The following is a 425558-nucleotide window of genomic DNA, read 5'->3' on the forward strand; positions in this document are numbered from 1 at the left end:
TGGTTCATGACCTGTTTGTATATGGAGTCGTCTATAGCTTGAACTATGAAATATAGCCAGCACAGAGGCAGCAGTGAGGGAGGTGAGTTGTCATTATGGAATACAGAGAACAGCTTTATGATGTTCTGTGTTGAGACTTGCTGTGTTCACAATTTAATAGTGAACAATATATAAAGTTGCTACTTAAATCTGTGACCAAAAGTGTACTCAAGTTCAGTTGGAATAAAAGGAAGCAAAATCAGGTTGCAAGCAGGATTTGGCAAGCAAGTTTTAGTTCTGCTATGCAGTATTACATGGATGTGAGCAAACAGCCTTGGCCATCTTGAAGAGCCATGCTTTGTCCTCTTGCAGTGCCAGTCATGGCATCTAATTTTGCTGATGAAGCCAAGACAGATTTTCCATGCTGCGGCAGCAAGTGAGGGAGCCTGAGACAACAGCTATAATGAAAGCTTTCTGAACTTTATAAAGCTGCTTGCATGTAGTCTTTGGAACAGAGAAAAGCAAACCACTTCCACCATTCCCTGTCAGCAGGTGACCTCTTTTACAGCTGGGGAATATGTTGAAAAGTCACTAGTCATGCGATAGGAATCTCCAGCTTCCTCCATGAACCAGAAGCTGCTTATCAAAACAAGACAACAAATGTATGTTGGGGCAGAAAAACGATCCCGTGTTCATAACTTGTGTTACCTCTGACCTAATCTGGGACTGAAAAGGAGAGGGAAAATCCTTTTTTATGCTTTAACGCAAGGCTACCCTGTGCTTACTAACTTCTAGATAGGAAATAGGTATGTTTCAAGTGGAGCATTGTGTACTCTGTGGGCCTACACTGGTGAACGTCAGGCACTGCAAGGACACCAAAGGGTACCACAAGCCCCTTGGTACTTTCACAGCATCATTACTACTTATCTTCTGTTCCCCTTGAGTGTCCCTTCCCCCTGTTTCAGCCGCCCTTTCTCTGTCGTGTGAGAACAGCCCCTGACTTGCAACAGCAGGGTTGGGTCTGAGTTGTCTGGTACCCTGCTCCATGTGGGCACTTGGGAGGGAAGGAGACCTCTGCTGCCACTCATACCCTCGTGCTCTTTTGTGTGTCTAACAGCAGAAACAGCAGTTTGCTTTATTGACTTGGGGAGCCTCTACCAGTAACCCCATCAAGTGCTGGCCTTTCCCCCCCTCTCCTCTGCTGTCTGCAGGCCCCCCATGATGCCTGTGGCAGATCTCGAGTGCAGCGGCGTAACAGGTCCTCATCAGGCACTCTTTAACTTGCAAAGTCACCAGCACAGACACTACACAGCCCCAAAGCACTTCAGTTATTTTGCTCAGAAGCAAGTCAGGAGGATTCATTTGTTGCAGAAACACAGCTGAGGGGGAAGCAGGAAGTAACTGCTCCAGCTCCACTGGGAGAGAAAAGTGGAATTAAGCACTGCTCAGTACAAGGCATCAATCTGACAATCTCAGATTGTTCAAAGGAAGGTCTCCACATGTTTGAGAAGAGCATTCTCTGCTCCCACTACTCTGTCCTCCTTGTCTTTGGGGAAACCTTAAGTATTCCCCCCACTGTCTTTGAAAGCTAAACATTCAGGATGTATGTCCAGGAGTTCTGCACGTGGCTGTTTCTAAGAACCTCCAATCCACTTAGGAAAACTACATATGCACACCCACATGTGAAATTCAAGGTATGGTGGTTGAACAGCTGCCAGGCCCAGATGCCTCATGAGAATGTTCTCTTCACAGTACAGTGCAGCCCAGTTGAAAGAAATGGAAAATCCTCAAAGGAGGAACAAAACATGCAGCAAGCTCAATGTCCAAAAACTAGGAAAGCAGAGGCACCAGAGAGGAGCTAACTTCCAGTTGCACAGCCAGACCAGAGATGTTTCACAGCCATAGAGAAGAGGGCCGAAGGCTGCTTAGACCCATACAGCCTCCTTAAGTACTCCAGAGCTGTAAGAAACACACGTCATGTTTAAATCTGCATTTCGTGCTGCAGTGCAGTAACTGACAGGGGTTACCCTGGTGTGTGCCTGGTGCCGGGGCTCTGTGCAACTGCGTGTCTTGGAGAAGGGATGAGCTAAAGCAGGTGAGTGCAGTCCAGGGCTGGAGACAGAGCTGCAGCCATATCCTAACAGAGGCTACCTGGGCAGTATGCCACAGTGTGCTGTGTGAACCATCGTGCAAAGGAGATATAACACAGCCTTTGGTTGTAATTATTTTTTAATGAAAAGACTAATCAATGTTTCACATAAATATCAATTAGTGATAACAAGTCGGTTGAGTAAGTAAAGGAATACATACCCCCAAATTTTAAAGGCTCATAATGAACTGACAAAGTAGCACACAATGACGACTACAAGGAATTATAAGGTGGGCTGCACGTCAATCACATTTATTAAGTTCAACTGCTAATCAAATTAGGCTGTTACTGGAGTTAGTCACAGTGCAGTCTTCCCATGCAGCAGCAAGGACACGTTCAAAGGGCAAAGAGAACTTCAGAAACATGTTACTGCTTTCAGCAGAAAGCCCCAGCTACAGAAGCCTGAGCACTGCAGGTAGTCTGCTGACGTCCTTTCAGGGCCTCTTTCAGATGTGCAGTGTCACTCTCTCAGACTAAACTGATTTTTAAACAAATGCACAGGTTCTATCAGGCAGGAACAAGTTCACACTGCCATGTGACACCAACATTGGATCTTGCTAATCATTTCTACAAGGTTGTGAAGAACAACAATCACTTTTATTCCCAGGCAGGGTGCTGGGCTGGGAGAAGGGGAGGCTGTTTTTATAGTCATTAAGAGCCAGTATAAGTTGCACTAGGAACTATATAACTTCACAGTTTTTCATGCAAGCTGACAGGTGTGATCCACATTTCCACCTCCACACTCTTTCCTACAGGCTCAAAATGCTAAACAGCTGAAGAGGTATTGCTCGTATTACATCCACAGCTACAGGAATCGGAATTACCCAACCCCACTTTCATATGCATAACATGGAATTCCACAGATTAAATATCTTTAAAATGCACCAGTGGGAGACACGCAGTTTACTAAGTTAGTGTTTCCCAGTTAAATAGCATCATATCAATCAGATGAGAAGGCACCTACTTCCCCAAATATTACCTTTAAATATTATGTGGCTAAGATGCCTGCTTTCCAGTGGTTTAGTCGATAAAAGTTCACTATGAATTATCTAGAACCAGCAGAAACATACACATTTCAACTTAGAGCTTTTTCAGTGAAATTCAAATAGTTATAAAGTGCTGGGGACACATCTGATCTACTGACGCATGAAGTTTAACACCCTAGTCTGCTCTCTGAAGGGCTCAAAGATTTGCAAGAAAAGTCTTCATTCACAACTAAGTTACCTATTCTCCTGCCACGTGTCACGTCCCGTAAGTTCTTGCCTTTTTCAAAGTCTAGACTACACACAGCCAGGAGATGCACTTCTACAAGATGAAAATGGAAACTTTAAAGCTCGCAATTGCTCTATAAAAGAAATTACTTCCAAATACAGCCTAAGTCATCCTGCAATCCCAGTAAGCTGAAACCCAGCTTACCACAAACTTGTAGCAGCTGAAAGAAACAGCAACACTCCTAAAGTCCCTGCCAAGGCTGAACGTTTCACAGCACCAGGGAGATCTGCTTTATATTTGCACTGGCTTCAAGTGACAACCCATTAAAAAGATTCACACAGTCCCATAACAGATACAAATTTACTAACACCTCTATAGTATTGGATTGTTTGTGCTCAGTGGATTTACATTTCAGAATTAATCATGACAGAAAGGCATCTTCTGCACTGTAACTCGGTTATATGAGTAATCTTTCTTTTTGTTATAATTTGAGAAGAAAAAGCAGATGGCCAAACACAAAACACAAGAGCTCAGCTGGCTGCAGTCACTCAGCGGGCTGTGCGATCGATCAGCAGGAAGGGGATGATTTCGATGCTTCCAGTTCTTCACATCTAAACAAATTTAAAATGGGGTTATTCTCTGTGGTAAACCAAAAGCAACACTTCTGGACAAAAAACATGAGACACCCCCTGGAAAAAGACCCATACTAAAATAGTTCCTAGAACTGAGTATCTTGCCTTCTAGGGCTTGCAATGCGCCTGCTAAGAAGGACTTCTTCATGAACTTCAAAAACAATGATAAAGAGTTATCTCAGCAGAAAGGAAAACATGACGTCAACTGTAAATACACTACCGAGATAAGAGAGAAGCTGCCTGGAAATTTAGACACTAATTGCACATTCCAGTTACAGTAGTTACCAAGATTTTACCAAGTGTCAATCAGCTGAAGAGTGATCTACTCAAGAACACAAGTAATTCCCTTCCTGGCTTGTGATCAAAAGAGGAGGAATGATGAAAAACTAGAATGGTCCAACCTGTTAAAAAGGTGGAGGGCATCACAGGGCTGTTAGACATTACATTCTGAGAACTGCGAGGATGCCAGTTAGCTGCCAGTGCCTGTATTCCGTATCCCCAAGTTACATTTAGGCTCAGCCGTTCTCATGCATTCTGTGCATCCTACCTGTAAAGGAGTCTGATACAGCCATTTCTCTTTATCTCCACTGAGTTTCATACAGGCAAAAAGGTCACAAACTGTAGGAAGGCCAAAGTCCTGAAAGAGAAGTCACCTTAATTACTGATCTCCAAACATAAATACATTCATGTTCAAAAGCATGTAGATGATGCCCTTAGTGACATGGTTTAGTAGTGGACCTGGCAGTCCTGGAGTAAAGGTTGGACTTGATGATCTTAAAGGTCTTTTCCAACCTAGCCAACTCTATGATTCTACAATTCTGATGTATCTTCACATTCTGTCAAGTGTTCAAACAGAAAATAAAACTGACTTCTGAGACTTTGAGATACTTGCTTCATTCAGTAAAACCTATTATCTTGTTTTGTGTTAAACACTGGCCTCATCTACGTAACTAAGTAATAATCACAAAAGCATTACAAGACATAAGACACCTAAAAACTGTCAGTCAGTATTAGCCAGAAGAGCTACGAATTTAGAAGAGGAGGCAGGCATTATATCTGGTAAAACAATAAACCTGGCACATTGGTTTAGAATACGGCAGTAACAAAAACTTATGCTCACTTGTGCTTTCTTGCGTAGAAGCCATTTATCTTCTGCTGGAGGTGGGTTAGCATTTTCTGGGTTGTTTGAAGTCAGCACCCAACTATTTACGTTCAAGGGGAGGTGGAAGAGGTCTAGGAAAGGACTCCTGAAACTATTATCTGCTTTTTCCCTACTTGCCTTCTCTTCTGCCCCTTCTGCTTTGTGCTCAGCCTTAGCTAGCCAGCTTGTCAGAGGCCTTTCGAGCAATACTTTCAAAGGTTCTGCGATCTCTGCTGAATAATCTGCTTTCTCTGCACTAACAGGTTCTCCTGTGAGCTGCTGTGTGGGGTTAAGCCAGCTACTGGTAGCAGACTTGGCCTTCTCATGCTCAGGGTCTGGTACGTCTTTCTGGCTGACTGGAATGCCATTTTTATCCTTCCCTTCTTTCTTCAGAAGCCATTTACACAGAGCCACTTTTCCACAGTTTTCATCACACATGCATTCTGAAAAACTGGCACACAGCTCATTAGCTTTGCACACATCTTCCACTTTAAACGGGGCCTGGGGATGCTGAAGAAGCCAAGCATTCACAGCAGACGTAGTGGGTGATTTCTTTCCATCAAGATGCTCATTCAGGCACTTCAGATTTCCCAGGTTCTCAATTTCCACACTTTTGATCTGGCTGCCACAACAACTGGTACATGTTTCAGCTTTGAGGAGCCAATCACTCAGATTAAATTCTTCCCTAAAAGGTTTGAATTCATTCTTCCATTTCTCATCTGAAGCAGTGCTTCCATTTTCTGTGTCAGCTGTAAGCAGCCAGTCAGAAAGGTCCATCTCTTCTTGTCCAAGGGATTCTAATTCCTCCACCTTTTCAATAGTAGAAAAGGACGAGCTGAAAGTAGAGGCGGAGTCCTTGTGGCCAGTGGAGTCTGTCTTCCCAGCAACATCCTGCTGTTGATTTTGCAGGAGCCAGTTTTCCAAATCTTTCAGATTTCCCCAGGCTTGGTCAAAATAACAAACTTTGGAAGAATTTAAATCCTAGTAAAGACATATTAGAACACATGTATTAAAAGTGAAAGGCAACGTTCAGTGACTGTTTGCACAGTACGGATTGGAGCATTCTCATAGCAAGTGCAAAAGTCTTAGTTCACCATGAGGCAGAGTAAAGAGAATTAGAGGGTTTAAATTCCCACCGCATTCTGCCTGCGGTCAGAAACTGTTTTCCCCTTTACTAAAAACCAGGTTAGTGCATAAAAGGCTTACCTGGCTGGGCTCTGACACACGGTTTTGTGTAACCCATTCTGCAAGATTGGTGCTGGGAACATAAGGAGCCTGGCAAGCACCCAGAGGTCTGCTCCCGAGTAACCAGTCGGCAAGTGAGGCACTCACTGTCCCATACAGTGTCTTCTGTGGAGAAAGGCAGTTCTTGGTTATGAGAAGCTCTTAACTGCTGAGGCAGTGAACACCAGAACAAGCATTCAACATGCATCAGTATTTCTGAACCAGAATCAAGATCAGCCCCTTCTAAGTAAGTAAAAAGCTTGTATGACTTTAAACCACTGCACTGATAGATTGTTTTGTGATCCCAGATTCTTCAGAGAGCAAACGACAAGACATCAAAGTGACAACTTCTACAATGCACACTTCTGATACCTGTAGCCCTCCTTCTGACTACAATTCCCAATTTACTACCCCCCTCCTTCACTGAGGCTGTTTCTGTGCAGAGCCCAACATAAGACAGCCCATGAATTTCTGGATTAAAAGGAATCAGTTCCAATCCTGGCTTGACAACATTGAGGAACATTCAATTAAAAGATTCTGACTGACAGTATCACTCCAAATTCCCTTTCACACTATGTTCTTGCATGTCTGTTCCTGGAGCAGTAACATCGGATCACTGCTGCTGACCACAGCGACTTACTGGCTGCTCAAGCATGTTAACAAACAAACAGAAGTCATTACTCAAGCAATCTAACCTCTTGTGCTTGAGTTCTCCTTTTTCCCTTTAATACAATTAACCATTCACAGACACAATCTTACCTGCTCACAGTTCATTAGGGCACAGTTCTGCCCTGGGAACCAAGGAGAAGTATTCTCTTTCTCTGAGGTTTGCTGTAAGGAAAGAAAAGTTCATTTGAACCTCAGTTTTCTCCAGTTTCTAGGATGTATTCTACACAAAAGCAGAAGTTATAACTCACTGTTTTTTTTGTGGCTAATCATTTTCTCAATATTTAAAAAACAGAATGGAGGAAGATTTACTATAAAAACCACCAGCTTCAGTCCACTTCCTTTAAGAAAATTATCCCAAATAATACAGAAAATACGCTGCTTATATAAAAAGCCCACAATATTTATAGCACAGAAAGCCATACAATGTGTAACCATTAATAGCTAAAGAAAACCATAACGTTAATTTTGAGTTGCTGGAATAGAGTAAGAATACAAACACTATTCCCTCAGTCTCTGCCAAAATATATTAAGAGAACACGTACATAACTAGATTGAAGTTCAGTCAAAATCAGAACTGCATGCAATAGTTAATAAACCACTGGGTATACATTATACAGCTGAAACCATGTGATTCATACACAAGATCCATTCAAGCTATAACTAAAAGTAGAAATACCACTTGTAATATCTTACAATACTGCCTTGGATTTTTTTCCATGTATTCCAGTCTGGGAAAGTGCTTACCATTGTTTTAATTGAACCAAATGAGGTAATAGCCTGGCGAAGGTAAGATGTGTCAGCCTCAAAATTCAGGATGGAAGACTCCTCTGGTTTAAGAGTAAGACTCTCCAGTCTGAAAGAGTGAGATGATAGTGACATAAAGAAAAGTTAAAAACCAAAAATTACAATCTTCTTGCTTTGGAATGTCATGATTTGGGAATCAGCCTGTGATTTCATAAAATGGCTTCCAACTGATTTGGCACTAATTAAGTAACAAAAAGATTTTTAATACTTGAATAGAGACGCCTACCCACAAACCAAGAACAGAATAAACAGCCAGCAAAACACAAGTTTCTTCTTCTTACTTCAACTGCCATCAACAACTAATATGTGAAACTATCTGCACAAATGAAAACCTCTCATGCTCATCGTGGTCCTGTTTTCATAATTTAAGATAAAAATTATGAAAGGAATCATATCTCAGACTGCTCTGAAGATCTTATGTCTGGAAACCATAAAAAATGTAGCAGTAATGTACTATTACTTCCATTAGAATAAAAGAATCAGATTAAATTAAGAAACCAAAATAAATACCAATTGTGTTAACTTGCATCATAAAATGTATTTACCTCTCCAGGCAAATTGAAATCTGGTTTGCTAGTTCATTACTACAGGAGCGCTCCAGCTGATGAATAAGGCAGTTGAATTGTCCCAGATACTGCATGGAAGACAAAGCACACATTATTGTCTTGGCTTCCAAGATTAAAATTGAGAAAACACTCATAAGGACAAAGTTTACTTAAATTCCAGTGCAACAATTTACAACCAAATCATACCCAGTACAGCTCCTGCGTCTGCTGCTGCAACGCCTCCTCTTTGAGCTGCTGGATGAGATCTACCTGCTCAAAGAGCCAAACCTCACGACTGCGCAGGCATTCCAGGTGGCGGCTGATGTGGCTGTGAATCTTTGCTTTCACCTGTGAGGAAACATGTACCATCTCTAGAGCATCTGTCAAACATTATGAACATGCATATGCTGCACTGATGATAAAACAGTATTTCTCACAGGTAAGGGGTATTTTTGGAGCAATTTGTTTCTAAAAAACGAACCAGTCACCCACAGCATCACGTGACTAAAGTTTGTAAAAGTTCCAAGGCCACCTTCAAAGAAGTATCAAAGAACAACGTTATTTGCCATCTCTCTCTATTCTGATGTTTCAGCCAACAGCTTTAGGAAATTCTGTGTGCCAAAGCTAGTAATACAGAAATACGTTTATCAAAAGCATGACCAAATTACACAGCAAGATGGTTGCAAGTCTCTAGGAAAGTTTTGGGCCATCACTGCAATAAAAGTACTCTGGAGTAACAAGAATTGTCATTAGAGTTATATTAGTTATTATTTTTTTACAAAGAATTTAAAATTACCTCCCGCCAGTTCTCTTTAATCTGCTGCTCAGCTTTGACAATTCCAGATATAGCTGTTTCCAGGTCCTTCTTTGCCTGAAGGCACTTTGCCAGAGGCTCACTGTTGCAAGAATTTCTGCTTCTATCTTGTGGCGGACTCATTCTTGAAGTGTTCCTAAAACGCAGTGGAAAGAAAAATTGTAATAGTTTCTATTCCTCTTTAAGAGAAGAGGAAGAGCATCGTATAAGGAACCATCTGCTCCACTTCACTATGAAGGTGTGAAAAAAAACAACTAAGATTTGACACAGCTGCAAGTTTTCTAAACATAGATAAAGATTTCTCCAGGAGCAACAATGGTCTCTCAAACTCCTCAACCCACAGAATTTGCACAGTTGCAGGAAAACCAACAGATATTTGACAACAGCTTCAACCGCAAGAGCTTAGGCAACCCTCCTCTGCCATGCACCTTCCCCTGGCTTTTATGCCTAGCCAGCAAATTGCAGCAGCCGAGGCCTGACTCAGGCAAGGTCCAGCAGCAATGCCAGAGCAGGAGAACAGTCTGGCCAGGGACAGGAAATGTTTCAGTCACCTTTTTTTCAGGTACAGCCAATGAACTGGATCCCATAAATGAGAAAATTCTAATACCATTTGACCAACTGGAAAAGCAAGGGTTGATACAAGGATCACGCTTTACAAAGCTGCAAAGGCTAAAACTTGTGGCAGCTGCCCATTATTTTGTGGTGGTCACAGCCATGGTAACTTACTCAGCTTCAGCATATCCACAAGTAAAAGGGGCTCAGGTACAAAATCTCTACAGAAGTTACCCTGGTAAGGATTCTGCAAGAAAGGGGAAAAAAGCTAAACATGGACTTTAAGTAAAAAACTGGGAAGCACTGATATATGCATTTTTCTACATGGTGGGTATGTTGTTACCAAAGAGTTCCAATTCTCCTGTTTGTTTTATGTGACTCCTAAGCACTAACTAAAGACTCACAGTACATGTTCTATTTAAAATGAGTCTTCAGCAATGACAGCTATGGAAATTCCCAGCAGAATTAATTAAAGAAAATCTAAATATTTCATAGATTTTACCACCGCTATGGAGGGAATTGAGTATTTTGAATATGACAAGACAACCACAGAGCTCATGTTATTGAGCAGCTATTTTGTCTGCAATTTCCAAGCCCCATGACCTGCAACCCAAAAATCCTTCTACAGCTAAGACCCACCAGATACAACAGTTGTGTATTTCAGAGAGGAGAGGGCTAGTAGTTTGCAAGTGGAAGCTGACAGAAAACCAAGGCTTGTGAGGAGAGGCTGCACCCCCCTTGGTCCCCTCCAGACCACATGCTCCCCTTCTCCCATGTGCCCCTGCTATGAGACCCAGAGCAGACACAGGAGCCACCGCAAACCCCTGCACACAAGTCACTCCCATCCTCATCATAACAGCTCATCTAGGAAGTGTAGAGCACAACTATAAGAGAGCGACCTTGAATTTATTTTTTAAGCTTATGTTAATTCTACACCAGGTTAGATGGGGTGCAGAAGTCCAAAATATATCATTCTCCATTGCTATGAATGCCAGTTTTGTCCTTGTACTTGCATCCTCTCATTCATGCACAGGTTCAATTCTGTGAGGTTTCATGAACTTCACCTTACAAATGATGTTCAATAAAGGGTAAGCTTTCTAATCACAACACCCCTTAGATTTTATCATGCTTGTCAACTCTCTCGTGTACAGCCTACAAGAAAAAGATAAGTAGAAGCCCCAGTTCTACTTTCTGTCATGAAAGTAAACAAAAAAGTTCATATCATTTTTTATCATTTCATTGATCATACTCTTATGTAACAACCAAGCCAAAGTCTGAAAGGCTAAATGCAATTGCCATGTTTGCTTGCAGAGTAGATAATGTTTTGTGAAAATTATGTTAAGCTGTGTATCTACAAATACCAAGCCCCGAGTATCCTCCCTTATCATTTATGTGTTTGCTGAATTTATGCCAATAGGGAATTCGGCTCAGTCCCTGAAGAAATGCTACTTTTTCACACTTTGCATTAGCAACTTAATACAATTGAAAGAACTTAGATATGCTGTTCTAACGATCTCTGAGTACTTGTGCTTGTTGCTTTTCTGGTTTTTCATTTGCTTGCAAGAATCTCTCTCTGAAATGTATACAGTGAGAACAAATGAGGCTTTCCTCCAGCCAGCCAGCTCCTGTAAGACGGCTGTCAGTAAAACTATCATTAGCGTTGAGGGTAAGATTCAATCCTTCCTTCTTTTCAATTACTCCAAGCTTCTAACAGAAACAAGTGGGGGTAACCCCCTTTTCCTTGCTTCCTAATTACCACCAAACAGCACTAGGAGTTTTGAGACATTTTCAGGTCCTAGGCTCTGAAGCACCCGAAATGCCACATTTGGCCTCAACCCTAACAAAATACAATTACTTCTGCAACAGGATATATGATTGCAATAGTCACCAGCGTCGGCAATTTCTGTGTCATGTGACTGTTTCCAACCACACGGAGCTACCCCACCGTGGGCACACAGCGCCGCGGGATGCACCGCCCTCGACCCCCCTCCAGCTGAACTTGCACTTACATTCCGAGCGAAGGAAGCAACTCACTCCCCAGTGTCCCGCTTACAACGCGGTCTCCATTTTCTACCCTGCAGAAGCGCGGGCTCCAAAGGGTCTTACAGAGATCCCGTGCAACTGCCGCCAGTCCCGTCGCAAATCCCGCTCCAAGTGTCGCTAACCGAGCCGGGTCCCGACCGCCCGAGGGAGCAGCCCGGCCCCCGCCCCGCGCGTTATCGTGGCGCCCAGCCCGCGGCCCGCCCCGCGACACCGCGCCCGCACGTCAGCGCTGCTGCCCGGCCCCTTCCCCCGAAGTCTTTCCACCGGGTGGGGACCGGGGCCAGGCACATCCATTGGAGTCCTGCCCTGTCCTCGGAAGCTCCGAGCGCCGCCCCGCATCCCGCTGGCAGCTTAAACCGCAAAACCAGAACGTTCTGCAACAAAACCGCTATTGCCTGCAACTCAGAAGTGTGGCAATGCGCCTTCTTTGTGTAACAAATGCAACAAAGCACACCCGGGCGCTAAGGCTGCTTAGCCACATACCGCTTCTGCAGCAACAAGGGCGAAAAGGGCCGCGAGCCTACACAGCTGACAAATGAAACCTGATGTGCCTGGCCACACACAAACCGCAGCACCGAGAGGCTCCCCAGCCCAGCACCGCACCTCTGAAGCTCCAGAAATCCTTCTGTGACAAACCGCTTGGATGCCGTTAACTCCTGGAACGACCAAAATGACACTTACATGCACAGTTCTTATTTATCACTTCTATTCCTGCTTCCACAACTTCACACGCAGCTGAGGAAGGTACATGTATACATCTGCATGTAATCAGTAAAAATGTCACAGCTATGAAACCAAAGGAACTTCCCGAATGTGGCAGGAAGATAATATTACTGTTCCACAGAATAACTGCGGAAAGATTTCTGTCTGTTTCTATTAACACCCAAAGTCTCACTCAAGAGCTGTCACTTCAGCCAGAACTCCTGGTCACAGTATCACTTCTCCTAGGGCTCTGTACAACCTCCACTCAAGCTGTAACTTACTCTATTTGTCCTCTTTTGCTTCTATTTGTAGATCAGAAACTGCTGGACAAAGTCGTATTTCAGATTCCAATTAAGTCCCACGGCTGGGGAGCAGAGACAACCTTTCCTTGCCTGCACAACTTCTCACAGACCAGCACAAAACTGGTTTTACCAGCTTTTCACTTTCAGTACAACCATCCCTGCCACTGCTTGGCAAGATCATTGTTTTTCATTTCAAACGGGTGTTGAGTAACCTCAAAAAGATGGCAGATTCCAGGCTTTACTGGGAAAAAGCTTCTGAAGGGAACAGAACCAAACATTGAATACTCTGTTTATAAATGTGGAATGATTTCTTTCACCTGGCAGAACAAGGCTGTTCCAAAGGTGTCTGACCTGACTTCATGTGGTTTTAGACCAGGTGGCTTGCTTGAACTGAACTTCATTTCCATTTTACCCCGCCAAAAAACAGTAGTTCCTCTTAACTAACTGTCCCAATCCGGGTGCGTGGGAGCTGCATTCAGGGAGTGAAGTACTCTAAGTACATGAGCTGAATCTCAGAAAATTCCATTTACATCCAAACATAACAAGCATGCTGTACAGTACAGCATCCACATCACAAGCCAGGATCTGTGTGAAGCTTCTGCTGGGGAGTTCATTTTGCTCCAAAACATGCAGGCACCACCGTATTTTTTAAGTCACAAGCCATGTGCACAAAAAAAAAAAATAAAAAAAAAAAAATCACAGAATGGTTTGGGTTGGAAAGGACTTTAAAGATCATCTGGTTCCAACCCCCTGCCATGGGCAGGGACACCTTCCACTACACCAGGCTGCTCCTGTCCAACCTGGCCCTGGACACTGCCAGGGATGGGGCATCCACATCTTCTCTGGGCAACCTGTTCCAGTGTCTTACCACCCTCACAGGGAAGAACTTCCCTATAGCTAATCTAAGTCTCCTCTATGTCAGTTTATGACCTCTAAAAGTTCTGAATACGAGAAAGTGAAATGAACACCTTAAAGGACAGTAATTTTAACAGTTTCAGGTAATAATTTTCTAAACTTCAGGTAGTTTCTATCTGCGTGCACTGTATTGGATCTGTGCTGTAGACCTGAACACACACAACTACATTTCCAGCCTATTTTAGCCCTGGAAGAGTAAGCTCTTTGTGCATGTGCACAGAGCACAGGTACTGAGATGTTTTCACAAGAGCTGGGTTCTGAAGAGCTGCAAGTCACCAGTGCAGCTGAGACAGGAAGCCTGGTCATCATTTTATTCCATCACTTGCAAAAACGTATTCCTTAAGTACAGCACAGCAGGCATATAAGTAAAATCACAGAACATCTGAATATGAAGGCCTGAAATCACTATGCCATGATTACATATAACACCAAAGTAGGTATCCTAGAGTGGAAAAGACACATTGTTATCTTAATACAGATTTCACATTACAACACAACTAGCTTTCAGACTTTTGTGTTTAAAACCCTTTGAAAAACAACTGAGAAATCCCTCGCTCTGCTTGAAGCATATGGCCCCAGAGACAGCATAGCCATGCTCACGATACATCCATCAATACATTATGCACTTGCAGAGTTATGAACAGTATTTTTTACATGACCGCCAGCTTTCTTCCCCTTCCATGACTGCATACCTTACCTAAAACCCCACTGTAACAATCTTGCTCCTCTGTCAGTTTTTACATGTGATCCCAGCCACAAATACAGAGTTTGAAGCTGAAAGCATGCCTAACAAAATCCCTGAAAGCCCTGGCTCAAGTCACTTACCAATTACCTAGCAACATGCGCTTGCCAAACCTCGAGTAAACACAGTGCATGACCACTCCTGGTCATCTGAATCCAAACCCGGATGGCTACTGCTTACACCTTTGAAAAGCGCAGCTGCCTACAAAAGATTTTGACTTTTCGATTAAGGGGCAAGATTTCTTCAGGCGTGCTAGCGGATTAACTTCTCACGGGCATAAAAATGAAAGCGAGATGAATAAAACAATCCATGTCTTCATATTCCATCAACGTTAGCCCTCCGCCACAGAATGCTCGTTTCCCGACCGGCCTGCCGGCTCATGCCCGACCCAACCCGTGCCGCTTCAGCGACTTCCAGCTCATTACTCCTGGGCCGCAGTCACAGCGCCCGGGACACAGGTCACCTCGCCTTCCGCCGATAAGCGGCTCTGCTCGGCTACTCCCTCCCCTGCACGCCGGGCCCAGCGCCGCTCCGCCGGCCCTGTGCGGAACCCCGGCCCCGCCGCGCGGGAAGGGGGGTGCAGCTACCACCTCCTCAAGCACAGGGCCGTGCGTTTCCCGCGAGGGGGCCCGAGCCTGGCGGCGACACCGAGACCGCTGCAAGAACACCCGCACGGAGACCAACGACACCGCCTTTCCTGCCCGCACCCCCACCGCACGGCACGGCACGGCACGGCACGGCACGGCACGGCACGCGTGTCCGGCCCCGAGCGTGCACCGGCAGCCAGCCCGGCCTGCGGGGGTCCCCGGCCTATGCCGTTCCCCTGAGCCCGGCCCCCCTGGGCCCGTCCCCCCCGGCCCTTCCCGCCGCGCCCAGCGATGCCCGGCAGGGCCGCGCTCACCGGTGTCCAGCGCGATGCCCTCCCGCTGCTCAGCGCCACCGCAGCTGCCCGCCGAACAACGGCCGTTCTCGCGAGAGCAACGCCCCCGCCCGCCCTCTGGCGGCATGGCGGAGCAGCTGCGGGGCCTGGCGTTGGCGCCTTAATGGCGGCGGCTGTTCCTGTCCGCAGGAGTGGAGCTCAGGGGGATGTTATTACACACACCAACCCAAACCCAGCAGAGGAAACACACACACACACACCCCTCCGGCAGCAGCTGACCTCCGTGCACACCATGGCGGCCTCCAGCCGGGGCAGGCCGGCGGCAGTGCTGGGGGAAGGCAGGGCCTGCCACCTGCGCAGCACCTGATGTGGCACCAGTGTGGCCAACAGCAGGGGAGCGGCCTGCGGCAGCTGCCTACTAGAGGTGGGCATTGGCAGCCTTTGACACAGCACAGCCTCTCTGCCAGGATGAGACCTTGCAGCTGGCCACCTCAGACATCCCCCCGCCCCGTACTTCCCTTTCCAATTTTACCTGTCATGGTGGGAGGGCTGCTTGGCAGCCGGGGTACCAGGCGGGCAGCGGGAGGGCTGCCTGGCTCCCACAGCCCCGCACTGGCCGTGGGCTGCCAAAGCACACTGCCCAGAACAGCAGGAGGTGGCACGTGTTGGAGTGCACCATCACCAGCCTGACCTGCTTCAAAACCTCAGAGAACACTGGGTCTCCCTCCCTGCCTACAACAGAACAGGGCAGAGGAGAAAGATAAAGTACAGAATGTACTGGGTGACGTGTACATGAGGCCCTCACCAGCATGGTTTAGTGGTGGTCTTGGCAGTGCTGGGGTAATGGTTGCCCTTCATGATCTTGAAGGTTTTTTCCAACCTAGTTGATTCTATGGTTCTATGCAGCAAGTCTTGGTCTGGTTTTGGTCTTTTTTTGTGCCTCTGTGAAATTCCCAGTGTGCATTGTCTGGTTTGGCTTTACACAGGTACTCTGTCTTGGTTTTCTTTCCCTGTGTGTGGAGCACAGCAGAATACTTCCTAATACCTGCCATCAGACTTTTCATCTGATCTGGAGGGTAGCAAGAGCAGGTTGTACTGCTGCTGCCCATGCTGATAGCTGTTCAAGGCAAGGAAGCCTCAGGATTTCTGGGACCACCCAGCCAGCATCTCTGGGAATGTAGATGTTTGCACATGTCGGTGTTTGCATATGTAGGTGTTTGCACAGTACTTAAAACATACATTAACAGAGAAAAAGGGCTTCAAATGGAAAACCAAGTAGCTGTGTAGCTCTGCATACATGTGGTAGCTGAGTCACCATTTCCTACGCAGGAGATCCTCTGGGCTCACACCAAGGAGCTGTTCTTTTGGCCAAGACTTTACTTGTGGTTAGGGCTCATGGCTGCAGTACAAATAAAGCAATGCTGACATAAGAGAAAGTAGTCAGCCACCTAATCCCACATGCCCTGTTGCCCTAGGAACTTGCATTTCAGGCATTTGGCTTCCCCATCTAACCACTCAGGAGACAGGATGTGTTATATAATCCTGCTCTGTGTATTTGGATTTAAGAGAAAAAAATAATACCGACCCTGTCTGACCTTGAAAACCATCAGCAGTCACGTACCTGTGGTGTCCCCACAGCCAGTCACCCAGCAGGACTGTCCTGCATAGGGAGAGCAGCCACTCTTGGGCAGGCAGGCGTAGCAGACAAAGCAGTTTGCTGTTCTGTACATGCATGGTATTGTCAATGTCATAATCCGAGTGGTTTGGGTGGTTTTCATGGAAGCATTCGTGCTGGTAGATTTGCTTCATGTGGTACATTCTCTGTGTGGATTCACTGTGGCTAAGGTTATGGTTTCCTAGGAGGATTCGCCAGTTAGATACATCTTCCATCTCCTCCCAAAGGAATTTCAGAGAAATGAACCAGGCATATTTTTAGTGTGCTCTTTCCTCCCACCACTGATGGCAGTACACACCACTCCTCCCTGTGCCATACCCGTAAGCCACATCAGATGTGCCCCTTTACCCAAACTTACACAGCAGACCAAAAAATCTCTAGCCTAAGCAAAGGACAGATAGGCATTCTGCTCAAAGAGGGGCAAAAGGCTGGGTAGGGATGCAATTTTATGGAAAAATAAACAAGATCTCCTGTTCAAACAGTAGCAAAGATGGAGACTCAGGTACTGTGTTGTTCTTCGATACTCAATAAAATTGTGTATCAGTATTGACAGTAAGCCCCCAACCAGAGTACAAAAAGAAGCATTTTGGATGCATAAAAGGGATCTACATACACATCAGAAGTAGTTAATGAGTATAAATGCATGTAGCTTTTCCCTTGGGAAGTGTATGACACCACATAACGTGCTCCTGTACTCAAAATTCTGTACTTTTTCTTGCTGGATGGGAATCACACATGTAGTCCTGTAGCATAAAGCACACCTTCCTGACAAGCCATTGCTTGGCTTTTCCTTGATTCAGCAAAAGTGCTTCATGACCCTCTTTGTACACTTCAAGACTTTCTTTCTTGCTCTGCTGCAGTGTGAGAGTAAAGGGCAGGGCAGGATTCATCCCTTCACCCTTCCCAAAACAGGCACCTCAGCAGAGAAGTGGAAGCTTTTCCTGCAGTTCTTAGGTATTGGCCTGCCAAACTGTACAACTCTGCACAAAGAACTTGAGGAATGTTCTCTGCTGCAGTGATTTTATAGCAAGTTTCAGGGGGGTTACGCACGTCTTCTTAAGGAATGTTTCTGGTTCCTGTTTAGGCCATTCCTCTTTCAATAACTACAATAATTTAGTTGAAGAGAATCAGTTGTGTTAACTTCTGTTTTTAAAGCCCTGTAATGTAATTTCCCTGTTCTGCAACTCTACCACACAGTTAAGCAGCACATAAAGAAATGCAGCACACTGATGTCAGTGCAGCAAGCACCGCTCAGCTGGAGGTGAAGCCAGATGCTGAACAGACTACCAAGCTGAAGCCTCTCCTCTCAGCAACGGTCCCAAAGCAGAGTATGAAATTACAGAAGAGTCACCATGGTAAGAATCATGCATCCATGCAGCTCTTGGAGGAATCATGAATCCACGCAGCTCTTGGAGGAATCACCAGTTGCATCAATCTCCGCTGATGGAAGCTGGCTGTTTTCTCTTTGTTCCTTCAGCCCGGATACATGGCTCTCCCTTGCACATATCCTCTCTGACGTCTGTCCTTGGTCTCCTTCCAGGCAGGCTGTGACCTGGCACTGGGTCCCACAGCTGCATGCCAGATCCACCCCAGCCTTCCCTCACAGCTCATCCTGCCCATGGCCAGAGGCCGACCTTGCAGCCACCAACCAGCACAAGAAGCAGGGTGGGGCAGCAGTCGGTGATGCTTTAAGTCCACCTTAAGTCCCTGCAGGGATTTTTTCCCCACAGGGGATATTCAAAGCTCTATGCACTGTATTTACTCACCTCAAATCTTTGCTTTTTGTGTTGAGCCACCCTACTGCCAGAGATAAACTAAGTATTTTTTAACTCCTTCACAAACTGTTTCATACATAGACTACAAACAGATGTTTTAATAACCTTTTCCTTCATGCCACACTTGGCCTTTTCCCTTCCTCTAGTTTAAGGAATAGGTACTGCAACTCACACATGCTTAACAAGTGAGAGGTATGTCCATGTGTGTTTTGTGGGTTACAATAGGCTTGACCACATCTTCAGTGACAGCAGGAATGCCCTGATAGCTACACAAAAATGTGCCAACATGAACTGCAGTTTGTCAGTGTGTAACTGACTTCAGCAGCAATGTCTTCCAAGACAGTGCTGTTCACGTCACTGACAATATTGTCATGAAGGCTGTGCATACCTGTAACAAGAATTGTCAAGGCCAGGACTGTGGTTTTGCTTCAGTGCCTGATACAATTCTCCCTGTGGTGTTTGGCTGAAAGTACCCTCTGCCACAGTTTGCCAGCCAGCCTGCAGTACACAGAGAAACATTCAATAAGCAGTCACATCCTCACAGTAGTTTATTGATCCTGGGCTTGGTGGCTCCTACAACTTGAAATATTGAGAAAGGAAATAAATATTAAACATGAATCCTTAGTCATGTTCCTCATACACCACACAGTCACTTTTTTAATAGCTGCCAGGCACAGCCGGGATGTTAAAAATGCTGTAAATGCAGGAAATCAAAACATCCATCTAACATTTTCCCATGCAAGTGTAAAGCTCATTGTTAAAATTTCAGGGATCTCTAGTTTCTCAAAGAACTGAGTTTTGTGGTTAAAAGCCACATGCCTCTCCGCCTGCAAGTAGCTGGCTTTTGGGACAGGGCAAGTGCTTTGCCTTTGGCTACTTGGAGGATAGCTCAGATACAGGCTAATGGAGAGCATCAATAACTGGTCATGAAGCTAAGTTTGAGTTGATTTTGAGACACTATCTGTGAAAAAAAATGTTTATTCCTAGGGACTCATTTTGCATTTTAATTAGAAAATAAACAAAGAGTCTTTGATCCTGCTAAATCTATTTCTCCAGATTTTTCATTACCTCCTGCTTGTTGTGGCAGGGTTGAGGAGATGAGCTCTATGAAAGGTTATTATTAATCATCTTTGGCAAAAGACAGCTGGCTTCTGGAATGCTAGAAAGGTGGGAAAGGGATACAGGAAAGAGCTGGTGTCTGGCACAGCGTAGGAAGTTCCAAATTTACCATCCCCAATAGAGAGAAGTACTTTATTTCATTAAAAGGCACATAATACCCAGGTATTCTATGAGAAAAATAACAAAAAACTTAACTAGCAACCTAATGAGGAGAAAATGCACAGGGAAGGCACAGACCTGGTGACCCAAGTGGGGCTCTGGCCCCATCACAAACACTTGTATTAGAACATGAGGGAAGGGCCTCCAGGGAGGCGAAACCAGAGAAGATGCATGTGCGTGCTTCCTGCAGCCCTGGTCAAGGTCTCACGTCAGCACTGGGGCACAGCATGGAAGATCTCACACTAGGAGGGAGGCAGACATGTAAACAATGTATAATTGCAAACAATTTTAAATAAACTAAAACCATTTTTACAAAGCTTCAACCTACTTCAAAAAACTTGTATTATCCCAAACAGCTGTTTCATTACTGAACACTGAACTGTTTTTCCCCTATATATATATATACACACACACATAATTCTAGTCAAAGTTGGAGCAAGAAAGGACTCTCAGTGCAGGTTTACTGCACAGGGGCTGTTTTATCTGACAACTATGTTGTGTTAGGGCTCTCCTGATTGCTATCATGTAAGTGAAGTGGGTTGTTGAGCAACAGGTATCACTCAATCAAACCAGGTTTCTTCTGCTTTCTCAGAAAAACTTGTCTTTTTCCAAGGCCCTTTTTAAGAAAGCAGCTCCAGCAGCATGGCACTAAATTAACCTTAATTCTACTGTTAGAGTGAGGTTGATGCTGTGAAATTGCACAATCACAGATCAGTATGAAAACAAGGAAGAAATTACAGCGCAACCCATCACATCATGAATTCAAATTAATGCACAGGCTTTCCTGAAATTGGATTATCTGAAGCATTGGCTTTTGTTGTGTTTTCCAGACATAGTGAACACAAGACAGCATTTAATTTACCCACATGCAGGAATTTCTGCTCAATCCTAGTCTGGGGTGAAGCCTTTTGCACTACAGCCAACACAAATTACCTGTAACTATTGCAAAAAGCAATTAGAGAAGATGAAAGGACTGACTTATTATGCATGTGTCATTTCTAAGGGTGTTGCATCTGTGGCACGGGAAGGACCAGAAGCTACATGTCCTGATTGTTGTGGTTTAAGCCCAGCAGTCACTCAGTACCACACAGCCACTTTCCCACCCCTCCCCTTCACCTCCTCTCCAGGCATGATGGGGAAGAGAATAGAAAGAATATAAACCCCATGTGTTGAGATAAGAACAGTCCAGTAACTAAGGTATAATACAAAACTACTACTACTAGTAATAATAATGATAAGAGAAATAACAAGGGGAGAGAATATAAAACTAAAAGGGGAAAGAAAAAAAAACCAATAAACAGCAGTGATGCACAATACAATTGCTCACCACCTGCTGACTGATACCCAGCCTGACCTGAGCAGTGATCAGTCCCTTCTGTGTGACTCCCCCCAGTTTATATACTGTGCATGACATGCTGTGGTACGGAATACCCCTTTGGCTAGTTTGGGTCAGGTGTCCTGTCTCTGCTTCCTCTTGGGTTCTTGTGCCCCTCCTCACTGGCAGAACATGAGAGACTGAAAAGTCCTTGATCAGGGTAAGCGCTACTGAGCAACAACTAAAACATCAGTGTGTTATCAGCACTGTTCTCAGACTGAAGCTAAAACACAGCACTGCACCAGCTACTAGGAAGAAAAATAGCAGTTACAGCTGAAACCAGGATACTGATGTTGCTACCAGGGCACCACAGTGCAGATCAGATGACGGTGCCCAAGAGTGGATAGAGCTTCCTGCACTGGGAAGAGCTGCCCGGCAGCAGTTATGTGCTAGAAAGCACAGGCAAAAGGGTGTTTCGGAAATGGTCACTGTGCAGGAAGCTGTGACCCCATCTCAGCTTTACAGTAAAAATTGCAGGAGAGAGCAGGGACCAGAAAATGCCGGGGGAAAGAGCAGGTCTGTACTGTCAGTCTGTGCTGTGCGCCAGGCGCTGAGCACCAGGTGGAGCTAGGAGATGGAATCCTGGCCAGGGGAGTGCACAGAATCGCTTGACCCGGGTTCATGATGTTACACTACCTTTAACACCAGGCAGACAAAATCCCTCCTTGGTCACACCACTGAGCCACCACCAACACTGTTGTTGCCGGAGTTGTCTTTTCTGCCCGTAGGTTGGCAGGAAGGAGGTGGCTGGAACAGCATGGAGGTCCACTGTCATTTCTTTGCTTATGATTCCCCCCTTTGTTTTCAAAGCTTCCTTCATATGTCATCTGACTGGCATAGACACTTTCATATATACTGTAGCCCATAGTATATTGAAAGGCTGATAATAAGAGAGATGACATCTGTTTAGGTCACATACTAAATAGGATTGATGCTTCTAAACACTCACAAGCTACAGCTTAGTTTTCTGCTATCTGAACACATTGGCCCGTGTACATACAGTGGCAGTCAGCTCAAGACTTGGCACTTCCACAGCTTGAGAAAGATGGAAACCAGCTATCCAAGTGACCATGGCAAAGAATATGCACCATTCCCTTCACTGATGCAGACCGGCAGTAAAAGCCGCAAGCAACCATGTGCTCAGTCTTGCGAAGGATCTCCTGGAGGAAGAACCAGTGCCGCAGCACTGGTTTTGCCCAGGACAGGGGTTCTGCTCCACAGAAAATGGATACGCTCATTCCAGCTTGCAGAGGTGAAAAAGGAGCACACCCATTTTTATACTGGGTAGAGTTTTTGACTGCAAGTTTCTTTTTGAGTAAGAAAAGGAACTAAGTTCTCACTTACCCATACATCACCTACAAAGCGTACCGTGTGGCGCTGCAGAGCTACCCCTGGTAGAAGGGCAGGGAAGTGGGATGTCCTGGACCCCTAACATCAGCAGAAAGCACCACGGCTCCCTCCCCTCCTCAGCAGGCACACAGGACCTGCAGACATGAGCAGCCTGGGGCTCTACACACAGGCTCACAGGCATTAGATTCTCCTTATTTGCAGAAGGTCAGCTGGATCTTGTGACCTGTGTAAATAACAAGGCTTTGGAAAGAAGCTCAAGAGGCACCTTATGTTCTTCATTTCAGAGCCATAGTTCTAGATGGAGGGAAAATAAATAAACTTAGAAATCAAAATTCGCTTCACTCTAGAGAGTCTCAAAGTCCCCTGGAAGGGAAAGACACAAGTGACTGATGCAGCAAGTCCCACCAAGTTATTTAACTGGTACTGTGAGAGTTGATAGAATTATTTATTCCCAACTCATAAACTCACATGCTGCCTCTTTCCTCTTGCCAATTAACAGTATTACTTAGCACTAATAGACTGCTTTCATTTTCAAGGGGCTTAAGAACACAAATTAATCACCTCAGCATGTCTGAAGGGAACAGATGGCAATGGAGTATAACATTGCAATTTCACAGTTGGAGCAGCTCCCCACGGAGGGGGCTATAGCAGTGTCTGGGGGGCTCCTGGCCCTGCTCCCTGTTTGCAGTCAGGGTTCCTGGGTCTCACCTCTGCACCAAGATTCTGCTTTATCCCAATCTCACCACACATTAATTTTCCTAAACAAAGCTGTACATTTTTCTTATTCCATCTTTAACAGAGTGTGACATCTTTCCAGAAGGCTTCTTATCTCAGCACGTCTCCAGACAGGTCATTACTGCTTTGGATTTAAAAGACTAAATGTCTATCCAATAATGCAATTAGTCCAGCTTGCCACTGTTTCTTACTGGCCATAAGCAGAGAAGTGACCAGGGAGAAACACATTCCCCTGTGCATACAGTGGAGATGATTTTTACCCTGGAACACCTTTGGTTACAGTTGGGTGCAGAACAACGGAGTGTGTTTTCCACCCCAGTCACCCCTGTCCCAGAGGGCTATGGGCATGGAGCAGTGTTGCTCCATGGGGCCTTTTGGCTCAGCTGCACAACACACCATTTCTTAAGCTGCATGTGGAAAGATGAGCTTACTCTAGAGCAGGGGTTTCTATAGCAAAACTTGCATATGAAGGGTGAAGCCTGTGGCCATCCTTAGCAGAACCAGCTCCGGATCCAGGCTATAGCAACTAAAACATGCATGAAGCCAAAGGCAAGCGGTCTGCAAATGCTGCAGACTGAACCAGGGGTGACAGAGAGACTACAGCACCCCTATCATGGGGTTGCCAGCTTCGGAGAGCCCCTCAGCTGCACACCCCACCTCTGCTGCTGTCTCCTTATCGTCCTGGGGCTGCAGACACCACTGGGAAGTTTGTTATTGGGGCACCCATATTTCTGAACCTGGAATGAATTTGGTTAGGTGGCCTCCCACCTGCTTAATGCAGCCATCAAGCACCCTGCCACAAACACAACTCCAGAAAGCCATTTCTCAGAGCATACTGACGTTTTCAGGAGAAGACCAAACAAATAAACACAATGATTATAAAACTAACTGATATGACACTGGCCAAGCAACTTTTCAGTCTTTTTTTTCCTTAAAGAATTGACCTACCTATGGAAGACTTTTATTTACAACACTGAGATAATATCCTCTATCTCAGTATTTAACCCTGCAGTCAGAGAGTATCTGAAAGTAAAACTGTGCAATCATAATAAAGGCAGTCAATATCAAATGTCTGACAGGTTTTGGCCTCTCTTCCCCCTTTCTCCCCCCCTTTTTTTAGGCACCCATCATTTTATCCATGTTATTTTATCCATGTAGCTAATATTCACATGAGTATTTCTTCCAGCTCTCCATTAATACACCTTGTATTTTAATCCTTGCCAAACGCACAGAAAATCCTCAAACACGAACACTATTTGCATTACCAGCAGCAACTCCAATGGGTATTCTAAAGACTCACAATGCCTGTAATGAGTGAACATCTATTTTCTCAATTAGTAAACTATTGGTGTCCTTTCCCCTTGCTTGTAATTTATGTCACTCACCCAGGAATGATAGTCAGTGTTTCATGCAAATCCATACCAATGCATAAACCATAAGCAATTCACATCAGAGTGGTATGAAATCTAACACTTGTTCCAGCTTTTTTAGTACACAACAGCCAAAGCACCCAACAGACTTTGTCATATTGTTCCAGCCCCTTCTGCAAACTCTCTCTTTCTGACCAGTTTGATACCAGTCCTATTTTATCATCTTCCTAGAGCTGGGGGCTTTATTTTGGAGGGGTGCTTGGTATGGCAGGGATGGGAAGGAGAATCAAGATTATTCCACATGTCAGATAGCTTAAAAGCATGGATTATGATGGTCATGGGAGCAAGGTACACTTGCTGTTTTAAAGCTTTAGTTTGACTGTTCAAACCTTTAATTCTCCTGCACAGCTGAGAATAAGCTAACAGACAACACAAGGTTTTAGGCCATTATACTGCTTAGCATTCATGAAGTGTAATGTTTAAAAAAAGGAACAAATCAATGTTTGGTACTATTTATGACACTCCAGACCATAAAATAATCCCCTATAGAAACTGTTTAGATAAATGCTAAATAACATCAGAAATGCCTTTTTTCAGTTACTTCTTCTCTCCCAGTACAGCTTTAATAAAAGGAACTTTAACATCTAGGCTCATTACCAAAACTTGGATACTTAAAGCTATCGAGGCATCCCAAATAAGGCATCGTATTCCAGTGGTTTCAGGCTTGGTTTGCATAAAACTCATATTGAATTCAGACTTTGTTGAGGCCAAAGCCCCAGGGCCTTAATAAAGCTTCCTGAACTCACAGTGAGTTTCACAGGAGCCATCTTTGTTTAGTTACACGTTGTCCAGGAATGAACATTTGATCTTGAACTACTCTACATTACTGAATCATGCACCACAGTACATTCCAGATAGCAAGTACAACATTCAGGGATTTTCTAGATGAAATTTTAAAGCTGCCCTGGGCACCAGGGCCTCCCGTCCACATACAAAGTTCAGCTGAACATGATGCAGACAGCCTGCTAACTTACTGGAATGGAAAACAACTCGACAAAAGCACACACATTTAAAGAAGGAATGGGTAATTCCACAGCAGTAAGTTCTCTGACACTGTAGGTTTTCATTTTGAGACAGAAATGAGTAATGTTCCTCTCTCTGCATCAAAAAACATTCCTAGTTTCCTGAAGAATCTCAGACATTGACCAAATGCCACATGACACTGGAGACAATAGTCTCAACTTCCTTGGCAAACTGCTCACTTCGAACAGGCCCTGCACTACAGCTACACTGCAGTATCGGAAAAGGCTTTTCACTGGGAAATCGTGTGCAAAGTTGGTTTGGGGAAAAAAGAAAGATTTAAGCTGCCCATATGATCAAGGTACTGGGGACAAATAACCTTAGAGCTATACCCTGGTGAAGAAACGGGGCCTCAGTTTCAGCAGATGCTTGACATCAGGCCAGACAGGGAAAACATGATGAGCAAAGGTTACATGCAAACAGTCACCTGTGGTTTATGCAACAACAAAACAACCACTGCTCAGGACAGACACACATAAAAAGAACTTACTGGAAATTACTTTTAATATAGGCAAACCAAAACTGCTTATGAGTTGTAGGATATGATAGTGTGACAGACTAATCTGAACAGCTTTTGTTTCATGTCTCTAAAACAAGCATTCAGGAAGTAATTCACATTACACGAGTCATCTTTGGTAATACTGTACATTGTGTCAATCACTTGGTAAACATCAGTTCTTGGCGTCATTCATCATAACTAAAAACTAATTTGAGAGTTGCAGAAGGATCCTCCAACAGTACATCAGCTTGCAAAGGGAAGAGTTCAGACTAGCTATACAGAAATTACTTCACAGAGTTACGTAGCAAAGGTTACAATTCTTCGTCATAAAGCATTACACTAGTTTGTCATTTTGTCTACAGTTAAAGTGGGCTTATCCTCAGCACTATTATAAATTAACAACAAAGTAGCTCCTGAAACAAATTGAGGGAGTAGGATTGAAAGCAAAGAATGTTGATGAAAGCATAATTTTCTAACTTTGGTTTCTAACTCTAAATTATTAAAATACAGAAAAAAGTCATCATTATTTTAAAAAAGATGCATCCTTTAGAAAAGAAGTCTCATTCCTTACAAAATGATTTAAAATCAACATAGAAGAATAAAACATTGCTACAATACAGTTAAGATGGCATGATGTAGGTACGTACACCTGTATGTCATCTGTTCCATGGCACAACCATGGGTTTTAACTTGCTTTGATGTGTATTTGACGGTCACTGAACTTATCTTGATATAGGCTGTCCGCATGTACTGTGCGGCATTTATTTACAGTTTAAAAGCAGCACAGCTGTCCCACATCCTACAGCTGTGCTCACTCCACTGTGGTACTGGAACGAGCACAACAGCTCGGGTATCTCAGGGAGTGTATCATTGTTCTGAATTGCCTTTTTTTCCCTGTTTTATCAGAAGGCAGCTCCTCATTGCTTTTCTCAGCCAGCTGTGCAGGCTCTGTTTGGAATTGTTCTATTTGAATCTCGAGATGTTTTTGAATGGCTAACCCAAGGACTTCGGGATCCACAGATGCCCCATATACTTCCCACGTCATTCCTTCATCATCCCATCTCACTTCACGCACTGGAGATTTGGGGGCCTCCATGTCTTGCTCTAGGTTCACCTCTGGGAACACATGTGAGTGGCCATCTGCTGCAGCTGCTGGGCTTGTTGCCACAGATTTGCATTCCATGATTGGAAGAGTTTGTACCTCGGCATCTCTACACTCAAGAGCTGCTTTCAGTCCTTTGGTTAAATCATTCATAGAGGTCATAGTCCACATATCCTTAGTTGTCATTACCATGTTTACACCCTGCTGGCTACTAAGGGCAACACAGGCAGCATTTGTTTCTGGAGGAGCCTTCTCCTGCTGAGTACAGTGTTGAGCATGTTGCAGTTGTTCTCCAGGAATGCTACAGCACTTCAGGACTCTTTTGGCATCCAGGCCTGATTCACTTACTGAAGACACCAGCTTAGGATATGTCAGAATGTCTGAAGTAGAAAAGGAATGAAAATAGCCAGGTGCTGCTTGCTCTTTTCCTGACTCACTAACTGAGCATACCAACTGCGGAACAAGTTGTATAGATGGTATAGGCAAAGAATGGCAATAGGCAGGGACGGTGGCATCTACCTTCATACAAGGGTCCTTTCTTATATTACAGGGCCCTGCAGAATTGTTATGAATTGTCATCACCATGGGGGAGTATGCAGAGTTTGGAATATTACTGTAAATCAGACCACCATGAATAAGCCCAGTGGCTTGATTGAACATTGTCCTGTTTGAGAAACCATTTCCAGGCACATGGGGTCCTAGGACAGCGGTGTGAAATGTTCCAGGATCTGTGTAAACAGTAGTGTTACGTGGCATACCACTGCTGTCAAAGCTATTTGTGGGTACTTGCTGGTCTCTGGGTAGAACTGGAGTCACAAGGTTTTGATAGCGAGGTGCATTTTCATTTGTTTCTGATCCATATCTCTGTGCTTGGAAAGACATCCTAGCCACTGGTGGACCATGCCTGCAGCTAGAAGAACTTAGGCTGGAGTAAGTAGCACTGGTTTCTATGTGAGTGACACAAGTCTGGTGTTTGCAACTGCAGGTCAGGTCTGAGTGGCTTCTCTGAAGGGCAGTTCCCGGTTCTTCCATTTTACACGTGCTTTGCTGATGGACAACGCAAGCTGAGGAAATACTCTCAACAGTGCTGCTCTTTACATACATTTTAGTGTCCCCCACTTCCCAGGATGCTGGGGACTGTTCAGTGATAAGAAAATGATTTGTAGTCTTAGTTTTGCTCTGTGAATTGTCATTGGCTAACTGGTCACTTCTGGTTTGGACCACTGATCCAAGTCCCACCATCCGAGGCTGTGAGGACCATCCAGGACTCTGCACACTCCTTGCATCACTCTTGTTTCCCAGCGTATGGCAGATGGTGCTGCTATGGCTTTTCTTCAGCTCCTGCTTGTTGCTTTGTCTTTCCTCTAAACTTGATTGCCCAGTACAGGCCAGACTCGAGGAGCTCTTTGACAGGGGGTGACTGTTGACATTCAGGAGACCATGACAAGTAGAACTCAGTGAGTCCTGGTAGGAATGAGTGTGGAGCTGGTGGCTGTCAGCTGACATGGCAAAGGAGAGAGATCTGCAAGAAATGGTGGAAAAGAAAAGAGAGAACTTCAGTAAAACATAAATGCACTGGAAACTGTAATCTCTACTGACCTCCTGCCTGGGCTTCTTGCTATTCACAGTTCACAAGTACTTCTAAAAAAGCAGTCTCTGTGTACTGCAGTTTCTGTGTACTCAGACCAGTCGGTTTCCATTTTCAGTTTCCACAATGGGTTTCCCCTGGATTAGATTCAGAATTATTGAAATTCTGGGGGTTTTTCATTTCATAAAACACAAAGTTGTTAACATTCATGTTAGCACTTCCACACCTAAGAGAAGCTGTAATTGAAGATTTTTAATCTAGTGATTAAAATTTATATTTAGTGATCCATTTTTGTTGATCAAATCAGATCTTCCATTGTTTGACTACACACATTCCCTTGGTGTCACAGAGGTCATGCAACATTTGTGTAACTGAGTTATTTTAATATGCTCATATATCTGTATCTGTCAACACATACACATATAACTCTTTCGTAAAAGAGCCCATTCTGTTGAACAGAAAAATGTAGAGCATTTATTCATCGCTTCCAGCTCAAGTACTACTGGATATTTTGTTGTGCAGTACAGCGGAAGCCACAATTCCTCGTTTTAGAGAGCTTTCCCTCATGTGCATTCTGCCTTCCTAGCACGACTCCTACAGAAACCTTCACAATTTCTTGTGAACTGGATCGCTAAACTAAAAATGAATGTGTGGAACTGGAAAGGTGTGTACATGTGGTGGACAAAAGCACTCTGTAAACAGGAGCATTCACTCAGAACACCAAGAGACCAAGTGACTGCTAGGGCTCGCATCCAAACCTATGAGTGAGAAGCTTTTAATATGTGATACTTTTAATATGATGCTTACAGGCTCAAAGAGTCATCTACCCACGTAACCAATAAAGAGCATGCCTTGTACTCCATCCACAAACCAAGCAGCTCTACTGCTGAGCCTTACAGTTAGCAATGCTTACGCTTGTAATTCCATTTTTGTTGCTAACTTTGGCAAGCCAATATTTCAGGTTGCAATTTTCCTATCACCTAAAATCCATTTGCGCTGTATTCCATAATGAAACTAAATTGAGTAAGACGATGAAAAAATAACAATATTTGCAATCACTTCTTTGAGAAGCTTCTCACTGTGGGCTGTGTACTAGGGACTTGGTATTGGCAGAAATATCCTCTAGCATTAGAGTTTGCAGAAAAAGGCAGTTTCCCCTCTTTTATATGTGCTGGTTCAATTAGGAGTTAAACTCATTACAGACTCTTCACCAAGCCTGCTCTGTAAACCACGCAGCCTCTCTGGCCCATAGGACTCCACTATGGTGGCATCTAAGGACAACACAAAAGCATCTTTTCTTCCAGGAATGGAATTTCAGATTCTGTGATTCCTAGGTGGGAGGCATTGCTGAGTGCAGCTGCAGTCAAAAGCAACCACTTTTTGCCATGTATTTTTGCATGTTTTTCAGAAGCCCTTATAAAATCTCACTCAACATTTTGAAGAGAAGCAAGAACTGGGAAAGTGACAGTTTTAAAACATTTCACTCATCTCCTCCAGTCTTATCTATCCTGCAGCCACTTACACATATGGGTATAGTCTGCCACATAGGAATCAGTAGGATTAGACACCAGAGTATAGCTGTCTGCAAGGTGAAGATCTTAAATTTAATCTCTTTAGAAGATAATACCTACAAAGGCTCTCACAGATTGGGATGAAACAACATTTACTAATGGAAATCCTCAGTCACAAATACTGAGTCTCAGCTGAAAGGAAGCTTCAAACAGATGGCATAAGGCTGCAAAAACTTCAAAGAGCTCTCTCACAAAGTTTACAAGATTCAAATATGTGTGTATACACAGACACCAATGCCTCTATTTGCTTTCTTCATGTAGCATTGCTGCAGAAACCTCTGTAACTGGAAGAAGTGATGCAATTTGAGATTGATCCATCACCTGAATGTGAAGAAACATATTCAGATAAACGACACAGTCCAAACATGATGACATAACAGAAAACAACTTTCATTGTAATGTTTGCAATGAAACCTTCAAAGAGAATTTTGAAGAGATTTATTTTTGCCCCACTCACATAGACTCCAACTGCAGCTGAAATCAAGACCAAACATGGGCCAATGCCACATGTATATTACACATGTACAAATATATATATAACATTATAACCAGCAACTATGAACAGTATTTGAACATCTTTACTTGGATAGACCAGTATTCCATGCTAGCGTAATTCTAACAATTACCCTGTGACTTCTGGGCTTTAAAAACAATGGGAACAATTACCAGTTAAGTAAAACAGCATCTCACCTGACGCTTTAGGACATAGTTAAAGATGGGGGGAAGTAAGAAAAAAATCAACAAAGCCCCATTCAAACATGATGAATCAGCTTCCTTCAGAATAATGCACTTTCCTATTGTGTTGAAATCCAAAGTTACATTTTCCCAGACACCCTGAACATTTCCCCACAGACCATGTGTCGCTTTCCCCTTCCATTCCCTGTTCCTTTTACCCACTCTGGAAAGACCTAAGAGCTCTTTCACCACCAGCCCATTATGCCCACGCGGCAGAGGCAGGATTCTGAGCTGGACTTGCGCACGTAGAGCTCTGCATGGAGAGACGCCTGCAGAACAAATCGATGTCTGGTAGACCTGACCTTTCCTCACCTCTCCTGCAGCCAAATGTCACCATGGCATTTCACAGTAGCGTAAGTGAGCACACAGGTCTGCCACGTACTGCATCAGCCTGTTGGTTGGTTGGCTGGTTGGTTGTTTTTAAACTGGTTCAGCTCCCACTCACTACATCAAATCATCAGTCCAGCCACACCAATCACCAATGTCAGCATAGGGAGGAAACAGAAGACCACTCCCCTCTGCAGAGCCACAAATTCAGTAGTGCGCATAAACTCAGAGCAAACCTGCACGCACAGGGCCTTTCTTCCTAAAACTTTGGAAACGGCATGTAATCCCATACTCACCTTCCCAGACTCTGCGTTTCACACATGCAATGTTGGCACTGATTCCCCAAGGTACACAAATAGACACCCCTACAGAAAAGACACGACACTGCATGAACACATGCTAGAGGTGCTGTACTTCCTACATGAGCTCATGCAGACTGCATCCAGCTGATGACTTCTGAGAAGGAGCAGAAAGCAGAAGTGTCTGGATGGTTATACCAATACATATATACCACAGAGGGGCTGGGGGCAGGTACTGAGAATGGTGTGACAAGCTTCTTAAGAAACAACCACAAAACCCTCAACCCAGCCACAAGACGCAGAACCTGCCTGATTTCACAGCTGTGCAATGCCATTGTAGTTTGTGAATCAGCTAATCAGAAATGGATTACCCATGTGAAACCTGGATACAATAAACACAGCTGACTCATTTGATACTTAGAGACCTGAAACAACTTTTTTTCTCATGTTGGGGGAGAAGACTACTTTGCTTAAACTTTGCTTTTTAAAAAGTAAAGACCTAACTTCTAGGAAAGTAGTTTGGGTATTTTATTAAAAAAAAAAAAAAATTAAAAATATTCTTTTTTTTTAAATATTCAAATGGATATTTTATTAAAAAATACCCATTGTAGATTTTGAGTTGATCTGAGAGATTTTCATTTGGAAATCCAAAGGAAACCTGCACCTAAATACATGAACAAGAAAACATGAACTTTGAGGCAGATACCCTGCTATGAATATATAGAAAATCGTTAGTCAAGCAGAGAAAGGATTAGGATAGAAATGGAATTAACATCCACTATTTTTGGCTTAGCTTCAGATAGCTTATGAGGGGATCTAGGCAGCTTTCACTAATTCCACTGAACTACTTTAAAGCAACAAATGTGTATTTTGCTATGACTTATGATTAAAGTTGCGACCTATTTAACGCAGTAGTGAATTTAGTCTCAAAATATTAAATGTCATGTGTGTTGTCCGCTGAAAGACATCCACTGGTAAATTAATGATGATTCCAAAGTTCTTCAGTATTTTTGTCTTCTATGCATGTACTTTTGATTACAATTTTGGCAACAAACACAAATGGATATCAAACGGAATAATTCCCTGCAATCATATCAATATACAGAGCATGTTTTCATGTAATATAACAATACCGTGTGATATTTCGGTATGATCGCACTTAGTTCCTCCTTTATGTATATGCTAGTGATTGCTTTCTTCCCTGCATAGCCAGGCTTCAAAAGAGTGGCATGATAAACATAATATTCACAAAAGAACTCATAGTTTTCGTAATGAGGATAGTAGTATGCGATATTAACATAAGACAATGTGTTAATAACAGAATACGTACAGCCAAGCTTGCATTTCCTCCAAGTAAAGAAAATACAAAATGCCATAAAAGTAACACAGCTGCTGCATCCTTTACCCCAGGAAAGAACTTTTTAAGTACTAACTCAAGCAAAAATCTGCACCATAACAGAGCAAGTCACACTACACCACATGTGCTCTTTTGTAAGCACTCTGTGCCTACAGTAACTAAACACATTATGATGCACTGTGAATTACCTAACACATTAAACGGTACAAATTAGTTGCAGAATTTGGGAAGAGACAAAGAGAAATTGCATTTAAAATTTAATACTATTTACTAGAAAAAATACACGCAAGGCCAGAGACTTACTTTTCTAAGTAAGTTTTACACAGTTTATTTTTGCTTCATATAACCATGATGGTCAGTCCATAAATCAACAAGACCTGCAACAGTGACTGCAGGCTGTTTCACCCTTCTTCACTTTGCTGATCATACAATATATATAAAATATTTTTTTCTTCATATATTTCATTTTATGCTTTCAAACCAGCATCTGGCTGCAAAATAAGTGACAGAATCAGAGCCAGTTTCAGAGGTGAGAGCATTGCTATGCACGTGTGAAATTTGGAAGTTAGGTGACTTGATCCATACCAAATTTTCAGATGATGACTGCTAATTTCAGGTACTGACCAGGACCCTTCATGGTGAGCACTAGTGCTTTTTGAGAAGACATGCAATATTAAGGGGTTTGCAAGGTCTTTGCCCAGAATTCACTCCTTCATTTGCAACATTCTGGCCCCCCTGTGTATCAGTACTTGGTAACCTGTGCAGTAATCAATCAGCTTCATAAAACATACACACAATTTTGCCAATAGCACCAAACTCCACAACAAACTCATCCATGTTTTATTCAATAATGATGTGATGTTAATTAAGTTATTTAATTAATATATAAATAATATATAATCAAGTTATTTATTACAAGTTTTACTTGAATAGAAGGCTACTATATGTAGGTCCTTAACTTTATTTAATAAATATCTTACTACAAATGCAATGGTTATAAATTTGAACAGACAAGAGCAGTTTCTGATTAAAATGACAGAACTTTAATTACAACCCAAGGGGCAGCTGTCACTTACCATAAACACCGCTGACACCTGCCTGGGACACAAGATGGCACACACAGAAATAACTGAATTGCTGCCTATGCAGCCAAGTTGTCTTGCGTACCAGAAGCAGTGCAGCATATTCACACTGTGTTCTCTTCGGGCCTGGCTTTTTAAGCAACGTGTCTTCCTTACTGGCATCTACAACTGAACTTCTAAGATAGATGTTTACTGGGGTAAAGTGACATAAAAAGGTATATCAGCTAATATGGCATTCATTTCTTTTTACAGCTCTACTCATTTTAAAGAGGGTCATATCACCATAAGTAAATAAATAAAATAGAATACAGTCAAACTTTGTTCCTGCTTGCCCACACTAAGAATTACTGGTAACTTGCACAAAAAAGAAAGATCCATGTTGCGCTTACACAAAGATTGACATGCTAGTATTATGAGACCCTATGGCCCGTCCCTAACTACACCCCACTGAAAGAAATAGTCCACTAACAGTAATCACTAACATCTACTGTTGGGCGGGGGAGCCAAACCACTTGAAAGGCATTGGCAAAACAGGATTAGCCATGGTAAAAAGCTTAGAGATTCAAGTGTCTGGGATTAGGAGGGTTTTGGTGGTTTTAATTGTTATTTTATTTTGGTGAGCTATAAGGGAAAGGAAGAAATAGAGGAGTTACAGTAGGGGAAAAGGTATCACTCATCAGGGAACATCAAGGAATTTCTCTAAATTCTGTAAATACAACTATATCAATGCAACCAGATTAGTATGGAATCAGGTTGAGACCTCAGTTACTTAACCTTTAATCCATCATCTTCCTTTAGGCTTTCCATTTTGGAATAGCATTATAAATTGACTATGCCTTGGTTCAGTTCAATCTGCTAATGCCTTCTTGTAAATATTTTGGGTCATCTTGTACATCCAAGTATCAGACAGATCTACAGGGCAGACTGATCTGGGCATCTACAAACACCATCAGAAGCACACAGCAGACAAGAACATACTGTGTATGCAAATGAATGGAATTGATTTTCAGTTCTGCACCACTAGAAGCACTGGTGACAGTGGTGCATATCACTGGGATCATAATTCACTTGTAGGAAGAGAAGTATATTTGACGAGCCAGAAAACACGACAGAAGTTATGACACTCAGTGTGCAGCACAGCAAAAGCATAGATCGTGTGGTTTATGTCCGGATAAACTAACTTGTCACAGCTTTTCTTTCATTTCTGTTAATTATAACTTTGTCCATCAGGCTTTTCCCTATCCAAAGCTGAGCATTCTAGACAGGCATCTCCTTGCATTGATTGACAACAAAATGAAAAACAGCGAGTCCCCTTTTTATTGAGCATTAATGAACCTCAGCTATCTCCTTACTGAGGACCCAAGCAGAGACCTCTTCCCCCAAATACTGAAGTTACCATGGGTAGCCTGGTTACCAGTCACCTTACCAGGGGATAATATAATCGTAGCCATGTCAGAAAGTGAACAGATTCAAGCGTTTGCTGATACATTCACCTCAAGGCTAAATTATCCCAACAGTATAAAAAGAGTCATACAAAAAGGATGAGCATTCAGTTTTAAGAAACAGCAGGGGCAGCCCACAGCTGTGTTAGAGCCTGAGCCAGGAAAGAAGAGCTGGGAACTCTAAATTCTAAAATGAAAAAGGATAAAATGAGAGTCCCAGAAGAGAAGAGCCTGAGAAGGATGAACCAAAGGAGATTATTTTAATGACAACTCTAATTGAATTCCCAGAAAGGAGAATTCACATGGGGCTGTAAATAAATTGTTGAGAAGCCAGAGAGCTAAAAGATGAGATATTGCACAGTCACATTTGATGCTCACTGCTAGTATTTGACAGCTCACTTTAAAGCTCATCTCTTCAGTCAGAAGACTGGTCATTTAATCAGCTGTTTTCAGCAGCTGAGGGAACACTGACCTAGAATCATGCTTACAGTGAATAGTGTGTGCCTACAGAAGTGGTACATTAATATAATTGCCTTTCTGGTTTAAGCAGGGCAGAATTATGCAAAATGAAACTGTTAATTCAGCTGCCGGGTTTATGTCATTAAGAATTGTTGGCTACTGATATCCACTGGCAGCACAGAAGTCCTGTGAGAAAAACATTTTATAATTCTGTAGGAATTAAGCTTCAACACACGAAATTTCCAGTGATTTACATACATTTGGATTTATTTCAGAGAGCGAACCCTTTCCTCTTCAAAGCAGAGGATCAAATCCTATTTCATCACATGTACCAATCTGGAGAGGACAGGCTCAGTCATATACTGAACGACTCATCCCCTCAGAGCTCCCTTTCTGAGTCCACTCTTCAGTTCTGAACAGACTACTCCCAGAGCAAACCTATTGATGTGGAACTCCACAAAAACACATAGTCGTAGCTCACTCAGCAAGCCTCTACCCATCAGAGGCCAAAGCTTGCAAATGTATGAATCACAGAACTTAAAAATCATACAGAAAACCAAAAGCCCGCTTAGGGCTTGCTTCCCATCTCACAGCGAGAGCGTACAACTACATATTACTGCAATCTTCACAAGAGACCGACAGTTTGCACATCTAACAAACTCCACCAAAACCAGTTAAGTGATTAAAATATCCATGTGTAAATTCCTGTGGTCTCGTAGAAAATACTCAAATCATTGTTTTTGCTGTTTGCTTGAAAGCTTAATAAAAAGAGTTAGAGGGAAGATATGAACTCAGCTTGGCTTAGCCTCCATGCCCTATGGATATCCTAGCTTTAACTTCAGGATTCAGCGCTGTAGTTAGTTACTTTTGAATATGAGGGCAAGGAGACACTCCACGCAGACAAGTGAACATGTATCTGACACCTAAAGCTCTGTCACACTGGCTGTGTGAGTCTACGGACAGTTAGCATGCGTGCAGCCTGTGCTGACTGGAAGGAGGTGAACAAAAGAGCAGAGCTGAGCCTGATGCACCCAGCCTCTTCCCAGAAAGACTCACTCCCTTAGGCTAAATGTTGACACCAACTGGGAGCAAAGCTTTATAACCAGTTACAGTGGCAGACAAAGCTAAAACAAGATGTATCTTTTTCCTTGACAACATTTCAAGATGTACTTATCTACCCTGCTCAGTCAGAAACACTTTAGTTGCCAGCAGATTCTACGCAGAAAGAAATAATTTTAAAAGTCAATAAAAAACCCTATAAAATCCAGTTTTTAATAGTTAGGGTGGCTTTGTGCATTCATCAGCCCTCCAATTTCTAAGTCAGGTTTGCTTAGTTTGAACTGAAAAGGAAGTCGAATCTTTCAATTCAGCTCAGATGAACTGGGTTCCGTCACTGTTACGCACTTTTTACAACAGTAAAGCTCTGCAGTCAAATGGAAGTCTTACAACAGCTCAATCTTCATTTGCACACTCAGGTGTGCCCTTGCTAAAGCTTAATTAGTAAATATTCTGCAGATGGAGAAATACTCCTGCTCCTTTCTCTATCTTGTACTGAATCCACGCTGCACAAGAGTTAAGCCATCATTGTGGGAGACATACTACTTTAAAGATGCACACAACAACAGGCCAGTTGAAAGGTGATCTTTCTTATGATGCTTCTCTGGTGCAGAATGACGCTTGGATGTAATTTGTGTGATTAATGCTTATACTCAACATCAGGCTAGCAAAGACCTGACTGATACCAATCTAATTTAGTTAGCTTGTTCCTATTCCCATGTTTTTAGTATCTCTATCTATGCAGCCCCAAAGTGACTTTTCTGTGGTTCCTTTTGCTAAAGACAATTTCTCTAGAGTGGAACTTTATTCTGAAGAACTTCAACAGCTTTTGTAAAGGAGACAAACCATCTTCCTCCCTACCATCCACTAATCAGAGAACACTCCTGAAGGACAGTTCTTAAAACACATACAAACTATCAGCTGTATAGCTTTAGATTCATTCAGCAGTTTTAAAGGCAGACATAAGAAATATCACATCAAATGGTGTTAACCAGAGAATGGCTCATTTAATACGTCTCACTGCACTGCCTTCTCTTTGTACCCCTTGTGCAAATATTCCCAACCACTGTTCTCCAACATTTACTTTCATTCCCCCTTTTTGCTTTCACAGAAAAGGTATCTCTCTCACCACTGAAACAGCCCCTGCCCTTCCCCAAGCGAAAAAATTACTTTTAAGAGTTTGGATGATTCAGACCTCCCAGAATTTAACAGCCCAAAGAGAAGAGTTTTCACATACGACACTGTACATGCATACAGCTTTACAGTTTACACCAGTTAAAAAAAATCATTACTGTATAATGAAACTGCAAGAATTAACGAAACGCCAGTGCCCATGAACCCTACAGTGCTGCTCACAGTCACTTAGACCAGAAGGGTTTGGGACCCTTCACAAGCAATAAAACGTCACATACATCTACCAAAGATACAAACTTGTGTTTCTTTTAGGAAATAAGAGAATTGCTCGATGACTTGAGGGTCCCTTGCAACACTATAGCTATGGCGTATGATAACAACAAAAGTTCTATTTTTTCTGATTCACTGAAAAAAATACTTATAGAACAAAGAAAATTAATAAAGACCATTAGCAACTCTCTGTCTAGCTCTTGAGCCTCTGAAAGCATCTTTCCTAGGCTGTATTCTCCTGCAAATTGTTTAACAGCCTGCAATATCCAAATACAAAGGACCAATCAAGTATACTCCATCCTCATTTTAAAACATTAACTATAGGAGAAAGGAATGGAGAATTCAGCCTCTTCACTACCCAGAGCTGCTGAAGAAGGAAGAGGATTTTGCAGCACTAAACAGCTGCAGACAGGTATAACATTACCTCACTGGTACAGCAAATACCTCTGCTCATCTGAAGTGTTTTAAAGCTACCAAGATACTCTTAGTCATTGCCCTTAAAAACTTGAGAAGTATAACGATCATCAATAACAATTTGTGCCTGTTCCATCCTCCTGAATACAGCCATATTTTTCAAGTGCATTTTGCATATGAATAGTTTACTATGGAAGGAAAAATGTGGATTTGGTATGGTTATCTAATTGGGAATTATCACATCTGGTATTATAAACCAGCTCAGATATCACAAAGCTATATGCAGTTTATTGCCCTTCTTTTTTATGCAGCCCTAGTTAATTGTCAGTTAAACTAAACTGCAATTGCAGCTCTCTCTGGAGTACAGTCAAGATGTCTGGATGGTAAAAATCAGCAAAACCCCATAAGCAGAGAACAGTGTTCTACAGAGTAACTGAGCATGACATGAAAACATGAAGTCCTCATCTAATCCACCCTCACAAATGAAACCTTCCCTAAACGTCATTCTTTTACACAAAGACTCCATGCAGAGGTCTTTGTACTCGGATCATATTGCAGTCTAGGCCCTGCAAACATTCAGACAAATGCTTAACCTTAAGCATGCAAATAACTATTTGCAAGGTTTACTCAATGTCTTGGTGCAAGCCACTGATGTTTTTGTATCAAATGATTACTTTGAAGCATGAGTCACTGGAAAAAGAAGTAGATTTTGATTTTCATATGGTCCATCTTATTTATGCACAAAATCAACAGCTTACAAAATATATTCACCCAATGGCTATCTTTCCAGTCACCTTTCATGACTGGAATGCTCTAAACAGAAATAATTGCTTGCTCTCCCCCTCCTTTTTAAACCTCTTCCCCTAAAATCCAGGAGTGCAACAGCACGAATTCTTACTTTTGATCATAGGAGGTTATAAGCTACAATATATGCACAAAACACTCTTCTACTATGGTTTCTGAAAACATTTATTCTAATGACAATAAAAAGCCAAACCAAATCAAATAATTGACTTTGCAAAAGACATGTTTTTGTTCAACAGAAAATTTTATCAGTCATTCTAAATAGTGGTTGATCATTTATCTAGGAAAGAAGAGTGTAAAACTAAGCTGATATGCAGAGGGTACTGAAATATTCCTAATTTTTCTCTAGTGTTGGATATTAACTTTTTAGGAATTTAAAAAACATGATACACATGGTATTAAAAACAAGGAAATCCATTCTGTGGCAGATAAGTACTAAAAGGTAACAATTTGAAGCGATACAATTTACTCTCTTTTTCTTCCAATATAAAAAATCCAACATACATACAAAAGATAATTGAAAAGCATCTTCATAAGCTTGCAGGTGTGCAGATAAATAAAGACAAATGGGATTATGGGGGTTTTTCTCCTCCGGAGAAACAATGACATATTCTAGAAACACTTGCTAAAAGACAAATATACATTTAAGTGGAAGTCACCAGCATAAAACCACCACCTTCTGCAGAACTACATTAAATTCAATTAAAGCTCACAGCCATAGTTCCTATCATTTACTAAAAGAGAAAACTACAATTTCCTGGGCTTTTCAGCCCAGCTATCAACCCCCTGCTGCCAACACAGCACTTACAGAAGCCTGGGTCTGTCTCTGTGCAGCTCCTCTCCCTTTCCCTCATCTGCTTTGTTACTCTCAAAGACCTGCTGGCAAAATGGAGAGGATTCGGTGTCCTTACAGGAGACAAGAGAACGGGCAATACGTGCCTTCCGTGGTCCTTACCTCGCCCCTATCAGAGGTTGCACATCCAGCTTCCCTGTCCAAGTTACTTGGAGGGTATTTAAAATAGATGCTCAGAAATCTGAGGAGAATGAAAGCCAAAAGAGTTCAGATTTCCTCTGGAGACTGGGCTTCCTGATCCGCCTGATGCTGTTGACACCAAGGTGAGCATATGATAAGGGGAAGGAGGAGGGATTGTTAGAAAGCATCGAAGGCAGGAAACCGGGAGATGGGTCTTTCTCTGCCTAGACGTGACGCCCCTTCCTGCCTCCTGCCTTGGCTGGAAAGGAAATAAAATGGAGCCTAGCAGGGAGGGAGAGAGATAATCCTGTGGCTTCATCTAATTAGAAGAACTGGGCCTGTGCAGAGCTGGCAATGCCGCCAGGGAGGCAGAGGGAGGGGAGGCAAAGAGGGGCAGGAAGAGGAGGAGCAGAGGGGGAGGAATAGAAATTATAAGGGAAAAGGGAAAATTATAAAAGGCATACAAAAGAACTGATGCCTGGGCCAAACCACCCTGGATGAGCTCAATTTCTAACCTCATGTAAACGTGAAATCAGTAAGAAACACCCATTGCTTCTGGCAATCTGGAGTAATCAGGAAAAATAAACAAACAATAACACCTCCCCTCCCACCTCCAAAACAAAACCAAACCAAAGCAGAATGCATCAGTTGTCTAGGGATGGACTGGGAACAAGGACATCCCAAAGGACTGAAAAGAGTGGGACTGTTCTAAGCAGGGAGCAATGAAATAAAACCCAGTACACTGCAGATAGCTGTCTAGTGTGTCATGGACAGGACACAATTTAGAACAAATTTTCTCTTGGCAAGTCATTTTCCAGAACCTGTTTCTGCTTACTGAAACACATCTTAGTTGAACCAAAGTGACATTAAATACGTATCAGCACACACATCAGTGTCTGCAGCTGTGGCCTTCGTTGCCCTCCCATGGGTCCTACACCTGGCCACAGTCCCACAGTCAGTCCCACCCTCCTAAAACCTGGCACAGGCACTCCTGGATGCGCTGCCCCCCCACCTAAGTGTGGCCACCTGCACCACTATGCTACTGTGCCCCATGGGGGATCCTCAATGTGCAGGAGGCTGCAGCCAGTCTGGCCCTCACTGCACACAAGTGTGAGGGCAGCTCCATGCCCTTGCCCTCAGCTTGACATAGGAGCTCACCCGAGTTGCACTGGCAGGGTCTCGAGGGTGCTGTTGTTGAGCATCCAGGTTCCTTTAAGCCACCTTGAGACCTACGGTGTATTGGGGACATTAAGGACAGATGTGGCCAACGGAATCTTGTCCCCATTCATGGCGGCCCATTTCTGTAAGAAATCTCCCCTTTCGCTCACCTTCATCACTTACTACACTAAGTCCTTTCCCAAGTACCACCTCTTGCCTCTGCATTTTGAGCTGCTTTTATGTCTGTCTGGCCTTCACACAAGGCAGGCTAGTTAGATCTCTGATGGGGCAAGCAGAAGGATGCTAAAGCATCTGAAATAAACACCTTCAAGTCCTCTTTCTTTCTGTTCAGGAAAGAATTCATTTTTTTCCAAGTAAAGCATTTAGAACACATTCTCACTTTGTTCCTAAGTCTTCCCTCCTGCCCTCTCATCACACCTAGGTCAGCTGGGAGATGGGGACCAAAGCCCCCTTCCTGGTGCTTTTAGGGACATGGTATTGTTCCCCAAGTCTTCAAAATGGGCTACAAACCCAGTTATGTTCTATGTGCTTTCAGGCTTTGCTCCTAAGAGGAGCATCCCCACACACTCACTGAGCAATTACTCCCTCAGGCTACAGGTCAAGAAGCATTTCAGGGGTTAACAACCATGCATGCATCAGCAGCATCTTTCCAGCTGCTTTATTTGACTTGCTATGTTCATTACAGCAATGAAGCAGAGCAGGGACTTGAAATCAGCTGTTTGTGCTGACCTTGTGCATCCTTCCTGCGAGGCCAGAAACAGAAGTTCCTTGAACCATCCCTTCCAGAGCGTTCTTATCAGCATTTCTGGTGGACCAGGATCATATCCAAGGGACTCTCTGCACAGTGGTATAGGACTACAATGGTGCTGCAGGTAAAAGACAACTCCACAGCATTTTGCCTCCTTTCTTATTCCAGCAAAAGACCTTTGGCTGTTGTGCTGAGACACAGCCCTGGCACTTGTGGCTATTACAGCATCGTTCTATGGGCGCCAGTGGCCACTTGTGACAACTCAGTGTACAACTCTTCCAGCCAAATGCATCTTCCAAATTTGTCCCAGTTTGCCAAAGAACATACAATAGATACAATGTAAGGATAATATTGCATTTCTCTTTTTCTTTAAACCCTCTACAGGAGGAAGTTCCATAGCTCTCTTGTTCTGGGTTCGGTATGTCCAACAAGGTTAACTATTTTCACTAGGAGCATCAAAATGCGCTTACACGCCATCCCTGGAAGTGTTCAAAAAACGTGTAGACGCCCTCAGTGACATGGCTTAGTGGTGGACTTGGCAGTCCTGAGGTAACGGTTGGACTTGATGATCTTAAAGGTCTTTTCCAACCTAGTTCATTCTATGATACTGGTGACCAACTCACACCTCAACAGGTGGTATAAGTACACCTCATCTGAGCATCCATAATAATGATTGCCATACAGCTTTTTCATTTTGCATTTAATGAGAAAAGGTGTAGAGATGTCTCAAATCCAAATTTGAAGAATTTATCGTGTATTTTTCTTTAACAAAGTTGACAGTTAAAGGAAACTGAAAAGTCAATAGCCTACAGATATATTAGGCTAAATCCAGACAATGTTGATGGATTTCTGTTGGGAAGAAGGGACACACTGTTTTTCGATGGCATTTTTGCAGAACAGTTCTGCCACTGTTACTCAGCCTGACTAGCATTCATGTTTCCCATGAACTCCACCCAGGGTTTAAACATGTGAGAATGTGTTTAGTTTAATGAAATTATAGTCCTATGTCCAGCCATGGAAACAAGAGTTCAAAATGACTATTTACTGATTTGGGTGCTTGAAGATCATAAGCAAGCCACCAGCCCCATGACTTTGAGTCACATCATGTGAGAAAGGGCAGTTGGCTCTGCCGAGGGGCATGGCTGCAGAGCTGCCAGACCCACAGGCCAGTTTTTGCCACCACAGCCTCCATCCAGGCAACCAGGGCTTCCACATTCAAGAGAAGAGAAACCCAGTCCTACCCCAGACACTCTTTGTCTAATCTAAAATTCACTGACCACATGTTGACCAGCTACCCCACTTCAGAAGAGGGTACGGGGTGGGAAAACCATCCTGATCTCTTCGTTTCTCCCTGTGAGACCTAAAAACTTGTACTGAAGCCCTCCTCTCACCCCTTCCCGTTTATAACCCTTTTCTTAGACTGCCTGAACTGCTGTCATTCACAGTAACATTTTCATTGCAGGTGAGGGGATTTGGACCTGCCCAGACTGTGCTTGCTGAACTCCTCCATCAGCCTCAAACCTCGCAAGCTCTTGGAGGAGGCAGATTCAAGTGCCCCCAGTGAGAATGTGCTCTGCTGCAAGTGCACATTTCTTTCTGAGCTGACTCAATAAAACGCTGCTTGCAATTAGTTCATACGTTTCTCTCTGGGGGCTCTGTATGCAAACCCTGGAAGGCTGATATTTGCTGTCTGTTGATTCAAAGCCACTTAAGGCAGTGAAACTGCACCTGCAACCAGGCCGATTTTAACTTAATGCATTTCTGGAATAGGTTCTAGTCAACCACAATAATATAGCCCTCCAGGAACAATATGCTGTCTCCTGGGTAACACTGCTCACTTGCCTGAATGATATCTGCCATAGTCAATTTGGATCAGGTCTTGGATATCACCACTGAAAAGGACTTTTGAGTGTTTCTGAAGAGTAACAGCACTTTAGCGCAGTCTGAGAGAGCCTGTAAGATACCAACTAATGCACCATAGCCAAACTTAACTTCTGCTACTCCTATAACAAGTCAGAAGCTCTCCACCCTAGACACAGCTAGCTCCTCATTGAAATTGGCATCCTGTATGCAGTGGCAGGTTTGCAGTTTTTGCCTATGCTCAGATACCCAAAATAATTCCAGTCAGTCCAATATAGGAGCTAGTTTTCACACATGCTTCAGGCAAGTCAAATGCACCCAAGATTATTTGAAAACATAAAACTGACCATCACCTTCCATTTGACATAAAAATCATAGAATGGTTTGGGTAGGAAAGGACCTTAAGGTCATCTGGTTCCACCCCCCCTGCCATGGGCAGGGACACCTCACACTAAACCATGTCACCCAAGAGCCCGTCCAACCTGGCCTTGAACACTACCAGGGATGGAGCATTTACTGCTTTTTGGGCAACCCATTCCAGTGCCTCACCACCCTCACAGTAAAGAACTGCTTCCTTATTTCCAACCCGAACTTCCCCTGTTCACTACCATCTTTCCTGCCTTTTGATATATACACAGATATCATTCCCTTAGTTTATGGGCCATGCCTCTAAAATGTCTGTTGAACTCATTTGTTTATAAACACTCTGTAGAGGGGGTTTATATATAGCAAGTAGCATGACAACTTCTGCTTCTTCTGCCTGGGAGAAGATAACTGCTGGTTAGACAGCCCAATTATAGTAAGTACAGTCTATGAATAAGCCTCTATTCTGCAGTTTTGTTTTTCTGTGGAAAGGAAGATGATTTGTTTGGGTTTATCTCATCTGTTTGTTTCACAAATTTGTTATGAAATTTGCCAGGTCATCTACATTCACCTTTCCTGGGAATAATGCCGTAACACTACTGACATGACTTTTGTCAAGGAGCAACATAGATGTAGTACTCTTCTTTGTGGGATTAATCTTTTTGAAAGCTGTGAGGCTTTTTAGTACTGTGAAAGCCGGTGGTTTGGAGCTGTGTCATCTCCCTTCTTTTTCATCTTGGATTTAAGAGCAGCTTTCTCAACAAAGCAGGCCAGATCTTTTGCCTTTATTTTGCTGTGGCAGCTTGCAAGGCAGCACGCTGACATGAGCAATCTCATATATTTCAAAGACTTAGCAAATCTCTACACAGCACTATTTTTTTTGTTGTTCTATTCATTTGATAAGCAAACAACAGCTGATTATGAAGAAAGCAAACAAGATCCCTCTTATGAGCATTTTTTGTTATAAACCAAAGATTTCATGACATGAAACCTTAAATCCCATCTTAAATCAAGGGACTATCACATGTGCACTCTGCTCTCACTTCTGCTTTCCCAGATCTCACTTCCTCCCATGCACAATCACCAGAATGTCTCCCCTGTTCTCTACTGTTGCTCAATACCCAGTCGCAAGAGCAATAATTGCACTAAAAAAAAACCCAAAATCAACCTTTCAAGCCAGTTTTGGGGTAGCTTTAAGCTGCCTTTCATGGAATAAGGGCTTTGGCCCTTTAATCACATGTTTAGCTTCGCTCTGCATTTCATTGCTAGTGTTCCATTACTCTCAACTGGAAAGGATGCAAGCTGGCAGGACTCCCAGAAAACACACACAAAAAAAAACAACAAAAAAACCCCCAGCAAAACCAAGTAAACCAAAACCAGTACAAAAATGTTACACTTCAGGAAGTCTCCAGTAATTCTGTCCTGCGTGACTTACCCACCAAGACACTCTCGCAAATTTGGATCTGAACTCTTTTCAAAAACACATTCATGTATATACTAAACCTCCTTAGTTTATGCTTGCAAATGCTGGGATTCAAAAAAGTGATTTGGTCTATGGATAACAAATGGAAACAAAAGTAGTGGAGTCTTCTCTAGACCATAGCTGGGGCCTAGGTTAGAGTGCTATGAACAAAGCCTGCTGTAGAGACAGCACCACTTAATGGGAGTCAAGCAGCTAAACAAAGACTTAAATTTTGTGCTGCCTCAATTCAAGGGTATAAAATGAGAAAGGTTATCAGCGAGAAGTTGGGAGAAGAACAAGGAAAACACTGCACAAGAGGAAAGTACTGCAGCCTGATTTCTGACCCTGATGCACTTTCAAAAAGCGCAGCTCTGCAGTTCCAATAAGGTTTTTTGCTGTATGACCTGGAAAATTCCCAAGCAATTTAGATCACAAATGTCATAATATAATTGCCCACTGGCCCCATGGGCCTGTGGACTGACTCCAGCACACACAACATTCCTAATCCAGCCTCCCTTTCCCTGGACAAATGCTTCAGAAGTCTACCCATTCCCATTTCTGCCCCATGCAGCGGGAGACTGCCTACACTGAACTCTCTGACTTCTCTCAGATGAGCTGGGTGCTCATCCAGGATATGCTGGGCAGAGAGTATGGTGGAAGAAAGAGAGACAAAGTTCAGAGGCTTCAGAAAAGTTGGGAGAATTTGCAGAGGATTTGGATTTAGTCCCCGTGGCTGACTATATCGGACCACTCTCATAAGAGGCATAACCCTTAGTTAAATGAAACAGAGACAAAATTATTATGCAACCAATATACCAGGGTGACATTCCAAATTAGACACAGGCTGAGAGCACCAGCACTATATATTAAATAAGGCTCGTACAAATAAGACCAAAAAAGTAGTACACAGATTTCAGAGCAGCCCCACAGCAAGGGAATAATGCTATTTCAAGTGTATCCACTGCCAGAGGCAGTCCAGTGAGATGGACTGTAAGCCCCAGGCTAGCTCTGCCTGCAATAATCTGCAGGGTTGACTCTGTGACAGATTGAAATGCACTAACAATGTTTATGCAACTAAATCTTGTTCTAATCTATTAGTTTATATAACCTTTGCTCATGGACATCCTGACTCATGGGTCTCAGGAATCTAAAGGAAATCTCCTTTTTTAACTCTCTCCCATCCTTAAACCCTGGTTGCCAAATAAACAAATAGATTGTCAGAGGTCCCATTCATCCTCTCTAAAGAAAAATTAAGTGAGTAGGCAAAAAAAAAAAAAGTATCAACTAAAGTCCTAAAATCCAGCTCTTTGCACATACAACCAAAGTTATATGATCAGATAGCTAATAGCAGGCAGGTGTCCTTCAGGTTAGCATTTCCAACCACAGAATGCATCATTTGAGCCCCAGGCTTGGAAAAGGACAGAAATTGTTTAGCTAGTTCCTAGGATAAAAACACTGCTTTCTAGCATTAAGACACTACCTTCCTGAGTAAAGCAAGGCAACAACATCTGAGGGAGTTACACTGATGTTTCTTAGATCAAAATGTTTACTTTCATCCTTGTCACATTTCTTGCATTTCCTAGAGCATTTTCACACATATTTAAAGTGAGGAGCTAGCAGGAACAGGGTGCAACATTCTTCCTGCAACAGTTCTAGTGATTACTACATGCAGCATGTTCACATCAGCTTATTGTGGTCCTTCCTGGCTAGGCTTTAACCTAGGTTTGTGAGAAGATTTGAATTAAGATGAACCTTTTGGGGATTTTGGGGACTGTAGGGGTTTGTTTCATTTATTCTCCTGCCAACTGAATAGTTCACATAGCTGTTGCCCATGTAACACTTGTTATCTACCCTATACCTGATTTAATTTCTAACCTTTGGTATTGAGGATTCATGCACGGGCCAAAGCTGATCAGTATCACTTGGAATTAATGTACTTGGAGCCAAATCCCGTTGTATTATGTGTATTCAGGAAAGGTCATTATGCACTTCTGATGCACACTGCCACTGTCAGTACTAGACAGATATTCTATAAATGGATCAGATGTTCCTTATTAGTAATTTCAAAAGCAGCAGAAGAATAGGCATAGTGTCTGTTTCTGCTAAGTCCTTTTACACATTAGGATGGTCTCCTAGTGGATTCTGTGATCATATTGAACAGTTTACTCTGGCAGAGCCAGAAACTGGGCCTAGATAACACCAGTCATGTTTTAGCTTTGTCGTGTGTGGCAATTCACAAAGGAAAGCCTCCAGAGGGAGCCCAAGGATGGCACCTGCCCTGCCATCTCCTGGCTGCTTTGAAAAGAGAAAGGGATCACTTAGGGAGATGAAATAGGACTTAATTATATGGAAAGTTTATTGGTTTTCCCTACACTCAGGAATCAAATTTCTTTGCTTACATCCTTAACCCTCAAGATCTCACTACATTCTTGCCCAAAACCACTAAATCCTACAAAAATATATGGGATGGCATCTGTAAACCTGTTGTTGCTACAGATGGAGCAGTTTTAGGTGTGTGTGCCTGCAGAAACAGCCATAAGTTAAAGCAAACAGATCTTCAGCTTTTAGTATCTCATTCCAGTTGTATATGCTCCCAAAAACAAACAAAATTTTGCTCTCAGTTAGAAGTTTGCATCCCTTATGGACTACAGATTTAGGGCTATATTACATACAGGGTAATATATAAATTTTTGCGCTTTCCTGCACTTCATTCAAATCTTCAAATACATTTCTGTCTACAGAGTCATCTGCCTACTCAGCAATCCCTTCATGTTTGTCTTATAGTGCTCATACCTTACTTAACATTGTGTATGGATTAAATCCATTATCTGTTTCAGAGGGAGAGAAAGTTAGGAAATACTGCCTAAAATAAAAAGTAGTCTTGCCTTAGAGCAAAATTTGTTTTCCATGGCTACAGCTGTGTAAACAGCTCATTTTGCATGTGTACATAAGTAATCTTGCAAGGCCTTGGCAAACTAACAGAGTTTAGATTACCATTGCCAAGACTAGGTGATGTGCAAAGCCAGAACAGCTATTGCTCCTAAAACACTTTAAAGCCATGAAGGCCAGAGCTTCGCAAGTAATTTTCTCTGCAACAGTCTCTACAGTCCTTATGCAAATCATCGTAAACACTGAGCTTATTAATAAAAGTCATTTGAGAGGAACATTTTGTGCTGTTTTTTCTTGAAGCAGCACCAGCTGCTAACTTTCTTAATGCAATTTACATTAGCAAAAAAGCCCATGAGAACATTATCCTGTTAAAACAGACTTGGTATTTCTGAAATTCGTATTGTAAAACACAGGAAGAAAAAGTCAACTGAAAGGAATAAAAGTTCACATCCTCTGCATTCTGCTTCATAAAGAAAAAAAAATGTCACTTTTAAGAGAACTCAGCTTACTGTCGATTCTCCACAAAGCCCAACTTTGGACAGGAGGTGGTGCTATAGCTCACATAAATTTTATTATCCAGCAACACCAACAGTCACAGTGTACTAAAAGCAAAAGGAAAAAACAAACATTTTGAGCTCTGTAGAAATGCTGATATGCAGACTACCTATGTATACTTCCATAGAAGTAGATATACTATAACAGTGTTGAAAAGATTTGTAAGAAGGCCCTAAAGAGAAAGCAAATGCATCATGTGTTCAAGTCTGTCAGGGACTTCCAATACCCAGCAAAAGATGAGTACCAAAGCACGGAAGGGGAATCCATCTTGCTCTGTGCAAGCTGTCGCAGTTTTCTGTGTGCTCAGTGCTCAATTGACCAGTTCTGTGCCAGAAGGAAATTGATGGGACAGATATCCACAGGTGGAAGGTTTGCACAGGTCCAGAAAGCATTCTGCCTATCTTTCCTTGAGGAGTATCACAGACACAAACAGTGTCAGGGGTTTTACTGGCCTAAAATGAAAGTAGGAAACCAAACCCCTTAACTAAGTTAAAGTTATCTTCGCCTTCCCCCCTTTTCTTTTTTTTTTCTTGCTGTCTTTCTCCCTAGGCCCTTTGAAGAGGCACCAAACATGGCAGCTTTTGAAGGTTTTTTTCCTGTTGTCCATGTTGGCTTTGTCTCTATTCCATTTCATACCTGTAATTTTAGCAGGATAATTGTTCTGGATTGTAGCCCTAGGCACTCAGGGTGGTTAAGGGCGACTATCATCAATAGTAAAGCTGAGAGAAAACAGTTCTGGCTGACTCATTCTCTTCTGGATGCACTTACTCTCCCATTCCCATCTCTTCTTTTGAAAGGAAACTAACAAACGACACCCAAAATGAATCCAAAGGATATTTCATGACAGAGTAGATCTTTGTTTCACATTTTCTTTTCTGAAACAGTCTATTTTCCATAACTTGCTCAAGCTAAGAACTGTATGTTAGTTCAAGGCCAACGGTAGATTGTGGGAGAAATTCTTATCTCAGTTACACAAGTGTGACTCTGGAGGAATTCCAGCTATTAAACAATCTATAAAATAAGGATAACAATAACTATTATTTCAAAAAGCTTTTGTGATGGTTAACTACCAGGAATTAATGCTGGTCCAGAAATCAGGAGTATGGGAATGAAAGGCTTTATAGAAATTCTAAGAACTCATTATTTCTGCCATTCACAATCATACTTCTTAATGTAATCTATTTGTTGTAGTTAGGGTGCCCATCAGTGCTCCCTGCAAACCCTAATCTGTTACGTCCCTGACAGATTCATCAGCCTCAATAAAGCTGGCCACGTTTTAGTTGGGGAAAAAAAGAATCTACCTCTTTTTAAATGTCATTCTAGCTGAAGGTGCCGCCAGTGTGAAAATCAAAATTCACAACTACAAGGAAGTGGGTACAAAGGCAGAAGAACTTGAATACACTTTACTTACAATACCTGAATTTAAAGATCATTCTAGGGCTGCTTAAAACAAAATAATTACAAAATCCTTTTATCAAAGGAGATCCATTGTATCTTCAAGATTATTAATAAATTACAGTAAGAATTAGTCTTTAGAGGGAAACTGTCAACTGAATAATACTAAGATTACTTAAGGATCTACTGATGCTTATAATTCTACAGCTGTATCTTAAGTATTTCCCTATCCTCTGTCATGGGGTGCTCCTAAAAAGCATTACTAAATTACTGATTACTAAACAGCATTAAGTAATTACATGCTTTCAACTTGATTGTGAAACATTTGCTTGGCACCATTTATATCATTCTGTTTACAAAGATATCCAATTTAAAAAATACATACATTAAATTTCACCCATGCTAGTGGAAATTATGAGAATATCATATGATGAATGATTAAACATGTTACTTAACTTGGTGTCTCACAAGCAATGTGACAGCACTGTTTTTAGATTAACTGCTTTGTGACAGAATATTCTTTATCTTGAGTGTTCTGACTTTTAAGAACAAGAGACTATAATCCATTTCAAACTGTTTCTGTTTTTCAGAGATTTTAAAAGCAACATTACAGCATATTTTGAGGCTTACCTTTTCTACACATCTCTTCCAGAGACCACATCTGCCTTTTCAGCATCAGTTTCAGCTTTGCCAAAGCAAGAAGAAAGCCTGCCACTTGAGCAGCCATAAAAATGGTATCAACATTTCAGCATTCAAAATGGGATAACTACCACAAAAGCAAGGAAATGGCCTATAAGCAAAGAGGTGTCAGACATATACAGTAGAAACTATACTATTCTGTATCTCCCTGGATGATCATCTATGCAATTCCATGAGAATGTATGTTTTCAAAAACATGATAGGAATGTGCTACCAGAATTATACAAACAGAACACTGAGAAAAGCATCATTAAGAAATATGCATTACTATTCGGGGCCCAACTCTTTACTTTCGTACTACAAAAATCATTGTGGTGAGAATCACAGTGGTGATTCAAAGAATCACAATGGTGAATCAAAGTGGTGAGAATGCAGCATCCTTTAGCCTGTATTCTAAACTAGGATATCTTGGTGATTATCTTGAAGTATAGTAAATATAATTTTGTAGTTACAAGGGAATTTTTATGTGGTCTTTTAAAGGCCAAGGTTTTTACTGTAAGAAGCAAGACCTGGATATATGCACACTAAAAAAATGTACATGTTAACATTACAAAAAAAAATTAACCAGAAACTTCAAATACTCATAGTACAATATCTAGGTCCACAAAACATTAAACTCCCAGCTTGCTCTCAGATGAGAATTTACTAAATCCAGAGATTTAAGCTAGAAAGGAGGTTAGTAATCAGAAATAAAGGAGGGTAAAATTGAGTTCCTCACATCCTGTATTTTGACTTCCAACTGATGCAAGAACTCAGCACAGAAAGACTAAACAGCAGAAAGTTTGTGGATGCAGCACAGAATCAAAATTAAAGCTCCCTGCTTAGCAGCTTTGTCATTAATTCCTTTCATCCTTGGACAGGGTGAAATCTGCTCCTCCAAGCTCAGCCCATCTCATCTACCAACACACTGAAACAAGAGCTGAATCAGCAGATGGCTAGTGCTTCTCAGAGGTAAGTGCTTCACACCTGTCTACACACACAGTGCAGCTCGTATGGGAGAAGGTGCATCTGACTAGGATCATTTTAACTGTTCAGCAGCACTCTATAAATCTATCAGACATTTAAAGCAACGTTATCACTCCTCACACAGCCATAAAAGTGTGCTCAAGTGAAAACACTGTAATAGAAAGCAGGCAGTTGTTGGTCTTGCCACACAACTCAAAATTTCCAGTTGTCTCAAACAGACATTATCCTTGCAAGTGCAAAACTACCGAGCAAAAAAATCTATATTGCAATACTGATACTAATTCAATGCAGAAATAAGAATAACAAAAGTGCTGATTATGCAATATTTATGTAATAGGTACCTATGTTAAAAGTACAAAAGTGAAACATATGTAGCTTTTTATTTTTAGAGTAAAAATTAGCTCAATACTTTCTTTCTTATGGAGAACTCAAAAATAAATAGAAAAATAATAGAAAAAGCTAAACCATACCACATCAACATTTTAAATGAAATTAAAAGAATTCAAAGATTCCACGAAATTGGGGGATATTCCATTAGACTCCTACTAGTTTAATTCCTATGCACTTCTTCGGCTTTTAGATTAAATCACACCATGTAAAAAAAAACAATAGCTGTGAACAGAACAAGCATGTATAATACAAACAATTATCGAAGGTAAGGTGTATATTCTCATCATACTGGCTCAGAAACAAGCATTAGCAGACAAGAAGTGAAGATGAATAATTTCGTTTCTGAACTATATGTGAGTAATTTTGTTAGTCAAGATCTGTTTGGTTATATTTACTGCACGCACACGAGATTGAAAACCATTACATTAATACACACAAATAAGAAAAGCTGTAATTGCAGCTGTCTGAGTAAACTTTCTGTGTTCCTTTGTGCTTATGCATTTTGATTTGAAGCAAGCGTATGCTCATTTCTTGCTCACCTGAATTTCAAGAATTAAGCTACTACTATCAAAGTCGCTTTCTGAGCACAATCATAGTTTAAAAAAGTATCTCGCATAGCTGGTTAGAGTTGGAAGGGACCTTAAAGCTCATTCAGCTCCACTCCCCTGTCATGGGCAGGGGCACTTACTAGACCAGGTTGTTCAAAGCCCCTGAACACTGCCGGGATGGGGCATCCAAAGCTCCTATCAGCAACCTGTTCCGGTGCCTCACCATCCTCATAGTGAAGTACTTCTTTCTAATGTCTAATCTGAATCTACGCTCTGTCAGTTTAAATCCATTCCCTCTTGTTCTATACGTTGCACAGGGCATTTTAGGGCTGACAGAAGATTTACTCGGTACAGCGGCTACTTCTCTGCCTGTTTGCATACCTCACTCCCAGGCAGGACGGCTGATGAGCTGTCTGAAGCCCGGAGTGCCTGTCCCCCATCCCTAGCCCGCCAGTGCCGGCTGGCCCTGCACGAAGAGCCTAGGTAAGGCTGGAACTGCTTCCGAACGTGCCCCTCGCCCTTTCTGCTGGCCAGAACCAGAGACGCCTCTGCTCTAACTCGTGCTTGCAGCCCCGCCGTGTGCAGCCGGGGTGCCGGAGGGCCGGGCCGGGGAGGGGCTGGGCAGCCACCCGCGGGGTTGCCGGCAGCCCCAGACCGGCACGGGGAGCTACCGCCGGCCGCCGAGGGACCCGTGACCGCACGGAAGGGAGTCGGGCCCCCGCACCGCTGGCCCCGCGGTCCCTTGCCCTTGCCCTCCTCAGGCAACAGGGAACCGGCTCCCCGGTGCCCAGCCCGGCGCCCGCCCCTCCAGCGCTGCGGCGAAGTCAGGGTAAGGAAAGGACTCAAACCTGTCTCTGAGCTCCACGGGCTGTAGCGCCGCTCGACCTGCTGAGGGAGCCGGGGGAGGAAAGGCAGCCTGCAACCTGCGGCTCGGGTACGCACCGCCGATCTGCATTCCGTGCCCCGAGCACTGCGCTGTCGGAGGACAAGCCGGCTCTGCGAGACAGACACTGCAAGTGCCAAGAACTTAACCCCACCCCAGATAATTTGGTTTTTACTCTACCCGTACTGTAATTGCTAGTAAATCTGAGTATGTGTGGATGAAAGCTTTTGATGGGTAAGTGGCTGGTCACAACTCCCAAAGGCATGCTGCAAAGTTTAAGAAAAGCTTATTATCGTTGGACATTAAGCAAAGCGGGACCCAACACAAAAGATAATGACTGTCACCATTTCTCTGTGCTAGGATAAACGTGGTACCTATTAACAGAGGACACCTGGAGATTAAGTGATCCAACACGTCTCATCCACCTCCAGCTGCCATGATCCTGGATCACAGAACAATACAATACATCAATTCCTCACAATGACAGGTACTTATTTAAAAAAGATACATATTTTTTCTCCCTGCGGACTCAACTTATTTCAGTGATTGATTTTGAGACTAGTACTACGTCATACTCTAACCTACTGGTTCTGCTGCTTATCTAAGCAGGTGAGATGAAGTACGCAAAATTTTCCTGACCTCATGAAATCATAGGGAGCTTTGCTGAAATGAGTAAAACTTTACCTTGTATATACCACTGTGTAAAAATAAATAAACAGAATTTGAGCCAATGGCAGTAGGTGGGTCATAAATAGCTAACAATTTCCAGTGGACAAATTCAATGCATTAAACTCATTTAATCGTGAGATTGGAAACTCATTCTCTTACTCCAAAAATCAATGCACAGCCATTGTACTCTTTATTGCATTACAGAGCACCTCAGCTTACTGTTCTTAATGGGAAATGGTGACAGATTGGTTGGGGGGAGAGCAGAGGATTGCTGCTGAGAGCATTAAAGACTTTGGAATGGAAAGGACAAGTTAAATAGGCTGTTGAGCTTGCATGAAATGTTAACTTTTAAGATACTTATGTCAGTAAAACCACCGGCCATACAAACATTTGTATTGTTGATAGTGCACCTGCATGAAGTGAACCATTAATTTCTATTATGTTCATGGGCATTAAACTAAAGCATTTTTTCTGCATCTGGCCTTCTAAGCTGTAATAAAACAGCAATCTGACTGAAGACACACTCAAGCATGCCCTAAATAGTAAGAAGTTAAGTAAGACTAAGAGGAACAAACACACATTTTCCATGCTCAGGACTGCATCTGTTAATGCATTTCCTCATACTATGCATTCTTATAAAAGAAAACTAAATGACCAGTAATAGTACAGACTTTTCTTTGCATTAATATTAACCCATACCAAATAGGTACTCGTTTCATGTTCCTCAAGACAAGTCTTGTACTGATACTGTTGTACCAATAGCCTGATTAAATGCTGAAACCTATTCAGCCTACCTGCCAGTTGCAAGGACAGCAAAGTGCCTGTTGCTCAGGTATAGCCATGAGCAGGGTGGTTGCTCCACGGTGCTGGGAGACATGAGTGATTATATGACTCATGGGGAAGCAGCCAGCCAGTTCCTGCAGAGAGCAAAGGCAATACACCTGGAGCAAAGCTGCAAAAAATAAGTTGGCTCCTATGATTGTACCAAATGCAGGAAAATGAGAGAGGATCACGTAAAGGCCTTTGAGGCACTACGTCCAGGTTAATTTTCTAGAACAAGGTATTTACAGAGGTGTTCTGTAGCTGACGGACATTTCATATCACTTATAGGAACATGGCAACCATGAAAAAGATCAGTAATACACATAGTTACAGCTCACTTCCTATATATTTATAGATCTAATCAATAAGCTAAACTGTAGAAAATTACTTTTGAATTCTTAATCAAGACGATTACTAGTGTTGACTGATTATTTTGTCCTTGTATTGATTTTACTTATACCATTATATAGAGGTGGTTAACTGCAAAGTATCTACCAAAGAGAGGCAGATAAAAAGGAAAAAAGAATAAAGCATAACCACCATTACCTCTACCTAAAAGCAGAGAAGAAAAAGTCAGTAGCAACTGTGAGAGAACAGCAGGTCACTTTGCTGCTTCAGTTTCAGGGGAGATCCTGAGAAATGGCAGTACGTAAGAACCCAGCTGATGGTAAACTGCCTCACATGGCTGCAGTGAGTAGTAGTTCTGCAGTTTGGGCTCAGGCAGACGAATATTCTGGTAAAACCAGTTCTCAGTTGAGACCTAATCATGTCTCAATGCACCAGTACCAGTTTAGTGGTAGGCCAAGACAGGCTGCATATAAAGTACAGTGCAGAAGTGGCTTTTCCAGACTTTTACTCTAGCATATTCAGCAAACATGAGAAAACAACAAACTGAACCCACTATCAATCATTTTTCCTTGGTCTAGGGAGAAATTTTCACAACAGCATTCCTCATATTCATATTAAATGCATTTATTAAGTTTTATTAGTGTGAAAAAAAATCCCAAACCCCAAATTATACAAGATTTGGTTTTATCTGAAGTAATCAAGATTCAGGAAACTGTGTTTAATGGATACTTAAGTTTGATGTTACAGATCAGGAAACACATGCATCCTTAGAAAACAACACAGAACTTGGCTTTGTTCCTTGTGACAGGATCTAGTTTCAATTCAACATAGATTAATAGTTGAAAGAATAAAACAACAAAAATAATGGTGACTTTTGTGTTAGGTGCTCCTGTGTTTTCTTTTTCTTCTGTTCTAAAAGCTCTAGCGCTTCTGCCACGATAAGGTAAACGCTTATGCTAATATAAAATAAGAGCCTAAACAGCTCTTCGGGTTTAGTCTCATGTTGTGTGTCGTGTGTGTCCCCCCCCCATCTAGAGCCTTCTACACTACAGCCATTGCCTGCAAATCAGAACAGTTTCTTACCTCTGTTGATGTCATACATCTTCAAGCGTTGCATCATGCTATAACCAAAGACAAATATGTGCACATGAACAGAATGTTTCACTTAAAAATCATTTTGGAATTTAAATCAAATAAATATTTCAGTTTTAATATTCCTGTCTATCCCCAAAACATACGTAACTTTGATCATCCTATGCTTTATATACTTCTATGTTTGAACAGAACAAGCAGTTGCTGTTGCTGGAGGTATAATAGGAGGGATCCTCTTATTTGTTCTCATCGGAATAACTGCATACCTGCTCTGGAAGAAATTTTGCTGGTTCCATTCTTATGAAAAGCTCACCGGTGCTGTCAAAACGACAAATGCAAATGCTGTTTTTCAGGATCAGTCTGAAATTCAGCTAAAAAGCACAAGGTATATATTTTTGGTTTTTAAAGCATACACTAATGGTACTTTATTTAAACTTGTAAAATCTCAAATGAGGGGGTCATCTAAATATATTAATGTTCATAAGTAAATGAGACCCCCTAAATTGTATAAAAACATCAGTCATGTTCTGTTTTGTTCCTGAAGGAAAACAGTACTTTCTTTATCTACAAATGCAATTATTATTTCTGATTTATGTAAGAGAGAACAGATTCAAGTGTAACTGGTGCATGGATAACTTTATCTGTTACCTAGACAGATTCATCCTATGTTCCATTCTTTCCTGCTGGTCTCATAACGAAGCATCTGAGAGCTAAACAATAGCACTTTGGTTCAGAAAGGAGACTCTCCTAGAAAGTTAGTTAGTGCAGAGCTTTGGGGCTCTAAAGCAGGCAGCTGCATTTAATTCATCCTTTCCTTTGAAAGATCAATTCTAAAGAACTATTAAAAGAAAAAGTGAGGGATCTGTCTGAAGAATTAAGATCAGATGGACCTTTAGGCATTATACAATTATTTGCAAAACAATATCTTTTCTACCTGTACATCTCCATATAACTCTTACAAGATTATGAAATAAGAACAGGAAACTTATTTTTGTTACCAAGTTTGGTTTCCAAGCAGAAGTCAGTAGCTGTTGTTGTCTTGAGCAGATCCAGAAGCGTTCCATTTATCATTCCACCAACACTGCACGAGCGAGACTGGATTAATCTGATGAACGAAGAACATGTTCAGGAAGACAGTGACCCCTACATGATTCCTCAGTCTGGGCCCCGGTCATCATTTCATTCTTTGGGTATGGCATTGCAAAACCAGGACTCTTTTTAGTGGTACTCTTTTAAAGAGTAACTATTACTGTGAAACATGCTTACTGGGTGCATACCAGACACCATTAGACAGTATAAGCCCTAAACACTTGTACGCATATATATTTTTTTATACATGTAGAAATTGGGCCAGAGTAAAGCCATTCTGGCTACATCCCACAGCCATGTGCTGTGGGACCTTGTGCATATGACAGACAAAGCAATCTCTCCTGTGTTTTGTAAAGGCATGAGTGTAGCTCTCAGAAGGTGCCTAACTGTTGTCCCCAGAAATAGTAGTGACCAGTTGCAGACTGCAAAAAACTATCAAGGTACAGTCACACGAATAGAAAAAAGAAATGTGTCGCAGCCTACAATTATTCCTCCAAATTTGAGGGAAAAGGGATTAAAATACCAGGTTTATGGAAAATTTGGTTGTTAATATAGAGATTAATGTGATTTCCCCAAATACAGCAGTGGCTACAAAAACGCCTACTATGGTCTTGAGACTAATCTGAGTGTTCTTGGTTTTTATTTCTTGAAGCTGGAGCTTACGTTGTAGGGACCATTAACCCAGAGCTGTACAAATTTCCTGAAGACAAAAGTGAGACAGATTTTCCTGAAGGCAACATTGGCCGCCTCTGGTTCTCCATAGAATATGAGCAAGAGTCAGAAAGACTCCTCGTCTCCTTGATCAAAGTCAGAAAACTGCAGCCTCCTGCTGCTGATTCCTGTAGTCCATTTGTGAAAATCTACTTGCTGCCTGATGAAAGAAGCTACTTGCAATCCAAAATGAAACGCAAAACTCTTAACCCGCAGTTTGATGAAAACTTTGTTTTTCAGGTACTTTTCCTTTTGATGAAGCAGATTTTTGTTTGCAAATATTGACTTGTCTTAAGTACATGTTTTGTGAAAATTAAATTTCTACAAACTTCTACCATGCTACCAGTCATTCCCACTGGAGATAAGAGTTATTACTGGGGCTTCTGGAGATTCTGGGCTACTGAAGCCTGTGGCTCCAGCAAAGATCTTGCTTGTTGAGGATTCCAGAACTTGCTCTGGGAATGATGAAAGCTCTAGTCTGAACTATGCCCAAGTAGTTCAGCTGAGCAGCTCTAAAAGTCCAGAACCAATACTGAACTAATGATTCCATGGCTTTTAGTTTCTATGCTGTAGAAGTAGGCTAGAAACTAGAACTCATGAGCTATCTGGTATGCTATTTCTATGGCACTATAAAGCTAGGAGCTTGGCTCCCTAAGCTAAGAGGCTTTCACAGCAGGTGTCACAAGACAAAAGCTTTAAAACAAAAACAGTTTGTGTTTCAGACCAACTGAAAAATGAGTGTTTACAGATTTCTAGACATTTGCATCTGGAAGCAAATGCTTTGTATAACACTAGATATCCATAAGTTAAAAAAACCCCAGTTAATTGCACATTTTTCAAGATAACTCATTCTATGTTAGCTTGTATCCTTAGACTTAGCATAGCTAAAACTTTAGGGAAATTAAGAAAGTCTTCAAATAATCAAAGCACTTCAAATAATCAAAGGAAATCTCCACCTACCTTTAACTCACTTTGAAAAATTCTTCCTCTGAAGTCATGCTAAAGTGTCGGATGTTTTATAATTATTAATATAGTCTTCCTTTTCCCATATAGGTTTCCAGTAAAATGTTGTTCTATCGAACTCTGAAGTTTTTGGTTTATCATGTTGATAAGCAGAAGAAACATCATCTCCTAGGCCAAGTTATCTTCCCACTGAAAAATGAACTATTAACCAATGACAACAAGCTAATCATATGGAGAGATCTGGAGAAAGAAAACTTGGAGGTATGTGATAGCAGGCTGCTTGGCACTGTGGAACTTCTGCCATCTTACAAGTAGAGAGGTACAGCTGAAGTACTTGATACAACATATATCTACATCAAATGCAGAAGTATTTGATAAACATTTGGAATCAAGATTCCAACCTGCAGATCCATAGCTGTTGCGCAGGGATTCTCCAACTGCCCAGAAACAGTCACACAAGCTAGGAAATAGTTAAGAACACACTTCTTGTTATTTGCTTCTGTTCTGAATTTGTGAGAGCAGGAAAAAGGCAGTAAAGGCACAGAAACAAGCATCACCTGGAAGAGATAGTAGTTCAGAGGTTCCAGAAAGCTGATTAAGTGGTTCTATCCAATGTCACAACAGAATAAAGCCATTACAATTTATTACTCATGTGAATTGAGCCCTTAGTGTGGCAGAAACCGCTAGTAGAAAGGACAACTTCCCCCCTTCCCCATTTGTCTGTGTGAAGAGAAAGTTTGAGATATATTTGACAAGTGTTGTTCTGCTTCCAAAGCCTCCTTCAGAGTATGGTGATATCCAGTTCTCCCTCAGCTACAATGACTACCTGGGCCGTCTCACTGTAGTGGTTCTGAGGGCAAGGGGATTAAAGCTCCATGAGGAGAGCCATTCTATCAGTAAGTGCGATTTCCTCTCTGCTATCAGCTCCAGAATTCCTGTTTTAATTTGCTCCTTCCTCATCTGTCCACCCAGGCTTGCACTGAGTGATTCTGAAAACAAAAAATAAACACATGAGTGATTTAATTTGTGTGGAAATAACCCATGCTTTATTACTGGGGTAATTACATTTTGATAGCTTGGTTCTGCTACATTTTGATTTTGTTTCATAATAAGTGGTTTGTCTCATGTCATCAGAAGCATTTTTTTTCTCCTGCTTTAATACAGTGAGCAACTACCCTACTACAGAGAAGGCAGCATTTCAGGGGATGCTGACTTTAACTGAGTTGCTTCAAGGCAAAAGCCCAGAGGTAACAGCTGCAGGACAACCACTTACACTGAACAGCTGTTCTGGGTAGAACTGAACTGGGAAAAAAAATAAAATCCATTTTAGGACAGCCTGGCCATTGTCCAAAGGACCATAGCATGGACTCACAATTTTTCTTCTTTACTGCAGTGGGCATTTTCCTGGTATACCATGCTCACATGTCCCTGGCCTCAGAGTAATAATCACAGTAGCAGTATGGAATCTCTTACTGCTTCACTGGAAAAGAACAAATATTTAGCAATCAATTAAAATTAATTTTCTACATGCTTGTCACTAAATTTTGTAGAAGGGCAGAGAAGAATGGAAGATTTCAGGCTGCTTTAGATCTCATTGCCAGAGACCACAACACAATACAGGTCCCCTTCAGGAAGCAAAGCATTTTTTGTTGTTGGTCTTGCTCTTGTTTCCACACTCACGTACCAATTTTTGTAGTATTTCCTAGAAGAAAGAGCAGAGATCATTGATCTCTTCCTCATTTTCTTCCTCAAATTTTCTACCAAACCCCTTACCACAGGGCTAGAAATTATTAGTAAAACCTTTTGTCTAAGGTTTCTTCTTTGACCAGGAGACTCTACTCCTCTGAAATTTATCCAATCCAAACACAGTCTGGAGCTCTGTGATGTGGCTCCTCCCTCACAGCCTCCCTGTATGAATCAAACAATCATGGGATCAAATATATGAAATTGACTACTGACCAAACAAACTAAGCCTTCAGAAAAGTCCCCATCAGATGAAGGGAAGGACCAGGAATATTAAGGTCAAGGACGCAGGGTAAAAACACGACTGCTCCTTTCAACAGACCTTAAATTGGAAAATACACTGCAAAACTGGCCCCTAAGTACTTTGCGTACTCCTGCTTAATGTTCTGCATTGCCGTGCTGCCATATATGTTTTGCAAATCAGTCATGATCTAATTTTATACTTAATATTGACACCTGAAAGCAAGAAATTTCTTAAGCCTTCTCCCAGCTGCCTCTGATCTATGTTCCTCTTGAATATCTTTTTCTCCAAGGTGTGCATGTCAAAGTCTCGCTAATGAACCATAATAAATTCATCAAAAGTAAAAAGACAGCAGCTGTTCTGGGATCTCCCAATCCAGTGTATAATGAAACCTTCAGTTTCAAGGCAGATCAGACAGAGCTGGATACAGCAAGCCTAAATCTATCTGTGCTCCAGAGTATCAAGGGTGAAAGTAAGCAATATAAATTATTACAGTTAAGATAACATAAATCTCTTAAATACGGCAGAGATACTTAAACCTGGGAGGAATTCCTTTTCAGCAATAATCATAAAATGTACAAAGGTTTGGGGTATTACACAGGATATTTCTTCAAAGAGCAGAACAAAACTTATTATTTGCAGTAAGTGTACGCGTCTCTTTCAGAGGCTAAAGAAAAACTTAATGGAAGACAGGAATAAAATAATTGTAGGCTAGTCACTATCAATAGAAGGTGCTGTACTTTGGTTTCATTCTGGTATCCTATAAAAACAAGCTTTTGCAATTACGTTCTCTGTATGTGTATTTCCCAACCTTCAAAATTTTGAGGCTATTCACTGTTCCTAACCAAATTTGAAAGAAGAATAGGAATTTTAATTATCACAGCAGTTACTGTAGTAAGAAAGAAGAGAGATTACAAACATCCCCATTCCCTGAAAGAAAACCGGATGCTTGAAGTTGCCTCTTACTATGTCAGAGAATGCATGAAGAAGTTCTGCTTAGAGAAATGAATCATAATTTCCTATTTCCACTGTTCACAAGAAAGCATCTTCCCTGCAGTGCAGATATGATCTTAATAGTGAAGCATTAATACCCTCATTTGGATTCACGTACTTCTTAAAAAATTCCTTTAGGTGAATTTTTGGGCAGGTTCTTTGGCTTTGAGGATTGACAGAAGTAGTCTTTCACCATTTTCACTTGCAGACAGACTAACACTTCAGAAACATTCTCAAGTTCATGTAAAGGCAGGCTTTAATTATTTTTCTCCCTCCACAGCTGACAAGTTCAGGCATGAGGGGGGGCAGTGGCAACCCACATAATGCAACTCACAGCTGTCCCACTAAAACTATTCTTTCCCCAGCTCGAATATCATATGAGACCTGCTAAGGTTGCTAATGTCCAAAACAAACACTTCCACACTACACCTAAGGTAGAGGGGCTGGGCAGATACAGATCTGTGTGCTTTAAACTGATTCTAGTTTAGAGTGCAGGCAGTAGCTAGGCCTGAATTGACTGAATACTCGCTTACTTGCAGTACTTTTTAATGCTGAATTTTGGCATGTAAAAACTACATAACTTGAAATCTAGAGTTAATTCCTTGACGAAAATTTTAGGTTAAAACGAACTTTCAGAACATGCATTAGAGAGATAAAAGTTAATTTTCTAATTCAGGTAAGGATTTTGAAGAAGCAACTACAGCTGTTAATCACAAACTGCTTTCTTTTTTTCCCAGAAACACATCTACTAGGACATGTAGTAGTTGGGCCTTTCATGTACACCCGTGGCAAAGAACTAGAACACTGGAATGAAATGATCAGCAAGCCCAAGGAGCTGGTTAAGCGATGGCATGCTCTTCGCCACAGCACGTAACAGCATGGATAATAAAACCCCCAACTAACCTTAACATGTAAAAGCTCTCACTGCTATCTTTCATAATCTAAAGGGAACAAAAATCTTTGACCATTTTACACTCTGAAGTAGACATGAATAAAATAAGTAAATTCCTTCCTTGCCCAAATGCAAATAGAAGACTTGGTCCCTAGTAAGCTGTAACTCTTATCTTTGCTCTCTCCAAAATATATTTCCAATTTAATTAATAAGTACCACAGTAAACAAATCAGACAAACATGATCTCACTGTATTAGTTATTTTGACTAATAAATTCTAATTCTTGATCATGAGTTCCATGGCCATCATCCATCATGTGGACAGACCTAAGAATTTTTAATGATGATAGCAGGCCTTACTGTTCACTGCATTGCACCACCAAGGACAGAGCAGCTTCACCAAAAGGGATGGAAGCCCAGTAAACATGCCAGAACACACAAAGCCCAAAAGATGTTGACTGATTACTAAGTGTACAATTTATTTAAAATAGCAGTATTATATTTAAAACATATCTTTGAATCTTTTGAATATAAGTGGTGGAAAGCACTGAATGTTTCTTCATCAAAAACTTAGATGCACCTGTTCACATTCCCCAGCACAGCATATTTTTTGCAGTAATTTGGTTTTCATGTTTTCAGCTGACCCCAGTGTATGACACTTTGTGTTGACTCTAAGGGAGAAGCATGAAAGAAGTTCTGAAGTCACAAATAACTGGAGGCTTGGAGGAGTATAGGAGCACCCTAAGAAAGTGACCTGACCTTATGTATTTCTCCCTAAACACATCTCTGCTGGAGACAGCACTGATTCCAAGAACCTTAGGTTTGACCTAGTATGACCACTCTAACTGAAAACTCAATTAGCTTAAGCCCCCAGGACACATCTGTTTTAGTGGTAGAGTTTTCTTTGTTAACTAAATTAGTGTTCTGCAAAATAATTCAGAGCAATTATTTTAATAAAGTAAGACATTCTTCTATTCTTGATTATTCTCTGGGGACCTGAACTCTGTACCTTTCACGCCATGCAGTCATAAACCAGATAGTCTATTGCAGCAAAGCATCTTGTACAGTTATGTTCCAAGGACGATAATCTCTGCAGCTGAAATAAAGCCAACTTGCTTTCAAACAGGATACAATAGTAATTCAATATATTTAAAATTCATGAGGCTTTTCTGGGGAGATGAGAACACTTTCCATTTTTATATTATTATCTAAAGGAAATATTATGAATGAGAATATATTTGAGAGGAATAATAAGATAACAGACTCCGTTTCACCTGATCCCTCGGTACTCACAGTCTGTCTGGTTAACTGCACCACTGAATAAGATGAGCCTAGACTCACTACATTTAATTGAATTTTGCAGAATGCTCAACTGTCATATGTGTCTTTCAAATGCGTAATGCCAGCAGCCCCAGCCCCAATGTGCCATTTTCTAATTTTCCTCCCACAAACTCACTGAAACCCCATCTTATAGGCTCAACACCATCCACATGTTCAACCTGGGAATGAAAACCACATACAAACTCTGTGATAATGCCACTACTATGATAAAGCATATTTACCAAATACATTATGTCCCTCTATTATTTAAATCTACTAATAAACATTGAAGATCTTAAAAGTACATTGTTAAAAATCTTTCACACAGGTTTACTAGTTTATGCAGGAGGATGTATGTAATTGTACAGTGTTTATTAATGTCAATACCTCTAAAGTGGGAAGTCATATGTCTATGTACACTACAGGCTGAGTAATAAAACAGTGCATTATACTAATGTGGTCTCTTTTCCTTGAGCTTCTTATATATTAAAGCACCAAAACTTCCAGCTTGTGCATTCGATAATTCCAGCTAAAATCATTAAGAAACATATTTAAATGCACTTACTAATGTGCTTGATTTTGCTTGAGGTCATTCAAGTGAAGTAAATGAGAAAGGTCCTTTTTGACTTTTCCTGAACACAAGAGTTACTCCAGTAAAGCAAGAAATGTTATTTAATAAGGGGTTATGTCACATAACAAAGCAACTTTTTTTATCTACTGCCTTTTAGAGATCACCCCCTTTATGTTGTCCTTGAGAGTTATATTGAGATGAAGGATGAAGAATGATACAAGACCTCTCAGTGCCAACAGTGCTTCTTTTCTTCTAAAATATTTTAATTTTTTACCCAGATATATAGCACAAATACCCCCATCCAAGAAACAGATACAAGATCATACAAAATGTGACACATTCCTCAATACTTCCCATTACTATTGACAAATACAGGAACTTCTAATCTTAAAATCAAATTATTACTGAATTATGATCAGAGAAAGGCATCCACATCTGAGAAAAATTCAGTCTCAATACTAGTGAATTTTACTGGAGAGGAAAGGAAACCAGATACTAAGTAAGAGTTTATTAAGATAAAAATATATTTATAAAATATACTTCATGACAATTTTAAGTATTACAGCAGCAGCATATGCATTTAGCAAATATTCCATACCAGTCCTTTTTTCTTTTTATAGGTTAAACCCCAAATCCTTTCTTGTATGTTTAAAGATATTTGCTTCCTTCAGTTAATTCAGTTTTCTTCTGTTTGCCATCTGTGTATTCTTACGGTCTCTGTTACTGCAGAGGTCAATCCTTCAAAGATCAGGATGAAAATTTAGCAGATGGAAATCTTTTTGCAAAGGATAGCTGTTTTCATCTAGTACAAAATGGCTCCTAATTTCCAACAAATAGGATGCTTCCGTATCTGCTAGCAGCAAATGGCACAGATCTGCTATTATTGTGCCATAGGTTATATCTGAAGAAGGCACTGCAAAAGACAGAAAAATCCAGCTTACTCTTTATTTTCACAATAGCACTTAACAGTCAAGTTCCACTTCCATGAAAGCTACACTGAATTACTGGAAGTGTCAATATTCAAACATAAAATTAGCTTTTGTTTTTAATAATATTTTAAAACCAATGTGCTAATACTGTTTCTCATTAACTAACACCTGTGAATCATGTAAAACACCTCTAAAGTCAAACAGGATGTATTAAGGGAAGTTTATCTGAAACATTGCTCAGCGATTTACATCATGAAAGCATGTCAGCTATTTCTCGAAACTGCTAAGAAAGTCTATTTTGCATATAAGGAATCCATGTAATTACTGAATACTTTGCTATATAAAGTACAATAAATGTTCATACCATCTGATACCTCAACTCTTAACTTCAGTAGCTGTCTGACAAACTCAAAAGTGTTCTGAGGTTTTGGTTGGTTTTTTTTTTTGTAAGTCTTCTACAGTATAAGCAAACATTATCCAGAACAATCTCATCCCACTCCTAAATTGTCAATAGTTAAAAATTTTACTTCCATTGTGAACTTTACTCCCTGTTTCTATCACAAATAATTTATGAAACAGTACCTACTAATCTCTTCAGCCAGTCTGCAGGAATATTCAGGAAAATTTTTTCCATCAACTCAGATACCACATGAACATAAATTTCATATCCTCCATCTTCTACTGTCATCAAAGCAGGTCTAAATCAGAAAACAAAAGACTTCAAAGTTAGCTGCTATGTTTTTTTTTTAAGCAAAGTTTCTGAAAGTAATACAAGGTAGTATTACCCTCCAACACAACATCAGGAACTAGAAAAACTAGAAAATCTCTACACACTCATGCCTGTCAAATCTGCAGAGCTGGAATGAGTTTGAGATTACACTGAACTTACTATTCAACGTTAAAATAACTTCAAAATCTATCAAGTAAGCCTTACTTTTAGACAACTGCAGAAAACAATGCTTTAGCAGTGGTCTTTTCCTGGAAGACAAGACAACTCCATTGTTATGAAATACGTGCTATGTCGTTTATGGCTTTGAACTTTATATAATTAAAGTATAAAATAAGTTATTCTATTGGGTTTTGCTGTGCTTCTGCAAGATGATGATACCTTAGCAGTCCTCTAGAGTGATGTTCAACAGGTAGTTTCTGCTTGCTTTCAAGCTTGAGCAATTTTACTAAGCCTAATCATTTCTAGAGCTGATGCTGCTTCTACCCAACATATGCTCTTTCAGTGCCCTGAGACTATTTAGAATTTGACCTGTAACATCTGCACCATCACAGCCCTCACACTTCAGAAAATCTGCACTGCTCTGACCAAAAGAGGATTCAATGCTTCTATCCTGACCATCTCACATAAGTAACTAAAATACTAAACATCAGGACATATCACAATAATATAAATCCTGGTTATAGCAACATTGGAACAGTACCAAAACAGTGTATGTTAAATAAACGAATAAAATAAGGCACAGTCATCTTCAATGCAGAACTTTTCAAAGGTAGATGTTCCCAAGAGGATATAAAATGTGCTCACTGCAGAGGTGGTAGAAATGAAGGAAGGACAGTCACTTCAAGAGACTAGCAGATCTGCACTGTCAAATATGGCAGTCAGTCAGTACTGCAATACACTGACAACTAGAGAGTGTTATTAACACACTAATTTAGGTATATTCTGCATCATGCTAACTAACAGCATTAACTGAAATGCCTGTGAGGCATGGAGGCAAATGACTGCAAATACACCACTTTCCCAGTAGGCAAAATCATTTGACTTGCCATACATTGATCTAAAAGCCACTGCTAAATTTCATAATTTCAGTGATTAAAAGAGGTAAGAGAACTCCATGTCTGATTATGTATGGGATTATTTCAAATCTGTTGGTCTAGACAGAAACCAAGGCCCAGACTACTGTAGTTATTAAAGACTGCTGGCTCCCTTCACGACAGAAAGCTTAAGAATACACTTACATGCTTATACACTACCCAAATAATTGTGGGCAATTGCTATTTTGTCTCTGAAGAAATGTATTTTGGTTTAGACAATTTATGCTGATGTACATGAAAATTACTGACTTCAAGAAATACTACACATTAACATTTTGGAAACAGTATAATTAACTTAAACATGTTTGCAGAGAAAGGTACTAACAGATGTTACAAAATGTAAAGCTTTCAAAACCATAGGCAAATGTGGTCTACAAATGTGATGTGTCACAAAACAAGTGATACAGTAGAAAAGATTAATTTTGCATTATTCCTGATTATTATATTCTGACTACCTGTTTCTCAGCTCATACTCTGTTCTCCAGGTCATCTAAGTCTTCTTTCAGATAATCTTATTTACTTCAACAGGAATTAACTGTCATGGTGAGAAAGAAATTTCAACAGTCTTCAAAACAGAGCCTAACACTTAGTTTTCTTTCACTAGTGCACAGAAAATGCCATTTTGTGATCAACTTTATTCCTTAAAAAACACTGTTTTTAACATGGTGAATTTAAATGATTGTAAACCAGTCAGAAACATATTTAAGCATATAGCTAAATTTCTCTAAAGGCATAAATAAACAATCTTTAGAGGCTACCAAGTAAATAGTCTTTAGTACCTTTATACTAAGCTGATCAAGCATGCCAGTGAAATGGGCTTTTCCACGAGTAGAGAAAGGTTAGACTAAATCCATGCTTAGCACCAAGTACCTAGGAATCTCTCATCTCATCACTACCACTGTTAAAATGTTCAGCTTTTTAAAATACAAACACTTATTAGAATGGACTGAAAAAAATTATCTGAATGGAATGCCAATATCATACCAAATTCCTGGGAAAAGATGCCAGGAAGCAAAGTTTGGGCAAAAACAGATGTAAGAAACAAGGACCTATCTGTGATATCTGACATTTAAGAGGTGAGCTCTGAAATACACAGTATTTCTTCTTGTCTTAGTTTTCATGATTTTTTCTAGCTTAATATTCATACTGTCCTAGGAAAAACAAAAAGGAGAAGGAAATATTTACAACATTATATGACAACGCTTATGTAAAGTATATGTTTCTATTAACTTCTGCCTCATTATTACTGATACTGTTATTGTGTTCAACATTCTAGGTATCTAACTTTAAAAAAAAAAAAAGCTATGTAAGCATACACACATGCATCTATCTAAAGTTTGTGTCTCTGGCATTTGAAGGAAAAGATGAGTTTCAGTACAGTCACAGCTGATTAACGAAACTGTGCCCTTACATTTCAAAGGAAAAAGACAACAGGGGATGATTTCATTGACCTCCAGTATAGAAACCGGAGATATAAAGACTAAGTCTTCTAAATGCCCAGATCCTGTTGCAATACCTATTTTCCTATCACGGTGCCTATTTGTTAAGTGTTCACACTTTTAAAATAAGTGTTATAAGTTATTACATTCCCTGAATCACAAATAAGCAAATCAAATTATAGATTAATCTTTTGTTTCAAGAACTCTGCAGGGCTCAGTATTGTTCCTACATCAACTGATCTGTTTATTTACTCTAAGTAAATGCACATATTGTCAAACAGTGCCATCTGCTGACAATTTATATCTCTGCTTTGAGAATGTTGGTTGAAAACATGTTTATCTTATTTCTGCAAGGCTAGGGCTGATTAATCAGTTTAAAAATATAGATGTGCATTCATGTGATTTCAAAATTTGGCTGAAACAAGACTCTCAAGTAATCTTTCTTTGGTCCTCAAGCTTCTACTCCGTCTTAGCTTACTGACACAGTACAAGGTAAAACTTGTCACTCTGACATAGTATTCAAAGAAATAAAACTATTTAAACACAGAATATTACTTATAATATAATACAGTATAACATATTAAAGAACAGGTCTTTGAAAATCCATTAGAAAAATAGGAATTGCGAAGCATACATACCTTAAGCAGAATTTTATATGAGGGAACTTAAAATGGAGAAAGTTGTAGTTTACTTCCCTAATAGTGCACATTATTTTAATTTTGTTTACCTGTAGAATATTTTTACTTTGTTGTATGGCAAACATCTAATACACTGATTGTAGATCATGTTCTCATCTGCCTGTAGTTCCAAACCACATTTAGCACAACCTGAATACGTAATCATAGGCAGAGAAGCCAAAACACACTCCAGCGAAGTGTCAGCACGAAAGATGAGCTGCTTGTACTGACCAGTTGAAACAGTAAACTTCAGTTCTAAGATATGAGCTTTCACTTGAATCACTCCTACAAAAACAACAATTCCAGTCAAATCTGCATTCAGTTTTATTTATAACTGAAACCAAAAGCAAGGGTTACAGCTGATAAGATACCACTATAGAAGAGCCTGAACAAGAGATCAAGGTATTACAATTGTGCAAATAATTTCCACATTAATTCAGAGACACTGAAAATCACAGCTTTAACAATTTAGCTTTCCACTAATTAGACATAACAAACTCGAGTTAAACGTTGCAATACCAACTCCATTTAGTTACTTCTTAATGTTTAACATTAACCTTGGCAATCTTCTGCTTTACTGGTTTTGTAAAATGTGTTCTTTTGTAGTATGTTTTCAACAGCAGTAGCTATTTTACTCTCACTTTAGAGAATTCCAGTTTTGGAGAAATACTATTTGACAAACTTTCAGCTATTAATCACATCGTTGCTAGACTGATTAGCATGAACAACAAAAGGCAGCATTTCTTCCCATTCGCCAAAGCTATCTTTGTATGGTGCCACATACCACACCTATCTTGCCTCTGGGCTCACTGAATGAGGCTGCAATCACAGTCTGGCTGGGTACTGAGCAGCAGCAGCCTCCAGAATAAATTCAGACTCATAGAACTGTGCTAACTTTAAAAACAAACAAACAAATGAAAACACCAAACAAAAAAAAAAGCAGTATTTAACTTGATCAACAGAACATCTATTGGACAAGGAGTAATCAGTTCAAACTTAAACAGGTTCAGGTTAGACACAAGGAAGAAGTTCTTTCCTGTGAGGGTGGTGAGGCACTGGAACAGGTTGCCCAAAGAAGTGGTAAATGTTCCACTCCTGGCAGTGTTCAAGGCCAGGTTGGACAGAGCCTTGGGTGACATGGCCTAGTGTGAGGAGGGCAGGGCAGTTAGAACTAGATGATCTTAAAAGTCCTTTCCAACCCTAACCATTCTATGATTCTGCCATTAGTTATGCACTGCACAACAGACATTACAGAGCTATGGATAACAGCTTTACCTGAGCACTTTTCCTCCAAATGTGCCGAGAGCTTTGTCACCTGCATGAGGGATGTTTTGCTTTTCTGAAACTTTTCTTTAAATTCAATTGCCCTTTTGTCATCATCAAACAAGCACTCACATGATGACCATGGAGTTGTGTGCAGTTCAAAATCACCTGAGACAGAACTATGTTGCACCAGAAGGTATTTGAAGTCCCATATGTGATCTACAGAAAAAAAGAAAAAGAATAAGCATTCACAAAACAAACAAACCAAAACCAAATAAACAAAGAAACAAAAAAAAAAACAAATAAGCCCCAGAAGAGTTTACTTTTTATACCCTACTTAATTCTCAGAAAGCCAAGGTTAGTTATAAGACTGAGAAACAGATCAGCAAGACATTCTCATATGGTCAGCTCTGCCAACTTCATTTGAAGCCTGACAACATGTAGGGCTTTTCCTTTCCCTATAAACTTTACACAAGTCCTCCCATAACAGGACGATGCTTTTATTTCACCTGGACTGAATACAGCTTCCAAGAGAACTCAACTTTTGGAAAAAAAAAAACCAAACAGTTATGAAATTTCTTGTCAGCTCTAATAAGGAAAAGTTGTCAATGTTTAGAAGAAGCCATCTTTATGTTACTAATCAACTTCCACCTTTAACATGTCCCTGTTTTTTAATCTTCTATCTCCATAATGCTCTGATGCAAAAATAATTAATTTTCCATCTTCCAATCAACTCTAAAGAAAAACTGCTTAAAAATTGAGATCACAGAAGAGTAATATATTTTAGGTTGTCCTTTGCTTTGTTGTAAGATTCAAGTATTCACCTACTAATCAAATCTGATAACTATTTAGGCTGTTATTTTTTCCCATGTTTCCTCAAGGTGAAAACTGCAGCCAAAATAATTGGTTTTGGAAATACGGTCAGAAAAATACAGATTCATTACTTTTTGTTTAATGTATTGAAGTGTCTGTAAGTATTTTATTAGCATATATTAGTATTTTCATATTTTTGATTAGTCTGATTTTTGGTGGTAACTTGCTAGAAGTGCAAGCTCCTGAAAAATCTGCTGCCAAACACAGATTTACAGTAAAATACTCCAAAATATCTTCTCTGAGCAGCTTCATTCATCTTGTATCTGACTAAAGATCTTGCAGCCTCCCCAAACTGAGTATGTTCTGGTTCAAAGCAAGGTTCAGGCACTAACACTACAGCAACAAAAACCAAAATCTAAACAGGAGGAAACAAACATGCACTTGGCAAGCGGGGATACATGGAAGTGGAGGACAGTCTAAATGGGGTACAAGATTTGGTTGAGACCCAAATTTAGCATGTTATTCAGATCTTTGATATTCCTCTGTTGATTAGAAAACTGATCACAAAACATGAGTAAACTGTAAGTAATCAAGTTTAGAGAAATGTGTGATATGAAATAAATCTTTCCTTTTTGGTAATCTAAACCAGATAAGTGTAAAATTTGAACTGAATGTCTAATGACTGTATACTGGAAGATTGGACTGATTTTTAGCAAGAAATGAAAAATAAATGTAAGTTACCAGGAAAAATTTTTAGATGCTCTAGAACTGTATCATCTTACGTACTTTAAGTATGTGGACAGTTCAAAAGTTATAAGTCAGTACACACCTACACAACCAGTAAATACACAACACAGCTGTTCTGTTCATGGTTTGTCTGTGATTAAGAATTTGAACAGCTGAGAAATCACTCACCTTGAATTTCAGATAATCCTTTAATCGTTAAAATGCCTCCTAGATGCACAGTACACTAGTTGGAGAATAGGACACAAGTTTTGCATCAAGTACACTTATTACTACAGAGCTCTGTCTTATACTTTCCTGCTTTAAGCATTAGAGAATGTTGTCTGAGAAATTACCTTTGGTATCTTCTTTTTGCAGCTATAAAATTTTTTTAAATTCCATATCTTGAGAAGTCTAATATTCTAGCATGCTAAATTCTCTAAGATTTCTAAGCATCTAACAGACAGTATACATCTGCTCATGCTGAAGTATGCACAAAAATAAGGTCCATGTAGGTATTCTGTATTAAAGTCAATTTGTTAATGCTTAAATTGAACCATCTCCTTCAAGTAGCTTAAGAGGTAGGTCTTGCAGTTAAACGATTACTTATAAATCAAAGCAGAACTGGTAGTATTCAGACTGCCTACATTTAATAGGAAAAGATTCACTATGAGATTGTTTAACCTTTCTGGGTTTTATTTTACAAGATTCACTACGAGATTGTTTAACCTTTCTGGGTTTTATTTTACACTATACAAAACCTGGCTTTTTAGGCAGGCACATTCAGCACTTCAACTAAAAAAGCATTTACTTCTTAAGTGTATCCACTGATCAGAAATACAAACTCTTTAGTTATTAATTTGACAAAAACCTAGGTTCATGTATTTTAAAAGAGCAATGCCAGGAATAAAATGAAATTCAGCAGTAGTCACTGCTAAAACACAGGCTATTACACATGTAATTCTTGCAAGAGATGCTTTTAGTCTGTTACAGCTAGACTTGATACCAAGACCATTAGGATATACAGCCTGACACTGTAGTAAAGTGGAAGACAGCAAATTAAAATAAGAAGCAGAAAAAACAGCAACTCATGCTAAACCAGACAACAATAGGGAAGACTCAGCAGAACTGGCAACACAGTTAACATTCAATGTTTTTTTATAGTTAAATAATTAGGCATCCTGTGTCTAGATTCAAGTTTTAAACACTCATGCTTTCTCAGTCTTCTGAAGTGAGTGCATTCAAATGATGTTGCTGATGGCACTACTTCTGAGCAGAGAAAACATGTTACAATCTGTATCAACTATGTGGTCCTTCCACAGAGAGTATTTACAGCTTGCATGGAAAAATGTTGCACATTCTGAAGGTATTAATAGCATCACAAAAATACTTTTACAGCTACCTATAGCTACAAGGACTTTACCTTTTTTCCTTTGAAGTTGAGGGTACCATGCAGCCCCTGCTCCCCAAAGCACCATTCTATAGTGTCGATCTCTGTTCTGTTCTACTGTTAGAATAATTTTCCTTTGGTTGCCACCTCTGTAGGTATACACTGATTCTGAAAAAGTTTGAAATTATATGACTTCTACAGTAAAAATCTTATAAAAACAGAAAATCCACACACCCCTATTAAAATAAATTCATGCTGCCATCTCATCTTGTACTACAAGGGAAAAAAATACACCTAAAATTTCTTCAGGCCAGAATGAAAGCAATCTGATTTCTTCAGTAAGATTAATCTAGTTTGAAGGAATGCATAAAGTATATTAATTTACCTTTATCCATCTAAATACTCAGCAACTGGACACCTCCCTTTGAAACAGGAGGTATGTGAGCATCTTTCAGCTCCCACTCATCCTCACCAGTATAAGTGGAAAGAAATAATCTCCCAGCAAGAGACTGTCATAATTGGAAGTTAAAGTTCCTGGAACTTCTGTGGAATACACTAAAACATTTCTCCAGAATTTTCACATGGAAGAAAAATACAGTCACATAGAAGCAGACCAAGAGGATTAGTAACAGTACACAACTTGAAACAATTAAGATCTCTACAGCATTCTTACACAGGATACTGCCTGAACGTTTCAGCTGCACACTAAACCTACAATATTTTCATAAACAAGTAAATTTTTGAACAATAATTCTTGCTTTAAGTATCTAACAGTTCTGGTGTTATGTACAATAATATGAAGATTTGTATTTTCAGAATTCTCCATTTATAATGAATAAACATGACATTGATAGTGTGGATAACACATGATGCTAGTGCAGTATGATCAAATTTATGTGCAAAATTTATTATGCAACAGTGGTACTGTAAAGAAAAGGTGATCAAAACAGTTATGCAGGGAAAAGACAGGAAGACTCCTTTTCCATGCGGGAACAGTGGTCTTTAACTGGTAAAAAACATGGCAGGACACCACATGAAATACTGAGAATGGCTCAAGATTATTTGGCTTTGTTCACTTCAGAAGGTGGAGAAGATGCTAGGAAGCAGCTGTAGGACCTGATTATGAATGGAAACAAATTATCAATTTTAACATGGAAAATTGCTTCAGCAAGAGGAATCCTGAAATAACTGCATTCACTATTAGAAAGAAAGGAATGCATGACAGAAGGATAAACCAAAAAACCCATATAATAAAATCAGTACATGGACTATTGGCCTTGATTCTCTGGGGGAGAGGAGCCTTTACAATAAAAACATACAGGAAACATATTTCCAAACCAAATTATGTTAATGAATTAGTTGTCTGTTGTGCCTATGCAGAAGAAACAGGAGTATCACAGTAGGACACCTTAGTGTCACACTGAACATTTTCCAGCGTTGAAAATCAAAAAGAACTTGCACAAGAAGGGCACACAGTATGGAGTATTAAAGAAATATTGCATGTATTTAAGAAATCAGGAATACTTAGCTTTAATAAACTCATTCCAAATAGGAAAAAAAAGAAACAGATATTCTGAATAAAAACATTATAAAAGATCACACTTTCATTATAAAATAAGAAAGGCAAGGACATCCTAAAAACATTAAAATAATAAAGAATTTATTTAATTCTGAAAAACACATAATTTCTAAGTGCCATCAAATGTTCATTTAATGACAGAATGTTTACATGGAAGGTGTCAGGTCAGCTTTGGCTGTCCCACATGACATTTTCATAAGCTAGCCCCATTTCTCGAGCAGTGGTCAACAGTACTAGTATGCATTAAACTCATTTCAGCAACTGACTACAACCATCATTCCCTTCCTCTTCCTAGCTCTATTTCTCTAACTGCTATGCCCCCATGAGTGGATCATGACAAAGGTTTTACTTTGTGACTCTCACGTCAAATACTTGTGTACTGAATGGGAAATAAACAGTAATTTTGCAGGGCAATTCTGATTAAGTTTTACCTACTGTTGAAGTTTCAGAAGATGAAGTCCACTGGATGAACTTACCTGTTAATACGGCAATGTTGATAATTCTCAAGATCGAGTGAACCACTGTATTTGGCTGGAGCTGGTCCAGCTGCATATACTGAATACTATCCAGCCTCTGAACTGGTCTTCGTGGAATGTCTTTGAAGTGTGGAAATTCTGATGCTATGTATGCCAGCAAGCCAAGGAGAACATCACAACTGACTATGGGATAAACTGAGGAAAAAAAAACAACCCCAAAACCAAACCAAACAACAAACCAAACCCAAAGTTAGAGGAACACTTTATTTTTTTTTTTTAAGCTTAGAAATATAAAATGTAATCGGTGCATATTTACACTGATGAAAACAAAACCATTTCACAGCAATTCTACTGCAAAAATTCTTGAAATGTGTAACAGTTCATCCAAAATTAAACTGCACTTCATCTGCCTCCTCTTGATAATATCCCAAAGTTAAGCTAAATACAGTATTTTTAGTTACACCAAAAATAGGAAAGAAATCTTGTATCATAGCTGGGTAAAAGTAACTGTTCTTGATCTTTTTAGCTCAAAACCTGCCTTAAACAGCTGGCAATAATGGACAGAAGATGACAGTAAGAACAACACAAGTTCATGGTCATACTTCTACTGTATTTTCCCTTAGTTGCCAACCCTCCATGGCTCAGATATCTTTAAAGACTTTGTGCTTAACAGCCTGCAGTCAATGACTTTCCCTGAGTGGACCTCCTTATTCATTAAGCCTCTACAGTTTTTAGCAAAAAACCATTAATCCTCATGAAATCTCAGACATCTTATGGTTGAGTCCTGGGATAACTACTCACTCTTAGGTCAAAAAAATCAGTTTTCTCTGAATTCACAGTTTTGAATGGTAACCACCCAACGTTACCTTAAACTCCACATACCTATCTGCTGTCATCATGTCCACAGGTATTCCTGTCATATTTTCCTAGTGTTTTGTACCTCTCAGTTGCTCACATTTCCATTTTATCCTGTGCATGAGGCATTGCCAACAAAAAGGAGTACTATATATAAAATATAATATATAAACTAACTGTATAGTACAGCTATTTTACTGTGATTTTCATGGAAACTTATGCAGTATTATCTTACATTCTTCTGGATTGAGGGCTGAGCAGTTCCCCAGATTCAGTAACTGACTGGTAAATGTAGATTGCAGCATGATTTCTCCACACCAAAGATTCTCATACATTATTATATCTGCAAGAAAAAAGCAACCTTATCAACTCATGTACCAATAATATTGAAGTGTGTTATCCTTTTCTTGACTACAGAACTATCATACATACAGGTGTGAAAGACAGTTCAAAAGAGGGCACTTGGAAACAAAGCAATATTTTTTTTTTATCTACCAACACCATTTACAATGAGTTAGTAAGTTTTCTCAGTAGTTTGATGCAATTCTTCAATTCATATAAAATATTTGATCTGGTTTAGTGTGAGGTGTCCCTGCCCATGGCAGGGGGGGGTTGGAACTAGATGATCTTACGGTCCTTTCCAACCCTAACTATTCTATGATTCTATGATTCAATACCCTCATAGCAGGTCAAGTAGGTAACTGTATTGGGTAAATTATTATTGCTCTACATTTCAGAATGAGTAATAAAGTAGTAGGATTACCCAGAAACAGTTCTGATGTATTTTGAGGTAAGAATGTCTAAGCAGAAAAGAAAAATCCCAATTTATCTTCAATCTCTTTATCTACCTTTGTACCTACCTATAAGCACTTAAAGAACTCTTAACAAGGAGCAATAGGCATCTTAAACTGTAAAAGTATTCAAAAAATTTTATATTGTGGTGGGGCACATGGGGTGTTTTTGTTTGTTGGGGGGATGGTATTTTTTGTTTGGTTTGGTTTCTGGGGTTTTGTGTTTGGGTTCTTTGCATTTTGCAAAACCTAAATAGCCAGATTGGTATCAAGTTCTGGCCAACTCCAACCCTAAATTAAGTACAATATCATTCTATAGTACTGAGCTGTCTTACACAAGATGTGTACTCTTCAAGGGAATTTTGGGTTAAATAGCACAAAGGACTTAATAGGAGGAATCTTCATCATTAGCAGACAACAGCATTTTATATTTCTCAGACCAAAGACTATACATAAGAGACGGGCAAACTTCTATGGGACAGTTGATGTTCCACTGGAAGGATGAGTGATAATTCAAAGTGCGGTTGAATGATGTAAGTAATGCAAGAAAGAGACCTACAAATGCTTAGCCACGGTTACATATTGCTCTACTTTAAACAGGCATTCTAAAGATCCACATATTAAAAAATGCAAATGACAATTCTCACCTGTAAGCAATACAATATCCCCAGGAAACACAGTGAGCGACCAAAATGCAGCACCACGCCACAGCACCACTTTTCTCTCAGTTTCTGACTGGTCAATAACTACAACTGTTGCTACAGGAACTTTACATGAAGATTTTGGTCTAGTCTTCACCTGTATTTCTTTGATATGACAAGGATGTACAATTGTGACCAAAACATTGTACTTTTGATTTTTGTTGCAGCAATTCTTAAGTGCTGTTAATTTCTTTTGAAGTTTCTTGAACTCTGTCATCCTCTCTTGATCCACTCTCATCCCAGGACCAGCTGGACAAGAATTAAGTTTTGCTCTCTTAGATTTCAGGTGTCTTTTATACGCTGAGTGAAAATTGTGAAAGGAATCTTCACACTTGTGGGCTCTTTTAGAAGAACTCTCATGAGAACTGTCTACTTGAGAGCACAATATCCCGGAGCTCAATGGTTCAATACGGATTTCATTTACAAGTTCTTCAACAGGAACATTAAGTTTGTGAAGCTCCTCTATATTTTCCTGAGCATTTCCTTCTTGTTCTGCAGCTTCCAAGCAAGTATTTTTTCCATCACCCTCAAAAATGAAAAGTTCAGGGAAACATGTACACACCTCCTTACATTCATTTTCAGCTACAGTGAGACATGTTCCAACATCAGAATCAAGTTTGAAGTGATCATACTGCCTTTTGTCAGGTTTTTTGCCTGCATCCATTTCCAGTAGTTTTACGACCCGCTTCTGCATCTCATTCTGAGCCTGTGCAAAAACAGCCATCTGACTTGAAGTCATTATACTACGAAATTCAGTATCTGTCGACACTGCAAAGCTTGGACAATCACTTGGTTCTTCTTTTGGTTTTGACTCTTGATTTTCAGGGAAGAACATATCCAAACATTGACTTAGATGTTCATGGTAATCATTTCTACGATCTGATTGAACACCTTGTCCCACAGACCTTAGATGTATGCTGATCTGCTTAGTACCGGCAACCAAATCAGAAATGTCAGAGCTGTTAACTTCTAAATGGCCACCTTTTCTTTCAGTGAGGTGTGAACAACAGCCATGTGATATCTTATCTTGTCTAGCTGATTCTGCAAATTTTTGTGGAAGGTGTGGATCCGCAGCCTGATTTGCATTTGCATCTGTGCATCTAAGCGTAGATATCTGACAATCAGAATAAATGCAACTTTCAATCCTTTTAGGTGTGCTGGTACAAGTTACTGCCACAGGTTTGAGAGATATCAAATATTCTTCTGTTACCATTAAACTCCCCTGTTCAGACTGCTGCGAGCTGTCAGGGTTTGTAGGAACTGCTTTTTCTGCCTGAAGCACTAAGCAGTCAGCACCTTTGACTTTTTCAAAAAAAAGACCATGTGTATCACACAAATAATGGAGTTCTCTCCATTTTTCAGCAGCAGGTGCTGATCTGCTTTGTTCTGACACTTCCGGTGGGCTTGGAATACTGGGTGCTCCCACAAATATATGAATTTGAGGTCTTTTTGACATTTTTGATTGCTGTGTAATTCTGACTTTAAACAATGTCCTGTACCCAGGACAATGCAATAGGCACAACACTAAACATTAGTAAATGCAAAAAAAATAGATTTGGCTTTTCTTAAAAATTTAAAAATACCCAACATTCAAGGGATCATTTCAAAATTTAACTAGTAAAAACACTACTACTTAAAGCCTATAAAACTGAACGTAAGGAAAAAAAAAAAAGGGAAGCTATTTGTTGAGTCAAACTTGCATAAAAATATACATTTACAGTAGGGCTTAATTTCTGACTCTGACACTTGAAAACATAGCAGATGCAGAATTATAGGAAAGTTCAATTACAGTCTAATTATTGAGCAGACTTATCGTCACTTGCTATTGCTAATTAAACAGCCAAATGTGAACTCACTATTCAGTACTTAATTTTAATTCATGTGAAATAAATGTTTATTAGGAAATTTCACAGCATAGTTAAAAGCTGATTTTCTCTCTCAGAAAATTACGATTTCAACTAAATTATTAAAAATACTAGAGTTATTTAAAATTAGTTTAAAATTTGTTAGAAATTAAATATTTTACATGCTGGTTTAGCATGCAAATACTCTATTAAGTGATTATTTCATGATATGGAAGGTTTCAGGATACTGCTGATGAACTATAATTATTTAATAAGCACTAGGAGGTCAGTGAAACCTGAGAGGATGATTTAGAACTTGCTTTAATTCATTTATGTAGTATCATAATACCTAAGAAACCACTAGCTTTCCTAGCTAATTAAAAATAAGACCACCTTACATAGCACAAAAGGCCATTTGTGTTTTATGTAGTATGATTTTAAAATACTCAGCTACAGTTACAAGTGTTCATTAAAATGCAGACACCTAGCTACATGTTCTGGCAGTGGTGTTAATAGAAGTTGCTGCAATAGGCTGTTCCACAGAGGTAGCAAACAGAGCTGCAGAAATTAAATTCAAGAGCTCAGCCAGCTGCAAACAGAAGGAAAAGGGCATTGAAATAAATACAGCATTGAAAAAAGATTAATAAATTTTTAATTTAGCCCTTATCAAATTAACAAGAATTTTCTATCAACCCACTAGATGTCGGTAAATCTGCACATTCATAAAGCTCACAGTAATGTGGAAAAACTATAAACATCCTGGAACACTGACCAAGAGGTCTATTACAGGTGTAACAGGAAAAGCAACATACAAACACCAAAATTAAACATATCATGTCATAATACAAAGAAACTACAAAACACAGTATCTTATCACTCAGTTTTACGCTCACTGCAAAACAAATAATACGTAGAAGACTGCTATATCCAAACATCTGCAATTGTATGTTTAAATAAATTTAGGCTCACACGAATGCAACTTCCGAAAGACAATTCCCATACTTGTGAAAGGCTTAGTTATATAACTAAAGAATGGTAACACACAAATAACCAAAAGACAATGTCACCACTACTTTAAATGAACGTTAGAAATGAAATTGGAAATGAAACCTTATGGATGAGATTAAGTAATTTCTCCCATTTCAAAACACGCAAGTCTAGTTGTAGCTTTTTCATTTGTTATTACCATGGTTACTGCCAGTACAGATGGGTAGCTTTCTTAATTAGATAGTCTATAGTATAACAATATAAATGTCTCTTTATTAAGAGATTCAAGTGAATAAAAGGCTCAAATGAATTAAAAAAAAACTTTTCTTCCACATGTGTGCTATAGTACAAAAGACACTGAACAGCCAAATTCTGACCATGCCACTTCTAAAGAACTTGCATACCATGCCACTTTAAAGAACTTGCATACCATGCAGAGATTAATGAAATAATCAGTCATTTCCAAACTGGGCTTTGGTACAGTGAGCAGCTCTTTCATTTCAATCTTCAACTTTTCTACAAGGGATGAATACTAACCTGTCACAGGTATAAGGTACCATCTTATTCCAGTCTTACTAGAATAAATACACATGAAGATCTGTAACTAATATTAAGGAGTACTTTGAACATACTCAGGTGCTTGTCCTAAAAAGTATTTTATAAGCACACCTGATACCCATATAGCGTTGACACGATAAAGATGTATTAATAACAAAAAGTGACTTACCACAGTACTAAAAACCCACCAATGCCAATGAAAAAAATCTGAGCTACTCATATTAGCTAAATGCCACTGCAACAGAACAAATCTATTTTTGTGGTGCAGTTATGTATGGATAGACAGGGGGTTATCTACACCAAAGATAACAGCAGCTAAAGCTCATAAAGATATAACTGAAACCTGAGTGCACATATCCATTATGCCTGTTAATTATTACACCATTTCTTCATTTGTGGAAATGTGCTCTATTCATAATAGCCAATGAAAGCCTAGCTTTTTATCTCACAAATGGTCAGAGTCTGAGCTATTAAAAACCAGTAACTACATCAGCAGGTTTTACATTTGCAAGACACTGCAACTGAAGTTTAATATACCTATTTACAAGAAATTCATTATGTACGGTACACAGTGTACTTCCCCTGACCTAAAGAGTAAGACAGGAATTCTAAATTTAAAGGTTTTCAAAATGAACAACTATGTCATTAGCAGTTTGTTAATCTCTAGTCATTTGCTACGCACAGGACAAAACTAAAAACAGCTTTACAAATCCTCCTCCAGTAGTTAAATACTCTATGAGCATTGTGTTATGCTATATACATGGCCTTAAATTACCCCTAAAATACCTTAAAATTATTCATTATTTTCATTCTATATTTCACTATTCACTCACCATGATAATCAGTTAAGCATTAGGCCAAAGTAATTTAAAAAGGGCGATATGGCTTCAGCTTCCTATCACTCCTGAATTTAATAGCAGCCAGATGCCTAAATCCCTGGTTTAAAAAAAAAAAATTCACATACAAATATAGTTTCATCAAGTCTTTACTTAAGCCCTCTAACACTGAAAGAAACCACACTAATTCTACCTCTGGGCAAGTTTCTTTATGCCTGTAAAACTATAGCTTCAAGCTACAAATAAAATAACAGAAGTAACAAACAACAGAAGACAAAGGATAAGAACAATATAATGCAAAACTGTAACTCCTTTTCCTCTCAAGAATACTCATACACCCCCTACCCTGAAGTTTTTGGGGATAAAACCAGTATATTCTTCTAATTTGCAGCTTTGATTTAACACGGCTTGGTGATGAACATCCTAAGCAGTAAGTAGTTACTAACTTGATTCCTACAGTATGCAAAAGCAATTCTATTGTCTTTTACCTGCTGAAAAGCTGGCCCTGTAGATAACAAATACATAAATCAGGTTATCCTTTAAACTCTGAATTTTAACTTCTACTGTGAGCTTTCCTCTCCCTCATTTGCACACTTAATTTTGTACTTCTAATACAAAAAAATCCCCAACAAAACAAACAAACAAACAAAACTAAGCACTGTTTCACTGACCTTACAACAGAAGAAAATGAGTTAATAGCCAGGTTCAGAGTATTTACTTTCAGTTCAATCCAAGCTGTAGGGCTGTTTGGTTGAGGTTTTCAATTCTTCACATATATTGGTAGAGTAGCACATCTATTCAGACACTTGCCAAACAACAACAACAACAACAACAAAAACAAATAAAAAAGGGAAAAGAAATAATCCTTTCTCTTTACATCCCAGGAAACTCTTCTGGCACTTTTACCATGCTACTTCAAAATTCAACTGTGTCTTTTTAAAAGCCAGGTACTGCAGCTGTACAATAACCTTGAAAAATTGAAGAAACAGCAAGCAGTGTACGAACAGTTTCATATACTTAGAATCTGAAACAGCTCTGGGATGAAGTGAACACACTACATGTTTGCTTGCAACTTTTGCCAGAAAAGAGAAGGATGATCTTTATGCCAACAGCTCATGCTGGCACCAGCAATATCACCTATCCACCAAATCAGTAAGAAAAATATAAGTATTAAGAGGAACCCAATGGAAAATAAAAACTGCTAGAAATCAAGCTAAGCAACTTGTAGCTAAACCAGTCTTAGATTCTACATAAGACAGAGGGATGTATCATATCATCAGGCTTAAAAGATTATACCTGTAAGTGGATGGCAGCTCACTGAGACTTATGTGAACTGCTTTACACTAGGCTAATGGACCTAACAAGAAATTAAGAGAACTTACATGTGGAAGAAAGTACATGTACATATGGGCAAATGGACAGGACAGGTAGCAACAAGACTTATTTTTTTAAGCTTCTGTTTGCTGATGGCAACAATCACCAAATACCTTTTATCTAAATTTTAATACAAGCTTTCATGCAAAGACTAATCCTATCTCTAACTGACCTGTTTAACCAAAGATAATTTTTCTTCAAGATTGTTACTTGGCTCAAATAATAATGTTTTTGGAATACTGTCTACAGAAGCAGTCACTAGCCATGCACAGTGATATAGCAAGAATCCCACTAATCAGTATCTAAATTTATGAAAATCACAAGCTTCCACTTGCCTACAAAAGTACCTGTAATCATTAGTATAAAGTTATCTCTAAATGCTATCTGAATGTAGATCATTATTGACCATAAAGTAATTTCTATTAGTACTTATTCTGTATATTAAATAGCAGCAATACTAATCCATTCAGTATTTAGTTCTTGTCAATCACTATTACCAGGGGACTACAATACCTGTTGCCCTCAGGACAGGTACAGGTGGTTTACAAATACACAAAAGCTAATATTCAGCAATAATTAGCCATGAAATAACACGTATCCAAATTTTTTTTTTCTTTATCTGCAGGGCTTTCAGTAACAAAGCATTTTTGAATATGAAACACCTATGATTTAGGCATTGCAACAGAAATCTTCCTAAATATTCCTGCAGCATAAGCAGCGAGATCAACAATTTAAACCAAAATCAGTGTTTTGAGAAGTTTCATACAGCCTGACACTTCTCAGAAGTTATATCAAAATACTGAATGAAAGGCTAGAAACACTAAGTTGTTCTTCATAACTATTAAAATAAACTACTAAGGCTAGCAATCAAATAGCACTGTTAACATTTAATGTGTACCTACTTTCCTGCGGGATCGAGGCCTGTGGTTTCTGAAGTTGTGCTCTAACTGGAAATTTTTTTCCTTGATCTGAAATAAAGATATTTCTTCTGTAAAACCAAGCTTGGATCATATGGAAGCATCCACTCAGCAGCTGCATCAGCAATTCTACTTCAAAAGGATTATTTTATGGAACCAAATGATGCAAAAATATGAATACAGATGATACATTTTCAATTCAGCCACTGAGATGGTCTTCATTGTGTTTGAAAACTGAAGCAAAGGTAGTAGGCTTTTGTGATTAACTTCATAATCCTTTTCTTACTGCCTTTGTGCCCTGTGACATCTCCTTTTAAGTAAATTCTATTTATTGATTTTTGTTTTGCAATATATAAAACTACAATTGAAAAGATCTGAACATACAGTGGCTGCTACAAACTAAAAGTTTAAAGTTCTGAGGAACAGTGACCTTTTGAGTAGGAAAGAAAAATAAAGGTAAAAGGTCAAAGATAGACAAAAGTGCTGTGCATGGGTTTTTTTGAAAAACACTCATTCTCCAAACCCTTATTTTTGAGAACTTTTTAAACAACTGAACTGCTATATCTTCTGGCAAGAAAGATATGCTTCCAGATATTTCAGTGTATTCAAAATACTCAATATTAGAATGACTTCATCATGGCTTTTTTATGAAAAATGGTTAAGCCTGCAGAAAATTAACCAAAGGTAACATTTACAAAATCTATTTTAGGACGTAAATCTGATAAAATGAGGTTGATGAAACAATACAGGACCCAAGATGAAAGTGAGGCAACTAGTCAAAGAAACATGATCATAATAGCCCTATTTCCATTGAAAAGCCTGCAGATTTGATTTATTAGGATCAGAAGACAAAAAAAGGCCAAGTTATCAGGTTAGTATCAACTTTTATTTTCTTCTAGCAAAAGTCTTCTCTTAAACTGGTTGGTTGGGTTTTGTGGTGGGTTTTTTTTTTTGTTTGTTGTTTTTTTTTTTTTGACCAATCACAAAAATAAAACTTTCTAAAACAAGCAATAATTCACTGGGCTTTGATTGGATTTCTGTAAAATCTGTTTCCAGCACAGCAAATACCTTTCAGCTTTGACTTAGTAACACAAATGCCAGAACATCACTGTATGGTACAGCTCAACAGGTACTATAATACTGATCAAGCACATCTTCCTGCACAAATCCAATGTATTTTTCACGGTGAAGAAAATAATTTATTAATTAAATAAACTGGGGGGGGTGGGGGGGGTGTGTATTATTTAGGATGAAATCATTATGAAAGTTATCAGAATCCATCTTCCACAACAATTGCATACATCACTGGGATTAACTCATTATAGCACACAAGACAGCCGTAAACAAAGGCTGCTCTCTCAGTTGCAGTTGCTTGACTGGCTTAGGAAAGAGGATTTACTCTGCCATATTGTACGTGGTTTCCGCAGAAAAAATATTTAACATACAAAGCCATCACTATTACTTTCTCACCTTTACAAAAGCCTCACTCAAAAAAAGTGAAGTTTTATAACAGAAAGTAAATGCTGACTGCACATGACAAAAAAAGGGGTATCATTAATGTTCTGGACAACAGCGGTAGGCGAGACTGTGCTTGTATTTTTGTACTGTGGGAGACAGGGTGTTGAAAAGGTATCATTGTGGGATACAAACTTACTTGTGTGGGATAAATCAGTAACACTAAATAGTAGTGTTAGCAAAATGTCTTTCACTCTCCCTAAGGGTATATGTTAGCAGTACACTTAAACAGAAACCACACTTCCTGTTACAATTAAGGCACGTGGGGTACTGTTTCATTAACAGCCACCCACTCACGGAAGTCATACTAGCAGCACAGAAGTTACTACTAAACCAAAAGGTGCTCCAAGGCTGTGCAAAACTGGCAAATACACAGGCAGCTCCAGAAGCAGCCAGATGGCCTACAAGTCCACAAGACTTCTTTAGATTCAATCAGGTATTCATTTACCTCCTCAGTCTTTATGCAGTATCTCCCCAGAAAAGCAAGGATTTTTTGATAGAATTGGCACAAGTATGGCACAAAACCTTTTCTATTCTCCACCCTGAGTCCCATTCTGCACATTTTATCCATTTATGCAGTATACAACTACGTACCCTGTGTGGTATCATTAGCATATTTTTGTGAGGTTTGAAGTAGCTGGTGACCTGATACACTAAATATGACAGGCATTAACTACATGACAGTACTGAGTTTTATATCCAAATCTCTCGTATTTCTGTTCTTGAAAATGCAAAGAATTTGAGGTTATTTTAAGATCTTCCTATTGCAGAAACTGGACACCCCCACCTTCAGCCTTAACAACTGCAAATGATACGCAATTCTGTCTAGAAGATGAGAGGTTTATGGTTTTTTTCAGAGATAAAGCCCCCTTAAGGAAATATAACCTTCAGACTTGGGCCAAGCTGGCTCTGTGTAACAGTGAATAGCACTACAAAGATCACAGATGGTTCACTGCACACACTTGCTTTTTATTGTGGCTACAGAAGCAACATACCTACAAACTTCTTTATAAAACTGTATGAATGTCAGCCAAGTAAACGTTCTTTCACAAGTACTATGTCTAAGCAGTAAAGTTGTTAATTTACCAGATCACCACAGAAAAACCAAGATAAAGTTTCAGAGTATTTTAAGTTAGTAAAAACTACAGCAAAACTTGTGGAAACAAACTTTAGTACTTACCTAGCAAAAAAGCAAGATATGATACACAAAGGAAATTAGCATTAGCTTTTTAATATATAAGACTTTACATTTTAATGGTTTAGATGGATGCTAGTTTAGCAAATTGGTTAAGCTTTAACAGAGAACAGGTGACACTGAGTAACTATCAACACAGCTGACTGAGTCAAATGTGCCTTTTAGATGCAAATTTCCCTATGTCAGAGAACTAACTTTTCTCTCAGACTTTAAGACAGCAATGCACTTAGACTACTCAAAAATATATACTTCAAAATGTGTAGATCGATTTCTACCCATAAAAATGAAATCATCATAATTTAATAAAATCTGTGAGTAAAATGCTTGAAACACTGGTTTATATGGCCTGCACATATATCTACCCTTTTCCATTGTAAGCCAGCTGCCTGAAAACACCTCAAGCAGAACAAAAAATAAGCATGGTGCTACAAGCCATCTTGGGTCTCCTTGTACTGTTGTAAGTCACAGTGCATAGCAGCATAACCACTGACAAAATTTTCTTGTACATGTGTTCTCACTAAAGATTAGTAATTTTCTTCATTGTTTTTATGTTAGAGGCAATACCTCAATTATTTTCTGTACCATGCTAGTAGGATTACTGCTGTGTACCTTCACTCAGTTGTCTTTAATTCACAACCTTTACAAATGATTTTATTACTCGTGGTACGACACAGTACTCATTTTTGAAGTGTATTACACTAATGGGTTGAGACCAGCCCTATGTGTGCAACTCACAGCTAATCTGAAAAGACTTCAAGATAAATTATTTCCCCCTCACTCATTTTAATACTGAGGAATATTCTGCTCACTCTAACTCTTCCATCATGTGCTCTGAAAGTCCAGCAAAGTATGTGCATATTTAAGATGTTCACATACACCATGAACCCACTTAGAAGAAAGTCCCTTTCTTCAGGGAGATACTGGTACTCTACAAACCATGCTGACAAAACCAACAATACACAATCGTGAAGGAACCATGAAATTTTAAGGTGTGTAACTTTCAAAGCTCCTGAAGTGTGAAGAATTAAGGATGGAAACGGAAGAGGTTTAACTATTTATCTACTTGTCTTCATGGAGAAGCTGATCCAAGCTTTAGTAAAACTATAAATTGCTTCTAAGTCAATATATCCTTAATATAATGAAGAAAAACTAAAGATTTAAGAAATGCTCACCTCATAGTGTACTTAATACTGATTCTCCTACTGTGAGAATGAAAGTCTCATGACTGAAGTCAGAGCTCTGTCCACTGGGGTTACATTGCTATACACAGGAAGACAGGGGAATAACTAAACTGCAATATCTATACTCCCAAAAGATCAATTACAGTTAGCAGTCCATGCAGTTACAGATCTGATAAAAGTCACCTTGGCCCACGTAATCTCCAGATTTTATATTCTTTTATGATCTGGGATGGGAAAACAAAACAGAAAAAAACAAGTATGAACAAAGTTCAAGAAATTACACTGTGTTAAAGAAGCTGATCCGATATTCTCAGCAAAAAAGCACAATCATATCTACACTGGCACATTCCCAAAGAACTCATGCCAATCTAAGCATCCAATTCCTTTGCTGAGTAATTTCACCTTACTTTGCATTTCAGAAATTTTTATAACCAATATAGTCATAGGTCAATTTCTATTACTTTCCCTTCACCTGTCATCATCAAATTTGCTGGATGAAGACTTGCTGAAAGATGATTTTTCTTTTCCAGACATATTAAGGACATAGTGGGGAAATAATTTAAATAACCTCTGCTTGAAAAACACCCATATATAATGTATCTGACAATCACTCCTCTTATCCAAACTGGTGCATTGAAGCAGCATATGGATGCAGATACAAATATCTGTTATTTCAAGAGAACTTCTGTTGATTTCTCTAACACTTATTTTTAATTTCTATGGATTCTTTTAATCCAACAGAACCTGGAAAATACTATATAACTTTATTTTTCATTATCTTCAACATAAAATGAATTAACTGCAGTTCCATTAGAGCTTGCTGTTTCTTTTCCTAAGAAGGAAAAAGCTGAGTAAATTTAGTATTATCTGATAAAAGATGAACATTCAAAACATGAAATATTTTACTTACAACTTAGATTACAATCTAATACTATTTCTCTAGTTCTCTATTTCTTGAGAAATTCCTTGACTATCTCATTAAGAAGAAATACTGTAATTTCTGACATTCAGAAATTCCATTCAGATATGAGGACCATAAAAGTCTGTATAACCACCTCAGTTCCAAATGATAATGTATTTTGTTGACTTTTATAGAAGCAGGGAATAAATTATCATCTGTTTTCCTTATGGGAACTGAAGCTAGGAAAGTTTAAGTCACTTTGGCATACACAGTAAGCTGAAACAAGCGGAGAACTCTGTGTGAATCTTTCATACTCATACCTTAAAACTGCACTATCATTCCCCAGTGTGTAATACTTTGTGTTAAGTCACAAAACTATCCTTCTTATCTCAACTTTTCTTCCTGCAATATAATATTTATTGTCCTCCATCAAAAGCTTTTACTCCTTACTTGAGGTCTCAGGTGCTTGCTTATGCCGGCATAAAATAATCAAATGATTCAACGTTGGTATTTACACAGGGCACCCAGTATTACTTTTTCATTTAGTTCTTAAGCATCATACACTATTTGAAAGAGGTTTTCTCTTACCTTATGTATCATGCAGAACCTACCCACCAGCTAAGCGTTAATTTTCAAAACACTGAGAATTACATTAAGTTCTTTAAAATTTAAGTGCTATATTCTGACGTAACTTTAATACTCATACGCTCTGGGAGAAAAAAAGTGCTGAAAATACAAAGTTTTGCCAAATAAGATACCTTTCTTCTAGCAAACCTAGAACTAAATCACACTAATGGACTTGCACTACAGGTATGGGTTGTAGTAGGTAGGTAAGGCATAAAGTATACAGTGGGAACAGAACAATGAAGAAGACCGCCTTCTTTTTCCTTTCTTCTCCCTTATTACCTTCACGAGACATTTGTTACATAAGGAGGGATCTAAATTTCTGCTTATATAGCCCAGTGTAACATTTATTTCTATAACTACCATAATGCTCACGCAGACTATAAACCTGAGATGAACACATGGCATACACTCTCTGTTCAAGAAAACTGATCTGTAATGGTAATGGTACAATCTAAAAGCATACATTATTTAAACAGCCAGTGAGTTTCCCTTTACTAAATTAAACACAAACACCAGCTTATCTGAAAAGCTGGTAAGACAAAACAAAAGAAATCAAGATAAGCTTTTACAAATTCCAGGACTATTTTAACTCACTCAGATGACAGCAATATAATGCTCCTCCTGAAATCTGAAAATCTGTTAATGATGTGTAGAGACTCTACCTTAACAGGATTTCAAAATAAGTCAACTTACTGACTTTCAAAGGAAAAAAAAAGAAGCAATAATGTTTTATTTACCTGTTCTGCTTTATCTTGTCAGCATTGACAAGATTAGACAATAAATAATAATCAATAAAACTTTAAACAGCACAGTATCTTCAGCTTGTTCATCAAAAGAAATGTTTAACTAAGGCAAATTCTATGGTAGTGCTGCAGGTTTACGGCAGCAACTGCGAACTGTTTTCATGTCAACTGACATGCGCATCCCTTGGATGCTCATCATGTCTCTGGACACCACTAGGACCATCCCACCCTTGCTCCTTAAGGCATCTACTGCTCCCACACCAGCACCAAGTAACAACGACAGCAACAATGCCTCCAGAAAACATTCCAAGATAGATTTTGTGCACACAAGTTTTGCCAAAACTCCATAAGGGGTCACTTATGTGACTTATGTGACACTTATGTGTCACTTATAGGCATCACTGCATGCCTATACATTAAACATGGCTGCCATATAGGCACTTACACACCACATATGACATGATCAATCTCCATAGAAGGGCAGTATTAATAAATCAAGCTGTTTAACTGGAAAACTGACCAAAGAGTGCAAAAATCTATCTTCTTTTTTTTTTTTAATACAGTGTTTTCAAAAATTGTTCAAATGCGCTCAAGATGGGCAGTTTAATTAAAACAAGTATTTTTCATTCTGACCTAATTATAGCTCATCCCAGATTTCTCTGGGTTGAGCTGTAATAGTGTTTTTTTTTCACTTGTTACCTACACCCAGCGGGCACCATGAACAATCTTGATGTTTATTGAAGATGACTAAGTCAATATACTCCTGGACTTTTCTGATGAACACCACCTATTTTTTCTACCAATAAACATGAGAGGCAATTCTTAATTCTTCACCATCTTTCACAAAGGATTAAGCATTCAAACATATTTTAACAATATGGATTTCCATAACCAGTCTGCCAAAGTGAAAAAGGATAAAGTTGAATCTCTTAACAGAAAAGCAAACAAGACCACTGCTGAAGACTAGTATTCCCTGGTTCCTAAGAGCTTTAATGTTTGTTATTTAAACAATACACACTGTGTTTATGCTAACAGCTCTTGATTGCCAGTTAAGTATTAAAGCAAGAAAAAACTGGTTTACAGTCCCTGATGCTGTGATCCCAGGCTGTTAAGACCTCAGTATAATTTTCAGCCAAGGCCACCAAGAGTTGCAAAAAACCATCTATTTCAATTATAAATATTACTTTCAAACAATACTCAGTACACTCCTGGCAAATCATACTTTCTACTCCCTCGTTTGTTGTGTTGACTAAAATAGATAGCAATTCTTTAAAAAAGTGGTATAATAGCTACAAAATAAACCGACTAAAGTACTTTTGTTCATAACCTATTTAAAGCAACAAAGCTCAGAGTGAAGGTTTTTATGCCTGTATACCTGTCAGACTTTCCATTAGCTTTTTCATCAGCTCATTTCAACACATTTAGCAGTTAGATAGGAATCTCAAATATACTGGCTTTGGTAACTGTATAATTCCCTCTTTTGTCTTTTAAAGTAGAAATGAGTTTAAAACAAGTAAAAGCTAAAGATCATTCCACAAAGACACGAAATAGCTGCTTTAACAGATTCTCACTGATAAAGGAAATGAGAGAGGAACAGCCCTCACAATGACCAGCAAAAGCCATGTTGACTGAAAGGTCACTGAAATCAGATTAATTTGTTACTGAGTTCAGTAAGTTTCAGACCAGACCTGCAGACTCCAGAGAAAGTTACCTTTTGTCCTAGCCATCTGAAAACCAGAAGTAGAATTACGGGAAATAAGTGTTATAAAAAGCATATTTTATATTTCTTAGTCATATTCTCTGACAATGCCTATTAGCAATATATTAGATTAACAGTACCAATATGTGACACACAAAACTTTTGCATATTTATAGACTGTCTGAATAAGAAATAAGGACATTATCTCCTGTATACATGAAGAGCTTTTTGTATCTGTTCTGTCACAGACCTGAAGTAATTAATCAGTTGGCAACATCAGTCATCATTCACAGCAGCAATATAAACAGATGGAGACAGAAGGTCTTTAAAGCTGATAAACACAAGCACCAACACTTTTCATGGCAATGAAAACTATATTTACTTATGAGGCAATTATCAGAATTTATTCAATGTTTTCTGATTTCTCCGGTTGAATTATTAACATTTTAAGACCTTAGGAAACTGCCCTCTGACACTTGCTGAGTCCACTTCCTGAAGGTTTTTCAAGTACTTTTCACTGAAACATTGAGGAACCCCTGTCAAATTTACATTCTGGAAAACAGCCCAAGAATTCTATTGCAACAATTATGAAAAAAGAATCATATCTTGTTGCAGAAGTTCTGGAAAGGTAAAAAAAGATGATTGTTTAAATAATAAATATAAATATTAATTTGCTCAGCTACTGATTTTTGTTTTGTAGGTATGCCTCAAGTAAAAAAACAAATCTCTCACTTTAGACTAGCATTTCCTAAAGAAAATCATTTCTAGGTTAAACCTACCAACTTCCTACTTCATTTGTACACTTACGAGTTTCACTCCCTGCTTTTGCAGTGCTATAGACAAGCAAAAAAGTTACTCTTTGCATATGAATAAGATGTTAGCAGCTTATACTTAAATTTAGCAACCATGAAAACACCTAAATTTAATACAAAATAATACATAATGCTAAATAATCAGAGCACAGGTACCTAAGCATCTCACTAACAACAAAGTCTTTATCTCAACAGAAAATTATCTAAATACCTCTCCTCCAACTCTGCAGTATTACAGAAAACACATCTCAGATTTACAACATATGCAAATCTACCTTCTGCAGCCTGCCTGGAAAAACACCAAATTCAGATTCTTCTGTATTAAGGCAAAGGGAGGAAATAAAGAGAACCTGCCAGTCTGCTCTCCAGCTTTGGAATGGCTGAACACAGCTGAAGCTACTTATAAAGGAAAGAAATGTTAATTAAGGGATTCATAGTTCTTTACCACAATTTTTAGCTGGCTCCCCTTAGTCTCCAAACCAATCAATCTAAGTATTGATACCTTATGCCAGTGAAACAGCTTTTCATCAGGTTTCATCTCTAACTGTTTTTAAAGAGATGACTGAAATGAAGATTTCTAGGCAAATGTTGACTGTGTAAAAGTGCTTACATAGATAGACATGTCACAAATAAAAGAAAACTTCTGGGATTCACCTAACTCACGTGTTACATGTAATAGCATCTTATAGAGCTAGCCCTCCAGTGACACTGAAGCTTGACAACTGTGCCACACTTTTCATTTCATTCCTGTTATATCATGTACTGTCTTGGCATAAACAGGGAAGGATATAAACAAAAAATGTGACATTCTGAGTATACTAACTTATTCACAAATTTGGAATTAAAATTAAGCTCAGATCATGTTAATAATTCCTTAGATTCTTTATGTTATGGCATATTTATTTTTTAAAAATATACCTATTTAAAAGAACACATGCTTTATCAACACTACCTCCTATTATTGTGAGAACAGAATACTGGTACAATATCTTCATGCAGATACAGAAACAGCCATCTCTACTTTCATATCCCCTGCTAAAAATAATATACGATACATGAATATTTACTTTAAACCATTGTGAAGGCTGAAAATATGATCCATAAAACTTGAGAATCTCTCAAACTAATGATCAGCAGATGGCTATTTTGTAGTAGGCAGCTCCAATGCATGAGGATTATTGTGAAGTCCTACATATTTGCTGCACACCCTCTATTTAACAGAAACACATATGGGGTTTCTATGGCTAGAGCTACAGTTAGCATTCCCAACAGAATCATACCCACCGATTCTTCCAGTAACAATTATTCAACCATTCACAGATCTGTTAACTCAGAGGCTGAGTAGTTCTTCAACAGTTTGGGATAAAACAATAGCCTCAGCTCTCACCTACTTAGTCACTACCTAGATACATCAAGCTGTACAGCATACCACTTAAGTCCAAGAAAAAGAAGCATTTTCTTGCAACTTCTGGTGAAATGAGGAAGAGAAACATAATTGCTCATATTGGCAATTCAAAGGGGAACACGAATTTGTTTCAACTTGTACAATATTCAAAATTCTCACATCCAGCTAGAACCTCAGTTTTACAACTTTCCACATTACTTCTGGAATCACTACAAAAAACATCTTCATATGCAAGTGTTACTGATATTTGGACGTTATCTCAAACAATGCTTTAAGCAAGGGGTAACAACTGACAAATGCTTCATGTAACATGGCTGACGGCTTAAATTGAAGGTGCTGAAACAAGTGTAATTCCATTTGCAGAGTATTTCAAAATCCATTTCTGTTCCCAGAAGAAAGCCTGTTTACCACAGAAAAGAATTAGTTCTCTGTCCACTGAATGGATCAATTTTCCTCCTGAACGTGTTGTCTAATGGATATTCAGACTCTGAAGTCTCTGAACTGGAGACAGTCTCGGAGTTAACCTGTACTTGAAGGAGTTTAGCCAGACAAAGGGCAGAGTTATTCAAAGTCCTGTGGAGACCCCTAATTTCCTACTGGGATAACTAGCCTAGGTTCTGAGACAATCCAGTACTAGTACATCCTAGGAACATTTCAGCAAAACTGACAGATTTTGATAGAGAACACTAAACCGAACCTGACATTTTAACTTTAATACAGAAATATTTATCATTTATAGCACCACTATTAATAATGTTAGGCACAGGAAGAAGATTACCCTGGTCATCTACATATTCTCAAATAGCTAATACTCCGAATAATATAATGGATTAAAGCACAGTACTGGATTCCTGCCTTAGATCACTTTTTTTCAATAGAACTTTAAATTCAACACATAATAAATTTGACCCTACTTCCTATGAAATTGGTAATTTCAAAAAACATAGATTGTTTCAGGAAGGCACAATACAGTGTTTATTACTGTTCTTATATATCCTAAAAATAATGTTAAAATTATGTATAAAGATGATTTAGAAGAAGCTTAGAAAATTAACCAACTTGTTTGTTGTCTCCCTCACCCATACTTCACAGATTTTAAATAAAAACTTGCACCTATCATGTATACACACTTGAATATGACCTTGTTGCAAAGTCCATGAATCACACATTTCCTACCACACAGGTATTAAGTTTTCTCTATGTATCTCTCTTCAGATGCAAGTCTACAACCAACATTTAATATGAAACTTTCAATATGAAACTAGCAAAGTTAGTGAAATTTCTGGTTGTGAAGATGACAAAAAGTTACCTTTGAATCCATCCAAAACTTTTTTTTTTTTACTGATGTTACTCAAATATGACTCTTCTGATGGCACCCCATCTGCTATGCAAGAACAAACAAGACAGTTAACCTTTTATTACTGTAATTGCCACTTTCATATCTGCTAGAACTCTCTCATTCTAAAGCATGCAAATTTTTATTTCCTGCGACAAACAGATTTTGCTTCAACTGCTCACCATTTACCTATATGAGAATACTGGAATAGGGTATGTGACTCTTGTTCTTACTCTTCTTGAACACCCTCAGGCAGCATGGTTATTCTTGCCTCCAGAAGGGATTTGAAGCAAAGAAAAATCTTGTAGAGAACTGCTGAAGCTGGTAAAGTGTCTGTAAACAGTACAAATGATTTCATTCATTAGAAAGTGCAAACAAAAATGCCCAGTTTTCTTTCATAATATTTAAAGACTAAGAAATTAAGCATACTGATTTAGTTATTTATAGCATTTTGCTGACATATTGTTGGATAGTTTCCTGAAATCCAGCCTTGTTTAGGAAAAAGGCCAGCTATGGTGCTACTCCAAAGACATCTGTGTGACTGAACCCATGGAATGACCCACTTTGGTCTCACACTGTCATGTCCCATAGTTGGTATCAAATACATTCCAAATATATACTGCAAGCAGTTGGTAATTGAGTAAAGGGAAGGCAGGATAGGAGCTAATTGCATTTACCTTATTTTGATCTAAGTCTACACATGTGAGCAAACTGGTTACTTGTATTTTTCATTCAACTTTTGTCAGTGAAATAGTGTTCTAGCCTACAGAACAATGTGAAAATAATTAGCTGACAAGGACTATTTACCACAATACCTTTCACCACCTCCTTTCCTACGCATTTAAAAAAGTTAAGAACTTGTACACAAGTTTTAGATATTCAAAAAAGTTAAGAACTTATACACAAGTTTTAGATAAGGGAAACCTGCACATGACAAATCAAAAAGCCGCGCAAAGCTGACACAACCACTGAAAACACTGCAATTCTGTGAACTGAAAATTAACGCAATAGAAGTTACTTATGAACCACCTCTAATAAGGGCAGAAAAACAAGTCAGTAAGGTTGCTTCTAAAGCTCAGTGGAAACACCCAAATAACAAACAGTCCTAAGAACAAGTTCCTTTCTTGCTTTTGTTTCCACATCATTTACTATCAAGGATCTTTGTTCTCTAGGCTACAAACCATCCTCATTACAGATAAAAGGCAACCTTATTAGTGGTCCTTATGACAACTTTTTAGGATAGGAACAAAGCTAAATCAAGACAAAATTTGAGTATCTGGTTGCCCCTAACAAACCTAAATACACAAACACAAAAACAACCCCCAAACAACAACAAAAAAAACCCAACCCAAACAAATAACAAAACGAAGCAAAACTAAACCAAACCTGTATTTTCCAATTAGCAGCTCAATCCTACAGAAAGGGAAAGTTTATTTCTTCGGAAATGAAAATCGTAAAAATACTGCCACACACCATCTCCCATGTTCTGAATGCAGATCTTGTATAGCTTAAAGCTGCAAGATACACTCAGAAGTCTAAGCTACATAAACCCCAACCACCTTCAGTGGCCCAAGACCCAGCAAAAGGCAACATTCTACCAATACAACCCGAGTAGACAAACCAGCAGTGTTAGCAGTTTGTCTTGAAGCTTCCACTTTCTTTCTTGACAGGGCAGACACTTAAACACGTGTGGATAAACTGGGTTTTCCTAACGGGCTCTCCTCAAAAGGGGTCTTCACGCAAACCACACTAATAATTTTGTACACTGCAACTGTCTGGAAGTACTCGTATTTGTACCTGCCCGAAGAGAAACCATATGTTTTACTCAAATAAGGGCGGCAATCCCGCCAGACTTCCCTCGCCCAGGGCACTGCCATGCCCCTGTTTGGAGCGGAGGGGAGCAGAGCAGGGCGCAAGGCGCTGGAAGGTAGCCAGAATCTCACAGTGGTGCCTTAGTGAAGACTACTTGCCCCACGCTCTTCACCAGCAACGGCTCCTTCCCAGCACAGCACAACGGAGCTCAAGAGGAGCAGCACCTCGCCAGCGAGGGACGGCGGAGCCCCCTACACCCCACCCCTCCGCCCGGAGAGACGGACCGCAGCCACACGCGTGAGGCGCGAAGCGCGAGCACCCAACACACCGCGGCCGGGCTCTGTGACAGGAAGAGAAAAGGATCCAGGCGGGAAGCGGCGGGGAGGAGAGGAGAGGAGAGAAGAGGCGGGGAAGAGAGGAGAGAAGAGGCGGGGAGAAGCCGCCCTCCTTCGCCGCCGACCTACCGAGGCCTATGGGAAAACAGCCAGGGCGCGCTTTGCGCCCGTTGTGGCAGCAGCGCCGCACCAGGGCTTGCCGCCGCTTCATCTCTGCGCGCGTAGCGGAAGCGCTGGTGGCTGCCGCCATGTACCGCTACTTGGGGGAGCTGCTGGCGTCCCGCCTGGCCGCCGGCGCGGTGCTGGCGGGCGCGGAGCCGGGCGGGACGGCGGCGGCTGCTGGGGGGGCAGCGGCGGCATGGAGTGGGGGCAGGTGCCCGAGGCGGCACTACTGCGAGGCGGCGAAAAAGGAAGACAACCCGAACTTCTTCAAGATGGTGGAGGGGTTCTTCGACCGCGGCGCCAGTATCGTGGAAGACAAACTGGTGGAGGGGCTGCGCACCCGAGAGAGTATGGAGGATCGGCGCCACCGCGTCCGCGGCATTCTCCGCATCATCAAGCCCTGCAACCATGTGCTCAGTGTCTCCTTCCCCATCAAGCGTGACAACGGCGAGTGGGAGGTGATCGAGGGCTACCGGGCGCAGCACAGCCAACACCGCACCCCCTGCAAGGGAGGTGAGACCCGCCGTCCCCTTGTCCCTTCATCCCCCCCTGGTGTCCGTGGAGGCCCGCAGAGCCTCTGCCCGGCAATTGCTTCCCTTGCCCTGGAATACTGGGGAGGTGACGCTTGATTCCTCTGTGCCCGGCCGGCCAGCGGCCGTTAGCAGCCGTTCCGGCGATGACAGCCAGCAGCGTCCCTCTATCACCTGCAGTATCTGGTATCTGAATGGAAGGCAGGAGCAGGGGCAGAGTGGTTCCTACGCAGCCCTTCAGCGATCTATTGCCCGGGTTGTTATCCGAGGTGTGAGGTCTCACAGCGGCTGGTCGTGTGGTCTTTGCAGTAGACACCGTTGGCCTGGCCTTAGGCAAGGTGAAGGGTGCGAGGGCAGCCTGGGCAGTTAGCGTGACTCAAACCTCACTAGTGTTTGTTGAAAAACGTGGAAACTCCGCGCTTAAAGTGTCTACTCTTGAGGCGGGAGCTGAAGAAGCCATCGTTTAACACACTGCTTGCTGTGTTCACTAAAGACCAATGCTCGCTCACGAAACGTCGGTAGAGAAAAACAAGTTTTCCCAGCTAGCGGCTGGATACACAGGAAGAGTCAAAAGTAATTTTTCTAGGGAAAGCTGACTTGGCATAGGTGAGGCCAACACCATGCCTGTTGTACAAGGGGACTGGGAGGGTCAGTCCCGCCAGAGCTGAATTCATGTGGCACCAGCTCTGATCTCAGAGGAATCGAACTTCCTTTTAGTGCAGCATAGATGTCACTTCCTTGAAAAACAAATACAGATGTCCTTTGCCATAACTTACTGAGGAGTTCTGATCTTTGTGGACAGTTAAGTATTGGAGGCTGTTTCAGGGCTGTGTCTCAAACTAGGGCTTCTATGATCTGCAAATACATTTCTTTTTTCTTCAGCATAGACCAGCTTTGTGGTGAATAATGGTGGTTGCTGAAAGAAAAGATTTATTTGTAAATTCTGATCAGTGACTGACTTTGAGACTAGAGTAGGAAAGATGTTCCTAGGTTAATGTGTTCTTGATAACCCGTTTGGTGTATATGACATGGGACGTTTTCTCTTTGCAGCACTATTAGTCTGTCCTGCTAATGTTTCCTAGCTTTAAAAAATAAAATATATAGTGAGTGTCCTGTGACATGCTTAATTCTTAGCCAAAAGGGACTAACTCAACTTCTGGTGCTTCCTTGCAACAAGAGTTACCAGCATCAGACTTAGTTGTGACTGAAGTCAGGAATGGTTGATGCTTACTGTGTGTGGACCTACTGTTTCTCTGCCATTGCTGTAATCTCGTTTAAAATAGTGATGAGTTGTTAGACTGCTGTTTTGTCACTGCTTAGGTTGTTACTTTTTGCTGCTGTTTACAGAAAGTCATTTTCTGTACAGCCCGTGTTTCTTGTAAGATCCCCTCTTGTATACCAAAATACAGTTCAGTGGTAATTGAAGTAACAAGATAGTGGTTTATGTATGATAATGTCTAATATTTCACATTAGTATTGCTCAAAATGGAAGGAATTAATGTTTTCACAACAAAGAAGTGGAAAAGACTTTGTATATGAACAAAAAGCACCAATTGGGTGCTGGATACCATCTGTTCTGATACCTGTATTTCTAAATGCTCCACAGAATTTCTTGATTTTTCAGTAGCATTTCTTAGGTCTGTGTGCACTGGAGCATTTCTGGAAAGTTACAACTGTAAATTTCAAGGCAATCTGAAGTGACAGCTAAAGAAGATATAAAGTCTCAATAGTATGTAATTTTCTTCCTGTGCTGCTCTCTACTCCAAGTGGGCTTAGGGAAGGAATTGCAAATGTTATTTCCTTTCCAGTCTCTTCAGTGTAGTGATCATTAATGGTTTTCACCTTCTAATGCTCTATAGGGATTTGCTCACTGTCAGATGACACATCTGGCTTTGCAGTAAATTTAAATGGGACGTGAGATAAGTGTAGATGGACTGCTTGAAACCTGCTATGCAAAAAAGGTGGGAGGAATTAGAACACTTCTATTTAAATTGGAAAGAACAGGAATGTTAAAGATATTTCTGCATTTATGATATATTAGACCCACCCAGAATACACAAACAACTTGACCTTTTGTCTAGAAGTGATGTTTAAACGAGAATCCTAGTAGATTCCAAAGGGAAAAAAACAAGAACACCTACCTCACTCCCCCCAAAAAACCATCAAAAACCTCCAAATGAAACAAACAGTTTTCCCTCTCAGCAAAGCCTAGATAAATAAATTCAGGCTCCATAGGGTTATGAAGTGGAAAAACTTGGTGAGGTGGGTGTCCCGGGCACTGTGGAGCTCAGAGTCTGATGAAGATAATTCACACCAGCAAGAAACAGCAAGGGACATAGGGCACCTTTTAAAAGAAGGTATGAGTTGGCATCTGGAAGGCTTGCAGAGTAGTAGGAGAAGCACAACTTCCAGATCTTTTCAGATGCAGAACTTTAAATCTGCACTTACTGAAAAAGAAAGCTTGTTAAAATTAAGGCTCCCCATACTGTATGTTTTATATATTTTATTTTTTTTATTTTTAAGGATGTGTATTTGGTACTAAGAAACAACATTTATTTTCTGCTAGCAGGTATGGATGCATTGTCATCTCTGTCATTTTCTTAACCATTGTGCTTTAAAAGCTCATCTCGTAGTTTTTGAGTTTTACATAAGATGAAGAATAAAAGATCCTGTTTAGAGGATGTTAAATACTGTTCTTTATGCAAATTAGACAAATGATCAAGGTGTACTTTAAGATTCAGGTGTGGAATGCAGGAAAACAAATGTTTTTAGCCTTAAATTTAGTTCCTCATTTCTTTTGTACATCCATACCAAAATACCTCATTAGCAACTGTAAGTTACTTCTGCATACCTTTTTCTTTGTAAGATCATCTACAGATTTAACTGTGAACTAATGAAGAATTTGTACTGTAAATCTAATTTAAAAAAAAAAGTAAATGCTCTAAACCTGTAGACAGCCGAATTTCTTGAGGAAAGAGAGACTAAAAACATTTGAATTATCTCCACTTAAGGAGCCTTAAATGGCTGTAGGTTAATATTATAGTAGCTAGATTATGTGCCTTCTGTCACAGATGTCAGCCTCAGTTTCTTTGCCTGCTCATTCTCTTCTGGATGAAACCTCAACTCCTGCTCAGTAGTCCAGCCCAAATCTGGAAAGTGCCAAACTACTTAATGCAAGATTGATCTTTATGAAGCGAGTTTAACACTTGCATGTGCATGTCATGATACCTGCCAGTATCTGTTTCCTCTGCTAGTAGTCCTGTACCTCCTTCTCTGCTGGCTTCTCTCTTGCCTGAAAGTAGAAATAAGTCAGCAGTGAATGCCAGAAGGGGTCTGCTTTGAAAATAAGACTTCTGAGTGGATGGACGACTGTGACATATTGCAGAAATGGAGTGGCAGACCACATGGATTGGGCTGGGTGAGGGCAAATTTAAGATCAGTCTTGCGTGTTCTGTGTAGGTAAACTACATCTTGATTGGGAACATGACTATCTTATTTCTATTCAAAAAGCTAAATGCTCTTAATACCCTAGTTCTAGTAATCTAAGGCACAGTTAATAAAAATAGGAAGTTATTTAATGGCTTATCCTACTCTCCTCTCTCAAAACAGGTGTAGAAACACAAGTCAACTTGATTTTGTTGGACACAGTTGTCACTACACGGTAGTGCAGGTGATTCTTCATTGAGTCAAGAGAAGTGCTTTTCAGGAGAACTGGCACTAGGTACTGAAACATGCTTTCTTTCCAGTTTATAACTTGTGGGTTTTTTTCCACCTCATTGAGAGAATCCAGAAATAATATTTCTTGTTGTATTTTGTGGTGCTTACCTATTTCATTGCTGTAGAAATTAATCCTCAATTCCTACTTTGGGGGTTGCAAAATTTTGCCATTCAAGAAGGTGGTGATTTTTTTCTTTTGGTGTGCTTCTCTTCTGTGCTTTAGGAATCTTTGCAGAATGGTCATGAATATACCCATTGAAGTGGTAGCACTCACAGTATGTCCAGCACACAAGTCCAAGTTTTTAAGACTGTTTTCTGCAATTTCCTTGCTGGAAAGGAAAATTTTTAGATGCTTCCTCATCCCATTGAGAACATAGGAGATAAGCAGTTTTCTTTGTGTGTTGGAACTCAAGTTGCTTATGATCCAAACTTAGTATTCATACAACTGGGCTGATGCTGCATGGTAGCTGAAGTAATGCTGGAGGGTCAGATCACTCCTTCCTTTGCTTATGTGATGACTTGCATGCTAGTGGCCAGCACTAACAGGAAACCACAGCTGCTGTTGTCACTGCACTGACAGCTGCCTGAAGAACTAAAACGTACCAAATAGGGTACAGGAAATGAGATGGCTGAATACGGATGACTGTTGAAAAGAACTGACAGTCCCTACTTAAAATTATTTACAAAGATTCATTATTTTATCAGGTTCTGTGAAAGGTGTAAAACTGGTTAAGCTGCTTTTTCATGTGGCTGCTGACAGCTGTTTTCATTAGTAGGACAGTTTCGGAAAATAGAATAAGCTTATTGAGCTATTACCTACTTAGTAGTATGGAAATCATTCCATGTTTATTAGGCAGCATCTACTGTGGGGATAAAGCTATTAAGCGGGTTTAAAATTATTTTAAAGCCTTTTCATGTTAACGAACTGTCCAACAGGTCTGTTATCAATGAAAGCAAATGAAGCAGAGCTGGGAAACAACCTAACCTTTTGTTTATGGTCACCCAAACTGCCTTAATCAAGTCTCAGCTGCTTCCTTAGTTCAGCAAGGCTTTTTAAAACTATCTTTAGTTCCAGACTAGTTTTAGTCTAACTTTCACTTAAATAGGAATTTTGCAAAACTTTGCTATATGTTACTTTGAAGTTGCAAAGTTTTGTATGCAGACAAATGATTCTTAACTTTATTTATTAGTTGATTTGGAGGTGAATTAATCTTATTTCCTGTGTGGTGCTGCCTTGGCTGGTTAGTGGAAGAAGCTATTCTATGTGACAAAATTTTTGTCCTGGTTTTGGCTACTTTCCTTCTGCCTGTAAGGATCTATCCTCATTTGACTTACGGGTTTATGTTAATGAGTTTCTTACTGCATAAGGTGACATTTATTCATGTTAACTTTGCTGTGGTTTTTCCAATTGCAGAGATCTAAGGCTGATGCTAATCTTGGTGCCCAGCCATCAGATAGTTTCTGTTATACACATTGTCTTGTCTAAAACAGTATACACATACGTGCAAGAGTTGGACCAGTACAACCCCATGTACTGCCTTGGCTATTGTGACATTGTTTATTCCCTTTTGTAAGTGAGGAAAGTAAGAAGTAATGCTGTAAGATATCTTGACTTCATCAAACTCTGTTTATCCTGGGGTTGTATTGGTGGCTTAGCTTGTTTAAGTCATGCACTGATAAAAGCTCTGAGGTCATGTCTTTGGCCTAGGGGTCTTCAAGGATAATACATGGAAATGTACCTAGGGACCCTGCAACAGGTGGAACTATAACACAGACCATCTGTAACCTGAAATAAACCATGGAAACTGATCAAACTTCAAAGGAATAAGTTTTACAGAAAAGAAAAAGGGGGTTAGTTAGCTTAACTGTGATAACACTTGCTAGCTAAAGCTTATACAAATGCCTTATTTTATACCTCTCTGTCCTCTTCCTGTAGCTTACTTTACTTTACAACTAGTTCAACAGTGGTTATGTGTTTAAATTGCAAACTGAAAAATAAAGAAGGACAAGGAATGTGGTGTCCTGTGTTTTGCTGTTGCAGTTCTCAGTGAACTCTATCAGTTTTGTAGTTTTACCTCTGGTACTCTTGTAGGAGGCTATTCCTTGCTCTTCTAGCTATGAATCTTTTCAGTCTCAGCTTTCTCATATAAATCAGCTCATACTGTTTGTGCAGTAGCCAGCTTTGTCCTTGATCTTCTATAGTTGTTTTCCCTTGCTACTGTTGGCTCCTTGTCTATTTATAGAGATATCATACCACTCTCAGCATTGGGCTTTCTGGATAAACACGTGTTGGAGGGGGTGAGAAGGGGAATCTCTTGTGTGATAATCTCCCTCCTGTTCCCTGGGTCATCCTAGCAGGTATTCTTTGCATGAATTGCAACAGCTTCATCTCGTTAGGAAATAAACTCTTAGGAAGAGCATGGAATTTGCCTGCTTCGTGTCAGCACTGTGGTGGCTTTAGCTTATTGTTTTATGGCTTCTGTGGTATTTGGACTGGCCACGGCCAGCTCATGTGTTATTTCCGCCCTCTGCACACACCCATGCACTTGGTATTAATATCTACATGGAAGTAGTGTTACTGCATCTCTCTGTATCAGTCCTTGTTACTACAGTGTTGAGTGCATCTTAATAAGGAACCTAATCCTTTAGGTAGGGTTGAGGTAGTTCTGTAAGTGAGACTCTGTAGGCATAATCTAAGTGCATACATTCAGGTAATATGCCTAGTGGTAATACTGAATATCTCATATTTGCATTTAAAACACAAGGTCTTACTAATGCACTGTACTTTATTTTTTAATAGGTAATATTACTGTTTTTTCTCTGTATGGAATGAAATAGATGTGTATATGTTTAAGTATATTTCAAGTGTAAGTATAGCTTATTAAAAATAGTCAGGAAGTGCTATACTGAAGTATTCTGTCTGGTTGACTGCCTTATGGTCACTGAATAGATACTTTTGGTTAAATCAGAATGGGGTGTATGTTCATAGGGGAATCTTCCCTGCCCCAGGTTATAGCTGCCTAATGCTGTGAGGGAAAAGATAAATATTTTTATCTCCTCTCATGTCAGCTAGTTAACTGAATTTAGGATTGAGTAGTTCTTGTTGCCAGTTGGTATACAGTAATCATCATTTCCAGCACTGAATTACTCATCTGGCTTTGTTAGGTTTGTCTGGAATTTCTTTGTCATCAATAATTACAAACTTGTTATTGTGCTGTTTACCACAATTTCCAAATGGTTAAATAAGGCTAAGCACTTTTCTTCTAAGGAAAGCTGGATTTTATTTTTTTTTCTGGATTTAGAAAAATGTGCTGAAAGCCTAAGGATTGTTTTGAAGATCTGTTCCTGCTGTTTTAGGTATCAGAGATTACTTAAGAGTTTTATAATAGTATAATCGCAGTCTCACTTGTTTACTTCCTAAATTTCATGTAAATGAAAATTTTATACATAATTCAGAGTTAAAACATTAAGAAACTAAGGCATTGCAATAATGCTTATTTATGGGGTTTGGGGATTTTGATGAAGAGTTTGAACAAGATGTGCATCTTTACTGAAGCTCCTGACTCTGGATGTCATGTCAGCCTTTGGACAGGGTCAGGCGAGCTGTTACCCCTCAGAGCCACTGCAGAATCCAGTGTTGCTGATTGGGAGATTAGTATAGCTGTAGTCACTTGTAAAACCTTTTGAAAGAGATAAGGAAATATGTTTTGCTGACTACTGTATGGATGTGTAGGTTAGCTGCTGCTTTGGAACGCTTGTTTGATGAGCAAGCAATTTGCAAATAGAGGTGAGCAGAACGAATGCATCATCTTAACAGGAATTGTCATCTGTAAAGGACCCAAATTAGTTTCAAAGTTCAAAAGATCTTCACAACTAGAATAAAACACTGAAGTCTAAGCAGGATGAAAGCTTTAGTTAGACATTAACAATTCAGGTTGAGGTGCAAAACTGTTCCAGGTTCTGGGGAACTTGAGAAACTTGCAAGATAGTTAGCTCAGGAGGAGTAGTGCACAGAGTATTTTGTCCTGAACTGTTACTATGGCTACTGTTTAGTTTTGAGACTTGGCTTTGAATACTTCATGCTCATTAATGTTGAGAACATACATAGATATTACTATTTAAGATAACTGCACTTAGAAAATCAGGTAATGATGACAGCAACTTCTTTAAGTGTAGATTTTTAGGTGTACTAAAAAGGCAGTAATCTTCCTTGAAGAGCCGGTGGTTCTCAACATCATAGACCACTGAAATCTTGTAAAAAAAAAAAAAAAACTCGTAAAATTGTATACCCAGTTTTCTTTGAAATAAAGATACTTGTTGCATGCCTGTTAGTACACTCTATATTACAAACAGGCTGAATTAAAGGATAACTGCTCTTCTTACAGAATCCAAAATGCAACCTTACTGATAATTACTACTTTGGTATTTATTTGAAAAGTGTTTCAAGTGTTTTGCTATCTTCATTTGGAAAAGTGAAAATTAATCCATAAGCATCCAAGAACCTAAGCTTAAATCATGAGCAAATTTTACTCTGGCTAAAACAAGTATTGAGCTTGGTGCAAGAGGTAACTGAGTGAAGTATAATGTATCCAAAATACAGATTGCAAAACCAGAAAATTTAAAAAATATAGGTACTGCAATGTGATGATAAAGCCTTCTCTTTATACTGCACAATAGTGAAACAAAATTAAAATGAAAACATTTCCTCATCTAAAAGGTCTTGTGCATAGAAAACAAAGTCGCTTAGCATACTGTTTAACTTCTTGGGGTGTGGCAAGGAAAGAGAATTCTCAACTAGAACAAGAATTTGTTTCCCAATGAAAAGTATTTTCCATGGTAGTGAGTCATACTGTAACTTGAGGCTTTCTTCAAACTATTTTTTTGTAGCTAGTTTGCTGTAAAAGTCACCAGTTTCCAGAAACTTACTGTGTGGTACTTGCCAGGGTTTAGAAAAATTAAAATCTTTCTGCATAGCAGTGACTTTCATTTGCTTCTGTATTAAAAAAATGAAAAAAAAAAAAAACTTGAGTATTTTATCTGTGTTTATGGTCCATTTTTAGACTCAGGCTATTGAATGCATAGTAGCACTGCCAAAAGAGCCATACAAATGCATGGCAATACTCTCCTGCCAAATTAGGAAGCTGTCAAACTAAATTTCAGTGATGTACAAATAGAATAGAAATTAAGTCTTTTATCTTTGTGCATCCCCTTGCAGATGGAATGTACAGCATTCTCAGATGCCTGCTTCTCATCAGTCCTAACAGCTTAGCACAAATAACTTCCCTGTCAAGAGATGGGCCTCCTATAGAGTGATTTCAATTCCTGAAAATGGTAATTGGCTGAATTGTGAAAAAGAATGAAATGTTAGCACATCTTAAATGTTATCTACGCCTGCCATAGAAAGGAAAAAACATCACACCTGTGAGGAAACCTGGAATCCACACTCTGAATTTTGCCTTACACTGTAATGGAAGTTTTTAGCAGATAAACTGAAAGTGGCTAGTGAGGTCAGCACAGCTCTTGGAGTTGACGAGTCTCCCACTCCAGTAGATAAAGCCTGCAAACAAGCCATTTTGATTAGAACTGTTAAAAAAGGCTAGAAAAGAAGCTAAGTCTTGCTCAGAAATATGAAGTTGTCCAGAAAAAGACAGTTACAGCCTCAAGTCTGAAAGTTTTCCCTATTTGGGTACATGTACATGGGTGACAAAAAGGCAACTTGGCTGAAAGCCTTACAGTGTTTGGTCAGTCTTCGGGCTTTTTCTGTATTTTCCTTGGAATGAAAGTTTAATATTTATTACAATAAAGTTTGTAGTAAGCCATGACTGTAATACAAGGACACTGGAGATAGAACTGTTTAGCATGTGTTTGAGTGTGCTAGTTAAACTGCTCCTTGTTCACCTTTTCAGATCCCATCTTCCATATGATGTGCAGAAGAGGCTGCTTGCTCCTTTCATATTTTTCTTCCCTGTCAAAAAGTATAAAGTGACTATTCCCAACTATTTAATCCCCCTGCTGCTTTCCATATATCAATAAGTAACATTTGGTGTGCCTGCAGGAGTATAATTACAGCAAAATTACTTTGTATATGCAACTTTACATTTTAATAAATGTATAGCTTGAATAAATACACAGTGGCCTAGTTCAGCTGGGGTGGAGGGGCAGAGTACATTTTTGTCCAGCATAGATTGTGGCTTCAACGTTGGCTGGCCTGAGCAGTGCTCAAATGAGACCTGTCCCCAGAGTACCCACTCAACCAACAGAGAGCTGCCCCCCGGCAGGACAGTCAGTGCCATAGGTGTTGCTTTTTTCTTGCTCAGGGCCTGGCAAGAAGGATAACTGCTCCTCTGAAGGATCAGAGTAAGGCATGTTAAAAAAAACCATGTATGTTGCAACTGTGACTGGTCTGTTGGGCTTTGATAGATTCCACTTACATTTTGAATATTACTTCCTGTGAGAAGGTTCTTGAAATCCCAGATATGAATACCTTACAGCTATTTAAGTCAGGAACTAGTTAGTTTGCTTTTGGAGACCACTCTTCCCCCATATACACACTAAATTTAAATTCTGTTGTGCAGAGGCACGATACTTTCTTTTACCAATTGAACTTGCATAAAGCAGCACTTGGCCCTCAGCTTTATTTGAGCAGCACTCAGTTCCTTTGAATCTGGGATTGTTTCCAGAGCATTCAGGAATGGCTTCCATAGCAGCAGAGTACTTTAGTTTGGATAATGTATGCTGGCATTTTTTCACTCCTAAGGACCTGAATATGGTCTTCTCTGTACATAATAGGAAATTTGTGGTGCTTTGTCCTGACATCTGAAGGACACTCTGTGCCTGCTACAAGCTACCGTGCAACTTGGCACACCCTACAGCCAAGGATTTGGGGAGCAGAGGTGGGAATGATAAATTCTTCATGGCTCTGTTAAATGCTTAGTGATGTAGGAGAATGTTGGATAGAAGATAATATATAGCTGTAGGGTTTGTTTTTATTATCAGTGGCCACATGATTTTGAGCACTGTGTTGATCTTAAACATCATGTTTAGGGTTCTGTGTATGTGTGCTGTCAGTTTGGTTGAATGTTTTCTGCTCTGCAGCTGCCTCCAGAATACGTGAATTTTAATTTTGAATGCAGTCAAATTATTGCACAGCTACACCCTATTTCTTTAGAAGGCTGGTAAGAGTCAGGCAGGTGACACATCTCCCTATCTTTATGTAATCATTTTCCACTCAGTTTTGAGCTGCTGTGAAAACTGGGATAACCCAATGCATCCAAGCTGTTACCAGACCACAGCTACTACAATTTGCATCTGTACCACCTGTCAGCATGCACTTGCAGTTCTGCTGAATGGCTCAGAGAAGAGAATGCAGGCTTGGGCTGGCTTCCATGTGGGTGCAGGCTGGGTGGCCCTGGTCACGCAAGCTTGCTACTGGGATAGAGTTACTCCATTAAAATGTTTTGAACAAGTTTGAATTAATGGAGTGGATTGATGCTTTTTGTTATGTGACTGTGCTTAGTAGCTAGAGCCTTGAAGCTACATATGGCTCATAACAGGAGATTGCATTACTATAGCGAAAATATCTTGATTATAACCTGTACTGATAAGTTATGTGAAGGAACAAAGTTCATCTTGTATGTACAGTGAATGAAGTCCAGAGCTAAAAATCTTACAGAATGCAGATGAGCTTTATCAGTCTCTCGAAAACTGTACTTCTAGTTACCTATCAGCTTGTCTCATCTTCATCACAAGTAATACTCACTTTTCTTCCAAGGTTGAGTACTGCTGTTAAACTACTTAATTGAGAACTACTGAAGTCTTGAATTTCTGCTAAGTAAAAGATATTTAAGTAGGAGAATGGGTAATTGTTCTTCAACTCTTAAAACAAGTAAGTTGATAAATTACATAATCGTATCTTACAGGTGGCTGGTATAGAAGTAACCTTCCCAATTTATAAATACCTAAGAAGTTGTTCAGTGAATTCCTTTTTTTCTCATGTGTCTCTTACAGGTATTCGTTACAGTTTGGATGTTAGTGTGGATGAAGTGAAAGCCTTAGCATCTCTAATGACATACAAATGTGCTGTGGTTGGTAAGTGATAATTTTTCAAGCAAGGATACAATCTTTAATTTCACTTAGTACTGATGTAATTTACATAAAAGCCATTTAAAGGTGCTAGATTAGACACTGATCTGACTAAAGGCTGTCACAAGATGGGAAAAATACATAGTGACCAAAATAATAATACATATTCCCTCTGCTGTTACTGTAGATGCTTGAATAAAGTTGCATTTTCATTTGAAAAGTCAGAATTCTGCTAGCTACCACCTCCTTTAAAATGCTGCATCTTGAACTCAAATCAAAGTATGACAAACTTGGATTAGGAGGGGGCTAATTTTAGGGGGAACAGATGGAGGCTGAAAAGGACTCAGGGAGGTAAACTGTGGGGAGAGAAGGGTAAAGTTCCTTTATGGGTTATAAAGAAGTATATTTCATACATGACTACTAAACTTTAGGGGAGTTTGGAGAGAATTTGCATATTATGTATAAGAAAACAAAATACATTTTGTTTATAAAGACACTTCACTTATGAATTCCAAAGTAAAATTTTTTGAGCTAAATCAGTAAAATCTAAACTGTAGAACTCACTGTTTCTACAAATGCCAAGTACAAGAGCTTGAAGTGTAGGAAATTTAAATCATGAACATCTAAGTTTTGAAGACCATTTTCAAGCTGCCCTTGAAAGATTTCCCATTTCTATAGGAATACCTAAATGATATAGCTTAAACTTGTGAAGCCCTGAATATGGCAAAACCAAATTCACTACTAAAATCAAAGATACAGGTATTCACACATATTACTGATGTGTTCTGCCTTTGTTGTTGAAAAAGTAAAATAATTTTCCTTTGCATTCTTGTAGATGTGCCATTTGGTGGGGCAAAGGCTGGTGTCAAGATCAATCCCAAGAACTACACAGTAAGCTTAATAATAGATAAAATTTCAGTTTTCTGCAGTGCTGAAGCCAGCCAGTTAAAAAAACTCTCCTAAGGGCGTTATTGACCACTTAAAACTTCCTGCCTCTTCTGCCTCTGTAAAGGCTTGTGCATGCCATAGGTAGGAAAAGAATTCCTTAAAAGTCTGTGTTTCAGAGGTGGAATATTCAATATTCAACTTACCACTTTTTGTCCTTGAAGTCAGGAAAATACAAATAATTTAGAACCTGAACTTTTAGCACGTTGATACTCTTAATAAAGGCTTAAATTAAATTACTCTTAGAAAAATAGTAAATATTTTTGTCTATTTTGACAAGTAGTTTTATGCTTTATTAAACTTTTCTATGCAGTTCCATATGAATAATAACTAACTAGGCTTATAAAAGGTTTATTGCAGGCTTGTCACCTTGCCCTAATTAAAATAACTTATACAGAAAGGAATACTAGAATATGTAGCAGATATTCTAAGCTCAAAACTGCTGTGAGGATTTGCGTGAAGTTGTTCAACTGTGGTGGTTACACAGCTGGCAGCCCAGCTATTGCTGGTTATAAATCTCTGTCATAGGATATCAGATTTGTTTACTGGAAATCTCTGCTACAAGCACAGGTTCTTCCCGTACCATACTCCCAACTTCTTGTGGATCAGAATGTGTAGAAAGAAAGCTGAATCAGTCCTTGTGCTGCCTGAATACTAAGGGTCTGTCAGGGAGTGGCATATGAATTATGTTAATATATGAATCATCCTTTCTTCTAAAAGAAAAGGGCATCTCTTTATACGTGGGCATAAGTTCTAGCCAATATTCATAAACACTTTCTTGTGATATTTATTGCATTTTCTCTATAGGACAATGAATTGGAAAAGATCACAAGAAGGTTTACCATGGAGCTTGCAAAAAAGGGCTTTATAGGTATGTTGTGCAATTTTACTATTAAAAATGAGGAATCTGATCTACTGTGCATTGACAGCACCCACTAGATAGTGTCCTTAAATAACCATGTTTTTGAGAGCTGTAAATAATTTGGGTACAGTACTTTCAGCAAAGAGCCACAAAGAATTGAGTCATTGCATCTTAGTGGATTTTAAAGGGAGCTGTCTTAACCTTTTTCTTGTGGCTGTTCTGTTATGAAAAGCCACAAAAGCTGAGCTCACAGGATCCGAAATGAATCACATTTCTCTTAGAGATAGGTTATAAAATAGTGACAGTCTGTTGCAATTTTAATCTCCAATATCACTCTTCACTGTTACTGTTTCCTGTAGTCTCATTTGAGGCTTTTGGCAGATATCTGAGGAAACACAGGAAGGAAATAGAAGGTCCACCCCAGAGAAAGTTGATTGCTTCATCCATGGCAACCACAGACTGCAAGGATAGGCAAAAAGCATAGATGCCTGTTCTAACAACCTCAGGTTCTGTAATGTTACTAGGTGTTTGATTCAGACTCTCAACCCACAGTTGTTTTGATAGCTTGCTGTCTGGCATTGCTATCTGGAAGTCTCCTCTGGATAAAGCTGAACGTTAGTAGCTCAACTTGTAATTAAATGGAGGATTTTACCTAAAGGAGATTCTTATTCAAGGGAATAAGAAGGCATGTAACTAGTTAAAGGTCTGTCATGTATTCCTGATGTCTGGGAACATATATCCATTTATCTGCATTTTCTTGCTCTTCAGCCAGAGTGTTTGTCATATGCTCTTCCGGCCAGAGTGTTTCTCATCTAAATTAAGCTTCTGTATAAACACACTTATTGATGTGACATGTGACTAGGGTAATACTGTACACTATGCCAGCTATGGTGATTGTTAGTTCAGTGACAATTAAAATGGTTTGACTAAATCTGTCTTCACTTTTGATTCTATGGTAGGCCAAAGCTTTCATAAACTGTTTAAAAACACTTAAGAAAAAAAATTGGTAGAGGCAGAGTTGCACTTAAAATCTTGCTGAGCAAGTCCCTCTCATCTTAAATAGGTTGGGCCAATGCTATTTTTAGTTATCTAATAAAAACAGGCAGAATTTGTTCCTTCAAGGGTTTATTTAATCAAGAAAGATGTAGCGTCTCTTTCTTGAAGTGGGTGGTAAAATCAAATGCATATGCTAGAGTACAATGACTAGGAATAGCCTATCTTCAATTTTTTAAACATAGGAACAAAAAGGAAATTCTAATTAAAAAGAACAAAACAAACAAAAAAAAACCCAGCAAACCAAAACTACACAACACCAAACAAGCAATTGGATGAAAAAACGCAATTAACATCAGATTTATAGAAATCATTACCTAGGTAGTGCCCTTCCTGTTGTTACAGCAATGATCATCAAAAAACCCATAAATGCTTTTGATGCAATACCTTACTCTTACTCTGACTTTTTATTGACAAACTGACCTTCATTTTACTGAATGGCTTTTGTGAAAAGTTGGAGGTTTTGACAGGATTGTACAAATACATGGTACGGCATCTGAGACTGAATCTGTCTGTATCTGCTGCTTGCGTAATAAACTGGGGATAAAACAGGAAGTTATTCTCTGCCAAGGTCTGCACAGTTCCCAAGGGAATAATAGTTGAAGATAACTATTCATGTTTGATCCTTAAAAGCCGTTTTCACCTTTGCTAACAGGACCTGGTGTTGATGTGCCTGCTCCTGATATGAGTACAGGGGAGAGGGAGATGTCCTGGATTGCTGACACCTATGCCAGTACCATAGGACACTATGTAAGTTTTGAGCAGAGGCTTTGAAGTAAAAGAGCTTTCTTGGTCTTTGCAGAAATCCTTTTATCTAGAAATTTATTACTGTGCTGCTTAACCATACAATTTTATTTCATTATGTGGATCTAAAGGTATTCTTTCAAGTTGTAACCGCTGAATTGGTACAAGGTAAGGAAACCTTAGCTTACACGGATAAGGAAAAATAGCTTTAAGGTTAATGCATTTACAGTAGGCTTAAGTTTGTCTGGTACAGGACTGATTAGAACTGTTCAGCAAAAAGAAAATACACTGTTTTTAAACATCTCATACATAGTCTAAAGTTGGTTTCTATTTCTATATAATATATAATGAAAAAGTAGTATAATAATAATGAAAAATACTAGTTCGACATTATTAAACAATTAGCTCATAATACTTGGTATAGTCTTAAAATATGGAAATCTTTCAATTTCAGACTTTGAATTAACTAATGTTATTACATAAATGCTTTATGCATTCAAGAGACCATGTAAAGTAATTAAACACTATTAGTAAAACCTGTAAAAATATTAAAGTTCTCTGGGGTCCCCTGAAAGTAACAAGTAATTAGTGTGTACTTCAGCAAATTCTCAAAAATGTATAGCAAACAGACATTCATATAATTTATTGCCCAAAAGGCAATAGAAAAATTAAAGTTTGGTGGTTTTTTAGTATTTTTTAATTATAGCCTTTAATTGGGCCTTTGTCTTATATTGCTGGGGTTATTTGCCAAGCCACTCTCCATAATGTTTGAGAAGTCCTGTCAGTCAGGTGAGGTCCCTGGTAACTGGAAATAGGGCAATATCACACTAATTTTTAAAAGAGGAAGAAAGGAGGACCCTGAGAACTACTAGCCTCTCCGCCTCACCTCTGCCTGAGAAGATCATGGAACAGATCCTTCTAGGACCTCTGATAAGGCACATAGAGGACAGGGAGGTGATACGAGACAGCCAGCCTGACTTCACCAAGGACAGGTCCTGCCTGACCGACCTTGTGGCTTTCTATGATGGAGTTACTACATCACTGGATAAAGGAAGGCTATGGATGTTGTTTATCTGGTCTTCTGGAGATCCTTAGACACAGTCCCCCACAGCATCCTTCTGTCTAAATTGGAGAGAGATGGATTTGATGAGTGGTCTGTTTTGATGAGGAATTGGCTGCATGGTTGCATCCAGAGGGTAGTGGTCAACGGTCCAATGTCTGGGTGGAGATCAGTGACAGGTGGCATCCTTCAGGGGTCTGTACTGGGACCAGTACTGTTTAATATCTTCATCAGTGACATAGACAGTGGATTGAGTGTGCTGTCAGCAAGTTTGCAGACGACACCAAGCTGAGTGGCGCAGTTGATACACCGCAGGGCTGGGAAGCTATCCAGAGGGACTTGGACTTGAGAGGTGGGCCTTTGCAAATCTCATGAGGTTCAACAATTCAAGTGCAGAGCCCTCACCTTGGTCGGGGCAACCCCTCCTATCAATACAGGCTGGGGTATGAAGAGCTCAAGAGTATCTATCTCCAAGGAGAAGAACTTGGAGGAATTGGTGGATGAAAGATTGGACATGAGCCAGCAATGTGTGCTTTCAGCCCAGAAGTCCAATTGTATCTTGGGCTGCATCAAAAGGAGCATGGCCAGCAGGTCAAGGAAAATGGTTCTGGCCCTCTGCTCAACTCTGGAGCTCTGGAATCCTCAGTACAAAAAAGACATGGACTTGTTGGAGAAGGTCCAGATGAGGGCCACAGAAATGATCAAAGGGATGGAACACCTCTCCTGTGAGGAGAGGCTGCAAGAGTTGGGGGTTTTCAGCCTGGAGAAGAGAAGGCTCTAGGGAAACGTTACTGCAGCCTTTCAGTTCTTAAAAGGGGCCTATAAGACAGATAGGGAGAGACTTTTTAGCAGGGCCCGTTGTGGTGGGACAAGGGGTGATGGTCTTAAACTGAAAGAGGGGAGATACGGGCTGGATGTGAGGAAGAAATCTTTTACAATGAGGGTGGTGAAACACTGGAACAGCTTGTTGTCCTGGGTTCAGCAGTAGCATTGTGATGAGTGACTATTAATCCAAAACAATAAATGCTTATCACAAATACGATTAGACGCACTCCGGTCAGATCTGTTGTTATCTCAAATCTTTGTGCCCCATGTTGGCCACCAAAAAGAACTGTCGTGGTTTAAGCCCAGCCAGCAACCCAGAACCATGCAGCTGCTCACTCACTCCCCACTCTTCCTCCCCCTGCTCCTGGAGGGATGGGAAGGAGAATCAAAAGAATGCAACTCCCACAGGTTGAGATAAGAGCAGTCCAGTAAATAAGGTATAACACAAATCACTACTGCTACCACCAATAATAATAATGATAAGGGAAATAACAAGGGAAGAGAATACAACCGCTCACCACCGGCCAACTGATACCCCACCCAACTGAGCAGTGATCTAGCCCTTCTGGGTAACTGCCCCCAGTTCTACATCCTGGGCATGACGTGCTGTGGTATGGAATACCTCTTTGGCTAATTTGGGTCAGGTGTCCTGTCTCTGTTTCCTCCCGGCTTCCCCTCCTCCCTGGCAGAGCACGAGAGTCAGAAAGTCCTTGGTCAGAGTAAACATTACTGAGCACCAATTAAAAACATCGGTGTTATCAGTGTTGTTCCTAGGCTGAAAGTCAAAAACACAGCAATGCACCAGCTACTAAGAAGGAGAAAAATGACTGCTACTGCTGAACCCAGGACACTTGTCCAGAGAGGTGATGTATGCATTGTCCCTGGAGACATTCAAGGATGTTGTTCTGGGCAACCTGATCTAGTTCAGGATGTCTCTGCTCATTGTGAGGGTGTTGGACCAGATGAGCTTTGAAGGTCCCTTCCCACCCAAACTATTTATGATATTTATACCTGTTTTGACTGCACCAAAAACGTGACTTTTGACCAAATACTTTTGTTGTGTGCTTTTGACAGGTTGCATGAAAACAAAATGTATTATGGACAACTTATTTCTTAAGGTCTGCTGCCTATGCTACCCAAACTTTCTAGTTTCTCTTTCAGAGATGTTGTGAGCTTTTTTTTTTACTTTCTGCAATCCTTTCCAACAGTTGCTTAGGAAAAACAGCGGGGGGGTGTACAGTACAGCCACCCAACATGTGGCTTTAAACTTGATAAAAAGCCAAAATGATGACTTCAACACACAGAATGGCAACTTACTCCTTCAGTCATAACTTAAAATTCCAGTGTTTAAGAAAACTACTGCCTCAAAGCATTTTAAGTTTTAACATTTAACTCAACTGCACTAAAATGCATGTTTCAGTGTGATACAACTGCAGTGTTGTACTACAGCTGATGGAGAGGGCTCACAACACATGACCTGCTTTAACGTTTGCTATATTTGTTAATAGTTCACATACGGTTTTATACAGAAGCTTCAGAGTTTTTAATAGGTGGAAAACTAAACACTGGTACAGGGGAAGATTTTTAAATTATTAATTTCTTATTCTTTCCGCTTCCCATCTCCTCTTGTTGTGTAGTCCCACATATTCACATACTTCAGTGACAAAAGAAAACAAACCAACAACTACTGAGGATAAAAATGCAATATGAGTTATGCCACAATAGTTTCTTATAATCCTAGACTCTCTTTGCATGGCAGTACCCTATTCCTGAAGACTAAAAAAAACCAGCCAACCCCCCCCCCAAAAAAAAAAGATCAGCACCCCAAGAGGATTTAGGTACGTTTCTGAAAAGTTGATTAAAGAATTGAAATAAGGAAAAAAATCACTTTACTTAATTTTGTTGGATTGTTTGTTTGTACATGGAGGAGAGAATAGTAGCCATAGTGGAACTTTTGAACTACTGTGGCACAGAGAAGGAAGGTGAGAACTCTGGACAAGGGGAGTAATCTATCAAAACCAATTTGTAGAGCAAGATGTTCCAGATAACTTTCTTGTTGAGAAACCAAGAACAAAACTAAAGGTGATTAAGGAATACTAAATACACAAAAGTAACCAAGGGGAAAGGAGGGAAGGGAATGAAGAGCAGAAAATGACCATGGAACAAAAGTGAAACTAATTCAGAAAAACAAGTGGAAGCTGTGCAAGGGACTACATTCAGTTTAATGGAAAGATAGCTCATCAGTGAAAGCAATCTGTCTGAGAAATCTACAGACCTGGTGAGTCAGTGTGGTTGAGCACAGATGTGTTCAGGGAGGTTGAAGTGGAAAGGATAAGTCAAATAACAGATATAAACAAATAGGGGAGGTCTGCTTGAAACCTAACATACAGATCCAGGAAGCTGGAGAGACAAGGAGAGTATTAGTGCAGCGTAGAAAGAAGTTAACAAACAAGCAAAAGTTCAGTGTTACAATTTTGCCAACTAAGTTCTAATATAGAAGTCTTTAATGCTAGCCATGAGCCATTTTACAAGCTTCTTATTAAAAGTGATGGTCTTTCTTTTTCGCCCAAGATGTGTTAAACGTCTTTTGGTTGACTTAATACTGACGTTTTAGGACTTCAACATTGACTGTGGTTCGTATATGTGACTTTTAAGAGGACCCAGACCTGCCCTCACCTCATGGTCTGTTTCCTTACCAAATCATTCAAGTGTTTAATAACTACCATGTTAACTGTTCCAGAAAATCCACCTTAAGTTGCTGGATCACTGAGTTATATATAGCTGAAGTTTTTGATTAAATTCATGCTTTCCACTCTATTGTACTTCCTGACACATCCAACTGACTTCTGGGACATGTGAAGGAACTTTAATAAATACAAATTATATATGGTGGGAAGCTGTATTTCTTCAAGTATTTATAAAAGATACTTCCTCCTTTGTGAATGCATGAAGGCTAAAATGCAGTTTAAGTCTGAAACAGAATGAAAACCTAAAAATAACATCAAAACACCAGGCCAAATTGTTCCTAGCAGAACACCACCACAGATGTTGTTTATAGTTGATACACCACCAGAGGGAGCATACAGCTTAATGAAAGCAATGCAGCCATATTTTGGGAAACAGAATTAGGAATTTTGTGGCAAGCCCAGCATCATTTTTATTGTTTTTAAAGAGGGGTTATCTTTGGCTTTATATGTGAACTCACTGTCATTTTTAAACAGTAAATAGTTTTCATTTCCATTAAGGCTCTAAGTATCTCCTGTCATTCTGCCTCCACTTTTGTCTGCTCGTTTCCTTCCTCTCACCAAGCGTCTTGCACTCACGCCACAGGCATGCAAATGCATTTGGCATAAGTAATGGAGAGGAGGGAGGCTCCCAGTGAACATGCGGTTGGTGGAACAGAAACCCATCCGGCTGCTGGCAGACTCATTTCAGTGGATTCTCTTTCATCCCTAAACTTTTATTTGTATTGGTGGCCAAGCCAACTGTGTGACTGTGCTCCCAGGGTGTGGGAGCATGGGAACCAGTGGTGACAGAAGAGGGAGACCCAAACAGTGTCTAGTTTGGAAGTAGTTTTTCAAGTTATTAATTTCAATTTGAAAAATTAGCGCTGGTTTTAAACAGTTTGTTTTATCTTGGCTAGCTGTCTAGCATATGGAAAGTTTAATTTCATTACCACCAAATTAAGGATACAGGCTTGATTATATGTCGCTTTTCTGAATAAACATACTAAATACTTCTCTAACTTTTCCATATGACCTTTGTATTGCAGATTTTTGTCTGACATCAAACATCCCTGTATTCTGACAACAGGATGGTTGGCTAGTATTGTTATTTCAAAAAAACTGAATTTAGTATAAAGGAACACTAAGCATTTTAATGATTAAAAACCAGTCCAAGATATGTCTGAGCACTTTTCAAGATTAAAATATCAAGAAAAATGACGAAAATCATGCCTGTAATAGGAGCTAACTTTGAGAAACATACCCAAAAAGCTTTTTCATTTATCAAGTCTGCTTATTGCTAACAGTACAACATAGATATCACCATAATTAACTAAGTACAGGCTGAAGTGACCATATACACTTTAATACAATGAAAAATTACAGACCTTATCCAATACTGCATTACTCAAATTTCCTGACAGCTACTAGAGTACTCCTGAGGTGTTCACACAAAGTGAGGAAGGAAATAATCTGTACAAACTAAATGTATATAGACTATAACATGTTCTGACTCATGATTCCTGTTTTTCCTTATCTCTAAAGTGTACAAAACTTCTAGTTGTTCTTTGATAATTCCACAGCTCACAAGTCCTTCACTGTTTTACAGGATATTAATGCACATGCATGTGTAACTGGTAAACCCATCAGCCAGGGTGGGATCCATGGACGTATATCTGCAACTGGTCGTGGTCTCTTCCATGGAATTGAAAATTTCATCAATGAAGCATCATATATGAGTATACTAGGAATGACTCCTGGATTTGGAGATAAAACATTTGCTGTTCAGGTAACTTTTTTCCTCAGCTGTTGGGAAAAAGTAGTGAACAAACTTCTAGTAGAGCTGCTTTTAAAAAGGGCTATAGCAGTAAATCCTGTTAAGGTTTTACAACTTCCAAGTTAACCTTTACTCTCAGCTTTAAAAGCACTTTTCAAGCAACACAGGTACCCTTTATTTTGGACTATTTTAAAAAAATTGAACTTCCAATTGCTCTCTATAGGCACGAAGCCCAAGTCTCCAGTCTTTATAAATATAGGCTGCAAGAACAAAGTGAAATACTATTACAGGAGCCCTTTAGACTAAGGCATTGCATGCATTTTAGTGAGCTGTGACACTGTTTCTGCCTACACACAATTCGTTGCACTGTTTTGTAATAAAACATTTTAGGGAGAGAAGGAATTGAGGGTTATGTTTTTGTTCCATTTTGCGATGAGCAGTTGGAAAAGTAGAAACCAGTACCTTATCCTAAGAAGTAAGTCTTTGGTTCGTAAGACCTCAGGATTTATGTAGTTGAATTTTGGAGGGGTTTGGTGTTCTGTAATATGCATTATTATTCTTAAAATTTCAAAGGAATAACTTTTTCTGTCCAGCTTCAAACAGCATGTTAAATGGCGGATCTGAGAAATTGCTTTGTTGTTTTCAATGCACTGTTGATTAAATATAGTAAATTTTCTTCTAGTTACCCAGTGGGCTGAGACATCTCTGCTCTTCACAGACCCATCTCCCTGCACTTTGGCATTTTCATGCCTGGCAGAGGGCTGCCAACAGGCGCTTAGGCATAACTTAGGCTGAAGACATGGCCATAAGAACATCTAAACATAATTGGAGCTTTGTTATACAGGAAGTTAATATTCAGCTTTTTTTCCAGCATAGAATCTTACTACAAACTTTTGACATGGATCGTATGACCTTTTGGTCTGCACCCGTGTTCCTTTACTTTCAGAATATTGAATAATGGTCAGGAATTCGGTTTTCTACACCTGTCAAGATGTAAAACATGCTAATGAAATGTGAGATTATCTGAATTTAAATTTGGGAAATATGTTTTGTACAGGACCATTTCAGAAATGTATTAGAAATTATGTAGCTTCTTACTAGTTTATATGATTTAATGTGAAGAATTAATGATATTCTTGTTTAATGCTTTGCATTGTGGGATGGTTTTACACTTATAAGCCCTCATTACCCAAATTAAATTAGTATTTCGTTTATTTCTTGGCCTGAAAACATTAGTCCAACCTTTGAATCATCATACAAAAATCTGTGAATCCCTCTAGAACAGTGCTTGTTATGAAATACACATAATTTTCTTATGTCAATAAATATCGTTGTTTTGGCACTTTCATAGTAGCATTAGTGCTTCCTTTCTGTATTTCCAGTATAGAAAACAGCACAACTGTACATTGCTGGCTACAACGCAGAATTTCTACAATGATATTCAGACTGGAATAGAATGTGTGTAGATTTCTTCCGTCTTTCTTATACACATCATCTGATACCAAGACATGCCACTAGATTAACTATTTAAAACTATTCAAAGCTATATAAGCCTTAGCGGTAATCATCATTTTAGCTGAAGGGTTAACTACTTTTCCCTTTCTCTTTCCACCTATAGGGATTTGGTAACGTCGGCTTGCATTCTATGAGATACTTGCATCGTTTTGGAGCGAAATGCGTTGCTGTTGGAGAGTTTAATGGTTCTATCTGGAATCCTGATGGGATTGACCCAAAGGAGCTAGAAGATTACAAATTGGTATGAAACTAGCTGAGCATTTTTGTCGGCTTTGTAAGTACATAGGATGAGTGTAGACAGGTGTTAATTTGTGATATTTAAGTCATGCTGCAATTAGTACTTATAAAATGGCTTAGGAATGCTGATTCTGTTGGCTTTCTCCTTATACCCAATAGAAATGCCTGTGTTACTTTTCTTTACCCTTTGACTTGACTCTCAGAAAAATGGCAAAGGCTTGCATATGTGCAGGCTAATTACTTTGGTTTCAGAATTGCAGTTCATGGTTATTTTGCCTTTCTTATTACTAAAATAGGAAGGATGTCTGAAGGAACCAGAGCAGAAAGGTTCCTGAAGGATTCCTGACTGAGAATCACAAGCATATGAACATTAAAGACTTCAAAGTGCACTTCTACTGCTTCTTACCTATTGATTGTTTCTGTAAAAAATGGAAGTCTGTCTGTCAGTGTGAATTCTAGCTTATAATGAAAACTGGATATAGTCTTTTTATTTCAGTTTCAAAGGGAAGCAGACTTGAGGGGACAGTTCACAGGCACTAAAATGTGATCTACTTAGTTTCTAAGGGGTTTATTTGATGCATCTTCTTTCACACAGGGAGAATTTGATGTCTTTATCAACTCCTTTCTCAAAAGAATGAAAAAGATTCTGTTGCTAAACAAAGGTTATCATTGTAGTATTGAATTTTAAAATGGTACTTTTGAATTTTATACGATGCAACTTAACTTAGCCTGTGTGTAGCAGACTGGTGAGTCATTTCAGTTGTTTGAAAACTATTATATTAGCTATGTATTTTAAGAGTTGAGGGACTTTTTGTTTGTTTGTTTGTTTGCTTGATTTGTTGGGGATTTTTTTTTTGTTTAAATAATCCAGAGCCCAAATAGTTACCAGTGTCTTTGGCCAGAGAGAGTTATGCCTCAGTCATGGGAACTTTGACTGTTATCCAAGCTTTGTAGCTTGCTTTTTTATGTCTAATCTAAGTAAGGATAGGAATTACTTTATATGCTGTCTTTCTAGTACTGTTGTTTCTCACTTCTTTCAAAAAAGAAAGTTAAAAGAAGGGAAAGAAGGCAAACAAGTACACACACACACTAAAAACACTCTGGTTTGTTCTCTTCAAACAGCAACACGGGACAATCATGGGCTTCCCTAAAGCACAGACACTTGAGGGCAGTATTCTGGAAATAGACTGTGACATTCTTATCCCTGCTGCCAGCGAGAAGCAGTTGACTAAGGCCAATGCTCACAAAGTTAAAGCAAAAGTAAGTTGGAGAGTTCAAATGCAAATGAAAAATAGAGAAGGCCTGTTTAAATACTACTATTAAATAATTAGCATGGTCAGAAATAGAGTTACTCTGCTGTGATTCCTTTCAGATTATTGCTGAAGGTGCCAATGGGCCTACAACTCCTGAAGCTGACAAAATCTTCTTGGAGAGGAATATCATGGTTATCCCTGTAAGCTTCTATTCTGACCTTTGATTTTCATTACAAGGGTAATATTTTTGTGAATTGTAGCAAGATGGTGTTTATTGAAGGCTTTTATTAATAGCCATTCTTTCTCTTAGAGTGGTTTTTAACAACTGATGTCTATGAAACAGGTATCAGTGTTGCTTAAGATTGCTGCTGCTACTTAAAGGTCTTACTGCGCCTGTAAATGACCAAAGATAGCTATTACATGAAGTCTACACATTCAGAAGAGAGAATAACCCACAAGTAGTTCTTAATTCTGTCTTCTTGCATTTTGGAGTATTAGCTGACATTTGATCAATTAGTCCACCAAACAAAGGGAGAAGGCAGAGTAAAAACACTGGCCAGTTTGTCTGTAAACACTATGTCTCTGGGTGATACTCTGACAGAAGTACGTATTGTAGATTGTGAGAGTAAATGTTACCTATAGTGATAATTTGGAAGATTAAGACCTATTCAGGTATAATGATATTATTTTCCCGGAGAAAGAGTGTCCTGATCAAGTGATACTACTAGGAAGAGTAGCTGATCTTCAGCCTTTACTCACTGAGATGGCCTAAGAATGCCCAAATTTTCTTGATTAAAAACTTGTGTTAAAATAAAAGAAAGCAATCAAGCACACCTGAACTTTGTGTTATAAAGTCAAGTTCTCTATTAAATAAGTAGAAGTAATCCCTGGACTGCAGAAGAAAGAAAGTGTAGTAATGTAAAAGCAGCAACTGGATCATCTTCTGTATTGCCGTTTAAACCAATACTTTGTACATAATACTTCTGTTTGTTTTTGCTTAACACAATAAAGCTGTCTTTGTCACATGGTCGCAATTCAAGATATTTACTGTTTGTGTGCAGGATCTTTATCTGAATGCTGGGGGTGTAACAGTATCCTATTTTGAATGGCTGAAAAACTTGAACCATGTCAGTTATGGCCGCTTGACTTTTAAATATGAAAGGGATTCAAACTACCACTTGCTCAGTAAGTCCTCAGTTTCGCTTTAACTCACCATTTAATTAATAGATTGGACTAGCAAACACCAAATGTGGGAGAAAGAAATACATAACTATTTTGAATTCACTGCAGTTTCTCACAAATTTCTTGTTGCTGCATACTGAAGAGTAAGGTTTCACAGGTTAACTGACAACTCTAATGACTTAAGCTAAATGCATAATTTTTTCAGTTACCTTTTAGTTAATAAAAGTGATGCTTTCCTCAGTTTTGTGAAAATATTGAACTCAAGCCACTTATGTGAAATATTTATTACTTCTTATGGGATGCCTTTGAGCTGTATACTTGGTATTTGAGACGTATTTGAAGTTTGAGTGGGTAATGTTGTTCTGCATGTATAACAATAGAGGGTTTCTATAAGTGGCAATAATATAATTGGTATGCAGCGTAAAAATCTGCTTGTGGCCTACAGCTCCACTTAAGGTCATTTTGTGCTTCCCAGTTTCTGGGCCAGAATACCAATTACATGGCTAGAGGAAGCTTAATGGAGAAGAACTGCAGGATATAGCTCTCTTTTAAACAATATTCTGTAGAAAATACGTAAGAATCTTGGGATATTGGGCATGACAAAACATACATCTGAATATTCTTTTAATATAACCTTTTCTTATAAATGATACCTTTCAAGGTGTTTCTAAAGCAGTTAAGGGTTACGGTAATTCTCATTTAAACCGCTTTCTTAACTTCAGGATTGTTTCATCTGAAGTACTCTGATGTTGTTTAGGAAACCATACTGATTAAATTTTATGAATTGAAATAAATACCAATTCAAAATATCAAAGCATGTCCCAAGGGAAAAAACTAAAATTGCGCATCGGCTTTTTTCTTAGCAAGTAGTGTGTATATGCAAAGTGCAATAGGAGATAATTGATGGATCTATTACTTCAAGAAATATTTTGTCTAGTGCTATCTATCAAATTAGAAAAATTAATCCAGAGTGCTCTATCAGCTTTGTAACATTAGCGTAGTGGGATCAGTAAATCCACAGTTGTTTGCCATGTGACTATACTGTAGCTCTGATACTTCTACTATTGGAGACATTCAGCTACATAAAGAAAAATCATCTTTCCTTTTTCTTAGAAAACAAAAATAAGATTACTCCCTTTGCCCCTAGTACCTGTGGTCTGCATTTCATATCATTGAATGCTGAAAGTTCTGGGGTCAGCTTCTTTATTAGGAAGCACATTCCTTTCTTTGTCAGTTAACTTGCCTCTGCTTTTTTTTCTTTCTAGTGTCGGTTCAGGAAAGCTTGGAAAGAAAATTCGGGAAACATGGTGGAACTATTCCAGTTGTGCCTACAGCAGAATTTCAAGATAGGATATCGGTAATTAATAGCTGCTTGGCTTTTTTTGTTATTGCATATGTATTCTGATATTATAATTGTAATCTAAATTTTACCATTACTTTTATTACCGTTTATCTCCATTTACCTTAGCCATCATGGAGGTTTTTTCCTCAAGCAAGGCATTAGTACATAGTTAGCCTGATGACAAAACAAATAAGCAGCAAACGATCTGAAGTGCTTAGGAATACTGGAAGTAGGCTATTTTTTCTTTCTTTTACTTGAGGTCATGGAAAGTAGTTAGAAATGCTGCCTCAAACATTACCAGAATTTGTTTGGAGTTCTTGTTGATGTAGTTTGGCTAGATTTCCAAACAACTTTCAATAGGATCTCACACTACAGACAGTTTTATACACTGTTTCTGTAACTCCAGGAATACAGATAAGAGCTGGGTGAAAAATTGTAAAATGTTCCTTTAAGACTGAGTTAATGGAAAAAGAAATGTCAGATGAAATTCATTGTTATCTTATGTGTAGCAATACATGGTGAGGAAATTTTCATATAAAATGTTGGGGTTTGAGTTCATCTGGAGGTAATGACAAAATACAAGCTTAGAAATCCATAGCAATCAAAAAGCAAATCCAGCCTTAGGAATGGTTCTGAAGGGAAAAGAATATGACTAACTAATGATGCCACAATATAAATACAGAGCGTATCTGCCTTTTGAATAGTGCATGCAGATTAAGTCTCTGTATATTCTAATATTGTAGATGTGGAAGAAGTTCAGAGCAAGATCACAGAATGATCAAAGATAACAGAAGCTGCTCATACATGGAACAATGTTCTAACCTAGGCCCTGTTGGCCGGAAGTAGTTCCAGGGTGAAGACAGTAATCTATAGAATGAGTGATGTGAAAATAGATGGGTACAGGTAGATTCTTCATTGTAAGGAATGATGAACAAGAATGAGATGTGTTTAAACAAAGCCAGCAGAGTGAGGTGCAGAATGATGGATGGGATGGTTTCTATCACAGCAGACAGTTAAGATGTGTAATACTCTGTCAAGGGATATATGGCAACTAAAAGGATCTGTAGGTTTGGTTCTTTAAACACAAGTTCAGGAGATGGGACAGATGATTGGGTGAAAAACATTAACCCATGTTCCCTCAGGAAGAAATCAGGGGAAATGCATGTAAACTCGAACCACTGTTAGATGATAGAAATAGACTTTAGGCTGACCCAGTATGATGTTTTCATAAATGTTAGGATGAACAAATAGCGTGGTAAATAGGTTCTGTGGCTTAAAGTGGTTGCTGTGATCTCTTAAGCACAAGCCATAAAAACTGGCCAGGTAATTTCTATATCCAGTCCAAACTGGTATTTGAGGGAAAGCATGTATTTTTTGAAGCCAGGTCTCAAATTATGATAAATTACAGCAATTGCCATGATGGAACATTTAGACTGATAGTCAGCCTAATACAGGTTATCATCAATTATTTATTGTTCTGTGTTTTTACATTTTAATGAGAACAAAGTTATTCTGGAGTTGCTCAGGGCTAATACAATATTGAGTATATGAATTGGGGATATGTGCACTTCTTAAAATATGACTGGCTTCAAAACAATTGCAAGTAGCCTCTATAGATTATTGACTCTTGGGAGCTTCTTTGTTTAATTCTTACTGTGTGTTCTGAAGGCTGAAAACATCAGTAAAAAATGCTAGCAGTGTGGATCTAGAAGCTAGGTATACAAGTCTTCAGTGCTTACTTGTGAGGTTTTACGATTGAATTGACCATAATTAGCTCTTCAAGTAACACAGTAAAGGCAATTCTTACACCAGTCATTAGAAGAATAATGGCAAGCAAGCTTCAGTAATTGTCCCTAATACACAGCTAGTGCCTTTTTGTGTTTTAGATTAAACCCTGATTTTCTTCTCTGTTGTTGAAGGGTGCATCTGAGAAAGACATTGTCCACTCTGGTTTGGCTTATACAATGGAGCGTTCTGCCCGGGTAAATATTGCATTAGTAAACATGCTTATAGGAAAAAGAACTTACTTACATTATTTTGCATAAGTTTTCGAATGGATTGTACAGATTTTTTTTTGCAATTAAAGGAGTAAACAGTTCATGGTAATGGAAGGCACTCTGAGTATCAGGTAGAGGTATTTCTGCTCTGTGCTCGGATGATCAACTTTATCTAGATACATTAAATATTAGAGACTAATACATGAAATCATGAAATATTTTCTAGTAGGAACTGTAGTAATTAGATACTTTTTCACTGTTCTCTTGTATCTGCCTAAGCGTACCTAAGACTGCTTTACTTTACCATCAGCAGTTTTAGATTAATCCTTCATGCAGTATTTTTAATTAGCGAGGCAAAGACTGCTTGAAACACCTTATTCTCCCTGTATCTGAGGTACACATGGATCCAAGACATGAAAAGGTGCAATGCAGTAATCTGGAAAATATTTTCTTCCCCTTCATATCTCAGTCGTAAGGGTAATCAAGAAATTTTAAAATTGATCCGCAAAGGATCAGAGCTCTGATACCACTCTAGCAGCTCCTTATAGTCATAACTTGGATCCTCCAAGCAAAGTCTAGTTTAGTTCTGATGGAGAAACTTGCAGAAATCACAATTAACCTTTTCTGTTTCAGCAAATCATGCGTACTGCCATGAAGTACAACCTGGGTCTGGACCTGAGAACAGCTGCCTATGTCAATGCAATTGAGAAAGTCTTCAAAGTGTACAATGAAGCTGGCCTGACCTTTACATAAATAAGCCATTACCGCTCATTGTTGTATCCCATCCCTCATGCTGTTAATGTACCCTCTTCTTGAGAAAGCTTATCACAAGTTTACATGTAACCACAAAATTTTCTTTCCTTCTGACATTATAGTGGATTCTATTCTCAATTAGTTTCAGTCCAAACTAGTCTTTTTTACAATAAAAATCCATGGATTAGGAAATTGTATACAAGTATGTATCTGAAGATAACAACTCATCTGCACTTGTGGGGGCCATTCTGGGTATTTCACCTACAAAACAAAATGGTACATTTCATATATGAAAGAACGGTCTTGCCACCTGAGCCACTTGTCAGACTTCAGATCAGATACTGTACTAGATGAGCACTTAGCTCATTATTACTTCATGCACTTTTGTTTAAAGATGTAATTTTGGCTTCGGCACTTTCAGTAAGGCCTTGTATGATCAATGCTGTTGCATTGTCAAGTCAAAAATGGGCCTCTAGCAGGGATTAACTTTGATAGGAGTCTAATTTTTATTTGTAGTAAAGCTTCAGGCCTGATTCTCTTTAGGCAATGTATTTTCTTTAACTGTGCTGCTGTTATAGGACTGCCTTTTATTGCTTGTTCAAACTGGCTTGACTATCACCATGAAGTACATAGAGGTGACAGACTAATATTTTTATAAGCTGAAACTATTGAGCAACTTTAGTTACATTTTTAATCAAGTATCTACGTAACTGTTCTGACTGTAGGTTTTGGTTTCTTTGTTTTTTTGTTGTTGTTGTTGGCTTTTTTTTTTTATTTTTTTATTTTTAAGAAAAGGGATAGTCTGAATTTGGTAAGCAATCATACTTAGGGTTTTGGGAATTCTTTTGGAGTTTTCAGGGCTTTCTGAAAATTAGATACTGCCTCAGTGAACAACTAAAGTGAAACTGAACCCAGAAATCATTGGCCAAACTACAGAGGAACTAGAATGCTGCTATAAACTTCATCACTGTCTTAACACACACAGCCTGTTTTGTGGTTTTGGATTGTTGGGTTTGTTGGTGTGTTTTTGGGTTTTTTTTGTCATCAGGAGGTCTTGAAAGTATTGACCGTATTAGAGTACAACAAAATGGACCTCAACACAATATTGGATCAAGCACAGTTTTTAAAGTGTAAGGCTTTTGTCCTGTGGAGTCCCCTTGAAGTGCCAGATGTTATTTATGTAATGAATATGAATGTTTTTTTAAAAGACAACTAGTCCCTCCCAGAAACTCATGATTTTTTTCTAACTACTTTGTAACTGCATGACTTAACCTGGAGAGAAGAGCAGTTATTAAAAAAAGTTGACCTTTCCAAACCTCCTATGCTGGTGTATTACTGTTTTCTATTTCATGCAATAGCTTTCTTTAGTTACAATCAATCTTCACAGCACACTTGTTTATTCATTACATGCCTACTGATAAGATACCTTTTCTGAGTTATCCTGAAGGGCTCACTAATACAGATCTCTGTCTCTTAAACTTGCCTGTCAGAAAAACTTCTGAAGTTGGATATGTTTGGTAAATCATTCCTAGTCTTTACTGTGTCCTCTCAAATTTGTGTGAAGAACTGTTCTAGTAGCTAGCATGGAGCAATAAACCTGTGTGATGCATTTAATTAGTGGCTTACTCCATCATGTATGCTGATAGCCAGGGTTATAAAAGTTCTGCAGATTAAGTGCAATGTGTATATATGCTGGCATTTATTTAAAACAAACAAAAAAAAAAACAAAACCCCCACATTTTCAGAATGAAAGAATTACACTGATCAAGGTGTGTAGCTCTAAACATGAGATCTGTATCTTGGAACATATTTTTCAGGGCAGTTTTTATGCAAACCTTTATTAGATAGTAAAATGAAACTAAGATTTTAACAATTACACTGTGACAATTTGTAACCTACTTCCACCAAACCTTGGAGACTAAAACCTAATAAATAAGTACTTGTATTATTGAAAAGAGAAATAATCTTAAAAGCTGGGCTACATTATCTGTCAGCAAAGTTGTCAAAAGCAAAGTGCAGTAGCAGTAAAGAGACTTGGCTAATTTACTGTTCTTCCTCTCTCTAGCTAGTAAAGCACCTCTGTTATGCCTGTGTAGACCGTAAAAATGGGACCTCTTTGGTGTCAGATCATATGGAAAGCCGGCATAGATAGCTAACTAGGATATTTTCTACCTCCTACCCACTTTGAAAGGGAAAAAACCCACAAGAGCTGCACAATGCCTGAGTTCCCCAATTCATTAACATCTTACATTCTTGTACACCCACAAGCTAGCACTTCTTTTCCCAGGATGTTAGAAAGAAAGCAGACCTGCCACCTGACATGATTTTACCTAATCCAGAGATGAGCCCTTAAGGTTGACTGAATTTCTCCTCAACCAACTTGACTGCAATGGTTAGACTACTTGCGGAACGCTCTCTTTCTGTAGACATACCCCTCCACAAGTGGTGTCTTCCACCTGAGAACACAGTCACTACTTGTATTCACTTACATGCCACTAGATGCTCACCAAGCTTGGGTGCTTGTCAATGAGCCAGTCTGTACCGGGTGTTAGATTTGAACAGAGATTTGAAACTGCTCTGAACCTGCTCTACTACCTAGAGCAAAATGCATCCTTATCATAGCAGGTGTTTGTAATCTCTCATGCTGATTATGTACACAGTTTGTGTTGAACAGGATCTCCACAGGTACTCCACAGCTGCAACTGAATTTCATAAAGATGGTGACTACAATGCTCAGGGTTACATGCTGCCTGCAAACTACTAAATGCAAAATATCTCTATTATACAGAAGAACAAGTAGAACAATCACTTTTTTTATCCCAGCAAAGAACTCAGTACTATGCCTGTATTCATTGATGACAACTGAAAAGAAACACATCAGAAAGAAGTGTTGGAGCAACAGTAATTCTTGCTGATGCCAAGTAAGTGACCTTTAAATTATTCTGTTAGGAACTGGTGAGTCTGAAGTATGATTCTAAGATCTCATTCAAAGCTAACGTGCACACAGGGTGTTTCTGGTACCTGAGCTTTTTTGTTCAGTTGGGGTGGGGTTTTTTATTGTTGTTTTGTGTGGCTTGAGTTTTTGTTTGGGTTGGGTTTTGTGTGTGTGCTTTGGTGGTTGATTAGCTTTTTAACAGCTCAGACTTGCTCAGTTCTCATTCTTTCAGTTTCTGCTTGATTCAGTGCATCTGTGCCATCTGTGTGTTTAACAGAAGCCTTGCAAATGCCATAAATGACTCCTCTGCTATACTGTGTGCTTCATTACTCATCAGTACCTTGCTGTGCTGTTGAAGCTGTACCAGTGATGCAGCTCAGGCAGTGTTAAGCAGTTAGTGGTAAGCTAAGTGCTCTGCTGGCAGTAATGCATCACTGCTGTTAGCATCAGTTTGAGTATCTCAGTGCTAGTGTTTAGCAGTTATGTATCCCTTAAACACACTTGAGTCTTCATCAGCACAGTAGCTAATTGCAACTTTACAGATAAGACCAGAGGTACAAAGCACAGTCACAGAAGTACACAGGTACTTACCTTGTCTTGAAATGGGTTGGGTGCTCAGCTTGAGAGACTTACACTTAATGAAAAGATGAGAAATACCAGCTGTGAAGTCCTTGACTTTACACTGTGCTTACTCTGAGCCACCCCCAGAAAGGGTTTGTGTTAATAGCATAGTATAGCTTTAGCTCTCTGCTCTCTGATGTAATACAGTCTTTCTAGGCCAGTTTAATACATGTAGCCAAAGATTCCCAAGGAATACATGCAATCCAGGTAGAGTGGAAGTATTTTCTTTTTATTAAGAGTACATGTAGTAGAAACTTGTTTACAAAAATTTCAGTAGTGTTACATTTTAATCTTCATTGCCCAAAGCTTTTGCCCCACGAAGTTGCTTGATTCGCTACGTTTTTAACAGCTTTTTCACTGGTTTCAGCAACTTTGTAGACTTCATCAAGAGCTTTTAAAACAGAAAAACAAAGGTAACTGTAGCATCACTGCAATACCTTCCCCTTTCCCGCTAGGTGTGGAACAAGGAGCAAGGCAGGGTTGGGGGACATAGCTGAGATTTCACTGATATGACATTGTTGAAATAAACAGAAATATACCTTTCTGACCAGCATCCTTAGCCTGTTCCACTGCTTGCTGCACAGTCTGGCCCACAGCGTTTACTGGAATTATTAGAAAAAGTGTCAATTAAGCAGTCTTTACCCTTGCCCTAAATTTCATAATCACACATTAGAAGGATTCTCTAAATGTTTCAGGGCTAGAAGGTGAAAATTTATTCCACAAGGATGGGCACCCTGATCTAGTGGAAGAGATTCTGTTAGGACTCTGGCTGTAGTTCCCCACACTATCCATGTGTCTTGGTACATATGAAGACTGTGTGTTACAATGTGTGTCACCTACAGTGTGAAGCAGCATGCTGGAAAAGCAGCACATCAAAATCTAGTTATTAGTCTAATACTTTCTCTTGTAGCTAGAGAAAGTTTTATTCTATAAGAGACCCATCTAGTTTTAAAGTAATGGAAGTGTTCAACAGAAGAGACTTACTGAGACATGAAGAACAAGAGAAGATATTTTCTCAAAGTGGAGGAACTGCAGCCTAGAAAATAGTGATAGCTATTTGGATGATCAGTGTCTAATATCTGTGATCAGAGAAGTCTTGCTCACAAACATCAAAGTTTGAGGCAAATAGCCTTCAGTTGAGCCTGTATTTGTTTCATTCCCTCCTGGCTCCAAATACTACCTTTTAAAACAACCATATATTCTGCAGAACAGACACTGAAGAGGATTGATTTAGCAAGCCAGATTGCTCATGGACATTGCATGAGGGAGGAGTGCTGAGGTGAGGAAGGATATTTGAGTGGACTGGGAGTGTCTTAAACTTCAAAGATCTCCAGGCTTTGTACTGAAGGGCTCTTCAACAGTAGTTGTTTCATTAAGTGCCTTGTAAGAAAAGTGACCCTTTTCACCTTGGGCTTGTAGGACACTTTCTGTTGCTCAAAAGACATTATCTTCATACACCATCTTTTGCTGTATTTTCCAAACATGAATGATGTTCACTGCCCATAGGGTGCAGCTAGGGAAAATGCTTCCCATAGCAATCTTATGTCACAGCAAAGTTCATGGTTCCTTTTGAGAGCCATGGAGTAGTAGCTAATTTTAGATACTTCCAAAGCCCAGTTGTGCCACTCCACACTTAGCAACAGCTCATGGGACTGAGCCTTTTGGGCGCATGCGGGCACAATGTAAGTGATTCAGAGACTAGGTAATTAGTAGTTGCAGAACCACCAGCAGGACAGTCTTGTTTTAGTTAAACTAGTGTAAAATCCACCTTTATTTTCATTGAGATGGGGAATTAGAAGGTATCTCTATAATGCTTCCAAAAGCTGGTAGTACTGGCAGTGGTGTGACACAAGTTTGGCATCACATGCTGTGTATTTACTGCCTGTCATCAAGGTACATGCTGATGGCACAGAAGTAAGTGGCCAAAATCAGGCCAGTGCCTGGGATCTCTCATCGTTGCCCCAGGATCCAACACCAGCTAGAAGAGCCATGCTGCAGCACAGGACTTGCTGGGAAGATGTGTGCAGGGTTCAGGCAAAGGGCTTCAGACTGGTTCAGCTTCAAGTGCTTGGGACAGAAGGGGAAGGACTGCTACTACTACTACTTAAAAGACTTTGCTCTTAGAGTTTGTTGACTGCTAAACAGTTCAAACAGCTGAATATAGAGATGACCACTCAGATCCTTCAAGATGGCAAATACCCCTTCTAAAGCACCCGTATCAGTCTTCCAGCATAAGAAACAGTAGATGTTTCCCCAATGTTTAAAAAAAAAGTTAAGAACATGAAAAAGCCTCCACAAAATATGTATTTCTAGGGCTGCAGAACTCTCCACCTGAAAAGAAAGATGGATGGTTACCCTCCAATTGCCCACATTCTGGTGTTTTTTTCATGTTTCACCATAAAAATAGTTTGTTTAGACCTAAGCCCTAATTCCCTGGAAGAGGGGACAGTGATGTGGTGTTACTCATCTTTCACCCTCCAGCAAACTGAACCAAAGGTACTTGGTAAATAAGTAGCAGTCTTTCCACTTGCTTCATTGGGCACGTAACTTGCAAGTAATATTTCTACTGCATTTGAAGTCACAGACAAAATGTCTGGTTTCAAGAGTTTAGATAAATGTCATGTGAAGAAAATGAAAGTTCCCACTTCCATGTCTATACTACGCACAAACATTTCAGGCATTGCACCAGTGCAGATCTCTGTGTTCAAGCTTCACTAAGAAAGGCTCAAAGTGGCAGGCACATTATTTAAATTCAGGGCTGATCCAGCAAGCTTCTCTGCAGGAGTAAACTTGACCATGGTCCTCTGAGCCCCTGCAAGCGCAATTGTGCTTTCGGTGGGGTGAGTGGCTGGAGCACTGACAGCAGAGCAGAGCTGGCTTAACTGCATGTATTTGTGCAACACCAAGCTGACCAAAGACCTTAGACCTTCAGGAAATTAATCCATTACACTACTACAAAGTTTGTATTTGTCATGGCTGTTCTTGTTAGGAAACAAAGTTCTGAATAAGCGACCTCACCTCCCCTCTCAGCTTTCTGCTGTCCAGAGTGGAGAAGTTGTGGGAGGCAGGTGGTTAATGTTGGTCCTTCATTTACTGTAGTGTTAGAGGTTACAGGACATGCTGACCTACACCCTTGAGGACAGAATCTGTAAGATTTTGTGCCCAAGAGGCAGATTTGATCCCAGCTGCAGGGGTGCGAACAGGCACATATATAACATCTAAGGCACAGGAGGAGGGAAAGAAGCAGTTTGTATTTACCTGTCACCTGTGCAGCGCTTTCAGCTTGTTGCACAGCTTCCTCAGCAAGCTTCTTCCCAATCCCGAACATGGCTGTACTCAGTCCTCTCTCTCCGCAGCGGATGGGTGAGTGAATCCCTAAATTCAGTTCTGTTACAGTGTTTGGCAAAGTGCAGTTTTTTATAGACAAAGCAGGACTCCTCCCAGTAGTTGCAGGGCAAATGCAAAATGGAACAGGGGAAAAGCCATGAGCCCTTGTCAGGTGATTAATACACAAGGCATAAAAGGGTAAAGAGACATTAGTGTTTATTATGTTTTCCTCCCCAGAGAGAGGGTGTGGATTAATTGGCAGAGGTTTTCCATAGCCCAGGAATGAGAGCTTTGTTTTTCCATATTGAGGAGTTGGTAAACAGCATGCATGCCACAGCTGTCCCGACCAAAGGCTCCGAGCCTGTGCCGCGGGGGGAGATACACGCAGTGCACAGCCTGCCCTGAACTGGTCAGAAAAACATTGCATCGTGAAACACTCAGCTGAAGAATTGCTTAAATCAACTCTGGCATTTCAAAACCTTACATAGAAAAGTATCCAGTTTCAGACGAGTCTTGCTGACATTTTTTCTCCTCCCCAGAGGGACTTAAACTTCATGGTTATAAAAAGAAGTGGGAGGAGCTAACCCTGCTTTTTAAAGGATCTGATGAAGCCTTTATTGTGTTAGATGAAGCCAATAATTTTGTGCTGTGTCATTATTAATATTTTAACCCCTTGTTTCCACTGCCTGGCACAGAAGAGTGAAGAGAGGAGGTTTGTGTCCTTCTCTGTCCCCAGAGAGAACATTTGCGGGACCCAGCACAGCTTCGAAGGCCGGTGGAGTGCAGCCCCCTCAACCTCTTCCTGCCCTTATCAGGGGCAGGAAGTGCTGAGCTGCAGCTCCAGGCCCACAGTGACAAGGAGCTGAGCAGGCACCTTGCTCCCTGTGTTGGAGCCGATGGGGTGGGATGCAGCACGGGGCCAGCCCGCATGCAGTGCTGCAGGATGGTGGGAAGCAGGCTACCCAGCACAAGGTCCCTATGCCATCCAGGTTCCTCTCACAGGACATCTGCAGTGCCAGCCAGCCTGGAGCTGCTCTCACTCCAAACAAATAGGCTTTTTTTTTTTTAATCTGGGATCACCTGCTTTCTGGCAGAACCATTTCTGTACTCTTTCACACTGTGGGCAGGAGCTTTCACTCTGTTGATCAAACAGTTGTTGCTGGAAAGGCAGGGCGGGGGGGCAGAATGTAACCCAAGGACAAGGGGTTTATTCATCAAACTTAATTTGCCCACAGTTACTGCCACAGCAGCTCTAGGAATGCCTCTTTTGATCCCAGGCATGTCACTTCATAAACAACAGTTACCTTCCAGCATTACAGCTAAAGTTCCATTTTCTTCCAACTACCACAGTTTTTTAATGACCACAAAGCCCTACTTTATGTCAATTAAACATGATGTGGAGGGTTTTCTAGGGGTGGGGAAGGGCTTTGCTGCATCATTTTATCTTCTGACAGCAGGGAAGGGATTACTCAACCATATCAGAAAGCAAATTCTACCAGGATGTGCTAATTCTACCAGAACACAGAAGGAAAGTAACAATTGGTTCTAAACTGATGTCAAGTCAAGGGCATTGATGAAGTTCAGAACTGACTTACAATGCAGGAAAAAGCCCTGAAATATTTCAGTAACTCAGAGGAGCATCTGAGCCGTGGAAATCAACATTGCACAGCAGTGGAGCAGTAAAACACACCCATTGTTCCCTGTGACATCCTCAATTACCCATGGCTGGCCTTGCTCACAGGAAACAGGAGTTTCCTAGTCCTGCTCTGCTGCTGCTGCTGCAGTAACGGACAGGGAGAAATGCGTGAAGACACCAAGACTTGGAGTCAGCAATGCAATTGTGTATTTGGCGAGGTGACTGTTTACATTATCATGAGATACTAGAAATACCTCTCTTCATCCTATTTTGATCGCAAAGTGAAGGACGGGTCATCTCCCCCATGCTCCAGTACTGCAAATACAGCTCTTTATTTAATAGCCACATCATCACCAGCTCATGAGCAATTTCCACAGGAGCAGATCAGTACAGCGTTAGCACTGTGCTTTGACTTCCCAATGAAGATGAGGAGTGTGGAAATAGAATTACTGAAACAATCCCAATTATATTACACCGACGCACTGTAGCTACATATTAAATCGTAACATTAGACAGAGTACGTGCCATTGCAACATTCCCTACAAACAGGTGAAGGTGAGGTTTGCCTCACAGGGGTAAAAGCACACAACATTAAAACACACCGGTTTTCAAACGTAAAGACAACCTATTTCTTTGTTACTATGTATAGTCTAAATCCATAGAAGACCAGTGAAGACATGTAATTCTCCATAGACACCAGTATTTTCACATATGCATTTAAACTGATGTTACATTGCACTCAATGCTGTAATTGTTGCCATCTGTCATTACAGCAGTGCACCTCAGTAAGTGCATTCCTAACCTCACATAAGCACAGGCAATGCAGATGCATAACACTGTGTCTTTCTGTGACAGGAGCTGCCCCTCTGCACCATTGTCACTAATTCTCCGCTCCCTCTGCCATGACCAGCGCAGTGGCACGTCCCACTGAACCTTCCTTGAGCAGGGCCTCAGCTCCTGCTGTCTCCACAGGGCTCATCTCCATGCACAGACACATTCCTCCCCATGCCTCACTCCCCTCTCTGGGCCCAGCTATCGGCCAGCAAAGCCCAGGGCTCCACTCAGAGCAAGCAATGCCAGGGCAGATTGCTGACAGCACCAATTAAAGCTGCCAAGGCACAAGCACATACAGCCCCTAAGCTCAACCACCAGGCGCAAGCACACAGAGTTCAAGTGCAGAGACAAAACCTGGCACTCTTTGCCGCACACTCATACCCCAGTCTGGCTGAGCATCACCACCTGCCAGCACTGACCACCATGACCTATCTCAGCCTCTCCCATGGGTCACACCCCACCACCATGCAGGTATCACAGCACTGCGGGCAAAGCCACAGTAACCACAGGACAACAACCCCACCACCAACATGACATGCCACTGGCCCCCCTCCTCCCTCAAAGCACACAGCCACCTCACACACTCCACTCCTACCTGACCACCATGTCTGCAGCTATGAGTCCACCCAGCTCCCTTCCCTCCTGCTGCCCCTTTATAGCCTCCCCATTCCCTGCCTGGGCACAGCTGGGAGCCCCAGCTCAGGTGCAGGCAGGTTTTGGGCGGACCCCCCCACCCCAGCTCAGCCCTGCAGAGTTTCAAGGGAAGGGGCAATGTTTGCAATCGGTAGGAGATGGATTTAAAACATGAAAGGAAGCTCATTTTTGTTCCATGGGCAGCAAACCCCAGTGAACCCTCTGCTGCCATGGGCTCTGGGAGCAGACAGTGCTGGCAGCTCCAAAAAGGAGCTGGACACCGCAGACAATAGGTCCATTTATAACTGGAGGCTCCAGGAACGGCTGGGATGTACCCTCCAACGTTGTTAATCCAGCAGCCGTGGTTGCTTGGAAGTCTGAGGGAACTGGTGCAGAGAGGGGCCTGACTTGCTGAGGCTCCCCAGGTCACCAGTCCTCTTGCTGCCCTTTGCTGCTGCTGCTCTTTGGGAAGGAGAGAGGCTGAGTGGGCTCATCTGAGGTTTCGTCAGGTCATGGATAAAGGGCCTAACACAGGCAAAGCACGCAGCCTTCGCAGCAGCTTCACCCCCAGCACCGGTATCATATCATATCATACCATATCATATCATATCATATCATATCATATCATATCAATCATATCATATCATATCATATCATACCATATCATATCATATCATATCATACCGGTGGCGTGTGGAGAACAGCATCCAACCCAGCGACAGTTTGTTCAGCATTGGGTTTCCCGATCTTACCTTTAGGAAGGAGAGATTCATTCCACAGATGTGCTGCCCCGTCTCACGGCAGGCGGTTTCTCCACAGCTTGTTCAGGAAGTAGCTGGCCTGTTCCTGCACTCACACACCGTGAGCCCCAGCACCACTCACCTGTGGCTCCTTCCTGGCATCCGCCAGCCTCCCATGGCAGCCACCCATGTCCTGTACATGTCCCATCCATGTCCTACTGCTCCACCCCAGCTATACGAGGAAAGCCACTGCAGCAGTCCCTCAGCCCCACCAGCCCCCCAGGGGCTGCCCTGGAGGACAAAGGAGATCTGAGGGGGTCTGTGATGGGGACATGGGATGGTGCCGCAGGGGGAAGTGAGAACCTCATGCACTGCAGAAGGGGTGATTAGGAGAAAGAAGTAAAATCTGGAAGGTTACTCCTAAAGGACAAAGGTGACCGTAATTGTCACTGCTGCCTGAGTAGACACGGAACAAAATGGCAGCTGAAGCAACAAGGGATGAGAGGGGAGCCCAGGGGGAAGCTGAGGTGGGTGAGCTGACACTGGCACAAGCTGCTCATGCCAAGGCCAGCCAGAGAGCAGTAAGAATGGCTTTCTTTACTAAGGGCTCTGTTAATATTTACCTCTGCACAAGCAGCAGGTCAACCTGCTGTGCTCAACAGCTGTGCACCCTGCCATCCAGCTTCTACATGGGCTCTGCCTGCTTTACACCTTTTAAAAGTAATCACAAGGGCTAGAAATGCTCAAAGGGTGCTCACAGGTGCCTGGGCCAGTCTGGGAGCTGTAAAGAAAGAAAGAAAGAAAACGCTACTAAACAGAAAGAAGGACCCTTGTATAAAAGGGATTTCTTTGCGTGGAATTCCTCCTAATTTCCTACCTGTAGGCGAAAGAGAAACTAGCATCTGTTGTGCATGTACGTGTGCATGTGTGTGCACCACCTGGTACCAGCAGTGGCTGAGGGGCTGACGCAAAGCTGGAGAAACATGTATTAAGGCAAGGCTTATGAGCAAAGTGAAAATGGCTCATGCAAATCCCTTTTGAGGCTGTCGGCCCCAGTAGCATGGGGCTGTAGAGCCCAGCCCACTGGCTCTGTGCATTGGCAGGCACTAGGCTGGAGCTAGAAACCATGTGGGAACCTGGTAAAGGGCACTGAGGTAGGAGGGGGTGCAGTGGGGATTTATGGAAAAAGTCACCTTTGCATTTTGGCCCATGATGGGGAAACCATCCCCGCAAAGACAGGTTGTACAAGGCACGGGTTCTCGGTAGCTGTTAATGACAGCACTCACCTGAGGTGAGGATTCACGTTTTCTTGGGCAGAGCAGGGAGCTGAAGGTGGATTTTGAGCAGTCCAGAGAAATCTGTGCCCCCACCCTGCTGAGCTGTGAAGGGGACAGGGGGTGGGTCCTTGTCTTCCCAGCCACCCTGTGAAGGTCTCTGGGGCATTGGAGTGGGGCAGGAAGCAGGTGATGCTGATGCTGGGCAGCACAGCCAGGCTGGCATACGAATCTCCTTTGGTCAGCATTTCACAGCTCAGGAAGCTGACACACCCAGAAACAAATGTTAGGAACCCTGGGAACTCAGGTGCTGGATAACTTCACATATCCAGGGCTGACGGCACATGAGCTGCTACGGGCTTTAAGGATGTCTGGTTTGCTTTTACGCAACATCTGGAGCCTTCAGGTAGGCATGGTCCTGGGTTGGGACACAGCTCCCTATGTGATGTGCAAGGGAGAGAGAGCCCCAAGTATCTTAAGGCCAAAGAGCACTGTGACAAAGGCAGTGTCCTTATTTGTGGAGCAAAGCACTGAAGTTGAGCCCTAGAAACACTTGCCAGCAAGTGACTCAGACTCATGGGTGCCTGTGGCACAGCATCCACCCTCAGGACGAAAGAGATGTGAAATATTCCCTCTGATCAGGCTCCTGGTGCTGAAGCAGCAGGGACATTCCTGCGCTGAAGACCAGGAGTCAAGCACTGCCTCTGGCTGTTCCTTGGCCAGATGGGGAAAGGTGCTTCTCCTCTCTTGTCCCAGTGGAGGACCTCCAGCAGTCCCTCCAGCCAGGCAGTCCAGTCCCTGTTGTGCCAGTGCTGCTGCCAGCACTGAGACAGAGCAGCAGGCAGTGACAGCTCATGTGGTTACACTTGAGGACATCGCCTGTGATTGGAATGATAAAATCAGCACACCTGCACACCAGGAGTCAGTGCTGTGTTCCCCATGCACAAAGCAGCAGGAATAGCATCAGCCATTTAAGGTGATAACAGGTGTTGCTGATGAAATCCCCACGACCGTTCAGTACTTTCTGTAATGTGAACTAAGAAGTGGTTTGCAGAAATAAAAAGTTGTGATGGCAAGTGGTGTCTGCACCACTGTCACCCACAAACACAGCACTGGTGTTTGAAATGCTGAGCCTAAAGAGCTCATTCTCTGACTATTTCACCATCAGGGAGGTAACCATGGAAAGTACTAAATAATTAAGTACTATTGAGGGTTGCCCAGTAACTGAGAGTGCAATAGTCTATTGCTTTTTCTGTGAGCTTGTATTTGGGTAAATATTTAGGCTTTTAAAGCTTTAAATAACAGTGGACATTGCACAGGGACACTCTGTGCAAAGCCCTGGACTATGTTTACTCACAGATGGTCTATTACTTACAGGGTCCGCTAAAGGCATTTCAGTCTGCAGTCCTTGTGCAGGTTGCAGACAAGGGTGGTCTTTGGGTTCGGTGATGAATCAGTCTCTCCTAGGACTGTGTTTGCAAAGACTGGCTTCTAAAAAACCCCTGGTCAACCACTGCTCTTGTCCAACAGGTGTGAGGCAGTGATATCTCAGACTGGCTTGGATTGCTTTGTTTCATCACAGCGAGATGCTTTTGCTCATGCTTTGGTTTTCAGTCTTTTGTGGGGCCCAGATTAGACTTTTACTGAAATCAGGATGGTGATGCTTCAAACTGGAAGGGGGGAAAAAAAAGAAAGAAAAGGAAGGAAACATTGCCTAGCAATGAGAAACACCCAGAGGCCAAGGTAAGAGCACTCACTGTGAATAAGTGGGTATTAGTGCCTCGTGTTGACAGAGCAGCACTAAGTGGGCACCCCGTCTTGCTTTGGCAGCCGCTGATTGCCCAGCAAGCAGCAATCTAAACCAAATATTTCAATCTCCGAGGCACAGAGATTGCCACTCGTGCCTCCTCCTCCAGCTCCATCCCTGAGCACCACTGCCCCTGTGAGCGGGTAGGTGCTGTGCAGCGTGTCCGGGGCTGCCCCGAGGCACTGCGCAGACCCTGCAGCCAGGGCATCATTAAAGGGATGAGCCGAGCACCCCGTGGGGCCGTCTCTCACGTCAGCGCTACCAGTTGGTTTTAGTGGTAGTGCTGCGATGTGCATTGGGATACAGTGTCTGATTTTTACCCCTGGGAGATTTAACAGGAGATATGCTGTGGACAATGGGAACAAAAAATTTTGATGGGCAATAGACATGTAAGAGAAAGGATGACGGGGTAGGCACCAGAACTGCTGTTCACCTGCAGACACCACGGGGCTCCGTTGTGGTACAGGGCTATTTGTGTCCGTTTGTCTGCCTCCCAAACTGCAAAACGATTCGGTAATCACCTGCCTGACAGAAGGGCCACTTACCTCACAGAGCTTTGAATCAATGAGCAAAAGAGATTTGCAAGACATTGTGTGATCCTTCACTGAGAGCCCCAATAAGACAGCGCAAACACGTAAGGTGATATATTTCTGGCTGGTGGATACACCACCTTTTATTTATCTGTATCTGAAAACACAGCAGATTGGAATAAACAAAAAGCTGAAAAGAAATATAACCCCATCTTAACTTCTGATTATTGGAAGGAAACTCAGTTTCATCATACAAATGTTCTCGTGTCCTGGAGTATGAACAATGTCGTTGGATTTGTAAATACACTCAGAAAATGTGGCAATAATAATTGTGCTGTCGTAAGAGAAGGGCAACAGTGTTGCTATGAGCTACGTTGAAGATTGTTAGCAGATGTGCTAGAAGATGTATTATTCCCATATAAAAGATGAGGAGGGCCTTCTGCCTTAAATTGTTGTATTCAAAGAGAGAGAAATTATCCAGATACCAAACACAAAGGAGTAAGGAATTGCAGACCAAAGAGATATTTTTATATGCAATACTGTTTGCTTAAATTAGCATCATTTCTCAAATCCACATTTTTTCCCAAAGCCAGATATTGCTTCTGCAGCGTGTCCGGTTGCTTTTTCTACACCATCTTGTGCCGCCTTGGAAGCTTTGTCAATAACTGAAAGAGAGGGAAAAAGCTGAAAGCTGGGAAAACGCAGCATGGTTTCACATTTGTGCTGGAAGGGGGAGGTGTAGAAATGATTAGACTGTAAATATTAAGAGATGTATCTTTTGAAAAGATTTTGGCAATTTTGCTGCCTCAGCATGTAATGTCAAAAAGTGCCCAGGCCTGACCTCCTCATCATGTCCATGGAGCTGTAGAGTGTCTGCTCTAAGGAGATACTGTCAATGTAATTTAGCTTTCACTAAACATTTTAGACCTCAAAGTTGCAAGTTGTCCCCTCATTCTTAAGGAATTACTAAAATTAAGTGAGAATTTAGCTTAGTTTTTAGTTTAACTTGTTCCCAATCTCCAGAAGTGAGATACCAACACTTTCCTGATGGCACCTTTCCAGCTGCAGGATCACTGATGTTTGACCCCAGCTGCTGCCTCAGCAAGGAGGGCTGAGAGTGCAAGATGAATCACAGGGTTACTTCATCCGCAAGAATGAAGTAATTCATTTTGTCCATGCTTTTCACAGGAGTTGTGTAAAAGAAAGCCAGAAGGTGAACGCCATGCATGAGACACGGTGGCCAGGAGAGTGTCAGCTTTTGTCTGCTAGTATATGTATGGAGTTACTAAGCAATAGATCCTGGAATACTTTCCTATTAGATTTACAGAAGGCCAAAAATTGTCACTGAAACCAGGGAGCTTGAGGCTAAGAATGCCCTGAGAGAGAAGGGAATGAGCACTGCCTGCTACTGGCTTGCTTGCTCCATCGCTTCTTGATTTGAACACCATTGCTCTTACCTTTCTGGCTTGCACCTGTTATCTGGTTGACTGCATCCTCAGTAGCCCGTCCCAATGTGTTTGCTGTAAGTAAAGACAAAAAACCCAAGTTAATTTCCAGCTGATCACGTTTCTGCTTATTGGAATTCCCTTTGCCAATTGGCTTTTCTGTGTGTCTGCAGAAGGTCATGCCCCTGGAAAGAGATAAGGCTGGTATGGAGCAGACTGAGGCTGTGTGCTTTGCTCCTGAGCTCCCTGGGAACTATGTGTGTTACCACAGCAACTTGCTATGAGATTAGCATTCACCTAGCACCTATGGTCAGCTGAGCAAATCAATGACAGATAAGAAGATAAAATAAAAAAAGAGAAAGAAGCAAATGTTAGCAGTGAGTCGGAATTATGACATTTAGCTGCAAGTTGCTTATTTTACACTACACCTGCTTTTATTGATTTTTCTAGCTTATTGTGCTTGGCCATCTAGCATGCATCTTCTTTGCAGGCCATTTGGGAGTAGTGCCTTTTCCAAAATAGAAGCAAACAAATTAAACAAAGCAGGACGGGAAAAGGAAGATTTTACAAACAAGATATAAATAGAAGAAAAAGAGGAGCAGAAGCTAGAAACCTAACAGATCAAATTCAGAATATAAAGCATTTAAAAGGGGAGAGGCCATGTAATTTTAAGATGTCTGATCAGTTATGAAAGAGCAAAAGCCATCTATTTATCACTTTTGCCAGAAGAAGTAGTAACCCCTTAATGGCGTGAATATATTCAGGGTGCAGTAAAGACTACTTTATTTTTCAGAACAGCGTACTTCATGTTTCTGGGTCTACTACATATTTGCTCCCAGGTATATGGAAACTTACAGAAATTGAAGAAATCAGTGAGGTTATTCATATATTTCAGCTATACAACAAAGTATTTGTACAGTCAAAATGCAAGACTGTATCTGATAAATATTATTCCATGCTAGGAATGAGCTGTGCACAAAACACTCTAAGGAATAGGCTATAAAATGCTTGAATAAGCTATGCACATATTTCAATTTTTCATTTATGGGAAAAGCTATTATACTTTGTATTGAAAAGCTGGCTTCCAATAAGAATAATAATTATATAGTGCCTGGCCCTGCAACATGGGAATAGCTGTGATAGAAATGTGTGCACAGGGTTTTTTTTACATCCTACAAAATCTGGTGATCACTGCTGGGGAAGAATACAACAGAAACAATCTTGAACTACTTATTACAAACAGTCCATCACAGTCAATATAGTTATTATCAGAAGGCATTGATAGGCAGGCCAAGTAGCAAACATTAATCAAAGGTTGATTCCAACTTCAAGTATAGGTACATTCTTCACAGATATTGGAACAGGCTGCCCAGGGCAGTGGTGGGATCACCATCCTTGGAAGTGTTCAAGAACCATGCAGATGAGGCCCTCAGTGATATCGTTTAGTGGTAGTCTTAGCAGTCCTAGCATAATGGTTATACTTGGTGATCTTAAAGGTCTTTTCCAACCTAGCTGATTCTATGATTCTGGAAAGGGGAGCAGTTTAAAAACCACTGCAGAGCATGAGAAAAGATCACCCTGAGCAGCATAAATGCTAAATACAAAAGGTTATTACTACCAAAAAAAGGCTACACTTCTCTAAAAACACTAAGTTTAAACAACTGTTTTGGGAGTGATAAAGGCTGGTCAATGCTCAGCACCTGCTGAGGGAGCTGTGGGTGGTTGGATGCCCATGCTGAGCTGAGAGCTGTGGCCAGCCTGGGTCCTTCTCCAGGCAGCAGCCAAAGCTTGGTCTCAGGAACTAAAGGAAAAAGAGGAAGCTATGTCCTGCTAGCACTGATGTAGTGTAACTTCAGATTGTGGTTTCTATAGGCAAAAGCAGCAGGTCAGCCTCCCACCCCAAATCCAATGAAATTTAGTCTTTCTTACCAGCATCTTTAGCTGCACCTTCAGCCTGTTCCTTCAGTCCTTGGAAGTTTTTACCTGACATTGTGGCTTCTGACACCTGTTAACAGTCCTCTGCTTCAGTAAGATGCTGTGCCTGGTAATGTATAGCACACTGTGAGGGGTGTCCTGACATGTCCTGCTTTTATACGTGTGCTGGGAGACCTGCTGGTGCTTTTTGGGGTGACTGGTACAGTGGGTGGAGTTTGAATGTGAGGAATGAGAGCTGAAAACACACAGAGAAAAGCAGTTTATTTACCCTCCCCAGTGAGAGGGTGTGCCCAGGTAGAGATTTCTGCTTCATTGCACTGTCTTTGTTTATAAGTTTGTTTTATTTTTTAAATCAAACCCACGAAAGAACTTGTTCCACCATCACAGACAGAGCAAAAACATTGAGCTGAGCTTTAGAAAGAGTGCTGGAAAACTACTGCAGTAGAATTGCCTGGGCATGGCCAACTTTTGTCCCCACCGGGCAGGCTTCTTTCTTCCTACATCCCCTGTAAGATGAACCTCCTGGGAGCAGAAACCAACCCAAACTTCTTTTGTTTCCAGCAGTTTTGATCACAGGCTTCTCTTGCCAAGTGGGACATTCTCAGATGGTGAGAGTTGGTGTTTATACGTATTCTTATAAGAAGCTCTAATCTGGTCATTTTTCCAGCTGCCCGCTCAAGGTGGATTGCAAAAGCCCATCATGATTGAAGGCCTTGCTTGGGTTAGACAGTGTCAGTGCTAGCAGTTCTCAGGGGAAGGGAAAAAAAAAGGCCAAATCAGCAAAGCTGCCATTTCCTAATGTGGCTTTGTAGTATGGGTTTTTTTTTTTAGTACAGAAATAATGCTTGAAATACTTTCCTTACCTAACACCACTGCAGTAATAACAGTTCTGGCTTTAACCTCTGGCACTTCACAGGTTTCCACTAGCCTTTGGAAATTACACTGTCTGCCACAAGTCCCCAGTACAAAGAAACTTTGTACAAACAAACCCTTGGCAGAGTCATGGGCCAAGGGCTCTCCAGTTCTGTGGGGCTTGGGCTCCTCATTGCCATTTTCCAGTGTACAAAGCATCTTGGTTCAGAAGGTTACACTCATACCCATATTCATCTTCCTGAGAAAAGCTTTGTGTGGAGAAATAGGCACAAGAAAAGATGCCATGGATAAACTATGGGGGGAAGTGGCAGTTCTCACGAGTTTAGTAGTTCATTAGTACCCAAGTGAGGACGAGTTGCAGAAAACAAGGTTAAATGCATTCCTCCACTGCTCCTATTCAGCCTGTCATTTCAGAGAGCTCTTTTCAACTTTTGGACCACTGGCAGCGCTCATTAATTATTTCAAGCAGCAATCCTCTTTTCCCCTAGACAGGTCAATTAGCATTTTAATTACATATATATTCATATCAGGTATCTTTTTCTATTCCTTGCTGATTTCTTTTTCAGAATGTTTTTCTCACTTGGGTTTGCAAAACCTCAGATATTAGACACCCACTATTGTGGGACTCTGGCAGTTTTTGGACAAAACCGTTACATGGACCTAATCATGTTTCTTGCCCAAACCTGAGAGCCTAGCAACAACAAAGCCATAACAAATGGGTGGATTTCAGCTGTTCTCAGCCCCCTTAGCCAGATCACTGCCACCTCGATTAACCTTGTGCAGAGCGTTAGTTAAAGCGAGGAAGAGGCTCTCCAGCACCCACCAGGCAGCTTGTGGCTCGAGAGAGGACATGCCCAGGCTCCAGCAGCAAACACCTTCTGGCTGCCCTCTCAGCTCCTTTCTACTGCTGTATTTCCAGCTCGAGTGATGCTAGAGTAGTCAGCTTGAAAGGGAGGAACAGAGTTTAAGAGAACATTAAGAACCGATGCACATTTATCCCGAGCATTAAACATGCACCACATTACAGCAATATTTTAGAGACTCCTAAGCAGTTGAGATAAATACTGTTCTCTAATTCTGGTCTGACACCCATCTAGATTTTCCCAGTTCCAGCTATTATTCTTCCAAGTTGAAATCTTTGTTGGGCCCTTTGGACTCAATACGGGTGTCTGATATGTGCCACTGCTTGCTTTGCCTCCTACTGAAAACATAAAGCAGCATGAATTTGTGAGTAAAACCTACATCACTATCAGCATGGCAGTATGACTCCTCATCTAATGTAATCTTATCCTTAGCATTAATATCTTTATCTTGATTCCAAGGGAAAAAAAAACTAACAAAGAAAGCAAATTACACTTTCCCAGCAAATTGGTATACTGTGATCATTATAATCCAGCCAAGAGTAGAGGGAAAATGGACCTTTGGTATGCTACGTATTTATCCCATATGGTGGAACAAATAATCTGTCCATCAGGTGGCTCATGGGGTTACAAAACCACATCAGAATATTAATGGCATGTATAGCATCTTAGAGTGCTCTGATATAAAAAGGAGGATTGACCTGAGCAAAACCAAGGATCTGGATTTCAACTGCTCAGAAATTTGCAGCAATTTGTCTCTGAGTTTTCATTTTGTTCTGTTATGAAACTATTAATGTAGATCAGATCTACTCCCAGATTTATTTCTCAAAAGAATTTAACCTTGTCTTGGCCTCTAGAGAGAACAGCATCATGAGAGAAACTTCTGAAAGCATTTCTTGAGAAAACTGTTTAAGGCCTAGTAAAAGTAAAATAGGAACTTATTTCTAATCACTGATCAATGAACTAAGTGAATTAACCATGTGGCTTTAAATTCGTTCCTGTCTTGGTCCAAGCTATACATTTTCTGACTAACATTTTACTGCATCTATCTGCTGACACTAGGTATTTGTGATGGGCTTCCATCTCTTAGAAGTGTCATGGTGAGCTCGTGATAAGCTGATGTCCCACTTGGGCATAGGCCTTTCTGACTTCAGTGGGAGTAAAACATACTTGTGGCTGCCCTGGGAAATGAGTGGTTATGTTTCCAAGAAAGCCAGCTTTCAAATGTGTGGTCTTCTGAAATGCTGTGTCTCCATTATCCTGAGCATCTGGGTGAAAAAGAACACTTCCTCCTTGTGAATCCCAGTCTTTGCTTTGACTGTTTTGCATGCTTCTTAATAGTCAGTCACCACCATCAGAGAGTATCTAACCATCATTTGATAGACCTGGCCAGCAAGTATTGTGGGGTTGTTCATCTCAGTATTGTCAGTTCTCAACTGTGGTGTCTCATGACATGAAAAGATAAGGGTAGGGAGGGATGTTATGGAGTATTTTGAAAGCTAAATGCCAAAACACTACAGCTGGTTTGCTTTTTGTCTCTTGACATCTCCACAGTATTGCCTCAAATCTCCAGCCTATGAGTACCTCTACAGTTTCTAATCCTGCTCCTCCCATGCATTACCTCTTTCCGAAAGGGCTTCCTGGTCTTTGATTGCATCATTCGCTGTGTCCTAAGGTCACATCAAACCACCTACAGGCAGAAGTCAGTTTGAACTTTTGCTCCATTCAGCTCTCAGTATCTGCTGAGACTGCAGGCAGCAATCCTGGTTAATGCCAGCTGGGGTAGGTACCAGGGTGTGCAGGCAGAACTACACGCCCAGGTGCCCCTGGAATTCCAGGCTATTCTAAAAGTTACTGCACCTGGTAGTGCCAGGGAGCACCACTGGCACCGCCTGGCCAGAACTGAGATGTGAAAAAGTGTCACCACCCCAGCAGCGCTGCCTGCTCACCTCTGACAGGCAACTTGTCTCAGCAGCACCCTTCTCCCATAACCCATTACTCTCTATATTCTGCACCTTCTCAATCTGCTGCCTGTGATGAGCAGTTAGTTGTGTTTGGGGGAGCAAAACCCCAAAATTCCTTAATTCCTTAAGTGCTAGGAGGGCTCCACAGCTCTAGAACTAGTTGGCAACTTCAAACATGTGGTCCAAATAGTTGTGAGTTAAATGTAAGCTGCTGCAGGGAAATTAGAAATTGCTCTGATTTTCTTTCCTTTCACACCTCTTCCATGGCATCTTTGAGCACCCTCTCCTATATCAGTAACATGAACCCTTCTGGTTTTATTACTTAAGGTGAGAAGTAATTGATCAGAGCAAGAGCTCATGTTTTACACATTAAAATGGGCAAACTAGGTCAACTAAATGGAAAGTGCTGAAATTTATTTGGGCTTTGTTCAATCATAATTTTACCAGGGTTGGGATTTGTAGGTAGGTATGGTTTCCATCAGCAAGGTAAATGCAATGATGTGTCAGGGCTGCAAAGTCTTACATGGATCATTCCTGAAGTTATGGAAGTGTGAAGGGTTCAACATCCACAGCTGCTAAACAGCCGAACATTAGCATGGAAGGGATGTGATATTTACATCAAGAAATATAATTGTTTTAAGAAATAGAGTTGTTTGCTCATAAAAATATATAATTGTCATAGGTCATGTTTGTCATTTAAAAGATCAAAATAAAGTTGTTCTAATTAAGCTAAATCAGCCATTCAGCTCAAATACTGAAACACAGTTCTGTGAGAAAAGTCGGTCTGACTGATTCTTCCTTTACACGGGTGGTAACATTCTCCAGAAATCATTGGTCAGCTCTGCTTCAAAGCACAGCCTCAAAATAAGGCCAGTATATGTGGATTTCTTTATCTCCTGGTTTCTGAATCTTGAGGCAACATCTAGGTGAAGTGTCCAGTATCTACCATCTTCTGGAGCACCAGAGACTAAACCCATGCTGAAATACTGGAATTCTTGTGGAGCCTCATGATGTCCTGCAGCTTCAATGTTAGGAAAGAAAAAGAAAATTGTCTGATCTTTAAATTAGAAGGGGTGAAAAGATGAGAAAAGCTTGAGCACTCCTTAAGATCTGGCACAGGGTTAGGGAAAGAAAGAATTGTTCGTATTTCAGGAGTGGTGAGAAAGCTGATAGTAAGGTCTATACAATGCTCTCCACACTGTATTTATTACTAGGCACAGTGAGAGAGAAGGAGTCTCTGTGGCTCTACCCTTATGGCACACAGCAGTGCTGCCCACCCCACCTGAGGCTCAGCAGGAAATGAGAGGTGGAGAGGCAGAGTTACCGAGGTTGCCTCCTTCCTCACACTGGGATCCACTCAGAAAGAAAGCAGTGCCAAAGCTTGACAGAGCAACTCTGTGCTGCCAACAGACCTGTGCAAAGTTGTGCAGGCTGGGGGTGGTCTCACATTTTAGAGAGCTTGGGTTTAATCTGAGTTTTTTCTGATAGGCTACCAACAGCATGGAAAAACCTTCTTGTGATTTGGTAGGTTTGCAATGCATTTATGAAGCAGCTAAGCTCTATGAGAGTGTGTATTGTGTATATTTTTAAGGAGAACAGTATTGAAAGAAAAATCAGCCCTTCAGTTTTCAATTGGGTGATCTTTGAGTTCAGTTTTAGGACAGTCATTATGCAGACATCAAACAGGACTTTCAGATGAAGTGGAAATTTGAGAAAGGTATTATTACCTGATTTGCATTTAAATTAGGGGAACACACATTGAGATATGCCGAAGAGTGTCACTGCTTTCTCTTCTGCATCCAGGACAAACATCTTCAAAAAATCAGGCCCTGCATGCCCTTTACCCCTTGGCTAAAACAGAATTGCGGGGGAGCTTTCAAAGGCCATGAGCTGTGGCAGAACAAATCACTCAATAAAGCTTAACTGCAGTTTTACATGTAAGTAAGTTTTGCTGTTACAAGGGGAAAAAACCTGTTCTTCAGCACTCTGTTGGTCACTTGTATGGTCAAGTTGAGGCAACACTTGACAGCAGCTGTTCTGGCTCGTTGGATCACCAAGGAGGTCTGAGTGTGAGCACTCAAGTCACGTCACAGGGGACAGACTATGGCCCTGCTTTGCCTGGCACAAAGCACTGTCTCGTCACAGTGGGATTAAATTAACAGCTTGTAAGAGAGTGGTATCACACATACAAGGTCCACTTGAATAATTCACAGGGTGAGTCATGTAATAGAAACTCTTGATTGCCCAGACCATGAACTGTCAGCAAAAAATTATTTACTTGTGTTTGCCTCCATCAGCTTTTACCTGGGGCAGGGAGATTCCCAGTGCTTCTCTTGTGAAAGAACTTTCTGCTGTGGGATGTTTTCTGATGCATCTCCTCCATCCTTCCATTTTTCATTCTCCTTCCATCACCTGTCGTTACACTTGTCTGGATACTCACTAAAACTTCAGACTTCTTTTCCCTATAGTGAACCAAACAGACATGCAACAAGATTGAAACAAATAATTTAACTATTAGATAATCTTTTGGCTCCTTTATGACAGACTCCTCTACTTCAGGAGAAACAAGTGTTCTTACCTTCAACAAAGGCTGCTCAGACTGGCAATTCTGCTCTCCCCACCCGGGTAGCAGCAAGTCTGGAGAAGGGATGGGTAGGAAACTGAGGCTCACTGAGCCATTGCATGGGCACAGCAGTACCCTCTTCACACTCGATGATGCAGGGTGCTCACGTGGGAGTAAATCACATCCTGGTCTCTAATTATTGTGATTACCTTGTGCAAGACAAGATAAACACTATCCTGAGCTCTGACCACAATGGTACTAGAGCACACCTAGGCAGGGGCTGTGGCAGGGAAGCGCTGAACCCCCACATCCAGCCTGGGCACAAAATGGTGCTCAGTGATGTGAGAAGCAGGCAAGTGCAGAGGCAGAACTTAAGGAAACATTCAGACACTTTCGATGCCCTTATGTTAGCCAATACTCAAGCAGTGTTTTTAGGCTTACAGTTTCTGGTGAGTAAACATCAGTTAAATCCTTTCTTTTCCACAGCGAAGAAAATGCTATAGCACAGCATGTCAGTGTGGAGTGCTGCAAGCCTCTCTTAAGCAGCTACATAGCTCAGTACTGCAGAAAAGTGTGCCTACACTTTCAGCTCAACAATTATCATTCATTCTCTCCTGGTGTAAGTCCTTTTGAACCTTTCAAGCAGGGTCAAAGCCTGCTTGAGAGGTGAGCAGTCCTTAATCAAGGAATTGATTAAGGAATTAAGATTAAAACAAGTGGCTTAATCCTTATTTTGAGTTACAGCCTGGCCCAGCCAGTACCTGCCCTGCTTCCCACATGCTGTAGCTGGTGAAGGTACTCATCTCCTCTTTTCCCTGGCTGGCAAAACATTTTTGTTTGCATCCCCATAAAGCAAAGCTTTGGAGCAGAGTTTTTCCCTGTCTCTCTCTAGTGAGCACTAAGAATAGACTCCAGGCTCCTGCTGCTGGGCCTGAGTATCACATGGCCCTTTATGCCCTCTTACCTTGGCCTCAATTGTAGTTAGTCTGTTTAATTGGCATATGTTTTTCAGGACATCAGAAAAGAGTATGCACATATTGGATATAAATTCCTTTGAGGGGCCTTGCTGCTTCTGCTAAAGCTCTTTTGTTCCTTTTGTTCCCAAGATCAAACATCCACTCAGCTGGAAATCCTGTGGTCTCTGCAAAGCAATGCTTTATGTGTATTCTTTATGGGTGAGAGAGGCTGATATCACACTAGATCCTTTCATGCTACAGCATGTCTCTCCTGTAATATCTTTTATAGTCATCATAATGCAGTTTAATGAAGATTAACACTCTGATTTTGAAGCAGCTTAAATCTCTGCCCTTTACATTGGCTACTCATGGATTCATGGGTGTTCCGCCTATAGGTGAATCAAAGACCCCATATTTACATCCATGTTTACTGACATGCTTTTAACCCATGCTTCACTAGCAGACACAGCAATGACCTTGTAGCAGCATTTTCCCATTCTCTATGTTTGTGAATGTGGAAGGTCTCTACAGCTCTCACTCAGCAGCTTATCTGCAGGCTGACTGACTGCTGTAACCGATACCAGCCTGGCTGCTGGCGTGGCACTGGTAATTCTCCGTTGGCACCTGTTACCGAATTTACACGTTTCACAGCAAGCCTGCCTACCCCTGCCAGCACTACTGCAGTTCTGATCTGACAGGTCAGTGCCTATCACACTTCTTTAGTTCCCTCCCAGCCCTTCGTTACACCCAGGTGTCAGGACGAAGTTTTCATGGTCTGGTGCAAGCAGAATGAACAGCAAAGAACAAATGCTAACCAAGTTCGATGTGACTTACACATTCTTTTAAAAACCTCTTTTTTTCCCAATTTCCCCTTTCACACTCTCTCTCTTAAGCACGGGGGAGTATTTAAAACGTGAGATCTCTATGTTTCAGCCCTAAGAGACAGAAAGCTGGCCTACTTACACCACTGACTTCAGAAACACAATTTTTCATTATCCCCTATCTTTTACATCACAATCCAAAGCCCTCACAGTCCTGAGATCCGTGTATTTCATACCACACTTCTATCCAAAAAGTTCATCAGTTTGAAAGGATCTAAAATGTGCAAATGAAACAAAAAAAAACTTGTTCAAACACTTTTTTATTAGTTAAAAAAAAAATATTTTGGCAATACCTAGAGATCCCAAGTGCCAGTGCAGGCAGACGTGAGACACAGATCAGTGAGCCTGACCAAAACACTCAAAGCAAGCGGGCTGGGAAGCAGAGAAGACACGCACCCTGGTACACACCTGCACTTCACTTACAATCAGGGGGGTCTGGCTTATATATGGTGTACAATTGGTTTATGAAGCAAGTGAAAGACTACAGAGCTGAATATTTTTGTCTACAGTGAGCAGGATTTTCTTGTTGTAGTGTCAGCTAATATTTCCAGGTATGCTCTAGGAATGCCATCTCTTGAGCTAGAAGTCCCTAAGTTGATTAATTGCCTTCGTTTTCACCCTGTGAGAGAAGACAAACAGGAAAAGAAATTAAATATTTTCAGTGGAAAACATATATAAATAAAATCATGAGAAAAATCAGTGATGGTAGTCACTACATAAAACCCCACAAACAGCTACAAAACAATGAGGACCATCTGTGCTGCAGAGAACGAATGAATTATCCATTCCTTCTGGGAACCAGACAAACTCTCGCTGTAACTCAGACCTCCAGGGAAAACAAGAGGGTGATTTTATATGCAGTGGAAGTTGAGTTAGCACAGGGCAGGGCTGCCCCTGGCAGGAGCATCCAGCATTCTGCTGCCAGGTCTACCACCCGCCCCGACAGCCTGACGTTAGAACTTGTGCAGAGGTAAAGTCAATCGGATTTGCAGGGCTCTTTTGGGGACTGTTAGCAGAGGGGATGATGGCTGGTGGAGGGTGGTAGGTGCAAGCTGAGATTTCAGGGAGGTTCAGGTACCATGAAAACTGTCATTTCAGAGAATCTGAAAACTGTGGACTGGGTGCATGCAGTGCTGCAGGGCTTGTGGAATGGGTAGCCAAAGGCCTTAGGACTGAAACTGTGAAGGGAATACCACCTGAGAAGCCTTTGTCCCTTTAAAGCATCTAGGTTGGCTGATAAGAGGTTGTCCTTCCTTGTTCAAGAGCTGAAAGAGCTTGGCCCAGAGACTGACGTTTGCCTCAGGGCTTCAAAAAGATGTTACAGGTAGAATAGGTAAAAAAATAAAATAATCAATTTAAATAGAGGAAAACCTAAAGAAAAATCTACCTTGTTTTCTAAAGCTCTTTTAAAGCATGGCTGCAACCAGGAAAAAACTATTCCATGTGACACTAAAATCATAGAAAAGCATTAAGTATTATATGTGTGTTTCCACCCCACATCAAAATCAGACCAAAGCAGGCAGCAGATCTGTCCAGTCTGTAACTCATGGCAAATTCCTGGTCCCCAAATTCAAGTAGCAAGAGTGAAAACTGATGAGCTCAGTTTTTCATCATGAAAGCGGGAATACTGACGGGCTCCACACGTGGCAGCTCTATAACCACAGAAGGCAAAGGGAAGAACACAGAAAAAGCCCATGTGTGCTCTTGAGAGCCCAGGGACTGTGGGAAGTCCTGGCCGTGGCATCACCTTACCTCTCCACCGCCTCCTGTGCCTGCCACGTCTCCTGCCACCTCCGGCTGCTCCGGCGGCTGTGGTGGAGCCAGGTCCTCCTGCCAAGTCACAAGAGAGATGTTTGTCCTTACTGCCACACAGAGTCATCCCACTGATCTTAGAGAGACCATTTGAGCAGACTGTGCAACATGGGTTTGAGCATTATACACACAGATAAAATACTGGGTTTAATAGATAACAAATATTGCTCAAAATCCATTTTCATGCAGCTTGTTAGAGCAGATGTCTATGGAAAAGCAATTCAGTATCTTGCAACCTGGTTTATGGTCTTTTTCATACAGAAAATCAGTTATTTTTCAGAGGTTTTCTTTCCTGTCACCGAGACCAGAGTTTTAACTTTTTCAGTGTGAAGAAATTTGTGAGGAACAAATAAATTTACCTAGAGTACAACAGATCAAGCCTCGCTTTTCCCACATTATTTTACTTACCCTAAACACTCATTGCATAGACTAATACTAATTTCAGATCTAAGAGCATTATGGTGGCATTAATGTCTTGCCTCAGACAAACTGTCATTATCAAAGGATAAGCTTTTCTGTGTTTGAAGTCCAAGCTTTTTCATGAGCACTTTGGGCTCTTTTAGATAGTTCCCCATATCTTTCAGTTACCTTCCTATTCAAAGAACAGAAAAAGATTGTTACCAGGCAATCCCTTTAAATGAGATTTGGCCACATGACAAGAGAAGACAAAATCCTGATCATCCTGGATGTGCACAAGGGATGGGCAGAAAGCAGGAATGCATCTCTATGGAATCAATCAGTAAGAGCAGGGAGAAACAGAAATATCAGGACCTCTATTATCCAGCCCCAAGGGAACTCTGCTAAAGTCACAAAGCTTCTGTTCCCTTTGAGGACACATGCCCAGCAGTATCCCCGAATTTTTACTCTTTTCCTACATGAAGTCAGGACCACCATAGAAGGAACCTAATACATATATATTACGTGAAGAAAAAGTGAGTTTTGCATGGAAGGGAAATATTCCGTTTAAATTTCAATATTTTGGAAACATGAGACCACTGCTTTCCCTGGTGCTGCTGTTGATGCAGTGCAAATCAAATGTCCCTGTCACACCTACTGTGAGCAGAACTTTATGCTCTGTATGTTCTGGGGAAATCCACTCTTCATTTTCACACATGTCCTTATTTTCCTGTCCAGTCACAACTGCTCTCATCAGCAGAACACCCCTGCTACTTTTGGGACTGAATAAGGGAAGAAGAAGTGATGTGAAATAAGAAGACAAAAATAGACAGATTTCACCGTTACATAGATATAAGGTAGGTCCCATGAAAATTTAAGATGGAAATTGGACTTCAGATCCATTTCTGGCAGGAAGGGGAGCCAGGAGATACAGCTGTAACCTGGTTATACTGCCATAGGCTTCCTGCTGTCCATGCAAACTACTGTAGGGATCAATCCACCAAAGAAAGACGATGGCCAAAATATGAGCTGCAGCCCAGTACTGAAGTCTGTTGCAGCTCCAGACATTCACTTCACCTCCCTGCTGAGAATCAGTTAGTTTGTTAAAAGAGCGTGCCATGCACTGGGGGTGTCTCCATATGAAAAGCACAGTGTGATTGTTTTTTTTTCCCCTAAGAAACATGCCCTTAATTTGCACTGTGGTGTTGTCTGAAATGATTCTTGCTAATATCAACCTGATCCGTGTTAAGAAAGCCCAGGTAACCTTAAATTATGCACACCATGGAGACTGGTTTCTGGTCTCCAGTTCCCAGTGCAGCAGGGATCAGAGGCTGCTCGGGAGAGGCCCCCAGTCTGATGGAGCCTGTCCAAAACGAGTGAACTCTCCTGCTGCCAACAGGACAATGTCAACAGAGCTTACTACTCTATGAGGTTGATCCAGCCACAGGATCCTGTCTATGGCTTTAAAACACTTAATGTGTACAGGGCCGTATAAAATGGCTACACCTTTTAACTTAACGATGCACACTAGGTCAAAGCATGTAAATTGCCTCAAATTGTGTCTGGAAGCTTTACATGCCTTTTTTTGATGGTTAGGTAGAAAGAAAAGAAACCTGCAGTGCAAGCCAATGACAACAGCTGCAAGAGCAAGCAATTTGTAGGTGTTTTACACATGGGGTTTCCAGCTTCCATGTGAAATCATGAAGGTGAATCAGAGGTGACTGCTGAAGGTGCTGAGCTGCACTGGGAAAACTGAGGACAGCTCATAGGAGCACAAGGACAAGTGCAGCGCACCTCACCTTTCTACAGGGCATGACCACCTTCCTGTGAGCAGGCAGATCAGCTCCGGTAGATGGGGAAATAGTCATGGAAAAGAGGATCCTTCTTCAGGTCTATTTTCAGGACACTGCATCCACGAGGGATGGGTGGGCTGAAGAATCCCTGGTTCAGCTACTGTTCTGCTTATTATACCTCTTAAATTGTGCTCTCTGCCAAGACTCTGCTCCAGAAGGATGAAAGTAACTCATCCGTCTATTTTCAGAAAGGAAAGCAACCATGCTTCTGGAGTGTGTTTCTAAACTGTGTTGGAGGAACCAGCACAATTGCAGGATGAAGAGGTGTCAGGCTCTGTTAGGGATGTCGTCTCACAGCCTTTTTCTCACGCGCTTCCCACCCTGCTAAAAACAGTGAGCATGAGATGAGGAAGGGCTGCATTCTTCAGCTGGGTGTTAGCTGGCTGGGGATTTTGATGACTAGCCAGGAAAACAACATACAGAGGAGGACCATGTGATGTGAGGGTCTTCACTTCGGATAAAGAGCCATAAGTTCCTGGGTACTGACCCCAGCTGTAGCACTGACTCGCAGTGTGATGCTGGGCAAGAAAGCAAGGCTGAAAATCCAGCTTCTCTGGAGGACAGCAGCAACTGTGCCATTCCTTTCAGTGCTCATCTCCTCATTAAAAGGGATAAAATGTTCTAAGGGAAAGGCATGTTGCAACCATGAATTAATTAGTAATGCTTCTCCTGCTCTTAAACAGCAAGCAGATTTCCACACACCTCCCCCCCTCCAAAATTATGTATTGTCTTAGAAAAAGCATTTAAAAGGAAAAAAAAAAAAAAAATTTAGTTTATTATGGGCTGGTTTCTCAATAACTTTGTGTGTGTGTGTGTGTGTGTGTGTGTGTGTTTGTGTGTGATTTTGGCTAGAGACGAGAGAAAACCAAAGTAGTTTAACATAGTAGCTAAGTAAGACCTTAGAGTCTTTACAGGAATTATATTACAGCAATACTATGCAAGTTCTAAAATATTTATATATGTATAAATTATTTGTAAATAGAATATACACCCTATATAAGGTTATATATATATATATATAAAATACAATATTTCACTAAGGTTATGAAACATAGTTACATGTTCAGGTGTTGCTAATGAAAAGCTCAACAAGTGAGGACCTGCCATTTATAAAAATATTCCTGTGCAATGTTAAGAGGTCTTACATAGAGTGCACTATAGGCTCCTGGGGTCAGGGATTTTAATATGCTTTTTTAAAAACAGATTTGAAAAGTCCACAGATTTTGGAAAAGAAAAAAAAAAAGAAAAAACCAAACTCTCCCAAACAAAATAATTACACCTTGATTCTTCAGATTTCTCTATTTCACAGATTCTATGAAATTCCCTTTTTCAGCTCAGCAAATGCATCGTATGCACTGCTGGCCAAGCCCATACATGAAATGGAATTTATATTTTTATCCATATCAGGTTATAGGCCAGTGATCTTTTTTTTTTTTTACCATCCCCCAAAATTCTGAGATAAACTTATCAGGATTATCTTCCTTATCTAACAGAGAAAGCATGCAGAGTCTAAATGCTGGATGCATCAAAAACTCAACAAATTCAGTGGCAAGCAAGATTTCGCTGTTCTATTATTTATTATTATTATTATTATTATTATTATTTTAAGGCCATACAACCAGAAAGATTCACTGGAAACCTAATCTGCTACAAATTTAACAGCCTGCAATGAGACATCAATTGCATAAGGCAGAGAAAGGTTCAGCCTCCTGTAGTGCTCTTGACCTTGGGCGTTGGAGCAAAAGCAATGCTACTTGGCAGCATCCCCAAACCACTCCCTTCTAAAGCCTCAGGCAACCTGACAGGTCCTATGGACGGGCTGTCCTGGATGGGTTTCGGGCTGAACATGCCCTGAGTGATGCTGACAGCTCTGAGTAAGAGGTCAACCCATGATTAAAGTGAGTGGACCCACTGACAGGACAGACAGATGGGTGCGAGGGATTCCCGTCTTACAGTACAAACCTGGTGGACTCTTGGGGTAGCTTTGTTTTCATCCAGTTCATAGCCAGACTCTCTTAGGGTTTTTCCTGGGGCTGCTTTTACAAACAATACGTATTTAATAATGCTTATCCTTTTATTATCCTACAGAATTGCTGTGGCACAAACCTTTAGCCATGAAGCGCACACATAGTCTTGCAGACTTTAGGGCTTCACCACTGCCTCTAACTCAGCTCTCCTCCATGTGAAAAACGTACACCTGGAAGCACTGATGAGCCAGAGGGAAGCACAGAAAAAGTGCATGTAGGCAGAGTACGCCACGCCACGCTGCTTTTGCAGTCTCCCCTGCTCCATGGGATGCTGAAGGATACCACTGGGATGCAACACCACATCAGTGAAGAAGCTTGAACACAAAGGCTGAAGCTTGCATACAAAGGAGAAAAGTTTCAACTATTTAGTCTACTTAATTGTAAGCTAGTGCAGTTGTCAATTTCCCTGCTTCTCCTGCTTAGCAGCTCTGCTCTTGGTGGCCTCTCAGCTACCCTTGGTTACTCTCTCCTAGTGGCACTTGCCCTGTCCAAACAAACTTAAATAGGGAGGTCACTCATCAGTTTCTGCTTCTAATTCCTTCGGTGTGACTGTCTTACTGTTGGTGGCATTGCAGGGTTTAAGGGAGCAGAATATGTACATCAACCGCTCATATTCAAAATGTGCAGTTGTTACGAAAGCGATAAGCTGTGGCACGGGTGCGGTACACATGCGCTAGATCGAGCGCAGACAGAAACAACATGATGCAGTGAATGCGCCCAGCAGTTGCACACAGCTCACAACTGCTCAAAGAATTAATGAAATCAAAAAAAGATCAAACCCAATTCAAAACAACAGAGCCATGAACGGACAACTAAACCATACAAAAACTGACATGGCAAATAGATTGAAGGGAAGATCTAGGTAGAGGGCATAAGGAAGCATCAGCTACTGGGAAAATTATTCCAGTCCCCAGGGGACATGTTGTGAGTGTGTATGCGTGTGTATGTACATGTGCTTGCTCCCAACCACGTGGTGTCTGCAATGCAGCAAACTTTGTGCTGTGTCATGTAGACAAAGAATTAATCCTCTTCTAAGACAGGGATGTTTAATGGGCGGTTATATCACTAAAATCCCTTAATGTTCCCCCTTGGGACTGGGATGATTGCAGAGCCACAGACAAAACAGATTACTGATGGGTCTCATTCCTTTGCATATCAGAAAAATTGTGGAGGGTCCATAGTCTCCTAACTTACATACCTTTTAGTTTATACTTAAAAAGTCCCCTAAATGAACCAATACTTTCTTGTACACAGCAGTGACCAGGCTAGTGCCAAAGCCCTACTAGGTGATGCCAACACTACTTGAGGTTGCTCTCATCTGACGCTCGTCACCCCTCCACAGGCATAGAGTTATTTCAACCCTGTTTCTTTCTACCTGGCTCCAAGTGCTCCCACTGAGGACAGCAAGGACCTGTCAACTAATGTTGTCCATGCGTGTCCACATTTCAGTTCCTGCCACATCCTGCAAAAGGGATGAATTCTTCCCTATGGCCAAGGTCACCATCTGATATACCCGCAGAGCAAAACCACCCTGCGGCTGCTGCCCCAAGCAAACTTAATCCAGAATCCTTAAGAGCTCCCCATTCCTTGCTAGTATGTGCCTGCCACTGACCCCAGCTGTCAAACGTACAGACTAAATGTCAACAAGCTTTCTGTAATTGATATTAATACTGGGAATGCTCAGCTAGGGACATGCCTCCTAGGCCACTCAACTCCCCAGATTTGAATCATTACATTGCAGTGCTCAGTGTCATGCGTTCACAAAGATTCTATGGCGTTTTGAACACCCCTATATAAAGTCAGCAGGAAACAACACTGGAGACAGTTGAAAACATAAATAAGATGCTAGAAACTGCTCTTTGCAGTTAGATGGAAGGAGGACAGGGTGGAGCATGAACAAGTCTCAGGACTGGATGTAACAGCTCTCTGAAACTTCAGGGGCTGAAATGCTTGTGTATAATTCCATGATTGTGAGATTATAACAGAAGGTATTGATTTTTTAAACAGGTAACTGCTATACCTTATCACTCTTCTCAGTATATCTCCAATGGGTGTCTCACTTGCATTATGGTGCCTGGTGCTGCTCTTGGCAGCCTCCGGCTATATTTTCCATTAGCAAATTGTGCAGACCTGGAGAAAACAGCTGGTGCTAAGAGCCCAACACGACCCCTCCACTCCCTTCAGGGCCCTCCCTCCAGAGCAGCTCTGGCTCTGAGGCAATTAACCTTTAGCAGCTGGGATGCACTTGGTGTGCATATGGAGCTCAATCTTCCGTGTTATTGCTATCTGAAAGGTATCTAGCAGATGAAGTATGGTAAGGATGGCTATGAGATTCACACTCCTTATCTAAATTGAACGAAATGAGTAAAGTAGATGACCTCCCTCTTTCACACAAACATTTTCCTTAATTTCATTCTCCTGTGACTACTTTGGCCTTGTTTTTCCTGTTTTCCTTCTTCTGCCCACCTCTGCTATTTAGCATAACACCATCCAAAGCCATTCCCTGTCTCCCTCATTTACTCTGGCCTTTGGCACATGACACTTCCCACGTCTTTATTTCTTGATCAGTCCCCATTTTAATAGTAAGCAGACAGACATCAGTGAAGATGTAAGAATGACAGTTCAGATGCAGCTGGAAAACTCACAGCTTTTGTATATTGCTTGCAGCCTGCATAACCCAGAACCACTACTAGGGTGAAAGAATCTCTGATTTTCGAAGGGCTTACCTGCACAAGGGTAAAAGCAGATAATATTGACCTGTTTGAGGTATGAAAGTAACACCTGTAAGTTGTAAGTCATCAGTCTTTGAGGGGGGCTCTCACTTAGGACAAAACAGACTGTTGCTGTTGCTCAGTCCTTGCCAGAAAGGGAGACAATTTGGTATCAGGAGGATGGATTTCTACCATCAGCAAATTCCTAGGTCTCCTGGGTCAGCCACCCTGCACCCAGTCAGTCAAGAGGTAAAAGGGGGGTGTCTGGCCCCATGGAATCAGGAATCACTGTTTGCATTGCTGCAGCCTAACTGCTGCTCCCTAAGGGAACAGAGATTAAATTTATCCCAAGGGCTTAGCACAACGTCTGTATCTGCTGATTTCACATGCTTTCAGGAGAACATTTTGCGTCATCCGTAGCTGCTGGTCTTTTTTGTCAGCCTATTCTCTCAGGATTTATATGGTGTGTAGAAGTTTTGTTTCATATCACAATGTGTTTACGTGCAGGTCAGGAAATTCATCAGCAAACTGTGTGAACAATTAAAACAATTTTGGCCAACCTCACCGCTTTGATTCTGGGTTTGGGTTTGCCGTGACTCATCTACCTCATGTCGCTATCAACACCACTGATCACAGCTCTCTGAAGAGTGGAAATGCAGCCAGGCTTACCAAAGAACTGCCAAATATTAGTCTCAAGTACAGTACAAATGGTTGTGGTTTGTTACCCCCCAGTAAAAGCATCTTCTCTGATGATCAACTCTGCCTTCATCTAGGGGGTTGTTCTGCTCCTTCACATCCCCTTTAAACCCTCATTTGAAGCAACCTAGTTTGTCAAGGTTAGTTAGGCTGGAGGACAGAAGATGCCTCTTCCTAATCTGGTTTAACCCGTGCACAATCTGTGTCCCATGGCCTTTATGAACCAGTTGTCAAAGTGAGCCCAGAGCAGAGCAGGAGGGTCAGGCTCCCTGCCTGAATTGCTGCTGCCCTCTGCTGCCTGCAGAGTGGCTGGGCCGGGGTCAAGGTGTGAGGGCAAGGCTTTGCTCCTGCTCCTTCACACCCCACACGTCCCTCAGCTCTGACCCTGGCCACATGCCCACTGCAGCCTGGACGGGTTTCTACTCAAGTCCCTGGGAAGAATGCTTATCTACATTGATCAGAAAACGGGGAGCTGGGCTCTTGCCAGCAGTGCCTGCTGACGGGACAGCACACAATGGGCATGAGTTGATTAACATGTCCATCTGAACGTACGAAAACACTTTTTTTCCCATGAGAGTGGTCAAACACTGGCACAGGTTGCTCAGTGATATTGCAGAGTCTCCATCTGCGGAGATATTCAAAACCCAACCAGATAAAGTCCTGGGCAACATGCTTTCATTACCCTAAGGGAGTCAGACTAGATGATCTCAAGTGGTCCCTTCCAAACTAAATGATTCTGGGATTATGTTAGCATTATACAGTAATATTAAACATTATATCAAAGCAGACATTGCTGAAAACCTCTCACTGAATAGGTAAAACCATCATTTGCAAGTGTTTCAGCAATCTGGTCTACTGGGAGATGTGCTCATGGCAGGGGGGGTTAGAACTAGATGATCTTTAAGATTCCTTCCAACACAAACCATTCTATGATTCTATATTTTAAATGTAATCCAAAGATGTCTCTTTGGTCCTGAATACTGCTGAAGAAACAAACACACCTTTTTCACAACTCCTGTAGTGGCCACGATGGTCTCTGCTCCTTCTACAGTCTTGTTTGCCACTGTATTCACGCTGGCTACTACAGCTTCTCCCACCACGTTGGCCTGTTCTTTGGTCTTCTCAGCAACTGAGCAACAAAAGCAGAAAGTCAATGAGCCAGGCACTGCCAAAAGGCTGCCAAGTTCAGTAGGACAATAAACATTTGTACTGAGGTAAGAGAAGAAACTGGCCCTGCTACAGTCCCTATTTTGTTTTCTTTTATATGAGATCACATCTGAATTTAGATTATGTACATGAGGGTTTTGCCTGATTCAAAATGCTGCTCAGAGAGCAGCTCTGCAGCTTGCCAGGCCTTGTAGACAACTGGAGAATGAAAAATTCACTGTGATATACTAAGAGACATTTGTGCAAATAAGGTATTTTGCGTTGCAGACGGCACATTACCTCTATCAGGGCACCTTCTGTTGGATTTAATACACCTGGGGAAAAAACTAAATTAATCATTAAATTCTCTAGTGAAAGGATCCATTCATCTCTCTTGAAGGCAGCCCACTCAGCTTCCCTGCCTTGGGAGCTCGGGATACCTAGAAGGATCTCTTTGGGTCTCTGACTCTGGGACTGCCTGTCAGGAGTGTCTCAAAGACAACAGTTTTAGCCTGACAGGACCCTCTCTGCATGCTAGGCAGCATCCTTGACATTGTGAAATGTCTAAACTGCTGTGAACCATCTGAATCTGACAAGCAACATCTGTCAGATGTTTTCTGACCTGCTCTACTGATTAAATATTTTCTCTCATCCACGTGCACTTGCAAATGCCAGACCCTGAACCATCACTCCTGGAAAACATCCTCCATTCATCAAATGGAAGGTCACGCAGATCACTGCTGCCCCCCAGAGACCTTCTATTTGGCAGGAGTGATGGCCTCATCAAGAGGTCCAGCAGACCATCACAGATTTCCGCGTCTCTCCCAGGGCTGCAGTCTTACCTGAGGTCACACTTTGCACTACGCCTTCCTTGGTTTTGGTACCTGTGAAAGGAAACACACAGCCCATCAGTGCTAGCTGGCAAAAAACTCCCTGGTTTTTGGACATGGATGGCTTTCTGTTCTTACGAGGTGCAGTGGGGAGCTGTGGTGCTACCAGCACCTCCTGTTAAGACATAACAATTTGGAGAGCCAGCAGATGGGATCAGCTCCCTTCCCCAGTAAAGTCATAGGTGGACAACTTCAACTGCAAATTGTCTGGAGATGCCTAGACCTGAAATTTCTTGATGATACCATGCTGAAGTATGAAAAATTGTCCCTGGGATGTTTCCAAAATGACAAGGAGAACTGAGTGGAGGTAAATCAATGTTAAGCTAATTGTAAACACAAATGTATATTAAGTCACCTGGTGAAATATCACCTACGTCAGTCTTTCAAGACAAGGAATCACATCCGTGACTCTTCCGTGCCTTTCAGCAGGATACTTGACTACAGTGGACACTTAAAGCTTCATTCTGTACCTGTAATAAAGACTCTGGAGAAACCTGAGGTTGAATTTGCAGAACAACCAACCACCTACTACGTACTTACTTACTAGATTCCCATGTCAGTGCCTCAGCCTAAGCTGTAAGTGCCTGCTACAGCGATGAACAGAATGCAGATGTTTTTAACCCAAAATTATGAAGTATACCATATGTATGCTTACACTGTAATTTATCTTGCTGTTCACAAGGCAAGGATGCGAAGATCAACAGGATGTGAAGGCATTCAGTTTGCAATGCAAATAGCCCTTAAGGAATAATTAATCTCTGCAGTTTTCCTCCATGCTTGGAGTGACCTGCTACGCATCCCTTCTATTTATATACTGTTGCACATAGTGGGTTAAATCATATGGTAAATAGGCAGCCCTTGCAGTAACTAGATACTTTTTCACATTACAAAAATAAAGGATCAAATTTATCTCTGTTGGAAGTTAAACCAACACATGCCAAAAGCTTCCACTGGTCCCACTTTACTGTATTTTGTAAATCGTCTGCACATATACAGGCTCCAACTTCCTGTACTGATACAATAAAAGGATTTTTATGGCCAACTGTCAAAGCAATAGAAATAAAGAGTCAGGCAGATCTTTAACTCCAGGGGTACCAGAGCATCCAGGGGTGTGGTGGGATAAATCAGCTACAAACCACATCTCGCTCTTGCTGACAGACTGAAAAGCAAAACAGGTGCAGCACCCTGATAACAAGAGATCCAGCCCAGTTCTGTTCTGCTCGATACGTGTTATGCACTATTGAAAGTAATTCTCAATTGTTGATTTATTTTGGTGGTTGTAAGCATTGCTTGGGCGGAACAAAGCTGGTTTACTGCAATAATGCTATCAACATTTCACTCCACCCTCCCAGACTGTGTTCAAACTGAAGAGATGAAGTCTTTATACTTGTTACTGTTCTAAACAGCAGTTCCTACTGATGCATACTATAGGTGTGCACTGCTGTAAACTGGGCTGAAGAATGATGCCCATGATAGACATACATGACAGGAGCACAGCAGTGAGCAGAGCAGATACAAGTCTCAAGCCATGAACACGAACTTCTGAGCGGGCCAAATGTACACAGTTCAATTCAGACACCATCTTGCTTTAGTTTCCCTCCCAGTGCCATTCCAACCAAAGTCTGCCACAGTACTGATTCGACATACAAGATCATCTCACATCAGACACAGATGTTCAAGCTTAGCCCTTCTTTGCTCTTTTTTTTGGTCAAAGAGCAGTTGTTAGGCAAGCAAAGTATATAATTTGCTGTACTGACCTTTGCATATGTTTCAGTTTTGCAGTAAACATGCTTAGTGAGACAGGAGGTGTACTTCTGTGTATTTTTTTCCAGACTTTTGATTTAAGATGATTATCTGGGCTCAATTCCTTCTCAGGGTGAGTGGGTGGGCGACATGTCTTTTGATGTTCCAAAACATCAATAGTTCCAAAAAGGAGGGATGCAGGTAGAAGAAACACCTTGGCATCCACTTCACAACAGAAGCGGTGGCACTGGGAAGTGCCTCTGCTCCAGCCTGGGGAGAGTTTGCCTCATCTTCCTAATCCACAGCCCTGACCACACCCAATGACTCAGGCTCAGCATCCATTATTCACCACATGAAACCTGACCTTCTGGTGCATACCCTTGCCAGCCACCGGAATCCGTTGAATCAGAAAGCAATCAACTGATGCTCAATCTCATTTCACTCATTAGTCCTTGCCTGCAGCTTGTGTACACAGAATTAAAAGAGACAGGATGCATGAACTTTTGAGCTCTGTGAGTCACCTCTAAGAGCTTTGGTATACCAAGGGTGCGACCAAGGTGGTGGAGCGCTGTGCAGTGGGAAAAGGTTTATGGTAGAAGAGAGTATTTTGATGTGCTGTAAGTCCTGTGGGAGTTCATTCTTTTTAGAGAAACTCTGTTTATGTAAAGCTTGGTGCCCTGGGGCTTTCTGCAACATGTGTGGTTGAAAGCTGTTCTGGAAACCTAGAAATGTATTCTTTGTTGAGGCTTCCTGAATTATAGTATTAAAGGGTACTAATGACCTTACACTCAATACTCTGGTGCAGCTTTGCATTAACTTCATTAACTTCAGCACCACTTATCCCCCTATTTAAGCCAAATAAAAAAAGACATCCCATCAAATCAGCTGCTGGACACACATTAACATGCCAGTTCGGTATACCCAGAGGCCGTTACAGTTTGGAGAGCAGACTGTGATTTTTACTAAGTGCAAAGGTGGTTCATGCTACAGGAGTTCTCCCTCTCTCCTTTTGTGCATCCTCTTCTCCACCCTATCTATTCAGCAAGCCACGTGGTGGGGCAGAAGCATCTCATGCTCATGACTCTCCCAGCAACAGCCATATCTCCAACCAGCTCAGCTGTGAACCACACTGCAGTGTTAGCACAGGAGGAAGGCATCTCCAGCCCTGGCACGGGTTGTGGGAACTGAACCTGCGTGGCTCAGAGGGGAGGGATGAGGTGGCCGCAGTACCCTGGTGATGCTGTCTGCTCCAGGCGGATGCTTCTGAATAAGCATCATCTTGTTCTCCTGGGGTGGCAGCAAGTGACTCATCGGGTGCTGTAGTCGTGTCCAGACATCTGGAATCCTCCTCGGAGAGTCAGCAGTGAGTTAACACAAACCTGAATGAAAGTCAAGGATCCACTTCATCCATCCTAGGCTTTGGGGTTTTTCCTCCCTTTCCTGACGTTCTGGAAAGACCCTCAAGATTTTATACAAGTATTATTTTCTCCTAGCATCCAAAAATTCAGGATGCAACACATAACACTCTAGACCAAGCTGCTGGGACAGGGGTCTGCAAAGGAAGAAGCAGGGAAGGAACAGTTCAGGTCTGTGATTAACTCTTCATGTGGCACAGTGAGAAAAGGCAGCATGAACACACTTATCATTCCAGTTTTAATCGATACACTTGGTTTCCACTTCCTCTTCTTACTTAAAAATCAATTCTCTGAGCTAATCAGCATCTGGCCTTTATTTATCCTGCCTGTGAAAGACTGATTTTTTTCCAAAGGGCTGAGCATTCCCCAGCATGCAACAGGAACTGAATCAGCCAAGGCAAAGCAATATGCAGTGCATGACAGGGCAGGAACAAGCCAAATCAAAAAAATAGGACGAGAAAGCACTGAATCTTCACCTTGATCCTTATTGGAGCCTCATTCCGAGATTTAGGTTTTAAGAAGGTTGTTAGAAAACTCATTGAAAAGGTTAGGATCTCATAAGCAGACTCTACCTCACGGCTGTGCAAAACTGAAACCCAGGCCAGAGTATGGAGATGTACCAGCTCACTGAACAGAGATGCGAGGAATTACGTATAAAGGTTCAGAATAACCCGTCTGGCACCCCCAAATCAGGAAGCAACTGGAGCAGGAGTGATGACATGATTTGACACCTAGGTGTGACGTTTTGCAGGCTGGTGTTTCAGCTGTTTACATGGATGCTATTTACCTTTTTGTCTTGCGAGTCAGCTTCAAATTGAAATGCGAACTGTTATGTATGTTCATTTACAGCATGCCAGTATTTGAGTATTTAAAATTTCAGGATGAAAACATTATCAGATCTCCTACACAAAATTGGTATTTCATTTGTAATGTACAAATTTGTATCTCTAGCTATTGTCGAGAGAGGTGTTTCAAATACAGTAGCTATGTACAGCTATGGATGTCTCAGCATAACAGCAGGAAGAGCCTGTATGCAAACTTTCCCACTAAACACCCCCTCTCTCGCATACCTAGCAAACATAAAAAGCTATGTGAGATGCAGTAATCAGCAGTGAGGTAATCAGTCTTGAGAACCTAAGACTTCATAGATTCTACATTATCTGGAATATCTGACCATCCAGCCATATAATTGCATGTGCAAGACAGTGGATATAGTGGGTTTTGAGGGTGACCTTGAAAAGGGAGGTTTCTGAAACAGCACATTAACTGTGAGGGAGGTCTCTAGGCAAGACATCAGTCATGCTGTTTTCCAGATCCTATCCTTTGGGCGAAACTAATCTGGGCAACTCTTGTAAAGCAAGGTTAATGCGTCAGTCAACAAGAGGAGGGTTTCAAGATAAAGTGGTATATTTGTGGGGAAACAGATGCATCCTGCAATGCCCACTTAATAACCCTGCTGGCTTCTCTCAGGGACCTCCTCAGCATGTCTCTCACAGCGTGGAGGTGAGGCGGACACCAGCATTGCTCTGATGCCTGGAGAGTGAATGACTCACCCTGCAAACAACCAGCAGTCATAACAGAAACCGTCCAGCTGGGCATCTGCTCCTTAACATTGCATTAGTTCTGCATCCCCTGAAGTAGTGGTTGTTTCTCTGTCTAATCAATGGTTGGGGAAACTGAGGCACGGGGAGGATGTGGCACTCCAAGCTTACACAGCAACTCTATGACAGAGCTGAGGATGCTATCCAGACCTCCCACCGTTCACTCCCAAGCTTTAGCCACAGTATAACTCCCCCAGACATCCTCAGGGATAATCTACACAGCAGTTCCTGCTCAAAATACATTTTGAAAACAGTCTCTCTTACCTACATACATCACCCCTTCTTTAGTCTTCTCAGCAGCTTCTGTCACTCCCTGCTTGGTCTTTTCTGCAGCAGCTACCACACCTTCTTTAGCAATGGAGAAACCTTTCTTAAAGACATCCATTCTTGTTGCTTGATAGAGTATTATCTGGATGATCTGAGTGAGGGAGAGCAGCAAAAAGCACCTCGAGACTGGGACTGCAGCTTCACCCTCAGCAAATACTCAGTTGCTCTGCCAGTCTCTGCCTTTGCTCTTACTCCTCTGCTGGATGAAGGCAGTGTGGCAAACCTCACATCCTTTGCTGTCTCTTATTGATGAAGTGCACTGCAGTGTAGCCAATACCTGTGAACAGCTGATACTGAAATATTAATGATATGGAGATGCTTGTGAAGATTTAAGAGGGAAGGGGGAGAGGAGGACAACGACACCAGTAGGTAAAGGACTGTCTGGAAAATTTCCAGACAGATAGAGCTTTTAAAATATTCTGCAATGCTCTCATTCAAGGATGCTCTCATGTGAAGAGGGACTTTTTATCTGAAGAGCTAAGCTCCTGAAAGGGCATCTCCAGAGGCTGCAGCAGGAGGCAAACACAAGCTTGCTCCTGGGTTCCCAGAGGCTGGAGAGCATGTAAAACTGGAAGGAAACAAACCAGGTCAGGTTTCTTGCTCTGGCAGTTACCAGAACCCACCCCGCACAAAACAGTTACAAGAACGTTATTTCTAGTAAATACAGAGGGAAAAAGGGAACCAATTTCCCTTGGAGCTCAAGTGAGGCGAGCTAGAAGTCCCACTTGCCATGTTTGTCAAGTTTGAAGGCACTTAGCATGAATTATGGGTTTTGCTCGGCTGCACATCCCGTTCATTTCTGAAAAATCAGGTGCCTGTTGGGGGAAATCCTGTTTCCTATTTGTTCCTCTGAGTTGCTGCAGACTGAGGTCTGCTCTGCCTCTGCAGAGTGAGACGACATTTTATACTGATGCCATCACTCATGTTGGAGGTCTGTGCTGCAGAGCACAGTGGGTTGTGGAAATCATCCTGTGGAGAAATGGCTGGGAAGATCTTAACAGTCTTCATAAAGGATCCACCCAGCCTCAAGGCCTTGCTAGGAAAAAAGTACCGAAGCGTAGGATCATTAATCACAGTTGGATATCCCTATGTGCTTAAAATTGAACCCAAGCTAAATTGTTTTCTGAACTAGACCCCGAGTGGCCAAAATCAGCTCTCATTCCCATAGCAAACTGAAATTCAGCGCAAGCACTCATGAAGGCGATTGTTGGTTCAACAAGGTGATTTCTTCTGTTTCGATAGTGCCATATCGGAAACTATGGAAGCCATGCGGCCGCTGAGAACAAACCCTGACCAGCTTTGGCTACTTTTCCTTGCCAGGCAAACAGAACGCAAAATTCAGAGATTCAACTGCATTGTGGGAGGGCAGTAAACCCTAACGTCGCAAAGCGTAGTGGTCTGTAAACCACTGCTGTCACAAGTTGTCAGCCTGGAAGTCTCAGAGACAGAATGATTACGCAGAAAATAAAGTCTGAATAAAAATGACTACACACACATAGTTCTTACTGGGGAACTAAGAATATTTCTTTAGGTATTGGGAGTGGGTCTTTTACCCCACACTGAAACAATGGAAAAACTGCTTGTCTGGAAAACAATATACAGATTTCGTGATATTTCTCACAAATAAATCTCCTTTCTCATAAATGAAGAATAAATTTCCATTTGAATGTAGAGGAACCAAATCTTTGAACATTTATCAATTGTTAATTAAGAAGTGCAAGATTCAGAGGAAGGCCACCACAACACACCAATGTCTTGAAGCTCTCATTGTTCTAGACTGTAGCAGCAAGGAGTGAAAAAAGGTTTTTCTTTTCACCTTTCAAGATTTCCATTAGGAGGCTGATTGACCACTGCCCGAAGTGCACAGCTAGTGCTCATTTCTTAAAACTGTAGACATCTGCATCTTATTGTGCTGTACAAGCAGTGCTTTAACCTAAACGCTCTTGGAGTCAGTCACAAGACTCCCATTGATTTCAACAGGCACAGGGCAGGAGTCTTGATTTTACTACATTTGGTAAAAAGTGAATTTACTATTTTTGAGAATTGCTACAAGGCCCATTTTGCTTTTTCACTAGGCTTTCAAAGCTGATGAAAACAGAGCACAGAGCTTCCCAGGGTATGGGTTTTACTGGTATTTTCAGGAGAATGACTAGGCTGATAAGGTTGAGTGAGAAGTGTATTTTGATTTTGTTAAGCTATTGTTCTGTCATTGTGATTTGGACAATTGACTTCTACATATTTTTCATTGCTATAAAAGGTAACAAATACATGAAATATCAAACCATCCTGGGACATGAAACATGAATCATCACCAGATTGAATTAGCTGGTACTCGAGTGGGATACTCCTTTCCTGCCTTCTCCTCTCCCAGTGACCTTCAGGAAGAGCTCACAAGAGGCATTTAAATGCTGCGGGATACCTCCCAAGGCAGTAGGCAGTTGCAGAGGCATTGTTTTACCTTGAAACTCTTTTAGGAAAGCTCTGGAGTCAAGACAACATAGTAGGAGAGCTATATAGTGCAAACATCAATAACAGCTCCTGAACGTTTGCCACCCTACGGCAACTGTGGTACCCTATTTCTATTCTAAGCAGAGGATGCAGCCCTGATTGGTTGTCAACCCTGCCTCAAGTGAACCTTAATAAACAGGGGTTAGCTTAATCAATCTTGGCTTTAAGGTTTTGCTAGGATCTCAACTTGTGCCTGAAAAGGTTTTCCCTTGCATTAGATAACATAATCAGCAGCTAAAGAGAAGCCCCTCCAGTGGGCAATTCAAAGAACCCAAGTTCCTAATTCACACAGCAGCAGCATCTTTTTCTCTGCTATCTACCATGGGACACTGGGGAGAAGTCAGTTAAGCTAGACATAAAGCTCCCATTTTTTTTCTATTGAGTTTAGTTCAGATCACTTTGTAAACAAACTCGTATCTAACATCCAACTGATCTGTATAACACCAAAAGGAAGCCTCGTCTTGACTTCTGCAATGACAAACCATTCAACTGCCGGTCACTTAAAGTCTGACTTCTGTCTGCCCCAGCTTGTCCATAGCGGGTCTCTTGCTGTGTAACACTGCAGTTTCTTGAGGGTCTCTGAAAGGTGCAGCTCCCTTCCTCCCACGCGCCTAAATCTCTCTCCAGGTATTGGTGGCTAATACCTGGAAGCAGGTCTGTGCAATTACCGACAGTAATTCTGGAACACAGGCAAGACAAGTCTAACTCAAGACTACCTATTTCCAAGGCACAGATGCAAGGGAAAGAAAAGAATGCAAAGCAGAAATCAAGATTCCCTTTCTCTGCCATCATCATCTTTGTGTCTGCAACAGATTAAAATTGGATTTTACTTAATTTGTGTCTCTTCCCTCTTTAATTTTCCTAGTTGATAGTTACTCTGCACACAAAACCTTAACCTTGCCCTTTAATGATGAACTCACACTGGAAACGTAACAGCAGACAAAGGCATCTTGCTGGATGAAAGGAGTGAGATTTAGTCATTCTATTGAAGTATTTAAATGACGTATGATGTTTAAAAGACAGGTAAGGAAAGGAAAGATAGACTGCTTTTGTGGCTGGTAAATATCCTTTGTTCAGGAAGTTTTTGTATGGAGAATAATACTAACATTAACAGGATCAAACCTTGCTCTACATAAACAGAAATCCTCCCTCTCTCCCTGTTTGGGAAAACTTCAAAATGCAGAGAGGAGAACTGTCTCAGATCATTCATTTTCATGCCCTATTAAAAACAAGCAGTTGTCTGACATCCTCTTGGCAAAAACAGTTTAGGACTTGAATCCCTGCATGTACGTTTGCATACTTAATGAGTACTTTCCTCTGCCAGAGAATGAAATAGGTGAAGGCTGACGGGAGAGCCATTTTCAAGGCATGCTTTCAAGCATCAAGCAGAGCGCTGCCAGTCTGTTGTGACTGATCTCTGCCACTGAATACCATTGATAGCTTTTGAGCAAATTAATAAAAATACAGTCAACAGGAATTCATCTTCTTCCTCTGAAGGACAGACCCCTGAAAGAGATCACTTCCTAGCCCAGCAGCCCCCCTCCCAACACTCCTCTCCCCATGCTCCCCTTCCCTGGAGCTGCTGCACACACACGTGCATCCATCAGCAGCAGGCAGGGAATGAGACAGCATTTTCCAGATCTAAAACCCAGTGCCTAATGAGAAGTTACCCCCTTGCTGTGCAGCTATCAACAAAACTGTGCTATTCATCTTCCCAGACATAAAATTCTTTCAGTTATTCAGTCTGCTTCAGAGGCTTGGAGCTGGAATATATGAATTTAAAGCAACACACGGCTTTTTAAACATTTTTCTGAAGCTTTTTTCTTCTTCTAAATACACAGATTCTGAATTTAAGTCTAGAATTCAAGAGCTTATGGAGTAGGCAGTGAATCTGGGAAGATACAAAAGGAATAAACAAAAAAATCTGAATCTATTAATTGAAAATTTAATTTCTAAGGGCTCTTTCTCTAGAGAGACACTGACTGCAATAGCCACGGCATTTGTTTTCCAAGTTGTACAAGCCATTTATTAAGTGTATTGTTTGGCACTGTCTGCTGTGTGGTCACCCCATCCAACTGTAGCTGCAGGGCTCCGACTCTACAGAAAGAGTGGGGGCCAAGATGAGTTTTTGCATCTTACGCAGATTATCCAGAAGACAGTGCTGGTACCTTACAACTTGATTATGGAATTGCAAATGGAACACTGAATTCTCAGAGTAGGCAACATTGGGTGTGGGGGGAGTATTAAGAGCCGTGTTTCATGGAAATAGCTATAATTACTCAACCAGTTAAGAACAGTCCTGACAGTTATCTGCAGGATCCCAGGGCATAGTGATGAATCTGGTGTAATTGGCAATATCAGCTCTTTCAAGATCAGTTTCAAGTCTGAAGGTGAGTTTGAAGACATATTTCTCAGAAATACCTGGGGAAAAAAGTATTTTTCTGAACTAGGGCACAGGAAAAAAAAAAAAAGCCATTAATGACTGGGGAGCAAGAGTGGGGGAACAGTAGCTGTCATCTGCCAAATTCAGTTGCCAAAATAAAGAGCAAGTGGGAAGGGTGTTTTTTGGCTAATGTTCTGAGAACTGCTAGAAACTTCTGGGAAGTTTCTGGGGAGCTCCAACCATCTCCACACCACTATTATCACGTTATTTACTGATACGGTTTCAAGTATGCTTTTGGAGTAACACCTATTTCCAAATAATTTCACAAACTGTTTTAAATTCGATTATTCTCACCTATCTCTTCCATTATAGCTGTGGTACTCAGACCCATGTTACATCAAGCCTTAACTAGGCAACTGAAGAGTGAATAGATACTTACGGATCTTAGTTGGTGCACAATTGCCCTTCTCACCTAGGAGGTATCTATCTCCTAAAAGAGACTGACTTCAGAAAGCAGTGAGCAAATCGTTGCAGCAAATGACCTTGTGTCTGTTTTCCCTGGTTCTGTGCTGAGGCACTAGGTCAAAAAAGAGAGAGGCAAAGGTGTGGTGTATCTTGCTCCTAATAGATACACTCCTCACAGATATGTCTCTACAGATGTTACAGTAAGAAAACTTACAGCTTAGTCTGACAATAAATCTAATGTTATGAACCAACAGTATAACCTGTGTTAGTCAGGCACCCCAAATCAGAACACCTATTAGACAGAAGCCTTAACTAGTGTTTAATAAGGAAGGTCCTTTGAACAATTCACGCATTCTCTGTGTTTATGGCAGCATCCTACGCTATGCCTATCACAAGGAAGGAGACATCTGTAACAGCATGCTCAATATTTTAACATCTTTCATAACTGCTACCGGAAAGTCATGGCAAATTATTAACTTGCAATTGGCTGAGCAATCTGTGCCTCCTGACTGCTGTTCTCATAGGCAGTACCATTACAAAGTCACAGAGAATGGGTCCTTGCACCTGAAGGAGCAGCAGATGTTCTGAGCCAGGAGGATGGCAGAGAAACATTGCCCCACCACTTGGGAGGTATCACATCTCTAAGAATAAAGATTTAACGGATGAGTTAAGACTAAGTGGAAAGGTATATATTGAAAGACAGGTCCAAAGGGTTTGAAAGTACATCACAAGTGGGAAACATCAATATCTGTAGCGCAAAGTCGCTCTTCTGCAAGCCATGATCACACAGCGGTTCAAGTTAGAAGCCTGGTGTTTGTTTTGTCTCGCATTTGTTCCAGTTCCTTCCCAATAATGGGTCTTATTAAGTAAACAAACATAATGCTTAGGTCACATCCATCCTAATCCTAGTTACTTGTAAAAAAGGCACATTTATATGTGAAACATGATGCAAAATATTCACACATTAACATGTATTATAGCAGGATGCACACAGTTCTGAAATACAAACAGCAGGAAGGAACAGAGGGAAGTTGCTTATTTCTTTCAATCTTTACTCCAGAAGTTATGATTTCATCTCCCTGGAGAAGTGACTACAACAGAAAGCAGGTTTGCCCTTCGAATTATCAAAATATCTCTCTACCTTGCCCCAAGTCCACGGTTGCTGCCATAGTGCTTACTTGCTCTTACACAGCAATGTCTGTCACAGGTCGGTAAAGGCATTTCTGCATTTTAATAGGTTCTTCCACAAAGCAAAAGGAGGAGCAATCAGAAGGAGAGGGTGCAGATCCAACCAGTGATAAGGAGATATAAATTCACAGCCTCTAACAACAAGGCATTTCAAAATCCTAAAGAGATTTTATCCTCTATTTTTCAGCTGGCTTTGGTATGATTCCAGAAAAGCTCTACACTTAATGCTCTGCAGGACGTACTGAACTTTGGGCTGCACATCTCATCATTCAGCAGAGATATGCTCTAGCAGTCTGGCACCAGCATTCCCACCTGTTTTGTCAGTAAAGCATCATTCTCCCCCATTTTATTCTTTAAAATGCCAGAGCATACTACCCTGCAAGACATTAAGAACAGAAATATAGCAACAAAATAAAAGAAGCGCCATCATGTAAAACTGAACTGGTAAGAAAACTGCATACAACCTCCACAGCCTTTTTTTGATTTATTAGTAGGATGCAGTGACAGAGGTAGCTCTTTACAGGAGCTCTTGGCAAGTGCTTTTTTGTCAAAACCAATTAAAAATGCACAGAATAATTGGGAGTGAGATGCAGAGATGACAGCCCAAACAGAAATTCTTGAAAATGCTTGGTGACCCTGACTTCTCTGAAGACCTGTTTCATGAAAATGTTCCACTTTGATGGGAAGAGACTATGATTCACAGAGCCACTTTGCAAACGCCACACAAAAATCGATGTTTGGGAGCTCTTATTCACTGTGCATTTACTGTGAACCCCTTAATGCCCATAGTCTGCTGTACATACTGTGGATATTCTGCTGCTAAAGCCAGGGTATTTCAGCATCTAAACTGTAATAAAAACCAGACAGTGCAGACAGTGGCGCAAGGAGGTTTGTGACAGTTTCTGGCACCGCAACACGAGTCTGTTACACCACTCAATATTTTCTTTCTTTTCCTTCCCTTTAAGCTAACATCCTTTTCCTGTGCCTGAGGGAGAAGGCAGTTGATAAAAGCTGAGTTCCTGTTCACAGATAAGTTTAGAAGGCAGGCAAGCTCAGAAGTTCCTTGAATAAACTATATTCCTACCACCTCTTTTTCCCCCCTCTGTCAGAGACGCTTGAGCCCCACACAGGAACCAGACTCACATTGTTCAATAGCCACGGACGTTTCCACAGTAGCTGGGAGGGTCAAAAGCTTTTTCCGCCCTTTGTTACTACTTTTTTTTTTTTTCCTTTCCTTCTTCCAACTTTCCAGTTAAAGAATATTGCTGGGGCATTCCTGAATTAATCCCGGCTGAGCTTCAGAGAAGAGAACAAGAGACAGGTGTAACCAGGTGGGAAAAATCCCACCATGCTAGTGAAGCTTCTGATCATCTGCAATACAATAGGATTGGCAAAGCTGGTTAAGCACGCAGACCATCATGGGTATCATGATGGTTCAGTGCACAGCTCACAGCCACAAATTCCTGAGACCTCTGCATACCCCCAGAGGACTCCTCTGTCACACGAGGAAGAAGGTTCCTGGGAGGCAGAAGGGCTCAGGGAGAATACTCAAGATTACTCTTCAAGTGTGATCTCCTCACATCAGGAAGAGAGAGAGGACTTTGAAGCTGTGAGCCCACAGTCCCGAAATGGGTGAGTACCCCAATATGGGTCTGTCTTCCACATAATAATAGCACAATCCTGTCTAATACTGTATATATGCTGTTGATAAAGGACCATTTTCAATAGAAGTTTCTCATTAAAATATGTTAGATTTTAGAGATCAGTCTAACTCGAATAGGAGGGGTGTAAATGTTTTAACTGAAACCGAAACCTGAACTGCCTGAGAGGATGATACCACAGATGGGACAGCTTTTTGCCTAGTCCAAAGCAACAGCAGAATGGGGTTAGGGGCCTGGACCCACCTGGCCGATGTGAAGCCTTCTGTTTCTGTTGTAGCACCAGAAAACAAACTTGCTATTTCTGGCAACGTGAAACTAGAAGCAATTGATTTACTGACTTTTCCTGATCACAAACTAATGATGATTATTTTTGCTGATCACAGCAATCTCTGCCCATCACTGGAACATGCTTGGCTGCAGACTTGGGCCTTGGTAATGGAGGGGAAAACAGAATGGCAGGGCATCAGCAAAATAAAAATAGTGAAGGGTAAATATAACAAAGTAAAGAATAATAAATAAGCATGAAAAATACTACAAATCCAACCTCCCACCCTAAAGGTTTTCGTGATAGTGAAATGCTTCCCAGAGCAATGTATGGCCAAAAAGTAGCCATCCTGAGCGGAAAAGGCATCTACTTCACTAGCAAGGTTTACAAACACTCAGATTTTTTAAGTTTTACAGGGCATGTAAGTAGGTCTCTAAATGTTTAAAACAGATGAAAACCAAACAGGACAGTGAATGAATCTTTTATAGCCCTATTTGGGAGAGCTGAAAGAGCAGCACAGTGAGTACTGTTCACAGGTCAGCACTTTACCATGCCCTGGTATTTTTTGCTTTAAATGCTCTTGAGAAGAAGTAAAAGGGGAGATGTGAAGAGCCTGTAAAACCTTGCTCATGTCATGCTTCCCTTTCATGCAAACCAAAGTATACACTCTAGTTTCTAATTTCATCTACACACAAAATTGAGGCCTCCCTCCTGCATATAGCTTGGCGAGTGTGTTAAAGCCCTGATGTCCTTCATACTACATCTTCCCACAAATCTGTACTGCTCACCATTAACCATAAGTCATTTTCTAAAGCCTGGGAGTGTTGACTTCCAGCTTCCTGATGGGTAGTGTTCGATAATGACATGCACTGTTAATTCACCAATTCTTGGTTAATGCACTTCAGAAACTGGCAGAGGAATGAAAACAAAGCCTAAGTGGTACTCTGGACTTCCATGTTACACTGCAAGGTGGTAATCATTTGACTGCTGATTGAAATGGCGAAAGCATTCTGAAAACTATAAGTACTATGAAAAATTCAATAGTGTAAAAAGGTGCCTGTACAGGTCAGTAAGATGCTGAAACAGATTGTCCTAATAGGGATTTCTTTCTTTGCTACGTAAACTTGTCCAGCCCCAGCTATTACTCATCCTAATTTCCTCCCAAAAAATACTTCCTCCTTTTATGGAAATAGTTTCATAGTGAGTCAAAGTGTAATGTTCTTCCCAATTATAAAGCTATGTTGATGACTACAGGCAGTCAAAATCTTGCCTGGCAGTAGCTTCATAAATAATAAATAATAAATTAATAAAAAGAGACAGCACAGATCCCCTTGTAACTGTACTCCAAATTCTAAAAGGCATTGCAATTGGTTGAAGCAAGCTACTTTCAGAGCCTGAAGTCCTCAAGTGCATGTGAGGTGCTCATGGCTGGAGCACTCTGCTAAGCACAGATGAGAAGTTGTGAATCTGGTATTTCCTCCTTCCACAAGTGTGACACATGCCCTGGAAAAAAAAATAAATTAAAAAAATCAATGAACTGGGCTTATATCTTGAAGAGGAGAACAAGAAGAAAAGCATCAGGAGTTAATCAGGAATTAAGAGCCAGAAGGAGATAAAGACATGCCATAAAAAAGCCTGAAGTGGTGGCAAATTATTTTCTGCAAAAGCTCTCCCACTTCTAGTTTGTCTTTCAAATGAGAAAATACTTTATTTTCAGAGCTAGGGAAAAAAACCCAACCCCGAAACAAAGTCAATGGTAACTTTGTTTCCCAGACAAAATTTAGACTTCCATAATTTTCTAACAAAAATTATATGGGATGTGGGTTTTTTCAACCTCTTGCTATTTTCCCTATGTATTAGGAATAATTGTTACAAAATATTCTTAGGGTTTTTTTTTTACATTTAGAGTATTAGTTTTCTTACTGCAGTTATTTGAATAATTGAGGCCATTGTGAATAATATATCCAAGGTACTTAGAATCCTCTGGTTTCTGTTTCAACATGTAAGGTGAAATGACTCATTAGATCCCAGTGAAGTGCTTGGATATATTACTTTACTAATGAATTCCTCTCAGAATAAGATTATTCTAATAAGAGTTTTAAAATAAGAAAACCAGTAAGATCACTGGCCTTGGGGTGACTTTTATTAAAAGGAAAAAAAAAAAAGTGTGGATAATAATTCTTTTGTTTCAACTGTTTTTTAGAGGAAGAACTAGGTAACAGTTCAGTATCTCAGCTGCTGCTTGTATCTGAGCTAAAAGGAGCTCTGCACATTCAGAATGCACAAGTGTTTGTTTATTCACAAAATCAAAACCATCAAAAGAGGTCAATTTTTCCAAAGGAAATCATCTTTTTTTCTTTGCTATCAAGCAGCTGTGCCTCATATGAGCTGATCAGTTGGACTTTATATGTTTTATCCCATGGCTGAGGTAAATGGATCCATGTGTATCCAAACTTTCAGAAGAATTAAAAAGGGAAATGAAAGCACAAGTATATGAAGAGATCTGGACTGTGAAATTGCTGGACTATATTACCATTGGAAGATGAAGAGTAAGAACAGTAACAATTGGTTCTGGGCTTCATAAATACTCAATGCATAATACCCAAAATAGATAATAAATACACTTTTAGTCTTCATTTCCCATACAAAACAGATGCCTAATGCAGAACATCATAGGAATGCTCTGTTGTTATTGGTGCCTTTCCTGTGTGGGGATACAAGCAGCTAAAATGAGGCTTGAAAAGCTGCCTGGGACATGACCAGATATGTGGAAGTTCTAAAAGTGACCCAGTAAATATGAAATCAGAGTTTGCACTAGGTCATCATCTACTCCAATCCTTACCACTAGGGGTAACAGATTCAACTGCTGTCTGATTAAGTCATATTGAACGGGATAATAAATATGCCAAGGAGATATTACACCATTATTGCCATGTTGACTGATGCTATGTGGATGACATAGCTTCATAATAGCTTCATCCTAAACTGACAACCCACCTTGGAGATTTTTTTTTCCTTAGAGCTGCTTCCATCAAACACTTGGTAATGACACATGCATGAGCAAGGCATGGTGCTGAGCAGATGCTGAAGGAAGAATACATGTAAGCATACAGCTGCTGTGTGCCATCGCTTGGGCTGTGTGATTCAGACATGGGCAGATAGAACCAGACAGCTCCATGCAGCTGTATGGAGGCCAAGATCACCCAGCCTTTGAAAGGAAAGGTTCCTTGGCCCTGGGAATATCACGTCATCTTCTCTGTACCCTTCCTATGAACTCCCCTCTGTTGACCAGAGATCCACAGAAAGACCTTTTCTATAATTACACTCAGAAGGGCCTGTTTCCTCTCCCTACAGATTATTTCTCAAATCAAGTGATGCACTGAAACACCATCAGTGGACCACTGTAGCCCAAACTGAGCAGAGTTTAACCTAATCTACGTGCCTGCAACGCCACGAACAGCTGGGCTGACAAATCAGATTGCATGCACTCAGTGCTCAGAAAAAAAAGGGGAAATGAAGAATCTAAAAGTGCAATCCCATCACATGCTAACTCTGACAGCAAAGCCCAAAGCTTCCCATAACCTCAGTTGGTGCGACCTGTCTGTCAAGTAACACTGTAAACCAGATCACTTGAGCATTCCAGGTTAAAAATAATCTTGTCAAAAAGCAGCGGTTATTTTTAACTTCCCCCCTCAGTAACCACACTGACAGAGCTGGGCCCAAACAGATGGCTCACCCAGCAAGGGAGAAATGGACTGTGCTGATGAAATGGGAAGGAGCAGAGCAACTAAGGCTTGTTTCCCCATCTATAGCAAAGTTTCACAGAACTTCTCTGTCTTTTGAAAAGTGTAATCATTGCTGAGTAAACCCTGTTTTGCATTTGCCCTCCAGCTGGGTAGGTGGTTTACTTTTCCCTCTTTCTCTTTAATCCAAAGAAGCACACTCAGTCTGTCACACATTCGGATTTTTCTTACAATTTCTATATGTTTGTAAAAAAAAAAAAAGAAGGAAAAAAAAAGGAAAAAAAAAGAAAGGAAAAAAAACCCCAAACCCCTCCCCAAATCCCACCACTTGAACTGTAAATAGAAAAGGCAGAAATCTCCAGTATAAGTAAACCTTAATTGCATTAACATATTTTAAGGCTTGGACATAGGATTCTGGAAGCCACCCTTGATTAGAGGAAGATCTTCCTGTGTCAGCCAGGTGTTCTGTTATCTCACTGAAACACACCTCTTCCTCTCATTTGGAATTGATACAGCCACAAAGGAGCAGGTCTCTTTTTGTGATTACTCAGGGTGTCAAAACACAGAACAACTAACCTCTGAAGCGTAGCAGAAAAAACCCAAATCAGTCTTATTCTAAGGAAGTCAGAACAATGCTCAGTCTTAATACCTTCATTTTTTTCCTACTTTTACAGGAAAATATCCACTGATTTAATTAAGGCAAGTTTCACACTGACTCATCTAGTTCTTCAAAACTAGACAGGGACTTTCTTAGGAAACTTATGGGATATTGAAATTATCCCAGAGGGCACAGAACATATGCTTAAAATAAAATAGGTTTGCATGAAATGCAGCTAAATGTGATCTTCAGCCCCTGACATCCTGCAAACTGGTGGCCACTGAGTGCTCAACAATAGCTTTCGCAGTACCAAGTACATTAACAGAAGCAATGGTTTTGAATCGAAGTTAGACACTTAGCTGCTTTCAGGACTTTAGGAAATTCACTGATATTGACTCTTGTTGAGCTGCACAGCTGCAGGTAAAATGGTTCTCTATTAGCATGTTTGATGCAAATCACACAGCTTCATTGAAAGGAATTATAGAACCCTCTAGGCCCAAAGGATTATTTTACAGCTCATTAGTGCAAACTGTAGCAATTAATTCTTTCCCCATATCGCAAGGGATCTTGTTTCAGCATAGCCACAGAACTACCATCAGCACTATTGGCACATGGATCCAATGCCTTCCTACTTGTGTGAGTCAATACCTCTTGAATAAGTCATCTGCGACTAAGCCTGAGTAGAACTACATTCATGCCCAAAACACAGTCAGGGCAAACCTTGGTGCACATTGTCTGCACCCTGAGTGCATGCTGGCGGGGAAGCTTATCTTCCAGGCCATTTTTGACCTGCTGGCATCAGCACAGTAGGTGGCCACTGGCTGTGATTCCTGCTTGAAGACAAGGTCTGACAAACGAGTAAGTGCGCTACACCAGGGATGAACTTCAGTCTGCAGGAAGCAAAAGATTAAATCAAAGCATAAGCTGCCCTCTGAAAGGTCTATAGAGCTTCTGTTGTGGGGAGGAATATCTAAATGAGGTAACGGCTGTGGATGCTTTGTGAAGAGGAAAACCCTCTTGCATTTATTTCTCTACAGTAGCTGGTACAACAGTTGGATTTGGCCCAAAACCAGGTTCCAGCCAAGCCTGCTTTCTCTTGAGCTCCTGCTCCCAGTGAGGACCCAGGTTCAGGACTGGGTTTTCAGAAAGCCTTCGCTTCACTAATTTTTTAGGACATTTTGCAGGATAAGTCCCTGCTGGTAACAGACTAACTGGCACTATTGTTGGAATAGAAGTGGCACTGAACCAGCATTACTCAAGGATCTGGAAGACTTCCAGCACTGTATTGAAATCCACATTTGAAACTACCACTGGAACTCTTTTCAGCCCAGCTTGTCAAAGTAAAGTGCAAATCAATCAGTCTGGTTAAACCCCTGTGAAAAGCAGGGCAGTTTGGGCGATGAGTTGCAGGAAGATCCCAGACCCTGCCTGAGCAGGAGCTCTACTCATCCTTAAGGGAAAGAAAATAAATATGATAAATACAAGAGTTTGTGCTGTTTAATTGCAATACAGGGCTGCTGGCTGCTTAGCAAGAGCTGGAGAATTCACTGACTGACCACCAGCAATCACTCACCGTCTGCTAATTAAAAACCCAATGGCACACTGTTCCCTGAGAGAGCCAGCACTTTCTTCAACAGCTGAACACCTCCTGCATTCCACAATGAATAAAAAGATACTACTGTCTTAAAACTGACACATACAATCCTGGTTTAGATTAATTTATATGCAGTATTTTACCTGTTTCACTGAAGATGCTTTTTCTTGTCAGTGAGAATTTTATATGGTGGGAAAAACAGAACATAGATTATTCCTCAGTTAAAGCCTCATTCTTTTTTTTCTGCTTCAACTGATATAAACCAGGAGTCATTCTGTACAAATCAATGGAAAATCACTCATTTAAGTTAGTAGAACATAGTCCTCTACTGTCATCTTGTAGCATGTTTAAGCAGCAATAATTGCTTATCAGGTGCTTTTTGTGCTGTATGGTAAAGTGCTATGGACTTGGAAAAGTTTTGCATGGTCAGTGGTGCACATGCACAGGAATGGCTGGACAGGACTTTTCAAAGTAATTATAGAAACTGGTTTCCCTGAGAATAGAAACATGAGGAAACTGATGTGAAGGACAACTCAGTTGCACGAGTACAGCCAAAGGAATAACAAAGCTTATGGAAAAACAATGTCCTGAAGGTTTTATTCAGGCAAGAATTCCACTGACCTAGGAAGTGTCTAAAATTATGCACTGCAGTGTCAATCATGAGAACATGTAACTAAGACACATAAAGTATGTAAGTACCTAATCTGAGCTGGGGGACATTACTCAAGCTCACCCTCATGATGCAATTGTTAGTGTAGCAGCGTATGTAAAAAAACCCCAAACTATCTCATATTCATCTGAGCAGAGAGATAATTACTGCAGATCAGCCATCTTGCTGTACCTCCTGGTTCTGTGGGTTTGTTTTGCTATCAGGTGGCCTGGCTAAATCCTAGAATCAGACATAGAACTGTCTGCATTTTGCTATGTTTTAGTAAAAGCATAAGTGTTATAAAATAAGAGAAAAAAAATCATTTTATGATGAGTTTTTTGTTTAAAGATTTTAAAGGTTCAAACAAAAGGAGATTGAGCTAACCTAAATTTGCTGAATCTTATTTAAATACAAAGTGCTTTTTCATCAGATGTGTTTTAACCTCAGACAGAAGAATATGTTTGCCTCAAAATATGGCAGAAGTGGATAGATGCATGTGAGGACTCTTGAAAAAGTTGATTAGAATATAGCCTTGGAAAAACTCCATGTAGGCTAGCAAATAAAATTATTTAGATACTTTTTTCATTTGCTTGGAATGTAAACCAGGAAAAGCAACTGAACAAATGAAACATCTGTAGCCCTGAATTTGCTATGGTTCCCTCAAGTGTTGCTCTAGCTTGCAAGTATCGTGATAAACTTTACCATTCACCAGACTGGAAAGAAAGCCCTTTTGCTCTCCTCGCACGAGCAATTTCTTTCTACTCCTCTCTCTCCTTGGCAGCAGAAGCTTGAATCCAAAGGAAACTGTATTAAAGAGAATAAAAGCAGAGTGTGTTAAGTTGGTTATATATTCAGTGAATGAAACGACATAATTACAAAGAGGGGGAAAAGAACACACAAGCAGAACACAAAGCTGCTATGTTCCAGAAACCAGCTGAATAAAGAAAGTGCTATTTGTGAAAGAGCAGCTCTTTGAAACTTCATAGACTTGTTCAGAGCTCACTGGTGCCAGCAGAAGAGCTCCCGCTCACCTTACTGAACTTTAGATCAAGCCTTTCTCTGTTTTTAGAGTGTTTCACTTAACATTAAAGAAGGATATATTTTTCCTCGAGGTTTATACAGTTCAGGAATATTTTTAGTTACAGATAGTAAAGTTTCTTTAAAGGAAACAATTGACAAGATGTGCAAAAAATATTGCAATAAAAGTTTCATCTTTGGGCACATGTATCTATATTGCAGCTCATTACAGATGGGAAAGATAGACCTTATTTACCTAACTGATGAAAGAATAAATCTTTATTAAGCGTCATGGAACTCAAAACCCCTACAGGTTTCTGTGATTAAAACCTAAGCATGAAATTATACAGCACTTCAGCTCCACAAATAAGCTTTTAAGATCAACTGAGAGAGAAATAGTGAGCAAAATGGAGATAAAGAAATGCAACCACTATTAAAGGAAGATTTTATTGAGCGTCCATCAAATTCCCCCTTTTTCATGCTATTCATCCTGCATAGTGCTAATAACTGTCCAAAGTAGGCATCAAGTTGGGGTCAGCCATTGATTCAATTTCTGAAATAAACCCTTTCTTACAAGTGGGAAGCCCACCAGATATCTCCAACACATTAACAGGTTTTGAAAAGGAATTCTCGTATTTTCTATTACACGTGTGTGCACATTTACATGTGCAATATAGTGAAAGTACTCACCATCGCATGATGCCATATTCTTGCTCACCCACGTGTTGATGCATGTAAGCATTTTGTTTAGATTTGTATGGCTTGCATGACTCAAAGGACTTGTTTGGGAGCTCTGTATGGTGGGAAAAACAAATCAGTCCAGATAATGATTCATGGGGCGTGGACTGTTTTCATTGGGAAAGAACAAAACACTAAAAGCCAGAGAATCCTATTTTAAAAGGAGGTTTCCACACTGAATGCAGTCTCCTGCCTGGATCTGGCAGGCATCCCAGGAGCAGACCCAAGATACTGCAACTAGTGACAATGCCAGTGACCTCCAGCAGCAGCACCCTTTATTTCCCCAGAAAGCAGAGATGATTTGAGGGGGGAAAAGCCCCTCCCAGCTGTGGCTTGCTCAGGGGACAGACCAAATACAAGCACAAATCAGGCCTCTGATTCAGAGTTATTCATCTTATACCAACCACTGAAAAGTGATGCAGCCTTATAAAGGCTGGTGGACTTGTACACACCTCGGAGGCAGATGTCAGCCAGAGCATGTGTGTTGGTCTGCTGGCTGTAACTGAATCACCCAGTGATGCAAAGCAGAGTGTTTGACCCTTAAAGAGTAATGATTTCATAAAAAATTGAGTATTTGACTTGTGGTTCAGCCCCATAGGAAACAAGACTCCCATTGGTAACAGGCACAAAATTTCCCCTAGACACTCGCAAAGGCCTTAAAACTACAGCTCATCAAAAAAGCTGTAGTTCTGGCTTAAAATCACAACAAAGGCTGCAGCAGCCTGTTTTCCTGTCCAGCTTTCCCAGCACCACAGCTTTTGCCAGATTCCTGTCCCTGCTTCTCAGAGGTGAAGAGTCTTGTTTGTGTGAGTATTCGCTGAAACCGCGATCACATTCTCCTTAAAAAACGGGGGAGCAAAACATGCTCTCTATGGCCCCGCTAGCCCAGGCTGTCTGCCCTTTCCCCCCTGATGTTTACAGCTTCCTCGCAGCTTCTTCCCCTTCTTCTGGCCACTCAGCTGCTGGGACTGCAGCTTCTGCTTTTGTGTGGGACTCAGTTCCCCATTGTTTCTGCAACTTTCTGAGGGGCAAAATTTTCCATATATGCTGATTATCAAAGATCTGGTTCCTGCATTCCCATTTAAAAATATACTGCCTGAAGTTCAGCTGTTCCCGTAATAGTTGTTACTCCTCACTTCCTATAACTTCTGACTCTGGATTTTAACCATCAAACTTCAACCAACAGTACACACTTACATGTACTTTTAACTCTTGAAAAGGAAGAGGCTCCCCTACACTCTGGGATTAATAGACACCTACGTAATTCTGACTTGGAAAATTTACCAGAATGGTAAAACTCACTTGTCCTGGTTAGAAGCATAAAGCTAAAACCCAAGAAAACATCTCTCATTTTTCCAACATCATTTTCTTGCAGGCGATGGCAGAAATCATTTCAAAGCTAGTCTAATTAATAAAAATCCAATCAATTACTATATTACCTTGAAGAATTCAGATTTAGGAAGACATTGATTATTAACAGAGTTTATGTTGGATTAAGTTTTCAGAAGCAGTCTGCCTCAACCTGATGAGTCAGTCATTAGGCATCTGAAATGGCAACACACGGAGAAAGGCAATCTGACACTTAAAGTGACATTAACCTGCAGGTTATCATGGGTTGGAAATTTCTCTTGCTAAATGAAAGGCCTGGAAATGGAACTAATGCATCAAAGTTCAAACAATCAACCCTTCTTAACAAACTCAGATAAAAATCCCAAGTGAAAACAAATGAGCTGGGAGGGGAGGCAGAAGCTAGCAAGCATTTTCCACTTTCCTAATCATCCAGCTGAAAAAAATAATAATAAAACAAATAGAAGGCCTTTCTGCATCTCATTGTTCCTTGGCACTGTTACAAGAAGCGACTTAAAAAGACCTACTTCACGCTCCTTTCTCATGTCTTTTTTCCACTAGGAACTGGTGCTCCTTCATGCAGTCCCGGCTGGTAACATACATAGAAGCCTGCATGAAGGAGAAGTACATTGTCAACTCCCAACAGCCCTGTCCAAATGGAGCACCAGACTGTCAGAAGATCATGTAAGTATCCTAAATAAAACCACTGAAGAAAAATGGAATTTTCTGTTAAGTATCTAGATAATATTTTCAAAAGTATTAAATGACACATTTTAAAAAGAATTAACGCATCAACTCAGTTTAATACCAAACTGACACAGGGTATGGTTTATGCACCTAAGGTGATCAGGCATTTAAGCAACCAGGGAGAGCAACTGTCTTTGCAAGCCACCAAGTACAGGACTAAAAGGTGATTAAGTGATTTTTTTTTCAAATCTTCCCACATGTTTATTCAGAAAAAAACAAAGACCATAGCTTTTTCATGATTTTCAGGTCATAATACACAGACACACCTTAAAAAGGTCTCAGCCTGTGACCACCAGTGAGACCATTTACATGACAGGAGGTAGAGATGTATGATTGCCCAAGTACCTACTCTTCTCTCAGCAGGACTGGCTGCCCAAAGAGTACTGGTGAAGGCCCATAGTGTACCATAAGGCACCAGAACTGGCACATTTTTAAAGCTGAGAGACACTGACTTCCAACAGACTTCTGAAATGAAATATTATGTAATACTCGCCTACATGCATTTGTAGTTACTTGATTGCAAAAATGCTTTTGTTATTTAATACAATTCATTTCTCTTTCTCTGAATGAAAGAAGAAAGTTTCATGACTATTTCTAGTTGAGTTTATAACAAATCTATCTTCCTTGGGACCAGTGACATTTTGTAATATTTGTTTAAAAAGAAAACTTTCTCTACAACACAACAGAACATTACAAAAGTTCAAGCTCAGCCCAAATTTGATTGCAAAGAACTACCACAATAAATATTAGAGTTGCTTTTCTGATAGCTACGTAATTTTGCCATCTGTGACATTTTTCAGACTTGTGACAGATCAGTGCCAACATGTTTGGAAAAAAATGTCTGCTGAAGAACAATAAAGCCTGAGGCAGACCACTGGAGCCCTGTTTGCTGAATAGCAGTTATATTATGTGTGCAAGTAAGAATGTGCACGCACTGCCTGTTGTAATCCTGAAAAACAACCTTATGTAGGGGAAAAAATATTGCCGTGGACTGCCCCAATGTTTTCCTAAGCAGCAGTGATAAATTTTATGTCAAATTTCTTAACTCTGTTCTGCATTAGTCATCTAGGACACACTTGGCAGCAGCCTGCTGCTACAGTCAGTGAATTTACCCTGAGTGAGGCTAGCTGAAAATGACTTGCAATCTAATGCCCAGACCCTTAATCCTCAGGTACAGGACAGCTCTGAAGCCAGTCTATCAAGTGAAACAGAAGGTTTTGAAGTCTTTGCAGTGGAAATGCTGCCCTGGATTTATTGGCAAGGAGTGTGAACAGCATGGTAAGGAAAGCTAGAGAACAAGTGCGAGAAGCAATGACTAAATGTGAGTCACAGTGGCAAGAAATGTTAGCTATTTGGTTTTGGTTTTTTGGGGTGTTTTTGAGAATCAATGCCTTATTTTCTTTGGGCTGCTCTGCCCCAAATCACTGACACCTTGAAACAAGTAGTTGTAATTAGCTGCAATTAGAAGCTAATAGCATTAGCAATTTACTCTTCTCTTAGCAGCACCTTTGTAATCTTTACACGTAGAGAGAGGCATTCATTTGTGGGGGGGGTGGGCAGGGGTGCCTGTCAGATGTACAAGTCCATCTAGGAATGCCTAATTCCAGGTAGAAACTGGTGACATCAGAAAGCAGCTCTAGGATGTGAAATACCCCCACGGTCAGTTTGCAGGATGAAGTCATCTGGCTGGGGAAACCACAGTGCATCCAAGTTCAAACAAGGTAGGCAGCATTCACTCTCCAGCCTGCCTTGCTGCCTCCTTTCTGCTTACCCTGGCTGCAGAGATACCAGTTCCTGGGATGGGGAGCAGCTCTACAACACAAGAACAGAGTCCAGACCGTTATTTCCATGGAAGCTCTAGCGCTAGCCTTTTTACATATAATAAATTACTACAACTGTTTGCACTGTTGAATAATGATGTATACAGCTGCTAATTAAAAGAGAAGCAAGACCGTTTGGTTTAGAAAATGGAGAGCTTCATGGCCCTGGCAGAATTTAGCAAATTATACTCCAAAAATGGAAAGAGCATTTAAAGGGAGTAAAAGTAATTCCCTCCAGCAATTAAGGCAACGATAACAAAAAAGGCAAACATCTGTGTGAAAGTTTTCACACAATCTATGTCTAACCCACCTGCAAACTCCACAGATAAAATGGGAGTGCCTGCTTTTATCTCTGTAGGTTTAGCTTTCCTTCACAGACAGCTTTTATTTGTACAGACCCCAGCCTGACCTCCATTTATGATGTTGGAAAAATATTACCCAATGCAATGCTTCCAGTTTAGTCTCTCCTTTGTTACACTCACTGAACAAAATCAGCTGCTCCATCTTTATCTCCTCATTTGTTCAGCATCACTCACTGTAGCTGGTGCCACCAGAATGTTCAGGTAACCGGAAAAGCACAGCATCTATTTGCCATAGACTTCTTAAGAGCAACAACTTGGCAGGAGTTTAAAAAAACTATATCATATTACCATTTATGCAATGTTGTACACCAGTGTTGTACTGCAAGCAAACTCCCCAGACAAGATGCTCTTTCCTTAAGAAACCTGCAACACAGAAGCCTATCTCTACATCAGTTACACTACACATGAAATTGCCCTGCATTGCCTTGCTAAACTGTAGTAGTTTCTGCATCTAAAATATTTTCACAGGTTTATTTCATCTCAATTGCAGATCCTAATTTTATTCTGGTGCCAGGAAACCAACCTGAAGAACGGCAAGAAGAGGAGTTCCCAAACCACAGTATGTGCTTCAAGTTACTTTGCTTGCCGCTTTTTTACCTCTCAGTCACTGATCAGGAAAAGAGACGTATTTTTTAGTCACAATTTTAGTATGCTAAACTATGAACAGTATTTCTAATGAAAGCATTATTTGGGAAAGCTTTGACACAATTATATTTTTGGGCATAAATAAGGGCTTTTGCTGTAACACTACATTGATGCTCTTGAAAAAGCATCCAAAAGTTTCAACATTGTATGCTGGGTGCTCATCACTGATAATACCTAGTGAGAATGCCAGCTGGTATAGAGCGTGAAACCTTCTAATGGCATGGATGTTTAACCCCTTGCTCTGTGAAGCAGGTTCACAGGAAAGCACACCATGCTCAGTAGTCTAATAGGTCAACAATCTATTCAAAATGCTATTTGAGCTTTGAGATTATTATTATAAGGTACCGCCAATTTATATGCCAGGCATTGGAATACTCCTACCAATCTAAGTATCCAAGAAGGATCTTTCCTTCTGTCTGGGAAATGGTGTGGTCTGCAGTGCTATTAAGTATCTTCTAGCAAATTATCTTTAGGGTAGCATTGCGCCTCTGAAAAAGACTTCTGTACATTACTCTCTCAGCACTGCGTGAACGAGCAGCTGCTTTACACAAGTTTATAAAACATTAAAGGTAAAGGGTAACCATGGTGGGTAAGCTGCCCCCAGATCGGCACAGCTGGAATATACCATTTTTCTGCAACTCTCAGTGTACATTTTGAAATCTATATTAGCAGTTATTTATTTAAAATAACATCAGTTACAGGGCCTCTCAGTAAGAGTCAGCTATGACACTTATATCCTATGCTTCTGATTCCTTAGTGGAACACCTCAATTACTCTTTCATCCTCTCCTTTTATCCTGGGTTGTTAAACTTTGCTATCCTTTCAGTCAACGCTTGAAAGGAGTTATTACTCCACACATTTTTATGGCATGGGGATATTTTTAATGAAGAGCATTTTACTACCATCATGGCTAGAGTGGCTTAAGTTCTCCCACTGATATTTAAATAAATTAGGTCTTCACACCTGTTGGGGAAAAAAAAGTTTTGCAAAGATATCACAAGTTAAAGTGCTATAAATCAACAACCCCTAAAGGTCAGTGTAAGTTTTCAGAGCGGAAAGTACACAGGTGTTCTCAGAGGTCTTGTAGGAATACCTGTCCTGTCACCTGGTCACTGCACTCGGTTGCATGACTTTGTTTTTTTAATCTTGTGATTAGTGCCAACATCAGTGGATTCAAGAGGAATGTTGGAAGTCATTCAAAATCATGAGGCTTTACTGGATGATCTTCAAAGTGATATTCATCAAGCAGTCAGCAACTTAGGTGATTTACAGAGAATATTTGAAAACAACGGTACAAGCATGGTGTTAGAAGTGAACCAGAGCAATTCAGGTGAGAGGTCTGACGCAGCCTGCCAGTAGCCCCTATAAAGGCACACAGATTGGAAAGAAAACTTGAAAACCAAACTACCCTGATATTCCTTGGTCTGCTGGTTGCTTCTAAAAAGAGGGAAAAAAAAAATAAAAAAAAAGGTGCAATCCCCATACAAATGAATGAAATAAATTCGATAATGAAACGGGAAATGAGATGAAAGGTAGATTCCTTCACACTTCCCTGGATTTCAGAATACACCTTAACCACAGAATAAAGACATTGCTTATACTTAAAATCAGCTAGCTTACTGTTCTGCTTCTGTGGCTTGTTTTATGGGGATGCAGAGTTTACAGTTGGGTTTTGTTCTGTTTTCATACTCATGCTGTGTGGAATATCAGACTAGTGTATGTAAAAAAAATGTAACATTCAACCCTTCACTGGACCATTATTCCTGCTGTATACTGGAGTGGGGAAAAAAGAGCCAATGGGACCTACGAATATGAGCCACTGGCTTGCAGAAACATTTTCTAATGATGCAGACTATTGTCATCAGTCAATTTCAAGGCACTCAAGTTTGAACATTCAAGTCAGAAATCCAGCCTTATTGTAATTCACACCTAGTACAGATGCTTCACAGATTTTTCAAGTTACTTAGTCCTCACCTGGAATATTCAGCTGTTAAGATGCTGGATAACTTTGTGAAGCAGTGCCTTGTAGAAAGCATCAGAAAAAGAACAACATTATGAGGCAGTCAAATAAGCAAGAGCCTACCGCTTACAAAACTGCTTGCCCAGGGGTTTGAAATGCAGTATTTTTATGACTTAAATGGGGCAGTCAATATGTATCTAAGGTATTGTCTGCAGACTCCATGTTTTCACTGTAACCTTGATTTAGAATTAGGCTATTTTTGCAATTATCAGAATTTGGTCAGCAAGATGGCAGTTACTATAGAAAAATACATCCCTGAGTTACCCTGGTCAGATTAAGATGTGTTCCAAAAGCAGAATGTAAACTTTACTATTTTTTTTTTTTGTAACCTGTGTTAACAGATCCACAGGAAAGGCTTCTGCAGCAAGTCTTGTTTCCCCATGTGGAGAATTTTCTAAGGAAACATTTTAACCCAACGTGGGCAAGCTTCAACAGAAGCTTACAGAACCTCTCGAACATGGTAAGAAACCTGTCCCATGACGTTGAAGCCAACAAGAAAAGCATAGAAAGATTCCAAGAGAGCACTGTGCCCAAGAAGGAATTCCAGGAGCTGGGAACTAAGTTTGAATCAAAAGTCCAAGAAAATGTAGTGAAAGTTGATCAGGTGAAAAGAGATATAGAGAGCCATTTGCAAAGGCAGCAGGCTAGTATTCACTATAACCTCACCATGATCAAGGCAGATACGGACACGAAGCTCAAGAAGTTTCACAAGATACAGCAGTCCCAGTTCTTAGCTTTAAATAACAGCATGGAAAGCATGAAACAGGAGCAAAGCAATCTTGAAAATAAATTTGAGACTTTGAAAAAGAATTTAACGGAACTCTCCTCACATCATGGTCCCAAAGACGAAAATACCCAGTTAAGCATCAGACAAATAAATGAGATTCTGACAGGGCACGCAAAGCAGCTTAAAGAACTTTACATGGAGTCAGATGTGGCTTTTCAGAATATTGCAGTTTTAGAGAGGTGGTTTAAGGAGTTAAAAAAAAATATCTCGAAGTATAGGCCAGAAGATGTTATAATAACTTTAACGGAGAAATCAGTTATTATGGAAGAAAACAAAGCAGCCATGGAAAGGCAGATATCAGAGCTCAACTATACTCTCTCAAATCTTCGTGAAAACTATTCAGATCTGCTGAGGTACATGGAGGAATGTAACTGCCAAAGAGTATCTTCCGACACTGATATACTGGAGGGAGACTTAAATAATATCACTTATTCCCTTGAAAGCACCCAGTCAAACTTGAAGGACATGAAGCAGTTGGAATCAGTGTTCAGAGATCTCTTGAGGAATGAAATTGAGGAGTTCTCCTCAGCTTTTCCATCTATCTATCAGTCCCTCAATCTCCGTCAAGAAGAAAACAGACAACTTCAGTCACAAGTTACAGCTGTTTCAGAAGACATAGGCTTCTTGAAGAAAAAAGATGCAGAAATTCACTGGCACATCAAGTATCTCAACAGTTCTTTTGGCTCCCTTTTGGAAGATGCCATGAGGCATGAAGCAGCACTGGAGGCTTTACTGGGGGAAGAATTTATGGAAGTCTTGTTTGAAGAAGATCCTAGTATCCTAATATCATCAGTATTTCAGCTGCAAGAATCTCTCAGACATATCTCAGGTAAACTCCAAGAACAAAATGTGACTTTGGAATCACTTATAAAGAGATTTCACCATTTGGAGAGAGGTCAACAAAATAATCATGATGGCCATGCATCTTCTAAGCATCCCAAAGAAGAAACACAAACATCCTCTACTCTAGATGAAGTTAGTAGTCACCACAGCATCCTAGAACATATGGAACCTAACTATGAGGCTGCCAAAGATGACTCATTGGATAGCTCAGCTTCTAATGATATCATGACTCTGAAGAATGATATCAAACACCTGAGCCTGGCAATCAAGAGGCATGAATCCATAAGTGACACGAATCTCTGCTGCAATCATACAATAGCTAATGTAATTGAGCCACTCAACATTTCTGTGGAAGTTCTCTCAGCAGATTTAGCAACCACTAAGCAGAAGCTGGAGGAACATCTGCTGATTTTTAAAAAGCTGTTTGGAAGTGATGAAGAATTAGTTGCCTCAAATATAAGTCTGGACGTTACAAAGATTCAGTCAATGCTGACCAGAAGAGTGAGAAAGCAACAGAAAGGTCAAGACAAGCAAAGAGACAAGAAAAAGCCTGAGAAACACAGAGAAAACGCACAAATGATAACTGGAAGAAATACAGTGCAGACAGAACTTTTGGGAAAAGGTGGGCTCTTTTACCTCCTCATGTGCAGGCATAGCTGTTTTCTGGGCCTTGCTGCAGGCTCCACACACACAGCACATTAGTTGTTAGGCCTGACAGATATCCTGTGGGATGCTGGACGGAGAAATTCTGACATTATTTACATCCTCCCCTCCATCAATATAAGCCACTTGAGCGAGAACCAAACTGATACACTGCTGCACTTTGAAGTCAATAAAATCACACGCATTATAGCTGCTGGGAAACTGGCCTTGAACTGATTCAACTTTAGATGTTCAGAACACTAAGTTTGTTTGTAGATGCTCATGTTAATGTAGTAGCAGTTTTCTCTTTTGAAGCTGGCGGGAAGTGCTAGGCTTCCTAGTCTTGCTTCTTTTTCCTGTTATTTGAGTCTGGAAGGAGTGTAGTCAAAAAGCTAAAACCTTCTTAATGAGGACAATTACATTAATTCACACAAGTGGAACAGGGAGGACTGACTAGACAGCACACACTCTTACAGCAAAGCTTTAGAGAACAGTTTTCAGCTTATACTTCTGACCAGTTCCCTTTTCCTGTAAGCATGTGGCCATCAGCACCTGGTAATTACAACCACCAGTCTTAGCACTGCCTTTTACAATTGTAGACCTTGGTATGGACATAAACCATAGAGCAAATATCAGCCCCTTTATGCATCTGTGCTCAAAACCGTAGCTGAGACTGAATAAGCAGAGAAGGTATTTCTAACTCGCTCTCTTCTAGGACAGCAAAAAAAAAAAAAAAGTGCTATCCCCTTCCCCTTTACCCTGGATGATCTCAGCCCTGCACTTTTCCAAGACTAGTGGTTCAGGTATTTCCAGGGAACCATTTGATCTAATCCCAGGCACATAGCCACTTCAAGCATTTAGCTTTGCAAAGCAGCATACAGAGATCAGGCTTGACAGGGCTTCAACTTATCTCCCACAACTGTTGCTCCCAGGGAGAGAAGTGCTCACTGCTAAAATCCTGTTCCTCTTTCTTTCACAGACTCATTGGTGGCATTCCACGTGGGATTCTCAGAAGGAAAAGATAAAGAAAAAACTCTGAGGTTTAATGAAACTTACCTCAATTATGGAAACAGCTATTTCCCTGAACATGGCTACTTTAAAGCTCCACATAAAGGCGTCTACCTGTTTGTCATCTCTGTGGAGTTTAGCTCAGGATCAGCATTAGGACAACTTTCCTTTAGCCGTGGGTACAAAAGACCTCTCTCAAGTAACCAGAGGAAAACACCAAATGGGAACACCATGACTACTTTTGCTATAGCAGAAATGGAGAAGGGGGAGAAAGTATGCTTTGAATTGCTGCAGGGCTCTGTAGTGAAACGGAGTCCACCGGGGACAACAATGGGTGGTTTCCTAATATTTAAAACTTGAATAGTGACATTTTGTTTTATTGATATCTTTCCATAGATGCAATGGATCAATTCACTACTGCTTCATCTGTGATGCATTCAATCCTACAGCATGTGTTTAAACATAGCATTACCTTAGATTTGTCTTCATGCTTCTTTTCTGGAAGTGTTTGGCTTTTGATTAGTTGCTTATGAGCAGCAACGGGATTTTCTTTCAAGTGATAAGCTAATGGTTTGAACTCCAAATATATCAGCACAAACATTCCCAAATCCTTCCACTGTGAGAATTTCACCTAAGTAGAAAAAATGTTTTGTGGGATTTTCTTCACTTACAACACAAATAGTTTCTCCTTTCCCCTGGCAAAAGAATATCCTCCCATGGGAAACACCTTCACCACTGGCATGGACAAGATTTTTAGGAAGGACTGTATGTATCAACTCTCATATTTAGAGAGCAGTAGCTCAAAACCAAGAAGCGAGGACAATTTTACCTTTTAGTGCTCTAGGGACCACAGGCAGTCATGGATTGTCTTGGAAACTTCTGCTACTTACTCCAATTCAACGTTTCAATTTGATGTTCTGTGCACAAGAACATTAACAGATGCCCAGCAAACCCAGTAAGATGCACCCTATGCTAGTTTTTGTAAGCAAGAATCTTAGAGATGCCACAGTCTTTTTGCTTCTGGCCTGTGCTGTATGTCAACTACACTGTGAAAATGTAATAGTAATATAACAGTGTTAAGATTAATTACATCTACATGCAGACATTAGGAAAACGTCAAACACTATTAAAAAACATTGTTGAAAATGCAGTTTGTTTCTAAAGATGATCCTGGAGAAACAGAATTAATTTAGCCCAGAATTCAGCATATAGTAAACAGTTTAAGCCCAAGCAAACAAGTGAATAAAACTAGCAGTAAAAAGGCAAGCTCATTGGTCTGCTGTCATTGTTGAATATAAATTAAATTTATAAATAGAATAAACAAAATAGCAGAATTTCTGAACTGTGGAACTCTTTGAATTTCCAAAATCTCAAGATTATTATGTCTGGTCATGTGCTAAACTTTTCTTCTGACAAATAAAATCTCCAAAAGGCTTTCATTTTAAAGTTCAGTTATTGTGGTATTTTTCCCTGCCTATCCTAATGCCTTACAAAACAATACTAAACCAACTAATTTTGCCAAAATGAAGTGCATTTAGAAATTCCTGATACTTCTGATGAAAGAGATAAATTCTTCTTATTATATATTTTATGCCCTTTTAAGGTAGCATTTTCTAAAAAAAAAATTATCCTGCTATTGAGGTTTTCTCCCCACCTGCTTGTATTCTGAGCAACACTGAACTACAAAATTATTAAAAAACCCCATAACAGTACCAATACACATTGCACTTAAGACAACAGTTTGACAAGCAGACAGTATGTACCTCTTGAAATAAAGCCACAAAGCAGTTTCAGCTACCAACTTGCTGAGAAGACTTATTCTTGATCCTGAAAAATCCAACAAAGAAAATAACTAAAATGATCTCACATCTAGCCAATACTTATTTTCACATGAAATAATGGGCCAAGTCTCCCCATTTATCTAGCACAGAGACGCATGGCTCTGTGGCAGGTAGCACAAAGTGCCCGCATGCTCAGTGTCTTCTTCTGTCCCCCAGATTGCTCAAATATATGAGGGAAGGAAGAGAAGAAAAATTTGAAGAGGTGAAATCTCAAAAAGGAAGAAAAGCATCACATTGTGAAATTGGCTTCTTTTAGTACAAAGCTACTGTACTGGGCTATTCCACACATTTTTACCAGAGGTCTTCCAATTATGGACTTCTGTGGTGGCATCGGTCTGCAATGCCAAGCTATGCGTGCTGCTTAGACTAGGGTATCTCGAGGAACACCCCATCTCCAGTGCACACCAATTCTGCAGCTACCAGTTAAGTTTCACAATTAAATACAGACAGGGGACATAGGTATTTAAAATCACTTTGCTTGTTTTCAAAGGTTTGATAGAAAACTTTATCTGGACTGAAAACCATACAGCTACTTGGAAAAGGACGTGGTAGGTAGGATAGCAGTTCACCCAGACAGGACTTTTACAGGTTTGGTATCCTTCTGCTTACCAGAGTTTAATGTTGAATAAGCCAAGCAAGTTCTGAGATAAGCAACTCCAGAGTGAACACAGTGTTAATATAAAGATGTTTTCATATTTGTATTCTTCAAATACGTGTTTAAGTTAGCCACCTGCATACACAAAGAAGACATACTTGACTGGAAGACTCAGTTTTAGACTATGAAGCAAAAATTAATGACATATAATGGATTAAAACATGCTATTGGCTGCATAAGACAGGAAGCCTGACTTCCTTCTCAAGCGCCAAGAGAAAGATGTTTACGCTTACAAGGCTGCATTTTTTTTTTTTTAAATGAATACATCAACTTTCTAATAAATTCCAATCTTAACCACCTCTCAGATACAAGCAAACTATTTGACTACTGGTACAAATGTCTTTAAACCCCTCCACAAAAACTTGTTTTGTGGTTTCGGGTTTTTTGGGGGGTGGGGTGGTTGTTTTTCTTTGGCTTTCCCCTCTCCCCCCCCCATCTTCATCACCATGACCTGCATTTTTAGGCAACAGACCAGAGGAAACAACATATTAGGACCTAAAGGAAAGAAAAACTTGCCAAAAAAATGGCAAGTGGACAAGGATAATTAACTGACAATTTAAAAAATAGCTACTGCTTGGCTCAGTGGATTAAGAACAGAGGGATTTTAAAACATGAAAAACACACTGAGGTTGACCACAGGCATTAGAAAAAGTGAGTTATCTATAAGAGCAGACAAGTTGCTTCAGTTCGTCTCACAGAAGACCAACTAGTCTAGTACGCCTTACAGCAGCTTCAGCCATGCAACAATACGCATGGAAACACGTACGTTCATTCCAAGATATCCAGAGATATCAATCTGAGCCACATATTAAAAAAAAAAAAAGGACAAAAGAACCCCAACAAAACACTGTGCCTCTTAATGCCTTCACATACTTATTTTGTTATTGAAACTTTTATAACTTTATTGTCAGTATCTTATAGTACTTCACATTATAAAATCAAAGTCTCCTAATGTTTTCTTTGCCATTACTAAGATGATCGCCTTACTTTATTCAAAATGCAAGTACCCACTGCATAATAAACAATTTTACTTTCTATAGAACCATCAATACCTGGATTCTGCAGTCAGATTCATCTGAACTCATTTCATATATCCATATCAAGCCAGTCTCTGAAGTCCATGGTGTCCAGCCCTTCTGAACTAGATTCATGAAGTGGACAACCACAGTAGCTGTCCTCTCGCGACTCAGATTCACAGCTGGTATTGACTTAGCTACCTTAATACCAGCAAGAAAGGCTGAAGTGGTATTCTGGGGAGAGGTGAAGACAAAGCTGTTGAAGCGATTAATGCAATTAATGGAATTAAATCTGATCCTTTATGAAATCAATTATATGTCTGCAATTTATTTAAAAGCTTGTGATTCAGTTCAACTATTCTATATGCTTTTTGGCTTGCGCACAAAATATACATGTGGAGTTTTTAGACATGTCGCTAGATACAGCTGTTTCAGTTCTTACTGATGCAAGCTCACCAGTAACACATTTTTATAAAGAAGTAAAAAATAATCATACGTAAATAATTTTTATAAAGAGTTAAAAAATAATCATGCATAAGCAATAACATTTTGATATTTATTATTAGCAGGCAGCAGAACTTACTTTCACTTATTACACACACCGCCCACCTTTCAACAAAATCTTTCTATATTTAGGATATAGCACCATCCTGTGGTCATTTCAAGAAGCAACATTAGGGGGAAAAACCCAACCCTGCTCGTCAAAAACGAGACGAGTTTGTTACCCACAGTATTCTCATGATATCCTCCTGTAAGACTAATATAAAAATCCCAATTTTCAATACAATCACGGTAAGTGTAATCAGTGGAAATACTCCACAAACTACACAACAGCTACAACCATAAGAAATAGTTTGGCAAGATACTAATTGCAAAGAAACCAAATCTTCATGAAGCCTAATTTCCTGGTATTACATATTCAGGCAAAATCAGGTTTGAAAGATACAATCTAGTCTTCCACTGTACTGTCCAGAACTCTACTGCAAGAATTTTAGACATGACTTTCCGGGGGGGGGGGGGGGGGGGAGGTGTTATAATATAGTCATAACAGTTTATATAATGTTCAGATACCAAAACGTTCTAGCTACTCTTACCAAAATTTCTTTAAAGCTAATGTTATTCCTCACCAAAGACAAAAAGAGAATACAAACTGATCTTACTTTTCCCTAATTGCAAACTAAAAGTGAACTCCACAGAAAGTAGTAGCTGATGCATTTCTACAATGAGAAAATAAATTCTGAGATTTTATAGAACTGTGTACTCAGATATCCCCTTGACTGGTCTTCGTTTGCTTGAATCATGAAAGAGTGAATTCAGCAGGCTATACAGAAACATCAGCATAACTTTGTAAGCAACAGCAAATGTTTCATCTCAAATCTCTTAATTTTGGTATCACTGCACAAAAAGAATGTTGTACACGGCAGGAATAGAAAACAGTTACAGAGTCACCCATTCCTTTTACTCCTTTTCCTTCATGAGCTTAAGGCAAATTGATATGGATAAAACCAACATGTGGTAAACTTGGGTATGTTCAAATAAAAGAATTATACAATTTTTTACTTGCCTTTGGCTTTGCTACAAGATAAAGATCAAGAGAAGGAAACACTGGTTTACTGTTGTGCCCAAATTTAGTCCAAGGAACGTAAGAGCACCAAATAATTCTGAACACTACTGAACAACAAAAGTGATCATTGACAAATTATTCAAAGACGGGGGGGGGGATGGACACTGGGGATGGGACCATAAACAAGGTATTAGAAAGAAGGGAATTATTTAGTTACAGTACTATGATTTCAAAGTCATTACATTTTTAAGGCAAAATCTTATAGTAACAAAACACATTACTAACGTGTACTAAAATAAGGTTATTTACTTAAAAATGATACATTGGACATGATCTGTGTACAGAACAAGCAATTCATGGTAAACTCAATAAGGCACCTTCTAAAGCAGATGCTGTACAAAATACATCAGTGTGTTACATTTTTAGAGGAGTATTCTACACTTCTGGCATAAAACACACACAAGAGTGTGACCATTTGCCTTGCTCCACTCTTCTTTCATATTTTATTTACATCTTCTCTAGGTTAACTACAATGTTACTTATTCTTCTTGTATACAATATAATACATTTCATTTGGGGCATGGCATGTCAGAGCACAAAGGTCACTACATGATGTGGGCTTCTATAATTGCATTCAAACAGTAAAATAGTACAAAGCAACAATCACATGAGATTTGTTCAGAAATTAGAAGTAACGTGCAATCCGCTTCTGCTACACCAATCAAGGCTAATACACCATGACTCCATAAAGCACTGTGCCATGCAACACTGCCAGCCATTTTTTAGACATCACTCCTATTTGGCATAAAGATCATGGATAAAGGCTTTTGACTTCAGAAGCACTGTCAGGAAAATGAGGAAGTGCTAAATCATTTTAGTATCTGTCAGAAGAGGAGAGTGTAACTTCCCTTTAAAAATATCTGCAATAGCAAAAGAATGCTTTTTAATTTAGTATCTGCTTTTCAAACATTTTAGACCATTAAAAATACAATCTGTGAAGACAGAGTAGGTGAAATATATCCAAATTATTTGTTTTATAAACACATTCAAATGGCCATTTAGATCAAGATCTAAAATTTAATTCTAGACTACTATGAAGGTAACAAAATATTAATTTTACTGTTTATTAATATGGCAGAATAGACTAAGGAAATAATTTGGAAAAAGTGATGGATATTGGGAAAGCAGTCAATTGCTTGGGGGGGAACCTCTCAGGAAAAATAACATGTTGAGTAAAACTCAGAATAAACTCAAAATGTAAACCTACATTTTCCTGTAGGAATATCACGTTTCTTGTGGAATTTACAAGTTATCAAGGAACACAAAAACTTTCAGTTGTTGCAACAGTAAGAATTATGTAAGTGACTCAAATTATTTTCCACCTAACTGAAATCACATGGAGCATTGCCTTAAAGACAAAAAAACCTCGTCTGTATGTGAACGTTTAAGAACTTCCAAGGTACAGCTCTGACACTCCCCAAGATATTTCAGTTGTTATTAACAACAAAAACTGAGGACACATTTGCAAGTTTGGGGGGATTCTTATTTTCTTTTTTAATGACAAGTGCTTAAAATTTTGACCAAAGTGAGACTAATCATATCCGAACAGAAGAATCCTATTACCTTCCCTGACCTTAAAGGCTTCTGAACTACAGTACTGCATAAAGCAACAACTTAGCTTTAGAATCTGCACTAAGTATACTTAATATTATATAAAAAATCATGGGCTAGCTTTGACTGAAGGCTGGGTTGGGGTTTTTTTCCTCCAAAATAATTGTTAAAATATCAGCATAGACATACTTCAGCTCCAAACAGTGACTGACATTGCATGGAATGTAGGTATGTGCTCAAGTGCTTTATGCAACCATATCCTTTATCGGTAACATTTTCTGCAGTATCAGGGAATCAAGGAATGCTAAAGACCTAGCAGCTCCTGTTTAGGACAATGAAAACTGAGCATGAACCTAGTAACCGATGCGCTGAAAAAATGAAGGTTAAAGCTCAAGGCAAAAATATTTTTCTTCTCTCCAAGATCATCTTTACAGCAGCCAGCTCATGTCTTCTGTGTTAATGTGTAAACCAATTTAAGCCTTAAGATGTCTACCAAAGATCAGCACCTTCTTGCTTTGCAAATGCCTAACAATGGAGAAGAAAGTAAGTGAATAATTTCAAATTATCAAAATTCACACCTCCAGCAGTAGCTGAGGAACACTTGGGGAAAATGAACTAGAAGTATTCACAAGTTCATAGCTAATAATGCTGTGGCAACTTCTAAAAATTCTAAATAGGGACTGGTTAATTTAAATAGACCTCACTGTTCTGGAAGTTTAAACTAGGAGGGCACCTCAACATTCTTCCTTCTTATTGATAAAAATCCTAGAGAAGGAAAAAAATAAAAGCTTATCCCTTACATTTTTTGGCTCATACCAAATCTTTTCCAACTACTTGTGTAAAAATTATGTGCGACGACATGATTAACAATTGCAAACTCATCACACGTTTCTTGGCAATGGACGGAGAAATGTTTTCTTTAAAAAGCCCTTTACATAAGGATCATGGTATAATATCATATATCTTTTGCTGTTTTCAAGTAAGTTAAAACCATAGTTGACACACCTATGAACTTCTCGGCCAGAATACATATTAATACTTAAAGGCATTACTGAACAAAAGTAATGACTTTATTAAAAAAAAAAAAACGTCCCTCGAAATAGCTAGTTTTCTATAAAACATGTAGAACAGTTAAATAAAGTCTGTACATCACAATAGAAAATAAAAAATACTGCCATCTTTTGCCTGACCATTTACATTATGTGAACTACAGAATTACAAAACAAAAAAAAGTTAGAAGGTTGTAACTGTTCACAACTCACATTAGTTCTGCATTACATTGTTTTCTTTTAGTTGTATTTTCAAGGGAAATTTAAACAGATGTCAAAACAATCTCCATGTATACATACTTTAAGACAACAAATAATATGGCATAAATCAATCTGAAGTTTTAACATTTTTTCATCAATTTTAGTATTATTCCTAGCTTTTTTTCTTCAAAACTTGAATATGGCATATGTGTGTTTGTGCATGTATCTAACTGTACACATCTACCTAGGACTAGGTGGTTGATGTTTATTTTTTTTTTAGTAAAGCACAAAACACACCACATAAATAACTTCCCTTCTTAACGTTATCTAGAACAAGATTTACAGTACAAAGTTATAGGCACTTAAATTATCAAACAGGTTCAATGTAATGTTTCCAATACTGTGTGTTCATTCTTCAGACAATTCAAGCATTTGAAGCTTCAACTTGAGTTATGGTACTGTTTTCTAACTTCAAAGTAGAAGTGCCAAAATCAATAAATCAATCTGCTTAACAGTAACCTCGCGGAGGGATTCTGGCTTTTAAACAACTTGTCTGGATCAGTGAAGAAAAGGAAGGTACTACAGTTTCCTACATGTGCCAATCGTTGGCACAGTAAGACCAAATTTTGCAATTATGTTAGTTTACTTTACCTTCACAAATTATTTTTCAATGCTATTCCTCCCAAGTGTGCTTAAGTAGAACTTAAAATACCCACTGATTTATCTTGTCTAAAATCTTGAGTTTTGTGACTGTCCACAACGTGATCCACAGATGTGGCCTCCTGCATTTACATCAGGGAAACCCAGCTCGAAAATCTTCATGCTGTGTATCTTTAACAGTTCACATATATTCAGTTCTCCTGGTCCTGATCTTTACTGCATTGTCTAATCTTCTGAGAGCCCAGCCTGTGCTTCCTGCCTTCCATTTCTGTGTCTGTAAATTAAGACTTGTTCCCAAGCCTTTCAAAACTTACCTTCTGTCTAGTTTTGTCAAATGATGAAAAACCATGCTCCTATAGTTGACCAATTTCCTCCTGTACAGAAAAAACGTCAGAGCAAAACGGGCACCTACCAGTGAATCCCAATAAAGGAGAATGGCAAAACATGTCATCAACTGTCCTTTTGTCAGGATGTAAGGTATTCAACAGCAAAAATGCCGGTTGTGTGGCACTGTGCCAAATTTCATAGTCATCCAATTATGAGGCCACCAGACTGTAAGGGAGGTGACCAAAGCAGTCTGTGCCTCTAAGAGAGATTGCTTCCAGCTCTTTACAGACTTGGGTAGGTACGCCTTAATTTGTTAATGTTTTTGCAGTTCTCCTTATGACCGAAACAAGAACAGAAATAAAACTGAAATAAAATTAAAACTGAGATTTAGGAAGATAACTTAATAGCAAGGATTCTGTAGCAAATCTCTTGATTGTGGAGCTACAAAATGCATGGAACCCTGATCGTAAAACTTTGTTCATTTAATTATTTATCTATTCCAAATGACAGCAAAATAATCCTGGCACACACATAAAGGCAACTGTTAAACTGAGTAGTATCGCAAACAGATTCATAACCTACAGCCTGTTTCACAAAAACTTGGTATGGATTGACTAGGTTTTATCAGGTAGAAGGCAAAAACAAAAGAAAAAGCTTATATTCTCCATCTCTGTTGAATCCATATAGCTTGTGAGGCTTTCACAGAAAGCACTGTAATCTGAACATTCAATTCAGTACCCAGAGTTTTACTGGAGACTCACTATGTATGAATGAAGTCTCAATGCAGCTCAAACAAACCAAAATGTGAATTTTATCAAGGCTGTCTATTTATGTAGCACGTAGTGTATAGAGGCTCTCAGTATCACGGTCTATGACGTACTGAAAGATTTTATTAGCAGCCTGTAGAAGTGTGCTGAGAAAATATACTGAATCTCAGTTATTTCCTCTTTCCACATAGGTCTCACTCGTATTTGAGTGAAAAGATCTAGGAGTCCAGCTTTGCTCTCCAATGTCAATTTTCTATGTCAAATCTTTACATCTTGTGATTCCACCATCTTGGCAAGTGTCTTCTTGATCCTCAAGGCAGTGAGCCTCGAAGCAGGATTATGAGCCCAGCATTCAGACATTAATTTCAATATTGCTCTTAAACACTGTAAAATAAAAACCAAAGGAATAGTATTGTAACAACAGAAGTGTATAATTTGGTTTGCTTTCAAGCCCAAATTATAGAAGTCTTAAGTCCAAGTGTGCAATTTCTACATTTTCTGCAAAATTGCTGATAAAATATTATAAACAGATCAACTAAAAAACCCCCGATAAAACAAACCAACCCCATCCAACCACATTCCAATCCTCCTTCTTCCTCCCCTTCACTGCCTAGTACTACAGTAGCTGGAACCAACTGACGTGTTTATTTTCACAAAAATGCATTACCAGAACTTCTCATTACAACTCAAGATTAGCAGTACAAAAAATGGTAGGAATAAGCAGAAAAATCTCCACATGTACAGCAGAAAAACTGCAGAGAACTCTGTCACTAAAAAATGAAGATGTGAGAAAGTTCTTTCAGCATTAAAAAAATAATACAGAAAAAAACTGTCAAGAAGGATACGGTGTATCTAGCTTGCCATGTGAAATAGCTATGTCTCATTTATCGGTTCAAGCTGTGGACCTTTAAAAACAGTTTTAAATGTAGTATTTTACTTACATCATGGCTTGCCCTGAAATGTACCAGTAAAAAAGAAAAAAAGAAAAAAGGAGCAATCTACAAACATATAGAAATTGCTTCATATTCCATGAAGTACCTTATGCCACAAACCAATACACTATATACATTAAGACTAATAAAACCAATTAAAACTCATTTAAGTTTCAGCTCTAATCAAAACTCTTAAAAATATTCCACTACCTAAAAAGAGCTCGATCAGAGCAGAATTCATACACTTGGATGCTGCTTAATTGTATCTGCCCCTTAGATCCATGAAAAGATCCATGAAAAATATGGTATTTTGTGTTGATTTCAAACCTTTCTCCTGTTGTTTGTGTGAGGTTATTAAAATATCAGAATGTGTGGATGTAGTCCCTATTTTACAATGTTTTAATATTTTTTAAACTTAAATACCCTTCCATATCAAATGAACAAACTGAACTAATTTCTCATTTCAGCATACTTACTTCATCACTATTCCATCTATTCGATACTACTGGGCGTAGGCGTTTGACACACACCACTTCTCTCATGTCCTCATAGGATGGATCATTTGGCACCATGTCATAATATGGCAACTGATACTCTTCAACAATACCTGCAGATAATTGTGAAAGATCAAGAACCATTAAAAAAGAGAAAATAAACCCATATATCTACTCTCAGATTTCCTTAGCCAGGAGCAAAAATTAACTCAATTTTGTGAGAGCAAACCCACCACACTGTTATACTGTAGTAAACCCCCCAGATTTCACCATACAATCAGATATTTACCAGAAAATCTCCAATATTATGAATATTAATAGCTACAATAATTCCTTTCAGTCCCTTTGACACCCAGTGTAGAATTTGACATCTAATCCACTGCATGCACAAAGGAACAAGGAGAAAGCATAAGACGGAAGAAGAGAATACAAGCAAAGATCCGTAATGTCATAAAAAAAGTGAAAGAAAAGCAAGGGCTGGTCACAAAAACATGTATAAGGAAAAAACTGAATGACACCAGAAATACAAGTAAAATAACATCATCTACTCTTTAAAAGTCTTATTAACAGCACAGGGTTAAAATACACATGCATCCTAGAATTTTTGCCAGAGCAGGCATTCTGCTTTTTGAGCAAGGAAGAAAAGCCCGAGATGCTTAATTCTAACAATCAAAAAGGTTTGGTTCAGTGATTTTCAAGCTGTAGTCTGGACAGACTGTTACTACTGCTTCTAAAGATCACAAGGCTATTGATATAGCAGGCTCATTATACTATTTCCTGGTCAAGTCTCATTAAAAGTGAGATAAGGGCCTGGTAGATTTTATACAGAATATTTAAAAGCTTACCTCCTGTGACACAGCGTCGAGCCACTTCCCAAATGATCAGCCCAAAACTGTAAATGTCAGCCATGATGTATGGCTGGAAATGGTTTTTATTCAGGCTTTCATCTAGGACCTCTGGAGCCATGTAACGTTTTGTTCCCACTCTAGTATTCAACGGAACATCAACTTCATTTGTGTCACTACATGAAAACATAAGGAGGTTAGTGAATTGTGGACTAGTACAAGACATGGTATGAAATCCTGTATGATGCACTCACTACACTTCAAAGCTCCCATTTACAAATCGAATTATTTCTTTTATTTCCTTCTGTATACTACACTTGAGTACATTGTGCCTCCATGAAAAAGATTATCTAGAAAAACAGTATCGAATATGGAAGTTGACAGTTTACTACTACTTTTGCAAGACATTTAAAACACATGTGAAAATAACTTGAATTAAAAACTACTATAAAGATGAGTGTATTTGGTAACAACTCATGATCTGCAAAGGGCTTATGTTTTCTTTCAGGCTCTACTGTAGTTAAAACCCAATTCTCTGGCTCCACTGAACTTAAAATGAAGAAAAAGTATTACTTCTTCAATTAAGTTTCAACTCCCTTAACACTGTTCAAATTTTGTATGAGAATATATAATGACAGCAATTACTTTGAAAGGCCATTTTGAATAAGGAATTAGTCTCCTCTTCCTTTCCTCTACAAAACTACTGCTCTTCCACAAGAAGTCTTTTCATTGTTCATTTAACAACCTATTTTCATCTCAATGATTATCAGTCTACAAAGGAAGAACAGCATTTTACTCTCAGAGCTGAAAAAACCTGAAAGCATGCAACCAAATTACTCTACCTTCCTTTAAAATCAGGTACTTGGTGCATTACAAATAAAAAGGTTTACCATTACAGAGGATTTGTTCATCTACCTGTTAAACTTGACTGCAAGACCCAAGTCTGCAATGCAGCAGGTTCCGTTTTTCTTTATCAAGATGTTTTTACTCTTCAGGTCCCTGTGGGCAATGGCAGGCTTGCCTTGGGTCCCATAAATTTCTGTGTGTAGATGGCACAGACCACATGCAGCAGAATATGCCAGTTTGAGGAGAGCCCTGTTGTCTAGCGTAGTGCATTTCAGAAAATCATACAATGATCCATTTTCATGATAATCTGTAATCAAGTACAGCTGTGTCCAGGAGCCAGTGCCTTTAATATCTGCAGCTATGAAACCTATGAAATATATAAACAAAGTTACAATGCATTTGTACATATTTTTTTATAAGACATTATAATAAAAATTCCTAAATCTATGTTGATTTGGACTGCATTGGAAGATACTTGTTCCCCTTACAGAAAACAAACAACATAAAAGCTCAGACTTCAACTATACATAAGGTTACCATTTCAGTCTTCCAGCAGAGACTGCAGACATGTCTCCAATCAACACCAGCACTTTCAGTACTATTTTATAAGCATACATTAAGGAACACACATTTGGTTATTCCATGGAAGTCATCATATATCCCTCTCAAGCCACCCACTAAGAACTCCTTCTCCTTCCCCTTACAAAAGCTCTTCAGTACAACATACTGCTTCCTTACCAAGGATGTTTTCATGACGCATTAAAACAGTTTGGTAAATCTCTGTTTCTCGAAACCAACTAGCTTCTTCTGTGGTGAAGAACACTTTCACTGCAACTTTTTCACCCCTCCATTTGCCCATCCACACTTCACCATATCGTCCTTTTCCAACTTGCCTCACCATCTGAATTTGTTTGGCAATAGTGCGCTGAACCTAGAGAAGAAGAAAGAGGGGAAAAGTGGAAGAGGGAAACTCAATGATTAACCAAAAGTACTTGGATGAGCTACTTCTCAAGCCTGGATTGCTTTGAATTTTGACCTCATTGCAAAACTTATTCTATATATGTTATCCATATTTTCCACTATTCCCATTTCAAACTCACTGTTGCTGCCTCCAAGGAAGAACTGTATAACAAACCCAGAAAGATCAAATCAACTCAACTTCATATGCACTCTATTTGTTTAAATTTTATAAGTAATGACAGTCACTTGTCTCACTGGCTAATTTTTATGCAAGTACTATACAGGAAGATGAATAAAAAATTATGAACAACTCGGCCAATAAAAAGCTGATCTCTTTTATCAGATAGTGGACACAGAAAAAAATATCTTTGAGTTTGTTCAGTTCAACACTTGTATTAGCCATTCACTGCACCTTTCTCTTAATGTCAGTAGGCTCTAATTGTCCCTAAATATTGCCGATGGCAACATTTTCCTAAAACAATCTGATTTTGCACTTTGTTTTAGTTTATTATATGTATATGAGCTTTTGTACATGTTTAGTTTGCACTGTAGCTTTCACAGTAATTGCATATAAAATAATATACTGTATTGACGCTTTGCTTTCTTCTAGGCATTAGGTACAAACCTATTTAATGGAGAGAAGTTCAGTGAAGAAAAAATCTATGATTTACCAATAACGGTAGTCCTGATCCACTCCCAGAACTCTGTGACTGGTCAATAAGGTCTTTTAATGACTCCCCAGCTGGAATAAATGCTTCATCTTGCTCCAGGTCACGATTATAACAGTGCCTCTTTGCCATCGACTTACAGTAATGCCTTCAAATGTAATAGGAGAGGTTCAGCTGAATTTAAAAAACTTTCTCAAAATATGTAGTAAATTGAACAAGGAAAAAAGCTATTTAAATGTACAAGTTTTCTTAAAAGGAAAAAAAAAATCAGATGTTACTGTACCTTTTTCTTTCTTCCAGAAGTTTAACATACATAGTTAATATTAAAAAGTTGCACTGTGTGTAGAGGTACATCAATTTACTGTGAGTCAGGTGGAAATCCAGCGTTTTCAGTACTCAGCTCACAGCCAGTTACTAGTATAACACTACTGGTTCTGGTTTAAACTAAAAGCCTGAACCTTGAACCATGGCAGATGAGTCTGACCCATACATATTTCTGCTGAAACTGCTAGAACACTGATCCACCCCCAGCACAGGGCTGGTGCTGACAGAAGCAGGCACAGTCTCTTAAACTGCACTCGCATTAATTGCCATAGCTTGGCTGGTCAATTATTCACTTTTGAAACACAGCAGAAAAGGAAAGGTTCTAAACACATCCTTGTTGCTTTAGGTTTGCAAAACCATTTAAAAGTAAATCTTGGATGTAGATGGAATTTAACTATCAAAAGTGACTGAAGATCAAAAAACAAAAAAAGCATAAAGATATTCCTGTTCATTGGATGATATAGTATCAAAGTTAAATGTAGCTTTGAAAATTGTAAACATTTTTTAGCCAAAGGATTAAATTCACTTATATTCTACATTGTGAACATTTCATTTTACTTTGCAATGCAAACTGCTATCCACAGAAATGTGAAATTAAATTACAACAGTTTCACTTCCAATCTATTTTTGTTAGAAATAAATATGATTAACTGAGTATATGTACAAAATACCTGTTGTTTACATTCATTTGGGAAATTAAAAACACTGCCAATAAATAAAGTGCTTCCCTTACTTGTAACAAAAGCAGCTAAATAAGATGATCATGACAATTATGCAGACTGCCATAGAAATCAACACTGCCATCCAACGAATGCTGCCATCAAAGAGCCCATCTGTTTAAAAACAAAACCAAAAAAAAAAAAAAAAGGAAAAAAAGATGAAAGTTTACAAAGCCCACTGATTAAGCATCTACTGCAAACTGTTTAATTAGGTATATTTTAATATACTGTGTATTTGAGTGGGCATAAACTGCAACACAGGTTTTGTCTGAACATCAGGCAATACTTCTTTACAGTGAGGGTAAACAAGCCCTAGCACAAATTGTCCAAGGAGGCTGTGGTGTATTCTTCCTCAGAGAGACTTAAAAGCTATCTCGACATGGTTCTGTGTAACTGGCTTGAACAGGGGGATTGAACCTGATAGCTCCAGAGGTCCCATGTAAGTCTCAACCAGTCTTTGATTCTGTGACAAAATGTCAGAAAAGAGCAGGACAGCTGATGCATACAGAAGATCTGTCCATACGAAATTACACAAAATTTATAGTGTTACAGTATCAAAGTAAGTATTTACACTGGCAAAGCAAAGAAAATTTCATTTGGATTCCAACAACAACAACAAAAAAAAAGGATTTAACTTGAGATTTTTGGAGTTGTTGGTTTTGGTTGATTCTTGTTAGTTTGTTTTTAAAAATAGAAATGAAGGATTTACAGCAGTAAGACTCCGAGAAGGTATTAAGCAACAGTCAAACTAGTATGACTTGCCTAGCAATGAATAAGCATATGAAAATATAAACTGTCGTCACTGGGAACAACAGCAAGAAGAGAATCAATATACAGTACATAACAGTTAATGTCAGAATACTTAAGATACATTCATCACAGGAAAAACATGGCAGAGATTACAAAAACTATTTACAAAAGAAAAGAGAATGGGCTATGGAAACAGATATGAGATATGAGCAAACTCAGCAAGAGAGTAAAAATACCATGAGTGACTGATGGAGGAAAAGATTAACTTGGAAGTGGCAAAAAAGGAAAACTGGAGTCAAATATGAAACCTAGTAGGGAGCTTCTTATTAAAATTATTTAGTAAGGAAAAAACAAATCTGTGCAATACTGTAATTACATTTTCTCCTTATTTTTATCTGTTGGATCAGGATCAGAAGAACAGAATACACACAGCATTTATTAGTAGCAGTGTGAACATCTAGGAGCTGTTACCTGTACTGTCAAGTGGTGGTAATGTTGGTTGTAAATCCTGATTGCAGAAATCAGTCCGACAGCACTCGATTGTTCGACGTAACTGTGCTTTAGGTGAGTCCTGTTGAAGGAGAATTGAATAAAGATTCAGGTTTTGAAGTGATCAGCTAGGATGCAGACAGGTGATGCTATGGATACAACACAGCAAAGACAAAAGTTTAAGCTACTTTATTTTAGAAAAACAGTTTAACCTCACCACTTAATGTATGAGGCAACTTTACAGTGGCAGACAATCATTACCTCATCTATTTAGGTTCGTATTTTCTATGTTCACATTCTGGAACTCCTTCTACTTGGTGCACAGAAATAAATGGATCCTACTTAAGCTGCTGCTTCATACATTGCAAAATTTTTAAGCTTCATCAAAAGCAGTTAATCATATGTTAAATAAATGTTATTTATATATTTATATATAAATGCTCTTAAGACAAAAAAAAAGATGAATATAAGTTTTTCTCTTGCACTCATCATAGCAGCACTGTTTGCATCAAGAACATCTTGAGAACACCACATAAAAGGCGGCGGGACATGAAAATTAATCTGAAAGTAAGACACTAATATAAGTACAAGAACAATTTCAGGAGGTCATCATGACACCTCAGATCTGATCTGCAATAACCCTAAACATTCACAGCTGTAAATGAAGTCAAGAGTACTTGCAAAAAGCAGTGCTATCCACAGCTACATTATATAGAAATTCAAGTCCTAGAGATATTGGGATGGGGGAAGGGAGGCAAAAGGGAGGAAGCAACTAGCTGGTAATTACCCCTGAAAGATTTGTTTAATGTAAGCAATGTGACAAAAGAAAAAGCAAATCCAGTCTTCCAAAGCAATATTTATTTGCCCAGCTAGTGCTACATGTCCATGTTATAAATAAATCCTTGCTTTATTAACTGTGTTTTCAGTTCCAACTTTTATAACAAAGAGGTTTTAAAGGCAGCAGTCTGCTTATCATACCCCTTTAAACCAAGGGCAAGTTATATTCATGTAATTAACAACAGCTTAACTCTTCTACAAAGGAAAAAACTAAAGCTGTATGTCAGACAGGAAAACATACACATTTGATAAATTGCATACATGTTCATGAAACTTTAAGGGAGCTCTTGTGTAATCTGTGAAGACAACTCCTTACAATTATGCAATTCTGTCAGACAAAATGAAGAAAGCAAATAATTCAAAATTAAAGCAATCGAGAAATTCTGCATGAAAATATAAAATATTCAGATCGATTAGGTCAACTATAAAGTTGCCTCTTCAACTGAGGAAACGGCAGACAAGTAAAAGGTTGATGTTCTCTGTTCATTTTGTCAGTGCTTACAGATACTTTCAGAGAACTCCAACAAGCTAGGATACTATTTCAGTCTTCGCTCAAACATCATTAAGTGTCTCTTCTGCCACTACTCACCCACAACTGTTCAGTTCCATTCTCCTCAGTGGTAAACAGCAACAAGCAAAATTTATGATTGCAGTTGGAAACTACAGAGATTTAAACTGCTTATGCAGTTTCCCTACATAATTTCCTTTGGGGATCTTAAATTTTAATGGTATCTCAATTTTTTTACCTTGCACTGGAAGTCTGAACCTTCATACTTCATGCAGCCAGAAGCAAGTGTGGGTTCTCCATGTTCATCTTCCTCAACGATAGCAAAGCAGTGCCCATTAGTTCTGTAATAAACATATAATTTGTGCTTTACCAGCATGTTTGCTGTTAAATATACAGCATTAGCTGATCATGAACCCATTAAGAAAACCAGAATGGCAATATCCAGAAAAATTCTAATTTTAACACAGTTGTTATCATACAGCTTGAGAACAAAAGAGCCCCCCACTATTTACAGACAGAAACTGTTTTCTCCCAAGCATTGTCTCCTACATCCCCACCCCCAACTTCAGGATTGCTTGTATCCAACCACATGCATGCAGCTGTTTAGATCTAACTAAAAAGGCATACTGACTACAATATTATAGGTTAAAAAATAACAAAAAATTCACTTGTGCCTCTTCTTGAAACTGTAATGATAAGCTCTTGAAGAGAAATCCCAGTATGTGAAAGGCGGCTATTCAGCTACACTCTTCCCACATGAGCTTTCTCAAATATTCAGACTTAGAGCAAAACAAATCAATAAACCTCCAAACCCACTTTCTGAAGTTGTCAGTAGAAAATCTTCAGTTAATCACATAAAAAAAAAAGGGCATTTCAAGTCTCTATTATCTCTTTATAGAAATATTTTGATTTCTACATTACACCAAAATGTCAACAAGATTTATGTGGAATCCCAAACCAATTTGCAATAGTAGCTCCATGATTTAAATATATGTAAAACTTAAGATTTTGTTAAATAAATCAAAACTCATTCATTCCCTCAACAGATACTAAGGAAAACAAACCCAGAAATATTGTTGCTCATCAATAATTTATTTAAAGAAATGCAGGTTTAGTAAGCATAATGCCATAAAATACCCTCCACATGAGCACTGCCTACGTGTTACTAACTCTCCAACAGCTTTATTATCAGAATAAGGATCTATACAGCCATTGGTTTGAAGGGGAAAAAAAAATAAAGCCTATACTGACTGCATACACGAGGGGGCGATAAAAAGCAAAAAAAGTACATACCAAAGGAATTAAAATACTGGATAATAAGGGAACATTTTTTTAGGTGCAAAACTATTTATAAAATACTGTGTTTACATTCTAAAAGACAGCAGTGTTTATTCCACCTCCCTGAGTTCCACAAAAACTTATCTGCCAAGTGACAGCTTTAGAGAGGCTTCATATTAAGTGTTAAAGTGAAGACTCAAAAGGAGCAAGTAACGTTTTTCCCATTATGTATCTTTATATTAATTCTTCAGGAAAAAAAAATGGAGTCTTAAACACTGAACTGCAAATGAAGAAAAAAAAAGGAAAACCAAGGATATTTTACAACATGAGTAAAGCATCTTAAGCAAGAGCACAATCAGTGCATGGGTCTGTTAGAATTCTGATGCCTATCAAAATTAAAACTACCTTCCTGTCCTTATGTGTTCAGAGGATTTTCTCCCCACTCATCCTCCTCCCTCCCCCTGTCTTTCCTTCATACATTACAACTAATGAACACATAACAAGAATTCTCAGTAAATGGTTATGTTGCTAACATTACCACTTGACTACTACATGAAGAAACATTAGACTAAGCCAGAAGGTGGTCAGATCAGGTGGTTTAGATTTAGGTCATTTAAAACTCATTTATAAAAGGATACAGGTTACTTAAAACCTCAATCCTTAACAGCACTTGCTGGGCTAAATGACCAGTTGCGAATGCCTCTAAGGTATGATGAAAACAGTGCTGTTTAGATATGGATAACTGGGTTTTAGTTCTCAGCTCTCCACAGAAATACTGAGCTTCTAATCAGCTATGGTCAAATCACTTTACAGAACCTCAGCACTCTAAGAGTTTCCTCTCTCACAAGCAAAAATGAGCCTCTTCTATCCTGTATGCAATACTTACATGCATGTGTTATTAATAGCATCATCTGGACAATGTCCTGAGCAGTAGCACTTAAGAAAAGGTAAGGTGTCCTCTGGAGCAAGTGTTACTCCATTCGCTTGTTTCTTCTGGTCAGGATTTGTCTTCATTCCTGTGCCATGAAGCATGCTGTCAAGATTTTGACCTGGGCATTAAAAACCAAACCAAATAAAAAAAACATATTTTTGCATCTCTCTGGTAACTGTTCAAGAGCTTCACATGTACAATAACAGAATAATTATATTAACAAATAATTAAACTATACAAGACATAAGAATCTCCTCTCACAAGACTGTAGCAGAAATTTGAGACAATCACTTTGTTACAGAAATACCTATGTCAAATACTTTATATCTTAACCACAGATCTTCTAATCATAATCAATATAAACAGAAAGAGGATATTTTCCATTTTTGAGGTGGGACAGAAGAGTAGTGATGGTAAGAATTTTACAAAGAAAGTCTCTCTCATGCATGTGTTGAAAATCCAAATGCTGACCGCTTGATAACCACAACAGTACAATTTTATGCACGACTGAGCACACTTAATAAGCAATTTTCTAATTTTCTGAACTGAAGTCACTTTTTATGGATTCACAGTCTCATAGAAGAGCAGTAATAACTCCAAGATTTCTTGGGGTATTTTTATCTCTGTATGTATTAGTACTTCAAAACAGAGCTAAAGTAAATCTTGTTCACAAATTAATTTCAGTTAATGACATGAACATCCACACAAACGAGCTTTCACAGAATAAAAATAGGGATAAATTACATTCCAAGTAGCCCTCAATTTCTCAACAGAAAGAGAGTTAAGCATCATTTTTTTCCAGTTCATACTATTAACGTGCTTTTGTGAACTTAGGCATTCAGAAGGAAAACTCCATCTGTTTCCATCTTAGTGAAGAACACACAGGAAAGAAAAATGAGGACTGACTCACTTGGAACATGCTTTGTGACCACAACATGAGATGAGAACATCTTCATCCCTCTCCTCCAGCTTCACTACTCATGATTTTACCAACAGAAAATCTCTGTCTGTCCATCACCTAACAGTATTCTCTGCTATAAATCCTCAAGGTGTGAACCGAATAAAGCTGGAGGAGCTGTGAACAGACTACTGCCTACTCTGACACAATTTACAAGAAGTCTCTGTGGGCAAGATAACAGAGAAACCAGTCAGGACTGACAGAAGCTTTTGCAAACTCAGCTACAATTTGAAAAGTGGAGGTACCTCACTACCGCTCAAAAGATTTATCACAATAAAAATTTAAATTTATATAAGAATTTAAAAAAAAAAAAAAGACCAGGAAACTCATAATCTCTTAAGAGTTTCCTGTGGCTTCCTGTCAAACATACCGAATGCTAGCCGTAGAGTAATGACAGCATTACTGCCATGTTGTAACTTGCTTGAAAGATGTGCAGAAAATCTTGATTAAAACCCTTTGTACATACCACCCTCTATCACTCTACTGTAGCATCCACTATATCATTCAGCTAAATGTGCAATTAAATATTTGTGAAATTTGATCTTATTCTGAAAATAGCTGACTTGCAGATTTCCCATCTGACTAACAGAGCACAATCAGGCGTCCTGGTTTAAGCCCAGCTGTAACTCAGAACCACGCAGTCTCTCTCTCACACACACACACCCTTCCCCCCGCAGAGGGATGAGGAGGAGAACTGAAAGAATGCAACTCCCACACATTGAAATAAGAGCAGTCCAGTAACTAAGGTATAACACAAATCACTACTGCTACCACCAATAATGATAAGGGAAATAACAAGGGAAGAGAATACAACCACTCACCACACACTGACAGATACCCAGCCCGACTGAGCAGTGATCTAGCCCTTCCGGGTAACTGCCCCCATTTTTATACCCTGTGCTGTGATATGGAATACCTCTCTGGCTAGCTTGGGTCAGGTGTCCTGTCTCTGCTTCCTCCTGGCTTCCCCTCCTCCCTGGCAGAGCATGAGACTCAGAAAGCCTTTGGTCATACTAAACATTACTAATGAGCAAGTAAAAACATCGGTGTTATCAGTGTTGTTCCTAGGCTGAAAGTCAAAAAACACAGCACTGCACCAGCTACTAAGGAGAAAAAAATGACTACTACTGCTGAACCCAGGACACCAGTGCACTGTCCTTATTCAGGAATTTCCCTAGAAGTAATGAATCTGTACCTTCTTTAGATACAACCAAGAGTATATCCTAAGAAAGTACAGCACCTTTTACCTAAACCCTCAAATCACTTATCCACGGTTTATTTGAAATGTAATTTTCAAACAGTACTTCAGTAATGCCAGAGTTAAGCATTCCCGATATGTACAGACCATTAACAAGAAAGTTCAGTGTTAAGATAACACAGTCTACCTGTGCAATATGTATTTTCAATTTAGCCAGATGGAATTTTGCATATATGAAATAGCAGCTCCTCCAACTGATACCTCTCTCCTTCTACAGATATCTTCCCAGCAAAAATTTTAATATGGTGCCACAGACATTACACAACATTCTATATTCACATTTACCTGCTTAGAGAACAGGTAATTCTACTTAATATTTAAAGGAAAAGCCACTGCATATGTACAAATATTGCCTTCCCTTCTAATTTCACTGAACTACTAAGGTATCTTTCCCAATTCATATGGCAAAACACCCTTTATCTTCAGGGACATTCTACATCTTAAAAGTCTGAATACTTTATGATCTATGTCTTTCAGTCACTCATCTATCTTCCTACCCTGAACACAGAATGCAGCATTTTTTTCGATTTGTCAGAATAGAAATCAAGGAACCCTGAAAGCATGGATGGCTTCTTCTAGCTCAGAAAGGCAAGAGAGAGAAGATTTTTATACAGGTCTGGAGTCTTTTAAAGCAGTATTATTCTTCGTAAAGTAACACTGAAGCATGACTACAGTATACCAAATACTAAAACTGAGATGAAATACATTTTTCCTCTTAATTTATTATGATGGACCGTATAACAAGATTTATGAAGAATACATACCAAACAGAACCCAAGTGAGGTAACTGTATTTTCAAAGAACCAGCACCTTCATCTTTTGTTGAGTTTATACAAGCAAAGATTTTTATTCAAAGTAAAACCAGACTACAACTTCATTATCTTTGTAATGTGAAACAATACTCTCCTGTACCTTGTTTTCAACCTATAGGTAGTATCTGAATTACATAAAGAAGGCAGGGGAGGATAACTTCACTCTTTCATTTTTACTTTCTGTGACTGTAAAGAGAACTCTTCATTAAACAAGAGCTTAACTGAGTATCCAGAAAAAGAAGAAAAAAGGAAAACATTTAGACTGCTTGGAATCAACTCAGAAGAAAGGTTTTATTGTCCCTAACTATAACCTGTATTGCAGTACTACGATTCAAGCTCAGCATTACAAGAACTATTGGTGTCTATCCTGAAGATGCTAGGTATGGGAAAGGGAGTTAAATGTGTAAAATTACTTGGTTTCCATGCACCTGAAATCTTGTGACACTACACTACTTGATGATGTAATTAATGGCTTCTTTACCGTGACACATGCAGTTGTCAGCTCTGCACTGCAACAAAAATCTTACATAACCTTTGCAGATATAAGTGCTATGCACTAATACACACAGCTTCAAAAGAAAAAAGGCTTTCACAGAAATAAGAGCACCCAGAGGTTCCAGGCACAGCAAAGCTTCTTCCTCTATTACTTCTTACCCTCCACCCGTAAACTGCTGGGGCAAAACAATATACATTAGCAGCAAATCAACTATGAAACACTGAAGGACTTGTTCAAGATCCTGAAACAGTTTCAGCGTGTTTGTCCAACCTTGAGAATGACAGTATGATATACATTTAATCACACAAACTGCTCTATGATGTCTATTTTACCACATTAAAGAGAAAATAAAACCACAGAACTTTCAATGAAGTATTGGAGAATTGGTGAGCTGAAACATTCTCCTCTTTTCACGTAACCACAGCATGACGATAAAGAGAAACAAGCTGATGGGACTTCATGTTCCCAGTTTGTCATTTGCTCCGCCCCACTACAGTACTATCTCATACACACTGCATTAGTTTTTCATGAACAACTGCTACAGATAAGAAGACATTTCAATGGCTTTCTGTTTAACTTTTATTTAATAAAGTAGAACAATGCCTGCCAATGTATCATATCCAGCCCTTAGTTGAAGATATATTCAAAGAACTACTTCCTGCAATCCTAGAAAGTAAATTGGATCATAAAATGTCTTTTAAAGAAGCACAGCATATTAAAAATACCACTAGGACAGAAATCTAAGTCTACTTGAAAGCATGGCTTCAAATACTAGTATTAACACAGATAATCTTAAAAAAGGTACTGTGACAGTAAGGTTTTATTAACCACTAAAACCTGAGCTACCAAGCAGTTGCAGCTCAATGCCAGGATACATACATAATTTCATTATGTCTTCTGATCTAAGAAAAGATTTGTGTAACCCATGAAAAACCCAGCTCTATTAAGAAATGCAGAGAGAGTAGTAAGTGAAAAAGACAGAAGCCAAATTATGCTTATAATTTCTTATTTAACTGTATCTCCCCTACCTCCACAAATAAAGCTGCAAATGCTAATCTACTAGCCCACAAAATTCAAGTTATTCAATTGCTTCCTGAATTGAAATATAGATATTCCACATAAATACATTTTTAGTCCAGATAATGTTACCCTTAAATGTGATTTATCTTATCAGAACTACAGTACTATCAGAATTTTTTTGTAGCTACTGTGATCCAAGATTGTAAACTCCAATAAATTCAGTATTTAAATAAAAAGAATCTTTGTCAAAAGACTACCTCCACCTGCCTTCTTGCTGGTGTTAAAGCTGTTTGCTAGTGCTAGCTGACACTCAGGGCTTGCCCACATCAGGGTCTTCTCATAAAGAGAAAAAAAACAGATAAAAGTGGTTCCAAAGCTCTTTACGTTAGATACACCTTCCTTATAAACAAGACATACTTTGAATTTTTTTATGTGTCAGTTTCAAAATATTTTTTTCTTGCTTTAGGATGGAGATACTGCAAAATTACCCACTTTAACGAGTACATTTCACCTTTCTAACCTATCTCAGACTTTCATAATGATTTAACATGTACTGCCATGAGAATGAAACCTCAGTACAACTGACAGCTAGAGTAGAATACTAGTAATTTTTATTAGAACACATAATAATTTAAAAAAGCTCAACAACAAAAAAATGAAAAAACATTTTTATGAGTACAAAGAAAATATCTTAAATACTTCTATGAGCTCTATGCCTGACATTTTAGGCATAATTCTCTCTATAGTGCTTTTTTATATATCATGCCTGGGATCTCCAAAGACCAGGCATGTTAGATTAGCTCCCTCTAGCAGCACTGGTTCCTAAAACTCACAGCACGTTCCCAGACTACTTGGTTAAAATCTCTCTCCACCACCCTCCAGCTTTCCCATGATCTACACCAGTGCTCAAAGGCAGGCAGGCAGGCAGCCCCTGCTCCCCTACCTTCCCAGAAAGCAATACCCAGCCTCTTCTCCCACTTCCCTTCCCAGAACCTTCCCAGAAAGCAATACCCAGCCTCTGCTCCCACTTCCCTTCACTAAAAAGTCATTTCTGAAGACTACTCTCTGTTCCTATGTGTTCAGTACAAAAGCCAGACACAAGAATATTTTATCTATATTTTATTAAAAAAAGCAAAAATACACCATGTTCTAATTTAAACGGACTTTTAAAGAATAAAGTTACTTAAAACTAAATGTGAAATTATAAAAATTATATAGCCTTCAAGTAACCCATTAAATTATTTTGAATCAAATATTTATGATACATGTTTGCTGCCCATGCTTTAAAGACGGATGCAGCCATTAACTGGTGAAATCACTAGTAAACAGAACTATACTGTCCTCAGGGAATGAACCACCTTCTGACAACTCTTAAGTTCCTCCTGCAGATTTTAGAACATCTCTTTATTTCAAATTAGTTGAGATGTTTAAATTCAGTAACTATTTCACCTGAAATTCTGAAAGTGCATTAAAAAAAAAATCTATATAAAAATCTTTGAATAAAAGTAAGTATGACAGTGAAATCAAATCTCAATAGGTTTTTTCGGTTCACTAGTGGACAATGCCAACTTTTTAAAGTATTTCCATTTTTAATGTTAACACAGATTATTTTAAAATTTTTTAACAAACTTTTCCTCATACATATTGAATGCTATTAATACATTTTTAGTCAACTAATTCACAAGGATTAAAATACCAGTTTTCTGTGGTGTCTTTGAAGAACACAGAAAGGGGTGATGAACCACATATCTAACATTACGTCATATAGTGAATTGACAGTAACAAAGAACAAAATTTATGAGAACACATTTAAGTATACATTATGTTCTCTAAATATTCTGTTAAATATAGTGATTAGTTATGCTGATCAATGCATTATAAAAACAACAATCTCTACTTGGAAGTAAAACATTTTCTGAACTAAAAACCCGCTCTAGTGGGAAGACAAAAGCATTTACCACAGACCTCAACTGTAACTGAAGGTGATAACCTCTTGCCCTAGATGAGCAAGCGTAGGTAGATGAAGATGCAGTGTAAGTCACAGGTCTGAAGATACTGCAAAGACCTTCCACAGCAAGAAAGGAAATAAAAAAACACTTTTCTTGAAAAAGTTGCTATTAAAACTGACCATCTTATTTTTGATCACTTCTCAACAGAAGTGAAAAAGTCCAATCAAATGAGTAATGATTATGTCCCCCTGCTCCATAGTACCGACCTGAGAAACAAAGGCTGTTCACTAACTTCATGGAATTGCCTGTTTCCTGCTGTTGGTGCAAGAGTATTTTCACATTAATCAATGCATGAAGCCACTTGGTTTTTTAAGTTACCTGTTAACGGATGGGGTGAGTATATATACATATACTTACACAGACACACTTGCTACTTCATTCTGTCAGGTCTTGATAAGCCCTGAAATTCCTGCCATTTGAAGAAGCCTCCAAAACAAGCGAGCAAACCATGAAGCTTCAGCACCAGTCACTGAAAGTAAACATGCTGGGAGTTTCTACTCTCTCTGCTTTTCCCTCCTTCTTCCGTAAACCACAAATTCTCTTCGATTTCTCATACCATGTTCTTCTCCACCTCTATTGGTTGCTTTATGATTCATTTTTTGCAGCATCCTGCAAATATTTTTCCTTGTTGAAACTACTTTTTCCACTTTCAATTACATTACTTAGAGTGTTCACCTTAGATTTCCTCTTTCCTACAGAAGTTCAAATATTTGACGATTATCAACTTCCCCCCCCCCCCCCCCCCAGCACAACTCCTCCATGAATCTATGGACAAGAGAGGGGCTTGATTGTTTTTCTATTCATCACTGCTAGAAACCAAGCATATTTCATATGTTTGAAGACAAGCCCTTAGGCAACTTGCATCAAAGAATCGACGTGGTTTCAGCAAGCTCAACTTTGCCATGGCTTTCAGAATTCACTCAGTATCGATTTGAAAGTCAGAAATATTCCTAAAACAAGGCAACTTCTTCTTTAGAACCAGGCAAAAAATATTTACACAGTCTTTAAACTTCATTTAGTTATATTATTTATTTGAAGTTACTTATTGAAGCATTTTTAATAAATGTGATCATAGAAGGAGTGAATGTAATTTAAGTCACTAATAAGACCTAAATAATTTTATTATTGTTTCTGTTTGTATCTAGAGAGAGAAAAAAAATTTTCCTTCAGTTGACACTGCCTTTGAGTAAAACTCTGAATATCGACTAATGCCAACAAGTAACCTTGACTTAAGTACAAAGAACAAAGCCTATCACTCCCAACTGCTTCAAGGGAAGAAGCTGGCATCTTCTGTAAGAAGCAGCAAAACTTCTGGAATACTAGCTGAACAAGCTCCACTGCAAAACACTATGTCTATGAGTATTTCAGAGTGCAAGAGACCGCTAGTAGCCACCTGGTACCAACACCTGGTCAAAACAGAACCAACTTCTAAGTTAGACCAGGTTGTTCACAGTAAATCTGGTAAAGTTTTTACTGTCTCTAAGGACGGATACTGCACAACCTCTCCAGGCAGCCGGTTCTAATGCTTAACCACATTCACAGTGAAAAGCTTTCCTAATTTCTCATCAAAATTTCCTTTAATGTGATTTTGCCCATTACCAATCTAATCACCTTACAGCTACTTGTAAATATTTGTAAACCTGTACTATAACCTCCGGCTACACCCAAACTAGTCCTATCTAAACAGACTGAGCTATTTCTTGACAATTAAGAATTTTATGTTCACAACAGGAAAAGAGACTGGCCTTGAGAATTTCCCTCTCCCAACTTAAATAATGTAATAAAGATGGAAGAATCCTGGATTTAAGTTTGTTTTGTTGCTTTCAACCTTGAAATCATTGCTACAATAGCAGAGCTTAAACTAAAACACAACGTTTTCCCCACTCCTGAAATACACGTGTGCATGCATACACACAAACACACAGAATGAAGCTTAATGTCAGCACTTAAAAGCAGGTAGGTATAAGTTAGCACAACACTATTCTGAGCCCCCACAGACTAAAAAGATGAAAATGGTCAAATAACTTGGCAATTATACAGAAATACTTGTCCAATTTTGGAGTAAAAGTGTTTACAATTCTGTAGCCTGTACTCAATGATACAGAAGTCTTCAGTGTGCTGGTGGTAGCCTCCTGGACTGAATCCCACAGGAAACACGAGGAAGAGTAACAGTTTTAAATATCTTTAACAAAGTGGAATTCTGCACAGATCTAGACAGAGGACTTCTGTTACCTAACAGCTTAGCTGTGAATGGGTTCGTGAGATGGTAACTGGAAGAGCTTAGAGATGATCTTCCTTGGGCTGAGGCACTATTCATTTAATTTGGGGCTTAGTGTAATTAACAGCTCATCCTTCCTTGGTCAATTCCAGGTAAGTATCTTCAGTGACATTTATATCTACTGCTTAATAAAGGTTTGGGTTATAGTTAAAGGTACAGTCTTGCTCTCTAAGTGCTACCCCACACCCAGGTTGGAAGCTGCAGCAGTTCCCAAATGCACCTTGACACACAGTTATAAGGGGATAAGTACCAGCACATGGAAAGAGGCAGGATCAAGTGGCTTGGAAAGGGCAGGTCCATTATATATATATGTGATGCAAGTCTGCTCTTAAAATCATTTGTCAAGGTATGTATCAGGCATAGTCCCAATAAAGACAGCTCCACCAAATCCTTTAATCCTTTTATTGCAGGTACACACCAGAAAAAGAACAGAGAGATTGTCATTTGGTACTTACCAGGCTTCTTCCTCTGCCAATTTAATGGGTATACCGAGTTGTTATTCTTGAAAGTAAAAAGCTCAAAGAAGAGCTCAAAATACAATCAAGCATTAAGCAAAAATTGATGTAAGTATGGAAAAAGAATACAAAACCTTTTATATTCAAGTATTAAAATGGCAGCACCAAATTAGTCTTGTTTGTTTCCCCTGAAACATGGAAAGTTCTGTGTACTCAAACATGTTCCAAGATGCACAGCTAGGAGAACAATAAGTCTTACACAGGGACCAACTACGGATGTACATGCTTGATGGACAGGCAGAGCACTACTGTTCACGTCCCAAACATGAGAATACAATGCCACTAACAGCTTAGATACCATTTTGCTGTAGTGACACTTCTCTGAACTGCATGCAATTACAGAATCTGCAGAATTCTTCAACGTACAGTTGCCAATAAGTAGTAAAGAAATACTAATAAAAATGTATTTTTCCCCCCACAAGTTATAATCTTTACATTTAAGCTTTAGTTCCTGGAATACCCCATGAGTCAGTCACACTGGTTGATTCCCAATATGTTTTAATTCAACGCAATTTGACAGAGGAGTTAAAAGTCCTAATGATAACTGGACTTCCAGAAGTTTTTGATAACTGGTGGCTGGAAAGACAACAGACATACAAACGAGTACGTCCTGTAACTGAAACCCAGGCAATTGTGAACATCCCATGCACTTGCCTTGGCCCATTGAGTAAGCATAACAAGTTTATTTAGGTTAGTTAGACCACACAATCTCTTGACTGCTGGGAACATCAGAAGTCATGGGGAACTGCACATTACAATTTAAAAAAAACAACAGACAAAACAAAAAAAAAACCTTAAAACCAACAAAAAACCCCAACCATCCACCCAACCCCCCCCCCCCAAACACTATACACACAACTGCACTACAGAACAAAAAAAATAAACTTGTTTCAAATAGTACATATTTACCTTGAACACAGAGAATGATCAGCAGATAGGCTCCAAGCAATCGCTCATAAACTCTCAATTGAGTCATTGTTCACTTTTAATCCTTCCTGTGCAAGGCAACTGGTCCTTCTGCTTGACAAATGTTAAGCTTAGCCTGTTCGGTGAAGCCTAATACAAGATTTGGTGCTTGACTGGAAAGATGCTTTTGTAACTTTTCCAACTTCGTTTCCTGAAAGTTAAAACAAAATGTCAAGAAACTCCCTGCATTTCTAAAACGAACAAAACCAACCAACCTCAAGAGTTTCCATCACACTGATCATAACCATGTGGATGCAAAAAATAATTTTAAAAGCATATGTTAAGATTAGTAATTGAAAACATCAGTATTTATCATCCAACTGAATTGCAGGTTTAGTCTGAAATACAGGTTTTTAGTAACAACCAACATGAACGTTTTTACATTCCTATCAAAAATATTATGTATATTAACCGACTAGGCCAGCCATATATATTAGACTCACATACAGCTATGATAGGAAGTATTTGACAGATTAACATGTAAATCTGTTTGAAAACTCTTCTATTTACAGCAACTAAAATTTATATTTTTCTTAAAAATTAAACTCAGTGGTGACTTCCCATAATATTGCAGTGACAAAAACAACACCATCTTGAGCCACCAGTTGAAAAATGCTTGCAGAGAAGCTTTATTGCAATAAACTCCACCAGCCTGTCAAGCAAAAAAGATGCATTTGTATTGAAGTAGTTAGTTTAGTTGCCTAATGTACTCACAATGTTATTACTTTTGTTTTCTAGAATAGTACTACATCTTAAAAAGAAAACAACCCCCCAAAACACAATCTCATTTAACAGTTGAATGACAAAATTAATTTCTCACTTAGCATAAACTGTATTTCAGCCCATCTTCCTGTGTTCTACTATGTTATATTTATATATATAGTGTTTTCTAGAGAAAATACAGCAAGCTTAGTTCACAACAACAATGAACATTTATTATTTATCTCTGTTAATTCCAAATCAGAATCCCAATATCCTTCTAGATTCCCAAGTTTTGTACCAATTAATCCCTCCTGAAAAATTACGCTCCTATATGCACATGCCATTTCCTCCCAAAATCAAATGCAGTTCTACACATCCAGTGGATAACACAGAGCTAAGACAGCCACACTGAGTAGTAAAGTTACTTTTTCAGAGTTTTGTAGTTCTAGTCACATTCTGCTTAACGAACTTTCTACAGCGATTTGCAAGGGAAGCGTAATTGGGCCTCAGAGGACTAAAAAGGAGCTCGAACACCTAAATAGTTAATTGCAACAAAAGCGACGTTGCACAAAGACGAACAGAGGACTTATTTTGCCTTTCCTCGGCCTCTTGTTTCGGTGGGCTTGACCCCCCTGACCCCTGTCAGCCTGGCGCTGCTCATGAACGCCAAAACTGGCGTTCGCTCGGGGATGGGCTGCAATTACTGTTGGTGGCCGCTTCCAGCATCAATAACTCAATCTGTCTGTCGGTGAGACCCAAGGACTTTTCATTTTAATTAGTCTTCAGAGGCATTTAACATGGAGGCAAATTAGCGGCCGAACCGGGAGGTGTCCGTCACTTTCAATTTCAGCGGGGCCGGGGCAGGCCGCCCCGACCCCTGCCCTACTTTTCACACGTCCCTGACTTCTCCCTAATGAAGCGACAAAGCGCCTCCGCCCCAGAGGAAGCCGGGGAGAGCTGCGGGCTGGGCGCCTCATGGACGCGGGCGATGCTCCCTGAACGCCACAGCCGCCCTGGCTCTGCCATGATTACTGCTGGGATGGATTCGGCACGACCCGCTCTGCAGATGTGCTAACCACTACGAACTTCAAAATAAGCTTCCTGCAGAACCAAAATATTCACTCTTCTTAGTGCTTCCTAGTCACAAGTAGCAGGACCAATTCTGACAAATGACGGGGAGGGTCCTTCTAGATACAAAAACATCAGGCCATGAACACAAGTCTGTAAGTAGTATTGCTTTGTTCTGTGTTTCAACTGCAATGAACTTCAGTCTCAATAAAACACAAGACAGACAAGAACTGCCAACAGCTTGTATGTAGTAAACTGATAAAGACTTTATTTACAGTATTGTTTTTGCAGTCCATCCAGGGGAGGAAAAAAAACACAACACAAACCAAACAAAAAACAGTCTGTTCAAAGTATGTTTTAAAAATATTCTCTGTCCTCATGCGAGTTTCAGTATCTCAAATTTCCACTCTTCCACATTTCAAGAGTGTTTTACTTTCAGAAAATAGGCTATCTTGCTCCTCGATTTAGTAAGGTGGGAAGCACACTGGCACAGGAACTTAACGTGTGATGTTCATTTACCCCTGTACTGCATCATACGTTATTAAAAAAATATCAGTAAGAAATGGGAAAAAAAAAAACAAACCAAACATTTTCATACAACTCACTTCCAAATTCATGGTGATTTTTCTTTAGTATGACCATCTAAGTTAGTTATGAAAAATTCTGTCCAAGCCTATTCAAGATTATAACAATCTCCACTTCGCACCTAAATTTTCATTAGTATTTCACTTTTTGTATATCTATGTATTAAAATGTAAATATGCATAAGAATGTATATAAAACGTAATAAAATGACACCGAGAACATGTTCTGCTATAATCCTCATTTTAAAATAGTCATAATTTGAGAATGCTTATCAGCATTTAAAATACCTCAAAAATGAAAAGTGAAACCCAGTAGGGCTGCAATTACCTCCTATTTCCCTGAAATGCAGACATGAAGCCTTAATACTATTACTTGCGTTATCTTTCTGTTGCTGCTACTGCCAATGTCAAGTTCACCCTTAGCTAGGTAAGTCTGCAAGGCTTGGGAAAGACAAGTACTCATCAGCCTTGCTGTACCCACAGCTCTAATGGTAACGTCTCACTACTGCGCAGGTGAGCTTATGCCACTGACTGAAAACTAGTCATTTGCAATAAAATGTCCCAATATGAACTATGTGAACTGTGGTGTGACACATGACCTAGTCTACACTACACAAGCAAGACAGCTGTGTCAAAAACATGATGTGGATAGGGTGAGGCATTTTTTTTCAGACACCACAGTAAAATTCATCACTTTTTCTGCCACAGCTATCAGAAGATATTTCAGGCTTTTTGGCACTTTTTTACCCATCCTTTGAACTGTGCTTCTTGTTCAGCTCAGAAACTTAAATGAGAAAAAAACCCTAAGACAATCAGTTCTCAAAAAGCCTGTCTTGCTCTTTCGCAGAAATGGGAACAGTCTGAAAACACTCTGTTCTTGAAATCACCTGACATTCCAATCTGGCTATGGAGTTTAACAGCTTTAAAAAAGAGTTTAAAAACCCCAGACTAGTTGTTCTAGTGCTTCTAACAAATGCCACACCCCAAATCAATGTAGTTACGACCTTCATATGAGAAGGTATTTCACTAAAAACAACAGTAAACCAACAAAAAATTAACATTTGACAAAACCAAAGAGGCCACAGTGATAACTTTTCCAAGCCATTTCAGGATTCCCCTTGAAGAAGAAGAAGACTGGCAGCCCTGCTAAGGCACATAATCTGAAGTGAACAACAGCTGGAATTTCTCCAAAACCTGCCTGGTATTAACAGGTGGAATCATAGAATTGGAATCATAGGTTGGAAAGGACCTTAAGACCATCAAGTTCCAGCCCCCCTGCCATGGGCAGGGACACCTCCCACTAAACCATGCCACCCAAGGCTCTGTCCAACCTGGCCTTGAACACCGCCAGGGATGGAGCATTCATAACTTCCTTGGGCAACCCATTCCAGTGCCTCACCACCCTTACAGTAAAGAACTTTTTCCTGATAGCCAATCTAAACTTCCCCTGTTTAAGTTTTAACCTTACCCCTTGTCCTATCACTACAGTCCCTAATGTTAGCTGAGAAATCTGTATGAACTCCTTTTACAAACTACATTTGGCTTTTCTTTGCACATGCAGAAAGTTTCAAAATTTGTACAATAAAATTGTCTTACGCATCCTGTAGAGTTATACTACTATGATGCCATTTGCAACTGAAGTGATTTTTACAAAGCAGCAAACAGAAATAGATTTTAATGTTCAGTAAGTTTCAACCCCTATGTTTGTTATCCTGTTTCAGGGTAGGAATTAAGTCTAGCTTATATTCTACAGTCCTTTTGCCCTACCTTCAAAGACTTTTTACTTCAGCTTTGCATACTTATATCAGATGAACAGACTAATGACACAACTAAATGACTACTTCAAATGTGTTCAAGAACCAATTAACACCTGAAACGCTACTCTGCCAACAGAATGATGCTGAATTAATTCAAACCTGCAAGTCAATCGATTTCCAAGTCCTCACGCTTTTATTTACTGTAGCCACAAAGAAGCATTCAACTATAATCTGTTAAAAAGTATTTTATTCCTTAATCACAACACTCAATTTGTCTACACTGTGATTTATTATCCTTCCTAAAAATAGTTTATTGAAGAAAGCGCTTTTGTTATTAAAGCCGTGTGTAGTTTTTTCTAAACTTGAACTCAAGTTTTCTAAACTTGAAGTCAGACAGTGAATTCACAGCACTATCACAGCAGTTTAACAGTACGCTCCGTATGACTCCAAATATATGAAGCTAAAGAGTGCAAGATTTGCCATATGATCCAAAACAACTCTAAAATCAGGGAATTCAGTGGTAACTGTTCTTTAGATGTGGCTATGTAATACTTTTGACAGCATGATCCCTAAACCAAATGAGCTGCACTGTCCCAAATTTCAATAAAGAATGATGGTGCTGAACGTAACAAAGACAGTATTGTAAAAGAGGAACACACACACAAAAAAGAATATTCAATATCTGACTTCAAAAGAATTAGAACATTAAATCCATTTCAACAGAAAAGATGTTTTAAAACATTTGCACCAGTATATACAACACCAAGGAAATGTATTTGCCGAAGCAAAACTTAAGTATCTTAAAAGCTTCTGCTATGTGCAACAGGGGCAAGATGCAACAACGGTTATCTGCAAGCATACTACCTCAATCATGTGTAGTTTTGAAAATATCTCTGAGGTAGGAGAAAATACCAGAGATAAACTGGACTGTCTCTAAGGCAGTATGCAACAACAACTTTTCTATCAGAGCTTAAGAAAACCCTGGTATGTTACCACAAAGGAAATTATTAATTTGGATGAAGAAAAGAGGGATTGTAAGAACACTAAAGAATTTACTACAGAGCAGAAGACAACTAGTTTCAAGAACAGATTACCAGTGTAGTTCAAATGACATTGTTGAATCAGTTCAAGTATACTTACCTTTTTCATTAGTAAACTAAGCACAAAAGTAAAACTTTGATAAACCTTGCCGACAATCATGAATTTCCAGCTCAGCTGACTATTGTTTTTTATGCAGGAAGATTTGGATCACATTAAGAACTGAAGTAACAGAAATGGAATGAAACAGAACAGCATGAAATTGTGAAAGTTATGCATACTGGAAACTCTGAGAAATTTTTGCTTCACATAGACTAGGAGTTCATGCACAGGACATAGCCATGTCCAAGGACTCAAGTACACTAATCAATTACAGAACATCAGGCACATCTATGTGATGTTGCTGGAAGAAAGAGACAAACACAACTCTAGGATTTCCTAGGGAAACTTCCAAGTGGATATCATAAAGTATGAACAGCACAGAGACAAGATGACTGATAAATTCAACATATGCCTAGAACAACTGATAATACTTTCTGGAGAAGGGAAACCCTATGAAAGGAGACAAAAAGACTAATACAGTGAAAGTTGGCAGGGAAATGACTACTCTTTGAAAATGTAAATAGGAATAAACATAACGAATAAGACAGATTGCTGCTCAAGCTAAATAAAATTACTGGTTCAACACCACTAGTTATGAATTAGACATTACAATTTATTTAGATCAGAAATGAGAAAACAATTCCTAACCACTGGTTAGCAAGTTCTAGGGCAGACTTTTCAACTAAAAAGTGTCCAAAAACTTACTCAGTCTTTAGTTTACAAAACCTACCATCTCATGTAGCTGCAAGGTGACAGGATGGGAGCAGACTATGATCCAGAAGAACCCTCAAAACTCTGTTTTGTTATTCATAACACAAGGAGAACTATAGGTTACCTGAGCTTGTTTGAAGTTAAACAGTCAAATTTAACCAGTTCCATAATAAGAAAGTAAGTTTAAATAAAAGTTACAGATTCTGTATTGTGTAATATTCTCAAATACTCATACAAGCCTACTTTCAAAATGTTAGTTTATGGCAAGCCATGCTTACACAAATTGTAGAAAAGTGCCATACTGTAACAGCCAAACTAGCTGTGCTAAAGTGATGTCAAATATGTGAAGTTAAAAAACACAGGTCAATCCATCACCAAAATCTATGAAGAAATCATACAGTTGATGGAAAAGACTGCTGGCTATTGCAAACTTGTTGGCTGAATGGCCATCAACAAAACCTACTTCAAATAAGGTCCCACTTGTTTAGGCACTAATCTGTGCAAACTCACAAACATAATACCATTAAACTGCAAATTTTATTAGAGTTAATTAAAACTACTAGTGACTGCATAAATTTTAAAGCCAAAAGATTGTGTGAATTATTTCAACGGTCTTTCTCCCTCTGACAATTGCTACAAAATCTGAAATGTTAAATGAAGCACACACGTGTGTGCACTATATACTTCCCAAAAGACTGAAACAAAAAAAAAAAAAAAATCAGAGTTCTATTTGTGGGACAGTTATAACCATGTGTTTCTAACACATGTACTGCAAGAGCAGCTTTGTTCATTCAGAAAACATGGGCTCCTAACTGCTTTCTGCAGCAGGAGTCTTAAAAAAGGAGTTCCTATTTTTGAGCAGCTGGAAAAGCCATCAAAATGCATCTTAGATACTCTAAGAGAAATCTTATGAAAGGCAAATTTCACACTGCCTGTAAATATCAAATGTGTGTACCTTAGGTCAGAATTTAGGAGCCAAACTACAAAATTATGATATATTTGTCTGTTTCATAAACAAAGTTGCTAACCATGAAGAAATTAAAGCCTAGCTGCTTTTTACCATGCCCAGCACAATTAGGTAATTGGGGATGCCACTCACTGGATTCCTGAATGCCCATCTTACTGTTACTCTGGAATTCCAATTAAGTAACTGCTACAAAGTTTCTGCCATTATATTAACAGTAATGAAATTAAGCAAAGCTGTTTTCCCAGTGCCATCAGGTATTCAGACATATCCTACTGTATTACAAACATGACACATTCTCTTATTTGAGCATACTGAAATAAGATTTCGTTACACAATTTTTATTCATCTTGAATAAAAATTTCCCCCTTTCACCTCCATCACATTAGTGATTATCTGGCTGAGAGCTTCTGCCCTTAAGACAATTGGCAGACACCCATGCTCCTTCTACCATAAATGACATCAACTTCTGCTATTCTACCCAGAAGCTATCATCCTTAGATGTTTTTATTATCTCTTCATCATTTTTCCTAGTTCCTTACTGTCATACCACTCAACATGAACAAGTAGAAAAGTCTTCACATGGAATACATTCCATCTCTACATCTAACAAATCCAAACTGGGAATGCGACTTAAACCTTTTAAATTTTGTTCTCAAAAAAAAAAAAATCAAAGAATGCCTTTTGCCCACTGGACATAAGCAGGGAAAAAGTTATTTTAATTGTTACAAATATCACACATCACTATTGAAAATATTATGGTCATACTATACCACTTACAAGACCTACCACGTATTTTGGCTTTGAATTACAATTATTTTATATAAACAACATGCCTAGGCCGAGGAAAGGAAAAAGTTGGGCCTCAAACCTGAATATGCATTTGCTCACTTCTTAAAATGTGAACAATGGACCCCAAAATCAGGGTCAGAGCCTTTAAAAGTACAAATGCTTCCACAAGGTTTTCTAAAGTTCAACATCCCTTTCAGCACTATGAAGACAACTAATGAATACTTTCAAAACCTTGTAGTATTTTTTTTCCATAATTTAAGGATAACTGTTCATTAATCTGTATTAAAAACACCCCCAGAACAACAAACTGTCAGGGTAAGTTTTTATTATACTTAGATCCCATGTTTCTGTTACACCTATAACCTTTGCCCAATCTAGAAAAAGAAATTCACAACTACTTTTTGCCTCCAAAGTGAAGGTGATTACGCAAATTCTGGGGCTCATGTAGAGGTCTCCAGGAACTGGGGTTTTGTTTGGTGATTAAAAAGAGTAATTTTCATTTCCTGGTGCCTAAGTAAAACAGCCTGTCCTTATTGGTTACTGAATTTAATCAGTAACAAAGCATGCTATAGAGACCCATGCTTTTTCCCCGATGTCACTGACATCGGTTTCCCTGACAAGAGAAGCAGCAAGGAAGAGAAACCCCAAAGCCCCCCAGTGCCATCCTTAGGCCAGCCTGCAGCTCCAGCTCCAGCACACTTTCCAATAGCAACGTTTTGCCCACTTGGGGATAGTGTAAGCTAATTTCTGAGCAGGGGCACGTTGCTAAGATCTGCATCCCTCACACAGAAAACTGTTTAGAAAAAGTGGGTACTATTTAAAAAAAAACACACATCACTTGAATTTCAATTTTAGTACAAAGAAAATAGCAACAAAGCTGAGAGAATTCAATAGGGTTTGAGGGGCTTGCTCTTTTTTAACATGAAGAATAAATAGGCTGCAAGTACTCATCTCCCTCTTCCCCTCACTTCCACCCTTAATTCTTGTTTTCTAGGTAGTAAGGTTTTCCCAAGTCTTACGGCTAGCTGCCAGCTCCATGAAGTAAGCTGAGCAGAGCTCTCCCTCCCTCTGCTTGGCCCCTCCCCTGCGCAGCCCTAGGCGCCCGGCCTGACATGCTTTTCAAGGCGTGCTAGACTGCAGAGCAGACTTTCTGGCTCCACTTCCTTTGTTTGCACGGCTGCTTTGCTCCTTATCCAGAGCGTGGATTAGCATAAGAATACTGTTTTCCCCCTCTGCAAACCAGCTCCCCTCTAGAAGACCTCTACCTCTTAAGAATAAACATAGGATTGGGGTTTTTTGTTAAATTTTTGGTGAGCTTTTTTTCTTAGATTTTCTCTTTAAGTCCTCATTCAAGACTTGTAGAAACCAATAAAATAAATAAAATCTAAACAAGCCAGTCTGACAAGGCTCGAAAATACCCGATTGCTTAGATTAGTAATTACCAAGGTCAAAAGAGTCAACTTGATAATGCTGTTAATGGAGCCCTCGCTCCTTACACTCCAGTTGTGGCTATGATTTTAGTTATTAAAAACCAAAAACTAAACCACTTTCCAACCAAAGCAGATAATACGTTCTATGAAAGAGTAACAAAAAAAGAGACCATAACACCTCCTTCCACCTTCCCTTTTTTTATTTACCCCTGGAAGACAAGTTTCAAATTATTGAGGACAGAAAGCATTACTTATCAGCGCAACCCTCAACCAAAAATACAAACCAATCCCCTCCAAACTGCTAGCAGCGATGCCTTAAACACAGGAATCGCTGCTGCCTACTTATACAACTGCAAATCCTTTCTCTCTGGTATCTGACCAAGACACTATGGTGTGCCTTGTGAAGCAAGTTACATGCGATCTAGTCTTAACAAAGGTCAACAGAAGAGCATTTCACACAAAGCAAACCACTTGCCCGCAAAAGACTTAATACTATCAACATGGACATATTTTTCTGTTCCACTACCTGTAAGATAACTGCTGTCCAAATTAATTCAGACATTATTTTGCCAGTAAGATAAAAACACACTTTCAAATGTTACCTCCTAAGCAAGCCATGTGATTTTTATATCACCAAATTCAGGACTCCTCATTGCAGTGGACAAGACGAAAGTCCTTCGTTAGCAGTATTTGTGCAATACATATGAACAGCAGAGACAAGAGTGTCAAGTTCAACATAATCATGATTTGCTAGTGCAAAATGCTGCTTGCAAAGTAAGCCTTAACCCTCATTTTCCTCACCTGCCTGCCATGCCCACAGAATCACCATACTCTGCTGATACAAGAAACTGTCTAGCAGTTGCCACAAATCACTGTAAATAACACACAGATATTCTCAAAGGAGCAGTCTCCTCCATCAGTCCTAAAAGAGGCCTTTTAATAGCTGAATAGGCCAAATTAAGTAAGTAGTAGGTGCTGCTTCTTTATGCTCCCATAAAACATCAATGTGGCAGGGTAATTCTTTAAAGTGTTCTTAGTACAGAAACAAAATTTTAGATCCATACCTTGCAAATTACATTTAACTATTAATTTGCTTTTCATGTTATACTGCCCTTCTCACATTAAATTGTTGAAATGCACCCTTTCCACCTCTCTTACAACTCTTTTGAATTACACATATAATCAGCTAACATCCGTCATCTGCGTGCCTTGACACTCAGACTAGAAACTCTTATTAGGGTATTTTTACAAAGTTACAAACTCCAGCCACAAAGCACTAGGAGGTTACCACCTCCACAGCAAGGGCAGGAGAAGAGAGCAAGTACTGTCGGTGGCAGGTCTAGCATAGCCTAAACCAGAATCAGTGGCAGTTTAAATTAATATGCTGTACTCTGAACAGCTGTGGCTGATGAGCTACCATCTGCTTGATACTGCGACAGAGGCAATGACCTCAAGCAAAAGAGCAAGGTGGACAACTGGGGGTAGTAACCTCACAAGCTGTCTCACTAGTGACCTCCAAAGCTTGCAAGAACCACAACACATGTAAGTAGGTTAACAGTTTCCATAATTCCAAGCAGAAAAAAAAAAAAAGCAAAAAAAAAAACCCAAATCCATCTGAAAGCAAGTATCTTGTAATTACAACATTCAGTATCTCACATGGAACCTGCAAAGTATTTGGTTATTCTCAGTATCACAGAATTATAATCACATATGTATAAAGCATAACATGCTCACACACAGTTATTTCACAAATACTTATTATTAAATCAGATGGCTATAATAAGAAAATGCTTCCACAGTACAAATAATCTAAAATTAATTCTATGCTGCATTCAGTTTCTACCTTCATCCGCAATACTTAATTTTTAATTGTGAGAAACGTCAGAAGACATTACTGTTGTGGAAGAAATCTCTAGGACTCTAGATGTATGTGTCTGAGCTTACCTTACCCTGTTAGCATTCTGCAAATTTTGCTGAGATGACAATACACTTTAACACAAACCAAAGTTAAATTTCAAGTACATTGTAGATCTACTTGGTTAAATGACTACAGAAACAACATGGCATGCACACGCACACAAAATACTTCTTTTAAGTTTAAACATACTTTCATCAAATACAGCTTCAAAGACATTTCTGAATCCAAACAGAGTAATCTTTCAATAAGTAGAGTTCAAAGGTAATGTTTATACTTCAACAGTTATAGTCCCTTATTTCCCTGCATTAAGTGCTAAAGTAATACTGCTGGGTTTTTTTCCACACAAAATTCAAAACCATACACACAGGAAGCATGACTAGAAAGCTCAATGAGATAAAATATTCAGAGTTTTATTAGTAGTAACTTTCCCATCTTTCCCAAAGCACTCACATGCTTTCCTACTTTTTCTCTTTGACCCTCGTGGTGTGTGACAAACCGCCCATACTCCACTACAAAGGAATAATTTGGGCACAATTTAAGTGCAAACATTTCCCCCATCATTGTTAAACGTATCTCCTCTGGTGTCTCAACAATTCCTTAAGCTATAAATAAATAAAATCTTAAAAAGTAAATCCATCTGCCTCCCAAGTCACCTCTTCATTAACTCTGGCTTACTAATTCACTAGCTGTAAAGTTCTCAGACTCATTAACACATTTAAAAGTAACATACACAATACCTAGTAATTAGGAGGCTTACTTGCTTTAAAGTATGCAATACAATTCATACTAGATTCTGAATTCCTATTGAACACAACTGACCAACAACAGCAGGAGAAGCTACTCTCCCTTGTTCAAGACTTCCAGAAGATCTTTCCAGATGCTTTTTCTGTGCTTCCCCATCACAGGAGTGGTGACAGTATGCTTTCTTTTCATGATACTGTATGTCCACAAAAGGATTCAGCTACTGCTCAGACTCTGGCTGAGTAACAGGCAGGGGAGGGAAAAAGTTAACACCTACCGATGTATGGACACCGTAAGAGCAACAAAACTGTTGATGCTGATTTTGTAAGACTGATAAAGAACCCCCCATAACTCCCATTTAAAGTCTCATTAATTCAAAGATTGAGGATTCTGCCAACCAACCAGTTCACTGAGGGGGAAAATACTGAGTAGATTGCAAGTGCACATTTGAAAATCCTATGACAATTTAAAATGCACAGAACTTCAAGACACCTGTATAAACATCTCTTTTCTCATACACTGTCATCTCAAATATTTCAGGGAGTTTCCTCTCTACAGGCAGACTCCTAATCATTTTCATTCCATTGAAAGCCAAGATCATGCTGTTTTACAGAAACATTTTTCACATGCTTCACCTGACAATTGAAACAAATAATTGTTTTGCAAATACCAGCAACTTGAAGAAACATGTCTGAATGAGAACAGGCATTTTAAATCTCAGAACAACAACAACAAACTGTTTGAAGTGTGGTCAAGTGTACCATTTTGGGCATCTTTCTGCACATCTTTACTATAGAAATTCTCCTAACAGGTAGGACAGCTGACCCCTCTAGCATTACTCTAATGGATTCAGATTTTGTGTAGATAACTGTATTCAACTGCAAACACTTAAAACCTGAGTGCAAGATGACCTATCTTTATCAAAACAATCAATACCGAGTGCACAGAAACTTCCTCTTAACATAAGCAAGGCACAACTTCTAGGAAATTAACATTAACAAAATTAACAACACGAGGCTGCTGTTTTCAAAAATTTATATACAACATGTACAAATGCAGGAATATGCATATTTTTTTCCATGCACCTTATGCATTTGATCATCCACATAATTATTCTTTTAAATACATATTAAACACTGGACCAGACAATTCTTACCTCTCACTGAGGTAAGAATTCAGAGGATTGTGTAAACCAAGTACTTAGTCCTAAATATGTTGTCTTTCCGATTTGTGGATTCACAGAGTTGCAGAAGATGGGGACCATCCATTTCATTACCTTTACACATGCACTGAAAGTGCTAATAACTGGGTCCACGAGAATGGATGGGTAGTGGGCTTTTGTGTACTAAGATAACACAGTCTTGTCACAGCTTTCCAGACACAGGTATGCCACTGTGTTTCTAAAATGTCACAACAATGTCTACTTTTCCATGGATAATCTATTTTAGTGTTTTAATATTTCTATAGCTATCTACCTTACTACTTTAACTAAATAACTGTCTACTGTGTCAACACCAAAATCCTTGTTACAGTGAAGAGTGCAACAAGGTACCCCTTTCCTCCCTTAAAGCAAGTATTTGACTGCAGCTCATCCCACCTAGAGTTACATTTTCCTTATCCTAAATTCATACTGAAATACTATTAAAGTACCTTTTGCCTTCATCACCCTTGCTTCATTAGTCATTCTAGAAATGTGGCTACTTCCTTTATTTTTTCCCAAGCTATAGTATCAGCAGGGCAAGGGAAGTGATTCTGCCCCTCTACTCTGCCCTGGTGAGACCCTACCTGCAGTTCTGCATCCAACTCTGGAGTCCTCAGTACAGGAAAGATATGGACCAGTTGGATCAGGTCCAGAGGAGAGCCACAGAAATGATCAGAGGGATGGAACACCTCTCCTGTGAGGAAAGTCTGAGAGAGTCTGGGTTGTTCAGCCTGGAGAAGATTCCGGGCAGACCTTATTGCAACCTTTTGGTTCTTAAAAGGGGCCTATAAGAAAGATGGGGACAGACTTTTTAGCAGGGCCTGTTGTGATAGGATGAGGGGTCTTAAACTGAAAGAGGGGAGATTCAGGCTGGATGCAAAGAAGAAATTTACAATGAGGGTGGTAAAATACTGGAACAGGTTGCCCAGAAAGGTGGAAGATGTGCCATTGCTGGAGACATTCAGGGCCAGGCTGGATGTGGTTCTGAGCAACCTGATCTAGTTCAGGATGTCCCTGCTCATTGTGGGGGGGTTGGACTAGATGAGCTTTGAAGGTCCCTTCCAACCCAAACTGTTCCATGATTCTGTTCTATAGTTCTATGATCTTGCCTTTTTTTTCTGTTAGCTTGCTCTTCAGACTGTTAGTAAATACAACTATACTATTACTATCTTTTGGCATATAGCCACCTCATCTGTTTGGTTGTTGGGTTTGGGGTGGTTTTTTTTTTTCCTCTTTTCAAACCATTCCATTGTAACAACAGAATATTGTTATTCTGTTTTCTCACTAATTTTGTAAGCAACTTAGGCTTATTTCTAAGTATAACTAGCAAACTTACTAGCATCCTAAGACTAAATGGTGTCTATACTTTAAGACTCTGTGCACCTGCACACAGTAGCAAGTGTTTTATGTCTTTTCTTCCCTTGACATGTAAAACACACCATCCTAATATTTCAATTACAGTATCGGAAATAACTACTGCCATTATTATACCAAGTCAGTTCATGACAAAGCACATGGGGAAAAAAATCCCTGTGGTTTGGTTGGGGGGGGAGATTTTTTTTTTTTTTTAATTAACCTGTACCATCAAGAAATTATTTTCCATTCTATTGCACAACAGATTTCTCTGTTTTCAAAAACTGGAAAAATATGTAAATTACATACCAGATGATTAAGTAATTCATGAATATTCACAAACATTGCTACCTATTTACCATTATTTTTCACCAGAAGTATTTTAACAAAGAAAAGTTTCAGAGCAGAATATTTAAGTTTTAAAAGATTCAAATTATTACTCAAGATTCTGAAATTCCTGTATTGTGTTGTAAATGCAGAACATAAATGCTTTAAAGAGATGATAAAAAGTATGCCTTCTTTACCTAGACTTGCCTATGATACACATTTCATTATTATTTTTTTAATGATATTTCATACCTGGATTAGAAATCAGAAAACTGGCAAGTTTCCATCACACGTTTTTTTTATGAAGATACAGGGTGTTACACGAGGACCCTTATCTAAATCAACCTTAGATTTTTGTTAACAAGTAGCTGTTTATGATTTTAAATTACATTTTAACTGTATCCCTGGATTTATTGCCATGCAATTCCGTATCAACTACAGAACTTCAGGAACATTTCATCTAACATTTCATTACCTGGGAACCTATGGAGAAAACATTCTCGACTATTAAACCTAGTTCAGAGGAACCTAGTCCGTCACTGACTTCTTAAGGCAGCTTTAAAACAGTACAATCAGAAACAAATGTTCATCTCATCAGATACACAAATAATATGCAAAATACAGCCGCCTCTTACTACACAGGAACATGTCTGAATTTCTTCGTGATTAAATGTGACACATTTAATAGGATCTTCTGAGCTGAACAGAGCCAAACTAAAAACAGTTGAATGATGGCATACTTGGACAGCTTAACTCGACCTTCCTGAACCTTACAGTCTTGGTCCAATAGGGAAGGCTCTTGTTTTATGCTGAGTCAAAATCGTCACACACCTGGAACAACCCAGGATAAATGAGGCCAAATGGAAGTAAGGAAAGCAGTGTGAGGAGGATATTGGTCAAAAGACCAGCAAAACATGTGATAGCACGCTGAAGAATAGAGCAGCTCTGAAGTAGCATCACTGGCACTTCCTGTTTTGATCAACTGATTCAAAAGATGACACTGACTTCCGGTTACTCCACTCCTGGAAAATGATTTGAGCACACTGACCTGCATTTCCCATTTGTGGTTTAAGCCTGAAGTGGCTCAGCCTGTTTGTTATGGAATTAACTCCTAGCAAAGCAAATTCAGTGGCAGCTAACCCAACCTTACAGAATAATTGCTTCCTAACTGAATGGACTTCTTACGCAGTCTTGATGTTAATAAGAAAACCATTGCAGGAACACCATCTCATCACTGGCAGATTTCATTCTGAAACACTTTGCCATGTGTTCTTAGCTACTGAACGACCAAGCTCATGAGAAAAGATAGTTCTACCACCACCGGTATGGGAGAGGACAGAAAGATGACAACTCTACAGAAACTAGAAGCTGAGAAGTACGAATTTATTCCTAAACTGTCAATCGGGTCTTTAATCTCCTAGCTGATGCCTTGCAGTAGGCAAGTCAAACTAAGGGAATATTTTATACTGGGGGGGGGAGGGAGATCATCCAAACCCAGTTTTTAATACCCCAAAGAAAACACCTACATCACACTAGAAATGCTAAAGACTTGCACAAGTTCATAGTTACAATTAAAAGACATTTACCCTACTAAGTAAGATGTAATAAAATTTTACGTTGCCTCAAAAAACAGAGTAGTACTAGCAAAAGCACAAGGAAGGGGCATATAACAGAGAGATTCCATATTACAGAAATATTAAAATAAACCATCTTGAGAACTGTCAGAGATTTGTATGATCCTCTTCACTGAACTTTAACATGGAGATAACATGAGATATATAATCACAATTTCTCTCTGCCCACCAACTAGGAGCTAATAAAGAAGTTATAAGACAGCAGATCTAGATGCGAACAAAATGTCCCTTTTGTATATAACAAACATTTAAAACTAAAGCACTCACTTTCATAGAGTTTTGTGCGTGTCAAGTCATAAATGGGCTCAAAAAAATACACTTGAAAGGAGGTCAGACTATGAAATACAATACCATAGATCATTCACTTGGGAAGTACATAAAATGTCTGATCAACACCTGGGACGATGTGCTCTGTCCACATCTGATATTTATAGTTTTTCCCTCTTTTGGCTTTCATAACCTTATTTTTTTAATTTTGTCTTTGTTGCCTGACTACTGAAATTCAAGTACAAAGGTTTGAAAGCAGGAGGTAAAACATACACAGGAATAGAAATTATTAGCAAAAGGACTTATTTTTATTTGGATCTGATATGCTCCCTTCTTACTGCTTGGGTGCTTGTTGACTTACAAACCTGTAATACCTAGTAAAAACAGGACACACTGTATCAAGATACAGAGGTTTTGTGGTGGAATGGTGTTGCCATTTTATTTTTGCCAGATAGGCTATTTACATACAGGGAAAGCATAATATAACCTCCTTCCCTCAACTGTTGTCAATACTATTACTTTTTAAAAGAAAGTAGACAAGGGGCGGGGGGGGGGAGGGGAAGCATCTTGGGAAGCTGGTTTGGGGGTGGTGACGTTGGGTCTGTTTTGCTTTTTCCCTTTGAAATCATACTGCGTCCAGTGTTTTCAAACCAACTGGATCAATATGCTTATACAACCTGATGCTTGACACCAGAAAGCTTTTGCCCAGCCATATGAGCAAAACAATAAGTATCACCAAAAATCCCTCTGCTCTCTTTCCTTCTGCATAACAGCAGGGCAACCATGCATTTTTTACCTCACTTCAATTCAGGATAGCTCTGAAAGACACTCAAGAGGGAAATACAGATGGTATCTCAAAAGACGCTAATTAGCATTTACTGGTACTTTTTATTCAGAGAACTTACCTATACATGGCGTCTCCAAGCACTGCCCTTCCCTCAAATCTCTTCTATGAAAGGAGTGAGATTTTTCATTAACAAAGATTACAGCACTACTTCGCTAAGTACTGCACCAGCTCTAAATGTGAGTGGGATCATTAAGAAAAGAGGTCAGAGTGATGAAAGAACTGGTTTATGATGACCCATTCTTTACCCTCTACCAACCCCATACCTTAGAAAACCCTGAGATTTACCAAATACAGATTATCCTTTCAAGTCAGCACATCAATCACTCTTCTAAATGGCTGGTGTGGTTCTAGTGTCCATGGCAGACCATCTAGGTTAAGCTATTTAATGCTACAAATAAATCTTAAAGTACACAGTCTTCTATTAACATGCACATGTTCCCCAAACAATCTCAATTTTGGAATTTGCTTGTATTATAAGCCTGAGAATATAAACTGTTCTTTCTGATAGACAAAAGAATGACCTTTCAAGACAGTGCCTCATCTGCAGAGTCCTCTATTGATAAACAATCCAGGAACTGTTATTTATTGTTCAACTGTCTCTCTCACTGGAGGAGAAATGATCTGCTCTCCTTTTCAAGGAGAAAAAAGGAGGAAAATTAGTTCTTGGTTTTGTGCCAGTGTGAACTCCCTAATTTTCAGAATCGAGCCCATGTCCTTTACTTTTAAGTAGCACATAAGTATGTTAAACCTATACTACCTGTTGCTCTGTTTGCAGACTGTACCATATAAAATTTGTCTCGTGGTAACTTTTTGCCAGCATATCTTTCTGTAACAGATGTCTCAGTAATTGCCATTTGATCTTTTCTTGTAAGTGAAACATGGACAGAGAGTAGATCATACAGCTCTTTCAGTACAGTATTAAAGACTGTCATTAGCATACAGAAGTTTTTACAAGATAGGGTGGCTGCTTATCATGCTTTTTATGCCTGAAATACTTGAAATAAAATTTTGCATGCGTTAACCTTACCTCAGAATTGGGAAACTGAATGAAACTGTAGTGTACTTCAAGCTTCCTCCAGACTGTTTTCATCTGTACTTCCACTTCATTAGTTCAAAGGTAATATTATGGAGATGCATATTTCTACTGATCTGTAAAACAGGAACAAAAACTGACTTAAGAGATAACTGAAGAAATTGTATTGACAGTTTATAGCACATAATGTGAACTGTACATTGCAGATACTGGTATCTGGCATTACAGAAACCATCTGTTATTATGAGCTGCTCCTAGCTAGGAAAGACTTTGGACTTCTGCATTTGTAACAGTTGAACAGCTGCGATATATTTGTAAAATACTGACACTAAAAAGCATTTAAATTTAATTTAATTATAGCATTAATTTATTCACTCAGATACTTGTTAAAAAAAACCAACATATTTCCAACTTTTTATTTAAATACAGGTTTGTCTTAGATGAATGATGATGTCAGGGAGGAAGGATGTTAAAAATCTTCATAGAACAAGCCTTTCTGCTCTCTCCCAGTAACTCCTGGATTCACCCGATCTATACCAGCAAGATCTGCAAGCCTCCAGATACCAGCTTTTTATGGGTGGGTTTGTTTTGTTGCTCTGGGTTTAAAAAACAGGGAGCAGACAAGAGAAAGGACACTTTGGCAGTGACACCAGTGGAAAACACAAACAAACAATGCACAAGCCAGTCTTTACTAAGCACTGGAGAATCTGTAAGACTGCAGTTTCACAACAAAAATCCACTGGTGTGACCACATTAGTTCCACCACAGAAGTAACTGTGATATACCGAGAAGTAATCAATAGGCTTATTGTAGCTGCACACAGGCATAATTACTCTTGGGAAGAAGCAGCAAAACACAAATTTGGAAAAAAAGTACTGGCAACAGGTTGGTTTTGTTTTTTTTTGTGTTTCTGAACTGACATATGCCCAAGCATTAGAGGAAAGCACAGCACAGGCTCTTACCCAGCACTCTTCAACGACTGTGAGCAAGTCTGACTTTCAAGTCCCAGTGTTTTCAAATGCATTGTGGATAGCTAAGTTAGGATTATCAGCTTTATTACTTAGATTCCATCTTGAGCACGTATCACCTATTGCCAACTATTCCCATTTTATAAGTGTCACAATTTTTTAATTTTTCCATCATCCAAAGCTTTCAAAAAGGTGACACAAGAATTTTATCATTTACAAGTCTCAGTTTTACAACTTCAGACATAAGACCTTGAAAGTAACACAAAGGCTTAGATGTCAGTAATCCAGCTATGCTGTTAAAAATCTTATAACGTATAGATGTAAAGACTTATTTTTGAATGCCAAGGCAAATAGTACTGGGGCAGACAAGCCATGTGCCTGCATGATGTCCAGCAGAGGAGGAGTTTCAGCATCCACTTTCCTTCTCTTTTCCTAAGTACCAATAAAGACCTTTACCATAACAAGAAGGTCAGAATACTTCTGTCTCCATGTCCATTTATAAGCACTGTTCCTCACACACTGAGGTTTAATAGTCTCGGTAATAAATAATAAATTTGTGTAAAATGGTAACCTGAAGCCATCCTGAGTATCAGATAGCACCAGTTCTTAAAGACAACTGTCTCCACTGAGCAGACAGGCTGACACTTGACTGTTATTTCTTCCATGGTAAAACTGAAAAAACATTCTTCCATGCAAAAGTGTTTATTGAGATTTTTGCTTCTTTAAAGTAAAGAATCTGCAAAATATATCCATCTCTTCCTCTTTATAACCAAAGAACCTGAGTTTGTCCTCTGCTGGATTCCAAAAGAAACAACTACAAACCAGAAAAAAGTTGGTGAGTTTTCTGTTTTTACAGCACCTCCAACTCCCTTGTATCTAGTATCAAATTTAAATGAAGGCCACTTTTGTATTATTTAAAGAGGCTGCTTTACAAGCATAAAGACATTTCTGAACAATGCCAATCTGGGCCTTTTTTATTTATTTCTAAACCGATGTCCTCCTGATGTTTTCTTCCAGACTCCCAAATTGATGAAATTCTTAGTAACTGACAATTTCTGTAAGCATTCCTTGCATTTCCTGATCCCACTGCCATGTATCAGATATACATGCTCTGTTACCAAACAAAATTTTGGTTAATTTCCAGATCTGCATGACTCTAGGTATGTCTATATTAGCATTTAATTCAAATCAGGCTGCACTTTTTAAGTCAATCTCCCAAACAACCCTATTTTCCTTGCTTTGCTTTACATTACAAAGGAGCCTCCAACTACATGAACCAGATTTCTTTTAAGTAAAACTAAATCAGAGAATGAGCTTCAGGTGTGCACTGTACAAGCTCCAACCACGGACAGGAATTTAGCCACAGAATCAGATGAGGACCAGCTTGAAATAAAACCCTCATCACCTGTATAGGTTGGATGCCAGGTTCTTAGCACGTGACAGATCTGATCCAATTATATCCCACTGCTTGATAACATGGACACAGCCTCTTTTACAACTTAAATTTTTGTTGTGTCAGTTCCAAACTCACCTCTCCCTTTAAAAAAGGGAACTACAAAACCTCTGTCAGAGATGGGACTGAAGTGAATAATAATTATTAATTTATGCGAGTGACCTCACTCATTACTATTTCTTCCATTTCTTCCATTTCCTGCATTGGCGTAAGATGCTACATAAGAACATGCTTAATTTTATAAAAATCAATTGAGTTAAATATTTAATACAGGCATCCAAAATGCTTAATTTTTAATGGTTTAGTTTTTCAAAATGTGTAGTACCATTCTTGATGGCATCTTCTGGAGAAATGCCATTAAGAATGAAATAAAACTGTTCAATAAATTATTTGCAGAACTCCACTTTCATTACAACTTGGTCCACTACAATGACTAAAAGAAGCAGAAACAAGTACAGAGCCTCACAGTGCTTGTCACTAGTTAGTTACATATTAAACCTAGATTTATCTGGGAATTTTTCTACATGTTAGGATTAAATTCAGGATCTTCATACACTGTTAATTCAGAAATACCAGCATCCGATTGAGGGAAATAAAAGTCTGAGTTGCATGAGTACAGCAACTGCCTACCTAACCCAGAAAACTGCAAATTTGCTGCCATTGGCTGGTCCCTGGGAACAGTCAGAGCTGATTTCTAAACCTCATTTGCAGGGGAAGAAGGAAGGAACCAGCAGCCATGAGCAGGCCTGACAGGAGGAACACGCAGTAGCAAAGCTCAAGTCAGACTGACTCACCCAGAGGACTGTGGACTGCTTTTTCTTGTCTTCCCACTTATCTCTAGATCCTGCTTCCCTTCTCAGTAGCTCCAGTTCCTCCAGCTCCAGGGCTACATCCAACTCTTTCCCTCACCTGTTTCTTCATGATAAAACTTCCCTGGCACTTGACTCTCCCTGCATTCTGTTCCTTCAATTCATTCCCCCTTTGTTCAAACTGCCCCACCAGTTTTCAGCTTGAATTACCTCTTCCTTCTCAAAGGACCTTGCTACTTGTTGCAGTTGGGGAAATATGCCAAATTTTGAGAACTGCCCTTTATTTGGGGTGTGGGTGGGATATGTAACTTTCATTCCTTCAGTACTAGAAATTTCACAGCAGAGTAAGACATCAGAGGTAGATGAAGGATTCCTGATGTGGCTATAAACATTTTACTAAACTGACAAACCTGTACCGAGTAGGCACCACAGCTTTTAGCCCCAAACCAGACATAAAAGGTTGGCACACGGAAAATCTGCAATTGCAGGAAGACAGGATGAGCAGGTGGGCTCTACTTTTAAATGAGAATTGACTTCCCACAGTTTATACAAACAGAAGCGTGCAAATAGCAAATCTTTGTGCTATCAGACATCTGTAATTGAGGGGTTCATTTTGAATGCAAAATTAAGGAACCTAAGTTTGGAAAGTAACTTTAATTAAAGTAACATAACAGTTGATGTAATTCAATATCACTTAAGCACATGATCACACAAGGACTCATTGCTACAGACTACAGTTAAATGCTTCTCTATTCACTCCAGCTTCCAGTTATTTCTTTCCTGTTCGTTTACTTCCCCCAGCCATCAGGGCTTCACTTGTGCAGTTAACTGTTCAACTAATCATACCTTTATCCCAATCTGTGAAACATAACTTGTTTTGAACTTCCTGTAAATTCAGATCATGTCACAGACATGGGTGTCCTGGGTTCAGCAGTAGCAGTCATGTTTCTCTCTATGGTGACAGCAGACAAACAGTTAAATCAGAAAAAAAGAAAACCCAAACGAGGCAATAAGCTTTAGTGTTTGAGATTCGGGGTGGGAGCAAAGACAAGAAGGAGAAAAGCAGGTGGTGCTAGGAACACATCTAGGTACACAGTGTCAGAGACCTTATGGTCAGCTGATGGCTCTGTTAACCATATGCAGGAAAGGTTTCGGAAGCAGAATTACTCTATTTCAGGGAAACTACAGCCCTAAACAAAAGACTTTTTGTTAGAAATCTATGCATAAAGGAAATAAAACTGCAGGCCCAGATGGCAGCCTAGATGGCAGTTAACAGTCTCATGACTGCCACTACAAAATTTAGCCAGTTGCTGTAAGCTAGAAAGTTTGAAAAACAGTGAGTATACGGCTTTTAGAAGTCCGCTGTAGCTGTGAAATCTGAGTGGAACTTGAAAGTGGAAAGCAGCTATGCCAAATTTCCAAATCCTACTTCAAAGTTCATGTCTAATGATACGAATTTCTTAAGGAGAACCTTTTCACCAAATTTACATGTGAGAAAACCCCACAGCATGCAGGGAAAAGCAAATACCTTATTGCCTGTGGCACATCTAGGGCTTTGTGGTTTTATCTGTGGAACAGAGAAGGTATAGGAGAAAGGACATCCTGCTGAACCAACAGCCCTTCCAAATTCAATAGGAATGGTACATGAAATAAAATGCGAGGCCTGAACAAACATATCACTTTCCACCCTCTGAACACTAAGTTTTCCAGGTAGCAAGACGGGAAAATAAGAGTCTGAAATGAAGTTCACACACATTTATCCAATCCTCAAGGCAAGCTAGCTCAAAATCACTTCAGTAAAGATACAGCTACATGAAAGTTAATTTTTAAAATTAACTTGATGCCCGCATTTAAGTTTCAATAAACAATCACCAAATTATCCTTGCAAGGGTTAAAATTGCACAGAATAATACAATATGCCAGCACTTCGTGTCATACTCCTCTTCACATCTGTATTGCAGTGGTTTGGCCTTTCTACGTGTCTGGTTGAGACAAATTAGTTCAGGACACCACTGATCTTTCGAGCACTTCCAGGTTGTTCTTGGAAAGCCTAGATTTTGTTGTCTTTATTGATTACTGCACAGATCTGAGGTGGCAGAAAAAAACTGCCGTCATTTGTGCGGAGTTATATTGAATTTCAGATATTGCATGGGAATGCCTGGCTGAAAAGGTATCACATAGAAATAATTCAGACTTAAACTGGTCAATGTAAGTACTAATCTAACCTGCCTGCTTGTCTGTAGGATAATGAGTGCTGCTGCCTCCAATGCAAAAATCTTTTGATTGACCTTTCATTTCCAGATTGACAGAAAATACACGACAAATCTCTACAATTAAAAAAAATACAACTGCTTTTCTTTAAGCCAAGGTTTTGTCCTTTTTATGAGAAAACTCTGTCAGAGGCAACTTTTTTCTTACTGAGACAAAACTTGTATTTCATGCACATTACTAGTCAGAAGTTAAATCAATGCACTAGACTAGGCCTAGCACATTCAGTTTGGGTTTGTTTTTTTTTTTCTTTAAAAAAAAAGGTTTTTTGTGGGTTTTTTTGTTGTTTTTTTTTGGGGGGGGGGGGGGGAGGGTGGGGTTTTTTTTTGGATTTTTTTGTTTGTTTGCTTTGGGTTGTTGGTTTTTTTGGGGTTTTTTTTGGAGGGGGGTGTCTTTTTTTTTTTTCCAGAACAGACCTGCTTTAAGGACCTGCTCTTCCAGGCTCTTAAAGAACTTGTCTATTCCAGAGGCATCAGAGGACTGTATACATCACATCTTACAGAAGGGAGAATCTGCACCCAAGAACCTAGAACAACCAGGGATTTTTCTTCTGAGGGCTTACAGTCAACCTCACACAAACAGAAGACACTCCGAACGAGTAATACCTGAAGGGCCAACACACTGCTTCATAGATAGGCACTTTCCCTGCTCTTGATACGTGTTTCTGTTTTGACCACCTGAGTTTCCTGCAGAGATACCAGACAAAGCACTCTATGCAATCAAGCTTCTGAAAAATTACTACCTCAAGGCATAATCTAGAAGTATTAGAACACAAATTCCTGAATAAGGCTGGAACTGTGCAGTACCAGAAAGCAAGACAGGATGCATCTTCCATGATGACATGAATCTGCATAAATCACAATGCACCCATACTCTCCACAGCATCTGTGACACTAGGAGTTCACTACTGGGGCCATGACAATCCAGACATAAACCTCCTTAGACCCATAATGAAAGTCTGCCTCAGCAGCAGGGCCAGAAAATTCCATCAAGCTTTTACTCTGTCCTGACAGATGCCATTTCCTGTACCAGAAAGAGTTTAAGCCTCCTGATTTCTTAGAAGGTATCCTGAAAATTTTATTTTGGCATACCTAGCTACAGCACCTGGAGTCATTTGAAGGACTCCACAGCCTGCTGTGCTGAGTGCAGTCTCTGCACTTCCAGTGAATCTGCAGTATTCCTCTCGGCCATCTTAAATGTTCTTTGTCAAATGATCCAGTAGAAGCTGAAAAATCAGCTGACTCTCCATACTTTGGGGCTAAAAAGAATCTGACAACAGCTCACTGTTAAAACAAAAGCAGTTACACAGCTGACCACCCTCAAAGGCAATTCCATCAGCCTGCAGCACTGGTGATGCACCAAAGCCAGACAGTAACATTCAGCATAGAGAGGTCAAGTCAGAATCTGACTTACCAAGCTCTGTCAGAAAACAACTGGGTTAAAAGACTGCTGTGCAACTCCTTTCATTGTATCCCACAGCTCTCCAAGCATCCAAAACAATTCTCTAACAGGTACTTCTTCTTTTCAAGAGAGATCTAAAACGGTTTATCTCAACTTTGGAAGCACCCAACACAAAGCTCCTGCATCCACAGTCTCAGCTTCCTCTCAGGATACTGACAACAGACTGGCCCCGTGATTGACAGTCTTCTGTTCCATTTGTAAGAGCTACTAGTGACAGAACAAGAAGGAATGGCTTTAAACTGAAAGACGGTAGATTTAGATTACGTATTAGGCAGGTCTTCCCAGTGAGGGCAGTGAGGCACTGGCACAGGTTGTCCAGAGAAGCTGTGGCTGCCCTGTCCATGGCAGTGTTCAAGGCCAGGTTGGATGGCACTTGGAGCAACCTGGTCTAGGGGGAGGTGTCCCTGCCCGTGGCAGGGAGTTGGAACTAGATCCCTAGATCCCGTCCAGCCCATTCTGTGATTCTATTATTTGACATCCCCAAAACCAAGACTAGTTATGATACCATGGACTTCACACAACCCTTCCAGAGTTTCAAAGATTTATCAAAAAACACCTGTGGCTTTATGCTGTACAGCCATCAGGCAAATTTCATAGTCAACTCTCCCAGCACGGAGTCCTGCTTGCCACTTAGCTAATACATTGCCTTGCATAAATGGAAACAACAATAAAATCTGATCAGTTGGCACCCAGGCTCAGAGGTGCACATTCTTATAATACCAATCCTGGGAATGTTGCCCAGGCTTCAGTTTCTCTCTGACAAAAGAGCAAATGATATCTAGCTTCTGCCTGTCCCACAGGACATACTAGACCACATTTTGATAGGTGATCCTCTTCTCCCTCCCCCTAAGACTGCAGCAAAAGTTAAAGTATTTCTTCAGTTTGTCTTCTTTACAGAACAATTCAAACAGTGAGAAACTTTTTCAGGAAACCTTTATTTAAAAAAAAAATAATTGCCACAACTTCAAAATCCATGGTCTCGGGCAGAAGAAGATGTCAAAGAAGATGTCAAAACTGAACCTCTGTTCTACAACACTAACTTATACCTCTGCATGTGTGTAGGATTCATGTTTAGGTTAATTTTTAATTTGAACCACAGTGTGGTGGATTGACCCTGGCAGGTGCCCACCAGAACTGCTCTCTCGCTCCCCTGCTCAACTGAACAGGGGAGAGAAAATATAAGGCTTGTGGATCAAGATAAGGACAGGGAGAATCCTTATGGGCATCACACTTGACTTGGGGAAATCAGTTTAATTAATTACCAATCAAATCTGAGTAGGATAATTAGAAATAAAACCTATAATTAGAAATAAAACCTAATCTTAAAAACACCTTCCACCCACCTTTCCCTTCTTCCCAGTCTTAACTTTACTCCCAACTTCTCTACCTCCTTCCCCCTAGGGGCACAGGGAGACATGGAATGAGGGTTATGGTCAGCTCATCACACACTCTGCTGCTCCTTCCTCCTCAGGGGGAGGGCTCCTCACACTCTTCCCTGCTCCAGCACGGACTTCCTCCTACAGGAGAAAGTCCTCCATGAACTTCTCCAACAGGAGTCCTTTCCACAGGCTGCAGTTCTTCACGAACTGCTCCAGTGTGGGTCCCTTCCATGGGTGCAGTCATTCAGGAACAGACTGCTCCAGTGTGGGTCCCTTCCATGGGTGCAGTCATTCAGGAACAGACTGCTCCAGTGTGGGTCCCTTCCATGGGTGCAGTCCTTCAGGAACAGACTGCTCCAGTGTGGGTCCCTTCCATGGATGCGGTCCTTCAGGAACAGACTGCTCCAGTGTGGGTCCCTTCCATGGGTGCAGTCCTTCAGGAACAGACTGCTCCAGTGTGGGTCCCCTGCTGGGTCACCCGTCCTGCAGCAAACCTGCTCCACTGTGGGCTCCTCTCCTCATGGGACCACAGGTGCTGCCAGGACCCTGCTCCAGTGCACGGACACAGCCTCCTTTAGCATCTCCCTGCTCCAGCACAGGGTCTTCCCTGGGCTGCCAGTGGAGATCTGCTCCCCCATTAACCTCCATGGGCTGAAGGGGCACAGCTGCCTCTCCATGGGCTGCATCACAGCCTGCAGGGGAATCTCTGCTCTGGCACCTGGAGCAGCTCCTGCCCTCCTGCTTCACCGACCTTGGTGTCTGCAGGGCTGCTTCTCTCACATATTCTCCCTCCACTTGCTGGCTGCAGTGCAGCAACTTTTTTGCTTCTTTAATACATTATCAGAGGCACTACCACCATCACTGATGGGCTCAACCTTGGCCAGCAGCAGGTCCACTTTCGAGCTGGCTGGCACTAGGCCCTATTAGACAAGGGGGAAGCTTCTAGTAGCTTCTCACAGAAGCCACCCCTGTAGCCCTCCCTGCTACAAAACCCTTGCCATGCAAAATCCAATACACATAGCCACATAGAATCATATTAAACACAGCTTGGGGGTTGGTAATTTCTGACAAAGAACACAGGTGAGAGGAACACATAGCTGGGAATAAGAAAACCTTTCCAAGGAGATCACTGCCTTCAGCAAACCACGAAGTCAGAGCCATCATCTCCGCAGCTCTGAACACATGGAAGCATGACAGCATCTTTAAGTAAATCAGGAGACACCTCAGACAATCCCCCCTCTTCGTTAATGGCCTTCAACATGAGAGACTTAACCTGGTACATAAGTTTTCCTACAGAAAATGGACTAGACTGTTACATTAAAGAAAATAAAGTAATGCCCCTGGGGGAACCAATGCAAGACGCTAGAGCTCAAAAAATTACTTTTTTATTCAGATATAAGAATGCAAACACATCCAGACATTTTTAGCAGTTTAAACAGGCTGTAAGTACTGAGAGCCATTATAATTAATGGTCTAAAAAATCATAAAACACTTCTTTATTAGGTCAAAAGTATTCCTCCCCAAAAGCAAAATAAACACCCGAGTGTTCTGTTGTGAAAAGAATGAGTTATGACAAAATATGAATGGTTTTGAAGGTCAGTCATCATGCGTTTTAGTTGTCAGCAATGAGAACTATTTAAAAAGAATACGAACACCTTAAAGTCCAGAAGTTTGCAGCTGGCACAGAGAGGGAGTTGAATTTTACGTTTTGGTTTTTTTTTTTTCCCCCGGAGCTATAAGAATGCACATATTCTATTAAATAGCCTGTACTGAAACCAAAATCCTACTGGCATTAGAGACACAAAAGCACAGAATTCTTGCCTCACACAATAAAATCTGTTTAAGTTCTGCTAAAACACATAAACCTTAAAATTTGCATTACTTCCCTCCATTGTAAAGTGAAATGAGAGAACCAGTCAACTATCATTAAACCTTAAAACTGGCAGTGACTATGAAAGTAAGGGAAGCACATTCAGATTCAATTCATGCAGTGCACCTCATATCAACAACCCAGAGAAGAGCATTAATACTGATATACTAAATCCTAAATTTAGGCTCCTATTGATGTAATCCCTAGTGAAAAAAAAAATACAATGCCTAATTTTCTATAACTGTTTAGTCATACTTTAATTAACATTAGAATTTTATTAAAAGGTGGTTTTGCAAAGTGTCTTCCTTCAGACTAGTTCTGATTTATCAGTACAGTTTTGGGAAAAACTGACTACAACAAGGATGCTCCCATAGGAAGCAGGTGGGGCAGCTTGGAATGCTGCAAAAGATCTGTGAATCCTTTGGAGATTCCAGCTGTTGACAATCATCTATATAAGGATACATAAATACATACAAGTTTTGTTCCCAGTAGGTCCATCCATATTCCCCAGAATACAGCCTCATTTCTGTGAAACAGTGGTAAGACATTTGGATAATAACCAAACTTCCCCCAAAAGTCTTCAGAGCAGACAACCGAGCACAGGAGCCTTCAGCTTTAGCTTTCAGCTAAAGATAAAAGGCATTACATCCAGTCTCCTGCTCTCTTTAAAATCGCTATTCAATACTGTATAGCAAAACAAAAAGAAAGGCATATAGAAGGGCTTCAGGTTCTTCTACACAACTTCAGAATTCATTTGGTCCAAGTGCAGTATGCAAAATTCAGGTAGTTCTATGGTCTATACATTAGATCCTTCTGGATAAAGCTTCAAAAAGTCACAATGCGACATCCTTCTAATGGATGATGCTCCACACAGTTATCTGAAGGGGTGTTTTGGCTTTTCTCAACTAAGTGAAGTTACAGAAACAACTAAGTTTTTGCAGAGAAGATACAGAACTAGATATTTTACCAATTTTTGTAATTCAACAGTACAAAACCCCTCACCTTCTATATATAAGGAAAAGTGAAAGAGTACTTTATAATCCATAAAGCCACATGAAATTACCTTGCTAATATTTGATTGTATCTGATCCCAAGTGGCCTGAACTTTCCTTCACCTGTTTAAAACAACAGGGTAGAATACTTCCTGGTACAGTAACAGATTTGTTGGTCCCATCTCCAGAAAACGCAACTCACCTTTTTGTGTAAAAGAGGTTATACATAAAACCTCCCCAAAAGCAAATAAACAGAAAAACACCTCAAAAGAAAGCTATAATTATGGAATCAGAAGTCTCTTATTAAGAAATCTGCACTAAGGACTTATTCCTGCTCAGTCACTGAAAAGTCTCCAGACATTGTTATTTCAGAAAAAAACCCATCAGGGCAGTTAGAAGAAAAATCCCATGTAATCAAACAGACTGTATATTGCTAAAGTATCCTTTTACTCATTAGGATCTTAGAAGATATGACCATAAAAAGAACTTCCATGCTTACCACTAGCATGACACAGAACATGATTTACAGATCTAAAATCAGGCCACCACAGACCTAACTTCTGAGGTAAGCAGGCTAGAGTAAGGCAATGCTGCATCATGCAAAAAGTAATACATGTGGATAGTTCAGTGGAGAAACTAAGCTGCTCAAAACTCCTCAGTCATTTCAGCTGTGAAGTCTTAACAATTATACATTCAGAATTCTGGGATGTTACACTGCCTATAGTTCTTTGGCCATGAAATCATGGACCCTTTCAACTTGACCTAAGATTTCCAATGACACATTTGTGAAAAACATACTGCATACAGAATAGAACTGAAGGGCACATACAAACACCGGGCAGGAAAACTCAACACCAAGTTCTTGGACATGCTGTGTAATTATCTAAATCTCATCTGCCCTCTTGCATTTCCTATCAATCTATACATTCAGAAGTAACAGTAAATAATTCCAGTTTATCTCATGTCAAATTCCAGACATCACAGGACTACTTGTGCCTGCATCAAGGATATGAAAGAAAGACAATACAGATCTCTTCCAGTTAACTGCCTGGGAATAGGTTCATTTTGCATAGCTAACCCACCTTTTATAAACAAATACTGTAAAACATGGGTTGTATCCTGAAAAAGGAGGACTTGAAGAGTGGATAAATTAAATCCATAGCTTCTTCAGCCAAAGAGTTTTTGTCAACAAAGTTCTACAGGCACCAGAGGTGCTACCACCTGAGCTAAAAAACACCCATCTGCTTAAACCTGCTAAGAACTCTGACACACTTGGTATTCTGCACATACCTTTAACCACTCTGACAATGCCGACAAATGCTAACAAAACTGACAGACCCTTTCCTTCAGACACATTTTAATATACTAACATGTCTTCTAGTGCATCATCCTACAAGTTCCGGATAACATGGTGTTCGAAGGTAGACCTGATGAGTACCAATGATCATTCTCTGCTGCACCTGCCAGGGGTATGTCACTTGACAAAAATGAGCACAAGGCTCCTGGAAGGGGCAAAAGGGAGAAAACAGGCATAAATTGGGTTTTAGCCAATTAAATAAACCTGGGGAGGGAGAAGACGCCTGAAATATGACCACACATTTTAATACATGTTTTAAAGCAAAATACACTCTAAAGGAGAAGTTGTTTTATTCTTGAAAGATAAAGTAGGTTAGACTTCACTGTCTTTGTTCCAGAGTGGCATAAAGAATAACACAAAAGCTTTTAGAATCATAGTTAGGGCTGGAAAGGACCTTAAGATCATCAAGTTCCAACCCCCCTGCCATGGGCAGGGACACCTCACACTAAACCATGTCACCCAAGGCCTCGTCCAACCTCGCCTTGAACGCTGCCAGGGACAGAGCATTCACAACCTCCCTGGGCAACCTATTCCAGTGCCTCACCACCTTAACAGGAAAGAGTTTCCTCCTTATATCCAATCTAAACTTCCCCTGTTTAAGTTTTAACCCGTTACCCCTTGTTCTATCACTACAGTCCCCAGCGAAGAGTCCCTCCGCAACATCCTCATAGGCCCCCTTCAGATACTGGAAGGCTGCTATGAGGTCTCCACGCAGCCTTCTCTTCTCCAGGCTCAACAGCCCCAACTTTCTCAGCCTATCTTCATATGGGAGGTGCTCCAGTCCCCTGATCATCCTCATGGCCCTCATCTGGACTTGTTCCAACAGTTCCACGTCCTTTTTATGTTGAGGACACCAGAACTGCACACAATACTACAAGTGAGGTCTCACGAGAGCAGAGTAGAGGGGCAGGATCACCTTCTTCAACCTGCTGGTCACACTCCTTTTGATGCAGCCCAGGATACATTGGCTTTCTGGGCTGCAAGCACACACTGCCTGCTCACGTTCATTTCTCATCTACCAATACCCCCAAGTCCTTCTCAGCAGAGCTGCTCTGAATCTCTTCTTTGCCCAACCTGTAGCTGTGTTTCTACCAACATTGAGACAATCATCAAAGAAATATGTACATTTGTGACAGTTACATTGCTCAATGATGGTTTTGAAAATTCCATGTTTATTTTAGTTTCAGAAAACTTGCCCTGATGCAACAAACTTAAGATACTTTAATGTGACCTTTAGCAAAAAAAGAAGAAAAAAACCCAAACAACCCAAACCCCTCTGATACTACCAGCAGCTGACATTTGAATCTCATCTAAATTCAAACAGGAAATTAAAGAGTTATCGATTATACACCAATTCACCCATGACTGCAGTGGATTCTCTACTGCAAGAACACTTCTAAAGGCATACTGGATATATACTACAGGTAAGTGCATTTCTGGGACATTGGGGTAGGCATTCATGCACGTTTTCTTTTGCCCTCAAGTCATGAACAGAGAAGAATCTCAAGTATTCCTTAAACCTGAAAACACACATACCTCTAATATGTATCTTCTAAAAAGCTAAAATTCATTTTACAGATAAGCTTTAAATTATTCATTACCCTGAGTAACTGCTGCTCCATTATTATTTTCTGGGATATTCAAGAGAAAAGGAAAAACAGAGCATCTTTGCATGTTCCTTTAACTTAGGTATTTAATTTCCTACCCAAATAAGTGAATAAAATTCTTCTTTTAACAAAGTAAAAATGCAAAAAGGAGTTCAGATATACAGGTAACCTCTCTCCCTCTCTACACTGAGAATCATCTGGACCTACTAAACTGCCAAGCAAGTACCACAGTTAATAGAGAAATAAAAGAACCAGCAAAATGTTTAAGTTTTGTAGCTTCCTTCCAGGCTATGCTAAAGTTCTCTATGAACCTCAGCTGATTTAACACTTAAGATGTATGACACCTGTTTGTAAAATTATACAGGCAAAACTGCAGCCAAATATTTTTGTCTACTTATGCAGGTCTATAAAGCAGCTGGCTCCTCCTCCTCAGCAACTTACAGAACTGCTTATAAAATAGCAATCACTACTGTGAAATTTAGGGGAAGGCAACAAAGACATCCATATAAGGTTGTCAGATTAAATTATCTCATATGTTTATGCATTTTAATCTTCTGTAACACAAAATACGGACTATATATAGAACTAGTCAAAGGTTCAGAAAAAAAAATAAGCCCTGACAAGTATCTCTTTCTAAAGGAATTCATCCTCATTTAGGTGAAAAATGGGCATATGACTTACGGCCCTCACCAACAGGAGCATTCCCCTGGAATACTTTAAAAACATAATAATGATGCAACCGAAGCATCAGACTTCAGGTAGGCCTTTTCAGTATAACATCATTCCCACCAAACTAGAAAGCCACTGAATTTCCTTACTCCTTGCAGAAGCAAATTTCAGTCCACTAATGACTTACTGGAAATTCAGCATTCCCTGTTTGACAAGAATGCAAGACACCTGTGAGTGTTGACAGATTTCAACACTGGATAGTTTCCAAAAGTATTCACTGAATATGGAAAAGAATCCCTATTCAAGCAAGCAGCTTCCTTATTCCGGTGAAGAAAGATGAAAGGCTGTCCAAGAGCAAACTGAAAGGAAACAGAAAAAAGTCAGGTTTTCCTGAGGTGTTTTATAAAGAATTAGCTATTTACATTTTGCCTGTTTTCTCTTTACAGCAAGGTAGGTCAATTAAAACTCCAATATGTATACCATATAGCTAAACGATTATAAGATGAAGACACACGTACACACTATCATGTCCACTTTTGCTTGTTCAAAATCTGAAATGCAATTGTTGGAGAAAACAACTGCAGGAAAAATATTCAGGTTATGGATTTAAAATTTAAAGATTACATATATAAGATTGCAAAAGCCAAGAAGGAACAAGGTCAATATTCCAATGTGTCAATGGTTTAAACCCAGTCAGCCACGCAGCTGCTCTTCTCACTCCCCCCTTCCCCTGCCCCCCCCCCCCCCCCCCAAGGGATGGGGAGGAGAATCGAAAGAATGGAACTCCCACGGGTTGAGATGAGAACAGTCCAGTAACTAAGGTATAACACAAATCACTGCTGCTACCACCAGTAATAATAATGATAAAGGAAATAACAAGGGAAGAGAATACAACCGCTCACCACCCACCGACAGATACCCAGCCCGACCCAAGCAGTGATCTAGCCCTTCCGAGTAACTGCCCCAAGTTCTACGTCCTCGCCATGACATGCTGTGGTATGGAATACCTCTTTGGCTAGTTTGGGTCAGGCGTCCTGTCTCTGCTTCCTCCTGGCTTCCCCTCCTCCCTGGCAGAGCATGAGACTCACAAAGTCCTTGGTCAGAGTAAACATTACTGAGCACCAATTAAAAACATCGGTGTTATCAGTGTTGTTCCTAGGCTGAAAGTCAAAAACACAGCACTGCACCAGCTACTAAGAAGGAGAAAAATGACTGCTACTGCTGAACCCAGGATGCAATGTCTGTAAAATGTAAAATAACGTAAAGAAATGTTATTTATGTAGCCCCTTTCTTATATACCACAGAATGGCAGGAAGGATGAAACAACTTTCCACCTTTTATAAGCAGCTATGAAAATTACTAAAATTGACACAGAATTACATAGCCATACAGCAGCAGGCTCCGTTTCTAGGAGTGACTTTCACACTGCCCCACAGCAGTATACAGCTTCCCTAACTAGCAGTCCTACCAACTCAACCCAGGGTCAAAAATGGGTTATTTTCATGGGACTGCATTAACAGCAGAAGATTCTGCAGAATAAAGTATGTACCCCAGATATGTCCCTGTGTTTACTTCAAATGATTTACTGAAGTATACATGACTACAAGCCAGGAAACAGCTTTCAAGCACATGAAGATGACTAGAGTCTGACTTGGTTCTTCTGGCTCTCTTTGTGACAAGATAAAACAATAAAAGTTACTAAAGCGAGAGAAATAAATACATTTAAATACAGTTCTGCTGAACACCAGCAGTACTCATGTACATTCCTTCTCACATTAGTATATTCTCAAAAGTAAAACAGAATAAATATTTGAGCATATTTAAACAGAACCACACAACAACTCAGTAACAAGCTTACAGCTCTTTGTATTTAAAAAGAAAACAGAACTTTAAAGATCTAAGCAATGCAATTCAATCTTGATCAAAGCAGTATGCAATCATATGCTGGCAGTCACTAGAGCAGATGCCTGCCATTAGTGTAATATAAGCATCTCCATAACTTAAGTCATCCTTATTTAGAAAGTAACAGAAATCTGGGGTAAGAACAAAAAATAAACTTGCAGCTACAGAAAGCCCAGGAAAGGGTGAGCACAAGACAATGTAATATATTTTGTTTGTTCATATATGTCTGAAAGTCAGGTGAGACCCAGAAATTCTCAAGTTCTTCATAGTACAGGATGTCTCTCTCTAATAAACCAGAATGTGATATAATAATTCAGTGATCAGACTAAATGAGGTTTAATTTTTGGCTTTGTTTTGTTGTTGTTGGTTTTTTTTTTTTAATGAGGGAACAAGGAGCATACGGAGGAAGCAGATGATGACATGAGACACACATGCATGACCCAAAACAAAAACTCTTAATCACATCCTTGAACAGGACTGCTAACTTTTACCAAGGCTTGAAGAGGCATAAAATGGCCTCACATTATTTTGTGTTGCCTAAACCAACCTGGGAGTGAGAGCCCCCCCCCCCCCCCAATATTCTTCAAGATACAGCTCAAAAAGCATAAAGATTCAAGCATTCAAGAACTCTTCTGATTAAGGAAGAGCTTGTGGGCTTTCCTTGTCTACATGCTCACTCAGGGGTAAGGTTTATCTCTTTGTCATCACAACCTAATGCTTTGCCATTTGAATAATGACAATATCAATTCTTCTTTGCCTAGTCCAGCAAATCGCCTTGGGGGAGGTGGGATCTTCTTGGCTGGTTGTGTGCAGTGTTTTCTTTCATTAAATAAGCTGAGACCTGCTCGTAGCTCCTCTTTGTTAAAAGTAACAATATTTATAAGTTATCTCAAGAGGAACATTCTTAGATACTGAAAAATAGCAGCAGTCTAGATACATAACTATTATCACACTACTTGTAACTTGACCTTAGAATTGACAAACTGAAAAGGAGCTTCAGAACCCTATTACCTGCCTTTGGTGGGAGTGGGGGAAGACATCCCATCATTTGAAACCTGGATGATCGAGATGCTCTTAAAGATACAGAATATGTTACTCCAAATAAAGGAAAAACACTAGGCAGGATGAAGTGATACTCTTCTGTTTGAGCTCACAGATGACACTTGGTAAGAGTTATAAAGAGGAGGAAGAACAAGAGTTCACCCTCTATCAGCTTCAGAGGTCATAACGAAGAAAAGTTTATCAGCAATGTAACACAGGAAAGCGTCTTGAATAACTGAATATATTTATACTTTGAATGGGGTGAAGGAGGAAGACTGTTTAGGATTATGGAAGAGGTAAGGAAAAGCTGTGGAGAGAGACAGCTTTGGTTTAGCTACTGCTCCTCACCAGACAGAACTTAAAATACTCCAGAATTCAGCCTAGCTGTTCCAGGAGCAAAGTACTCACCCCAAAGCTCCTCAGCCTTGCCATGCTGCTTCCGGTGCACTGACTGTAGAGCATAATCAGAAAAAGCAAACTGCCTACTGCACATAAGTAATAACAAACAACTTTTCCATTACTGCAGAGTAACAGCACATTATTTTTCTATGGGTCTTTTGGTACCTGGATTATTAAAAAAAATATTTTATGCATTTAAAATAATTACTTTAGGCCTTTACAATTCTTACACTCTTCAGTCACTTGCTCTTTCTTTCATGTCATAAATGTTAGAAGTTTTCGCAGCTTAAGCTCTAACTTTAGGTACAAAGTTGGAAGTATTTTGATGAGCATGGAGGGCTTCTTTTTGTTTAAAAGCATGACAGAATATGACATTCAACAAACTGAAAAGCCCACTTAGTACTTTAGACTGTTCTGATATGTTTTAGTACAAATAATTGTATGAAATGGTAAATACACAGCACCACCAGGGCGCACAGCTACTAATGAAAAGCAGATAAAGAGCTTTCCAAGCCTTTGTCAGCAACAGTGAAACTAAAATAGTTTATGGAGAATCTAGAAGCTACTGCAATACTGTGAAACACTGCACAATAAGTATAATGGGAAGTTGCCTATAATTGGGTCTTATCTTTATTACATTTACCTTACTATCTTTATTTTATCCTCCTTAAAAAGGCTCCCTCAGATGCTATTCGGTTTATGTGCTACTAAAAAAATAATCAAAAAAGCCACCTATTCTGTGAGAAAAATTTTCAAATACTACTGTTACAAAGAATATATCAGGGAGGAACAATTTTCACTTATTTCATTAGCTAATCCTCTGCAAGAGAACCTCTATTTTCTAACAGTAGTGATATTTAAGTTGATCATTCAAATTGAAATAATACATGCAAAAAGAAAAAACAAAAGGAAGAAAGCCCAAAATTCCAATGAATTCCAAGAAAACAGCCTTTTTTTAAAGCCTGAATGCAAGAGAAAAGCACAGAACAAAAAAACCTTATGTATTTGCCTGACATTTGAGTTTTCTTTGACAAAACTACAGCTATATTTGAGAAAGCTTTCCAGTTCACAGATCAATTCCATTTTTTTGTTGATGTTGCAATAAATTTTAATTAAAAACAGTAACAAAAAGGAAAACATCAAATGCAGTTTTAAATAAAAGCCAGTAAAGAAAATAAATGCTTATATTACCACCTTCTACAATGATATTGGTGGAGGGAACAAAACAGGCTATGGAAAATGAGTAATAGCCACACAACTGCGATCACCGCACAACGTAAACAAATAAAGGAACATAGGGACAAACTTTCTAGTAGGGCTTGTTGCAACAGACTAAGGGATAATGGTTTTAAATTGAAAGAGGGGAGATTCAGTCTAGATATAAGAATGAAATTTTTTACAGTGAGGGTGGTGCACTGGCACAGGTCGCCCAGAGAAGTGGTGGACGAACCATCCCTGGAAACACTCAAGGCCAGGGTGGATGTGGTTCTGGGCAACCTGATCTAGTGGACGATGTCCCTGCTCATTGCAAAGGGGCTGGAACTAGATCAGCTTTGGAGGTCCCTTCCAATGCAAACTACTCTATGGATATTCTGTTTTCTGGCTTAAATTGTACACACCATCTCACAAGTAAACATGACTTGCAAGCTAAAAGTAGTCCTTTGAAGTTATTTTCATACATTTCTATGTGCAGTCTAGAACATGTCATTTTTAAAGAGTCAAAACTGAAAGAACTAGTAACAAGAGATCTTACTTAATAACACTACATGGTTGACATTCGGACAAATATTAAAAAAAGACATGAAAAAGATTCCTGCCTCTAGTATTTGGGGGATTTTCTCTAGTTTCATTACCTGCCTTGAGGTTTCTGGTCCTCCACCAGCTTCCAACATGGTTTAACATTTTGTTTTAAAAATTTAAAATAAAAGGGATTCTGTGGAGTTGCGTGATAACATTCACGCTTGATAACATAGCAACAGTCTGATAATAGAAAATTCAACTGGAAAAAGAATGCAACAATCTACTCATGCGAGAGTTGCAGACAGCCAGAAAACCAATTCAAAACCTGTCAGAATTTATTACCTGTTATTACAAAATGATAACATTGTCCTTTCTTGAGTTTGAAAGCCTGACGTGCATACATTTCTGGTGAAAAAATTTTGCTGTCAGTTTTCAATTATATCTATATGAAAATGATTGCTTACAGGCCAACAGCTTAATCTACAGCCATTTCGTATCCTACCTCTCAAAAGGAAGGAAGAAAACTACTTTTAGTTCACTTCAAAGTAAACTCCCCCCTTCTAAGTCCTACAATAGGATCCTAACGTTTCCAGAAAAATCATGGGATTCACAAGAAGCACATTAAGAGTTACTCCTTTCCTGGCAAATTGCTTCTCATTTCGTGAAACACTGCCAAATCTAACACTGACAGAAGAAACACTTCAGAACTTCAACATTTTTTAAAGTCTTTCCATTGTTTCAAATATGCTCTTAGAAACAAACATTTAACATCCACCGTATTACACTATCTTTCCCAAGTCACAAACACTCCTAATTTTAAAAAACAGAAGTATTAAGTGCTGTAGCAAAGATTTAAAATAAAATAAGAGCCCAAATCTAGTCAAAGTGGTCAGACTGAAAAAAAACACAAAAGGAAAAGAAAATGCTAGGCATCCACCCAACAGCTCCCACTGACAAAATATTCAGACTGAGATCTTCAGATAGCTTGTAGCACTAAACCATTTGGCAGCTCTCCTGCCTCAGTTCTCTGTATAAAGACCAATTTAAATCAGGGAAGAGAAGGCTACCACAAACAGAAAAAATAACCTACCTAGTTCTTCATGCCCCAAGCTAGACCTTTAGAACGGTAGAACTCAGGCCATTTGACACAAACCTCAGTTACAAGTAACTAATTTTAGAAGTGTACTGGAGAAAAATAAATAAGTAAAATACGTTAAGTCTTCTTCTAAAGAAGGATTTAATCTTAAAGCCCACCAATCTGACCCTAAAAAGGGGCCACTGCTTAGTGCCCCATTTGTTAGCATAGTTCTTCCCTCAACTGTGAAGAGAAAGGAAGATGGTAGCACACTTGCAAACTGTACACTCAAGTTCCAATTTCCATTTTAAACCCCTGATACACAATACAAATCAAATTTCACCACTGCAGCCAGACAAACTAACATGGCTGGTGTTGAACAAGGTGAAGCAATTTTTGCTTCTGTTCTCCATTCACTAACTCAGCTGAAAAAAAAAATCTTGCCAATTAAAAAGGACCAACCAAGCAATCTATTAGACTGGGTTAGAAATCGGATGAGACCTAAATTCTCAGAGCTCGTGAGGAAGACAAGGTATCCACTTCACATGAATATGCAACCCCACACATCCAGGCTTCTATCAGGCAGAACCATCAACTTGTAGAGGTCTCCAGAAGTTGTTTGGTCCAACCTCCTGCCCACCACAGAGCCAAATTCAAAGTTAGGTTAAGCTGCTCAGGACTTTGCCCACTAGTATCTTCAACATGTCCAAGAATGGCAGGCCTGCAGCTTTTCTCAGCAACATACCCAAGTAACTCACCATTCTAATTATTTTATCTTTTTTAATACAATAAGAAATTACCTTGCTGTAACTTGTAACCACTAATTTCTCATCCTTTCAACACACATTCCTAGGAAGACCATAGCTCCATCTTCCCTAAAACATCCATCAGGTAGCTGAAGACAACAAAGAGATCAATCCTCAAGCTTCTGCAGGCTGAACAAACACACCTGATGCTTGGCAGACCCTCTGCAGCAGACTGCATTTGTCTCTCTCTTGTACTGGGGGACCCAGACCTAGAAGACCAAGCATCTAGCCTGCTAGCTGTGATTTCTGCTCTAATTCAGCAGAAAAGTGAGCCAAACCCAAAAGGTTTAGTCTCAAACCCACTATTCTGCCAGCTGCAGGCCAGAGCTAGTACCCCGTGTAACCAAAGGATGAGGTTCCTCAAACAACTCATGTGATGGTTTTGGTGTTGGGTGGGTTTTTTCATTTGTTTTGGTTTGGTTTTGTTTCTTGATAAGCTGGATTTCTGACAGATCAGGACAATGAAGTGACTTAACCTGGTCACAATTACTACATGGAATATAACAAAAGAAGCGAAAGGTGCAGAAACACCCAATATCTCACTGCCCTTCAGACAGGTGAACAAATAACATAGTTTTATAGCAAAAGCAATGCTAAAAACCTACAGCATATCCTCAATTTGCAAGGCTGTTAGCTCAACTACCGTGTTATTTTAATGCTAAAATAATTTTGTTGCTTGCCATGGCAGATTAAGAGAAGTGTTTTGATGAAGAACTATGCAAACATTCTGCAACGTAAGCAATGCATGGGCAGAAGCAACATAATTCAGATATGTTCACTGCTAACTTACAGCCTGACTGCAGCAGGAGTTGTGTGTTGGTGATACAAAATTACCCACAGCTCTGCCACCTATTAATTTACCCCGGATCTCAGCACAAGAGGTTCACCATTGGTTAAGGCTGCTTGAAGTTTCTAAACTGTAACAAGTATCTAAGTAAAATAAATTATATACGTGCATTTATAGTCCTTTTCTCACTTCTAGGCATTATAGACGCAGAGATCTCAGGTTGAAAATTCTGAAACTATCTGAATTGCACTGAAACCCATTACAGAGGTACACACTGGAACAGAAACAAAAAGGTGGGTTGGGATTTTTGGTTGGTTGAAGTTTTTTTTTAATCAATTACCTTTATATATTCTCAACAACAGCAGCTGCATACCGTTTTTCTGGGAATGAGTATATTTTTTTATTCAACGCTACACACATTTTCACATATAGCATGGGACATACTAAGTTGAGAAAACGCTAAGAAGAATTTGGCTACAGAATGCATGAGATGATGAAGTAATTTATTTTTACTATATATAGTCTTACTAAGAAAACGGGATACAGCATTCATTTTAATTTTTTGCTCTTAAGGTCAAATTTTATTGACTTTGAGGTAAACTCAATCTTCCCAAAAAGTTTATGTTTGGATTATAAACTTGTGGAGCAGACAATAACCAGCTGAAACTAGATTTCTCATGTTCAGGCTGAGGAGAAGAAAAATTCTCCAACCTGTACATGACACCTCAGCTGAGAAAGATAAAAGAGACAAAAGGCTCCCTGTAGCAAAACAGAAAGAATCAGTTTGGTCCCTTTGGTTTTGCAGGAGCTCATGAAGCAGCAGCAACACTCAGAAAGAATTTTCATCAGAAGATCCTCTCTGCAAGTGCTTCATTCTAACTAAAACAGCTGCAGAATTTTGACGCAGGACTCCTCACTTCAGCGAGTGATTGCTTTTATTTGTGGGAGGAGGGAGGGGAATAAAGGAATTCCTTTGATGAGAGCTGCACTGCTAACCACAACCAGGATCATTTTACCTCTTTTGCTACAAAGAGGTTACATGCCATGAAGAAAAATCCCATGATCTAACAGCTTTATTTTTTCTTTAAACAAATAATACAACTCCAACCAGTTTCTAGAGAAGATATTTTTGCAGTGGATTTGCTTTGTACATTTCACAGCACTCAATATGCAGCATTCATCATTTAGGCTCCCATAAATGTGGCACCTCATGCCCCTGCTGAGCCTTCCATGAACAAAGCTGTGCTTAGCTTTCGAAGGAAATCCAGTCATTATTTGTCTCGTATCTGTAATAGCATACGGGGGTGGGGGTGTCGGTCAACGGTTCTGGACACTGGATTGGCAGAATGATTTACAAACTGAACTGGGGGGGGGCAGGGGGGACAGGACGGGACAAATCACCAAAAACCACAATAAAGATTTTTTTTTTTACCTGAAATTATTTATGCAGCCCCAGAGGAGTACACAAGACAACTTAATGACCCTACAGGAACAACAGATATAAGCTGACGTTGCTATATCTTTGCACTGTAACAACTACCGTCAATAAATATTCCACAGAGCATTCTATTCCAAAGTCAGCTTGGAACTTCAAATACAAACACAGTTCTATCATGAAAAACTTTAATGATATTCTCCCGCAGTTTGGTTGAGGTTGTTGCTATATTTTTTTTTCGGGTTCTTTTTCTTTAAATGGTGAAAGCTTTAAAAAGCGTGAACTAAGTACATAGCATTGTTCTGCCGAAGAACAACCGAGTACTGCTGCAGTGCAAACATTAAATGGAAATTATACAATCTTGAAAACATATTGCTTCAAATTGCTATTTTGTATCCATGGGAAGAGATGGGAAAACGAGCACAACACACAAACCCACATCTCCATGAAAAAGTAAATATTTCCATAGAATTTACATAATACTGTAAATATAGGTAGCAACTTGAAAAATGAGTAGACAATAAATGCATCAGATAATTACCTTTCTAGCTCTCAAAGAAACATTTTATGCACGTTTCCAGAAAGTCCTTATAAACACTGTTACAGATAAGCAAAATTAAACAGAGCCACAAGGATTCCTGATACCTAAAAATACTTAAAAGTTCTTCCCCAAGAAGTTCTTCTGCTTACTCGGAGCCAACCCAAACCCCCGAAATCCGCGAAAATGGAAGACGCTAGCCGAGGCAGTGTCTTTCTCGCATCTCGACTGCCTTCAACGGTGAAAACGGCCCCAAAACGCCCCGGCCGAGAAAAGAGCCTCAGGAGGAGAGCTGCGCGCCCCTTCCCCGGCCCCTGCGGAGGGCACCTCCCCGGGGCTCGCCCCGCCGAGAGGGGCAGGGCCAGCGCCCGGGCCAGCGGAGACTGGGCCAGGCCCGGCCTCGGCGCGCAGCAGCGGCGCTGGAATGCGGAGCCGGTAACCCGATCCCCTCCGCCCCTCCTCCCGCACCGCAGCATTTAGAAAGTCATTTAACCTCTTAAAATGGCATCCCGCCGCTGCCTGGCTGGGAACGGAGCTGCTCCGGTCCTCGCCTGAAATAGGAAGGAAAACTGTCCGGGATTTGTTCAGTATTTCTTCCCCGAGGCGAGGCGGTGCGAGGCGAGGCGGCGGGGCTGCGCCACCGCACGCTCGGAGCGGCCCGCTGCAGCCGAGGTACCGGTGGCTCCTCGTCACACCGGCATGCTGCCAGCCAACAGCAGCACGGCTCCAGAAACAATCACTTCTGTGTTAAACCATGAAGGTCTCATTTGTTCAGTTCATCTCCACCCCGACTCAAAATTCACCTGACTTCCACTAACCTTAGAAACGACCAGGCCTTACTCAGAAGCAAGGAATGTGTAAGAATAGTTCTTTCATCTAAAAAGCCTTGCATCTCAGAACCAGAACATTCATGCATACCAAGACAGATGGAATTTCATTCAAGAGACCACTTCACAAACCAAAGTGAAACAGACAACTTTGTTACAAATTCACTTAATTTTTTCATACTATATGCATATAGCTTATTTAGGGTGCAATGTCCTAAGTTTCAGGTCAATTACACGCACGCACAGAAATAACAAACAGCAAAGTTAACCCTCAAGGGAACACACGATCTGATTTTACAGATACAGATCTATTTTCTTTAAAAAATAAGACTCCTGTAACATGAAAAGGTTGTTGCAACTTGGAATAAGTGTTTTGCTCTGAACAAAATAGCCACAATTTTTGGCATTCTGAAATTACTGAAAAGACTAAAATACCATTATTCTACTAGATAAAAGACAGATTTGGGAAAAAATAACTTATCAATCATTCTAGTGATAGCACAGTGTAAGAAAAGAGTAACTTGAAAAAAAACATTTTTCCAACAGCACTAATTTTAACCATTAAACATACTACCAAATGCTATTATTCGATGAGGAACAGGAAAAAAAAACAGTCCTCAGGGTATCTTGGGAGGGTGCAAGTCTTTAGTCCATCAATGTGGCAATAAGGAGTTCACACTGACTTTCTCCTGTATGATTTCCATAGGAGGTGTTTTCTACTGTTGTTGGGCTAACTAAATATGACCTGGCAAAAGACTCATAAGGGTGGCAAATCTTCTGAACTCTCCCATGGGGAGAGACCCTTGGTCAGTGTACACCGTATCTGTGGCACCACTTTGGTGTAAAAAACATCCTACCAACAAAGGCTTCCAGAAACTCTTAACTATCATCAAGGTCTGGGCCTAGGTTTTTAAGGACTTGAAAACAGAAAATCAGAGCTGAGGTATCTTTAGATATAGGATTCTTCACTCATATAGTCTCTCCTGTACTGGTCCCCAACTATAAAAACAGGAACAAATTCTGGATGTTGAGATGTAGAACTGAAGCACTGTTTTCAGGCTAAAAACTCAGAATCTAGTAAAGAACGTCAAATACCACTACAATGGGGTCTTCCAAAAGATTTTAAATCTGAACACACACACACACACACCACACCCCCCCAAAACATCCCAAACCAAACAAATAAACAAAAAACCCCACCAAAACTAACCAACCCCAAAACCCTGGAGCACGCAGGATGAGTTTAAAAAAATCACCCTTATTAAAAAAACTACTATGAACATTTCTTAACCCTGGTTATTGCAGGTCAAGCATCAGAAGCACTAGAAGCTGGCTACTTTACCCTTACACTCTAGCCAAAGTAAATGAAGGGTTGTTTCTTTTTTTTTTTCTTACGTATCAGAACAAAAATCCTACTCAGATACTTTTCTTACTTACAGAATATGAGCACTTTGAACATAAATATTTTTGTTTACTGCAACTGCTGACCTATATTTGCAAGACCTCATGTTATTTTACACAAGGCAAAATACAGTCATTTGGCTTGTATGCATCATATACGATACATTTTGTCTTTCAGATTATGCAAAACTGTATCTTCTAAACCTTTTCCTGAAGGAATCTCTCATCTACAGAATTTCTTTATGCATCATTTATTTCAAATTTAAAATCTGCATCTGATAAAAATTCAAATGAGAATCGCAACCTCTGACAGTATTTTTGTTAACTCAGCATTTCTCTATTAACCTCAAGGTAACAGAAAATGACCTGAACAGTCTTACAAATCATCAGTTATTTTTCTTTTAAAATATATTTAATAACACTTACTCAGTTGGAATAAAATTTATTCAAATTGTTGGTTAGAAGTGGAAGAGCAAGTATGTTTACGCATTAAAACTGAAGTTCAAAACACCATAATGTGATTACCTAACAGCTATTAAATGGCTTGCAAGAAGTTATTAGTGATGATTCTCTTTCAGAAGGTCTGCATAACAGTTCCACCCTTAGCATCCTCCCTATAGTTGTACTTTGTTGTGTCCTTTTTTAACATAAACTTCCCCCTCACTCCCACAGGTCATGTTTTGGTCTTAAGACCTATTATTGGGATATTTCACACAGGCACTATATATATGGAAAATTAAGACAGCCTTAAAAATACAAAGTAATCCTGAAGGCTTCAACGGAGGTCAACTGTGCTGAAAACAAAATAATATACACAATTCCTTGCTTCGAGGATGCACTGTATTCAAACAAAGCAGACACAAAACACAACTGTGATGTTCTACGAGGACATTCACAAGTGCCTTTAGTACTTCAGTTCAGCACAAGTTTCATGACAGCAGAGATTACAACCAGTCACTGGAGGAAGGGGGCAGCTCCCACATGAAAAAACAAAGACCAAACTGAACCAAACAAAATCCTAACTCATGTTGCCGATGGAAATGAACTGTAACAAATGAACAGCAGTGCCAGGAAATATACCTGCTTATAATAATTTTAATGGTTTTCACAATTATAACCTTCTTTGAAAGCTACAGACCACGTATCACAGAAAAAATATGTGCATGGTGAAAAAACAATTATGCTAGAGACACAAAACAGATTACACAAAGTACCGTTAAAAAGGAATACTGAAATGGAAAATGTCCTCTAACTTCTCTTAATTGTACTACTCTTAGGTGCACGAGCAATATAGGGCTTGGTGGGTATCATTCTAAAAGAAGCATCCTTGTGAGCACACCTCATTTCACGTGAGAAATGTGACAGTTAACATCAACTGTTTTAGCAAGTGCCACTTTATAGACACCAATCCCTAACGTACCTGTGAACAGTCACTCTGTGCATCTAGACAAATGAAGCTATGCCTATGCAGTATGCTTTCAAGAGCAGAGAAACTCTTCTGAAAGATGCGTCAACATTTCTGTTTTAAATAAAGTTATTTTTACAGTATATTTTTAGAAACTTGCATTCTAAAATAAAATTAAAAACTCAACAGTACTGTCAAGTTTGTCTGCATTAAAATATTTCCTAATACCTTCCAAAAGCACAAGTCCTGGATTATAATGCTTCCTGAAAAAAAGGAATTCAGTGCAAAAGAGCAGCATTTGGCAAATCCAGCATTTTTAAAACCAACTGAATCTGCAACAAGCAGTTTATAGAGAATCTGTTTTCTGTTCCAGTATAATGAGTTCAGTAGGTGGAGGAGTGTGGACTGCAGACATACTAATATATAAACATGTGGCTGCATCAGTACTCCTATGACCTTGCCAGACATTTTAACACTGTATTTTTAGATTACTCTCTCATACCAACTGCAGTGTTAAGATGGCATTTAATTCCATTATGTCCATTGTCAGAAAGCTGGTCTTCTGCTTCAACTGCAGCAGTCCTCTCAAAAATACATTTTAAAAGGGTGTATTTAATTCTCAAATATATTTCCCCGTTCACAGCCATGAGCCATCTTTGTGTGATACATAGAAAGGAGTATCCGTATTTCACTTGCTAGATGCTGTGTCACTTTAAGCTCCTTTTGACCAACTCTGTAAAACTCCTTGGATATGGAAATAGCACACATGTTGTTATATCTGTCCCTGCTATATAAAGATTTTTATTGTGCCTTCTAATAAAGCCTAGGTAACATAAGGAAAACAGAAGAAAAAAACTCAGCTGAATTGATCCCTTCTGTTATGGCAGTGATGCCAAACACACACCTATGGTATTTCTGGTTCTTATACCTCAAGTGATTCTTTAATCTCAAATTTTCCCCTTCATTGTGGGGTGGGGGAAGTCATCACATATCAAACAACTTGCACCATGAGCAACAGACCTAGGAAGGCCTGGTTTACTACAGATTTGTTTTCTATTTTGGTCTATATCTTTTCTCAACTAGACCCAGTATGATTTCACTTTCCCTGTCCTTTGCAATATATCCATTTCCCTACTCAACACACATACTTGTCTAACCACAGTTCTCTCTCCCTTTCCCTCCCATGTCCTCTGGTGCCAAACAACTCAACCCAGTGGCTGGACAGGATGTGCATACTGACTTCCCCTTTTATCAGGCATAACAAGCTTACTGAACACTTCTGATCACAACATCATTCACCTCCAGGGACATTAACACAGCTCAAGACCTTTGAAACCGAAACAGTGTGACATCTACTCCATTATCTTACCAGACACCTAATCTTCAAGCCTGCTGATACATGCAGCTTGTCTTTGAAGTTTTAGGTACTAGGAATTTGCCAAAATCCAAAACTTCACATACTACATCAGGAACACAAAAACTTAAAACTACAAAATGAAGGACACAACTGCAAAGGGAGAAGGGCAAAGAGGAATGTGCAGATGGCAAAGTAAAGATTCTGCTCAACCCATTTTTGCTTCGGGGAGGGAGGATATACTCAATATAGAATCATAGAATCATTAGGGTTGGAAATGACCTTAAGATCATCTAGTTCCAACCCCCCTGCCGTGGGCAGGGACACCTAATGCTAAATCATATCACCCAAGGCCTCGTCCAATCTGGCCTTGAACACTGCCAGGGATGGAGCATTCACAACCTCCCTGGGCAACCTATTCCAGTGCCTCACCACCCTAACAGGAAAGAATTTCCTTCTTATATCCAACCTAAACTTCCCCTGTTTAAGTTTTAACCCGTTACCCCTTGTCCTGTCACTACAGTCCCTAATATACTCTAAGAAGTTACAAAGGATCACTATTATTCAAGCTAATAGAAAGAAGTGTTCCAAAATGTGTAACACTCCCAAATAGCAGCCTTGCCCACAAGCACACTACACTCCAACTAATCTGTATTTGGAACGGGCACTCTTGTTCTGCGTGCCAACACTGGCACTTGGTCTGCCCCCACAGTTGCAGCTACAATGGCAAGAAGTGAAGCCTATTACCAAAAAAAAAAAATGTTGGCTGTCAGCCTGTTTAAATTCCTACAGCATCAGAGGACTGACAGCCAGTGCTGTTGTAAAGGAAAAGGCAAGGACCCACAAGGGTGACATTAACAGGGAGTAGAACTGGCCCTTCGAGTGTACCCAGCTGCTAGGCTTGCTTATCTGTAGCACAGAACGGCCCTCTTCATCTTCTTGCTAGTTAAGTTACTCATCTAGCAAATTTTCATTGCAGACATCAATGGATGTCTACCTGGCTACACTGCTCCTAGTCCTTAGGAAACTGTATTATCAGTCTTTCCACACTAAGCAAAATAAAGTACCCGAACAGAAAATGTTCCAGATAAAGCAGACAGTAAAAACATGTTACTTCATGTTTGATGGCAGTATCATTAAACCAAATGCAACAAATGTGTCAATGAAGGCAGCTGGATGCCAATGCAATATAAAAAAAAAAGCTGTAGGCGTTACAGACATTACTGAATGTAACAGCAGAGGAGCTGACATGCCTGGGTGTGTGTAGGTGTGATAAAAGGCATACGAATTAGCCTACTGCACTGGAGCAGATGTCTAGCCAAGCACTGTTTGCGACACCGCCTGCTATCAGACCAGTTGTGAAAGAAGGAAGAATAGAGTCCTCCCTTGCTCCATCCAGAAGCCTCTGTAGTTCCTGACCTACAACTGCACACGATAACTATGCTATTTCCATGAGCAGACACATCCTTCAACAGATCTGTGTGGTCACCAACCTGAACAGCACCTTCATCCTCAGCCACATACTCTGGCAGCATCTCTTCAACTAAAGTATTCTCAGTGAAAAAGGAAACAAATTCCGTATTTTACTGTGCTTGTAACTTGCCATACCCTTACACATGGAGGGGGAAAAAAGAAAAAAGTAGTGAAAAATTATTCTTTACCAGTTTCTTATTTTCATTGAAGGCTTGGTAAATTACCACCACCATTTCCTTCTCTGCTGTTTCTCTTGCCCTGACTCAAGATGCCAGAGTCTATTCAGTACTGCATCCCATTTGTACTGCTGGGGGAAGAAATAAACCAAACCAAAACAAGTACAACAACAACAACAAAAAAAACCTTCTGGTTTTAATGGGATTGTTGAAATTGTGTTACTAAAACTATGTAACGTGCTTGTCCATATATAATGAATGTGTACAGCTGCATAATCACATTTTCTAAAAACCTTACAATTACTCTATAGATTGCTGCTTCAAAATTGGCTTAAATTTATTTAACACTGTGCTACTTCTAGAAGAGAAGTACTCCTCCTCCTCTTTCCTTACTCCTCATATGGTATCACAGTGAGCTGGAACTTCTGAAAATCCTGGAGTTATTTACAGGGTTAGTTTTCAGCCAGGTTAGCAAACAAATCCAACCTTCCACCTGGCCACAAATACACAAATACAAAAGTGTCAGCAGAAACACAGCCAAAGGGAAGAAAGAAGGGAGAGTTTTAAATGCCGTAAGCAGATAGGTGCAATCTGAAGTTAGAGATCCATAGCAAAGAGCTGCTTGGAAAATTATCCGAGGCCTCCCCACGTGTTAATACCTAATTTAGAGCCTACTGCTGGTTTTCCTCTGCCTTAATTAAATTACATTGCACTTACAGAACCTCATCTGATATTTTATCATCTGGGCATTCAGTACTGCTACAACCAGTTCACAACATCCGTATTAGCTACAAGTTTCACCACCTCACCATCCACTCCCCTTTCCACACTAGTTCCAAACACAAGGAACAGAACAGGCCCTGTCACTTGCTTCCAGAGAGGCTGTTAGCACCTCTCTGCCACAGGGGTACCTGCTGATTTCTTCCTGGGAGCCCAGAACTGGCCAGTGTCTCCCAGATATGTCTCACCAGTGCCAAGCTGAAGGGCATCATCCCTTCTCTTTAACCTGCCCACACAACACACTAACAGAGCCCATGAGGCTGCTGGCCCTCTTACCACAAAGGCGTTTGCTAGCTCATGTTCAACTTGTTGCCCAGTATGACCCCCGGGTCCTTTTCTGCAAAGCCGCCTTCTAGGCAGTCAGTCCCAACACATGTGGTTATTCATCCCCAAGTGCAGGGTTTTGCATTTCCCTTTGTTGAACTTTATGAGGTTCCTCTCTGCTCCCCTCTCCAGTACATCCAGGTCCCTCTGCATGGCCACACAGCCACCTGACCTATCAAACATTCTTCACAGTTCTGTATTGCCTACAAATTTCTGAGGGTGCACACTGTCCCATCATCCAACTCATTCATGAAGATGTCACACGCTAGTGGTACTCAGCATTGACCCCTGGAGCACACTGCTAATGAATGGTCTCCAGCTGGTCTTCACACCGCTGATCGCAACTCTACGAACCTTGTAGCACATCCAGTTTTCAGGCTATCTCAATGTTCATTTGTCTAGTTTGTACTTCCATCAGTTTGTTGATGAGGATGTTACAAGAGACACTGCCAAAGCCTTACTGAAGTCAAGATAAACAATATCCACTGTTCTCCACTCATTCCCTGAATTGGTCATTTCATCACAGAAGGCTGTCAGACACCTACCAACATCACCCGTGCTGCTCATCCTGACCCGTAAGCTCTCAACTGACTCCTCACCCACTCAAAAGACAGAGCTCCATAAATTCCCATGGTGCTCTTGAAAAGAAAAAAAACAACACCCTGCACCCTTTGCCATCCCAGCCTGTCCTTACTGCAGTTGCTCCAAGTACACACAGTAAAAATATCTTCCCGTAAATAACTACTTCTTTCAAAACCAGATACACTTCATAAACAGTATTCAACATTTCTGAAAACACAGGACATTTATCTTACATAACCTCAAGCTTTAAAATTTGACTTAAATTCTTCGAAGCAAGAGTCACCATGGTTATCTTTTTACAGACCAAAAACATCCTGGGCTCTTACACTAAATCACCCTTTACATCAGCACTCAAACCAATCCCTGCTCAAAGACCCGCTGTAACATATGTACATCTCGGTACCAACAGGTAACTCTGATGAACGCCACCATCATCAAAACAGTACGAAGAAAAGAAGAACACAAAGGAAAATGTAAAATTATACCTTTTATAACTTACTTAAGAGAATTTCTCTAACTAAAAGAGTTTAACATTTTAAGATACTGTATAAAAACATGCTGTGGACATAAAAGTATTTAATGTGCATTACAGTCTCAACCAGCCCCCGGTTATTAGGAAGAAGCTTCCACATAGTGGTACAATGCCAGTCATCTGTTGCAGACTGTCATGCACTTTCTTCTGGAGCAATATCACTGGCCATTGTTGGAAGCAAAACACTTAAGGGATGTTTCCTCATTCATAACATTCTTTTCACAGCAGTGCACCCTCATATGTTTCTATTTGGTTACTTTTCCTGTAATCAACCTCACCTCCAAAATCAAGTCAACAGAAATTAAAAGATTCTCATGAAGAACCATCAGGAAAGAAAATCACAGAATCTCACTGCAGTGCACAACCGTACGTACCACAGATGGTTAAGGACAAAGAAAATTCTAACATGAGCTCACCAGCTTTTCCATACACCTCAGCTCTCCCCACCACCATAGTTTCCCAAGGCTGTTACCAAAAGCATTACAGAGAGATGTAAATATTATACAACAGTATTTGAAACTTTTAGAAGAAGTTGACTAATGCCATTTCTGCAGCAGAACCTCTGGCTAAGGAATGCACAGCTGCTGAACAGATGTGTAATTTCAGCATTTAGATTCCATTATTTTAAGGGTGACTTTTTTTTTTCTAGATGTTTTCAGATTTTCTATTTCCATCTGTTTTTTGACCTCCCTCAGTTTAGTCCCCTCCTTTCTGTTTTAGTCAATTATACCAAAATAATTTTCTAAATTAGAAACATCTCTGCATTTAAAAACTTGCGAATTTGAAGAGAGGTGGGGGAGTGAAGCAGGGCCAGGGGTGGAACAAAAACAGACAGCTCAACAGAGGCTTGGTTTTGAATAAAAACTGTCCTGTCTGGGTCAGGTTTTATTTTACAGTTCCTGGTTTAACCCAAGCTGGTGAGTCTCCAACTGCATTCCTTCCAAGAAATTTTAAGAGCAGGAATCTGAAGAGTATCAGTTATATGGGAATGTTCCCATACCTCACGAGAACCCTCTGCCCTAACTTCTGAGTAGGACAATCCAGGTTTTGATTCTTTGTCTTAGAGTTTTAAGTTAAACAAAGTTGCAAGCTTCAAAAAAAAAAAAAAAAAAAAACCACCATGTACCAGGAGTTTTACAAAACATACAGAGATTAGTGTTAACCAGTACCTATGGTTGTCAACTTAAATCAACTTAGTAAAGAATCAATTAAGGCAAAAGTAGGAAAAAAATATATATAAAAATCCAAATGGAGTTAGCATTGTTCAAAAAGAAGCTTCTGTTCCTCTAACCAAAGTAGAGGACAGGACATACAACACTATCTGTCTGAAACTCTGGCCCACACTGTAAGTTTTAAAGAAGAATTATCACTAGGAGGATCACTGGTTCAGCTCAGCAAGTGTGACATATCAGCTGCAAAACCTACTGAATTTTTATTGTAGTTTTATACTCACAATAAAAATTTGCCTGGGTGAGAAAGGGCACAGTCTTCAATCCCAGTGAATAACATGCACTCCAGAACACTGCTACAGAAAATTTTCTGTAGAATATTTTCAGGGAAAAAAAAAAAAGAAAAGAAAAAAAGAAAAAGAAGGTTGTGAACTAGGAAATATAGAAAATAGAATTAAAAAAAAATGCATCAGTACATAAAATGAAAAAAATACTTTTTTGTTCTGTGGGATTTATTGTTTGCTTTGTCTTTAAGAGAAGAGACATTCAAAACAAGTTTCTAAAAAGATACTTTAAAGCAATGCAAATAAAAGTCTTAATAAAACCTCCCTTATCATCTACCAACAGAGAAATTTCTGCTTAGCACTCAGTACCACTACTGAATTTTTTATTATTGCTAAAATCCCTTCAATAACATGACCAGAAGACAGTCCATGTTTTGGGTGTTGATCCTAAGAAGAATGGCTGCACCTCACAAGCTGGCAATGCCCTCCTGTGCCCTGTCCCAATCCCACAGTATAATTAACTCTCGGTTGTCCAAACCAGTGTCTGACAACTGCAAGGCTTGCCCTTCAGAGAGCACAGAGAAGGGTACAGGAGGGTTTCTGAAACCTTCTCCAAGACATTTCTAAATTAAGAAAATTGTATCTGAGCTTATTCACCACTTGTATATCCCTGAAATTCTGACTCTAAGCACATAATGTACCCATTTCCACAACAAATCTTTCATGGTCAGAATATTAATTCTCTGCAGAAGCAAAGTCTCTAATGACTTTAGTCCTCCAGAAGTTATGTGGGTTCTGCCCATTATTTCCAGTAAAGCTTGGGCTCAGGCTCTCACAGAGGAAGTATGAAGGTCTATGAACATTTTTAGGTTTTCTCCAAACAAAGAAAAACTTTTAACAGCAAAAAGACAAGAGAAGATCAAATTTAGACCATTTCAACAGCTGCAGCAGTGAAAAGGAAATCACTTCCATGAATCAGGTCTGTATCCTGGTACATACCTTCTAAGACTTTTTTTGATATTTCTCTGACTTATCCCTGCTACATCTGCTTGTATTTTTATCAGCCAAAACATGGCAAGATTGATAGTTTTCTCCTTAAGATAGTGAACTGAAAGAATACAGGCACAATGTATTGCTAGTTGCTTCCACATTTTATGCTAAGAAAGTTGACTGAAAGCATCATGTAAAGCAATTGAGGATACATAAAATTTATTTAATTTTTTTTTGTAAAAAGCATTGCTGCTGTTATATGATGCAAATTAAACAACAGTACTTCGGTGCTGTGTTAGTAATACTGATTTTTTTTCTCCTTTAAATGCACAGCCAACTCATCACCTACTGAAATCATGCTTAAACCTACTATATTTTCCTCTGTGTTTTGGGAAATTCTATTTTGGAGGAAAAATGAGCATCAGAGCATACAGCCACATGCTGCAGGTATTCATGCTATGAACGACTACTTCACATATTTTGTCTTATCAGAACCTTATAAAACACTTAAAGTCCATACCCTTCAGCTACTCAGAACACCTCTCCCAACCCCGAATACAACCACCACTGAATCCAGTACAGATAGCAGACTCGGCTGATGACTACGGAAGAGCTTCATCAAGTCAACTGTCTTCAGTGTAACAACAGATGTCCCTGCAAAAAGTCTGAGGTGGTAACATACTGGACCTTAAATAGGGCTTTGCCATTGCTTCTCCTTTCACCATACATATACAATCTACGAATATGACCCCAATCATGAACAAGGGCTAATTTTCCTACTTTAATACTTTCAATTTTATTTACCATATATAAAATGAAAATGTGTATTATAATCATAAAGCAGCAAACCTAAGCGAGAAATTCAAATGAAATGGGAAGGCAACTACAAGATACTGAATAGAAAACTGGCAAGAAATAAAACTATCTGGATGGTAAGCCTAGAACAGATTGACCATATTTTTTATACCATTTGTGTACAGCTGAAAGAACAAAGTCATAACCAGAAGCTCATGCAACTTATTACCACAATAAAATTCACAGGCTTCTTAATATATCAAACATACAGTGACCTGAAATGTTTGTGTCACGATCCCAACACAATGAATTTCAAAATACGTATTGAGGAGATATTGAAGACTAGAAGACTAATTATTCTATTTTGCTTTTCAGGGATAGTAGGCATAAAATGCACCTAGTATGTTCCATAAACACAACCCAGTGAGGTGCTGGGAAGACCATTCTGGCAAGTTAGCAGCTTGTGCCCTAGTTTATTAGCCTGGTCAACTGCAGGTTACTTATTTGTATCAAAGTAAACCTCTTGAGGATTACATACGCAGCATACAAAGTACTGAGATGTTTCTGAACTGAATCCCTCACAAAATGGCTACCTTCATTTATCTTCTCAATAAGAGCATTCAGAACATTAAAATGTTTTCTGTACAATGAAGACAAATAAGGTCACTTTTTGAACTTTCTGCCCAATTTTAAGGATCACCTATTTCAGTCTCCATACTACATTCAAAAGATACTATATAGCAAGTTACATTTTACTTTTGTTTTCAGTTTTAAACATTTTTCAGAATAAGTAAAACTACTTATCAAAGTAGTCAAAAAATATCAAACCCTCAACAGATTTCACAGCAACTTTTAAGGTGCTGCAAGAAAACCAGGCACAAAGGAACTCCTTGCTTTCCTTTTAAAGCACTAAACATTGCAGAAGACACAAAAGACATGCCCGGGGACCATCAGAATGAGTGTGGTGGGGTGACTGCAGAGGGTTCTGCAGATCTGGTCCAAGAAAGGAACAAGTGGAACCACTAAATCAGAAGCAGCAAAAGGGAAAGTTTGCTGTCAGACCACTGAGCACATGCACTCTGTGCCTGCCCCCAAGTCCTGCATTTTGGAAATACCAGCAAGTGAAGCAAGGCTGCAAGTACTCCGTCTGCACACACATACAACTCTGACATGCTGTATCTTTAAAATTACTGACGACAGTAAGGCAAGTGAAGAAAATTTGAGACTGAAAAAGAATGTCCTCTTCTTACTATGCAACCAAGAAATAGTAGACGCCTTCCCAAATATCTAGCTAGAAAGGACAGATCTGCAACTCATCTTCAACATAAGCAAGGGAGAAACATACACTTTTGTAACACATTCCCTGCCACGTACTGTCTGGTCTCATTCATCCATCTATGCTTTTCAACAATTTACCAAAACAGTCACTGCAGCAACGTGTGTCAGACCTTTACCTGCTCTTGGAAAGAGGTACTGCCCCTCATCGTAAGTTACCAGCCCCAACAACGACCAAAAAAACAAAATAAGGTGTGTTTTTTCCCTTTTGTTTGTTCTCTTCTACAGGCTTCGGACAAGATCAGCTTGTTTCTTTTGGAAAGCCCGCTATACCAAAAAATTACTGCAAGCACTAATATCAGTTCTTCGATCCCTTCTGTAAAAAGAATGTACTTGGATCCTCCAATCTATATATTTGTGCCACAGAGTTTCTTTGAAAGAAACAGTTCAAGAGATATTCCATTAATTCAGTTATTTAATATCACTATTTTCAAAACACTGTTTCCTTTTAAAATATTTAGGACGTAGTTTAGTGGTGGACTCTGCAGTGCTAGGTTAACAGTTGGATTTGATGGTCTTAAAGGTCTTTTCCAAGTTAAATGTCTGTAGAATATAGCCTGCACTGATTTGTCATTACATAAATATAATTCCATTAATATTTAGCAAGTCCTTCCCCAGGTTTTTCTGTTTGTTTTTTTGGGGTGTTTTTTTTTGTTGGGTTTTTGTTGTTGTTGTTAATATTGCATAGCCACAGAACCTGTATATTACTTCTTGGAGGACAAACAACATATTATCATTATTGCCGATTTTAAAACCAAGTAATAATAGTAATAAGATAATCAATTAAAAAAAAAAAAAAGCCCAAATAAAAAAAAAACAACAAAAAACCAAACAACACAACACCCCACCAACAACCCGAACCGAAAACAAAAACAAAGCAAAACAATTTATCCACTAATATGTTGCCTCTCAGAACCCTGGGAAGTAGATAAAGCTATTGCTTGCTTCTCCAAAATCTTTTTCTCTTTGTAATGCAATACTTCATGACATTTCATACATCAGTAATGCTCATCTATGACAAATGCATGTCCATTTGGAAAGAAGTTAGCAGACACTGTTTACTGCACATCTGAACACAAGCCATACACAATGCTAAACACGATCATTATTTTGTTAGCCCTGACTTGGAATAGTTCAATAAACACACCAACTCCTATAAAGTTAATTACTTTGGTTACATGGCTTACACTTTAGATCCTCAATTCCTGAACGCTGGTATCCCAAAAAAACATATGTTGTTTACACAGTACCATATTCAACAGTTTTAATTCTCATAATGAAGCACACAGTTCTCACTGCAAGGATCCATACACTGACTTTAAGAAACGCTATGCTCCAGTTACATATTGTTTTAGTAAATACTTATTTGACCAATGAATTCCAAGTAACATGCTATTTCAGGCTTGAAATTTACCAACAGCTTTCTTCTCCGATTTGAACAGGGGCTGGACTAGGTGACTTCCAGAGATCCCTTTCAAACCTAATTAGTTCACAATTTAAAAAAAATAAAAAAGTCCGACCCAGGCACATGTATTCATTATCCCTGGGAAAGAGCAGGCAGCGGAACATAGTAAGGACTGGCAGCTGAATCTCACAGCTGTGTGAGAAGATCCTCCACAAAATTTCAGACTAGAAGTCAAAGCCTACCAGGCTGTATGTCTCTGTATAAATATATACAAAACACATACATAACAAACGATATGTGGTGAATAACCTAAGAAAAAACTACAAAACAAGCAAAAGCACAAGAACAAAGAACAAATACTTCGCCAGCAAAAATTTCATCCAGATTGCTACAAATGCCACAACATGGGGTATTTCTGGCTAGGGACTGGATAAAGTATCTGAATATAAACTGCTTTCATGTTAACGTTTTTTATTCCAGGACTAGGTTCTACTACAAACCAGGCAACTTTTGCAATCTAGCAGTCTTCCTTGTCTACTAAAGGAGCTTCTCTATTCCTACACATAACAGGTCTGAACAATCCCTACGACACTAACTCGATAAAAGAACTCAAAAATTAAGTACCTGTCCAGAGAAAACAAAAAATGTAAATCAGAACCCGAATCAAGTTACACTAGGAAGAACCATCACAAAACTTTCGACACAAAGTAACAGGCAACTGGTGAATGAAAATACCATCATTTACTATCATTCCCTGCGACTGAATTTCGTCTTCGTCAAAACTGATTGAAGGGTGGTAAAGAACCATTTATGTTTTTAAACCCCATTCAACAGAATTTGTAATCAATTACGAAAACATCGCACTTAATCGGTGCTCAACAGCACAATCCTCTATGACTAAGGTATGCGCGATGATCTGGGTTTATTTTTCCTTCAGGTTTTCATTTCACATCGCTAAACGGTAACAGACCCAGGAAGCCGTCTTCCTATAAAAGGAAGATGAAGCACCTTATTCCTCGCACCCTCCCCACGACAGCCGCTGCCGCTCGCTCCGGCTGGGCTGCTCGGCACCGAGCCCGGCATTACAACACCAGGGGAGCAGACGCGGGGGAAGGGAGCGCACGGCGAGAGGACTCAGCGCAGGCTGCCAGGCGGCCCGGCCCCGCCAACGCCGTGCCGGCGGCCCCCGTGCCCACGCAGGAAACCGCCGGCCCCGAGCAGCCCCTGCGCCGGCGCGGCGGCCGCCAAGCCTCCAGCGGGCCGCCGCCCGACCCCCGCCAGCGGCCCCGGGCCCAGCTGGGGAGGGGAGGGGCAGCGCCCCCAGCGCCGCCGCGGGGCAGGGCTGTGGGAGCTCACGGCCCCCTTGAGAAGAAAGGCCGGTGGGGTAGAACCGCCGCCAGACAGGGAACCCGCCGCAGTGGGTGTTCGCGTTCGACGGCGCTGCCCGCGGCCGGGAGGCGGAGAGAGAAGAGAGCCCCGGGGGCAGGAGGGGGCGCAGACCCTGCCAAGCACCGCCGGGGGTGGAACGCCCGACGGCGAGAGGAACAGCGCCCCGCGTCCCCCGGCCGGGCGAGGGAGGGGCGCGGCGGGCTGCCCGGGACGCCCCGACGCTCCTCAGCCGCACGCACACACTGCCGCGGCCTCCGCGCCGGAAAGGTAGCCCAACCCGCCCCGGCCTCGCACTCACCGGCGGTCGGTGCTCCTCATCCTCCGAGGCCGGAGGGAAAGCGAAGGTGGAGGGGGCCCGCTCCCCGCCGCGCTCCGCAGACCGTTTCCGGGGCCCCGACGGCTCCGGTGAGACGGGGGCGAAGGCGGGTGCCTGTGGGGCGAGGGCGGGACGGCGCGGCCCGGGCTCGGCGCAGGCTCCGTCCCGGCAGAGCTCCCAGCGCGGCGCGGGGCGGAGCGGGCAGGGGCCGGATTCCAATCACTGCAGCCGGCGGCCTCGGGCGCGCGCACGGCGGGGGCTGGGAAGGGTAGGCGAGAGCGCGCACGCGCGCAGCCGCCGCAACGGCCGACGGCAGGCGTCCTCGCGCGGCCCCTCCGCCTCGCTGCGGCCCTCCCCAGGGGTGCCGGGCGCGCTCCCCTCTCCCCGCGGCCGTCGGCGCTGCTCAGAGGGGCCGGGTGACGACCGCCTGCTTTCCACCGCCTTTCCATCAACACGTGCCGTGGGCGGGAGGGCTGGCGGGGCATCCCGGGAAGAGCTGGCCGGGAGGAACTAGCCGGGCCTGCTTTTCCTCCCCCGGAGTCCCTCCTCGGGCGGGAGCGCAGGCCGCAGCCAGCCGCCGCCTGAGTGAGCTTGTCGCTAGGTTCTTTTCCCCGCTCGGGCACCCGCCCACCGCCCGGGGACCGAGACGTTCTCGTACCCGCCGCCACCGGGAACCATAGAATCGACTAGGTTGGAAAAGACCTGTAAGATCATCAAGTCCAACCTTTACCTCAGGACTGCCAAGTCCACCACTAAATGGTATCACTGAAGGCCTCGTCTGAAAGTTTTGATCGCTTGTAAAGGTGGCGATTCCACCACTTCCCTGGGAAAAAAGAAGTGGTAGGACCTTTTCCCTTCCCTAGGAAAGAAGGGCTTTCCCAGTGAAGAGCGTAGGGAGCTCCTCTAGGGAAGACCGGGAAGCTGTGCGGGCAGAAACTGGCCAAGTAGATGTCATGGAGGCACTGCTGGCGAAGAAGAGGGATTGAGAGATGGGAAGCAGCTGGGGCTGGATATGGCTGCAGGGCCCGGAAGTTCCATCTAGATGCTGGCAGAGTTGGCGCCGTGGAAAATGGACAAACTGCCAGGATTGAGAGAGTAGGTGGGGTGGAGGATTACCGTAGCTGCTTTGATGTGAATTAAAAGGGAGCCTGTGTGTGAGCTGGGGTGGGCAACAAGCAGGCAGTGGTGGCACTAGCACAGGGAAAAACAAGAGCCTCAAATGGGCCTTTTAGGTTTGTGGAAAAAGAGTTAAAAAAAGGTTGGTGCTGCAGTGCTCTATGAGAGATAGAGTTCCATTGCAAAGGACAGGATTATCTGTTTGCTTTTTTCCATTACCTGTATCTCTAAATGAATAAGCCCAGTTAGTTAGATTGGAATACATTATAACTTCTGCAATGAACTGCTTTGCTCACTGATAAGGTTGCTGAAGGCCATGATTTGCATTGCGCTTCCAAGTTCTTCATCATTAGGACAAATTAGCAAAGTAGTAATTTGTCTGTCTGTCTTCAAATGAGGTCTCCTAGCAGTAGTGCAGAAGGAGTTTTAATGACTGTATGTCATATGACAAGGAGACCACACTGGTCCCGTTTGGGCTGCGCCTTTTAACCCTTCACTCATCAAAGCGGCAGCAGTTGTATTGTTGAAGTGGACTTGCCTTTCGCATTTCCTGTCACTTGGCTATTCTGCATCAAGGACTTTGTACACAAAGCCAACTATAGGGGGAAATGAAGTTCATATGGATCGTACAAACCTACTCAGTTTCCCTTTGCTCCAGACGAAAACACCCTTCAGGTCTTCAAGACCAGCAATTGCTAGTGTCAAGATGCCTGTCCAGATAAACTGTTTCTAGAGAATAACCAGTTGGGAGGCAATCTCATTTACCGGTGCCAAAGAACCACATGTGCATAGATTGTGGGAAACACAGGCTTGCTTATTTAGTTGACCTCTCTGCAGCCTAGCTCCATTTTAGCATGCTAATATTAGATAGGTCTTGTAAATACTGTGTACTGCACTCCAGAGCTGGCACATCTGAATGTAAGATGAGAGCACTGCCTCTGCAGTATTGTCACCTGTGTTATACCCATGGATTGCTAGGTGAGTGCTTAGCTGGCACACTATCCTATATAGCAAAACAAAAGAGGAAGTGTAAGTTCAAACCTAACAACTTCACAGACTCCTTTAAAATGTGGGCAGTTAAGAGCACACCTAGGAAGTGTAGGTGGCCAGATACAACTGTGATATGCATTTAAAAATACAGGTCTCATCTCACTAGACTTTAGAAAATTTTTTCCGATAACCATTATCCAGAAAAATCTGTGAGTGTCCAAAATAAAAGCCTGCAAGAAAGACAAAATCACAGCTTTCATGCCAAATAATACAGAACTTGAATACTTATGTTTATAATTTCAAAGGAAAATATGAGTCTGCTGTTCTTCCACTCTACTATCAGACTGTACCAACAGAATAGACACTTAATATGGAAGAAGAATGCGACATGCGTTTGTGTGCTCCCAAGCAGAACCAAAGCTGTTAGAGCTAGCATCTCTTTAAGTAGTATCTGTGTGGTTATATACTCTTGTACTTTTCAGATGCTGGATACTTGTTTAATAGGCATGAATTTAGCAAAAGCCACTAGCCTTGAAATTTATTTGATCCTTTGTGTGAAATGGATCAACTATTTCCACCCAATTCATGGTGAGTAAATTTGCACATCACAGAAACTGCTGTCCCAGCTAGTACTTTGCAAGGCACTGAAGATGCCACAAGTGGTAGTCCCCGTCAGGTCAGAAATCATGTTGCTGTGTATGTAGCTTGCACTGCCATGCCATGCCTATTCTCTGCATAAATGAGCACTGTGTAAATAGTTGTCTTAATCACAGAATAAAGTCAGTAGAAGTAAACTACATCATAATAATATTAGGGCTGCAGAAGAAGGAACAGAACCTTTATCTAAAATGATGAATCATAGCACCCTTAAAGAGTATTTAGATTGTGATGGATATCTGATGAAACATCATATGGAAAGTACTGGTGTCTTTCAAAACAGTGCAGAACTTACATTAGATTTCCAATTTTATACAGGTATAAATTGTCATTTTTGAAACGTGGATTTTTAACTAAAGTATGAAAACAATGCAAGTAGGCTAAAATTCCTTATTTACAATCATACAGCAGTCTGTGTATGAGAAGGAGAGTGTTGGGCCAATCCTGATACATGAAATGTTCAACCTGGTCTTAGAAGATTCTTCATTATGCGCCACCTGAAGAACCCAGTTGTATTTTCCCAAATGAAAGTAACTGGAAATTTAATCCAAGATTTTTGTCAGTTAAACTGTAAAGAATCAAACCTGGTTTTGTTTTGCTTTTACTTATCCTTTCAGGGTAAGTAGAGATATCTATTTGAACCAGAGGAGGAATACTTTAGATGACAGTCAGAAAGACACAGGGTTCAAGTGAGCTAGTTATCGTTAACAGACATCTTAACCTGGTGAAGATTTTAGGAGTTTGCAAAAACTCGGACACATCAGGTTTTGGTAACATTAAATATTTGTTAATTGAACAACACTCAAAGACTGTAATCTGAAAATCTGAATATATTCATTCGAAATTTGGCCAGGATGGGGTGTGGAAGTCTAACATGAAGCAGAAGCAGCAGTTCAAGACTGACTCTCATGATGGAGAGAGCTGTATTTAAAAAAAGTAAAAAAAACCCCACATTAATAGGATAGTCTTCCAGCTGTTTTCTTTGTCATTTCCTCTCCAGGAATTTCTTAGTCGTCCTTGGAATCACTTGGGAACTGCAAATCTTAATCGAAAGATCTTTAAGAACAAAGAGACATATATAGGGAGGTCAGCCACGTGATACGACTTTATCTTTGTAGATCCTTCTTCTCTTCAGTCTCTGGAATTCATATGTCTTAAATCTGTGGTCCAAATACATTTTTGAAAACTGTTTGCAATTAGATGAGTATTTCTCTCTTACTGTTACCAAAATAAATATTCTATGTTACATATTAAAAAAAATATTGTCCTTCAGCCAGGGACACAATTTTTTCACTTAAAATGACATGAATTTGGCTTTGTCTTTTTTCAGAATTATTTTACTTGAAAGCATATTCTTTTGATTATAAATTTATTCAGCTGTTTGTTACTTAGAGATGTCATGGATTTTATTTATTAGGTGTTTTAAATGTAAGCATAATTAATTCAATAAGGCAGAATCAAATCTGAAGAAATGTGTTATAAAAAAAATTCTGCTAATAAAGCACTGGTAGCAAAAAGGCAAAAGTCTTCATCAGCACCACAAGCCCTGGCGAACCTTCAGCCCACAGAGCCCCGTGTGGAGCTGAGCACAATGCAGCACTGCTCAATGTGCAGAGCACAGGCACAAGGAAACAGGAAACTGTTCCCAGAGCTTAAGAACTTGATGTATTTAGAGGTTACTCCTGGGCTTCTGCAGACCAGATTTGTTTTTAGCTTTGTGCAGGTGGACAGGGAGGAAGAAGGATGTAATGGCTATACCTGTCATGTGCCTTACACAGCTGCTGCAGGAAGTGAACTGGTTCCCTACTGAGCTGTGTAGTATGCAACTCAGTTGCATCTTGCAAAGGGCTGTAGTATTGAGAGCACTGCGCTTGATGTTACAAGTGCTCTAGGAGACATTTTGCCAGTCGAGCAAAACTTCCGGTTGCTTTTTCTGTTTCTTCTTCTTATGCCTAGTTGAACTGTATATTTCTGTTTTTATGGATTCCCAGGTACAAAACCCTTATTGCAGTCTTTTCACTAGGCCATAATAAACCCTGAGATATCTCTCCTTATAAGTACAAAGAAACATTTGAAATTATTTTTTCTTAAAACCAGTGTTGGATAGTAAGAACATCAAAAGTCTCCACAGAAAAAGAAAATGTTTTCAGGCTCAGCAGAGGCCTCACCTGGGTGCTTCACTCACTTCAGTTTGTTTGGTGAATTAGTACTGTGTTTTGTCTAGAGGCCTGCAAATAAAATCCTGAAAGTCTTCATTTGGTCTGAGAAGATGAAGTATTTAGATTTAGTCTCTTAGTGCTGATTTTGAAGTGTTAATTCTGATTTAACTATCAGTCTGCAGTGCCGAATGCTCTACAAGGAAGTTTTAATTATCAGCTTCTCTCCAAGAGTACATCTATTTGTATGCCTCCACCTTTTATTATGAGGTATTTGTTAGTCGCTTTTACAAGTTTGAATAATCCTTATATTGAAAAGCATGTATTAACATTTCTCAATTAACAGATCTGAATTATTTACAAAACAAATGAACTAAATAATTTCAATTTATCAAATACTTAAATTTTTCTAGTATAAGTATATATTTAATCATGAATGCATTGGTGTTAAATAAGAACAAATGGAGCAAAATTAATAATATGCTTGTATTTCAGTCACAGCTGTCAATTAGTGTGTCTGAAAATACATAATGAAATGAAGGGCATAGCAATAAAGCTTTTCTCCCTTAGTCTGTAGCATACCTGGAATTGGAACTTGAACAAGTTAAAGAAACGCAAACTACTAAATGCAAATCCTCACAAACAGTCTATAACTTTGCTTCCAGTGAGGAACTGGCCTGTGTCTGCAAATCTCCTGATTTGGCAGCTATACCAAATTCAGTTTAAACTCCCGCTGGCATCAGCGAAAATTACCTGATTAGCAATGCAGGATTGGAACTAAGATAATAGCATATTAAAATTCCACTATAAATTCAAGGCTACTAATGGAAATTAAATCCCCAAAATATAGTATGTTCAAAGCAGTTGAACACTTTTCAGTTTACATACTCAAAAAGCTAAACAATAGTAGCTACTGCATGCGTGACCATCAGGAAACACAGCTGTGCTTCTTTTGTGTTACAATTAATTACTTCCGTTGTATATAAAATTGAAAGTATTGGTACTCTGGGGCGGAAAAAGGATATCCTGATACACTGCTCCTATTTCCTTAGCAAGGCCTATTACTGAATGTTTCACCATTAATTCAGTTACAGTGAATTATCCTGTAAGGAATAAAGGAAGGGTAGATTGAGTAGTTAATTGCTATGCTAAAAGCTGCATTCCTTTGCATGTTCACTCTCATTAATTTTTATCTCATTTTACGACTTTCACATGTGCCCTCTTTGATAGCAATTCACTTTTAAGTAGTTGCACTTAATAATGAAAGTATAAAGTAAATGTTTACTTAACTATCCTTTGATTTAAATATTTTTCTGGTGTTTTTTTCTTCATGTTATGGGAGCAGAGGAAGCAGAAAGCTCTGTCCCACTCCTTTAAAGGAATGAGGAAAATCTTCTCAGCTTAAGTATTTGTGGCCAGGTTCTCTGAAGCTGGCACACAGAGATACCTTTCTGTGCCAGTGAATTTCCCTAAGCTGGAGGGGGATAAGGATTCTTACCCAGAGTTAGGGAGGAGTAGTAACAGCCCAGCATTCCTCTGTTATGCATTGGCTGTACTAAATAGTGACAGTCTGGACCCTAAGGATATACACTGCCCCCAAACTTTAATGCCTACTTTTTAATAACACTCTCTTTTTAGAGAACTTCTGAACAGAGAGCAGATTCTGCAACTGCTTAAGAAATCAGTCAGGTGTCCAGCAACTACCAGCCATGTAAGTCTATAAAAGGTAGATAATATGTTATGTATTTGACACTAAGAATTTAATCTGCCAGGATGCTCCTTCTAACCTGAAAGTCCATAGTTGTGTGCATAGGTGTAATTAACACCACCAGACTGTTTCCAATCCATTACAAGATATGTAGCACAAAGCTCAGTAAATGACATGGGGGAAATGTGGAGTCCCTCAATGTGAGCACAAATAAATCCTGCCAAATGAACTTAAATCTTCGCAAGTTTGAATTCAGCCTACTTGGGGTCACAACTAAGTAATGGAAGAACGACAACCCAGAAAAGCTCCCATAAACTGGTTTACATAATACAGATGGCAGAAAATAATCATCCACATAAAATACTCTCCTTCTCCTGCAGAGCTGGCACTGGGATAAGAGACTCAAAGGTTAACTATGTTCTGTCATTATTTTGTAACAACACAGTTTAGATTCAGGTATGCTAAATTTGATGCAGCACCTAGAACCTGAATCTCGCTAGCACTGTCACGTTCTTGCAAGGATTTTTTGGCCAGAAGTATAGTGCAATGTAGCATAGATGCTGTGTAGCATATATGCAGTAAAGCAGAAACTTCCAATTAGTGTCATATATATTGTGTATCCACAATAAATCTTAGTAAATCTGGTATTTCCAGGATGCATTAGGCTGACCGAATACACTCACTCAGGCGGCACAGCATATTGTATTTCTTTTTACCCCACATTGTTACCCACCTTACAAGCATGTTTAACAGAAAGTCTGGTCAGGCTTCCACATGTGCAGAATTCATAGAGAAATTTATAATGTCCTCAGAATCCATACAGAGAAAAATTTCCAGGAAGAAAAAGAAAATGGGTTAGGGAACATGCAGGCCTAGCAGTGGCATTGGGTACTGCAGGAGGACATTTAGTTGTGAAGGAATATATTTAGTCTTTGTTTATAATGCACAAATAAATTTTTTATTCATATTTTTTATATGAAGTTAGATTTTGGCAAGTGTGCCCTTCTTTCTGCTCCCACGTCTTCTATGATATCAGAATAGTAAAGATGTTACCTCAAAGCACAAAGATATTGGTAATGAAAAACTGGGAACAAAAACTAGGTCTCGAGGTGCGCTTGGTTTAATGCATTATTATTATGCTATGTATAGTAAATGGACTATATATCAACAATTTAGGCCCAAATACTGCAGGTATGAAACTCATCCACATAACATACATGTTCCATGCATGAATATTGGAATGTTTGTGTTCATCAACATTAAGATTTCTTTAAATCAAACTAAATCATCCTAACATCCTAACATTCTTTTCCAGACTACATATGACTGGATCTTAAAATAATTAAAATACTGTGATTTTTTTGTTTTGAAATAGATCCTTAATTATGACAATGGATATTTATTAATCTTCCTAAAAATCCAAAACATCCCATTCAATGTAAGAATAAAACATTCCAGAAAACCAGTAAATTCTCTAGCTTTCTTGTAGGAGCAGTATTCATTCCACAACCACTGGAAGGCTCATCAGATTTATTCAATTCAAAGATGTACTTTTATCTAGATCTTCTAATTAAAAGAAGAATAAATCAGTAATTCAGTTTCAGAAAGGCCTCAACTTGTTTTCAGTAGCACTACACATAGGAAAACTAAGAGCAAGCAGAAAAATTTCCATAACATCTTTGTCATGAGTGAAAATAATCTGATTTCTAAAGTAGTAAGATTATAAAATACTTTTTTGAGGTGGAGGCAGATTTATCAATGGTACTGATGCATACTAATTTATTATCCCCTTAACAGTTAAAATCTAGAAACTTTTTAAGAAAAAACATGTTTTGTTTAAAAGTTTACCTTCCTTCAAAAAAAATTTCATTCTGCTTCTCCTTATTACACAGAAAAGTCTGGTGACTCAGTCTGACAGTCCTTATTAGTACAACACATTTGTTACTGTTTTCTTTTGATGTAATCTTCCTGAAAGGAGGAGGAACTGTATTTCTAACAGCAATCCAAGGCATGTTTTATAGGCATACAGCACAGAATTTATGCCTGAATATAATCTGAATCTCATCCATAACTCTGATTTGGCTGGGAGAACAAAGCATTTCATTGTGTATTCAATAATGGTTTCAGCAATCTTATTCACACATTCCTTCCTTTCTTAATCAACAGAAACTGACTGAATTTAAGATTCATGATGGGGGGATGGGGAAGAGCAGACAGGATGGGACAGGGAAACAATGCCAAAGCCTATATTTTTGAAATCACCACTTTTTTTGGAGCAAACCATAATCCCTCTTCTATTAAGAATCTCTTACTGCAACTCTTGTCAAACTATTTTGCACTGTGTCCTTTCCTAACGAACTTTGCTCTATACACTTTCTGCACCCTTTAGCTGGCACAGTGCTATGCTTTTGCCTCTATTGCTTCCACTTCAAACAGCTGAACTCTCTGGGGATCACAGTGCACAGTTTAGGAATCACTGTCTTGTGCAAAGGTTAAAGGTCAGAATGGACAATCTGAAAACCAGCAATTGCAAACTGTCAGAAAACTGCAGATGTTCTGTTCATTCTTTTGAATTGTGTTTTTCCTTGTGCACATTGTAAACAGAAATTAGGGCTGTAAAATAAAATCAAAGTGCACAAAGTTGTGATTCTTGATGCTGTACTTTGTAATGCTATCTAAAGCCAAGTCTGTCCATTTATCATCTAACTTCTTAATTAGGTTTTAACATAATTACTTGTATCTTTAAAAATCCTGCATTCCTGAGGAGTGTGCATTAGGAATACTCAAAATGGCTGTTTTTATAAACCACACAGTTATAACAAAGCTATTCTTTCATTTGGAAGTATTTCTCAGCACTAGAGCTCAGTGAAAATGTTTAAAGCTTTTTGTGTATTATTTAAGTCACTTCTGCTAAGAAGTGGAAGAACACTCACCTGAACTTATGCATCAAACTTTGTTCTCAGATGCATCAATGTAACCTAAGACAGAATTTACCCATTCCTTATAAAGTTACTATAAACAGTATTTGTTGACACAATAAGGTCTACGACTATACAAGCCTTGCTAAGTTACAACATGTACTGTTAGTACACTACATTTTTTAAGCAGACTAACACCATCATATAATCACAGAATGATTTGGGATGGAAGGGACCTTAAAGATCATCCAGTTCAAACCCCCTGCATGGGCAGGGATACCTTCCACTAAATCAGGTTGCTCAGAGCCCCATCCAGCTTGGCCTTGAACACTGCCAGGTATGGGGCAGCCACAAATACTTCAAGCAACCTGTTCCAGTGCCTCACCACCCTCACAGTGAAGAACTTCTTCCTTGTATCTAATCTAAACCTACGCTCTTCCAGTTCAAAGACATTCCCCCTTGTCCTATCACTACATGCCCTTGTAATAAGCCCCTCTCCATATTTCATGTAGGCCCCCTTTAGGCACTGGAAGCTGCTCTAAGGCCTCCCCAGAGCCTTCTTCAGGCTGAACGAGCCCAACTCTCTCAGCCTGCCTTCACAGAAGAGGTGCTCTAGTGCGCCAATCATCAGCATTTGTTTAAAACAAATTACCTGGATAACAAAACATTCAAGATTGATACACAACAAATTTGAAACCAGTGCTTTTATTTTTTATTTTCAGGTCCGAAGTAGAGAAAACAAGCTTGTGTAAGCTTTCTTATCAGTATTACATGGCTGAAAGCTGCCAGCTGTTCACATGCCATATTAATAAATATGCCCAAATCATAAAGCTTTAACTGTATTTGCACATTGCTTTTATTACTAGACTGTTTTATTCATGTTGGCACAGGTAATCCATGCAACGTAGTTACTCACACCTCATAAACCACACTACATTCTGTTTCTGAAATAACTAGGAACTTAGGAAAAATAAATGCATCTAAAAGCAAGGGCACTTGTGGCATCAAGTCAGCATGTCAATATGTTATAAAACCTAGACTTCTAATATGATCACTGCAGGCAAGAAACCACTCATTTTCAAATTCTGATGTTTATAAATACTAAAGAAATTAAGATCTGCTACCAGGAGACAAGTACTACAAATAAATGTTAGGGTGCCCAGCAGTAGACACTAATGAGTGTATTCAGTGCGGTGGACATTCACATTATTAAACATAAATACAAATAGTCTTTAACAAAACATTTCACCAAAAGTACTGACCACTGAAGGACCAAAAGAAAATATTTTTTCCTTGTTTTGAATTGATTTTAGAAACGTGTAATGTGTAAACCCAATGTAGTAAAAACTAACTTCTAAAAAGAAAAAAAAAATAGTAAGAGTGGGTTTTTTTTCAGGTAATAAAAGCAGTCTTCTTTGGAAACATTTCATTTACCCTGTTCCTCAAAAAGAACAGAAGAAAAAGCATTAAGACCATTTTTGCAGCATTTGACTGAAAAGTTATTGAACATTTTTGTAATTAGATAAAAGACTGGTATTTTTATTTGGTCATTCAGGAGTACAGTATCTTTATGATGTAAAACCTGACCTTAATTTGAATGAAAAGAAATATTTAGAGGAACTTAGAACTTGTCCCTGGCATCTATTATGAGACCTAAAACATAAACAAGTATACATTATTCATCTTGCATATTTTTGTACAGAGTGTACATTCAGTGATAGTTGAAAGGCCCTATTCTGAATTACATATATCTATGCATCTTTCCCCCTCCATATCACAAAGGTGACATGTGGCAAAAGAGTGTCAGCAGTTATGTGGTATTCTACCCCTGTGAAAGTCAAAATACTACATTATTCTTCACAAATTTCTGGTTCAGATATGTGCAAAAATTGTATCTTAATATAGATATCAAGGGCAGGTAAGTGGATTCCCTATTTTTGGACCATATTATGAAGCAGCACAAGTCAAAACAGGAAATTTATTACATGATAATCCTCAGGGTATCTCTGTTCTTCATTCAGAGATACCAGTGTACCTCATATAGTGATATGTAAACTAGCTTTAATCTCACTTGCTCAGACACCAGCTGGAGTCAGGGCATGTATTACAATGCAGGTTATCTGCCCAAGGAAACTTTCAGGACTCTCTCAAGCTAGTATGGTTCCCATTGAAGTCAGTGCTGCTGTATTTTCACTGTTGCCACTCTGCAAGCTAGCTCAGCTACACTTACAGACATTGCATTCACCTTTCTGCTGTACTGACTTCAAATTTACTAGATTGGATCCTGTATCTCCCTTGCTCACCCCTTCTGTAAGTATTCATATTATCTCTCTGGGCTGTAAGCTTGTAAGTTTACTTTGCTTACAAGTAGCTTGCAAGCTACTTGTGCCCTAATTTCTTGCTTCAAGCCCTTTCCCTGACTGCAGTCAGTCACCCTAGCTATTACCCTCTAAACCCCTCTGCCCCACCCCAACTATCTAACATGTCAGCTTAGTGAAACTGGCCTTACCTAGCTATTCCCCCTCCTCTGACATCAGCTTCACTAAGGGCTTCCAGTCTCCTCAATGTGTCATCTTTTCACACTCAACCAGGGGCCCCCAGAGCCCCTACATTCTGGCTGCCACAAGTGCTCTCCCTTCTCTGATCTAAGCCCCCCTTCCCCTGCCCACACTAAGATTCTTGCCTCCCACACCCCTGTCCACTGCAGCAGCTCGCAGGCTGTCCTGGATCACTTCAGCTGGCAATCTGGGCTCCTGCATGAACATGAAGAAGAGACAGTCCCAGGTGTGCTGCCTACCACCATCTCCTTACAGACTGTACCCCTGCCTAAGCTGCAGACCTCCATCTCTGGTCATCTCCTAAAATGCTTCCTTTACACCACCAGTGAAGAGAGAGCTTTTAGCACTTTGAGGGGGAAGGTGGAGAGAGACACACATATAAAGACATGCAGATTAAAATTAATGAAATTTCACACATGACATTCTGAGGCATCACAAGTCTTAGCATTTTGTGTCCACCCAAGGAGCCTGACTCCTTGTTTGATGCTGATAGTCAGAGACTAGTCCTAGTCAGTGGGTAACACAGAAATCGTCAATGCAGTCTTAATATATAAAATACTGATGTAAATTTTCTTACATAACAGAGAATAATAAACAGTATTTTGTTTAATTACATCCAAAAAATTAAAAGGAAATCTGGAATTGTCTCACTGTTACGGAAAGGTATTCAATGAAGTCAAATATGAGTGAAAAAAATACTGCCATGATTACAATTTATTCCTCTAGAGAATATTACGAGCTAGATTTTTGGATTTTGTAATCAATGGAACCATATTCACACCAGCCCAGCACCAACTGAAAACAGAAAATTTGCTTGCTATATTAAAAAAAGGGCTTTGCATATAATGTACTAGTGGTTTAGAATAATTCATGCACACAAAAATCTAACCCTGTAGCACTCAGATCAGATCACTGCTACGATCAGTGAGAACTAAGATACCAAGATACCCACTGAATAAATTACAGGTCATACATATCAAAACTGCCACAGGCAGTTCAGGTTATTTTTGTCCAAGATGCAGACTGCTTGCAACTAACATAACTCTCACATTAGAGCTCCAAATTTCTTTTATTCCGCCCCCAAGCTTTGGATAGCTCTTCATCCTTGAAAAGACTCAACCATTTCCTTAAAATGGGCATTAGCCATAGGAGGGAAAAGGCAGACAATGCTCTGCAATTTCTTCTTACTCAAAAAAAGTAAAATAGGGTGTAGATGGCACCAGAATGTGGCCCATAGAATGCATCCTCAGCCTCAGAAACACTAATTCAAAATTAGTGAATTCAAAATGCTGCGAGCTGTCAATACACACATCATAATTCTCACTTAAAGAAATAAATAAAACTTGAGTAGTGATCAGCCTTTCCATTTTAACTTAGACTGCTATCTCCAATACAAAAGTCATTGATATTTAGAATTCAAAATTCAGAAGTATTATCAGTAGTACAAGTATTGCTCTTTAACAAAAAAAAAAAAAAAAAATTTTTAAATAACTGTTCGGACAACTTCAAAGTTGTTCCTAAGGTATTAGAAAAGACGATTTTATGGTTATCCTCACTGTCAGATACTATCTACTGTTTTACAGTGGCAAATAACTACAACAATTTGGGATGTGTCACATTTAAACCAGTAAAAGTGATGAAGAGTGGGTGTCCATTATGCTCCCTTAGGAATTTTTAATCAACATTAATTTACTATAGGGAAAAAAGCAAAAGAAAAGATGCCCTTTTCCTAACTATATGGGACACAGTAGAGAACTTTTGCAAGCTATCTCCCACTTCCTAACTGTGCTAGATGGGTGCTTGTCTTCTGTGTTCATCAATATGAAGGTCCATACATAGATTCCTACTTCCCATTGATATCAGTGGGAATTAGAAACCAAAGCAACAGGAAAGGAAAACTGGTTTTGAATTAAAAGCTGGCCTTTCCAGCCAGTTCTATTCCATTCAATGCAGAAGTAATTTGGAGAAAGTCAGTTGTCCTTTTCCATGAGGATTTGAAAATGAACTCATCTATTGTGCATGTATAAGCCAAGTGCTAGTAAGATGGACCCAACGTGCTTTTCTCAGTCTTACTGGGCTATGGAAGGCATCATTCTGTTTCCACTTTATTTTCAAACTAAGTTATGGTTTATCTCCTAGGCTTCTCAACTACATATGGATTTCAAGGCAGAATTCATATTTGTAAAGAATCTAAAATGTTTGATGCTATGAGGTGGCACCACAACATAATGGAATAGCGCTCACTTTTCATAGAAGAAACCCTAATCTATTTATTTCCGTTGGCATCCTATGGCCTTTGCTTCTACAGATTATTGTACATGTGGCACTTACTCATTCTTGTTATGAAAGAAAATGACATTACAAAAGGTCTTTTCCAGTTGTTCTTAAACACTAGGTGTGTGGTCTAAGGAATAAAACTGCTGTGGGTAATTAATTTGAAATTGTATTTGCATATTACGTTTTATATTCCAGTTTTTAGTTAATTTCATTATTTTTCCCCAACTGTTGCTCTAGTTCATATGCTTTGATTGTTCATTCAGTAGGTTTCTGTAGGAACCTTCCAAAAGCATGTCCTGCTTTTACAAAAGAGGTTAAAGTTAAACTTCAGAAGCATCAACTTCCTAGATTTTACCAAAACAAATGCTAGCCATGGTTATCAACTTTATAACTGCCCAGTTAGCCATCTGGGCTTTTTTCAGCATTACTGACTATCAGCTCCTCTTCATTTAAACATTGATGGCATGGGCATGCTTCTTGCACAGTGGCTTGTCCTTCTTGGAGTAGAATGGCTGACCTTCCAAATTCACATGGCATACCTAGAATTAATAATAAATACAATCAGGAATTATTAAAAAAAAAAGAAGAAAAAAGAGAGAGAGAAAGACATGATTATTACAACTGTATTTCTCTTCTGCCTACACATTTCTTTGGCAGAAGTGCATCTGATTCCAGGATCAAAGCGCATGCCTTGGTAGTTTTCCTACTCCATGTTGAGGTTAGGCTCTGGTTTGCATCTGCTCTTCTTCTGCTCTCTCTCTACTTTCTTGCCATCACTAACCACTAAATTCACTATTAAAAAAGGGCACACAACCCCTTGGCAGCTCCAGCATGTCCCAGCAGTGTTTGTGGAGACTGTCAAAGGAGAGTGGAACACTCAAGCACATGCAGCTAGCTCATCTAAGACCTAGCTTCTTATCTTTTCATGTATGATTTTTCAAAAGCTCTGGTTAGGTGCCATGGTCCCAGAGGTAGCATCCTTCAATGGTACCATTAGATACTCATTCCTGTTATTACTTTGTCTTGGTATAGGTGCTTATGTGATCAAGAAGCGAGTCATTTGGACATCCGGTATCACTGAAAACTACTTACTTATTCTTACCAGGTTATTCTTGAACCGATAGAATTCTCTGCCTGGCTGCTGAAATGCTGGTGTTGACATAACAAAGCACTTGAGAATGCATGGCCCAGGCAGGGCAGCCCAGGTTTAGATAAGCTTAAACAGCCTTTGAATTGTATAGGTATCTACACAGGGTAGTGCAACACTAGAACCACTTAAGAAAGTCCATACATCAGAAACTAGGAATAAGAATAAATGTTGTGCATAATGCTTATGGCAGGCTTAAGACCAGTGAAGGACAACATCAGTGATGTGCTTCTGCAAGTGGAAGAAAAATCATGTGAAAAGATACGGGGATAGCATGCTAGAAATTAAGAGTTATGTGTTTATTTGCATTTGACTTAACCCACTGAAAGAAATTAAGTTAGTGCCTAACAAATGCTGTGAGAACTGCATTAACAAAACTATCGCCTCCAAAGAAAATTGGGTTGCCAATTTAAATAAATACATAAGAATGCAGTTAAATGAACTTACACCTCAGAACAAGAAATACTCAGAGAAAATGTCTAAGTGACTAATAGCTGTTAATTTGGGAAGGAAACTCACTGTCTTAGTATTCCTTTCTATGTTAGAGTTCACAGGAATTTTTTCTCTCACTCACTTCCATGTACCTTAAGAGACCAGTAGCTGGTTTAGCTTTAGAGATTTATAAACATTTTTATACTTTCGATTCTTGAACCTAAATTTTAAAGTTAACCAACATTAGAAATTGTCATTGTCATTTTTGATGTGGCCAGCATACTATTTTTAGTTAATTAGAGGCTCTAGATACTATTACCTTAGGAATGATACATTGCAGAGTAGCAGAGCTGTGTTAGAACCATATGAAGAGTGCTGTTTATCATATGGATTTTACTATTTTGTGTGCAGAGTGTGGGAATTTGGCCACACTACATAGCTGTACATACACCACAGATTGATGAGTTTGACCAACTTCTATGCTAATTACTATTCATTCTCACTAAGCAAACTTCTTTTTACAAGTTTCAACAAGCATTTTGCATGGAAATACGAACTGCATTGCTTTGTAAGTAAAATTGTGGCTATACTGTTGGGTATGGTGTTAATTTATTTTAAATCCTGCTTTATCTTTATCTGGTAAACATTGGAAAGAGTAACAGCAATACTGGTATATATTACTGTATGAACTCTCTAAAACTGGATGATTTATTAGAAAGCACTCCGTTGTGATGGTCAAATATAATAATTCTAGTAAAAGTTTATGGAGGACAAAATGATTCCCATCCTCCATCTGCAAGGAAAAAATGAAATTCAATCCCTCTGCATTCTTAGTCATAATGTTAGTCATTCTTGCTTTCAGGTCTTCTGATGTTACTTCACAATTTATGAGTGTAAAGAAATGAGATAGTATTTGGTATAGAACCCACAGCACAAATGAAGCAGGTATCATGCCAAGTGTGTCCAAGTGCTTCAATGAATTTATCTCCAGCTTCAACAGGAAAATCACAGCCATGGCATTTTGTGCTGAACAAAGCAATATAATCTAAAATAAAACAAAAAGCAAACTTAGAACAAGCTCTTAACATAATTGTATTAAATCCAAGAGAAATAGAAAGTTTCCAGAGGATCATTTTTTTCTTGTTTTTGCTCAATTTCTTCCTACATTCACTGAAACACACTGAAATCTGTTTCTTTTCTTTCATTACTTAAATACTAACTCAGTGCAAAACCCCACATCAGCATGACAGCTGTCATCACAAGCACTGGAAACAAAAAAAAATCATGAAATACAAAATTATGTTTCTCCCAGTTTTAATGTATGTGGAAGCTATTAATAAGGGCAAATATGGTCATACAAAACACAATTTAATGGCCAGTGATGTTACCTTAAGGGCGGTGTAGAAGCATAATTTAAGTTTCTATGACTGGATTTATATTCTCTCTGCAATGAGAGAGAATAGTATGGAAACCCCATACTGGCTGGTTAATACATCTTTACTTTGAACATCAACTGCAGTCTGAAAGATTTGGCATTGAAAAAGATTAGCAGAAATTCAAAAGGTATATGGAATTCGTGAGCCACTAGAGGTTATGGCAAACCCTCCGATTCTAATGGGTAGGTGCCAAGTCAGTCATGCTGTATGGTTTGCATTCTTCACTAAGAGTTACTTTGATTTGTAAAATTTGATTTGCACAACCATAAGGAAGGACTCTCCAGAGAGGAAGAGGCCAGAAGCTCATTAGATAGACAACACAGGGCTAACAGTGGGAATATCACTTAAACCTTAACCTGCTTCCTGACCATGTCATGCAACTCATTTGCATGGCAAGCGCCATTTATTAAACTATATTACCCTTTCCATAGTTTGGAAGGCTCTTCCTTTCTTAGTTGGCAAGAAGCAGTTCATTTGTTGCAACACTCGGAAAACAAAATCTGCACTACCGTGTGTTACACATCTAACAGAGCTATCTTTTCATATATGTTGGTTGATCAGTTTTAGGGTGAGAGAGCAGTACCAGAAGTCATAATTCAAGCAACTTTAGTAGAGAGAATGTGGGCAGCAACCCACACATACTGTCTAGAAGTGCTACCGGAATCCTAAAAGAAGAATTTTTCACCCAATCACATGTAGTTTTCTGGTAAGCAGACTCTACCAGGAAAGGGAGGGGGAGAGGGGGTAAAGTGCAGGGAGAGAAGTGGAAGGTAAGTATCATAATATGTGAGGGGGAGAAATGAGGTAAGCATTCTGGGACATAGAGGCAAAAGACCAGTGGCTCTGCCAGTCTGTCATGTAAAGTGGAGAACACAAGGGAAACACCTGTATATGCGGAAAGTGGAAACAAAATCCATGCTGAATGGGTAACTGATTTTATTTTGTTCAGCTGCTTTATTCTTATGTTGCTTCCATAAAACATGAAGCACATGATTACTGAGCAGAACTGTCCAGTTTGCCATACCTTTCTCACAGTAAGGTTCTCCATCCTCCATGTGAAAGAGGCTATTCCCAAACGGCATCTTACAAGCTGCACAGACAAAGCAACTTGTGTGCCAAGTCTGTCTTAGGGCATGCATCACTTCCTGTAAAGCAAACAAACAAACAAATCTCCAGTGGAATAGCATGTCCTGTAACTACCTACTGGAGAACAAAGAGAGGGCAGAGATGCTATAAATTTTTCCCAATTCTCCCCCTCAAAAGAAAAGAAGTGTGACAGAAATTGGGCTCCTTTGGAGAGAAAGAGGAAATAGGACTGCAAACTTTCTGGAACAACATATTTGCCAAAATGAAACAACATAGTTCAGCCAGCTGTTTGTATCAACATGCTCAATCATTGTTGCAGGAGAGATTCTGCACAAAGATTCTGATTATTTTCTCCTTTGTTTTGACATGACTAGTATGAACTCTTCAATGCAAGAGTATGATTTGTTAAATAAATTTTAAAGCGTAATTTTCTTTCTGAGACCAAGAAATACATGGAGGTGATAATATTTTAATTCTGATGTTTCAAAGTAACTTACATTATGTACTAATTTCTGTAAGCTGCTCAGAAGAATGCTTCACAAACTAATGTGAAAATCTAAAAAAAAAAAAAAATCTGAAAAATAGGTTCTTAGATTTTAATGTATGTGATCAGTGGAAATGAGTCTGTGTTGTCTGTTCCGAGGCCATGTGCTCAGCACAGGAAAACAAATTCTGTGCAACTGATGTTCTCTTCAACTGACTATCCAGATTTTTATCAGCTTCTTTCTTTTATCCAGTATAGATCAATGTCTATTACTGACGGCTTCATTACTATCTTGTCACACAGAAGCCCTCCAAGTCCAAAACCTCCTGTATTGAGCTCTGCTAACTTCTCAGTCTTACTTGTACCCAAGATGTTGTTCGACAATATATCTCTGCCAAACAGTCCAGTTTTCAGAGGGCTTCATAACAGGTGCAAATTAATTTAACTTCATTAACTTTAGTGAAACAGCATAGATTTACACCAGCTGAGAATCTAGATCCTGGTTTACGTTGCTTCCAGCTATATACCTAGACTCTTATTCTCTTCTAAAGATTATTTTTAATCTCCATTGGCTATGACAAAAGGGACTGAAGTCCTCTTCCATTGAGTGAATAGACAAAATAGTCTAATTTATGTTTGCCATATATCTCATTAGAGAACCACCATTTGAGATTCATTAACTTCTGTTACTATTTGCAAACAACTATCCCTGGTAAATAGGTTTGGATCCATTTATGAACCTCACTAAGCTAAGAAGCAAAAAACAGATTGAGAAATCTTATTACTATAAATAGAGGCAGCTGGCATCTTTGCTATTTTCCTGATGAAAATCCATAACGGGGAACTGATTTGTGCCAGCATTAATTAGGTAAGTTAAGTCAGTACTCTGCTGTAAAATTACTGCTGCAGCAGCAAACAAGAGTTGGTTGGAGCCAGAGCTTCACCCTAGATGTCTGATGCTGCCATGCCTAATTGGCCATTGCAGAGAAAAACATCTAGTCTATCAATGCTAACATTTAGACATGTGAAAAGGTGACAGCTAAACAGTGAAAAAACACTGTGGTACTACTTGCTTCCTTGTTTAAGAGAATCATGTCATATATTCTCTATTACTGCAGGCATAACTACCTTGCTAAAATTATTTTATGGTATTCCAACCTCATCACTATCTAACATATATGTGTAGCAAATTTACTTGTACCTAAACATGAGTACATTAAGACAAAATAGGCACCTAGTTTTGCCTTTCTGGAATTTAGATCTTTGTATTTATTCTGGATTTTCTTAACTATAAGAAGTCAATAGAATTCCTCTCAGCAGATGTGTTGCTAGCTGCCAGTGAGGTGCAGCAAGAGCAATGGGCCTCTTCCTAAGATCACTGACTATTCCATTGGAATTTAGACTAAGTCCTGTGTAAGAAAAAGAAAAAAACAACAAACAAACCGAGTTCAAGTCTCTTACTATAAACATGAGGAAAAGATAGAAAAAAGTAACTATGTATCAGATAGTGAGGAACTATCCAGGAAGTGTTACTTATTTTACACTCAGTGAGATGGTAGCTGGATTACATACTCTGTCTAAGAGTTGAATACGGTACAGAAATATCCAAGATTTTGGATAGATAAAAATTACTATAAAATAGTACGTTTTTCATTCTGAAATAATCAAAAGGCTGGGAAATTATTATTAAATGGGGGAAATAAATATCTACATTCACTACTTACAGTCTAAACTACTTCATCATTTCAATGAATGATGCAATTGGAGAAAGGGTTAAGCTTGTTCTCTTACCCCCATGATCTTAGTGTGGCATCTGGCACAGGTTGGTGCAAAGAACTGTTCATAACAGCGCTCACAGTACACACTATTCTGCTCTTCCACAAAGCACATATCAGCCAAGGATGTCTTGCAGTAAGCACAATTGAATTCTTCTGGGTGCCAAGAGCGACCCATGGCTACCAGGAAAGGACCCCTGTAAACAATTGTAATTATCTTAATAGATAAAAAAAAAGATTGAATGACCCTGATAACAAACCCACTTTGTTAGACATCACATACACAGCATTCTACTTAAACCATGAAAGTGCATTAAAATAAGATCCAGAAGCCTGAACAGAAATGGTCTTTTTCAAGATCATTACTCACGCACTTTGCCAATTGGTTAAAATCTTTCATTATTGTTTAGTCGTATCTATTGGATTTAACAGACAACTGTGAGAAAAATCATCATTTTCCTATCTCCATATCTCTAAGTGGCCTTTGTAAAGAACTGCAAAGACAACAGGAAAAGGCCAAGGGTTGTAACACAGAAGATTATGCTACTATTTGAAAGCACGAAAAAGTAGGCAAGTTTCCAAACAAAAACACCCACATCTCACAATAGTTCCTCAAGTCTCCTTCTCCTGCCTTCTTCTCATCTGAGAGAGCACTGCATGTGGCATATTCAAGAAATGTCAAACTATCAGATGACAGCTTGCTGTTTCATTATACTGAAGACACATTAAATTCATTTTGGTGATTTACTCTTGATTGTGTTTAGGTATAGTGATTATTCCTGGAATCTTTCAATTTCAGGATATATGAAGGGCAATAATCAGCAATTCCACACCACCAAACCAGCTCCTTTTACTGGGGGGAGACTATCATTAAACATGGATTACTTAAAGTTGGTTAGCAGTCCACAGGGTAACAATGGGCAATGGTCCAGCAGAATGAACTGGGAAAGGAGAAGGGAGAAGCATTCTATGAATCACTGGTAATGGAGCGTAGGCATTATCTTTTTCCAGACAGAAAAGCAACAATTACACTTGGCTGCTCTTCCAAGATGATGTCTTCTTCCCTTTCTCTCCATTATCCTCCCCTCAGCCCCCAAACTCTCCCAATGAAGCTATATGTACTTCCTTCAAAGGGTACCTTAGGACCAAAAACTTGTTTAAAAAACAAACAGCAATCTGCCACAGAATCCAAGAAACAAACAATTAGCATGTATAACTTTGCAATGATAAAACGTGAACCACAGAATAGCAAAATGAGCTCTGGAAATGTTAAATTAATGAAGCAGAAAACAGACATCCCTGCTGGGCAATTTAACTGAGTCTTAGGCTCTGGTACTGTATATTAATATACAATATCCAGTGTCTCTGATTTATTTCTTTTTCTGCTTCATCCCTTTTCAAAACCTCATGACCTTACCGAATTATACTGTTACAGTGCCCACAGAGAGGAGTTCGGCTGCTGGCTGCAAAACGCTCAGCCCTCTGAACTGTTCCTCTAGCAGGAGCTTGGGAAGAAGTTGAAACTGGAGATGGGTAAGCAGAAGTTGAGGCAGGAGATGGTACGGGAGCACCCCTTGGTAGGATGTGCTTTGTGACAGTGGTGGTGGTTTTTCCAGGTGCAAATTTCTGGGAAAAGGACTCATCTGTTACCCAGGGAGGGCGACTTGCAGGCTCAGCGTTGGCAGGGGTGTAGGAATGAACTGGTGCCGGCGCTGTTTTAAGTATCCCAAAAGAAAGCAAAAAGTATTTTAAAGTCTTTTCTTTTGATGGCAAAGCAGCAACACTTACCAGATGTACTCATAAAAAAGTGACACATAAAAAAATAAAAGCTGCAGGTGACATTTAATTATGGTCTTTCCCATACTGCTCATTAATTCTGGACTGAGGCCAAGGACATCAGCACAGTCACTGACTTCTAATCTACACGCATTACAGAAGTCATTGTCTGCTGGCTTTTACAGATTTTATGGAGATCATTTTTAAGGACATATCTTCATTTTCTGGTAGGAATGGATATGACAATTCTGTGATAATTTCAAAGACTGCCATATAATCTATTTAAGACAAGTTAAAAATAGAAACACCAGATCATATAATAAAATTTCAGATGGAATTCCTCACAATTTTAAATAAAAAGTTATGCTTGAATTTTGATCTTGTTCTATTCATTAAAATGCAGCATTTGCCACAGATGTCACCAAACACAGGCTCACCAAGGAACACAGAGATAGAGAGCACTAGAAGCAATACTGAGGGAGCTAGTTCAGCTCACATGACCAGCAAGACAAAGCCAAGAGCACTTAGAGGAAGGCCTGATTTGTGGTTATGACTGATCACTGTTCAGTTCTTCACTTTCCCACAGACTTCCTGTATAACTTCAAGCAAAGCGTAGTATCTCTGTGCTTCAGTTCCTATGTATAAAATAGAAATGTTACACTTCCTTTCTTCCACCTTTTGCCTATCACATGAAATCTTAGTGCAGGCTACCTCTGTGTTTGTATGCACCAGGCTCTAATCTTGGGTGGAGCTTTATCACAAAAAATAAGCAGAAGCTAGAGCCTGCGCATAGCAAAAAGCTTTCCCATTGCCCATCTTTTTTCAGAATGTCAGCTCTTATACTGACTAAAGTCACTGCCCAAGAAACTGCCTCGCTTTGCCAAGTACAGGAGCACTAAATGCAGTTTGCCCTTTGCAAGGAAAACAAAGTGAATGATAGTTGGTTTGTGTGAGAAGGAACAGAAGCTTGGAAAGAGCGTAGATTTGGGAACAGAAGTCAGTTCCGCAGTCTAGTTAAATACCCTGCGCCTTGTAGATCACAATGCCAATAAAATGATGATCAAATACAACGTTTACAGTTTTAAGGAGCTTGCAGGTATAAAGGTATTTCAACAAAGAAGGTTCTGAGTGTAACATGGATCTTTCTGCATAATTAAATGGCAAGAAGATTGTTCTACTTAACACTCCTCCCTTAGCCCACACCCATCCACACAGAATACTGATTATTGGCAATTAAAGGTACTTAAATTGCATATATATCAATCCACTGTGATCACCCCAGTGATCTCTGATTTTTTTACTGAGTTCGGAGTTGAAGCTAATGAATCTTCTTGATAAAATTTTCTTATGCTACACTATCAAAAAATTTCTGCTTCATAAAACTCTATCCCACCTTAGCTTCAGGCTTCTTTTTTAACTTCGGTATGGTAAACAGTGTTTAAAGATTTCAGAACTCAGTTTATATGCAATCTCTTTAAATCCTGAGGCTGTTGCTATTTATGTATTAAGGTATTAAGCTAGGCAAAATTAGAAGGCAATATTTCATCTCTAATTGGTGAGTTCAAAAGGCTCCCACCTATGAGGCTCTCTAATTAAATAAGGTGACTTCTAGCTCACTCAGTTTTGTGAAAGGATTCTCCCTCTCCCAAGAGCCAATTCTTGTTCATGCAAAGAACAGCAGTGTATCCCACAGGGGGCCTAACAAAATGGTGAGATGTTCGAACCCAGAGTTCCAGAAGTGAAGAACAAATGCAGTCCAGGTACCATTTTTAGGATACCTTTTTCTATGACTGTCTTTCATAAATGCTTACAACCTCTTAGCTTTTCACTTTTTCTCCCTTAATCTCACAATGATGGTGTTTTATTTTTCCAGTTAGTTTATTCCAACCAGTGCAGACAGCATATGATTTATCTGGGTTTGGATTAATCTAGACTCCTTTGAAGGATAAACACTGGGGAAGTGCTTATTCTCTCTACCCTATATTTCTTTTTACTCTATCTTTTCTACATGCTGCAGTAAAATAAAGCAGAATTTTTTTTTTTTCCAGTTGCTGAAAGAAGATACCAGGGGAATTATTGCAAAATACAAATATTGGGTGTTTGTAACTGCTCCGAGTTCTCTTTTCAGCTATTCTAATTTGCTTTCACAGGCTGGATTTATTACAACATATTTCCTCCCCATGAACAGGCAGGAATTACTGTTATTTAAAATAGTGTCATTGCAATGTATTAGAAGGGTTCCAGTAACTTGGAGATTTTAGCTATTGTTGTTAAGAAGGAGTTGTTATTATAGAATCACAGAATAGTTAGGGTTGGAAAGGACCTTAAGATTGTCAAGTTCCAACCCCCCTGCCATGGGCAGGGACACCTCCCGCTAAACCATGTCACCCAAGGATCTGTCCAACCTGGCCTTGAACACTGCCAGGGATGGAGCATTCACAACTTCCCTGGGAAGTTCTATTATCTTAGAGCTATAACAGTAAGCTTATTCGAACAACTCTCATCTTAGTAACTTCTGCCATACAAATTCACCTTGTTTGTGTATTTCAAAGTCTTCCAACATACATGCAGCAGATAAAAAGGTCCTATTTGCTGTTAAACTGTACTAAGATTCAGTATATAAGAGATAATCAAAATATCAGTACTGTGTGAGCTGACCCTTGACTGTTCAAAAATGAATACTTACAACAATTCAGTAACCCAGCCTCTATCACCTTGTTTCACTCAGTCCTCAGACTCTCTTCGAGTAGGAGAGAAAGAATGGGACTATTGTTATCTTGAGAGAATGGCAGAAGAGGTTTCTCTTAACAGCAGTAGGAGCAAGCAAATTCCTTGCTTCTGGGAAATCTGGAATTCTCCCCATCAGCTCTTCATTTGTGGTCAATGGATATCTTCCCTCCACAAAAGGTGTGTACCAAAGATGCATTTGATAAAGAGTCATATAATCTAATACTTTAGTCTTACATAATAGCTCACACTGTGAAAACAATTTCCCTTTTCTGTTTTCCTCTGATAGTAAAACACGTAATGGTTATTTGTAATTTTCCAGTAACAAATATAATTCATAATCACAACTGATTTTGCTTGTTCTATGCTTACTGGCCACATCCTTGAAGACCCAAATTTTCCTATATACTGTTCCAGTACATGGTAGATGACGGATACAACGGATAACACAACATGGAAGTTCAGATTAGATATAAGGTAGAAGTCCTTTCCTGTGAGGGTAGTGAGGCACTGGAAGTGAGGTTGCCCAAATATGTGGCAAATGCTTCATCCCTGGTAGTGTTCAAGGCCAGGTTGGACAGAGCCTTGGGAGACATGGTCTACTTTGAGGTGTCCCTGCCCATGGCAGGGGGGTTGCAACTGGATTATCTTAAGGTCCTTTCCAACTCTAACCATTCTATGATTCTATGTCCTCTATATTCTTATTTAGAAGAATTTAAAATGGAAGATGGTATGTAACTTGCTGTTTTAGTTTTAAAGGTGCTCAGGATTGAGTGAAAAGTTCATTTGAGATCTGTGGGAATTTTTCTACCAATTTCTAAAAGAGCAGATTAGGCCTTTACACTTGAGCACTTCTACATACATGAGTAGCCCTATTAGGGCTTGGGATTTAAAAGGAAAGATTTGCTTTCTTACTTTCAGGTATCATGTTACTTCGTAGTATAATTCTGGCGTTTGAGTTGCTTGGACTGTATGAAAGCACTATTCTAGGCTTGGAAAGCATACAAGAAAGGAAACACAAGTATTTTTCTGCCATCTAGTGGACCTTGTTCAGAAAAGAAGTATGCTCCTTTTAAAAACGAGTTCTGAAGGGAAAAGAATTTGGAGTTCAGATTTTTCCCTGTAGGAAGAAAACAAAGATTTTTAGCAGCAGCCAATTCCTACTGCATTAGGTTAGTCAAAGTAGCACTCTTTCTTTGCTTTAAAGTGTAGATTACTCAGATCTAAGTGAGATACTTACCAATGTAATTTTGAGATTGTTTTCAGTATAAACAAAATTTAGCCACATTTATTTATTTATTTTCAAACTGACACAGATTAAAATAGTCCTGTAAATTCTCTTAGTGACTGATTCAGGTTTCTGGATATTGCATGTATGAGACTGCTGCTGCATGTTTTAATCTGGAAGTTGCCGGTCCACTTTTTTTTACGGGAAACCAGTCATTTCATTCCCATCAACTCTGAAAGCTAGGATAAAGACATTCCTCTTCTAAATTCTATGTTGCAAACCCTTAATCTCCACTATTTCGGACTTTTCACACAGTAGATTTAGAAAAATAGAAGTCTAAGAAATTATTTGATAAGTGATAGTATAGTTATTCCAAAAGCCTGAGGTTGTATTCAGGTTGGAAGAAAAATAGGTATTTTGTGATCTCATTTATCAATTTGAGAACAGATTGAGGCTGAATTTTATGCTGCTGGACAGAATTTATGTGCATTGACAAGGCTGAGTGAGGAAGTTTTATAACTGTCTTGATGGCTTGTTTCAAAGTACTATTGAACTTTCCCATCTGTGACAGGAAATGCCGTTTCCTCCATTTCTTCCCAAGTGACAATTTCCTGTTTGCTCAGGACTGCAACTGCATCTGGGGCCAGCTCACCTTCCAAAACAATGAAATGCTGCTACATCAAATATATAAAACTTTAAAAATGTACAAGAAAACCCAAACATCTTCAATAAAATCCTTGTATGTAATGTCTTTTATACCTGAATAATTTTGGGGTTCAATTCCAAAGGTATTTTAGAATCGAATCCTTTACTGGATATTTCAAAGTCTTGAACAATATAGGGAGACTTACTGTTTCTTTCTCTGCCAATCTTAATGCTATTTGAATTTTGTCTTTGTAATATATCACATCAGGTATTATTCTGAATTTTCTCCTGCCCTCTAAAGTACACTATATCCTTGCAGTGCCTGCAAAATAAGACTATTCCACACGCAGTCAGACAATATGTGCAGCTGAAGTAAATTTGCTGTATAAATAGTGACACAGAACAGTTTCCATACTGTGTACTTTAGGCCTTTATTGGCAGTAGGGCTCAAAACCAGCAATATAAGGAATTGCAAAGAAGACACCCCACACAGGAGAGAACAAAAACATTGCCTCTTATTCCAAGTCTAATTCAACAGCCAGCTTTTTCTTTAGCAGATACAGCTACTAATTTGATACAGCTACAGATTCATTTCTGTGGCAGGTTTGCCTATTGAGAACTGGAGTTTATAATTCCCCCAAATGAGCATTGGGCTTTGTAGCAATCAGTGTATTTTGGAGATAGTCTGACTTGCCACAGTTTGCTCTGTTCTGCCTTATGGAAATAAACCCTGTCTTCATCTTTCCTTCTTTTGCAAGACAAAAATAATTAATATTTGCCTTCAGTGAGAACATGGTATATGCTGACACACTTAACCAAAAGCAAATGAGAAGCTGAAATTTGTATTTACTTTGAGACCCTTAAACAGCTCATGATAACTCTGAACTGGCTTTTCCACCTTTATATCTCAAATACAAAAATCAAGCAATTAATCTTTCTGTCTGCTTTACGTCTGAGTAAAATTTCTGCATTGGTTTCATTTCAGTAGATCCAGAGATAGAACATTACAGAAGACAGAGTTTAAGCTTGTTAGAATTCTTGGCCGTTTCATATTTACTTGACAATCAAGATATAAATCAATATTTTAATTCTTTTGCTAAGATCAGGAGAAGCTTAATTTGAAACAGAACTGCATTTAGACTTATATTGCTGCCTCATTTAATTTGTTCATTTTGAGGGTTCACATTTTGGTCATCAATGGTTTTAGTTCACTCTGTTGGTAACATATTAATACAAGGGGAATTTAAATAACATCAAGGAGTATATTTTCCACATGTATGAATAATCAAATATATTCCTTCATAAACTAGGTATGTGGGAAATAGAAGCATAGCATATGAAGTACCTTAATAGGTCGATCTTTATATCAACTATAAGCCTGAGTTTGAGAAGTTCAGTGTGTGGCCCTGTCTATTTTGCAAATATATCCTACTCAAGCTACCTTTACTTATTTTATTTCCTACCTGAGTTGTGCATTCTTAAGCTGTTTTAGCAACTTTGAAGTGTAACTGGGCTCCCAACTGGGCATACTAGGTTATTTTACAAATGTATTTCTTTTGAAAAACCAGGCTACGTATTTTTTATTACAGATTTCCCCCTTGCTTTTCTTCTTTTTCCGTTTCTTCCACATTTTCACTCCAAAGCAGAATACAAATACAACATAATCCTTGATCTTAAGATAACCTGAAACAAAACTACCAACTAGCAGCATTTGGTTCCATGTGTGTAAATCTTTCCTAATGTGTGTCCTATTGCAAGATGCGCACTCTTTCCATTTTCTTTTTCTAAAAGAAGCTTGTGCATTTCTTTTCTGAATCCTCTCAGTGTGTTGAAGCTACCTTACCTGGCTGGTAGACAGAAGGCTTTATGCTGGCAGTAGTAACAACTCTCATTTTGGAAGTACCAGAAGCAGCAGGACTTTCACCATAGCTTCCAGAAACTGGCATTGGAGTATATGACTGGCTTGTGTTTCTAAAAGCAAAATGAAGGTATGAGCAACTTTACAAACAGCAAAAGTTACTGATACTGAAATGACGGATTTGGCAGCTTCCAAAGCACTGGGAGAGGAACTGTCCTTGAGAGCTATGGAGAGAACATAGTGAGATTCATTAGTTGTCATTGCTAAGAAAGGCTGAGACAATTCTTTGAAAAGAAAAAATAGCCAAATAAGGATTTTGAATAATGCCAAGTTGCTCTTGTTGTCACAGAAAATAGCTTACTGAAGGAATATGAGAAATTTATTAAAGGAATTCTAAGTTTAACAAGGGATTAGAATTCAGGAACATGCCTACAAAGTTGGGATCTTCTGTCCCTCTGGAAACAAACAGGACTGTTCTTTTGTAAGATAAATCAATGAGGGATATCTCCTTGACTTAAAAAGATCAATTTTAAGAACAATTACTGCTACTACAAATATTAACTACTATTTATAAGCATTGTACTCTTTTTCAGAAAGACTGTAGTGACCTTTAAAAAATCATTTCTGAAACTAACTCTTTTCCCTGTTTAAACTGAAAACAGGATTTACAATCATTTTTCTAATGTTCAGATTTAGCTAACCCAAAAGCACATGATATGCAATATTATGATGCACTTGCTGCATTCCTAGATTAAAAACTTCTGCTCAGGATTCGAAACATCAATGAGAAATAGCTTTTCTCTGTCTTATGGCTTGGATAGCGATTCTCAGTTTGACCAAAGTAACACATTGAAATACATGCCTCATCTATTTGCCTGTTACTTAGGATGATTTTATTTGTAGTGACTTTGCTTCATAGACCACTAAAAGAGCATTATAAACAAAGCAAGCAAGAAAGAATAAAGTATGAGGGAGGGAAGCAACAGATACTGAGATGTGTGCAATTAAAAAAAAACAAACATTCATTGTTGAACATCATTCTTGCTCACCAGGAAAACATACTTCTACTTTGTTTTCCCCTTCAGTTTCACTCTCTGTATGAATCAAATCCCTATCTATTTGTGCTGACAGCTTAGGAGTTATTTCCATATTGGCTTTGTCTATAGGAAAACGGTTGCCAGCACAAGAACCATCCAGCTTTGCAAGACCACTGGTCCATCTTGATTTGTGCATTCTTTAGCAGTGGAAATAGATGCCATGTGGAGAATTTTTATATATGGCAAACCTAGCAAATTCCTTTGAGTCCTGGTAAAAAAAAACAAAACATCCTGACACATGTAAATGTTTGATTTTTAATTTTGAGCAAATCAAACCTATCCTGACAACATAGCATTTTGCTACTCTGACAGTGCTTATATTATAGATCTAATTTGCATAGCATTACTGCCTCAGGCTAATTTATCTGTTTAATTAGACCTAGAAACATAGCTATTTTACAATGACTACAACTGATTATTTCTGTACTTAGTCTAGGGCTTAGGGCTATATGAGTGAACTGTAGCATGAGTGAACAGGACTCTCCCAAGATAAACTGTTTTAGTGGATTTGTATTCACTGTAAATTCTGTTGTGAACTACGCTGTGATTTTGTAACCACTAAAGCTATTCTAAGCACAGTAAGGATTTTTACTTTTCATTCATTCCATCTATTTCCTGTTGATGCCTCCTCACCTGTAGTACATAAGACTGCACTGTAGTCGGGGTCACTGGACAGAGGATCATTGCTCCTACCGTATCACAGTCAGGAAGTTGTACACTTCAGGTACATTGGCTTCACATACAACTCTCAAAATGCCTTTAGCTAAACACATACTATCAAAGACTTTTCCTTGTTTTAAAATCTACTATTCAAGGTAAACAAGACAGAAAACCAGTAAAACATACTTACCTTTACAGGATCAGTGATCAATATTTACAATGTGGATTAAAAGATTTTACATCATGTGTCATACAGCCTTAATCTGAAGGTCCACTGGTAGAAAGACTCATTTGAAGCTCTCTTAATGTACAAAATACATAAAGAAGTTCTGAGCCAGACGACTGATACTTAGACTGTCATGAAGAAAAATGGTTATTCAAAATTCAAGTGCTTCCCAAAGTTAACAGCATGGTAAAATGACACCACTTGTATATTCAGGGAAATAAAGTTGAAAAACCAAAGAACACCACACATAAACCCCCCCACATATTCATAGTACCAAAATCATGGCAAAATTAAAAGAAGTCAATTGCTGAACTATTTTACGAGTGTATGATGCATATTAATTACAGTGAGGAAGATCAGAAGGCTTGTCAAAGAGAAATAAAATGATACGCTACATTAAGTGTTTTAGTGAAGTTAAAAGATTTATGAGAATTTCTGCTGAAAAGATGCATGTGATGAAAAGAAAGAAGGAAGGAAAAGAAGGAAGGGAAAGAAAGGAGAGAAAGAGAAAAAATAAAAAAAGAAAGAAGGAAAAGAATAAAAAGATATCCTAAGGATCAAAGATGCTTTCATGAGACAGGAAGCAATGGAGCAATGGCACCTTGAGAAGCAGTGAAAGCACCCTTACTGAATTTATCTGTAGTAGCCAACGACATGTGACAGGCAGCAAATTAAATACCGGCTCTGAAAACTATTAGTTGTCAGAAAGAGTAAATATTTCTAAGCAGATCATTTTTATGTTAACACTTTACTAGATGCCTACTAGCAGCAGTAAACTGTTTTGTTAAGTGCTTTTAAGGTAGTGTAGCTGCAGAAAACATATTTATACCTCTTCTTTGATTGGTAGTTGATGGAGGTGGAAGAATGCCGGTTGAAACTAAAATGAGACAAAAGTTGTATTTGAAAAAATATACCAAGATATCTTGTCCTACAGTGAATTTCCTTATGATTAAGAGGTGCTCTTAAGTGCTAAAGTAAACAACATGTATATATTTATAATCATATAAGTTCAGTATTACTTTACAAATTACATTTTGCTTGCTTATCTTATTTAAGCTAGGAATCATAGTGAAACCTGAATAATAGTAACATAAATAAATGAGCTGGGTGTACTGCTCCCTAAGTCATTCTCATTCAGTTTTTCTCATTCTTTAGTTGATGAATTTTAAATCAACCACTGCATTGTTTGCTTTCACATTCACCATTTATTTGTATTAGCACAGAAAAAGTATGAGTTTCTTTTTGTCAGTGTCATAAGCTAAAGTTGCATCAAACCTTAAAAGAAAACCTTGAATGAACTGAAGTCCAAAGATCACCTAAGTTTCTTAGCTTATGAAGCAACTAGGACAACCCCACAGAAAGGACAGGCTGAAGATAGTTGCAGCAATAACATGAAGCCATCACATTAAACTTTTCCTTTGCTGTACCATTCTCCTCTTCATTTACTACAGAGAGTCTTAGGGAAACAGGGAGATTTTTTTTTTTCTTGGGGAAACAGCATCGCTTCAGAACGTGAATGATTCTTTTCTATAAATACAGAAAATACTTAAAAGCCTACATAATGTATGATACGAGAAACAAGAGGATTCAGAATGAACACCACTCTGGTCTAAATACAGAGCAGAGCAGGGCTGCATGGCATCAATCATATCCCACAGAAGCACAGCCCACATTTGCCAGAATTACTGGAAGCCTATCAGATGTATCAGTCATTTCCATAGCTTCTGAAGAAGAGATTTTCTTCCCTTTACCACAGACACAGTGCTTGGATTAAAATCCTAGGATCACAAAAGCTACACCTTCCCTTTAGAACCATAGTTGTAACTTTCCATCATTTCTCCTGTTTTTGTATCCCCAGAGTGCTGTCTCGGTGTTGCCCTGCTTTTACCTTCCAGATGGAACAACCACTTGCATAAAGAGCTTCATAGTGTATTTAAAACACTCCAGCTATGTTTTCCTCTTTGTAAGTAAGATTGCAAGTGAAAAAGTAACATAACGTTGCAGATTTAAAAGGAAATGTAACACAGTCAGTTAAGGATTAATGACTTAGTTCAATCATTCCTCTTTAGGAACATTATACAGGTTTTACTCATGTTAGATGTTATGCATACAGCCTTGTTCACAAAGGCAAAATCACTATAGAAATTGGATCTACCAAAGTTTAAAATCAGATTTAAATGGTTAAGGACTGTGACCAAGAAATCATCCCACATTTTCTTGGCAGACCTTTTTAAGGTATCTAGAAGGAAAAAACAAACCAAACCAAAACCAAACCAACAAACACTGAAACAATGGTGGCAGAATCTCAGCCTCATTCTATCTGAGCAGGTTTTACAGGGTGGGGATACTGCTGTAACTAAGGCCATCCATATTTTATTTTGAACTAAAATCATATGAAATGCTGCAATGCTCCAATGGTATATGTGAAGCTGAAACTGGATTTTTAAGTCTGTACTTCGGCATGCTTTGAATTACACATTAATTTAGAAGTCAGTTTTAGTCCCTTATGCTTGAATACACTAGCTATAATATATGACAGTTTTAAAAACAAAGATGGAAGTAGCGCTCAAAAATAAAGAACCTATTTCAGCTACAACACAGCCCTCCAGAAAACCAAACAAATGGGGTTTGCTTCTTTATCCAGCTATTAGGGAATGCATTTTTTACAGGTCTGACAAGTTTCTGATTTGCCTTTGTGTCCCAAGGTTTGCTGCATTACTGAACTTCCAAGAGAGACACCAGCTAAGACAATAACATTTGCCAGCTCAAAACAGCTCAAAGCATAAGTTAGCATGATACCCTGTGTATTCCATTGGCAAGTAATATCTTAGGACAGCAGCATATAAAGCTGATGCACAGTAGATCTTACATCTTTGACTTAAATAATTGCCAGGTACAAGCAATAGTTTTTTAGTAGTCTGATTAAGGCATTGCTTTCTGAAATGGACAGCTGTTTTCACAGGTTCACAGAATTCTGAGGTTGGATGAGACCTCAGGAGGTCTCTCACCTCGCCTCATGCTCAAAGCAGGTCCAGCTTTGAGGTCAGCCCAGGTTACTCAGTGTCTTATCCAGTGATGTCTTGAAAACCTTCAAAGAATGGAGACATCAAGTCTCCCCAGACAACCTGCTTCCTCTCAAAGGGGCAGGAAAAGGTAAAATGGTTCATGCCAATAATGCAAGAGATAAAAGACATTTGAATTGGAAGTAAACTTTAATATCTCAAGGTGACCTTTTTATACTCATTAAACTTGTGATTCACACTGATTAGTTCATATTGATATATAACTACAAATTAATTTGTAATGTCAAGGCCACACACTGCTTCCCTTCTCCCCATTAAAAGAATGTAAAATTAAAGTCAAGTGGATAAATCAAGAAGTAGTATTATATTAGCTCTAAGACAGCCATGCAAGTAGTGTCAGCAATAATGGCTATCTTTATACTAATTTATTAGCTGTTTATATGTAAACTATACATAATTGTTGTTTGACTGTCATTTCCAAGACAGCAATGAAAACAAAGGTCATTTATGGAAGAGCAGATTTATCCCAAAAGATAACAACAAATATCTGCATCTACTTTTTATACCAAAAGCTATGCCAGCAGTTGTCAATCTGCCCCCGTTACATTCTGTATATGCATATTCTAACACAGCTACCATACTTCAATGTGAAGAATGCCTATTCTGGGATTCAGAAGGTCTGTCCTTAGTTTTGGGATCAATACAAATGAATTATGAGCTTCTTAAATGCACAGCCTTCAGTTAAATAAAAAGTATGCACACACTAACCATTTTGTGAAAATATGCCTTCTGCCTACTTGGGCAGCCTTATTTTAAAGATTTTCTATGATGATAAACTGCCTCTGAAAGGTTTCTAGAGATCTACCACTTTTATGGCTCTGATTTAAAAGCTCATGACACTATGATTCATATATTAATATTGGGTTCCAAAGTTTTTAGATGACTCCAGGTGGGGTCTTATAACTAATTCAGAATGGACTAGCAGTTTGCTCAGTGTTCAAGTCTGTGTTTTTCTTCACCCAGTCAGGCAGCTACACAGAATAATTAAAAAACAAAACAAAACAAACAAACCTGAAATAAAGCTATTTCTTAAAACTGGAAAATTTGTAGTTTTGACATTTTGAAAGTGTGGTGTGTTCTTTAGCCCTTCCCTTATATTCTCCTGTTTAAGATACTCAGAAATTCTCAATGAGTAGAAGAATGTTTTTTACTCAAGCCTTTCTAATCATGGATGTGCAATAAAATAAATCTGATTAAGCTTTTACCAATGGAGTCCTAAAACTGATAGATGCAATGCATCTGTGATTTTATCTTTCTGCATTCCTCCAAAAAATTGTTCTTTAAAAGGAAGTCTTATATTTTCTGATCGTTTTTCTTGAAGGAGAAAAACTAAGATCCTGCGTGACAGCAATGCTAATCTCAATGAAATATGCATATACTGCAGAAATAAAAAGTATTACATGCAGAACTACTACTACGTGCAGGCTTCAGAGTGCTATTATTAGCTACTACATATAATTCTCACTGAAGGCAGTAAAATACCAAGGCAATCTCTTATGCACGTAAGTGAAAATATACCTCTAATAGCAAGAGAGGTATATGGGTCCTAATATACAGACTAATAAAATATGAAGATGTCTTCTCGCCAGCCAGAGTAGTCACCAAGGCTTCAATCTAATTTCATCTTCTGACTGATGGATACACTGCAGTACTCAATTGAGAGAAACCCTAAAACAGTATTTTCTGTAGCTCAGATATTCACAGTTACCTTTGCTTAGGCAGCAAGGGATTTTCCCTGGTTATAAGAGACTTTTAATGGTCTCCTGCAACAACTAGCTGAAAAGAGATTTGTTACTAAAACAAATGGTGGATGAACTAGTACTGGTGATACTTACGAATTTAATCATACTACACGTACTGAATAAAAAGCAATGTAAAAATTACTTCTGAAAATCAGTGAGTACTCTCCCAAGTAACAAGCCATAGGACAAGCGAAAACGGTATTAAGTTGCACCAGGGGAGGTTTTGATTGCATTTTAGGATAAATTTCTTCACTGAGAAAGATCCTTCTTCACTCTTGAGAAAGATCATTATACTTCTTGATGTATAGCTTTGGAAGGTGTCCCTGTCCATGGCAGAGGACTTCGAACCAGGTGATTTTTAAGGTCCCTTCCAACCCAAACCATTCTATGACTCCTTTTCATATCAAGATAAGAGAGACCTGGATAATTATAATCTCAAATGTGTTGCTGATTCAGCTTTTCATTATTTCTGAAGATTGTGTTCAAATAATGAATCTTAAAATGTACTGGTTTCTCCTCTATTAGTCTTGACAAAGTGTTAATGAAAGCAGTGAAAAGGCTTAGCAGTGAAGCAGTACAGCAGCATTCTCTTTCTAGTGATAGATGCTACCTTTCCCTATCAGTGGTCTTTCGTTAAGTCATGATGAAAAGCATAATAAAAGAAGGTCTGTGATTCCTGGGACCCTGTTTTCACCAAGAAAAAAAAAAAAAAAGTCTGTCATTCTCACCAGTGTCACTAGACAAATATTTTCATCTTAGAATGGCAAAACCAGCATAAACCAACCAAATTAAACACCTTTGTTCCAAATGGCTATTTTGGTCACATATCTTAAATCTAGAGCTTAGGTGTTTCCTAGCTCAGTTTTAATGTGAAAGATAAGCAAGAAGGCTGTTCCTTTAAACATGTCATGCTTTTCAGCGGTCCCTGCCAAAGCCAGTCTCTTAAGAAGGTGAAAACCTTAAATCACAGAGAGTAATACAGAATAAAAACAAATTAAAAGAAGAGAGCTTTACAGATATACCTAGCCTGAGATGAGATAGCAGATGAAACAGTGGAAGCTGCTACTGACATGTTCTTGGACCCGTGATAAGGCTTAGGCTGTGAGAGAGAGCTGGGAGCTACAGGCACTCTGCAGAAGACACAGTAAAAGCATGAAAGTATGTACAAAATAATTTCAGAGGGGCAAAGACAGTGACATCAGAATGAAGCTTTGTTGGAGTTCAGATACAGGAGGACTGCTGCATAGTTACCAGGAACAGGTTTTCTGTAGCATACATCCGCAGACTTACAGAATAGCACAATCAAGCACATTCCTACAGAGCACAAGACAAAATGCATGTCATGTAAGAATCTTAAAACCAGAGTCTATTGATTACTCAGAAAGACAGTACTTCAGGACACAACTTCTGTCAATGATACATGTTTTGATCTGCAAGATCTGAAGATGTTTGAGCCTGAATTTAAGCTAGACTTTTTAACATGAAAGTAGTAGTAGACAAACAATTCTCCTATTTAAAACACCAAGTCATCAGCATGATTAGTTTAGGCATTTACTTTTGAAGAGCATATTAGACAATCCGTTTTCTTCATGTTACAGTTTCAACTGAGGGCTAAAAATTATTTAAACCATATCATTAGTTCACATAAAAGTGCCTTACAGTGCAGTCTAAAGTACAGAATAATACCTTATTCAAACCTTGTTTGCTGGCTGGATGATTGCTTTTCTTGCACTGAAATAAAAACACTGGAGTCTGGTAGGTCACAGTTTGGTAAAACTGACTAAAGTGAGAAACTAGTTTGTATACGTAAATAATTTCAGTCAACTGGAAACATTAAACAAGAACTAGAGCTGAGAGAACATTTCCAATCCCATTCACACAAATTGAAGCTATGACAGACTGCACCTCACATCTCAATTATTTAAAGTAGTTTACAATTCTACTTGTGTTTTTCCTTGGATTTTTAAAGCATGTGACATCTTTTGGGAATGTTCATGCGGAAAAATAAAGGGGGGGGAGGGGGAATTCACTCTTACTATCTCCAAAATTACTGTAACGCAAGTGACAGCAGTATAAACCCCATGCATTTCTGCACAGACTGCCTTGACAGCTTTTAATATACAACTCTAACACCCGCACTATAAGTGTTCTGAATACACACCTCTTTGGAACTCACTTTAGCTCTTGGGCTACATCTCATTAGAGAAAAGAGAACAGAGAAATCTAACAAATTACTTGATACCTTACAGAGCAAGTCAAACATCAAGTGTGTGGCTTTACTGACGTATTGCTCATTATCCACCGTGTTTTACTGACTTCTGCTATGATATGGTAAGCTGAATCCCAGGAGTAAATGACATTTTCTAATTTTGCTTTTCATGCCATACTGCAGAAACACTATTAAAAGAACCCTCATTCACTGTAACTATTATGAGGAACTGTTTTAATTTTATTACAAGTGGTGAAAAAACAGTTCTAGCTTTAACCCTTGCCTTGCTTTCTGAGAATGTAAGCTGTATTGCAGACTTAAAGCTACATTTTTAGGGAAGTTTTATTTTGCAAAGTTTCTGTAAAATGAACAACGTGCTTCAAAATAAGAAAACACACTAAAATATATAAAAGCACACAAAATAGATTATAGCTTTTACATACTACATTCTTAAGTTAAGAATGTGTATGCACCATTTCCAGAGCCATACAGGGATGTATTTGCAAAAGGACAAAGCAATGAAGCATTACCTTTGGAAGGAGGATGAGAAAGACTCTTGCACTACTGAGGTGGCTGCTGGTGGCATCAGACAGGCTGTATTTTGAGCAGCAGCAGCAGGCTGATGGGCTGAAGCAAGTGGTGCAGGAGCAGAGGCGGAACTGGTAGACACCGGAGCATGCTCAACAGGGGTACTAATTAGAGTTAAATTAAATAAAACAAGAAGCATCTTAAAAGGTGCATATTTAAATGTAGAGCTACTATGTTTGAACCTGCAAACATAGTAGCAGGCTGTGTTACTGAGGGGAAAGCACAACTATGCAAAAAAAGAAAAAAATAAGACATCTGTTAGGCCTTCTCAGATGTGCAGTTAAGACTAATGCAGTTTTGGTGCTGCTGGACTGAAATTTATCCCAGGTGTTACTCAGTACTTAAGTCCTGCTTCTGCTGAAGCCAGTGGTAGGAAACATGGCATGCATACTTAAATGGTTGCAAAGAGCCTGTCACAAATTCTGAGCTCAGGTAAACTTCATCCAGTATTTACTCCTGGAGCTGAAGCTTATGTTAGGAGTAAACTTTTTAATTAGGTGAAGAAAAGCAATTTAAAGGGTATTATCACAGTCTTATATCAGCATGTTTCCTGCAAGTTCTGGTAGTCTAGGAATCCAGTCAGCACAGTCTTGTGTTGGGTTCAGTCAGCTTTGTGCAATAAAGGTAGCAGGAAGATGTTTAGTCTTTAGTCAACCTCTGACCTAGATTCACCTTACATTACACTGGACAACCCATCAAACAATAAGATGCTTTTTTATACACAGAAGACTATGCAAATGTAAGATGTGGAATAATATTTTACTACACCAGTTTTAAAATCACTTGGGTGATGAGCATGAGTTTTATCCTTGTGGTGCTCCTGTGTTATTGTGGCACAGATAACATGGAGTAGAGAAATACTGATGTCTAATTATTTCCCTCTATTTGATTGCAAAATAGATTAATTGAAATTAATAATAAAAATTCTGTGGTTATTCTAGTAACCTACTGAACTACCAGTGTCTTTCGTCACCTGCTATCAGAGCACCCAGTGCTTATTGACATATTTCAGCCTTAGAGCCTCACTCAAATTAGAAAGTATTAATCATCTCTTACAGACAGACAAAGGGGGCAAAGTTATCCATTAGAGTTTTGCAAGATAGTTTAGTCAAAGCCATCCACTACTAAGAAATGAACCAATCTTTTGGGAGATTCAGTTTACTGTCTTCCACTAGCTCTTACATCAAATTAAAAAAATAAAAATAAAAACCATTAAGTGGACTTACAAGAATCAAGTTCTTTGCTGACCATTTCAATAAAATTAATATCAACAAAAGAACAATAATATGTGCCTTCGTTTTTCACTTGCCAATATACCTAATAAAAATCACTAGGTCATTTAAAATTAAAAGGGGAATGGGAAAGATAAAAAAAAGAAACAAAAGACAAAAGCTTTATTTTACGTTTAGGCAGCTTTTACTGTGGATTTTTTAAATTATTATCCATAGAACAAATAAGCCGCAGAAAAATAGCTAATTGCAATTTGATTTTCCAGATTATTGCATACTATTTGGGGGCACAGACCTCAGAGGCAATGTAAGCATGTGCCCCCCAGGCACAAGGGATGTTTTTCTTGATGCCATATTATTGTGCTGTAATCTTCCGCAGTAGTTATCACAATCTTTTTTTTTCCCCCTATAACCAGGGCATTACTGTACATAACATAGTTGTCTTGTCCACAAGCTGTGGTATAAGAACATAATGGATGTATTTTTACTTCTTTTGCTCAGACTTGTAAGTATATTGCCACATCTCCGAGTTCTTACAAGTGACTCCTTTGTGATCATTGATGGTGATGAAATTCAGCAATTCTCTTGTGCTGTGTACAAAGAATACCCAAAATAGTCCTTCCTGAGCACAGTATCAAATAACAGAAGAAAGCTTAGAGTTCCACGACTGGTTTTCAGCCAAACCCTACCTCTCAAACATTTTTCCTCTCAGCTTTTTTCCTATGTGAATTTGTCATTGTGCAAGTACTTCCTCTGTCTTTCAGCCATTCTATCTAATGTTTTCTTTGGCTTCTCTCAGAAGCATGGATTCAAGAAGTTATATTCCTCAGGACCTAGAATGACTGCTTGGTAATTCAGAATTTGTGACACCCCTTGTTCTTCAAGGGACTGTCCCATTTCTCCTGTTCTCCTTTCCTCCACTTTCTTGTACGGTTTAATAGTCTAAATGATAGTCTTATTTCAACTGAGTATTTTACAGTTTGATTAGCTGAAATGGAAGCATGGTTGTTATGCCTACCAATTTCAAAGCTGAATGCAACTTGTGACAAAAGCAGAAGTTATTTTCTTCCTTATGAGTTTCATCTTCTATTATATACATAACAAGTGAGCTCCTATAAATACACATCCTGTTCCCAATTCTGCTTTTCAAATCATTACACCAAAAGTTTTGCAACAGTTTTGCAAAAGTTTGCCCATCATGATATGCATCTGAAATTCAGATCAGTTCTTCCACCTTGATGCACCAGCATTATGATGCAAATTCTTCTGCTTAGCTAATACAGTATCAATTGCATAGACTACATAGCAGCATAGCTGTATATTATACATCACAGCTATGGATCACAGGCAAGCCTGTGACCAAGTTTTAATACATTAAAAGGGTGTTGAGTTAGAATTTAGTACTTACATATCTTTGATTTGACAAACAGGAAACAACTGAAACTATACTGCACATTAAAAAGGACCTTAATATATGTCCTAAGAACAAATATAAAGTAGGAGTTCACATATTTTGTGTTTATTTTCACTGAAGTAAAAGGGAATTTGCTACAGATTTCAAAAGAATAAAGACTTCATACCTTGAACAGAAGAAAACAGTAAAGTTACTTAATCATTGTAACCATCTCCAAAATGTTAAGCAAAACACACACTATACAGTACGTGGACATGAACCTGTGTGAAACAGATTTGAACTAGACAAACACATATAGATGAAATAAATGCAACTAATACTGGAATACCTTATAAAATTTAAAGGAAATACAACAGATTTTATCTTGCATGCTGTTTGTGATGGTTCTTTTATTGATCACCTTCCTGTGGGGTATAATATATTCATTAACAGAGCAAGGAATTGCAATAAGTATAAATGAAGTAGTTGTAACCATAAAAATCAGAGTGATCTGGTTATAGAAATTATTTGCAGTTAGTAACTAGTTCTCTACTCAATTTTATAGAAAGACTGAGACTAACTTGACTGGTTTTAGTTTAACCACTATATATTTTAAATAATTTTATTTAGGTGTTCAAAGAAAATAACATAACTTTTTATTCCCTTAGCTTGCCCCCATTTTAGATTTTCAGTCTGGGGTTTTTTTAGCCCTTCACGTGCAGAAGGATTTAGGAACTGATAAATGTAAATGCTATTTTATAAAATAGTTCATTTATTGTAATAGCCTCATTTTTACATATGTTACAGAAGTTTGTGTCTTTTTCTTAATTATTCTGTACACTTTCAATCTTTATAGGTTTTTGTATTTTAAGGAAAGCAAAAGGAAATGGATCTTCTCAAACATCTCCATATTTGTGGTAACAGATAAACATAAAGTGCACAATGTGAGTAAGTTAGGTGGATGAAAACAAACATCTCTCTCCTCAGCTGATTTTCACTCAAGAAAAGGAACACAGATCAGTAGCGGTTAAGTGAATAATAACGGTTAACAATCATAATGAGAAACCACAGCAACAAATGCACTCAAGCGTTTTTAAAAAAATGAGTGCAGATTAACTTCTTCCCTTCAATAAAGTCTTAAATTCTGAGACTTTCTGTGCAAGTAACGATCAAGTGGATTATTAAAGCAGTACCTTGTCTCCTTTATGTAATTCATAAAGTTATTTTGAATACTCCAACAGATCTCTTGTAAAGAATTCAAAATATAGTGAGCAAAAATAAAAATGAATAGGCAAAAATTATTGCTTATTGTGGCATTTGTAGAATAAACTGTGTTTAGAGAAAGACATAGCATGGAAGACCTTTGCGTATGAGTACAGGGATGTCTGTAGAAATACAATAAACTTCATCAGCTGCTATTTCTCTGCAGAAGGTGCTTAATGACTGTTGTCTCTATATGGTAGGTGCAATCTTTAGCAGTGCCACTTAAAGCCCACATGAACTAGAAGTTGACGGAATTTGTAGAACTTCATCATCTGCCTTTTAGGCAATGGACACTTCCATCTGAAGGAGTTAGAGGCTGTTATTACCAAACCACTCCAAAGCTCCAAACCAGGTCAGTTATGCAGTTACACATCACAGTGTACCTTTGATGACTGGATGAAGTAAGAGGGACTTTCTGGCCAGTAGCAGTGAAACTGACCTCCCTCTGGCTTGTACCCGCTCCAAGCCTCACAGACCCCTTGGAGGCCACTGGCTTAGCATTGTCAGTTTTGGCATCCATGGTGCATGATTTAGGAGGATGCCAAATACTTGAGGTCACATACTGTGGCGCATGTGCAGTACCTGTAGGCCTGAGTAACAAAGATTACAAGGGGATTTGTAAATGAAGTATTTCTTAGGTAATAGCAGGTATTTGAGGGAGAGACAGAATTCCAGCCACAGAAGAGACTGGTGATTTAATAGAGAAAGGTTTGTTTGATTATTTTTATTTTTCAGAGATACACATGCTTACTGTCTACCATACCAAATACAGCATCATTTTAGAATGCTAATGTCTGGCTCTTTGAAACAGCAGTTATTTATATGGAGCAAAGCCTTCAGAAAAACAAATAAAAACAAAAGTGCTGAACCTCATAATTGAAAAGTTAAGTCTAGGTTTAATAATGAAGACTCTATTTCTCTGTTTTGTTTCCTGGAAGAAGATTTATATCTTAAATATCCAATATCCTCTTTTTGTATCCCCAAAATTCCTTATTACCATAGGAGATCATCATGACAAAGTCATGATGAATGTTGACAGTTGGGGCCCCCAACATAAGAAGGACATAGGCATGTTGGAGCAAGTCCAGAGGAGGGCTATGGAGATGCTCAGAGGGCTGGAGCACTTCTCTGAAGACAGGCTGAGAAAGTTGGGCTTGTTCAGCCTGGGGAAGAGAAGGCTCCAGGGAGACCTTAGAACAGCTTCCAGTACCTAAAGGGAGCCTAGAAAAAAGCTGGAGAAAGACTTATTACAAGAGCCTGTAGTGACAGGACAAGGAGGAATGGCTTTAAACTGAAGGAGGGGAGGTTTAGATTAGATATTAGGAAGAAGTTCTTCACTCTGAGGGGTGGTGAGGTGCTGGCACAGGTTGCCCCCAGAGAAGTTGAACACTGCCAAAGATGGGGCAGCCACAAGTCCAGGTTGGATGGGGCTTTGAGCAACCTGGTCTAGTGCAAGGTGTCCTGGCCCATGGCAGGGGGGTTGGAACTCGGTGATCTTTAAGGTTCCTTCCAACCCAAACCATTTTATGATGATTCTATGAAAGGCTTTAAGAACCAAAAAGTACCTCGTGTAAAATCTGGAAACCGTATTGGTAGGAATATCAAAATAAAATGCATAGCAGAGCTATGATGATAATTGTGGTGGAGAAAAGCTATGGCATGACAAACCACGCTAGATTAAGACATTGTAGTATGACGTGAACATCAGTCATACATCAGAAATTGTTCCTGATGAAGAAAAAGAAAATAATATTTTAGTTAAGCAGCTGCATAGTCCTGTAGGTGATTTTGCACAAATAAAATTGCTGATGGAATTGAACTAACAACATGTTAGTTGTTTTTCAATTTAATTTATATTCAGGTGTTATGCAGGAATCAAGGGGTTTATTTCATTCTTTCGACATAATTTAAAAATAAAACTAAATTTTCCCTACTGTTCCAAGTGCCAGTTGCCATTGCTTGTCATAAGTAATGTTAACACTTGCACTTGGATTTAACTGTATGCAATCTTTGTTCAAATCTGAGTTGTCTTACAAAAAAACCCAAAATAAAAAGGTGAGAATAAACAAGGCAGGAAAGAGTGCTACAAAATTCTTTCCATGACAAACTAGAAAGAGGCACTTCTTTGCTCCATTAAGCAATTGGTTAGATCACTCAGAAAGTATCTGTGTTTCAGTACTTGTGTGTTTTAGTATATGAACTAATAAAAATAAATACATTTCTATATGTAACTGCAAAATGTGCTGATATTCTTTGGGAGAAAGCAACTTTGAAATGGAAGAACTTACTTAGAGAGATATTATGTTTTGAACCCCATGAGCCACTGAGGATCAATCCAGATATGCAAGAATCTGATATATAAATGTTCTTAATATACCAAAAGGATAATCTTATTTATGTTTTAAAAAACACCTTGAACAATCTAGACAAAGTTTAAAATGGAAATTCTTCTTAAAACTCCATCACAAACTGACAATATTTCAAGAACATTTGATAAAAGCTTCTTATTTTTTTTAGGTTTGTAAGTTCTGAGAAACATGATCCCCACCTGCTCCATCTCACAGAGCTTTTTGTAGGAAAAAAATGCCTAACAAACACACTTAGTTGAAACCTCGATATCCATCATCTGCTCAAACAGTGTACAAACTCCATGTTTTTGAGGTAAGAACATTATTTAGAAAGCAGAGGTAAACTCCAAATAGCAGGTAAGCTAAACACACATATCAAAAGTTACCTGTTTTCTGATGCTGCAGCAACATTTTCCTTGTCTCTGTGAAAGGAGGGGATACAGTATGAATAAAGTAAATGCTATTGCCAGTGGTGGCAAAAAAACCAAACCACCAATAAAAACAAAACCTGGGGAGAAAGAAGATGGGTTGAGGAGAAATGTTTGGTTGCAAAAAGCATCCTAGAGTGGTTGCTCATAAGAAACCTCTTCAGCTCTCCAAGTGAAACCCACCAAGTATGCAAGTTTACTGTATGCTGCTTCTCAGTTGCAAACAACTTTGTTTCAGTATTAAAGTAAAAGGAAGGAAAATTAACAGTTACAAATTAGACATTTTATGTGTGTATGTATATAATTTCAGGCATAGCTGTGACTTTAGTAAGTTCCTCCTTAAAAGAAAATGTCAAGAATATTTCAGCAGAATGTAGTTTGACGCCCACTGCAAGTGGTAAAAATAATCAGATTTGGGCTTATCATTTTGAAGTGATAAGCAGTTAAATGGTTAGCAAAGGCTCATACAAGAGGCATTATATATGTTTGGCATCACTTAAACATTCTCCACCTTACCCAATTAAGTACTAGTTTTCTCAATCTAAGTCAGATTAGAAACAAGTGAAATGATTCCTTCATTGAGGTGAAGAGTAAGTCAGCCCCAGTTTCAGTGATAATTAGGTTCTTGTTCTGTAAACACACATACAAGCTTACAAAAATAACTAACCAGTTTAAGTGCAAACAATTGTGTATCTGTAAGAAGTTAAGACATAGGAGTCTAAGGCTAAAGGATTTTAGTCTTTATGAATGTGAAATCCAGTTTAGTAATTGAGATGGTTTCAATATTTAGCAATTTAGTGGGTGGTTGCATCCTTTCCCATTTAAAAGATTGTGCTGGAATTTCAGGATGTTTAAAGTTGAAATATGTGAAATACGAACATTTGAAACTGGGATCTAGGATCACAAAATACAAAGCAAATGTATCCCTATTTTTCAAAAGGCTTTTCAGAAGGAAGGTTCAGTTGGGTAAATTAGGACATGCATTTATTTATACGGATTTGTTGGGCTCAAATTATTGTCTTACATTAACTTTGGAAAGCTATTCTTAATATTTTCCACATTATTAGTAATATATAACACATTTCTATGTTTATGTATGGACATGTACATATTTAGGTACAGTCACATACTATTGCCTTGGCTTAGCTCCCATAAAGTTATAAAAAAACAGTCTAGTTTTTATCAGCAAAGGTTTGGGCATAGGTGTTCTCTACTAATTTTTAAAACCCCTAACTCAAATGTAACCCCTAAAACATATGACTTAAAGCCAGAGTTTCAATCACAGAAGCAGATTTGTAATAACCCTCAGATGTGGCTGACTAAGAATGTTATTATTGTCAGAATGGAAGAACCTATCCTGAAAGTAAATACGCCAAGAAGATCAATTGGTGCACCACTCTAAAGCAATGAGAAACCAAACACCATCTTTAAGGTAACCAAGCCACGAGTTCACTTGAACACCAGGTACAGGAAAGCCAGGGTGAAACAAAGCAGAGGAGGATGGATTAGAAACTGTGCAGGTGTGAGGAGGAAGTGTTAGTGCACCAAGCGCCATAATCATGCAACAGTGTTAAAACACCGTCACAGCCTGACAAAGAATGAAGCCTTGTTTAATTCCAGCATTACTAAATATGCTATGAGAAATTACAGTCAAGACCAAGAGGCAGGCAATTGAGGGTCAGGCAGAAGCAGTGTTACTATTAATTAGTAACAGCATTACTATTAATCTGATCCAAACATTTCCGCCCCACTAGCTGTGGCTATACTGAAGAATGCAAAAGAAAAGGTCACTTGACTTTGAAGTCAGAATTTCACAAAAAACTTTTCTCTGGGAGTACAAGCATAGGATAACACTGAATGACAATGGCAGGGGGGAGTTGTGGTGGTTAAAAAGAGGGAGAGAAGTATAGTAAACATACTTCCACAGAATAAAGCAAAAGAAAAGCGGAGAGTAAAATGGAAAGCTGGGTTCAAAGGTACACAGTATTTCTTCATGGTTTTGCTTCCACAAACTACTCCTCTTCCCAGTCAACAGGAGTTAATTCCCATTTGGCTAACAGTGAGAAAGGCTCATGATCAGATGAGTCTCTTGTTGGCAACACCTGTATTTTGTGGAACAGACTGCTGAATTTCCAGCCTTTACTATCAAATATTGGGGTTTTTTTTGCTAAAACTAAACGCAGAATTCATCTTACTTTTGAGTAAAATACACCCCTGGGGGAAGGCTCAGTGAAGCTGATACCTTCACAACATGAAAGAATTCGGCTCAAAATACTGTGAGTGGTTTGAATCTCTGGCTACACAGACTGCTTAGAGAACTGACAGTAGTGGATAGCAGCTTTGAGCTACCTGGGAGAGATGCAATGTTTTTATTCATTTAATTTTTGTCTACAGCCCTTTTAGACCCCACCTGGAATGGCTTTTGGTAGAAGGGCCTTAGTCAATGACTTCCAAGAACAGTGCAGCTCCCACAGATCTTATTAAATATTGGACATCTATCTTAAACAAGTTTTATTTATGCAATATACTGTCTTCCCAATTACACAGTATATTATTATTAAATGACAGTATATAATTTAATAATTAAACATTTCCTTCTCATAAAAATATGCTACATGATAGGGTCTTAAAAAGACAGAGTTAATGAAATAACAAAGAATTGTTAAGAGTTTGAGTAACAAAATGTAAAATTTATTTGCAAGCCAGGCTTTTGTGTGTGAGGATCCTAGAGAGAGCCTAAAGAAACTTGGTGGAGCTTGTGCACCTTCCATCTACCCTCTCCTTAGAGGATGACAGACCTAGACTTTCTCTCTCTTGAATAGCTACTCTCTGATCCATTGAAATGCTGAAGACAGACATCACTTAAGCTGTAATGAAGACCTGATGACATAAGGAATATTAGGCATCCCGGGAGATCATATGATCCTTCAACTCTTCTCTTTCAGTACTGAAGCAATAACTGAACACTGTAGTTGACTTGTTCTGCCATATTCTCATGGAGAGAGAATTTCTTTTTCTCAGTGTACAAATGAGGCACTGAAACTTACTAGAATTGCTCATGGTCAAAGAGAAGGTCCATAGCAGGGCAAAGAACTGAAGTAACTCCTGAATCGCAGCCAAGTATTTAAATTATCAGCTCACCCTTTTTACTAAGTGATTATGGATTTTTAAATAAATATTACTGTTTGGTTTATCATTATTTTCTTGTATAGATCATCCAATAGTATTCTATAGAACCTTACCAATACATACTTGCTTTTTTTCAAAGAAGAAATAGTTATTAAGACTTAGAGATTACTAATGCCTCTATCTACTGAAATTTAAAAAATTTTAAAAAATCTGGTTTTCTAGTAGTATATTGTAGATTTGCAGGACTTGTCCTCATTACAACATCTTTCATCCTAACAGGTACTTATATTTATATAAACATGTTTGCCTACAAATAAAATTTCACTTTGAGAAGTAGAAGTCACAAAATACTATAAAAAGAATTCTTACAGGGTGGCTGGGTGTAAAGTTATGTGAAGGCCATTTCATAATTGCCTTCCAAACATTTTTGTCTCAAAGGCACAAGATACTGACACTGTTGGAAGTTGGACACCGAGCTAGATTAACTGCTGTTCTGATCCAGTGAGGCCATTTCTACCTTTCTGTGCTTGCAGCCGAGAATTTTTCCATGGTCAGATGAATATAAAACTATTAAGACTGTTTGTCTTTTGCTTTCCTCCCTCTAAGCTATATTTTTGCTATCTTAACAAAGACACCACAAGACATACAAGGATATCACAGGCAGTTAACTGGAGAGGACAAAAGACAACTATCATGCTGGTTTAGCTAAAACTTTAGCTTGGGATCAGAAAAGAGGGGTAGAAGAGCTAGTCTCTCTTTTTCAGCCACTGTAGTTAAGAATGTGAGCAGCCCACGCCAAAACAATTGCAATATATCCTACTAGTATGCCTCCATCCAAAATAGGAAAATACATTTCTCCCAGAAGGCAGCCTGGTTTGTGCAGACAGTGCCACAGAATAGGAAAAGCATCATCATATATTCAGGGGAAGAAAAAACAACCAGCAGCTTACTTTCTACAAGTAGTATTGAAGTCAATCTAAGCATCTCACTAAAATCAAAGCAAATGCCTCCTCTGGAAGCATTTTAGTGGTATCTACTGGTATGCTGTTTTATTTAACAGTTTAATAATAAACGCATAAATGCACCTGGAAATACAGCAGCATCAGTGTCGGAGAAAGTTTACTTCTCCAAGATTTACACAGTGATGTTTGGTATGCAAGTATATGTTCTCCAATTTATCTTATTGGTAAACCCATCACTTCGATAAGATCAAAGACTGCAAAAGGTGGAGCAATTGAGCTGGGATATGTTTCAGATAATTATTCCCTATCTTGGCATTAAATGTGCAATTTGACTTATCCGAATGATTCCCTCTAACTTTTGATAACCTCACTGTAAAAGAAAAGGTATCTGCCACCAGGCACCTGAATGCAGGATCAGGGCTTTCCATTTGTATTTGTGACCAATATAGACAAAACAATGCACAACGCATGTAGGCACTGTACACAAGGAAGTTATTCCCCTTTCACTGAAGTGTTCTTTCTCATCAGGACTTCACTTCTCTCTAGGGAAGCTGAGAGAAGAACAAGAGCCCATCGACCTCAATTTCAGCTGGTAGTTCTTAGAGCTACTTTTTAATCTGTGCACATCAATAAGAAAATTCATACTTTCTCTACACGGTATTATCCTAAGTTTGAAGCTGCATCTGAAATACAGTAACATGTATTTTCTATTCAGTTCCTGAACCAAGTAAGTGATACGAATTAGAGCAGTTGTCATTCCTTCAGAACATGAACTACATTTCATTTCTGAAATTCTCTTAAGTATGTTCTTACCTTCCCTCTCTCATTTGTTATCATATAACATCCTGGTTCAGCTACAACAAATGGATAGGTGGAAATGAACTATTAGGAAGCTATTAGTATTTAGGGTAATTTTACTGACATTAATGCAATTTAGAAGCAGAGCAAAAGGAAGCTGTGCCAGAGCTATGCTATTTGCCAGTTCCCCAGCTCACCCTAAACAAAGCTCTGTGAGCCCGTCTGATGATCCACAGACCACAGCTGAGTACCTCTGGGTTACACGCGCCTGCTGAAAAGCCTGCTACATGCGAGAACTGCTATTTCCTTGTTAGACTGAAGGCAGTGCAAGGGAGTAGTCAGAAAGAAAGGTGGCATAATACACTGGTATCTTAGTTTGCCATCTACATTAGTGGAAGGATACATATCAGAATCTTAAAGGTTGCACAATACGAATAAAAGTGAAGTTAATTTTTGCCCATGCAAAAGCTCAGTGGCAGACAGAAACATGCAGAAAACTGAGATGGTAAAGACAAAACGTTAAATATAGGTCAGTACCCTCAACCCATCCTCCTCCCCCCTGCCCACCCAATTGAATCTTGAGCTTTAACAAGCTCTGTTAGCTTATGCACTACTTTCTCTATAAACTATTTTGAGAAAACCTTCATGGTATTTGCTGATTTCGTTTGGAGGCCTCACTCTAATTTTAAGAGAGCTCATTCGAGTGGATACACTGTGTCTTATGGTCACCATCTTTGATCAGTTGGTTCTACAGAGAACTGGCTTGAAAACAAGCAATTTATGATCTCAAAATTATTTTTCCTCACAGGACTTCAAGGAGTATTTTGGGGAAGAAAGGCATTGTAGTTGATCAGTTTTCCCTTCTGGTTTCACTCAGAATTCCACAGACACAATTGAGTTGTTTCACTATTACTATGTTTTTCTCACTCTTTGGGTGCTAAAAAGTAAGTGAAGAACAGAATATAGTGAACTGATGTGCTTATTATTATTTACTGCAGCTACGTTCCTTAAGTGAGAAAGCTACCTATAGAAGTCTGCATTATTTCAGGGGCTGCTGTGGAAAAATAAGGTATCTCTTTCAAAAGGATTTTGGAGATCTTATTAGCATATAGATAGGGAGTTTTTGGCAATTGGGCAAGTCAGCAATGCTCATCATTGGAAATTATGGCGAACAGAGGAAGGGGATCAAGGTGCCTCAGCTTATCTTGGTGGTGTCAGATGGCTTTGATAAGCAGCAGTAGAACAACGAATGTTATTGTGCCTGAGAGCAAAGTTTAGTCAATTAAATTTTGTGTATATTTCAGAAAGCTGTTGGTCAAAGGCTGATTGAAGAAACATACCATATCAAAATTCTAGCTTTTTAACTTTGCAAACCAAACTTTGTGCAAGTATTCATCTATTTTCTCATATGTGGAATGACAGCCCTGGTCACTGAACTGTGACACTGCTAAAGAAGCTACAAAATCAACCCAGTCCCTGGGGAACCCAAGTGCACAAGTGAAAAAATGGCATCACTTCTTCTGCCCCTGAAGAAGGCTTCAGGCAGCAAGAGTTGGACTTCCCATAAGCGATAAAGTAGTCCCTAAAATACGTGTTCCTTGATCCTGAAGATACACTCCACACAGTTGTGCATAATGAGAGCAAAACTGAAATGAAGAGAAAGTGACCTCTGCATTTGTTACATAGCAAAAACTCGCCCTCCTTCCCATGCAGGCAGGCGTGACAAGAGGGAAGCAAGGGAAGAAGCCACCACAGAACCTTTCTCCTTTTGTATTTTTATCATGCAAGAAAGGAAGAGAGGTCAAGTTCTTTCCTGAAGTCACACTCTAGCCACATCCCATCAGCACACACTGCATGCACTCAGTATTGTTGTGGCACGCTAAGCACCATCGCTGGTGAGGAGGAGATGATTTGAATAGAATACAAGGCAGCAGTATTCAGTAAACAGGTTAGTTTGTATCAAACACTCTTGTATCACAGCAGAAAATGAGCATTTCCCTGTGTCATAACCAGACAAGCAGATTTACCTGGAAGGTCTTTTGGTTTTGATTTCCTACTGGCATCAGCTTTGCTGTATCTTCATTAAATGCTTATAACACTATGCTTTACTGGCAATATTAGGAAGGGCAGGGGATTAATATCACTATCCACATCCTACATTTTGCTTTAATTTTGTCATGGAGGCTATTTAGAAGACAGTATTGTCACCAACCATTGTCCTCTGCTCAGCAGAACAGTCACGGTTCAAATTATATTCAGCGTGGCAGATACACCTGCCTATCATCAGCGCTATTTCAAAGGATTGCATGACTCATCAAGTCTTCAATCAGGAACCTATTTCAAGCCTCACTGTCATTAACTGAGAATAATTTTCCTAGGCAAAGCAGCAGACTTTTACAAATGGTCAAGAAACACTGCAAGATGGGGCTGGTTAATCAGAAGCAACATAGTGAGATAAGCCTAGACATATTAAGAATAGGGCGTAATGAGGCCACACTTGGCCTTCTGTTGGAATGAAGCCAGTAGTTTCTTAAAGCTGTTCATGATTTCTTATCAGGCCTATGTCTGTTACAGTCTCTAGCAATGAGATGTTGTAGAATGAGAAATCCAGCCCAATTTCTCCACCTTACAGAAAAAGTCTGCCCCCTACTCAGGAGGGAAAAACAAGACCTCTTAATAGTATAAAGAAACATCTATAATGTTCATTTACTGGGCTTGAAGATCACCATCACAACAAAAAGGCAGATTTTTGAGGAGTTAGGGAATTACTAGTCAAAACATGAACAAGAAACTGGATAGAAAAATTTGCCTGACAGTTTAATTAACAAAGCCCATCACTTGGGAGGTTTTTTGAGAGGGACTGGACTAAGCAGTAGAAATATACTGTAGTAAACAACCTTGCCTTAGGGATTGGTAACAGCACCTTCACAAAAGGACTTTATCATTGCAAAAGTTCCTAAAATTACCAAATATTGGAAGATTTTTTTTTTCAATTACTTTTTTCCTTTACATAAATAATTGAAATTTTACAAGCTTGGAGCATGTTTAGATTCTATTTTTTGTGAACTCCAGGAAAAAGGACTATAACTATTTCCCCATCTGATTACATGGTTTATACGCACTCAATTTTTATGATTAAATTCATCTGAAGCAGAGCTAAGGGGGAGGGGTTCCTTAACTACATCTCCATTAATTTCTTATCTGATCAAACTATGCTTTTCTGATTATTAAATACCTTTAAAAATAACATTAAGTGTAAACATTGATATAATCTAGACATTTTCTTTTCCATTATAATACATGCACTAGGACTATTTGAAACAAATAGTGTCTGTATTATGTTCATAAAACATTAAAGATTCACAATTCCTATTTATGTGAAAATACTATTAATACTTATTCAGAAAACCATTTCATCTGATTGAAAATTAGATCTGGAAGATTTTCACTTAGGTACCTTTGATGTTTATGAAAAAAAAATTGAGATGTTAAATTCAATCAGAATTTCCCATATATAAATAAAATTCAACCACTCTGAATCAAAGTTTGATCTTAGCAACATTCAGGAGAAGTTAAAATGTTGCTCTTATTTCATGCAGTTATGCTGATTTTCCACAGGCACTACTAAGATGGTGTGATCAGAATCTGTGTTCCCATAAGGAGAATACAAATGGATGTTGTGCAATAAATGGCATGCTTACAGAACTGCTATGGTAATTATCCAAGAACAGTGAAAAGCATTTTAAAAGGAAATAGCGCTCATTTACTCTTAAATAATAGTCAAAAATTACTATTTTTTAAGTATGATGGCTGGATTTTTTTTTAAACACTCCAATACTTTGTTGGTTCATACAAAATTCCCCTTGAACAGTAGCTTTTTCTTCTTCTGCATAAAGCAGAAAAAAAAAAAAAGGAGTTGGAGTGAACTTTTCTCTTATATGGACTGCTAATATGAATTCCAGATGTTTGGAAGCAGCAAAAAGTGCAAGAGATCTAATCTAATCTCAGGCACTAATCTCTTTGATCAGAACCACTGCTACCAGATAAAGGTACCTAATTTGCAGTTTATAGAAGTTAATGGAAAAATAAAATATTGAGGGCTGTAGGCAGGGCTGCAATGGAGTCAGCCTTTCATTGCACAGAGTTTTATCACCAGAAACTTTTGCTTCAATCAGTGCTGGGGACTCCTAATGCAGGTTGTTGAGGGCTAACATCAAGTGTTTCTGTGGAAACCACAACCAGTTTGAGTTGCATTTTTTGTTTCATTTAGTGGCCAGAGCATAAACTAGAAAGGGGAGCGACACTGCTCTTGGTGTACTTCAGTGAGAAAACAGAAAAACCTGGGGGCCTTCGGTATAGGTTCGCTACATCTTTTCTGACACAGCTTAAAAGCAAAGCGTGGTAACGTTGAAACAAAGAGAACCCGTTCTAAGCACCAGCAATGTCTCTACTGCCTTCACCATGGGCACAAATTAACAATCATTTCCAGAGAATTAGTATTATTCAAATGGAAATGCTAAATGAAATCATCAATAGGTTGTCATCTAACATGTATTAGCTATGCTTTGTTCTCATTCACATCTAATACAATATTTGTTCATTTCTGTTGCTGTTCTTTCAACTGCTCTGATGGGTTTATTCTAATTCAGATAACTCAAAAGTCAGTAATAATTATAGGTAATAGCAGAAAGCTTTTTGATCAGATTTTCTATTGAAAGAGGAAGAACTTTCCCTTCCACAATAATCAGCTGAAACAGTTATTGTTTCAAAACAGAATAAAGTGATCTGCAAAACAGGCACGTAATTATTTCAGTTTTAAAACCTTTTATTTCAGAGAAAGCATGCTGCTATATACAGAAGAAAGAATGTGGGTCAAAGCAAGAGTAATACAGAATGGGCAACATAATCCTTTAAACCTTACATATTCCTTAAAACTTGCAGATGCTTTTACAAACTAGAGTGCACCAGTAGAACTACATATTCTTCTCACTCCTAAATCACCTCTAGTAAAATGTCATTTCCTCACAGGTCCTGAGCAACTACAGCTATCTCTAGCTTTAATATAGTGACAAATTCAGGTTTCCAACAGAAAACTTGTAGCAATGGTTTCAGCATATGTCTTCTACCAGTATAATATTTTGAAGAAATATCACCTTATGTTGCTAATATCTTATTTCACACAGCATCATTCAACTATGCAAACTAAGTATGTTGTACATTTAGCAAGGTCTAGGCCAGGCTCAGCTAGTTTTGCTTTTCATCTTTCTTCCTCATACTTAATTATCTTTACAGCAGTAAAACTCAGTAATCTCTCATTACTCTTCCTCCTAACAAAATACTGTCAATAACTTCCCTCCCATTTTCTTCTAGAATTAAAGTCAAGAGAGTACAACAGGGAAGTTCTCCTGTCTACTGAAGTTACATTTTGTATAGTAAAGGACAAAAGCTAATCTACTCTATAATGAAGAACATGAACCAGGTTGTATCACTATTTTCACTTCTGGTGACAGCGAATGGATACCAGGCTAACAATAGGAATCTACAGAAGACGGACACTCAGGAGAAGAAAGGCCCTAGCAGTATTTCCTCTGTGTGACACTCTTACGCTCTAACTCAGGACAGTGGTTAATTTTCTACTGTAATTCTCTGTCTCATGTATTTGGCTGCTAAAGGTGGGCTTTTAGCTTTTAACATTAAGGATTTGCGCTGACAGGCCGTGATGCCAGTTGCGCAATTTGGCAAAGCGTGGGCTGTTACGTTCCGTTTCAAACCTTTCCCTGTGGCATGAAGAAAGGGAGAGAGAGAAAGAGAGAGAGAGAGAGAGACACACACAGAGAAGAAAGAAGGGAGGGAGAAAGAAAGGGGTTAGGGACCATGGCTACCACTCCCCTGCCTTATAACTAGGGCAATAGCAATTTATTTGGATATTTTTCTTTGGCTTTCAAGTCAAAAGCTGCATGATCCTGTTTGAACCATGCACAAGAGGTTCTGCAGTTGTCCATTTCCCAGAAATAACTTGATGCAACTTCATATTCTTTGACTTGGGCTTGGTAATACAGGGCTGCTTTGGCTAGAAATGCAGTCAAATCCCATTGTTTCCCTGCCAGCAGATTCTCCAAGTTTTTTCCTCCCTCCCCCCAGCTGAGCAGTCAGTGAAAGTTAACTCCATACAAGAGCAAAATGAATGCAGATATTTTCCATTCTGTAATACCTAGGGCAGCCTATATATATATATATATCCTGCTGTCCTTCCTGGAAGGACCACCAGCGACCAGTTCAGCAGTACCTTCCTAAAGCTTTTCTTAGTATAATGCAAGTGAGTACATATGCAAGTCTTCACATTTGCATAAGTATTTCTGGTCATTTGTGTCAAAAAGCAGAATAACACAGGATTTTCAAAGCACAGTCCTGCGAAGCATTGGCCACCTCCTGCCAATACTCCTAGCTACTTCTGCTTGCAAATTGGGGTGCTCGACCAAGTTGCAAGCAGTGTTCAGCACCTCTCAAGATTTTATCTTTGCTAGATGTTCTATAGTTTAAATTCAGGTTTGGTTTTGTTTTTTAATAAAAACAGGAAGAGGAGGCTGTGGGATGCAAGCACAGTCAAGAAGTATATCAAACAGAATGGAAAATAAAATGTCCTGGTTATTTGCAAAATGTCATTGATTCACTGCAAACAAGGTAATTTTCCTCTCATTATTTACACCCAAACCCAAGGCAATTGTGTTAATGCAGCAGAACTTGAGAGTGAAACCAGCCAAACAGAAATGAACAGACTGGGCTGCTTTTACTCCTCAGGCTGAAGAAAGCACAAAACAATACACAGAGTAAACACGAACAAATTCACTGATATTTCTGAATTTTCTGTTCCTAATAACACAGTGTCATGCAAGTAACGCTCCTGAAGGAGTCCTGATGTATGACTTCTCAAGCAATCTTTCATGCTTTTAAGAAATTCAAAGATAGAAAGTATTCCTAGCTGAAATGCTGAAGCTTCATGATGGCATTTTTGTAAGTTACACTGGAGCATATTAGCTACAGCGAGTCTTGAGGAAATTTAAGAATTCCCTTACTGCTTTAAGGACATACCCCTCCAATCATGGAAAAGGTATTCAGAAACATCTGTTTGGCTTGAAATGGATACCATCCTTCCGGAAAATATTCCATGACAATTATCACAACAGCAATGGAAAGTTTTCATAGCAAGTTATAATCTTACATGTGCCTTCAGAATAGCAGTAGCATGAGCAAAGGAGAATCATGCAGTGCACTCATTACTGAAAGGAATATTCTGCCACCTGAAAATTCCCAAGCTTTATAGGTTCTGTTCAGAGCATACGTTGTGAAGTTAGAAGCAGCAATCCAGAAGTGACTATTTGTGTGTAAAACAGTTCCACCAAACCTCAGCTGTATGGTTTTTTTCTTACTTTCCCACACCCCCAATCATTTGTAAGAAACCTGATCACCACTTCATGCAGTTCTTGCTGATTACACTGATGAGCTGACACAGAGAGACAACAGAAAGCACCAGAGAGAGACTGCTCACAGCATGCCCAGAGACAGAATTTCCCACCCTGTGAAATCTCTGGCAGCTTAAGTTTTGGAACATGAAGGATTTTTCCAGAATGCCAGCAAAGCATGGGATTAGTGCATGCTGGATCTCGTAAGACTCAGGTTCCACAGTTCCATGGAAACCTGTTTTTGGGAGCCCAGGAAACCTTCCAGGTGATCCCAAACTGTGGGCATGGAGGAAGGCATGGTTGTACAGGCTGCCTAGAGTAGATACCAAAGAGGAGTTTCTACTCCATTTTGTACTGGAAGAGTGGAGTTAAAGTACAGATTCTATGCATCTGACACAGATCCTTCTGTCCTCTACAGAATCAAAAGTGCCAGGGGCCTTGCAAAAAGATTAAACAGAAGGGGGGTCCAGTATGCCCAAGAGAGCGGTATGTGATAGATGCATGCATAACCAGGACTGTTGCTACGAGATCTGCAGTGGAGGATGTGCAATGTTTGAGGCATGAGGCCACCAAGATGGGAAAGCACCATCAGGTAGGAAGGAGACCCCATTTCATTCCTTTCACCAGAGCTCATGCAATCTGCACTGTGTAACCACCTAGTATATATTCCCTTCTGCTTCTGCTACCAATTAATGCCCTTGAATCTCTTTGGGTAATGCAGCTGTGCCTAGCTATAACCATAACTGTTCTTGTTGAAAAAAGGATAACACAGTAATACCTCAAGACTGCAAAAAATATGTGAAGCACAGTGGATATAGTCATGTACGTTCAGTTACACTGAACAGAACATGCAATTTACACATGTTGATGTGTTACTAGAAAATTATTTTCAACATCTCTGATACCATGTTAAGTTCCAATATCTATTATTTTCCAAAGCCACAGACTACAGCTAGAAAGATTATTTCTTTAAAACAACAGACTACTCCCAGACATATATAGGGTCTGTTAAATTCAGCACAATGTTTCAAATCCTATCATAAGGATTTGGATTTATGCCATTACATCAAACCGGATAATGCACAATATATTTAATCAGAATTAAGCTTGCACATTTGGGAGAAGAAATAAATCCCTTAGGGATATAATACCAAGCCTGATGTTCAGGCACCTTGCCATGAATTTCAGTGAACTGCAACGGAAGGTTTATAGCAAACGCATACTGAAAGTATACTTGTATTTTCACAGGGAAAGATGACAGACATCTTTCTCACCGATTCAACATTTGTAACTTGCACTGAGATCAAAAGCTCAGAACCTTTATAGAAACCACATGGCTGTTAAAAAAAAATATTAGAAAAAGGAATAAGTAGATTGAGTATCAAAACCATCACAAACCCAGCCAGCAGCTCAGAGTAGCTAATGTGATACAGGGATTTGAAGTATGCAAATAGAAAACCAGGCTTGCATGCAGGATGCTCCCATTCAACTGCAGTTTTTAAGCTCAACAAAAAATTCTATAATAAATCTATATCTATTTCCTGGCAATGCAAGGCAACATAAGATGATAAATCTTTAATTCCTTATTGTACCTCTGAATATATCCACTTTTTCAGTGTTCTGGGTAGATCATATGAAACAAATATATCTACCCACTAGCAAAAGCAGTCCTGTGCTTCCATAGCCTACAAATTTGTTTGTATTTATCCCAAGCAAGACATAAGCAAGTGATTATGGATACGGATGGAAACAATTCATTTACAGTATCTTTTCAGGAGAATAAAATGTCGCTCACAGGGTCATCCAAATAAATTGCTCACAAATTTCAGTGCTATCACATTATATATTGTCATTCAGTTACACAATCAAGTAGTTACACAAGGCTTGGTCTTAGGAACTACTGCATTCACAGACCCAGTAAAATACACAAAAGTTGCATGTGCAGAGAGTGTTCAGGTTTGGACACACACTTTAGGAGTTTTGCATTGTCTTTCCTAGAAACGTGCTAATTTGTTATCCTTTTCATTCAAAGGCCTCTCAGTAATAGCACTTTTAGTGATTTAAGTAAATGCATTAGAATATCTGAAGACAAAAATATAATAATGCACGTTCATATTAATGCTGGTTTAAAACATTTTTGGTTATCAGTAAGTAGAAAACCTTATTTTTCACAAGGAGTTGCCTACCTTGACCTCCTCAGGGCTTCTTCATCTGGATCTTGCACTGCAGGCAAAAAAAAATATTTCAGTTGAAAAAGAAAGGAAAGAAAGAAGGAAAGAATTTGCTTTCTGATGAAATCTTAAAGTTCTTTAGAAGCATATCTACAGGTACATTCATGCTGACTTCACAGCATCAGATTTTGTAAGAACAGCATGAAGAGGAGCAAGCCCCTAGAGCTGGGAAAGACATTAGTAGGAAGGTAGCTGTTGCAAATACTTCCTCATTCATTTATTAGCAATGTTTCACAGCTGTAGACAATGATCCTACAGAGAGGGCCACCTGTTCTGCAGGAAAGCATGAGAAGAAGCAGCAGATTTCATTTAATGAGAAGATACTAAGTATTTCCCCCTGGTGTGAGAAAAGTCCCTGAACTTCCTTCTGTCTAGATCAGAAACAAGCTCTGAGGTTAGTACCAAGCAGTCAGAGAAACACTTCCATAGGCACAAGCAACAAAGTTCAAGCTCCCAGGACATTCACAGCAGTTCTGTGTTCAGATAACAGGGCTGATATAGCTGTAGGTTCACCACAAGTAATGATCTGTGATTTTTTTTTTTGACCTCTGGGTGTCACTTCTATAAGACTGTGACAAGAGACATAAGTTACTCATCTTTTTCTCTAATGAATGGACACAGCTTTGTATGTCTAGGCTGCTGGAAAATGAAAGATTATGCTGCAGAGGTAAGATTTGTAGCTAAGAAGAACTATGGGGCCCCAGATGCTCTATCACTGTAGAGTCTGTTATACTTCCATGGTGAGACCCATGGCACATCAAAGAATTTTCTTCGTAATGCATGAGATGGAACATTTTGATTTCACGGTTCCCTCCAGTTACACCCAGGGTTCTCTGATCTTAGCCCTCATTGACAATGACTACACACTGGATGTGAGTCTTCCTTGACTATCAGTTGCTAATACTGGCCTAAGAAAATAAAAACATCAGTCTAAAATCGGGGTGAGGGGGATGTTTTGTTATTCCACTTACTGTACTCAGTTCCAGTCATCTGGGCAAGGATGCGAAAAGACTTGGACTGCAGATTGGCAGAACGGCGACTCCAGTCTTCGCTTTCATCTTCAGGCTTGTTCTGAGTTTTAAGCACAGCCTGATACACTGGAGAGGCACTGTCTACGTGAGGATCTTTAAGAGGAAGGGTACTGCAATTCAGAAAGTGAAACGTTGTGAAATAGCACATGGTAGCTGTCTTCCCAACCTCCCTCTGGTCTTAGCTCCTCATCCAGCATAACAGCAATCTAAAACATGGCTTTGAAAATACCATTTTTCAAAAACACCCCACATAGATTAATTTTATGTGAATGAAGAATATTATGCCTCATTCTGTCTTGGAAATAGCCTGTTATCATTCAAATCTGCATATTCAAACCAGTGTGAAAATGCTTGGAAATGTCTGTTCATGATTCCTCAGCCAATGCAGCCACCAATTTACAGCGGTTAAAATAACGGGTGGTGGCAAATGAGAGTATGCCAGGCAAAACCATTTATTCCTCTGACCATTCTTGTCCCGTATTGTTTCTTATAAAAACAGCTTCATGTTGGTACTGTTTTATGTTATGTCTCATTATAGTTTGGGGCCAGTGTCTTTTAAGGATGCAATTAGAAATACAAACCATATCTCATTATAAAAATAATGCGATAGGCTTTTATAAATTTTTCTAGAGATTATTATTCTTTCCAAACTCTGAGTGAAACTTCCAGCTGCCATAACTCTGGATTCACTGTCTACTAAACATGTGACGCATAAGAAGTCTATACTTGTACTCCACTTGCATACATATTTTGTATCCGAAATCTTTAACAGCAGAATGTACCTCAGAGCCTTATGACATCTCTGCAGTATGAACTTGCAAAGTGATACATCCAGGAAGAAAATCCCAATTTTGCACACCTAAAGTCAAAGCTACCAACCTCTGTAGCACAAGTGTCGCAACGTCTCTTTGATTCATGATGCAAGCTAGAAACAGACTTAGTAACTTAATAGCCTTTATTTTTTTCCCCTGTAAAAATAAGTTCTGCATAGTATACAATTAAAATTAACAGAGCTGCAGAAATACACGCTGAGGGGATGATGTTTGCTTGGCATAACCTGGCTCCACGATTTCTGTAAATACAAGATCTATTTTTCAAGCATGTGATTTATTGTACCAGCTTTAATATGCTATTCCATACAGAGCTTTGCAAGCAGCATGCTCAACTTCATCAAAACTGTGAAATGGCTTAAAAGTTAAGGGCCATTTGTTCCAGCTAAGTCACTGCCATAAAATTCCAGGAGCAGTTACCTGCTATAAAAGTTGCTTTCTTGTTAACTCAAAGTTAGTGTTCTCTAAGTTACCACTGTACAGAGAAAATCTACGGAGAAGTTGGGTTTGAAAGCCTGAGAGGAATCATGAAAAAGCCAAGAAGCATGTCTGATGTCCTACATACAGCAATTACTTTCATAAAAAACTATTACCAGGTCGTGCTGTAAATATCAGTATTTCCAGCTGACACACTCCTCTTCTTCAGCACTGGGTAATACATGCTCTTTTAATGGATTTGCACCTAACAATAGTGCAGGATGTGTTCTTTGAGTTAGACTGGAAGGGGCTCTGGGACATGATGTGTGCTTATATGCATATGCTACGGGATTTTTTTTCTTAGAGGAATATTTATATTCCTCATAACCCCTGGGTAGATGCAAACTTCTCACTTCCTCGAGGATCCACCAGGGTACAAAACCCAGTTATTTTTCTTTTATATGTTTCACCACAATCACCTATGTGATGGAGCATAGCTTAAAAAAAGCCTGACCCTTCACTTTAAACTCTGCCACAGAAAATAAAAGTAACATAAAGAAGTCCCTCAGCATGGAGGCACTTCAGGCCTATGTCTTGGTACTGGCTAAAAGCAGACAGGACCTTGCCCTGTAATACTGTCATAGGCAACTGACTGCCTGACTTTGCCCAACAGTTTGAATCCCCAGACTTACTTTTTAACCCCACTGCAATTTAAAAAGCTGCTGTGATACCAAATTTCACAGCTGCAGACTGTTGTAGGGTGGATAATAAACCACTAGATAGATAGCACTGCCGATTTTTCAACCATAGACTACTGTGGCGACAGCAGTGTGCAAGTCATGGACAGTTCAAAGTCCTGTGTTTAAACCCTCTAGCTGAAATGCTTTGTTCTTCTATTATGACATATTATCTTCTATAATATACAAAAAAGCAGTGTAAAAGTGTATGCATAGATAACATCATTAGCTCAAAGGTAGTTAAAAAATGCTAAAGGCTGGACCACAGATTTCACAGTAGCAATGTGTGGCATTAATATGACATTAATATCCTTATGGTAGATGATTAAGGCAGGAAATGGAGCTTGGTGAATTAACCTTCCCTAGCAGAGTGAAACATCCTCATATAAATTGAACTAAATACATTGGAATATTTCCAACTCTGTCTTTAATGCAACAGGCCTTTTTCATTTTTTAAAATTATAATTATATTGTAGATGAGTAACTAGGACATATAAGCCACTCAGCATGGAAGTGTAAAATAGAGCGCATTGTTGATTACGATCATTTAATAAACCTAAATGTGACAGTTCATTTTTACAGACAGCATAGAGATGCACATAACCATGTTAATACCTCTGTTATACCTCTTCTTAATTTAATTTTTTTTCCATCTGGGTGTGTATGTGCAGAAATACCATGCATCTTTAAGCATATTACTTTAAATTGAAGTTATTGAAAAAAAAATTCTTCCCAAATGGGTTACAGCTTTTGAGGACTTTCCTTATTATAAGCTATTTTAGTAGGTTTCAGTAGAAAAATGTCCCCTTTTTTCACATCATCATACAAGTCACACACTAATAACATTAAAACAAGCTTTAAAGATAGTCAAACCTCTTTGAATAAGTAGCAATGTGATTTTTTTCCTTGCAATTCATTATAAACTAAGGCTTACCAAGAGAACCAATCCCTGGAGTCATTGTTCAGATTTAAGTACATAAGTAGAAATTTAGGAACACTGTAGTGTTCTACCCCTAGTGTAGACATTTGATAAAATATTGTGACTTCAGATTCCAGTCTAAATTAAATTAACCCAACAAACAAACAGTTCATTTAGACTGGTAAACTATCTGAGTAAGTTGACTTATTGTAGAGGATACATGAGATTTTAATTTCCGCAATCACATTATTGATCCTACTACTAGAACTGTTAGATCTTAATCCTGACAAAGTTATTGGATTTATGCATACTTATATGACTTGTGAATTTGGCTAAAACTGCATAACGGAATTTAGAAGAGGTTTGACAGAAATGTACTTGAAATGTACTGACCACATAGTTATACTGCAACTCTTGGCTCTTGGTATAGCAAAATCAATTAAAACAAAGCACCATAGAGTAGAAAAGATATAAAGTCAGGGCATTCTATTTTTTCTACTTTTAAGTTCCAGCATGAGGTCTGAATAACTGCAGTAGAAATAATTTATATGCTTTCCTTTGTGTTTTCAATTTCCATGGGGTTTATTTTCTAAGCGACATGAACCTGATTCTGATCTCACTGACTTAAATTGAAACATCACCAATTTCAAATGGTCAAGCTAGAAAATGAATTCTTATCCTAAGCCTGTCTCTTCATCACTGATAAAAGTAGTAAGCAGCATTTCCAGCTATTGTCTGCCACAAAGAACAGAAGCCCTCTAGATCTGCAGTCTGAATATGCTTACCGTCACCCTGTGGCTTCAGGGCTTATCTCTTACGTAAAACAAAAAGGCCAAAGAAGAGCAATTAAGTGCTGAGACCAAATGATAGGCAGAGAATCGAGACAAACTGAAGCAGTACACAATCGTCTACTTTTATGTGACAGTCTTCTCAGACAAATATGTCTGCATAAGCATAATCAATCAGACTCTATCAGCTAAGCAAACTAAAGAACATCCTTGGTTTCCACAGCAAATTAAAGTTCAGAGTATCACAAAGGTCAAAGCAACACCTTAAGGAAATGAGTTACAGGTTTAATTAAAAGCTTATCAGTCAATGGGTAGGCCATTATATCAGCACAGACCTTGTCTTTATATCTAGACCAAAAATGCTGTGTTAATTGTTATAAAATAATCTACAGAGAAAATTGTTTAGTCACCGTTACCAGTTTAAAAACCAGAAGTTACAAACCATGCTGTAGCTCACAGCACTGTAGATTTAGAAATTCCCCTGCACCTGACTGTGTATAAAAATAGGAACATTAGTTTATTCTGGGGCCAGGTGAATGTCAGGCTTAGGAGTCGCATTCCAAAATGAAGGACAAGCTTAAACAGTAGTTTATGTACTGGATCTTGAAGAAAAACTTTTTTGCAGCATTACAGGGGAGAACATAGTCATGGAGTTAGTTGTCTGCAAAGACTAGTGTTCCTCTGGAACTGCCTGATACAAAAGGATTAATGGAGATAATCGCTTCATTTCAAAACCAGCCATGCAATAGGTGGATTCCATGTTCAAAATGAGGATAAGCAGTTAGAACAGAGCTTTTGCTAGTGGCACTCAACACAGCTCTTGCTGTGACTGGTGCAATGACTCAACAGTCCATGAAATCCTATTTTTTATTTGTTATCTATGTATCCATTCATTTAACTCTTTTCAAGATATCTGTATATACCAATATAATTTTTTACCACATTATGATTTATGATTCAAGCCTCTCTAGTTTTTCAGATTCTTTACTTCATAATTTTGCATGTTAAAACAAATCCCTGCCCCTCAGAAGTGTGCTGGTCTTCCAGTTCTAGTTGCACTCATTGGCCTTTTCTCAGTCTATCTGTGATTTTCTAGAAAGGGCATTTTCTACTCCCCATAGCACAGGGTGTTTTGATCTCTTCCACTGGTGGGAAAAGATTATAACATTTTCCAGTCCAGCAGAGCCACTCCCGTGATTGGAAATGCATTTCAGAGATTCTTTTAATGTGCTGTTTAGAAAATGAAAAGGATCCACATGCTCAGTAGTGCAACTTTATAATCATCTAGCCATTTAAATAGGTAAAACTTTTAAACATTGCTATTCCCATTACAATGTTACAGCATTTAGTAGAAAATGACAATATATCACAAAATGTCTCTCATAATCCATGCCTATGAAAGACACGAACCCTTATAAAGAACACTGATAGAATGAACTTTTTTCACTGTACTTTGCTAATTGGAATGAGTCTACATACCCCTGTGGAGATTCACCAAGTCACGGTCAAAACCAGCTAAAGGTATCGTTTGGAAACCATCATTAGGGAGAGTTGCAATGAACAGAATGACGGTGCAAAAAAAAAATCAGTGGGGGGAAAAAAGGATTTAAAAAAAAAGAAATAAATGGGCTGTGAAAGAGAGAACAAGCAAATACATAAAAGTATCCACCTGTTTAACAGGCCTGCAGCTAACTTACCCAAAAGAAACTATGTCAAAGTGTGTTGCTATACCTGTATTTTGTCACATGAAAAGAAGGAAAGTTCTCTTCAGGGTAGAAAGATACCGAGTAGGAGAGAAACCTGACTACATTCATCGCATATGTAATTTCAGTTTAGTCATTACAACTGAGGATAAGATGATCAGCTAAGATTACCAGAAACATGCATTAGAAAAGCAGGATTAAAGATCAATGGATTTTGCCATAGTCCAAAGCATATGTGTGAGACACATGCACACTATGTGAACTAGGGCTAGGAATAATACAACGTAACACTCTATTCTGAAGAACAGAAGAGTAGCCAGTACTAAATAAATATTTTGCATTCTTTGTGGATCAATAAAAATTCCATTCCCTTTTTCTGTTGAGTTGTGCATATAATGTAGTTCCTATTACACAGCACAGTCATCATAAATGAAAATTCATCCGATGTCCTTTATAGAGCACTAGATATATTTTTGTGGAGTTTACCAGTTCTAGAAAGAATACCAAAAGAGAAATGCTACATTTTCCAACTATCCATCCTTTTAACTTCACAATGATTAAGCGCCCTCAAACACTGTCTAGGCATGATTTGGATTTTTTACATGTAAGATACTCCAAAAGAAAAAAAAAGGTCCAGGAAGAGCTGCTGTGTCATGTGTGCAGGGACTGTTAGACGCATCATGCAGAAAAAACACCATTACACACAAGGAAATAACCTTACCCAGCAAATTCTCCACCCTGGGCTTGTGCCTGGCCTGCAATGGCATCCATGATAGCATCTTGGGAATACATGCTGATCGGGGTGTTATACTGGGCGTGAATTATAGTAGCCTTCCCGCCTAGGCCTTTCACCTCAATGGGTTTGTGTGTAGACAGGGCAGAGTCCTTCAGGACATTGGGGTTGAACCGCTCCGTGAACTCCGTGCTGGGTTATGCAAGAGTGAGGGTCGACAGGGAAGGGAGGGGAAGAAAGGAGAAAGGTGTGACAGTTAAGTGAGAGAAAAAAGCACCAAGAGAGGAGTGTGCATGGCTGTTCATGGCGTCTCACCACAAAAGCTTCTGATCAGAGGGTAAGAGACAACATTAAAGTAACAGATAAAAACCGTCTGTGGTAGTGGGTGACATTTTTGTGTTGGCTCAAGTATAAAGAGCCAAAAAGGTGAAATAGTTGTCACTGTATAAAGGCTCATGACAAATCCTTAAGTATTTATGTGATGCTTACATATATTAAAATTCTATTCTTACATGCATACATACACGTAAGGGTATATAAACATACACACACATATAATCATGCTCATACATACTGCAGAGAATTTCCAGTTTATTCATCCATTCATTCATTCATTCATTCATTCATTCATTCATTCATTCATTCATTCAGAAGGGTCTTACAAAGTGCTACAGAATGCAACGGGGTGAACAGATGACAGGTCATCTATAATTTAGAAGGTTCTGATACTTTCTGTCTGGATTATTAATCATAGTGAAATATAGTACCTGTGCCTTTTAATCTTCAAAGCTTTCCTAACAAAGCCTAAATTAATCTTCCCAAAATGTCAGTACAACCAGCCGTTAAGTGTTGCCAGAGCATGATAAATGCTCAGCCTCAGATCAAAATATCCTACATTGCAATCAACAGAACTGCAGCTGGAAGAGTAGCTCCAGCTCCAGTAGCTCCAGTGGCTCCATTTATAAGGAAGGACACTTATTTGAGAAAATGAGCCATAAGCAAGTTAATCAAAGCTTCCATTGCAACAGAATGAGTCACACTTCACCTAAAGAGCCCCTGGCTTCCTTGCAGTGCCTACCTGTACATGCTCTAGCCTGAGAGTTAGGACTGACTATTGCCTGAAGTCTCAATGAGCAAGCTAAACCTCAGCTGTCAGTCACTGGAGTAGATGCTCTTCCCCAGCCTATGGGAGATCCGATGAATCTCTCTCTGCTGGTCCTGTCCTGACAGCAGCAGGATGCCAGCAGTATAGATTTTGTATGCTCATGAAACTTGGCAAAACTGACAATTCTGCCCTTTGGGAAATAACGGGTATTTCACAAAGGTTTCATTCTGAACTGAGCCCAAAAGCTGGAAATGATTATGTGTCTGCCCCCCCAAAAATCTGCAAAATCTAATCCCGTTTGATCGAACATTCTTCCTTTTCTTTTTGAAACCATTACACCAAAAGTTTATCAGCTAATATAATGTCCTTGTCTGATTTTTTTTTCCTGTGGCTGAACAGCTTCTCTGGTTGGCAAGGGAACAATACTGTGCCTGTCTGCTGTGGGTTAGCCCCAGAGGATGAGTGTTCAAACTGAACCCTCAACCTGGCATGAAGGAAAAAGGAAAATCAAGTAAAGCTGGCAGCCATCTGATTTAGTTTCCCCAAGATGATCAAAGGTGATGTGCCAGCTCTGAACCCAGCCAGGGGATTTCTCTATGTTTTCAGCCTTTTGTTTGGTGGGATGCCCTGACTGAAGATTGACAGTAAGAAAGATACAGTCACACATCATTCAACATACCTGAGAGAACACTAAAAGCCACATGCTCAAGGAACAAAGACATAAACAAGCACATGCTGCATTACAGCCACAGGCTTTAGTTACATACATCAACATTTTAAGGGAGGGGACTGGGAAACTGCATTATGCATTCAAAGAGTGAAAAATCATCTTTTAAAAATGACATTTTCACACTTAAAATATCTCTCTGTTCCTCAATCCTGACAATATTATTATTATACTGACATCATCTGTTGGAGGGTAATATGCAGAGACATGCAGGTTGTTATAATCTTGACTTTCCAGCATGCACATGCCTTACTTTAACAACGGTATCTCTTTTCTTCGTAATACCCTAAATGATCACATGATAATTACAAACACACAGGTCCTCAAGATCTTGAATTTAGTGTTCTCTTTTCTCCACACTGTTAGAAGTATGGAAGAGATTCTATACCAAAAATTTGAGAAGACTGAATGAGAAGACAGAGGTTAAATACGCCACTTTTAGAGAACAAAGTTCAAAGCAACTGGTTTCCACAATTAGAAAAATAAAAGCTAGTCATCTTAGAACACCCTATACTTCCCTAACAGTAGCACAGTCATGATTTAGGCTTCCACTTACGGTATTTAAACAATTTCAGTGGTGTCTTTCAAGAGGTTTTAGTCACATTACACATACCAAGGCAAAACTTTCACTAAAGTTAACAGGATTCCCATAAAAAAAAATAAGAGAAAGGCATACAGTGTTTTCAACTGCAGAGTTTTTGTTGTAACTCTGGACATAAACAGAAGAGATGATTAGTGTTTGTAAGAGGTGCTACGCTCTAAGACACACTGGCAGAGGCAAGACCCTAGCGAAAGCTGGAGCACGTCTGCAAAATAATTGGGATTTTCCTACTAAGCTGCAAAAGGATCAGAAAAAATAAATCCCAAAGCAGGTAAGAATGAAAACACCCCAATGATGTGACTTCTACCTTCTAACACCGTAATTATCAGTGTAAACTGTACAATTTTATCACCCCAAAGGAGTTACATCATTTGCCTGACGTCACACTCACACCTCATTAAAATCACACAGAACGCCAGGTCAGTGGGAATGATCTATATTAAATATTATTTCAACTTTATGTATTCTACTACTTCTGACCTCTTGTCAGTTTAAATTTGACATTTATTTAGTAAAATTATTTATGCTGAATTTAACGCAGTCTCCAGCAATTTCTGAACAACAATCAGTTCAGAGTCAGAAAGCAGGAACTGAGAGACAATACTCTGCCCCTAGAAAAGTAAACATCAAAGCTGAGGACTCTGTCAATATTCCTAAATAAAGCAGACCAATCACACTTACAAATCAATAGTTGCTTCTTGTTTGGGTTTACTAAGTTAAATTACTTTTTAGATATTTTCCATATCAGTATCTTATACCAACCTCAAGTTGAATTTTAGTGGAGTGGAAATTAATTTTGAGGCTAAAAATACATCACTAATAAAACACCAAAAAAGGCTCAGATAAGGTTCTCCAAATCCTGAAGGCCTCAAGACTGCTTAAAGAGTTAGGAAGAATTAAACTCTGGCTGTAGAAATTAAAACATCTGAAACCATTTACAAGAACTGAGCAAGCTCAGATGCTAACTCAATTTGCAGCATTAGAACATCACCAAGAAATGCTGAACATGTGGTGTGCTTAGAAGGGAGCCCCACTGGACACCAGTGGCAGTGCATGATGTTTGCCATGCCAGTAAAAGGTTCTTAAAAATACTTCCACTTGCAAGCAGACACAGCAGGAACACAAGGGATCATGCTACCCCAGAAACGTTCACGCATACAGCACAACACAAATACTTGGAACTAGACAGAAGTGATACTAACTTGGCAGCAGTGTTGGTTATGACCTAAAAGAAGAGAAAGAGAACAAACAACATCAAAACCAACCAGAAAAAGTCAATTGTTTTTAGAGTGCAAAGGGCAAAAGGTATTTACAGAAGCTTACTAAAGCTTTTTCAGACCATCCACAAATAAGAACAAAAAGTAAATGCATGCCTGAAAACCCCAACATGATTAAGAAAGGAAAAAATACAGGGATTATATAGTTGATCCACTGGGACTTAGTAGGGTACCATGGCATTTTGGCTGACCCTTGAACATTATTTTATTGCCATGCATCCTTAAAAGTACTATTCTCAAAGTGTATGGGGAGAGGGAGCAAAGGGAACAAAGAAGCACTTGTTGAGCAAATTATCATTTGAAAATATCAAATGAGTGGTCAGATATTACATATTCAGGGTTGAAATCTTCTCCTGAGGCCACCTTCAAAGTTGGTATTGCAAGATTGACGTTTTTGTCTTTTAAATGCTGGAGAATATCCAAAGAATATATTGGTGAGTGTTTAAAACCTAAAACTAAGGAAAACACCTTTGTATTTAACAAACTATTGGCCTAAATCTGACTTTACCTACATTATGCCAACAGTGGTGCAAGCTGATTAATTTCAGAAGAGTCATTTCTAATTTATTCCGTGTGAAAGGAAGCAAGTCTATGCATTCTGTGTTTTTTTGGATACCCGTATCAGGATATTTTATTCCATCTGGTACGTACACAGTATGAAGAAAATCATATGTTTATGCTTCACTGCATGAACAAGAAGTGAGGGTGGCTTGCACAGCAATTCCAAAGAAACCTAATACAAAACTCAACATAGGCCTTACTCAGGCCAAAGCTGGGAGTGATGAACAGCTAGCATGCTCAGACTGTTGCATTACATTATTTGCTAATAACTCTTTCTTTTGGTTGCACAAATAGCATTAACGGGCTATGACACTGACTTTAACTTAGTTTTCTCAGAGCTTAGAATACCTGTATTTTGCTCATATTCTTGGGTAAAGAGTAATTCATTGTATTTTGCACAAATTAAAGAGGAAGAGAGTCCAGCATCAGTTAATAAACATTTCTTCTTATTTAGCTGCACAGAATGCTGTTGATAGAACTGGGCACTGAATCTTCCAACTTACTGCTGTAACATTTCTGGATCTGGGATTGATACGAAATACTGGACAACAATGTCATACTGTTAAGAGTGACATTTAAAGTGGATTTGTCTCCTTCTGCTTTTGCCTTACAGAACCTTTGATATTACTGCTTCTTTCTACATAAAGTCCTTTTGCACTAGCTCATCCAGCTGCCTCTTCCATGATGTAAAACACTCTAATGAGCCAAAGCTGCAGTACAGGCTTTGCACGTCTGCATTCCCATGGAAAAGCAACCACAGACTCTAGGATTCGTGAATGTTGTAACTTTATAAACCCTACATTAAGCCAAATATATCAGTCTGTCCCAGGGGCCAGGAGAGATATATTAGGAACAAGCTGCAGCCTGTAAGCACATCAGTGATCCTATATCCATTTTAGGTATGTGCAGGACAGCTGGGCACTCATTTACAATGAAACATAGTGTAATAGTATCATTTTCTGAAGTGGACTCCATGCCTGCTTTAATCTTCTAATCCAGGTTCTATTAGTCTAAAATAATACTTTAAGGGTAGAACTTCCTTAATTAAAGGAACCACTTTTTTGCATATATGTTCTTATAATGATATAATGATAAAAAACATTATGTGCACACACTAAGAACAGCTCGAAAAATTTACTAAAAATCTCAGTAAAGATTTTTCTAGATGTGAAGAGGCTACTATCGCTTCCTTCAGAAAGAGTAAAGCTTTACTTCTCCTTATGTTCAGTACATGATGAGAAAATTCGCTCCAGTTCAGAGCCACACATTATTTTAGCTTGATTCTAAATAGGACATGTATGAAACACCCAACTTGCTGCTCTCAGAGGTCACACAGTCAGAATCTAGTAACCCAAGCCACCCAGCACATACTTGTGGGACAGGTATTTACTGCCCTTGACCTACAATGTGAAAAATAACTTACACTGGAATGAAAAAGAACCACGTTACAAGCTATTACTCACTCTTCGTATTTATTAATACTCCCTTTTCCAGGGCTTTCAGCACATCAGGTTCCGCACACTTAACAGGCCACATCTGTTTTTCACCCTGTGCCAGGGTGATAAAGCTTTAGTGTAAAACTGCATCAGAGAATCAGATACTTTGTTATTCTTCTTCACAGATCAAGGAAATAATCTCAAAATTTATTTTACCTTTCTGATAGGATTTTCCAAAGGGTTTAGCTAAGCTTCTAACAGCAATTCACACAATAAAGTTTAAATGATTTGGTGAAAAGGACACCAAATTGGAATATAAAATATCCTTTAAGATCAACCCCAGACCTGAATTTGCTTATAGTGCCAAGTGCATGTTCACGAATGCATAAGAGATTTGGAGCACCATAATTTCACTATCTGTATGCAGCATCTCATGTTGTACTATATGATAAAAACATCCACAACAAAGGGCAGAGATGATTCTGCAGAGCGCACAGTGCTTTCCTTGTGCACTCTTCCATGTATATCCATAATGAGATCAATACTATCATGGATGATACCAAGTCCCAGGGTAGTTACACGTTCCAGGTTACGCTTTAAAAAGCAGTGAGGAAGATGCCTCTAACTTCATTGGTAACACTCAAGTGGGAGCAGGAATGACAGGATTCTTGAACTCTGAATTTTCTCTGCATGTAAACAGAGATGTACAATTCTCTAACTCTCAGAGGAATTGTCTGAAAAGACACATGTACTTTGTAGCTCTGGGCCCTTTCATGTTTTCAGAATGTTTCTGGGCTGCAGGATAAAGGCTGATTTTTTTTTTTTTTTATGGAACAGTTACATGATCTCTCATAAATTTTCTGATTTGTTCATTGGTGCTGCAGATACTACAGGCAGACAGACAGCGACTCCCTGCAATTTTGATCAAAATAAAATATATCTCAGATTTATTCTAAGGTAGACCCTTGCTTTGTAATGCAGTGCACTGCCACAAACATGCACTAACGTGTATGTGTAAAGGAGACATAAACCATGGAAAAGCAGCAAAGTGAAGACAGTGAAGTGTTTTCTGCAGGTTCACCTTTTATGCACCCCAGCAATCACTGTCATATTAATGTCGTCCAATCATAATGCCCTCTGGAATCAAGAGAATGGATGCAGCTGTGTTGTAATTTTGGTAACACAGACAGTCAGAATGCTGAGCCACCCAAAATACAGCCCCTTCACCCTTGCCCTTGCAGATGTTAAGGAGATATGTGAAGATAGTGCAAGAAAGATAGTGAGATATACTCCCCGGAAACTCTGCATATTGAAATATGTCATTTTCCTCAAGCAAACTGTAAATTAACAAGGAAGCATTCTGAGGTTTATTTTGCTGATCTTGCTTACTAACTGAAATGATTTTCTTTTAAACACTAATTGCTTTTCTTAATTACCCAGTATAAGAAAGGAGGATAGGATTTTTTCAGATAAGTTAATTAAGACTGTTAATGCCAAGCGCTCAAGAGAGTTTCAACAAATCATCTAAACTGCCTGAATCATCGAGAACATGATATACGCTCTGTAATAAGGATAAAATAGCCTTACTTCACTACAACTTAACAACCCCCTAGTTTTACTCTTGCAAAGAGCTTCTGCAGTGGAATGTAACATACCTGAATATATGCATTTTCTATCAGACCTCAAGTGGATTGTCTGAATTTCCTGTTTTTTCTTATACAGCCAAGTCCCTAGTACACTCTTCCCCATATTATAATAAGAAATTTATCTTTATTTTAAATAAACCCAAATAAACAAATTAGAGATTTGTTTGCAAATTAATACATGAAGACAGGAAAAACAGGAAAACTGTTTCACTCTGCTTTTTCTCACATGTTGTAGTTCCAGCTCCCCACTTCACAAATCTACTAGTTGATCTGCAACAGAGTTAACACTGAAAACTTTGACAGCATGGGATCAAACTACCTTGGTAGCACCTAGAAATCATTCCTTGTTTCATACAAGAGTAAAGCTAACAGATGTGAGACCGACAAGGTTCAGACCAGAGGATCCAAAATACTGCAATTTTGACTCATTTTGCATAGGAAGGCAAGAATTACAGCAGACACGCCAGCTGACTAGCATGTCAGATTTGCAGTTTCTCTTTAGGAAAGTACTAAAGATCAGATCTGTCTTATAGCAGCTTCTATAATGGCCAGCAGTGATAGCTGGTTCTACGAGACTACATGCATTAGTTTAAATCGCTAAATGCCAACCCTGAGATGAGTCATAGCGTTCTCCTCATGCTCTGGTGACTACTGCCAATCCATATTGCAATTCAATTACCAAAGACCAAGAGTTATTCTGTAATGGTACTGTGTGTATGTTTTCGGGGGTACTGGAAATTGCAGTGATCGTTCCAGATTTTAATCATGATTACCAGACAGATACACAATAGGGTAGGTACTATTACATTCATTTTTCAGCAAATTCATTACTTATTTTAATATTAAATATTTTACCACATTACCTACCCTCTAGGAAGTCCACCTTCCGAAGCCCTTCGGTTGAGACTTAATTTATGCATCTCAGCCATTTCCCTTAGAGTCTCTGCTGAGTAAAGGCCAATAGGGTTGTTATACTGCCTTGCAGGGCTCATCTGGTGTACAGGACTATTGCCATCAGTCAATACAGGGCTTAGCTTTGAACCTAGATTACTCTTTGCAGGTGAAATGTCAGGAGTCACAGACTGAGAGGACACGGAAGATCTAACTGTGGTAGTCTTTAAGTAGGAAGAGCTATTTGAAAAGCTGATCTCTTGCTTGTTGAGGTAGCCTGAAAACGTTCCATTGGTTGCTAAAATACTACCCACAGGCCCAGTCGCCGTGTTAGTTAGAGGACTGAAGGTTGTTCTGTTGCCATTGATTTCCCAAGCAGGTTCCTGTAGTAGCAAACATGCAAGCCAAGAAAAGAAAAAAAGAAAACAGCAATCATAGAACACATGCAAAAATAACATATCTGCAATTAATGCTTTCTAAACATATTGATAAGCTTGCAATAAATAGATTGGAGTCAAAGCACCCAACCTTTAAGGGAAGATTTAAACAACGGAAGGCATTGTTTCAAAATAAGGGAAGCAAAACATACTCAGGCATTTTTTTAACTGGGTTTTAGTTGAAACCAACAAATAAAGCTTAACATTAAAAGAGCATTTGCTACTTGTCAACCTCATAGCAATAGTTTTATATAAAGACAACACTGATCACTAACTGCCAGGATAATTAAGAAATCTTCAAGTCTTGAGGTCAGAATCATTTGAGATAGTATACAAACATAAAAGTCAATGCCATTATTATAAAAAACATGATTGTAAACCACACCATTCTATTTTCCATGAGTACATTTCAAGTTACTGAAGCCCACACACTGCATTGCTTTCATAGGCTCTGGTTCATGCTAATTAGGCCATGCAGCATGGTTAGCAGATAGACCAACAGGACTCGACAACAGGTACTGCTCAACAGACAGGATGCCTCTATTCTGATCATTTCTGCGTAATTTTCACCTGAAGGAATATGTGCATGAGTATGTAGATGATGAGTGTATGATCCCACAGTCATGTCCCAGATAATATTCCTAACTAGGACAGCAGGATGTATTGTCTTAGTGGAAGTCACCGGAATCTCCCATAATAGCTGTACCCATAGAAGTCTATGCTGGTGCTCAGATTAGAAACATTCTACCAAAACCCTATGCTGGAAAAATGAAGTAGTATGCTTTAGTTTCATAAATGATTTGCTATTAATGCAGCTTTGTGAAACCAAAATAAAAGGTAATTATCAAAAAAAGAGAAATACTGCCTTTTCAGCAACACAAGGCAGGAAATAAGTTGTGGCACGAGTTCTGAGGAAGTTCATGTAAAACTTCAATATTCACGTTGCCTAAAACACCCTATCACTGCTTCAACTCCTTACGGTGCAACACCATCTAAATCCCTAGGACTGGAGGGCACTCAACGCTCTGTGGAAGCACAGAGCTCCCTTATGGTTAAATTGCCTCATTTCACTCCAGCTACTGGCAGCATGTAGTAACCACAGCTCTGTACTTTTTGGAAGTATGGACAATTTTCTCAAAGAGGAATGCAAACTTCACTTTCAGGTGAGCATTTTATTCCTTTACTCTCAGTTATCTTATTCTTTAATGTCTAAAGGTTCAGTGACCGGAACATGAATAGCATGATTCTAACACTGATTAACATCTCTCTAATGACTGCATTTTGAACATAGCATCCTGAGTGGGGAAACTCATTAGCACATGTTTTAAAATAATGAATCTTATGGTTTCAAAAGCTGTTTCATTTTTCACTGCTGTTTGCCTGTAATTACATGTTTTGGGTGAAAAATACAATCAACAGCTGAGGTACCCAATAAACTATGTGAATGCTTGGCAATTTCTCTAGAGCTATAATATCAATTTGTAATTTATCTCAGAAGCTCCTGGCTCCAGCCTAACTTGGGCTTTTTTGCTACAGGAGAAAGATCACTTCAACCTCTCCCTCTGGACCTAGATTACACTGCAGCCATAACTGGTACCCAGATGCCACAATGCACACTCACAGTTAAGAGGTCCCCCAGTAATGCTGGCAGCATGCTGCAGTCCAGCTCTGGAGAACAGGGACAGTCAGGGGATGTTATCCTGAAGAAGAGCAATACAAGAGCAGGCGGTGGCCTGCAGTGACATTTTGCCTCCTTGTGCTGGCAACTGCTTCAATCACCATCTTTAACATCTTACACACATGTCCCCCATAGCCTTGCAGGAAACATAGGCCTAAGAGAATAATTTGGCCTCTGATTTTCTACTTTAGCTAGTATTGGTTATTTACTGATATTGATACTAAGGATCACTAGAAAGAGAAATATTTTATATTTTTCTTTTGGCTTTTTCTATATTGCATATTTAAATTTAGGGAGATTACATTTGAAAATTACAGATAATACTGCCAGATTAATTAAAATTAATTGAAAAAAAAACCTAAATGTCTAAGGATGCAATTAATCATGACATTAAATACATTTGTTTTGAATCGAAAATGTAAGGCAGATAAAATGAATTGAGAACATTTTTCTTAGGAATAAACAGGAAGAGATTTTAACTGGCATTAATAGCTGCCTGAGGCTGTAGAAATAGATAATCCTAAAAGGATTTTACAGACTATGCCTTCTTAAATAAATACATTTGAATTACATACTTCAGTCATTATACTCTGACATCAACACCAGCAAATAACCAACCATTAAGTGGCCTACTACAAGCTTCCAAGTATTAAACAAACAGAAAACAGGGATTCTCTCTAAAAATATGTTGTAAAAGTGGCACGAATGCACAAGGGCATGTTCATAAATTAAGCCATCACTTGTGCAAATGACTTTTACATGCTAGCAGGGAGGGACAAACCAAATATTTAATAAAAAATAAAATACAGAGGCAATAGAGAAGAAAAAGGATATGCAACAGTTATACTTTGTTGCCCTGAGAAGTCTGTGGCTTTTATCTAAGTTAACTGCGGGTTCCTTTTCCATACCCCTTAATAAGAGGACTTGCAAGGGGATCTGATTTTAAAGTATCAGTTTTGACTTCTAATGAGATGAATGCCAGGTATTTCCTTAATCCTAATGCATTTTCATAGTTTTGGTAGTACTGGACACTAACAGTAGGCAAAGGGAAAAATACAGGACTACCATAAAAAAAAGACTTTGCTCACCTTTATGGCATGAGTGGAATTTTAGTTTCACTGCTTAAACAATTTCTAGTTGTAATACCAGCACGCTGACAACTCAACACTAGAATTCCCAGGAACCCAGCAGCGCCAGGTTAGCATTCTCCATTTTGAGTTAATATTCATGGTAGCTTTAAGGTAGTTGCTTTTGCTGTGTTCAGGGGGAAAGGGATCAAACAGGAACTGCTCAGACAGCAGCTGTATAATGTCTGCTAAAGATTCACTACCCAATAATCATCTTATTTACCTCTTCCCTTTTGTGATTGTCAAAGACTCTCTCATTCAGTTTATTCCTAGTGGATATTTTAGGATTATTTTCCTTTCCTCCAGTTCAGTGGCAAAAACAGATCAATGCAGCACTTCTGAACTCATTTCTGAATGTGAAGGTCAAATCTCTAATACTGATCAGCAGCACGGCTTTTAGCATTACATCACATGAAATGCAGCCAACAGCAACAAACGTTCCCCTGCTTCACAACTCTCTTATCCCGTTCTGTTGCGCTCTCTGCGGCTGGAAAAGCAAGCTAACATTTCGAACTATGCAAGTCTGACGCTACCCTTCGGCCGACCAGAAGAGGGGGCTCTGACACTGAGCAATGGGATTCTTCCCTCGAGAAGGATGCTGAGATCTACAGCAATCCCTCACTACGAGGGGAAAATTGCATTTTAATGTCCCACTGTAAAGTCAGTGAATGAGCTCAAAAACTGATAAATGAAGTCTCAGACTGTTGCCTTTCCGAAATATTATTATTCTTTTCTTTATAAACATTCAGTTTCCATGAAAGGCAAATGCTCCTTATGTATCAGGGAAGAGAGAAACAAATTCATATTGGAAAACACACCACCAGTTTTTCAGCTCCTCTTCCTTTAGCAGCCCATGCTCTATTTATCTATGACCGTACAGTCTTTATTCATTTCTAATGAATAATGAATAATGCTATACTAATGAATTTGACCTCCCAACATGCCAAATTATTACCTTAAAAGTTTTACAGAAAGAAGGAAATGGTGGCACCATGACATTAAATGACTGCACAAAGACATCCAACAAACAGCTTTTAGCTCAGCCAGCTCTTCCATCCTATGCTTCACTTAAAAAGTCAGTCACTCCTTCATCTCTTTTCTCTTAACCACATAGATTCCCAAATTTGTCAGGAAACAAGTCATAAGCATCATGAGATCCTCACTGGGTCTCTGGAATAACTGTGTTCAGTATTGTTCCATAAACAGGACAACACAGAGTCATATCTTTAAAATTAAAGAGGCTGCCTTGATACCTTTATGTAAAAGGACAAATGTTAAAGCTATGCTCAGCTGTATAGCTTCTGCTTGACCAAGTTTTGTTCCCTCTGAAAAGCTTCAGGAATTCACCAAGGCTTTGTTTCAAGCCTTGGAATCACGCTGACTCTTCTTGTTACTTGAGTGCTTTCAGCATTAGTTATACCCCTTCTTCCAGCTACGCCACACCTATGCAAAAGACTTGACTAAATGTTTTGACTAAACCCAAAAGATTTAACTAGACTGAATTAAAACTGTTTCAAGTTTGAGACTAATGTCAGCTAAGGAAATAGTGAAACTGCAAATCATTCCCGTAACAGCCCCACAGCTCATTAACGCCATACCTAGGGTTGTAGAACCTGTATCATCCATAATATTCATCAGCTCAAGGAAGTATGGAGAGAATGGAATGAAATGGAAAGGAATGTCAAAAAAAATAAAATAAAAAAATCATGGTGAAGAACTCTGTGGTTTTTCTACCTTCCTTGCATGTTTCTAAAATAATGTATGCTTCGTTTTCTAAGACACAAAGAACCATAACCATAGCAGTCAAAGAAGACATACATGCTTGAAAATTAGTGGAAGCTGCAACTGGATCAGCACAATGTACAAGAAAATTTATGGTTTAAACTAGATACTGAACTTGCACATGCAGATTTTTTTAGCTAACACTGCCATGCCTTAACCTTGACTCAGAGCAAAGTGAGAAAAACTTCTCTCGATGTTTGAGGACAACACTGTCCTGACTGTCTTGTAATGTGGTTTTTTGCCCTTTTTTGAAATGCAATCAATTTCATTTCATGTGACCTGTGAGAGTCTAAACACTGTCAAGCAGTGATGTGGAGGTGACAGCTTCTGCCTATGTGACACGGAATTCTTCATTTCTACAGTGATACTGTTATTAGAAATAACAAAGGGACAAACACAGAAACCTTGATTTTTAAAGTATATTTACTGTAACATACCTTATTGCAACATTCCCAGAGCACTGTCTGTATCAGTAAAGACTTTATATTCCAGATTTTGAGATTTACCCAGTGATTCAATGCTTCATACCCTTCCAAACCACCCTCAAGGAAGAATTTTTCTTCAATTAAAAATTGACTGTTGTCTACTAGCGTATATTAGTGACATAAATGTCACTCCAACATTCTACTGCTACCTATTCCTCCTGGGCCAAAGACCCTGCACTTAAGACTTTTCTTAATACTGCTACTCTGTTTCCCACCATACCTTGTCCTAGATACCACTGTTTTCCTCCAGAAGGGCTCCAGTAAATCTCTTTTCCATTGCAAGTACTACCTGTAGCCCATTCAGAATAGGTGGCCTCCATGTTCCAACTCAGACCACCCTATGGTTCTGTGATTCCTAAACACTGATGCACACGATTCTCAAGTGTGAGAAAACATGCTCCTGAAAAAAACGTTGAGTTCCTTAATCCTCATCTCTCTCTGAAGGGTTAAAATAAGACATGTAAAGTGACTTTACAGCTTTCATGCCAAAGGCGCTTTTAGGACCTTTAGAAAAAAACCTGCAGTGAGTGAAATTAACTTTTCTATAGGGTAGGTAGTTAAGGGAGAAAACTGTTTTGTGTGGTAAACAGCTTTAAATACATATGGCAGTAATTTTAAAATTGACACTTGCCAGGGAAGAAATGCACCCGATCGATAGAGAGTCATGAAAATCTCATGTTGTAGAAACCTGTGTCCCTGTGGTGGAAGTAGAGTAATTGTCATACCCGCACAGGTGCTACTGAGGGTCTCAAAAGATAACTGTCAGTCTTGTGCTGGTGAATTACTCTGAATAAACATGTCTACTTGTTGCATTGAAAACTAACAGCATTCTGTGTAGTTCGTGAGGGAAAATAAGTACTCTCTCCCCCTTCCGCTATCTATTACTTTGCTGGTGCAGCTGAACTCCAGTCTAACTGGAAGAATGATCCGTTGTTTTTCTTCTAGGAACTTCAAAGTACTGTTTGGTAACTCTTCCAGTAACTTTCTCCAAGCTAACTTTTATAAAATCAAGATAGAAGGAGGAACAACTCTGAGCAAGATCAATTCTAAATTTCATTTCCTCTGGACAAAAAGTTTACTAGGTCCAGAGAAAAAAAAAGTATTATTTCTTCCTCAACTAATAAACAGCCAGACAGGTTCATTTCAAATTTGAGAGAATAAAACTGAATCAAATTTATCTGCCCAAGTGTGTTCTCTTCTGTTATTTTGCCCAAATTTGCAAACTTGGTTACAGGGATGATGTTATCTTCTGAGCTTTGAATGTGGAAAACACGTTTTTCATGAAAATAACTTAAAATTGTATCTATGGAAGTCAGAACTGCCAAAACTAGTAGAACATCACCTAATTCCCCATGTATTTTGATCTTCAGTATTTCTTATTTACACAACATGTTAGGGATGACACTGGCATTCACAGAAGGGATAAAGTTGCAGAAATGGAGATTTCCCCCTCTCCATTTATCTAATTAAATGCATCAGCAATAGAAATGTCCTACGCAGTGATTGAGCCTAAGGATACATAACATCTTTCAGGTACCCTTGCTCCCCAGTGCCGCCCAAAGATACAGATGATGAGTTACCAGGTGCAGTCAATGAATGCTATTTATTCTGATACAAACATTTATTTTATGGAAGATGACAAGATTTGACAACAGAAACCAAGGCATCCAGTTCCTCTGCCACCGTTATTCATTAAATTGACTTATCCTCTTTATTTTTTATTCCCGTGTCTTTTGAATAATGTGACAAGAATACAATATGATGCAAGCTTCCAAATGCCTTAATGTTCTCATTCCAAATCAGCATCTTTCCAGTTGTAGTCAGGACTTCAACACGCTCAGGTACAGTCTAATGTTTTTTTCCCCAAGAATCTGCAAAAGCAAATTTTGAGAAGCTTTGGTAGCCTCTTGCAGCCCAGATGAAAACAAGCTGCTCAGAATGGATTAGACCAGATAACATCAGAGGACAGCTGGATGCTTTGGTTCTGCTAATCAGAAATTATCAACATACAGATCACATTGCATTATGACAGCTTTGCTGACTGTGCATTCATTCAATGCTTACTTATTTGGGGTGGGCAAAAGCTATTTCCTGTAGTAAGTATTTACCTTCACCATGGCGGATAAAAATGGTATCAACTTTGGCTGAAGAGAAATTGTCACATACCTTCTGGTGGGGAATTACAGCCTTGGGAGTATCAATTCTGGGTGCTGTGGTTGAAATTGGCACTGGACGTTTAGATCTAGGGATAACCCCCCCAAAAAAAAAAGAAAAAAAAAAAAAAAGAAAAAATAGGTTAGCAATCTGGACTCCTATTTTTCAGCTCTCATTTAATGCAAAATAATGAAAAGCCACCAGCTAAAGAAGCACTCTCTGATGCAGGAGATAATCCCTTTTCCAGTTCCCTGTGACAAACTGCATCTTCATAGATGACACTCAGCCACAACTAGATAAATATAGGTTTGGGTAGTATTCTGGAAAAAAGGACTTTCAAAATGCAGAGACTAAACTTTGGTACTGAGGCATCTCAAGATCAACTCCTCAAAAGTTTATTATTTAAATAGCTTAGGTTGTATAGCAATTGCCGTAAGTTAAACCTCTCTGCAGGAAGAAACTGAGCTTCATTTCAGACAGTTTAGTATAGTTTTAAAAAGGAGCAGATCACTACTGAATTAATAACATTCCACTCCAAATGCCTGCCCTTCACCTGTATTTGACAAATATACATACACAAGCATTTAAAAACCAAAAACTAACTCAACTAAAATGCTTTCAAAACACACAGCTTGCCCTTTCATTGGAACATAACATAGAAAGCACAGAGATAAATCCTGACTGAAGCACTCTAGGATGCTCAGGTAAGTGAAGATACATTTCTGGGAGGTGTTGCGAGAAGCTACATAGCTCTGAACATCCCCCTGAAGCCTTTCCAGTACACATGGGATCACCAGAGAAAATGAAATGAAAAATGCAAAAATAGTTAAACAAAAGAATCAGAATTATGTAAGTAATATCCTATTGTCAACCTACAGATCAGGATTATGCCTAGAATTCTCACCTTTCAAAGTACATTTCAAAATCAGGGCAGGTACCAAACCAAAATACAAATTCTTAAAAGCATGCAAAATCAAGTGGAAGTGACTGAGGCATTCAGAGTTGTTTGCTTTAGAGAGATGAGTAAGGGAAGACAATACCAAGGTTTAGAAAATAATGAATGGCAGAAAAGGAGAAGTAAAGCTACATTCCTGGACATTCAGTGAAATTAAAAAGACAACACACGTAAAATTGATAAAGGCAAAAACTTTTTCCTAGAGTACTTGATTAACCCGAAGTGAAACTGTTACAAGACACCACTGAGACTACGAGAACAGCAGGATATTAGAAAGGATTAGATATTTATGCTTGCAAGGAAAAGCCCAACAGCTGCTGCACCTTGGGTAAAAATAAGTAGCCATACAGACACTCATTTGTTATGGCACAACTTAGAAGACCAGTAGTGGAAGAGCATTATTTCCTTACTGAAGGCTGTATTGTACTTTCCTTTGAAATACTTCCCAGTGGCATCTATCAGATATAAAGCTAAGCTAGACAAAAACTGGGCTCATCCATAGTGGCAATCCCTGCATTAATACCTAGCTCCACACTGAGCTGTGTGTTTAGCTTTAGCTGCCACATCCGTAATATTTCCATAAGCAAGAGTAAACAAACAAACAAACAAAAAACTAGGAAAAAGGAGTAATCCTTACAGGAACTGTGTGATTTCCATATAGAAAATATAGAAGTTACACTACTTTGAGAGCTGAAAACAGCTGATGCAATAGATGCTTACCTCATAATGAGATACTGTGGAGCAATGAAAACTGGAGTTTTGTTTAACAACAGATAATTATCCTATGAAATTCACTGACAGAGTATTCCTGAAGCAAGAAGCTAGAAAACTGTAAAAGGCACTAATGCTGATATTCACAGCTGGAATCTATCACAATATACTCCCTAAGATATAATTATCTGAGAAACATACACCTTTAAGTTCTAAGAACAAGAGTTAACCACTAACTGCCTAGAACAAAATTTCCTCAGGCACGTTACCGACTGATCTTCACTCAGGAGAGAGTGCTGTACCCTTCCTCCAACCATTTCAGCTTAAAAAGAGAAACAATAAATTATATTCATGCACATGTATCATGAAAGACAGCAAAAAAATAAAAAGAAAACAATCAGCTGCACTCCAGAACAAAATCAGAATTGCCACAAACTGACTGGTGATTTATGAACAAAGATGTAAGCGGAGATTCTGATCGTCCTTCCACTGGTGTCATTTCTGGGTACACCCAGTTATTTCTCTGAAGTTACATGGGTGAACCTGGGCAAACTCAAGACCGGAGCTGTGCAGAGTACACATTAAGTGTACCCCTTGCTCTGCTCACTGATTATGAATTTTAGTGCCAAAGTTGCTCAGCACTGTAAATGTCGCTTGTCATGTACAGAGGTATAGCAAACAACCACATACTGCATGTTTGACTCATATTTGGAAAACACTGGTATTGCAGCACAGGAATTTATTTACCAAACTACTCCATCACTTCTGTTGTTTATTGTATGTCTATTTTCTATCACTCATTACCTGACAGGAGAAGATGATGTTAAAAAGCTGTATTTCTTCCACATTACTGATAAGCTACATCTGTCATTCATAGTGCTATCCAACCAAGATATTTATTTCACACTGACTCTGAGGTTTCAAGATGCTACTTTAAAATAATGAGTTTCCTACATAACTCAGCCCTGCATATTTACAGCTTTGAGATTTAAAAACAGAATGATGAGACTTGCTAGATTTAGCAGAGTCTTGAAACAGCGAAAAGGGCAGAAGAGGTGAAGTCAATTTGTGGAGTGAAAGTGTATGCACTTACAGAATAAAGTGATTATTTACATAAAGGCCATTACTCCTCTGGGAAAAGTATCTGCAAGTTCAGGTCAATTTTTTCCTCCCTCTTTTGCTAGATGCAACACAAGTTTGCTTTTCAGCTGATGATGGTGCTGTTGTAAATGTGTGTGTCCAGATCTACATCTTAATCCATTGATTACAAAATTATTTTATTCCAAACCTTCAGGGAATGCATTTGCTTAGCAGGGCTATGAGGAAGATGAAAGTCCAAATCTCACAAACAACAGTGACAATTTTAGATTTGATATTGAAATGTTCCATCAAGATTCGTTTTGTCATTGCAATTGGATTTCAACTGTTAGACATTTTCTCCGATATTTTCAAAGTAAAAAATAGAAGCAAAAACCTCATTTAAAAATGAAAACTCAGAACAGTTTTAATGATGAACAAATACATTGTTCTGGTATTAATTCTCCTCCTTTCCACAGATATACCTTCCCTCTTTCTCAACACTGGTTCTCTTTCTTGGTGATGTTCCAAACCAAGATAGATGTAGTTTTGCAAAGCAGATCAATTTGACAGCACTGCTGATATGGCTGTCAAAATTTCTACTTATTCCCACCTATATAAATATACCTTGACTTGAAGAGCACTTCAATCCTGGTAGCTGCACTCACAACAGAGGTTCATTTGAAGTCAACTGCATCAAGAGGAGCTGCATGTCCCAGGAAGGGCTGCAAGAAAGTTCTGTAATGCACTATCAGTTTAACCCATGTCCTCAGGGGAGCACAATACTGTACTTGCAGAGGGGTAACATGATCTAAGAGACAACAGCTCTCTTCCATCTTCATGTGGCTTTTTCATATTTTGTATCTTCATCAGTCAGTGTCTTTCTAATTCTCAGGACAGCTAAAATAAGCATTTCTTCTCTTACATTAAGATTTTCCTTTCATTTTAATACATATGAGCACTTATTTAGACCTTGTTGAGCATCTTAATAATGTTATCTTAATATTTCAACCACTAGAAAATGAAATTACTTGTCACCTAATTGAAACCAAGTCATTCTGGAGTGGAGCAGGTAAGCACATAGCAGGATGCAAAACAACAGAGCATGTAGAATTGGGCTTTTGCTATGTATCTATTTTAATGCAATAGTATCCCTGACCATTTGGCAGGGGTGATGGGGGTAAGAGGCATAGAAGGGACAGACTAAATATTACACATGGTTATCAATTTGAGGTGTCCATTTAATAAGATCAGTAATCTGTCACTTAAATCTTCAGTGAATTAAGTAGCCAAACAGAAGCTGCTTCTTGTTTGTAAGTCTTGCACAGAAAATCTTGAGACTTGTGATACCATGGTTTAATTCTCTAAGCCCTGCCTGGGACATCAGCAAGCACCTGTTTTAGTGATTCCCATGAGATTCACAGACAAAACCCAGAAACACTTGATGGTATTTAAAATGCAACTGTGATCACTTTGGGGCTAGGATGAGACCTACTTTCCCTCTCAGGTTATCATCTGTGCCTGCAAGAAAACTGGGAAAGTATTTCCATCAGCAGTTTTGCTCTCTATATGTTAACGGTGAATGCAAATATTAACACTTAGCTGGATGACTGATTTCTTAATTATTTCCCTGCATTGTGCTGCACTCAGATAATAAAGATTCAGCACCTGTATGTAACCTACCATACCCTGGTCTTGAGATGTGACTCAACCGTGCCCAGTAAACATAATAAATAACAATTTTTAAGAATGCAGGTACAGACTTCAGAGCAGCACTGGGGACTGCTGTAGAGCATCACCCTAAAGAGACAGCTCTCGAATCAGGGAATCACAACATTCAAAGATATGATGATTCACAGAAAAATAACATAGAGCTTTGTAACTGCCTTTTGCTCATACAGAGGAGTTCAAGCGTTGCCCAAATCTAGATTTCTATACTACGCAGATTAATTCTATTCTTTCCCTTGCCACTCAACATCTTCAAAAATCAAAAGCTTAACTCAGGATAATTTGAGCATCCTGACCACAAATTACTTTCTTTAGTTTCCCAAAGATGTTAATGAAACATATTTACTCAGCTGATTTTACTGTAACTCCTCTTAGTTGGGATGTGCACCTTATTGCCACATAGCTTTTAGAGTATTTCTAATTGACATATATGGGTGAAAAATCAGTGACCATGGAAAATTAACTGCAGTACACCTCATTTAGGTCTTAACTTCTTCTGTTTCCAAGCTAAAACACTACAATGCAGTTCCCATTAATGCCTGTATCTGAGAAGCTTTGACTGGAAAGAAAGTCAAGAAAGTTAGGCAGGACTTATCAAAATAATCTGTTTCCTTTTGAAGTACTCAAGTCCTGTTTGAAGTTGTCATTACAGTAATGCTGAAACTCCACATGGCCAGCCTATACCCAGTGCTCAGCACTGCCATGCTGCCACAGACTCCAGCCAAGGAGATCACAGACATGAAGATGCCTAAAAGCCAGGCAAAACAGACCTTGGTGTATCACTGCTCTTGCTGTAAGAAACAATGGGACCATCAATGATTAAAATTTTGTGAAAAAAGAATGAGCCCTGGCAGCTTTCATAGTGGCTGGGGAGCAAGAAGCACCATAGTAAAAATGATCCAAAGGAAACCACAAACTTCGCATGCACAAATAACACATTACAGGATTGATCTAGTAAAGCTTTAGTATTTCATCTGATTGAACAGTTCCTCATTCCATTTCTAAAAAATACTCTATCATTCATTCCAATCAGCTTCAACTGTGTAATTTACATTTTGACATAACCATGCTTAAGCTAATCAATATTAAGCAATAAGAAAAGGTCCCAGCCCTAATACGTTGTGACCTTCCTGTCACTATAACATTTTGGGTAACATATCGACTTTCTCGTAGAATACAACCAGTAACTGTCTGAAAGAGTACAACTGTCGTGTACTTAGTAAGCTATGTCAGCCCACTGACTCTCGTGAGATGTGCCCATGTTTCCCTAGCTTGACCTTTCCATGGTGGAGTGCAGTGTAATATGTGAAAAGATCCTCACAGAAATAATCTTTCTCAGACAAGTAAGAATGATTTTTTTAACCTCACCTCTAAGCTGGTATTTGGGGGAAAAAGAAAATTGACATACACTCAGAAGAGTTCCAATCCCTAAGCAGAATCTTGTTGCAATGAAAACTTCATTGCCCTTTAAGGTCTTGGCACATATCCACAGTTTCCAGACTCTTTTTTAAAACTAACAAGAACACTTTATGCAGTGAGTGTAAATAGCAGTCCACCCAGTTAAACTGCTCGTGTAAGGAATGTATTTATATTTATTGCGGTGACTGACATTGATATTTCATTTTCCATGGAAAAAGCTGCTCGTTAATTTTAACAGCATTAAATGTTACTACTCAAAGACAGTAACTCACAGCCCTTTCCAAATCCTAGCCTGACATCTGTTAACTGTCCTCTCATACCCACATACAAAGACAACTGGCCATGCAATAGGATTCTCCTCTATTTCATAAGTAGTTAGAGAGAACCACCTCTCAGCTCACAGTAATACATGGTAGCTTCTTTAATCCACTAGTAGAATATGCTTTTTTTAATGTTTTGAATATAGAGCATCATCTGAAGTCTAGGGAGGAAACCTTGGTTACTGGAGGCAGATGCTCTCAAGAGTTCAAGAGTCACATGCCTAAGCAAAGTAAACTAACTTATATCACATTTCACATCCACAATTAGTGTTCCTCTTCTTTATATACTAATTTGCTTAAAATTTTAAAATTATATCTCATTGTGATTCAGGAAAGCACACAGTCAGCAACTTAACTACTCTGCTTTTCTTGTCTGCCCAAAGGTAGGTTCTGTAACACTTCTCCTGAGTACAGGTACATGCAGTTACCTACAGACTAAGGCGCTCACTGAGTGAATGGAGAGCTCCAACACAGACTTTCTACATGGTCACAGATCTGAGTACTTGAGGCAGTCTAGGTCATAATTATTCCAGTGAACAGCACATGGAATATCTAACATTGCATGAGTTTTGACTTTATTTCTTTCTAATATTTAGCCAGTATTTTCTTAATTTAAGCATTAAATCCTACTGAGACTCATAGTGGCATATTTAAACAAAAATGATGCAGAACTCAAGGGAATGGATTAAAGAACAGAGCTTTATTTTTTATTTCTTTTCTTTTGATACTCTGTTTTTTCTGAAGTGTCCTCGAATTTCAAGCTATATTTCTACAGCAGTATGAACGTATTTGTACTTTAAAATAGGATAAGAGTTCATAATTTCTAGTGAAATGTTATCAAACACAAATGGCACATCTTTGTCAACACAAGCTAAATACTGTGTTTTGATAAGAGTCAGGCATTCATACCCTTAATCCATGGTCTTGCATGGTCACAACCACCTCACTTCTGCATCTAGTAATTCAGAGATCCTTACTGGAGTCTTGATGTGGTCCTTGTTCCCCAAACTTTTAAATGCTGCTGCACTAGCTGTTGAGTCCCAGGTGGGACTTCTGATGTGAAAGTGTTGCTGCAACCTCACCAAAGGAGCAGTCATCTGGTACTGGGCATTCAGTTTCCATAGCTTGAAGACTACAGTCAGAAAGCCAGGAACATCCAGGGAAAACTTAGTCCCTCTACGAACAGATTTCAGGAGATATATTCATAATGTGGAACATGAACACTAGTAAATTACCACTAGCATTCGTGTTCCTTTTAAGAAACCAAAAGTCATATTCATATGGCCTCAAATCCTACCTCTGGTCTGTAAGCAGCCTCTGAATGAAAACATCATTAGTCTGATGGCTGTAACAGAATCACATAAAGTAAAAAATTCCAAATCCATATTTTAATTTTCTGTTTGTCTACAATTGTCTACAACGCTACAGTCCTACAATACTTTTAGGAAACATTTCTACAGAACAGTCTTAGTACCACTATTTCAGGCTATGCTTTCATCAATAATGTTTATATAGTTTTAATTTACTCTTAAACTGGGACAGATACTCTCTTCTAATTCTTCTGATCATAAACTCAGCCTAAATCTGATTCCGATTTAAAATACGCCCATCAGCAGACCTAATACATACACAGAATTGGTTACTATTCACAGCTTCAGACAAAAGAAAGCAGTTTGCCATAACCACTGAATTCCCCTTGCTTGCAGTTTGCTGTCACCACATGCTTTATTTATAGTAGGCCTGAAATAAATACTGCAGGATCAGCCATCTTTTGGAGCTGCACAAAAAAGGAAAGCTATTAAATATTTACCATAAGTCTCTCACAGCTTTATTTCTGAGACTTTCCCTTTCACTAGAGAAAAGGATTATTTAGCTCACAATTTTCCAGCAAAAGACAGTCAGTTGTGCCTATCTGGAAGTGAATGGTAGCACCACCGGCATGCCCTGGGAGGGAAAGGCTGTGTCAACACACACACCAAGCACAGAAGGGCTGCACAGCCCCTGCTCCTCTCTAGCAGCACAGGGAGACGCCAAGGCAGGAGCCTTAGAGTGTTCCAGGAATGCTTGTGCCAGCAGAATGAGGCACGCTCATGTTACAGCACTTTCCAAAACCAAGCCAGTACATTTGGTGAATCCTTTCCAAGGAGGCTGATCAGATTCCTTAAGTTAAGATCAAATGAGTGTTACGGATACTCCACTGAAACCTGTTGACAAATAATATTGCACTCTAGTGCATTGCATTTACTGTGAATTTTAAAAAGAAACCCATTTGTACGGAATGATAACAGATTTTGCATGCATTTCATTTTTCACCTATGAAGTGCAGGATAATAAGTTCATGGACAAGTATGTGTGGGACAGCCAGCCAGTTGAAGATGAACTTTGACTGGCCTAGAACTAAAATGCCTGGGGCAGCTGTGTAGCTCAAGTAACTGATTAGAAACTGATACTGAAAAATGATTGAGAACTAAATTCCAGGAAGTCACAAAAGACTAAAAGCACACCAATGTCTTTTTCCACCACAACCCAGGTCATTAGAGTATGATCACAGCCTTCCATAGCATGGTCTTGCAGAACTTGCACCAATCCCCATCAGTACATCTACATTAATGTAGGTTTCTAAGGAAAGAGCTGCATCTATTTAAGTATCTAATGGTTTAGAGTATCAGCCTTTTTCGCCTCAATACTATTATGCCTCATGGAGTTCTACTGGGTAACAGTGCACATTGCAAAGAAATTTCTTTTCCTTCTCCCTTCACTGCTGCTCTCTTTTCTTCAACAAAGAGAACTCACTTCCTAGATCTATTTTGTCTTCTACACTGAAGGAAGCAGAGGTGATCTGGAGGGTCCATACTTCCCACATCTCTGGATCACATGTTTCTTTCTCCAAGAATGGTCCAAATAATTCAAATCCCTGCCACTTGCCTGTCTGCATCCTTTAACTTCCCCAAAGCAGCACGGGGAAGCACGCTTCAAGCTCTGGGGTACTAGGTAGCCAGACACTGAAAATGAGCAGTCCTAAAATGCAGTGTTTCATGCAAACTAGTAAAAAGACAAGTTCTGTCTGCCTGATCAAACCTCTGGCACAGCTGGTGAGACTTCCATCCTAATTTTCTGGTTTCACATGAAAACATAGCATGGGTGAAGTGATAAAAACAAATTTAACAGGGAGTTTAGGGAAGGAAGCTGTCAGAAAAAAAACCAAAATCAACTTGACATCCACAATTCCTGAACCCATTATGAGACTTTTACATGGATAATAAAACTCAGGCCAGCACTGTGCACTAAGCACTCACTGAAGAGCTGTGTTAGTGCACCTTGAACAGTGCAAACTGATGGTACTTGAATTAAAACTAAGTTGGTACACAGAGTGCAGACTCTCACTGTGTAGGGAGGCAAGTACAAATGGGCATTCTTAATGTTTCCCTTCTCCTACATCTGATGTCTTGCAATTTGATGTCCTGCACAAGTGCTGACACGGTGTACAGTTTTTCTTGACAGCCATATAAAAACCAGTTCCCCACCCTGAAAAAAGAACCCCACAGGAAAATTGAGTGTGATAATAAAAGTGAGTAGCAGCAAATACTGTCCAAGCTGTCAGGTTATAAACAATACCCATGAAACCTTCATGGCCAGGATCAATAAAAGGAAAGGCCATTGCTCTTGAGAGCCAAGAGCCATTAGAAAAATAAAAAGCTTTCTGTCTCACAGCATTTATGTCTAGATTTCACATTCCACTGCTCCTTCCATGGCCTCCTAGACTAAACAAGCAAGTTCATTTATACTTCCAGTGCTGCAACAGGGAAACCAAGTCACAGATTGCCTGGTAAAGCATTCCATGACTTTGAAACATATTGTGTAGAGCCACGTGACTACTTCATGTAAATGTCCAAGATCACCAAAATTTAGGGCTTAAGTTTTCCCATCACAACAGTGAATTTCCTAATGCACATATATGCCTTTTCATTTGAAAGGATTTCCAATGTTTCCAGACTTTTATGGGAATAAGACAACTGGCTGTACCCATCTCTACCATCTTTACAGAAACTAGATTCGTTTTTTCCATAGTAGTGGAACACTCCATTCCAGTTTCATTGCTGCAAGCCATGTCTAAAAAAGTTAAAATGATCTCTTAGCACAGTCATTTTCCTGGTAACCAAGTGCAGGAGATTCTGCCTTTCTCCTGTTTTGTTTTTACTTGGTTGAAAATTGCTATCATTAGTGACTGCTCCCATATTTTTCATGTTAACTATTTTTCCTCTCACCAATAAAATTTTCATAAAATTACTTTTGTTGAGAAAAAAAATTCATTGTAAATTTTGTGCAGGTGACTAAACTGCCACAAGCTTTTTGTACTTAAGTAATTTAATCCATTTGTGCTTAGGAAAATAATTTTTCAAGGTGAGATTAAGCTAACTTCCCAAATATTGTGGTGATGCTTTTTGTTCAAGACACTGGGATGCTGGAACTGCGTAACTGACATGCATATGTCAGCTGGCCGAGATCACATGCTGACAGGGTTTAGCTTGTGCAAACACTGACTTGTGCAAAGTGAAAGCCAGCTTAATGCTTCTGAGCACAACTTTCTGAATAGCCCCTAATCATCTAAGAAAAAACACTCTATTAAAAATAATTACTTTTTAATCTTAGTGTTTCCCATACAGCTCCAGCAAGGCTGAACGACTCACCAATGCAAACTAATAACTCACATGAAAAAGCAACTGTCATACTGAAGAGGAGATTCTATGAATTGTATGCACTTAGAGCACAAACATTATTTGTGAAAGTTCTCATTTGCTAACAAAGAAGTTGTCTGACCTATTAATGCCTAATAGTATTTCCAATCACTTTATGCCATTTTTCTTCTTTTCAAAATGGATCTTAATTCATCTACATCTATTATCTATGCAAGCATATTTCAGTCTGTGGAACGCCCCATTACAGCTTACTTCAGCTGTCCATTATTGACATAACTTGATTATCTGAATCACATACTACTGTTTTGGAGCTGCGGGACAAGGCAAGCCTTAAAAAAAAGAAACAAAACAATAGATGAGCAAGAAAGCAGTAAATAATGCCACTTCCACTAGAATTATGTGGACAAAGAGTAATGTATACCACAATAAATAAGTCTTCAGCATTCTGAAAATATTTTAAGAAAACTAACAATTACTTTAATCATTCAACAATAAATAAGTTGTCCTGGATGCGGTAAATCACCTTTTTTTTTATGATGTGGCAACTAGATTTCTTGCAATTTAGACGTCAGCAAGTACAAAAGTACAACAATTACTCACATGAGATGTCCCTGCCAGCACTTGATCAAAATTATGGTTTTAGCGACTTGCATCTGTGATATGCATAAGGATAATCTGGTTTTGTTAGTCAAAGATTTGGGAATCCATCCTCTGTGTGGAAGGAGAGGTGATTATCTGTAGTTTTAAATGCCAAGCCACAGAGACAGCCACTGGACCTTTTTCAGGTCCAATATTCAGGAAACCTAACCTCAAATATGCAACAAGCCTAAGCACAAAAGGAAACATTTTCTTTCCATGAAAAAACACAGGGATTCAACAGAAAAGCAGATAGAAGTTCTAAAATAAATTATCAGAAATTATTTTCCTTAACTTTCAAATCCAAAATAATCCAGAACAATGTAAATATTTTTAAAAAGTTATCATACATATACTCATAATATCACTAGCATTCATTAGAACCGAGAAAAAGAAGCTGGACTGGGCTATAGGAGTTCAATTACACACATCAAAATGGCACCCCATCTGCCCTCAACAATTTGGAAATATCATTTTCTTCTGGTGTCTAATATAACGTCCATTTCAGTACATTTAGGATTAGGCTCCTGGTCTCTCTCACTCTGGCTGAAAACTTTCTGGCTGAAAACCTTGCCTAAGCACACTAGAGGCACACATGCACATCCTATGAGGCAGCAGAAGTTACTCCATACGTCTCCCTGCCTCACTTGCATTCGCTGAAACAGCTACAGCATGCCCTTTGAGAAAAATCTCAAAGATTTTTCTTTGAGAGAATCTGGAACATCTGGAAAGTTTTAATTTAAACTCTTTTCTAGGAAATACCTAAGTGTACCCAGTGTTCTCACAGAAGCTAACAAATGTGTTGCAATTTTGTTAGCATCTTTCTACTTTGTGTACTTGTTTTACACATTATCTGGAATGCCCACTTACAGGCAAACATGGGAGTTACAAAGTCATGTGGAAAATTCAGCCATACATTTTGCTTTAAAGTACCCCGCTCTGTCTTGGAAACCTCAGGTAAAGGTCTTTTTCCCTTAGGTGTTAGCCTGTTCTCGATACTGTTTTAGCTCTATTGCACATCCATGTATGAGATTTTCTGGTATATTCTCAGAAATTATACTTCCACATTACAACCTGCTTTCTGTACCAGTCTTTGCCTAGCCTCTGGAAAAATTACCTTCTCCAGAATGCAATAAAAATAGCAATTACTTTGCTTTATAACATCATGGATCTTTAAATATTAATGCAACTATAACACAAAATCTCTGTGCAAGGTTATCTGATTTGAGAGTAGGTTTCCTTGGAAGTAACATTAACCAGGAAGAGCTGAGACACCTGTTATGTATTCTGCTTTAACAGATTTTAAGAAGCTTGAAAGGATACAGGATTACACCTGAATAAGGTAGGCTAAATTCAATACAGATACACTCAACATATCAACCATAATGATTTCTGTAAGAATCTATGCTGCTTTCGACAAGAATTAAAGCAGATTTCGGCATTCTGTCTCATATCTGTGCATTGAACACATCAAGTAAATCTAACAGACAGAAAAAACACTTATATCACTTAGTCACAAGTTTCATAGGAAGCCCTTAGTTAATACAAGGACTTTAACTTATATCAACATACTTCTGAAGAGTGAGGCTCAGGTTGTGGCTGGCTGACTTGATCTTGTTCTGGGCCTCTAAGTGGGTCATGCTGTCAGTGTTGACTCCATCAATGGCTACCACAAGGTCGCCTTGGTTCATCTGTGACTGTGCTGCCTTACTGCCAGGGGTGATCTGCGTGGGAAAAGGAAAAAAAGTCGTATCAGGATAAGTCATTCTGTACGTAAAGCTCTCACAGAGAACTCAACCAGATTTTTAATAAGGAATAGATGAAGAAATAAATACAGTAATAGATACAACATTAGCTGTATCTGTTATTGTACGGGTGGAACAACAAAATTTACAGAAATTACACTCAAACTTAACTCACATTTCAGGACAACATCTACTTGCTATTACTTCCATTTTGAAAGGTTAAGCCCAATGCAGTGGTTCCCTTACCACATACTATCTCCTCCTCAAGGAAATAACAATTACTATTTATATTGGATTACTATATAGATACATTACTCAGAAGCAGAAAACGAATGAACTGCTGCATGATTTTATTGTATTTTTCCTCCTAAACCCTGTTTTTCCCAAACTGATTCATTATATTGAGCAGACAGAAAGTGAATGTGTGTGAGGGGCCTTGGACATGCTTTGCATCTTTCATAGCAAGCTTGACAGAAAACCATTCTGCTTACCCTTACCCACATACAACTACAGCTCCATTACCAAGACAGATTACTATATACCCGAGATGACCTCATCAACCTGTTGGACCTGACTCTCCAAAGGCAGACCAGCACTTTTAGAAATAAGCCGCAATGCTTCAACTACAAACCCAACTACTGAGACAACAGCTCAAAAGGTCTGGTCATTCACTATGGCATCACATTTTGTTACCTCCAGATGTCTTGTGAACTGCATGCTCTCTGAATGGACAGTGTCCTGACCTCAGTTTTACACAGTCATCTCTGCTTGCACCAGGATGACACTGATACGGTATAGCTACTTAATGAAACTTGACTCCATTAGGGAACTCCAACTAAAACAGAAAAGCTTTCACATACCATCAGATTTTAGTGAGCACATTAGAGTTGTCCTCTGTTTTCAGCACTCAGTACTTAAAGGGTATGGCCATAAGCTACCGGTCTTTGCTCTTATTTTTAGACACTCCCCTATATTCCTCACTTCTAAGAAAACCCTAGGATAATCTAAAATACTACAGCAAAGGCTACAGTCAAAAAGTCTGTTCCTTCACCACATTGAACATAAAATAAAGATGTGTCTGATTATGAGCCAAAATTCTCCTGTGAATTCAGCCAGACAAATGGGAAGTTAAATTCCTAAGGAAACCAAAACCCAACACAAATCCACACACTTTTCATCATCAAACGTTAAGTGAAATTCCTTAACCTACCTTTCCCCAATATGAACTCCAAACACTTAAAAAAGTCGTTCCAAAACAATTCCCTAGACTGCTTCTTTATTCTCTTCCCCTGACAAAGATAAAGAAGAAAAAACCAGAAAAAAAATCCTTTCTTAACAACCCACTAAAGGTGCTCAGTATTGATGTTGGCAGTCTAATTGACAGTGTAATCTGACAATAGCAGTTGTCATCTTACTAGAACACAGGCTCTAGTATCGGGATACTAGAACACAGCACCCTGAATACTTGGACACTCTACATAAAAATAGAGATTACTTTGGAATTAGGCACTGTAAAAAACATCCCAGAACTGATCTGACTGGAAGAGACAGCTTTCTATTCCTTTTCATTACAGATAAAACCAATCAGAACTCGATGCTTTCCAAGTGAAGGACAGCCACAGATACAATGTTCTAATGCAAAGTAGAGTTGACTGATGATGGCAGCGCCATTCCCTGATGTATTTTTCTGGTGTTAAGAAACTGAGCAGTGGGGAAAATGCTTCCTGGTAGTTTCAATTATGCAGTTTTATTCTGCTGTCTAATGCACGCTCATAGAAAGAGATTAGTAGAAACGAGAGACTCGTATTACAAGCATCGTTTTCCCAGCCTATTATACAAACATTAGCTTCTATGCTATGTAATTTCATTGACCTGCATGGTGTGAAGTACACAGAATTCAGAAGCCTATGAAGAATATGGATTATTTGCAAACCTACCTATACAGTTACTGAAAGAGCCTGGATGTGTAATCTGTTTAAAACATTCAAATCAAAGTACAAAATTACACCTATTTTAGTTAGAAGCTAACAGACTTCTCTGAGATTTTCAAGTGAACCCACAGTGTGTGTTTGCAGCAGACATTAAGAACAGTCAGTAATTGTTGGGGACAAAATACCAGTGTACAGATGGATACAGAACAGCCAGATATGAAGTGCCAAGGCACATTCAAGACTATCTTGTTCCCATTTTTAAAGATCCAGCAGAAAGGAATGGAATGTAAAGTGTTTATCTGTTGGTATTTTCCTTTGAAAACTCATCTTTGATCCACTGAAAATTTACTAAATATAATCACAAGCAGAGAAGATCTCACTGTGTCTTTGAGAAATCTTTCAGGATTATTTTCTATTTAAAAAGCTTTTGAAAAATACTTTTATAAATGAAGGGTGAATGATAATTAACTCTTGGAAACAGACTGCAAATCCAGATCTGTCTACACAGTAAATTCTAGTTTGCCCCCATCTCAGCCTCTCTTCTATTAACAGCAGTAATGAAAGTAAAGAAATACAGTACTATCTAGACCAAATATGCATTTTCCAATTTGACCACCAATGTATTTTTCTTAGAACTTCTCTGGGCAAGATCTAGACAGAACTATTTCAGAAAACCTTTGTAACTCACTTGCTCTGGATTACAACATTAGCTTTCAGATGCTAGGTGCTGCAAACACCTTTATTCAAGGCTACAGTGATATCTTCCCCAGAGAGTCAGGGTATAGCTATTTCTGCCAACTAATTTCCAAAATCCAAGCCAGGATACCACTGACACCTAGTTTTAACAGCATTGCTTTAGCACCTCAAGCCCAAGCACAGACTTCACCTTGAGAAGCCATGTATTTTTCCCTCAGAAAAGCAGAGGAACACTTGCTGCTTCAGATACGTGAATTTTCAGCCCTCACAGATTTCTTATGAGGCAGACATCTGACTTCCAATATTCCCAGCTTAAAGCAAGTGGGCACTCTGGAAGTACCACATGTTGCTTTCAATGCGCTATGGAGAATTCTTACTACGCTTTGTTGTGAGCAGATCTGTATACTGGGTGAATATATAGTACGATAGTGACAGCTGTGCCCTAAACATTAAGTCTGCACTGGGTTCAGAGTAACTACTACTTAGCAGGAGTTCTGGGAGGCAGTGTACAAAGTGCAGCTGCTGCACCACCTTGAGAACAGCAAGTGTTCCCACCCAAGCCCGCTCAGCTACACTCCAGAGGGGGACAGAATAGGGATCAGGCATCATTTGGATGGCTGAGTGTTAAAATACTAACAAGAATGCTTGTACAAACAGATGGATGGACACAGCTTTCCTACCCCAAGGAACTCATTTACAAGTCAGACAAAAATACATAGGGAGGCCTATAGAACTGAGAGGTGTTAATGCAGTAGCTTGCAGCATTAGCTAGGGTATCTTTTTTTAATCAGAACTTGAGTTATGCCTGACCCCTTCCTGACCCCAACCCCGAAATCAACAAGTTATATTTTCCACTTTTCAGAGAATCAAGTATTTGCTAGCACTAGACATATGCTAAAATACTAGGAGTGAATACTCTCTTCTTTTCAGGATCCCTGGAATAGAAGAAAATATTAAAAGAAAATACAGTATAATACACGTTTACAAAAGTAGACTATAATACGCTCTTACAAGAAAATGAAAGGACAATAAGGATTATTAGAAAATATGCTTCCTTTACAGAGAAAACAGCATTTAAGTCTCCCCATTAAATTTTCCAAGTGGATTTTTGTACAGATGCTTCCAACAAGCCTTCACAGGCTTTTTAAGCACTGAGGCTCATGTCAGCTCATTTAGCTTCCTCATTTAGCAAACAGGAGCACGACCTACTGAAATGAGGAAAGACATGCTTTGAAACCCCACCCCAGTACAGTCACACTGAACTGGTGAATGCCCATATGAATACAAGTAGTTATGCCTGGACTGAAGACATATCAGTTCCTCTACCACTGTGAACAAGTTGAGGAAATGTATATTAATGTTTCCTAAATCATACAATCATAGAATGGTTTGTGTTGGAAAGGACCTTAAAGATCATCTAGTTCCACATCCCCTACCACAGGCAGAGACACCTTCCACTAGACCAAGTTGCTCAAAGCCTCATCCAACCTGGCCTTGAATGCTGCCAGGGATAGGGCAACCACAGCTTCTCCGGACAACCTGTTCTAGTGTCTCACCACCCTCACAGTAAAGAGCTTCTTCCTAATATGTAACCTAAATCTCCCCTCTTTCAGTTCAAAGCCATTCCCCCTTCTCCTATCCCCACATACACTTTCAAAAATTCCCTCTCCAGCTTTCTTGTAGATCTCCGTTAGGTACTGGAAGCTGCCCTAAGGTCTCCATCAAGTCTTCTCCAGGCTAAACAAGCCCAACTCTCTCAGCCTGTCTTCATAGCACAGGTGCTCCAGCCCTCTGAGCATCTAATTGTGTCACTTTCTATAATACTGCTGAAAGGGAAAATCATGGATTTTCCTAGAAAATATAATACAATTCAATAAAACAGCAAAGAAAAGAAATAAAACCCAGTAGGACAAATCACTGGCAGAAAATACACCATTTCATGTGACACATTAGCAGAAGACATGAAACAGGAACAGAGAAAGAAACTGCCTAGAGAGTGGTATGTTTGCTCTGTGGTGTAGACTATCTTTGATGGTGATTTTTACACCTTTCAGTGTCAGCTGATAAATGTAAAGACAGAGAACTGCAAGAAACTGGAAATGAAAGTCTTTTCTTGCATCACTAACCAAGCCTAAAGAAAATTCCCTTTTTGCAGTTACCATTTTCCTCAATAATATGTCTCATTGTTTTCAATTTACTACCAGGGTTTAATTTTTTTTTCTCCTTTCTGCTTTTGCTTTTAATGAGACAACCTGCCTTAAATGAACACTCATGGCATCTGCAAAATATGCCACTGACACCTTGAAGGGCTTCCGTTTATATTAAACAGAGCTGACCTGGCAAGCTGCAGAAACACTCTCAAGTGGCCTCTCAGGCTATGCTTCATCTGTAGTTAAGAAAGGAGATTACAAGACATGTGAGAACACCCAAAATAGCTTTAATCTACCTCTCTTAGGTACTAAGAGACATGATGCTACAGCAGCACAGAGATTCCATGGGGCAGACAGTCAAAACACTTACAATTCAGGACACCCTGTACTGAAAGCTGTATTACAAGAACAGAAGGGCTACCAGCACTTCAGGCTATCCAGCTTACCTCAGTCTCAGGTATGCCAGGCCACATTGGAATGTTACCTCAATTAACACCAGAAATTTTCCTTCTACTTAATGCTTTTTTAAGACTGCTGTTCATATATATAAGTTCTTCAAGGAAGAAGACTGACAACTGGTCCTTCTTGCTAAGCTACATACACCCAGGTGATGAAAATAAGCCAAATGTAAAAGATTTTCAGCTGGGAAATAACAGGAAGTATATAGCCAATGCTTGGAGATTGCCCTAGACAAGGCTTCTGGGGAATTTCTCGAGAGTGAGCGTGAATGCTCTGGTTCCTGCTTAGAAGGAAGATCTATTCCATTCCTTGCCCCAACTCCACATCACCTAAATGAAAAATTTTCAGCCCTTTGTTACAAAAGAAATATCTTGCAGCTTAGCCTGTTAGAAGCATAACTCATCTATGTACACCAGCTATACAGATGAGAGTAAAAATGTGGATGCGGCTTTTTAGTGAGATGTGTTGGCATAGCTATAAAACTATGCAGCTCTCTAAATCTTGTGTGGTATGACTAATAGTAATCTCTCTTTTCATAATCTTCATCTAAAAATAGCTGTTAGATCTATTCAGTCTATTCTCAGTTAGCATCACATACTGTGCCAAGATAGGGTGTGCTATGTATCTTACACAAGTGAAATGGAAGCAGAGAAGTGAGTCATATAATAACAAACCTTGATTGTTTTGTTACAACAGTTTTTAAGAAACAAATGAGTAAGTTGTTTGGTATCAAGTTTTAATAACCTTAATGCAAATTAAAACTGAGACTGTTGAGGTACTGATCCTTAGTACTCTGGCAGGCCGTGTGCCTAAGCAGTTCTGTTGACTTCTGCAGGACAACTCCCTGCAGCAAAGTAACACTCAGCTTGTAAGTGCTTGCAGGATTGGAACTGCCAAGTTTCTTCAAAGGTTCCCCTTCCTCTTCCCTACTTCTTTTTCAAATTCTAATTAACTTCAAGGCAGTTTCATAAGGTAGGATGTTTCTTTGTGTTTCAACTAGGCAGATCTCACTTATCAATATAGCCTTTCACATTTTCACAGCAATCAGCTTCCTTAATTTTACATTCTGTGCAGTCTTCTCACCTCCTCATACAAAAACAATTTGTCTTGTCTCCCCCTACAAGCGTTAGCAATAAACTGAGGGCTTTGTGTCTTTTGCTATTGGCCACTATGGTAAGATGCTCTTTCTTTCAAGTTCATTCTGCTTAATGCAGTTCATTGTATATAACTAAGACTGCAATGCTTTATAACTTTGAAGGGCTTTTGATTGGTTCAGCAACAATAAGCCCTGACTAAAAGGGCATTTGAGACAATACTGTGACTTTCAGTTTGGCAGTTAGTGGCCTGCAGCCACCTGTGATATTAAGCAACTTAAAATAGCTTTGACTTTGAGTAAGTCCTGAGGTTCTATCACTGATCTGACAGATGTGTGACTCTTCTGCTCCTGTGTGTTTTTAAATTAGGGTACTTATTACATTGATACAGGCTTACATATAACTGTTCTTTAAATGTGCATTTGTTTATTGAGTTCTTTTTGTTTCTGGCCATCAGAATACCAGGGGAGTAATTCTTCCTCTGATCACTAAAACACAAACTGCCAGTTTGACGGCAAATAGCAGTCCTGCCTCTAAACCATAAGTATGTGGTATTCAATTCCATGCTTTGCCTACAGATGCTAGAATAGTATAATACACATAGGCATCTGTATGAAAGAGGACGAAACACAGCACATGTACACGGTGACAGAGATGTCAAATCAGAATTAAATTTGCAAGAATGACGTTAGGTATTGTGCCATTACTTTTACATCTAAACTTTTAAGGAGCCATACAGCCCAATGTTGATCTGTTTCAATTGGATGGCCCAGCATTAGCCATCCATCATATAGCATCAATTACTCAAACACTGTCCTTATCCATAACTGTTTTGTACGTGTAGCATTCATCCATGCTCTGCGAGAGAATAAACAAAAGCACAGGCTTCAGACTTCAGAAAGTGAAGAACTCCTTTCAAGATCCAAGTGAATAAAAAAAGAATAGAAGCAAAGTTCCTCTGAGAAAGTGCAATGCAAATTTCTTCTGTAATATGCTGTATTGCGTTTAGCGCATAATGCAACATCCTGCAAGGCATCCCAGCAGGATCCCTGGAAATTTAGAGACATGGCAGTTAAAATACAATCTTGTCACGTTTAACAGGTACGTAAATTGCTGGATGTTTCAGGAAGCAAGGGAAGTTATAGACTGAAGATGTTCTTTTTTTTATGTGTTAAAATGTAATACCTTAAGCTTTGTTTTCCTAGCTTTTCAATCGATCACAGAGATGCCACTTCCCTTACGAAGCCACAGGAACCCCATTTTTTTAACAGGAAATAATTTGAACCACTGACGTAATCTCAAATCCAAAAAGGAAAACTTGTTATGTTGAAGATTGTGAAGACTAGCAGAATAATAATTAAAAGCAACACAACCCGAATTTTTAAAAAGGAAGCATCTTGGTTTAGTGCTTATCTTTACTGAGGAGGGATGTGGATATGGCTGAAGACAAGGACTGCACTTTATAGTGTTACGATGCAAGTGCTGATGGTGGGTACAACAATCTTCAAAAATGTCCCACTTAAAGCTTGCAGAGTATAATACCCCCCCCCCCCCCCGATTTTATTTGACAAAGCACAAGCTAGTGACATATATGGTTTTCTAAAGGTAAAAGCATCCCTCTAAGTGAATTTTACATCCATCAGCTTTATAATCCTATAGTGCATAAATGTAGCTGAGTACCTTCCCACACATCTCACAGTGGCTTCAGGGCACATAGCAATAGTAAGACGGAAAGTTTTCAAAGTACGTTTTTGTCTTTTTTCCATATACTAATTTTCCATAACTGTACAATATCATTTTTTTTTATGTGACTTTAGAGTGGCTTCCTGTTTACAGAAAAAAATGAAATAATAGAAACGTAATGTTTAAACTACTTACTGTCTGTAGCTAAAGGCTATTTAAGACTTGAAAGTAACATTGAAACAGTACCATTTGTTGAGAAAAATACAGTGACTACTAACACTACTAATGCAACATGGGTGGATTCAGTGATCTACTTGACTTCTCTCCCCTATGAACCACAAGCTTGTTGTGATGAACCAGGAGGCCAAGTAAACCCTGAGTGGCTCTTCTAAGGCTCACAAGCTTGTTTAATTTCTGGTCAGAAAGAAGTCAGATCAGCTGGGTGTGCTATATACAAAGCTGGACTGATAGTCTTCTTTCCCCACAGAGTACTGCTTCATCAGCTCCCCTTCCCAACCTGTACAATTTCCTAGCAAGAATCTGAAGTAAAAATATTTTAAAAAACATTACACAAAAGACAAAGATATTATGTTCTGAAAACTTAGAGAAAGTCTTCATTAAACATCAATAATGTTTATGAGCCAACACATCCTGAAAGGTATATCTAAAAATACTGCTAAGTTAAGAAAATGTAACATCAAGAAGGGTGCACTGAATTAAGGTTTTGACAAGAATGTCCCATAATCTTAGAAGCTGTTTGAGAAGCTGATTTAGAAGCAGGTTATTTAGAAAGAGCTTTAATAAATTAATAACCATAGCCAGTTAACCTTAATTTGCCCATGGTGAATGACTCTTCATTTAAATTGACCTGTGTATGCAGATCCAAACAATGCCACTCACCTTCATCACATCATGTCTTCTATTTTGGGCTGAAATGGTTCAAAAATTCCCAACTACTACCAGAAAAGCTGTTCTTGGGGAATTTCCATTCCAGATAAAGGCAGGAGTCTGTGATCTCATTCAGCAGAGTGCATAGTTCAAGCAGCCTCAATTATCTTTGGATAAACTACTGGGTTGTTTTGGTTTGGGGTTGTTTTTTTTTTGGTTTGGGTTTGTTGTTTTTTTTTTGGCAGAGGGAAAATTATTTATTTAGATTCCCAATCCCTCCACAATTTTTTAAAATGGTAAAGCATATTTATTGGACCATCCCACTCAGCAGCATATTCCAAATACTGCTAGAAAAATAAGACGACTTCTACACAGGACTACTTCTACAACAGGAAAACTCAAAGCTTTTTGACATTCACAGAACTTGTTTCTTGTTGTGACAGAAATGCCATCTGGACCTCTTGCCAGCGGTAATACCAGGTGTATAACCTACTTTGTCAACATTCACCCAACAGTCTTTCAGGCACACAGAGTAAGCACTGCCTTGTGGACAAGCTGATCTGTTGTCTGACGACAGGTTTTGCATCCCCAAGGAGTTATGCAGCACGTGTGTGTATGGAGTGGGATTTCAATGTGCAAAGACTGTGACCGGTAACTGGCACTTGAAAGAAGGTATTAAGGCAGGAAGAGAAGGCTAATTAGTATTTCCTATCCAGCTGACATGCTCCTGTGGAGAAGCCTTTCACCTTCTGAGCTACTCACCCTGCTGATCAACAGGTGGGGTTTAGAGAGCTTTCAGTCTGCATCAGGAATGCTAAGTGGGGTGTGTCCCATCTTAATAAATTCTTCAGCTCTTTGTACTACATTCCAGAGGATCCAGTGGAAAGTCTCCATTGTTCCAGTTACAGAAGGCAAAGCAAGCACCATGAACTGTGAATGAACACTTTCTATCTAACCAAAAGGACCCTGCAAAACACAGCCTGCAGATTTGCCTGTGGTACTGACATTGCTGGTTAGTGATACTTTTACCTGTTAAACTTGTGAGCAATGTTTCTGTCAGTTCCTTTTTGGGCACTCTGCTTCTCTGCTGTTTTATCTCATCTAGATCTGGCGTTCACCATTTACTGGTGCAAGCAGCACCAAGCTAAGGCAGGATTACTTTTCCAGAGCATGCAGGTTTTAATAATGTTTCAGGTAAGGCCTTGAAGCACACTGTTTACACGTACTCCAACAAATGCTATTCCTCTGTTCATTCCTATTTCTTTCAGGTAGTTAATTATATTTGGGAGGAAAGTAACAGTGGATCATAAGGATTTCTACCAGTTTGGTAGCATGATCAGTGGTTTAGGAGCTTAGGGTAGAATTTCAAAATCAGCTTACACATTCATATCTAATAAATATTCTTGGGTAACAAAGATTAGGTGCATAAATTATGTATGAAAATCATCATTACTCTGGTTGGTGTAATTAGCCAGGCTTTATCTAGATGAACACGGTTCTGATTCTTAGTTTACGATATTCATTCATCTTTGATTCACAGCACAGCTCCTTATGGATCGTCAAGCTGCAGAGCAAAATTATTCTGCAGGGTGCTTTACTTCCATTTCAAAGCTCTACTTTTGTCTCTATTCCTTCCTTGATAACTATAGACTTATTTTCAGAAGCAGAGGTTGTAGTGAGCTACACACCTAGCCACAGTGAGTTGCAAAATTTTGCATGTCTAAATTAGGGATTTTCCTCCCCTAGTCCAAGGTACATACATTAATTATGATAATCTGATTGCATATTTTATTATGGAATAAATGTTCACAGGACATCTATTTAAGTCCATGGAAGGAATGCAATCAAGTTCAGAATTTGGCTTAACAGTGTTTTCCTTGGCTGTGTTAGACACTGTAACTTCTGCAGTGGAGCATGTCAAAATAATTGGTTTGGAAGAGGCAACAGTAAGGTTGCAGTTTGACCAAGACAGAATTTCATGAAGTCTAAGGTGGTTTGGCTTTCTGTGCCCAGCTTGTCTTTCTTCCTTCATCTTGCACCAAATGAATTGCTAAACAATGAATTGTGTAGATGACAAAATATGACAGTTACTTTAATAGGGATTCCTGCTGCTAGTAAAACCATTATCTGCCTGATGCAAATGAGGAATGAAAGGAACACGTAGAAAAAAGTTAACCCTCCACTTTGATCTCAAATGAGGACATAGCTAAACTGCATGACAATGAGCTTCATCACTCTGTTTTGTCAAGCAAGCATCCGAATGGCTGAATTAAAGTGACATTTTGGACTGCATAAAGCAAAAATGTCTTTAAAGATTGATGTATTCCCTAATACCAACATGCAAATCTCAGATCCAACCAGAAATATGACTGACAGAATTATGAAAGCTCTCTGTTGTGTAATGTTTACAGTAATATTTTTCAGAGCTGTACAGCCATGTGCAAACAAAGTCTGTAGGAGTTTTGGAGTTTTAATATGTTGTCAGAGTCTGGTCTTAGCCAAGTTTCTCCAAAACCTCTTCAATCAAGAGATTACTTAGTGGATGACTGGCTCCCACCCTCTCTACTTTATATTTTTCATCTGTTTCCTATTTTCAGTATCCTTCCTTCTCTCACAGCATGTTGTTCAATAACATTGCTTAGTCTCATGAATTATGTTTGCAGAGAAAATATTTTAAAACTGTCAGTGATGGAACTTAGATGTGCTTCACATCAAGACTATTCTAACCACCAACAGCAGCAGAAAAATTTCTCAAAGTGAATATGCACCTATTTAACAACAGGAGGCTTTTACTTCAGATACCAAGAACAGGAAATAAATGAAAATTAAGAATGCCTGGATGGCTACTGGGCAGCTAGGGATATTTCTGGGACAGACAGAAGTGCCAAATGGAGCTGTATTAGTAAGCTCTCTTTATCCTAGGATGGGCTTTCTATTTATAGAATTAAACAACTTTTCAATAGACTGTAAGATTACATATGTATATGACAGGGGAGCAAGACATGCATTTTATATATAATTGCCTAATAAAGTCCAAAGATGCTCCCAAACTCTTACTAAACCTATTTTAAATAGTACCACAGATTATGTCCATTTGGTTTTCTCAGCTGGTGACAGGCATTTTCTTCTGAATGGCCTTCCCCTCTGCCTTTTTGTGTCATTTCCAGGACTGAAAGAAATTCACCCTCTACCTTCTGTTTCCATTTCCTGTGTATCACCTATCTAAAATCCTCAGAAAAGAGCTCCTTCATAAATCCAGATCATACCAATGAGTCATACTTAGTCCAGCATACACTGAAGTAAAAGTAATTTCTATTCCAGTTATATCAACCTCCTATTCTATAGCTACAAAGCAACAATTTCATAATGATGCTATTCTTCAACAGCTATTCAAAGTCAGAACTAGAAAAAGACTTACATTAGTCCATCTTAACATTGAGTCGCTACTGGAAATAGCATTTTACTACCAAAATTTTATCATCAAATTGGAGTGACTTCTGAAGCTGCAAAGGGAGACATAAAGCATAAACTGTAGCTGATATTAAAGCTATATGCATCAACCACACAGAAAATGTAAATATAAGTTTAGATTAATCTGGCTAATTTTCTTCTCTGATGGAGACACACCACAAATCTGAGGAAATTCTCTGGTTTTAAACAGTGAGGCACTGACATGTCTGTTTGACATATATACAGTGCCTAGCACAAGAGGGCCCAGGCCTTCCCTGGCCCTCTACTTCAGGGTAATACAAGTATTGTAAATAAAGAACCAGCAAGTTTCACAGAGTGACAAACGAGATGTCAAGCAGTATTTTTGCCAAATGGTACACAAGACTTGTATAAAGAAATCCCCCGGTTATTAAAATGAGCTCCTAATAAAAATGCAAACAGAAAAAAAGGAGAAGCTGAGATAAAAAGATAAAAATTGTTTTACAAGATTCTGGCTATGACAGAGAAGAACAAGACACTGTCTTCACTCTCCGCTTCAAAACATCTAACATCATCTCATCTAACTCTGCTACCCTGTGTGATGCCACAAACAGAACTGACATGAAAGCACAGACTTCAAGCTCTATACTACTTGCCCTTGTAGTCTAGGCAATAATTCTAGCACCTGTTGCAGTCTATGTGAATAGATTTGCAGTAGTAGCACAGAGGTAAAAGCTCCACAGACAATAAGGTAACAGTCATGTCTCTTTGGAGGTCCCTTATCCTTTTTTATCATGGATGACCCTGTAACAATGTGCAATGCGATAGTCCAGAGGGTAAAAGCACTAGGCTGTCAATCTGAAATTTTGCTGGCTGCAACTCAGATATGACACCAAGTCATGCCCATCTTATGTAAAGACTGATAAGGTGGCCATGCGCTGTTTGTGCTGTATCAGTGTAATTAGAAAGTCTTATGCTTTTATTAGTAAGTAAACGGATAATCAGCCATCAGAAAAGAAAGAAAGAAAAAAACAAAAAAACAAAACCAAAACCCCAGAATGAAGAACCGGAAGTCTGAATATCGAAAGTGGTTAAACGCTTCTAAAGAAGGAACAGCAAAGACCAGAACTGCTCTATGATTAACAGAGCTTGAAACAACAGGATTACAAGCACTTTCCCCAAGGTGTGAATCAAGCTGTTCAGAAGTTTGTGAGTCAAGGAGTCTGATGCAAGAAATGAATTCCATTGTGCATATTCCTCCCATGACCCCAGCCTGTTTGCCTGAAAGACCAGAGAACTTCTGTCTCTTGGGATATTATTTTTCTGTGCTGTCTGTCAACACATTAGAAATAAAGCTTTAGCACAGCAAAACATTATGGTCCCAATTCCCCATTACTTAGCACAAAGTTATTCCCTTCAGAGAAGATGCAAATATTTCAGTTTCTCTGTTAACTGCTTTGTAGCACTACAAATGACTGCACAGCTCCCTGGCAATGGTAAACAAAAGTTTGCATTTTCCCCTCAGGCAAAATATCAATGATTTCTTCTCAAATAACATTTGGACAACATACCTTTAATTTACAACAGGGTTCTCAAAGCTCTTCTACTCCCTCTACAGTTTTATGTTAATGTTTGCTGGTTTTACGAGTATTGAAGTAAAACCAAGTTTGTGGGCAGCCTAGTGTTCACGTCCCCATTTCCTTCTGTCCTGAAGAGCTACCTCCCTGCTGCTCTTACCAAAAATGACAACTTGCAAGTCCATCTCACCTCTACCATTTAGACCCATGTCTAATGACTATGGCTAGGGCCACAGCAAACTCACTTCACAAAAAAAGAAAGCTGGCAGGACTCACACATAACTCCCATCTTGCAAAGTCAATGTGTATCAGACAGTCCTTTTCTGCTCCAGTGTGTAAACACTCAAAGCACACAATCTTTGCAACTTTTTGAATTACATATATGCCCAAATTCCAGAAATTAAAGTTTGAAGATGCCTGTGTTGGCAGAATGCAGACAAGAAGTCCATGTTAGTGGCAGCAAGTGAGAAGAATGGTCCATAGGATCAAAAGGATCTACCTACATTTACCTGAAGTTCACTTAAGCAAATCCTTGTCATGACAAACCTATGATGCATGGAGATCCATTTAAGAAAAATATAAGTGTAATGGATTTAGGAGAGATTGGATTTTAGAGTTGTACACTTATCTCAGGGGGGAGAAAGGATGGCTACAGAAATTTCTGAGGTAAATATGAGTAAATACTAAGAAAGTACCCCCGTCCTACCCAAAAAAGCCCAACAAATACCATCTTTTGTTTCCCATTCTAGCTTTATATAATAGATACAACAATCAGCTGTGAAACATCCACGTGTAGATAGGGCACACTCTCAAATCCAATCATAATATGCAATATGCCAAAGAGGTTGAGGGATGTGTATGTTTTTGTATAAGCTACAAAGTGTCGATAGAACAGGACACACATAGAACTATATTTCTATATAGTGGACAATAAGCTTCTAATACACTATTTTGTTAACCCATCATTTGAACTATGTTAATATTAGTAAAGTAAACAAAGTTTGATCTATTTTTGTTATAAACTTGTAATTTAGCTATGATAGTACTTTCAGTATTTAGTAATACAGACTGATGTTTCCAAAGCCTGACTTAAGAGTATTCAGTGCAACGGCACTTGCTAATATATTGACTGTCTTAGGTATTTTTTTTAAAGTGGAATTTATTTGTAACAGAAATTGATTTGCTGTGTTAAAAATGAAGTTACTTCTATATGCGGCCTGTACTTACGTACATGGCTGTTTCATGAAGGGCACTAATCCAAATTATTACGTGTACTAAATGTCAATTAATTCTCCCTTATGAGTTATGATAAATGATTATTTTAGGGTGAAGCTATACAGTTTCCAAAGGGTCTTTATCACAGCTACATTGACAGGACGGTAAGTATGGTGGTATGTTTAGTACTACCCTAAAGTAGCTGAAGTATGTGCTACAGCAGGTGCCACAAGTAGAACATAGATCTGCTTTGACATTAGAACGTAGGGTATAGAGCAAGTGTAGGATTGACGGATTTGAAAAGAGCATATGCTGTGAGTGGTTTGGAAAAGCAGAGCCTTCAGGGTACAGCGTAAGAGTCAAAGCTAACTGAATCTGAAGAAATCCTGCCTCTTCATGGCAACAGTAGTTCGTACTTCATGGTCATCAGGGTATCTGTCATTAAAGGAATATTTTGCCACTTCTAATGGAAAAGATCACTGAAGTGTAAGCTTTTGGTGAAAGTAAAACCAAAGTACAAAAAAATGCTGTTTGAACTTTAAATGATACATTTCTGCCACACCACTGTAAAAATGGTAATTGCACCTATTTTACAAAATGTAAACATATTTTACATCTCTTTCACATTCTTGTTAATGTCCTCTTCATGAAAACCTGATCTTGAATTTTTGCACCAATCAATGTTGGTAATTAAGGTACCTCCAGTCCTTCAGGCACAAAGAGGCATAGAAAATGAAAGCCTTTACCAAAAGATCTCTCTGCATCTTTGAATTTCTATGTCCCCAACCTACACTGACCAACTCACTCTAACAACATAGGAGATAAAAAGCCCCTCATTGGCCACAGCTATGCCTTCCTGCTGACGCACATACACTTCTTGTATCCATAAGCATGTCTATGCTCCTTCACTTCTCACAATGATTTGGAAACAGTCAGTGTGGTTGTGATCTGTACAAAGTTTCTCCCACAAGAAATTTTTCACAGATTCTAGTAGCTTTTGCAATGTCATTCTACAAAGATGTTGATTCTTCCTTTCCTAATACCTGAGCAATGGTACAACAGTATTGTTTTCATGTTCAAAAATTACTATTGACTTTTCTTGATCCATCTGAAAAATCAAATTTTTGCTTTGTATATGAATTAAGGTCATAGATAACTTGTAAAAATTAAGTCAAATATCCTACTAGTCTGCTAGATAGTCAGGTTATAGACTTGAGGTATGCCAAAACTGTAGCTAAAATTAAAGATCTATGAAAAATAATAGAATCATCCCAAATGCAACTAGGAAAGCACCCTAAGCAGTGCATACACTTCCTAGATAATCATAAAATACATAGACAGCCAGAAAACCTCAGCTTCATCTCTGATTAAAAAACTAGAGATAGGTTCTCAGATACTAGAAAAAAATACCACATTCTATGGTGCCCACTCTCCTTAATGGAGTTATGCTGGAGTATACCAACTAAAAGCATTATTCTTATCTTAGTGAGTACAGCATTTCTCTTGCAAAAGGAATTTTAACTATACATTAAATGACAGTTTTTCCAATCACCTTTTACACACAAGTGATTGAGAACAGCTATATTGTACTTCAACTCGTAAGACTCTCTTCACAAATATATTTCTCCTGCAGCTTCACAGAACTAGTGGAATTATACCAGGAATAAATCTGTTCCAGTATCTTCAGTTACTCTATTTGGAAACTAGTCATTTGCCTGACCTTCAGTGCAATGCTAAAAACAGAGTTTGTCTGTCATCAAGAGCCAGTGAGATTTCAGATAAAACAGAAGTCATGGCTCCTGCAATGAAATTCCAGGAGTGTTCATCAAAGGCTTGCCAACAGTAGCATCTCACCCAGTCAATAAGTTCATACGTCAATAAAACTGGGGAAAAAAAAAATAAGATTTGACTTTTGGAACTGGGCATGTCAGAGAACTGGGCATGTACTCAGTCTGACATATGTGTAAACAAAATATTCTTTAATTATATAATGATATTCTACCTAAACTTTTATGACTTGAATAGCTTTGGTTCTTTCAGGGCCAAATTTCCCCCTTTGGGTTTTTTTGGTGTTGGTTTGGCTTTTTATTACTTTTACTGAGGAACATTCCTTCTTGCTATGAACATCAAATAAATCAACTTTGTTCTAAACCCCAATGTAAATACTGTGAGCAAGCACTGAAGTGGAAGCAGGGCTATTTAGTCTCCAAGCTTCAAACTTCCTTGTTTAAATTAAAACAGATTAATCTTGTGTTCATTAAAATAGGAGGATTGCTATAGCAGGAAAGCTACCAAGCAAGGCTTCAAACTCGTTCCTTATGGTCCTATGCCAGTACATAGGCTTCAAATGCTCTTTCTTCTTTCAGACTTGATCCTGGCATTTCTCTTGACGTTACTCAATCCAAATACAACACCCAATATACTAACCCAGTCCTAGCAGAATACTGTCAAATGCTTTGACAGTGAACAACAGGGAAAGCAAAAACTACCAGTCATTTCCACATGCATCCTAGATATCCATTAATATGTACATAATTTGTTAGCAACCTCACTGTCATGGAATATATACCTACATTTCCAGTATTCATGCAGTTTGTCCAGCCTTGCAGTTACTTCTTACTTGGGTTCAACTTAGAAGATACAGCTACATTTATGATAAGACTAAGACTGGGTTGGAGTGAAGCTAGAAGGACACCATGTTAACTTTAATATGATGTTCTCATATCACAAGACAGACAATGTATTTTTAATCAAAATATAAAGACCTGTCTTACTCTCTCTCTCACTAGTCTTTGCAATGAAAATTAGCCATAAAAATGCCCAGAGGACAGAGGTGTTGGAGAAGAATAGAAAATCAAAACCCCACTAAACTTCAAGACAATGTTGGGCATTACAGGAAGTGAAAGCTGTATTTCAAAGCTAAACAGAGGTTAAGATTCATACTATTAAAGTACAGCTTATAGACAGTTCTCCTTAAACATTAAGCCATGGCACTCTCTATCTAATGAAATTGAGAATTGTCACAGTGCAGCCTATTTGCAATAGGTCACTCTGACAAGTCACCAGAGGAAAAGAGGACACACGAGGCACAGTCAAACCAATGGTTATTTGTCCTTGCTCTCACAGTAGTGCCCACAAGTTCAGTTGGAGATGCTGAGCCTGTTGGACAAGTTTTGCAAATTCATCCAAGAAGAAAATATCCACAGCTATCGAAACTGTTGTCTAACTAGGCAATGCATAGAAAAAGATTAGCAAAAAGAAACAAAGCACTGCAGCTGGGAGAAAAATCCATGTTCTTAAATACTAAAGGAATGAAACTGACAAAAAGTAGAAAAATACAATCAAAACAGCCTAGATATTTACTTATTCTGGCAGCACAGCAAGATAAACAGGGCAAAATATAAGTCATAGCATGACAAATGACAGAGAAAGAATATATATATATATAAAAGAGTACATTTTCATCACAAGCATACAGAATAATTTATTTTTTTATACGCCATTTGCATTCAAAGATAAATACGTAAGTGACAGGCAGCATACATTCAGGAGGAAAATAGGGAGAACACTTCTTGTGTATTAACAAAAAGTGTAAAACTAAGCTAAAAAAAAAAAAGGATGAAGGACATTGCAAGTCACCACCTTCGTCAGTTTTTCTTAGGGCTTGATATCTTTCTAAACAAACATGCTTTTACTTGATTTCGTATTTCCTTTAAAAAAAATAGGTATTTTGAGCTTTTAATATTATGGCTTTACTAAGTAAGTTTATGAAAATATTCAAATAAATATTAAAAAAGAATAATAGAATCATAGAATAGTTAGGGTTGGAAAGGGCCTTAAGATCATCAAGTTCCAAACCCCCTGCTGTGGGCAGGGACACCTCACAGTAAACCATATCACCCAAGGCTTTGTCCAACCTGGACTTGAACACCACCAGGGATGGAGCATTCACAGCTTCCTTGGGCAACCCATTCCAGGGCCTCACCACCCCTACAGTAAAGAACTTCTTCCTTATATCCAATCTAAACTTCCCCTGTTCAAGTTTTAACGCACACATGTGTCAACTTTGCCTTTTCAAGGTGGTCACTATCAGCTCTTGTAGGGTGTTGGAATTTAGCCAGAAAAGATGCTTTTCTCTTACAACACAGTGAAAACTAATTTTTACTGAGTATCACATTAATGTAGTGGTAGCAATGGTGGGAAGATAGAAACAGCTTCAGAAGATGGTGTGTACGTTCTTCTTTTTATCAAAGAGACTTTGGCAATTTGGATAATTTTCTTGCTAGTTCCACATTTTGTTATTGTAAAATTGGTTCTCTGCAGTGGGAAAAGATAGTATTTTAGAGAGTATTTTCAATGCATCTCTCTTCACAGCATTAGTATATCCCAAGAAAGTTTCATACTACTGTGAACATATGACCTAGATAGCCACTACTCAGACAGTATCCAACAGCAGATGCTTTAGGGGAAAATAAAAAAGGACTTCTGTCATCCAGGTGGATGTTCTAAAATGAAATGCCAACAAGCAAAGTTTCTTCCTAAACCCTTTATCTGCACATTGAACAAAGGGGCTTCACAACCAATTACATGGTCAGAGCTCTTCCTTGGCCTCCCAAGCTTGGAGATTCATTTAAGGCAAATAATCATAAGTGTTATATTAAAACTACCCCTTTGTGCTGTTTCCTGGCCTACAAAGAATTTTAATAAAACAAAAAAAGTTAGAGACCACATTAAGTAATCAAACTAAACACTCAGAGTGGCAAAAGAAAGAGATACTTTTAACCATATAATCAAATGGCATGAAACTCAGATCCAGCTCTGAATTACTTCTCCATGGGAAGGATCAGCATCTCACACTGTACTTATAAAATACAACACTCTACAACCGAGTGTCCTGCCTCCTTTCCAGGTTGTCTTTAGGACACATGAACACCAGGGAATCATGGGTGGAATGTATAAAAGATCTTATTGCAGCTGCTTGTACTGCATCTGTTCAAGGGATAAATAAAGCAGCTAAGTTCTAGTTTTGGTTTCATTTGCTGCTGGTCCCTTGATGTGCAAAGAAATGATATACCACCTCCTCATCTTGTCAATCATATTGCAATAAATATGTCTTCAATATTGTGGAAGTGATTTTTTGTGTTTTTTTTGGGGGGGGGGGGGGGGGGGGGGGGGGGGCAGGGTTGGCCAAGAATATTCCCACATGCTGGGAAAAACTAAAACCACTTCATATTCTTCCAAACAAGAACCCTGTTTGTGTAAATCAGACTTCTTCCCATTCACACTAGGAAAATAATTAAAACTGGGTCTAGATGAAACTGATCTGAAATTAAAACTGAATGCACAAATTGTACAGAACTTACAGAAGGTTTATTCTGCTTTGTTCTCTCCCGCCACTTTATTCACCTCTGACTCCTGAAGCTTGAAACACATTATCATACTGCATAAAAGAAGAAATACTTGATCCGTGCTAGTTGAAGATCCAGGCCTTCTTGATGTGAGTCATGGGGGTTACTCCATTGTCATTTAGGGCATACGCATACATGCACATCTTCACTTGGCACGTTCTCCACAAAAGCTTATTATGTTACTCATAGGGCAGATTTTTTTTTTTTCCAACTCTTGCTCTCTTGCCTATTTCTTTAGGTCACCTAAAGACTGTTTTCTAGAAATACAATGAAGTAAATGATGTTAGCCTCATGGCCTTAGAAAAGATGCACATATTCTGTGTTTTGCCATGAATACCTTACAGAATACTATCTGCTTGAGGTCTTTTTGGTTCTTGTTTTTTCAAGAAGATTAATGTGTCCTACTATCTATGCTCAGCACATTTTCTTCAGAGAAAAAGTTTAAGGTTACAGTCTAAAATGACAATTTGCAGGGTGAGCAAGCAAAGCTCTGCAGAAACTTAAGCACAGAAATGTAGGAAAAGGGAACCACTGATGAGCAGGACAAAACCATCATTTTGCAGGCCATAGGATACTTGGTTGTAAAGGGAGAGAAGTCTCTTTCAGGAATTCTCAGTGGGCATATACTCTATTCTCAATGCAGAAATTACATTGGTATTAGTTGCAGCATGGGTTCCCCGACACAGGGTATATATATAATCAGAGAAACCACACAGCTACACACAGAGCAGTTGCGAACCTTCATAAGGTGTCCTGTTCAGCCAACTCCTTCCTGCAGCCTTACATCAACGCATACGGAAGGAGGAGACAGCAGAGTACCATCCCACATGGAGCAAGGATGAACGCAAAGAGCCAGGATTAGGGGTCTCCCACATGACCACAGACCACAGCAACAGCAGTACTTATCCTTGCAGCCAACTAAGACATACAGTTCTCAAGTGTAAGGTAGTTCCTCCATCAAAAGAGGATAGTTCTGCTATGTCTTGGGGATGAAACAGTCAAACAGTTCCATCATCCTTCACTAGGTCGACTCTTTCTGTCAGGGGCTTTCTTTCAATGGCCTGCTACCCACTACTCTGTGTGCTCATCCTGAACTACTGATAACTATATACCAACACAGCACACATTTTAATTTTAGAAATGTTACACTGAAAAGAAGCAGAGGGCAATTAAACTGAGACTGCTGTTCAAATAGGTTTGGTTTGTTGTTCAAACAACTGATGACACTTAACAGACTTTTGATCACTTCTTGTTAACAAGAAAGAAAAGCCATGTAATAGAGATCCTCATCTGCCCCACCCCATTTAGTTGACCAGAAGGATTTAATCTTGAATAATTTGTTCAATAATTTATGAAAACAACTGAGATAATCTTCTGGACAGGAAAGCGATTTTGACAGTAGGTCAGAAACGTACTTGTATTTTGCAATGCCTGTCAAAAAATTAGCAAAAAGTCTACCCATTTATCTCCTAGAGTAGATAATCTTGGCCAACCCTGATGAAAAAGAACATCTTGTTTCGGCTGCCTATTTCTTTTTTAAACGCCTGCCATAGTACCAACTGCCCTTGGCCATTTTTGAACCAGCTATGACTAGGTAAGGAGAGAATGCTGACATTCTCAAATAGAGCAGGATGGTCCCAGTGACCCCCAGGATCAAGATAAGGCAACCCAAATTCACCCTAATACCAGAGCATTCTGATTTGGCACTATGTACAAGAATCTGGGGTTACATGTAGTATTTTTGGAGTTTTGGATACCATGCCCCATTCCAGAAGCTTGAGGTAAATGCAGCATTCATTCCAATTCAAAATAGCTTCCTAAGTTACAGGATGCTTTAAATATAGCATGAGAGTCCCACAGAGGCTTCTGAAGAGTGTGCACGGCACCCTAAACAGGTATAATAAGCACCATGATGCCTCACAGTTATTTTTCTTCATGCCAAAGGCTAATTGTCACTAACACTGGCTTTAAACTGAAGAGCCATAAATTGCTTAAAGTAAGTGTATGCCCCTAAACCTGTTACCTTTAATGAGAATAAGGATTTCTGGCTGTGTTAACAAGTATGGCTAACCAAGGGCAGGAAGTAAGGCAGCCAAAATAGCCCAGCAACTGGAGTCTAGACCCTGAGCAAGGGAAAAGAGGGGATATGGTGCGCGCATATGAAAGGCTGTGTTCCTCCTAATCCTCAGCTGCCATTGCTACAAATCAAGTGCATTTGGAAGGATTTTGGGTAAAGGTTAAAACCTATTTATGCACAGTGTCCAGGCACTGAACACCTGTGGAAGAGATGATCACAACACCAGCTATGTATGTGGGAGTGCAGAAAGTAACTCTACCCTTACCAGGGGATTTGCATGCCTTTAAGACATTTGACCCATTATATCTTCCTAAAAGAAGAGCAAGACCTCATTGACTTTTTGGAAAAATGGCTGCTAGCCGCTACTAACAAAAAGAGGAGTCGCCTTGTATGACGCACATTCAACATGTCACCTGGAGCCATTCATAAGATGGAAACAAATAATTTTCAGGGTAGCTAATTCCTGAAACACAGACTGCTTATGCTCAAAGTCAGTGGGTTAAAAAAAAAAGTAGTTCTTCCTCCCCCCTGTAAATAAGTGCTGGGTGCTTTTGCTCCTGAAAATCTCACAGAAGAACACAGAAACACTTTCATGTTGGATAATGGAAGTTTTTAGAACTGTTTCCAGTTACTGATGTCCAACAGTAACACTAGACCAAGCTTCAGGGCCAGTTTCAAATGATCAAGCTTTTATTTCATTTAGGACCTTATGTTATGATAGCAGCTAAACAAAATATATCACCTATGCAGTACGTTTTAACAGGTGATACCTGCCTGCTTTTAAACATATATTATGTAAATGATGGGTCAACACAACGTGATGAAACAGCACACTTGTTGACATCCTTGTCTTCACTCTGTACCAGCAAAAATTAAATTCTTCATTAAGTGCCATTTTTTATATATCATAGCATATTTTCATCAAATTAAGATTTAGGAATTTGGACAACTGGAACAAAAAGCTTATCCTGAGATTCTGCTGTTAGGTAAACCTTTTATTAAGGCTTTAATTACATTAGTACAGAAGAAAGAGCCCTTTAACATACTATATATAAGCCATCCTTTTTCAACTAGCATTACTCATTTCAAAGCATATCATAGGTGACATTGCCAGACAATGTTATAAATTAGTTTCTTTCCTCAACACTTGCAAGTATTGATTTTTACCATGTTCAGCAAAAAATTTCCCTCCTTTCTCTGCCCTTCTCATGATCTTTCAATGGGGATTAATAATTTACATGCACATTGAGCATCTGGCTATTCCTGCAAGAAAACTCAGAATAAAAAAAAAAGCAGTACCTGATATTACATTGGACACCATCTAACACTATATTATACATTAAAATGGTGACATCTCAGGTACCTATGTGTAGAAACTTCTAGTTACGCACAGATCAGTCACATCAAATTGCGTTGTCGCTAACTCCAGTCCACTACAAACTAGATTATAGTGAAGACTATTGTATCTTGCACACTATTTTGATCCTTTCACAGTGCTATTAAAGGTTTATAGGTTTCATTTTGTTTTTTTAATACATACATTTTATAGTTATAAAATAACATACACTTAATGCTCCTAATTGAGCAACAAGACTGACCAGAGGAGAACTGCTGTTGCTGGTATTGAAAGCTAATGCTAATGTATTCTCAGAACTAATTTCCTCTCTTTGTGTTCCACTGGCTGGAGAACATTTTGCAATTATGTATTCAGAATGGGGCTAATGACAAGGTTATCTGCTATGTTAGAAAACAGCGATTTACAGAGTTCAGATAATAACAAAAAGTTTTACCTGAAAAAAGCTTATTGTGCATTTTATTTATAAAGCACTAACTGTTCAGCAGCTTTAAATTTGTAATTTAATGGTTACCTCCTGTTGCATTTACTAGTTCTAAAGGATCTGCAAAATTATTAACTTTAATAATAATTAAGTAAGTCTAAGGACTTCCTGAAATACTACAAGAACTATATTCTCAAAGAAACAAACTCTAGGCCAAAGGCTGAGAATTTTGTCAGACTAGGTTATCCAGTTGCCAGGAAACACTTTTAAATGTTAAGAGAAAAGGGAACATATCTCATGTCATGGATCTCATTCCTCAGATTAAGATACCTCCTCCTTCTCCATAAGGACACAATAACCAGGGTTATCCCCACTTGTGAATGTCTCAGCTTCTCACCAGCCTTGGGCCCAAGTTTCTCACAGTTTAACACTATGCCTCCTGTTCAACCAAAGAGCTCTGTTCCTCTCCCTTTTGCAGGAAAGAAAGCTGCAAAATTACTGCAGAGTGGGTTGTGGCTTTTTTTTTTTTTTGTATGAATAGTAAGCTAGCACCAGTAAATACCAACTGTAGTTATAACTGAGTTGGTAATTGCATAGATGCTGTTCAGCCCCATTTTATTTCATACACTAAGCTCTTTTGACAGCTAATGCCACACAGCACTGATGATTCAGATACAACCACATCCCAAAGAGAAAAGCTGCATTTAACAGGTGAAATAAAGAAAGGGCTTCAAACTCAGAAGTTATGTATTATGTGCCAGGATAGTAACAGCAGCAGGTTTGATAATGTAACATCACTTAAGCCAGTACCTCAGCTATTATTCATGTCAATGGGGCCTATATTCTAATAGGGCTAAATGTTTCTCCTGCAATTCAAAACGGATAGAATTAAGAAACAGAGCATTAAACAGAGCTGTGTGTGATGGCTGCACAGACACAGTGCAGAGTACAAAATACTGCTTCACCAGTGAGCTTAGTATTTAGTGATTACTTTAACCATACAGAAATACAAACATTTCTGATAATGGTAGCTGTAAACATACAGAATTGGCTTGCAAATTAGTTTGAAAGCAAAGATACCATCTAAAGTAACTAGTATTCTCCCATGACACTGACACATTTGTACATATAACAAACGACTGCACAAAATAAAACTCAGAATGTTATAACTTTGGATGGTGTGACTGTTGCTCAAGGAGTTATATGCAAGTTAAGCCCATTATTCCAAAGAAATGCTGATGCCCACAGAATAGATGTTTTATCAAAAAGAGACATGAAAGTTTTGGAGTGTACTTGAAAATTGGCCTGGAAGTATTTTATTTTCCTCTCACAAGGAACTAGAGTGAGTTAAATTGTAGAAGACTGGAAATATGTGAAACCATTCATGCATAAGAAATTACTAGAGTTTATCTAGATATAATACAGTCGTTACATTAAATAGCTCATTTTCCCTCTCAGAAGCTGACTCAGTCATTTCAGTTTGGGGGGAAAAGGAATCACCTCTACTGAATAGCAGTTAAAAGACTTTCACAGGACAAAAAACTTACCTGTTAGTTTCGCAGAATAACAACTATTATAAATACTGATCTATAGTTTTTAGTATTGTGAGGGATTCACATTTGTAAATTAAAGCAGAAACCAAACCCACACTCTCACAAAGTTGCCGTTGTAGCTATAGGACAACTACTCAGCAGTTCAATTCACCAGAGATGGATGCTTAATGGATGATGTGGAACCAGCATTTCAAGTGAACTTGTTGATTTGTTCAGTTCAGTCTAACAGGTAAACTGCACTCTTCTGATTAAAAGTTATATACAGCAGCACATGGCTATCTAAACGGAAGTTGCAGGATGCATAGTGCCTGACCTGAATAATTTGAGGTTTCCCTGCATTCAAGAATAGAACAAAAAAAAGCAGAAATGGACTCCATTCATGCATCACTTGACCGTTGTAAGGTGCTGATAGCCCATATGCATCAGGCCTACAGGAAATGAATACTCTCACATAGCTCTTCTAAAGGAAATGCAGTCACAGCAAGAGGTCAACATATGCATGCTAGAGAGTGGAGGAGGGACAGGAAGCAATCAGGAAAAGATGCTAATAAAAATGAAAGAGCTCAACAAATGTGAGGAAAAGCCTTCCTGCTCCTCCAGAGATATGGCCTGCAAAATGCTAGAATAGATCCACCCCAAAGAGCTGCTCCAGGCTGCTTGTATCAGATAAGCTAAATCTCATTTTTTTCCTATTAGTGCTTGCCATTTACCCTCAGTGCATTTACATCATCACCAGATATCTTCCTCACTTCACAGAATAAAGCCAAAATAGTCCTCTAAACTTTTGTTTTGTTTAAACACTATGTTCTTCAGCTTCAGGATCCAACTTTTGATTGGAAACCCAGGCAAGATTTGTAGAAAATACAAAACTGTATGGATAACCCCAGAGTGAATATACTAGTCATGAATTACCACACTGTTCTGGATAATATTTCTGCTATCTTAGATGATGATAATTCTTGCATAACTTCCAGCTCATCATATCACCTGCAAGCCAGTCTGTCTCTCTAGAGAAGCTTGCCATTCAGCAATAAACATTCAGCAATATATGAAGAGGCTCTGCTACTGCTTCTATCCATGTGCAATTGTAACATTTTAGGTAACAGGGCAACTCAGCACTTCAGGTAACTGACTATACCTAACAGCCTTCTTACAGGCTATTAGGTCTATAAAACTAAGGAATTCTGCTTGCCTCTAGACAGTGCAAGCAAGCAGCAGGAGAAAACCTGATTTGCTGCCTACATCAATTTGGAAAGACCAGATTTATGCATATGATCATGCCATTGCTGATAGCTCTTAGCATTGCCAACAACCTGTAAGTCTCATCCATTTCAGTAGGACTGACATGCTCAGCTTTACTGAGGGTCTATCAATACTGTTTTCCTACCTCTGCTACCTCATGACATCTTTTGACAAAGTTTCTTCTAGAGGATAGGATGGTCTGTAGGGTAGGGACTGGAAAAATATTTTTCAATATTCCTAGATTAATTTCTAATGCCATTGTTAAAGAAATGTGAAAGCTGCAAGGGTGACCTTAACTCTTCTCCACTTGTTTCTGTCTTGTCTTTTCCTCACCCCACCCCCTCTAAGTTAGTCAGGCACTTATTTTTAGACAAAGAACAGATAAGCAGAACAATCCATTTCAGGGAACATATCTTCAGCTGTCACTCAGCTCACTGACTATAACTCCTGTGTCTTAGGCTGTTGACTATTTAACAGTGAGCTGATCACCTGAACCTACCTGAAGGGAAGAAAATAACAGTATCTCAGACAGCATTTTAAAAAGAGTTCTTTAAAACTGAACTGTTGTGCCAAACATCTTTGATTAATTACCTTCTTTGCCCACTGTTTTAAAATGTATTTTCCTCAACAGAAGCATTTGTCGTATCACAGCCTCAGACTGTGCTTTTGTCAAGCTTCAAAGACCTTCACATTTTCTCCCCTGCTTCTCAGATGAAGTTCAAGCTGAGTGGGAATTGTAAAGTAATGACTGACAGAGTGCAGCGCAACAGTCAACTAAGCCACAGCCCTAGTTCATAAGTCCAGTGTGGCCACCGTATGTCTAAGTGTGGGCCAGCCTCATACTAGCTTCCCCTTTCAGGGAAGTCCTTCGAAACATGCATGAGTAAGACTATAGATGGGATGAACAATCCCAGTGTGGTAGACTGTTGTCACCATCTTTCTCAGGAGGTCAAAGGCAACTCTCTAATAGCATGACTTGTGGCATGATAGAAGAACACAAAGCCTCCATGAGAAAGGATGAGTCTTTTTTTTCTTTTTCTCTGTGGCCCACCCAATCAGTCTTACTGCTTTCGGACCGTTAGAAAATAATGAGCGTGTCTACATATGAAATCTATCTGCCTACATAGAGGGATACAATGCATATGTAGACAAAAAGGGCCACTGCACTGGTATTAAATTCCATCTGGTATTAAAAGCAATTGTAAGACCCTTACAGCTGAAGTGTTTGGGGTCTAGGACTCATCTTGCACCTAGGGAGTCCAATCCCATCTCAGGAGAGCTGTGGATCAAAACCAGTCAACATGTGTGGCATGTGGATGGTATCCACTGGCAACATTTAGAGCTGTGTGCCTTTCCCAAGAAAGGGATTTTCTTCAGTTATTTTGCCTCCCCAATAATATCTTGAGAATGCAAGTACATCTTTCCTTTTCCCCCATGGTAATATTGCAATTATGGCTAAATTCACAACTGAACTCATTTATGATGGCAAATTGCTGATTAAAGGGAATATCTTAACTGTTTGGAGATATATTTATGTGAGAGATGTTAAACTAAAAATGGACTTTAAGAACGCTACCATCATCGAGTTCCAATTAAAAAGCTATCACAACTAGCAGACTTCCACACTCCAGCTCCCTCATGCTACGTAGCCTAAAGAGGCTACGTTCATTTCTGCATGCCTGCTTTTTACCCCTAAGGCTGGCTACAAATTGAATCCAATCCCAAAGCAACTAAAAACTGGGCCTCACTGGGAAAGAGTTCAAAATATTTAACGGTGCTTTCTGACACTTCTACTGCTGGAAATGCAGCCAGCTGTGTGAAGAGGTAATTTCTCCACACCTCTGGGAATCCATCCTTTGCAGTTTCACTGCTACTTACCATATGCTCTCAAAAGCCCTATGAAAATCTATAGCCTTTGGACATAATGAGTATACTTTAAGAGATTATAATCTAAGAAAATGGATTCTTTGGGAAACAACTGTTTTTTTCTTTCTGATTGTGTCATATATAGTGTAAGTCCCACAGCCCCAGCCTTTGACTGACAGCCTCTAGGTATGACTTATAAAAAAAAAATCAATACCATACAGTACACACTGCAAAGTGTTATGAAAATGCCTACAGAAATATGTTGACATCTCTCCATACTTACCTTCAGTGGGATAAAGAAAGAAATACCAAAATTATTTATCATACTGAAATTAGTATAAGTTTATGAAATGAGTTTATTTTTGTGTACAAGGCTCCTTTTTGTTTGTTTTTTCTTGTTTGTTTTTAACACTGACAGAACAGCCTTCTTTGCAATTACTATGCCTCTTCCTCAAAAGGGGTTATGAAATGTTCCTCTTACCATCACAGGACCTAGTATTAAGTTAAATGTGGCTCTGTCTTCAGAGGAAAGAATACTCTGCATAAGAATAAGGGACATGAAATAATAGAGAGCTTTATAGTATGAATATGAAATACTGCAGTTAAGATTTAAGAAGGTCATTGACGACTGAGTCATGATTGTTGCAGGGAAATCAATTTGGTACCCACAACTTCACAGACTCTGTTTTCATTAGGCAAAAAAAAACCCAACAAACAACAAACCCAGTTTTCAGGGTAGTGTAGTGGCTTTTTTTTTTTTTTTTGCAGTGGAGCAGACCTTTTGTTTGCATTCTATTTGTTTGTCTGATGAAATCATCCCGGTATTCCTTTTAAACACTCATGTAAGTAACCCCTCTCATCATTGCCCTGCAAAACAAGCCTTCTGCAGGTGATCTGTGGGGAACCAAGACGTCTCTAAAAGATCTGAAGATTCCGGAACAGATTTGAGATTGTCAGAGTAGAAACAAAAGAAAGAAAAAAAAATAAAAAGAGACGGGAGCCACAAGAGAGTAGAAAGTAGTTTCCAAACCAGAAGTTACACAGGACTATCTAGCTGATAAGAAAAAGGTAGGTAAGGAAATACTTACAAATTTCCTGAAAACTATCCAATGATTAAAAACCTTTAGGCAACTGAGCCAATTCAGCTAATAAGAGCACTCAACTCTAACAACTTAAAATACTGATCTTAGAGGAGTCAGCTAGGAAATAAATGGACTGATCTGTAATCGACAGATACATCAAGTAATTAATTATTAAATCACATGTTGGTTGTCAGCTGCAAATGGAAGGCTTCTACATAATTTAAGACAGTATTTTAAGTACTATTGAGACTTCTGCTTGACATGTCTCATTTTCATCTGCTTATTGCTCCCCCCCCCAAAAGAGGGGACATGTATCCCTATCTTTGTCCAGTTTTAGCACCTAGGCTTCACGTATTTACAAGCAGTTACATGATCATTTTCTAAAAATATAGTTCTATATTCCCATTCACAGTTGTTCTATTCCCTTCCCTCCAAATAGACACCACCATATCTATCATTGAGGCCCTGATCAGCAAAAAAAGAGACACCACCACACAAAACAGAACTGGAAGCTTACTTAAAAGAGACAGTGTAAGCATTCTTAAAAATATACTAATGAGAACTGTCTTCCTGAGGCATCATCAATGCCAGGTTGTACCTTGAAGTGGTAAATTTTAAGCCCACATTATATTCTCTTTTTTCAGACCTAGCTGCAAAGATCCTCTATTTTGCTAGGCCAGGTCAGTGTACACATAACCAGTTCACTGCTATTTCCAACGTAAACAAGCTCAACAAGACTTTTTTCTCACTTACTCTGGAGATGGTCAAGGGCATATTGAAGTCCTTGCCCCCTTGCAGTCGGAAACCCCATGGTCCAGGTCCATTCAGAGTCACGCTGTAAGCCATGGTGTATCTCTTTCACACAGCAATGAGAAGGCACTGCAGAACAGAAGGATAGGATAGACAGAGAAAGTGAAAAAAAAAAAGCCAGAATGAAAAAAAGGGAAGAGTTTTATATAATGAAAGTGATTATCTTTCTGCCTTGCCTGTTCAGTTGTGCTCTGATATCACCTAAGAATAGATGGGAACTATAATGCAGATGCTGATATCCCAGCTGAGTAGGGTCCATAAAAGGTGTGTAACCAGACACCTACTATGCAAAGACTTCATGACTCAGAGGTCTAATATAGCCCCCAGGGAAGGGGACAGATCTTTCTAGGCTTCTCGAGCCCCTCTTCATGCTCAGTTACCTTATGGGCAAAACACATCTTGTAATAGAACAAAACTCCATGCTAAAATCCCAAACACCCAAAACTCTTTATTGACCTGTTAACAGCTACATAGCCATTTTTAACTTTCTGCTTCAGAATGTTTATTACACTGTGATATACAATGTTCTACAAACAAGTTGTTTTTACACAGGTATTTCCATATGTAGCAGGAAAGGCACCAAAGTGTTGACCTTTTTTTTTTTGCATTAGTTTGTTAAACTGAAAAAAGTACATGCTACATGCATGTAGCATCACAACCGCCCCCCCCCCCCCCCCCCGATTTCATGCTTGGCTCTTGCCTTCCCAAGGGAAAAAAAATTAATTCTCTCTGAATGCAGACAGAGGTATTGTGGGTTATTTATAATCAGCATTTCACTTCCTTGGCAAAAGCACAGTTTCACTACATACCTGTCTCATTATTTTGATGCAAGTGTTCTAAAGGTGTGACACTTAAACAGAAGCCTAAGAATACAAATAGCTAGCTAACTGCTTCCTTAATTCATTCCATGATTTTTCATAGTTTATATTCCCACGTTAGGTGTTCCATAAAACTTTAAAACTTTATAATTCTTGTTCAGTAATGCTGGATAGCATTTCTGCCTTAGATTTGCAACAGCTAAAATACAGAGAATATGAGGGAAGGCAAGAAGTTGTTGGCAGAACCATAGATACAAGCAAAAACCTTCTGCTCTCATGGTAAAGCTAGAAACATTAAAACACTCACCCCTTTCAAGTCATTAATACACACAGGACCTCCAGAACCACTCTCCTGTTAACTCCACAGCATCCCTGCCTTTACCCTCTGGTTAGAAAGAAATTCCCATTACATTGCGGTGTGGGGGACAAAAAAATAAAATCCCATGGGTTCTACTCTGATAATCAAAAAGACAACCAAAACCACATAACGCACTGGAATGAGGTAGCTCAGTTTGAACACTTATAGTAGGGCACTCTGCCCATACACCTACCTTAAAATGTGGTAGAAAAACTGAGCTCAGTCTTTATCTGAGGAGATGGTCAACCGTTTTTCAAAACCATGGGGCAATGTGTTTAGTATTCACAGAATACTAAATGGTAGAAAACCCATTTGTACAAGGGAATAATTAAACTCTGCATACACACCAGACTAAACCACGTAACTGTATTTTTCAGTCAGAGGTCCAAATTAAACCACAGCAGTTCACGTGGATGTGAATGAAAGCTACATTAAGCCAGTAGAATGGGCCCAAACCAAAACCAAAGCAAATAGCAAGACACAGCTTGAAAAGAAATGGGTTTCTGACATCTCACAAATGCCTCTAGGGCACATTCACATTAACAGCTGTAACCTACTCTGTATGAGTCCAGAACCAGTGATGTTTGGATGATGACTTTAAGGGAAAACAAAACCAAATTGCTGCAGTTCAAGTCGCAGAGTTTTCGGTTTTTGTTTGGTTTGGGTTTTGGGTTTTCTGTTTGTTTGGTTGGTTGGTTTTGATGGTCATCTGCACACACAAAAGATTGAAGGTAAATTGTCACTGCACTATTCTTTTCCTAAGAAGTCATTACTGTTTTTTAGTGACCTTTCTTGGCTCCATTTTAAAGATTCAGAAAAATGGAATAAAAACAGAAGACAAACACAGCAAGTCATTGCTTTACTAGTAAAGACAGTATCACAGAATAAAAGTATTAGAAGAAAGGTTACTTTTTTATGGATTGTTCTGTGCATGTTGCCTTCCTATACCTAAATCTTCAGTCAGGGAAGAGGGGGAGCAAAACCCAGACCACAATAAAACTACACAGCAAGCTGAAGAGAATAACCATTAAGAAACAGAGATGCTGTTTAATCAAACTTTATTAATTTCTATCCTGCTTTCACATGTTTAATATGACATTTGCTTATCAGTTTAGGACATTTGAAAGGATCTGAGATCCATCAGGCTGGGTGGTGTGCTAGGAAACTACAGCGGTAATCTCATTAGAGGTACTGTCATTTGAATGAAATGTTAAACTGAGGTCACTCTTTCCTACTCCTTTGGTTTCTGTCCGTGTCTGCATGAACATTCAGCATAGCTTGGCACTTTTAAAAAGAAAGTGTAGACGATATTCCAGTGTCCTGGCCAACACTCCCCTTCAGGAAGGGGAAGGTCCTCACAGGACCACAGCTCTTTCATGTGCCCGTACTATCACTACCAAGTACATTTTTGAAGTATAAATATTCCAGATTTTTCTTTCTCCAGCCTTCTCCAAGTCCTTCCCTCCTACGTTTGTTTCCCATCTGCCTCACTGGAGAAAGCTTTGTGCCTAATAATGAAAAGCAAACAGTAAAGGAGCTCATGTTGTAGTCACAGCTTCATTTGCTGAGGACACTCTTTGCATAGGTCTCACTTGTCTTCTACAGACTTCTAATACAATCAGCCTTAAAATAAAAAAGCTGGTGATCTAGGCAGATGACTACTTCAACCCTGTCCTGTTTCCAAAGGTGAGAGACATGGGTGTTCTCACCATGTCAAACATCCAAAGCAAACCCAGCAACTGGACTGGTGCAGCAGGTATAGCTCCAACATGGTTACCAGCAGAAATCTCAGCAAAACCTCCTGGGAAACCTGAGGACGAAATAAACTGTGTGTACATAATAGAGAATCCCCTTGTTTTCAGCAGCTTCTGATGTTTAGATGAGGTTTTAGTTGCTCTACATAACTGCCTGTTAGATGGACCCAAAAATAATTCTCTGTTTGCTCAAACAACAGTATTTTGTTTCTTTTGGTGAGCCTTCTTCCCTACATTCTCCAGCTATGTCAAAATCTTGCTTATAGTTCCCCCCGCTTCAGGCAGAAGCTATGCTGAGTCAGATGAGGTCACTGGTGTAAGGGTGACATTTAAAGGAATAAAAACAACCAAACATATTCCAGGAGGAGGGTGACATTTTCTCTACAGACATCAAGACAGAGAATTGTCCAGACCTCACCAGGTCCCCCCCAGGGTTGACTGATGGGAACAGCTGTGAGGAAGCTGGATGGACACCTCTACAGCAGAGGAGAATGCCACCACCTTCAGCAAATATTTGGAGCCTGGGCAGAGCCATCCTTCCACGTCAGAGACCTTACACTAGCGGAAACAATTCACACATGCTTAGAGACCACGTTGTATTACAGTGAATTGACTTTAGCAAAGCTACAACTGCATGCTTGGAAGTGCATCACCATTAAGTGAATGAAATAAAAACCACTAGTGTCAATGTTAAATTAGGTGGAAGGAAACAAGTAATGGAAACTCCAATTGTTCAAGTTGCTACTACTTCATTAAGCTGGCTACATTACTCATCAGTTATATTTTAGCTGCTGTGCTAGATATGCTCATAGAAAAACCTTGAATTACTGTTACTGCAGCAACGAGGTTGTATTACCAAGCATTTCAGAGCATCTCATGCTTGAGAGTTGAACTTCTGATCTGCAACAGACTATGCCTCTTTGGCAACATTCACCATTATGACAGACATGTTCTTTTTCTCATGGATTCCTGCACTGTTCCCAGTAAGTTTATCTACACTCTTTCAGAAGAGCGGAAAGGCAAGGAGAATGGATCAGGAGCATGTGAAGAAACTACTCACCTAGACACTGCATGAAGAAAACTCAAGCTTTGAACCAGATGTCTGATATATGCAATGCTACCGGTTACCAAAATTTTAAATAAACCCAATATTAATTATATTTTATGTGGATTAATAAGGAACTGTATTTGAGGACTGATCTTCACTGCAATCCACAAGACAAAATAGCTGATCAGTGCTACAAAATTTGAAACTGATGTATTAGAGATGTTAAAGCTTTTAAGCTCTGAATTCCTACCTTTACAATGTCAAACTGAATATAAAATTACCAAGAGCAAAGATTTTTCCCACAAGTTCAGCACAAGTTCAGTATTGCTTCCAACGCAAGACTATCTACAATGCAAAAGAGCTCACTGCCATCTCTCTTCCTACAGTGCAGAGCTCTGAACTGAACTAATCCTACTTGTACTTCTATGTATAGCTTTGTTTCACCCATTTAATCAAAACCCTTCAGTTCTCACAGAACTTTGTGGTTTTGAGTTCCTCTTAGCCCCTTTATCAAGTTGTCTTAAGTCCTGCATTCAGATCTTTCTTAAGAAACTACATTTTCTATCATGCTTGGCCTCACCAAAATCTACTTTGTCCATGCCATTCTAGTTTGTAGGTCCCAACAGAATATAGTATTGCTGGAGAGATAAGCCAGAGCAATACAATGATTGAATATTATCTCCGTTCTCTGTAATACATCTTCAGAAATGCAGCTCAAACTGTTTTCTGTTTGGCTGTTTGCTGTTGCCAGTATCGCCTTATCAATTCATCAAATTTGCTGTTTACCTCAATTCTAGATTCTTCACCATGACAGAAAAATGGCTTTTCACATTTTTTTCCTGCTGCATGGCTGGTTTTGGTTTGTTTTTCTTCCTGCCATGACCTCTTTCTACTACTACAGAAGGCTGGGTATATACCATAGTGTAGACAGACACTTTTGATCTTCAAAAGATTTGAAGATTTTTGGTAATTGTGTTAAACTACAAACCATACCTGCAGAGAGACAGGCTACCAAGGAAAAAGATACCTGTCCAGCCTGTTTACATAGACTTTTTTGCCCCTGTATTACAAAAAGACTTAAGTGTATGTTACCAAGTTCTCACTTTACCAGCACCTCAGTCATTGTTTTTAAAGGCACCCACTACAGTACGCAATACTTAACACCTCCATGGCACGTTTGGTGTCTTGCCAGGATATCAAATTTCCTTTTTTTTTCCTAAGGTAAAAAACACCTGAACACCTGCTGCTTTACCATGTCAATTTACATATACAGCCATAGCACTTAGGTTACCAGCTTCAGGTCACAAAATGAGTCAACAGCAGCGACTGGATTACAATGCAGGGCTCAGTTTCTAATACAGATACTTGAACTAGATAAAGAAGGCTGCAAAATGTGCCACTGTTTATTTTTTATCATTCTTCCCTGACTCTGGGCTAAAATTGGGAAAGTTGATTGGAACCCTGTGATTACTGTAATATGGGCTTTACTGCAGGGGATCCTAATTGACTGTTTTGGCTTAACAGAGGAAAACAGCAGACAAAAAACCCCAAACAAACAAACCCAAACACACACACACACACAAATGGCTAAAGAAGTTACATGCAGATCACTGTTCACACAGATCAGGGGACTCAGCTATGATATCAATGTCACAGTACCTCTATGGTGTTGGCTCGCCCCCAGAGAGCCTGCGATTTGGCACAGTGCAATGAACATATAAGGCTCACAAGAAGGTTCCTGTGCCACCAGTGCTATTTGTCTGCTACACATATTCCTCAAGGATCACTGCACCACGCTGATGTAGCAGGGTGTCCCTATGCATATGCCCAAATGACCAAGGATTCAAGATTTAATCTTGAATCGATCAGGCTTACAGAAGTTAGATTTCAGCCGAATGACTCACCTACTCTTTCTTGCCTTCCCACTAAATGCTCTACTAGGTAACGTTTACCACAACAGAAATTCTTTAAACCTGCAGGTTGGACTTCAAAGACAGCAAATGGCTGCACTCCATAGCCGTCATTCGCAAGCCGTCTTTGCCTAGCATAGGGCCAGTGCTCCTGCCCGTTCGGCTTCTGCTGACCTCTTAACCGAAGAGCACTGGCAGCTTACTCTCCCTACGCAGAGGCGGAACGCTGGGAGCTGCGGCACTCGGCATTAGCCGCCGCCCCTAGGCCCACTCTGCCGGACAGAGTTCGGCCCTTCGCTCTGGTGCCGGCGCTTCTCCTTCCGTCAGAGCCGCGGCACGACCCACCTTGCCCACTTGCAGTTATCTCGAGTAGCGCAACCGGTAACTCTAGACCGGTAAGGAGCCCACCGCTACCTCAGGCCACGCACCGCTTTACCGTGACACGGGTGGCGGCGGGCGTGGGGCGGCCGCTCCGCCGCGGCCAAGCCCCCAGCGGACCGGCGGGCGGAGATCTCCGCCCCCACGGGAGCGGCCGCTGCCCTCAGCGGGCGGTGCTTGCGGTCACACGCACCCACGGACATCTCACGGGCATCCCACCTCCCGCCGGGCCACCACCCCCGGGGAGTTGCCGTCAAGTCACTTAGCCCCCGGGCGCTGAGGAGCGGGAGAGGCGGCCACGCCGCGGCACTCAGGAGGCAAGGGGGTGGCCAAGGTGCAGCTTTTAAAGTGCCCACGTCCCTTCCGGGCGCCTCCGCCGCGGGTGGGCGTGGCGTGCCAGGGGCGCCGGTGCCCACCGGGAGCCGTCAGCGCCGCGCTGACGGGCAGCCGTCTGTCACTCAGCGGGGCGGCGGCTTCGCCGGGTCGCCGCGAGGGGGCGCCAGGGGGGAGAGGTAGAGCGTTTGGGGGCTTGTCGCCATGGGTGGTTGCGGAGCGACCGTTAACCGAGAAACCGTTGTCTGCGGCGTCCGATCACTTCCTAACAGGTCCGTTTTTGAACGGAGATCACCTCTTGGCCTTGGTGGCAGAGCAGGAAGGTGACAAAGCTGTAGGAGCGGTTCGGCTGAGCGCCGGGGGAGCAGGTATCCGGGGGGCGCCGGGCGCTACGCGTCTGGGTGCCCTCAGGGAAGAAATGGCGGCGGCAGCGGGAAGGGAGGTCGGGGGAGGGCTGTGCCCTGCGGAGGGACCGGGAACGTTCTGGAAAGCGGCGCGGGAGGCGGGTGATGCTCCGGCTTTCCGGCACTCCTCATACGGGGCACTGGGCTCCTCGACTGCAGGTGGTCCGGAGAGATAGGCAGGAAACTGGGGATGTGCCCAAGCTCAGGGAAAGCTCCTAAGCATGTTTGTTAATGCTTTGCGAGCTTGGAGCCTGCAGCCTTCACTTCCACGTACCGCCAGAACGCGTGAAATTTCTGTTTTCCCCTTACAAAAAGTGGAAGAGACTTATTTTCCCCTTCAGTGGTTCACTGGTTGATAGGCAATGGTCGTTTTAATTGAGTGGTAAAGTTAAAACTACAGCCTAAGAGAAGCCAAAGGATTTGGAAGACCATTTTCCAAAAGTACAGAGTAAAAAAGGTTATTGTCCACCTGAATTAAAAACACTTAGCCTTGTGGTCACTTCATATGACTGAGCTTTGTCAAGATCTACCTGCTACATACATCCCTCTATTCAGTGTTATTACAGTTACGTGATTTCTTTTTTAAATATGCCCCCAAAAGTATCTTCCAGAAAGACAGCTGTTTTCTCAGTGCAGTGAGTAAGCCGCTGCTTTACGAGCCTGTTAAAGAGAACAACCAACAACAACAAACCCCAAAACTGAAACAACACACCCGGTTCTCAAGCACATAGACACTCGAACCTGACCCATCCGAATTGCCTGGGACCTGCACAGGAGCACGAACGCCCTGGGCAGGGGAAGCTCGCCGCCCAGGCGGGAGTGCCACTGATCCCATCTCCTCCGGTAACTGGGGCTGCGGTCCTGGAGAGCGGGGAGACAGCTGTGGAGGGCACGGGTGCATTCCCGGGGCCGCGCCTGCAGCTGCCCGACGAGCAGTTCCCCGCTGCCGGTGCGCGGCCCCGTCAGCACCAGGGACAGGTGCCGCGCCCCGGAGCGCGCCTCAGCCGGTAGTGGCCGCGACGCTCCGGGGGGCGCGCAGCTGTCAGCGCTCCTAGGCCTGTGCCCCTTACGCGGGGTCTCGGATGTCGGCGCTTAA

At 39.5% G+C, this 425558-nt stretch overlaps 9 protein-coding genes and 3 long non-coding RNA genes across 37 annotated transcripts; 3 read left to right on the forward strand and 9 right to left on the reverse strand.

Moving 5' to 3' along the window:
• Positions 1-2792: 2792 nt before the first annotated feature.
• NCOA4 (nuclear receptor coactivator 4) lies at positions 2793-12260 on the reverse strand. The gene is given in 14 exon segments (XM_057421600.1): positions 2793-3951; positions 4520-4609; positions 5093-6094; positions 6320-6463; positions 7097-7168; positions 7751-7859; positions 8356-8444; positions 8563-8703; positions 9152-9305; positions 11731-11756; positions 11758-11822; positions 11825-12072; positions 12074-12170; positions 12173-12260. Coding segments are annotated over 14 exon segments (2316 nt in total). The 5' UTR covers positions 12246-12260; the 3' UTR covers positions 2793-3945.
• A 14945-nt stretch (positions 12261-27205) lies between these two features.
• GPRIN2 (G protein regulated inducer of neurite outgrowth 2) lies at positions 27206-57178 on the reverse strand. Of its 5 annotated transcripts, none has more exons than XM_057421602.1 (3): positions 56456-57178; positions 54958-55105; positions 27206-29066 (listed from the first exon to the last, which is right to left on the reverse strand). In XM_057421602.1, exons 2-3 carry the CDS (start codon positions 55062-55064, stop codon positions 27254-27256), a joined length of 1920 nt encoding a protein of 639 aa, XP_057277585.1. In that variant the 5' UTR covers positions 55065-55105; positions 56456-57178; the 3' UTR covers positions 27206-27253. The 5 variants fall into 5 exon arrangements, 4 of the variants coding, with proteins under 4 accessions (XP_057277585.1, XP_057277586.1, XP_057277587.1 ...); XM_057421603.1 differs by lacking the exon at positions 56456-57178 and adding an exon at positions 55367-55428; XM_057421604.1 differs by lacking the exons at positions 54958-55105; positions 56456-57178 and adding an exon at positions 52137-52243.
• Positions 55353-64862, forward strand: LOC130605824 (synaptotagmin-15-like). Of its 2 annotated transcripts, none has more exons than XM_057421607.1 (8): positions 55353-55479; positions 58116-58308; positions 58926-59113; positions 59665-59963; positions 60777-60947; positions 61462-61582; positions 62963-63142; positions 64401-64862. In XM_057421607.1, the coding sequence occupies exons 1-8, from the start codon at positions 55473-55475 to the stop codon at positions 64535-64537; spliced, it is 1296 nt and encodes a 431-aa protein (XP_057277590.1). In that variant the 5' UTR covers positions 55353-55472; the 3' UTR covers positions 64538-64862. The 2 variants fall into 2 exon arrangements, with proteins under 2 accessions (XP_057277590.1, XP_057277591.1); XM_057421608.1 differs by having other exon boundaries at positions 58971-59113; positions 64401-64861.
• Positions 61560-66560, reverse strand: LOC130605829 (uncharacterized). Its single transcript, XR_008973799.1, has 3 exons — positions 66440-66560; positions 62371-62594; positions 61560-61675 (listed from the first exon to the last, which is right to left on the reverse strand). It is a non-coding gene; the product is annotated as an uncharacterized LOC130605829 (long non-coding RNA).
• A 441-nt stretch (positions 66561-67001) lies between these two features.
• SHLD2 (shieldin complex subunit 2) lies at positions 67002-87072 on the reverse strand. Of its 4 annotated transcripts, none has more exons than XM_057421597.1 (11): positions 86555-87054; positions 86407-86472; positions 84802-84935; positions 79852-82338; positions 78649-78756; positions 77559-77753; positions 75537-75671; positions 72590-72796; positions 71365-71599; positions 67957-68072; positions 67002-67358 (listed from the first exon to the last, which is right to left on the reverse strand). In XM_057421597.1, exons 4-11 carry the CDS (start codon positions 81359-81361, stop codon positions 67186-67188), a joined length of 2679 nt encoding a protein of 892 aa, XP_057277580.1. In that variant the 5' UTR covers positions 81362-82338; positions 84802-84935; positions 86407-86472; positions 86555-87054; the 3' UTR covers positions 67002-67185. The 4 variants fall into 4 exon arrangements, 3 of the variants coding, with proteins under 3 accessions (XP_057277580.1, XP_057277581.1, XP_057277582.1); XM_057421599.1 differs by having other exon boundaries at positions 67206-67358; positions 67961-68072; positions 86555-87065; XR_008973796.1 differs by lacking the exon at positions 67002-67358 and adding an exon at positions 69654-69733 and having other exon boundaries at positions 86555-87072.
• LOC130605828 (uncharacterized) lies at positions 73138-75434 on the reverse strand. The gene is made up of 3 exons (XR_008973798.1): positions 74843-75434; positions 74470-74797; positions 73138-73783 (listed from the first exon to the last, which is right to left on the reverse strand). It is a non-coding gene; the product is annotated as an uncharacterized LOC130605828 (long non-coding RNA).
• Positions 87073-100192: 13120 nt separating the features above from the next.
• GLUD1 (glutamate dehydrogenase 1) lies at positions 100193-130933 on the forward strand. The gene is made up of 13 exons (XM_057421606.1): positions 100193-100657; positions 112399-112479; positions 113309-113364; positions 114226-114289; positions 115989-116083; positions 122295-122474; positions 124081-124218; positions 125337-125474; positions 125587-125667; positions 126529-126652; positions 127915-128006; positions 129911-129973; positions 130622-130933. Exons 1-13 carry the CDS (start codon positions 100231-100233, stop codon positions 130739-130741), a joined length of 1659 nt encoding a protein of 552 aa, XP_057277589.1. The 5' UTR covers positions 100193-100230; the 3' UTR covers positions 130742-130933.
• A 26018-nt stretch (positions 130934-156951) lies between these two features.
• Positions 156952-173677, reverse strand: SNCG (synuclein gamma). The gene is made up of 5 exons (XM_057421610.1): positions 173110-173677; positions 168039-168080; positions 167052-167179; positions 158308-158385; positions 156952-157174 (listed from the first exon to the last, which is right to left on the reverse strand). Exons 1-5 carry the CDS (start codon positions 173228-173230, stop codon positions 157154-157156), a joined length of 390 nt encoding a protein of 129 aa, XP_057277593.1. The 5' UTR covers positions 173231-173677; the 3' UTR covers positions 156952-157153.
• A 7077-nt stretch (positions 173678-180754) lies between these two features.
• MMRN2 (multimerin 2) lies at positions 180755-201648 on the forward strand. Of its 3 annotated transcripts, XM_057421547.1 has the most exons (7): positions 180755-181348; positions 191890-192012; positions 193247-193353; positions 194748-194816; positions 196059-196232; positions 197264-199174; positions 200174-201648. In XM_057421547.1, the coding sequence occupies exons 1-7, from the start codon at positions 181065-181067 to the stop codon at positions 200560-200562; spliced, it is 3057 nt and encodes a 1018-aa protein (XP_057277530.1). In that variant the 5' UTR covers positions 180755-181064; the 3' UTR covers positions 200563-201648. The 3 variants fall into 3 exon arrangements, with proteins under 3 accessions (XP_057277530.1, XP_057277532.1, XP_057277533.1); XM_057421549.1 differs by lacking the exon at positions 196059-196232; XM_057421550.1 differs by lacking the exons at positions 180755-181348; positions 191890-192012; positions 193247-193353 and adding an exon at positions 193672-193796.
• On the reverse strand, positions 185807-188273 carry LOC130605789 (uncharacterized). Its single transcript, XR_008973783.1, has 3 exons — positions 187721-188273; positions 187557-187631; positions 185807-185963 (listed from the first exon to the last, which is right to left on the reverse strand). It is a non-coding gene; the product is annotated as an uncharacterized LOC130605789 (long non-coding RNA).
• A 7773-nt stretch (positions 201649-209421) lies between the features above and the next one.
• BMPR1A (bone morphogenetic protein receptor type 1A) lies at positions 209422-290456 on the reverse strand. 2 transcript variants are annotated; one of them, XM_057421516.1, is made up of 13 exons: positions 290331-290456; positions 249250-249371; positions 230730-230937; positions 220430-220592; positions 218504-218606; positions 216903-217002; positions 215696-215795; positions 214642-214786; positions 213749-213941; positions 213080-213377; positions 212165-212340; positions 211302-211432; positions 209422-210277 (listed from the first exon to the last, which is right to left on the reverse strand). In XM_057421516.1, exons 3-13 carry the CDS (start codon positions 230794-230796, stop codon positions 210152-210154), a joined length of 1602 nt encoding a protein of 533 aa, XP_057277499.1. In that variant the 5' UTR covers positions 230797-230937; positions 249250-249371; positions 290331-290456; the 3' UTR covers positions 209422-210151. The 2 variants fall into 2 exon arrangements, with proteins under 2 accessions (XP_057277499.1, XP_057277500.1); XM_057421517.1 differs by lacking the exon at positions 249250-249371.
• An 11137-nt stretch (positions 290457-301593) lies between these two features.
• On the reverse strand, positions 301594-425339 carry LDB3 (LIM domain binding 3). 15 transcript variants are annotated; one of them, XM_057421508.1, is made up of 19 exons: positions 417636-417775; positions 417403-417528; positions 386349-386500; positions 373246-373321; positions 360962-360984; positions 357315-357518; positions 351140-351309; positions 350124-350160; positions 335547-335582; positions 333196-333402; positions 328870-329031; positions 327153-327260; positions 322135-322182; positions 319308-319435; positions 312506-312800; positions 311105-311285; positions 308768-308888; positions 307237-307352; positions 301594-305267 (listed from the first exon to the last, which is right to left on the reverse strand). In XM_057421508.1, the coding sequence occupies exons 2-19, from the start codon at positions 417493-417495 to the stop codon at positions 305178-305180; spliced, it is 2247 nt and encodes a 748-aa protein (XP_057277491.1). In that variant the 5' UTR covers positions 417496-417528; positions 417636-417775; the 3' UTR covers positions 301594-305177. The 15 variants fall into 15 exon arrangements, with proteins under 15 accessions (XP_057277491.1, XP_057277486.1, XP_057277489.1 ...); XM_057421503.1 differs by lacking the exons at positions 357315-357518; positions 360962-360984; positions 417636-417775 and adding exons at positions 365547-365953; positions 425209-425339; XM_057421506.1 differs by lacking the exons at positions 357315-357518; positions 360962-360984; positions 417636-417775 and adding exons at positions 365547-365953; positions 424354-424377.
• Between the last annotated feature and the right edge of the window lie 219 nt (positions 425340-425558).

Source organism: Pezoporus wallicus, unplaced genomic scaffold (genome assembly GCF_028554395.1).
Source record: "Pezoporus wallicus isolate ANWC-B61680 ecotype Strahan unplaced genomic scaffold, APGP_CSIRO_Pwel_v1 contig_4816, whole genome shotgun sequence".
In the NCBI taxonomy this organism is placed as follows: Eukaryota; Metazoa; Chordata; class Aves; order Psittaciformes; family Psittacidae; genus Pezoporus; species Pezoporus wallicus.

Coding starts and splice junctions, on each gene's coding strand:
- GPRIN2 (XM_057421602.1), bottom strand. CDS start 55,064: ATGCAGATCGGCGGTGCGTACCCGAGCCGCAGGTTGCAGGCTGCCTTT. Junction 29,067..54,957: donor CCCGTGGAGCTCAGAGACAG/GTTTGAGTCCTT, acceptor CATTTCTTGCAG/ATCTCTCTCCTTTGCCATGT.
- LOC130605824 (XM_057421607.1), top strand. Junction 58,309..58,925: donor ATTCAGCTAAAAAGCACAAG/GTATATATTTTT, acceptor TTTGTTACCAAG/TTTGGTTTCCAAGCAGAAGT. Junction 59,964..60,776: donor ATGAAAACTTTGTTTTTCAG/GTACTTTTCCTT, acceptor TTTCCCATATAG/GTTTCCAGTAAAATGTTGTT.
- SHLD2 (XM_057421597.1), bottom strand. CDS start 81,361: ATGTCAAAAAGACCTCAAATTCATATATTTGTGGGAGCACCCAGTATT. Junction 71,600..72,589: donor TTTGGAGGAAAAGTGCTCAG/GTAAAGCTGTTA, acceptor TTGTTTTTGTAG/GAGTGATTCAAGTGAAAGCT. Junction 68,073..71,364: donor AAAGTAAAAATATTCTACAG/GTAAACAAAATT, acceptor TTTCTGATTTAG/ACCTGCTTTGATGACAGTAG.
- GLUD1 (XM_057421606.1), top strand. CDS start 100,231: ATGTACCGCTACTTGGGGGAGCTGCTGGCGTCCCGCCTGGCCGCCGGC. Junction 124,219..125,336: donor AGCTAGAAGATTACAAATTG/GTATGAAACTAG, acceptor CTCTTCAAACAG/CAACACGGGACAATCATGGG. Junction 125,668..126,528: donor GGAATATCATGGTTATCCCT/GTAAGCTTCTAT, acceptor GTTTGTGTGCAG/GATCTTTATCTGAATGCTGG.
- SNCG (XM_057421610.1), bottom strand. CDS start 173,230: ATGGATGTCTTTAAGAAAGGTTTCTCCATTGCTAAAGAAGGTGTGGTA. Junction 168,081..173,109: donor AGAAGGGGTGATGTATGTAG/GTAAGAGAGACT, acceptor TTCCTTTCACAG/GTACCAAAACCAAGGAAGGC. Junction 157,175..158,307: donor GCACAGGAGGCGGTGGAGAG/GTAAGGTGATGC, acceptor CTTCTCTCACAG/GGTGAAAACGAAGGCAATTA.
- MMRN2 (XM_057421547.1), top strand. CDS start 181,065: ATGCTAGTGAAGCTTCTGATCATCTGCAATACAATAGGATTGGCAAAG. Junction 181,349..191,889: donor AGCCCACAGTCCCGAAATGG/GTGAGTACCCCA, acceptor TTTTTCCACTAG/GAACTGGTGCTCCTTCATGC. Junction 199,175..200,173: donor GACAGAACTTTTGGGAAAAG/GTGGGCTCTTTT, acceptor TTTCTTTCACAG/ACTCATTGGTGGCATTCCAC.
- BMPR1A (XM_057421517.1), bottom strand. CDS start 230,796: ATGACTCAATTGAGAGTTTATGAGCGATTGCTTGGAGCCTATCTGCTG. Junction 220,593..230,729: donor GATCATTCTCTGTGTTCAAG/GTAAATATGTAC, acceptor TTTAATGCCCAG/GTCAAAATCTTGACAGCATG. Junction 213,378..213,748: donor GCGTCATGAAAACATCCTTG/GTAAGGAAGCAG, acceptor TATATTTCATAG/GTTTCATAGCTGCAGATATT.
- LDB3 (XM_057421503.1), bottom strand. CDS start 417,495: ATGGCTTACAGCGTGACTCTGAATGGACCTGGACCATGGGGTTTCCGA. Junction 365,954..373,245: donor CTGTAATTCCCCACCAGAAG/GTATGTGACAAT, acceptor TTGCTACTACAG/GAACCTGCTTGGGAAATCAA. Junction 351,310..365,546: donor GAAGGTGGACTTCCTAGAGG/GTAGGTAATGTG, acceptor TCTGAATTGCAG/TACCCTTCCTCTTAAAGATC.